The following is a 575,536-nucleotide window of genomic DNA, read 5'->3' on the forward strand; positions in this document are numbered from 1 at the left end:
CTCTCCAAGGGAATTCCTGCTCCAGCAGAGTGCGGGTACTGCCTGGGAGATGACAGCTGCTGCTGGGGCAGAGCCACACACCCACATGCTGTCTGAATAATGAAAACAAAAATGCCTCGCTCCCACTGGATGCTGTTTTATTGCCTGACTGGTGGTTGCTGCCATGTGAGTCACTTCCAGGGGAGGCCACAAGGCACTTCTGTTGCAAAACGAAGAAATGATGCAAAGCCCGAGCTGCTGTGCACTTGGGAAAGCTGATCAATACATGATCAGCAGATCAATCACTGTCTTGGGCAAGGGAATTCTAGCTGGAAAGGCTCTCCTGCTTTTTTCTGGGTCATTAGTAGAGCCCCTATTCTAAAACAGGGCCTCCATCTAACAACAGCGCTCTACTTGATTAATGCTGATTAGCCCTGCTTTGCTTGGTACGTTGATTAAAAAGCAAGGTTCATTTCCCAGGTTTCCTTCCCAATCACATTCCCTAATTTCTTTTGGCACTGCCACAACCTCTTAATTCTTCAGTCCTTCAAGAAGCTCATCAGACAAGGACAATGCTGAGGCAGTAGCAGACAAAGGTCAGATGTGGGTTATATCCAAAGGGACGCTCTCTCCTGGGCTCTGTTAGTCTGTGGTGGGCTGGCTAGTGGCATTGTCACCTTAAAATGTTGCTCATGACAACTCCAAAGGCAGATAAGAACCCATCACCACTCAGGATATTCCTACATACTGTTCTCCTCAGACATATCTGTTTGATTCCCAGCAGCTGTAAAAGCAAAGGGCCCCATGTTGCCTTTTGTTCAAATCATCAGCTAAATTACTGTAGAAATGTCTTTATGGCTTAGCCCAATGGCCAACCCTGCTTGTTCAGTGGCTGCAGCAGAAGCAAAGAAATCAAGGGAAACAGGGCATGTACAAAGTGATCTTGGCCCACTTTTCCCATCTTTGGTGGTCTGTGGTTCAGGGGTCTTCATCAGTTCCAAGCCATACTCAGTTTATGGGGTTTAACACCCACTCATGTGTTGTCAACTGCACTCCATGGAAATGCAAAAGGGACTTGCTGCTGTCTGTATTGAATCTACTGCCTGCCTGCTTTCAGAAACACCTAGTTACAAGGAAAGAGCAGCAATCCCTCCCTCACAGCTCCCTACTCTCCATGATATGAGAGGTCTCTGTTGTTGTCCCTTTAGGCACCTCTTGTTCTAGCCAGGGGGTCCTCTCTTCACACAGAACTAATTTTGCAGCTTATTGGAAGTTGTTTCAATAAAACAACCAGGGCTCAAGAAAACAAACATCCCATTACTGCCTCTTTCACAATAAGAAAGTGGAAATCCAGAGTATCTTTAAAACACAACCAAATAAGTAACAATTTGAAACAGAGACCAATGAGTTAATCTGACATCTGAATATTCACTGCTATTAAGATGAAGACTTGCCTCCTTCAGCTCTTATGTAAATAGAACTCATCTGTGATGCAGATTTTATTAATTAACTGGCAAATCGAGAAAACCCCAATAGGCTGTAATTGAACTTGGTGTTGATGATAGATGAGGAGACACTTACAGGCCATCCGCTGTGTCTACACAGTCACTCCTGGATCTGCTGCCATCCCTACCCATCCTCACAGCAGAGGGGCTGCCCCATCCTGAGCAAAATCAGGAATATCTGAGGGGCAAACGCCTGGAGCTGATAGGATGCCTGGAGCTGATGAGATACCTGGCACATATTCTTCCTGAAGCACCCTCTGGCTCATTACATTGCTTTTGTTCATATTTTCTGCAGCTCCCAGATGCTCTCAGGAGGCAGGCACTAGTGCTGAAGCTCCAACAGGACTGAGGATGCTCATAGATTTGAGGGGACATAATTACCCCTAATATGAAGAGGGGACACTTGTTAATGCTGTGGACAGCTGGGCTGCTCAGATGTCCTCAGGGGTCCCAGGTAACCTGGGAAATGTAAGATTTCCCTATAGCTGGGGATGATGTACCGGGTATTCCCTGGTGATGATATGCCCTATAGAAACAAACCCCAAACCAAGACCTGAGGTGAAGCACAGAGCAGTCAGATTTATGTGTGCCCCAGTGGTGACTCTCTGGGTAACAGGGATAGTGGCAGAGCAGCCTGTGTGTGGAAAAGGCAGCCCTCAAGCCCTGCAGGAGCACCATGCTGCCCTTCTCCATCGAGGCTGCACGTGGCAGAGCCCAGCGGGAAGGAGATTAAGGCATTATTGATGGAGGAGGAGAAGGGATGAATGAAATAACCCCCTGCACGGGTGCTTTGCAGCTCTTGGAGGGGAACTAATTTTGCTTTTATTTTGCTGGAGAAACAGCGAGGGAGCAGCAAGGAGCCCACCCTCGGAGCTGCCGAAGCCTGGGTCCTTCTCAGCGCAGGAAGAGGAAGTGGCATTTGAAGCACCGAGATGTGAGAAGAGTTTCATTATTGCTCTGGATGGCCCCTTCATTAGAGGAAAACACAGTATTTAATGAAGGGGAAAGAAAGCTGGAGCTCCCTGCTGCGTCCGGAAAGCTGTCTCTTTTCAGCTTTGCTTCTTTTCCTTTATTTACGGGAATGAGGGAGGCTGGACTTATCCATCCCTGTAGCAGCCCATCCCTGGGTCTCATGAGGGATGCTCCAAGGCCACTCTGAGTGAAGATCTCCCTCCAGACCCACAAGCACAGTCCCTGCTGGACTCCTCAGCCTTGGGATAACTCCCTATGCCCACACCCAGGTGGGCAGAGGCTGCTGGCCATGGTGCAGATATAGGATACCAAGATCTACTCCCCCCTCCAACCACACCCACGTCCCCCTGTAGCTCTATACCAGAAATTCAGTGCCATAAGGAGAAACTGAGGCACAGGGGATGTGTTACACACACCTGTGAAGACCATGCTTGATTAAAAGGCACAGAGAATGCTCTCCCCATGGCTTCCTTAAAAAGTGCATTCAGATTACCAGGGAAGGACTTGGTTTCTCATGACTGGTTTAACAAACCCAACATGGGATTCACACGTCAAGCTAATTCTTCCCAGCTGGCACCAATTATTTGCCAAGGTAGTTTTGATCTCTCAATTACACCCCATGAAGTTTTCAGCATGGAAAAGCAGAATATCTTTTCTTTCTCTTTCTCCTCTCCTAATAATTGGGGTTTTTTATAGCAACATGTCAACAGATATCAGGAGTAGAACCGGCTCACATTCCCTTTGCTGGGACAACTCTAGCTCTGCTAGGAATTGAGATAAAAGGAAGCTTGCTTTCATCCCAGCATAAGCAGGCAAGAAGTGGAGCATGAACAGAGAGAAGACAAGCAGAGAAGCAAGCAGTGTGATTTTATTCTGAGTCTCTGCACCTAAAGCTGTCCTTAATCACCACTCATGACTCATAGCCATTTCTTTCACTGGGAGCTCCAGACAGGGTAATTTGGTTTCAGAGGCTCAGAGGCACATTGGTTGCAAGGGACCTCTGGATGTCTCCCATTCAACCACTCATAATTTGCTCTCAGAATTTTCTTGGGTTCCCTCATGACCTGTCCTGTTCCCAAAGTGATGAGTTTTGAACGTGTCCTGAGGTGAGAAAGCTTCCTGCAGCAGAGAAGGTGTTGGAGGAAGAAGAGTAGTTTCAGCAGTTGCCTGCTCTCTTGGCTACTCTGGAAAATTTTCCAGTCTCCTTCACCAAGTCAGCTGTGCCAGGAGATGGACTCTGGGACCTGTGTGGGTCAGGGTTCTTGGAAGACAGTGGCAGGAAGGGATCCACAGGATCTCAGGAGACTGAGAAAAACAAAAAGGACAGGGGACACAGCTTGCAGGAAGCAAGTGAGGTTCAGGATAAGGTCAGGAGCTGGAGGGGGCTGTGTGTGTGAAGGCTGGATAACCACAGACTCGGACCATCATATCCAGCCATCATCTGACATTAATCATTTTTCCTGCTTGATTCTCAGGTGCAGCTGGAAGCTGGACTGAGGTTTGGCTGGAGCCAGGATCAGAATATGCCTGCTCTGTCTGCTTCAGAGACAAGCTCCTTTATCCTGGGCCTTCCTGCATTATTTACAGAGACCATGACCCCTTTTCAGTACCATCACCAGGCCATTCCAGTGATTTCCAAGCAAAGGAGCAAGTTTCCTGTAAATTACATTTCCAGCAAGCATCTCTGCTAATTAAAGATTATGAAATGAATTTACCATTGCGTCAATTAAAATCCATTCACAGCTAATACCTTCCTCTTTTTCAACGTCATTTATTTATTGAGGGTGGGGAAGGAAGGAACCATGCTCGGAGTCTCCAGAAGTTCTCTGGATTTGGAACAGACTTGGCTCTGCCTCGTTACATGGAATAGGTCCCTGGAGAATGCAGACTGATTGCAATCTAATTTATGGCATTCATCAACATATGAATTAATGCTGGGGTCTCAGATATGAGATCTCTCTATTTGCCTCTCCCTCCTCGCACAGGCTCAGCAGCTCAGTTCCACTGCCATGCTTCCTTCCCTCCCAGTACTGCTACTTCCCTGCATTAAAGAAACAGCCTTGGTTTTGGTTAGGAAAGTTTGTTTATCATGAACAAACTGGGCATCTCACCTAAATTTCTGGCAACTGAAGTCAACTGAAACCAAAAAGATTTTAAACCCTTTTTGAATGAGTTTGGGCTCTGGTGCTCAGTTGTCGTGCACCTCAGCTTCCCCATCTGTGACACAGGGATGCTGTTCCCAGCCTCCCTCTGAAAGCCACAGGGAGAATAAAAATACACTTGTGCTTTGGAGCCCTGCAGAGAAGTTTGCAGAGGGCTTTTGTGTGTTTTACTATTGCTTCTCTGTATTATTCTTGGCATTGACCTTGGACTGAGCTGAACCAAAGAATAATCAAACAAAGCACTTACATTTCAGGTGCATGTTGGACACTTGTTAAAGAAAGCCTAAAACTGCAAAGTCTTCGGGTAGCAGCCATTAACCCATGTGGTGACTGGAAGCCCTGGAGGTGCTGGCAGGGTTATAAATCATGCAAGTGCTGGATGAAGGGCTGCTTGTCTGCTCTCTGCCGAAAGGCTGCCACAGACAAAACACAACAGCAAAACAAATCTGAGGACAGAAAGCCGGTGTGCAGGATGCCTCAGGGCAGGGAAGGCAGGTCAGGGAATAGGGGAGATGTGCAGAGGAGCAGAGTGCTATTCAGCTATTGAAAGGGGGGAATTCTGCTTTGTTGGCATGAGCAAGCAGTAATTGCACAGGGTAACTGAAAGCAGGCATAACTTAGGATATGGGAACTATAGGATGTGTGTCTGCTGGGGTCAGGCTTCCTTTCCTTGGGACACAACTCCACAGACAGACCTGGCTTTGAGACAGAAACCTCAGCATTTGGGTTCTCTCACTGCTCAGATCCCAAAGTCGCCTTCAGCAGAGTTCAGTTCTGGTACAATGTCATTGAAGCTCAGCATCACCATGAACTGCTCAGCATCACTCACCTGCTCTTCCCAAATTGTCTGAATGTGCATAGACTTAGTGGATGTGGCTTATTTTTTTGCTCTTCTCTCTGATGAAAGAAATAAAGCATGTAAAGTAATTTTTAGACTTATCTATAGATTGCTCTGTCAATCAAAAGCATCAAAGAGTGCTCCAGGGAAGAAGGAAATATGAAGCTCCCTGTGCTTGATGGAACAGAGAAGATGTGGATTCCCATTGCATGAAGAAGACTCAAGCTGGATTCACCAGGAAAACCCATAACTCAACAATGAAGGACAGGAACTAACTGCAAACCTCCTCACTGATGGGAGACCTCCTTCATCTGGGGAACAGCAGGTTCGGCCAGAAGAATACACAATGCAACCAACATTTTAAAACCCAAGAGCTTTGGTGCTCTCTGGACAATTTCATGTAGCATTAGCAGACATTTAATACCTTCACAGCAGTAAAGTATAAGAGTCAAAGGATTCTGTCTCCTTGTGGTTAACAGCCTATGCCAAAAAAAATCCTGCCCTGCTCATTAAGAATGTCACCTTCACTCTTAATTTCAGACTTTTCCTGGGGATTCAACTCGAACTTCAAGTGAACATTTCCCTGGCTAAATTACTCTTTGGTAGCAGTAGACAGGCAGATTGGTTAAAAAAAATCCAACATGCAGCACTTCCATCACAAAATAAAAAGGTGGAAGGGATGCAATCTCACCTCTGGTTGTGCATGGGTTAAAAGTGGTTTCCATACTTGTTGAAAACCCTTTTTTCTTTTCCTGGTTCTGCTTCTCAGTTTATCCTATCCCAAAGTAATCAAGCGTTTTGCTGCCACTGCCAATCACAGCTGCCTGCTGCTGACAAGAGAAGCAGAGCTGGAGCACCACGGGATGCTCGAGGCAATGCCCCTGCTGGGATGCAGCAGAGCTCAGTCCAGACTGGAGCTGTTTCGTGCTCCTGTCACTCAGTCCAAGGCTCCTACAGTTCACCAGGAGTTGGCTGACCTTGCCAGACCTCTTGCCCACTTCTTTCCTCTATTCCAGCACCCACAGTAGCTGGATGCTCTCACCCGGGATCCACCATCTGCACACATTGCTTTGGAGCACAGGAAAAGGAGTGTTATCCACTTCCATTCAGGACACAGGCAATCAGTTCTGCCATCAGTTCCTTTAATGTGTGTGCCTGTTGTGGCAGGGATGGCCAGGATGTGGCTGTTTTCCTACCTGAGAGGTTGGGATCAGTCTGCAGACACAGTTACAACCAGGGCAGGCAGCAACACTCGGCTCAGGCATGCAATGAATGCACTGTGAGACACTGAATGAGTGCCTGGGAAACTGCAGGTGGGGGTTCTGAAAGGTGGTGGGGAAAGGGCACGGCGGGAGCACAATCTGCAATGCAGAAGAGAGCACTGCATCACCTCTCGTGTGAGGTGGCAGATTAATCAGGAGTCACAGAGTGCATTTGTAACCTGCCTGGCAACCCAGCAGCGCTTCTCAACCCTACCCAGCTCTCTCTCCACACCTGAAAAACCAGCATAACTTTACATGTCACTCGTTAGAAACAGGTCCTGCTCTGGGAGGAGAAAACAGTGGAGCAAGGACTTGGTGAGGGACAGGCAGCAGAGCCCCTCCTGGGTGTGTCTGTAGGGAATGAGGACTGGCATCTGGGGAGGTCTCTGCTCCTGTACCTCTGCCTGCAACGAAGGGCATATTTCAGGGAAGGAGGTAAACTTTCCTGTTTGCCTTGCTCAATTCTTTCACTTCTTCCTTTCCTCTAGTGTTGTTGACACTTAAAGTTTCCTCCTGAAGCCCAGTTATCAGCAGGTGGACAGGCACCTCAGTCCTGCCCTTTCAAGCTCTCTGAAAACTCCAACAAGTTTGCATCCATACAGTTTTTTCTCCATTTTGCTTAAAAGAAACAGCAGGTGAGGGGGTTTCTTTTGGATCCACATATCCAGCTTAGATGGCAGAGAAGATAGGAAATGTATAGACTGCCAACTTCTCCCTCCAGATCCCTTTGAGAGGCTTTGGGAGGTGTCAGATGTACAGAGCCTAGCTCACCTTCTCACTGGATTTCAGGATAGCAAAGCTGTGAGTGGAAAGAGATGTGGAAAAACAGTACTTTCCCACATGTTGGGATGAGGCCTTCCTGTTCTGCTTTGTGTCAGACTTACCCACAGAGAACCCCTACAAACGCTTTTCAGCTATTTTTACCTATTTTCTGGCCAAGCAGCACTTTCTAGAGATGCAAACAAAACATGTGCTTCATTCTTCCCACTTCACCTCCACTGCAACTACTCCTGTTGCCCTGGGTTTGTTTATTTGGGAAATGTTTCCCTTTCTTTCATGAAGCAAGCTTTTCATGCTGGATAATTTTGTGCTTGCCTTCAGCCTCTCAAGTCCTTTGAATAAGCCAAGCTGTCCATGAGATGGTGCCACACGCAGAGTTAAAACCCTACTTTGCTTACCAAAGACAGCAGACAGGGAACAGTCTTCCTAGGCACTGCATTTAATATGGCATATTTATTATGTCTATTATTATTATAATCTGGACTTCTGCAGTTTTGGGTACATGAATAATACAGCATCAAAAAAAAAAAAGTTTTTAAAAAGGTATTTTTATATATGGATAGATAAAGATAGCTCGCTCTGATTCATCTGCTAAAAATTGCTGCTGCTCCTTGTTTGTTTGTTTTGTTCAAGCAGAAATCGCTGGGCAAGATGAATGCCAGGAACAGGAATACAGGATAAGCCTAAATTTCACAACTTCTTGTCATGCTGGAAGGTTGCTGTCAAAACTTTGGTACAGGTCTGGAATTTGCTTAGAAATGAAGTCACTGCTCTGGGGTGTAGTGCAGCAGCCGAGCACAGCCAGGCAGGGAGGCAGGGAAGAGCATCTGGCCCGTCCAGGGATGAATGAAGGTCAGAATGCCTCGTCCAGGGGAAGGCTGCAGGGACAGGAACAGGAGCTGTGCAGCCCCCCTAAACCAGCATCCGGATAGGAAATGTCACCCTGCATAGCTAAAATTTGAGTGGTTTGGAGGACTCCTGTGATGACTGTTTTATTTTGTGCCATATGAGGGTGTAAAATCATCGTGCCTGTTCTTCTGCCCAGGTGCAGTGGTTTCTCTAGTGGGGATCAGGGTTGGAGTCGGCAGCCAGTGCAGAAAAGTGACACAAAAATCCCCCTCCAGGCTGTAAAAATGACCCCTGGGCAGACAAATGTCTCACTCAAAAGTACAGATGGAGGTATTGCTGCTGAAGCTGCACCTCTTGACTACATTTTCAGCCAACTTCTGCTTAGCTCTGAGCCAGGGAGAGACACAAAGCTTTCCCAGCCACAGCACAACACACAACAATAAACTGCAGCTCTGCTCTCCAGCCCTACAGCTCTGTTTGCACCTGACAGGTGCTGCCACATCCACAGCCTGTGTCCTCCTTGTCCCTCACATGTCACAACGGAGGACACACAGCCAGCAGTGGAGCTGGGAGCAGCATCAGTTCTCCAGATATGGTGTAGAACCTGGGCTTCCCCTTCCGTAGAGATCCTGGGATGTGGCCCCAGTCACAGACAGGAATCCAGAGTGTCTGCTCTGGGCATTGCTGGTGATGTGTCAGAGTGTTTTTTCAGCTCTGCATGGACACAACCATTATCAAAGTTGTGTCCCAGATGTCAGCTGGATCCTGCCTTGGTGGAAATAAAACACCAGTGCTTTGACTGTAGCTTCACAGAGGGTAAGCCATCAAATAAAAATGCTAAGGAAATTGCTGTAACAAACACTTGACATCCATCATGAGGGACAAGATCTGTCTTGACCCACTAAAACATTATTTGTTCTTTTTCCCAGGGGCCAAAACACCACTCTTCTGCATGAGATATATGTGTCATTGGATATGTGTGTATCCCTAAATTTGATTTGTCCAATTGCATTAGGACAAGCAGCTAATTCCAAAATTCATTTTGTTCCCATAATCAACCCCTCTGCCAAATGGCATTTTGGTGGAATTGTGGAGATTGTGATTTTTATTTAAAGTGATTTATTGAAATCATTAGCAATGTTCCCTAAGTGGAATCCATGGCAATCCTTTTAATCTTCCCCCCATCATAGTAAATGCAAACATTTTTTTTAATAACAGAGAGATTGAAATATAAGGTTATTAAAATCCACACTTGTATATTTCTCCATGCTCTCTCCCTCTGTAATGGGTTGGAAACCATAATTGTGGAAATAAAGGCTCCCTTTCAGACCGGAGATGCAGAGAGTGTATAATGAACAGTTAAGCATCTATTTAGTCACTTTGGATTGATAAGGGTGTTAATGAAAATGAAAGGAGCCAACTTTATTTCCGCTGCAGGGAAATACAGATGGTGGGGGAGCGTTTTTTTGGTATTGCCCTAAGCCCCTTTAATGGAGTCAGTATCTGCAGCAGAACTCAGAGCTTCCCCAAGTGTTTTTCCAGCCTCTTCCCACAAGTACTCAGTGGAGATTTAGGAAACTGAGGGGGTTTGCCCTGTGTTCCACTGGAGTGAGGTCTGGGCTGTTGTCACCAGCTGTCCCCAAGCACACAGAAAGCTGCCCCTATTGCCCTCAGCTCTGATTAATCTCCTCAGGTACACACACCTTAGCAAATCCTTTGCCTCGAATCACTGAGCTGCATCCCCTCCTGGGAATAAAGAGGTACTCCAAGGTGGGAGCCTGCCTGGGACAGTCTCAGCTGAAGCCAAGGCACAGGGATGGGTCAGCCTGGACCAGATGCTCTCCTGTTCCCTCTGGTTGATGCACTGATGCCATGGCAACTGCTAACACCAAACAATTGTGGTGAAAGTACAGCTTTGGAGCAGCTTCAGCCCCAACAACCAGTGGCCATGTCCTGGGAGTTGTTCTTTCCTCCTAAGAGCCCCAGGAAAAGGATGTGCCTCTGAGCAGAGCAAAGCCAGACTGCACTGTGCCACCCCTGCACAGAGCCTGAAACTCACTTCACATTGAAGAGTTCTTAGAAAAAAATAATCTTGCCATATTTTTCCATCCTGGAAGTATAAAATCTGGTGTGGGAGGACTGAGAATCTGACAGAGGAGTCGTTTGCCCTTAGCTCCTGACTCCTGGCTCTCAAAGCACCTCTGCAGGTTCCTGCTCTGGAGGCAGAGTAGCAGCTCCAGCTCTGGATATCAAGATGCTGGGGCAGGGGGACATCAGGACCCATCCCACTGCAGGGTATGTATTCATGCAGCTGTCCAGATATCCTTCTGTAACCAAAGCTCCATCACTTGTGAGAAGAAATTTTAGGATGCTGTTCAATGGTCCTGGGCACCAGAAGTGACTGTGACATGGTCCATGCATATTCCAGGGAGGGCAGAAAAGCTTTTTCCTCCACATTTTCTTTGCTCCTGGGTTGGTACAATCTGTCCATCACCAAACCAAACCCTGGTGATATTCTTGTACAGGAGATGTTGCCATTTTATTCCATATTCTTCCAGCCCCCTGGCAGCTGGCAGGATTGCTGCTGGCTGGTAACACACACACACACACACACACAAAGTTAATATTTTGCTATTCTTTCTCAGAAGCTCCATTTGGCTGCTTTCAGGCCTAATGTGGTGATTTCCTTGCCCCCGTGACAGCTGTTTCTTACATGGGGAAGCAGCCCCAAAAAAAAAAAAAAAAAAAAAAAAAAGGGGGGGGGAGGCTGTGATTTATTTTCACATCCAAATATAGAAAGACAATTTCCCCTTTTCTAAGATTCCCTCTTCTTCCTCTTTAAATATGTCCCACTTCAAACCAAGCCAGCAACTCAGAGATCCCACCAGCGAGGCAGATGAGGAGATGTATTTGCACCAGTTTAAGACCCTTATCAAGGTGCCCAAGGACAGGCTGGCTCTCGCCAGTTGGCACAGGCAGCTTAGCAGGGAGGGGAGATGGTGAGGCAGCTCAGCCTCAAACCCTCCGCGCCTCCTGCAAACCAGTCATCCCTCCAATGCCAAAACTTTGCTGGGCGAGGCTGCCGGGGAGAGAGCGGGGCCGTGGGGAGCATCGCTCCTGCGGGATGCCGGCGGTGGGGTCGATGATGTCCCCCCCGCTCCCGGCAGCGCCCGCCATGTGATTGATTCCTCCCCGCCGGCGGCACCGCTCCCAGACAAAGGCTGGACCCGGGCTACCCACGGCAGCGCTCCGGCTGCTCCCCACCTTCCCCTGCGCCTCCCCGGGAACATCCGACAGACGGATCAAAGCTCATCTTTTGTCATGGAAAGGATTAACTCCCCGGGGAGCGGCGGCGGGGGCTGAGCCTGCGCTCCCGCCACGCACCGCCTGCCTCGCAGCACGCTCGGGAGTTTCGGGGCCAACCTCCGGCAGATAATCCCCCTCGCTGCTGGGGCCGGGGAGCCGGGCAAGGGCCGGCAGGGCTGCGGGGTGAAGGGACGGGAGGGCAGGGAGCGGGGAGGAGTGTCCGCACACACACACACACACACAGGCACGCACACACACGCACACGCGGGTCCAGCATCGGGCAGCGGCACCGGAGCGGCGGCTGCGTGCGGGAGCTCCGCGGGGAGCTCAGCCCTCAATAAAACAAGCTGGAGCATCAGGAGAGAGGATCGGTTGGCTGGGAAAGTGTTTAAGGTAAAACCCGACACCGGCCGCTTCTGTGCCGGGCTGGGGAGCGGGTGCTGGGCTCTCTGTCGGCGTGCTCGTTCTCTCTGACTTGGTTCTGTTTTTCAGGGAATCGATGGGGAGGTGTCGGTAAAAGAAGTTGCTGAGACCCAAGCTGGAATGGCCAGGAGCTGCGCGCCGGCGGCCCCGTCGCACACCGGGAGCGGCTGAACTTTGTGGGGTCTGGACATTTTTCTCCTCGGGAACGCTCCGGGCAGCGCTAACGGGAGGGTCAGGACGGCACCGCACACCTTGAGCCGACCGAGCCCGGGGCAGAGAGAGACAAGGGGGGATCTCCGTCTCTCCAAGGACCGTCGCCTCTGAAAATAAAAAGCTGGAGAAGGGCAATTTATCTTTCTTTTCCAGATGACTGAAAATATCTACAAGATCCTGTCTCTCCGGTTTTCATCAGTGAGCAGCATAAGGGAGAGGTGGCTGAGGAACAAAAATGATATCGGTCAAAATCATTCCAGCACCTACTTTTTCCTAAGGAACTTCATGGCCAAAGGGGTTTTCTGTGGGCATTTCCAGGAGTGAGACCGAGGTACCACAGATGCATCCCTACCGGATCATGTAAGAATTTGCAAATGAGAAATGTACCCCATCCAGACCTTCTCTGCCCGCTTTGCCGTACATGGTTTGGTGTAAGCACAGCAATTCTCACCTCCTTCTCTCCCTTTAAAGTCTCTTGAGCTTGGAGACCTCTTTCCTCATTGCAATTATGATTATTTGCAACATCAGTGCCATCAAAGATTGGAGCACTTTCCTCTCCCAAATCCTCCCCAGCGTTAACAAGACTCTGAACTTGGTACAGCAAGTGGAAGCCACCACCAGCTCGGTGGTAAGTGTCCTCCAGGACCCCGAACAGGACAACTACCTGTCCAATAGCCAGTCCATGAACTCCAGCAACTTCACAGCTGGCCTGGACCACTTGTTCCAGTACTCATACTCGGACAATGACCAGCTCTACAAGGAGTACAAACCCCCTCCTCGAGATGCCATCCCTCTGCCCAAGGCTGTCCTCTACCTTCTCATGGCAGCCCTGGTGGTGGTGGCAGTGGCATACGCCATCGTCGGCCATCTCATCAAGGACCTCATTTACGACTTTGTAGGTGAGTGTGGGCTTCAATGCCTTGTGTGCTTGTGGCCAAAAAGAGCCTGGTGTCAAGCCTGGACGTGCTGCCTTGCGTCTCTCCTTTGATTTGTGTGGGGTTTAGACCAAGCCCTGACCCTTTCACATTTGCAAGAGGGTTAGTTTATTTAATGTGCTGGGTTCTCCAAGTTGAGTCCTGTGTTGACCATCTTCCCAGAGAAAACCCTTGGGTTTAGCCCCCTTCCTAAAGGAGCAGATCTTGTGCCTGTGTGTGTGGGTATAAATGTGTGTGCGTGAGTCTGCGCTGCCAAATCACTGTAAAATCCCTTGGCCAGTTTCAACTGAGCTTGGATTAGAGGTCTCCAACACGAAAAGTTTCATGGCAGCAGATACCTGAGCATAGGATAACAACCCATAGTGAAAGAGAATCTGCCATATGAGCTTAACCCCTTTTTAGGCACCAGTGAGTCCACAAACTCCTAGGAAACACAGCTCAGCAGTCTGGTTCCCTTGTTGCCTTACAACAGCCATCACAGCCCCTGCAACAAATCCATAAAATAACAGCCCAAAGAAGGTGCATTTTTTTGAGATTTGGCTTCCTCCTCTTTGGTTTCATCCTATTGCTGTAGAACACTGTCCCTTGCCATCGGGGCTGAGAGCACAAACACTGCTGGCTGCTGTGGTCAGGCAGAGTGCAGGCAGAGGTGCTTGGCTGCTTATGACAAGCCCTCAGTGATACTCTAGGTCTTTGCCCCAGAATTTGTAAGGCTGATCCTGCTGGGGAGTGCAAATATGCCCAGTTCCCATCTGAATCCCTGGTTCTTTTGGCCACCCTGACAGCCATACTGTTCTTTTGGGAGTCAGGGCCTTTCTTCAGTGTGCTGGTGACAGTTTTCCAGCATGGATAGGTAGCCAGAAGGGATCTCCAGAAGGATTTGATCTCCTGGGTCCTGCAGATGTGCACAGCCCCCAAAAAGCTCTGGGAACAATGCCTTGCAAGGGAAGCAAGGCTGAAATCCCTTTGCACAGCCTTGCTCTGAGCCTGACCCCTAGTCAGAGTTGAAGCCCTGCAGGCTCCATCCCTGCAGGGGGAGGGAGATCACACTCCTCTGGAACAAAATCCACGTGTCCATTCATGATTCTGCTTTATCTCCTGCTCCTGGGACACAGGAGCCACACACCAGCCAAAACTCCAGCCAGTGCCTGCGGGTGGGCAGCACCCCTGCCTTGCTGAGGTGACAGCAAGCCAAGTCCTTTGGGCAGAGGGTCATGACCGGGCAAGGGCCAGCAGATCCAGGACACAGAGATTTAGAGAGGAGTTATTTGGGACAAGAAAGGTCAAACCTCCTGGCAGGGAGCAGTACTTGGGGTCTCAGATGAGACTGAGCCTGGAAAACAGCAGGGAGCTGCCGCTGAGGAGTTTTTCTTTGCTCCAGATAGAAGGGAACGGATATATTGTATTAAAGTGTTAAATTTAACACTTAATCAGCAGCTTGCTGGGGCTGTAACATCACCTGGCTCTGCCACTCATCTGATTCAGTGCTGCCCTCCCCACAAAGGTAGGCAGTGGGGACAGCACCTAAAAATACACCCACTCTTGCCCCAAGGGCTCAAAGGACCAGGTCAGGCCAGGTTAGAAACTCCCCCAAGGCGGGGCCAGTGCACTCCCAATGCCCCTGCAGGGCAGACACCCTTGGCCCTATTGCTGTGGTCCCTGATGCAGGAGAGCACAGATGTGGGTGCTCAAAACCAGCCCTTGGGTGGGTACTGCAAAGCAGGGCAAACCCCACAGAAATTCCATGCCCCTCCAGGCACGGAGGGAGGCTGAAGCTGCAGTCAGGGGGCACCTGGGCCCCAGATGTGCTGCTTCCAACTCGGCACCAATGTTCCCTGGTGAGCTTTAACTTTAGCCCCTGTGTGGGATGAGGTCAGCAGGGTGCTCCTTCTCTTGCAAAGCCCTTTGCAAAGGGACTTCCACAGCCTTTCACAGCACCACAGCCATCCCAGGGGCTGGACAAGCACAGGGACAGCACTGGGGTCTGCCCACTTCCCGCCACTTTGGAAGAAACCTTTTCCCAGTTTAACACCCCTTGCTGAGGGCAAAGCATCCTCCCTGCCCTGGGTGAAGGTAATATCTCTCCAAGTTATCCAAGAAATCCAGATACGAGCTTCCTTTGCCCTCCAGGTGGAGAGAAGGCGGCATTTCCCAAACTCCAGCAGCACTCCTCAGTGCTAAAGACTGCCTCCAGCTCATCCTAGTTAGCACTCCAGGCCCATCTTCCCACAGTTTATACACTTAAAATGAGCCAGTCCTCGGAGGAGAGCGGATGAGACCATGTTTGTTAACACTGCCAAGGAACAGCCTTTAAAGAGAAGGTTTAATTTGAATGAGTTTGCATAAATTTACTTTAGGGACAGGACAGAGAGACCAAGGGATAGTAAATAAGAAGCTGCTCTATTAGCTCCCTTAACACAATGCCTGGATTTATATACTCGGCAGCAGCTCCAGCCTCTGCTATCAGCGTTTCTGCACTAATCATGTTCAGAAATATACAGGGAGAGATGGAAATAAGATGCCAAAGGGCTGGAGCCTGTTTCAGGGAGATTAAAGTGGGAATAGTTAAGCGCTGCCTTAAACAGTCACTTGGAGGCATCAGGGATGATTATGACTCCTCAGTAACAGCTTGTCGGACACGGCTTGGGGAGTCAAAGCATCACCCAGCCCCCTGCACTCACAGGCACAATGAGAAGAAGGTGCTGGGCTCAGTTTCAGGTGGTGAAGGGGTTCTCGGGATGCTGCCAAGGTTTTTTCCCTGAGAAATCTAAATGGGTATTTGAGACACGGACACCTCTCTTGCAGATGCTTCTTAAAAAATCAGTTAGAGCTTGCCCAGGCATCCCCAGGGGGACAGGAGGGCTCGGGAGGAGTGGAAAATGGGAGGCTGCACTGGAGGAAAGGAGGAAAGATGCATTGTTGGAGAGTAGGAAGGCAGAGCACCTGGATAAGAGGGCTCTGAAAGAGCCCCTCTTCAGCTCCTCCTGGAGAGAGCTGGCCAAGGAGAGCCCCAAACACCTCTCATTTCTCTCCAGTTCCTCCTGCTTGCTCTGAGCTGACCAAGCCTCATGTTTGGCTTTCCCAAAACTCGTCAGATGTCTCTGCTTGGGGATGGAGGGTGGGAGGGAGGCTCCTGCGTGAGCACAGCTCGGATCCCACCACCAGTTAAGGCAAATTGGGTCGAAGCATTTGGAAAGCTGCTTAACTCGGAAGCGCTGGAGAGCTGCCAGAGCCGGCGCTGCGGCGAAGAGCTGGCTTGGCAAATGACAAGCCTGTCACCAACGTACGAGGCGCCTAATTACCGCAATCCTCGGGAATCAGCCCGCCCTCCCTCCTCCGTCCCCAGCAGCTCGCTGAATATCACTCTTATTTAAACATTTAAAAAAAAGAAAGGGAGGAAAGATGGGGGGAAATAAAAAGTTTGACTGGAAACAAAGCTGTTGCCATGGAGACTGCACCCGTGTGGCCGCCGGGAAAGGGGAAAGCATCTCCCTCCTGCACGGGGAGCACACGGGAAGGGTCGGATGGTTTGCGTGGGAGCAGCGCCTGCCAGGGAGACCTTGGTGCTGTCACCCGGTTCAGCCAAGGTCTCCTCTGGGCTGCTCATCTCCAGGGGAGACCTTGGAGGAAACTTTTCCCTTGGGGATGGGCACAAGGCAGATGCCCAGCTGGGGCAGGGCAGGGCAGGTTCACTGACACTGCCAGGGCTGTGCTGGTCGGTGGCTTTGGGACTGCTCAAAACCCAACACCATCCTCGGAGCAGGGTCTTTCTTTTCCTTGACCTTTTGACCCATCAGCCCTATTTTTATTTTTCAGCCTTATCTCCAACCACCACATTTCAGGCTTCTTTAGGAAACGGTCTCCTTGAACAAAGAAACTGTGTATTAATGTAGCATTGCTGAAAATAGCTGCTGGGTGATCCTGCAGGGACACGGGATCCACTTTTAATTGCTCCACACAGAACCACAGGGCTCTGAGGATAATTCAGCCCACGGCAGGGATTGCAGACAGTGTCTTAGCCCCATCAGAGAGGACTTATATATCTTCTTTTCAAGCTCCGTTTTGACGATAATTCCTTTGCCTCCCAAAGCTGTGGGAAGAAACCACGTCAGGTTCCCTTCTGCTTTTCCATCTTGGTGCTAACCCACCTCTGACAGTGATCCCCTTCCTGTTTCCCTTCTGGTGCATGGAGGTGGATCAGGAGTTCCTTAGGTGTTGTTTAGGGAAGCAGTGGCTGCTGTAGGATAATTCGCACTCCCACTCACAGGCTGGGGCTGTTGGCTGGACAATGAGCTACAGTGATCTGACCCTGCAAAAAGGGCCCTCTCCAGGACAGCTGCATTTGCAGCCAAACCTTTGGAGCTCAGAGCTGAAGGAGAGGGACGGTTTCCAGCACACACTGCCAGGTATCAACCAAGGCTTCAGGGATGCACCATCCCACAGCAGCTTTCCCATTCCTGCCATCGTGTGGTGCAGGGATGGGCTGTGTCAGGTCTTTGGGACAAGGGCTGTGTTTGTCTACTACCCTGAAAGCACTGCTCTTCTTTGAGCTGAGACCAAGCAGGGCTCCTCGCTCTCTGGTCACCTTCACTGTGCCTCTGGAAGATATGGATAGCAAATATCCACCCCCAGGAGCATGTCTGCCTCCCACCTACCACACCTGAGTCACCACCTCTCAGAGAGCCATTGTCTGGAGCTGCAATGCTGCCTGATGGATGGGACTGGGATCAAATGCAGGCTTGATCCAGGATTGCTCTGGTGCAGAGAAACTGTTTTTAAGAGAATATTGTAATTAATTGAATGCCTTTTCCATGTCACCCCTTTTTCCACCAGATGTTTCTTGCTGGTGACAGCTCTGCAGAGGAACAGTGTCCTTACCTGTCCATCAGCAAAGCAGAGTACTCATGTTGTTTGGGGTGCAGGACCATTTTGACTCAGCCAGCACAGCAAAGCTGAGAAATTTCTGCAAAACAGGGAAGGGAAGAACAACTCCCAACATCAAATTCATTTAGAAAGAAAGCGAATCTGATGGGGAAAAGGGGATTTCTAACAAATTACTGTTGCCAGGGGCAGACATAGATTTTCCATCAGAACAAACCTGTGAGTTTTCTGCTGATTTTGCTAATGAAAAAGTAGAGCAAACGAGACAGATACAACGTCCAGCTGTGACTGCTGTATTGTGTCAAAAACATGAGGGATACCCTTGAACTCATCATGTCCATTGGGAATGCTCCGGCCAGAGCTGGCCCTGCCTTGCTGCAGAGCTCTGTGTGATTGCTGGGTCAAAATTTGTTTCAAAGAAAGAGGTGCTTCTGCTCCTGCTGATGGGAAAAGAGCTTTTTTAGCAGCTGCTTTCACACCCAGCTCCATTTAAAGCAAAACTAGAGCACGAGTTTGATTGTTCATCGAATATGTTGCCCCTTCCTTTCCTGTTTCCATCTCTACAGGGACTGTGAATGTCTCACTCACCAAGCTGTGTTTAAATTTCAGCTCTTTCTCCCACCCCCTTCTGCTTGGGATGTCTCTTTTTCCAGCAGCTGAAGTGCCTCATAGACATCCCACCCTGCCACCAATGAATGCAGGGAACCAGGCCACTTCCTTGGGGTGACACTGCACAGGGCAGCCCTGTGCCCCTCTGCACCCAGACAAGAGGAGGCTACTACCTGCTGCCTGCACTCTCAGGGGTTTCTGAGCAAGGACCAGCCCTCATGCTGCTGGTACAAGATGGGCACACTGTGACATCTGGGTGACCCCAGTGTTTTTCTGTCCCCAAAAATACAGCATATCCCAGGGGTCCTGCTTCCAGGGGTGCTGTCAAAGACTCAGAGCCAGGGAGGAGCAGAGGCATTTTGTGCCACATCACTCTGCTACTTGGGGATAATAATAATAATAATACTAGAGTTGTTATTCCATGGCTCCTGATTTGCCCAGTCTGTCTATCTCCTCTCTCCAGCTGCTTTGGATCGATCACTTCATATTGATCCCACCCTGCCTGAGCACTTCCCACCTCTCCATTGGCCCTGCAGACCCCAGCAGGCACACTGAGCCTTGGCAGCACCTGACGAGAGGGAAGAGGTGTCTGTGGGTTAGATGCTGCTCCCCAGCCTGGCTGAGAAAGTCACTTTGTCCCTCTCTTTTATCCAAGACATTCACATACACACCCGTGTGCATGCCCTGGATTTTGCAGCACAAGTTACAAGCTCCTTCCAGTGGCTGGGTAGGGACGGGCAATGCTTTTTCTTATCTCCAAAGTGCCACTGCCCCAGGAGCACACACACTGTGTGATCCCTGCTCGCCCCAGGTCTGCCCTCATGTGTCCCAGGTCCATTAGGTGTCATTAGGTTCAGCCTAACTTTGCTCACCTTCTGGCTGAAGGTTGTGTGAACCCATATGTAGACTTAGATCCAAAAGAGGATTTTGTTTTCCTCACTGTGTCTGCATTTTGTGGCTCATGCATCCTCCCTCCCAGCCGTAAGGGATGGAGAGAGAAATACCTGCCATGGTGCTGAGGGCTGCAAGTCCCTTCCACCAGTCACCACCACCCCTTGGCTCCCAGGCCCTGGCCACCCCCATTACCTGATTACACCCCCCTGCAGGGTTCATTATCCAGGGTTTTTCATTATCCAAGGTTTCCAGCCTGTGCTGGCGCATGACGTGAGGTTGTGTCTCCCATCTCCTGCAAAGTTCCTTCTGCATCAGAGTGAGGTTTAATCCCATTGACGCCAAGGATGTGCAGGTCTCCTCTCTCTCTCCTTCATCCCTCCCCAGACATGCCATGGGTGACCCCAGGGGACCTTGCTTTCTCACCCACACACCGAGAAGAGCCAGAGGGAGGAACTGGGGAGGATTGAGCCCGGCTGGGATGGAGCCGGCGGTGCCTGGCAGGAGACATGAGGGCACTGACATTTTTATGGTTGTTTCTCCAGGGTCCTGCTGGCAGGAGATCCTCTGCCAGCTCCACGGGGCCTTGCTCCCCTCTTCCACACATGGCAACACGCTGAAGTTACAGGCCATAAATGGCCACAAATAACATGTAATTGTGTAATTACTTCACTCCTTACTTACACAGTCAAATCATAAAGGCATCGCAGTAAATACCCTCTAATGACAGCCTAATTACATCTTCCTGCAGATTACTGGGTAATTAGATCCAGCAGGCTCCAGAAATAATTCCCAGGGAAGCAGTGGTTCGGATTAGGGCATACAATCCAGCCTGCTCTTACCCAGGAGTTAGACTGCAGCAGCCTCACACGAGCCACCTTTCCCAGGCACCCTGGCCAGCCACATCCCCTTTGGTGACAATGCACTGTGACACTTTCCCCATGCAAATGTTTTCTGATATCCTTGGTGCTCTCCCAAAACACCCATCCCCTGCATTTCTGCCTTTACCACAGTGCCTTGTCCAGCTCTTGCTTCTTGTTCTGTCCACAAATGTCACCTGGGGTTCATCATGTGGCCACCAAATACCACTTACCCCTACTCACAGGCATGCAATGCTTTTGGCTTCCTGTTGCACACAGCAATCCTTATCCACTTAATCCTTATTTTAGATATATATAAAATATACATTATATATATATTATACACATTATATATAATATTATATATGTTATATATTATCTATATTATATTATATATATTATCTATTAAAATTCATATTATATTACATTATATTATATTATATTATATTATATTATATTATATTATATTCCTTATCCCAGAATATTTGAGGACCCATCACCCCTTTTTCTATAGGTTATTCCCCTTCTTTCCTGCTGCTCCCACTGGAGTTTTATGGCTGACGTCAAGGGAAGCAAGCTGAGAACTTTAATAGTATTTGTAGGAGGCAATCTTGTTACTGCCTTCGGATTCTCCTCACGGCAAGCAGCTGTGTGGGGGCTGGAGGAGCCTGCAAGGTCTTAGGGGCAAGAGGCTCTGTCTGGGATGGACCAGACAGGGCCACACCAGGAAGAAGGTGGTGGCGTGTTTGACCTTTAGTCTAAACACAGTAAAGCCAAGCAAAATCAAAGCTGCAAAGGAAAAAAGCCCTAAATGAGCCTTCTGGGCTTGGCTGGTTTTCCTTGGGGAAGGGTTGTGATGAGGAGCCCAGTCTCTGGTGAAGGCTGTGGGTTATGCAAGTGAAAGCCAAATGTCCTGGTTGGGACACAGGACAGATGTAGGGCTCCCCAAAAACCTCTGGACCACTTCTTTGCTGAGTTTCCTAATCACTCTTGCCAGCACTGTGATGTCTGAGGGAACTGTTGTGGTTCTTCTCCTCCCTTTCCCGTTGGACAACCAGCAAACCCTGTTAGCACACTGATGAAGGTGAAGAAAATAGGAAAACCAAGGAAAAGCAGTCACTCTCTGGACACATTGCCTGTGCCCAGGGTGGTGGGAGCTCTATCTTCCTTGGAGACAGCCCTCTCCTCCAGCCCGCCCATGCTGGCAGTGGGGCACAACCCCCTCCACTACATGTCCAGTTCCCCTGGCAGGGTGGTCACGTTCCCTGGCTCCAGAGCATGAGCATCATCCTGGAAGTCATGTTTTGCTCTCTTGGGGATGGTGTGGCCAAATGGCTTCAGGCTGGAGAAAAAAATTTCAAATATTGTATTGCAAAAGGAACAAAATTTTTGGCTTTTCTTAGAAGAATAAAAAAAAAAAAAAAAAAAAAAAAAAAAAAAAAAAAAAAAAGAAGCTTTGGGGCTCTCAAAGAAGCCCAAAATTTGACCTACAGTGCACATACTGAGCACAGGGAGGCCCACAGGTCATTCCTGTCTCTCTGCTCACACCTGATGAAATGTCTGGACACCAGTTGTGAGCAAAGAAATGAGATCTTCATTCACTTCACACCTGGCATCCCACCCTGGCATTTGCTGTCATTCAGTCCCAGTTTTGCTGCAAAATTTTTTTTCCACAGCCCATGAGAAAGAAATAATCTCACTAGGATGGCATTTCTGTGTCCTTGCTCCATCAGGAAGCTTGTGTCCTCTACTGAAGAGCCATAATTGGAGTGTTCTGTGAGGACAGAAAATACTCAACACTGCAAAAGGGAGAAATTGTATCCTGTGAGATCCACAGGAACGACAGGAACAACAAAACCAGGCTGGTCCTTTTGTCTGCCTCCTGATAACCACCTCTGCTTTATTTTGGTGGCTGAGCTAAAGCAGAGGGGTGTTGGACTGCCCACAGCCACAAGGTCCTGGAGCTACTCTCCCCTCACCTGGGTTTCCCCAGCTTTGGTATCCTCGTTGCTGGTGCCTTCCCATCTCAGCAGGGCACAGCCTCTCACTGCCCACACAGCCAAATTTTTTAAAAGATAGCAGCTTGGGAAGCAGCACCACCTGCTTTCACTCAGCTGCAATCCCTTGTGCTGCAGGGGATGTTTCAGTCACGCTGTCACCCAGCAGTGACACTGTGTTTTGGAGGGGGATCAGTCACCCCCAGGGTTGTGGCAGTGGCTGGATCAGCTCAGAGCCAGGTCCCAGTGCTCTGGTGACCAGCAGAAAGCACAGCCCCAAAGCTGCCATGGAGGGTTTGAGGCCCTGGCATGGCTGTAATATAATCTCAAGGCAGAGCAGCCATGCCCCAGCCACGTCTCCAGCCCCATTTGGATGTCACACAGTTATTTAATCGTTTATTCTGTCTGACAGCAAAAACCCACTTTAGGAAATACATTGCTAGAGACCCCAGATGCACACTTCACTTTGGAGACATTTCACTCTCATTTTTGGGATTAACAGGGTGATTTCATCTGCCTTAAGCTGGGAGGGCTTCCAGAAAGCAGCAGCCTGAAAACCAGCCCAGAGCTGGGAAGAGCAGAGATCCCAGCACCAGGGGAGTGGAGGGAGCTGAAGGGGCAGGGGTGGGCAAGGGACATTCCTGGAGAGGTAAGCACCCAGAGCTAGAGGGAGAGTGCAGCAGGAGGCAGCAATTTTCGAGCCACCCTGAACTCTGGGGAACAACCGGAGATAACCCAGGGCTGGTTTTGTTCTTTTCCCTCCTCCAGACTGGATCTTTGGCCCCAACCCAGATGACAACAGCAACAAGAGCGACATCAACTGCATCAGCAACAGCGTCAACGAGATGAGCGAGATGCCCGAGGCGCCGCGGCACCGGGACCGCCATCCCCAGGACGTGGTCATTGCCATCAGCGAGACTTGCCACTTGCCACAGCAGACGTGACCAGAGCCACCCTCGGGCCGGGCGGGATGGAGCAGCAGGATGGAGCAGCAGGATGGACAGGAGGGATGGAGCAGAGGGATGGAGTGGAAGGATGGAGCAGTGCAACAGTGCAGCAGCCACCTTGCAGGACTGGGCAGGGAGAGGAAGGGATGGGCAGAGCCGGCACCGTGGAGCAAAGCCCTTCTCCCCCTGGTTAAACCAGCCTCTAAGGACCTTGCCGGGGTGGGTGGCATCACCCCTTCTCCCAGGCTTGTCAGCCCTGTCCTGACGTCTGCCCTTGGGTTTGTGACCCCCTCTTTGTTCCCTGTGAATAGCAAAAAAGAAAAAGCAAATGCAAAATACACCCACCAAGCAAAGCTTGCAAGAGGAATGAGCTGGAGAGAGGCCGGGCGGTGCTTTGGCCTGTGGGTGTCCCGTGGCGTGGGAATGGGCTGGGGAAAAGGGCAAAGGAGACCAGGAGGCTGCAGAGAAATGTGGGTGTCTGCATTTCTGGGGACAGGCCCAGGACACAGCAGGCAGCTGGGAGCTGCAGAAAGGCACAGAAAGGTCAGTAGGGGCCAAATCCCCTGGTACTTTGGTGATCTGCCTGGGCCATCACTCCTGCCTTTAGTTTTGCAGCTCCAGCACACAGCCCTTTTCAGCAGGTGTGTCCTGTGGCTCTGGTGACAGCCCAAACTTCCCAGGGAGCCTTATTCCTCTATTCCTATAGCCAAGCCAGGGCCATCACATTCCTCCACCACATCTCTGCTCGAGCTCAGCACCCCCTGACAGGGAACAGCCCTGTTGGGACACAGTACAACCCCTTTTTCTGAGGAAAGTTGCTGGAGAGAAGGACAGGGACCCATCTGCAAGAAATCCAAACTCTTCATGGGGGAAAATAGCTCTTATATGTTTGCATTCTTCAGACTCATCTCAGCATGACCACCTCCTACATCACCCCCAAACCTCCTGCCACCCCAAGGGGTGCTGGCTCTGTATTGGGGTCAGCCCCACGTGCATTGATGAAGCAGGGAGACCTTCCTCTTCTCCCTGGACACCTTCCTCTTCCCAGCCAGAGCACCACCAACCAAAACTACCCTTCTCTCTGCCCAAAGACATTCTTTAGCATTTTAACTCCAGGCAGATCCCTGCTCCTCACTGTTCAAGGGGCTCAGATGAAGCCAGCAACAGCAAACCTGCCGGGCAAGCTCCCAAACCATGTGGGAAAAGGAGCATCCTGATGGCTTCATTGCTATTTTAAGATCAGCTCTTACCCCACTAAAGAGTTGTAAACCAGGATCCATAATTTCTTCGTATAGCAGAGTGGAGGCACTGGGACCAAGCTCATTCCTTGTGCCTCTCCCTCATGAAAATACCTTTACTCTCCACATCTTCCCTGAACTTAAAGAAAAGGTTATACTGACTTGCCACAGAGCCAGTCCTGAGAAAAGGCCGTGGTCCAGACTTCTGCCTCTGTATTCGGGGAGACAAGTCCTGCCTTTTCCCAGCCTGCAGTACCCAGCACACCACAAATAGCAGGGCCAGAACAGCATTTTCCCCTTCTGAAAGTGGTTAAGGAAAATGGATGTGCTTTCGAACTCCTGCTCCAAGGGCTGTAATGAGAGCCATTACCAGCAGTCCCACGCTGGGGCTTTGTCGGCTTTTCAGCAAGCAAGGGGAGAGGACAGCGCCTCACACCTCCCCCCGTAATTAACCATTTCTGATCAGGCAGTGCTCTGCCACCATCATTTTACTCTGGGGTTTTCTTTAATCCGGGGTTTGTGGGGTGGCTGCTCTGGCTCCTGCCAGTCTTTCCCTGTGCTGCTGGGGCTGTGGAGGGGGCTGGACAGCGATGCCCCAGCAGCACCAGGGGGATGCTGGAGCACCATCCCACCGGTGACTGCCAGCCCCTGGGAATAAGGCTGCAGCACCAGAGCTGGCTGTGGGCTGGGAGAACTGGGAAGGTGCAGATTCCTGGGGCACAGGAGGTTGTACAGGGAGGGGCCGAGGTGTTTGCTCCCCTGCTCATTCAGCATCAGCAGCATCAGGGTCACCCAGGTGCCTCTGGCCACCACTCGGGAGGGACAGTGAGACACTGTCTCACACTGGCACTGCTCACAGACGGGTCCCTGCCGTGGGGACGTGCCACTCACTGGGCACAACTGGGCCCCCCACGGCTGCAGCCACAGCCCAGGGGCTCATCTGCACTGCAGCCCCATCACACACCAGCTGCTGGAAATACGGTGGAGGCTTCCCTGAGCGTGGAGGCAGCCACCTCCACTCCAGCCGGGCTCTTGCTCCTTTCCTGAGACATTTGGGGTCCTACATGACGTGCTTTGAGCCCAGGAGATGCTCCTGCACCAAGCACAGCCCGCACGCAGGGCTGGCGGGGCTGGCACCCACCCGAGGCCACTGTCCTCGGAGCAGGAGCAGAAGGAAGGAGCCCAGCTCCCTCCTGTGGCCACCTGCACCGGGGCCCGCCAGACTCTGCCATTGGGGGAAGGGGCTGGCCAGGAAGCGCCCTCAGCCCCCTCCCCTCAGCCTCCTCCCCTCAGCCCCCTCCCCTCAGCCCCCTCCCCTCAGCCCCCTCCCCTCAGCCTCCTCGAAGCCCCTCATTTGCAGGACTGCCAGGGGGATCCTGGTGCTGTGCCCATCTCCAGGACTGACGGAGCACTGGGTGATGTCAGGGAAGTGCCCATGGTGAGAGGAAACACCAAACACCTCCCTGAGCTGTGGGGTCAACCCCAGGAACCAGGGCTGGCCCCAGAGCTCTGCAGGACCCCGTGGCTGCTTTTGAGACTGACCCCACTGGAACCTGCCACGAATGGGGGAATACCACAGGGACAGCTCTTTCCCACAGCCCCTTCCTTCACATCCCTCCATCATTGCCATCGTCTGGCACCTGCCTTCCCCCTGCTTTGTCCCCAAACATGTCACCAGGCCCCCACACTAGTGCTGAGCTCTGAGGCTGACTGGGAGCCTGTCAGAGTGTCCCAAGTCCACAGAGCCATTTTGCTTCCAGACACAGGAGGCAGAGCATGGCTTTTGGCTGGAACAACTCCTGTCCCTCCAAGAATTCAGTGTTTTTCTGTCCAGCTGTGCACCCATGCAGCTGACTGCATTTTGGAGGACCTCTCCTCTACCCCTTAGAGGACCTTTGAAGCAGGGTGGCAGGACAGGACCAGGCCAATGAGGTTGTGAGGATGGGGGAGTGCTCCACGTCTTTGTTTGGGGTGTGCAAATGGTACAGTATCTTCATGTGCTCTTCTCATACACCAGGACCCCCTCTCCAGGCTCAGCTGTCCCCCTCAGCCCTCTCCTTGCCCCCCACAACCTCTGAGCAGGGGACAAGTTTCTGGTGATCCAACACCAGGGATCCAGGAAGAGCGTGGAGGGGCTTCTTTGCCCAGAAGAGGATTGGATTTTTGGGGATGCTGAGGAGAAAGGGGTCTCATGAGTGTGCCAGGCTACTCTGACTGCTCCCATCCCTGCACCTCTTCAGTGCAGGAGGCTGCTCTTTAATTCCCTCCTTCCTCCCCTAAGCGCCTTAGGGAGCAGAGACGAGAGATGCTGGTGCTTTTTATAGCAGCCATAATCCCTGCTGCTCACACTGCCTGCACCTCCTGCCCTGAGACATGGGGCTGAGCCTCCAAAATGGGGGCTGCTGCCCAAAAACTGCCTCCAAACCCTTTGGCTCCCAGCATTGCCTCTCTCCCAGAGCCCAGACAGGGGTGATTCTGGACTCAAGAGCCCTTTGCAGGAGGTGTGGGACACCCACAGGTGCTGCACTCTGACAAGGAGGGATGGGCAGACAAACATACAGGGACACATGGACGAGCACCAGAACAACTGCCTGGCCTCCCTGCTCTCCTCCAAGACTCGTGGAACAGGAACCAGCACAGCCACAAGTCCTCAGGCACAAGGGAAGACTGGGGGTTTCTTTTCTTTCTATCTCCCTCAGCTTTACAAAAAGGGAAGCTGAGGCAGGGAGGGAGCAGGGAAGGTGCTCCTGGCCCTTCAGCCTGGGAGCAGAATCCCTCAGATGAGCTTTAAAAATAGATGAAGCCTTTCCTTCAATATAAGCCCCAGGACACGAGCTTCAGGATTTTGTCAGGAGCATTTTGGTGTGGGGTGCCTGGTTTCCCTCCCCCAGCCTGTGCCTGTGGAGCTACAGATGGCATTTGAGCCATCCAGACTTCATCCCTGGGCATGAAGGGGGCTGAGGAAAAGGGACATGAAGTGGGGCAGTGGAAGGTTTGGTGTGGAGCAGGAGCAGGTTCTGGGAGAGGCAGATTTCACCTCCTGTCCCTGTCCTGGTGGTCAGTGCTGTCCTTCCACGCAGTCCCAGTCCCTGTCACCACCACAGCCACCAAGGGAGGGCACGGGCACTGCAGCTGTTTTATTCCCATTGCCATTTCCCTCTCCAGCAGCTCTGCTTTTACTTCTCTTCAGCCAAAACTCCCCCAGACTTTGCACCCTGCCAGGAGGAACCCAACACAGCTCTTGACCTTTTACTCTTTCTGTTTTACTGCCCTGGTTGGGCAGATGAAATTTTCTCTGCCCACCCACCCCAGATCAGAGGGTCTTGCAGGAGAGGGCAGCCTGGCAAATCCTGCCTAAAACCATTCCAGCCCTGTCTGCCCACTTTTCCCTGCTGGAGGTCTGGCCCCTGTCTCCCAGAGTTTCTTTGCAATACATTTGCTGTAATTTTCCCTTGAAACACCCCACAGGGGAAAGAAAAAACAACCCAGGGGGGCAGGTGGCTCTTCTAGGTCAGGCTGAGCTAAGACAGAGAAAGAAGATTAATTTCTCAGAAGAGCAATTCAGATTTTTCTGCTGCTCCCCGCTGGGGACTGAGGCAGAGCTGGTGGCAGGAGCACACTCATCTCCTGGGCACACAGGGGTTTTGGTTGTCACCCCTGGGGTGGCACTGAGCAGGATGTCCCCAGATCCAAGGCCTGGGTGGGAAGTGTAGGGGGATTCTTGCCCAGCCATGGGAGATGGAAGTGGGAAGAAGGTGGCATATCAGGGATGCTGATGGGCCAAGGTGGGTGCCCAGCACCCAGAGAGGAGGAAGAAGAGAGCTGTGCCACCATTTCCTCCCTGCCCCCTGGCTGGAACAGGCAGGGCATGAAGCCCTGAGCCTGTCCTTGTCACCTACCCATGGCCACACTCCCACGAGGCCCTGAACAGTCACACTTGTTTTTCACTCCCAGGGAGTGTTGGGAAGCTTAAAGCCAGCGGATTATTCTCCAAAGCAAAGGCCTGGCCTGCTGCCAGCCCCTGGCAGGGAACAAACAGCCTGGGGAGGCATTTCCCAAAGGCTCAGCTTGTTCCTGGTTCACGCTCTGACTTTGTACCCCTGTTTAGCAGCCTCACAATCACTCAGCTGCAGACACCAAGAATCTCAGGAGGGGGTTCCCAAAGGTGGAGAGGAGGCAGGAGGTTACCAGGAGACTCCACTTGGTGTCTGAGCTTCCCTGGGCACAGCATCCCCTATCCAGTGTGGCTTCTCCAGGGTGCAGTAGAGGTTCAGCAGAAGACAGGCACAGGGAGGGGGATGTCTCTTGTTCTCCTCTTTGCACAAAACCTGAAGGAGGTTCTTTGGAGACCTGTGAACCTGGGGCAGTGGGAAGGAAAAGCTGGAAGCCATCTGGAAACTCAGGACACAAGAATCCTACTCTGAGTTGATTTAACCCAATCCTGGGGGTCCCTGGGCACTGTGGGGAGCAGGCTGGGTGAGGGGGGTGGCTGGAAGAGAGCTGGGCAATGGGGCCAGCCTGGGTACCATGCCCCACAGGAGTGGACTGAATTCAAGTGTCCTAAATTGGAGGCAGCTTTGGCATCATGGAGCTCTTCCTGGGGATCTGGGGATCACCACTTTGCTGCTGCCAGCACCAACACTTCAGCCTTGCCCAGAAAATGATCAGAACATCCCCACTGCCAATACAGGGTGGGTTGAGAGCAGGGGTTGGGGGCTACACTTAGTCTTTCCTGACCCATTTGTTGGCCTCTCCTGCCCCACACTGTCTGCAATGGGTCAGGCAGCACAAAGCCAGAGCTCTGCTCACAGTGCTGCTCCCCAGAAAGGGATAAGCAGGGTGTGTGGGAGCTCCACGGGGAACGGTACAAGGGTCAACAGGGAGCATCAATCTCCAGATAAGAGGAGGGTGGGGGCACTGTGATCAGCCCCACAGGCTGTGCTTGCACCCACACACCCCCTGCACCCACTCCCAGGGTCCCCCCACAGTGATGCTCCCCATGCCAGGGAGCCCATGGGGTGGTGTGGGGGGACCACAGGGCTGCCAGACCAAAGGCCACAGGGTTTGGCCACCTCCCTTCCGACCATGGGGACTGTGCTCTTTTTCCCCTGAGAAAAGGATATTTTCATGCTTCCTCCCCACAGGAACTAACAGAAATTGCTTAAATGGCTGCATTGCTCTGGGGACAGGCCCTTTTGGAGCTGAGCCGCACGCAGGGAAGGGAAAGCCCAGGGGACATTTTAATAACAAGCAAGGAGAGCTATTGAAGTGTTTTACTGCCTCGTTAAGGCAGTCTAATCTCTGTGTATATCTGGAAAAAAAAAATTGGCTTGCTGGTGTTTTTATTGTAACAGAGGTGGGTGTTTTCTGGCACGGCTGGGATCCCGCCTGCTTTATCTGCTTGTTTTCTTACCTGATACCGGCACTGAACAGCCCAAGAGCAGCTCAAGGGCAGCAGCAGGCAGGGTCAGGGCCAGGCAGACCAGGAGAGAGGCTGTGGATCCATGATGTGGGCTGTTTCCCACCCACAGGTGCTCTGCATCCCATTGCTGCACCCACCTTTCAGCCAGATGCAGGTCCCTGGGGTGTTTTTCCCCAGGGGAGTTTGGAATGTTGGCTCTGCACGTGCCTGGGCAAAGCCCAAAGGTAGGTGATCCCACACCCAGACAGAGCAGGGAGACAACCACCAGCTCCAAGGGCTGGAATTTAGGGGATACACATATTTTGGAACTGTGGGCACCTTGGGGTGATGTAAACCAGGCAGAAGAGTCCATGCCCAGGGAAGCCCCAGCAAAAGTTCTTCTGCAGCAATACAGAGTTATCCGATTGCTGAGGTCTACATTAGTAACAGGAATAGGCTGGACACTTTATTTCTAAGGTTTTCTTCATTATTCTATTTTTTACCTCAGCCCAGCAGAAACTGGGGAAATCCTGCTGAGTCCTGCTGGCTCCAGCATCCAATTCCCCATTTGCAAAAGCTCAGGGTGTCAAAGCTGTGAGCCGGAAGGGATGCTGAGGCTGGGATGGCAGGGCTGGATAAGCCGATTGCATTTGCTTTGGAAAAGCTGATGTTTGCATGAGCACTGGCTCTAGTGGTTTTAAAGGGATCCACCCAGGAGCAAATCCCCACAGCCTGATATCAGAGCTGTGCTGCTCCCACCCCAGCTGGGCTGGAGAAGTCTCTGCTCTACACCCAGATCTGCACTGCACCTCCGGGGTGGAGGAAGCCACGGGAGCCAAAACTGCCACTGCAGAACACAGGAAGCAAAGACTCTAGCACAGCTAGCAGGGCTGGCAAACACCTAAAATGGTTTTCCTTGGAAATATGGGGCAGGAAGGGTGAAGGTGGTGTTTGACACATAGTCCAGCCGAGATCAGTACAGTCACCCTTGCTTCCAGCAGATGTGCCCCGGTATCCAACTGCTTCAGGAAAAGTGACTTTTATCACTGATGTGAGAAAGGACAGATGCCCAGACACTTGGCCTGTGCCTGTTTCAGAGCTGGGGCTAAATCTGCCCTTCTGCAGGGCTGCCAGAGGCTACAGGGTGTTCCATCCCAGAGCCTCTCCCCTTTCCCTAGAAACATTGGTGAGCTCAGCTAAGCACCGACAGCGTGGCCTGGGAGAAACACAAACATTTATTAAGCCAGCTATTTTTTGTTGAGAATGATTTGAACAGTGCCGAAGGACTTACCCTGTCTCCCCCAGGGACCCTCAGCTGATTCATTGCATGCAGGGTTAGCAGGAAAGCAGGGGACAGCCAGCCTTGGGGACATGGTGGCTCAGTAAAGCCACACAGAAAGCCACAAGCTACTCGCAGGCAATGGCAAGCCAAGCACAGCTGCTCCAGGGCAGGCAGATGGATGCTTGTTGCATAGGGCAACCCACTCCCAGTTTGCTGGGATTCATTAAGTCCTCAGCAGGTACCATCTCTGAGAATTTGGGGTATTGTCCTGCTCTCACATCCATCCAGGGAAATCCTGAGGATCTGCAGGGGAAGGGAAGGTGCTTGGGACTCTCAGAATATAGGGTCATTTCCACTGAAGGTGCTGCTTCAGCCTTCAGTTAGGAAGGTGCACACAGCCACCTTCCTAACCACAGCCAGCTCACCTCACATCTGGGAAGTCACAGCCAGTCACCTCCCTCTCTCTTAGCTTCCCACTGACATCAGGAGACAATGTCCTCACTCCTACCACCCCAGCATGGACAGATCCAAGCTGTGACCCACACAGGCAAGGGAACAACAGCACAATGGTGAGAGCAAAGCTGTCACAGCATTCAGCTGGGGACAGATGTACCCATGAGTTCTGAAGTCAGGACACTCCAGGCTTATCCACAAATGTGGAAGCGCTTGGTTCCTTGAATCAGGATGCTCAGGTCCTTTCCTGCATCATCTGGTGAAGGCAGAAGGTCCTGCCCAAACTTTCACACAGCTCCAGCTGCAAGCCATGCTCTACAAGGCAGCAAGGGGCGTGCTGGGAGGTGTGGTGGGGACAGCAAAAGGCACGAGCAGAAGCCAAGGCTAAAAAGACAGAGATGTCTCCAGGGCAGAGTCACTGCAAATCCACCTGGACAGAGCAGCCTCATGTTTCTGGTTGCTGGCAGGAGGCAGAGACCTGGCACCATTCATCACACAGACAGAGAAACCCAGCCTTCACCACCATGTCAGGGGAGAGCAGGAGCCTCTGAGTCTGAGCCCTGCAGGCTCTGCCAGGCTGCCTGTGTGCTGCCCATCCCAGGGATTCTGCAGGACTGCTCCCAAGGTGGAAGACAGTCCAGGAACAAACTGGGAGAACTGGATTTCTATTTCTCAGCCAGTGCTTTGTCGTTCTCATGTCATCACATTGGGAAGTCTGCACCATCATCCTTCCTCTGCAGGGCACGGACAGAGGCTCCCCAGACCCCTCAGACTGGCTTCACAGAGGCATCTAAACCAGGCAGGGCTTCACCCACAGGAAAGGGGTTTTAGCATCCACCATGTGCTGGGGCCAAACCCCAGGTCTACTCTGCCCTGGATGGACACTGGCCTTGAAGACAATGATGTAAATGAGCAGATCCAACAGGGATGCCCTGCTAATGGTCCTGCCCCACACTGAGCATGCTGGTGCCACCAAGCTATGGATGCATGGCAGTGTCTCCCATCCTCTCTGGGTGGTCGTTTTGGGGGAAGGGTCCCCAGGTTTTGCACACAGGAAGCTGAGGGTTAGAAGGAGAGATCCCAGGAACAGCACTGTCCCAGGTTTCTCCACCACCACCAAGGACAACAGAGGGGTGTCCAGCCACCAGCAAGCAACACCCTAGAGCAAAGGATTAAATTTACCAGGACCCAGCTCATCCCTCCTCTCCCAGAAATGTGCTGCAGGGCAGGCACCCAGTCCCATTATGGCTACATCACCAAATGCTGTTGGGGCCATCAGAGGAACAGTGCAACACCACCAAGCCAGCCTGGCCTCCCCCCTCCAACCACCCCAACTGTCCCAAGCACAGACAAGAGAAGCAGAATGGGCAGCTGGGAGAGCTGGCCTGGGAAGGTGAAGCCACGGGCTATAAGAATGTCACATCATCCTGTGACTGGAGCCAGCGCCAGTGGGCATCGTACTCCAGGTGCAGTTTGCTGTTGAGTTTGCAGTTCTCAAGGTCAGCCTCAGCTTTCCAAGCCTTCCCATCTGGACTTCCCTTCCCCAGCCTCTCCCCGGCCCTCGGTGGTGATTTGCTGTCTCTGTCTGGTTCCAGAGAGGGGCACTGCTGGCCCAAATACCCATTGGCCACCTGGGGCTCCTTAGCAAACCAGTGATCCTGAGGCAACCCAGGTGGGGAGAGGTCCACGTGGGGCCACTCGTGCTCCTCTTTGTCCTTCTCTTCCTTTGCAAGACCCCTCTCGGGGTCGATCCTGACCCAGTCCTGCTCTGCCCTGGCCAGGGCTCTGCCCGACGTGGACGCAGCGGCAGTTTCAGCAGCGTTGTGGGAGTACTCATCCATGTCATCGGCCAAGGTGTCCAGGTAGCTGCCAACGGAGATGCTGTCCAGCCTGTCGTTGGGGTCTTGCAGGCTGTCCCAGCTGCCCCGCCGGGAGGCCTCCTGGCTCTCCACCAGGCTGTACTGGCTGCTGGCCAGGCTGCTGCAGCGGCTGGTCAGGGTGCTGCGCTCCTCCAGCAGCCACTTCACCGCCTCGATGCCCTCGTTCACCACCACCAGCTGCTGCAGGATCTTCACGTCCACAGCTCGCAGGTAGGCCTGGGGGAAAGACAGAGAGCACAGGGGGGTTGAGGTGACCCAGGGGCCCCATGTCCCAGCCCAGCCCAGCAGAGGTGTTATTGTGCTGGCCACAGGTCCCCTAAGCTGCTTGATGAACAGCATGGTATGGGAGAACACCCCACGGGGAACAATCCCAGGGGGCCCTGTCCAAGACCTGGGGACATGGCCATCAGCAACCAGCAACTTATGGTTCTCACCAGCCACCAACCCCCTCAAGGAAATAAACCCAGGGCACTTGTGTTGCTCTCTTCTATGGGAGCAAGGAGTAAGCAAGGAACTGGAGGTATTGGGTGCAAATCTGATCTCAGAGCATCCTCCAAGACCCAGGAAGCTGCTGGCAGGGCAAGAGGATCAGGCATTGCTCAGTGCAAGTGTCTGGCTGGACCACGAGCACTTCCCCAGGCTGGTCCCTTCATGCCTTTACTACTCTCTGAACCAAGCTTGGTGACAATGTCACATGGCAGGATTTGGAAACCCAAATCACTCCGAAAATGGGAGGGCAAGGAGGACAGGCATTGCTGATCACACCACTCGCCTCACCGACTCCTGCCCCTCCAAGCCTGGGGAAGCTCTTTGCAAACCTCAGTTACTGCAGAAACATCTGTTTTCCTAATGGAAAGCCCTGTGTGCCAAGACATTCCTGTCTGTATGATACTGGCCGCCAAAAGCCACTGGATTTCCCCTACACAGGACGCAAATATTTTGCCAGGAAAGGAAATAAGGCCACGATGGGGGGAAAGGGAGAAAACCCACTGCAGGGCACGTACAGGCAGCCTGCAGGCTGCCCATGGACTCCTTCACAAAACACATCCTGTGCCCAGCATCAGCAAGCTGTGACAGAAATTCATGCTCTCCCTAGGGATCATTTTTAAGTAGAGCGCCCGATCCTCAGCATCCGGTACCCTGGGAGTCACTTGCCCGCCCACGGTGACCCCACAGTCTCCTGAGACCCCTGTCTCCGGTCCCACAGCCAGAACAGCCATAGAAGCATCCGAGGAAGGAGCCTGGGAAAGCTCCAGCCAGGATTTCAGCACGTGACACCTCTCACTCCAGACGACAGGGAAAAAAAGGGTCAAAGATTTGGAAAGACCCAACACCAGTCCTCCCACCCCCTCCTCATGCTCCTCAAGCTGGATTTAAATAAAAAATAGCAGGGATGTGCCCGGATTGGGGCAGGAGCCAGCTTCCAAGTGCAGAAATTTCCTTTCTAGGCAAGTTATTTAAAAAACTGCCTACAATGGACTTTTCTGCACGCACTGCTAAAGCATCTGGCCTTGGCAGGGAGACGACGAAGGAGGAGGAGGAGGAGGGCTGGAAACCCCTGGTGGGGGGTTCCCCATTTTTCTCTGCTTCATGCAGAACTGCAGCTGTCAGAGATGCCAGGGGAGCCAACCCAAAAGCAGAGGGTGGGATAACACTCCCCACTTTCCCTACTGCTTGCTGGAAGGAGTTAGCCATCAATTTGCTGCTAGTTCACGCCAGCTTGACCTCTCCACTGCACTCCAAAAAACCCCCTCTCCAGCAAGGCAAGGTTATTGTGGGAGGAGACCCAGCACAGGCTGTTCTCTATTACTCCTCCAGATGCACTGAAGTTCACTGCACGACCTCTCACCAAGGACAGCTGTGCAGGGGACTGTCACACTCCTCCTCACGCTCTCCATGGGCAGACACAGCCCTGCTCCTCTCCCCAGCACACACGAAACCTCAGGCGCCTTCTCCTTTCAAGATATCTCGCTCTAGGGATAAATCTTCCTCCTCAGATCAGGAGGCGAGAGTGGGAATTTGCTAAATTCTCCTCCCACCGCCCACTCCCAGGCCAGCTTATCCTCTGAGCATTGGGTTTGCTGTTTTCCTGCTGCTTGGGAGGGAGGGGGGGAATTCTGGTCCCTGTTCATGGGGAGATGAGGGGAGCCCTGTGCTGGGTTTTGGCACCTGGATTCCAATCCCAAGCTGCTGATCTGGGTGTGAGGTGTCCCCACTTCCTCCCTGGCCAGCGAGAAGAGCCAGGGCAGGGCAAGGAAATGCCTTTCAGAGCCAAGGTGAATAATGCCCGGCCCAAGGCAGGCCTGGCTGGCCATAGGCTGAGGCTGCTCGGACCTGGGCAGGGCAAACACCGCAGTGCTCCAGAGACCTTTCTCCTCCGGTCAGGGTACAGCCTGCTGGAAGCCGGTGCGGAGGGAGGATGAAAGCAGAGGGAGGATGAAAGCTCCTGCCCCGATGGGAACATTGAATCAGCCCAAGCGGAGGGCTCGGGCTGGGTGGTGCTGCAGCCCCCGGGGGCACGCAGGGATGCGGGTGCGTTTAGCCTGTTTCCCTGTGGAAACAACGCTCATTCCCACCCGCCCGGCGTGTTCCTGCGTGGGAGCGTCCCTTCCCCCAGCCGCGCTTGAACCCATTGCCCAACCTCGCCGCGTTTCCCGGAGGCGCAGGCACCGCCGGCGTTTGCTCCCTCCGCCAACGAGGGAGGCGAGCAACTGCCAGCGGCACTCCCGCGGCCCCGGGAAAGGCTGCACTGCCCTGTACGAGCCCCCCGAGGAGCCCCGGGAAAGCTCCAGCGATGGCCCTGCCTTGTCACCCCGGGGGTCACACCCGGGGGAGAGAAGATGCACCACCGTGCCCTTGGCGAAGGTCCCTGCCCTAAATCCTCACCTCGGACACCGCCGGAGCCGCGTGGGGATGGGAGGGGGGCAGGACGGAGGTGCCCGAGGGCGACCCGGGGGGTGGATGCTGCGTGTGCCGGGGCAGAGAGCGGCCGGGGCAGGGGATGAGCTGGGGGCTGTTCAGGAGGAGCCAGGGGGGTCCCCAAAACGCCGGCGGAGCGCGGGCACTATCCGGGACTGTCACCGGGGGTGCCCGCGGCCACCGCGCGTCGGGACGGTCACTCACAGTCACAGTCACCGGGGGGGGCGGCCGGCAGCGCTCCCGGCACCGCGGCACTCACCAGCTCGAGGCGGAGCGTCCGGAGGCGTTCGGCGAGCGGCGGGTGAGCGCCGCGGGCCGGTGCGGGTGTCGCGGGCGGCGCGGGCGGCGCGGGGGCGGTGTCGGCCCGCAGCCCCCGCAGCAGCACGGCGGGCGGGCGCCGTCCCACCTTGCCCGCCAGGTCCCGCAGGTCGGCGGGCAGCGCCTCCCCGCCACCCTCCATGCGGGTGGGGCAGCAGCGGCCGCGCTGTCACCGCGGCCCGCGCCCGGCCCCGCCCCCTCGCTCGGGCCCGCCCCCGCGCCCGGCCACGCCCCCGATCTTGGCCCCGCCCCCGGCCCCGCCCCCGCCGCCACCTGCCCGCGCGCCAGCCAGCGAGGTCCGCCGGGGCGCGCGGAGCGGCGCGGGGCGGGGCCGGGGGCGGGGTTGGCGCTGGCCACGCCCCCCTCGCGGTGTCGCTGCGGCGCCGGAAGCGGCGCGGAGGGTGCTCGGGGCGGCGGCGGCGGCACCGCCGAGCCGGGACCGGCCCAGCCCTGCCCGGCCCAGCCCCGCCTCAGCCTCCCCGTGAGTAGCGCGGCTGGCACACGCCTTCCGGCCCTCCCCGCGGTCCCCAAGCGCCTGGGATCCCCCTCTCCCCGCCGCCGCTCATTGCCGCCCTCAGACAGCCGGTTCTCCCTCCCCGCCCGGAGCGCCTGGGTGCCCTTCGCCATCTCCCCCCTCAGCGCTCCTCTCCCCGCCCTGCCGGGCCTTGCCTGGGGCGCGCTGTGCTCCGGACAGGCTCCTGGCGCTGCCGGGGCTCCACATCCCGCCCAGGCCCGGCGGTTTGCTCCCCGCAGGCCTCCCGTCGGCTCAGCCCGCTCCTCGGCCCGGGGTGCTGGAGCTCCAGCAGGACGCGGCCCGGGGCTGCTCTCCGTGTCCGTGTCCCGATAGCAGGGATGGGGCTGTTAGTGGGGAGGGTGTCTCTCCACCGAGGACCCCGCTGGCACATATGGCCAATGATGGCCCATTCCATAACAACTGGTCCGGGATCTGTTGTCTGCCTGTGACTCTGGGCTGCTTCTCTTTCCCAGAGCGTGGGAGCGGGCCCGTGGCACTGCAGCAGCCTCGCTGAGGGGTTGGCCTGGGAGCAGAGGCAGACACTGGCTGATGAGTTCAGGGGCTTCCCCTCACCCTGCAGCAAAGCCTGGCCTCCTGCATCGCTCCCAGCAGGAGTTCTGGCAGGCAGGGAGGCTCCAAAGGGCTTTTTGCTCGTGTGACATCAGTGCTGTCCACGGCCACTGCTTGTACCAGGCTCTGTCTTTACTGATGAGAGGGTTTGAAGGCACCTCCATCACCCTCACCCCTCCTGGCAGGGAGCCCCGATGGACATGAGAGGAGAGCAGCACATATCCTGACCCCCACCCCACCCAGCCAGCCCCCGGGACTATGGACGAGTGGAAGCCCAACCCCACGGTGAAGCCCCACAAGAAGCGGAGCTGGTACCTTGCCTGGAAGTACAAGCTGATGAACCAGCGTGCGCTGCGGAAGCTCTGTCAGGTGAGTCACCCGCCGCCCTGCAGTAGATTAGGAAGGATAATCTACAGGATTTACAAGTTTATGGAGCAGCTGCGTGGCTGGAAGTGCATCTGCTGGCAGTCTGGGTGACCTGACAGGCTGAGGAAGCATAACTTGTTCCCCGAGAAGCTGCTCCAAGTGCCCGTGTGTGGAAAGGTCTGCCATGTGTAGCAGCTCCTCTCAGCTCCAGAGCCAGCAGACCTGTTGAGTGGCTGTGGGAGGAGATACAATTATCCAGGTGGCCTTGGGAAGCTTTCAACTGGCACCAACTGATTGCTCCCATCCTGGCTCTGGACCCGTGCTGAGTGCTGCAGGGTTCGGCCTTTAGCTGTTTGATTTGCAAACCAAGCCTGGTATAAGGCACAACAGGTGGACAGAGAAAATAGGGCTTGGTAACAGGATCTCATGCCCCAGAGGCAGCTGGTGTCTGGGAAAGCCTCTGGCTTGGTTGCTTGTGCTGTAAAACAGCTAATCCTTGGTGGAGACGGTGTCCTGGGGGGTGTCTGAGGCTGTAAGGACATTAAGGTTTGGCCCAATCACAGCAAAACACAGAAAAGGGGCTTTTCCTGAGAGGAGCTCATGAAATCTGGCAGTTGGTTGGTGTGGGAGAGAGCAGGGGAGGGTTTTGCATGTGCCTGGGAGGACAAAGCCTCATGAGGTCTCCCTGGGCAAGAAGACTGCTCAGTTCTGTGTCTGATAGGGTGTTCAAGGTTAGGGAATGGGTCTGGTCATTCAGACAGGCATTGCTCACCATGCTGGGGCAATGGGCTAGAGCCTGCACACATCTCTATACTTTGTGGCACTGCTTAAAACACAGATGAAAATTTGGCTTAAAATAGGTAGACCAGAGCTGCAGGTATGGAATAGCCTGGTCTACAGCAGCCAAACAATCATCAGTTAGCTATGACTAAGCCAGCTTTGCTAGACCTGGCTGCTGGTCTTGCTTAATTCTTATTCTTTATTGCCTTATTCGCTCTGGTGACCAGGGCTGTTCCCTCATGTCCCCAGTGCTGATCAGGGCAGAAGCTCTGGGCAGGTTGGTGAGGTGGCCTTGCTGCCTCTCCATGAGCCCACGGCTCTGTTCGTGCTTAATTAAAAGCTTTCTGTGCACAGATCCCAAAAGGTGCTCATAGTCCTGAGTCAACAGCAAATTAACAAGCCAAAATGCCATAGTGACATTTATACATCGTGTTGTCTTATTGCTGGTTTTCCATTTTCCTCATTACTCCTTGAACCTGCTTGGCAGAGATAGCAGTAACACAGAGCTTTGAGGCAGTAGCTGGATAGATGGGGCAGAAATCCTTTAAGTGCCTCTCACCAAGGGCAGGCCAGTGTGTGGTCCCAGCCCCATTAATGACCTCAGAGAATCAAGGGTCTGTTCCACAGCCCCTGGACCTTCCCAGGCCCTCTATGTCAGCATCCACAAGGGTTGCAGTTGAAGTTTGCTGCAGACAGTAAGGCTGCAGGCTGGTACAGTGCAGTTTCCTGAAATCAGACCTCAGCTTCTTCCCTTTGTTTGATACAGCTGCACAGCATCTCCTCTCCTCTGAATATCCTGAGTGCATCCTCTGGTCCCAAAGGGACAGATGAGAGTAGTGATGCTGCTGCAGAGGCAAAAAGTTAAGGTTACCCTGGGAGCTGTAACTCTGAATTACTAAACTCTTTGCCTGCAGGGACCCTCAACCTTGATGTAATAACCTAGCAGGAATCTGCTCACAGATCGGGAAGCAGGGATACGTTGGAAGTGGGTTAATTCTCACATATCAAGGAGTCAGTGCTCTCCAGCTGATGGATGCATTTCATCATGAAACTCAGTCACCTGTATTTCTTTCTCTTTGCTTTCCTCAGAAAAAAAATCAAGGGAAATGTCAGATGCTTGTGAGCCCATGCAGGATCTCCTTGGGATGCCCTGCAGCCTGTGCCAAGGCAGGCTGGTTTTGGGGTCGTGACTTACAAATTTCTAACACAAAACATCCTGCATTGCAGACAGGTGCTGTCCTCTTCCTGCTTGTGACCGTAATTGTGAACATCAAGCTGATCTTGGACACCAGGAGAGCTGCTTATGAGGAGGAAGAGGAGTCTGCACAGGACTATGGTGAGGGGCAGCATCCTGTTGTGCTTTGAAAGCAAGGAAACTGGAGAGTTTCTTTAAGTCAGGGCTAACTTGTGACCAGCTACATCACAAAAAACAGGTCTGTGCATGTGGGTTTGACAAAAATTAATAGAAAATGCTGCTTCCTTCCTGGTCTGTCTACTGAAGGCTTTAGCACATTTGGCTACAGCAATCTCTGTGGGGTCAGCTGAGGCCAGAGCTGTTGTCATTTGATATTTCCCCTTACCTACCATCCCTGTAAATTCCAACCCCTGACTCCTTGGAATGGGGTGCCTTCTGGAGGTTTGGCTGGGTTAGCACAGAGCAGGGACAAGCTAGAGGTGCCTTGACTGGTTGAAACTGGGAATTTCTCTGCTGTAGATGACGAGATGCTGAATGTGGAGGCCCCCAGGCACCCTGTCAATAACAAGAAGGTCCTGGATGTCGAGGTGTACTCCAGCCGGTCGAAGGTCTATGTGGCCGTGGATGGGACGACGGTGAGTGACAGGTCCTGTCTGTCCTGTGAGCAGAGGGTGGACAGGGCTGAGCAGGTGAAGCCACAAACAGCAGTGGTGAGAGCAACTTCAGTGGCTGGTGAGAAGTTCTGCTTCCAGAGCTTCTACTCTGGCACCTATCACTGTCGTGAGCAAAGCCAAAGAGATTTACCTCTTTTTTGAGGGGCTCTGCTGTGCAGAATGGGTAGGGAATAAGAAGAGGTCTTGGCATGTGATTCTCATCATTTATCCACTTGCAGGTCCTGGAAGATGAGGCTCGGGAGCAGGGAAGAGGGATCCATGTCATCGTCTTAAATCAGGCCACGGTAAAACATCCTCCTTTCCTTCGTACGGGGCAGTTTGTCCTTGCTCTTGAGCTGTTGGGTGCCTGAGGCCGGGGCAGCCAGGAGGGAAGTCCCTGAAAGCTTTTTGTGTGCAGTTTGCAGAGCATGGCACAGTCACCCAGAGAGTCCCTACAGGGTTTCCTTGTGCTGCCTACTGTCCTTGGGGAGCAGGCAGGGGAGGAGATGTGAGGTTGGGTGATGCTTGCCATGGCCCTCTGTGCAGGAAGGCCTGAGGGCTGACTCTGGGGACTAACTCCCTGGCATACCGGAAAAGCCACTCCCTGTGTTGTTCAGGGAATGAGGCTTCCAGGGCAGATTTCCATAATTCCGTGTGTCCATACCAATGTAGTATTTAAGATCCATCTGACGTATGAATACCAACAGGGTCACGTGATGGCCAAGAGGGTCTTTGACACCTATTCCCCACATGAAGATGAAGCCATGGTACTTTTCCTCAACATGGTTGCCCGGGGCCGGATCCTGATATTCACCATTAAGGTATGTGACCCTAATATCAAAAAGAAGTCATCTTGAGTCAGGATGTCCTAAAGCTCATCTAGGCAGTAGCCTTCTGAATGTCATCAGGCATTCCCAGGACTAAATGTCACATCCCTGTGTGCCTGTGACTCTGTCTGGATCACCTCCCTTGTCTTCTTGCTCTCCCTTCTTGCTGCAGGTACTGCTGTGCCAAGCAAAGCAGAGGAGCAAAAAGCAGATGTGTCAAAGCCCACAGCAATAGACAAGGGGTTTGGTGGAGAATGGACATGAGGAAATAAAAGGATGTGGTGGGATCCTTCTGGCTCCCAGTTCCAGGCTTTACAGGGGCCCTGTGGACTGTACTAGGTCTGGGCTGCTGTGCAAGCAGCACTGTGCTGCTTTAAGGTGTTATGTTTAGCTGCGTGAAGTGTTGCTTAACACATGGCCCCACTTGAAAACAATTTGGTCTCAAGGAAACAGGAGTTCAAAATTCCTCTAACCTCCCTGTGGATCATCATGAAGCCACCAACAGCTTTAGTGGCACAGAGACCCTGAAGGTTTCTGGCTCAACTGGTTCAAGGATAGGAGTGGGCCCCATTGGTACTGATGGGAGACTTTTTCCTGTCAGGAGCCAGACCTCAGCTGCATGGTTCTGTTTTATTCCAGGATGAAGGCTCCTTTCACCTCAAGGAGACAGCCAAGAATGTCCTGAAAAGCCTGGGAAGCCAAGTTGCACCATTCCTGAGCTGGAGAGACATGTGGACATTTGTGGGGAAGAAGGGGGGTGAGTCTTGCACGGGCTGGGAAAGGGTTTGTGGCTCCTTTCTTTGGGAGAAGCCAGGTAAAGAGAAACTCAGCCCATCCCCAACAGGCTCTATAAGCAGGGAACAAGTCCCAGAGTGGCAGCTCCATTCCTGGGGGTGAGGGAGGGTATGGAGGCAGAGCATGTTCCTTCAGCAGCTTGCCAGAGGCCAGTGGGAAAAGGTGCCAAGCTGTTCCCCAGGCTGACACCCCCTGGTCATGCCATGACACAGCGGGGATGGGCCCTTCCAGGCAGTCCTGACCCTGTGTTCCTGCTCCAGGAGAAGTGTATGGGGAGAAGCATGCCAAGTCACCCGCTCTCTCGACGTGGGGTGACCCCGTTCTGCTGAAGACAGAAGTTCACCTGACATCTGTAGAAGGTAAGAAGTACACTCTGCTCTGTGGCATTTCTGGGAGATGTCTCCTTGCAGCCTGGTTTTAAGTCAAAGCCATCAGTCTGAATTTAAGGCTTTTTGAGATGATGATGCTAACTTTTAAAATGGGCTTAGCTCGCTTTCTTCCTGCTTCCATGGCAATTCCAGGCATGGTTGTTGAGAAGGGTGAGGATGGAGAAGTGGAAGCAAAGTCTGGCCAGTTGTCCCCTCTCCAAACCGGATCTGGTCTGGTCTTTTCTGACTGTTGACCTTGAATAACCTATTGCTGCTCAGAGAGGCCAGAGGTGGCGTTGGGCTCTGGATGGTTCCTGGGGTTGTATCTGGCATCCAAAGTGTTGCTTCCTCACTGCCAAGGGCTGTCTTGCTGGCTGAGCCCAGGGAGAGCCATGTGTGTGGTATCCCAGCCTGGAGCACACAGGGTGGGGGTGACAGGTCTGTTTCTCCTCCTGGGTGCCTGCAGATGCTGAGTGCCACTGGCCTGACACGGAGCTGAACCGGCGCCGCAAGAGGTTCTGCAGCAAAGTAGAAGGTTATGGCAGCGTCTGCAGCTGCAAAGACCCCACACCCATCGAGTTCAACCCTGATCCCGTGAGTGCAGGGTGTTCAGGAAGGCTCCAGGAGGGAGGGCTGGGCTAGACCAGGTGTGTTTTGCAGCGGATGCAGAGCACTGTCTTTGAGCGCCAGCTGAGTGATGCAAACGGCCCCTGGGCAAGCCTGGGGCAGGTCATGCTAGGGCAGGGAATTCCTTTGCTCTGAGTTGCCAGGAATAGTGACCCTGTTCTAGGGGTATCAGTGGAGGGGATATCAGCAGAGCCTGAACATCTAGAGACAAAGCAGCTATTATGAGTTTTGGGCTGTCCTTGGCACAGTGCTGAAGGGTTCAGACACAGGTCTCTGAGTGGATCCAAACTGGGATTTTGGAGCTGGGACAGAGGTGAGAAAGAAAAGCTGGCAGGGTCTCCAGTAGTGCTGAGGGCATCCTGGTTGGTTGGTCTGGCCGTGAACCAAGAGGTAGGACTGTGCAGCTCTGCTGTCTTAACAGTGGGTCCCTATCCCTTGGATCTTGCTCTCAGTGGTGTAGAATCATAGCAGCATTTTGGTTTGCATGGCCTCTCCCACTCCCACTCACACACATTGTTCTCTTCCAGCTCAAAGACAATAAAGTCTTTGATGTGCCAGTAGCTGTCATTGCAGGGAACCGCCCCAACTACCTGTACAGGTAAGCACTCCCAGAGGGCACAGCTCCTCTGCTCTGTGCCACAAGACCAGGCATGGCCCAGGCCCTTCCCTTTCTCCTGCTGGCAGGATCCAGCCTCCTCTGGGGTTGCATGAGCACCAAGGGCAGACCTTGGGGGAGGGGAAAGAAAGGCCTAAGTATGTTTTGTTCCCTAATCATGCACACTTTCCCCCATCCCAAGGGATTCATACCCCTATGCTGAAGGGCCTGTATCCACTAGGGCTGTGCTGTGCTCAGGCCCCTCCATCTCTCCTCAGGATGCTGCGTTCCTTGCTGTCGGCTCAGGGCGTCAACCCACAGATGATCACAGTCTTCATTGATGGCTACTACGAGGTGAGAGCATTGCCAGGGATCCCTGTGGCCAGCTCTGTGCTCCCCCAGCCCAGTGCTGCCCTAGTCCTTGGAGGGTGGCAAGTTGAGATCCTCGTCACCTTCCTCATGCTGTGTGTCACGCTGCTCCTCACCTGCTCCTACACAAAGTCAGCCAAAGTCACCCAAGCCATGGGTGTGGATAAAGGTGCCTTGGCCTTTCCCAAAGCCCAGGACTGACATCTCTATGTCAGGAAGGGTTTGGTGTGCAGGGATGGAACATGGTGGTCATGCTGGGCTCTCCCTGTCCCCTTTTCTCACTTGGTGAGCATTGCCAGCCTCTTGAGCAGGCTCTGGGTGTAACACCACCTGCCCAGCTGCTTCACATGGAGAGGAACAAACCAGTCTAGCCATGCCTGTCCAGCTCCATTCTCAATAAGAGGTGAAGAGACACAAAACTGTGTTTTCCCAAGGCTCAAAGCCTGGGGTTCATGAAAGCTAGGACCAGGTGGAGGAGAACTGGCCCTGTAGAGGCAAAGACCTTCCTCTCACTCAACCCTGTATAGCCCTGGAGAGTGCCATTCAAAGCCCTGTCTCTCTGGCAGTGGAATGTACTCTGGGACAGGCATGTGGGAGCTTAGTAGATCTCAGGAGCTTGCTAGGCCTCCTCTGCAGCATCCAGTGAGGTACTGCCTGGTTGCCCTGGGATGGAGACAATTCTTCCCTTGCAGGTCTCTCCCACCACTGCCACATTGTGGGGCTGGGGGAGCTGGCTTGTTTATGCAGGTTCTTGCTGCACCACATCAGAGCAGTTAAAGATAGCAGTATCCATTGCCATGGCAACTAGAGCAGCATCCCTTAGCTACGAGGGGGCAGCCTGGATGCTCGAGCTGCCATGGTGGATACCAGAGAAAGGGAGAAGGGTTGGTACATTGGGAGCTCCTTCTCTCTTTTGTGGCTAGCAGGTAGGATGCACAGTAAAAGGGTGGAGAAGGCCTTGGTGGCTGTTTCTTTGGGCCGAGATATGTCAGCCCAAATTTGGATTACTTCTGACCCCTGTGCTTGGTCAGAAAGGTCCTTTTCTTGGCAACTGTGAGAGAAAATTGAGTTGATTGTGGTGTTGCCATTAAGCAGCTGCTAGGTGGTCCTGGCTATACTTGTTTTCTTTCTGCACTGTCTGTGAGGGGCTGGGAATCTGGGACCTCTCACATATTCTTGGATACAACTTTGGGTCTGCAAAAAGGACTAACAAAGTCATGGTGATGCTGAAGGGCCACAAGGGTTTGGCAAGTTCTGTGCTGCAGGGTCTGTATTGAGCCTCGCTAGTCTCCAAGAAGACAGCCACATGCAGGAGGTGTTCCTGTTGTCCTGGAGAGCTGACACTGGCAGGGGAGGCTAGAATGACCCACACATTTGATGAACTTTGTACTTTTCCATTGCAGGAGCCAATGGATGTTGTGGAGCTGTTTGGCCTCTCAGGAATACAGCACACTCCCATCAGCATTAAAAATGCCAGAGTTTCCCAGGTGAGAGAGCTTTCCAAACCCTGAGGCAATTATTTCCAGGGACCTGGGATAGCATTTGAGAGAGGCAGGCTTAGCCCCAGATCTGCACCAGTTGATACTAATACAGGTAATGATTGTCTTTTCTTGTAGCACTACAAAGCCAGTCTGACTGCAACCTTCAACCTGTTCCCGGTGAGTGAGACTGCTACAGCACACCCTTCCCCTGGCATTTGTGCTCCCTGTCCCACAGGAGCTGGGATCAGTCCTCCAGGGCAAGGAGCCACACAGACACAGCACACTGCTTGTGTCTGTGCTTTGTCCTGTTCCTCTCCATCCTTCTGATGTTCTCCTTGCCCTACAGGATGCTAAATTTGCTGTGGTTCTGGAGGAAGATCTTGACATTTCCGTAGACTTCTTCAGGTAAAGTTGTGGGTTCCTGTGTGGGATAATTTCCTGGAAGCTCTCTGGATGCTCAGGAGAGGGCAGGTCCTTGCCTGCTATAGCTGATTTATCTGAGCAGACCCCAGGCAAAAGCCATAACTGAGCTCTGCCTTCGGAGTCTGAGGCCACTGTCCTGACAATCATTGCAGGGTGACTTCAGGGTTGGGGATCTCCTCCTGGTTGGCTTTTTGGGGACACTGATCCATTCACATGGTTGGAGCTGCCCCAAAGCCAGAGGACAGGGACAGTGTCTCCTGTTTCTTCTTAAGGAGAAGAGACTGATGGGCAGGAGACAATGCTGTCCTTTCCCCATTGAGATGTAGCTTAGCTTGTTTGGGTGCTCCTTTCCTGATCTCCCACCAGCATCAGCTATCTCAGGCCAAAAATTGGGATAAGTGATTACAGCAGCTGGGGGTGGCTCATCTCTTGGTGGAGAGTTTGCCTTGGTTTGCATGGTAGAAGGGTGTTTAACTAGGGTCAACTCTTCCCTCAGCTTTCTGAGCCAGTCAATACACCTTCTGGAGGAGGATGACAGCCTCTACTGCATCTCTGCTTGGAATGACCAGGTGGGTCAGGGAAGGATGGGGGAGCAGGGCCACCTCTGCCCTGTGTTGTTTCCATGTCAGACTGGGGTCCAGGTTCCATCTTTAAAGCAGGATGTGTGTCCCCACTGTCATCCTAAGTGGGTCTGTCCCCCCAGCCCTGGACTCTCCAGAAGTGCCCCTGCAAATCATCCTCCTGTCCCTGCCATGTGCTTCCCAGTGGCTGTTCCCTTCTCCCTATGATGAGAAACTCAGTGGAGCATGATGGCTCCCATTTTTGGTGGAGGATGGGTGCATTCAGGGTGCTGAACACTCCCCATAACACTGCAGGGCTATGAGCACACAGCTGAGGACCCCTCACTCCTGTACCGTGTGGAAACCATGCCAGGCCTGGGATGGGTGCTCCGGAAGAGCCTGTACAAGGATGAGCTGGAGCCAAAGTGGCCAACCCCTGAGAAGGTGAGTACCTTGGAAAGGACCCTTTCTTCTACACCCCCATCTCTGCCCATCAGCAATCCCTGATCTTCACCCAGTCCCTGGTTGTATAGTTCCTGGAGGGGCTGTCCCTGTGCTTTTACTGGGAAGGATGCCCAGATTCTGGGAAGTAGAATGGATTTGGGACAGGCAGTGACTTGAGGAGGCACATAACCATCCACAGAGCTGGGGCCAAAGGGGCTGGACCTGGTGTGGGCACCCAGAAAGGTCCCTGGATGGCCACAGTACCAAAGCCTGTCCCCAGAGTTGAGTGTGAGTAGCAGTTTCCCCTCCCCAGCTCTGGGACTGGGACATGTGGATGCGGATGCCTGAGCAGCGGAAGGGCCGGGAGTGCATCATCCCGGACATCTCACGCTCCTACCACTTTGGCATTGTGGGGCTCAACATGAATGGCTACTTCCACGTGAGTGACCTCCCAAGCCCTGTCCTGGTGCTGAGCTCTGACTCAGACACCTCCCCCAGTAGTGGGGATGCTTGAGGTCATCTCCTGGTATTGCTGACCCAGGATCAAACGTGGTTTTCCTTCCCTGCCCTCTCTGTTTCTCTCAGGAAGCCTATTTCAAGAAGCACAAGTTCAACACAGTTCCAAATGTCCAGCTTAAAAATGTGGAGAGGTGAGTGCTGGTCACAGTGAGACCTTAATGAAACAGTTGCTTGGTCTGACCCTTGTCTGCTTGTGCTGGAGTCATCTCCCATCTGGAGCAGCCATAATCTCCTGCATCAGCACACTGGCCTCTGCTGGGGAATCCTGGCAGTGGTTTTTGCAAGGTTGGGTTTGGCTATCCTGTGCTCCAGGTGGACATATTGAAGGGTCATGGTTTTGCTGCTGCATCTCAAGAATGTGTGGCAGTCCCTGCTCTCCATTTATTAGTTCCAGCTGCCTTTAGTCTTAACACTGGGGCAGTCTTAAATTTGGATCAAACTATCTGACTCTGCCCTGATCTCTGTTCTCTCCTCCTCCAACAGCTTGAGGAAGGATAACTATGAGACTGAAATTCATCGGCTCCTGGGGTGAGTACTTGCTGGAAGGTGGGGAGACCACAGGACACACTGGGTGAACCAAGCAGAACAGAAGGAAGGGTGGAGGTGGCCCTGGTGGCCCCAGCCACGTCTTGCATGTCTGAAGTACTCTGCAGTGGGAATAGGGAGAAGGAGGGGTCCCCTCTAACTCCTTTTTCCATTTCCACAGTGAGGCTGAGGTCTTGGACCACAGCAAGAACCCCTGTGAGGACTCCTTTGTGCCCGACACTGAGGGCAAGATCTATGTCATGTTCATCAGGATGGAGCAGGAAGCAGATTTCACCACCTGGACTCAACTTGCCAAGGTGAGGGCCCTGACATGGCTTGTCCTCAGCCCTGCACTGGTCTCTGTGTCACTGGGAAACACTGGGGTTTTCCCATGGCATTGACACAGCTCACCAAATGGGTCCCTGGGTGGTGTTGAAAGTCTTGGTGTGGCTGGAGCGATGCAGCCCTGTGCCATCCCAGTCCTGGGCTGCAGCTCTCTCTGCTGTGTCTCAGTGAGGACGGGGGTTGTGGTTCTTCCCATGCCAGGGGACACCTGGCCCTGGTATCCATGCCCAGGCTCTGATGTCTTTTCCTCCCTTCTCACCATCCTAGTGCCTCCACATCTGGGACCTGGATGTCCGCGGGAACCACAAGGGGCTGTGGCGGCTCTTCCGCAAGAAAAACCACTTCCTTGTGGTGGGGGTCCCTGCCTCCCCCTACTCGTGAGTATCAGGGACATGAAGGGCTGAGGAATGCCTCATCCTTAGGGCATTGTCCCCTGCCTTGCACACACCATCATCCCCTTCTGTCCCAGCCCAATCCTCAGGGGACACCACCTTCACTCCTTAATCAGTGTGGTGGAAAGGGGGCGGGATACATTCCCAGCGTTGGAGGATGCCCCAGTGGGAAGGAGATCATGGCAGGCAGTGCTGTTGAAAAGTGGGATCCTGAGGGGAACCATCAGCTCTGCCTGCTCCCATCCAGCCTCCTCTCCTGCAGGTCCAAGAAGCCCTCATCAGTGACACCAATCTTCATGGAGCCCCCTGCCAAGGAGGAGGGGGCGGCGGCAGTGCCAGCGGTGGCAGCAGCAGAGCAGACGTGAGGCTGGCAGCTGGAAGCAAAGGGGACCTGGGGAGCACAGAGACCTCCACAGTGCAGAGACAGAGTTGGCAGCGGCTCTCGGAGGCTGGTGACTGGATACAGACTCCTGTTTTGGGCTGCAAAAGCAGATGTTGGGCTCCCTCCAGCCTCCTGTTGTGGTCTCCCTTTCCTTTGCACAGGACAGGGTCCTTCCCTGTAGATATGCCACCCCCATCCCAGGAACTTGTTTTTTTTAACACAGACACCCTACTAACGCTGCTCCTTTTGCCCCCTGGCTGGGCAAGGCTGGAGGAAGGAGATGCTCAACTGGAGGGAGCCTCGAAAAACATCTCTCCTTTTTGGCCCTGAAGTCCTGAGAAGGCAGCATGGTGCAAGTGCTGCAGCCTGCCAGCTGGGTGTTATTTATTAACTCTTGCCTGCTGGCTTTGTGCCCCATGGTGAACACAGTGCTGAAGAGGGGATATTCCAGCATCTCTTCTGTCACCTGCACGATGGATGCACCTTGAAGACTGTGTGCTGGGTGGGACATCCTCCTGCACACTGGCTTTGCCCGTGGGTTGCAGGTACTGGTGCAGCCCAACTCACAGAAAGGGGAATGCTGGAGAGGAGCTGGACTTGCTGTGGACACATAGGGGATGCCCCACACCCAGCACAGTCAGTTCTGGAAGCTGGAGGTTATTGTAGGTGGAAGTGTGGACCAGGCTGTGTGCTCTGGCTCGGACTGTCCTGACCCACCTCCTCTGTGGGGAGCCCTGCCCCTGTGTCATGGGAGAGGGTGAAAGTGCCTTGCAGGGCAAGATGGGAGCAGCCAGCAGGCATCAGCCCCTGGCTGCAGGGGCAGGGTGGTGGGCCAGGGTCATCTGGAGTGAGAGCTGCTGCACTATGGTTCTTGCCTGTGGTACTGTAACCTGTCTATCTTCCCTGCCCTGGTATCCCCTGCTTTTGCTGAAGGCAGAGGGAGTTTCTTCTCCTGAATTCCCACCCTTACTGCCATAGGTTGCTGGCAGGGAAGCTATGAGCTGGTCTGGGATGGGCAGCCTGGCCCTCCCATTGTGGTACACACTTCATGCAGAGGGAGAGGGAGGGGTTCTGTGCCTTAGGAAGGATCCCAGGGCCCCCTCCCATCCCCAGCCATTTGGTACTAATGTCCCTGTACCCCGGGGTGGGGCAGTCCTGGTCCCCTTGCTCAGTACAGCTCCTCACCTGTGCAACAAGAGATCCATTCTCTGCCCATCCCCTGTCCTTGGGCAGGGATGCAGTGCTCTGGCCTGCCTTGGGGAGAAGGAGTTGCTGTTCAGTCCTTTCCCTGAGGTAACAGGGTCTCTTCCCCTTCGTTTTCTCACTGTGAACTGAGCATTGGGGTCTACACTACACTAACTTATTTATTTATTGCTCCTGGGAAGGGGTGGATTACAGGAAGCAGCATGGAGAGCTGGCAGCCCCCAGCCTGCACAGGGGCAGTCATGGGAGGTTTGTCTCTTGTCCTCCTGGCTCCACCAGGGTTCCCTGCTTTCCTCCCTTGCCCAGAATAGGAATGAAAACTTGTGAACCAGGAAACTCCTCTTGGCCAAGATGATCCCAGTGTGGATGTAGCACAGCTCTCCAGCATGGCTGCAGGGACTCTCACCCTCACAGTCCCTTGCATGCCTGCCCCAGCAGCAGGGATGGGATGGATGCAGGAGGGGAACAAGAGTGGTACCATTGAGGCTGCAGTACTGGTCTGGGGCTCAGCCCTGCTCTCCCCAGCCACCCCCAGTGCTGCCATTCTGTGGGACTCTGCTCTGGCAGCCAGTGGGCAGGTGGCCCCTGTGCTGGCCCTCAGGGTAAGGCAGGTCTTTTATGAGGATGGAAAAGGGACTTGACTTCTTTCTGAGAAGAGGTAGCTTGCTCCACATGCCCTGCTTTGGAAGAACTTCCCAAAGGCTCTCCATTGCCCTTCCTTAGCACCTCTGTTCCCAAGGCTCAGTTTCTCTTTCCCTTGAAACTATTTTCTATTTCCCTTCTCGGGTAGGGCCCAGGCTTGGCTTTTTCCCAGCTCGTCTTGGGGCTGGGGAAGGTGGTCCAAGGGATAGGAAATGGCTAAACACGAGTTCCCCTCTCCTGCCCTGCCAATCAGGGCTCTGTGGCTCCCTGCTCTCAGTGACAGCAGGACTCAGCTGGTGGGCTTTAGGCTCCCCCTTCTCCACACACCATGCCAGGCCCATGGGGTGCTGATCTCCATCCCTCCCTGTCCCCCCAGCAAGGCTCCAGAGTGGCAGCCACAGCAGGGCTGGGTGTGTGGCTTCACCAGGGTTTGATGCTTTCTGAATTGAATTATTTTTTCAAGAGTAAACATTGCAAAGCTGTTGAGCCTCATGTGTTTCATAGCTGGCCCTGTGCAGGGTACAGGGGCAGGGTCCCTGGCTCTGGGGTCCTGCCTGGAAAGGACAGACCCCTGTCCTCTGATGTCTTGCTCTGCCCAGAGCTGCACAGGCCTGGCCATGGGCTAATGGTGGCCCCAGTCCTGTGCCAGCAGAGGTCTCTGTGTGGTGCCATGCAGTGCCAGCAGGGCTGGCACAGGTTTGCGAGCTGTTTCCTCCTCAAGCTTTATCACTTTAATCTTCAGTTCAGCAACTGATGGAAACTCTGACGAGCTGCCTGGAGGCTCGCCCCCGTTTTCCTCCTGGCACCTCCAGCTGCTGTGTCCTGAGAACTACAGCCTTGTCACCCTCTTGACCATTCCAAATTCCTGTCCCATGGGGCAGGGAACCCTGGGAGGGCTGGGGATGCACCCATTTCTGGGGTAGAGACACAGGACTGAAATAAAGTGGTAGTGGGAGAGTGTCAGCCACCAGCAGGGACCAGCTGCAATCTGCACCCCCAGCCTGCTGCCTCCTGCTCCCCTTGCCTGATCCGTGCAGCCAGGCTGGGCTGACAGCCCCTCCCCAGGACCAAGCACAGCTTTCTGGCAAGGCAACCCCTTAGCAGAAGTTATTTTACGTAGTCCCAGGGATTTGGTGAGGGCTCTCACCTCCTGGCAGCCTCCACGTCTGCCTCCTGCCGAGCCAAACCCTGCGGCACCAAAGCCTCTGCCAGGGCACCGTGGGTGAGAGGAGGATCCACCTGCTGCGTCTGAGTGCCTGGGGCAGAGCCCTGCAGAGTGACGTGGGCTCAGCTCTGACACCCTCCGTGTCCTGGCGGCCTCAGGGAGCCAGTGTGTGCAAACTGCTGCCTTTATAGGAGCCTCCCCTCCTGGAACAGAGGGATGACTGTAGAAGCAGGTTAACCCCTTGAAGGGGAGCCTGTGCCAGGCTGCTGGAGAGCCTCGGCTCATTGGCCTCTAGTGCTGGTGATGCCAGGGTTCATTACCCAAGGGGCTCAGTCCCCGGGGCCCTTGTTAGATGAGCCAGGTCACTCATCATCCTGCCCTTTTTGGGGGGTCTCGCTCACTTCCTGGTGCATCCTGCCGGTGCTGCAGCATTCCCGGCTGTCCCAGGAGCTGTCTGGGCAACTCTTCCCTCACCTGCCCGCCCTGGAAGTCCGATCCAGTGGGTGCCACAGCTCAGGCCCGTGTGGCAGCAGCTGCAGCACGTGCTGCCCGAGCTGCAGTTCTCAGCCATCCCCTGCAGCCCCCCCAGCCCGGCCTCCCCGGCTTTGTGCAGCCGTACAAAGGAGAACCTGTCCGGGCTGCTCCACCTCACAGGAGCTGGCTGATAATTAAACAAAGGCAAAATAGCGTTGGCATGAAACTTGACCTTTCCAGAGCTTGTGGGGGGTGGGGAATTTTGCATAATTTCCGGTGGTGTTTATTTTTATGCGTTATAGTTTTTTATTGGAGATCTCTGTGCCAGGGAAGCGGGAAGTCCCTGTGCTCCGATGATGGGCTGATATGAGGGAGACAAGGTCCAGGTGGACCCTTCCCCTGGCACACGGGTTCCTCTGTGCCCCACAGATGGAAGGATGCACCTTCCAGCCAGAGTCCTCTGGGATAACACGCCCAGTCCTCTTGAATGGAGAGATCTCAGCACTAGAAGGATGCTCTGTGTGCTGGCCCCATCTCCTTCCCTGCCTGGGAGGGAGTCAGTGGTGCTGTGTCCAGCCACTTGCATCCCAGCCCAGGGATCTGATCCTAAATTTTCACCACTCTCTGCTTCATAAAAAGTTGTAAAGGCCAAAAGCATTTATGAACAAAAAGTCATAAATGCCAAGGTGCCTAAAGTGCTCCCAGGAAGGGGCTCTGCTTGGCTTCTCCTCTTGTTCCCAGCTTTGAGGGGGGATCCTTTCCCTGCACCCAGCCCATTCCTGTCCCTGTTCCCTGCCGTGCCTGCAGACACAGGGCTGCCACCTCCTGTTCCCACAACTGAGGTGGCAAATTAATCTTCAACTGGGTATCCAGGATTGCTGTGACGGTTATTGTGCCATTCCTGCCCAGTGCAGCATTAATGATTAACACACCAGGTTCAATATCAGCTCCTGCCTGCTGCCTTTTGAATAGCCCTTGTGTCGCCTCCTCTGGTATCCCGACAAAATAATTAGGGCAGGGAGCTGCCTAGAAAGCACCGTTGGGGTTAGGCTGGCACTCAGGATGGTTCATCTCTGAGGAGAAGGGGAGTCAAGCAGGCAGTCTATGCCAGGGAAGGTGTGCACTGCCTCACTTCTTCCCCTGGACCAGCCTGTGCCCTTCAAGGATATCCTCCCCAGTCTGGGAACATCCTGGCCCAGCTGTTACAGCAGGCAGGGGAAACTCCCCACAGCAGGCACTCCTTGGGCAGCTGATGCTGAATCAGTTTGCTTTTGCTTCTTATTTACCCCTTTTATCAGCACAAACCCAAAGAGGTGCAGTTCCTCCTTTTCATGTACCTGTTCCCATTAATGCTAATTCCCAGGAAGGAGGGGGCGGCACCTTTCCTAAATTGCCGATCACTGCCCACTCCCTGCCAGCACAGATTCCTGCATCACACAGGGTTTCGACTGCTGTGCCCCGGGGCAAGTGGTGCCGGCGGAGAGTGCACCCTACCAATCTCCAGGAATTTTGGTCTGGCTGTGGCTCCCATCATGGCACCGGCTGCTTGCCCAACGTCCCTGCAGGGAGACTTTGCCCTGCTGCCTTCCCTCACCCTGTATCCCAGGTAGAATAGAACCCCCACCTTGGCACACACCCAGATGTGCCAGGTACTCCAGCCATCTCCTGCCATCTTCCCAGGGGCAATAAGGAAGTTTCTGTTTGCCACCACGAGCCCTTTCGGCCTTGTGCTGTCAGTTTCTGATTGCCTTGGAGTGCCAGTCTGGGAGAACAGGGCGAGTCTAAGAGATACAAGCTGCAGAGGTGCCTGGTGGCACCCACAGGAGCTGGTGGGGGTGCGTGGTGGGCCAGGATGTGCCACGGGGCTTGTGGGGAAGCAGCTAGAACAGGATCTCCTTGGAGAGCCCAAGGGCTGTGGCAGTGCTTGGGCAGTGGATGTGGAGGGCAGGGACACAGTGGGAACACAGGGAGGCTGTGCCAGTCCAGTTTACCCCCCACTGCTCTGTTTGGCTGCCAGGGCGGCCAAGAGCCACAAAGGGCAATTGGGAGGAATCACATCCGCGAGGAGAAACTGGTCCTTCAAGTTTTCCCAGTAGGTGGAGGGGAGGAATGAAGCCAGTGGTTGCAGGGTTATTTACAAAACTTAATGCCACAGAAACAGCCTGTTCTGCCCCACAGAAACCCCACTGCTAGGAGGAGCTGCAAAGGTGGGAGCCAGCAGCTGGCCAGGCATCGCCCCTGAGCCTGCCGCACCCCACAGGGGTGATGGTGAGAGGGTGTGTGCCAGGAGCCAGCTCTGCAAGGTGTCCCAGAAACAGGGCAGAAGAGGTCGAGGTCATGGCCAGGTGTGTCCAGCTCTGTGCCAACTGGTTCCTGGGCACCATAACACCTCCAAGAAGGTTTTCCTGGCAGCTCCTGCAGCCTTGGGGAGGAAAAAGAGGCATAAAAGCCCTGACGTCACCCGTGAGGTGACACCAGTTTATGGTAGAACTGGGTGCTATTCACCTGTCCCAGAAAGACAAGGCTATTTTCTGGCAGCTTCCCCCACACCCTGCCATGGGGCAGGGCCAATTCTCACGTTCCCAGGGCTGAGAAACTCCGTGTGGGGAGTGGGTGCCCATGCCTGTCTCACTGTTCCCTGCCTGCTCCTGCCAGTGTGACAGGCACTGGATGGCACCAGGGAGATCCCAGACCACAGCAGTGCCTCGGTGCAGCCTCGTACCCGGGCAGGAGCTGATAAGGGGGTGCCACAGCAGGCACAGAGCAAGGCAGTGCCTGGGGAGGCTGTTTGCACACTGGGCTCCTGCCACCCCCCATCCTTCACTGCCCCTGCCCCACAGCCATGGCAAAAACAGGGTGAAGGAGCCCTTGGGAGCTCCACCGTGGCTGTGCTTTTGAAATGGAGAAACGGAGGCTGAGTGAGTGTACCCTCGAGAGCACAGAGGGAGTAGCAAGGGGGAAAGAGAGTGTCTGGAAACCTCCCAAGCCCACCCATACCTCCCACATCCCCACACACAGTGGGAGGGCAGGTGCATCACACACAGGCAGTGCGGGACAATGCTGGGGTGGAGATGTTCAGAGGTGGGGTTGGCAGGATCCATCCCTCCTCACCACCCCATTCTGGGTTCCTGCAGCTGATGGGGACACAGGAACCCCCAGCCAGCCCTGCCTTCCCAGCCAAGCTGTTGCTCAGCCCCTGACTGGGTGTTGTGAGCAAACAGTAGCTGTTGCAGAGGACACAGGGTGTAAGGGTGGTGCCCCCACCCTGCACTCTGTCTGTTGTGCAAACACAGGGCTGATGTGTTTCCAAGCACCCGAACAGGTGAGGAGCCACAGGCAAGGAGGGCAGAGAGGCTGTGGGCAGGGCTCTGCTGCCTGCAAGGACAAGGAAGAGAAGATGGGAGGGTGGCAAGACAGCCCCCACCCCTGCACCCCACCCCCGGCAGAGGGTATTTATTAAAGGCAGCCCCAAGATCAACTCCAGAAAATAATTTGTACCCAAGATGAAAAATTTATTTGCATTTCTTTACAGCATGGAGAGGGGCTCCGGCACAAAATAACAGGGGGTATGGGGCAGCCTCAGCCCCTGCAGAGCCAGGGACCATCAGGGCTCTCTTCATGCCAGGGGAGGGGCAGAGACCAGCCAGCACCCAGCCAGCCCCTCTTTCAGGGGACCATATGGCAACAAGGCCAGGGCTGACAAGGCAATGGGTGCAGGGGTAGATACATCCCCAGTGAGGGTGCAGTTACCACCTCAAACTGATGGAGGGGGACACAGCAGCGTGAGAGTGGTACAGCACCTGCCTGCAGGAGTTTATCAAGACATCACTGTGCCATTGCCAGATCAGCAGCCCTGAACAGGCCATGTGCTGCTTTATCTCCTGCTGGCATCAGCCAAACAGAACAAGCAGCTTCTCCCAACATCCCCCCAATCAAAAAACACCCCAAATCTCTATGTACAGGCTCCATATGCCATATCAGTACAAAAATATACACAAACTCTACAGATCCCAGCTCAGTAGATCAAAATACAACTACAAATCACAGTGCACAGGACAGCATCAGACCCAGGGAGGGATTGGGTCCCCCCGAGAGCATGGCACGCCACGGGTGCACCCCAGCAGGGGGGTGTGGGTGGCAGGTCATCCTCCTGCCTCGGGGGGTCACTTCTCATCCAGCCGACAGTAGAGGTACATGGAAACTGCCATGGCCGCAATCTGGGGGTGGAAAGGTGCAAGTCAGCCCCCTTAAACTTCACCTTCCCTCCCCTTTCCCAACACGGGTTTGGGTCACAGCCCACCACCCCCAGTGCACTGGAAAGGAGGGATGGATGTGCCCAGGGAAGAAAGCTCACTAGCCTGGAGCTGCAGGTGGTCCTTAGAGCTGCAGCAGCCCCTAGGGCCCCCCAAGGCTGGTCCCAGCCCCACCTCCAGGCACAGGGAGGAGGCAGCACAGCAGTGCTCAGGCACTCACCTCCAAGGCAGCAATGCCGGCTGCCACCCCACCCGCCACCGCTGCGTTGGTCCTGATTTCTTTTAAGATCTGGTTGAAACAGCCCTGCAGGAGGCAACCACAGGGGGGTGAGGATGGCAAGAGGTGGCGAAACCCCAACTGCCAGGGCACAGCATCCCCCAGAAAGGGAGGTACTGCTTCTGAACCCAGAGCACACAGCCTGAGAAGGTCCAAGGCTTCAGGGGCAACTCAGCCACTTCTCAGACCGAATATTGGGTGGGGAGTGAGGAAAGGAAGGGAAGAAGCAGGGAAAATCCCCAAAAAGGCAGAGTGATGCCTGGGTTCACGCCCGGCACCAGACATGCCACTCTACTCCCTTTAGGACCAGAGCAATATAACAGCTTTACTTGTTTCTACCAGGGACAACCAAGGCCACCACAGCATCCCCCCAGAACTTAAAGCCCAAGGGAGCACCATGTGCAGAGCTGGGGCTGGAGCTACAGGAGAGGTCTCCCTCCTGATGCCCAGGCACACCCCAAGTCAGGCTCTGCCAGCAGGCAAGAGTCACATCCATACCTCAACAGCTAATTGTGCGGCCAGTGTGCTGTTGCAGGGCTTCTTCATGTCACAGCACTGCTCGGGGTAGCTGCCATGTGTCTCATAATAGTACGAGTTGTTGAAATCCGTGTAGTTATTCAGGCCACAGCAGTGAACCTAAGAAGGAGAGAGAGGAAGGGATGGGAAGAGCATCCTTCAGGTCTCCCTCAAGCTCCAACACCATCTGGACCCCCCTGCTCATGGAGTCACCCAGCTCAACCCTGCTTCAGTGGGCTGCTCAGTAGTCACCTTGGGACCAGGATTTTGCCCCACACACCATCACAAACAGCTCTCACCCCACTAGGTCCCAAGCAGGTAGTTCCCAGGAACACAGGAAATTTAGGAGGTGGTGACAGCTCAGCACATCCAGGATGGTGATGTGTGCCCACTTCCATCTCACTGTCCCACCCAGACCTGCACTACCTAGCCCATGTTGGGAGGATCCCAACCCACAGGTGAGGTCCACAGGGCTCAGCACACCTCGGTCATGGTGATGTTCCAGATCTTTGTGAAATCTGGATCCGGCCCATACTTCTCCTTCAGGAGCGGGGTCACCAGACCTGTCAGCAATGTCTCTGCCTGGAAAAAAGGGCAGAAAAACATCATCAGAGAAGGTCCTGGGGAGCAACACAGAGCTGAGCACCCCCCTACTGCTCTCAGCCTATAGAGAGGAGACCAAAAAGACCCAGCATGGCCAGAAGTCACTCCACGTCCATTTGACCCACAGAGAGTTTTCCTCTTCCCCACACACGCAGTGCTTTATGGCATCAAGGTCACTTATGCCCAGTGAATCATCTGATAAGCAGAGTTAAGTGAGGGAGCCAGGAATGAGTTTGCCCTGCGGTTGACTTCTCCAGTGCCTAATGAGGCAGTCTCCTTTCTCCCCAGGTAGTTTCTCAGGTGCTTAATAAGGGGGTGAGTTTGCTCAGCATGAGGCAATAGGGACTTCCTCCCCCAGTGGCTCCTACACTCAGAGGTGGGGAGACATCAAGCCTAAGCTGGTTAGGGACTGAAGGGTTTGACAGAAAGAACTGAGCAAAACTTGTCCTAAAAAATGAGGGTTATGATGTAACAGGAACCCCTGTTCCCACCACCCTCAGGCTACTCCAGCCTGCCCACATAGCTGGTGCCAACAGGGACCGACATCCCTTCCTCCTGCAGCACTGACCACTACACAGCAACCACACCCATGGGCAGTGCTGCCAGCTCATGGCTCCTGTTTCCCCAAGGGGTAGGACAGCTCCCAGATCAGCCCAACCCAGGACACAAGTATTGCACTCACAAGACCTGTGAAGACCAGAGCCAGCACAGCAGCAGCAACTTCGGCAATGAAGATGATCAGCACCACTGAGAAGAACTAGGACACAGCAAGGGGAGGGAGGTCAAACTGACAGCCAGAATCCTCAGGGGCCCCTGGAACTCATCTGCTTTCCCAAGGCTCCAGCCCTCCTGCCTCATTGCCTTTAGCTCCGCTCCTGGGCAGGAGCAGCACAACCTTGGGGTCCTCCAGCCCTTCACCTGCATGGGCTGAGCTCTCTGGACAGGCTCCAAGAGAGACCTGAGCTTAGCACCCCCTCCTGCCTCATCTCACCCTTTCCTGGGGCAGACTTTGAGTCCACCATTGCCTTTCCAAAGGCCACCCAGACTCCCATGGAAAAATTCACTGAGAACATCTCCACAGAGAAATCTGCCCTCCATCAGGTCTCCACCACCACAGACCCAGCTCAAACAAGGCTTGATAAGGAGGTCAGCCAGGTCCATACCATCATCAGGAGACATTTGCTCTCCTTCTGGGCACCGTAGCACCCAAGGAAGCCGATCACCAGCAGGATGGCACCGATGACGATGAAGAGATAGCCCACATTGACAACCTGCAGGATGCTAGAGGAGAGCGCCCCAAATATATCCACGAATGACTCTCCATCCACTTTGACCCAGATGCCAACTCCCAGGAGGGTCCCGCCACTGAGCTGGGAGGAGAAAGGCAATGTCAGCTTCTGGATAGGCACGAGATTTGATATTTGGGGAAGGCCCTGGCACAAGTGTTTCTCCCCTCGGCAGTTTTTCACCACACCAAGCAAGACTTCATGGCACTGCAGGCAGCTCAGCACCCTGAAACACACCCCACCAGCAGCACATCCCCTGGCAGTGTCACAGCTGCTCCCCTCTCCAGCCCCAGGGGTTTCAGTGCCAGCAGTGGAGCAGCCAAGCCAGCAGTGCCACCAGCCTCCCCATGACCCCAGATGGCCAGTTCAGACACCGGCCACCATCACACTGCCACAAGTTCCTCCATGCAGGGCAGCTGCCTGCCTGCCTGCCCACCCAGAGGAGAAGCTGAGCAGCCCCTGACCCCAGACAGTCTTGTACTCCTGGGCAAGGTCAGCTCTGTGCCAGCCCTCCCCTCTGCCCGCTCAACCTTCCCCACCACGTTCAAATCCTGACAGGAGCTTTACAGAGGGAGTTCCAGCAGAGCGAGCCGGGAGGCTCTGCATCCCCTCCTTCCCAAGGCTGTATCCTACCACAGGAGCCCCTCCAGGTGGCTCCTGCAGAGCCAGGGCAGCTCTTGTGAGCTCCACTACTCTTTGGGTAGGAGTAGAGCCTGCATGTGCTCTGAATTCCCGACATCCAGGAACCCCAAAGCCACAGTCACACACGGAGGCTGCTCCCCTACAGAGCTAAAACCCTCATGCAGGGACGCAGCAAACCCCCTGTTCTGGGGCACTCAGCACCTTCCCAAGCTCCAGCACAGAGAGGAGCAGCTGACGCAACAGACACTGTCCCCGGAGCACGGCACAGCGCTCTGGGCTTCGCAGGTCCCACCTCCACCCACCTGCCGCACAAGGGAGCCCGGGGGGGGCAGGAGAGCCCGGCCGGACCCACCCCACACCCGGCTCCGGGGGCTCCGGGACCCCCCCCGCAGACCCCAGCCCCCGGGGCGCACTTACAAAGATGACCAGGTTGAAGAGGATCATCATGACCTTGATAAAGGTGAAGCACCCCATCTTTGCACCTGGGGAGAGCAGAGAGGTTACCGGGGGACCCTCACCCAGCACAGCTGCCGCCCCGAGAGTCCAGGGGAAAGCAGGGGGTCCCCACGGGCGGGGAGGGACAGAGCCCGACTTACCTGTACGGAGAGCAGCTCCCAACACCTCACCCCGTCCTGCCCCAGCCCGCTGTGCCTCCGCCGCCCCGCCGGTGCCGCCCTTTATGGGGCGCGTCCCGGGGCCGGACCCCCCGCCCCGCCCGGCCCCCGGGGCCACCCCCGGTGCGGCGGGGAGCCCGCAGCCCTGCTGCCCTCTGCTGCTCTCTGCTGCCGGCTGCCGCCGTGGGACGCGCTCCTGCCCGTGTTCCCCCTGCCATGGGGACGGTGGGAGGCAGAGATATCAGCCCCGAGGGTGTTTCAGCCCGTCCCGGAGGCTGCAGCTCTGGGGGCATCACCCGCCGCCCTCCTGGCGTGATGGGCGCTGTGCTGGGGGTTTTCCAGCTGTGGCACCCCCGGCACTCACAGCCCCCGGTCACAGCCTCCCCTGGGCCAGCCCAGGCTGAGGCACCCCATCTTCACTGGACGGCTCTGTGGGTGACCGCCTGGTCCCCCTTCTCGGCACCACCCGGGCAGGGATCTCTCCAAACCCCCAATTTCCAATATCCTGGGCCGAAAGAGCAGCTGGCAAAGGAGGGCGCTGGGGAACGGCCGCACCAGCCGCTTTGTAAAGGAAAAGCCAAAGCTGCACGGGCCGTACCCAAATGCTGCACAGGGAAGTGGATTTTTTGCTGGCGGGGACACAACAGGGTGGCGGCGGGAGGGGACAGTGACAGCCATGACAGATGCCAGCGCTGGAGCAGTCGGCGGAGACCTGCCATTGCCTAAGGGCTGCCAAAAGTGATTTTCTTTGGAAAGACGCTTTGAAATAGGGCTGGTTTCCCACAGAGGAGGACTGCAAGAGAGCCACACCACACAGGGAGATGCTTCCTCCCCAGGCCTGACCCTGGACCTGGTCCTTGCCTGTCCAGTGCACCTTTGGGGCAGCAGCTTGTGCTGGTCCCCTCACCAGTACCCACAGTGTGTCCCTTCAACTTGTCATCAAACCACAGAGCAATGCAGGAGGCAGGGGAGACCTCATCCTGCAGGAAACCAGGCTCTGTGTGCTCAGCACGCTCCACACCCCATATCCAGCTCCCCCAAACCCCACAGCACATTCCCTGCCTGGCTGTAATGATACATTTCAGCAGGATGAAGTCAGCCCCGTTGGGCTCCAGCCAAATCCCAGTGGTATTTGGGGGAAGCCTCTAACCCTCCCAGGCACCCTGGCTATGGACACAACCCGTGCTGCAGCTGGGGGCTGTAGCCCTTGTCCCCTCATGCTGCAGCAGCTGGCAGGAACCTGCTCAGAGTCAGGGCCAAACCTTTGTTCCTCTCCCAAAGGGGGACGGCTCCTCCAAAACCCCCTCTCATACTGCCCCTCTCCCAAAAGTTGCCCCATCCCAGCCTGACCTTGTTTGCTGCACACAATTCCTCACACAAAAATAATTTTTGGGAAATATGTGAATACTTGCTCCCCTCCCCAATCATTGCCAGCCACAGAGAAAAAATGAGGACAAGCAATGGACTGTTCCCCTTCACCTCCTACAGCTCCCAGTGCCACAGCCTGGGGTTCAGCTGCTCCCCAGCATCACCCACCTGAGCCCCATTAAGGAGCCAGGGCTGGATTTTCTGGTTCTCTGGGAAGGCCTGGCCTGACCAAAGAAGGACGAGCCCAGTGACATTCCCATGTCCCTCCTGCCCAGCAAGGCCACGCCATCTCCCCACTGTTCCATCCTCTCACCCAGGCCAGCTGGATCCTGAGCATCCCCTTCCCTGGAGCCTGGGAATGCCTCTCACCAGGGCATGGGCAACAAAGCTCCTCCAAGCAGCCTGTCCCTGGGACACTGAGCAGGGAAGTGGCCTCAGTTTCCCCGCTGGTAAAGCACTGGGTAAGAAGCCCCAGGCATTGCCAGCCATGGAGACCAGCCAAGTCTGTGACTGACAGGATTTTGGGACATCCCCAGCCAGGTGAGTCCCTTGCAAAAGGCTTTCACATGTCTGTTTTGGGCTGGCAGCATCCACCCAGCTGTCTGTCCAACATCCAGACACCTGGGCAGTCAGGATGGATGGACACACTGCAATGTGCCAGCGATGAACCCGACTTTGGATTTGCAGATGGAAGTTACTGAATGTTGCAGATTTGTGCTGAATTCATCACTTCCCACCTCCTGCTGCGGAGAAATAAATATCTACATCAGCCAAAAGTTTTTGATGTCTTGAAATATTTCACAGCTTCGAAATGACTCAAAAGCATTTTGGCTGGAGAGCTGGGGAAATCCGATTCCCCCACCTTGGGAGGGACCAGGCAGTGGGACCACACCGATTTCCCGGTGGCTGCAGCTTCCGGGGGAATCCTTCCCATTTCTGTGGCTACGGGCAAAACCACGACTTGGCTCCCAAAAGCAGGAGCTGCCCCATCTGGTGCTGCGATCCCTGCCATGGGGGGCCCGGGGTGTAAATGCAGGGGTGATGAGGGAGGGCTGCAGGTGTGTCCCAGCAAAGGGGGGCTGCCTGTGTGTCCCAGCAAAGGGGGGCTGCCAGTGTGTCCCAGCAAAGGGGGGCTGCAGTGTGTCCCAGCAAAGGGGGGCTGCAGGTGTGTCCCAGCAAAGGGGGGCTGCAGGTGTGTCCCAGCAAAGGGGGGCTGCAGTGTGTCCCAGCAGAGCATCGCCCTGTGTGTGTCCCTCAGGGGGAGGATCAGTCCCAGTGCTCACGCAGCCGATGTTAATCACGGTGCTGTCCCAGCTGTGGGCTAATAACGCACCCAACGCGGGGCTCGATGACAATGTGCCTCCTCTGTCCCTGTCTGAGCTCCCTCCCATGCGTGTCCCCCCCAGCCAGCCCGGCCGCTGCCTGCCCACCCCTCCGGGGCACATTCCCTCGTTCCTCACGCGTGTCCGGGCCGGCAAATCCCTCTGGCATTAATTACCAAAGGCCACGGCGAGGCGGAGCCGCCGTAAAGCCGAGCCGGGCGGGCTCGGGGATGCGAAGGGCTGCGCTGCGGGGTCACCTCAGGACAGCTCCGCGCCTGAGCGCCGGCGCTCCGGGGGCTGAGCATCCTCCGCCGCTGCCTGCCCAGCGGGGACGGCCCGGGCTAGGGGCTGCTGGAGATTTCACCCCTGTGGGACCCTGCCCAGCTCTGCTCCTGGGCTGTGCCCGCTGCCCCTAGAGGTGGCATTGAGGGGCCCTGGGTCCCCAGTGCCACCCTGGGGTGCCCTGCCAGCTCCCCCTCCAGCAGCTCTGGGCAGCTGCCGTGCTGTGAGGCTTCAGCCCTGCAGTGAGGCACAGGAAGGAGCCCCAGCAGCACCTCCAGCCTTTCCTTGTGTTCCTCGGGTGTTCCCCAGCCTCTCCCTCCCCGGGCCTGGCCAGCCCAGCCCAGCAGAGAGCTCAGTGCTGGTGGCAGAGCTCAGCTGTGGGACCGAGTAGTGAGAGGTTGCCCATGGGTGCCACACTGGGAGGTTGCTTGAAGAGGCATTTGGCTCTCCCTAGACCAAAATCCACAGAAGCCAGAGCTCAATCCCAGGCACTCTGGGAGAAAACCGAGAGACGGGGAGTTTTCCTGCTCCTAAAGAGAAAGCAAAGCAAGGCCCAATCTGAATTGAGGAAACAGTGGTGATACCAAAAAAAGCCAAATCTGAAATGCCAAATGAAGTCAAAAACCTTTTCTCTGTTTTTTCTGGCTGGGAAGGGCTCAGCCCAGCTCTGCAGCCTCGCTTTCTCCAGCCGGGCATGTTAACAGCTCTATTTATGCTCTATTTATTCACAGCCATGTGGCCAACTTCCCTGGACGTGAGCATGGCAGCCCCCAAAAGCAAAGAGGGGAGAAGTGGGTCCTCTGTCACTTTGGAAAGGCCAGGACAGGCAGCCAAGGTGGATGCTGAGCACTCCCTGGAGATGCTCCCACCAAGGGGTGGAGAGAAGCTGCAGAAGGGCATGGGGACCCCAAGGAGACATCACTCTCCTCCTCACAGGGCCATCCTGGGCTGCCCAGACAGGGAGCCAAGGGCAGCCTGAAGGGAGCTGTGGGGTACAGGGAACAAGGACAGCTCCTCCTGCTCTCTCCACAGAACAGTCAAGGCCAGGCAAGCCAAGGCAAAGCTCTCATTGCCATGAGTGCTGCTCATTAATCCAGAGAGGATGGATTAATCAGGGCCTGACAAGGAGCTCCTCTGGCTCAATCAATTGCAGTAAAGGCCTCAAGTACCTCTTGCAGCCTTCACTGGGTGCTCTCTGAGGGCCCTCTGCCCACCTTGGGGGATGTGCCCAACTCTGTGCTGGAGTGGTGTGGGGGTTTAAACTAACCAGGTAGGGGTGACACAGGGTGAGGGGCAGCCCAAGATGCAGAGTTTTGGGAATGGTCCTGGTACAGTGCAGCTGGAATGGAGTGTAAGGGCTGCTCTGGGGGTTGCTGGGACAGGAGCCAGCCAGTGAGAGCTGGGGTGGTGCTCAGCCCCATCCAACCCCTGCAGGGTAGGGGCGGTGGAACTTGGCTCCAGCAGGAAATGGTGCCTTTGTGTCTGGGGACCTCAAGGGTGCATCAGGAGGGAAAGAACTGCTCTGGGAAGGAGGAATCTCACTCAGCATCCCAGGAATGGGAGATGATGGGTGTCACACCAGGTTGTTCCCCTGCCCCTGAGCTGCAGGACTGCCAGGATTCCTGTATATTGGACTGATCCTAGGACAGGATGGGTGGTTACATGGATGGTGATGTACCCACCAGCCTCACCAGCTCTGATCCTGTCCCAGGAGGGAAACACCTCCTTGCCCTTCCCCAGGCAACCCCCAGAGCACTGACACTGTGCTCAGCCTTGACTTCACAGCCCCGTGGGACACGCTGTGGAGAGCAGGCAGGGCTTTAGACACTCAGCAAAACCTCTTCCCCCCTGGTGGGGCACGGGGAACATGACTGGGGAAGCATGACTGTGGGGAGGGCAGCACCTGGCTGTTCACAGCCAAATCTGACCCTGTCCCACCAGCAGCAACACCAGCATGGTGCCAGCAGAAATGGGATAAGGGAGAGAAAAATCCATTTTAATCCCCTAGGGCCAGCAGCTGGGCTGGATCCAGCTGGGCAGTGGGGCAGTGGGGGCTGTGTGCTGCCCAGGGAAGTGCAGCTGGGGAGGAATCCCCCAGGATGCTGCTGCCCTGCACCATCAGGCCACACACTACAGGGAAAGGAGGTGGGGTTTGCTGAAATTATGGATGAGAAGGGTCATACATCTCCTGCATTGCTCTGCTGGCCTTTGTGTTTCCTCAGTTTTCCCAGAACTTGGAATTCCTCCTTGGACTTCATGCCACCCCTGCACTGCTGCCTGCAGTGGCTTGGATTCAGCCAGCGTGCATTTCCCAGAGCCCGTGTTTTAGGTACCATCTATTTTTAGGATGTCCAACCTGCAGCAAAGACAAGGAGCCACGACCATTTCAGAGAAGTCAGCATGAGAAGCAAGAATTTATGAAAAAAACCCAAAACAACAAACCCAAAAACCAAAGCAAGCCTTTGAGCTTTTGGGAACATCACATCCACCTCTCTGTGCCTCACAGACAGACAAATACTGGGATAGCTTGTCCAAGCTCAGGAGGAGAGCAAGGAACCAGAGCATCCCTGAGCTGGGATTCTCCATGACGTCTCCTGCCTGTCCTGTGCGTGTTTTTCAGCCTGGTTAAGGGATGGAATTCTATATGGGTGCACAGGGAGAGCTGGCTGGCATAAGGGGGGTGTCCATGGGGTGCTGGTCCTCTCCTGTCCTTTAGCACCCCTAAGGATGGATGGAGACCCAGAGATGAGCGATCTCCATCCTACAGAGGATGCAATTTGGGAGCAGAGATGCTGCATCTGGGAATGAAGTCATCCACCTACTCCTACAATTCTCCCTCCTCCTGCTCCGTAGCCGGGTGCCCCCCGCCCCCCGACGCGCTGCGGCGGGGGGGCCGCCCGGCTACCGAGCAGGAGGAGGAGGAGGAGGAGGAGGAACGCTGACATCACCGCCGGAGCGCGGCTCGGCGGGGCCGGGAGCCGGCTCCGCTCCTCTCCCGTTCTCCGCTCCCGCCGCTGGAGCCACCGCGCCCGGTAAGGCTGGAGGGGCGGCGGGAGGGCTCTGGGAGGCGGGTGGATGGATGGATGGATGGATGGATGGACAGACAGACAGCCTGCTGCTCAGCCTCCCTCCATCCCTCTTCCACGGGGTCCTGCTGGAAGCTGGGGGACAGCGGGTCGGCAGCAGCACACAGTCTTTCCCCCAAGGGATGATGTCACTCTTGGAGGAATACATAAAAATGCACCAAAAAAAATTAAAAAAAAAAAAATTTAAAAAAGGAAAAAAAAAAAAATCCCCAAACCCACATGAAAAAACCTACATCTTCATTTGCCAGCTCCGTGCAGCAATGCCAGGCTGGAGCTGCCGGAGGGGAGCTGCGTGCGGCAGGAGGTTTCTCAGCACATATGTCTATTTTAAAAACCCGTGGCGTGATCTCTTGCCCTACTTTCCAGACTCTTGCCGGTACTTTCCCTGCGTGCAGTGGCCGAGCCCGGCTGGCGGGAGCTCCCCGGGATCAGGAGCCGCTGGGCTGTCCCTGTGCCGGGGGCTGCCATGGGGGACGGGCCCAGGGCTGAGGTCAGGGCACAGGTTTGGTCACTAACGCGCTGCCTTTCTCTCGGCAGAGGAGGGATGTCCCCGGCACGGTGCGGATGAGGCCAGGCTAACGAGGAGCCACGATTGTCCCTCTACCCCCGCTGGCCTCGTTCGCTCCCCTCCGTTTGCCCCGGTGAAGAAGCAGCTCCTCACCCACACCTGAGACAACGAGTCCCAGGCGTTGGTGTGGCTTGGAGGGGTCAGGAGCCGCTCCCCATCTCGCAGATTGAGGTTTTCACCGTCTGTGTGCGGGGAAGGGAGCGCTCCTAAGCCCTCGCTGCCCGAGCCCAGCCTCAGCTGCCCCGTGCGGCCACCCCGGTCCCTCCATGCCCGGCTGGCCGGGGGCCGTGTGACCCACAGTGCCACCACTGCCACCACCGCCACCATCACCACCATGGCCTCCTCGGACGGGCTGCAGTACCGGGCTCTCTACGAGTACCAGAAGGACCGGGAGGAGGACCTGGCGCTGAGCCCCGGGGATGTGCTGACGGTCAGCAGGGCCGGGCTGCTCAGCAGCCCCAACTACAAGGACGGGGACGAGCGCAGCCCCCAGGGCTGGCTGCACGGCGTCAACGAGCGCACCAAGGAGCGCGGCGACTTCCCCGGCACCTACGTGGAGTACCTGGGGCCCGCCCGCATCGCCGCCACCGCCACCAAGGCCAGGCCACGGCCCCTGCCCCTGCCTCCTGCCGGGAGCCCCACGCCCTGGGGTGAGTGTCAGGGGAGCAGGAAGGTGGGAGCCCACGGGCGGGGTGGTGTGGAGCCGGGGTGGATGAATGCAGCTGAGCTGGCTTGGTGGGAAACCGCGCTCAGGATGGGGATCCAGCCCCAGAAAAAAAAGTTGTCCCAGGAATTATCTGCCCTGGTGTATGGAGGCAGCCTCAGGAGGGGCAGGAGATGCCCAGAGTGTTGTTACTCCCCAGGCAAACATGCTGCAGGGATTGCTCCTCACCAGCATCCCAGGCTGGCTGCTGTGCTGGCATGGAGTGTCCAAGGGGATCCATATCCGTGAGAGCACAGAAGATGCAAGGCCCCTTTGGCCCCTCAGAGAGGAGCAAAAAGCCCCATGGTGGTCCCTGGGGACCTTTTTTCCAAGTGCTCCTCTCCCCACACTGCGGCACCTGATTCAGCCTGCTCTCAGTGCCCGGGCGATGCTGGCCCTCGGCCAGCTCCCAGCCTCACTGTCACTGTGTGCAACCTGGGACAGGGGACAGTCTTGGCAGGCAGTGTGCTCAGTCCCTGGGGGGCTCCTCTGTCCCTGGGGGCTGCAGCAGAGCACTGGAGGGGACATTTGGCAGGACCCTTCCTGGCACAGGGGCCTCCAGCCATTTCTCTGCCTGGATCTGCCAAGCTCGTGCAGCCGGCTCTGCCCTCGCCACTCGCCGTGGCCAAGTGTGTTGGGGCTGGGAGGGATTTCACAGCACTTGCACAATGTCCATGAGTTAAAAACCATAAAACTAAAGTTAGAATCCTCCCTCTTCCAGCCAGGCACATCCTGGTGACCCCAGTCAAAGCCATGGTACTCTCCTGCTCCGGGATGTGTGGAGCAGAAATGGCTGTCCGTGCTGGCCTGGGGCTGGGAGAGCAGCATCGCCTCCAGCCGTGGCAGGAAAAGCTGCCCAGCTGCTGGTCTGGCACCTCAGACACCCTCCTCACCCAGTCTGGGACCAGTGTGGTAACCAAAGGAGCAGCCCCTGTGCTGGCTGGGCACTGGATGTGCCTTGGTCTGGGTTTAGAGGGGCACTCATTGATGAGGAGTCTGTCTCCCTTCAAAATACGGTTCAGGACCCCCTTGTCACCGTGATTTGAGCTGGGGACCACCTGGCTCCTGGGCTGAGCACGGCACCATCCATGTCCATGTGTGCCATGCAGTTCCAGATGTGCAGCCCCACAACCACATGGGAAGGATACTGGGCCCCCCCCACGCCTCCCCTCACCAAAATGCAGGAGCTCCTCCCCGACCAGTGCGCCAAGGCAGCTGCAGTCCCAGCAGCACTGGTGAGGCACCGTGAGAAGCTACGTGCTGGATTTGCAGGAGGGTGGAGGCCACTTTTGGGGGGAGTTTATGCTGCCACATGAGGGGTTTGAGCCCCCTGCCCAGTCTGGCTCAGTGGTGAGCCCTTTGACTGTTCCACAGGCAGAGCCCCGGAAAACTCAGTGCTGTGTGGAGATTTTGGGTCAGACAGGCACAGAGCCCAGGGCTCACCAGCAAAGGTGAAGCCACCTTCTTGTTTCTGCCTTTGCTGCCTCTCAAGCAGGGGGTGCCACGGGCTCCTCTACAAGGGAGATGTGCCCAGGGACCCTTGCCCACAGTGCTGGGGATGTGGAGATTCCCTACAAAACAAGGAATGTCCACAGCAGGAAGCACCTCCTGGCCGGAGAGCCTGGCCCACATGCAAGGTCTCAGTGTAGGCACCCCAGCCCTGCGTGCACTCAGGTGAAAGGATAACAAAATTTAAAAAACGTGAAATCCATAGGTTTTAGTAGGGAAAAAAGCTCTAAAGCCAGGTTTTGGGGTGGGTTGGGGAGGGCACTGCCATCTGCAGGACGTGCTCTGGCCATGGCCAGGTGTCCAGCCCTGCTGTCCGCGGGGACACTGGGTGCTGCCTTCCTTCCCAGTGCTGTGCCATGGGGTGCCCCTCCATGGGGAGCCTTTCCTGGGGCGATGCCAGGGTGTGCAGGCACCTCAGCAGGGGACGTTCTGTCCCACAGCCACGTCTCTCTGCGGCATGGGAGCAGTGTGTGCCATTTTGTGTCAGTTTAAACCCAAACCTCCCAGCTCACAGAGCTCCCTTTTGAGTAAAAATCTCCAACATTCCCTTGGAAGAGAAGGTACTTTTGGTTTGGTTTGGGGTTTTTTGGTTTGAGTTTTTTTGGTTGTTTGTTTTGGGTTTTTTTTCAATTCTTCCCATACTGATTCCATTTCCAGATGGAGGTTTGAGGGATGCTTTTCTGGCAAAAAAGCCCTAATTTATATTTCTGCAAGAGCAGCATACCCCCACCCCTGAGTGCCCTCAGTTCCCACCGAGCCCTGGTGCCACACAGGGACCCTGAGCTGGCTCAGGCCATGGAGGAAGCCCTGAATGACAGACACTGCATGTCCCAGCCATGCCTTCGAGCCAGGGCTGGCTCTGCAGGGAGGAATGGTCCTTTTTTTAATTAAATAACATCCCAAAAATGGCTCTGCAGCAGATCTGAGTCCCAGAGCACTTCCAAGATCTTGCTGGCTGTTTTGTCCCTGACTTGGTGTCCTGGGCAGCACCATTGCCACAAGGCATCACCTCCACTTCCCCTGGGGCTGGAGTCAAGTGGGGCATCAGGATGCTGGGGTGCAGCCTGGCACAGCTTGGGGCCATTCCTGCCATTCCCAGCAAGGAGAAAGTTTTTCATTTTTTTTTTTTTTTTTTTTTTTTTTTTTTTTTTTTTTTCCGTCACCACCTTTCCCCAAGCCATTGATTTGGAGGAAAAGCCCAGTTTCCCTAATTACAAAACCACTCATGCAGTGGGGACATTTTCGCATGAGCTTCCAATGATGTGCTTTGCTTTTAACCCTGAAATCTTCCCTGTTCCCACCCAAGGCACCAACACAGCCTCACTGGGTGGCAGAGGGGACCCCCTTGCTGTGCCTGGGGGTCGTGGCCATGCCTGGGGACAGGATCAGCCACCCACAAGTGGCAGGTTTGCATCACCACGGTGAGGATCAGAGCCTGGACCTACCTGCTGCAGCCAGGTTGTGGGTTTTTTGCAAAAGACTGAAGGCAGTGTGGCATGACCCTGCCCAAAGTCCCTCTTATATTTTTTTTCAGCTTTTCCACATGCTGTCCATGCTGCAGCAGTCACACATGGCCTTGGTGTGCTGCAGCCAGTGGCAGCCCCTGCCAGCCCCCTGCCCCCTGCCTTTCTGTGGGTCTCAAGGCCACTAGAGAGCAGGGAGAAATCCCAGCTCTGCCCTACCAAGGTCTCCATTGGGTTTAACCCACACAGGAAGGGTTTATCAGCTGGGGTGATAAAGAGGGGTGGATGGATACAACGTGCCCTGTGGTAAGGACAGCTGCTCTCCTGCCTGCCAAGGGGTTTGCTCCTCTCTGCCATGGTCTGGAGTGAGGTGTCCTTGATCTAAAACCCAGGAGTCAGCAGCACACAGGGATTTGTGCTGTGGGAAGCCTGACCCCCGTCTGGCTGAGGGCTCTTCAGGGGCTGAGGGAGGTCTACACCAGCCAAGGGAAGATTGAGTCCTCCCTGGGCCTGTGCCCAACCCTGCTGTGCAGGTGAGAGCTGCAGAGAGACGTGTCTGTGGTGGGCATGGACCCCAGCTCCTGCCTGGTGTCACTGTGGGCCAGGGGTGATGAGAGGGGCAGTCTCAGTGCCGTGGAAAAGGGGTTTTGGCTTGGAGAATGTCCGTGCCCAGGATGGGATGCTCCCCACGGGCAGGGCACATGCCTGAGCAGGTCTTTGCATCCCAGCAAGCAGCCGAGCCCCCAACGGTGACTCTTATTGCAAAAAGAGGACAAAATAAAGGGAGAAGTGCTCCAAAATTAGACATGCATGAGCCCAATCGTTGTCTGTGGCTATGCCAAAGCAGCAGCTTGATCCTGTCCTGGGGCAGCTGAGGAAAGTGGAATCCCTACAGGCAGAAATTTCCAAACCCCTTCTCCCCTTCTTTTTCCCACAGGGCTCCCCGGGCAGGCCGAGCTCACCGAGCACCCCGCCCTGCCCGAGCAGGCGCTGCTGACCGTGGCCAGGCTCATCGAGGCGCTGGAAAAGCAAGGTACGGAGAGCACAGCCCCCAGGGGCAGGGCACACCCGGGGGCACACACAGCCCCCCGCTCTGCCCGCCTCAGAGCGCCCCAAGAGCATCGCTAGAGCCAACCTGTCCCCACGTCCCCAGTCCCCTGGTGCTCTCAGTCCCTGCCCGCTCCCCCCGTGTGGGGAAGGAGGAGGTGGGCTCAGCACTGACCCCCCTCCCCCGTCTGTGTCCCAGGGCTCGACAGCGAGGTGCTCTACAGGTCCGGGCCCGGCGTGCTGGGGGATGCTGAGCTGAAGCAGGCGCTCCTGGCCGGTGAGTCCCGCAGCCGCATCCCTGCCCGCATTCCCGGAGGGAAGGGGCCGTGGCAGGGAGGGGTTACGGCACCAACATCATCACAGCCCCAGTCCCAGCTCTGGGAGGCCCCGCCTGCATGCGGACCCCGCTCCTGTCCCCGTGTGATGCAGCTCAAAGTGATGCAGGTGCAGGGCAGGGGCGCTTCAGTCAGAATCGGTGGGGTGGTTTTGTGGTTGTTGGGTTTTTTTTGTTTGTTTTTTGGTTTTTGGGGGGGGAAGAAAAATAGTTGGATTTTTAAATCTCTAGGGTTTATATCTGAGAAGCAGGGCAGGGAGAAAGCCTCTTGCGGACAGGGAGAAAGAAAGAGAAAAGGGAAAGATTATTATTTACAAGAATGGGAAGCTGTTTGCAAGACTTAGGGGCATGAGCAGGGTGAGGGGGAAAGGGGAAAACCATCTCCCCACACCTGCTTCTAAATCCACGGCTGGGATAGGATGGCACACGGCGGGAGGCGGGGGGGACGCGGTGGATCCAGCGAGCCGCTCAAATGTGGGGTTTTGGGGGGTTGGGGGGTGCATGGAGCACCCCCATCCTCCGGCCGCGGTGCCCAGAGGGCGGCACTGTGACACCAGGCACGGGCGGCCCCACAGAGCCCCGGGCTGGCCCCGCATCCCTCCGCAGCCCAGGCGCTGCCGGCCGGGGGGCGGCGGGAGCCGGGCGGTGTTGCTGGGGAGAAGGGCTGTGATGAAATCGCTATATTAAGCACCATGACCTCATCGCTTCCCGCGCACCGGGAGCCGAGTCCCGCCGGGCGGGGAAGGAGGGATGCAGGAGAGGAGAGCTGGAGCTCTCAGGGATGCTCTTTCCCCACTGCCCGAGGAGGGCTGCGCTCCCCGCCGAGGTGATGGGGGCTGGGGGCACCCCACCGCCCCACTCTTCTCCCCAAGCTGTGGGCTGAGGAAGCCCGGAGCAGTGGGTGATCTTCACAGCCTTGGAGCCCGGGCCAGATTTACTGGCTGAGCTCTGGAGGAGGTGAAGGCAGCAATTCCCTGCACTGCCCTGAGCACCGGTGCCTAGGCTGGGCACGGGCAGCAATACCAGCACGAGAAGAATGTTTTGTGTTCCAAACACACAGGAGTTACAGGTCCTCCATTCTTCCCATGTAGCTGGGGCAGCATCCTAGGCAGGTCCAGGGTTCCCCACAGAGCAGCACCACAGCAGTTAGTGCCAAAATCCTGCTGAGCCTTAGGAGATTCTCCCAGCCCAGGGGCAACCCCTACTGGCTTGGCCAGAACTCTGGGTACTTGGTGGGTCTGTCCAGGTCTGTCCATCTCCCATGGCAGGGCCCAGCACGGGTCAGAGAAATGTCATTGTGGTTTTCAAAACATTTGAAAGTCCTTAAAAACCACCAGCAGCCCTGGGAGATTTGATACTCCCAAGCCCACATCTCCTCTGGGACCAAAATCTTTAATTGGGCACCTCAGGGGGCTGCCCCATGGGCTCAGCAACACTGAGCTGGGCAAAGTCAGAGTTCCCCAGAGCTGGAGGGGGCTGGACAAGTCTCACACTTATTAGCTCTCAGCTGAAGGGGCTGATGATCAGCCACTCCAAAGGGATGCTCTACAACAGGATGGGAATGACATTCCTACTGGAGTCAAGCATCCCAGCAGAGGCCAAGCTTGGCAGTCTGCTCCTACTGCAGCCTCCTGCAGACCACAGACCCGGTGGTGCTTCCCCAGGACCCTGCTGGAGCCCACACTGGGCTGGGGAGGGCAGGAGAGCATCTCTGCTTTGTTTCCCATACAACTCTCATTGCATTTGGTGGAATAAAACAGCCCTGCTGGATAATTGGAGTTTGCTTGCCCCATGGGTGAGAAGACAGAGGCAAGAGTCACATTTCCCTTCCTCCTGTGCTCCTGCTGGTTCACCCCTCCAGCATCCCATCTCTGCCAGCAGCCTGCCTGCAAAAGTCAGGCTTCATCTTGGGGAGTGGGGAGAAATCAGAGCCAGGGTTGGTGGCCACTGGAACCAAACCACATCTCGGCTGGGGAGAAAACCAGGTTCCCATCGGGGGTTTCAGCTTCCCTGTGAATACCCAAATCGTGCTGGTGTTTGGCAGTGGTGGTAGGAAAACTGCTAGAGAGTGCAGGGGAAAAGGAGCAAGGGTTGGAAAAGTTCAGATGTTGGTTTTCTAACTCCCTTATCCCAATGTGTCAGAGAACTTGGAATGTTTTCTGTACTGAAAGAGCATCTGAACTTCCAGTGGGAAGAAAGAGGAGGACCTTGGGAGACAAGGGGCTGTGCAAGTCAGAGCAGCCCTGGCTGCCCCTAGAGCCCATGGGCACTGTGTTCCCAGGGCTGACAGCACAGGCACTCATCTGAGTTGTGCTGATTGAACCCTTTCCCCATCCCTGGCCCTTTTAGAGCCCCTACCATGAGGGATCTTACCTGTGGGCAGTTCCTGAGCCAAACATCAGCCAGGTTTGGGATGAAGGTTTCCCATCCTCATGGCAGCATTGGACAGAGTGGCTCCACATGGCTCCCCAGTCTGAGCTGAGCCTGTCCCCATCCTGGCAGTGGTGACATTCTGCAGGTCAGTGGCATCTGACTGCTGTCTAGAGCCTGTGCACCAAAATTGGTATTTCCATGATGGATGGTGCAAGAACAGTTCAGAGAGGTGAAGGGGCATGCAGCATCACTGAACATGAGAATCAGAGTCACATGGTGGCACCAAAAAGGGATTTAAAGAAAAGCTGCAGCTTCACAGGGGGCTGGGGGGAGCTCACCAGAGGATGGGAGGTGAACAGCCAGCCAGGAGCCCTGCTGCAGCGTCAGGGAAAGAGTATGGGCTGAAAAAGAGGAATAAAGCAGAGTTTCACCCTGCTGCCCACAACACTCCCTGCAGTGCCTGGATGGGGGCTGCCTCATGCCCTGGGCTATTTCTGTGGTGTGGGGCTACACACTGACCCCAAGAGTTTCCAGCCCCCAGCACTCCTGTTGTCCCCTGTGTGCAGCTCAGGGGCTGTCTGGAGCACAAGGGATGGGGCAAATCACCTGCTAAGTCCACAGTGCCTGGGGACACGAGGTCTATGAGCCCCTTCAGTGCCCAGACCTGATGTCATCTCTCCCCCCAAGCTTGCTTAGGGTTCTGTCCACAGTCCTCTTCTCCTGGGATGTGGCAGGCAGCCTTCTCACAGCTGGGAACTTGGGGCATTCTCTGGGTGATAGCAGCGGTGCTGTGGGTGGGCTGGTGGGTGCTGGAGCCCTTCAGAGCTGAGGGACCCGAGCTGGGGGAGGTTTGTCTTGGGAATGGCTGTAATGTCCTGTGTGCAATGTCCGGGCAGTGCTTTGTCACCGCTGAGCAGGGAAGGTCTGCACCCTTATCCCTGCTCCCTGGTGGGGGACAATGACAGAAATCTTGCAGGGTCCTCACCCCAGCGGTCCGTGGGTGCTCCCGATGCTCAGAGGGGACTGAGCCCTCCCGGGATGGCAGCAATCTCCCGCTCTCTCTGGCTAAGCCCTGCTCCGCTCGCGGCTCTGGAGCCCAGCTGCAGACGTCAACACCGAGACCCTTCCCCAGATACAAGCGCAGCAATGGGAAGAGGCTCGGCTGTTGTCAGGGCCGGGCAGGAGGCGGCTGCGGCTCGGGTGCCGGGGAGAAGGCGGCGGCAGAGGCGGCGGATTGGAGCCGGTGTCTCCGGGCGTGCCGGGGCTGCGCTGCGCGCTTTATCCGCGGCCCGGGCGCGGAACAGTCTGCCTGGAGACACGCTCACGTGCCCGGGAATTAGGTCAGGTCTCGGTGGGGATTAGCGAGCAATGGTGGGTCCCGGGCCCTCGCTGGGGCTGCCAGGAGCTGCTGCCAGGCAGAAAGGGCCGGGGAGCGAGGAGCGGCTTGGGGGGCCTCACGCCGCTCCCCCCCATCACCGGGTTGTGGATGCTCAAGGAGGGAGCGCATCCCCATCCTCATCCCCGGGATGCCACAGGGAATCGGAGGCCCCCCCAAGGGTTCTGGTTTCCCCCGGGCAAGCTCATTCCACCAGGATGACTTTCCTCCCGAGCGTGAGGCGTCCCGGTGCCTGCGGCACTGCTTTTTTATTTATACCTGCAGTGGAAATAAACCCCGTGTCGTCAGAGCCTGGCGAGAGGCATGAGCTCATCTCTTATATTTGGTGGTGATGAAAGAAGGGTAAATAAACGGCAGCGGCAGAGATCCATCCCTGCCAGACCCATCAGGGAGAACTGGGGGTGAGTTTTTGCCATCCCCTCCCAAAGCTGCTGGGAAAACTGAGGAAGGGGATTGCTTTAGGGAAGGTGAGGTGAGGGAAGGCAGTGAGCACACTCAAAGGGGATCCCAGCACCCCTGCCCTGGCTGAGTGCAGGCCACGGTGGGCACAGTGGGGTGAAACCCATCTGGGAGAGTGGCAGGAGCTCCTGTGCATGGGCAGGGGGTGTCCTGGCAGCTGCCAAGCCCCCGGCACAAGGTACCAGCAGGCTGGCTGGGAGATGTTACAATGATGCTGAGTCAAAGCTGGGAAACATTGCCTGATTTGGTGCACAGTTTCCCAGTAAAACCTCACTGTGAGATGCCCTGGAGCTTGAATGCCTGGGCAGCATCTGCACATACACCCCCCACAACTGAACAGCAGGGACATCTCCCTAGCACCCACTGACAACTAAAACTAAAAGGTGTGGAAAGGGTAGGAAAAGTCCCAGGTTGATATTTCAGTCAGCCCCAAGGTGGTTTGGATGCCCCTGTGTCACAGGGACCACACACCTGAGAGCATCTCACTGCAGCAGTGCTCGGTGGCCAAGGTCCAGCTGAGCCTGCCGGACTCTGTGCTGGGAGGGGGCCCTGGGTGCTGGGCAGGGTCTGTGCCCTGGCACCACGAGCTGCTCAGGGTGTGGGAGCAGCCCTCACCTGTGGCCACATGCAGGGGACAGCTGGTTATCAGGATCCGCTGGAGCCTGTCCTTCAAAACAACCCCCACCTCCCCCGCAGCCCCTCCTGGCTAAACATCCTCCGCCTTTACCGAAACCCGGGGCTTACTCACGCCTCCCCGGCCGGGCCGGCTGCAGCTGCGGGAGAGGTCCTGGAGTTTCCTGCCCGCCCTGACTCAGCCCGAAGCTCCAGCACCTTTCTGCCTCCGCTGGAATGTGGGCTCTGGAATCCCAGTGGGAGGAAGCCGGGAGTCTTTCCCTCTGGGCCAGTGGTCATCCCACGCACCCGTCCCCAGTCCCAATTTTAATCCTGCTTTGCATGCTCACCGCCGGTCCCTAGATTTTTGTTCTGCCAGCAGGTCAGCAAGCAGGTTGTGTGTTGGAAGGGGTTGGTATGGGGTCGAGGTTGGGGTTTTGGGGTGTTTTCCTTCTAATTATGGCAGGCAGATGGAATCCCTCCGTCATTCCTCCATCATTCCCCTGGGGAAAGGATGGGAACATCTGGAGAGCAGCAGGAGAGCATTGACTCATCCTGCAGCTTCATTAACTTCTTATAGCTGGTTATCATCTCCCTCAGATAAGAAGAGAGCAGCATCCGTGGGGTCAGGCCGGTGGTAATTGTCTGGGAAGGCTCCAGGGTTAACCCTTCCCCAGCTGCCGGCTGAGCCTCCCCGAACTGCCGGGGCACAGTCAGTGCTGGGGAACAGCTCGGAGCAGCCCCAGTTGTGCTCTCAGCCTGGTGGGGAGCCCAGCTCACCAGGGCAGCTCCAGGAGCAGGAGGAGAGCTCCTCCCGGGGTAGGAGGATGCTGCTGCATTTTCAGGAGGATGGGGACAACAGGCTAATGGCTGTTTCTAGCCGACGTGCCACGGAGAATGATGCCAATCAGTCCCTGTCAGCGCGGTGTGAATCCCCCTGGTCTCCCCATCACGCCTCTCTCTGGGTGTAAAGATGTTTTTGAATCTCGCTTTGAAACCGGCTGAGCCTCCCCTTTGAACACCCCCCCAGGCTCATGCCTAACGAGGCAAACAAGCTAATTAGGCCACGGTGGAGCCCCGGGCTGATCGCCTGGGGCCAGCGCCCGGCAGCGGCCCCTTGCCTGTGCAGGAACAGCTTGTGGCTGCTCTCCTCAATCCGTGCCAGCATCCTTAAGGCGAGTGACAGGTCTCTGCAGAAACCCTTGTGGCGGGTGGGAAGGTTTTTGGGTTTGCTCAGTGCATTCCACTGATGGGAAAAGCTCTCTGCAATGCAATGAGACCCTGGGATCCCCCCCAGCAGCATCCCTGGGGTTTAGCCATGCACTGTGAGTATTCAGCCAAACACAGGTGTTGGAGCATCTTGTGGGATCCCTGACCTCACTATCTTCCACCTGCCCAGCTCCAGACAACCTGCCAGCTCACATCTCCATGGCAAGTGTTAGCAAAAATGGGAGACTGACTGTCATGCCCCCACAAAGCCTGGCAGAAATAACCCTTCTGGCCAGCCAAGAAGATCCAGAAGAGTGGCTAGGAGCATGAACATGGACAAAAATGGGGCCAGGGTGCAGCTGGCACAGCCCTGCCCACCTCAAGGATGCCAAGGGCAGAGTGGTCCATGGGACAATGCTGTGACCTTGTGGGGACAAAAGTTCTGGTGTGCCAGAAATGCAGCACCCCATTTGCCCTGGGTCATGTTTGGCCACTCTGGATGGCTGCCTTACCCAGCTGTCCCCATGCTGCCCCAGGACACAGTTCTCAGCCGGGTGCTCGCTCCTGACAATGAGGTAGCGTCTCCAGTGGCTGGGTTAAAGGCTTCACTTCAGGCATTGGCCAATCTGTTTTCTCTCTGTCTGGGAAGGCTCTGGCCATAAGGGACCCACTGCAGCTTGGTGTTCCCACACAGGCAGGCAGGCTCCCAGGCTGCCTGGTCCATAGCAGGGACACTCCAACGAGAGGAGATCAAGGTCAAGGTGTTTAAAAACAGCTTTTCCCAGCTGTTCCAAATCCCAGCCCTGCTGAATGTGTGCCTCTAAAGCCTTGTCCTAGGAAAGAGAGTTTCTCACTTCTTTTGGGTTTGTTGCCCCAGAAGGAAGCACAGCTGGAGTGGTTGGAGACTCACAACATTTTCTGCTGGAAAATGCTGGGCTGGGAGATGGAGCATCTCCCAAAATGGCACCAATTTCAGGGAAGCTGCATTTGGGGGTAAAGACCCAGTGAGGGGAGTGGAAAGGGGCTCAGAGCAGGGCAAGCCCACAGTCCTCTCTGTCATTCCAGGCCATTTGGGGCCTGACACAGCATCTTTAAGAAAATGACAAATTTTATTTTCTTTTTTTTTTTTTTTTTTTTAATTAACCATTTCAAACCATCTCAAATATGTTCATTGTTTTTACTATTCCCAACCTCCCATACCCCTCACCCTCCAAATTCTCCAAAAATGAGAATTTCAAAACATTGCATTTGGGTCCAGTTTGAATCAAAGCCAGATTTTGAAACCTTCAGATCTTTGCAAAAGGCACCATCACCCTCCAGACAGCCACCACCCTGCCCAGCCAGGATGGGAGACCTCCAAGACAAACACATGAGGCAATACCAAAGGATGCTGAAAGGCTTCTTCCCCCTGGACCATGGTGAAGCAATGTCCCTGTGCTGGCCTGGCCATGGAGCTCAGACAGACACATCCCATCCTCTGTCTCCTGATAGACCATGGGACATTTCTGCTCCTAGCACTGCCTCTATCCTGAGCACAGGACCCCTGACCCCTGAGCCCAGGCTGTGTGGCCTCAGACCTGCTGTGCTTTCCCCCATGCCTGGAGCATCCTTCACCACCTCCCCAGGGCAGCCACCTTTCAGGGCTAGGAGAGGTGATGCCAATTGGGGCACATTCACAGCATTTCAGGATTACTGGGGGTCACATGGGCCTTTAGCAACTTGGATTGCCTGGGAACCATAACCCCATTCCACGAGTACATTTTCCAAGCAGTTCCTCCTGGGCTGGGGTTGGCACATGGCACCTGGCCCTGAAAACTAGAAAGTTCTTGGGGCAGTTGCTCAGTTCTTCCCATGAGTCCTATCCCAGTGGAAAGGTGAGGCTCCCTGTCCCATGCACTGGATGTACAGTTTACTCAAAGCAGAGATGCTGCCTCGTGCTCTCGTTGGGCACGTGGAACTCAGGGTCAGTGGAAATTGGGACAGGAATATTTGCTGGGGGAGTGGTGGCAGTGAAATCATGCACTGCCCCACTGGAGAGATGGGGGCACGGGCAAAGAACTCAGCCCCCATGTCTGGAGGAAGGCAATCAGGGATGGAAGAGCTCCAAGCTCTGTGCCAGAGGGAAGAACCACAGGCTCAGGGTTCCCTCTGTCTCTCTCCCTCCAGATGCCTCAGCTGTGGACATGGACCTGTACGAGGCCCAGACACTGGCAGATGCCCTGAAGTGGTACCTGCAGGAGCTCCCCACACCCCTCATCCCTCCAGCTCTCTACAGTGACTTGGTCCACATGGCTCAAGGTAAGCACACATGGGCTCCCCCCACACCTGAGAACCTCTGTGGTGCTGGAGAAACTTTGGGAAGCCCCTAGAAAGGCTTCCCAGCATCTCCAGGATGGCTCTGACCCCATCCCCTGCCCAATGCTGCACTATGGGCAGATTCCAAGAAGGGCCATTGAGGACATCACCTGTGCATTTGGGAGATGCTCTGGGAAAGAAGGGAGATCCAGGGGCCTGCTTTGCCTCCACCACAGCATGGTCTTCTCCCTCTGCAGTGCCCAGAGGAGGAGGTGCTGCCTACCAGGATGGGCAGCTGCCAAGGCTGGGTGATGCTGGCCCCAGAAGAAAGCATTATTATAATATTTTGGCTCTGCTGCTTTGGATTCTTTTTCCTGTAATCTCATTAACTCCTGGCTTTATATGGACACAAAAAATTCTCAGCTTTTTCAGCTTAGTGCCATTAGGAAGTGCCTTTAGATCCCTGCAAGCTTTTGAGGCTCTGTGCAAATGTATGAGACCATCAAGGTTCTGCTTTTATTTGATTTCTTTTCAAATAAACAGAGCAGGACTCATACCCAGGTCAGCAGAGCCCACAGTCCATCCCAGCAGGGAGCCTGGACCAAAACCCATTTCAAGTGAGTCCTCATGGAGCTGCTCAACCCCTCCCAGCCTGAGGGCCTGTGGGCATCACCAGGCACACAGGAAACCCTTGCCCATTGTGTTTGACAGGACCTCAACCTCTTGCTGCTTGTGAAACCAGGATTTCTTCCCCTCCCACAGCAGCTCTCATCTCGCTGCCAGCTGCTGCAGTACCCTCCATCCCTGAGCATCACCTCCCCATCCTAAGCCAGATTAGTGCTTGGGCAGATCATATTCTTGCCTGCCTTAAGAGGCACTAAAAGATCACCCGTGGCCAGACCAGTGTGGCCTTTTCCTACCATGTCCTGATGGGAAACAGCCACGGGCTCTTTGTGGCCTCCAGCGAGAAGGTGAGGGATAACTCACACCCCATCCTCCCTGCCCTACGCTGAGACACAGAGCCAGAAGAAATGCCCCTGGGGCTGGTGGCACAGAGAAGCTGCCTTCCCCTCACCCGTCAGAGGAGAAATCAAAGGCTGCCTCCTTTCCAAGGATAAAAACGCAATTAGGAAGCAATTAGCTGGGTTGCCTCGTTAAGCAACTTCAAAGGGAAGCGCCTTTCCCTGCAGCCTGTGCTGCAGTGGGCTCTGCTCCTGGCACAACAGGGGCAGGAGGAGGAGGGGGCAGAACGGTGGATAAACCAATGAGAAGAGGATTTCTCTGGGGCTTAAAAGAAAAAATTAAAATATAAGTCTTTGAGGAGACGGTGCTGGGTTTTGGCAGCCTGCCCTGCAAGGCTCCTCTGCCCTGCTTGGGGCTGAGAGCTGGGAAAGCAGCAAGAGGACCACCTTCAAAACGAAGGGAAAAACACCCCCAAATTCCCCCTTCGGCTGTGAGCCTTCTGCAGGATCCTCTAGGTGCAAAAAGGTGCAAAAAGAGCAGGAATTGCAGCAGAGGAGGCCTGGAGCAAAGCTAAACATCCTTCAGGAGCAGCTTGTGGCATACAAGGGCTCACAAACACCCCATCGCCAGCATGGCGAGTTTGCAGACCTGCTTTGGAGGGGATTCCAGACCCCTGCCCCTCCAGCTCTGGTGCACCCTGGCTCCAAGTATGGATGTCAGGAGCTGGCTGGGCGTTGGCCAAGCCTCAGTCCTGGTGCAAAGAGCGCGGGGAGCTGAGTCAGCCCCTGGCCGAGCTGGGCTTTGAAGCTGGCTGAAAGCAACCCAGCCCTGGGGACTTCCCCGTCCCCAGCAGATAAAAGGGCTGGGACAAGGCAGGAATGGAGGATGGCTGGAGAGTGGCTGTTTCCTGTGCCTGGGGCAGCATCGCAGTCCCAGGGCGCTGAGCTCACAGCTCACAAGACCAGAGAGCCCTGGCCAAAGCTGCCAGAGGGCACCGGGGGCATGGTGGGAACTCGTGGGCTGTGGGCTGCTCAGGGCACCGTGACAGTGGTTTTGGCAGCACTTCTGTGATGTGCAATGCCATTAAGTGCCCGATTTTATTCATATGGGCAATTCGAGTATCACTGGAAGCAACTGCACCCCAGTCAGCCCTCCCTGTGCTTGTCTCATGGGGTGTGAGACCATGATGCAGGGGTCTGCAGGAGCCTCACTGCAGCCCAAGTGCACATTATTTTTTCTTTCTAAAAACCCTTTCCCCTCCCAGTTCACTGTTTCTGCAAGGGAGGGCTGAGCCTTTAAATTCAGCAGATCTTCAAGCTGGTGCCCATTTTCCCACCTCTTTTTTGCTCTGCCTTTACTATGGCTTTGCTGTGCACCAAGGCAGGGCTCTCACTGTTCTCCATTCAAGCAGCAGTGAGGGATTTTGAGGTGCAGCCCCCACCAGGTGAGCAGCTCAGCCCTCTGAGCTCCCTCCCTGGATGTGCTGACAGGGGGAATGTGCTAAAGGCACCTGACAACCTGATCTGGGGTGGTGTGAGTGGGTAAATGGGGCAGGCAAACCCCAGAAAGAAGTGGCCAAGACCCTGAAGAAATCATCTCTGCAGACCCTGGGATATCCACAAGTCCCACAGCCTGTCTGGGAAGGGATGGGCTGCAAAGAAATAGTGGTGGGAGAGGTTGAGGTCAGGTTTTTTTGTGTCTCTGGGAGGAATAGAGAACTGCCACAGCTCATGCCCTGTGTGCGGGTAGGTGCTGGGCTCCCGTGAGTGGCATGGGGATGCCACGACCTCCCAAACTGATCATTTCTCTCCTGTGTCCCCTCTGCTACAGAGACCCCAAGCCTGGAGGAGTGTGGCCAACGAGCCAGAGCCCTGCTGGCCCCGCCAGCCCTGCCACAGCCACAGGCACTGCTCCTGCGCCAGCTGGCCCGTCACTTCTGTCACCTGTGCCAGGGCAGCCACCGCAGCCGCCCCTCGCCGCGGCTCCTCGGGGAGCTCTTTGGGGAGCTGCTCCTGCGCCCTGCAGCAGCCAGGTGAGCACCCCTGCCATGCACGGGACACAGGAGGTGAGAGGAGGGTGCCCATGGACAGGCTGTCCCAACCAAGCTGGTTTTGCTGTAGAACAGCCCAGCAGTGCCACAGGCACAGGGCTCTCCAAAGGGGGATTCCAGATGTGGAAGCTGCCATTCCAGCTGTGATGCTCAGACATGACCCATTCCCAAAGTGACCAGGCACGATGCACACACGAGACTGGGATTCACAGCATTGCCTCAGTCCCACACCAGATCCCTTGGGGTAGTTGGCTGCTCTTCCAGGGAGTTGGGGGTCTCCATGGAGGTTGAACTGCTGCTGTCCTAACACACCTCTCCTTCTCCTCTCAGCACTGAGGCAGGCCCTGAGCTCCATGCAAGGATCCTCGAGTCCTTCATTATGGCCAGTGAGGTGGCAGAGCTTCCAACAGCTCCTGGTAAGAGATATCTGACTGGTGGCAGAGGGGGGACAGTGGGTGTGACATTCAGAGCACTCATGGGGCAGTTTCAGTGGCTGGTGCAGTGATGAGAAGGTGCTTGTGTCCCTGTGGCAGTGCTGGCTTCCTGCTCCATTTCCCACTCCTTTCTCCTCAGAGACACTGATTTGGGGGCATTTCTTTGCAGCCCCTGTGCAGCTTGTTTCAGAGAGCAGGGATATAATCTGGGAGGAAAAATGTAGCATCAGGACCATAAAAAGGCAGGATGGGACTTGCTACAGGATCCAATCAGGGTTTGTGATTTTTGACTTGCATTTAGTCCCCATGTGTGCAGAATCACTCTGCATCTCTGCTGCTTCCCCCACAGGGCATCCCCAGGGTGGGGATGAGGACAGGCATTGCCCCCCATCTCTCCATTCATGGACAGCAGCCAGGACAGTGGCTTTTTCTGCAGATGTTAATGAGCCTCACCCCCAGAGCTGCAGTCCTGCCCCTTTCATTGCCAACATCAGTGTTTGTCTCCAGCACCTCCTCACTCTTTTGCTCTGCTGGCCACCTTTTCTTGCCATGTCCCTCTTGCTGGGTGGGATCCCATTAGTGCTCCCTGTGCCCTTTGCAGCACTCCAAGGACGGGGGGCAACTGGTCCATCTAAGTGGGGATGTACATGGGGGGGAGAGAGGGTGCTCAGGAGGGCACAAACCTCAGACCCTGAAGACCCCAGAGACCCATCCTTGTGGGATCCCAGGCTGTCACTGGAGACCCATCTATTCCTCCACACCGAGCTGCCCAGATCCCTGAGAGGCATAATTGCTTCCAGCCCTCCTGCTTGAAGATATGTTGGCACTGGCCCCAGTGAATCCTGTTGGTTTGTGATGTCTCTGGGTCCCTGTCACCACCCTGCCTCCCTTGGGGATGGCCAGGCCAGGCAGGATTACGACTCTTAATATTCCTCATAAATCAACCCTTTCAGACCTGTCATCTCATTTATTGCTCTCCCCCAAGCTCTCACCCATGAGTTTGTCAGGATGCATCTGTCTCTTCCACCTGCTGATCCAGCTGATGGGCAGCTGCAGCCCAGCAGTCCCTGAGGTCACTGCTGCTGTCCCCAGAGTTTTTAGTGTCATCAGTCATCACCTCCCCAAACTGAGGAGAGACACTGGGCAGGATCTTGAGGTCCTCATCACCTTTCTGAGTCAAAATCTCCCCTGTGGTCATCCCAACAAGTGTGGGGCAGGACACAGGACACTTGGACTCGCTGTGGGACTTCAGACAAGTCCTGCTACCTCCCCTCTCTTTGTGCATAAAAGTGAGGATATTATTACTTGGCTGTCATCACATTAGGATGTTGGGAAGCTTAATTAAATGCCTGCAAAGCAATTTTGAGAGCTGTGGATGAAAGGGGCTATATATAAAGTGCAAAGAATTATTATTAGTGGTGCTGTCCATGCCCTGGTCCTGCTCCCATCACCCTGGCCCCACTCCCCTGCATCCCGGCACCGGGATTATTTTCGTGCATGTGTGGAGTTGTGGTTTTATAATTATACATGTAAACCAGCTATAAATACCCTGCAATAACACGGCGGTGTGTGCGCATAGCACAGGAATAGGAGTCGGTAGCTGACATAAGGAAACCGTGGTGTGACCTCATTCTGACTCAGATGTAAATATACCTTTTGTGAGGGGGCAGCTGGGGGGCTTGGGGCTGCTTGGGGCTGCAGGGACAGCGGCCTCCTCGGCAGGGAGAGGTTTGGGGAGAGATTCGAAGGTGTCTGCTAATTCCAGGGGGGCTCCTGCAGGGCCAGGATCCTTCCTCTCCCATGTGTCCTGGGAATGATGGGGGAGTTTTTGAATCTTGGATGTTAAAATCTTATAGAATAAAAATGTAAGTTACAGAATTTGGTTCCTGGAGGGGCTTCTCTGAACTTGCTGTCGTTGGGTTTGCAATGTCCCTTCCTCCAGGTGCTGCTCCTGGGGGATCTCTTTAGCTGCCTGTTTTATGAGCTGCAAAAGGGAAAATGGGTTTGTGATGGCTCTTGAAAGCTATTCCTAGGACACAGTGCTGGGGTCATGCTGGAGGCACTGGTTTGCACAGGGCAATGCTCTGGTTTGCATCGGGCAATGCCACAGATCCATGGGGAAGCTGTGGTGGAGCCTGGGGCCAAGTGACTGCATTCAGGTCACCTCACTGTGCTCTCCAGAAAGTCCCTAGCACTGGGCAGACACCCCAGTGTCACCCCAGGGGACGTTTCTCAGCCCCCAGGGGGGCATACAGAGCTCACAGCAGGATTCCTGTGTCTGGGAATGACTGTTTCCCGAGCAGGGTGAGGGGGCAGGAGAAGGCAAAGGGAAGGAGTGATGCAAATACCAGCTCAGCTGAAGGAAGATGACTTCATCTCCTTTTCCTCTCCTGGTGCTATTTATAGTCACTTTAATTTACTCCCCTTTGCTTTATTATCTCTCCAACAAGCCGTTAGCCCTCAGACAGCAGGATGCCTTTACTCACCATGCAGCCAAAAGTTCTGAAAAAAAACCCTCAACCCATCACCAAAAAAACCCAAGAGCGGGGGCAGGAGGCAGAGTAAGGCGGCAGAGCGCTTGGGCAGGAGCATCGTTGTCCTGTGACGTAGCTTTCTGGAAAAAACGAGAGGATTTTTGGCTCCTTTTGGAGAAAGGAGTGAGAACAGGGCAAAGAAGATGTCCCCTTGCTCCTTCAGAGCAGTGGCTGGAGGGGACAGGACCAGTGGTGCCAGGAACCCCTCCTCACCCTAGGATGGCCACTGTTTTGCTGGACCCTGCTGAGGCAGACACCCCCTGCTTCCCCAGGAGCCCCAGCCCTGCCGTGCCTCACATGGGGCAGTGGTATCATGCCAAGAGATGGGGATCAGCACCACCCCAGGTGCCTTGAAAACACCTTCCCAACAAGCAGGTTTAGCAGCCCTGGGCCATGGGGAAACTGAGGCACAGCCTCCCCATGGAATCACTGTTTCAGTGGCTTCAAAATCCAGTCCCTGGGAAAGCTGGTGCCCAGGTGCCCAGCCTCAAGCTGAGCTCTCTGGCACCCCATCCCCAGTGTTCAGTAGGGCTGCAGTGGTGGGTGACAATCCCATGAACATCCTGTGATGTGACACTCTGGGCACTTCCCAGCCCAAGCCCCATGCAGGCACCTCTGGGACAGCATCGACACTGAGCAGGGCTGCCGTGTTAAGCCAAATTAGAAGGATCTGTCTTTGAAGATTTTAATTAACTTTTTCCCTGTTTGCTTTCTTCTGGATCCAAGGGAAAAGCCCAGCCTCCTGCTCTCCCCAGCTTCTGTGGCATGGGGGAGGTTGCAGACTTGGATGTGCAGGAGGGAGCAGGAGGCATTGTATGTAATCCAGCACAGAGGGTGCAGCTGGAGGCTGTGCCCAGGCCCTGCCCTGCCTCCACGGGAGCACTCCTGGCCTGGCACATCAGCCACAGGGAACCTCAAATTTGCATTACCCCTTGGTGTTTCATTCCCTCAGAGCTGCTGGCGTGGATTAAAAATAGCCATGAGAAAACCCAACCAAAACCCTCAGTGGAGAGCAGCATGAAGAAGCCATGGCTGAGTGGTCCCCTATGCCAAAACACCTCATTCTGCCTCCCCAAATCTGCAAATAATAGAAAGAAAACAAATTAACGCTGGGGAAGGGGAGGGAAAAAAGCCAGAGCTGAGCTAGCAACATGAGGTAGGGAGAGTGGCTAAAAATAACAGATCCCTGAAGGCATGGGGAGGAATATGATGGGGATCCACACTCCCGCCATCCCAAACGGCAGCCTTGCTCCTTCCCAGCTGCTCCTCATAACGCAGCCCTGCCCGCTAATCCAGAGAGAGAAAAGCCTCTGAGAAGGGAGGCGGCAAGGAGGTGAGGGGTGCAGAGCTGTGCCACGGAGCCAGGAGCAGTGCTCCCATGTTCAGCACAGCACGGGGGTCCCCCAAGCACCCAGGGTGCCCAGCTGGGAGGGAGCTGCTGCCTGACCCACTTGCAGTCAGCCGGCGGGCAGTGGGATGCTGCTGGGAGACCCCAGGGGTGCTGCCTCCGCAGCTAATTTTAGGCTGTGTTCAATTAATCATGGAACGGGAGGGGATCACAGCAAGCCCAGCCTTTGCCAGCTCCCCTCTCCACCCTGTGTGTGCTGCTGCAGGGTTTGGAGGAGCAGGGGCCAGGCATTCCCTGATCCTGTGGGTTTGGGCTGAGGAACCAGGAGAGATCCTGTGGCACAGTCCTCTTCCTCCAGTCAGCTTTAAGAGGCTGAGGCAGCCCTGGGAAGGATGTTATCTCCTCCTGCCTCAGTTTCTCCCCTGTGCCTGGCATTGGTGACCTTTGCTGTGGAATTTCTGAGGTTGCCTGTACAGCTCTGAGCAGGCATTTTTGCAGCATGCCAGAGCTCTAGAATGCCTCCCTGGTATGGGGAGCAGTGACCCCCCAGCAAAGGATGTCTCAGCCAGCCCAGACCCTTGCTGCATGCCCTAATGGCAGCCCTTTCCTGGGACTCACCAGCTCTGCTGTGTAAAGCTGGGGCAGGAACAGCTGCTTTGCTCAGAGGCAGGCAGCATTCCTAGCACAAAGGAGAGAGCCTGGCAATGCTTTTGGGGTACAGCATGAGAGCCCTGTGGTCCTGCTCTCCCCACAGCCCAGCTTCACTGGTTCCCATGCCAAAAGCACAGCATGATCCAGCCCTCCCCCATGACAGAGGGAATGGCTCCTGACGGAAACAGGGCTCGGCTGGGATTGAAACCCTTTTCCTGCCTGCACTGCGTGGCCAGAGCTGATAAGGCCTGGATAACCCCAAGCATTGTGCGTTCCGCCGGCCCATGACCCGCCAGCGTGAGAGGAAACGCTGCTGCTCACCCAGCCAGGATCCAGGGGGAGTCTGTGTGCCGGTGGTGGAGTGCCCTGCTGTCTGGCCTGCCTGCTTTCCCTTTGGCCAGCATATGAAGTTTTGGGATGGCTCTGTCAGACTGTCATTGATGCCAGCCCAGGTTGCTGTGTCAGCACACACTGGCCAGCTCTCAGCTGTATGGTCAGGAAAGAAAGCTGCCAGCATGAAAAACCTGGGGGTTCAGGAGGATCGTCTGGCACGGACAGGGTTTGGCCCTCGGCATTTGCATTCCACCCTCTTGGGATGGAGCTCTGAACTTGGGACACCTCTGCCTGTTCCAGAGGGCAGCTCCCAGAGGCCAGACTGGCTGAGCAAAACCTCGCCAACCCAGAGGGAGCCACCAGCTTTGCTGTCCCACAGTGGTCAGGGCTGGCTCGCTCCCTGTGCCGGCTGCTGGCCAAGGCAGACTGCGGGAATGTGTGTGCCAGTGCGCGTGTCCTCCCGGCTCCTGCCCTCAGACGCTGTCTGGGCTGGCGTCACCCTTTCTGCTGCAGTGGCTCTGGCTAAACACCATGGGCAGCTTCACAAAAGAAGATGGGAAGGGTGACAAAGTGCCAGTCACACGGCCAGCCACAGCTGATTGTCCAGCTTGGCACCAGAGCCAGGAGCATCTTCTACTGTGCAGTGGCATTTCCATCCCCTGCTTCCTGCCTGGCAGCAGGTCCTTCTGCTGCCCTTTAAGCCAGAAGATGCCAGAAAAGGGCAATGCTTCCCGTGGGGAATTCCGTGCTGGAGGAGGGAAGCTGATCCCACCGTGATCCCACCAGCACCCCTGGACCCTGCCTCCCTCGAGAGCATGCTAGCTCTGCTCCAGAGGGGTGGGAGGAGGCAGGCTACCCAACACAGACACATGAGCAGCTCCGGGGAAAGGCAGGATTTGTGTTTCCAGGAGGGAAAATGAGTCACAGGGGGATGACAGGGCTGTGCCGGCAGCGGAGCGCGGGACTGGGGTAAGCGGTGGCTGTCGGCTGCTATCCGGGAGGTCAGGCAGAAATGCTCTTACAGGCCTTGCCTGGCTTTAAAATCTATTAACGTCATTTTGCTGTTGGAGCCGAGAGCGGCACAGGCAGCAGAAACGTTCGGGCATGGCTCAGATCAGAGCAGGATTTCAATTACAGTAATCAAAGGTGACACAGATAAGAAACCCCTGGTCTATGGAGCCGCGACAGCTGTCCTCTGGCTCCAACCGGCACCCATCCAGAGCAGCTCCATCAAAATCACTGAAGTGGTACTAGGGTAAAATTGGATTGGAATCCATTTTCATCTGCCGTGGTGGAAAATGCTTTCCCTGCACTCCTTGGGGAGGAAAACCACCTTCTCAGGGACAGCAAGGGAGGAAGGTGCTGGGCATGGAGGAGGGGATAGTGTCCCCAGCAACAGCACTGATGGCTGGTTTTGGATGATGGAGGCAGCAGAAGGAACAGCTGGGATGCTGGAGCATCAAGGCTCTGCCTCCTGCTTTCCCCTCTCCATTTCAGCCTGGCCCCACAGTGACTGTCATAGGTGAGGCAGGGATGTGCTCAGCTCAGTGTCAGGCTCCCTGGAGGAATGGGAGCATCCCTCTGAGCCCTGTCCATGGCCAGAGCATCCCAGGATGTGCCAAGGAAAATCTGGGGAGAGGGTTGGGAGGTTGGAGGAGAAGAGCCCAAGGGGCAGGAGCTGGCACTCCTCTCATCCTTTTAAATGGCAAGGCAATGCACAGGGAAAGCTGCCTCCTGCCCCTGCCTCTGCCACCACTCACATATGGTCCCTGGTCAATCATCAATCGTCCCTACTGCTTTTGTGACGTTTTGGAAATCTTTTGGATGGCAGCAGGGCATCCCTACCTCTGATTCCTTCACCCCTTTGGGCTCCCACTCCAAGGAGCCACTGGTGCCCCCTGACACAGCCTAACGGGACCCTGTTTGCAATCAAACCATGGGGGCATCCCTGGGTCCCATGCACACAAGGGGTCCTTTCTGCCCCTGCCCTCGCACGGCAGGATCTGGCCAAAACACAGCGTCTCTTTCTGTGCCCACTGGCCCCGCTCCAGCCTGGCCAGGTGTCAACTGCCCGGCCGCAGCGTGTCCCCCCCGGGGCTCCGCCGGGAGCAGGAGCCCTCTCCCAAACACTGGAGGTTTGTGCGGGGCGGCGGGGCTGAATGGCGGGTCTGTGTGGCCGGGAATGCCGGGGGGGGGGTGGTGCGGAGGGAAGCCGAGCCGCTTGTTTCATGTGTTTACCTGGAAGTGGAGATCGTGGCCAGACCCAGCTGCCGCAGTGGCGGCACTTTCATGCCAGCGCTAACGGGATGGGGAGTGCCGTGCTGCACCCGACCCCGCGCAGCCTGCAGCATGACAACGACGGGGGCACAGCAGGGACTTGGCAGGGCTTCCCTCCCTCCATGTGCCTGCACAGTGCTGAACCCTCCTGCTCGCTGCAGCTGGAGAGCCAGAGCCTGGGGAGGGATGTGGGAATGACCCCAAGCCATCACAGGGGTGGGTGATACTGCAGGTCATCCTTTGTCCTGCAGCATCACTATGTCCCAGGGCTCTACAGAGTCCCCCTGCATGTGTCCCTATGCCAGCTGTGTTCCCATCCTGGCTGTGTTCCTCATACTGTTGGCAGTCTCCATCCTGGCTGCTCATCCCTGCCCCATCCATAGCTCTCTGTAGTGGCTGTGGGGTCCCACACTGGCTGTGGATGCCTGCACCAGCTCTATCCCTGTGCAGGTTGTGCATCCCTGCACCAGCTGTCCCCCTGTACCCGCAGTGTCCCCATGGGAGCCACAGAGCATCTCTGGGAGAGAGGGGCCACCCATGCAAGTGCTGGGTTTTGTCCTTGCATGAGGCAGGACTGACAGCCACATATAAGCTGCCGGGGAGAGAAAGGGGATGATAGCATCTTCGTCAGCGCCTGGATGCACGGGGATTAATGAAGCTGGCTCGCCTTCCCCAGGATTCAGGTTGCCTTATCTGTGTCTATCTGTTCTTACCCAGGCACTGCTAGAGCTGCTCCCGAGGCGCACAGCTAATCCCACAGGCTGGCAGATAGGGCAGGGACCGCTGCCTCCACCCACTCTCTGCCCACGCCCGCAGGGCCAGGGCCACGGAGCTGGGCCATGACCTGTCCTGCCCCAGGCCAGCTGATGCTGGAGATAACCAGAGGCACAGGGCAGAGGTGCAAGGAGTTTGTCGGTCTCAGTCTGGCAGTAGTACATGGAGGGCTGTGAGGCAGGCACTGGCATTGCCTCTGGTCCTGATTTTGAGGCTGCATCATCTTCCAGCTCTCCAGGCAAAGCTACACCTGCCCAGTTCATCTCTATTCATCTTTCAACTCAAAAAAGTTTCTGCCCTATGGGACTGTCTCTGGGAACTTGTAGCCATTCTTTGGTTAAGTAGATTTCTCCATCTTTTGGATACTTCTGGCATTTGGGGAGGGTTGCAGGTGGTGAAGGGGTTGGTGTACCCACAGAGGCTGACAGGTCACTGAGCAGCTTGGCACTGTGCCATGCTCAGGAGACAGGGAGCAAGGGCTAGATTATTTCACCTCACACCACACAGATGTGACTGCAGCATCCCTGGCTCTTCCCAAGTACCTGGAAGACCCACAAGCCCTGACTACTCATCCCTGGTGCCATCAGGAGGGTGTCTTCCTTCTGGCTTCTGGCACTTCTTTCTCCATTCTGTGTTGGCTCTTCATACCCTGAGGCAGGAGGAGCATCCGAGGCTGTGCTTCGGCAACATCCCAAATTTCCAACCTGGCACACACAGTGCCATGGCAACACTTTATTTTTTCAGCTGCTTCCCTATTTTCTTTGCAATTGGGCACTCTCACTGGGTGAAGGTGATCACAGGGGCCATTTGGGCAGGGATCAGCATGCTGCTGAGCAAGCAGCTTGTAGCTTGGTGCCCCATGGTGGCCTACCCTGCCATGTGCCCCACACCTCACATGCCTCTGACCTTCCCTGGCCACAGCACAGAGGGAAAAACATCACCGGGGCTTGGGAGTGACAGCTCAGCTCTGCACACCCCAAAGCTGCCCTGGGACCTCAAAGCTACCCATTTCCCATGGGCTGTACAGCCCCATGTACCACAGACGTGAACTCTGCGGACTGATGTCCCCAAGGTCACCAATGCTACCAGAGCTCTGTGTCTGTGCCAAAATGGTGCTGAGCGTGGTGAAGTGGATGCCCAGCATGGCTGGCACTGCTCTTGCCTCCATGATAGTCTTTCCTGTATTCCCAGCCTCCTGACCCTGCTACAGTGGGGTTTAAAGCTATAAGGAAGGTGGCCTGGAGAAGGCTTTGTAAAATGCCAGTGGGGAACCACAGCAAAGAAAATCATGCTGGGGGGAGAATGGGGTCAGGAAAGCACAAGCCCCCAGGACCCCTGTGTGAACAGGGATTGTGTTCACTGTCAGGACAGTGATGGGAGTTTGGTAATGTAAAAAGCCCAAGCAAGAACTGGCCCTGACCAAACAGCCTCCCTGGGCAGTTTCAGGAACAGTCACAACCACCGTGTGGCTGCTCAGGTCTGAAGGAAGCTCTGCTCTGCAGCCTCTGAAAGTTGCTTCGGCAAGAGCCTCAAATTGAACACTGGGGGTGTTTCAGAAAGAGAAACCTGAGTGTTTTGGGGACCAGAACAATTCAAAAGATCCTAGACAAATTCACAAGCCATCAGCCTCGACAGGAATCTGGTCTTTTCAGCAAGAAAGGCAAAAGCCTTTGTCCAAGTCATTTCTTTCTAGCTTTTAGTGGGATTAGAGCTGCAGTGCCCTGTGCTGGCAGGCATCCCCCGAGCCAAGCACAGCCAGCCCCTGAAATCACTTTGTGTGGGCCCCAGAGTCCATCTCGGCATCCTGGCGCTTGCTGCTGCCATCACTTCCAATTTAGACCTGCTCATGGCAGAGACCAATATAGAAGCACTTTGCAGGATGGCACTTCTCCTCCCCAGGGAGCCAATGCTGGCACTTTGCTTTTGCTGCTCACCAGCTCCAAGGAAGACCAAGGAGCTTAAATTACTTTTTTCCAAGAAAGGTGGATTTGGAAAGATAAGGACTGAGGAACAGTTGTTCTATTGAGCCTTTCTGCCATCTGGAACAGCTTTTGGTTTCCTTCTGGATACCTCTTCCATGAGATGGCAGAACAGGGAGAGGGGCAAGAGCATCACTAGTACCCCCAAGGAGGGGAAAGATGAGGAGATGGAGTCAGAGGACACATGGGTCTGTCACAGGGGTGGGTGAAAGTCAGCCCAGGCAAGTGGAGAGCTGGTTAAGGGAAGGGCTTGAAACAAACCTCACTGTGGAAGGTTGTGGAAGCCCCTAGTCAGCCTGCCCATGGCATGTGCCCAATCTGCCATCCCCTTGGAAGGGTGGTGGCCATGAGATCCTGCACTGCTTCTTGTTCTGTATTCTCCAGTCCAGTGGAGAAATCCTCATGGTCTCCATCTTCCCTCTTTTCTTCCTGGAGAAATACATAAAAGCAAAGTCATCACATCAGGGCTGGATTACTCAGGGACTGAAGAGGGGAAAGCATTTCCAAGGCAGTGGGCACTGCTAACCCCAGCCCCCTGAGTGAGGTTTCTGCTGTCTAGTAAGGGGCTGGTGCTCCTGCAGCTTTATCCTCACTAAAGCCATAAAAAATGTTTCCCATTCATCCAATTGCCTGTTCTACAGAAATTGGGGCAGAACTAGGTCTCTTGGGCATGGTTCTCCTCACAGTTGGAAAACACACCACAGAGCTCTTCCAGGGGCTGGACACCAGCTGCCATTGGCCCTGTGTGGCTCTGAGCCACTCATGTCCATGCCACATATTGGTGTCCTCTGGTCCCTCCCAACAGCTCTTTGGCAAACACTTCCTATGTGGTAGATTTGATTTGGTGTCTCCGAGGCTGACACTCAGCTCAGGACCAGGCTGCCACTGCCACTGCCCAGGCAGTCTGTGCTGTCCTCAGCATCCAGTGCTTGAAACCACAACCTCATGGTGAGCATCCTCCCTGGAGAGGCTGCTCTCTGCAATTAATCCGGGCATGGTTTATGCTAACGACTCTCCCCACTTTAAATTATAAATGGCCCTTGGCATGTGTGCACACAAACACACGTGTGTGCGCAGAGATCCTTTAAGGCCATCATTAGCTGTAATTAGCAGGATCTGTCACTCATCTTTGGCAGTTAACGATGAGCCCTGAGTCAGAGGAATCCAGCGGCAGATAAAATAAACACGATTTCAAACAGTTTGGAAATAACAAGCCCTCATTAATCAGACAAGCCCCAAAGGGAAGTGCTTGGAAAAGTGGCAGCTTCTTTGCTGTGGCTGAGAGTGGGGCTGGGTGGGCTCCAGGACAGTCCCTGTGCTCCCCAGACCCCTGCTCCAGAGGGAATGGGAGGCAGGATATTCTCTCTTGGCTGACTTCAAGGCAGAACTGAGATGTCAGAGCCAGTCAGCTCGAGCAAAAACCTGAAAACTGGCAAAACCCACCCAAATGGGCTCCTGCATGGCTCCTCTGGATGAAAGTTTCTGAGGCATGACCTGGCCCCAAGGTGCAGGTGGGGACAATGCTGGTGCAGGGCTCAGCTCTGGGTAGAGATGAAGCAGCTCTGAGGCAGCGCATCCCACAGCCATCACTCACCCCAAGGGCTTAAAGGCTGTGTGGAGGGGAGCATCCCCAGGATCCAGCAGCACAGGGGAGAGAAGATTTGGGGAAGGGGCTGGTACAGGGGATGTTTCCTAGGCAGCAGGGGGAGATGGGGAGACTTCTAGCTGTCACAGCTGCAGCTAAATTACAGCAAATAGGAGGGGAATGGGACACATGAGGCTGGTTTATATTACAAAGGAGCAGTCCATCATGGGGTATTTAAAATAATCCGCTTAGATGCACAGTAGCAGATTTGGAGTGCTAAGGGAATTGGAGGCGCTGTGGCTTTGCAAGACTGGATCAGATCTAGTTAAGATGCCACTTAGGACAGTACATCCCATCCTGCCTCACTGCCTCAGGGGACAGGCACATAGCACCTGCAGCCCCTGCAAGGCCACTCCCATCCCACCATGGAGGCACCCAAGGTGACACTGGCCACAGGATGGGTGACAATCTCCTGTGGCAGCTCCCTGGGACTGGCAGCAGGTTTGGGCAGCATAGAGCCATGGTCTGTATAAGGCACAGCACAGGGGATTCCCACGAGAGGCCAAGCCTTTAGAATGGTGGAGGAGGTGTAACTGGTGCTTGGGGTCCAGGGCCACCTTCATGCTGAAGACAGGTGCCTGGTTAAGAGCTGGGACCAGGGGATGCTCAGGAGAGAGATGTACCCACACTGCCACGGGGTAGGAACTTCCTATAAGGGTATCCTTGTGGCATTTCCTGCTCTGCTGGGGACAGGGACAGGGACCTGGTGTGGGGTCCTGGTAGGCTGGGATTAGCTGTTTCAGAGGAAGAGCTGGGGCTGCTCTGCCTCTGCATAGCCTTGCAAGCCCCCCAGCACAGCCATTGGCTACAGAGGAGGGTGGATCCTAATGCCACAAGCTAGGGGGTCCTCTGCTGGGGTGTGGGCTCAGTCTGGGGTCTGTGTGAGTAGAACATAGGCTCTCTGAGCATCCCTGAGCATCCTCACACTGCTCCTCTAAGCCAGGCTGAAAGCTCAGCCCCAGGGAAGCCAATTTATCCTGAGAGAGGGATTTCATCTCAGAGACTTCATTACAGGCAGATATTCCCCAGAAGAATATCCTTCCAAGGGCAGATGTTTTCCACCTTGGGCAGGCTCAAGGGGTTCAGCCTGCAGTGGCCCTGTGGAGCCAGAGCAGCAGCAGCCTCTCAGAGCCAGGCAGCACAGCCAGAAGTGACCCTGTCACAGAGCTGGTCCTCACACTGCCCATCCCTTTGCTCCCAGGGAAGGCAGGGCCCAGGAAGATGCCCACAAAATCTGAGGCTGCATGTCAGACTAGGCCACAGGACTGCCTTCTTGTCCTCAACCTGTGCCCTCTGTCCCCCTCTGACCCCACTACAGGGCTGTGTTCAATATGAGGGCTCACTCCGGCAGGTTTACACACTGTCCCCAGCTCCCCTAAGCATTAATCCAAGGGAGGATTAAGGTTACCAAGCTCCTGGAGCCACCCAGCTCTCACGTCTCCCACAATGGACCCCTCTGTCCCAGCTCCAGAGAGGGCACGGGGCTCTGCTGTCTCCATGGGACTTGTTGCTGTCCCCCCCTGAGCCCCCCAAGCTCTCCTCCATCACCAGGCACTTCACTGGGGTTGTGCAGCACCTGTTCACCTCTGCAAACTGGGGACCAGAGATCATCTCTGGGATTTTGGGGGCTTCCAAGCCTCTGTGACCAACTTCCCCCTGCTCCCTGCCAGCCCTGGGGTGGGTTTTTTGGTGGGCATGAGCTTCTCCCCCCTCTTCTCCCCGTCCACCAGGTGCTGTGTTCTGGGTCAGCTCTGGGTTCGTGACAACTAGTTTAAATGCATGGAAAATACCTTAATCCTGGTAAGACCCTGATCCCTGCCTGCTCATACTTCCCGTGAAAGCCCCCTACTTTGGCCATAATCCCCTGGGAGAGGTCATCTGTGCACCCTCCATTTATGGGAGCAAGGGACCCTCTCCAGGGCACCAACAAACTCCTGGGGTTGGCACACCCCTGTGTCTAGTACTAGCCAGTACACTACTGGCTAGTACTGCCCAGGGAGTCCTGTAACCTGCAGGGTGACAGTAAGGATACAGATCTCCTGCCACATGGCCAGTAGCTCCTGCCATCCTCTTGTGTCCCCTTAGGGCCACCAGCTCCAGAAGTTTTCAGAGAGAACTAAGTAACTGTAAACTATTTTTACATGTTATGATCATTTTTCATTTCTGTTTTGAGTTGCTATATACGCCACACTGAGCAGAACTCCCAGCTTCCCAGACCCTATTCCCTTACAGCTTCTGTCCCATCCCATCCAGAGGGCTCCTCAGGGCATGGGATTGGAGGAACCTCCAGCTTGTGGGGCAAAAGAGGGCTCTGGCTCTGCCTCCAGTCCCATTTCCCCAACGTCAGGAGTTTCTACTGCCTTTACCTGCTCTGACCTGTGGCCCCACGAGCTGTAATCCCCCTCCTGCTGCACCCACAGGATCAGAGGCTGCCAGTGTCCAACCCATCCCAGAGAAAGGAGGGCCCTGGGGGTTGGTAATAAATCCTAATTATGTCCTGGGGAGAGGGGTAGAACAACAGGTTCTCACCACTCCCTTGCGTGGCAATAAAAGTCTGTGTTTGCAGAATTGTCTCTTGTATTTATAAGAAGCAAGGACAATGCTGGGATAGAGGCTGAGCTGAGCTTTTAACCAGCCAGATTACACTTAGCAGGAGCATTTACCTCTGCCTCTAATCCTCCTGCCACAAAGACTTGCTAACTCCTTCCCGGATTTAACTGGAAGGCTTCAAATCTTCCTGCAGAGGAGAGAGTTAAGCCCGAGCTGGTGCTGGAAGGCTGCAAGGGTCAGGGTCAGCGCTCCTCATTCTCAGGCACATCAGGTTTGGGCTGGACATTTAAGTCCCAGGCTCAGTTTTGTTTTCTGGCAACAGGCCCTGCAGTTCTCGGGTTGAGTTTCACACCCGAGATTCAGGTGATTAAAAGTCCTTGGCTCTCTAAAAGCCCTGAGCCGCATCGCAAGAAAAAAAGCAGAGTCTTCAAGGCCTTGTTTTCAGATTTCTCGTGTTGTTTATTATTTGATATCTGAAAATTTTCTCCACACCCTGCCAAGATCTGAACAGTGGCTAGGACATGAGGTGACTGACCGCCAATGGGGCATTGCTTTGCTCTTATACAGATAAACACGTGTCTATTACTCACAATTTCATACCAATGCCTAGTACCTATACTAGGAGGGTCATTTCTACTTTGACCCAATCCCCTCAAACTACTACTATCACCACATCAGAAGATGGAGGATGAGGAAGAAGGAGAAGAATTTAGGGCGCCACCCTAAATCCTCCATTTTGTCCCCCCACTTACCTCTATTCTTAAGAACCCCAAAACTACTAAATTTTTCAGCTTTTGCTGTGCTAAACTACTGTTTTAACACCTTTGTGGTTTGTAATTCCTCTCTGTGTCGGAAGCCTCTCCCATGGACTAAAATCAAAGCCAGTGTCTTCCTGGGCTCTGTGCCAAGGTCTCCAACCCCCCTGGACCAGCTCCACACCTCCCTGTCCAGGGTTCAAGCTCCCTTCCTTGGGTCCCAGGTCATCCAAGGGGATGCCCTGGACTCCGACATGCAGTCAGGATAGGCAGGGGATGGGAAGGTTCCAGGAGCTCTTCAGTCCTTGGGAGCTCAAAATCAGAGCCTATACAGAGCAAAGATTTGGACATTCTTGAGCAAAAATCACTGATGCTTAAACACAGAGCAGAGGCAAAAGCTCAGGAGGAGCCACCTGGTTGGAACAGTCCCTTGTTTTTTTAGCTGGACTTCTTGTAAGAACAGAAAACATCCATAGCCAGTGCTGGGAAGGTTGGGATGGCTGCTGTAGGATATGGTCATGCTCCTGACACCTCCAGACTCCCCCATTCCACCATGGAGCAGCCACATTCTCCACTGCCTGCACAAGGATAGTCCCACTGATCCTAAGAGCCCAGGACACCTATGTCCACCAGCCCTGTGGCTCATGCCAGCAGAATCCCTCTCTTTATGGGCATTCCTTCACAGGATCCATGCCAGGAAGGAAAGAGACAAAACTCCTGGCCCCTGGCCCTGCAGCACACCCCTACAGTGCCCCCAGCACAGTGACCCCAACACTGCTGGGGGCCGCGGTGCCTCAGTGGGGGATTTTGGTGTGAGGCTTTGGGGCAAGGGGACAGGGACATGGCACGTGCTGATGTCACTGAGCTAGCTGGCATTGGGTAGCACGTGGCGCTACAGGAGATCCAGCAGCAAAGATGGTCTGGCTGGGAGAGCAGCCAGGAGAAGGGCTGGAGCTCTGTGGCTGGCTCCACACAGCCTGGCCCGACAGGCTGCACACCCTCGGTCTCGCCCCACACCGCTGGCACTGAGCCTCGCACGCCGGGGTCACAGGCTGAGCTGGGACAGACGCGTGAGCTGAGACAGCAGAGCCAGGGATGAAACCTCCCCTGACTGCTGGGAAGCCGGCAGTAATCGGAAATTTCCCTCCCAGCAGAGCTGCGTGGGAGGGGACGGCGAGTCCCCTCGGCCAGAGCTGGCGTGGTGTCCCGCCATCCGGCAGCACCTCTCGGGCCGCAGGGACACGCGAGGCTCCATGGCCCGAGCCAGGATGACACGATGGCAGCCATCCCACTGCCACCGCCCCGCCACGGCTCCCTCACAAAGGCAGGAAGCTGGGCCCAGCCAGGGGGGTTCCTGGCTCCTCTGTGGCCCCGAGTGCCCCAGGGATGAGCTGGCTGCAGCCAGCGGCGCCCAGCCCGGCCTGTGAGGCCCTTCGCAGTGCCGCTTGTAAGGGCCTTCTGCCACAGCCAGGAATCCCCTGCCTTCCCTCATATGGTTCCGCGGTACTGGAATGATATGAGGGGCTCTATCCACAGCATCACCCCCTCCATATGCTGGATGCAGAAAGCACCTGGCAGGAGAAAATCCACCTCATGTGTTCCCTTAGGAGGCTCGGGGCCTGCAGCAGGCAGAGGGAGCGGGGCTGAGGGCGCCGTGCCGGGTCAGGGCTCAGAGCACCCCCGCTCCCTCCTCCAGCCCGCCAGGCAAGGGGCCAGCTTGGCTTCCGCAGCCCTTTCTGCAGGCAGGGCTGGTATGTTCGCCACAAGCTATGGACGGCCAGGCTGCCGCTTACAGTAAATCTGAGCGAGTTGTTTTGGGCAGGGCGTTCGCAGTCCCGCCGGCAGCAGAGCGGCCGTGTCCTCCTGGCACCGCCGCCTCCCGCAGGCGTCTCCTGTTCCCAGTGCGGCCCTTGGCTTTCCCAGCACTGACCCTGTGCACCCAGCCTCTGTCCCTGGGCTCCCCCACCTTCCAGTGTCTGGAGGAGGGGAGAAGCATCTGCCATCACCCCCCTGCTTTGGCTCCAGGCGCACAGGAAAGCTGGTGAGGAAGGATGCTGGGACACACAGTCCCACAAACTGCTGCCCAGCCACACCCCTTGCTGCTGCTCTCTCCCATCACTGCCCTCTGGCCATCAGTTCCAATATCCAGTGGAGACGGTGGAGGATTTTTCTGCTTGCTTGGGACAGTGTGAAAGCCTTTGTGGTGGCCAGCAGATGAACCTGAAGCACCATTGAAGCATTTTCTTTAGGGCTTAAGTGGGATTTAAGGGGTGAAGATGTCTGCTCCAGCCCTCTTCACAGATGGGTAACTTCAAGCATTGGGAAAAGGCAAGATTTGGCTTAACCAACAGAGTTTCCCTGAGCCCTCAGGATCATATGTTGCATTTCCTTATCCACAAGTATTTTCACCCTACCCACTTTTTAAGTGAGAATCACTGAGGGGTACATGTCACCCTGTGAGGCTTGGGGCTGCAAGGACTGTCCCACACTTTGCTTCACATCTGTACCCCAAGTCCAGAGGAAGGTGAGGCACACACTAGCAAAATTTCATTCTATTGAATAACCAACAAGCAGAAAACAAGCAAGGCACTAAGTCACCCAAGGACAGGCCACCTCCCAGGGGCTAAGCCCTGCCACCCCTGATGCACCAGCCTGGGGACATTGCCCCAGAGCAGCTTTGCCAGCCCCATGGTGCCTCTTGCATTTGGCCCAACATTTCCCAGCATGGGAAAGGATGCACAGCAGACACAGGCAAGAGATTTTCCAGGGTGGAAGCTTGCTCCTAGGCTGGTTTTTCAGAAGCAGACTGCAGGCTTGTGAATCGGAGGTATTTGTCAAGTTGGTTCCTGCAGTGGAAATGATCAAATAATTGTTCATACACCCGTCTGGCCCAATGGCTCATGCTCACAGAGCAGAAACTGGCTGTCAGGCTGCAGGACTGTGGTTCCCCCGTGATGCTGTGGCATGTTTGTAAGAGGAAGATGCTGAGGCTGCAGGTGCCTTTCCAAGGCAGAGCTATGCCACGCTCCAGGCACACTGCCAGCCCGTCGCTTGGTGGATTTGTCCTGCCTTTCTCTCAGAGAGTCTCAGGGAGGGCTGTACCTCACAGCGGGCTTTTCCTGTTCCACTTGCCCAACAGAGTGCTTCCAGCATCTTCTCTACCCCTTGTCCTCTCCTTCCTCTTCTCACCAGTTTGCAGTTCTGACAGCCCATCCTCGGCTCTCCCTGCTCTGCCGTGCTCTAGCAGGCATCCAGAACAAGCCTGCTGCTCCGTGTGAGGATGGAGGACATGCATTCCTATGGAAAGTCAGGCTCTCCCAGCAGCAGCCTCTTCCAGCCCCTAAAGTGTCAGTGACCTGAACATTTTTATTCAGACCAACTATTTTTTCAGGCATTTTTAACCTTCTCTTATGTATTTTTTTTTTCCTTTGGGGTTGAAATTATTCTGGCTTTGTACAAAAACCAACTCTGAAGTGCTTGGGGAGTGGAAACCTCCCATTATACTTTTGAAAAATAATATTAATCTTCCCTCTCCTTTTATGAAGAGTCCTCTCCCCAATGGCTCAGGACTGGAGGTAGGCATTTGATGTGGAAATAGCCCTTGCTGGAAGAGCTCTTTGATGTTGGATTTTCACACGGCCAACTCCTAACCAATGATGGGGGGCACAGGGTGCTGGCAGGGTTGGGCTCCAAAGGGTGCCCAGGAAGGACACAGAACAAAGGGGAGGTGCTGCCAGACCCTTATCCTGCCTGCCTCGTTTCCCTGAGCAACAGGCAGGTGTTTCCAGGCTTCAAAGACAATAAAACCAGGGGGATTTCCATTTGTGAAAACTGCCCTTGGCCTGATTCGGCTCCAGGACCTAAAGCAGGTGCCCAGCCTGCACTGAGCCAGAGAGATCCTTTGCCCAGGGCAAGAAAGACCTGGCATCCCATCAACCAAAGAGACCAGGGGGGATTGCAAGAAGCAGGATTTGGCCTCATCTGCAGAAATGCAATGGCAAAGGGAAGGAGAGGACATACTGTCTGATACCATCACCTGCTGCACTCCCCAAAATGCCTGTGCTGAAACACACCCACTGCAGAGAGATGGGGCCAGGAAGCCATACCATGAAGATGAGGGGTCTGAGCTTGGTCTGTGGGGAGCTGGGGCTGGAGCACCACAGACCTGGGCAATATCTGCAAGCAACAGCATCCCCACCCTTGCTGCAGGGACACAGGGGACAGTGAAGTGATTCCCGCTTTGGGACTGAGACATTGTCATGAGATGCCTCTGGTGGCAGGGAGCCGGGTCACACATTCGCTTCCTTCAGTCTGACATTGATCACAGTTCCTTATTTAGTGGGCTTAGTATCCGCCGAGTTCTCCTCCTGTAGTGCAGCAGCAAGTTTTTCTCCCCTTCCCCTCCCTCTCCCTGTCCTACTGTTTTCACTCATTTAATTCCTCAAAGCACTTCCAAGAGGCCGTTCATCTGGGAGGTATCGCCCAAAACAAAGCTCTATTGTGTATGCTTGGTCGAAGCAAGATAAGAGCTTCCCAGCGATAGGAGAGTAAAGGTGCTTCTTCAGGTGCTGGCAGCTCTCACAGAGCGCAGTGTTTGGGATGTGTCAACCCACCGGCCGGGATTTGCATAGATACAATATTCATCTTCACTTTCTGGCACCCTGGAAAACTGTTGTATTAAACCTTAATTCAGTGTTTTGGACTGGTAATCAGCATGACATGATTTACTTTGTTTCTCCCCTTTTTCTGTTCGGAGACAACATGCATTTTATGCTTTGTCAGCAGAAGGCAGGGCAGAGCTCACCCTGCAGAGCATCCCACTCCTGGGAGCTCCGGCAGCTGATGGCTGTGTCTACTCTCCACAAAGAGCTCATGTCCAGCACATTCATGGCACCAGGAAACAAAAGGTTTTCCGCTGAATTCTCTACTAACCTATGTGATGTCAGAGAGACTTGGCTGCCTTTTTACCCAAAAGCTTTGTCCTTAGTAAAATCTGAAGATGTTGCAAGTTTTGTCTGATCCTTGAGGAACAGATGAACTGCTGGACATCTGGAAATCCTGGACACAAGCACCATGCCGGCACAACTCAGCCCTAAGGCACATGCTGAGCAAGACCAGTGATCCCAGGGACACAGCTGAACATGTGCTGTGCAGTCCCCCTGTGCATGGGCTGTAAAGATCCTGCTTTCCAAAAACTCTGGATTTGTTGCATGTTTTGAGGACATCTGTGCAGCATAGGCACTGGTGGGCTCAGGATTCCAGAAAATGGCCCAAAGATTTACTTGGTGGGCTGGGAAGCTGAACTTCAAGCTGCAGTGGCTGATCTGCCAGCCTGGGCCCACCATGGGCTATGACAGTGTAGTCAAGACTTAGTGAATGTGAGAAATTTTGGGGTTTGATGGATAAAGTCTTGTCTAGTGGCACAAAGTGTGCTGGTTTGCAGGTGTAAGGGAGGTGTTTTCCTGCATGTTTCTAGAGGATACCTAGAATTCCACAAGGCAGGCATAGCAGCAGAGACACAGAGTGAGTTCTTGGTGCCCCTAAGTCCTACCTGTCCTCCAGGGAAATAATACTCTTCTCTTGGGAACACAGAATTATTCAACCAAATTCTTTTGGAAATCTTCAGTAGGGAAAGAACCTTTATGCAAAGGACAGACAAAAAAAGGTTTTAATGAACCTGACCTGCAAGTTGCCTTTGCTCAAACCCTCCCTGCCCATCATCTTGGCTGGACAAGGAAGGAATTGCATTCATATGCTGGATTTTAAATGTTCACCCTACACCGCGCTGTTTGTTTTATTTCTCCACTCAGCATTCAGAAGGCTCTTCTTCTTATGCTTATTTACTGTAAAGCAGAGAAAGCCAGAGAAAATGATCTCCAAAGCAAATAGAGCCATGTTTCCATTTGGGAAAACTTAGAGGGAAAGCGCGTGTAGCTAAGCAACAATGCATGATGGTAAATGGGTCATTTTCCAAGGCATGAATTGCATGTGGATAACTGCAAGGAAAACAGCCCTGGCCAACACACTCCTGACACTTGAGTTCTTGGCCTAAGTGATTAACAAGAAAGGAGAGGACTTTTCAATACCTTTGAGAGCTCCCTGGGTTGTTATGGGGTTTTTTCTGCATTCGATCTCCACCCAAAATCTGGGGTGGGAAGTCTCTATTCCTGCAGCTGGGAAGAGGTCCAAGTATGGATGTGCTGCAGTGAGGTTCCCTGGACACAGATAAATTGATTGGTCAGTTCCATCAAATCCCATGGAAAGGGATGGGGGCAAAGGAGTTGCATGGCAGGACTGGAGACTCAGCCATGAGAAACTTCCTTCTGTTTTGGGTCAGAGAGAAGACAGCATTCCCTGGTTCATTAGGACTGAAGTTTGATCTCAGCCTCCTCTAGCATTGCTCAGGGGTGGCTTTGCTCACTTTCCCTCCCTGCAAAACCAGATGATCTCCACTGCAAGGAAAGCGGGGAGGGTCTTACATGTTGGGGACTTACAAGGGTACTGCTACCAGGATAATACTGGCAGAGGGATGGTAAAATTGTTTGGGAGGCCAGGAATGGGAGACTTTGCTGGAAGATAAATAGGTGATGCCACAATGGGTTGGGGACATAATGTCCATGTCACATAGCTGCTGCATCATGGGGGACCATGCTTTGCTCAGCCTAAGGTGAAGGGTTAGGAAACCTTTCAGCTTTGCATCATAGGGTAGGGAAACGATTGTGCTGGGTTGTTTTTTTTCATAATAATAATAACAAATCTTCAGAGTTCAAGCTTTGCTTTTGTGGAAGTGAAAAGTCTTCTGGGTTTTCCAGAATTCCTCTTACCGGGAATGGTGCCACCTTCAAACCCATGCTGGCAATCCAGCCTGAAGGTCACCAAGTGGGATGTCAGCAGAGCAGGGCTGAGACCTTGCTTTTCCTAGAGGTGCTGTTCATTTCCTTTTCCTGCTGCTTGCATCACTGGCTGGGATCAAAACATACACTTCCATGTTTATTAAAAAGAGTTACTGCAGGAAGGTATTGGGATTATTTCTTTCCTCCATGAATAAAGTTCTACAGTACCTCTTAAAAATCAGACCTGAGGAATTTACAGAGTGGTTATTGTACATTCCTTGCGGGGGGGAGTGGGGGTAGAAATCTAAGCAAGTAGTTCCAGTGCATTAAAGCAATGAATAGAGGAAGTGAAACATATTTTAAATTCCTATACAGTGTTACATTTTAAAAGTGTCCTGATTTAGTACATTAGAACCAAGGAAGGCGCTTCTCTCTCTTTCTTTTTTTTCCCCTCTAATTTCTCTGAACTTGTTACAAGTCTCCTTCCATTTTGCTCACCATTTCCAAGCAACTAAATAGAGAGAGGCCTGGAACGATGACAGAGATGCGAAGTGCACAAAGGGACCAGAGTGTGGTCCGATAATTCTGTAATTGGAGCTGCTCGAGGCAAAATTTTTTTCAAGCCAGTGTAAATGGGGATCGCTGAAACCCTTAACAATCGGTCTGTCAGGCTGCTTCTTTAATGGATTGCTCTGTTTAACTCTCTCTGTTTGTCACTGGCAAGATGACAAGAGAAATTAGTGTACTGGAAAATATAAGGTAACTGGCAGTTCCCCAGCCCGGTTCCACAGCCCCGCAGACCCCGGGGTGCTGCAGTGCTAGAGCCCCGTTCACCGGCTGCTCTCCTCCCTCTGTGGAAAAGGAGGAGGAGGAGGGGAGCTTTCAACCTCCCGCCCTTCCTAGGGGTAGGAGAACCTGCAAAAATACCCCGTGGCTCCGGGACTGACCGAGTGAAGAGCATGTGGAGAGAAGCGGTGCCCCCATGGCTGGCTGCATGCCAGGACTGGGGTGGGGAGAGCACCCAAGTGTCCTTCCAAGTCGCAAATCTTTCATCAGCTGCTTTGTCGCCTGCTTTTACACCACGGATACTCTTTTTCATAGCGCTGCGGGTTAATGTCGGTTTTCTGGGAGCAGTCACCATTAGAGGAGATGCTTCCAGCGTGTGTGTGAGTGTGCGTGAGCACATGTGAGTGCGTGCAAGGGTGCACCGCTTTGGAGATGCTCCGACACCTCCATTGTTTGCAGCCAGACCCTGAAACTTGGCAGCAACGATGCCCTGAGGCTAGAGATGTACCTTTCACTTTTCCCATGAAATTCCATTCTGGTTTGGCTGAGTTATAAAAAAAAAGTTTGAAAATCACCATTTCCCTTCTGCTGCCTGCATTCCTCAGGAAAACTTTGGCAGCCTGTCAAAACAATAACTGAACGTGAACTTTCTAAAGAGCTGGCCTGGTGCTGTCTGCCAAAGCAGCAATTCAGCACAGCTCAGAGCAGCGTGTCCTTTCCCTCACCCCCCCGTGCCCACCCCCTCGTCCATCCCCAAGCACCCTCCAGGTGCAGATGTGTCCACCCCAGACACTCGTGTGCAGGGCCCGGTGTGGCGTCCACTGTCCAGCTGCAAAAGCCACACACACCTCTCCCCTTGCAGGAGAGCAGCTTTCTTCTTCCATCCCAGATCGTTACTCCTGCACCTTTTGGGCAGAAGCCTCTGGGAGCAGTGAGGAAAGGCCAGTCCAAGCCTTGCTGAGGAATACCTCAGGTCCAGCTGCAAAAACCTACATTGTAGACATTTATTTAAAAGATCTTTTTCTTTATTTTTTTTTAAAAATGTTATTTCCTATGTTAAAAGAATGTTGTTTACAATGCAAAGCCAAGTGCTTTTAAGTTAGGAAATGCCTAATGTATGATTCCTCACAAGCTCAGCTCTATGTGCATGCCTTGTGTTCCGACCTTTATGGACACATGAGCCCCTATTTCAAACTCTTTCCTTACCCAGTGGACAGGGGAGGGAAAAGGGCACAAGCTGCTCTCACTGCTGTAAATAAGACACTTCCTAACACTGAAGTGTTTCATTTGAATGTTTTTTGCAGACCGCATATTATTCTTTAATACAGGTTTTTAATGCAATGTATAATTTTCAAACCAAAGCACCCGACTTTGGCACACTTGCCAGAGTTTTTCCTCACCACAGAAATGTGGCCGCATCTGGGGTGGAGTGAGGCAACTGTTTAGCAGACTGTTAGGACACAGAATGACTATAAAGCAGAGAGAGGAAGCACAGTCCTTGTTAAAAATGACCCTTACATTTCACATGAAGGTTCTGGAGGATGCAGGGAAGCAAAGTGCTGCTGCTTCACCCCTGCAGGGATTAATAATCTTAATCTTGTGGCAAAGGCTTTGTGGTCTCTCTGGTACTTATGGGGCTCAGACTGTGCAGCTGAAGGGGAAGATAGTGCTTGCACTGCCCTCATGGTTCAGGAAGGCAGGATGAACTTCTGCCATTCCCAACACCTCTTCTCCTGCCAGCAAGCCCCAGGGGTGGTTTGTGGTGTACTGAGCCACACTGAGACCCCAGCGGCAGCATCTGAGCCAAAGCAGACAAACTCTCCCAACATTCCCTCGTCTCCTCATCACCAGGAGCTGAGGAACAGGCAGGAAGAATCCATTAACTAAACCAAACTGCCATAACTGGTTGTTCTTGTGCTGTTCCTTGCAAGGTGTGGCTGCCCCCATGGGAAGCTGGCCACAGTCACAGCACACTCTCCAAAAATCCTGCTGTCTGTGCAGCAAAAGGCCAATAATTTCATGTAGCATCTACTGATGGCCAGGGAGTTGTCCTTGCTGATGTGAATGCAATTCTACCTTCTCCAAGCTCTCCTCCAGCAGTGCTCCCCTGAGCTTGTGCTAACAGTGCAGCTAATATCTGCTCGGGAGTGGGAAGGAGTCTCCAGCCTGCCCCAAAAGTCTCTCATCATTTTCGTGCATTTGGCTGGCAGCACTGTGGATTCAGCCCCCCTCCTCTTCCAGCCCTCCAAGTATAAAAGCCTGTTGTGGCCTACATTCAGCTGTCGGATATCACATTATCATGGCTCGGCAAAGAGGAAACCAAGCAGTTTGGCACAAATGGCTTTTCTGTGTTCAGTCTGTTCCAGCGCAGGTCTGTTCAGCTCCTCCTGAAGCACATGGAAGCGCTCAAAACTTCAATATTTAATCTTGCCTTGAAATGCAAATTGTCAGATCCAAGGAAAGGAAAGTGAGCAAATGCACAGCCGTCGACACGGGATGTTGGGAAGGCAGCAGGCACTGGGCTCACTTCTTGTCTTTCAGCCATAGTGTGGGGCACCAGGTCCCCTCCTCCAGCACTTTGACCCCTGCTCAGGCACTGCCAAATCACCGTTATTTTGTTTCAGTGTTTGAATGTAGCTTTTCCTGTCTTGGGGTGATGTATTGGGTTTGCACGGCCAGGTTTTAGCAGTGGGAGCACTCCCAGACCTTGAGCATCCCCGAGCCCTCCTCCTGGCGTGCTCCTGGTTTTGTCTCTGCTCTCCCATGCTCAGACCTTGTGTGCCTGTGGAGGAGAGGCACAGGCAGAGGGGGTTTAGCAGTGTGTAAGGCACCACATGTGCCTCCCTGTCCCCCCTGGGCACACACGTGCACACCATGCTCATCCCTGGTGCAAGGCAGGCAGTGTGGTAGGAAAGGGAGCACCCCATATGTGTGTTTTGGGAGCCAAGCAATCTTGGGCAAATTATAAGCACAGTTTTGAGAAATAAAAACACATTAATATTCTGTTCTCTCAAGGCATTATCCTACTGTTTACCATTACACACAATCCTCTGCCTTAAATTGCATCTTTGATTAAAGCAGCAATGAGAGAAACCAGTGCTAATAACAAAATGTATTCTGCTTTAAATCACTAAAGTGAAAACATCAATAAGCTGTAACCATCAGTGCCGCCATGAAAATGAAGGCAACCACCATGGGAAACAGCAAGGATGAAATCCACTTTGCCAGCATAAAAGCCAAGTAATTAGGTCTTATGTGGGTGGAACTTATAATGAGGTGCAGGAAGGGGGAAAATGAATTTCAACCTGAATCTGCAACCTCCCCCCTCTCTGCCAGAGCTGCTAATCTAAGTTTGGGGGCTGCCATAGGGACCACAGCCCCAGTTTTTAGTTCTGCAGGGCCTGCAAAGCAGCATCCACTTCTGCACCTCCACCCATGCCCGACCTTTGTGGGATGCCCCACACCCTGCCAGTGGACAGCTGGTGGCTTGGGCCCAAAGCAGCAAGTTAAATTTCACTGGAGGAGCCAGCTGTGCTTCCAAGGAGGGCATTTCCCTTTGAAGAAGCTGGAGTTGATACATGGTATCAGCTCAATAATTTAATTTAAAAAATAGAAAAAGGAATCGTATCTGGTTATCGTGGATTAATCAGAGTTTGCGAAAGGCTTTATAAAATTAATTTATATACAGTGAGTGACTTGAATCAAAGCTCTGTGCTCTTCTGCAGCCATCCATCCCTCAAGGAGCTCTGTTCCTGGAGCAGGCTGCACTAAATTGCTTGCTGTGGAAGTTGTGATACATCAGCAAACTTCAGATCTTCCCTCATACTCTTCCATCGGGTACAGCCTTTCAGTTATTCAGTGTCGCAGTCACCTTAAGGTTCAGCCAAGCCAGGAGGGTTTTCAGGAGCTGCTACCTAGCGCCAGAGCAGGACAAATCATTCGTCACTTGCTCTTCTATGCTTTGAAGTGCAAATAAAGCAGCAACTTCAGTGCTGGGTTTTCCAACATTCCCTAACATTTCCACAGCAGATCAAGGTGTTGTCCATCCTCGAGCCTCTGACACTGGTTAGGAGTCTCAGGAAAGGACCTTTCCTTAATTTCTCAGCAGCAGCCTTTCTCTATGGATGCTTCTCCGCGCCAAAAGCGAGGCCGAGTGCCGAGCTGGCTGCACTTCTGCCTCCCGCCGGTGCCTGCGGGCTGTGGCTGCCCATCGGGATGTGGCTGCCAGGCAGGCTGAGATTCCATTTCGGCTGTGTTTGCAGCTCAGACCTATCCCAAACCCGGTGACAGACAGACATGGAGTTTGGTGCCTTTTCCTGTGGTTTGGTTTTTTGAGGGATTTTTTTTTTTGTTGGTTTGTTGGGTTGTTTTGGGGTTTTTTTCCCCCACTGGTTATGTCACTAGAAAGTGCGTCGGGTTTTTCTCGAGGTGCCCTCTGAGATGGACAGGTTATTACGTGGATTACGTGGCTCACACAGCAGGCAGCTGCCAGGGCCCTGCAGAAGAGGGAGGAGAGCCCGTGTTTGTGGCCAGTGCAGCGGCTGAGGGGTCACCAGGACAGGCTCCCACCGGGATGTGGCCAGCGGCTCTACCTGTACAGGGCCCCAGTGCCCGGCTCTCCCGCAGGCCCTATCCCCACACGGCGGCCGGCCTGGACTGGAGGTGGCAGGTAGCCCCGGCGCTGCAGCGCACCGGCCCGGGGCGGGGGCAGCCCCGCCGGCGGAGCGGGCAGAAAGCATCTCCCCGGGGCCAGCACTGGGGCCGGCGCTGTCGGGGAGCTGCCCGGCCGGGATGCGGGGCCGGGATGCGGGGCCATGTCACCCCGCGCCCCCCGAGCCCCGCTCTCGCCCCAGCGCTCCCCTTCCTTTGTCCCGCTTAGTAACCAGCGCTCGCGGCCAATCGCCATCGAGCCGGCCGGCCCCGCCGCGCGCTAATTGGCTGGGCCGTCCGCAGCCCTCTGCCAATCCCGGCGCTCGCTGCTCCCTCAGACAAAGGCAGCAGCTCTGGCAACTGCGCTCCGCTCCCCCCGCCCCCCGCGCGTGCTCCGCGGCAGCGGCCCCTTGGCGGCCGGCCAGCCGGGGGACCTACCACCTCCACTGCGCGCCTCAGCACGGGGGGTACACTACCAAAGGACGTCGAGAAAAGTGGCGAAAGCGAGGCGGATAAAAGTTAAAAAAGGGGGAAACCAGACTTTTTTCTACACTAAGCTTTCTCTGTGGGTCTGCCTTGCCGGCGCGAAGAGAGACGTTTCTCCTTTATGTATTTTTATTTTTGCCCACCCCTCTATTCGCCTCGTGGAAGCGCCCGCTCACACACACCCCCGTTCACCTCCAAGGGGTTAAAAAGCCGGCGCGAAGCCCCGCCCCCTGGCGCCGGGGGGGCGTGGCCCTGTCCCCGGCAAGAGGCGGGTGGCGGTGGCCGGGCCCCTCAGAGCCGCTTAAAATGTCACCGAGCGCGGCCGCTCCGAGCCCGGCCCCGCCGCCCGCCAGCACCGCCGCCCGCCGCCCCGCGCCGCCAGCAGGGCACGGCGGGCCCCGCCGCGGGCCGCCCGCCCGCCGCTGAGCCCCGCGCCCCCGGCCCCGCCAGCGCACCGCGGGCACAGCGCTGCCCGTATTGTTGCCCGCCCGCCGCTGCCTCCTTTCTCGTCCTCCGCCGGCGGAAAGAATTCATCCAGAGACTGAAATCGCCCCTTTTTTATCCGCTGCTTCCCACCGTCCCCCGGCTTTCCTGTGGGGGGCTTGTTTTAAAAATACCCCGCAAACGGCGATTTTTTTTTTAGAGAGAATTCAGGAAAGTGGCTTTTCTGTGGAAAGGTGTCTTTTTAAACAAAAAGAAGCACTGTCTCTATATATATTATATATATAACTACCTATCTTTAGTTCCTGCAGGGCAGCTGCTGAGGTGACTTGCGTGGAGGCTTTTTTTTTTTTTTAAGTTCAATTTCGCGATTTAATTTTTTTTTCTTTTTGCTAGAAGTATTTTTTTTTTTTTTTTTTTTTTTTTTTTTTTTTTTAGACCGAGGTGAATTCTTCTCGGCTTTGTTTTCCTTTTTTTTTATTTTTATTATTTTTATTTTTTTTATCCCTTTATTTTTTTTCACCTCTCGTTTAAAAGCCGAGCTATCCAACCTCTTATTTCTGCCCCTGCCGGACTTGGCTGTCGCGATGTACAACACGGTGTGGGATATGGACCGCGATGACACGGACTGGAGGGAAGTGATGATGCCCTATTCCACTGAGCTGATATTTTACATTGAAATGGACCCTCCAGGTAGGGAGCCGAAGGCTGCCAGCTGCCCCCGCACCCCTGGCAGCGGCTCGGGCACTGCCCTCCATCCCTGCCCTCCTTCCTCCTGCAGACTTTTCCCTTTTGAAATAAAAGCAAGAGGGGGAGGGAAGGGGTGAAAATTAATATCTGTAGTTTAACTTTGTGTAAACTTCCCAGGGACTTGAGCTCGCTGTCTCCTGGGCAAAAGTATTTTTCATACTGGGGGGGTTTTTGTGGGGGAGGTGGGAGGATAAGAGTAATTTATGGTGCCTTTTGGGAGATGGAAGGAGGCAGGGGGAGGAGAGCTGCTCGCAGCCCCTCTCCCGTGTCTCCTTTTTTTGAAAACCTTTATTGAAAAGCGTATATTTCGGCCGTATTCGCTCCTAGAGGAGCACTTTTATTATCCTCTTCACCTGTGTGCCTTTATGTGCCTGTAACACTTTGATGGTGGTGATTTACCCACCTCCATTCAGTTCCAGTTTAATCGCTTTTACAGTCTCCAAGACCCTTTTCTCCCCAGTTCTCTTCCAGCAGTGACAGATGAGGTGTGTGTTGTCGCTGGGCTTTGGTGATGGGGGATAATACTTGGGAACAGGCTGGATGGAATCCATCCCTGGAGGCACAGTCACTTTGATAACACGTAATAACCTTGTTCAAAAGGATTTGATGCACTTTTTCTTCCCTCCCCCTTCCATGGATTGCTAGTGCTGAAAATGGGGCAACGTATTATTCTTTGCTTTCCTGAAGTTTTTAGATGGGGCAGAAAGTTTCTTTTGTGTCTGAAGAGGGAGGGGAGGCTTGTGGGGGGGAGAGGATGAGTCTTTCTTTGGTAAATGAATTAAGCTAAGCATAAATGGGTACTGGTGAAACTGTATCTGTACCTGTAAGAGTCAAACAGGCTGAAGCAGTAAGGTAATTGAAGGGCCTTTATCTTCTCAGGTCTCTGGTCTGTACAGCCAGAAGAGAGAGTAAAATACACACCAAAAGTCTTGGCCTGCAGAGAAATTGATAGCAAATAAGTACTTCTAAGTGCTGTCTTTTATGGGGCACGTACTTTCAGAATGTGCTTTTCAACCTGTGCCTGAATTGTGGCATGTATCTGCAAGTGTGGTTTATTCTCTTTGTTTCAACACAGCAAGCTGTATTTTTCTCTCTGGAGATGTGTGGTACTTTAATTAAAACAGGAGGAGATGATCATCCTGAGATTTTTGGATCTCAAGGACCTGTACTTGCTTCTTCTGGTAATTCTGACGCTTTAAAAATTGGACAGATCTCTCAGACACACAGCACTGGCCACTGCTCATTAAATTCTTGCATAGCTGACACTACCTATTTTTAGATGTTACTCCTGAAAGCCTAAAGTTCAATCAAATAACTTTGCTTCTGCGGATTTTAAAGGATATCTTTCTTGTAAATGCGTTTGATTTTTAACTATTCACGAGGTAAGTATTTGTGTATGCTTGTATCAAATGAACAAAAAACCCAAGTCCCATTGTAGGTGACTTAAAGGAATTAGTGTGAGGCTTTTGTTAAAAAAAAAAATAAATAAAATAAAGCCCCTTGAATGGCTTAGTACAAGGAGGCTGCTAAAAGGGGCTGGATGAACTGAACTGGTCAGAAAACAACTTTCCAGGGTTTCTGCAGGAATATGGCCATGCAAAATTCTTAGGAAGCCTTTCAAAGTTTACATTAAGAAGCAGCTCATCTATCATTAATACTGCCAGTGCTTCCATCACTGGAGCCCTCTTGTCAGGGATCAAGGATCTGCACAGTCCAAACACCAGTTAGCAAAAGGACTTCGTGTTACAGGCTGGTCCCTGAAGTGTTTAGCAACTTTATCTTTCATATTTTTAAACTAGATGAGCCAGAGCTGGAAATGATGTATGGGATAATCCCCATGTGTATGTCCTGATTTTGTGGAACCCTAAACCTTTAAATTGCAGGGGGAGGGAGGGGACAGTGTGGCCGAGGGGGGTCTGCCTTCTCCCTGTCTAAAGGCAGAGTGGGAAAGCATTTTCTGGCCTGGGATGATAGGTCATCCCTAAGGGGAGTGCGGAGGAATTCGTTTGGAAAGCTTAAAACACTCGGCATGCCTTGGGACAAAGTCACCGCGTTTGCACCCGGTAACAACCACAGCTCCATTTGGCCCGCTTCCAACAAAAATTAGCCAAGGTTTTGGGCCAAGGCGGGGCTGAGCCGCGTTCCCCGGGCAGCGGTGCCCAGCCCGCCCCAGCGCTCTTTTGTTCCCTCAACTTGAGCCCGGGATCCCCGCTCGGGTTTTGTGCCGCAGCACCGGGCACTGCCGGATCCCGGGAGCCGAGTGTCTGGGCTCACGCATGACTGCCCCTGATTGCATTTTACTGCGTCTAAACTTGGGGCGGAAGACAAAAGCAAGGTGAACGTAATGCGCGGTGTCACCCGTAAACCTCCGAGCCGAGGGTGGGGATACTGTTTCTCGTTGAGGGCCGGTAGACCTTTAATTTATCTTGGCAGGCCGTCTTAATACCCACCTTAGCCTTGCCCAATAATAATGCAGAAATAAAATCTGGTGATGGCAGGCAGCCTGCAGCGCAGCCGGAGCTTCTGTCAGGCCTCAGTGCACCTGCACCAGCTTATCAGTGTGCCTGTGTTTGCTGTTCGGGGCTCTAGGTGTAAATGGATGTTCAGAGCAGGTCCTCCAGCCTCTCAGCTACAAGGTTTGCTCCAAAGTTCAGAAATAAAAGTAATAATGCCTCTCTCTCACACTTGAGTTTTTTCTCCACTCGAGCAGAGGCAGTCAGGCAAGAAGGAACTGCAAGCTTTCTGCTAGGCTTTAATCCGTCCTAAACATAGGAGTTGGGACAGTTTTCCCAAACAGAGTGGTGGAACTGGGGATGCAGCTCTGCCAGCCTCACAAAGCATAATTTACAGCCAGTGCAACTAACACAGGAGCTACAATGGTGACAGCCAAAAGGGTGACTCCTGTTACCTCATGCTTTTTCCTTCTGCTTACATTTAATCTTGCATTTATACATGTATCACTGGCATGAGGGAGAATACCTTTATGGCAAATAAACAATATATGCAACCAGCAACTTTCAGTATCTAAAGACACAACTGGGGCCATCATTTGCATGTAGCTAACAGCAGCTTCTCAACTTTCTAATGATGGATTAGAGTATTGTGGCTGTAGCAGCATCGTGTGCTGGCCTCTGGCATTAGGAAACTGTCAGGAGTTCACTTGTATGTTTGTTGTTGCTGTGGGTCTTGCTGTGTGAAAAGACAAGAAAATAGGTTCTGGGTTGAGTTTAGTTTATTTGACAACACCAGCTCTGCAAAAAAGTTGTTACTGCCAGAAATTTTCAAACAGAAGACTTCAAATTGACTGCAAAAGTTACCAGAGTATCAAAAGCACCACTGCCTATATATTGCCTCACTTCTATTTAGAAGGGCTGAGTAATGTCTTTTCCTCTGTAGTTCTGGGATACATTATCAGTTGTATTGGTGATAAAATGTGTAATCACTGAATACATTTTGTCACAGTTGGATGAAAATCAGTAAGAGTGTTCCGCTGGGATTTCTGATACAGATGTCAGCAAAGATATTTGGCTCAACTACAAATTAGAGGTTAGTTTCCTTTGTGTGGGTTATGAAGAAAACCACAAGTTTAAGGTAGGCTTCCTAATGAAGAATGGGCTCTGTCTATGAACAGATAGTACAATAACTCTGACCTAAAGCTACATGGGAGCTACCTGTTTGAACCCTGAAATATGACCAACTACATTTATAACTTGATCCAGCTGTCTTTTTCAAGAACAGTACTTTGCCTTGCCTCATATGCTGTAACAATGCTGTTCCTGCAAAATCTTTCAATAATGAAGTGGGGGGAGCAATAATCTGTGGGCTACTTAGTTTAGTCTGCTTTGTAGAAGCAGCACTGCCAGTGCATGAGTGAGACAAGTATTCAAGGGAAAGACCGTATTTATTCACTATAGTTTCTATTTTCTTCTCATATATAATTTGACAACCCTTATTTTAGGGGACTGATACTGTAATTGTAATTTGGAAAACACAGGGTTCCGAGCTCAAGGGCAGTGTTTACTGGGATACCAGGCATGCTGTATCATTATCAGTGTTACAGTGGAAGCTGAATGTGGCTTCTCAAATTGGGTTTGTGGTACACAGTAGCCAGATGTAGGTGAACACTGCCTGTCTATGCCTGACTAGTTTTCCAGTGGGAGAACAGATGCAAATTTGAATAGCATTGTCAGTGTTGTCCTTCAGCTTATCTGACTCCAGAAGCTTATCAAAGAAAAGTTCTGTTCTTGCACATCTTAAAAAAAAAAAAAAGAGAAAGTAGTTGTACTAGTGCATGTATTCTAAACAACAGCACTGTAGCTTCAACTGTCTTTTTTGCAAATTCAAGTCTTTATGGAAATCATATTTCAAAGAAAGTAGATGTTTGGGATTGAGGTTTCCCTGTTACAGAAGGGAAGTTTGTGCAGGCTGATTTGGGGTAGTTCAGGGAGGCTCAGTCATTGTGTTCTGCATATCTGGGAAAATTGTTTGGATTGAAGTCTCAGCTTCTATGAGTACAGTGGTATGAAATGCTTATATTCTGTTCTTGTTTCACCTAAAGTTCTCTGCTGGCCTTTTTATTTAATGACTTCTATAACCATTCTTTTATTTCTGATTGCATTTTTAGGCTTGCTTTTGCATTCCTTGCATGTCATTTTCATTTTGATGGCTCTAACTGTTAAAGAATATCACTCATCAGCTTTCAATTAAATACATGACCACAAAAAATAGCATCATTAATAGAAAGTGAAATGCTGTTTTGCTTGAGATGAGAGAGCCTGCCTTAAAAGGCTGACATTTGTGTTTATCACTACGTTCTCAGATTATGTAGAAATAGTTGGGGAGGCAAACTTGCTAAAGGGAGTTTTTCAGCTCTGTGTCCTTAAAGCTATAGGCTTATGTGCAAATTAAAACACGAGGGGACATTCTGAGAAGAAACCAAGCTCTTCAATGTGTGTTTCTGTAGCAAATGTTATTTCTGCAATTGTGGTTCCAAACAGTTTTGTGTATTGCATGATTCCTGTACCTGACAGGAATTAATCCTGGTATTCTTCTGTCTCACGTGTTTAAAAGGAGAAAACTCTTCCTGGACTTTTCTGTGGGGCCTATTGCTTTCCCAAGCAGCACAGTTGACTTGTGTCTTTGCCATTGCCTGCATGATTATCTTATTCCAGACTGAAGCTATTTGTGCTTATCTTTGCTCTACAGCTTGGGAAAACAGAGGCATAGCTGGTCATACACATCTGCGCCCAGGACTGAACGCAGTTGGGTGCCTTACATCACCTCATGTTGGTTGTTTAGTGAGTCACTTTTTGGGCAGAGAGCTGGAGAAGAATAAAGAATACTTTTATCAGCATGCCCTGTGTGTTTTAAAGCTTAGGCTTTATTATTGTCAGAAAGACTGTTAACTGTGTTGAAACAGGTTGCTGTAAAACTTCAGTCCCATTAAAGCAATAGGTGTGTTCTAGTTGGATTTTTTGGAAAGCTCATTTTTGTAAAGTAGGTTGCTGAGTAATGCTTAAGGAGCAATCTCTGCTCATGTACTAAGTGCCCCTATGGAAATGAGTCAGATTGTCGTCTTTTCTTCTGCTTTTTATCTCATTTCTTCTGACAGGTTAAAGTCTGCACAATAGCTAAGTAAGCAAGAATTCACTTCTCCACATAATATAAACTACAGCAATGAGCTGGTGCCGGGTCCCCAAACAGTGTGAGTGGATGTAACTTCTTTAGAAGATATTTTCATTGTCCTTCATGTTCACTGTGTCCTCCACTCAACAGACAAAGATTCTGCAATGTTCCAGTGAATATATTCCAGTATCTTAACTTTTTCCAATTCTGAAGAAAAGCATCTATATATGGGGAGCTTTACAAGGATTCATACAGTCCAAAAAAAAAAAAAAAAAAAAAAAAAGGCAAAGTGCAGGTGTTGCCTCTTGTAGCCCTTTCCAAAAAGGACTCCAGCTGCCCTGCTGAACACCAGCCAGCTGCCTGGTGAATCCTGATGCCGAAGCACAATGAGCTCTGAAGCTTTCCTGTGGCTGAACAGGATCCAGGATCTTCACTGGCTTTGAGTGCAGCAGCACACTCAAGATGGATGCCTTCCATCCAGAGCACTTTGAAAAAGGAGATGAAATACTTCAGCTGCTTCAGCCTGTGACTGCTTCCAGCATTCACCCAGACTCTACCAGTTTTTGTGATTTTAGTGGTAGTTCGTAGGAATGTCACTTCTAAAAGCAGATATCCATGAAGATGACACATAGTTACCTAGAAATGGCTTCAAAAACATCACATTTCTCTGCACAAAAGTTGGTGGGTTTGGAAGAATGATAAAATACCAATCTCCTCCTTAATATTGTTTGTTCATTTCCTACAGAATAACTTGACTTTTGGTTCAGTGTCACTTTGTGACTCTTGTACTTCAGTTCCGTTTTCTCCTTCCAAACATAATCCTTTCCTTTTATTAGCTACTTGTTATTATCTGTTAGTTTCTTCCTCTAACCCTTGAAAGAAGAGTACTGGAGCCATTTTTTTTTTAGATTTTTTTCCTTCTGTAGCCTCATCCTAACTTTGTTCCTGGAGTCCCTAAAATCTGATGCTGCACAGAATCATCTTTTCTTTGGAAGAATTCTTTCCTTCCTTGCATGCCTCCCCTTAAAGAACCCAAACAAAACCCCTGCAGGCACAGCTGCTGCAATGGAGTTCAAGAAAATTTGCTGTATTGGGGGGAAATTGGCTCACTGTTGATGTGTGGGACTTTTTGAATGTGGGCAGTAGGGCTTGCACTCAACACCTGTCCCAGGAAAATATCTTACAGGTAAAATGGATGAGAAGTTCATTGACAATATTATGCCTCTAAGTTCTGTTGTCTGTTACAACCTGAATTTGTACATTGCAGTTGAATTTCCCAGGCTGTCAGTACTCCTGCTGCTCTGCTCTGTGTAGTTGTCCTGGGGACATTGTCAGAATCTGCATCCTTGGCCCTCAAGGAACTGCTCCCAAGTGTCAAATTGGAAGTCTTTGGTGGTTTTGGCTTCATTACCCTGATTCATCTTCTGTCTCCAAGAGTGCCACTCAAAGGATACAAGGCAGCTTAGATCAAAGAGATGGGTGTTTAAGATCCTTTCGGTTTTGAAGGGTACAGTACAGTCTCACTGATAAGTTTTGGGGCAGTGAGAGAAGTCGAGATGCTGCTCTGAAATAGATTTCATTAAAATACTTTGAAGATCGCCATGTACTGAGTAAGGAGATTGAATCTGAGCACGAACAATGGCCAGGCTTGACTCTTCCATGTCTGCTCTGAATCTCACCTTCTGCTGCGGGCACTGCGTGGGATCCCATGGATTGGGACTTCTGCCTCGGTGGAGCTTCCTTCAAGATCAAGGCTCTTAAAAAAGATGACTCATGACAAAGCGTACAACAGATTCCCTCTGAATACTTTTTTACCTTCAGATTTCTTCTGGAATCTTGATTTAGACTTTGGATCTTGATTTGGAAATGCACCTTTTGATCTTGAGTTAGATGGCTCGCTCCTAGCAATTTAGGTGGTGTTGAAATATTTGTACTTTGGTAACTAGAGAATGGTTTGACATAGCACAAGGACAGGTACTGTATGAGGAACAGTTTTACATACTGCTCTGAAAGATTGGAGCTAGTGGTAAGCTGAAATAAAATACTGCTTAGAGCAGCAAGAATCATATGCATTTGCAGCTGTATTATTATTTTTAAATAGCCTCTTGTGCAGGAAACTTCTCAGTAGCACCAATTATTTCTGTGAATTGGATCCCCTGTGAGGTTTGTACCTGACATCTGGATGGATGTTTAGTCTTTGAAATACCTGGGGGAAACAGTCTTGAGCTGTTTTTATCTAAATTATTTATTATTTAAATTTAGTTATTATTTGAAAGATGTTTTTCTTTTGGCTTTGGTATGTCTCTTAGCCATAGCTGTCACTGCTTGGGCCTGACTTCATTCCCTGTCTTCTACAATGAAAAGCCAGTTCTTCGTTCTCAATCACTGTACTTCTTTGCTTATTCTGAATTTTGTGTTTTCCTTGCTCTTGTCAAAAAAATCTACTCCTGCATATTGACCAAAGAGTACTTTTTATAGTGTTTTGAAGACTGCCTCTGGAGGAGTAGAAAACATGCTGTGGTGTTTCTTCTGTGAAGGCAGATGAGGAGCTGCTTTAATTAGAAAGTGAAAAGGGAAACTCCTTGCTCCTTGCACTTTATATTTACTTTTGCTGTATAGTCTTCTAGACCTGACATTTGACACTGTAAAGTACAATATTCTTGTTGAATATTGAAATTTTCATGGCAATAAAATGTCTGTCATGGACTTTCATCCCAAGTTGGCAAAACCCCGGGCCTGCTGTCTACATGATAAAATTATTCCTTCCTTGTGTAAGCCAGGCATGTGATGCTGGGTAGTGATAATCTTTGAGTGATGAAACATGGCAAAAGTTCTAAAACCTCTCCAGTTCATTAAGAATATGCTAATTATGCCTGGTAGGTGAAAGAGAACTTATCCTTTTTATCCTCCTCATGTTAATTTTGGGACGGTCACCTCAATCCTGTTGGTCATGGAACCTCTGGCACTGCTGTAGCTTTGTCCCACTGGGCTCTGGGTTGGAAGGAAAACAGTTTTCCTTTGAGTGGTGAAAATAATTGGAAAGCTGAGGGTATTTTGGCTTTGCACCTTGATGCAAAGGCTGGAATGAAGGAGAGGAGCTGTGGTTTGGTACAGAACTCAAAGATCCCCCATGTCATTTGTCCAACTGTGAACATCTTCCATTTCTTATGTCTCAGCCTGTGAAGTAATAGGACTTGAAAAGTAGTGAGAGATGCTTTTGAAGTGCCAAAAAGAAATGCTGAATTTGATCCAGCCTCTTCACACACTGTTGTCCTCTGTTCTGCAGGTGTCCCAGAGCCGATAATATTTTTACCTGTGCAGTAGCTGTGGATACTCATGAGGAACAGAGTGCAGCAGAAGCCTGTCAGGCTGTAGGAGGTGAAACAGTGGTTGGGAGGTGTGGGAAAGGGCTGGATGGCTGGGGAGTTTTCAAACAAAACAGATCTTTATCAAAAAAGCCAATTAATAAAAACTGAAATATTTCTTAAAGGTGTTGTTTTTTTATAAAAGTTCATAGAAACACAAGCAAAGCTATAATGGGAGTGTTTTCATTGGAAGCCTGCCTGGCTTTCTGCCAACTTGTCTGCTGTTTTCTGTAGTGAGATATTGAAAGACTTCAATTCTTTGAATATGTCTTACTCCTTGGCATCTTGCCTATTTTGGGGGAGGAGGGTGAAAATGTGAGCATGCCTGAGGTTCTGTGGCCAGCAATAATTCCATCAAGGAGCTTCCTTCCCTGTTCCCAGAGCAGTTCTCCATGCACATTTGCTGCCCTTTGAGGAAGGGCGGCTTCGAAGGGCATCGGTGCTCAACGCTCTGCAAAAGGGGCCTTGGCAGGAGAACTGAGATGTGGAGCTGCCAAGATCATTTACCTGCCAGTGGTGGGGAATGAGCTGCTGTCAGCAGGTGCACATGACCCTCCTCTTTGTCAGCTGGAAAACCTCTGCAGGAGCCCGTGCTTTTTTTTCACAGATATCTTTGAGGGGTTCTCATGCAGCAGGGACGAGTACAGGACTCCTGAGGGAGGGAAAGATTTTGAGGCTTTGCCTGAAATGTGTTAGAGGAATTGAGAAGAGTGTTTGAAAGCAGTTAAAGATTGGGGAGATGTTTTTCTCTTCAACAAAGCTAGCCTACATTTTCATTCCAAGTCTTCATCTATATCTCCAAAGGGAAAACCCTTCTGTCCTCAAGGACTATGTCATTAAAATGTTAGCTGGCCTAACCACAGATTACTTGCATGTTTCCATAGCAATGACACTTTGTAGAGCTCTATATTACACTTTGCTGGGTATCTACTGTACATCAGCCTTTTTGAAGCTGAGTAACTGTCTTGGAAATCCTCTGATCTGTTTTCTGCTTGTCACAATGTGGAGAGAGAGTCGATTGAGAGCATCAGAAAGAAGGCTAGTAAACAAGGCCGTGGAAGTGCTGAGGGACTTAAAATTGACTTTATCAGTACTTGGTGGTTGTGATTATTTGTAACAGTAAGGTAGATTTAATGCTGCATTTAAACCTGCTATACTTTTAAGTATCTGGCTTGAAGCTCTTGAAAAATACTGGAAGAAATAAGCTTTGGAGCCGTTGTTAGACTAAGTGGCATCTGCCTTAAAACTGAAAATTAGAGTTTAATTAACTGGCAGGTTGATTTTGTATGCAAATACTGCAGCCAGAGAAGAAACAGCTTGCTTGACTGGATACTGCATGGGATATATAGCACTTGGATAACCAAGGCATTCTTCCTGTTTTACTCCTGAATCAATGCCATTGAAAACCCTCACACGCAGGGTTCGGTGGCTCTTGGATCATGTAAACTTGTAAAATTTTTTATTCAAAACCTGACTGGGGGAATGTGTGTATCTCATTGAAGTCACCGCCTACTTCACTGCAGTTAAATTCAGGATTAATATAGCCCACGATTTTTTACAAGAGACTTTAAAAGAAATACCACGGTGTTGGACTTCAGACACTTGCCAAGCTTTGCTTTAGTGTTGGAGGAGCTTTGAATTTCAGGGAGTGAGCTCAGTTAAAGTCACGAGTTGCCTTTTCAAAAAAACAATTCTGCACAGTCAGAGCATCCCAAAACTACCTTTGGCAGAGCCCAGTCCATGGGCTTTTCTCTCTGAGGCCCTGCAGAGCAGCTGTGGGAGCAGCTCAGCTGAAGGTACCTGCTGGAGATGGCACAAGCCCCTCCAGGGCTGACGTCAGCAACATCCGATCCTGCACTCAGCACACATTGGCTGCCATCCCTCTGCTCCATCACCAGCTCGTTTTTATTTCCCCCTTCTAAGTGACACTGAGGTGGGATTGGGATTTAGCTCAAGCTAGTCTGCCTGGGAAAGCTAGAAAGAGGGAACTAGAGTTGCTTGAGAAATTAAAACCAGATATGCCCGTGAATGCATGAGGGAGAGCCAGCCTGCTCTCATTGCCAGGCAGTCACTGAAGGCTGAACCTGATCTTTGGAATGTTCTCATGTGGGAGTGAAGGGTACAACTGAGCCGTCTCCTTTTGGGGTTTGGAAAGATCTGTGCTCTAAAGGTGTCCTAGAGACATGGTAGGGGAAGGATGCTTGTGTATCTGGTGCAAAGAGAAAGTTCTTTATTAGAACAGATAGATCTGTTGTGCTGTTAATCACTTGTGATCAGTGTTTCTCTCCCAGGAAAAAGGAGGCAAGAAACCATCAGGATCATTCACTTTAATCAGAGCTGGTTTTGAGATAAAGTAAAATTGTGCCTGTGGCTAGATCAGAATTGGACTCAGTGATGTGGAAAGAAACACGGCTGCTCTTGAAAACATTTCTGTTGACTTCAAGCCAGTCTTACTTTACTTTACTCTAGGATTTTAGCTCACTAATATTCATTGAGTAAGGTATGTAAAACTGGATTATTTTGAATTTAAAATCAAAATCTGTGGACCCTTTGAGGTTCTCTGTAACTTCTCATAGAAACAGGACAGGATTTCTCCTAGCAGGGTTGTTAGTACCATCTAAGTACTAAGCAAAAACTTCTTTGGGATGCCTCTTCTAGCAACCTATTGGCCAGGGTTATGAGAGCAGCAGTGTGGTGGATGCTGCTCTGTTGCAGTAAACTTGCCATGCTATTACAAAATATTCCCCTTTGTTATCAGAGGGGCTGGGCTGTGAGGTTTTTAAACTACCTTTGTGAGTGTTCTCCATTTGTACAGACTAAATAAAGTCTATGGGCTGAGAGGGTAGCCAAAAAATGCTGAATTGGATGGGCATGTTGGCCTATGGATTAAAGCAAGAGCAAGGGCCTGGTTCTGTGTCCAGTACAGGGGAAAATCTATTATGACTCAAAGAGCTCAAAGCACTGAAAGTAAAGAATTAGATACATAGCTCTCTGGAAACAGGATCCACCCTTGCAAATAGTTTTGTATTTTTTGAAATGTGCAAGCTATTAAAAAGCATTTTTCAAAAGTCTATTGTGTAAAGGACTGGCTTCCATGAGTCAGGTTTTACAGGAACTGGTCCAAGCCTTATTCTTGTCCCTGAAAGAATTTCCTTCCAGTTTTCTCATGAAGAATGAAGTTCTGTAGGCAACTCCTGATAGTGAGAACTGATATCTGGCTATTAAGGGAAAGGAAAAACTCCCACCTGTAGCAGGGACACTTGGTGTAATGTCTAGTGTTGTGTGTCCAAACTCCCATTCCTTACCTTTCTGGTCTTTGTTAGTTTGCTTTTCTGTAGCCAGTGCTTTGGAGTGAGCCCTAACAAAGCTGCCAAATAATCCTGTAGTGTATAAAGGAGCAAGACTTAATCTGACAAGGAGGGCTAGAGAAGTATTCAAGTACTCTAGAGAACACTTGAAAGCCCCTTCTGGAAAGCCCCTACTACCAGTGTAAAACAGGCTTTTTACACTGTAAAATACCTTGAAGTTGTTGATATGTCCAGGCCTTAATTTGAAAGTCCCATTTAAATAATTGCAGGTCCTGGTACAGTTTTCTAAGAACACTGCTTTCTTTTGTGGGTTTTATGTAAAACTTAATATACTTTTTGATGACTCAGAGCCTACAAAAAATTCTGGAGTGAATCTACAGGTTTTCTGAACTCAGATTTACTGTGACATGCAGACACTGATGACACTCAGGAGTGTTGTAGCTGTCCTGTCCCAGATGTGATGTTGGGGGCAGGGAGGACCTGATGACATTTTTTAATTCAGGAACTTTGAATGGGGGAGATGAAACAGCACAGTGAATACAATTGATTCCACAGGCTTAGCCTGGGTACGCGTCCCTCTGACCCTGGATGGGGCTGGGAGCTTCAAGCAAAGTCGGGTTGGAGCCGTGTCTTACTCTCAATGGTGCTTTGTGCAAATACTTGTGCGCTACACAAACAACCGTAGTAGTTGAGCTAGGAATAACTGAAGCTTCCTAACCAGGAAGCTGCTTCACTGAATCCGAAGGTTTTCACCTTCCTTTTACAACAAGACTTGTTATTGCCTCACTAGATGTGTGCACACCTGAAAGTTCCCAGCTCACCCCATAAAAAGAACCTGTATGCTACGGTTTAATGCCCGGTCCCACAGAATGAATGCTGCTATCTGAATCAGGTGTTTGGTCAGCAACCCCAGGGTGCAAACGTCTGGGTCAAGGTTCAGATTTAGTTTAGATTGGCTCAATTAAAGCATCTACTGGTTTGTCAGAGAACAGTGAAGTTACTGTGTTGGATATTCAGCATGAAATGGTATTTGGAACTGCAGTTGGAAGCCTGTTTTCTCTTCTTTAATGTGGGAGGTGTGGCTCGGAGGTGAGCAGCTGGATGGTGCCAAGTAGCACACCTCTCAGTGCTAAGCCATTCCGTGCTGAAGCTGGAGATCAGAATCTTCTTTCTGCTGCCTTTATTTGTGTTTCTGTGTACACGGGGATTGTGCATCTGAAAGATGGCTGTTGTCACTGTGTCAGCCCTGCTCGCTGGTGCTTGTGTAATCTGATGGCAAGGGCACAGGGCTGGGAGCACAGATGTTCAGGTGCTAGCAGCAAATCAATGTGTGTAGCTGCTTTCTTACTCTGAATGCGAATGTGACCTGTCCCTTTGTAAAGCACTCTCATGAAATGCCTAAAAAATGCTTATTTTCGGTGCCAATGTTCTTGATGAAGCATCCAATCTTTGCAAAATAGGGAAGAGCATTCAGGACACCTTTCCCAAAGAAAATAAGAAAGAAAATGTATAATACATTTCTGCTCACAGACCAGTCTTTCCCAGTACATGAACGTGCTTGTGGCTGCTGAATTACTGATTCATGGCTTACAGTCAGATTAATGATAAAGTTATTTGAGCAAAAACTGGCCAAACAGAAACAGCTTTGGTGTCTTGTGTGCCCTTACATTGTGTAACCTATTTTGAGAATGGAAGTAAAAGCCTGTTTGCCGTGGATTCAGGATAGGGGAATTCTGGGCAGGTGTGCACCAGCCCTGCAGGTGTGCAGTTCTGCCTGTCTGTTGGGCATCTGTTAGCATCCCCTTTCCTGTAGTTCACTTCAGCTATGCAAAGTGGTGCAGGCACTCTAACAGTTATCTAACGTCCCCTGTCTCCTTCCCTTATCACCTCATGTCCTGTAGTACTCAAAGCCTTTGTTCCAAACGGGAGCCTAAATGACAAACCCAGTGTGAAACGTGAACCTCGGGTCTGTGACAGATATTGCCCTGCCCAGCCACCATTGCTCTCTAGCAATGTTTTTTCCCTCTGAAGAGTTCACCTGTTTGCTCTTGTGGGTTGGCTTCAGGACTGCTGATGCCTGAGCAACTGGAGTTTTTCCACAGTGGTGCCCAGTGCTCTCCAGGCTGTGGCTTTCAAACACAATACACCTTTGTCATTTGTTTGGAGCTTTAGGCGGCACCTGCCCTTGTAGTCGTGCCTGCACCAGTCTTCTTTTAACAAAAACTCACATTTCCTCATACTCCTTGCTTTTCCCCTCCCTCAAGCAAGTGTTTGATACTAAAAAATCTCATATCACAGTGGAACAGTTGACTTCAGACTTCCTTTAAGATTACAAGTTCCATTTGGTTTCAGAGAGCTTGAAAGCTGAGTTCAAGATGCATGTTTTCTCTTGCCTTTTTACTGTCATATTTCATTAGCAGTTTCGTGATTGTTTTCTCCTGTTTACGTTTTGTTAATCTGTTTTTGTTTTTCAGCTCTTCCTCCAAAGCCCCCCAAACCAATGACTCCAGTCAATACAAATGGAATGAAGGACAATTCCAGTTTCTCTCTGCAGGAAGCAGAGTGGTACTGGGGGGACATCTCAAGGTAAGGAATATAGTTGGAATATAATAATTAAAATATATTAATAGATACTGTTAAAAGTAGGATAAGCCTGCTAGAATTCAAGACAAAAAGAACATGCCTATTTCAGGCAGCATTTTAATGGAGGGGAATGCTTTAGGGCTGTGCTTGGCAAAGCACCTAAGTGAAAGTATTCAGCTGGATTCAGGATATTTAAGTTGTTGTTCTTCTGGTGCAGGTATTGCCAGTCTTGGTGACAGTAATTTTTGAGTTTCTAAATTTGTCCGCATATATCTTTGAAAATAAGAGAAATGCTTTGAATTTGATATTAAATAAAGTGTTGTCAGCATGCAATCCTGGAATGCATGCAGTTCAGCAAAATTTCAGTATAAAAATAATATTTCAGGATAAAAGGAGTTGCATTCTTCTTTTTAGTTTCTTTAACATTTGTTTAAAATTTCAGCTATATTAATTTCTATTACATGGTAATATGAAGAACAGCTCTTACAAATGCTAACCACTCAGCTCAGCTATGCTGAGCAGATGATAGAGACGCATAACAAACAAATTAAGTTTTGCCTCTTAAGAAAAGCCTTTTCCATGCACTTGAGAAAATAGATTGTTTGGGCTAGGTTCAGAAAATGAAAGGCCTGCTTTTAGATATTTAATTGCATAAAATAACTGAACTGTTCAGTCATCTCTTACCCTCTTGAGGCACTTCTGAAAAGTCTAGAATTTGGAGCTGTAAGAGGACAGGCAAGCGTGCTGGGAGTGTGATCAGCAATTGCTCAAACTTGTGCACATAATACTTTGAAGCACTTTGGCAGATAGAGGCATGAAGAACATGTTTGCCACTTGAGCTCACTGACATTCTGAGAAGGGAAATAAAGTTTTCATATCTTTATTGTACCACCCTTATCTTTTTATAAAGCAAACTCTTACAGATCTTGCTTTTGAAGGGCCTTGGCAGAGATATTTTTCTGTTAATTTTAAGCTGAAGCAGAGTGGCAAAACCTGATCACAAAACCCACTAGGCACAGTTTGTTTAAAACTGCTCAATATTGGTATCAGTTTATTGACTGTGGATTTGTCCCTCAATTACCAGTGCACATGATGGCAGGAGCTAATGCACTGCAAATCGCATTGGAGTGGCTTTATTAGATTAAAACTTGATACACGCTCATGTAAAGATGGAATTGTTTATGACCCTGGTTTGGCAGCCAGCTGCATCAGGCTAGCAGGGCAGGAGCAATGTTCTTCGGTCAAGAACTTGTGCTGAAAATTCTGTCATGAGCTCCACAATGCACCTTGCAGGCCCAAACCTGTAGGTCATATCTGTCCATTCAAATAGGAGTTAAATGGTCCAATCTGTAAAATGGTCTGAGAGGAGTAAATGGATTTGAGCATGTGATACTCAGTAGGAGTCAGTTTTACTAATAGAATAGTTTTCAGGTAGCTAAATCAAAGCTAAGGCTATTCTTTTGTTATTCTTTTGAATACTTTTGTTCCTTAGTATTTGAACAAAAAAAGCTGCTGTTGATTTTTTCTTTGTAAGATTCAGCTAGGCTTCCTACAGCACCTAAACAATATTAAGGCTACCTGAGAAACTTTAATTTCCAAATGACTGTATTAAAAAGAGCTTAGGACTTTCTTTGAGGGAAAACCTTTGAGGGAGTTGTTATAAAGTGAGTTACATAATCTGGGTGAAATGCTCATAAGCAAGATGCATATCTCTTCAGCTGAAATAATTTTCTTAATGCTTACAGGTACTCACTTTCACTAAAAGATTTCTTGGTTTAGCTTAAAGCTCTGGACTGAGTATCCTTCTGCCTCAGTTGTAAATAAGGAAAAGTTGCACTGAGGCTAGCAAGGTTGTAGTGGTTTAAAAGGGCTCTAAATAAGATCAGAGTTAAGCCAATAACAAGCTCTTGAGACTAAAACTGTGCTAAACTCTAGGCACCTTTGAGCTGTGATTCTAGAGACCATGTCTTAAGAGGTCAGGACTGGCTTCTCAAAGGGCACCTGTTCCAGTGTGGACTTTAAAACCTGAGCAGATTAAAGTGAGAGGTTGTGAACTGAGTCACAGCTGCTACTGTTGTTTAAACAGAGACTCCTTCCTAAGTGGCAGTTGACTGCAGCTACTTTTCCTTTAGCACACCTACACAAGTTGAGACTTGCTTTAGGTGGCCTAAAAAACTGGAGGACAGAAGATTGAACTCTGCAGACATTAGTGTTGCTGGGTGCAATGTTCTGCCTGTGGCAAAGGTGATCATGTCCTTAGCACTTCTAATTTTGCCTCCCTTTCCATTCTGCAGGGAAGAAGTCAATGACAAACTACGAGACATGCCAGATGGAACATTCCTGGTGCGCGACGCATCGACCAAGATGCAGGGGGACTACACCCTGACCCTGCGGTGAGCACTGGGCACTTGTGGTCCCCTCAGCAAAACCCTGAGGAGCTGCTGCCATGCCACTGACAGCCCTGGCTGTGTTAAGCTTGTGTGGCTCAAGCTGAGAGATGTTCCCAGTTCTGCACATCACAGAACAAGCAAATAAAGAGCAGTTTAGTCAGTCAGTCAGTTCTGCTCTGTGCATTGAGTCCTGTCTCTCACTACATACTCACTAAGATCCTTGCTAAGGATCTCTGTGTACATGAGATGGGACTCAGGGAGGAGAGCTGCTCAGGAGTGCTTCATAGTTTCAGAATTGCTAAGGTAAAAGGTGTTTGTAAACCAGTCTTTGATTAATGAGAGAGTGTTGAATACCTCATCAGCATGCAGCTCTAGAGAACTGAACACAATGTCTTGGTAAAAAGAGTATCTTGTGCTTTCTGATCTAAAGTTTAGGAAATACTGACTTGGAGCTGCGTTCTTTTCTTCATTAAAATCATCTGCAAGTGGCAGGTTTCCCAGAGCTGCCCCAGCCCTGTCTGCTGCAGTTAGGCAGAAACCTCATGTGACTGGCTCTGATGCCTTGCCCAGCCTGCCCAGCCACTTGCCTCTGACAGGCTCCCAAGGGTGATTGTTAGGGACAGGCAGGTGAGGCACAGAAGCCACAGCCTTTGTAGCACACCCTTGGGAGTTACTGTGATACAACAGGTACTTGATTCTGCTGTGAAATTCCATTGCCTTAGTGGTAGGTTTGATCCCAAGGGTGTAGTTAAAATTCTGCTTCAACTTCTGCCTCCAAATTCACAGCCTGTGCTAAGGTTTGGCATAATTTAGTTATTTTACTGAATGCAGCCGTCTTTAGGAGGCAAAATTGTTAAGTGCAGGAGAAGGACAGGTCAGTGTCTAAGCAGTGTGTTGTTGAGGAAAAAAAAAGGAAGAAATAAACGCTATATTTGGGGAAACCACTAGAATGAATAAATCTGGATAACTACATTTATAACCATCTTGTAATCCTCAAAGGATTTTGTATGTTTATGTATCCTGTATTAGTACCCTTAACTCAAAAAGATTCATTAATAATTGTATAAATCTTCCCTCACTTGAATACTATTAGTGACCCTGAATTGCAGGAAATTATGGGTTTGGGTTTTCTTACGGCTCCTTTATTCAGCCTTCAGCATTGTCCTTTTCCCTTACAAAACTTCTGGCAAAGCTAGGACTTCAATACCATAAGCTGGCTCCAGAATGAACACATAGGAAGAGATTTACTTTGGGCTTTGCTCCTGTTCAAATAATCTGATGATAATTCTGTGTGTATTGACTCTTAAACTACTTAATACTGCTGCTGTGTAAAGAATCACTGTGAAGGTGTGCAGCGTGGGAGCCACTTGCCCAGGAATTTCACCGGTGCCTTTGTTAGCAGCCTTAGTGCTGATGAGGGATGGGAGGGACGCAGTAAAAACTCTGAATGACTGTCCTTTACAGGAAGGGTGGCAACAACAAACTGATAAAGATCTATCATCGGGATGGAAAATACGGCTTTTCTGATCCGCTGACATTTAATTCCGTTGTGGAGCTCATTAACCACTACCGCAATGAGTCCCTCGCTCAGTACAACCCGAAGCTCGATGTGAAGTTAATGTATCCCGTGTCCCGGTACCAGCAGGTGAGATCTTCATCAGACAGGTCCCAATAGCTTTTACTGCAGACAAGAAAAAAAATTTTGCAGATGTGTATATAATTTTGGGGTTTCTCTATGAATAGCATGACTTTTTAACATTATTTTAAATTTTTTTTAGTTATATTTTTATTATTTAATTTTTTTATTATTATTTTTAAATTATTATTTTATATTTATTATTTGAAAACAGGAAAAAAAAGAGGTGAATTTTCATATTTGGCCTCACTTGCATCTTCCAAATTGTCTAGCCATCTAAGCTGCTACATTTTATCAGATTTCCAGTCTCCATCTGAGCCCAACAGAGGATTGAAACTCTGACAGGCAGAAGAGTTGAATCTCTGAGAAACTTTTTAGTTTCTCCTTGGACCCTTGTGAACCCACTGAGCACTGTTCTAGCCAGTGCTACCCATATGAGCTGTGCAGCTACTCACTCTGTGCATAGCCATCTATATTTTTCAAGAACATTTTTTAAACTTTTATTCAGTAGCCCAAAACACATTTTTGTATTAAGGAAAAAGAGCTGCAGAGCTTTTTAGAAAAGAAAAAAAAAACCAAAACCCCAAAACAACTCTGATCTTTAACTGGAGATTTTAAGCAATTTGCTTCCTTCTTTCTTGAACAGGGGATAGCAATCCTGAAAGTAAGGTGTGGTGTGTTTTTGGAAGTTCAGTATTTTGGCACAGCTCTTGGTGTCCCATAGTTCCAGTTCCTGGTGTCTGTAAACTGTGGAACATGTTGCGCAAAGGAAGGCAGATTTAGACACAGTGCTCTCTAGAAACTGGATTATAAATCATGATGCTAATATCTGTAAAATGCAAATGTGCATAAGTGGACAAATGAATACTCTTAAGGAAAAGCTGCTTTGCTTGAAGACTTAATAGTTCTTTGTATGTGCAGGATCAACTGGTGAAAGAAGATAATATAGATGCAGTAGGTAAAAAGCTTCAAGAATACCATGCTCAGTATCAGGAAAAGAGCAAAGAGTATGACAAATTGTATGAAGAATATACCAGGACATCTCAGGTTGGTACTGCTTTGGTTCTTTGTAGAGTGTGTTTATTGTCGTTTAAAAAGCAAAGAAAATTATTTTAACCTGTTAAGGCTAATAAAGGTAATATAAGGAAAAATCTTAGTAAATTGTGGAATAGAGCAAGGAAGTTTCATATTTGATGGAAACTGGATATTGCTTGTTGCTGGTAATCCTAGAGGTATGGTGTGGGGCAAGGAAGAAAGAGGAGCTGACGTTTTTAGTATAAGGTAAAGCTGTGGAGAATACTTACAAGCCAATACTTACAAGCTTTACACTGCAGGCTTCTTCCTTGGCTGCTGAGTATTTCCAGCTGCCACGTGCTGCAGTGAGAGTTTTAGAGGGGTTTGTCCAGCTTTTTTGTGAAATCACATGCAAGTCAGTTACCAGATATTATGCATAAAGGAAGTGTGAATATGGTATTTGGACTGCTTTTTGTAAAATAAGATAGCTCATATATGGGGAGGAGGTTTGCTGGCAGTCTTCCTGCAAACTAAAATGGAAAATATGACTAAAATGTTTAAGGGGTTCAGAGCCTAATAGAGAGAAACATATAGGGGAGGAGGGTAGACTTACAGGGAGTAAGTCTGTCCAGTTCTTTCCTGACCCTGCTCAGACATTTGACTGAATTTAAAGCTGATTAATCCTATTTTAACTTAGTGGGGGGAAAAAAAGATCATCTTCTCAGTCACTTTAGGGAACATAATCAAGCCTTGCATTGTCATCTGTATTATGAGCAAATGATGAAGGACTCTTTCCTTACATAGGAAATTCAGATGAAGAGAACTGCAATCGAAGCATTTAACGAAACAATTAAGATATTTGAGGAACAGTGCCACTCACAAGAGCGATACAGCAAAGAATACATCGAGCGATTCCGCAGGGAGGGCAACGACAAGGAAATTGAACGGTGAGCTCTCAGGTTGTGTTTGCTCACCTGGGAAATGTGGTGTCCACACTGACACTGCCATTACAGCATCATATAAACCACTTTGTAAGCTCAGTGTTTACTGTGACCTTCCCTCAAGGTATCTCAGCCTTGAGTAAAGCCTTCTTCTTAAGGAATTGCTGGGATATCTCTGGATTATTCTTTCTTAACTTCAGTAAATCAAGATACTGTGATGAAGACCAGGAAGCAGCAGGAAATAATGATTTAATTTGCTTATCCCATTTCTATTTGGATTTTCTCAGAATATAATTCAGAGAACTCTGAACTTGCAAACTGCGAAATGCACTAAATCTGGTAAATCTCATTGTCCATAGTCGGGTTTAGTCGCTTTCAAAGAAGATCAATGTTTAGTAGCTGTGATCCAACAAATTCAGTGAGTCCATTGTTTGAAACTGCCCTTCCAAGAAGGTATTAGCAGAAAAAGCTGGATCTGGGCCTTTGAAGAAAGGCCAGGTATAATGCCTGACATGACACAGTGCTTTATGAACCACCTTAAGGAGGTTTTTGGACCAGAAACAGTTACCTGCAACAATCTCACAATGCATTTTGGGGTGCTGCATTCTGAGTAAAGACAATTAACAAGCAAAAGATGTAATTTTCCTGAGTGACACAAAACCTGCAAACTAATCTTGAATGAGGAGACAGGCAGCATTACTTCCTGGTAGCTCTTGATAGTAATCGAAGTTTGCATTTGAAATCTTGCTGTTGCTGATACCTGTGGCAGGCTCGCATAATTGATATAACAAAAACTGAATCTGACAGTGAAGGAGGAATGTGTTCTAGCTTACCTTCCTACAGAGAATTTCTTCCTGCATCTCTGCCAGAAGGAAATATATTAAGGTAAACTGAAGGTTGCAGGCTCTCTGGCAGGAGGTCTTTCCTGTCACTTATACAGTAATTTTCATGTAAGGATGAGGTGGTCAAAGGGAGGAGTTGCTGTTACAGTAGTGATACTCTTCTGTAAGTGCTGCCAGTAGGTTCAAGTCCTTCTGGGCTGGTTTGACCTCTTCTCTCATACTCATTTGCAGGATAATGATGAACTATGAAAAATTAAAATCACGCCTGGGTGAGATCCATGACAGTAAAATGCGCCTGGAACAAGACTTGAAGAAACAAGCTCTGGACAACAGGGAGACTGATAAGAAAATGAACAGTATCAAGCCTGACCTAATTCAGCTCCGCAAAATCAGAGATCAGTATCTTGTGTAAGTAAGCCTGACCCATACCTCAGAATAGTGTCTCTGATGAATCTGATTAATGGCTGTTTCCATCAGGATAATGAGAGTTTAGTTTTCTTTTCATAACCAAAGTTCTGTTGGTGTTAAGGTGCTACAGTCTGCCAGGGGATGTCTGAGAGCTAGTTGGCCTCTTCATTAATTCATTATTTAAAGAGCCAGCCACAACTAGGTGCACATTCTGCAACTCCTGTAAATAAAGAATTTAAGAAAAAATAGTTATAAACAAAACCTGTGGTTGCTAATGCAACAGATGGTAGTGCTTTTTTTTGTGAAGTGTCTCAGATGTTGCTTATACCCACACTTGATTTCACCATCACTGTTATCCAGCTGCTAATGTCCCTGAGCTGGACACAGACTATTTCTCTTGTGTTTGAGCTTCAGCTTGCTCACTAAGAAAACCCATACACGTACTCTGAAGTAATGTATTAATGTTCTCTTCTTCTGGCAGATGGCTCAATCACAAGGGGGTGAGACAGAAGCGAATAAATGACTGGCTTGGGATCAAAAATGAAAATATTGATGAGTAAGTGTCACTATACATATGATTTTATTGAGAAGTGTTCCATTAATAAGTGTTTTGTCTTGTGGGGTTGGTAACAAAAACCACCAGTTTCTCAATAGAGGACTTGGAGTCATGTGATGTCGTATGAGACAGCAACTCTGCTGAAACATGTAGGATTAAAATTAAGATCTAAGTAGAAGCCTTTAATATATGTTCGTTAGGAGCCCGACCTCCCAACTTGGGCAATTCTGGAATTTCTTAGTATGATATTTGTGAAAATAACTCTGCTTATTAACTCTTTTACTGATCACTGGTTAACAAATTTATCCTCTCAGCACATACTTTGTGAATGAAGAAGATGAAAACCTGCCACATCATGATGAGAAAACTTGGTTTGTTGGGGATCTCAACCGTATCCAAGCGGAAGACTTGCTCTGTGGGAAACCTGACGGAGCATTTTTAATTCGCGAGAGTAGCAAGAAAGGATGTTATGCTTGTTCTGTGGTGTAAGTCTGTTTTCCTTTTTGTTCTAACTACTCAATTCATAAATCTCTACCAAAGCTCTTTATTTTGGAGAACAAAAGCCAGGCCTAGCTTAGGCGTACCCATTGGAATGTGTTGCGTGTTTGCAGGAAGACCGGCATGGTAAAAGCTTTGTAACAAAAATGTGCTTTGAATGTGCAATAACTGTAGTCCTGCAGCCTCTGCAGTTCCCACAGTAGTTAGTACAAAATCCTGAAGTATCCCAACTTGAAGCTCTGTAGTAAGTGCCTAAGTTAGGGCCTAATTTCCCGTATTCTTCCCTGGAAAGGGACACATGGGAAGAAATAAAGCAGGGCTGAAAAGGTGTGGCATCCTCCATTCTCATTTTCAGACATGACCAATTCTAGATCTTTTTCTTGTATGTGTAAGGTAATGGTGATGCTTCAGAGGATTATTTGTGAGCAGTAGTTTTGATGACATTCACACAGCCTTGCATTGATTTCTTGTATTTCACTTCATTTTATGCTGGTGTAATGAAGGTCAGAAATACTCCAACTCCATTATCTAAAAATCCTTCAGGCTTGTCCTGGAGTCCAAAATGGCTTTCACTGATTTATTTCACATGAGGTTAATTGCTTCTGAGCACAAGTCTGAGAAATAAATATATGAAGGTTTAGCATCTCAAGGTAACTGAAGACTGTAGTATCTGCTGTGTTCAATGTTCTGTTCATTGCAGTCACTCAAGTGTTGGGTTCATCAGATGCTTTGGTTTGGTTGGGATCACGCTACAGGCTTGCAAAGGGGTGGCACAAAGTAACCTGTTCCTACATGTGACTAGGATTTTAACAGGCTCCAGTACAGGGATTACATAATACCTGATCTTTCTGGCTGATAAGTTTTTGTAGCAGCTTTGGAATTGCTGTGCTCCGGTAGCTGCTTTGCCAAGTTAGAGACTCAGTCACTATGGCTTCAGATAATGAATGAGCTTGAACCCATCCCATGCTTAACATTAAAAAATGCACATGGAAGGTTAGCACTGTGTTTCATGGAATACTTTGAAGGTCCTGATAATTTGTGGGTTTTGGTTTCTTTGCTTAGTGGAAAGGTTTCTAGGTGAGTTGAGCACAAAGTCATTGCTGACTTCGGGTGCTTAACTTCTTGGTTCAGTTCTTGACTTTTTTCCCAAGGACCATCTGGAGAACAATGCAGTAGGGAATTGTACTGCTGGGATGGAAGAACCCTCTTGTGTAGATTGTTATGCAAGAGTGTTTAATCGTATGCCCTGAAGCATTGTTTCTTCACAGACTGTATTAATCTCCTTCACTTGCATCTACTGGGTCCTCCATTATGTAATCCAGTGACTGGCGGAGTTGCTGCATTAGTTAATTGTTAATAGACTGTCACTTTGGGTTTGTCCTTTTATGTTAAACTCTCCTCTTTCCTTTCATTGCAGAGCTGATGGAGAGGTGAAACACTGTGTGATCTACAGCACTCCAAGAGGTTATGGGTTTGCAGAACCGTACAACCTGTACAGCACACTTAAGGATTTGGTTCTTCATTACCAGCAGACATCCCTTGTCCAACACAATGATTCCCTAAATGTCAGGCTTGCCTATCCTGTCTACGCACAGATGCCCCCCTCTCTCTGCAGGTAAATTTTGGGGAGGAGGAAAGCGTTGGCTTATCTTGGATTCTTTTCTACAATTTTTATTAGAACTCGGAGGGCATTCTTTCTCCTTAGACTGCTTGTTTTGCACAAGAAGTGATTCTGTGAATGTGAATCAAAAAGAGGCCTAGCAGCAACAAGACGACAACTTGGGTGTAGGTGTCCTGGTGCTACCTTAAAAGCTCAGCTGTGCTTTTACACCGATACTTTCGTTTCCTTATGAGGGGAATAAACTCAACGCAACGCATATGAAAATACTGGAAGCAGAGCATCATTTTATGGAGATGATTTTTTGCCAGGCACCTTCAGTGGAACTTCTAATTGGATTTTGTTTTCTCTTGTTCTAGTAGACACAATTTGAAGCCTCTACCCGAGGCACTGGTAATGTCTCTCAGTCTTAAACTCCCAACAAACTAGGGGGAAACTCTGCCACAGCAATTCTTCTCTGCTAATTCAAGCAGCTTCACTGCGATTCAGCCGGACTTCCAAAAGAGGGCTTGTCTTGAGGTAGCATGGAATTTGGTGAGAGAAGACCAAAGGAATTATGGGAAAGCTTCAGGTTTTTATTTAAATGGAAAAATGCTTGTAAAAGGAAAGTTGCTTTATTTTTGTTTTTTTGCCAACAGTAACAAAGTTTTGGTTTCAATGGCACTACAGGTCTTCGCTTAAAGGAAACATAACCAAACTGAACACACCAAAACTTTGTTCGTTGCTAGATCGAGCACTTACAGGGGAGGTTGCATTAGCATCCGCACATACTTTCTGCACCAAAACTTGAAACAAATAAAAAGGAAAAGCTAAACATTGTGTGGCTTCAAAACACTAAATTTGTCTGATCTGATATAATTGCTCACTCTCCTTCTTCACCCCCTCTCCCTCCTGTTCCTCAGCTTGGGATTCTGTCTTCAGAGTTTTAATGATACTGTGCTTCAGAATGTAAACCAGAATGAAGCTTGCACTGACCTGCTGTAGGTCTCTTGCTGAACAGTGACAGACTCTTGATTTTGGTACAGAAAAGGTCGGTGTTACCAAATGCTCCTGGATGGCTTATTGTATCCAATTCTTTGGTGGGGTATAGTTACTCCAGTTGTAAGAAGTGAGCATGCTAATCCTAGATCTCCTCTGATTTGTTCTTTGCAAGCTGGGTTCTGAACTCTCACACCACTGCAGCCAAGCAAGATTTTACTCTGGTATAATCTAAATTCCCTTGTAGTTATTTTAGACATGATGCAAAACACAGGAAGGGATGAGAGCCATACTCCTCAGTTATTGGATGTCTGGTACCATCCTTTGGCAAGGGCTGCTGTCAAATACTGGAGTGGGTAGTCCTGGGCTTCATCAACTACAGCAATCATCAAATAAATCCCCTCCCTGGAAAGTGTACAAAGCAGCTTATTTCCATTCCTTAAGCTTCTAAAATGAAAAAGAGCTAAGTTTGGCAAACTGAATCACTTGGCATCAAAGCACAACTGGCAAAGCAATTGTTCAGTGTGCAACCTTGAAAGTTACTTTTGTTCCCATTACTGGAAGCGTTTCCCTTGCAATGCACCCATTGTGCAGGACAGGAAGCAGACAGTCATGCAGGTCTGAGAATGCTGGAGACCCGTTTCTGACCCTGGGGCTGATTTCCTGTTCAAATGGCTATTTTCTGTAATGCCTGGGCAGTAGTGCCAGGCTTGTTGATGTATATTGTTTACACTAGAAGTATTATTTCACTGAATGTCTTGAATTCACAAGTAGGGAAGTGACAAGGCTGGAGCACTGACAGCCATTGCAGGAAGGGTAGTCTGGTTGCCTGGCATGCCATGACATTTTTTATTTTGCACTAATGACCCTGACGCATCCCAGACACTTCCTAATTGGCCAGAGTGCAATCTTCAGGCAAAGAATTCTGTAGTTGCCATTTTTCTCATTTAAATGATACCCTACAAAACTCAGCCAAAACTCAGAACTGTGTGAGGGAAGAATAAAATTCACATAGACTGCTATGTCAAAATGAACCACATCTGCTTGTGTGTCCCTTCTACTTCCCCAGGAAAAAAAGGAAAAATGAGACATAGCCTTAGCTGTTAGTGGAAATCTTGAATGTTTCCCTCAGTGGTCTGTGGACATGGAATTTTTTCTTGGCTAATTTGCAGTTCTAATCTAGTTGCTGTACAGCTGCCATTCTCACACCTCTCAGGCATCTAGCATTCCCTTGATGCTGGGCTGAGACCAAATGCTCAATGAAGGAAATCAGTTCAAAGGCATAAATGATAGCCAGGTGCCTCATGCCTGTAGAAAAACCTGTGTGAGAGGAGTGTCTGATTTTTCCCTGCCCTTGTGATCTGTCTGCACTCTCTTACTGACAGTGTTAACGTTTGAGGCTGATGAGGCCCATATTTCTGATCCTGCTTTTGTGACAGAGGTAACCTGGCCAAAATGTTTCACATCTGCCCCAGTTTCAGGTAGGGCTCAGTTTTGTTTCGAACAGACACAGATCTATTTCCAGGCTCATAAATCCTGGCACACCCCCACAGTCCTGACAGCAGCAGGATAGCAGAGCAGGGCTGTCTGAAGTCTCCCTGTAGTGGAACCTGATTGATCCTGTGAGGTCTTGGTCCATGCTCCATCCCTGGCTGTGCCAAGGTAAATACAATGTAATTCCATTAGCATCTGTGAAGGTAGCTTGGCTTTATCGTGGTGTGAGTGAGTTGGGACTCTTGGCCCTTTGCTCCCCAAACTCTTTTTGCTGATCACAGGTGATGAATTTGCTGTGAATGATGGACCCAGAGCCAATAAGCCATCCTGAAGTGTTCTTTGAAGTTCTGTTTTGCCCAAACTTTCAGAGCGGGGCTGGGGGCAGATGAAGCCTGCATTCCTTGTGCTGGCTCCATTATTCTGAACAGTCTCCTGAGGCTGTTTTGCCACTGTGTCTCTCTGTGTTTGGTTTAGGCACCTGAAGTCCCAGCTGCTGCCATGGTTCCCTATTGACTTGCACATGCTATTGCACAGATTCTTCTTGCAACTATTTTGCACTCACAGAGCAAATGAAAATTGGTATAAAATCAACTGACACATGTAGCTGGTGTGATCTATGGGGCAAGGGCTTGGTCCTGCTCCTCTCATTGTGCTTGGCCTCATTCTGTTTGCTCAGTAGCATTAGACCTGTGAGAAAACCCACAGCTTCCAGGACCTGTTCTACACTTGCATGACTGAGAAATCAGAAATGGGCCTGTGAGGTGCGGGATTACACCCCAGGATGAAAAGCAGCTGTTAAGCCTGAAACAAATACAGGAAATGTGAATGCAGAAGGCAAAACAAAGAAACTCAAGTTCTTTTAAAACAGTAAGATGTGAGAAGGTTTTAATTTTAAAAGTCAGAACATTGGGAGGAAAGGGGGAAGTAGCCTCACTGTCGTAGCAGCCATCTGGTACCAGGCTGCAGTTAGAGGAGCATTGATCTCACTGACCCATATTGTATTAAATATATATGTAGAGTTAAATAAATAACTTTTGCACAGTGTTAAATGGGGGAGGGGGGGAGGGGATGCTGAAACTCGAATATGCACAGTTTCTTCTAATCTGTTTTGAAGTATATTTGCAGGGAATTAGGGGTGATTCAGTATTTTGTATTGGTATGGATGGAAATCAGGTCTGCTTCCACAGTTGCCATTGGCCCCAATGTGTCAGCCACGAGTGCCATGTTTTTGAAGTTACTAAGTTATAAATCTTTTCCCACTAGTTTGTTGATTACAAGTCATCCGAGCATGGGAAAAACCAAGCTAGAAACAGAGGCATGTCCCAACAGATGCTTCACTAGTGTGTGAAGCAGTAATGTGCAATTGTCCACCTTCTGATACTGGAGTGCTCTAGTTTTGGGGGTTGTCTTTGGGTTTTTATTTCACTCTCATCAGCAGCGAAGTGAGTTGCTGCTTTGCACCATTGGTAGTTGCAATCTAGAGTTATATCCAGTACAGCCCTTTGTCTTATGCCAAAAATAAAATGCTCTTTCCACACTCATCTCTCTGGAGGTGGCAGATGTTCAAGAAGTTTTCCATTTAATCTGATGGACCTGATTCTTTTCTCGCTGACACTAGTGTTAGCAAGACTTCCACAAACCAAAAGCCATTCCCAGGAAAAAAACTTGCATTTATTCACAGCTGAATTCTAGTCACAGCAGGGGAAAAAAAATCAAAGTTTTTCCCTTGCAAAGCCAGGCAACTGTAATGGGACTGTGGAAATGAATGCTGACACTTAGTGCTGTTTTGGGGAGGGCAGGAGAAGGATGAGGGTCTTGGTTGCCCCAAATCCTGGGCTCTCTGCAGGCTTAGGTGGCACCATGTCTGTAACTGAACGCTGTGGCTGTTTAAAACAGCAGAATTGCTATAGGAGTGTCACACTTTGAGTTTGGAAAAGCCCCTTATTTGGTACTTGAACAATCTCGCTTCTGTTTTTGAATGTCTGTTTATTTTTTATTTTTTGTTACACTAACAGGGAATAAAAATCTGAAATGTTAGTGAGTCTTGTATGCTTGCTGCATTGTGCAGACATGAAACAGGTACTGCTTGTGGATCAGGAGCGGTAAGAGACAGACAGGTTCAAAATGCAGTTTTACAAAGCACTATGATGGGTTGAGGGTTGTTTTGTTTAGACCATGTTTAAAATCGAGTTTCCTTATGTGTAGTTTCCTTATAGCTGATTTGCAACCTCTGCTTTTGCAATAGCAAAATCAAAATAACATTCCTGGAGAACAAAAATGCTGTGAGGGGAGGGGGGTCAGGCTTGCTGAAATTCAGCATTCAAAGCAAATAGCTTTAGTGGAGAGGAAGGATCAGCACCCTAAAGCATCCCTCTGGTTGTAGCTTGATGAAGCAGGAGACAGACCATGAAGCCAGAGCAGACCCTTCCCTTTGGAATAGCCAGTTGTACTCTCCTTAAAAGCACATGCAGGAGAGGGTTAGGGAACTGATACAAGTCCTTGAGGAGCTGCTGCCCTTTCTGTATGGGAAGGGAACTTGCACTGCTGATCCCTTGTTTCCCTTGGCACACGAGCAGCTGGGAGAAGGGAAGGACCAGCCCAAAGAAGCGCTGGCCTGTTCCTCAGGAGGCTGGGCCAGTTCAGCTCTGCGTGAGCTGCAGCTTTGGATGGGGTTACGTGAAGTTTGGCCAACATTTTTGTGAATCTTGCATTCTGTGGGCAGAAATACTTTCCACCGAATGGGAAGGGGGGGAAAAAAACCAAAAAAATCTCTCTTGAAATCTTTTCAGTTCCTTCCTGTTTGTTCAAAGGGGCAGATTGGGAGCTTTAGCTTGTTAACTGTTTAGATGATAGTGCTTGAAGTGCTGGTCTTTGGGGCTGGCTCCATACAATTAATGCAGAATTTGCATTTTTTAAAATTGCTATTGGCATAGACTCACCGTATTTTATGACTAGACTAGCCATTTGTTCTAAAGTTTGCCTTGAAAAAATGTAATATGAGCTTCAGAGGCCAGGGAGAAAAAAGTGAAACGGGCCCTTTTTGACAGAAAAAAACTCGCTTCGTTGATCAACCTGTATTAGAGAAAGCAGCTTTAATTTGATGCCCCCCTCCACCACCTTCCCTTGGGATTGCTTCTGTGAGATCAGCATTGGCAAAGGAGGGGTGGGACATTTCCCCCTGTATCCAGCCATTCCCATGCACTTTCCAAGTGCTCGTAGCAAGAGGCTCGGGATCGTTTGGAGAAAATTACCGCATCCAAAGACAAAAGAAAAGGTCTCTAAGGGTGACTGTCACCTCCCAGCCGGGGGTTGTAGGATGCTGGGCCGGCCCCGAGCTGCCCCCAGGTCTCTGTTGGCTGCAGGGGGTGGGCTCACGTTTCAGTCAGCTGGGTCGGGGTTTGGATCTGTTTTGTTTTCGTGAGTGACTTCTACATCCAGCAAAGATCTGTTTGATGAAAACCTGTTAATTTTGTATATCTGGCTGTTTATTGCACCATGGGATTGTAATGGTCTGCATCATCCGTGCGTGTGTGTGTGTGTGTGCGTGTGCGTGTGTGTGTATATGTACTGTATGTATATAGATATATGTAAAATATATTCACGTACACATTTATATGCATTAGCTGTAAGTGGCACTGCCCCTTAAAAATAAAACAAAACTCACCGTTAGCACGTTCTGCCACGTGTTTTTAGGCAGAATTGGGTTGGATTTTTGTCAAACGAAAAGGAGTTTATTGTGTTCATCTTGCCTATGTGCTTCTGAAATGCTGAACTCTGGATTTCCTTCGGGGGGGTTGCTACTATATTTGTAAACAGAGTTGATTTGGGGTGTTATTTACTCTGGGACAAAGCATTCAACCGTGTCCCAAGCAAAGGCTTAGCAAAAGAAACCCCTCTTGCTCTCCTGTGAGACGCAGTGATTGTTTGCACGTTCCAGTGGCCCCTCAGTGTCCCCTGTCCAGAGCTGATGTGCAATGGGTGGTGTTGGTGCGTGTCCCTTTGTGAGTGGACTCTTTGTTCAAGGTGTGGTTCAATGTAAAGCATGAGTGGGTGTTTGATCTTGTGTCGAGGGCTGAAATAACAGCACACTCCTTTGTACAACCTTTGCATCAATGTTTCTGCTTTTCTTTGACTTCTATTTTCTTTAAGGGAAACTGCATCTGTTAAGAACCTGCTTCTCCAGAAGCTATTGAATTATTTTGTTTTCCAGATGAATTCCAGCATGTAACTTTGGTACTCTTGTTTGTTATTTGTGTAAAATCTGTTCTTCTGTCGTTTATGGTGTAGTCGGGGAGGGGGGTGGGGGGAAGAAAAGAAATTAAAAAAGGAATTCATGTAGTTTAACTTTTAAAGAAAAGAAACAAACTGCTTCATAAGGAAACCAAGTGTATGTTAGTGTTTTCTGACAAATCATCCTGTAGTTTCTAGCTCAGTAATGCAACACTGTACTTGTCACCGGGTGTGTTACAATTTTGCTGTACTTTCTTTTACTAGATGGTTGGGCTTTTAAATCCCAGACACTAAGCATCCTGGGCCTACTTGCTCTAGATCAAAAAAAAATGCAATAAAAAAAAATTGCAATAAAGCACATTGACATGTAATGTTTTAGAAGGATGTACTGACAGCTGTTTCTAATAAATTCCGAACTGCAGCGTGGTCGGGCTGCCGTGGTGTAGCTGTGTCTGTCTCCCAGCCGAGGCCATGGGCATCATCTTTACAGAAGCTTAAAAAAAAAAAAAAAGACTTGCAGAGGTCTGATTTCCTCTAGGCTGGAGAGAAAGCCCCTCCTGGGGCTGGGAGGAGGGAGGGATACACGTAGCACACGTTCCTTAATGGAGCCTTCCCTGCGTTCCTTTCACAGCGTCTTCCAAGGGAGCAGGAGCCATCAGAAGTGTTCTTCCATGGCTCACTGCTTCCTCTGCCATCAGGGAAAACCACATTTGGTGATGCCACTGTTGGTGCTGGGGGGAGAGGAGGGGATGCACCACTTGAGGAGACAGGAAAGACACAGCTCAGCTGCATCCACTCTTCTAGATTTTGCAGGAGTTTGAGAAATCACTGTTTGTTTTCCCAATTCCTTCATAAGCACCAGGCATTGGAACCACTGAAAAATCAGTGAGTTTGGGGGTGGTGTTGCTGATCCTCTTTCATTACAAACACAGATGATGGCAGGAGGGCAAACCTGGGGGGATGTTTTGCCCCTTCAATTTGGCAGTTGGTTGGGATGCCACCCTAGCATCCTTAGAAATTTAGGGCAGGGGCAGTGGCTGTGTGTGGCTCAGTGTTTTTGCAGCCCCATGAGTCAACCTTTTTGCAGACTAACGAGCAACATTTTTCCAACCTCCTGAGTCAACCATTTTTTTTTAAATGCTGCATCAGCATTTTTCACAGGGCCGAGTAAGTCTTTTCAGCTGCTGAGTCAGCATTCCCTCCATCACTCGCACCAGAGGCCCCTCCACCAGCAGGCAGGGAGCACCCTACTGGGCAGGAAAGTCCCTGATCATGGTGCAGAGGAGCTGGGAGCACCCCAATGGGGCCTGAAGTTCATTTGGGCATCTGTCATTACACCCAGCAAGGAGCTCACCCCATGTTGCAGCACCTTGGGGTGCTCCCTGCTGTCCTGCCCACAGCACTGGAGGGATGCAGCCCCTTAGAAACATCACCTGGAACAGCAGCAACCACGTGGTACCCAATGGATGAGCCATGGGCTCTGTGGGCCAGTGTTCACTGCATTGGCACCCCCAGGCAAGAGAAGAGCAATGGGGAAACATCAGCAAGAGACTGAGAGGCCTCTGCAAGGTGCTCCAGGGGCCTGGCTCTTTCTTAAGATTATTTAATTTATTTCTTTTTAATAAGGGCTAATGAGGTAGAATTGCAGGAAAGATGTAAGTCACTAATTGGCGAATAGTTTTTCAGGGCTTTGCCAGACTGTTCGCTGTGTTATGAAAACATCACAGCCAGAGCCGGTGTAGGAAATTTCCAAGCGGCCGTGCTGACTGGATGGAAAGAAAAACACCTCCCAGCTCAGATGTCTTCTCAGAGAAAGGGCAGATCCCGGGGATTTTTCCATCCTCAGCAATTCCACAGAGCTTCCTGCAAGTCCCCTGGGTTCCCCCCACCCCACACACAGGACCCTTCCCAGGGGCAGGCAATGGCCTGGCACCATAGGGCCGGGGTGCAGGATGGATGGACAGAAGTCCCAGGCTGTTTTCATGGGATTACTCTTCCCTGCCCATGCAGGAACCCACTGTAGTGGGAGATTCATGTGAAGATTTTGCCCATGGGGAAAAAGAAATCTGTTGGGAAAATCCCAAATACCTCCCCCAGCTAAAACACCTTGATGTAAGGGATCAGGGCTTGGTTTGAAACCCGGGGCTTGTTGCAGCAACCAAGCTGCTCCACTTTTCTTCCTTGGTTTCATCTCTCAAAACAGACTTATTTTAGTCTAATAGTTTAGTTTAATAGACACTGTGTTGCTTGGCAGCAGGAGCAACACAACCACTGCCATAGCTCTGAGTACCAGGGTCATAAATAAAGGGCAGGGTGGTGAGTGTGCTGCACAGCACCTTGAGCAGCCCAAAATCCACGAGAGATGTGGCTGCTCATCCCCTCCATCCCACTCCAACATGCACAGCTGGAATGTGGGATCCGTCAGGTGCCTCTGCCATGAATGAAGGAGTTGAGCCTGGAAATGCAGTCGGGGCAGCTGCTTCTCACACCAGTCCCACTGGGTTTGGGGTCAGGGTGAATGCAAAGGTACCCAAGATAGAGGGAGCTGCCTGAATGCCCTGGGGACAGGGGATTGCCTCCCAAGGATGCACAACCTGGCTGAGCCCAGGGAGAAATGAGTAATGGGGAGTGTTCACCCTGGTCATGGGCCACAATTCATCCCTGTGAGATGCAACATTTCCCTCCTTGGAGCATCAAGTCCAAGCTTGGAGCAGCAGTCAGCAGCTTTCAAGTGAACTGGTGGATTAGGGTTGGCCAGAGACCCAGAATCCCCATTTCATGGGAAATCTCATCATCTTGCTTGTCAGGCTTCATCCAAATAGGAACAAAATGGTAATGTATAAAATTTGACTCTGGAAAATACTTTCAAGGGGGAAAAAACATCCCACACCAATTTTTGTTGATTTGGCACAGTCCCACACCAGCATTAGCCTTTCTGTATCAATGTTATCCATGAGCCCAGAAGGGTTGGAAGGATAGAGGCTTCACTCTGACCAGCATAATCCACTTCCCTGGCTGCTATTTTCTCCAAATTTTCTCTTGACTGATATTTTCATCAAATCTGTTCTTTCTGATGGCAAATCTTCCTCGCTGAGATCTAATTGGCTTTGTAGAGAAGTGATGGATAGGGGACAAAATGCTGGGGCATCCTCTGCATGATGTCTCTGTGCTCCCTGGGCAGAAGGTGTTGTGGAGGAAGAGGAAAAGGCTGCAGGGCACCAGTCTGGTTGCTGCCCACTCTCCTACCTCCAAACCCATCCACGGTGGTGGTGGTGGCTCCTGGGAAACACCTTGGCCACCTCTGCCCAGTCACTGGTGCATTTCAAGGCAAAACCCAGTGCAGGTTCCTCCAGGCTCCAGCTCTCCTGTGCACAGCCATCTTCCAAAAGCCCTTCCCTTCCTGACCCCACTGGACCCAACCATCTCCCCCAGAGAAGGAGCAAAGCCTTGACCTCTCCCTTGGAGCAGGAGGAGGGAGCTGCTCACATCCAGCTGGCTCAGCCTTCCAACCCTGATGCAAGCTAGAGCAACTCAGGGTCTGCTTCCCAGAAGAGGGATAAGGAGCAGGAAGAGGAGGATGAGCAGTCACCAGGTTTCGGGGGCAAGCAAAGGCATGTCCCATGGTGGAGCATCTTCAGGCAGACTAGGAGGCCAGGAGGGCGGGAGCCAGGATGTGCTCCTCCATCCCAAAAACCTTTCCCTGTGCTCCTGCATGGGCTCCTGGGCAAGATCCCAGCTTTCCTGGCTGCTGCCACAGGTCTGTGCCCAGGAGAGGCACTGGGCAGTCACAAGCCTGCCTCAAGCAGAACTGTGGCTGGAGCATTTCCCAAACTTTCCTGTTGCTCACGCTTTCAAGGGAAGGGGCGAGATGGGTGCAGGGAGAGCAGAGCCAGCTGCCCTGGGCAGGTGCTGTGCACGGTCCCGCAGCCGCGCTGCCAAAGGAAACACAAACATCCTACCCAAAGAAAGCACTTTTCATCAGCAACACAAGTTCCCATTTTTGCACAGGGCTGGTCTGTTCCGGGCAGCTTTCCCCACCACACTGCCAGGCTGAGCAAGGGCCCGGCCGAGCTTTCCGGGCTGGGCTCTGGCCAGAGCCGCCCTTCCTGCCCCACGTTAGACCCACAGAAACCAGGCAATGTGACCACGTCCGGCACCTGGAGGGGATTGAGGCTGACCTGATGTGAGACTCCTCAGAGTTAAAAGGGCTTAGTCAGCCTCAGAGTCCCTCCTGCACCTGAGATGTGGTATTTGTCTCCTGGAGACTGGAGACCTAGAGGCTGTGAGACCTTGCTTCTCCTTACTTCTGGAAAAGGGGAATTTTGGCCAAACCCGACTGTCCCAGCACTGCTGACAGAGGTGGTGAGGCCCCATAACCCAGAAGGAGCTGTGGAAGGGAAATTCCAGTGTCATGTAATGGTGCAGCTCAACACCAAGGCAGGACAACAAACACAGGTTATTAAAAAAGAGAGAGAGAAACTAAAAAAAAAAAAAAAAAAAAAAAAAAAGGCAAGTCTTACTTTGGCCTAAAGTTTGTGAAGACCTGAGGAGAATGCAGGATTCAGGATGGAAGACGGGGTGAGGAGGAGCATAAGGGCACTTGGATGCACATCACTCATGGAATAAATATTTTATACCTGCCCTCAGTGTTGGGTGGGGAGACGAGCAGCTCATCCTGCTCCTCTGCCCCCATCAAAGTGCTGCTGCTGCCACGGTCTCAGCACCTGCTCAGCCTCACCTGCCCAGCCTCACCTGCCCAGCCCCACCTGCCCAGCCTCACCTGCCCCATCTCACCTGTTTAACTCCACCTGCCCAGTCCCACCTGCCCAGCCTCACCTGCCCCATCTCACCTGCCCAGCCGCCAGCAGGAGCGAAGTCCACAGCAGGAAAAGTGAGGCTGAGGCCTCAGGAACAAAGCAGCCTTTCACAGCAGCGGCTTGGCCAGAGGAACCAGGGAATATTCCTGTCCAAGGGCTCCCAAACGGCTCCTAGCTTTGATCCTGGGCACAGGGCGGGTTTTTGGCGTTTTTCCTTTCCTTCTTTGTGTTGCTCTTTACTTTCTTTTTCCTTCCTACTTTATGGCATAATTTTTGTGTGTGTCTACAATTTCTAGGAGAATTTTCTTGCCATTCTGGGAAGAGAAACCTTCTGCTGGGAGCAAAATGCAGACTCTTCACAGTCCTTTCACCTGGCTCTTGAGGGAGAAAAATCCCTCCTCCAGGATTCACTGGAGGCACAAGTGTTCATCACCATTATTTTCAGTTCAGAGGTTGCTTTCTGAGCATGTCTGATAAACCCCAGCCTCACTCAGGATGGGAAACTGAAGCAGCTCCACAGCTGTGTACCTTCTTCTCAAACCACATCCTTTCCAGGGGACTCTGGCTTGCATGCTCAGTTGGCCTTTCAGACTCTCCAGGTGATGGGGACAAGCAGCCCCCAAACCTGCTGGCTTCCAACCACCTCTTCTGTCACCTGTCTAAACCTGCTCCCCCACCCCAAATGCAGGGAGAGGGGATGCACCAACCCACCTTCCCCAGCTGGAGCTGTGCCCAGCCCAGGGCTCTCTCCTCCTGCAGCACAGGGAATGGTTCCCCACAAGCCTGTTGACCCACACAGTGTGGGGCACACCTGACACCCCTGGCAGGGCAGGCCAAGACTCCCCTCCCCACTGCCCACATCCCAAATATATTTAGGCAGTTGGAAACATGCCTTTGCTGCCAGTCTTCCACGCAGGGATGGGAATTGACAGATGGGATGGAGAAATTGAGTCAGCCCTGAGAGGTCACTATGGCAGCCAAGGGCATAAAACCATCCCCCTCCTCTTCCTCCTTTTCCTCTTGCTCCTCATCCTTCTCCTCCAGGTCCCACCACCCTTCTGCTGGCGGATGTTGCCTTTGGACCAGACCCTGTTGCAGCCCAGCTGCTGAAAGAACGCTGTGGTGAGCCCTGTGCACCCGTGGGCCGTCTGGAATCCATCACTGTCTGTGCACAGGGACGCCAGCCAAACCCTGCTGCTGCTCCTGCCTGCTGCTGGCAGCTCTGGGCTTTCCAGAGGAGCACCTGTAGGTGCACAGGGGTGTCCCCCAGCCCTGGAATTCTGCTAGAGAATCTGCTGTACCACCAGCAGTGGCTGGGAAGGGGAGCAGCCACCCCACAGGAGCCCCAAACCAGCTGATGAGGGCCAGCCCCATGCTGGGGGAACCTGCCAAGGGTTGGGTTGGTATCTCCAAAGTGTGCAGGTGCCATGGAGGATGTCCCTTGCCAGCCCAGTGTGCTGGGCCATGCTACAGGGCTCCAGGTGCTACAGGGCATCTTCTGGCCATGGGGAGAACATCCCACTGCCAGAGGGATGCCCACAGCCAGAGGGATGCCCACAGCCAGAGGGATGCCATCCCACGCATCACCACTCCTGACGCACCTCAGCATCAGCAGGACGATGCCCCTGCCTCATCCCTGACCCTCCTCACTGCGGTTTAACCCCTGTGTGGTGTCACCCTCCCACGCCGGGCCATCCCCAGCAGTGTCTCCTCAGGCCCTGCGGGGACAAAGGCGGAGGATGCTCCGTGCCCAGGCTCACAGGAGGCTCCTCAGGGGAGCCCCGTGACGCGGGCACAGCTCAGCGGGATTAGCGGGCAGACGGACGTGACTGCGAGGCGGTCGCTTGGTGCTAATTAAAGAAGGGATATATTTAGGCACCCGGTTATCCCCTGCGTTTCACTTATTTTTAGCTCCCAGTCTGCCAGGCTGGGGGTGGCACACGGGGAAGGGCACGGACACGAGGCAGGATGGATCCAGCCCAGCACTGAGGAGGTGACAGCACATGTCCTGGGCAACGCTGAGCCCCTGGGGAAAGAGACCTCTGCCCAAAGTGGCTGCAAAGGAAGAGAAAGCTTTAATTTTTTCCTCAGAAAGGCAGGAAAATGGATTTCAGGGAGCAATAGGAGCATCCCTGCTCAGTCCTTGCCCCAGATCCATCCAGCCCTTACCACCACCCACATGCCCATATCCAGGAGCTGAAAATGGCCCTTTTTGGAATCACACGGCAAAAAAAGCACAGCTGTGCCCAGGGCAGAGGCAGCTCCCTCATTCTCAGAGACCCATCTCTCTGCAGTGGCAGTGGCCTGGCAGCAATACCTCTGGTTCCCATTCCTTCCTTCTATCCAATACTGCCCCTCAGCACAGCCAGAGTGTCCTTGGCACATGGCTGAGCACCACATGGGCCATCAGCAGGTGTGGAGGAGATTAAGTACCCTGAAAAGAGCAGAGAAGGAGCAGGAAGGACAGTGCCCAGCATCCCTGTATCCCTCCTAGGCCAGGACAGCCCATCAGTCCCATTCTTTTCCCCCTTTACTTCCTTCCCACAATCGCTCTGGGGTTTTATATTTGTGGGTTTGGGTTTTTTCCCTCTTTCCAGGGTGAAATATTGATCAAGTCTCTGCTACCCTCCCACCCCACCCCACCTCACCTCCTGGCTGCCCAGCTTCCCTCATGGAGTGGAGGGTGGGGTGTAGGAGGAAATCAAAGTAATGGGATAATTAATGACCCAGGGAGTTGAAACCCAGCCGAAAGCCAGGCTGCTCTGGCTGGCCTGGGAGGAGGCTTCCCAGCAGGGAAGGTTTGGTTTGAGGGTATTTTTGGAGCTGAACAGCATCCAGGGGTGGCTAAATTTCTTCTTAGGTGGCCAATCAGGTAAAGCCTCTCCCAAAACAGTGAGGCTAAGAAGTTTGGACCATAACTCAATAAATCTGAGATGGAAAAAAAAACCCCACCCCAATTTCTTTGCTTAATTAAATCCTTTGACTCCAGGAGCAGGTGTCCTGCACCCTCCAGCCTGTGGAGAGTGGCCAGGGCCGTGTGGGGTTCTCCCATCACCTGGGCTACAGCTTGCCTTGGTTCCCTGCTGCCCATCAGAATTAGGCAGCCCGTTTGAGCAGGTTTACGATAATCATCAAATAACTCCTTCATTGACAGTATGTCAGGCTGAGAAGACTGACTGAGCCCTCGTTTGCTGATTGCTAATTAGCTTAACATTCCTAATCCCTCATTAGTGACTATGAAGTAAGCTCTGAAATATGAGGTCAGCCCTAATCAGCGTTTAAAATATAAAGCCCACTGGCACATGATGGAGGCTGGGGAGGGGTGGCTGCAGGCCAGCCCTGGGTGCTTCCATGGTCACAGGGAATGAGGCTGCACAGAGCAGAGGCAGATAGGAAGAGTTAAACCCTGTGGAGCCACGGACATCTGCACATCCCCCCTGAGCTCAGTGCCTGACCTGGATCCACACCAGGAACAGGCAGCAAAGTGGGGTGCAACACATGAGGGGCCCCAGGTTCCTCCCGAGTGCATCCAACAGCAGTTCCAGCTGTGGCTTTCATTCTGGACAGACTGTCTACAGAATCACAGAATATTTTGAGTTGGAAGGGATCCACAAGGAACATGAGTCCAGCTGTTAAGTGACTGGTCCATACAGGGATCAACACCATGCTTTGACCAACAAGTACTCACACAGGATGCTCTGGCTTTTCCCCCAGTTCCCATCTTCAAGATTCCAGGTGAACTGCAGGCAGCCAGGCTGTTGGCAGTGGGACTATCCCAGAGGCTGACCCACACCCTGTGATCCTGGGAGAAGGAGTCAAATCTCCACGTTGGCAAGTGGGCACCCACGTGTGCTGGGCTGCCATTTCCATGCCATCATTTGGGAGGAAAAAATGGCCCTTAGTTGTTGTGGCTTAATCCTCTGGAAGAATAAGGTGTTGTGGAGTGAGAATTACTTATTCTTGACTGGGGAAACTTTTACAGAAGGGCTGTGGACATTAAAATAACCCTAATTAAACTCCAGCTAGTGAATCTTTAAAAAGGAGACAGATATCTCCGTTTCCATGAAAATGTAATTTGAAAAGCCCCTGCACCACACCTCTGCTCATCCAGGGCGATGCTCCCAGCTCAGGCCTGTGTTGCTGGAGATGATGCTGTGGGGCAGGGCTGTGGGGCAGGGCCAGCTCCTGCTCCACGCCGGTCCCTGCATGGAGCCAGGAGCAGGGAGCCTTTGCTGTGACAAGAGAGGCCCCGGTGTCCTCTCGCTGCGCTCCGGGCGTGGGCAGGAACATCTCTCTTTTATGAGCCCACGTCAGCGACAGGGCCAGCGGCTGCTGCCGGCACAGACGCTGCAAATCTCCTGCGGGCGGAGCTGAGCTTCGCCCCCGATTCCTGCTCTCCGGAGCACGGAGACACGGGATATTTTGAGCATCCTTGGCAGCAGCGAATGAGGATTAAGCCCAATCCCCCCAGACATGAACGTCTCCCCAGCTCTATTTCCAAGGACAGGAATAGCCTTTGAAGGCTTTTCCATGTGGAGGGCACACACCTGCAAATGTTAAAAGCAAAGATGTGTTTCTGGAAAGGTTTTGGGTGGTGCAGGATCAAGGCTGCCTAAATAAACAGGTGAAGAAGGGGCCATGTAGCACCTGCTGGCTCTTGCCCCATGGCTAATCCAAGCCAATGCCAAGCCAATTCCTGAACCCATCAGACACAGTGTGCAGTTGTGGCCAGTCACATCCTCCCCTTGCCCAGCCAAGTTTCATGTCTGACAGGTTTTTACCCCTTTTACCCCTTATATGTTTCTGTCATCAGGACCCTGCATTAGCAGGGACACAAAACATTATAAACTTACAGACTCCGTGGAGGATGGTAAATTCTGGGCTTGAGTTTTAGACTGCAAAGCTTTGGCTTAGCCACACACCTGGCCCGTGGAGCAGAAAATCCCAAATAGCCTGGCAGTTACTCCCATACCCAGACACTCCACAGGCCATTTTCTGCCCCATCAAGCAGCTGGTTGAGCAGGCAGGTTGGGAGCACAGCCACTCCCAGCACTATGGAAAATTGAAGGGAGAGCAACCAAGAGACAAACACGAGTCTGGATTTATGTAAAAAAAAAAAAAAAAAAAAAATTATTTATTTTGGAGGAGGATTTGAACATCGACATGCAGGTACAACATGAATAAAAATTATTGCACCGCTATTATGTGGCAATTGTTCAAGTTTCTAGAAACACAGAAATTCCACACTTTCTCTTATCTAGCTAAGTGCTGAGTGACACGGCTTGGCAGAGCCCAGCGCAGGAGGTGCTCTCACAGCCACCTGGATATGGTAATCGAACACAACGTAAACACACACTTCTGTCAAATCTTCTACTAGAAGTACAGAATTATCCTTCACATCCAGTAAGAGAAAACCAGAGAAAGATTTTATCCTCCCCTCTTCGGAAGAAAGAAAGAAAAAAAAAAAAAGGAAAAAAAAAAGGAAAAAAAATTACTCCAAATCACACCTTAATGCAAGTGTGGCAAACAAACCCACTGGTCACTCCTACCCCTTCCCCCACAAGCGCTCTTTAGTACAGCAGCAGCCAAAGGCCTCCAACATTCGGACACAGGAGTGGCCAGTACAATGCTAAAGTCTAATATTTACAATAAATATCATCCATTTCTCTTAGTTTGCAACAGTCAGAGACAAAGGGGGAAATAACACTGAGGCACAGGGCAGGGATGCGCCAGCTGGGTGCAGGAGCAGAGAGGAGCTGCAGAGGCCCAACCAGCTTAAGACGTTGCCATCCCAACACAGGTGAGGAGCAGGAGACACATCCAAGCTGACAGAAGGGAAGAGGGAAACAAAGCAGGAAAGCAGCATATTTGGATGGTGACATGCACAGTTCATTGACCAAACACACACCTCACGGTCCACCTTCTGCCTGCCTGACTTGGGATTACCCACAGAGACCAAGGGCTGCCCTTGGGCACTGCAGGTCCAAGCCGGCACTGGGAACACGCTCTTGCACCTCAGACACAGCTTTTCCAATGTCCTGTTCCTTCCCAACACATTCTGCAAACTTTTATTTGGAAAGGTATTTAAGGAATTCATAGCAGAGCAAGGAATAAGTCTTGGTGTATCTACCTGGCTTATTATCAAAATTTAATGGGAGAAGTCTTTTCACCCAAACCCTTTGCTAAAGTGCACCATGTAAATCTGACAGAAGGTGGAACAGGGATGATGGGGCACCTGGCACACCAAGGGAAACTGCAGGACTGACCAAAAGCAGGGGATACAGGACTTCACTAGAATGCTTTCCTGGCAACGCTGTTTGGCTTTGGCTTCCAAAAAAACAGGGATTTTTAATTGCACTGACCACTCTCTGTACCGTAGCTACAAAAGAGGCAACGAAACACATACTTCACCTTTTCTTTGGCCAACACAGGCAAAAGCAGTAAAAGCTGTGACATAGCAAGGGTTTTCACTCCTCCTTTTATGCCTAGGAAAGGATAATTCTGCAATTCAGCATGGGAAGCACCAGCTGAAAAGGCAGGGAATCAGCAGCTTACAGCTGTTACCATCAGAGGGTCCCACCCCTGCCGTGGGGGCTGAACCAGGTTACCCAGCCTGGCTCACACCCCGTGCTCACCTCCCAGGAGCAGTGGTCGGTTTTCTCCTCAGGTTTTTTAAACACAGAAGGAAAAGGGGGACCTGCCACCCAGGGAACAGCCAGGTTGGACCACGTCCTCGCACAACTCCTTAATTTACACAGACACTTCCATCTCGCCAAGGTCAGGTGCTCTCAGGAGATCAGCTTGTCAAGGAGGCTTGTCTTTGTAATTACCTCAGACTCAGGATGCCAAATCCATTTTTCACTATTCCTGTCCATGCCATAATATCCTGCGCTGTTTCTCAACAATTTTTTAGTAAATCAACCCATCAGGGAGAAAACCAGCCAGACAAGTACCAGATCCTGCCAAGTCTGTTCCTTACTTGCTATTGCTTTAAATCAGCACTGAATGACACTCACCACCAAGAGCACTTGGAGAGGCTGGAGGCACCCAGGACCCTGACAAGGCAGTGGAAATACTGCGGTTTGTAATTGCAAACCAAGTGTATACGAGCAGCCTATGAATTCCAGGAAAAAGAGCAGAGAGACAGCACAGCAGGCTCTGCTCTCAGTGCCACCACAGCTGGGTTTATTAAGGTGTTACCCGGCAGCGCTGAGGCTTTGGTTAGTGTAGTAGCAACACCATACATGTTCACACTGACACACGGAGTAAACACTCATTTAAACATGTTAAAAAAAGAAAGCTCAAACCAAACCAAAACTTGGTCCAGAAATGAAATCCAAGCAGCCAAAATCAAGTGTATAATGGGGGGAAACAACTGCTACACAGAAAGAAACAGGGTGAAATTCCAGAGATTTTTGTGAGTTGTGGGTTGTACCGAAATCAGATTGAGAGAGATGGAGAAAGTATATTCCTATATAATGAACATATTTGCATTTGGGGGAAGCGAATCAAAACTTCAAGTTCAGAGAAAGCCAAGACAGTGAAGGAAGCAGCAGTTCAAGGAAATCAGACCAACAGAGATGGGGTTTAGCCTGGAATACTGTTGCACAGTCATTCTGCTTCTAACAGAGTAAGCCAGTGAGCAGGGCACTATCCCTGGCGGGTGATCGCAGGGAGATCCACTCAGACAAGACTAGGATACAAGCTGAGCACAATCTGGGACAAATGATGGGAGTGTTCATTGAGAGGAACCTTTAACTGGATGAAGAAAGGGCTTACAGTGCTACAGGTATCACCACTCAACACATTTATTGGTGAATTATTATTGGTGTAATCCTCAGCAAGGAGCACTGTCACCCAGAGTCGGTCACACTTAAAGCAAAGCCATGTCTAGACCTAGGAGCAAAGAGTAAGTTTTTAATGCAAAGTGACCTCAGCAGTGGAAATGATCTAGCTATCAAAGCTGAAATCTGAAAATATCACATGTGTTTTTGAAGTCTGCTTGCAGCTTGACCACAGAGCTCGAGGAGTTTGAACTCTTCATGGGTTTGTTTTTAAAACGGGCAGATTCAGAAAACTCAGCAAGTTTCCCAAGCCCCAATTCAGAAATGTTAAGGGACACCTTAAAATCCCTACCTATTTAGACTCATCAAGAGAAGGAAAAGTCTCCAAAAAGTCTCTCGTTTTTCATTGAGATAACTTTGCCAGACACACTGGAGAATACGCAACTACAAATTTTTCTATTTTAAAACCAACCTACAGGCACCCCTTTCCTGGGGTCACTTACTCTGAGGCAGGGCAAGTTATGAATTGAAGCCAGAGAAAGGAAGATAAAACATCACTAAAATTTTTTTTAAAAGAGGGAAAAGTTGCAATGTGTCCCATACAGATAAGTAAAAACAATCCCAAAAAAGCCAGCTCATGGATTGGAGATTTCTCTTTCTGATAATTCCATTGAAAAAATACTCTTACTTGTTTTAAAGAGAAGACAGGGATCTCTCTCTGTCCAGTCTCTCTGGCCAAGTCCTTTGCTCCACATCTTCTATGGACACAGGACTGTGAAGACACATGGTGACAAAGAGGTTTTGCTTGCACCAAAGAGGGTCTGTAGTTTCAGAATAACTTGCAGAAAAGAGGGTAGGTTCTCATCCTTGTCAAGGGACATCAGATTGTAAAACTGGAGCAAAAACTTGACGTTTGTGAATTTCAATGGAATTTCAAAGAGAACGCTGAAAAGCAGAAATTTAAAACAAGCTGCCTTTTTTGCACACAGAATTTTTGGGATCTCAAATAAATGCAGAATTAGAGAGAAGAGCACATCAGGCCCTAAACTCAGGCAAAATCAAAGGTGTGGAAAGGAAAAGAAAATAAAATCAAAGTGTTTCTTAAGCCCTGCTTTAAAGATACCCTGTTCTAACGAGACCTCAAACAGCAAGCACTACTGTGTACAAAAATAGAATAGCAAGGATGAAAAAACACAAAAAACAGTATGAAAAAAACCCTCCCAAAAATAGATGTACACAAGTTCTATTTTATATTAGTGTATATTACAAAATTCAAACATGCAGTCTCTATTTTGAATGTAGAACGCTCCAGTCCATGAGTACCAGCGATGCTGCTATGTTTTCTTTACAGCATCATCATGTGATGGGGGAAAGTCTTGTATTTTTAACTGATTTCCAACCTCTTTGCTTTTTGCTTGTGCTAGAGTCCCTTCTTTACAGGGCCTCGTGCTGCCATCTGGCAGAGGAGAGGCTCTCAGAGCTGCTTGTCCAAGAGCATGAGACAGCTCTTTTGACGGAGTGATTTTGCAGCTACCTGCCAACACCTCAGACGCTTTAGCACTGCAAAAAGGTGCCTCCTTTTTGACCACCACAGGACACGTTGCCTCCTTTTTGTCCCCCACAGGACACGCTGCCTCCCAGGGCTTTGCTGTGTGTAAGGACTCTACACAGGACACGCTCCTCGTGATCAGACCATCTGTGCTGGAGGGTTTGGCTTTCTCTTGACACTCTCCTACTTGTGAAATTTCCTGCCTTTTTTGTTTCAAATCTCTCTCCTCTTTACAGGAGGCACCCAAATCCTTTCTCGTTTCCCCCTCTCCAGACCCAGACTTACTGAGCTTCAAAGGGCCCAGCACGCTCTGGGCCAGGGGCACGAACTGGGACACAGAGAGTGCGCGCTCGATGGCACCGGGGATGGGGAGTGGGGAGGACATGGGCCCTGCTGGGCTTGTTTTGCTGGAGCTTAAAGCACCCTCTGCCTGGGATGAGCTGGGCTGCTGCTTGTCGGGGCTAGGACTTCTTTGGGATGTTTCACTGGCACTCCCAGGAGACAGAAATGAGGAGCTGTGCTGTTCCACAGGCTGAGGCGTCTCCTTGTGACCCTTCTCACCACAGTCTGGGGGGCTCACCACAACAGGAGTGCTCGTGTTTGCTGGGCACCATGAGGAAACTGCCAACAGAGGTTTGGAATCCTGTTTTTTCTGACTACTTTCTGTTAGCACAGGCTCTTTCAAGTCAGGTTTACCACAGGAGGCCCCAGAAGAATCACCTTCTTCAAGTTCCAAGAGTTTGATAGATGGGCACTGCGTATGTTCTGTGCAATCTACTGGTTTTTGAGTACCTGGAGTTCTCCCAAGGTCTTTGATTGCTTCAGAAGGCCTGTCTTTTGGACCAAAACACTCCAAGGGTTTTTTTTCTGGCAACTTATGCTCCTTTGCAATTGTTTCTGATTTTAGGAATGGCTTTTCTGAATTAGCTAGTTTTTCTGGAGAAGTTCTTGAGGGGACCTCTGGTAGGGAAGGGTGCACACTGATTTGCAATGGCTCTGAAACAGGCTTTGCCTGCTGAGTATTTCCCTTCTGCAAATCTTCTGTACCTTTTGGATCTTCAGGTAGAAAGGCATCATCCTCAATGCTATCCTTGCTTTCCAATTTAGACGAAAACTTATTATCCTCATTAAAAGAATCCGAGCCTTGGTCTCCACTGCCACGGGGCTTGTCCACCCTTCTCCCATCCTGACTATCTTCCGAACCATCATCTGTTTCATCTTCAGAGGAATCTACTTCCCTGATGGCCTCCTGCTTTTGCAGAGACTCCCTCCTCTCCACCCTGTCCTGCCGAATGGCGCCCAGCTTCCGTGAGCCCGGCTTCTGCAGCATCCCTTTTTCTGCCAGCCCGAGTTTGCCACCTGTTGTTTCGTTGGCAGATTCCTGTAAGCTCTGCAGGCTGGGATCCCGCTGTAACATCTCCTTCTTGAACTCAGAGTGAGAGATATCCAAGCTGTGCTTCCGTGAGGAGCCCAGCTTCTTCTCAGAGGAGGACAGAGAGGCAGCTAGTTTCTCGGCCGACTGCACTCTCTTCAGCAAAGGAGACCGAGGGGGCTCGGCACTTTTGGGGCGAGAAATTTGTCTCACCAGTGGTGGAGAGGAGTGTAGTTTTACTGGGAAAGACTGGATAATACTGGAGCTGCCAATTGAGTGTCCTGGCAAAGGAGATGGGGAGCGCTGTGGTGACGTGGACTGTGGGGTTGGTGATGGAGTGTGAGCCAGGGGGGACAGAGGGATGTTTCCTGCAGATTTACGCCTTGGAGATCTGTACTGCCTCTGGAGCTTTGGTGCAAGGCCATGCAGAGAGCTGGGTCGGATGTGTCCAGAGCTGGCTGGAGAATTGGGAACACTGGAACTGGGAGAGCTGCTCTGGGAAGAATTGCCACCAACTTGAAAGAAAAAAAAAAGAAAAAAAAACCAAGAAGATTAGTACATATTTGGCCATTAAAACAAGTTACTGAAAATAAGTCAAGACACAATGCCATGTTACTCCAAAGCACAGCAGTAATATTGAAAACAGCATTGCCAGGCTTCTGATGGAAATTCACATCATTAGCACCCAACACCAGAGCACAGCAAGAAACACTCAGCTATGAGAACACTTTTCTGGAAAAAAACCTCTTTGATCAGACAAACCACGTGTTTCATTGCTATTCTCTGGATGCAAATCTCTTTATTCCAGCAGCTGATTCAATTTTCAAATATGACTTTGCCACAGTGTTTTGATTTCTTTTCTCTGAACACAGAAAATGTGTCAAACTGCTATGAAAAGATTGCAACTTACAACACGCATTCTCATCAAAGTGGAAGGATGCTGTAGTACAGCAAGTGCATTCTTAAAAGGATGTATGGATTTTCATTTTTAAATTAATCAATGAACAAGAACACATCCATCCTTAAGGTAATTGACATTATCACTGTCATTTGCTTCACAAAGAGACCTACTACCTGCTGCTATGTATTTCATTTCCAAAATTAAACAATCAGCAAAAATCTCCTCCAATACTTTCTTCTTCTTGTTCGACCAGATTTTTTGACTTAGTTTTGCTTTGTTTCATGTCCCTTTTTTTTACCTGAGTGTACAGACTCTGGAGTGGATCTGTAGCTCTGGGTTGGTGACCGAGGAGACAGGTTGTGAGTTGGAGAGCCAGGCACACTTTCTCCAGATGACAGAGATCGGTTCAGGGACGATAAACTCCGGCTGGTGTGAAGCAACGATGCTTGTTTAGTGATCTTCCTCAACAGAGAACTCTTCTTCTTACTGGGGAAGAGCATTCAAAAGGCGTTTACAATCCAAATGATTTATTTACCCTTACTAGCGTGTTTCGGTCAATTTTCACAGTAAAAGAGAAAAAAAAATGAAGAAAAGAAGAACTAAAGGACATATCTGCTGATATACATTATCTGCAAATGGATTTAACAAGATCTCTCTAAAGATCTCTTACATTATCTTGGTTACTCTTTAATTTTAACAGAGAAACATCAAAACAAACCTTTCCTGACCATCCTTTGTTTTGCTCTTCTTGTTCCTACGAGCCATCTTGGATTTGTAGCTGGCTTTTCGAGCTGGACCAACTTTGATGGATGTGTTCTCAAATGGTGTGGTGGAGATGGACACTTTATTTCCGCTCTGTCAGACACAAGACAAAGAGACATTGCTTAAAACATGGTTATTTGAAGCACATCTGCAGGCAAAGCAGGTAGGCTGCTAGTTTATTGCTGCCTGCCATTTTGTAATCCTTTGTCAAACTCCATTTTTTCCCTTCAGCATTTCCACCTATCATTTATTAAGGAATTGCCGAGAGAGAGCCCTCGTTAGTCAGGCTTTCACAAATGATTAGCTCAGACCCCAGCTGGTAGGTAAAGCTTCCCAGAGCAGGCAGAACACAGCATCTGACCTCTCCCATTGAGATCCCAAATGACTCAATTTAATACTTGTAATACTTGGAAACTTGAACAAAGTGATATTCTGTCACCAATCCTATTCCCAATGCTCTGACTGATGGCAGATGTGAGCATATCAGGCATCTATCATGATGAATCTGCAACACAGAGCATGGCTTGTCTCACTCATGTTAAAAAAATAATAATCCTGACTGCTCCTCTATTTGCAGTCTCAAAGATTTCTGTCTCTTGGAACAGTCCAGAACTCTGGTTTGGTTTTTTTTCTGTAAACAGATTCTGCTTAGAGTGGTATCAAACACAAGTCATTTAACTGGATAATTTCAACACCAAACCAGTACAAAGCTACTCTTGAATACCACCAGGTGCTGTGTGCACACTTCTATTTCAGACAAGGCCAATTACACACATTTTAAACAAGCTGCTGATATTTTCCAAAATGTAACAGTGCTGCTCCCCTACCTTCAGAATCAGCTCCACCACTTCGGTGTGCACCAGCCCGTGGACCGGCTCCCCGTTGACGTGGGTGATCAGATCCCCTTCCCGCAGACCCGCCTCGTTCGCTGGACCCCCTTCCTCCACGTGCTGCCAACAACAAGGGGTCACTGGTTTGAGAAGGGGAATGTGCAACACCACTGGCCCAGATGGGACTCAAAGCCCATCCGTGTCACTGCCTGTCTCAGCTGCTTCAGAGAAGGGTGAAAGAAATCACCCCAGGCACAGTCAAGCACAAAACCTTGAGCTCCTCCACTCCTCCCCAGCATCCCGCCAGTTTCATCCCGATCCAAGGCAGCCAGGATGGTTAAGCTGATGGAGAGACCAGCTCTTCCCAAAGCAAAAGGCTTAACACACTTCCAAAAATTTTACAGCACTCAGGAATGTTACCCAGATGCTCTTGATTTCCAGACAAACATTCAGTCTTTCTCAATTTCTTTGCCATCCCAAATCCAGCATCCTTCCATGTACATGCTGGAACTCAAGGTGGCCAACAGACTTTTTAGGAAGACTCTGCCATGTGTTTAAGGTGCCTATACTGCCCATCCCAAACAGAGCTTCTTTTTCCACTTTCCATCCTTTATTAACCTATTCAACACCAGACTTTTCCCCTGTGAACACACTGCCTTTCCCCTGTCCCTGGTCAGGAATGTAAGCCTCCTTCACCATGAGGAGACAGACGTGCAGGGGAATGCACATCTCTCCCTCTAGCCAGGAAAGATTCCAAATGAGGATCTTGGTAAATTCAGCATTGCTCAAGAAAAGCAAGAGAGGGGCAAGGCAAAAATTCAGTTTCAGATTATTTCTCTCAGAATAAGTGTTAAATAAGGACCAATGCGTGTGAAGTCCATGTTATCTAAAGAACACAGAGTGCAAGGAAAAGGATGAATCACCTTTACCCTGACTGCATCTTCCCTATCTACACAATCCTAACAACACTGCTTCAGGGAATGGATCATTCCTAGGAGCCATCTACATTAACACAAAAGGAACACAGAGATCAAGTACCAGCAGCAGTGGGAAGGAAGCAATACAGTCATGGAAACCAGACCTTTTAGCACAGCTCAAAACAACTAAGCCAAGAGCTAAATCCCATGGCAATCAGCATAGCAGCAGTGATGCTTTAAGGCTTGTAATCAATTCCAAGCGACTGCTTGGAAAACCCCAACAGACTGAACTGATCAGAAGCAGGTTATAATCACTAACACAAGTCTGAATAAATTAGCTATAATGGGCCCTCATGCAACAACCCCAATAAAGAGAAAGAGGGTATGTACACAGAAACATGCTTTAAAGGATGTGCTGCAGGTGAAAGAAGGTGGATTTATGTAACCAGGGAAAAAAGAAGGAAAGAAAGGTTGCTGTGGTTCTGTGATGGGCCTGAAAACTACCAGAAAACCCAAAGTACTGTTATTTATTTATTTATCTATAAAGCCTTCCCCCTACCCTAAAAAGATAACTTTGGGTGTGATGATGGAGAGAGAAAACAAAGCGGCAAAACCACAATTTCTAAAGCTGAACCCCACAGCCCTAGATGCATTTGTGGCCCCGAGGGTCCTGTTTGCAGAGCAGCAGAGACCTACCCAGACCATGTGATGCACAGTGTAGATATCACTGTCACCCATGTAGACGCGAATGGCGCGCAGAGTGAAACCGTATTTCTTCCCGGCCCGATGGATGATGATTGGTGGTTTCAGGTTTGCAATAGCAGGAGAAAAGTCCCGGCTGGGTGAGGAGTCCCTCGAAGATGGGTTGGAGGAGAGAGAATGAGGTGACATTGGACTGGCCAATGGAGAGCACGTGTGGTGATCTACAGTGATGACACAAAAGGTGGGCAAAAATTAGAAAAACAAGCCTCCGAAAGAGAGGAAATTCTTGTTAAAAAACAGCTACAAAACTGTATCTTACAATGGTCTTAAAGCTGGTGACCTTCACCAGAGCTGTCTGGGTCTGTCTGCAGCTTCAACTAATTAATGCTTTGTAATACAAATAGCAATTTCCAAAAAGCCACATTTGGAGGTGTACATTTAGTGCACTGCTCATACAGAATTATGGTTGGAGCACAATTTTTTCTACTTTCCAGGATTTACAACTCATCATGAGCATTTACTCTAGGCACAATATTGCAACACCCCATTTCAAGGTTATCACGCATTACCCTCCTCCAAAAGATCAGATGCCTCTAGATCTTGGTGCAAGTTACACATTGGTGCTGAGATAAATCCAAATAAGCTAGTATTAACACAAAAAGAATGAGTAGATGATCAGCCAACAACTATGTCTAGGCAGTTTTGGTAGTGTTTTAAATTCACAGAGGCAAAAATATTTAACCCTAAAATATTAGATACGGCAGAGACTTTGCTACTGAAAAGTAGCACAAGTGTACTTTTGAGTGAGTTTCCCAAATGAACAGTCATGGGCTGGGCTGTCAGATAAACTACCTGACTCTGCTTGCTGGTGCAACATCCACTTTTTAAAGTACAAAGCAAATACAGAACTCTCATTTTAAAGTGAAGCTGGTCAACATCAGTAAAATAAATCCAAAGAGCAGGAATACTAAATGCAGCTGTAGAAGGTAATCTCTAATCCATTAAGAAACACCTGCTGAATCGCCCAGCACATATTTACCTGGCAGATGAGAGCAGCTCTGGAGAAACCTTTGCTGGGTGATTAAATACACATTTTAGAGGTTTTCATGAGGGAGTTCGTAGTTCAAAAAAAGCAACCAATGCCGAAAGCACAAGAAATGTGATGTGCATCACCACGAGGCTGCCAAGAGCAGGTGCATTCCTGCCTCCAGCTCACTGCTGGGAGGAACAGGTGGGCATTGCTCATGGCCCAGCTGCATTCCCTGCTCCCATCTAGGCAGGAACAGGCACAGCCCTGGAAATACAGCATGGTCTTATCCTCTGGAAAGGGACAAAATCCCTGTGGGGAGAAACTCCTTCTGCTGAACCAGTTTGTTACTGCTCAGTATGGCTGAGCTGCTCTCTAGGAGTTACCACCTGGCATTGGGAACTGTAAAGGTCTGGTTTTGCTTGTAGACAGAGCTGGGCCAAGAAAGAGAGCAGTTCAGCATTGACTTAGTGAGTTACACTGTTAGGTTCTTGAGCACTCAATCTCAACCAAGTTATCTGGAGTTTCTGAAACTTCCCAGTGCATAAACACACCAGACACATTTAATTCCCAAATAGCACTGTAGTTAGAATGTGACCCCAAAACCAGCACCTTGAGGGTTAAAATCATTCTGTGTCTCTATGCCTCCTTGCTGCACCATTGTCTAGAGAGCAGCTAGGAGTCAATTTAAACAAAACCAGGGGAAGAACAGGGCCCAGCTGCCATTTGCAGAAGCTGCAGTCAGACCACACACTCCTGTCTGTGGCACAGCAGTGCTCATCAGCCTTCGAGCAGGAAATATTAAACCCATTGTAAAAGTTAGCTCTCTCCCCTCCTGCCAGCCAAGGCATTATTCCAGGAGAGCGAAGGGGGAGGATCTGTCTGCAGACCTTTTGTTTAGTGCTTGCAGATTCTGACAATGCCTCACTCAAGGCATTTCTTACCTGAGGGAATCAGGAGAGACAAGGCAGTAGCGGATGCTGATTTAATCACTTTATTGACAGGTCTCGAGGTACGTTTCTCCCCTGATTCCCCAGAGAGCAACCTGTGTCGTGCCCGCCGCACTGCCAAATCGCTGATGGCTTTTGGAGTGGAAAAGTCTGGGCCTTCATTGCTATTACTGCGAGCTCGTGGATCAGAGAAATCTGCAGTGCTCCCAGCTACAGTTTAAATTAAAACAGATTAGAACCACAGGGAATTCCTAACAGTCTATTCCCCTACAGGCAAAATACATTAAATCAAAGTCATGTTTACATGAAGTCCAAGAGTAAATTTTCCTAAGAAGAAACCCTAGGGCTTGAATTTTTATTTACAGAAATGGTGTTATTCCGAACACAGAAAATTAGCAGCTTCTGTTCTGTGGAAAAGCTCGCTAATGAAATCACATTGCTCAGTGGCAGTTCCATGAATCCTAAAGCTGTGGTGCACTTCTGCACACCATTTCAATGGGATCGTTCACAGACGAAAACAGCTTTATAGAAAGTGCTGCATTTTTACAACCAGCAAGAACTGTCAATCTTTAAGTTAAAACTGCCTGTAATAGAAGGGCCAGGTTCTACTCAAGTTGCACATAAAAAATCCACTTTAAGAGAATACTAAGGTACTCAAGTCAAGGAAAGTAAAAATATGGATTGCAAAGACAACCTTAATTTGCTCCCTTCTGTGCACCATTGCAATTTAGTCTTGAATTACTTAACCTGCTATAATTATATATAAAATGCAAAGTAATCTTGAAGATCAGACTGGGCATGTAACAAGAGCAGATGCTGGGAGTTGGGGGTCCTGTACTCAAAGCCAGTGCCTCAGTCCCCCATGTGATACCTTAAAGGGACACTGTGAAAATACAGTAATTAGAATTTACAAGGTGCTTAGAAATGAAACTGGTGAGCATCACAGCAACTCCACAAGGGAAATTAATCATTCTGTCTTCAAAAGCAAATTTTAAGCAGCATGCAATAAATAAAGCCTAAGGGCCACATTTTGAACAATGAGGACAGAACAAAACATTGATCATCGTTATTTAAGTGGGCAGCACTGCTCTGCATACTAAGTGAAGCAGGAAGCATCATGAAAATAAAAATTCAAAGCACCATTCCCATAGACCTCAGGACCAGATGCCTGTTCACATTTAAGAGCCACAGAGTTTCAAATCAGGCGCCCAGACAATGAGGAAACCAGACTCAGAGGCTGTGTAGGAAAAGGTGCCATATAAATTAGAGGAGCACTCTCAGACAGTGACAGGAATTAAACTCCTTTCAAGCCTCTGACTTGGGGACACTGAAGCACTGGTATCCCTGGATTCCATGCACTAGATCAAAGACTGCTCTAATGTATTGAGCTCAGGGGAACAGGCTGCCCAGGAGAACTTCATTTTTACTAATCTCCCACTGCAGATACTTGAATTAGCAATGGAAGGCCATTTTTAATAGCATGTTTCTAGGCTCTTAGCATGAAATTGAGAAGCCAAGGTTTCACTTGTGGCACCTATGCCACGGCAAGTATAAGGCACCTTCCTTCCTTTACTCTTGCACCTTTTCTTTGTATGATAGCAGCACCAGGCCTCTTCAGGGAGCATGGACAATAAAGGGGAATGAGACAATTTTGAAGGAATTTCACAGACTTAATTGCAGAAGAGGAATAATAAGATGTAGGAATCTTCAGCTTTACTCTGGAGGCAAATTTCTTCTAGGGCATTTCCATCTTCAGTCCCTCATCACATCTTCCCAGTGCCCTCCACCTTTGTCAATTCTTGCTGCCATTCTGACTGCTTCCTCAGTACTCCTTTCCTCTCCATTCTCAATGCATCACAATTGCTTTGCCTGCTTGCTCCCAGTTTCTCCCAGTAACTTGTTCCTTATTTTCTTACCCAGGTAGTCCTTGTTATTCAACCCTACAATCTAGTCCTTCCCCCTAATTATGCCCCCTTTCTCAGATTTTCTTTTGCCAACCTTCATTTCAACTTCCCCTCTTTCTTCCATTGTTCCAAACTTCCTTTTTGTCCCCTTCCTTACTACTTCCTAGCTCTGGCCTCCTCTGTTCTCAGGAACAGGCAGCTTCACTCCCTTGTCTTCCCAATGCCCTGAAAGGGGCAGGAGCTGGGAACACTCCAGCACTCAGAGCTCAGTCGTGCACTGCAGCAGTCCAGGGCACCACTATAGGAAGGTTCAGCTCAGCCCAGAGCTGGAGAAAAACCCCAGGACAGTCAAAGTTGCTGAGAAATCAAACACTGACTTCTAAGAGCCATTCTACTAAATTTAGGCTGCATTCTTCTAAGACCACAACTGGACGAATTTCGGCATTTGGCTGTTAAAATATGTACCATGTCCCTGACAAAAGCCCCACTTTCCCCAGCATAATTCCAAGTTTCTCCAGACTCCTGGGATGAGCAAAACCACAGGAAGCAGGGATTTGTTGGTATGGCAAACACCCACATCCTCCAGCTCCAACTCAGCAATGATCTGTTCTGATTAATGCTTAAATTAATGCTGTCTAAGGTAGGCACCCAGTGGTTGTAAGTAGGTATAGATCACGTGAATCTCAACGGGACCAAAGTGATGGGACCAAAATCTAAGACACAATTTTTGCGGAGATGAAACCACTGGCATCATTTCAAAGGCAACCACATCCACAAAACTACACTAAAATATCTACTTAGTGTGAGGCAGTGACATCCCCTGACACCCAGAGCCAGTTATACAGAGTTAACCTCTGCAAGGTAACACAGGGAACCAAGACACCCCAACACCACGCACGTACCTGCGAGCGCTGAGGCGCTGCCGGCAACCGTGGATGGGGTGGTGGCTCCAGTATCCCCTTCCAGCTGCAGCTCGTGCTCCACAGGCTGCTCTGGAATGGGCACAGGCAGCCCCTCCCGCGCCTGCACCGTGGACAGGAGCATTCCCTCGGGCTGGGGCCGTTTGAGGGCGGTCCCCTCATCCTCGGCGGAGATGGCGAAGCGGGGCATGTCCAGGAGCCCCGAGCAGCGGCGCCGCACCGTCAGCGGCGGGCTGGAGTCGCTCTCCGTGTGCGAGGACTCAGACATGGACAGGCGCTTGCGCAGGCTGAGGGCAGAACCCAGACAGGGGCCCGGGTCAGTAGGGGGAATAAATGTGGAAGAGTGGAAATAGGGCACAGATACAACCCACACATGCCAGAAGCCAATTTAAGCTGATGTTTGGTGGCCAAGCTACAACACCGTGAGTAAAATCAACAAAGCCTTGGGGCACCACCTGAGTTTAGACTTCCAATTCACAGAATCACAGAATCGCTAGGTTGGAAGAGACCTCCAAGATCATCGAGTTCAACCCCAACCTAACCTCAACATAGAACCACTAAGTTGGAAGAGACCTCCAAGATCATCAAGTCCAACCCAACCCTAACCTCAACACAGAACCATTAGGTTGGAAGAGACCTCCAAGATCATTAAGTCCATTTGTTAAGCTTCTAGGAAAGGAAGGGATAAACCCGACAAAAAGTACAGTATAAGGAACATGATATTAAATGTTATTTAAAAAAAAAATTAAAAATCACAATTGCAGAATGCAAAAATCCTCCATGCTCCTTTTGGAATTAGTTGAATTTTTCTTTCGAAGTTGCTCTAAATTAGCAGCCAGGAAGGCCTAATGCAAAATGAAGTGTGCCTCAGTTATGACTGCAATCCCTAAAACATTTTTAAGGGAGTCATACAGGCTAGGTCAGAGCCACATTTTATGCTCTTTCTAATGCCAAACATTAGTGTAAAAGTTTTACAGGGGTTGCACAAAATAAGAGACACCCCTTTTATAAGGTAAGTTTTCAGTAATGCCAGAAACATGGCAGGTGTCCAAATTCTGGGTATTCATATATTTTACTGACATTTTTTATTAGAGCACAAGATTTTTTGGGTATAATCTGAACTTTTGAAACTTTGAACTTTCCTAACAATTTCTCTACTTTGTAACAAAAGGTCAAAGTCTGGCAACACCAGAATTTGCATTAATTTAAGAAAAAAAAAACTGATGTGTGTACATCTCTGACGTAACATAAGAAATCTGCCCTTAAGGTCAGAATACCATTAAATTCATTAAAAGTATTTGCTGAAAATTTAGATGTTAGTACTTAACTAGATACATTTAAGGATCATATGGCTTCTACAAATTCACTTTTAGCTATTCAGTCCAGGCTTCTCCTGTGGAAATACAACATACGAAGCTCTCCTCACCTAACGCCGGTCATAGAAAATTTTGGCTGGTCTTTCTTATCTGCTGTGGGAAAACAGAAGACTCAGTTTTCCAGGACTCACATTTCAGGAGAGCCAATGACCCAGCTGCGGTCCCGGCTCTTCAGGCCCCCCAGGCTGTCGAGCCGATCGTCCTTCTCCTCGCTCAGGCTCCGCTTGGTTGGTGGTGGGGTCTTCCTCTCCTCGTGGATGGAAAGTCGTTCCATGCTGCTGTACACCTGTGTGCAGCAAAAGATCCTTCTGTGCAGGGAAAACCAACCCACGGGGCCTTTTCTGAGCAAGGGGGAAAATCTCCTCTTGAAATTTCCCCCTGAAAGCCTGAACTTGGTAACATTCTTTGACCAAATAACACAGTGCAGGTGTGACAGGCTCAAGGTGTGCCAGGGAGGAAAGGAAAAAGACCCAGCTTCAGAAACACTAAAATGCTTTTCTACAACAATGCCTCTCCTTTGAAAATTCAATAGAAATACTGACAAACTTTGTGAAATTGCTTTGATTTTTGGTTTTAACGATTCTAAAATCTAAGAGGAGCTACTGCTAAAGACAGCTGCACAACTCTTGGGGGCTGGCATCTGAATCTTGAAATCTTACTACACAAATTCACTTCAGTGATAGGCATCATGCTCATGACCCCATTTCATTATCATCAGTCTATCAGCATTGCCCCAAGCTTATTTCAGAACAAAAAAGTCCTGCCCTCCTCAAGGAATCTACTATAATGCTGACAGCTTAATGAAAGTGCCTTTCTTGGTTTTACAGCCGTCTTTAAATAATTAAATGATTAAGCAAAAAAATCCATCCTTTTAAAACTACACTTGACTGTGGACCTAATTTACATAAGAAGAGATTAATGAAAATAATGTTATTAAAAATTCAGAGCATCAACAAGATAACTATTAATAAATCATATGGCTGAATTGTCAGACAAGAATTTCAAAATATAATGAGCCTTTTGTGCCTCCCACATTACAAATGCTGTATAATTTTCCAGGTCTTAAAATAAATTCATTAAAAGTGAACTTTCTCTCTTTGTGGCAAAAACATTGAACCCTAAAGAAAAGCTTCAGTCTAACAAATGAGTAATCCTCATGGTGAGAAAAGCCAGAGAAAAGAAACTCTTACATACTCATGAGAACTTTTTCAAAACACCAACTAATCCTCAGATCCAATTTTAAACATACTTTTAGTGATGCAAATCAGGAGCAACTCCATAAAATTAAGAGTAACTGTTATTTAAACCACTGTAGCCTGGTTGAGGACAAAGAACAAACAGGTCCTTAAAACTGACTTCAGCAGTGGGAAACTGGAGGAAGTATTGTGAAAAACCAAAATACTTTTCAGAGCTCCTAAGCAAAACTCCTACTCCCATCTCACTAAAAGGGAAATACAATTCAAAGAGTGGCTGCCTCAAAAGAGCATTTCTTCTCCTTTCTGCCATTTCTTTTCCCTTCCCCCCCCCCCGCAACATATTGTATTTCATCAGAAAGACCAATGCAGTTCTTTCCTTCTAGTTATGTATTTGAAAACACCAGAGGTTTTATGTTTTGTAGAACTCAGGTCATCCTTGCTGCTTTCCTCTAGACTCCCTTTTACTGGTCCATGTTCATTTTCAAGAACATTACCTTGTACAGACCGGAATACCCCAGCAATGGCCTTCCTACTGGTAAGCCCAGTATGGAAAATTATTGCTCCAAAAATTGGGCACATCTAACTCATGAAGGACTACATGCAGAGACCCTTCTCTTTGAAATTGTCACCTTGCCTTTTGCTCCTTAGGCTGTATTTGAGACAATGAGTGATGTAAACCTCACTGATATTCTTTCCCCTTTGATTTTAGACCCTTATTCCAAATGTCAGGATTCATTTTCATGCCAAAACCATCTTGTCCCCTATGGAAGGTCCTTTCAGAATGACACTGCTCAAAGCAAGTAAGTTTTGGTTACTCTATGCCAGCATCCAGGTCATTGGTAAAAACATCAAACTGTATCAGATGCAGAAGAGACTTACACAATGCCCTGCATATTGGTGAAACATTAAGAAATATAAAATGTCATTCTCCAATTATTCTGGTATTCACCTTCTAACAGGCCACAAACTACCAGAGAATAAACAACTCATGCAGTGTTTTCTTTACTCAGTGAATACTACACACCATGAGATCCCACAAAGCATCCACATGATTAAAATCTGCCCCATACGAAGCAAAGAAACCATGTTCCTCTCTAGATTGTTTTGTTTCAACAAGTTAGCAGGTGCCTACCTTGCTGAACCTGGGTGAGCAGGAGGAAAACTGCCGAATTTCCACGTGATCATCATCATTAGTGTCCTCCTCTTCTTCTGAATCCAGGTGCTGGTACCGCTCTGAACGGGCTGGGAACAAGACATGGCACTTGCCTCAGTGTGGGGAGTGTTGGTAACTCACACCTCAAGCATTGCTACTGGTCTGCTTAAAGAACTTTGAAAGTTTATACACCATGCAGGGTATTTCCCTTAATACTGAAACATACCCAGGCAGTTTTTGCTCATCTCGTGCAATTGCCAGTGAAGAATATCTCCTTGGCACTGAATTTATCTTATCCTGTCAGCTGTATTCCATTCTGGAAGCAGCTGATACTCAAAAGGTGTCTAATCCTGCAGACCCCTCATGGTAGAGATATTTCTTCCCTATAGCAAACAATCATGTGGAAGGAAACATGGAAACAATTCACTGCCCAACCTTCCAATAAACAGCTTTTTGATTGTACAAAGTCTGTCCTGCATACATACATACATACATGCCTACTTAAAAAAATAAAAATATTTACTCCAAAAGAAAATCTCCTTTTTTCCTTCCTGCAACTAGGAAAAGGATTAGATTTTGTGAAAGAAAATGGGCAAGCAGCCAATATGCAAAGCTATTTTTAATGCAAAAACGTCTTCCAAAGAGATTTCGTGCTTTGAGATTTGCAGCACTGGATTTCTAAGCCAGCCACACTGGATTTTGTGGGGTGGGCACTAATAAGTTTGGCTACAGAAAGCTGATAACTACACTGAGCCAAATTTGCTGCCCCACATCAGCCAGAAAGCTACTTTTATAAATTCTAACATTTTCTGCATTAGGGTTTATAACAGCAATGCCAACTCCTATCAGTGTCCATGTGAGATATTTCCTGACGTGAGAATTCCAGCCTTTATAAAGGACTCACATCAAGGTCACCCTGATACCAAGTGTGCCTGGGCACGTGGGGAGTTTCCCATCATTTTCACTTGACAGCCCCAGTGGTTTTGCTTTTATCCACCAGGATCTGCTTGTGGCTGCTGCACTGGGCCTCTGCCAGTGGCTGACCCAACTCAGTGACCAAAGTTTCCACATCCTGTAGGTCAGTCAGTGGTGAGAACACCCCACCACATCAGTTCCTCCATGTATGTTGTACCAGTACAACCTCAACACATGTAGAAACCCCACCTCTGCCCCCTCTGCACAGCTTGACTCCAACTGCTCCCTGCAGCAACCACAGAGATTTCTCAATCCATCTCTCCCTCTCCCAGTCCTACCTCTCCAAAAAAGCCCCAACCTAAAAGCCCATTCCCCAAACTGGAAGAGCACTATCTAAATGGAATCACTGCTTGTGCAGTGTGAGAGCCAAGGGGCTGGAGGCAGCTGCTCCCTCCCTCCTTTCACTCTCAGCAAAGCACAGGAACAGAGCAAAAATGTTCTTCACGCAAGAAAAATTCAACCAGTCCCATGGCCCCAAGATGGGAGAGATTTCATTGATGCAGAGCAGAAATTTCCATATCTCAGGGAACTGAAACAGCCAATATCCCATTCTGCAGGTGGAGAGGGGGAAAGGCCTCACCCTGACCAAGCCCTTTCCACCTGCTCAGTTCCCCAAGTCAAATGAAAAAAGTTAGGGAGCAGAGACTCTGGGAACAGAGATCTCTCCATCCCTCCTGTGACGTTCCTCCCTTCTCTCCCAAGAGCACTGACTCTGTCTGGTGCATATCTTGAAATACCAGGAATCTTACATAGCACTGATACCATGGCAGTTCCCAGACATTTATATGCACCAGACAGACACTTCCTATCTCATTAGAGTTAGTAATACTAAAATTAAGTGATACACTTGCAGCATTAAAAATAATAATAATAATTTTTAAAATAATTCAAATTACTTCAAATCTCTTAAGAATTTTCCCCACATACTTGTCTTCAAGGGGTAGGGTTTGTTTTGGTTTTTTTTAAAAACATTTATTGGCTGAAAACAGTCACTAGGGAAAGATCATATTGCTCAAAAACTCAAGGAATTTGGGTTTACCAAATGCTTTGGAAGAAGTTTAATGAACCCAGCGTGACAATGGCAGCACCTCTCACTGCAGGCCCATGGCTGGCAGGACCACAGGCACCAGTGAAAAGCCAATTGACTCCAGCAGCAACATTTTTTTATTTAAAATTAATTTGCCTTCAAAGAAACCTTACTTGGCATTAAACAGAAACTTTTTAAAGAAATTTCCATCAAGTGTTTTATTCAATTTCTAAAAGGACTTATCTCTAACAATTTCAAAAATGAAATATGCACAAGAAATATGATGCCGTTTAGGCCAAATCTTGAGTCTTACTGTCAAAATAGCTTGTGTCATCCTCAGATTCCAGCTGTGGGATGAATTCAGCTTTCTGCCGGAGTAATCCATTCCAGTCCAAATCTTTAAAGAACCGATGCTGCTTCACTTCAAAGGCACTACCTGAAATAAGCACCTTTTATTGCAGAGTAGCTCCTTCAGCATTTGCATAACGTGAAAAACAAACCCTAAAAATATCAAGAGCCTAAGAGAATGTACTCGAGTACTTTTAAGTGACATATTTTCCAGGAATTTTGAGAAACAGCTTATCCTTTTACCAAAGTGGTCATGCAGGATAAAACCTGAACATTCCTGCTTCCCACGTCCTCTTCCTGTTTAGCAATAACACAGATGCTGGAAGACAGCATCGTCTGTTGCATTCCACAGTGAGCTGCAAGATTAAGAACTAACACTTTAATTTAAAACTTTCAAACTCTAAACACCATCTTGCTCATAACTGAATAAAGACAGCAAACTCTGAGAGTCACTTAGAATGTGAGTGACAACTCACAACTCCACTGTTGTGAATAAACTCATTCATGTGCCGAGAACAAGACAGGGCTCACCTATCTTCCTGAATTAGGATCCATTGTTATTAAGCTCAGAAGCTTGAGTACCCAGAAGGAAAAAGTAAAGACTATCTGTCTAACCAGTTTATGCATTTTTTTCAAATGAAATTAATATTCATAGCAGATGCTACTTTCTTTTTAGAAAAGAAAAAATCAGAGAAAAGGAGATAAAAGGTTTGCTGAGTGCCAGTGGCACTTCGATGTGCCAAGTGAAACAGCAGTCTCAGCACTACAGGTATATAAGAAATAAAAAAATCAGTCCATCAACTCATTTTATAAGGCTAGAAACTCTACATCTTTTCCATGACAGCAACATCTTTCAAGTACATGGATTTTAAGTAGAGAAGAACATGTGAAAACCATCTGATATCATTATTAATTCATGATCTATTCATCACCCTTGTGTGCACATGTGCTAAGTCTGCTGAATACATGCGCCTTTTGGAACTGTTATATATTTAAGGGTTTTTTAATCTTTAAAGTGTAGTTTTAAAATTAAAATCCCAAATTAAATTAAACTAATCAAATCAATGAAAGATGAGCTGTCATGTGAAGCCACAGTGTTGCACAAATTACTTTAAAACAAGAGTGTAGCTAGAGATTATTTATGATTATTTACTATGAGGAAATGAGAAGTGTTGGCTTGTAAAACATTAAATCTGACATTATAATACAGAAAGACTGACATACATATCTGACTTTGCCAAAAAGATTATCAGACTTTGCAGAATGTTTGGAGAATTCTACATTACAGGCTTCTAGGAATGGGAAAGTTTTCATTTATTTTATTACACCCAGGAATTCACATCTGTGGCAGGGATTAAGCCTCTACTCAAAATGAACTTCAAAGAAATCTGATTATTCACTGTTCAAATGGAGACACAACCCTCAAGCCTATAATGGAACAGCACAAATCAGAGAAGTTGTGTTGCCAAGCTAGCAGTGCCCCTTTCCTGTTTCCCAGACAGTAATATCTGGCTGGCTCATGGACATTTGACACTAATTCCCAGAGCTCCACCACACTGAATCCAGTTTAGACTGCTCCCCAGCTCTATTTGGGCATGCCTCAACGCAGTGGGTGTGCCTCACTGGCTAGGTAGCTTCATCCCCTGCTTCTGGACAGTGTTTTCCTGTGCACAAGATTCTTACCTGTTCCCATTCTTTCCAGAGGGTTTTGGCGGAGAAGCTTAGAAATGAGGTCCTGGGCATCTGGTGGCAGTGCATCATCTCCTTCTGGCCAGGCAATTTCATCTGGGGACAAAAGAGACTTGACATTTTCTACCAGCTTCCCAACTAATTTGAATAACCATTCACACTCCTATACCTCAAAGTGCAGCATTGAGAACTGCCCCAGAAGCACAAATACCTTGAATTCAGCAGCTTAATATAATTCAAGCATTGACATTTTTCAAAATGCATAAAATTCAGCATCAGCTAAAGCTGCTGCCAATCCAAGCAGTGCTTGTGGAGACAAAAAAAAAAAGGCTTTAAGGACTCTATTAATAAAGTATGAAATGGGACTTCCATGACAATCCATAAACAAAGACAGTGACAATACTGTGGCTGTATCTCCTGCCTGCACATTCCACTGTCGTTACACTTGGAACAGAGAGAACAATTCACAGGTAACGATTTCATGCATCATATTTAGTGCTTTGCTGAAATTTGCTTTTTACAAAGGACATTTTCCAAGTGTGTTAAAAATTTACTGCTTCAGAAAGCATTCCCAATAGGAAATGATTTCACTGGCATAATCACAGAGTGAACACAAAGAAATTGTCTGCCCAATTCCAAGCATGAGACAGGTTTAAAAGGCCACAAGATGTGAAGGTACTGAGTACAACAACTTGAATGTTTTGTGCTCAGAATTTCCTTTCATTTCACTTATAGAAAATTACTAATTGACTAGCACTTGGACCTACAAAAACAACAACCAAAATCAGCCTGAATTAGATCAGTTGGTGGCTACTCCTTTCACATTTTCCATCATTTAAGTTAAAAGACAGAACAGAAAAATCCCCAAGTATTTTTCCTCAATCCCACAAGGATTTGTATGACTCCCATACTATGACAGCATTATTGAGGAAGATGTTAAGCAACACAAGTTTCCATAGCTGAAATGAGATGGAAGCTGCTTTGACACAGAAATTTAGAAATACTAAAATTAAACCCTATTATTTTATACCTAGTCCCTCCTGAATAAACCGTGGATCCTCCATATTTTCAAGGCACATTTTGAAACCCCTTCAGAGCAAAAACTTACCACTGATCACTTGTCCAAAGAGCTCCTCAGGTGTGTCCCCAAAGAAAGGGACGCAGCCCACCAGGAACTCATAGAGGATAACTCCCATGGCCCACCAGTCCACGGGCTTCCCATAACCCTGGCGCAGGATCACCTCTGGTGCAATGTACTCTGGAGTCCCACAGACCTCAAGAGAAACATGCAAGAAAGCAATAAATTTTCAAATTGCCAAATTCATGTCAAAGCTTATTTTGTCTTTTGTTTTCTTTTTCTTTCCTTTCTTTCCCCCCTTAGAGCGTTACAAGGAAGTTATTAATGTTTTGCCACTAACCACTTCATGCTGTGAACTACTTCCATGGAGCAAGAGTCTATATTTGAAGAACACATTACCTGCACAGAAATAACATCACATGAAATTAAATGTTCCTAGTGTGGACATGTCAGCTAAATAGTTCTTTGGTGCGTGCACAGGAAAGCATATGGGGAAAATGCATATTCTGTGTGTGTGTTTAGGTCTGACAGCTTGATGGATGTCTGCTGGCACAGCTACAGCTACCAGGAACTGAGTTTTGACAAACCTCTCACATCTCTGTGCTAACAGAATTTAGTTTCACAGATGCAGAATTAGCAGCACAGCATGATTACACACTTCAGCCTTAATCTTGGGAGGTACAGCTGGCATGGACAATGGCTAAGGAAATTACTTTGGAAGCTCTAAGTTGCCTGGGGCTTAGAAACAGCAACAACAATAATAAAATGGTTGTAAAAAAATATAACACTGTAAAGCACAAGAGTATGATCTAATGGAGAGTTGTGCTAGAAAAAACATCCTTATTCAGAAGCAAAGGAAGACAGCACCACAGGATGGTTATGAATCAACATTTGGCACAACTAAAAAATCAGCTGAAAAATTTGCTGCAATCCTAGGTATTTTCAGAAGAGAGAAGCATGTTTTAATCCCATTATACAAGGCACTGGCAAGCCTGCATCCAGAATAGTTCTTTCAACTACACCCAGAAAATATCAACTCAAACAGAAAGAGTTACATGGAAGAGCTATTCATTCATCAAAGGAAAATCTATCTTGTTAGCCACAAGAACTTAGCTGGTTAAGCCTAGCAAAATGAAGGCTAAGGAGAAAAATTACCCTTAGTAAATACCATGGGGATAAAAATCAATGCTTAAGCTGTTAGACAAAATTACAAGAAACATATAGAAACTTGCCATGAACTTTCTAAGCACCAGAAGGGGGAGATCGTGGAACAACCTTCCAGCAAAATCCCTGTTACCTCCCTAAACCAACTTCTGTTTACACCTGCACTGCTGCCTGGGCCACCCCTGCAGTAGCCTAAACTAAGAGCTGAAGTGTATGACTCCAAAACAAGAAGCTGAAATTACAAACACTATCAATTTATGTACAAACATGAGAATGGACTTGTATTTTTTTCCTCCCATTTTAAAGTGCACAGCACAGCATCAGGCAGAGAAGGAGTGCTACAAACTCTGATTCTATCCCAAGACATAATCTTGCATCCCACATCAACAGACAAATTTTTTCAATTTACCTGCTTGTCCAGGAATTCCCTGGTATCCTTCTCAATGTGGCCCTCATAAAGATTAGTTGTAAGACTCATTAACCCAATTTTGGACAGTCCAAAGTCTGTTAGTTTAATATGACCCATTGAAGTTATCAGGAGACTAAAAGAAAGAGAAGTAAAATAATGCAACATTAATTTAATTGTTTCCCAAAAGCAATTTTAAACAAAAAGAACACAAGATAATGCAAAGGACGATCTCAGTGTTACATCCCCATTAAACACCTGGAAAAAACCTCTTTTGCAGCCAAATATCACAGAGCAGACAAGGCAACTAGGAGTGAGACTACCTTCTGCCAAAACCTCATCAGTGTAGCAACAGCTTTGGGATAATACCTGAAGATAATAATTCTTCCCACCCTTTCCCAGTGGCTATCTGCTTCTACATCAGTAGCAGGAGACTCCATTAAACCTCCTACATGTCAGATGCTGCTGAAGATCAATGTTGTTTCCAGCCCTGTTACCTACAGAGAAAGCCCCTGAAGGACTGGCTCTCTTCCTCCTGAAGGGCCAAAAACTTACTTATCAGGTTTTAGGTCACGGTGAACAATCCCATAATTGTGTAGATACTCCAGGGCCAGAACAGTCTCAGCAAAATACATCCTTGCCATATCAACAGGTAGGGCACCAATGTTCTTGAGAAGTGTAGCACAATCACCTCCTAGAAAGAAAACATTTGCACATATGGCATGTTGAAATGGCAAATAACACTAAGAAAAAACAGCTGTGGGTCTGCAATACAAGATTAGACTAAGTTTTCTAAAGGCTGTCTCTCATAACCCTGTTAGGAAGAATTCTAAAGATCTCTCTATACTCTTGAACTTAAAACAAATATTAAAATCCTAGGAAAATTGAGATCCATATATGTTGGGCAGGCTTGGACAGGAATTGTACAGATGCCATTTGCAGACTGCAGGAAGCCTTGAAGAAAATAAGTCTGTGGACTCCTGATTGAAGCTTCCTTGGGAACACTGGCCACACATTTCAGTCGACCTTCATTTCTACTTGCAAAGAGGAATTAATATTAAAATTTCCTATTGTCAATACATCTGATTTCATTCCACTAATTTATCCGAAAGAGCGCTGATACAATAACTATAATCTTATTTCTCAAACATTCAGTCAAGCAAGCCAGGCATAAGAAATTAATCCTATCCACCAGTGGATATTGCTTATAATAAGATATACTGATAAAGTAAAATCAAATTATATTTCAAAGAATAAGCAAACCAAACAGGGAAAAAAACCAACCCCAGCATGAAATGGCACTTTATTTTAAAAAAAGGCTGCTAAAGAACAAAGACTAATGTTTCTTAAGTCTTTTTCTAAGTGGAATGTCAAGCAAATGTGCTATGGATCCAGCCACGCCATCCCACAGGAGAGAGGGAGGGTTTCCTTTCCAACAAAGACTGGAAAGTTCATGCTGAATTCTGACCTCAGCAGTGAGGCTCAGCTTCACTGTAAACGTGTTGTATCAGTCACAAGGATCCACAACCCACATCCATCCCAACCAGGGCCCCTTTGGAGGTGTGGATAAAGACAACCATACCTTCCACATACTCCATAACCATGCACAGGTGCCGCTTGGTCTCGAAGGAGCAGAACATGCTGACCACGAAGGGGTTCTCAGCAAACGTCAGGATATCTCTCTCCACAAAGGCCTGCTGGATCTGGTTTCTCAGGATCAGGTTCTGTTTGTTGATCTTCTTCATGGCAAAACGCTGGCGGGTGGTCTTGTGCCGCACCAAATACACCGCTCTGCAAAAACACACACCAAGAGGAAAAGGTCCACTTTTCGTTCAGACTGGTTTGTTGTGCATTTAGGTTTGGAGTTCTTCCTGCTTTTGTTGGGGTTTTTTAAACAGTGATGTTTTGAATGGATCCTGACAGACTTAACCATGACTCCATAAAATCCCATTTAAGTGGCAAGCTTCCCTAGAAAAGAAGGAACCCCATGATGCTTCCTTCCCAAAGCTCCTCTGTCTTCTTGAATAAAGCAGAATTTTTGCTGATGTGACCAACAAGGAGGTATCTCCAAGACAATTGTCACAAATTTCCATAAGCACCATTGCAGAGCAGCATGTATTTTTCAACACTGCAGTGACCACTTAGCTTAAAAAAGTCCAAAATCTGTGGAATCAGCATGAGTTCTTTCCAAGCTCCATAAAATTAATTTGACGCAGCACTGTCGCCAGGGATTTCCTTCAGTAAAGTATCTCTTACACTTCTATCATTTGCAGATCATTAGATTCCTGCACATTAATAATACAGTTTGCAAATAAAATTTTCATCCAGTCTGCCTGCCTTATTGAATCAGTACTTGTTTCCTTTTCTCTGGAGTACATTACATTTAACATGGTATCGTGTCTCACCAGCCACTGACTATAAAATAAACCCAGGATAAAGACATGTGACTAAGAGCAAAACCACCACTTCTCTCTCCCCTTTTTACAAAGTTACATGGGGCTTGTGCAGAAATATGACTGAAGAGATTTAAAATCTTTTTGTCTCATAATATGAATCTTCAACATGCTCCATTGTGTCTTCACTCACTAAAACCCATGCTTACACTTTTTCCACATATAATTTTTAAAAAGTGAGCTGTTGTTAACTAAGCATCCACTTCCACAAAACACTCAAGCACATGCTCAGGTTTTGTTGTTATGACCTACTGAGTATCACTGCTTTTCAGTAACAGCCTAATGACCTCACTGGTAAGGATTTATGGACTGCAAAGAGTCAGGAACTGCCTTTTAAAATTCTGGATGGGTTTGTGTGTGCGGTTAAAATTGTAACCGACTGAATTCATGCTTGATTCTTCAATGGATAATAAAATCTAATAGCCTTTCCCGTGTGTTACTCCTCACAGTAGATTTACCCCAGTGTAATTCTAGCACTTCTTTTAGCATTTCAAGTGCTCCCAAACAGCCACATATGTTACATATATAATCTGAATAAATGAAAGAAATGGCATCTCCCAGAAGAATGCAGAAGATACAAGTGTGGAACCTCTGTAAGACCCAAGTGAAATTACTTTATGCTTTGGACCCAACAAAACCCAGACATTTGCCAAACCTTGCTATAGCCCTTTGCTGGGTAGGACAACAATAGCATTTTCTTCTAATTCAAAGTCTAGAAGTCTTACCCATAAGCACCATTACTGATCAGTTTAATAGTTTCAAACTCTTCTTCAGATGGAGTTTTCTTTGACTGGACAGAGGCCCCACGGCTCTGGGGAAAGATAACAAGAAAATGGAAATCAGGAGCAGGAATGACTTCATTCTATATGGGGTATTTTTGTCCTTTTTATCTTTAAGCACCCATTAACTCAAACTCAATCCATTTCTGAATTTCTGGAGTCCTCAGTTTTAGGACAATTTTCTGTATCCTTAGGATGTTTGCAGATTCCCTCCACAAATTATTAGCACAAAAAGTCAGTGGACTGTAAGATTCAGGCCTTTCCTTAATATTACATTTTTAAAAAAAAACAAATAAAATAAGGATCTTTGAAACCTAGCCAGTTACATAATTAAATTTTTCCAGTGGTTTTACTAAAGTCAACTCTTTTCAATACCCATCACATTTTACAAATGTAAATATAAAGAATTTCTCCAGATGACTTTCATTTGCAACTCTAAAAATTTAAAAAAATCCACAAAACTTGGTAATAATGCCTATTGGCATCTTTTAAGCATTGTACCACCACTGTATAAAGATTTTCACATTTTTATGAGCATGTACTCTAGTTTTAATATGAGCTTTTAAATGTCAGCACTTTTTTTTTTTTTTTAAATTACAATTACTCTGCATCATAATTAATTCTTTACTGTAGACTACTTCTTTTGAGAGAAAAAAAAGTGCTAGACAGAGTGAGTGTATTACTGCTTTACCTCGACTGAATCATCTGTCTCGGGAGTGTCTGGGCTGTCATAGCTATTCAACTGGGCCATTTCTGAAAAGAAAGAGGAAAGATTACTCCTAATGATCTCAATCAAACACTATTCTCTTTGTTTATACAGGAAAAACAGGATTTTAAGAAGTGCTTGTAGATGATGGAGGACATTTTCTCCCTCTGTAAAAAGTCACCCCAATTACACAGTGATAACCTTTAACATCTTACATAAAGATGAATATAATTAATTGTTCTAATTTCAGCCTGACTTACTCTAGTAACTCTAGTTTCTATAGTAAGTAAAAGCAATAAATGCATGTTTGGGGACAGTGCTGTCTAGTTAATATCAAAACCTATTCCACACATATATGTTTGCATGTAGCCTGGTGGCACCTCTGTGCTCCAAGGAGAAAAAGCATCACATTTCAAACAGCTGCCCTCCACCTGAGGTGGCTGATTCTGCAAAATGCTGAGCAGCAGCAAACTGGTGGAAAATCACTTAGTTTAGGCTACTCAGCTGTCGCAGGAGATGCTGTAAACTTTGCAAGCCCAAATCCTGCCTTAGCTCCAAGTCTCTGAACAGACATCACTGACATTTCTGGGTGCCCTCCTTACAGAAAGGAAATAAGGCACCTTGACATCTCCCCACATTTCTAAAGAAAATTTGACTTTAGTAAAGGGAATTAGCATTGGAAAGGTTCTCTCCCATGACAGGGATCAAAGGAAATTTCCCTTTAATGTCAGATTTCAACAAATGCTATTAAATTGCATTTAGCAATCTTTGGTAGAATTTTTCCCGAAGAGCTCTTCACTTGAAGTCAACCTGTCACTGTCATTCCAGTAAACACCAGAGAAGTTAAACTAGTCCTAGACAGACTACTAATTTATGTTAAAATTATGCTCTCCTGAGATAATAAGAAGGTATGGTTCAATCACTGAAACACTCTGCAGTAACCTCCAGTCTCAGTTACACTTTCTATTGTTGCTGAACAAGCTGTGCACACTCGGAAAACTTGTCATTTCAGCCAGCAAAGTGCCAGGCAGAAATATTAATTCACTAATTCCAAAGTTACAATCTTCTGGGTCAATGTATGTCTATATTAAGTTTACCATATGCAATTCTAGCACCTTGCAGAAAAGCTGTTTCTGTCCTCTCTTTGGCTGCTACACAAGATGTAAAACTTTAGCTGTGAAACAGCTAAAAATTCATAATCTTGGTAATGTCATGGAAAAACACAAAAACCACACTTATCCCAGAGAGAACAATGAAGTGGGATGACAGGATACTTTCCAACCAGGCCACTAGCAGGCCAGGCAGATCAGAAAAATAACAGGTAAATTTACTTTTACTGTCCAACAGCACAGAGGAAACAGTTAAATCATAAAGCCATTTTCTAACATTGTTTCAGCTACAATACAGGGAGACATTATTAACATCCTAAGTAAAGATCTGTCACTATTGATGTGCCATCCTTACCCCAGCAACATTCCTTTGAGACGTGGGGCTGGAAAGGACAGTCTAGAATTTGACAGCAAATGGGAAAATAAGGAAAAATGGCCTAGAAATTCAATAAAAAAATAAAAGCATCCTTCAGCTATGTAGTGACCAGGAGATCTGACTATCTTTTCAACAGTTTGGAAAGTACATAACAGGAGTTCTCACCCTCCAGGGGATCCCTGGTGAGTCCCAGCTGGCTGATAATGTAACGAGGAATGTCGCATTTAATTCCTTGCCCTTCCTTGGCATGGCCTTCTGCAGCTTCCAACAAATGGTAGAACTCTTCAGGATCAAACTCCTACAGCAAAGCAGTGAAAGACACAGAGGAAGGTAAATGATGCAGCTTTACAATTATGGAAGGTTTCTCCCCCATAGAGGGGAATCCTCAGAAACATCCAAAGGTAATTCTGGGCTCAGCAGGGATGCAGAACATTTCCAGTTACAACAAGCAAGGCAATGCTTCCCACTCTGTTCTGCAAAACCAACAGACAGTTACATCCCATAGGGTGTCCATGGGTTTAGATCTGCAAATCAAAACAGAACAAGGACCATAGGGACTTTCTACAAACCAAACCCAAACTTTCAAAAGGTCTTGTTAATGTCAGTGTCAAGTGTGGACACAACTCCCAGTTTCGCCACATTGAGACGTCCCAGGGAAAGGTCTGAGGCACCACCTTCTGCCACCTCCATCTGACAGGTGAGTTACCCCAAGATAAGCCTTTCCTGCTGTCAGATGTCACTTCTGATCAAGCCATATACTCGCCCAATCCTGTCACTGTCCTAAACTCAGCAATTGCTAATAAAACTATTAATAAAACAACTTTCTTCATAAGAAGTATTGCTGCCCTATTTTTTGTATTCTACAGTACAGGATCACTTTAGCAACTCAGTCGTGGTGCATGTGATCTCCCAGGCCAGAAAAGGTTACAGAAGCTGTGATCTCTTGCACTGGACTAAGAGACAGAGTAGGAAACAAAAGACAAGCTTTGGGCAGCAGGAGCACTCTGCTTAGAAACAAGTTCACCAGTAAACTTTAACTCTCCCCACTACAAACCTCATCATACACCAGCAATGGGCAGCTTCACCAACACTCTTCAAAAGTTTTCCAGTGAAATGGGAGGGTGAAAAGGGAAGAGTTTCAGCAAACAGCTGAGCATGCACAGACAACAGTGAGGGCATCAGTAAAGAACTGGTGTGTGGTCAGCAACGTAAGAGAAAAAGAGCACAGAACTGCAAACAAGAAAAGGAAATTAGAGCTTGTGATGATGTGGAGAGACTTGAACAGAGAACAGATGCACTTTTCCATGACTGCTCCAAGCAATGATGCTCAGATAGATGCTGTCACCACAGACAGCAACAATGTGAGAAACAAAGTTCCTTCTCAACTCCTCTGGACAAAGATTCATCAACAGGCTCAGAAGTGGCAGAGAGCAGGAGTCAGACCAGAGAGGACCACAGAGAGAGATGTCACCAGGATGGAGTGAAAGGGATGGTGGAGCCGAGGAAGGACTTCTTGAGGTACGACTGCAGGTCATTTATAGGTGAGTAAAAGAGGGAAAAAAAACAACTTGGTGACAAAAATCCCCAAATATACAAAACATAAGGGAACTATATAAATTCCAGTTCTGACTTCTTTATAGTAGCTTTAATCATTTGAATACAGAAGAATGAACCCTACTAAGGGAAGGAAGGTGCTATGGAAAAATAAACTGAAAAAAAGAAAACCTAGATACTTTTTCCCAGAGATGGTTTCAGAGATGCACAAACCACGTAATTATTTTCTGGAAGCCCCAGAGATTGTCTGGCAATAAATATTTTATAGTCCAACAGGTATATGCAAAGACAGAACCCAAATAGCTGAACTTTAGAATACTTAAATGCTTTTGACTGCATTAAAACAATCACAACCATGACAGGCACTGTCTACATGGACACTTACTTCATTTATAAGGAAGAAAGAAGAATGAGCTGTGTTACGAACGTTAACCTTAATATTAAATAGTAGAAAAACTTTTTATAAATTCACATATAATTGAAGCCAAAGGTTGAATTACAAAAAAGTATTTAAAAAATAAAAATGAAAATTAGTTCTCAAAAGCTATTTAAACAGTTGACTATCCATTACTATATTTCTTGTTTTATGGGACAAAATGAACATTAGTATTTAATTCATGTCACCAGATTAAAATATATATTTGGAAAAAATGCTAGAAAGGCAATGCAGGTTGAAAAAAACAGGTAAGACTAACCCACAGATCCAGATATTATTTCTATACTTTGGAGTCTGGCCACTTCATAGTGAAGGCTGTCACTACATACTTTGGAGTTCATTACTCAAATCTCAATGACTTCACTGCTTCCACCTGCTCCCACTCACTTTGCAGAACTTCAGGTGGAGAAGAGACAGAAGAACCTGGAGACCTCTTGATTTGCAACTAAGAGCTGCCTTGAGTTTGGAACTCTTTGCAGGTTCCAAAGTCCTCACAAGGCTTTCTGAGGTTTCAAGTTTTCCTAGATGATGAGTGTACACAAGCAAAAATGACAATGGTGAATGCAGCAAATAAAAAACCCAGTGAGTTTAAATTTATCTCATTTCACTTCTAAATGTATGTCTTCACTTCCAAAATAAATTTTGAAGAAGTGTTGGAAGATAAGTGGGAGTCACAAAAACTCATCTAAACCACAAACATGGTTTGAAAACCAAGGAATTCCCAGTTTGAATGGAGTTTTGCCTGGGATTTTCAGTGCAGCCTGGTGCAGATTTCTTGAATCAAGAAATGAAGGTATCTGTCCTGCTGGTTGTGCAGCCAACTTCCTCACTGACAGTGGCCTTCCTTGCACTGCTGGATCCCCAGCAAAGTGATCCATCCATCTGACAGCTGTGGAGGAGGGGTAAGGAACCCTCCAAAGCCCACTGGACTTCCCAGAACTTCTGCAGGTGTTTTCAAAAACTGATGTCATTGGTAAGACTGGACCACTCTTGCCTACTCTGTCAAAGAAAGCTCCACAAAACTCATTCATCTTCCAGTGACTCCAGGGATAAAAGTCACCCATGGACGCACTGACCACAACATAACCCACAGGTGAACTGTGCTTTTATAGCCAGCCACAGATTTCTAATCCAGCCAACCTGTCTGATGTCTCAAACACCTGTAGCATCTCTGTCATTTTTATGTCCAGAAAGAACCACCACGAGTGTGCTCTGACATACCAGAGAATTTCATCCTGTTATTACCTAAGTTTCCATTGTAGGTTTGTGACACCTCACAATTTTTGTTGACTTCCCTATATTCTCACTATTTTTTCAACATCCTTTTGAAATACAATCATTAAATTGAATGCTTTCAATTTGTGTACCCCTCTTTCTATATATATTGAAAGTTTATATTAACCCTTTTGCTATGGCATGAGAGTGAGAATACAGGTTTTCAAGCTGCTTCTCCACCACACCGATAAAATATTTTTGTAGCTGCAGAACTTTGGGACACAGTAGCCTATTTCATTGGAATTGCCTAAACAAATTTCACCATTTTCTAGCATTAAATTTAAAAATTGCAATATTATTAGCCAAATTAAGTTGTTCAAAAAGAGGTGAGTCTTCCTTTTGCTTGTATTCCAATAGCACCAAATAGGACTTCAAACCCAGGATCCCAAATCTCCTTGGATCTCACATGGGTGGATCTCAATGTGTGTTCACAGCTGGAAAACCTGACACAAGATTTCACCAATTCCTGGGTCTACAGGAAGGGTTTGAGTCCCAGAGTCCCAGCACCATTTATGGCATGGTAGGGAACTTCTTCCTCGGTGACAGCTCTTCCTTACCCCAGCACTCTGGACACCAGGCACACCCCATACAGACATTTACACCCTCCTTACAGTAGCTGTTAGAACATGAGGAACATCCAGTGGCATCAAGTAGCATGGAATGATGTTGACAGCTACATCTGACCCCTCAGCCATAAACTTTATACTGAAATATAACTTAGCTCCTAATGCAGCTGACAGTCCACTGGAGAACTGCTTCTATATTAATGCAGAAGCCACTTAGTACTTCTTTTTATATATATATATCAATTTATTTTTCATCAATGTTTTAACAAGCATTTAAAGGTTTCTTTGGCAGGCTTTGTGTCCCTTATCTCCTGAGGTGCACAGCACTGCTCAGACCCTGCCCAGCCCCTCCCAGGCCCACACTCACCAGGCACTCCAGCAGCCGAGCTGGGCGGGCAATGATGATCATCAGCTTCTTCACCAGTTGGGTAACAAAGGCCACCTCGGAGCTCTCGGATCGCTCGTGGGCCTGTGGAGAGCAGGACAGCACGTTATGGTCCCAGCACTGAACTCTGAATTTCTGTGTGTCAGATGCTGAATGCAATCACCAGCTCAGTGACCAACTCAGCAGCAAAAGCACGGCTGAGTCAGGGCAGGCTGAGCTCAGAGATGCCAAGGTACACGTGGCTCTTCCAATACTACTGACTCCCATTATCATGCATGAGATATTTCAAAGGCTCTATTTGCATTATATCACCTATCAGTTATAACAGATACAATGTGGGTTTAGTTTATTTTTTAAAATGAAAAGAGGAATACTGATTTTTTCAATTTTATCTTCCACGCAACACTGACGTCTAGGTAATCACTAAATCTAGGTAATCACTAACAGACTCATTTCTGAGCTTTGTTTTCAGCTAGAATTTGAACTAGAATTTCCCTTCATCATCAAGAAAAACTCAATCCCAGTTTCTCTTTTTTCAGTTTTATCAATCCTGTTGAATAACTCCAGCATTGCATTGTATGTTAGGTAGGACCAAGCAGATGAGCAAAGAAAAGAGCATATAAAAACTTAATTCAGAGGATTTAGTTCTGTCTGTTACTTCACTAGATTTCAGTATAAATTCAAGTCTTAGTTTCAAGATATATGTCTGTATTTGTGTGATGGGATGTCTTTTTACAACAGCAAACACATCAAAACAACAATAATTAAAAATAAAAAGAGCAACATGAAACCCCCCTCAGAAACTACCCTTCTCTTGATGAAGCACACAATAGCTACATGATAAGTCCTGGAGCAGAAATATAATAGTATTTCATTGCAGAGTGATTAGAAAAATGGTTCCAATGGCATGCAAAAACTCTCAAACAAAGTACAGCTCTTTTTCCCCAAGGTCTAAAAACTATGCTTTAACACAGCCACAAATACAGAGTCCAAATTTTAATAAATGAGCTTTTGCTGGCAATGAGCCAGTTACTTGTAAGAGTGATATTTTATCAACTACAGTGCAAGCAGCAATAAACTAAAAGGGTCATTTAGTGTTGTACATTAGAATCACCTAAGAAAAATACATATTTATATGGCTTTATATGTCTGAGAAGCCAAATCGCACTGGTGACCACCTAAAAGAGCAATACAAACACAGGGAGCAGAAATTCAGAACTAGAAATATACAAGCAGCATTTTAAATAACATATCTCTGATACTTTGCTGCCAAAGAAAAAATTACTAAAAGGTTCATTATTTCTCATTTTGACACCAGTCAGAATAGAAATGTTGATTGTCTCCTTCTGCATAGATTAGTATGGGCTAGAATTTTAACTTTGAAGAGAATGATGTACCTGCTCATTCATTATCTAAAAACAACATCAGAGGTCCTTCCTAGCTATAGAGCCTTAAAAAGAGGATTATTTTGGAAATATTGAAATAAGTTATAATTTCTTTTCCTAATTAAAATATTTTAAAAATTATAAAATAGAAAATAACCACAATGAAAATGATAAATATTCACTTTGTGACCTGTAATGCATGATGCAAACTTATAAGTTACAATACGAATTTTGGAAAGAAATTAATGCTTTCATATTTTAAAAGCCATTCCAGATCACCAGGGGTTAGCTGCACTGAAATGAATAGATAAAATATCAACAACTTTGTATTATTTTAAATTTGAGCCATGCAACTGGAATGTCCTTTTCTCCCCCCTCACATAGGTTATATTATGCAAAAAGCATAATATAATAGATATAATTCATCATTTTGCATCCATTTATACAGTTAAAGAGAACTCAGTCTTTTAAATCAAGTCCTTTTGTTTCTCCTTTTCTCATCTGACAATTCAGGCAAAATAATTTTTAAAAGCTGCTAGTTTAATCAGGTGTCTGTTTTGAAAATGAAAAGCTAGACCATGACTGCCAAATGCTACAAAAACCCAAAAGGAAAAAGAAAGAAAAAAAAAAGCATTTACAAAAACCAAACACAACTTGTAACAGCCACTCAGCCATCATCTCTGCACAGCGCTGCTCCTCCAAGATCCTCAGTGAAACTGCCTCCTCTTCTTTCCTCCTCACACAGGACAGCCCCGACATCCCCACAGAATTCTTGTTTCCAGGGTGTCCCAGGGACAGAACCAGGTTTGTCCAGCCCAGCCCAGCCCAGCCCTGCCTGCTGCTCCCATGAGCTGCCAGGTGCCAGCTGTGCCACCTCAGCAGCGTGTCCCCGGCACCCAGCGCTGGCCTCCAGGCACTGGTGGCATCTCAGGGCTCCTGTCCCCTCCCCAGGGTCTGGGCAAGGGCTGATGCCATTCCTGCACACACTGCTGGTGACACGTGTACAGGAGGTAATTTACAAACCGATTCCCTCATCTGAAAGACCCATCCGTCACTAACTGTGGCTGCTGGGGCATGAAATTAAAATCACTGTCCTCCCCTGGGGTTCAGCAGGACCAATAACTGGGATATGCAAGCCACAATGCTGTAATTGAGCTAATATACTGATGGAAACCAAAACAATAGACCTGCAAAGCCAAGGACTGATAAATTTACGCTCAGGCTCCTACTAAGAAAGCAATCCCAATCACAATATCCATTTGCCAATATGCAGCATCAGTCACTGCTGTGGAATACTCATACTCTCCCCTGCTCCTTTTGTTCCATGCACAGAAACACCTGTAATCCTTCACCTTCCTGCCCAACTGACTACACCTAGGCAACAGTCATCAGACTTCTTTTGGCTACTTCTACCTCATTGATTCACCCAAGTAATAGCTGACTATAACCTTTTGTTCCTCAATAACCTGAGATTCTAACCCGTGGTAATGGGTAAAGAACTGAATGTCACATGTTCTTTTTTACATCAGTGCTTTATCTTGTATTTCTGTATTTCTACTTTGATGTGAAGTGTAGCATTCAAGTTCATGTTTTCCAAAATGAAGAAAATCTCTTAAATTCATTTTTATTTCATGATTATTTCAATGATGTGATAAGTTCTTCTGGCTAAAAGACAGTATTTCATGCTCCAAACAAGGGAAAAGATCTCATTTGCCATAGCTAATGAGATTTGTTGGCATGTTATTACAAAAGCCAGGATCTAAAAATCTTCCCAAAGCTTTCTGGTTTGGTGCATTTAAACAGCTCATTATTTGCATACCCAAACAGTCTGTTTTACATTTTTACTCAAACTGCAGTATATTAAATCAAGTTTCCTTTTTATGGTTTGAAATGCTGTGCAAGTTTAGTTTCTTACCAGGTATCAGAATCCACAACTTAAAAAGAATTTTTAAGAGAGAGAATCCATTCTTTCACGGTAAAATTGTAAGAAAATCCATGGATATTTCTGCCACTTGCTGGCCTCATTATTCACCAATAAAGCATCTTTCCAATCTTTCAGGATGTTATAAAAATATACCATAAAACTCCATAGCCTACTACACAGACCATACAACTCCCAAGTCGAGCAGCTTTTTGAATTACCATCTAACTGGTATTATTTATGTACCTATTCTTTATGATACTTTACAATCTAAGCAAAGGTTAAGATTCTGCCATCGAATTTGGAATACTTTAAACTTGTCTCCAAAATGTCCTGTGTTTCAGGTGAGTCCTCCAAAAGAAATAGCATCACCAATTTCTATACATTTTGACTAAAATGTCCCAATTACTTCCTTGCAGAGCAAAGGGCAAAGCACAGACTAGGCAAGCAAAGAAAACAACTAGCTTTTAAATATTAAAATCTAAAAGATAAGATAAAGGACAGAAAATGCCATAGGACAGGAAAAAAAAAAAAAAAAAAAAAAACAAATGAGAAATATGTGGAATGAAGCCTTTGGCTTTCCTCCGATGTCTTTAATGTCTTTGTTCTCTCCCTTCCCAGCCACCCTTACCTCTCTGAGGTTTCCTTTTAATCACCTCTAGCCCACCTTCCTTCCCAGAGTAAATCAATGAAATTGAAGAGCTGACCCTTCTCTTGCCCCTGCTCTGCAGAAGATGTTAAGGAGGAAGAGGGCAAAGAAAGCCCCGAGTGTCAATTCCTGAACAAGCTCAGAGATGACCATTGTATCTCCTCTAATCACAGTACAATGACACCTTTCCCAGTATTTCAGAACAGCAGGATAATGCCTGTAGGATCAAGGGGGAAAGGACATTTAAGAAGTGTATTTTGAGGATTTGTTCTGAGGGAAAGGGGAGAAAAGGAAAAAGCTGATTCATCTGACCCACACCTTCTCTGAGACCCTGATTAACCTCTTCAGGCCAGAAGACAGGACTGGAAATGCAGACTGGAAATGGCCACCCCTAATTTATGGCCCTCTCAGTTCCTTATGGTGTAAGAAATCACTGTCCACACACAGAGGAGGAAAGTCAGGGAGAGGGAGAATTTCAGGCTCCAAGGATCTGCTACCAGAAGCAGTAAAACACAGTGTAGTCCCCCTGTGCCCCTGAAATGTAAGGGATTTCGCTGAGCACACAAAGTCACTTTTAATGAAACCTTTCCAACTTCCAAACCATCACCCAAAGAGGCCTGATCCCTTATTATTTCATGTGCAAATACCCTGCTTCCAGACTCTGGAGATATCAGGGGGATCCACAAGTGGTTACTGATATCCTATAGGCAGACAAACATATAGCCTCTCAAAAGATATTCCCTACCTCTCTTCGTCTGCCAAAATTATATTCCCCATCCAAGCAGAACACCACAGATCCAAACATGACTCACTTTTCTCTCAAGTGTAACAAATACCAGAAAAATTACAGCCATACTTATATAAATGGGATAGCCAAAAAATTTAGCTGATACAAGGGAAGTTCTTGCAGCTTTCAGAAGGCTTTTTAATACAATAATTGTATATTAATATAGTATTTTTACTCATCTGCCTTTTTTTAATGTCCGCAAAGAGTGGCAAAGGGACATAGGCTAGCGCAATTCATGCCAATGTGTTGGCAAACTGATCAATAAGGATAAAATAAAATAAAAATAAAAATAAAGTATTTCAGATGTTTTGTTTCCAGGTGTCTCTGTGATATTTGCTATCTGAGAAAGCAATCTTTATACAACCCATTTTTCAGCTTGCTGTATCATTAAAGCAGAGGATTAGGAAGACATTCCTAAACAGAGGTCTGGATCCAGCAACTGGCAATAGCACGGACTCTTCACAACAATTATAGCATAAATTCTAAGAGATGTTTGAAATTGAATATTGTTTTCATTTTAAAGGAAAAGAGCAATTTTTAATGAGTAGCTGAAGCACACTGAGAATGCATTAAAATTACGCCCCCTTGTGTATTTTCATATGCTTTGAATGCCACAAAACACATCCAAGCACTAAAAATCCCACAACTGGATTAAGTTCAGCTCAAGAATATCTTTTGTGAAAAAATTTTCAGCAACACTAATAACTACAGTGTTTTCACTCCTTGAAGGCACTATTGTAATGAATGAGTCATTCAGAGTGTCCTCAAGTTCATGAGAAAAGATTTCAGTAATTTTGTTCATTGGAATAAACCCAATTTTCATAAATGGTAAAGACTGCCTTTGATTTACTCATATTCCCATTTAATTTCTGTACAAAGTTCACAGGTGAAGTGATTTACTCAAACCCACCCACAATAGATCAACAGGAGACTGGAACATCTCAGATCTCCTGACACCCCCCACCTGCTGCCCCTCCCCTGGAATCCACACTGTCTCTCCCAAAATCAAAGCTCTGGCTTATTGGTTGAAGTTTCAATCCAAATAATATATTCTACTTTCCAGAGGGCACTTACATCCTGGAGAAGTTTCTCCAAGTTTTCCTGCAGCTCATAAAAGTACCGAGAAGTAATAAGACCTTCACGTGATTTATCTAGGCAATCTCTGGCCAGTTCAATAACTTGATGATGAATGAAACTTAGGACCCCATCCGCTAATTGCAGCACGTTCTCTGGAGCATTGGAGGCAATAAACTCAGCCAGCCGTTCTTCCATCTGTGCCGTGGCCTAAAAGTGCAGAATAAAGAGAAATTACTCCTGAATTTCACTAAGGCAGACCTTAAAGCATAAACAAGTAGGGTGCTAAAGTAATGTTTACAATACCAAATTGCAGGAGGTTTAAAAAAATATTCAAAAACACAGTAGTGTTTTTTTTCTGAGAATAAAGACAGCACATCAGAGGCAAAAGTTATGTTCACATGAGTAAACAACAAAAATTAATCAAAACACACTTTCTGAAAATGTAAACGACCATAAAAATATCTTGGTCCTGAGGCTGTATCCCTCCCTGGGTCTCCAAAGTAAGGATGCAAGATGTGAGGCAGTTTTCAGAACTTTTAGACAAGACTGTGGAAGCTGAAAATCATTGCCCCGAGCAATAAACACACGGTGTTTCTATCACTATAAGCCCTGATATCCTGTCTCCAGAGAAACATCTCTTTTTGCTGGTGGTGGAACAGGAAGGAATGGCCACATCGACAGCTGTGGGATACATAAGCTTCTGCACTAATTTCAATGAGATTTTAACTTTTAAATTGCTTCCACAGGTTTCAATATTCAGCTGTTTAAAAAGCCAAGGCGTGGCCCTTCTTCTCACTCTTGTGAGAATTTCTCAGGCCAATAAAAGACATCAGAAATTTAGCAAATATGAAATACATACAAAAAACAATTCAGTCTTTTCCATCCTAATCTCTAGGTATACTAAATCTATTTCTCTACTGCAGAATTAACACATGAAGATGAGGCAACTTCAAACTCTCAGCAAACTGCACTGATTGGAAATGAGATATAAGAGCTGGGCTCCTTCTCCAACCAGCACTACAAACTAATTCTGAGCCTGGACACAAGTTCATTGAATGCATTATTCAAAAAGTGATTCTTTACCTTTGGAAACCTTTCTTTGTACACATGATTCATCATTATTATTTCACTGTCAAAGGAAACTGGAGAGCGACCAGGGCTAGAGGAGAAAAGAAATCATGTTATCATTTACAGAAATCACACCACAACTTTTCAAAACCCAGTGCTGATCATAATGCTGCCACATTGACTGTAGCCCTTCCAAAGCTTTGAGTTCACTTCAGTAATGTGCAGATGCTGAACTTCAGAGAAGATCCTGGCAAGCAACGGCAGTCTGCAGTCTTCTGGAGAATGCTGACATCCCTGTTGACATCCCTGCCCTCACAGGCTCTGGCAGAAACCCCCCTGTTTCATTTCCACTGAATGCAAACCCTAAGACAGAAGCTTGTAAAACCCCAGTGAATTTATTGCAGATACATTTGCTATTCCCCTCATTCTGTGACTGCCCTCTATGGCTGTGGGAGCAGCCCTACTCCAAAAGAAATCACAGTGAGCTCTGCAGTCTCTGGGGCCAGAAGGGAGCAGAGCAATAGGAAGTAAGGAAGTTGAGATGATCTGTTTTCCTTTGTCTGAAGGATACTGCATGAGCACTGTTATTTAGCTAGATCTTACATATAAAATAAATACCACAGGCAACAGGGACAGAGCACTTTTATGAAGGCTGCACTCCCCTGATGCACATTACACCACAGATCCATATGCATCTACGCACAGGTTAGCAAGAAACTTAAAGGCACGCCACAAAACCAGGACACTAAATCTTGACAAGATGCATTTATATTACTGTCTGGGTGGGTTTTTTTAAAGAAGGGTTGCATCTTGTTTCATCACATCTGATGGTATGCAGGGCTCTGACTCACACTGCCACCAAGGACAGCCGGATGAGGTAATGCAGATAATCCCCAGCCACAGATCGCCTGCAGCAGCTCATTTCTTCAGCTACCTTGTTTCAACGCTCAAAACAAACAAGGGCTTCAATTATTTGGCATCTTAAATTATCATTGTCTTCATGGTTTTAAGATTACTAAATACTACTAAAAATACTCTATGTCAAAAGATACAATTTAATCTTGAATGCGTTCAAACATTTCAAACTTTCTAGGGAAGGATGAAATGGATCTCTCTAAATGGAATAAATGCATTTTAAACTTGGAATGCATTACAGTTACTACCTTGCTGCTAACCTATTTAGAGCAAAAACATTCTTTTGGCAACATATATTAGCAATTCAAAGAAAATTTAACTCATTGGCTCACAGGCTGTAGCAGCACCAAACTCCTTGCATGCCTTGTACTGAAATTCCATGAATTACATCATGTCTTCTTTCTATTACTGTTTATCCCTTAGCTTGAGAAAATGCACTTCAGATTAAATCTGTCACTGAATCCTTATGTTGAAGAAGAAGAAAACTGATTTGGGTGTTATGAATAGCAAGTAAAAAGACATTTTCATCAACTTCCCTTAGCTTGGTAGATAGCTATTTTTAATCAACGAGATTTTTCTTCAAAAAGAAACTTACATTTATATTCATACGTAATACATGACATAATTAAACATAGGGGTAAAAATATTTAAATTGCAGAGTTAGAAGCTAATTCCCCTGCACATTTAGCCTGCTATCCTTATCCTTTTTTTCTCTAAGACCAAACATACTGACACAAACACAACACTTGTTTACTGGTACCTCATATGGAGCTGAAGGACTTGGTGAACAATTATTGAAGAATTTATTTTTCTCTGATGTAATTTTTCCCTGTGTGATCTAAGTGAGGTCTATATTACATGTATATGTAAGCCCTTTGATACTTACACAGAAATACTGAGGGACACACAGAGTTCATTTTAACATTAAATTTGCACCTTCTTAAGTATTTGCTATCTTAGGGCTACAATAAAACATGAGGGATTTTGCCTTTTGCTTTGAAGGCACTTTATTCATAAGGATACAGGAAATTAAGAGCTATGCAGAAATCAGGCTACTTGAACTGTCCTGCCAGCAGATGTAGCATTTCCTTAGGGAGAACCATGATAGCAGAATTTACTGTGTTTGCTTTTATATTTTAAAATAAAAAAAAATGTTTTTACAAAACAATTTCTGTGCACACCAATTGCCAAGAAAATGAACATTTAAAATCCCTCAGCTTCCTTGGGCATTTGCAGTTTTGTCTCTCACCTCTGGAAGCTCATCAATGCCACTTTTTACCAACTAAAATGACACAGTACCCAAAAATCTCTGGATAAATCCTCGGATCAAGGGGCACATTGTCATCCAAAATAAAATTTGCTCAATATACCAGGTCAAATTGAATGTCTAGCTGACTATAGCAAGACTGCAACATAATATACTGCACCATAATTTTTAATGTTGATCCTCAGCTTGGGAAACTAAGGAACTAATTAGCTGGATACCTGACTAACTAACCAAAGGCTGCCTGCCAAGCACTGCTGGGCACTTTACAGCATCTCTGGGACACAACCAGGTGAAAAAGGAACAAGGACTGGGCAGATAACTGAATGCCACCAAGGGAGAACATAAGGAAATTTAGAAAAAAAAAATAAAAGGAGTTTAATACATTTTACTGGCATGACATCTTTTCAAATGCAAAAGCTTCACACATCTACCCAGCACCAAAAATTTCACAGACAACTAAACTGGTCTAACATTTCAAGCCTCACAGAGGAACAGATGATTTTCTGCAAAACAGAGGACACATGCTGTGCACGTGCATAACATTTTAAGACAAAAGGCAGGCTCCTTCCCTTTCCTTGGTGCAGACAGGTAGGTCAAAGAAATTATTATTGTCAGTGAGTTTTTCATTTCAGCAGAGCAGACATTAGAAGAATAATATCTGTCCCCTTAAGCTTAACAGCAGAATGAAAAACTATTTTCTCTTTCCACCTTCTTCACGCTCCCTCCACTTCATGAGACGATGTGGTGGTGGATTTTCAGGGATATCTATCTCCCACAAAGATTTCTGCTGCCTTCAACCTGTCAAACCTCATGTGTCCTTATCTGATGCTTGAAAGTGAAAATAGCTTATAGATAGCTATTTCAAGGAGCAACATTCATGCAATAACTTAAATCTTACAAAATCTAGTTTAAGTGTGACTAAATAAAACTGACATGTTTATGAATATGTAATTTTTCCTTCACTGTGATAGATGTATTTATTAGGAAAAAGCAAAAAAGCTAAAAGCTTTTTTGTGCTTCCCTCTGCCTTCACCTTGTACATAAAGGTTTAATTAGGTTGTATTTACAGGACATGACCAAAGTTCTCATAGGAAACTTAAAACTATAGGCTTTAATTTTCTGTCATTTCCAGACACACAAAAAAACGAATTTCAAAAGTAGAGAGCTGAAGTCGGATAAAGCAGGCACTAAGATAAGCCTTCTGCTGAAGGTGAGCCTTCCTCTTCCCCCAGAAATAAATATTTAAATCTTTCAGGTAATGAAAATCACATTAATACTGTAAGTCAGAAAACTCCCCCAGGAGTTGAAGCAGCAGGGGCTTCAACTTCTTCTTTCCCATATTTCAGGGGTTTTATGTATGCCAGCAAAGACTGAGACTGCTTTAGAAGGAAAGCAGAAAGTCGAGTAATGAGCAGTGCAAAGGACAAATAAGAATACCCAGTTTTCTTCACAACAAAAAACCACAAAAATGGTGAGTGAATCCAGAAGTTAATAAATTTAAATCCAATCACTTTAAAGAACCTTTTCAAGTCAAGTTCACAAGACACACTGTCTTAAGAGAGGAAAAAAAGAGAGCAACATTATCTGTAATGCAGTTAGAATGTGTTTTCAGAAGGAATAGAAGCATTGTGCTGTACAATATAAGACTATTATCCTTCCCCAAATCCTTGGGGGTGTGAATTCCCACTCCAGAGCTTGTGGTGGACGGCACTGTCTGAGAGCAGCATGAAGGGACAAACCCACCACGATTACTCAAGTGGTTAAAGCTGCCTCTGAAGTGCACTGAGATGAGAGAGCCCCACAGCCTGCAGGATGAAAGATAAAAATGGACTTTGCAGGCCACTGGTTTTCACAACACCTATTCCTTCTTGGGCATTTCATCATCAGGAGTCTTTTTTGGTATTTTCCAGGAGTTTTGTCTGTATATTCTTAATGGCAGGATCCAGCCTGTTAAAGTCAGGTTAGGGGATTGCATTTAAAAAGCACTACCCAGCCAAGAGATGAAGAAGGATGATCTCATCTACTTCAACTATATAAAAATTCACTGCAACAATCTTCAGCCTTTTTTAGCTAGACAACATTACCCTGAAATACAAAAAGAGATCAAGAAAAATGGGCAGATTGGTGGGCTGAGTGACTGCACAAAGGTAGCTTCTGAAAAAGTCATTATTAGTTAACTCTACTTTTATCTCTGACATTCTCCACACAATCCCACATGTGAGCAACTGCTAAAGATGACAAGTAAAGAGAACTGGGAAAAGATGGAAGGCAGCATCTCTCTAACTTCAAAAGAGTAATGATGCCAAGTTTAGTGTAAGTATTCACAACTTTTCATGCATTTTACTCCAGAGAAAAGATCTTGTTCAGGTAAAGCACAGGATTGATCTAAATAAAACAAATGTAGCCTGGGGATCTCTCTGTTGGTCAATAATTTGAAAGATTTGAAGGCTGCATTATTTAAAAAAAACGAAAAAAAAACCAGTTGAGAGATGATCTTTAGGAACTACTTCTGCAGTTAATAAAAAAATATTTTCTTCTACTGAAGACAGACTACAAGCACCAAAACAGGTGGGTCACATGGAATTATGTCCTTTGACTGAGCATGTGAGTACTGGATTTCTTTGAGACAGATGAGAGAACTGGCTCCTGGATTCTGCAAGCAGCTTTATAAGGACATCACACCTTTGCCTTCCAGTGCTGGTCTTGTATTCCCTCCTTCCCCCTGCACAGGAAAGCAGCTGGGAAAGAACCACAGCCATTTCTTCAGGGCAGAAAATCTGGGCATTTCAAATAAGGCATGATTAAATAAAAGATGAGTATCTTCAGTGCCCACTGGCAGAACACCTGAAGCAAAGCAGAGGTGCTGCCAACCTGTCACTGCACCCTCCATGACTTCACACTTTGTTAGTTTTATCATCCAGTTTGATCATTAAGAGTGCTCTGTATGAATAGAACATTTGCAGCTAGGTACAAGAAAATGGTACATTTCTAGCCAAAGAAGTAAGTATATTTTTCTAGAAGTTACATCTAGGCAATATTCTATACCTAGGAGCATAAAAGGATCATCTGACACTTCTAAAAAAAAAATTAAAATCTTGGGTTACAGTGACAAAAAAAAACAGTCCCAGCATTTGACAGTGACATCTCAAAATGCCAGTTCCTCTCTCAAAAAGAGATGTAAGGCTGCAGTCATATAGAATAGAAAATGAATACACATTAACAATGACACCATCTTTTAAATTACAAAGCCATGGCTGCAAATTAAGGGGAAATGTCTGATGTATTTTGTTCATCTGCTTTTCATTAAAGCTGATCAAACAAGATCACTGAATGAAAAAAAAAATACATTTTTAGGAAATTACTGCTTAATTTAATTTAATGTTGAAAAACAAAAAGCTGTTCTCAGCTTTTATTTTTTAAGTAAGTGAAAATACCTTCTCACCAAGTGAGGTAACTCTAAAGTGTGGACAAATAAATAAGCAAGCTTTGTGCAGTGAACAATGTCTGGTCTTCATGTATTTCAGTACTTGTTTGTTTACAAGTACAGGCTGCCCTCTGTGAAAGAGGGTTTTTGCTCCTGCAAACATTGCTCCAGTTGGTTGGATTGACCTATCCATTTTCCTTGGGGGTGCAAGGGCCAGCATGGATGCCTGTATGGTCCTTTTGAGCCTGGTAGTGGCAGGGGGGCTTTAGAGTCACACAGCATCACAGTACTGGCAATAAGCAAAATGAAAACCAAATGAGGCATAGTGAGTTGAAAAAATTAAATTACTTCATTCTAAGCTTTGGAATACCAATAAGGCTGGACATTACCACACTAAAAACCAGTGAGAGAGCCACAAAAGGTATTCAAGAGAGGAAGAAGATTAATCAGCTATATGACACACTGAATTAATCTCACCCCACCACAAATTATAAACTACTCCATGATCAGTCTGCTTCAAACTGATTCACAGAGGCAAAATTCTCTGCAACCTGATAACCCATACTAACAAAGAAGAAAATAAAATTGGGCTCTTCACATGGTCATGTACATCATTCTTGCATTAGCAAAAGTGTCTTCTACACCTGTATCAAAGGACAATCATTATTTCAGCATGTGTTGTCTACAGGAGCTGCCTCACCTCTAGGGAATTAGTACCACTACAGTTACACTACTCAGCAGGGGTCAGTGTTAAGAGTGGCAGCACAAGGACTCGAGAAGGACTATTGCTCCAAGGGACTTAGTACAAAATTTATAATTAGTCTTTCACTACATGGCACTGAGGAGGTGCCTGGCTAAGTGTGCCCACAGTACTCACCTGCTCCTGTAGATTACTGTGTAACTACACTTAGCAGATCCATATGCAATTACCATGCAGCCTGCACTGAAGTTCAGAACATACAGATAATTACAAATAATCGTGACAGGTCAGCTCTGCCATGACATGACATTCACCATGGGTTTTGTTGTTACCCTGGCCTGTTTCACTTCCTCCTCTTACAAATTCCCACCCAAGTCCTGAACTGGGCACACTGATTCAGCAATTCCAGCTGGCAGTTTCTGAATATTGTCCATTAATTTAAAGGTGATATCCACCTCTGACATCCTCAGATGAATGAAGACTTCACCTCCTCCAACCCTGCTTGTAAAAACCCTTCTCTTTCACAAGGTGTGTCTAGACTTTCCCTAGACTTACATTCACTTGGTCCAGCACTAAAGGCATAGCAAAACTTGAGGCTTTTGCCACGACACAGAATGTTTATGGATTTATTCCATATAACTGTTAGAGATCTGCAAGAAAGATTGTCCAGAGAGTTTGTGAAATCTCTGTCCTTGGAGATATTCAAAAGCCATATGGACATGATCCTGGGCAGCCTGCTTGAATAGGCCCTTGCACAGGATGACCTCCAGAGACTCTTTCCAATCTCAGCCATTCTGTAACTCCATGAAAGATGAAATTCTAGTTGCTTCTGGTTTTATGTAGGAAAAATCAACTACACAAGGAAACAGCCCTGAATAGTTATCTTTGAACAATCAGTTCTCTGAAGCAACACTAAAATTATTCAATTATTAATGCAGCAGAAATGTTTTCAGCCCTATTACAAAATTGTGCTGGGGTGCAATTGCATTTAAGGTTTTGACTTTATCTACTCTGGTTTTCACACCCCTTCAGAAGCATTGCCAGAAAAGTTATTAGAAGTGGTTATGACCACATCCTGATGATATTGTACCAAAATTTGCAGAAGACACCTCACTAAAGGAAATCTACATCCTATGCATTTAGTTTGAGACACTGGTGGATGTTTTCACAGAGTTATTGTGAAAATACAAAAGCAGAGTATACCAACCACTTTGCAATCCAAAAGTTTAGCATCAAATGTGAGAAAAAAAAACCCCTTTGTGATCAGATGAGGGGAGCTACATGTTGAGTAAAATTGTTTCAAAAACATGTAACAAAGCAACTAAAAATTACTACTTTTTGATCTGAAAGCACATATAGAAATGCAATAAACATGCTCAACATCTTAAAAATTCAACAAGCAACCCCAAGCTCACCTGAGACTGCGGGATCGAGGCCTCAAGGCTGGAGAATGGCGCCCTTCCTCATCAGTGATGCTCTCAGTACTGAAATGCTTTGTCAGGAAATGAAGTTCATCTGCCGTGGGCTGAAAGGGCAGCTGGTGCAGCTTCTCCTGAGATGAGCATGATGACTGAGTACAGAAAAAAATACAGAAAAGAAATGCACTAAACGCATGCATAGGGGTCAGCTAATGAATGGAAGAGGAACGGATTCTGCCAGACACTGCGCACTCCAGCGGAAAAGAAAGCTATTTATCAGACCAGGTGCCTCTTTTTACTGTTCTCATTAGGCTAAGCCGACCCTCACATTGAATGACAGAGCTGGTGAGATCAGCAAAACTTTGGGAGAGGGCTAGGGAACCACTGCATCTGATTGTGGAACCAGTACATCTGATCATGCAGGTAATTTACTATCAGGAGACAGAAAGGAAGGCACGTGAGTACCAGCACTGCCTGGGAAAGGACAAGGAGGTTCCTGGAGTGGTGAGCAACTTTCTTTCCTTTTCCCTCATGTTCTCTTAGCTCAGGAGTTTCACTGGCATGCAGAATGCTATGGAGCTGTGCAGACGTAAGAGTGTTCTGCTGGTTATTGGCTCTCACTGGAAATTTTTTTATGTTTTAGGATTTTATTTCTCCTTTTCATTACTCATCAAGCTTCTTCTCTAACAAGGGAAATATAATAAAGTAAAGTATCTGACTTTGTTTTAAGATTAACAAAGTTTTTCATTAGTGAGTGAAACATGTTATTCTTCTGTAAATAAGTTGATGTATTTATATGACACATGTCCTGTGATAGACATGACACTGAGATTAAAAGAAATATTTGTGGGAAATGCTAACAACATCAAAGTTGGACATTCCACAGGAAAAAGCTGAAGGTCAACTAACAAATGTATTTTTTGTGTGTGATTCTTCAATGCCCCTTTCCATTTTAGAGAAGTAAGAAAATAAATTACGTAAGGAAAAATTAAAAATTCTCTTTAAAAACAAAAGAGAAAATGAAAAAAAAGAAGTGCTGAATAATCAGAGTAGTACTGAACACCACCAGTGGGCCTTATTAAAAACATCACCCTGACCTAAGTTCCACAGCTCCTTATTATCTGATGAAATTAATTATGTACACTGTTCCAGCAGAAAAACTTTTCCTTTTGCTACAATAACCCTCACTCAGACTGGAACCACCACATCCTAGTACCACAAGTATTGATGGAGGGAGTTTTACATAACACATATGACCAAAGTTTTAACTCACCTAGCACAGGAAAGAAAGCATAATCTGACTCTTGCCATATAGCTAGATCATTTGGATTGACATTTTCTGAGGGGAAAAAACCCAATCAATCAACAAATCTGAGATAAACAAATCACAGAGAATGCATCTGTTCAAATGGTTATTCTAAGTATTGTAAGCAACAGAAAATCAGGTGATATAAGAACCTATAAACCTGAAGATCCTATTTTAGATAAGAATTTAATTGGCTCCAGATCCACTCCCACTGCACTGCACAGAGACATTTACAGAAAAGAACCCCCTTGAAAGCCTTGGGATGTGCACATACTTCCCAAGTGCGCCTGGAACTGGAAGCCATCCCATTCCCAATGTTTTCTTTCAGGCAGGTCTGTGTGGAGGGACCATGTTGGGAAGTCACTTCCAGCCCAGTGTGCACACACTGATGTTTACCCAAGTGCTGTATCAGTTTACCCTGGTCTATTCCACGCTGAAGCCAAGAGAGAGTGTGAGTATTTGCCCCTTTGCCCACAGCTGTTCTGCTGCTCAAACTGTTTATGCCAAATACAGTGACTATTGTCTCCCCTAAACACAGAATTATACAAGTCCTGTTTTGGTTTGCAGAGATTTCATTCATGTCTTTGTTTATGTCTCAAACAATACAAGGAGCAGGGAAAAGAACCTGCCTATGAAAAAACCTCAAAAGAAAAGTGAGCTGGCAGCTGAAATCTCATTCATGGTGAATAACACCATGAATAACAGATCCAGCAGTGGAGCAGGAAATACTAAAGACTCTTAAAAACCTGCATTAGCAGATGCCCAAGTTCTGGCATTGCAAATACATGTCTGATTCAAAATAAAATTAAGGAAGTTAGTTGAATAGATACTTGAATTAGAGAAAAAAAAATCAAAATTTATTGTCTAGAAAAATCATTTAAAACTTTATGTTTCCCAACAGCAAAATCACTGGGGAAGCAGTGCTAGGCAACCCATGGAGAGCCCAGCAAAATGCTCCCTCCACTTCCTCTCCCTATAAGCAATCAGATCACAAAGTTTAGAATTCCAGAGAATAATTAATGAAGGCCCTGAAGATAAAGACCATGGACTTTTCTCTGCCTAGGGCTTCTCTAGCAGTATTAAGGTGTACAACCTTTCAATAAAAAAGCATGAAAGCAAAGTGAAACACTTCTGAAGTATTGATTTTCAGGTAATCACATCACAGTACTCAATATTTGCAGCAGACTAATACAAATATCCCCCTGGTGTCTTAATTACAGATGCAGAATTAGCCAACTCTTCTCCAGTAGAAAAAAAAAATCAATCTATATTACAGTTGCTTATAAACTAACTCTGCATGTAGAAAATGAATAGCAGGTTAACTGTTTAAAAATAATTGTATACTGGCCAATCTAACTGATTATTTTATGTTCACCTAACTTGAAAAGTCTTCTCCAGCTTTTTCATTGTTGGTCTGATGATACATTTGGTCTTTATGATTTGTATGGAAAGAGTAAATGTGGTTTGGTTTTGACTGAAGTGTCATCCCTCATTTGGAAGCAAAAACTAAATCAGAATCTGACTGACCTTAGGCTAGGTAAATACCTTGGATTGTTCAGTAGGTTGGTACAGCAGGTGACCCATGATCACAGAGATGAGGGCCAGCTCTTGCTCTCATACAAAAACTCAACCAGGAGGACACAGAACGGTCTGTGCCCTTCTTGTTATTTCATTTCCCAGTGGCACATACACCAGAACAAAGGTCTACTGGCTCCCTTTATCTTGCTTGGGAAAGAAACATAATCTTGAGGACTGATCATGTGGAATGGAAGCCAAAACTTCTGTTAAATTTGTATCTGCAGCACTAATTCATCGTGTGCTTTTGACAAGCCCCTTCACTACCTCTTACTTCAATTTCAAAGTCTATGCAGGAATAACACTGCTTATCAACTTCAGAGGTGTTATTCAGATCGATTCAAATTAATTCTAATCTGTAAAATACTAGATAATAGGATTGACTTAGAAATGTAATACCAGGTTTAATAGCTCCAACAATTGCATCACTGCTTACTAAACAGCCCATTGCAATGCCTTTCTACTACTGAACCAGCAAAAAGACTGGAGATGACCAACTTGGTCACTTAGGAAAAAAAAAAAGTCTTGGAATTACATGTTTCAGCCTCTTTCCTTGAAGTTGAATTCAGGTCTAACTACAACTGTCACTTCATGCTTCTCATTACACTTACTTACACTTTGTAAAATTACCACTTGAACTGATGCTTTCTACATGACACGTCTATCTCAGATTTGCTGGATTGTTTGTTTATTTCATAGGAAAACATCAATCAAAATTATCTATCTATTTCTGGGAACATGACAAGAGGCAAATATGCTTTATTTCCCAGGCCAGAAAGCTGAGAACTTTCTAAAAGTGGCCTTGATGTCCTGATTTCAAAGCAAGAACTGATACTTCCAACAGATTTTTGGTGCTGTTACTTTTCCTCTCTCCATGGGCATCTACCTTAAGTCTGGTCAGACTACAAACTCTTGAAAAACTACAGTTTGGCCCCCAAAGGTGTCATCTTCACAAGCAAATTGGAAGCTGTCACAGTGACTAGCAATGACCAAGCAATTTGGATGTCAACCATATGGAAAGTAACTGTACTTGCCCCATGCTCCCATAGCTTGCTCCCAGAAGAGAACTTAGACATGGATTATGCCCATAAAGATTTAACCTAAGACTATAAAGGCTAAAGCAGAGCCCCTTTTTAACAGCTGCTCTCAAGTGCTTGAATATATAATAATGTGTGGCAGTGAAACCAAGGACATCTTTTCCATGTACATTTTTCTGTGCTCCTGCCCACATATCTGTGTGCACATTGAGATCAAGTCACCTGCCTTCCAAGGAGACAAAAAGCACCCCAAACTGAACAAGAAAACAACTGTCTTGAAGTTCAAAAGACAACAAATGGTAGAAATTGTGTGAACTAGAGTTTGCAAGAATACGTCTGAACAAATGAAGTAATAGAGATAAGATTAACATTGCAGAATCGAATTTTAATCATATCAATTTATACTAAAAGGAAACTTCAGACCCCAATTTCTTCTTTTTCTATTTATTTCTATTTGAATTTAACACTCATCTCCAAAACAACTTATATATTTGTGTTTGAGAGGCACTAGAAAGTTTATGGATGAACTTAGAACAACTCACAAGGAAAACAATAATATATTGTAAGATTTGCATAACATGCAGTACTGAGTCCTAATTAATAATAAATAATTAGATAATTAAATTATTAGTACAAAACCAGATGATCAGTATTATGGAAAGAGGCAGTGATTTGTTACCACACAGCTGAAGATACCGTAAGACACATACAAAAGCATGTTACATTAACTCTGTACTTTATATTCTAATGTTTCTATGTTTGTCTTTGCAAGGTTCTCATGTGGATAACCACAATGCCTAGCTGATTTAAACTAAAGAGTAAGAAGCATGTCATTTAGGAAGCATGTCAGAGTTACAAGGGTTAATATGGTGCTGCCAGCTCAGTGGTAGTGCTGACAGAACTCAAGCAAACTGCAGCCAGCCTTCCTAATGATGGGTGTAAGAATTGAAAAGCTTCATTAGGAGGTTCAAATTATGGGAGTTCAGTAACAGATGTGGCTTATCAGTTTTTCTTTCTGCTAGCCTGGTAGCAGAGGTTTTCAGACTAAGCACTTGAAAGCAGACAAGAATTTCATTTCCCAGTTACAAAAAGCTGAGAGATGGAAGGTATTTGTGCACCATCTCTAAGTCCTGCCACTTGGGAGACTTTGTGCCACTCAAACGATCACTTGAGCCAAGTGCTGCACTGGGATTTCACCAATGCTAAAGGCAAAGTGCAAGATGATAGGAGCTGGGAAATGGAGGAAAAAAGCAGCAAAACCAATAATTAAAATAATTTTTAAAATAATTAGTATATTAAATAATGTTAGCAAAACAATGAAGAAAGATCCAGTATTTTAGTAGAGACTCAGAAGCTGATTTGTTAGGGTGTATTTGTACAAACTGAATTGCTTGGAAAAGTCTGTGTCACTTACTGAAACTGTTGAACTGGGAGTGTTTGTTCCATATCCAGACGAAGGAAGGGAGGCCAAGGACCAGCGGCGTCCATCCGTTCTGGAGAGAAGATGTAAGGGAAATTACAGTCAGGAACATAGTGAGCCTAATTCTTGAGAGAAATAAGCAATTTTCTCCTCTGTATCTCCTAACCTCACACTTTTATTAATGTCTTGAATTATTCAGATACATCAGGTATCCTATTTACAATCACACTTGTGGAAAAGTAACTGAATATGTTTCAAAAGCAAAACTTGGGTGTCCTTAGAAAAGCTACAGCAAAGGGGCACCAAAATCCTGCATTAAGTCGATGCTTTGTACTTGTAGAAAACTTGGAGCTTCTAAAGCAGACAAATAAAAACAGCTCCTTGCAAACTTCTTTGAAAAAGACACTCATGTTTAACATACTCATGCAGCTCATTGTCTTCCAAATGAAGATTCAGACTGAGGACAAAAAAATCACATTACATCAAGAATCACCTGAAAGTAGATTAATTTGTTTACCTACTCAGAGGGCATTCTGCCCAGCACATTGCCTGGCACGGCTGGAGAATCAAACCCACAACAGCAGATAGGAACAGAGCCAAGGAGCCCACTCCAAACACATACATAAATCACAGGAACCTCACCTAGGGTCCCTTCTCCTCCAGTCAGTGTAACATTAGTAATTATTTCCCTATTGTAGCCAAATAAACATGTCCCTCAGGGCAAACATCCAAAACATTGTGGAGATACTGCAGAAAGGTCCTGTTCTGCCAGTGTCAAAACTGAAGAACTGAGGAACTACACAAAAGCTTTGAGAAGAATCAGCGCTGCCCTCCCCGAAACCCTCTTCTTCCCCACATTCAATCTCAGTGAGGATGAAAATTGAACTACATTCAGCTCAGTCTCACAACACTTATTCTCTCTGATCTATTCTACCACATTTTGTGTCCTTAAAATGGACATCCATGTCCTGTTGCACAATGGGATGGATGTTAAAAGTCTCTTCCTCACATCAGTTTTCATTTGCTTGGGTTTTTTCTTGCAGCAGATTATCAGTAACTGGTCATATAACATGAAGCTGAATTAGAACAGTTCTAACTCTGGAGAGATATGGGGGGGGTTTGGTACACACAGATACAGTGCATTTATGCAAGTGCATTATAAAATAGGGTATTTGGTACAGGTCTGAAAGAGTGATTATAAAACCCTCAACTGTTATCTTCACAGTAATATTTCTTATGCCACTGTGCATACTCATGAAGCCTCATCTTCAGAAAAAGGTTCAGTGCCTACCAAGACAAAAAAACCTGTTTATAGTTTTCCCAGCTCTAGTTCCTTTTATTTTCAGGCACTGATACACACCATTCTTTGCAATCTATCTTAGAATGACAGGAAAATAAACTCACTGTTCCACATCACTGAAAGAATATTTTGTCAACAGAGTTTTAAAAAGACTCATGCTTCATGCATTAAAAAAAAATAAGTCTATAATGCAGATTTTTATTGCATGCCTGTGTTACAGCTAAACCCCATTTAGCCACAGGTGATATTTTCTCTGGCAAGACAATTAAATGTAAAAGAACAATCTCAAAATAATTTCAAATGAAATGGAATTTCTTTCCTAACCCTGAAAAACAACAGCTATCTGCATTACAAAGTTGTTGCATGCTGTGGTAAGGGATTGAACACCAAACTTCAATAATCTTCATTGAGTTCCTTGTAACATGCAGGGGCACTGGGGAAATATTTAGGTCAATGATTCAACCTCACTTTGGATCCTCAGTCCCAAAGCAAAACACTGTTGTTGCTTGCTGCACAAGTTACTCATTTCTAGCATAAGCTTGATTTTTTTAAAACTGAATTATCTAAATGGTAATTGAAATAACTTCAGAATTTTCATTTTGACAAAGTTACAAGTAAATATCTTTCTCAATCAAAAAATTCCAGCACACCCCTTCATGCTTAGGCCGTTTTCTGCTGATGCAATCCAGGCAAGCAACGTGCTAAGGAGTCAGGACAAACATATCAGCTCTACTCTAGCAGAAAAAAGTGGGACAAGAGTGAAAATCTTCCAAATCAAGGAAGAGGAAAAGACTTTTAAAGTAAATTCCTTCTGCATTTATGCAAGGCATTTCAAAGTACTTCAGTGTTTTGTTAATAAACATATTTTTAGAGAGACAACATGCAATATTACTTCAGGATAAGACACTTGGAATGAAATCTTTAGGGGTTTTATTTATTATAGTTGCTTTGCTAGGCCAACAAAGACATGCAAACAAACAATTTTGCCTCTAAAATGACATTTTAATTAGTTAATTATGGAGGTGTTTTTATGGCAGCTAAATGGTATTTCACGAAGAAGCAGATCAATTTCAAACAAGGAGTTAGAAAAACAACACATCTTCTCCAGAGCACTACCTGTTTATCACTTTAAGCCAAAATGTAAAGATTTTCTGTTTCTATTACAAAGCCTAGAAGCTGAATGCCTAAATGGGGTTGTTACAGCATGAACTTGTTAGGGACACGTGCTCGGTTGCACAGAAGCACAGTTCACACACAAACACAAACAGCAGCAATGGGATACACGTTACCTGTCTGCTCTGTGTCCATGGCTGTGTGGAAAAAATTGTACAATAATTATGAGAGAGGGAGAAGTAAACGATGGACATGATTTCTGAAAAAAAAACCCTTCATCTTGTGTTACTGGTATTCCTCCAAGATCAATTTTAGTGAGTATGAGCAGGATTAACCATACATTTCCTTATTCCAACAGGAGGATTCCTGCCTGTGTTGTGGCTATGACACAATCATTGAAAGGGTTTCTAACAAGGGATTTATGGTTAATCACAAGTCAGACTAAGGACAATCTTGCAGTAAATTGTAGTGGCTTTACAATAAAGCTTTCCAAACAAGTTTCCTATTCCATCTCGAGAAAGAACTCATCACAGGACTATAATGAAAGAATGGAAATCACAAATTATGTCCAAATGGGATAATAAATGAAGAAATTACACCACTAATAAAAGGCAGAAAATCAGCAACAAGTAATTCCTGTGATGGCAATGGCAGGAAATCAGGCAAGGGGCATATCTTAGCTCCACACAATGTCAATGAAAAGGGTACTGTGAAATATCCATTTCTCTGGCACCACACTTGTAATTCCTTAATTCTATCACATAGAAGTTATTCTGACACCAGTCTGGGGTAATCTAGCATGTATCTGTTGTTACTGCTGGCATAGCTATTCAGGCTGCAATGCAAGCAGAAAATAGAAACAGGTTTCTAAAACAAGCAGTGCTTAAGTGTTCTCTCCCTTGGCAGAAGAAGTATAGAGAGGAACATGCATACTACACTCAATAGGACAGGCTTAACCCTTATTCACCTATTTCTTTAAAAATTATATTTAAAAAGTGGAAAAGTATGAAAGGGCATTCTTCAGAGTTCTATTATTAAAACATTTATTTGCTGTCTGAACTTTTAGAAAGCAGTATTGAAAGATCGAGTTGAAACATGATGTTGAAAAATTACATTAACTTCTGACCGTAACTGCTGTTTCTGCTGCAACTTTTCTACTATTTTCCAGGATTCAGAACTACTGTGAGATACTTCAGATACTGTGAATACTGGTAAAAGTTCAGTTGATTACAACAGAACTTATTGAATACACCCAGATCAGGCTTTAAAAACAAATGAGGATGGGTCCATTTGAATTGTTTAAGCAGCAGGTAAAGCACTAATTTTCCCTCTGAGGCAGGAGGAAAATACATATCCAATCCCTTGCATTTCATGTGCTATTAAAAAGCATTTTCTTACATAAGACCAAAAGACCAGACCAAAGTCTGCTTCAAACAGAATTCAAGGAAATCAGGTTTTCTAGCAAATCACCTCAATGGAGAAATGCTCCAGGATTCTCCTGCCATTCAGACAGAGTGTACCTTATTCCATCAAATCCTAACCTTTTATTCTTCTTTAAAGTTTTGAAGCTTGTAATTTTTTCTAACTACTCCTCAAGCATAATCTGTCTTTCTCAAAAAACTTACTTCCTCTCAGGATGATCACACATTTCCCATTCTCAGTTCATCTGAACACAGATTGAGGTTTTTCCAGCTAAGTAAGGCAGAGTTTAACAAATCCAAAATACCTTTCTTACACTTGAATCTAATAACCCACCTCCCATGCACAAACCCTGCTTGGGAGCTCTCTAATTTCCCCATTCTTTCTTTCTCACAAAATTTAACTTTCTGTATCATTATCCATTTCTGCCTACCTGCTGGGATTCAACATTCAAATCACCATTTTTCTGTTTTCCCCAGCTGTCTCTATTCTTTCATTCCTGTTCCTTACACTAAACCCACCACTGTGGTATCAGATTTCTTTCCAGCAGTTTGATACACCACATGACCAGCACCTGTCCAGCACTTGCTGCAGGACAGATGACAGCTTCACATTTGGGTCACCCAGTGCTGCTCTTGTAGAGATTCTTGCAGACTGCAATTTCAATTATCAGCTCTTTTCCTCATTGAGCAGTAAGGTTCTCTTGACACCAATGCCCAAGACAGCAGAGAAAACTCAAGAGTCACTACCAGTGAGGAGGCAGGGAATGAAGACACAGAGTTGTGCACACCTAATTTAAGGTATGTTTATATTTGTGTGCAAACATAGCAAAGAAGATCAGTACATTTTCAATACACCTCAGTGAAAACATCTAAGGCTATAACTTCTCTAATCATGACTGGCTTTAATGTCACTCTGACTAAATAATGTGTCGTATCACATGCCCTACATGTCATTCTTCTGGGAGAACATTGCCTCTTCCCGAGGCAACATTAACTACTTAATTTACTTTATCTTTTTCTAGGTCTGAAAAGCACCTAATACATTCTGTATGTATGTAATATGTAATCCATAAGGAATAACATAAAATTAAAATTTAAAAAAATACATAAAAGAAAGTAAAACACAATCCAAAATGTTCAAACCCATAGGCCATTTCTAAATAAAGTATATAGACTATTTGTTTGCCAGTCCAAAGAGAACAGATCTTGCCTTACCTTCGGGCAGGAACAAAGGAAAAATGAGCAGGCGCATTTGGAGAGAAGTTCCTGGGACTGTCCAAGGGGCTGCTACCTGTTTAAGAAAGCAAAAATTAACAGCTCAAAACCATTTTGCTCACATTTGCAACAAATGGAGTAAGCTTTCAGTGTTCTGAAAGACTTTGAAATGCACATTGTAGTCACAAATAATTGGAAATATGAAGTTTTGAGCCTTTGATTTTTGAGCATTAGTTTGCTAAAGAAATGTTCTGACACAGATATACCAGTATTTTTTCTCCTTTTAAAATAATTTAAAGAGTATGTTTCATTTCCCACTTTCAGGTAAGTAACGTACCACCCATAGACTATAGAGTCTTTAAATATTTTGCAGTAATTTCTATCTACAAGCATTTCCTAACACTTGTCAATGAAAAACCTGAGTTAGAAGTGACACTGATGACAGTTTCAGGAATAATAAAGAGTAAGAAAACATTTCTTCCCAATGAATGTTAAGGTTGAATGCAAAATTCACTGAGAAAAAAAAAGGATATACCATGAAAACTGCACATGATAATAAAAGGACTGTGTATATGTAAGATGATTGGGCTAAAATCTATCAGCAGTCACACTAACTACTACTTTTCTGAAATAGTACTTCACCATTAAAATGAAAGTACCAGCAAAGCAATACAGAAAAGAAGGAAAAAAACACTTATTTTTTGGCACAAGTGTTTTTTTACTCAGGGCTTTGTCATATGGTGTGTAAGCATGGTGAGTGGTTTATTGCAACATATTTTATTTCAAAGTAAAAAGCAACTATCATGCAGAAAGCTCTTCTGAAAGCCAGGATCATCTACAAACTAACTACAGAAATATTTGAAAGTTATGGATGAATTTAGAAGCTTCACATCAGTGAGTGTGCTTTCTATTGGGCATGAAGTGGTTTGCTCTGCCTGATCATTAATATGGGCACAGAAGAGAAACCAGCCATGCAAAGAGCAAAGACAACAATATAGCAATAAAGTAAGACCAGGAAAATGAAATAGACTCTGGAAAAGCAATACACTGCAAGGTACATCAGAAATGGTTTTAAATTTAGATCCCATATAAAATGGTTTTATTTTAAAAGCCATGTTGAAAAGTCAAACCTCAAGTAGGAGTCATCTGCAAAGGACTTGTCTCTGTTTCAGAAGCTCAAGTTGCCCAGCTTCCCCCTCAGTGCAGCAGTGATTTAGAGGTTACAGTCCCATCCACCAACTTACTGAAGCTTATAATTAAGCTTATAATTAAGTCACATTAATTTCAATCCAAGTTATCCACACACCTTTGCTGTTCCATTGAGAAGGAGCAGAATACAAGCACAGTTGAAGGCAACATTCCCTCACACTTCAGCCTTACAAATGGGTCACAAAAGTCTGCACCAGCATCTCTGCACAAATTCCGTGAGCAAGGTGTGCACACCTGGCATGTGTGTCGGGGCAGGGAGGGAGGAGGAGGAGAGGGGGAACAGGCTGATACCTCCTGGGGTATGAGGATGCCACAGAACAGCACAGGCCAGCAAACTCCATCTGGTCTGCAGGGCTACGAGGGGAAAAATAGCAGCTGGTAGAGATTAAACCAGCCCCAGGCTGATGTAACATGTGTCATGGGGTGATGAGAGAACTGGAGAGGTAAGTGAATTCCAGACCACTCCACAATCTGCTTCATCAAAAGCAAACTAAATTAAAAGCAATGAGTTTGAGCAACAGGTTTGTTTTCCTTTGCCTTGGTTTTCTTTTGTATTGTTAGTTAAGACTAACAATGAGTTCACAGTTTAATACAACATAATTCAAGTCTTCATCCAAAACTGGATACTGTTTAACCCATTCCCAGTACATCCCAAGTGCAGAGAGTGATCAGAAACATATAGCTAAATAACTTTTGGTGTTTAATTTATTAAGCCTGTACTCATTTTAGTTCTTATGGTCACAGAGGAAAACCAGAACCATTTTGCTACTTTTGAGCCACAAGAAGATGGAGAGGTCTGACAGTCCCAGTCCAGGAGGCACTGCAAGCTTCCCAGGAGACTGAAGTCACCCAAGTGAAGAACTGAGTCATGCATGAACACACATGTCCTGGTAGCAGCACACACCTTGGGGTGAGGGTCACCAATCACTTGTAAATGCTGAAGGAGCATTTTAGGACGTGGCAGGAGTGAGGCCCTTCCACAGTTATGCAGATGATCTAACAAAGCAAGGAAGGCTGCCAGCTTTGGTGGAAACCTTGGTCTTTGCCTTCTCATTTTTCAAGCTTTACTGACAATGAACACTACTGTGTCAAGATGACAGTTTTGAACGAAAACCTCATTGCCCAATGTTGTTATAAACAAGCAATGAACTGTCATTGCCTTTTTATATCTTCATCAATCTTTGAACTTGTGGAGTATGATCAAAATGGAATTTCAGAGTAACAGAGCAAATTGGGTAATGACAGTTTTTAAATTTTGAAATTAAGTATGTGGGTGTTCAAGTCTTCTGAGCCTGCACTGTATGGTACAGATACTACTAATTTTTCAGCAACTACTTTTTCTGATGTATATGGCGTATTTCCTTTCAGACACTGGAATTTTAATTAGATCCCCTGTGATTTGATTCTAGTTTTAAAATGAAAAGCAATTAGTTTCTCTACTCAATTCGAGTCTGGGTGAAGCTTTTAAAACAACAACAGGGAGACAGGGAATTTCTACTTTCCCTAAAATTTCCCAGCACTGCTCCATCTGCTGTAGCTGAAGGTATTTTAATAAGAGAAGCCTGAGTGCAATGGTCTCATTCACCAAGGCTGATCAAAACCCTATTTACTCTGCAGCAAAGGTAGATTCCCCTGTTGCTCCAGGGTTACAGTTGGCTACTGCTGAACCTGAAATGCCTCTGTCCCAAGAGAGGCTGTTACACAGAATGATTGCCCATTAGGTAAATCAACACAGCTACACCAATGCCAATAATTCAGGCAGGAACCTTTACATCTTCCGGACACAGGAAGAAGGATGCAGCCAAAGCATTTGTAAATCCACTACCTTCAAAATATGAAACAGGCAATGACAGTCTCAGCTATCCCCTACAAACATGAATGACACTCATCAGATAAGTTATGAGTCCAAAAACTCACAACAGAACCATGCTGTAAAATCTCCTTCTGAGAGCCATAAAAGTTAATAAATAAACACAAAAGGCTAAGTTTTCGTGGTCTTCTATTCAGGATATTCAAATTACTTGCTGAATATTAAAGCGAGCAGCTAAAGGTCATCTGCATGCTACAGAATGAGATGCCTTCCAGCACATACAAATTTCAAAATCATCATAATATTGAAAGCACCCTGTGTACCACCAGTCTCATAAACAATGAATGCCATGGTGCCCTCACAGCACCCAAGGATCACAGGCATGATGTGCTGATGAACCTCAGTTCTGATAACCAGGGCAGGATTTAGGATGGGATGTTACAGACTCTGCACACTCTAAAAATAATAAATAAATAGGCACCTCAGAAACAGCCATTTTTCTGCCAGAAGGTGGAACTGAACTTGCAGTTGTAACAGCAGAATCATTTAATTCAATAGCACAGTGTTGCCTGTGAGCAGATTCCTCTGTGTGCCATTACAGATGGGAGCAGGGCAAAGGTCCCAGCAGTGACAAGTGCCTCCACTGGAAGCCAGAGAGCAACCTGGCTACCTTACAGCTGTGGAAAGGAAATTTTAAAATAGCCTGAGCTTCAATTTTTCAGCTCTAAGTACCTATCTCTTTACTACTCAATTATAATGTTACTTCTTTGATTTTAAGCTTTTTGATTTAAAATATAATCTGATGGCAACTTAGTTATGGACCTTATGCTGTAACCTCTTTGTAATTCTCAGCTTTTTAAAAATTGATTCAAAGAAATAGAAGGATTCAAAAAAAAAAAAAAAAAAAAGAATGTACCTGTTTACTTCCCCCTCTCATTTCAAAACAAAAAGAATTTAGAATAAAGGCAAAAATGTCAAACTTGCATTCCTAAAACTGGCCACTGCAAGTTTGGGAGACTAAACCAGCAGAGTGACTTTCCCATGAGCTGTAGCTCTTTATGTCAAGTACCAGGTCATTCTGGAAAATGCTATTTCATACAGTTTGAAAACTGAACCAGCACATTTAAGTGCTCTCGATTCAGTAGCCATTTCATGGCAGGGTTCAAAATGTTTGGATGTACTTCTTTCTCAAATGTTGAGAGCTCTTTAACTAATACTTTTCTTCTAAATTTTCTAGGATATGAATTTGCCTGGCATCTTTTTGGGATGCTGTTTGAGACAATAAGTCCCTCTGTCTGGATCAGTGCTCATGAGGAGGTGGGTTTGCCTGACAGAAAGACAAGTGTCCAACACCTCACCCACTGACTTTTACATCAAGTGCAGAAGAGTAACTTCTGACATTATTACTGCCTTACAATACATAGGGGAATTTATTTTAGTGTGCTGTCTGAACAGAAACATTTTATAAAGCCTCCCTGGTTTCTCTGCATGCTTGCTGTTCCTTTGATTTGTAGGAAAGTTCAGAATGGGCATTAAGAAGACAAGACAAAAGTTCAGGACAAAAGAGGCTGGAGAGAGGCACCAGCATTTCTTAGTAACTCATCACTGCGTGTGCCTGAACAAACAGACTGACAGACTCTGTTCAAATACTAAACAAATATCACAGCCTGTTCTCAAATTCAATCCTCATATATGATATTTTTTAAGAAAATATTTGTGACTCTACTCTAAATTTCATCTACTTTTGTCTCTTGAATAAATTATTTTTTTTCCCAGGGAAGACTCCTAAATATAGTACTGGTAGAGAACCCAAATTACAATTAATTTATCTCCCTGTGCACTACTTGTTACTCTTGCAAGTAACAAAGGATGTTCTTTTAATTAATAATTTTAAATCCCATATGCAACATCAGGAAAAAAAAAAAAAAAGGAAATATTTGAAAAGTGGCACACCACTGAGTAGTTACTCTTCCTTTCAGAAGACACTCACTTCTAATAAATTATAAGCTTATAAAGCCTGAAACAGCATCAAAAGCACCAGAAGAAACTTAAATTTTTTTAATAGATAGAGGAGAAAAGCAAATCAAAAGAAAATGAAATATACATGTTTCTATTATGAACATTTCTGCATTTGTTTTCTGACTAATGATCATATCAGTATCTTTTTACAATTTCCCAAGCATTTCTTTTTCTCAGTTAAAGGCTTGTAGAGTTAATTTAGAATATACTGAAACCAATACATGCATCAATTCAAAGCAAAAAGCACAATATAACTAAGTGGAGAATCTCTAGCAAGAAAAATGCTTTGTTTAAACTAAATTTTACAAAATTATCACTACCATAACCACACACAACAGCAACAAGGGAGACTGAAGTAGAAGGAGATGATCATATACATATTTTAATTTGAAAATCATTGGTCATTTTAGAATAAAAATGTACTTAAAGCATCTTCCTAGCTTTCCATGACTGGGCTTTTTATAGCATCCCAATAAAATGTGGCAGATTTTTACGAAAACTTAAAGAGTGAATGAGGCTTTTATGGGCATCCCTGAACAATAACTTCAGCCTTCTTTTTTCCTTTCAGCAGGCTGGATATCACCTCTTGAGATGCAAAGCTCTGCAAACAGAAGCAGATGGCTCCTTCTAGCTGAGCTACTACCAGTTTGCTGTTCTTTCTCAGCATTGCCTCAGTTTCAGTCTCCAGAAAGCATTTACTGAACATACTGCCATGTAGGAGGAAGAAAGTGATTATAATGAAAGCAACATTCCTTGTCCTACACGCAGCAGTGACGTGTTTCCAGAGAGGCTCCACCGTGGGTGATGTGCCACAAATGCTCCAGCTGTTTCCTGCTACTGACTGGTGCCCATCAGGGATGTACCTGGAGCCCAACCATCCTCTCTGGCATTTTGAAACAGCGAAAACAAAGTCGTCACACATCATCTACCTCCCTCAGCAGCAAAAACAAGGGAACATGCTGTTCAGGCAAGCTGTTGAATCTGCATGTGTGACCCTTTCTGAAGAATTATTCCTTCTTTTTCTGTTGGAAGAACATCTCCACACACTTCGCTTCAATGACTAACAAGCCCCTGCCCATGTGCTCTGAAATGAGCATTTCCCAGTTGCTGCCATGGTAAAATTGGCAGCAGTGTAAAAAAGAACTAAAACTCCCAAACACCTCATGTTGCTCTGAGTAGCAGACAGAGACCATAAGATGGCACACTGCACAGCTGCCAGGCTGCTGGAGGCACACGGAAACAGGCAGGATGTTCCTCCTCATGAGAACTGCAGTTAAATCACTGGCACAAATTAACCATGCTCAGAGACTCCAAACAAGAGATTTACTTAAATGTATTTATCTCATTCTATTTGGCTTCGTTTCCCGTCTCAGGCTCTTTTGCAGGATGTAAGAGGATTGAACCCCCCCAGGAAGAGTGGAGGATGGATATGGAAGCAAACTAGAAAGTGTAGAACATAAAACATTTATCTTGAAACTATAAGGACCCTCTTACAAGTTTGAGGAGGTGAAAAACTACCATCAGGGTAATTTCCAAAGGGCATATTTTGATGCTGAGTATCTGCATGTTCAAACTCACTGCAATGACTGCTGGTATTTGTGCTGACAATTCCCAGATGGAGCAGTCCTAGGGAGTTACCTGCGTGTCCATGAAGAGGGGAATGTGGCCGTGGGAGAGTTGGAGATGTGCTGGATGTTACAATCAAACTCTTCCTGTTGCTTGTCCGACAGCTGAAAGAAATAAAGATAAACCATTAGGCACGGTCAGGTGGACTACAGCACCTCGAGGCAGGTCCTGCAGAATCTCTTTCTGCTAAGGAGGAATCTCTCAGTATTTAGGGTGTGATTTTCTCACACTCTTGACCTCAGTAGTGATCCTGCAAAGAAGGAAATGTAGAGGGATGAAAGGTACAAGGGTTTCAACACTCTGGAAGCATTTGTTGCACAGGCCACTGGAGATAGCTGGTAACTCATTCCTGATTCACAGAGTATATGCAACTCATGCTTTACAACTCACACAGAAAGCAAAAAACACTGTAAAATACCCCCGAGTGCTTTGGATGCTCTTACCAATATCCCACCTAGCAAGTAAATCCGTTATGATTATTGGCTTGGTTATAAGAAACCAGAGCATATTCCTTAGGGCAGAGTTAAAATTACAGAGCAAAGTGTTAGCACAACTCAGCAGATGAGTGGGATTACTAATCAAACTTAAAACCTGGCATCTAAAAATCTTTGTGAACACATATGGCAGCACCACTGGAAAATTCTGCAAAGCAAGTTTCAGACAGGCCTCCAACACATCAGCTCCACTCCTTGCCATGACTTCGTTCCAGCAAGGAAAGTGACACTTCTTATGGGACAGTTCAGATTTATTTTTTCCCTGCTGGGAGTTTCAGAACTGAGCCAAATGAAGAAAGGATGTGTTCCTCCATTTTCTTCCCAGCTTGTGACTGCTGGTAGCAAACATTTAGCTCTAAACATGATAAAAGGAATCCCAATGGGCAAGGGAAACATTTTAAAATCATGGGAGCTGTGAAGAAGAGCAGTTAGATAGTTAAATCCCTTTCTGTTTGCCACTTCTCTTGCTGTTTAAAAAGAAGAAATGAAGTTGCTAACAAAATCTTACAACTGACCAAGCACTAGAGCTACATACATCTATCCCTTGTACCTCCAGCTCGCTTCCTACATGGCAGAAACATTCCTGCTTACTTCAGCAGTTCCCAAAACAGGTAACTAGAATCCCATTGGTGTTGATAGGGCTGGGAAAACAGCCAGGACCAGGGAAAGCTGAGCAAAGGAGCTCGCTGGCCCCACTCCAGGGGTGCCCTGTGAAGCTCCAGACTGGGTTGCCCAGGCACAGGCAAAGCCTCTTTGCTTGCAGACCCCAAATGCTGACATCTGCCAGGTCCTTCGTGCACTGACTGATCTCCTGGAGCTGCCCAACAATAAACACACTCAGGCTGCCAAGAACTACAATTGAATGCAAAAGTATTTTTGCTGCCACAGGATACAGTGCATCTGACTATTATTATTTGTAACCTTATTTTATTGCTGTTCTATAGGAAACTAGAGAACTTGATGCAGAAAAAAATACAACTGAACTGCCAACTATAATAAACAGTAATAAAGTTGAAGCACCATTAACTGCTATTCAGGCTCTTTAGTGTACTTAAAGCATTCCTCAAAATTATCCAACTGATTCCATACAATCTCCATTTACATTCATGTATTATTCAACAACAGTCCATCCAAAAACTGATTGCCATTGTGCACATCTCATGGAAAAACTAACAGCCTGATTTTAAGAAGCTTAAAATCCCAGTTCATGGATATTTTTAACATGTTTTCAGTTACACTATTCCAGTAACTGCTGAAAAGAAACAGAATACTAAATTTCAACATTAATACCAGATAATCATTGTTTACATTAGCACAAAATCCTTCTTGCAACAAGAAATTCCTGAGTATTCTAGTGTAATATATATTACTATGTAAGAAATAATAGAGAAAAAAATCCTGGGTATTTTAGTATCAAATATAATGTAAGAATTTAGGATCTTGCTCAATAAAAACCACGAGTGCAGTGAGAAAACAGAGCTCCATTCTCTACAGTTGTATCTCTTTGCTAAAGAGAGTTCCTAAAGCACACTTTACCACAGCAATGCCTGGAGCTGGCTATGGAAACTTGGTATATTTAAACCACAGGATAACAGGAGAAGTGAACTGTCCCAAACTCAAGAGCTTTTTAACTGCTTGATTGCATTTTCCCAACTGAACACAGCTTTGCAAACTCATTTTCTTTGCTGTCTTTGCCAAGGTAAGGAGCCAAAAGAGAAAGGGTTAAGGGGATGGAGAGCAAGCACAGCTGAGAACTCTTAAAATAGGTCAGGTTTACACTAATGTACCCAGAGGAGGGAATGGCTTGGAGTGAAAGCCTAGCCCCAAGTTGGGAATAAAACATTATTCTCTTTGCACCCTCAGCATTGGATAACTTTTAATTTTCCTGGATCTCTCATCTGCAAAAGACAAACACCACTTGGGTCTGTTTAGCCATTGCTATGACTTATGTGTGTTGGCAATAAGGCAAAGCTTAAACACAGAGACTAAAAACACAACACCCAACTTCTCAAATTCATGATCCATGTTAAGAAAAATATGTAAGTACAATCATACTCTCTACTGGCTGAAGAGAGCTCTCTGCATATCGAGAAAAAGCTCTTGATAGATGTAGGAATCCTAGAGGAAATGCAGAACAAGAGTGATGAAGTTCTGGTAGTCACTAAAACAAAAAAAAAAGGGTGAAGGGAGGAGGTAACAAGCAGACTTCAGTGGGATGACCTCCCCCCCAGCAAGTCACTACAACAGCATCTGAGCACCTCCTAAAGAACAGCTAAATATGAAGGAAGCAAAGTTGGCTTTAAGCAGGGCTTAGTGCCAAAGAAATTCAAACTAGTCAATTTAAGTGCTGGCAGAAACAGTTCCACTGAAGAAAAAAATATTTCCTGGAAGGTTCATTTTAGCCAGACAGACAGTGCTGGGCTCAAAAGTGAGCTACCAGGCCAATGATAATGAGGAGATCATGTTGTTAATCCTTTAAATTGCATTAATTATTAATTTTTACTGTTGGTGAATTCTCAAAACAATACTGTGTGTCTTCTTGCTCAAAAATTAATTCAATCGACATAAGAAAACAGGAGTAATAGGAGAAAGTAAAAGGGGAAAAGGTTGGTTATATCTTACTTTTTAACTAGAAAAAAAAATCAGTTTTAACCAGTCCAGAGAGATTTCAAGCATTATTATTTGTTTATAAGCCAAAGTTTTGCTGTTTTCATTAAACACAAGGTGAGCCCTGAGCCCTGAACCTCCTTTCCTCTCACAATTTGCTATGGGTCTTGTTAACCTTTCTTTTTTTCTTTTCCCTCAGATCTCACTTCATAACTTCAGAGAGCAAATCCCCTCCAGGTCTTCCAGTTTAGGCAAAACACAAATTCAAAAGCACAGAGTTTCTGTCGGGTCCAGAGCTGTAGGGCTGAACTCCAGCCCATGCAGAGCCCTGGAGGTGCTGCCCTCCCTACTCTGGTCAAACACCCCAACAAACCTGTGAGAACACAGGAGCACCTCGATGTAATTCTGGAAACACATAGTAAAATGGATATTTTATATTGAAAACAGTTGAAACAATGCCTTTGCATCACTATGGAAATAGAGCTTTTATTCTGTTTCTGGAGTTAATTTCTCTGCTTGCAGTAAAAATATCGTTTGTTACGTGTGCTGAAGTGTCCCCGGCGCACTCCTGAAATTGAACCCTGCAGGACATCAGACATGGCTCTGGTAACTGGACACTGCTTTTGGACCCACTGAAATGTGCCCCCGAGCCAGCACCCTGGCCCAGAGTTATTTCTGAGCACATTTGGCGCTGTACCTGTGACCTGCATGCAGCCTCCAGCTCCTCATCTGCACCCCAACCAACCTCCTCCTCCTCCTGACCCACAGACAAGCCCAGGGCCAGCCTCTAAAATGAGCAGCACGAGTGCACCTTGTTTCATCTGCCTATTCAGTCTGTAAGGAAATCAATGACTCAGTTTCAGCATAAATCGATATTTGATTCTTTATTTTAGCAGTTTACTCAAGGGATATCTTCAACTCACTGAGCAAAACTGATTAATGCCCAAGAGGCATCTGTGTAATGAAAGCGAGGGCCACAGAAAAAAACAATGTAAATATAAATGATCAACCACCACTATCAAGCAATTTCATAACGATGCTGGTTATTATAAATGAATAATGATAAGGAAGTTTCTCAAAATCTATCTGAATTTATAGGCCTTGAGGAATTTCTTGTAGCTGAAGCTGCTGGAGTATGTAAGTAAACAAGATAACACTGATTGCACAAGCCTTCTCATTGACTTTGAGAGAAATCAACTTGAAGAAATAAGATATATGGAAAAAGTATAGCTTAAGTCATATTTTGGTTACTACTCATGAATGCATTTTATTCATATTAGTGATTTGTCATAGAATCATTAAGATCAGAAAAAACCTACAAGATCATCAAGCCCAACCTTCGAACAAAAAATTTGATTTTAGAATTTTGTAAACTACCTCAGGTTGTCAGAGTGCCAGATTAACTCCTGCACTAACTTCTTTCAAAATAGGATTTCAGAAGCCAAACATTAGACTTGTTCCAGATTTGACACTCCATCTAGTGACCTCAAATCCCTATGAACTGGGATCCAAAAATTCTGAGCAATCATATCCACAAAAGTTATTTGTGATTATGTATATTCCTCAAATGTAATATCACCTAACCAAACTTCACCAGATTCTCCTCTGATGTTACAAAAGTTTGGTTTCAGTTGATTTGCTTTACAAAGAGTTCTTTATGAGAAACAGACATTTTGGAAATGAAAATAAGTATTTAAAATTTTTATTCACAATGACAGAAAATTTACAAAATCCAAAATCTGCATGTCAATGAATGCAGCAGCTGCACAGCAATGTTAACTAGATGTGGAAGTTATCGTCTTAATTATAGTAATTCAAAGATGGAAGCAATTTTGTAAGCTTTAGCACTACCAACAACAGGGATAATTAGTTCTCTAAAATAGATAAGTAAGCATCTGGTTCAACTGATTTCTTTTTTTTCCCACATTCAAGAATAGTTTAAGAGTTATTCATCCTAGAATAACTGGGGAGAGAAGTGTTATTATTCATGGTGTAGGTCTGGGGGGTTGCACATTCCTACAATAAACACTTCTTTTGTTGTAAAGAAATACAATTACACACAGTTAAGATAGGAAGGATGGAAGCTCGACTCCAACAAGCAACTTCTAAAGATTGCAGGCAGAGTCTCCATCACAACAGACACAGAATTATCTTTTTTTCCCAATATCACCTAAGAAAACTGCATTTTATTTCCCGTCATTGAAGTCCCAGAGCAAGGAAACACCCTGAGTTTGGATTCCTTCCTGGTTATTCTGTCCAGACTAAGCAACTAAGGAACCTTTGTCTGGTGCATCTCTGGACAATCTGTACCTGCCATTCACTCCTTTATAAAATCAATCCCTAACTCCATGATCCTGAGATCAGGATTCCCGTTTACACCATCTTTCTGAAGAACTTCAAATAGGATTGAACTTTGGAACCTAAATAAAGGCAACAATGAAAACCAACTGCCTGAGTGCAGGGTCCTCTTCTACAAAAAGTTTTCTACAATTTAATTACTACATACACAGAAACAGACACAAGCCAGGCTCTACTCAAATTTGCACTGCCCATTGTTTTGAAGCCAATGAGACAGAATAAACTGAACTAAAAAAGAAGAGCACAGAGGAAAAAGATGCAGTCAACCCCTGAAGTGCAGGTTGCACTTCTGTACAGATATCCAGAGAGTGCAAGGGCATAAAACACACAAAGAACACCATTTTCCATAATGCCACCACTCCTTTCAACATGCTACCAAACACATTAACTGAGGTGAACACAGAGTCAAGCAATGCTACACTTACAAAGCAAGGAGTAAAATGGGTGCAGATGGTTCTTTTGTTTTAAGGAAAATTAACATCTTTGTACTTAGGAATTAACTTATTGCATGAAAGACCATTTTCCTTTCATCTAAACCAAGCTATATGTTAGACAAGCCCTCCTACCTCATTTAGAGCTTGAATTGAAGGAGCAGCATCACCGCAAGCGAAGAAATTACAAAAGAAAAGGCTGAAATTGCCAGTGAACACCAAATTTATGTCTAATTTGCCTAATGCTTGAGGCTGGTGCACACCTGCTTACACCATGCTGTATAGTCCAGACCTCTTGCATTATTAACAACATAGGAACAACTCTGCAAAGCCAAACAAAATGAGATGTCACAACAAATTACAATGACTGCTACAGCCATTCTCAACTACACAAATCCACTTTATTCTGAACACATTCCAAGCTTATCTTTGTTTTAGCATAAAAGAACAAAAGTAAGAAAAAAAAATATCTTTGATTATGGAAGAGAGACCCCAGAATAAATATATACATTATTTAATGGGCAAAAACACAAAACAAACCTTCTCAAGCACTCCTATGTTCTGATTCAGTTGTGTTATGTATTATACTGCCATGAAGTTACATCACAAAGTGTGAAAGGCTGATTGAAGGAAATCTAAGCATAACTGCATACTTTCATTTCCCATTTCCTCCAAATCTATTATTAAATGCTTCATGTAGCATAGCTGCTTTTTAAATAAGTCTCTACTTGACAAATCTCAAAGAAGATAGTTTATCACATTTCTCTTCCTCCAAAAATCCAAGTAAACAAATTCCAGAATGAAATGACAAAGTGATTTTATATTGTTTCAAATCCTCTAACCGTGGAGCACACAATTACATACAGGTGTGCAATACAACAAACCTACTCTAGACACTCTCCCCAAAGATGCATCCAGGAAACAAAGTAAATGAGTCGAAAATGGAAAGAAACTTTTCCAGGTTTAATGTAAATGTTACATAAAATAATACAAAAACTCATTTGGTTGCTTTGTAGCACACAACATGAACATTTTGTTCTCTTCATTTTGTTTCAGAGCATTTTCTTAGTTTAAGAATCAAAAAATGTTACAAATTAGCTCATTATCAGCTACCTGCGGTTCCAAACCTCAGCATGAGGATTAATTACTGATCTAATTTTAAATCTATTCTAACAGTACACTATTCTAGAATTAATCTCCAGACTGTCCAGGGAGTTGCCTCTACTGCACAGAACACAGATTTTCACATGGCTAAACAGTAGATTCAACATTCTGAACAAGACTAGGATGTTAGCAATCAAATTATTTGTACATTTTAAAAATACACGTTCTTAAGGTGCCCTCCTGAGCTGCACTGGAAAGGTTTTGCTCTGTTGGTAAGATTCATCTTTCCAGCTATGGAGACCAACAATAACAACTCCACTGCAGAGTGTCAGGGTTTGTTCTTGCTTGGCAGAATGTTACACTTACGATGTGCCTTCCTACCAGCTGGGATTATATCTCTGCTGTGCCTTTCAGACAAGTGCTGGGTTGTGCTCCCATGAATGTATTAAGGTATCCTGATAATAGTCCAATGGACATTTAGGAAAATAAACAAGCTTAACAAACCTGTAAGCTCAGTAGGCAGGCTACAAAACTTTTGACTTTTGTACAGGACTAGGCTTAGACAGGAAAGTGCCATGCTCTGCCTGCCTGGACTCAACCAGGGCTGAGCAGAGCAGTTCCCTACCAGAGCAAGACAAGGTGAGATGTGTTTGCCAACGTGATGCTTTAATTCAAAACAGATAGAGATTGCTCAGGTTGTTCCCTTCAGCTTTGGAAGAAGGAATGCTGCTTGGGACCTTTCTAATCAACACTCTCACTGAATGGCAGAGAGGGAAAAGAGGCTACTGAGATAAGAGTTGGTTCTAAACGTCAAGGAACGGGGCAGACAGGAGCTGAAGTTCTGTGGCCATTGAAAAATGCTCAGTGTAGCCACTAAAACTGGTGTAAATTCATGTAGAGAGATACACTGCAGTGTTGAAATAAAGCATTCGGTTTATGTGGTCCTTACTCACTTACAGAGACAGGTCTGTCAATAAACCACTGTCCCGGATAAAAACAACACACTTAAAAAGACATGAAAAAATTATTTACGAAAACACATTAGATAGCTAAACTGCAGTGTACATCAGACCAAATAAGCTGACTACTAAAATATAAGAAAATACACCTGTAGAAGACATTTCACGTTAATGGAGCAACAAAACCACCAAGGGCAGGAGAAGAGGGGGAGGCCCTGGGTGCAGATCCTGCCCTGGCACACAGAGCAGCCTCAGATCTGCAGCAAGGGGAAGTTTCTGGAACAATCAAGCCTGATTACATGTTAAACCTCATTCTTTTGTGTAAAGCCGACTTGCTGAGCCAAATGTTCATTATCCAACAGCCATCAATTTTTCATACAAGGATGGCTGTTCCCATTTATTAACTATACAAATGTGTACTACAAATAGATACACACACAGGGTTTTGAAATGTTAGCGGACTGAAGCTGGAACAACCATTCACAAAACTGAGCAGAAGAAAAACACAAACATTAGAAGTCACAAGCTGACAGCTAAAGCTTGTACCAGCAGTACATCCAAAGGGTGAAGCAGTTCACAACTGCCAAGAAAGGGCACTTGTTTTAAGAGCTATTCTACTTAAGAAGGCTGAAAAGTAAAGTCAAAAGCAATTCCAGTTACAGTAAGATGGCAGAGAGCAATACGTACAAATATATGAATGTATCAAAAATACATGGATGGTAGCAGTGATAACAAAAAGAAATCATAAAAAAGTAAGAAAAAACTAAAACCTATTAAAATCAGAGCCATAATTTACACAGCTGTTAAATAAGCAGATACTTAATAAATGTACCTCATGTAAAATTGGACCAGAATGCAAGTGAAGAAACTGCTAAAAGCTTTTTGAATGCTTTATGTATTTATTCATAACTAAAGGAACTAATAAAATGTGAGCATTATTTTTACAAATGGTGTCTAACGAACTTTAGCAGAAACTCACAAGCACAGGAAAACATAGCCCAAATTTTCTCTGAGACAAAGTGGGGAAAGAGAGGGCTGTTATTTAACATTAGCCTATTTCTGTGTAAGTAAAACATTGTTGTAGAATTCATTACTGGGAGCCATGTATTGTGAAATCCCAGCATTCTCACTGCCCCAGTTCTGTTCTGCACAGAGTTTGAAACCAGCATGGCCAGCAAGAAAACAAATGAGACCCATAAAAATTGCAGAACGTACACTAGTGAAGACACAGCAGAAGACAAACGCAAACAGTTAAAGAAAGTCAGGTATTCAAATTCCATAGCAATCATGCTTAATTTAAATTAGGTCTGTTAATTGTAACATCCTAATTTACCATGCAATCAAGACTGGAAAAAAAATTACAGGACAGGAAAACACACAATATACTGGAAATTAAGCAATTTCAAATGCCATTACAGGATTCAAGCTCGCTTCCTCAGAGAACAAAGATTCAGGGAAAGACTGTTCTCATGGGTGTCTGCAGAAGATTTTTTATTTCACGTCATTTTGAGTCTCTCCTCTGGCACATGCTCACTGCCAGTGTCGCATGATACCAGAAGTAACTCCTTCAACATCAAACACAACACACAACACGTCAAGTGACGTTTACATCTTCTATTAATTCTTAAGGAGTTTAAATCATGGGCTTAGTGCTACGTAAACACAGCAGGCAGTAATGAATATGGGGAGGCATCATACTGATATATAAGCATAACATTTGCTTAGATTTTCAGTATGTGACTAAGCTTTGTCCTCATATAAAACGTGACAGTTGAGGCATTTTTGTGGAAAGATAGTCATTTGCTTAAGCAAACAACTCCAAAACACGTCCAACTTACTGCACAGAATTGCCTAAAATGATAGACAAAAGAGACTGGTATCAGGTGGCTTGGATTTCATATCTGGCACAAGACTTCCCTGCACAGAACTTGTAAGCATCTCCCCTCTGAATCCCAGTTCTCTGGACCCTTCTACCTTCAGTCGACATTAAACCTAAAAACAACAACCAAAAAAAAACCCAACACCTACTAGAACAGTCCTTAAAACTAAATTTTTAAGAGGCCTGGATTAGCCTAGGATATTTCACTACAGAATTTAATTTTACCAGCAAATCTACTCACTTAGGTATTAATTTGTAGTCCTCAAAATAATAGAAAAAAATAAGATAATTGGGCTGTGAGTGGAGAAAAACTATTCAGGGATTATCTTATAATTAGCTACAAATGTAGAATCAAATAACTTCAGAGGTGTTTTCCTTAATAGTTAGAAAAGCTGAATATAATAACCAAAATGGTGGCCAATACAAAGTGTTGAGCACCTAACTGAAAACTAAGTAATTTCTCTCCAGGTAGGTGTCTGGTGATAGAAGATGACAGTGTATTTCTCAGTTCCTTAAGTAAGGTCTCCTTTTTATAACAAACATTTTGCTCTAAGGTGTACAGTTCCTTGCAACGTCAACATTCAGCTGCCAGTAAAATAACAGGAATCTCAAGTGCACCAGAGAACATCTCTCTGTTTGCTCCTGACCACAACCTCACACCTCTCCAAAGAACAGGGGCCTGCAAAGGGAAACACCATGGCACGGGCACAGGTTCCTCAGATCCAGGTATGTCTCCAATCCATCCCAGAGGTGGGGCTGGTGGGAACTTGGATTTAAAATGCAATTGTCAGAGACAAAGAACAGTCAAAATAAGCAGATGCACAGACTCTGTGAGGATTCCAACACCCAAATGTGTCGACTTCAATTAAACACAAGAACTGCACATTTCCAGGCCAATCACGTGCCAGTAAGACTCTCTGTCTTACTTTCCACAGTAGAACTGACCTGACCTGAGCATCCTCCGTAATGTTCAGGATCTCCCTTTTCCTCATACCTCTTCTCAAACCAGTCTGTTACCCCAATATTTCATTTAGTTCACTTAAAACACCAGTGCAAAATCATTTTATACTCAGCAGTCTTGTTCATGTCAAGGATCCAAATAATTCATGAAATTGTCTGCAATTTGTGTGTTGCTCCGTTTCCTCTCCACAAAGGTTTTAACTTGAAAAACTGGTTTGTCCTGGGCAAAAGCCAAATGTTCATACAAGAGAGTTTCGATCTGAACAAAAAGCTTTCAAGGCTCAAAACTCCAGTGTTAACCCTCTAAGACCCTTTCCCTGGGTTTTAGTCAAGCAGGGAAACTGCCAACAGTATTCAAAATGAACATAAAATATCATTTATCCCACATAAACTAGAAATTACAAGCAGTCTGGGTGGATTGCCTGAATCATTACAAATATTTGGGGGTTTTAGGAGGACCTTCCTTCCATTCATTGGACTAGCCTCTTTCATTGTATTTAAGTACTGCGAATATTCTGTAATGGAGAGTGTATTGGAGCTCCCCAAAACTCATCCATCAGTGAGCAAAATACCCATTACGCTTCCATACAATCCAACAAACTATTGTCATAAAGAGATTTTGAGAAGATAAGGTGGAAATTTTTTCTCCCCCAAGCAGTGCTTTTGTCCTAAGGCCATATTGAAATACCTAGCAGAAGTAATTTGAATGAAATTTCCTCTCTAATTATGAGTGTCAGGAGGTTATTTAATATGCTGAGCTAGGCAAAAAAACCCCAAACTTGATCTAAGTATTAACAAAAGCATCAGATTTCCAGGTCTTTCCCATCCTTCCCAACATAAGGGAAACATTTCTTATGTTATTCATTTAAGCACGGAAATGTGTGGCATGACAGCTGTCACTTTAAAGTTAATTATGGTATAGACTCACATTTTTAATGCCAGCTTTATGTTACCACAAAAAAAGTAAGTATTCTGCTAGCATCAAACTAATTGTTTTTCTTCAAAGTGACAATGTATATATGGAGGAGGTGGCATCCTTCTGACACACACAGCTTTTAACGTCAATCTAGATGAATCAGCATTAAAAAGTCACTGAATACATTTGGGAAGACATGTATGGACTTACTGTCTAATGTGGTCCTGTTATGGCAGCTGAAAAGTTACCAGAAAAACACCAATGCATTAGAAAGCACCATTTATGTGCTCTTGGCCACCTGATTATTTCCATTCACTCCTTTACTTCTCATTGAAAGGTGGTTTCTCTCACTGTTTGTGACTATTTAATAATGAATAGCATTTTTCCTAGTTACCAAGGAACTGTTCGTAATTAAATACAATGATTTCCATAGAATTACTGATCTTAGAGTGTTTTGGTATTTAAAGATTGCTTTACACTTCATAAGCAGTTAGTTCTTGTGATTTTAGCAATTATTGTATCACTAAAGCCCTTTCACTGAAAAGAGAAGAGGAAGGAGAATTAAAGCATCAATGGCAATTGTGGATACAAATCCAAGATGTCCTTCCTCACAAAAATCTACCTTTTTCATCCTCCAGAATTATCTTTCAAGTCACTTCAACACCCAAATCTCCCATCTTAACTTTGCAAAGAGAAAGTCAGTAAACAAAAGTGAAATCATTAAAACCCACAGTCACAGCCTGTTCCACCAGAGAGGATTAAAATGAAAACATGAGGAAACATTAGAAATTAGCATTCTAAGCCAGTTTTACAAAACCAACAAACACTCACTTGCACAATTCTACAGTGCTGTTAATATCAAATCACAAGAGTATATTCAAGATACGTCCAAAGTGTAAAGAAACAAAAGGACTGAAATCCAGAGACATTTAATTTAAATACGTCAGAATTATGCTTTATCATTCCATAATCCGATTTCAATAGGCAATGCCTCAGCAGAGCTGATATGAGAATACCAGCCCCATATGCCCTTTGAACCAAAGAGCTCTCATATTTCTCCTATAGTTTAAACTCATAAATATTTATACAGAACCAGTTTGACAGGTAAATGTGATTTATGTTTATGTCACCCCTCCCATGAGAAACTTATGTATTTACAGTTTGCTCTTGACTTTCTCTATCCTTCCGGGAATATGCTGGAGAAGAAACAATCCAGCCACTTTGACCGGAGCAGCAGATGGTTCACTTTTCCAGAGCCATTAGCTGCGGCGAGAATCCCACCAGCTGCACGAGGAGAGAGCTCATTTCCACAAAATGCACCGAGGAGAAAGAGGAGTCCTTCCCATTTGCCTCCTAATGCAGGAGAAGCCATATGGGAGTCAAGCCCTCTAGGATTTTTAGTACATATCAGAAGCCATTATAGAGAAATGTGCCACAGCTCAGTAGTCAGAATACCACAAGTAACCCTTTCTTACAATGTGAAACCAAATTAAAACTGAGAGAAATCCAAGGCGGAGAAGCCCTGAATTAAGAGCACACAAGCTATCACTAATGCAACAGGACTCTACAGAACTTTTACAAACAGAGTAGGTGAAAATTGTATCAAATATTTGTCACAGTAAAAAATTCTCTACTGCTAAATACGACCAAGATTGCAAAGTTGCGGGAGAAATTTAAATCAAATCATAATTTTTAAAGGAAGTGCATTAAGAAGTGAACATTATGCTTTGAAAGGGAGCCAATTAAAACTGGAAAAATATTTATTTATTTAGTGATAGAGTACTCCATTCCTAGTGCCCAGATGCCACAATCCTGAGAACATTAGCACACAGAAACACCCAGGTCATGGCACTGCAATGCACTCCATGGGCAGTGACCACTCTCACAGCCCAGATACTCTCAGGAGCAAAGTCATTGCATACGTGGACATGGGATTTCAGGACGGATACCCTGGCAAGAATCACATTATTACAGTGATTTATCACAATCCTCCTCAGACCAGCCCAACCTGCCCACCCATCTCCCCCAAGAACACAGGCAGAGAGCTGGCAGGCTGCCAGCCCGGCTCGGCAGAAGGTGATATTCCCAGCAAACTGTCACACATGCTCAAATATTTCATTTCTGAGCCTGCCTGGCTGAAGGCTGCGGTTTCCATCCTGTGCAAAATAGGATTTCCACCACATGACTTCGTGCAGCAGCTCTCTGCTCTGAATACTCATAGTGCTGTTTGATCATTTTGAAATACCTAATACTTGTTTATGTGATTAAATCAATAAAAAGTCATCTCTTTTCCATTAAGATGCTCAGTGGATTTACAGATCAATTTCTTTCTTTTTGTACTTCAGCTACTAACAAATAAATGGAATTGTAAATTTTGAGTAGGAGTTTTCTGACAAAATATCACACGTGAAACCTTGTTAGTATCTCGCAAATTGTCTCTGACCTTGATGCTTAATTTTAAATTCAAAATGGCACACTAACACAATTCTGAAAAACAAGGATCGTTTATTTTTGTTATGAGAGACACTGTGGGTGTCTATTCTGTTTGGAAGATTATTATTGTTGAATTTTCAAAAAATACTACCTTGAGGCACATGGATTGGAGGAGCTTTAGGAAACCAAAGTTGTGCAAGCAGCAACAATACAAGGATCCAGAACCTGCAGGTCTAACACAGGTTATTTTCCTATGCAAAGGTGTCCTCCCTCACCTGCCCTAAACCAGCTCCTGGCTCTGCCCAGCCCCCTTGGCTCCCACAGTGAGTCAGGTCTCATTACACCCCACTGATCCCACGCTCACAGGTTGGTGGCCAAGAGCACCTGAAAGCCAAGCCCAACCCACCTCAGCCTTTGGAAATGGAGGCACAGGAGAATAATTTGCCTCCCTTTCCCCTCCCCAGCCAAATTCAAGGAATCTGTAAGAAAATACAAAGCTTTATCTTTGTAGCTTCTGTCACTTCATCAGACCACTGCTACAACTGCTCAACGGGTGTGAAAGTTACTGCTTGGAGCAGAGACATCAACACACAACCTGAATCTCAAGGAGCCCTTTTACTTTAAAAAACAGGCTAAAGACAACAACTTTGAAAAGAACAACATTGCTAATGCAATTCCTGGCAACTAAGATCCCTATTTATTTACAAAATCTTTCCTCATTGCCACTAAGATTTTTAAAAGTCACTGGTACCACACAGAACTCAACTTTGATAAAATTTAAATCACAAATGTGAAATAATAACAAAAAATTAAGAGTCCCCCAAAACATTTGTTGGTAGAAGCTACAACACTCTAAAAAAGATTAATGTAATTTCTGATAGCTGATGAACAAAATTCACCCTAAAGCTAAGCCAAAGCTTATATTCTGAGTCTTACATAGATTATTAACTGTATCAACAAACCAGCTGCTGAGAAATTCTGGTACCAGCTGCAACTGTTTACTCATAAATCTGAATATACTGCTTTAGTCAGGATTAGCTACCTACCAGTCTCACCAGTAAGTTTTCAGGCTACAAATGTTAAGCTCCACAGAGCACCTGATGAGCGGTAATTATGTTGATATTTCCCAGTCTTGTAGGGACACCCCTGTACTGCATCAGATCCGATACCATTCATTAGTTCTCACACTTCAATGGGATTTTATCAAAATCCAGAGAGCAGGGTAAATACAAACACTCATCCTATTAACTGCTACATTAACATATTCACATCTCTAATAAAAAAAAAAAAAGATGCTAAATGTATTAAGCATTATTTAAAATCTAAGGTTATGCATATCTCTGTGAAGACTGTAAGCGCTGTAAGTCAAAATATTTGCAAGTCTTTCATGGTGCTGCCTATTTCAACATAATACTGTTTTGCTACTTCAAATAATAAAGCAGCTTCCTCCCAGTAAGCATCTATCCATCATTTTGTATAAACAAATCCCATAACACATTGACATAGTATGAGAAGGAACAATGCCTTTAAATAAATATCTTTAAAAAGAACGAACCGAGGATCTGCACAGTATGATTTTCACAATGAATACAATTACAAATTATTCAGAAATTAGGAAATCATATCTAACGTACTAGGAACACGATTCAATCTGTTAAAACAGGAAAAAAAAAAGCAAGACTAAACAGTATTAAAACAAGTAGCTTAGAAAAACATCATAAGAATTACTCGCAAAATCCTTAGATTACCTTTTGGATCGTCTCAACATGCTGGTAGCAGGCAGAGAGAAATTGGACAGCACTGTCCAAAAGGAGTCAGACATGATCTTTAAAAGCTTTCATTGCTGGGAAAATACAACACAATCAAGCCACTAGCAATAAATAAGGAACTAAATAATACCAGTGACAGAGCCAATGCAAATTCCCTGTAGACCTTGCAAGCTGTTCCATTAATGTGAGACAGGCAGGCAAGCGTACATATTGCTGCTGTTTCCACTGCCTCTGTTTTCTCCCTGCTCCATCCCTGCCTCCCTCCCTCCACCTTAGGAGGCAGTGCAAAATGAGATATTTATTCTCTTCCTAATATATGCACTTTAAACCTGGAGTTTGCTGAACACACAGCATACATGCTTTCTACACATATCTCTGTGTTCATCTAATTACAAACAAAATATTTTCAGTATTTTCAAAACCATAAGTGGGCACCATTTGCAACCCTGAATAACACAGGAGGGGTTAAGCTGTGTCTGCACAGAAAGCACCATTGACTGCCTAGTTGGTGTTTTTATTCTGATATGGAGGCTCTTCTTTTCCTAACGACATGAGGCACATCAGGGGCATTTTGCTTATTTTTCTTAATTAATCTTGCACCTTTAAACAAATCCCACGTTTCATCTTCAGTAACCCAGGCAGGTTAAAAAAAAAAAAAAAAAAAAAAGAAAGAGAAGCTTCCAATGCCTCCCAAGATCAGTTTAAAACCAGAAATCTATTCTCCCCCTGAAGTCAGCCACACCAGATCCACGTCAGTCACAGTAAACACAAACTCCTACATAGCACCTGGTGCCCAAAAACAACTCAACCAGCTGAATTTTGACAACAAAACACAAGCAGCACTCGTGTGATGTACATCAGAGGTTTCCCACACACCCCCCTCTGCACATCGACCACAAATTCACTATTGCCCTTTGTGTCCTGTTGCCATGTTTTTGCTTTTTCCAGGGTCTAAACAAAATCTTGCTGGAGCTGCCCCTTTTGTTTTTTTTTTTAATTTCAGTACGCAATCTATTTTCTTCCTATTGTGGCTTCTTTAAGCACTTCTGCCAGTAGGAAAGCTAATGACGTTCTCATATTTCAACCTTCTTGAGTGGTTTTTTATCACAGACATGAGAAAGATGACAATCAACAGCTGGCACAGCCTTCCAAGCACAATACAGCCCTAAAAAAAATACACAAAAATGTCTGGGAGAAAGAAATCCCACTAGACTCACTTTAGCCTTCTGCAGAATCTCATGGAAGAATTAGATGGTCTTCATAATTTTCCATTAAATAATTACATATTTTTAATACACACATTTATCAAGAATCACAGTATCTGATTAAGCAAAATATTCCCTTCCATCTGGAGTTCAAAACAGGCAAATGGGATTTTTAGACTCTATGCACAACATGACCATCTTTTCTAGTGCTTTAACATTTTTACAAAGTTAATCTACATCGCATAGTGGTTTGATTTCACAAAGTTAGTTTAGAGTACAACTAAACCAAACTCTGCCACTGTCTACTGCTGATGAGAAAGAATAAACACATTCATTTTTGTGTCCACATAATATCATATACCAATCAAGTATAAACTGAATACTAGCCATTTAGAATTAAATTCAGGGTATTATGTGACCTTCCAATTCCAATTGGTTTTTGAAAAAGTATGAAAATTTTACTCTGTCAGCTAAAACAGGAATTGAAATTCATGAGCAATAATGGTGGGGAAAAAAAAGTGTTCACTTAACTAACAAAATAAACCTATCAGAGCAGAAATAAATTCCTGACTGCTTATAGTTAGCAAATAAGATCACAATCAGCTAACACCCCTAAATCTGTATTAGTCACACTTTTTACAAAAATGATTGAAAATTCAGTAATAGAAGACATATCATTCATTATCACCATACTCAGCAGCAGCACTTTCACATCTCTTGCAGGAAGGACACAAAAAGGAGAAGCCATTTTAGGAGAACATTTCTCCATGGGCATCTGTGACTGACAGCCCTACAGCAATGTTAATCCAGCTAAACCCTGTCCATCCTCTGTTGTTCCTGGGGAACACAAGGCACCCCAAGCAGGGGAGAGGATGGGGTGTGTGCCATCCTCAGAAACCCAGCCATTCACCCATCTTGCCATTTAACACAGTTCTACAAAGCTTTTACCCAAGAACTGCAAAAAACACTTTGAGAATTATATAACACTTGTTCAAAACCAGCAGAATTTTCATTTAACACTTTATATTCCTGCTTTTCAAAATGCCTGTTCCACATGGAAGTAACAGACTCTAATACTGCCAATCAGCACCTGCAAAGCATTCATTTTGGGACCCAGAGATTCTTGAGAAATTCAGAGTATCCAGAAAAAATGTGAAGACACCACACTTGGAGATGCAGTGCTTTTGCTAGAAAAACAGAAGAACACAAACCGTCAAAAAGCTTTTAAAATAAGTCATGTCTTAAAATACGACAGTGTCAACATTTGCAGAATTGTCTTTAGTAGCAACAAATATAGGAAGCGTAAGGATTTTCTCACACCTACAATGACAAATGAAATCCATTGAAGGAACTGTCTTACTGTCTCTGCACGATCAGCAAAACATTTTGGAAAATCTGGGCCAGAAACTCCTCACTAATTCAAAAATATACTATATCTGTGTATGAGAGAACATGTCAACCGCACAGTCACACAAATGGGTTACAAGATGAGTTTTCTATTTTATTTAACTCATAATAACATTAACATCTCTTTGTGAATTCCAGACCCTGAGTTATTCCAAGTCTAAAGAAATTTCTTCCTTTCTAACATTCTCCCACTTGCCTTTCAGGATATTTAGTCTCCATCAATCTTCCTAATGCACCTTCCCTTCTTTATGCCCAACTTGTCCTCTGAAAAGACCACCTGCAGAACATTTCGGCAGCTCCTGTGATGATGGAGTATTTCTCTGTCAACCAAATGTACAGTTTCCAGAGCCCTCCTAATGACACTGCATCCACTGGACAGTTATAAATAGTCAGTGTCAACGACTTTCCCTATTTCTCATCTTTACCATTACCGAAGTAGGATATTAATTAAGCCTGACATTAAATGAGAATGCAATTAGGCAAACAGTTCACATGAAACCCATTGCTTTCTGGACTTATTTTATAGCAGTTACATTTATCATTAAATAAATTTCCTCAGCATAAGATCATATTCTTTTAAATAAAATCTGTCATTTTAGAAGTAAGCCAAACTCCCTGAAAAGTTTGAAGCAGTACCAAGCAGATCAATGAGGTAATTTTGAAAAAGAATATCCCAAAGATCAAAACTCCTGTGACTGACTACATTTTGACTATGTATCAAGAAAAGTTTCCACAAAGTGTTGATTATATTTTTAAACACTTCAACCAGGAAGAACCATGTAATAGTGAAGTAGTTTTCAAATTAAATTAATTTCACGAGTCGCACTCTGGTAAAGGGAAACTTATAATGGAAACCAGTTGAAACACTATTGGGAAAAACCAGCAGTATCTTGCTAATTAAGCCATCACTTGAATGGTTACATTGTATTAAGCTTCAAATAGAAATGTGATACTTGGAGACCTAACATTTAAAATAGTCATTAGATTGCAATCCACCAATTATTCACTAGAAAAAAACAGAAATTAAAACCATTTTGCTAGCAAAGCCAAATTCTTTGGAGAAGTCACAACAAAAGAAGATACATTCTATCTCTACAAAGAGCATATTGACTTTCAACTTTAAATTGCATGCCCAACAAGCACAGAAAATTATTCTACTAAAAGTAAGCATAACTTAACACAGGCGAAGAGATACCTGCTCTGTATCCCCATACAGTGAAAAGTGTATAAGGTGTAAAAATTCCAGCAGAAAGCTTTGGTCTTTCAATAGGGAGAAAGGAGAAAGTTCTTCCTTTATTCTTAAGAAAAATAAAAAGGAAGGTTCCTTTAAAAAAAAATTACATGGGAGATGTGTGTTGAGCTATTTGGGGCATCATTATTATTTGAACAGTGACCTAAGCAAGGGAAGAACAGACTGTCTTTGAGCTGCTGCAATCGCCAGACTCCAAAGCAACAGTCTGACAGAAAACATTAGGTGAATGTATCTTCAAGGTCCACTTTTCTATCATTTGCTAAGTTATAAAAACATAGATTTCTTCCTTTTGGGGCAGAAATCACCAAGCCACAATCCCAGATTTAAGAGTCATACACTTTTACTACAGTGGCTCCCACGGATTTCAATTGCTACCACTGTATAAAAGGGCTCCCAAAGACTTATCTGTATGAGATTTAAACAAACAGCTGATGGCCATGGGTTTTGGGGGTGAAGAACAACTAAACTTCCCTCTGGTGTGCATTCCCTATGCAGGGAACATCCTAGTGAGTGCACTAGTTAATGATTCAAAGGATGAGAAACATTTACTGAAGCAGCTCTCAGGCACTGCACCTGCATGGAAGCTGCCAACTCCTCATGTAACTTTAATTGGGCACAGTTACTGAACTAACAGGGGTTGCCATCCTAGTGGACAGCCTGAAATGCTATCTAATGGACTACAATATCACTGCTAAGCACAAGCAACTGCTCTGATTTCAGTCTAAAACAACTCTCATAAAATTGTACTCACTCACATATAGGACACTAACTACAGCTCCATCACCACGATCTTTTAAGTGAAGAAATTACTAAATAAGTGATAAGTTAATGGTGCCCCAAATCTTATGAATATTTTAAAAGAAATATTCTTTCTTTCTATTTTTATTTACAAAAATATCACTTACTAGTATGTTAATATTCCATGCAATACTATCCTGCCCAAGTAACACCAGTAAGATGTTCAGCTACTCCAATATAACATAATTTCAAACTCACAGACTTGACAATTGGGCTCAGATGCCATGGAAAGGTCAATTATCCTCTTTAAATAAGTTACTGGATCTTGCATTCTTTCCCTAGCCCAGCCTTCTTCATGTGTGATTCAAATGTCAGTTGTCCAATTTAATCAAATGTAACCTCCATATGTGATTCAAATGCCATAAAAATTGAGAAATGTTATTTGAAAACCAACAATACTGAAAATCAGATCTGAAAATGTCACTTCCTGTTTACACAGGAATCTTCCTATGCTTTATCCAAAATGTAGTTAAGGACATTCATAAGCACTTGCAAAAAACACACCATCACAGAGTGCTGCTGTTACCCCAACATCCTCCTCCAAAGGTTCTCCCTCCTCTTCACCAGACAAAATTTATCCAAAGGAAAAAACATAGACTGAGCCTCCTCTTGCCACCATAGCATTTCCTCATCTTTGTCATGTATTATTTATCCCAAAGCACTTAAAACTTCCTTTTTAACCTGTAATACAGTCTTAATGAATTCACTGTGCGACTGGATTTGCAAACAGGAAGATAACTTAATCTCTCCTCCTGCCACTCCAGCCTGCAGCAGCCTCTCTATGAAGAAGTACAGCACTTCAGCTCTTCGCAGAGCTTTTCCACCTCTTTCCACCTCCCTGTGCTTGAGTAACACCACCAGGCTATTGCTAATTCCTGTAGCATGGGGTTTGTACATATCCAGAAGAGCTGTAACACACAGTCCTGGACAGACATGGTTCCATAACCATTCCAACAAAACTATGTCAGCAAAACAGATTTGAAAAAGCAGGTGTTATTCCCCCCATTTGACAGAGAAGCTACAGTGCAGAGCCTAAAGGACAAATTAGGATAAGGGCAGCAGCAAAGGTGGTTGGCAGACTTTGTGTCTTTGTAGGGAGTGAGGACTGAAGACGAAATACCAGTGGATGGCTAAAACTAAACCAAGACAACAGGCAAGTAATTAAGGTAAAATGAACAAAGCAAACAACAAAGAGAAAGAACTGAGCTGTATTTCAGTGGGTGAATTAGAGGGCTTTGAGTTACTCAGTTCTCAATTACCAGCTCACAAAAGCAAAAAGGGCTCTCCTCATCTCTGCAGAATCACAAACCCCCAGCACACATCCCAGGGCAGCAGCGTGTGCCAAGGATCACCATGGTGCCCCCGGGCTCAGGGCACACGTGGTGAGCAGCGAGCAGGGAGTGTTGTCACCTGTTTCACAGTGTATTACCCAGAAGACCAAATCAAGCCTGAACTCTAAAACAAGCTCTGGCATCTGATTTGTTTCTCAGTATAATTTGGGTTGTTTGCTCCAAACCGAATCTCCGGTGCAGGACGTTCCACTCCACAGCTCGTTTCCTCTTTCCCGGGTTAACACACTTAGGCTCAGCTGAAATGTTAAGGATATTGTAAAGCCCTTGAATTTACCATGGCTTTTCTGAGACAAAAAGCTTATTTTGTAGGATGTTGGCTAAGAAGAGTTATTCTGGGAGCAAGGGGAATGCTAATGTAATGAACAGATGAAGAGGATGAATTTTACATTTTCAAGCATAAATTCTTAATGAAGTTAGAGCATGGGATAAGAATAGACTTTACAAAATAAGCATGGTACAAAAGAGACATGAGAAACCAAAACCATGCTTGGGAAACATCAGGGGTGCCAGTAGACACACATACACACAAAAAAAGGAGAATAAGTTTATCTAGTTTTAAAGGCAGAATTACATCCTTATTTGGACATGCATTTTTAAGAGAAATTGGCCCCTATTTTAGCCATTCCTCTGGAATACTATGAATCTTCACAGCAAAAGCTTAGCTTTTAATCTTAAAGTCTGGGAAAACTGTGATAAAATATCATCAACTGTCAGACAAAGTACTTCAGGTTGTGAGCCTCAGGAAAATATGTAACATATAAACAGATCCAACATGAGAACAAGCCTGGACCACAGATTTTTAAATAACTACAGACTGATACAACTCAATCAACTGTTCTACTGTAATTCTGAGAAACCCACAAAGATGATTCATTACAAAACCAAGGTCTCCTAAAATACACATATTATTTAGAAGGTCTTGAATGAAGACACTTATTTTATATATGACTTTTAACATCTGTGCCTACCTATATATAAGTGGAGACATAAATGTGAGAACACAGAAGCAGATTTAATAAATTAAGATAAATTGACTCAAACTGAATTCACAGCTTTGAAATAAAGTACAGAATGGACAGATATGGAACTCCTAATGATTTCTGCAGTCTCCAGAGAAACATTCATGTTGAAATACTAAAACCAAAATTTATCAGTTTGCAATGCTATATCTTACTACACTCTACTGTAACCATTAAAAAACGGCACAATAAATCTAAATAATAGAGCTAGAAACAAAAATATATAACAAAACTTCTTGGTTTAAAATAAATTACTTTCATAACCCACCTCACGAATGACCTTTCAAACCATCTCATATATAAAGAAAAGGAGAAAGTGTTAATAAATGGGAATATCCATCTTGTATTCACTTCCTTTTCTTTTCTTACAAATTTTTATTAGGAGATGTAGATTTGATAGATGAGAGAAAGGAAAAAAATTAATATTTAAGCACAAATGTATACAATTTTAAAAAAACACTTCCTACTAAAAAAACACTTTCTGCACTACCTATTAAAACGCAGCCGGTAAAAAAAGCAAATCCTCCTTCCAGCTGGCCAAAGTATTTAGCACAACACACAGGCTCCTAAACAAACACACAAGCGAGGAGAGCACAGATGAGGCGTGCAAACCAACACCACCTGCGTGTCCAGAGAACACTCTTCCTTCCCTTCCATTCCCTTCCCTTCCCTCAGCTCCAACACCATTGAACGCTCCTGCCATCAGCGACCACTTACAAGAGCACGATGTACAACACCGACTGCGGCGTCCTGCGGCCCAGCCGGCAGCTGCCCTTGCTCCTGACGAGAAGGGGGAAGTTGCAGAAGCGACAGGTCCCACTCCTGAGATCCATCTTGCCACCAGCCGAGGCTGTGCGCGCTCAGCCATGGGGCGCAGGCCGGGACACGTCCCCACGGGCTGGGGCTGCTCCTCCACGCCGAGCGCGGCTCTAATCGACTGCATGTTCTGCCCAAACTAATTGTGAGTTCTCTGCGAGGGCAGTGCAGACACTCGTGACTTTAAAGGAACACTTCTGGTCAATATTTGTGTGTTGATTCACTCGGAAAATTGGACGTTTAATGATTCTGGAATCTTCCAGCCTCTCGGAGGCAGAATGGGCGAGCGGTTGCATTGAAATGAAGTGTGGAGGAAAGGGAGTAGGGACTTTTATCAGATTCCTTTCAGTGGAAAATTTTGCCCTAAAAATTTGCTGAGAATTATACCTTGACCTGTTCTGCTATTTTAAACTTCTCATCTGCTCACAAATAAAAGTGAGAATCTCAGGAACAAAAACAAGAATGCAATAAGGACTACAAAAAATAATATTCACCTTCTCAGGCAAGCTATAACCCAAACATACATTATCACTTCTACTTATGCAGCGTGTCTTTGATGAGAATCAAAAGGATTACTTCCAAAACCAGCTTTTTTGGTGTTTATATAAATAAATGCCCATCTCAGCCCAGAGATGTGACAATGCAATTCTCAGTGCACAGCAAGTCTTTCTCAGACGGCTGGATCAATAACATCCCTGCTCTAAAGACCTAAAGGTCTGAAGAAAGGAAAGGACAGGGAGAACAGGAAGGAAACAAAAGCATGCAGAGCTCTTTCACCACAGCGAAGATTACGGTTTGAAGATTTTATTTTAGAACATTAATAATTCATAATGACAGTGTAATGTAAACTAGGTTAGAAGATTATGCTCTCAAGTACCACACAAGGGATTGAATGACAGAATAATAACAACTAGCCAAAGTAGCAAAATTTCAGGAGATAAATGAGGGGAAGAGAGAACTTGGAGCACTAAAAGGAGCATATTTGAGATGAATGAACAAAAACAGGAACAGAGAGATACAGAAGCAAAAGGGAGCACAGATGCAGCCTGTAGAAAAGAGAGCACGAGTGGGTCCATTTACAGCAGATGAAGTCTGCAGGCCCTCTGGCATGGTAGTTATGAATATTCAAACAGAAGCATAAATTTGAGACAGAAGTTCACCATAGCTCAGGATAGCAAGACAGAGCTGAAATGGGACACCATTCCAAAAATTGGTGAAAAGTTACCCTGAGATCCTCTTTCCTTCTTTATATCCTAAACCTTCCTTAAACTTACAGGTTAATATTGATTTATCTAAATGGTTTATCTAACTAAATTAAAATTATAACACATGTCTTCAAAAAGCAGTTTTTTAAGGAAACATATTGTAAAGGAATCTGCTGTTCATGGACAGGAACAGTCCTGGGCTGACACACACAGCTGTGTAAAATAACCTCTGTTACCCCCCAGCTCCAGGCCATGAAGGTGACACCAGCTACTCACTGCTAGTACATCTCTACTATTAGTGCTTCAGCACAGGACATTAACAGGCTTCTTTGCACACTCACTTATTTTCCAAATTAAAACTAAAAATAGTTCCTGGTTGCCTCATAGTCCAATTAAAAACAAATCTTGGAAAATGCATGGCACTGTCTATCAACAATAATAAGCATATGACTGTCTGGTTAAGAATTTTATTTCTTTCTCAGAACTATTCCCTTGCCAGGAATCTTTCAGTGCTCTGGTTGTTTCTGTATCTGCATTCAAGATCAAAAAGTCTTTGAAGGAGACGACTTGGAAGGAAAAATTTTATACAGAACTGAGCACACCACTGTCGTTTGAGGAACTCACTGTTATTTGAGGATAAGGACAGAAAATGAAATGCTTCAATATTTACTACAGTCTCTTAAGAACCTTCTGAGCTCTTCATTCCTCCCTGGAAGTTGCTGACTTGTCCCAACCGTCCCAAACTCTGAACAGGGCAGGGGTAGTAAATGAGTCAGCTCATACACAGGTGCACCAGCAGATCACAGCCTTCAAACATGATTATATAGAAAACCCAGTTATGACCCACAACCTTATATGGTTTATAGTTGAAATGGCCAACAGACAGTAAAGCTCTCCAACTTCTAAAGTCACAAGTACAAACTCCCCTCTGGGAGCTTCCAATTTCCCAGGTCAAACCACCAGGTTATGATTTACAATTGGTCCCATGGAGGGCAGCCAAATGGTGAGCCTGGAAGGAGACAGGAATTCACACCTCGGGCTCCAAACCCCAGGGTTTAACTCTTCTGCTACTGCAGCTCCAGGCAGGATGCAGGGATTTTTGCATTTACATAATGCCTTCGCATGAAAAAATTATACCATTTAGGCCACCATGCCTCAATATTCCCAATGACATTAAAGTAAACAAACAGTTTCCCATCAGCTCAAGATACACAAGAAGTTTATCTGAGCCTGTCACATTTCAAGTATCACCAGTTTGTCCCTCCCATGTAGTTTCTTAGATGGGAAAAATGATTCCCAAGAATAATAACCAGTACAAAGGAAAAGGAATAAGGAAAAAAAATTCCATTAAAAAAAGAAATTAATTCTGGGAAACTCGTTCGTTCAATGTGAGATGTAGATTAGAATTCAGTTGCCAAAAGCTTACCTACTCAAAATTCATCATTTCACATTATGCATAATGATATATCCACAAAGTTGTTCTGTTTCTCATTATTCTTGAATTGCTGATCTACACTGTTTCCAAAAGTGACATTATGCTGTCTTGCAGTCAACTCTGACCAATTATTGAGCACATTTAAGAAAGCAGAACCTGTACCAAATCAAGCACTAAACCAGGAGGATAATACTGACTGCAAAACCAGAACAATTTCCAAATGTCATTCAAACTGAATATAGGACTCTTCATTAGTCCTCCAATATTTGTCAAATAGGAATTTCTAACTAAAAAAAATTGTTTTAAACCCATATCATATCAAGTGACTTTACACTAAGCAAAATTTAAGCAAAGATAGGAAACCATCAACATTTGATAAGCCTTGAGGTATTTCAGAATAAAAACAAGGAAACTTATCAAGTCTGAATTCTGAAATGTTTTTGATCTTCCTTAAAAATAAGGAAATTCTGTTAGTTATGGTCCTGATGTTGTAAAATACATGCAGTCCTCAAATCCCAAACCTCAGGTAATCTGGGGATGTGTGTACAAGAATTCATCCTTATGCTACAGAAGGGGTTTCTGCATCTGCCTTGAAGCAGCAGGACTGGAGTTACAAGACCCTCACCGAGGCACATCAGCAATCCTCACACACAAGATAAAGAACCACGGTCTAACAGAACACCCATTCCAAGAAGCTGGATATCCCCATCCCCATCCTTTGGTGAGGATTTGCTGACCAGCACCCTCCACATCTGGAAAGCCCACTGCATTCACTGCAATGGAGCAGATTCACCCAGGACACTGCCCACCCAACCTCACTCATACACCCAAACAAGCCACAGCTCTAAATATAGGTTTCCCCTCATCCACTGCAACAGCTTGTACAAAAAAGGCTTTAAATAAAGGCAGGCAGCCCTCCAGGACATTTGCTGAATGTCTATGTATAATATATTCTTGTTACTTACCACACTTATTGATTAAAGGCTTGTTTCCTAGAATAGGCTTTTTAAGTAAATAAATTAATATATTCTTAAATTATATCACAGATGTCCATAAAATCCTAATTATATAAAACTCATAACATTGTAATTACACACTGATCAAGTAATTATGTAGTGTGCTTAAAGACTATTTTGGAGCAACATTAGGTTTCCCATTTTGTTTTACTTAAATAAGACAGCAAGGGTCTGGTCACCATCACATCCACAAATGGTGACCAGATTTTGTACAGACTAAGAAAAAAAATCTATTAAACTATTCTACAAAGCTATAAAAATTTTTAATAGCTATTTCCAATAGACTTCATTAAAGCTAGAATTTCCAAGGCAAAACACTCCTATAAAAATAACCTCCACCACACATCCCTATAAGAACATGTTTCACAACTGGCATGAATTTATGAAATTGAAATAGCACAAGAAAATGCCCCTTGAATGATCCAGCTGAAGCCAACTCTTCCCTTGGTTTGTTAGGAAATTGAAGCAAATTTCCACTGAGACTTCACCTCAGCTGCAGCACTCAGAGATGCCAGAAAAACTGCACCTGGACACTTTCATCCCTTTTACCACAAACAAATTAAACTGCTTCTAGAATTACTGGTATCTTACTGAGAGTGTTAAACAGAATGTAACGTTTTCTAGAATGGGGGTAATTGCACTCTCCTTTAATCTCACAGTTCATCACTTCCAAGTTAGAACAACCAATTCATGACATCTCTTAGGCAACTTGATATCAAAAAATTCTGTAAATTCATATTTTGGTTAAATTAAAGGACTAATATGGGTGCACAAGGATTTGCCAGCTCATAAAGAAGACCAGCTGTGAATCATGGCCTCATTTTCTTCTTCAGTAATTTGACTTTCCTGTTACCCCTAGAAGAGTGCAAGCCAGATCCCAAAGACAAGAATCAGCACTTGTTTAATTCTGGATGTAATTCTCTTTTCTTCCTAAAGATGCATGACCTTAATTCCAACCCACATTTCCATCAACTACAGCAATCTTATCCCACCTGTTATCAATTTGTTTTTATTGCAATCAGACCATATTTCCTTTTACTCTTTTGCAAGGTTTACATTATTTTCATTTGTTCAAAGGTTATGTATAAAATATTTTCAATCTTAATTAGATTAATTCTTTCAGAAGCCACGAACTTCCACGCCATCTGTCTTGACATCAGATACACCAACAGTTGTTCATCTGTCGACATAAAATTATCGATGGCACCAGGAAATATAGGGAAGAAGGAAAAATATGTGCAAATTCTTGCAAATGCAATATACCAAAGGTAAAAAGTGAAGGCACAAGTTTTTCTTGTTACATTTTCCAGCAGTTCTCTGTAGAGCCATGGAAATGAATCACTGCCTGGCTAACCTGAGGTGCTAAGCTGAGCAGATCAATGACAGTGGTAACTTGCCAAGATGAACCTTTGCTCTAAGCAGGCAGGAATGGCTATCACTGGCACCGTAACCAAGTAAACAAAACTACAACAAAGAAATACAGGATAAAACAGGATCAAGAGCTGCACAGGTGAAAGCAACAACGACAAAAATAAAAACTTATTATAGTCGACCTAAGCTCTTCCACAGAACCATGTATCTGTGAATCATCAACCATTCAGTATTTAAAGAGCAGATGGCTGGAAGGTCCCCATATGTGAAAAATATTATTATCAAGGAGTCCATAGTAACAGTGGAATAAAGCTTGCTATTAAGACTTTTATATGAACTGTTCTTAAAGAGAAAATTATTCACTGACCCATGTCAGAACCCTGAAAATGGAAAGTTTCTCAGACGAAGAAAAAGCAATAAGTACCAAAAAGGCTCTTGAAAATAGTCAATAATCATCAGATCTCATCTCCAAAAGGAACAGTTCTCAACTGACTTTAACAATAATCTAATCTTGATATTTAATTGACACTTACCAGTCTGTTAATTAGCCCCAAGGCTAAACAGCATTTAATCGAGTTTAATCACCCTTGTTTAAAGGAACATTACCTAATACCAGCCTTTAAATAATAAAAATTCATTTAAAATTAGATTGATAGTCATGACATTGAAATGTTAGGAGACTGATCTGTAGTCACTGCCCCTCACTTCCCCCAAGTGCTGCCAAAGTGAGCACCTTCTTAAGAATTGTCACCAATTGCTGCCCAACGTGCAGGGAAAGCAGCAGAGGCTGGGCAAGCCTCTCCCCATGGCCATGCACAATGAGGACAGACACATGCAATGTCCCTTTCCTCTGCTGACAACCCGATTTCCACTCAACAGATATCACATACATTACCCTGCATTAAAGGGGTAGAAGCCTAAAATAGTTCAACTTCACATTTTCTAGTTAGTCCTACTAGAGCTGGCCAGCAAAACCAACCTCCCTCTGAAATAACATCTAGATTCAGGGGCTATTGCATTACCACCTGATGAGTAACTGAAATTTGACCAGCCACATCCACCCTGCAGCATGTGAACTTCAAAACCAGCCCTCTGGGTGCTGTGCTGGCTCAAGTTTTAAGCAGGTACCCCTGAGCTCTGGTTTCATAACCGCACAGGCAGAGACCTCCAGCGTGTGTGAGCCTTTGCCTGGGACTGTCCCCCTGAGAGCTGGTGGCATTTCCTCTTAGTGAAGAAGCTGGAGTATTCCACTGGGGCAGCTGATGGCTGTGCTTGTCCCATACAAGCACAATGAGAAGCAAGAGCTAATCCTGAAGGGAAAATGTATCAGTTGAGCTGTTAAGTGCTTTAATATAAAGTGAGCTGGTTTGGGTTATTTTTGCTTCCGAAACTCTTGTATCCTTCACTCAAGCCTGCTAACAACAAGCTTGATTCTACTCCTTATCCTTTGTATACCCTGTGCTTGGAGGCTTCAGCCTGCCAGCCTCTGTAAGAAAGCAGAGTGGATTTCCAGGGAATAGAAGAGGGTGCAGTATTTAGCACAGACACACATAGCGGTTTTTAAGGACCCTACTTTAGGCTGTTTTACTTTTAAGTTGCATTTTCCTGACACCAGACATGCCTGTGAGGGCTCCTCTGCTGCAAGGTACAAGCTGCACAGGTGCCAACACAAGGTGCCACCTGGAACACGCATGCACACACCAGCAGACAAGTTTCCATTCTTTAATCCAATTTATCTTCTTACCTACATAGGGCCTAAACACAAATTACAAAAAATTTGTCCCAATAAGCAACATCAACCTGAACACTAAATGGCTGGAAGTAAGTTGTGACTAGGAAGCTGCTACCTTCTGTTAGATGTTATTCTCTTGAACTGCAAAGCTGTTAAGTTCATAGATGATTATGCCAACACCAAACTGTTAGAAGTTCCTAGTTGATACCTCTCCTTACCTCCACTGAAAAGGATGGCTGTAGCACGGGCTAGATGGATTGCTCTGGGCTTTTGAGTTCAGGTAAAATACTAGAGGAGAAGTGACAAGTGCACAGTCAGCACTAAATGGGAATTTAAGATGCTGCAGACCTGGAGCAGATGTAGGAGAGAACATGTGCTGATGAACATCATTTCCTCGGCAGTGGGAGAACAAAGGAGAGGAGATTCTGACAAGGTATCACAGTAGAAAAAAAAAATCAGGGTCAATATCACATCTTCTGTTTCAATAAAGAAAAAAAAAATAATTCCAAAATACAAGTTATATCTTCTAAACAAATGCAATAAATTAAGTGGTCAAAAGTCATTCCTTTCCATTATCATCCAAACCAAAAAGTGTTTTTCAGTCAATTTAATATCTATTCAATGTTATTTTTCCACTATAAAAAACCTCCAATCTGGAATTATCCAAATCCTTGCTTGCAGTGATTTCCAGTCTTTCTGGAATACACACCATTGTCAATCTCTAATACAAAATGTTTAACTGAGAAAAAAGAACAAATTGATAATGGCACCAGCACCAAACACAGACCATTTCTATCACTGTCCTCACAATTTGGGAGCCATGGTTCCATGCCACGCCTGTGGCAATGACCAAAACACACAACTGTGAAAATATGAATTACACAAACCATTAACTAGAAAACGACATTTAGCAGTGGCAGTTGTTTTAGAGCAACAACTAATTAAGCTGAACTGAAAGCAGCACTGCAAAGTGGCTTTATTCTAATTTTAGCAGTGGGGAAACTGAGGCATGAAGAGGTTAAGTGACATGTCCACAGCACATCCACAGTAGCATCAGGATTGCAGCTGAGGGTGCTGGTGCCCAGCTCTGTGAACTCTCCTGCTTTTGCAGGGTCAGCAGCCAAGGCACATTTGTATTCACACAGGGCACAGAAAAGGTCTCAAAGTAGCTGTTTCTCAAAAAGCTGCACACAGACTTGTACATAAACACAGAGCAGAGCTTCTAACACCTACTTTAGTGAACTATACACGATGAGGTGTCCTTCACTAGAAATAAAGTAAAAGTTAACTTACAATTATTGGTATTACAAAGTGTGCTTATGTGTTAGAATACAAATTAGTGCCACTGTATTCTCACATCTGTAACTTTGATTTTTTGACTGAGGGCTGAAAAACAGTTTCTCTTTACCATATTTAAACACAAAAGTGAGCAAAATGGAAATTTGAGGCATGCTTCAGTTCTGTTTAAAATTCAGATATTTTACACTTAGAGTCCTGAAGTCAAGCATGTTTGTCCATGTTCCTAGCTTTAAATTTCCTGATGAATCCAAATACTTATCAGTAAAGCAACCTTTACATACTGAAAATCCTCCCCACCAGCAATCTCTGCTTAAACAGCTGATGAGCTTTACAGTCTGCAGACAGGAAAGGTTAAGCCTGCCTTTTACTCTGCTCCTCCCTCCACTGACTACACCATAGATTTTTTTCAGCTCCTCTGCTTATGAACACAGTATTAAATATACTATTTCCTTAATTTTACCTAATAGAAATAATAAATATAATTATGAACACCATAACTAGGAATATGAATTAGTAGATTTCAAAGCATTTATAAAGGACACAAGCATTAAAAAGGAAATGCTTGTTAAGATTCCATTTTAGAAATACATGTGGCAACGTAAGTTAAGACTTCTTGCTTCAAATCTAGAAGTTTTCAATAGCATTTTCTTAATTCTAGAAGGTAGCACAGGTTTCTGAAGATTTTAACACTGTGACAGCTTTCTGACAGATTATTAATAGTACTTTTTAAATCTAAAGAATGATCAAACTAGAAAGACAGAGTTACAAACATTCAGTTTTACTACACTAATGCTTGGGACAAAATCTAACCACAATTTATCCCAGCTAAAAACATTGAAACATTGCTTTTTTTGGCTATACTTCATGGTTAATACTCCACAAAAGTAAAATGCTAAAGCTTCCAAAATGAAATTCCGTGTACAGCCAAATAAGTATAACAGACAAAGTTCTAACAAATCAAAGCAATGTCTATCGGCCACAGAAAATACTGGCCAGTTTTTCTTCTTCATAGCTTCAATCTGAAATGATTAAGTGCAATTTATTTTTGACAACAGTCCTTACTGGATCCGCAGAGATGGGGCTCCAAGCCTCTGCTTCCTCCGCTTCATCATTGTGCTGATACACTGATATGACTCTTCCCAGCATAAGAGGCTTAGGGCTGGGAAGGAGAGGCCACTGTTATCACTCCAACGCAGGGCACAGAACAATCAGTGCAATTCCAAGCTCTTCACACACCCCCAGTGTCACAGAGACCTCGGGAGTTCAGTAATGGTCCAGATTAATCACACGGCTCATGTCAAAAAACTAATTATTTATTTAAAAAAAAAAATGCGGATCAAAAAAAAATCTTCTGCGAGCCTGTTCACGGCATCCGGCGAAAGGAAAAGGAGCCCGGCAGAAGGAAAGGAAGGTGGCGGCAAGCCCAGGACACGGGGGGACACCTGACCTGTGACAGCCCGGCAGGTCCCGCCGCTCATCAGCGCCAACCAAGCCCCGGGCCGGCGGGAGCAAGACCAGCTTTCCGAACCGAACTAAAGGCAGAGAGAGCGGGACGGCGATGGCACACGGAGAGGGCTCTGGCGGGGAGCTCAGGGAGCAGCCGGGGACTCGCAGAGCCCGGCACGGCCCGAGCGGGGCGCGGGGAGCAGCTGCTGCCGCCGCGGGGACACGTGAACCAGCCCTCGGCCAGAAATCAATCCCCGCCGCTGCACGAGCAGCCTGCCGCTCAAAACATCCTCCCGCGAGTCCCAAGCTGTGCCCCAGACACAAACTTCATGGATTGCAGCACCCAGAACAGCCTGGGGGCCGCAGGCTGCAGGGGAGGAAGGGGAACACCTTCGCTTGGGAGGAAATGTTCCCTTCGCGCTTCTGCTTGAGAACAGCAACTTCAGCCAGCTCAAAATCAGTGTTGTGCTGTTAACAAAACTGCCCCAAGTGATGGCCAGCATTTTTAAATGTGTATTTGTAAGAATGTTACTTTCCCAAAAAAAGTTTCCATGTGTGTCTGATGGGCTTTATAACGTGCTCAAGGCTGTATTTAGGCTGCCATTCACTAGTAATCATCAACCAAGTCAAATTCCAGGTGTCAGCTCCGATCTTCAGACCCTCCCAGGATTCTGACACACTACAAAATCCCAGTCTCTCTCAGCAAGGAGGAAAAAAGAGCACCAGCTGAGGAAAAGGCCAGGGGTGGCTGTTCCTGACACAAGCAAAGCCCCTGCCCCCCACTCTGTGCCTCTGGAGTAAGGCAGCACAGCAAGCAACAAAAAGTACAAATTTGGTATGCTACGTATAATTCTATTGTACTTATTAAATGAGAGCCTGGATTAAGTAGTGGAAACTTGACAATAAAAAACTGCGCAAAATACTTTTTCCACTTTTAAATCCTTGATGAAAACCTCCATAAATTCTTTGTCTCTGAGAATACAGTCTATACATAACACCAAAATACTCCTGATTGACCAAATCACCTCTTTTAAAGAAACAATGCTTTCAAATAAATTTTAAAGCCTAATACAGGAATAGCAGCACTGCTGTGGAGCCCCACAAGAATAATTTGGCACGTTCCACCTCCAGAACCAGCCCCATGGATCAGCTTAAGAGCAGCAGTTTATTTTTGACCTGCTGCTTGTGAGCTGCTTCTACGAGCCCAGAGAAGGATGGGGTGGTCAGAAGAGTGCACCTCTTTCTCTCCCCATCTATATAAAGCACCACAAGCAAAATGCATTGACTAGAGGAATTATTTCTTACTCTATTCCCAGATCCAAATCAGAACAGATGCAACAGCAGCAAAATTCCCTACTCCTTTTCAGAACCATTTTTCATCCACTTCCTGCACTTTGGCTTTCCCACTCTTGGGACAATGGCACTTGCTCCTGGCAGGGAAACGGCATCGATCCATCACCAGCAGAAACACTCACCCGCCAAGACGAGCAGAAACTGAGTTATATACTCCATTTCTCTGCAGATACAGAGGAAATTCCCACAGCACCTGAGCATGGCAGCACGAAGACGTAAACCAGCACTAAAGCCAGAAATTTTCTTTCCTGCCATCAAACTTCTTATTGTTTCCAAGGTGTAAGCATTAAAAAGAATACAAGTAGTTCAGCATATCGCCCCAAAGAAATTCCTTGGTGTGTTAGTGCGTTATTTTACTGTCAGGAAGCTGAGGGGAAGTTTAACAAATTATGATGAAGACTTGTTTAATGAAACCCCCTCAGAAATGTCTAGGGCAGCAGAAACTAAGAATCTTCAGAGGTTTGAAGTAGAATGGTAATGCAGAGAAGGAGGGAGAGAATGAGAGAAAACAAGTCCCACAGGGGACATAAGCTGCCTTAAAAAGTGATTAGAAGGAATAAAGACCACCATAAAAAGCTTGCACACATCTTCAGCAAACACTTTTATGTTGCTTACTATATTTCAGAGACAGACATAAAAACTTAAGGTAAATACTACTCTTTACCAGCACCAATCACCATCAAAACAACAGTCTGTAATATTTGGTTCATATAAATGTGTATTTTTACTGGATATATTCTGGATTAAAACTATTTTTTCATGTTTCTTATGCCTCCATTTTCTTTTTCCATTTGTATACAGCCTTTTAAAGTATATTTGATACAGATGGTTGATAGCAGGAAATAATTAACAAAAAAAAAAAAAAAAAACCTTACAGCTGAAGTTAGAAACTGGTTTAGTAAATTTAGTTTGCTGAGGAAATTACTCTTTTCAAATTTGGATATAATATGAGAAAAGCTGTATTTTCTTTTTAGAAAATTTTACATTTAGAGAGCACCAAAATTACAGCAACTCACACCATGAACCCTGCCTTAAAAACCATGAGGATTTAAAATATAAACCCACATTTTTCATTAAAAAGCCTGAACAGGTCAATAATGTTCATGTTATAAAGAACTGAATTTATTATTAATTTACTATTATTGGGGTACTGAACAAGGATCCAGATGGCTCAAGGGCAACCCCAACTGGATTTAGTGACTACTGCTCAGCCAAGGAGGCAAGCAGAGGCAATAGTGAGCTCTGGGCTGGTGCTGGGCATCCTGCAGCCACAATGAAATGCAGTTTGCAGCCTGATCTGGGTGCTGAACTGCTCTTAAACACACCAACACACAGAGGTGCTCCACCACAGGATGCTCCTGCTGCAAAGTCCCCACCTTTGTCCTTTCAAGTCTGAAGCGTCTCTGCTGCGATTTGTGTGCAGGTGCACATCAAAACCACAGAAAAGCTGCAGCCAACAACACAAAAACCAATCTCTTCACAGAGAACAGAACAGGATAATGGCTGAAAATAATTAAACCACTTCAACTAATAGGCTGGAGATCAAAGTTTGAGTCTATCACTCCACATTCGCTATTTGAAACTAAAGAAAATATTCATGAATGGTAATTATTTCTTTTGTGAACAAAGCATGGGGAAAAACATAACCAATACATTTATATGCATAATTCATTAAAGGAAAACTTTGAACTCTGATTATTGAACTACATTAGAGACAAAATATAACTACTTATTCCTGTTCCCTAACTATTCAGTCTCTTAGCAGCCTGCAACTCAGCTGAGTTTCATCTCCTTTAGTGCATTAAACATAACCCCCTATAGAAACACAAACACTTTAAGCCCATTAACAACAAAATGGTATCTAAATTATAAGGCATTTCTCTTAATGTCACCCTGCATACAATTCCCCCATCTGTTTTACATGTCTGCTCACTCTGTGCTATTATTTCAAAATTAGGGTTGGATACCCAAGTGCAAAGCCATCCTTTACAGTGTGCCCGTGTTTCCTTCTGCTAATATGGAAACAGTCATCAACACTCATCAACAGACTTCACAGGCTCCATCCCACCATTTATTTTCTTCAACTCCCACCCAAGACCTTCTTTAGGTGACAAAATTTCTCATGTTCTCCTGACAAAAACAGTGAGACATGTAATCCCACTCCTTTTCCTCAGCACAAATAAGCACAGCAACTGTTGTTGTCCCTGTTTATAATTAGTTCCTGCAATAGAGATTACCCATACTGACCCAGGAAATATGAAGTATTGAGAGTCAAACAAAGAAAAAGTTAGAAGCATTGTCAGGAATAGCTCATCCTTTTCCATTCAGCAATGACAAATACCCGAGCTGATCCACAGGCTAAAACCTTTCTAACTCAACAACACAGCAAAGCAATCACCAAACCAGCAGCAATTGTCAAGCCCTCATTCTGTTTCTGGCAGGCTGGAAATAATTACTGCCTCCCCAAATATGATTTTTTTTTTTTACAGAAGTAAGTGCACCCCAATCTCCAGACTAGCACACAAAAAATGCTGAGTGGCTGATTTCTCTACATAATTCAATTGCTACTGAAGTGCTACAAAGGCTGGAGTTTGTGCAGAAAATGGATGCACCTCTTGAGGGTTTCTGGCTCCAAGCCAGGTACTTCATCCTCCTGTCCATTCCTGCCTGTGCTTCTGCCGGTGAGCAAAAGTCAGTGACTGACAGTCAATGAATCAGGACATGGCTACACCCAAACTATCCCTGTTCATCAGCCACAGCACAACAGCAGCTTTTCAGAATAAATTTTATTTTCAGAATTTATTTTTGTTTATGAGGTTCACTGTTAAGTTGATTCCAGCAGAGGAAAAGCCTCCAGAAGAACTAAAAACTGACTACAGATGTAATGCCACCCTTTTTGACAGAATGGTTGAACAAATTTATACATAATACATGTACATTTTTACCTTATATTATATGCGTATATAATAATTAGTCCCTTCATATAAATTTCTCTAATTTCTAATTCAAAAACTTTAAGGTTTGGGGTTTTTTTAATCAAGTAAGCACTCTTATACTGGGATATGCAAAATCATGCAGATCAACTCCACAAGAGTTTAGTGAGCCTGTATATTTCATAGTACAGCATCAATACAGCTCTACACCAGCCACAATACACTACTGACTTCATGAACAGTTAAAACTTCTCAAACAACAAGACATCATTTGGTTTTGGACTACACTTGGTACTTGATTTGACTATAGAATCTGTAATTCCAGAAAATACAATCAAATAATCAGCTAGATAACACAGGCAACTAAGACATTTCAATTCTTCATAGATTTTTAGTCTCACTAATAGCTGCAACCTTGTGCTTAAAATTTATGGCCTGGATCTCTTTGACACAGGTTGCTAAATTTCTTCATATAGTGACAGCTTAAAAGGCACTCACTTGTGGAAGAAAATGAAAGTGAAGTAATGAAAATTGCAGGAGTTAAGTAATACAGAAATAAAATATTCAGTCATTTGGTTTAGTTACCAGTGATTAAAACACTACACATCTGAAGCACTTCATTTGTATCTCAGATATCTCAAATGAAAATACATAAGTAGTCTTGTGTCATACCCACCTCCATGCTGGAATGAGCTGGAATATCTCTGGCATCCTCAATTTCAATTCCAAAAGTTTTTGTGCAAAAATATCTAAGTTACATTAAACAAAAAACTTACTGGTAACTCACTGCTCCACTATTTGATCAAAGAACCTTCATAATCTTCACATGATGAACACCACCTGTCTTAGCAATCTCTCAAATCTTGTTAAGCCAGCTTTTGAGGCATACTGGTTAAAAAAACCCAAACCAGTGAGTGCTTCATGTTCTTTAAATAACTCCCTGACCGGTTTATCATTGTCATATGAACTAAACAAAAAGGTCTGGTCATGCCCCACTTTTAAAAAAAGACCTTTTGATCCTCTGTATTGTTCAGCCCTGAATCACTAGCTCTACACAGCATTTTCCAAACACACTTTGTTTCTCATACAAAGGGGATAAGCTTACATTGAAAGACTGAAAATAATTTCTCATTAGAACCAGAAACCTGAGGAAGAAAGGTTATAAGCCTTTGGGAGCTTCATGTCTGTAGTCCACAAGCTTTGGGAAACAATTTTAAATCATAATGCAATAACAGGCAGCAGTACAAAAGCTTTCTCTTTTATATAATGCAATCAATAATGCAATTTCTTCCACCATAAATCTGTAAGCATAGCAGAAGCTAAGCTCTCGTAATACCATTGAAACACAAGTTAGTTCACTAAAATTCTTTAAGCATCATAATGCATTAAAAAAATTGCTGTTTGTTTAAATCACAGTTTTAAAAGCCTACTTTTCCTGACATGCACTACTTTATTGAGCTACCTCTATCAGGCTGCCTGCTCCACAAACACTCTGACCTGTGTGGCCCAGGAGCTGTGTGCTTAGACTTCTGTCAACAGACTGTTTGAAGAGCAGTGATCAAAGTTGTCCATACTGCATAAATAATCAGTGACTCCTCTGGAGTCACTTCAGTGATGTCGGAGTGGCAACACTCAACACCACAGCTACTTCCATATCAGGATCAGCTCAAGCTGGTAATTAGAAGTAAGCTTACACTACCACTGCTTTTCCTGCTACACTTAAGGAAATGAATAGAGGCTTCAGCCTCAGAGAAATCCAAGCTAGCTGTTTCCAAGCCCATGACAGATTCTTGAAAATGCTTAACAGAGGAAACAGAGCATCTGCCCATCTAAATTACTTCCACAACTGAACAGCTATATATGTTCAAAACAAACCAAGGGATGAATAAAGAATAATTATACTTACAAGCTTCCTCTTCTGGGGAGACTGAGCTCTTTCTGGAAAAAAAAAGAATGAAAACTTTGAGTTAATTTTACTTTTTATTACATATCACTAATTCATTTATCAATAAATGACTGAGGTGGAATGAATAAGGAGCTGGCCATTTCCCAGCGCATGCTCAGGGTGGAACTGCACAGCTCTGCTGCTGCACATTCACAATGCACAGTCTGGGATACAAAAGTTGCTCATTTTGCCTAAACAACCATTGCCTTTGGAGTCAAAAAAATCATAAGCACTCAACAGAGCAAACATAACTTTGAAATTCAAGCCTGAGCACATATAAGGCAATAATTAATTCTGTCCTACATACCTCATCAGCATCAGACCGAACCACTTCCAGAAGTGTGGAACGTGGGGTGCCTGCAGCTGCTGCAGGATGGTCTCACACTCTCATCAAAAGGAAGAATTAATGCCATAGAGTTGATTTTGGGGGTGATTCGGGGTATTTTTTTAAACATACACATTAGCTGTGTTACGTATTATCACAAAAAATTCGAGACCAAACACAACTTCCACTTCCCAGCAACATTTTTGCATTTCAGCAGCACAAGCAAAGGCAGACGGGGGATTTTGCTGTTTTTATTGCAGTCGGTAGCCCGGGGGCATCCCCAGGCGTGGGCATTGCTGGACATGGCTCATTCCCCTGGCAGTGCCCAGGCTGGACACAGCTCATACCTGGCACTGCCCAGACTGGACATGGCTCATCCCCCGGCACTGCCCAGGCTGGACATGGCTCATCCCCAGCACTGCCCAGACTGGACACAGCTCATCCCCGGCACTGTCCACCCCCGGCACTGCCCAGGCTGGACATGGCTCATCTCCGGCACTGCCCAGGCTGGACATGGCTCATCCCCCGGCACTGTCACCCCCTGGCTCTGTCCCCTCTCCCCCCGGCACTGTCCCCTCTCCCCCCGGCACTGTCACCCCCCGGCACTGTCCCCTCTCCCCCCGGCACTGTCCCCTCTCCCCCCGGCACTGTCACCCCCCGGCACTGTCCCCTCTCCCCCCGGCACTGTCCCCTCTCCCCCCGGCACTGTCACCCCCCGGCACTGTCCCCTCTCCCCCCGGCACTGTCACCCCCCGGCACTGTCCCCTCTCCCCCCGGCACTGTCCCCTCTCCCCCCGGCACTGTCACCCCCCGGCACTGTCCCCTCTCCCCCCGGCACTGTCACCCCCCGGCACTGTCCCCTCTCCCCCCGGCACTGTCACCCCCCGGCACTGTCCGCCCCGGCCCCGCCCGGCTGCCGGGCTGCGCTCCCGCCGGGCACCGCCAGGTGGCAGCCGCGGCCGCCGCCCTCGATGCTGAGGTTTTTATCCTTAAAAACATCGGCACGGGCGGGACCTGGGGCTGTGCTCGTCCCCGGCCGCTTCGCTTCGGCTGAGCCCAGCAAGCATCAGCACAGCCAATACTAACTGCATGTCAGGGTGCTGATCTACAGGATGTGTTTCTCATCCTTTCTAAGAAAAAAAAAAAATAAATCAGTTTTTTCACTAAATATTGAAGAAAAAAATCAATAGGAAAAAAAATCAAATCAAATCCGTAACATTGGTAAGGTAATCTCTTTTCCATCTTTAGCTCCAGTGTTTGTGCTGACCGACAAGGCTAACAATGTTATTGACAGGCACTGGCTGGTCTGATCAGTAATACATGGGATTTGGCTTAAAGTTTTTCAAAGATACCAAAAAGTTACAGCCACTAATAACTAATAAATAAAGAACTTACTCTTACATGTCGTTATTCTTTTCAAGTCTGTGTTCTCCATAATTTGAAATTTCATTACAGTTTAAGAGTACCGAGCAAATTCCATGTGTGAATTATCACGAGGCTGACAGCTTACAGCATCGAGAAATAAATTCCTGTCGTCAGACAAACTTGTCAAGATCTAATCAAAACACTTCAAGTGCCTAAGATAATAAATCATTAGCATCTATAACAGGTTGTGTGGTTTATATTCTAAAAAAGGTACTTCTTCCACTCTCATTTGTTAGAAAGAAGTAGTTTCCAACTGTGAAGCCTACGTAGCAAGGGCAGCTTTTTGCTACTGCAAATTAATAAAAAACAGGTAAGATACAGGTATTGTATATTATTTTGCTTCTGTGGGTACTGTGTTACTTAGACATGCATATAAATCTCTTTCATTTATGAGCAGCTGTATTTAATTTATGCTTTTTAAAGAAGATGGCACCTCTTGGCAGAAGGCACTGCTTCTATTCAAATGACGTATTTCTGTTTATTCCAACACAGTAAGCCCCAGAAATTTTTAGAATGTATGTATAAAGCTCTGGAATTTCATAGTACTGGATGAAAAAGCAAAACAGTGACCTTTAAATCTCTCCAACTACCTTCTAGTTTTTTAACTTCTAGGGTTCGTTTTTACAAGCTTTGCTCTAGTCATTAGAGCTGAAAAGTCATTTAAAGAGAGAACACTCCCTTGCAGCAGCACAGCTCTGGTAATTGTGACTTGTAATTACCAGACATACATCACAAGAAACACGGTCCAGGAATGGGAATGGACAAATCCTTTCCTTTACAGAACGCTTGCTTTACTCAAAAAATAGGACCTTTAATACTTCCTATAATGTAGGTAATTCAGGATTAAATGCATGCAAGGTTAGGAGGACTGCCTGGGGCTTTGTTCCTGAAAGCATCCCTTGGAAACCAAGTTTCCAAATAAGGAAGGAAAAAAGTCCTAGCAGATGACATCTCAATGCAATTGAAATATTATCCTATCCATGTAGGAATTGTCTTCATTCTGCACCTCCACCTTGACAAACACAGTGCGGCTGTGGAATCAATAGGCAGTAGTTCACATTTAATACTACTGTGGTCTTGACAACAAAGAGCACAATCAAAACTATCAATTTTTATACCTGTTGTTCCACTATGCCTCATTTCATGTTAAGTCTTAAAATCCCCTTCACAAACCCTAACAGCCACACAGCCCCATCACATCCTGGCCTCTGCAGCACTTTCCTTGTCCTCCGGAGAAATGTCAATGCACCCTCCCAGCTCAAAGCTGGTAACAGCCTCTATAACCCCCAAAACAGACCATGAATGGTGGGGCCAAGGAAAAAGCACCAAAGCTGGACATTACACAACCACAAGCAGTGTAATGATGAGATTTGCTTTACCAGGCAGTTTGTGTGTGAAGAAGTTACAACCCAGAGAGAAACTGCCTGGAAATGGAAAGAAGGAGGGAGCAGACTCAGACAACTGCTGAGCTGTTTCCTATTTGAGGCTGCCCACTGCCAGGAGAACACTGCAGATCTCCAGGGGATCAAGTGCACAATGAAAATGCCTCCCAGAGATGGGGATACACTCACAGGGTTGAGACTCAGCTGGGTCTTAAGACAGCTCAACACTTCAATGTGTGCAATGGGACCAACTGAGAGTTTGTACCTTAGAATGACAGGGTGATTTCAAACGTATGAAGCAGCACTACAAAAATAGTGAGTCAATAATTACGAAAAATGTAAGAGAAAAGTCCAACAGCATTTCACAAGCACCCTATAAAGGCTAAAGTCTACTCCAAATCATATATAGTATCATTTATAGTAGAGATTAAATGTTTTAAGTTAGTAAATTATGAGGTAGGTGGTATGATTTAACTGGTTTCCACTCACACCACAAAGGAGTTTGGTATTACATGTCCAAGTATCCTGAAAAAATAAATCACATTTTAAGAGGTGAGATAACTAATAAAAGAGTGCTGAGCTGTGACTACTTGGTCTGAAACACTATTTACAGGGTGCAGCTGTAATCCTTTCAGTATGCTAGTTTACCCAGAAAGACATTTTTCATTAAAGACCACCCTTCTGATGAGAACAACACATGAACCTGCAAGATTCCAAAGTGCCCCTTCCAACAGCACATCTGCCTCCCTGAGCACTTGTGCTGCCAGTAGCTATATTTATATTACCATTATTACTCCAGCCAGCCTCCGTGCCACCTGCTCTCTAGGTCAACAATATAACTCTCCAAACAGAGGCTTACATTTATATTTGATTTATATGAAGTGCTAAATGGCATAAGAACGTTTTAAAATATTGGTGCACATTATTCACAAAGAACTTTCAGAAGTGGAAATAAAGAACTACTTTCACAGATCCTAAAAAATGAGTGTATTAAATCTTGCAGTACCCAAATGACAAGAACAGACTGTTCTGAAAGTTAATTTTTTGTACCAGCTCCACATTTCAAGGCATAATTATTAAACATGCAACTTGATCTCTACATGACAAAAGAAGCAGCAGATTTTCAGACAAGCAGTTAAAAAGGAACCTTGGGAAAGAAATTCAGCATCACGGAACTCATAAAAAGCTGATTCAAATATCTGCCTTCAAAAGAGTTCCTTATATTTCCTTTTATCTTAAGTTCATCACCTCAATCATGAGGCTATAAAATCAGTTGGACACCATATCATGCTACAGAAGAGGTTTCACAATAGGACTCAATCCTCATTTTACAGGCAGCAAGGAGGCTAAAAGAGAAAAAAAACCAGCCATCTGAAAGACCGTTTTTCTGTTTGCGAAATATATTGCTTAGTACATAGACACTGAAAATTATATTCAGTCTTTTTATATATATTTTTCTACACAGAAACAGCATTTGAAAACAGGACTGTTTCAGGCAGCAGGAAGAGTGCTGGCTTCTTGCACAGGTGTGTGCACACAATATGGAGCGGAAATAAAGTCTGGAAATCTATTTGTTCATTGACCTACAATACAACCCACATCGTGCCAGCAGATACGTTGTGTTATAAAAGTGTGAAAAAACAGGAACCCATCACTCAAATTTGTCACTTTCTCTCAGTCTTGTAATTTGTCCTTGAATATGTATCTGCGCATATGGCACAGACCCACAGGCAAAGTTGGATGCTGGAGCCTGCACTGATGGCAGCTTAAATGGAGTCCTTGCAAATTAAAATGAGAACCATCCCCACACAGGATGTTCCATATTTTTGCCAGAGCAGACAGCATGATTCCTGAGATTGCTTTTGACCTTGGCTCCCTTGCAAGGTAGTTCACTACCATACCAGTTGGGACAATAGACAAATATTTTTACAGCCATAAGAGCAAATATATTTCAGTTAATAAGTTAATATTTCACAGATGATGAAATTCCACTGACAGTCAGTGACCTGGTACCATGCACTCTTGTTTTAATTTTTTTTTTCCTTTGCTGACTATGTTTGCTTTAGGGTATACTACCAACCAGCAGGGGATTAATTAAATCTCCTTCTATACATAACCATTTGCATTACAGAAATGATATAATGAGGGTTGGAATCTCCAATTCTGATGGAAAGTACAACCTGGCCGTGCAAGGACAAACTGTAATCCATCCATCAGATTAACAGGAAGGAATTTTTCATGGTGATTAGGAAAAAAAAAAAACGCCCCATGCTAAGCTTTTCTTTCTCCTATCAGAATCTGTCAGGAAAAATAATTTCCTTCTTTTCACCATATCACTGTAAATGGTTATTAAAACCAGCACTTCTCAATTTCTCTGTCTAGAAATGATTACATCTGAACTTGTTTCCCAAACTCATCAGTGAAGAATTTTAAACAGCAACACTAAAACTGTATCTGTACTGAAGGTCAGATGAACCTATGGAATATGCTGCAGATCTTTTCTATAATTTACTGACTTTTTAGAAACTAAATTCAGGATCATACTGTTAGATCATCTGCTTAGCTACAGAGATACTTAAAATACAGAAAACGAATACCCAGCCTCTTGCCAATACTATTCAAAATATTCAGAGGACACGGATTTAATTCCCAGAACCTTTCTCTGCACTCTACAGAATTTATGTCTGCCATCACATAAATTCTGAAATGCCTTGGATAGCTTAGTCCTCATTCCCTGTACCAGCCAAAGTGCCTGGAACCACCCTTTCCTAAGAAATCTCACCTTCATGGTGGCGAAGTGCCACAGCCTCCAGAAAAATGTGTGTGACATCAGAATATTTAACAGTGTGTCTGTTCACCTAATGCTACTCTAAACATACTACAAGTTCAAAGCAAAATAAATTTATTGTTTCAGTTCATTTTCTACCTCAACATTAGTTGCATGACAATAAAAATGCCATTTGCAACTATTCTAATATATAAAACCAAATGGGGAAAAAACCCTCAGCTGTTAAACTAACAGGCAGCCCTATTTCTCTAAATATTCAGTATATATCAGTCTTTCGACCCACAGGTCACGAATCAGCAAATGATGCATTTCATGCTTTTAGATCTTCCAGCCTTTCTTTTCTCTTCAGCTTAGAAATCCTTTACTAGTCAGCAAAATAAAAAGCCTTTGGATTTATTTCAAATTAGAGCTACTGCAGAAGGAAAGAAAGCTAAAAGCCCTTTAAACTTTAAGCAAAATTCTCAAATACAGCGAATTATTTTCCCTCCCCAACCACCGCTTCTGACTGGGGAACAGAAACTTATTCTTTGGTAAAGCAAAGCTAAGGATCCAGGTCACATCTGTGCATTAACCTGTCAAGAATATATGTGACCAGAAGCTTCCCACTAACCTTTCATATCACTTAACCTCAGGGCTTTCCATGAGATTATGGATTTTGGTTACTTGACCTGAAATAATTCCAGAATACATCTCAAAACAGGCAAGAATTCACACTTTCTTCAGAATATTTTCAATGCCCACTCCCATGTATATATATATATGTATTTTAGTAAGCTGGAGTGTCTACTCCATATTCTGTACATTACATCATGTTTTCCAGCCCAAAATACAACATTACACAGTGCACACATGGGCCACAGCTCATGGCAAAAAACGGGACTGAAACCACACGTCACAGCTTGGACTGGCAAATGATAATAAAAATAATGGATGCAAACCACACTCCCAAAGGATGAAGGGAGAAATGCCCAGCCCCAGGAAAAGCCACAGCTCTTCCACAGCTGCTACAGCTCAGTGGGCACCCACAGCCCAGGGCAGGGCAGCACCCACACATCCCTCATCAGCCACAGCCATTTGTGACTTGCAGTCCTCCAACTCTCATTTCCTGCACAGGATTCATTCCTCTCTCTGTTTCTCAGGACCAGGAGCACAGGGTCACTCTGATTTCATGCCCTCAGTCAAGCAGAAGTCTCTTTCTTCCCATAGTAAAGACAATTCCCAGTTTTATATTCGATCCCAAGCTTTTCAGCTGTGGTTAAACAGAGAGTGGTTTCTGAAAATTAAGACAACCTCTAAGAACCCTGGTCACAATAACAGGGGTACAGTAACGCAGCTGTTCAATCCTTAGACATCAGCAAACTAATTTACTATTAACTTGATTGTTTTCCTCAACCAACCACAGAAGCAACCCTCTTCAAGTACACATGCCAAACTTACTTTAAAATGTTACAGAGCACATAAGAGATAATGTTTTTAAGGTGCAATTTCACTAGCAGGAAAAAGTAATGTTAAATATTACAGCTTGAATTTTGCAACCCAGAGTCCTAGATGTGGTGCAGAAGCATAGAAAAGAATAGCAGAGCAGAAGAAAAACTACAATTCACTTTCCTAACATACAATCCATAAATTGCAACACCAGTAGCTCCAGAAGACCATTATGATAACTTATTCCCCAAATTAAACAACAGCAGCAACCCAAAACGGGTGCGTAACAACAAAATAAAAAGCAAGACACATGGCAGTCCTCTGTAAATAAAAGGTTATACTTTAAAACCTGAGAAATAACACCAATAATAAATGCTCCAAATCTTCCTTATATATTTTTCACAAATTAGCCTAAAGGCAAAGGAATACTGAGAGTAATAAAGCACACAGCTTAGACAGCTCATTAATCTTTCTCATTACTTAATTCTAGTTTTACAAGGCCACGAAGCAGATTCCTGATGTGTGAAAGAGCCTGCCCAGCACTGAACAGTCATCCCAAATAATGGGAGCAACTGTTCAAAATTGTCTTTCATTTTGCCAGACGGCGCCAGTTTCAGAAATTTAAGTTAAAAGGTCACATTCTGCAAAATTTTAGAAAATGCAGGAAAGAGTCTCATCTCAGAGCTGTTTGGGACTGCAGCTGTAAACGCTATTGTTAGAAACTGCTCTTAAAATTACTCTGTCTTGACTTGCACCAAAAATTCCTTCAAGACTGGGCATGCAATGGTCACAAGGAAACAGTCACAGCTGCTAAAAATGCCAAGAGCATTACAAATAAACAAATCCAGTTTTATTCTCTCCCTTGTAGGCTCATACTAATATTAATCTATGATTAAGTCAGTTGACATTTCTATTATACACACATCTACTCCTTAAAAGGTTGTTTCTAGACATCTAGATTAACTGTCATCAAGGCTACCTGAACAACCAACTTGATTCATAAAACTCTTTAAATATCCCTTGAAACTGAATAACCAAGCCCAACAAAATTTTGACGAGTTCAGAACCTTCCTGGTTTATCCTACATAAAAATTATATAAAACAATGAGCATCTCATGAAAACTCCAGGCCCAGCTCATCAGCTCATATCCACTCAGTGCACTGTTAATACAGACCATGAACAAAAACCAAAGGCTACCCCAAAAATTATATTGAACTACACTGGTATTAGATTATATTAAAATAAATTGGACATTTTTCAATACCATAGTTGAAGCAACAAAAAGCACATGGCCAGTTCAGTGTTAACGTCAGCAGCAGGTCTCTCCTACCAGTCCAAAGTCTGTCAGGCTGGTTTCTCACCAACTCCCCAGTTGTAAAGTGTTCAAAAGCAAACAGGCAGAAATTACATTTGATGGTTGTTTTTGAGAGGCACTGCCCATGTCTCATTGACAAATGCTTTGTCTGTGTTAGGCCAATACTTGTGACACATAAACAGAATTTTATCTTTACAATTGCCTGTTCCTCAATTAATTTAGACAAAAATAAAAATGTGTCAGGCCAGTGTTGCCAGACAGCTGGACAGCCCTAAAATAAAGCCAGGTTTCCTAATAGTAAAGCTCTATGAAAAAGTTCCAAGGAAGAGAATCCTTTTAGTTCCTCAAAAAGCCTCAACAACAAAGGCTTCCATCCTTCCTTAAAGCTGCATCAGGTCCATTCCACACAGATATGGGAAAACACTCTCAGAAATTGAAAGCATAAGCAATCAATTTTAAAGATATTTAGTAATTAGTCCTAAAAGGAATTCCAAGCAAATAAAGCTCCCTTGCCTTCATCTAGTTTATGACTGATAGCATCTGTAACCTCACGCGGCATCCATTAAGTTCAGTAGTTAATTACATCTGCTCTGACTGGACATTATTTACAGAACAAGCAGATGTAATTTTCCATTGCTTAGCTCAGCTACATGAGGCACTTCAGCCTACCCCTCTCGAATCACTGCTTCTCACAAAAACACGGAAGGAGGGACAGACAGGCTGCTCTGATCATTTTCTGCAAAGGAACAGTTACAGCCCATCATCCACTTAATGAAGAAATCCACATGCTGAGCACCATGTGAAAACATGGAATAATCAGAGCCAGACAGTATTTACACCTTTGTAAGCAAACAAGAGAATTTTAACTCCTCTTTCTGCCCTCGAAAGTGAATAGTCTCTGATGTTGCTTATGCCTGCTGGGCTTCACACTGGAACATAAACCCTTGACAGAAATGATGAAAGAAAGGTCTCTGTTGCTTCATTCCCCAAAAATAAATACTTCTTTACACCAAAAGCAAAAGCCACAGATATCTGACATTTACACATATTATGTATATAGGAAGAGATATTCACCCCCTGGATATATAAGGTGGTTACACACCTTGCATGACTCATTTCAGTTATAACACAAAGCCTGTATACCACAACTTTTTTATTACTAGTCCTGAAAAACAATAATTTCAGTGAAAAAAAAACACAAACATAAAATTGGAACATGCTTTCTTATCATCTTTCACACATACTTTCAAACTAGTTGGTGGGGGTTTTTTTTCTGCTTAGGCATATTTAAATTCATCATAAAGACAAAAAATACATTAGAAAAAAGTAATTAAATGGTGCTCTCAATTTCGGTGAGACAGAACTGTAATAATCACCAAGTGAACTCTAATTTTAAAATTACAATCTTATATTAACTTCAAGGGTTCAACAGTGTGACAATGCTCTAAGGTGGAATATAAAATGGGAAACTGCGAAGTGATGCTAGGCCAAGCTCAGGATTAATTTACAGATGAAACCCAATGTGGGGGAAGTTTTCTACTGGTGTAGGTAAGACAAACTTTGGGCTTAGAAGAGGCAGAACATATCTCACAAAAGCAACATTTATTGTTTTCATAATGAAACACAGGTGAGCTGGGAACCACAAAAACTGACCAACCTCATCCCTGGGCATATTTTTAAACAACCACATCTAGCCTTGTCCTTCAGGTGTATCATAAGTTCTGCAAATGTCAAGAGAAGTGAAGTTTTCGAATCACTCAGATTTCTCCTATGAAAAAACAAGGGATACATCTAAGCACCTTTTACAGATTTATTTATGAACAACCTTACATTTAATATAGTTGGATAATTGAGGTTTACTCAGTGCCAAGAGATCTGTTTCAGAGTAAAGGAAAATTCATCTCCAATTAAAGCAGTGGTAAAATACAGGCACTCACTCCCAAAGCACAGATTTGAGAAAGTGCAGACTGTGCCTAATGACTTTTAGTTCTGATGGGCGATTAGTGTGCTCTGTAATGGACTGACAGAAACAGCTGATTCTATTACAAGGACATGTTCTGGCTAGGATTCTCTTTCTGTTGCATTTAAATTATAAATATGGGCTCTCTTGAAAATATATCAAGACAAAAGATATTAATCAATATCTAAAACTTCTGCCTTCTGTCCTTTACCATACTTCAAATTAGAACAAACACTGACTTCATCACCAGGAAGTCTTGCAGGTACTCAGGACTGTCTGTACTGTAATTTCTCTTCTGTACATTCCTCTTCATCCTCTACTCCTTTTAGAAGAAACTGCAAGGGTTTTTTTTAATTCAGCTGTTGGCTTCAAAGTCAGGTTTTAAGGTATATTCCTGTTTGCATTTATGGGCACAGAAAAAATTTCCAAAGACTTTGCAAGACCTGAAAATTCATCACCAATTGTCACTGAACAGTCTTTCTTCAAAGAGGATTTGGGAAGGGGCCTTTCCTCAACTTGACAGGTCTCATAACTGCAAGTCTAATCAATGGCCTTGTTCACACTTTCAGGTTGAATTCAATGCATGATTAAAGCATTCAGCTCAGAATAGCTTCTGGGGAGCCAAAAAGTCTTTAATACAATGTTTTTAACTCGATGTCTGTAATGTACTATAGGGGAACTCGAATACCAGAACCAAAGTCCCTGCTCATCTGATACATATTTCATAAAAGCAACAAAAAAAGCTACTCGTACTGGAAAGAAAAAGCAGCATGGAAACTGCAAACTATCTAAGGGGCAAAAAGCTTTAGTACATTGAAGCATTTAAGTACAAAAGTAGTGTGAGCATCTAAAAACCAGGTCTAGACCTCTGCACAAGCCTTCCCACTGTCGTTTTTGAAGTTTTGTCATAATTTTCTTTTGTCTATCCCACCTCACTAACAATCAGCCCCAATTCAACTGCATTTTTCAGAGCAGAAGTTACAATTTTGATGTTTTGCTATGTGCATTAGAGGACTTCCTATACAAAGAGTGTTTGCTGTAGATGATTAAACGTTTCTTATGATGATAACTAATGAAAAGAAAAAAATCTTATGAGACTTTGCACTGAACTTGTTACATTTTTGTTTGAGAGGGACCAAACTGCAAAGAAGTAACAAAAATTATAGAAGTTTAGTGATCATCTGTGAAGAACTAACCTAAATAGCTTTCAAAGAATGACTCAAGGTTTCATTTCCTGATAGCAAACATCTGCCCATCCTCCTTGGTATGATAAATTATCTTCTTCATCAAGAAAATTCTTGGTTTATTTCCCTTGGATGTTTAACTCCTTAATCCCTATTTCAACAATGTTTTCTCTCAGGCAGTGCTACCACAAGCTGTACTGGTGCTCCCCAATTCTCATAACAGAAGTGCAACTTCAGCAGCCAAAACAAAGGATTAGTAAAAGCATTAAAGGGATCCTGCAAAATCATTCAGCGCATACACAAAAATGGAATGAATTTCACTAATTCTCCTCCAAACGTAAATTCTGTGTTAACTGGCAATTTTCATTTCAATAAAACAGTTTAGAAACTGATAAAATAGTTCCAGTGTGGTCTGACTGCAACAGCCTCAAAGCTCTTTTAACATATTTCATTTTTCCATTTCTCACAGAGTAAAAAGCACAGCAAAGAAAAGGCAAGATGGTGATTCCCATTTAAATCCTATTCTTGGAGCTGAAATGTTGCTCCAAATTCACCACTGTATTTTAAGCATTTCAGTTTACTTAAGAGGAAAGAAACTTTGGAGGTTTAAAGATTTATGCAGACTTTGTACTTCTTGAATTGAGAATTTTAATACCAGAAAGCAAACCCACCATTTAATCAAAGAATTACAGATGACTGGCTATAGGGGGATTTCTCTAACACACATACATCCAAAACAAACCCAGTGCAGCTCCTGGGGTAAATCCAGGTTTACATATGTGCTAATTGACAATTTAGACTTAACATCTCAAATTATCTTCTCTCACTTACATGATTTTTTAAAAAGAAGGTGTGTCACAGGTACCACTTTATTTTCACTGTTTTTAATTCCACAGTAGCTTCCTAAATAATGAATATTTCTTTTCTGCCCATCACTTACGTTTATAGAAGTATTTATCTTCAAAACAAATTTAGAAGTCAGGTTACTATTTATTTAAGAAGAATCCTAGGATGGCTCACCTGAACACAAGAACTATCAGAGATTGGGCAATGAAAGTATTTAAAAGCCGTTTTTCAAATGTTGTGAGCCTGGTGTCTTACTAGGTGAGGCCCTGGGAAAGTCTATTGCTTTGTTAACATGGTGTTGGGTTATTTTTCAGATAAAGGTAAAGTGACTCAAGCCATATTCCCTCCCCCACCTGAGGCTGTAAGAAGCTGCCCAGCATTTACGTCCAGAGTGCTTAAATTGCTATGTACAGCCTGCTTAAAAAAATAAAATCAATAGACATTATGCCTACTTATTTAAAAATCAATAGACATTATAGATTAATAAAATATTCTTTTTATTTTACCATTTTCATTTTATTCTAATTGAATATTTATAGCCTCTACCTAAGTTTAACATTAAATGCAAATGTACAGAGAGCATTTAAATGTGTACTGGTCCTAGGAAGAAGCAGAATCTGTACTGTTACACAAACCTGAAAGAATTATTTGTAAAATTACCATACTGAGGAGAGCAAAACCTTTTTTTTTTAATCTTAATACTTCAAGTTTTTCTAATTTCATTGCACTTAAATAGCTTTCCACTGCCTGTTCAGACCTGGAAACTATTAAAGCAAATGACTAACAAAAAAATAGTATTTTCAAAACAATATTGGAACCTCACTACACAAATGTCCATGAATTTCAATGGAAAAGGTGGGAAAATAAGTTCATTGTAGTGTCTGACAATCTCCATCTATGGCTTCCTTCATGCCTAGAAGGTTTTTGCTTCACAGAGTCAAGTATTCCTATCAAAGCAAATAAGTCTTCGGAGCCTGGGAAAGGCAGGGAGCAAAAAAAGGGCTCAAAAAGCCAACAGGCAAATAAACAATATAATAGCAAGATACAGGAAAGGGAAATTAATCTGTCTACAATGCCAGGGGAGCTACCACGTGCAATACTAGGCATAAAGCAAAGCAAAACTTACAAGTGCTTCTGCATTAATTCTTGAAGCCTGAAAAACAAAACAAAAGTATATTTGGCATCAAACAGCCACCCTCTGTAACAGGCATCCCACACACCTGCCCACAGGAGGATAATCTACGGGATAGTGTTGTCAGTATTTATTTATCAGGATTGATGGATGGATTAAGCTGTGGGAGCAGGGAAGATGCTCTACAGATGAAATTTACCAGGATAAAAATATTACAGAAGAAATGCATCACAGAATCCCTTTGGGCAGGAAACCCAGCCTGTAAGAGCCAAAAATACAGTTCCATGGCTGTGCTACCAATTCTCAGTTCAAGGTAACGGCAACAATCAGGAAACATTAAATAAGATCAGGGAAGCTGCAAAATTAGAACAAGTCACAACAGTGGAAGTTTTCAGTTTTCAGTCTGGGCCAGTGGTCCACCAGGGTAATGGGAGACCAGTCTGAACTCCAAAAAGAGATGCTATTTTGGGTTTGTCCTCAGCCTTCTACATTCCTTTTTAGTGCCCACAGCATGATTCTGTCTTGACTGGGGTGCAGTTTTCCTCCTGGGCAGAAGAGTTCACTCCCAAAGAGTTGATCAGCTCCCACCTCACCTAATTCCTTCCTTTTACTCCATTATGTTGTCCACAAATGTGGGCTGCTAATCTCTTGTCTACAGATTCTCCCACATACAACTGGCAGGTATTACAGATAATGTGTTCACAGAAATCTTCTATTTCAATGGCCCACTTGGCAACCTCAAGTTACCCTCGAATCATCCCTCCTTGAACCTCCCACACAGAAACCGAGTTAACTGCATTTATTCACAGAATCGCCCACTATCAGCTTCCCCTTATCCCTGGGGATCTCACCTCTGCTGCAGGAGCCTCCTCAGTACAGCAGGATGCAATGACACTGTCTGGAAGGTGGATCTTGTCCAAAAGGTCAGTCCATCCTCAGCAGCAGAGCAGAGGGGGTCCCCCTGTGCTGTCCCTGCAGGTCTCCCCTCTGAGCCTCTCCACTAAGTATGTCCAGTTCAGATATTTAAGAGCAAACCTGTGCTCTTAGTGCTGGAGAGCTCCCTGAGCCACACACACAAACACATTGAAGATCTGCTCCATCATGTGGTCTGCATTCTCTGCAAAAACTGGAGAACCCTTCACTTAGACACCAGATTTTTTCTTGTGTCTTATGTTTAACAATCTGTTAGGTACTGGGGCCTGATGCTAATTAAGCTTCTCCTGTAAGCAGTAATTAAACTTCCTGTCTTCCACTCTATTCTACTTTTATTAAGTAAATTAGAAATAGGTGAGATCTATCCAAGAGCAAGTTTGGGTTTTTGAGTTTATAGGCTTCTTCTTAAATGCTGACTTGAGGCATTTTCTCTGCTGATGACAGCCAACCTTTTTGTTGTCCCCTGTTCTACATATGAATTAGAAATTTCTTTTACTTTCACTCCTGCATCTCAGAACTGGTTAGGCACTCTCAGCACCCCAGAGCATCACGCAGAAAGCTGGCTAATGTTGTAGTGCCTCAAAAATCTTACACACAGAACTTTAAAAAAAAAAAAGCAAAAAAAAAGCAATGCAGAAGTTCAAAAGTGTGTTGTTATTTTATTACCGCAAAATGTTAGATAGAAGTCTGAGATTTGAGTTTTCCATTTAGATTGAGTTTTCCTAACTTAATTCCAGCATACCCTGCAACAGCAGATACTGCATAGAACCAAACATGGATTTCCTGTAAATCCTGGCAGTGTGAGGAATTTATCAGGCGTGTGGTCAGCACAAGGCCAGAATCAGGATATACACAACTACTCACACACCCACACACAGCCAAACTAGCACTAATTTGAAAAAGGACAGAGGACAAATTGTGAAGACAATGGACAGCTGTAATTGGGAAATAAAAGGCAAACAGGCTGTTAGGCAGCATCAAGAACGAGATGGAACATAATATGGAAATTATTATAATGGCATTAGCTCAATCAGAAGCACATCAGCAGCTATGATGCCATGTCTGGTTCTGGGCATGTCATTCACAAAGAAAAATCCCAGACTCCTGGCCAAGACAGCTTGCTACTATTCTTGATATTCTTTTTCCTACGGAATACAAACTTGAGCCTAAAACTAGGAAAAAACCCTCCAACCACCACCGAACAAGTTTTCATAGCCAAAGGAGAAGAGGTATCTCCAAATGCCTTCAGTGTGACAGCACTGACTTCCAAAGCTCAGCAAGGAGTGCCTCCAGTTTATCTAAAACGAATATTCAAATGCTGGCACCATCATTCCAGCAAAAGAAGTCTTTGGCTGCAGTGAGGACAGTCTCATGGATTTACTGAGGGAAGAATTCCCACAGAAGGAAAACTACTCAGAACAAAAGACAATGCTGGTACAAGAAATGATGCATAGAAATAGGTGTGTGCTCAAAATGGAAACTAAAAGTTTCTGATTTTCAGAAAACTATGCTTGTAAAACAGTAGGAATGAAGTGCTTAAATTCTCTATGGTCCTAAAGAGATACAGTGTATATACATTATTGGACAGTGTATATACATTATTTCCTACATACACACTATTTCTATGAAGACACAGACACAAAGAAATTCTGTTTTCCTGGGATAAATTGAAAGATCACACATTTTCATTTGTACGTATACAAACTTCAAAGACACCACAACAGCAAATTTTGTTCTGATGCACCATAGATTACAGTATTATTTTTAACACCTTCCTTTACAACTGACTTCTTTCTTTGGAAAACAAAAGGCTTGAAAGCCACAGGTTTCTGGAATGCATTTGCTAGATGTGCAATTTATGGAGGCATTCAAAATCAGCCTGCAATATATATAGCAGGCAAACTGTGAAGGCTTAGGGCAAGAGGAATTTTCCTAATCTGCTTAAGCACAGGATTTTTTTTAGTGGCAACATGGCTGCTGCTATATGCCTGTGTCTCCCTGTCCTAAGCCTGTTTGCTTTTTGTTTTCTGTTCAGTTTGATTCTCTGGGGGGGCTTAATTGTTTTTTGCTTTTTTGTCTTCATGGTAGGATTCCTTTATTATCTGATTTTACGGCTGCCATTGCCATTTTCTGTGGGAGCACTTTTTTGTTTGTTTTATGGCCCACCTTCAGTGAATCCTCTTTAGTACAATCAACCTTTTTGGCTTTTTACTTCACTCCATTATTCTACCGCACTACAGTTCACTTCTGTGGGATTTGCTGCAAGACTCTCAGCCTCAATTTCCACCAAATGAGGACTACAGAAGGATCCATCTGCTGCTGATACACAGAAGTCTCAGCTGAAATACTTCTAATGCTACAAATGTGTCGTTTGGGACGGATGGAGCTAAATCACCTCATCTTTTCACAAGAGGCTGCACTCCAGGAGTAGGAGTCAAACTGCTGAAGACACTGTGGATCAGAATTTTTTTCCAGGAGAAGGAAGAGCTACCAAGAACCTAAAGGCTTCATCATTTGACTGCCATTCCACCAGTAACTACTATAAGCTGTTACTTCAGGTTTTTGCATCTCTAATCACTGAGGTTTTCACCATTGAAAAGGGAATTAGCACCTTTATGTTAATTAGTGAAAGTATTTACTTGAATTTTGACTTGGTTATTACATTTCATATTGCACATACTTTTGATATGGACTTTGGAAATTAATTAATTGGTTGATTAATCTCCACCATTAATGCTGCAACAGGAGAGTGACAGGTCTCTCCTGAACAGCTTCTGGAGATGAAGTTGCAATCTTTCTTAACTGAGAAAGGATTACTTCCGATCTAACTCTGATTGCTGGCAGTGTTGTTAATGCATCAGCATCTTGTATTACGTGGAAAAATTAAAATTATAATTCTATGTGCTCTGGAGAAAGTTCTACTTTATCCAGCATCAGGACATAACAGGAGCTACCCTGCTTTTCTTTTAACATTAGCTTGTTGTTATTGTCTTGTGCATCAGACCACAACCTCCCATGTCCAAAAATCAATTTCTTGTAAAATTATGTCTTTTCTCTGTTGAAAGAAAGAAAAATGTTTTTAGCAATTGATCGTATTCAATATTTTGCTGTTAGTGAAGTTTTAATTTCTTCCCTGCAACCTGAAGTTACTATTGCAACCTCAGGGGCATGTTGGCTGCCCTTAAATATTGCAATTAAGTTTTTCCCATTGTTTCAAGACTGTCCTTGAGGAACAGCATAAATGGTCTTATTTCTCAGTTAATTCTCAAAGTGTCTGCAAACCAAGCCATGGTCAAATGACTGGAGGTGACCAGGTAAGGACAGGACACAAAGCTGCCCCATCTCAGTCACATGCAGTAGGTGGCCACATGCACAGCTGCAAGTCCATTAAAAGCCTTACTTACATTATCTTAATTAACTTTCTTAACACTTGCCTGCCCTGGTGAATTCATCTGAAGTTGAAAGCTGACTTGTGTTTCTATTTGGACTCCAAAATTGGAATTATGTTCTGTTTCAATTTGAAATTCCATCAAATTGACAGCTTTGTCTTTTAACAGTCGAGATCAGAATAGCACAGATGAATTTTTACCTGTATCAAAAAACAGGAGACCTTATTCACACTGGTAGCATTAGCACTTTTCTTGTATTGATAGTACTAATGTTTGTATTTTTCACATTGAGCTAATACTGCACATTGTCCCCTTGCCATAGTTCTGCTTTCTGTGTTGTCAGTCCTGTGGCATTAGGTATTTTGTAGGATAAGTGTTCTATTTCTTATTTGATACTCATATTTTTACTTTAAGATTTTCATGAGCTGATCTCCATGTTATGATTTTTTATTTCTGCAAGACGACTCATACAGCTATTACACGAGTTCTTTAAGGAATTATGATTCACATTCTGATCTCTCTTACACTATTTAACATGTGTCAAAATAAATAGTAGAAAAATCCTTTTTAATGCAAAAGAATATCTGCATGGATATTGCACAAATCTTTATCAACCGAACTACTATTTGAAGATTTCCATTCCAAAGCAATTACCACTCCTGCAGAAGAAAGCAGCTGATGAAACAGGGGGCAGAAAAGATCAGTACTTAATCCATTATCACATCCCAGTAATGCTAATCTAGGTGTAAGATTAATTTGGACTTCAAACATATTAAATCAGCAAAATAAGATTTGCTTCCAGAAATGTTCAAAAGACAGTATATCCATATGATCAGATTCAACATTTACTGCAACCTTTCGTCCATAATGTGAATTTGAAACCAACTCAGATGTTTAATAAAAGATAATACAAATAGATGATGTATGGAATCACTTATAGGACTTAAACATTTTTAATATGGATTTTAATATTTTATTTAAACTTAATGAGATTGTCTTCTCTGACAGAGCAATTAAAACACAAGAAGCATATTTCCTAAACAATCTCTTCAGTATTTTTCTCATGGAAACTTATTCAATTATTTGGATGTAGCATTCTGTGGGTTTCCACCTATGGGGTTTCTATTCTTTTTAATTCTTCATTTTTCCCTAAGAACTTGACAGTTACCTGATAAATCAATTTTAAAAGCATTTGGTTTAGCCTGTCTGACCTTAGAAGTTGGTGTATTATTTCTGAAGTAATTTTTTCCAAACATAACAATTTGATAACCTACCAGCTTATTTCAGAGCAGCAATGGTGAATAACCTCTAAGCATCTCACTATGGTTTAATCTAAAGTTTCTGCTTTTTTTTTGTTTCTCTGATTTTGATTTCTGTTTAATTTACAAAGGCAAACAATTCTTAGCAGGTTGACAGGTATCTCCTTTTACTTGGGATTTCAAACTTCTCAGTCTACCTGCCACTGACACAAGGACCCATTTCACTGTAACAAGAATTAACATTGTGCATAAAGATTCACATGGGAAGGCATTGAAAGGCTCTGGACCTTCTGAGTTCTTACAGTTCCTAAAGCCTGGCATTTGGATTTGCCTCCCTAATTTTCTGTTAACTTCACAAAAATCTCACCCAGCCACTACCAAAATGCAGGCTCAAATATATACTTGTCTTTTATCCAGCTCCATGTCCCTCCTGTGCTGGGGACTCCAGAGCTGGACACAGAGTAGAGCAAAGAGGCAGAACTCCCTCCCTCCCGTGCTGCCCACGGAGCTCTGAATGCAGCCCAGGACACGTGTGGCTCTCTGGGCTGGGAGTGCCCATGGCTGGGGCATGTCCAGCCTCTCACCCACAGCACCCCCAAGTCCTTCTGGGCAGGGCTGCTCTCCATCTGTTACCTCCCAGCCTGGATGTGTGTTTGGGATTGCCCCAACTCATGTGCAGGACCTTGGCCTTGGCCTTGCTGAATTTCATGAGGTTCTCACAGGCCCATTTCTGACACATGTCCAGGTCCCTCTGGAGGGCATTACTTCCCTCCAGTGTGTCACCCACTGCACCCAGCATGGTGTCACCAGCAAACTTGCTAAAGGTGTCCTCAACCCAACATCACCAAAAGAGCTGCTAATCAGCCCCAACACCAACAACCCCTGAAGAAACCCCTCGTCACTGGTCTCCACTTGGACATCAAGCCATTGACCACAACTCTGAGTGCAATATCTATTTCAACTTTGATTTTTCTCACATTACCTCATTTTTAATTAAAAAAAGATTTCCTCTGAATTTAATTTAAAATTTTAACCTTTAAAAACTAATATCATGCTCAAATGCTGCGAATGTTTATCTCTACCTTATTGCTCTCTCAGCTGCATTTTATGGTCTTTACAGCTACTTTGACTCCTTTGGCTGCATTTTCTAAGCATAAATCTTCAAGATGCCCTTAGTTTGGAAAAATCTTTACCCCATTCAAAGACTTAAATACAGTTTTTTACTATAACTTCAAATATATTTACAAACTTTTATTTGTAATTTGTCTTTATCATCAGTTTTCATTTTCTGTTTCATTATGGTTTTCTGGCTGCTATGAAGCAGTTTAGAACTACACAAAAAACAAATGGTAAATTTAGAAGGGAAAAAAAGAGGGCTGATTACTGAACAGTAAAGTGAATGTTATTTCAAACAGATGAAAAATAGATACCTTGTCCAAATATATCTCTGTGCATGGTTGAAAGACTCTGAGAGCAGAAACAAGATTTTAAGAGAAGCATGATAAGTAAAAGCCTATAATATTGCTCAAGCTGTTCCAAAATACAGTGCTTAAAACCAATTTCTAGCCATAACAACTATCAATCATGATCTGTTACACTAATAATAGGATTTTATTCTATTTTTGCTTTTTCAAAATTGGCACACATCCAAGATGAAAAGTGGCAGAGGTTTTTCTCCCTTGCCTTTGTGTCACATAATATACTCCCTAAACTTGCTTCTTACACAAATATTAAAGAGGAATTCCATTTTTTTGAGTGTTCTATCAGAACTAACTCAGCATCCCAAAGTGTCTGAGTGCTTGCAGTTTTCACATATATTTGGTTCACCCATCCTTCCCCATTCTAACCACAACTTGTTCCACACAAGACCAATGTAGATTTATGCCTGTCATTGGTTCCTGAAAACGAACAGCATTTGTTAATTTCTTTTTTTTTTATAAAATTAACAAAAGTCAAATCAACCATTCCCATAAGAACCTTCAGCAAAGAACCAAAAACCCAGCCCAGGTAAAAAGGCAACCTCTCTTTATTTCTACAGCTTGCTGGTTTGACTTTTTGGGTTTTGTTTTGGTTCTTTTCCAAGAGAGCAGGGGGGCTCTTAAAATACCAACAGGAATCATTTTAATGCTTTCTGAAATCTGCCTTCTAGAAGTTTAGATGCACTAATTTTTCACCAAGAATACTCAGGGAGAAACTGAGGTTGCCAGCTGGGGAAAAAAAAAAGGCAACCATTCCATTTAAAACATCCCTTCTGCTCTAAAGTGGTCAGGTTTCATTTGCACAATGCACCCTGCTGACGTTAATTTAGCAGCCCTCTAATCAAGCTCACTTCCTGAAAGAAAAGCAAAGACTATTGAAATGATGGTTGTTAAACTCCAAAGTTTTCAGAAAACAGAAGAAACTTAAGTATAAAACCTCCTTTCGAGTCCCATTATACAATATGCACAGTTCTGTCTGACTTCACCTGTGGAACAACTGGGATCTGGCATAAGGACCTGCAGTGTGGCATAAGGATAAATGAGGAATAACGAGGGGAGGAGGCAAAGCCCTCTTGTGACAACGCTTTAATCTCCCGACAATAGAGAATTTTTTTAAGTTCCAAAACAAAATAAAAGTAAAGAGTTGTTCCTTGAAACATTCACTTTCACCTGGTATCAGTCATGAGCACATAAAGAGACCCAAGACACCAATACTGGCGTGCTTTGTTTCAAATATCAGGGTCTATGTCAAGGGTATTTAAAGCCATCTTACTTCAGGATAAACTAGGTCACCTGAGGATTAAGGAGTAAATGAATGAAAGCCATACACCAATCTCTCAAACAACAAGATAATACAGCTGTTTCTGGTTGAAAGGTGAAGTTAACAAAACCCTTTGGTAGCATTATAGTGTCTGCCAAAAAATAAAAACAGCAAACGGTAATCACTTCATCCAGTAATTCTCTTCTTAAAGACCAAGAGAACTACTGCCTCCCAGAAAGAACTTACATGCCACAGTGACCACACTGACCTTCTCTGAAGTCACTGCAACTTTACCTCAAAAGCTATTTTCCTTGATATGTTTTTAAACAGAGAATAAACATCTTTATCTTGTGGTACACAAATGCTACACAAAAAGATGAAGTTATTAGTGCAAGTAATGCAAGGCAAGATCTACCCCAAACCCCTCTCATTCCACTGCCTTCAATTCTATGGAAGTTATGCAAGGGATTGCTTTCAAGAAATGGTGCTTTTCAAGGAGTGTGAGTTAAGTATATGGAAAACTGGCAGTTCCCAGCAACAGTATGTAAAGACCTCTCACCCTCCCCATTTAGACATGTAACTGGATTTTTCACTGGCTATAATCACCTCCCCACTGCTATCAAAAACAAGGGATTCTGTTACAGCACCATTTTTAGGTAACAGGTTTCCCCAAGGTTGCTGCAATCCATACAGCCAGGCAAGGTAGAGGCTATTTCTCTTGATTCATGGTAAATCAATATTATGTTCCCAGCACCACACAACTAAATTACACCTATTGCGTCTGCTGCTGAAAGCTGTATGTAAGGGCATGGTTTTTCTTTAGTATTTCATTTTTATCAGTCCCAATGGTACTACATTGGATTCTATGTTGTATTATGCCTTAACAAAAATGATTTTACTACATCACTCCATCATCTGTCTAAACTTAATCAAGCACAACATTGCTTTCTGAAGGTCTACAGAAGTCTCATGTCCCTGAGGGGCTTTCTTCATGGTAGCCACTTTGGAAGAAAAATATCAGCTCAGGAGTGTCAAACTCTCAAAATTTACAAGCAGGCAGTCACCAGCACACAGCAAAACTGTCCCAGATTATAAAATTGTTTTAAAAAAACTTTAACGTTTGCTCGTTTCGGTACAAGAAGCTTGGGGTGCTATTTCATAAATAAATGTTTTGAAACAAAGTGCAACAGAACTGCCAGGTTTAAATTTGGTCCACAGAGTTTTAAGGCAGGGCCTACCAAAACAGTAAACGAGCTCAGAGCAGTAAGCTGCCTGACATTCACATTTGAAAGAGGAAAAGATAAAAGCTAGAAAAACAAATGGTAAACGACTGGGGACCATTAGAGAGAATAAACTGTCAGCCCACAGCCTTTGCAACCTGAAATCAATCTCAAATGTAAAATCACTCATGTCCGTGTTTAAGTCACCTCCAATCTCTTTCTTGCCCATAGCTCACCACAATCCATTCCTCCAGCCTTTAAATTTATCCGCATTGTTTAGGGTTTTAAGATCCTAATTGCCTCCCAACAGGCACCTCACAATTAGCCCCCCCAGGAGATCTCTCTACCAGTCAGCACACGTTTTTTCCACCTTGGCCAAACTGCTCACTATAATTATGAAAAATGAAGCAAAACTACGAACAAAAGGAGATCACTACATGAACCTACAGGGGAAAAAACCAGCGTAACACTGGAAGCACTCAGGAGCACTCTCAGGGCCACAGGTTTGCTGGGAGGTGATGCCATGGGCTTGGCTTGCTCCATTTCAGACACGGCAGCCTGGAGTCATCCCCAGCGTGAACAAGGCACAGCTCATGGACCAGTGGAGCAGAAAAGGCCTTTTTCACAGAATACACCAACCTACCCCAGTGACATCTGATATCATTTCTTTTTTTTTTTGCTGACAGTACAAGTGACATTTATTAGCCTATGCTGATGTAAAATAAGTGATAAATGTCAGAGGCAATTAATATTTTCATCTTCTGAGGAAAGTAATTTAAAAGTAATTATATCAGGTTACAGTTGTTTAAGCTCTGCCATACAATAGGTAATATTTATATTCATCTTCATTCCAAACATGGTTTTATCACACTAATATCCAAGAGCATTCTGAATAGAGAAACCTTTGGCTACAAAAGCATTTGTTGTGCTTCAAGAATTTGATTTAAAGGGAGCATTTCCATTAGCTAAATGAGTCATTTATAGATTTGATTTATAGATTTGACCAGGTAAAAACAAAGCTGAACCACTTTCCATCCAGAGAATGTATTCATAGATTATGTGCTGATAACTCCAAAGCCTGGATTTCAAAGATTTATATATATATATATATATATCATCTCTAAAAAGAAACAATACAAAACCATAAATGCAATTATCTATTTAAGAAATAAGAAATACATTCAAAAGACAGCAATGACATCTATCAGGAAGCATTCTGCATAGAAAGTCGAAGAGTAAACCTTTAATTCACTATATTATGACATGCCTGCAGTACTTCACCCAAAGCCCCACAGCAGACAACATGTCAGGATGCATGGAAAAATGGACCTTATTACCTTCATACATATCAATAAAATTGATATTGGAGAACAGTTATGGACAGTAAGGCTGAATGTTAGAATAAAGACCATCAAAATCTGAAACAACTGAATACTTTTTACTGGATCTCATTCTTGATCCTTGAAACAAAAAAGAGGAACTTCAAGGTTTAATCATTTATGTAAAATATCATGTGTTATATATTTCTACTATAGTATACAATAATTAAATTCAAGCTGAAATTAGCTTTCCGACATGGAATATACTTTTATACTCTGAATCACAAAACTACTAAGTGTGATTCACAGCAAATCTTTAAATAGAGATGATGATTTCAAAGCTCATAAGCCAAGTTTCAGGAACTCTGTTGCATTATTTACAGTACAAACCCAATGTTTTCACGAGATATGAGTAAAGTGAAAATTCCTATTTCTAAAGCATACCTGCTTCCATTAAGCCTACTCTAACAAATCATAATGGCTTGGGTAAAGCAATTTAACACAAAATAAGAGGACCAACTGATAAATCATATAGGAAATACTGCCACATATTTACAACTGACTTTAAATGTCTCTTGACATTTTAGAGAGCCTTTTCTAGGTGTTACTAAAATACTGCTACTCCTAAAATATTTTCCGTCATTTATGTGACCACTATCCACAAATATTTAGAATGCAAAGATAATTGATATTTATCCCTTGAAAACACAAGAAGACTACCTGTTCCCAATCAATAGTGATAGTTTTTCAAAATTAGATTTTTTTCACTTGGCATGTTTTAATTAGGTTTCCTTTTACAAAATAATTTATTTAAAAAATTAAAAAACGCCACCACCACACCATCACCATCTTTCAATGTATTTGAGAAACCAAAGAGGCAACCATAACCAGCAGAACTGACAGGAAAATAAAAAATTGCTCTAACCAATTTCAACTTCCAGGCTGATGACATAAGCCTAGAAGCAAAATACACACTGCCTCACTGCAGGACATTTCTTCTCATTAAAGAGGTAAGTGGGTCTGTGTAAGCAGTGAAGACTATTAAAGATAAGCAGATTAAACACCAGTCTTGCAGCATGGCAGCATTATGTTATGTTGCTAGGCTGGAGAACTGGTTTCCCTTTAAGATTTGGGATTTCCAGCATTAAGCAAGTACAAAATGCAGTGATATTAACACCAGTGAAACATGCCAAGTGGCTGATGGTGAGGAGGAGAAACACTCCCACTCTACACAGCAACCCCTGTCACCAGCAGCAGCAGCAGCAAACACCATTCATGGCAACAAGCAAACCCATCTGACATGTCCAAGCCAATGAAATGTATGAAACAGGTATTACTGTTTGTCTTTGGGAAGGATCCATCCATCCAGCATTTCCTTAGGCTCAGGTTCACACACAGAGATCCATTCTTTCATGCAGTCACCTGCTAACAAAACCTTTCTTCCTGAAGCAGTACAATTAATTACTGGTATTTTTATCTTTTCTCACACACAGTCTGAAAGTAAAAAGTTTAGCGCAGCTTTACAAGCATTCACAAAGTCCTTACTGACAAACTGAAAGCACTTATTTAAGCGTAACTACAGCAAATTATCAAACCAATTTAACAATACCCTGAAGACAGCAGCTAAATGCCATCTTTTCTGCCTGAGCAAACCATTTAACCTTTTATCCTTGTCCATATTTCGAGGACTTTTTATTCTAACGAGGTTTCACATTCTTCCCTTGGTATATTTTCTAGTATCCTCAAAGTGAATGCCAGAAGTATTTGCTCCCCAAATTCAGTTCCCTTCCCTACTCCATTGCCAAGCAGACCACAAGCACCAATCCTGAAAAATCCAACCAGTGGGAAAGCTCACATGCCCAAAAGACATCCAGCAAAAACCCACAAGGTTCCATACCAGTGTGAGCATGAATCCTCACTCCTACAATGAGATGTAACATACAGACTTCACAACAATCCATCTTTCCAGGTTGTGCCATTCAGCATCCCAGCACAAGATAACAACAGACTCATCGAATAAAACTTCACAGGTTTTTCCCACTGACTTTAGTCAAAACAAGTTGCTCATGACTGATCTAGTTAATGAATTCTAGCATCCATTCATCTGTAGTGAGAGTTCCCCAATTCTTCTCAGCAGAAGACACAGCACATTGCCCAGACAGTCTGGACACCCACAAACCTCTACCAGAGCGAGGCCATTTCCCTTCTCCACACAGGTAACACCAATGCACATCCCACTCCTCCTGTCAGCTGCCAATTTTCACAGAAGCTAAAGAACTTAGACTGTCTTTTAAATTAATTTCAGATGCTGGAAATTTACTGAGGGAACAGGAACCAAGCCTGAACATAAATCCTGACTCTTTCAGAAGCCGACCTGAAAAAATTGTTTTTCTTAAAATAATGTTTTTAAAAAGAAAACTGGTATGCACTTTCTGGTATTCTAAAATGAGTTTAAAATTTCAGTATCTGAATAAATAATTTTTATTTATCTTCTCATGTTATCACCTCTTCCTCAGATGTCAGTATAAGAGGTGACTGCCTACATCATCACTGTTGGAAGCTCCTCAGCAGATATCTGACCTGTGGGTTCAGTTATGTTCCTGGTAAATCTGTGAGCAGTATAAAATAAGTCTTGTTAATATATTTCCCATAGCAGATTCCCCTGTAGCACATAGCTCCAAAAACTCAAATCCAAGAGACTCATCTGAAGATCTTTACAGGTATGTCTGCGTGCATTTTCATACTAAACTTGCAAAGATGACCTTTAGTTTAAAATGTAGATACTAATTACTTAGTTAATGTATATTTCAGAAGATTTTTAAAAGCAGAACAGAAAAATCGAATTTTGAGTCCCATTCAGAGTCTCCCTTCACTGTGAACAACTTATACATCTTTAGAGAGCAATTTCTACTTTAATTTTTTATAAAAATACTGTAAAAAGCAACATCCTTACTATCAGTATTTTTATCAGATCTTGTAATGAGCTTTGTAGCCAGCAAAAAATGTCTTCAATAATTCTAAAAGACACTCTAAGAGACAAAACTGAAGAGCTTGTCAGGTTTCAGGGTCTCTAAATTATGGCCAAAGATGAGCCAGAGGAGACTTAAACTGCACAGTGCAGTCAGCCCCCTCTTGTTAAATATATTAAAGCTTAGAGATTCCACTGATTTTCTGATTCCCTTTCCCTATAGAAGAAAACAAAAAAGTGCTCAATCCTTAGAGTAAAATAAATCAGCTCAAGAACAAGTCCACAAAATACTCTGGGATTATACTCTCCATGCCCTATTTACCCCTGGCCCCCAAGAGGAAAATGTTAGATTTATCTTTAAAATTAATGAGTCATTCTTCTGGTGGGGTGGGAGGCATGGTTTTTTATATATGTTATATTTTAGCCAAACATGCTGTGCAGTAGAAACACTAGCCAAGATAAGCACATTCAAGTCCTGTGATGCTTTTGAGTTTGTCTTTCAGATCTCCACTGAACCCAGCACAAAAGTGGTTCCACAAAGTAAACTGCCTAGTTGAAATTAGCTCAAATTTCAGCAGAAAATGAAAGGGAGCTATCACACTATAAGAAAAGATGGATGCAAGGAACTGTGGTGCCAATGTCCAGCCACATCTGAATACTGCTCACATAGCACAAATGCAGAATATAAGCTGTGTGCCAGTATCTGAAATTTGGAATATCACACTCTCCATTACTTTTCTTACTTGCATTCATTCATCACGATTTTGGGGATAGAAACTGCAATTTCTTGCATGTGTGAGAAGAGTAAAACCACACATGCCCCAGTTTCCTGCAATGCAAAATAAACAACCCCACAATTTCCTAGTAAGAGGATGTTCAAAATAGCAGTTCATCTTCACAGAGACTACTGCTATGATCTGCACAAAAATACCAGCAACAAATGTACAGGGAACAGTAACAACCTAGGTAGCCTCCTAATATTTGTGGCTACATCACAATGCATTTTATGTAACACCAAATAACTTAGAAATCCAAATACAGATCTCTGTACAGTGCAGCAGAAACCGCTTTACCACTTACAGCTCCACCATTTAGCACCTGTCCCTAGGCAGTAATTTATGCCAAAAGTCCAAGTTCATTACCTAAAATGAAAGCCTAGAAATTAAATTAATATTCCATTATTAGAAGCTCTTTCTCAGCCTTTTCTCAATACTATTGCACAGCTATGCCACACTGGGAGCATGCTATATTTATAAATATATAGTTACATGTATACAGAAAATCTGATTTGCCCTCCTGGACTTCAAATTTCCACACATTTCACCACTACAAATTTGTAGACTAAATTTGTGGCACCGAACAGGATCCAACAAAAGCAGACTGAACAAATGAAGAAGGTGATACAGAAGGGCCACATTCCAGTATATTGACTTTGCATGAAGGAACATTCCTGCTCCTTTAGGTTATCTGCTTTCTCTAGCCCACAGCTATTTACTGCAGGGATCAGGGCTGAGGGAGCTCCCCAAGGAGACAAAGTTATCACAGTGTTGGTATCACAAGCATTTCAGGTGATGGAGGTAAAAGGAAGCATAAGGAAAACGTGTACATTTGGAAAGTGCCCTGCACTGAAACATAAAGGAAACAAGATTTTCACAGTGCACACGATTAAGTACCAGAACAGGTGCCAAAAAAGGCTGCAAAATCTCCATCCCTATAGATACACTCAAAACCAGCCTGGACAAGTCCTTCAGCAACCTGATCTAACTTTGGAATTAGCATTGCTTTGAGTGGAGAGGTTGGATTAGAGGACCTAATTTGGGCTGTGATGTTCATTTTAAAAGCCATCAACATCCAGTTTGAACTAAGAAACCATTTTTTTTTCATCAGTGGCCTTTCAAACTAGAATCACCAAGCTCTCAAAGGGAAGTAGTTAAATACATTGCCTTGGCAATATATTTATATACCATCACTTCTTTTTTTTCTTGGTTTTTAAAGTTGAAATTGACTATAAAATGGTCATTTTTCCAAGCCACAGTTTCTTCCAAAAATTCAACTCCAAAATACAGAGGAGAAAAAAAAAGATCTAGGATTAACTTCTTTTTGGACATCTGCCTTATTTCCTTATGTCCTTTTAGCCTATTTTCTTAGTTCCTGAAGCATTTTTGATGTAGATATTGATTACACACATACACATATATATATGCATTTACACATACGTACCCAACTGTGGACAGCCAGACCACATCTGGACTGTAAATACTCAAGACCACCAAAATGATGGAATTTCACCATACTACACAGTTAAACTAGGGAAATGCATTCTCATTCCCAGTGGTGTCTTCTGCTGACACTGGTGGACATTTGGGCTCCTTCTACCTCCCTTCCTTTTCCGATACTCCCTTGAAGAATTACCATGAAAACCACTCCCTGACATGTCAAACAGATACAACATCCCCAAGAAATTCTAGGTTCAGAAAAGCAATAAATGGCTTGAAAAAATTTTTGATTATCTGTGGACAGAAACAATCTTCTTGGTTATGAAACTCTGACTAATTAAATATATTGAAAATAAATAAAATTTTATCCAAAAGTTCACCCCCAATTTTACTTATTCCTATATCCTCAGTTATACATAAAGTAAATACAGCTAATTTTATGATGAGGAAATGCACAATTCTAATACACTGTCACCATGGTATATGCAGTACACTGTGTCAAGCTTTTTCAGTAATATTAATAAGCTGGCCAAAAAAAAAAAAAAAAAGGTGAGATGTAGAACATATTCACATAAGGCAACAATTATTTTGTAATTGCCTTAAGGCATCAGCAAGGTATGAGTAACAATATGTTAAAATAGTAAATTTATTTTCCTCAAAGGAAGTTAAACAATGAGACAGGCATGGTTAATTTAATAGGCAACGTTCATGGTCTATAAACAATTACTTATGCTAGCAAGTATGTAATAGGCTATATACCATCCTATTACAATGACAAGGCAGGGGGGACCAGGGGAAGAATATGGTGCTCTCAAGCACAAACCTGTTCCCTGTCCATCTTACACAAGATTTTGGAGCTCGCTCACTTCTAGCTGTATTTATTCCAGCAGTTTTATTCCATTAGCATCAGTTCAGTTATCACACACCACTGACACTGGCACAGATTACTGTTTGTCATACCAGTGCAACTGAGTACAACTTCCACAGCACCAGTACAAAATAAAACTTCATTAGTGTGTTTGAGTTGAAAACAAATTAGAGTATTTATTTCAACAATGACAGTCGTTGAAAGTAAAATATAAATATTATTTGCATTGTTGAATTGCATTCTGGTTTTGGGTTACTGTGCATTTGAAGCAATAAAGAAGCATATGCTGAAAATAAATGAGAATATTCAATCTGCTTTGACATTTAATTTTTAATTAATGCTCAAGTAAAATGGCTACTCTAAGGCAAGTCTGACAAGTCACGTAACAGATTTTTGTATGTATCTGTAAAAATGAAGTTCCAAAAATAAGATAAGCCTCATAGTTTATACTTCACTTCTTACCATAGGAATAGTCACAAAACTATTGGGTATTATCCAAGACATTAAAAAATTATTTTACTACTGCATACAAAATCCTGCTTTTAATTTATAAAATATACACCAGGTGAAAACAGAAAACCTCAAATTCTAGTATCATTGTTATGTACTCAATCAACCTGATCTACACCAAACAACTGTCAGCATTTTTATGAGACTGTCAACATTACAAGCAGAAGAATAAATAAAGGAAGGCTGAAGTTACACTTACCTGCAGCCCTCTTCTTCGAAGAATACTTGAATCATCCATATTTCGAATGCTGATCACTAAAGCCCACTTGCCTCTCACTAGCTTTCCTCTCTAACTATTAAAGAAGTCCATTATTTTCAAACTTTTCTCCCCCTCCCACTCGCCCTCGTCCACTTGCTAAAAATAGGACATGGTCTTTCACTTGCCTGCCATGAAGAACTGCAGCCACGGTCTCTGACTATCTGTATGAAATTTTGCCTGCCTCTTTGTGGCAGATTTAGCAGGTCACATTGGAAAAAATCTGTTCGACTTTCCTAAATCTTTTCAAGGCTGGATGTCTCACTCCCCTCACACACACAACTGTCTACAAATATATAATAATAATAATCCACAACTCCACGTAAGGCCAAAGAGAGGAATTTAATTCAGATCCCATACACAGATATTTTTGTTTTGTTTCAATTTACTTGAGCTGTTATAAGGGATCAGTAAACTAAAACAGCTGCATTCATTTACTGTGTATAATAAGCTCACAAAATCCAGGTCACATTTCCTTTAAAAAACACACAGTCACGCTAACTAAAAAAGCAATACTGTGGGCACACAGGATGCTACACTGGCACACAAAATACAGAAAAATCTCACTAGGAAAACCACAGAAATTTTATTTTTCCCAAATCTAAAAAAATTCCTTTACTCCTTTGCAAGACAAAGCAACTGCCAGATTCTTCAGATACTGTCAGACATTCTTTTGTTTCTGCTATCTCTGAGGTATGCTGGGCTCCTCCATGCAGCAGGCACGGCACATTCTTCAGCTCATTGCTGAGATCTTGCCACTCTCATGTGCTGAAGGCTCTGGAACACATGTTGCAAGTTCTGAACATTTAAGAATTCATTCATCTATTCATCACTGACAGAGCTGTCTGAAGTAGCCCTTCCCTCATCGTCATCCATGGCAAAAAGGCACAGGGGGAGGAAAAAAAAAAGAAAAAAAAGGAAAGAGCACAGTTCAGCTGAGGCTTTTTCAGTCTGTCCTGCAGTTTCTGTTTTCCAGCTACCTTCACACAGACAACTCCAGCAAGGTCAAAAAGGGCTTTGCCCCTTTAGGTCCATTATGCCAGTGCCATTTTAAAACATGAGCATACAGCATGTGTTGAAAAATAAAACAACAACAATCCTTCTAGCTATACCAAACAGCATTCCAGTAAAAACAAAAATCTAGGTATGTTCATCCCAGTATCACTTAAATTACCGAGCATGTCAAGAAGTCTTTGTCCTACACATGCCCTTTCTAGATTAAAAAGGAAAAAAGAAAATCTTGCAAATATAATGAACAACCCACTGCCGCAACGACCTTCAATTTTTTAGCAGAAAGCTCAAGCAACAGATTTCACCTCCTGACAAAAGCTTAGGAAGAGTCTATTTATAACTTCTGAATACAAACACTGTATTTAAAAAAGAACCTAACTTCAGACTCTGAAGGCTTTCATGAGACACATAAATCAAACTCCATGGAGAGCTGTGTTTAGGAGGGGATTCAGCCAGGCATCCTCCAGTGTGCAGAGGCACCAGCCCAGCCCGGGGCTGCCCAGCACAGCTCGGTGCAGCTCCTGCTCCCACAGTTTTGACAGCTGCAAGCCAAAAGGAGTCTCCGCACAAGCACACAGGTTGGCGGTGCTTAAAGGAGCGGAGATTTACACGGAAATCTTTAGCTGATCTTCATGCTAAGTGACCCAGTCACATGAGCTGAACGCATCATTGTAAAGTCAGCTGAAAGCAGATACAACTCAATCCCATTCACCAGGCTGCCTTTTTTTTTTTTTTTTTTTTTTTTCCCTGATCCTCTGCGGAGCCAGTGTGGTCTTTTATTGAGAGTGGCTAATAAATCCTCCCGCTGCCGTCCCTCCTTCCATCCATCTGCCGTTTTACACAGGCGAATGCCGAGTGAGGGCTGCAGCGCCTTTGTGCGCTCCGGAGAGGGCAGGAGCTCATTTGCATGGAGCCTACTGTACCATATAAAAACCTGCGCTAGTGAAAACAACTCCATGAGCCACTTCATTTTAAAGGAACAGCATCTTCTTTTGCAAATGGGGATGGGCAACAGCGAGCCAGCCGCAAAACTCTGCGGGAGAACTTAAGGATGTGTCACCGGGGGGAACAGCAACATAAAAATACACATTAAGCCACTTTTAAAAGCACACGGGAACGTGAAATGATCATAGGGCTTCACTGTGATAATATTTATGACGGATTTCAATATCATTTCTTGTATTTTTCCATCAAATAAGCTTCCTCAGAAAAAAATACAAAATCCTAACTTCAGTAATCAGACATTAGTACTATACAAATTCCATCTTTACCTAAGAAAATCTCATAGAAACAAAACATTTTGGCATGCATGCTCACATACATTACATGCACCTTGCAATTTATTTTAGTCTATAATAGCTTTTAGAAATATTTATATTAGACCATGCAATAACCAGATCATTGATCTTACCTTTTCTAAGGCCACCAGCATTAAACAACACATTCTCTGAGAGGAATCAAGGCATCTTAACAATCATGCAACAGCATTCCCATTGTATTCTCCTCCTAAATCAACCACTAAATGAAAATAAGCCAGATAACAGTAGCATATAACCATAACTTATTTCCATAACATAATTGGGAGCGTTCTTATTGGCACATATACATCTAATCCTTCCTGGATTATTTACTGTAATATTCAGACATTGCCAATTCTCAATATGTCTTCACAAGTGACTTGTAATTGATTGAGGCTGGCATGAGTCTCAAAATACCATGAGAGTCATCTGTGCTCTTCCAAATTTCAAGCTTTCTTAGGGAGGATGCTTTCAAATTGGCTGCCTGCCACACTTCCCCAGTTTCTGGGGTAGAGAAGCCAACTGGGGCTGCTGGAAGAAAACAACAGGAATGGCTTTTCCTCCAGCTTCCCTGTGCCCTTCCCTTCCTCAGTGCAAGCAATGTTTATTTAAATGTCAGATCAAAAACCACCACCAAAACATCACAAATGAGGTGAACCACCTTTTCTTCCTTTCTATTTAACTGTCCACTCTCCTTTTTTCTTCCTTCAGCAAAATCTACCACAGAAAATCAATGATGGAAGAGGATGGGAGAAAATACTTAAGATCAAACTAAAACAAGCTAAGGACAAATGGAATTTAAAGCAATTCTCTGACATGGAAATTTATTTTTTTTTTTTTACTAAATACTACCTTTAGAAATTTAAATTTACCCATCATTTCACTAAAAGATTACACCACCCTTAAACAGTGATTTTAATATCCTAAAAGGTCTGCACGTAAGTCTTCAATTAGAGATGAGAAAGTATTTGTATAAAACATTACACTAAGGGGTATATTACTGAAAGATATTAAAGAAACCAAAGGACACTAAATGTAATTTTATCAATTAAATATAATATCAATTAATTATATAGAAAGTTAATTCTAGAAGAAATTTCCCAAACTGTTTCCAGATGCAGGCAACCCTTAAGAAGGGTCTAACAAAAAACCTGTTTATTAGGGCAGAAAAAATCAAAATAAGGAGGTCATGTAATACTTGAATCCTTTAAGAATTAGAATACCTACTTTAACACTCAACTTCACTAAAAAAAATTTGGAAGGAGGATTAAAAGAGGGAATTCAAAGTTGGTTCACCAACTCCTAACTCAATTGAGCTCCTAACTCAATTCTTCCTCCATCAAATTTACAAACTGGGAGAAAATTTGCTTTGCTCTGCAGCAACAAGGAAAGAGAAAGGGTAGTGCAATATTGGGATCTCCTGGACATAATCCAACCAATTCCTGTTTAGCTGCAGCGCTCTGAAAAAGCTCTGAAAAAGTTGAATCTTGATTTGAAGACATCAAGAAATGGAAAGAGGCATGAACTTCCAGTATGTTCCTGCAAGGATTAGCCTGATAAGTAGGGAAGGGCGGTTTATCAGCTTGCCAATACTGGGGTGAATTAAAGGAGGCTAAGAGCAATTTCCAAAGAAACAAAAGGAGGTACTGCTTTACACAGCAGTCACATTGAGCTATTTCTTGCTGTAAAAGGCCAGAGGGGAAAAAAAAAATCACAAGCATGGGCAGAAGTATTTGGACAAATTCATTGAAGAATCTGCCAAGAACTCTTAAAAGAGTGAAACACACTGGAGCTGACCCAGAGTCACAAACAGTTACAAATATTCTGGGAAGAGACTCTGCCTTAGACACCTGCTATCACAGATCAGGCACTGGGCTCAGCCAGTGTAATCATTCCATGGCTTTATTTAGGTAGAAAGTCCAAAGGTAGTGCTTGCTGAAGACAACAGTGTCTTGCATCCTAAAAGGCATCAATTCCAAAAAGGAACAAGGTGTAACAATGAATTTGTAAACTGAAAAGTAATTCTAAAAATAGTGTGTAGCTACAACAGTACAAGGATGCTCTAAACAGACCAAGAGAACTTACACGACAGAAATTAGTGCTATTGTCTCTAGATATGATATTGATGACATCACCATAGAAAATCATGTCTGTTGTCTGTATTTTGAGATGAATATTGACAAAATGAAAGGTCCAAAATAAATGTTTCCAGGGTAGAAAAACATAAGGGTTAAGAGACTTTAAGAACTCCGTCTCCTTTAATTATCCCAGGAAAGGCCACATGTATGACAGAACACTGAAGAATATTAAGAAGACCTGGAATTTTACTTTTTACACACTAGACAGCAACCAACCCTATGTCTCAGAGGTCTCTAGGAGGAGTCTGTGCTTGGATTCTGGTCAGCATTTTACCTCTTTTGATAAGAAATCTCATTCATGCTGATTCAGACCCCATTCCACTGCCTGCTACCAAAATCTATCACTTCTCTGTCTTGTAGAAGAAAAAAAATCTGAGAGGTCAGAACATTTCCAAGGTGAAAATGACAGGAGTTTTCCATCTATTAACTTCAGTATAATCAAAACAACAATTCTTTCAGCTATTCTGTAGCCCACAGGTTTTTCAAATATCATCAGTAGAAGATGACCAAGGACAGACCAATTTCACAGTCAGACAAGCAATGACCACAGGAAGTCACTCAGAAGTCGTACAATGCATTTTACTAAAGCATAATTGAGAACTCCTGAATAAGCTATTATCATATTACACACGTTTTCTACTCACCAAAGCAACTGCAAAGGGGGGTAAATAAGGAGTCTGTATCTACTATATTAGAGAGTGCATTTACATATGCACAAAGACATATCTGTGCAGAATCACGTGGCTCATCTCCGAGCTGTGTTCAGTTTGCATATTGTATTTTCTATGCTGAACATAAACTACTTTCTACCTATCTTAAATTGTAACTCATATTTGAAGTATGACTCAATATCCATGAAAAAAATAAAAATTAACTAATATAAAGCAAGTAATTTTGCTATCCCTAGTCATTTCAGGTTCTTGGCACTGCATCCTGACATCTTTTGTGGTTTATACCATTGCATCAGAATTGAAACCTACCATTACCATAAAAGCAAAACCAGTGAAGGTCATCTTGGCAATCAAATCATCACACTGTGGATCAAAATTGTCTGTGCTGTCTAGAATAGCTTACGTGAATCCAATAGCTGCACTCCTTAAACTCAAATCTCCAGAGGTTCAAGTCCACTTATACTGACCACTTAAAAAGTTTTGATATTTCATATTAACTACAAAAAAAACCAGAAAGTCTCTCACAAACCAGGGCCCCATCACTGGAGACACGGTGTGAAGGATGTCAGCACTACACAAAAGGATGATATTGTGATGAACACAAATTCACGTTTTGCCACACAAAGAGAGCTCCTATCCAAAAATCAGGCTTAAAAGACCAACAGCTTTTCTGTTTTCTGCAGCAAGATGCAATGTTTTTAATTACATATTTTATTATGAAGGAATTTTTTGAACCAATGCCCTGATCTAAAATACTGAGATTCAAAATTTACGTTTTTCGTAATTCCTAATTCATTATAGTTTTTACTCTATTTAATCAAAACTATAAGCAACAAGACATCAAGCTGTGGGAAACTTTAAAACTGTAACATTTCCTTACATAACATATTGTCTGGTGGGGGAAAAAAGATCACTTTCCAAAATTTTATAAGCTGACAACTTCAGTGGATTTTTTTTTTAAGTCTTTGGTAACATTTATCCATGCAAAAAAATGAGCCAAATGTTTCGCTGTCAAACTGAAACTAAAGTGCTTGGGGCTTTTTTATTTATTTTGATCAAGCTGTGTTTATCTGGAGATTTAAAAAACGTGTCTCTTCGAGCTACACTGACAGACTACTGAAACCAGGAAGGTTGATGAGGTAACTTGTTTAAAAAAAAAAAAAAAGAAGAAAGTAAAAAACCCACAACTTGGCAGCCAACCTAAGGAAACTCGCCTGACAGCTTGTCTGAATTTCTTCTGGATGTCTTGCCTATTTACAAGATTCAGTTTGATAAAGTAAGACCTTTGGAGCAAAGCTGTGCATTAGCAATGAACCACAGCAGGAACTCATCCTGAACTGCCGCTTATGAGGCTTGGTCCTAGAAAAAGAAACGCTGAAAAAATGTCTAAAATCCTCAAGGTTTTTACACAATACTCAGGCTTTCACAGCGCATTTTCTGTTCCCAGTTTGTTAGGTTTAGATCCCTGGGCCAGACTGCCCCATCCCCCACATGCAATGCCTTATGAAAGGCGGCACTCCCACTCATCTTCCATACAAATGTAAATTTGCTGCCGACAGGGCTGGAGGAAAGAGTTCATTCATCTACAGACCAACTGCTTCCATACTGTACCAGAGAAGGGACATGCAGAAGAGACAGCAGCTTCCAGGCAGAGCCTTGGCTCCAGATAACATCTTTGGAAAGGAATCTCCAATTAAATTTAATGTTAATAGAAAATGTTGGATTTACTAAGCAAATTCATGTCTTGAACTGCCATTAGAAGAGAATGGAAATCAGCTTCTCTCATGTTACATTTCAAATACAATGCCATTTTTAGAAGAAATGTGGTTTTGATAGGCAGGAAAACCTTTTTCAATATAGGCTGCAAATTTAAACCCAAAGAAAATATAATTTCTGTTTACTAAACATTTGATGACATTACCAAAATAAAACTTCTCGTACTTTATTATAAGACAACTCTCATGCTTCAGATGTTAGGAGTTAAACCTCAGCAATTAATAATTCCAAACAGAATGGCAACAAACCCAAAGCTCAAGGACTCAATACCAACTTGTGTGTTTCCCAAATGAATCTATTGACATTTACTGAAATGTTTATGGAAACAAAGCCTGTAGTTTCAAGAATCCCACAGGAAAGACATTATGAATCCAGTTAGCCCAGGAGCTATTTTGCCCGAGAAACTGGCTCTCTGAAGCTACAAATTACAGATGCACCTCATATCTCATAGAAACACACACTGATAAATACTCCCAAAATTTTACTACACACAAAAGATTTCCTCCACCATCCACGCTCCTGACTGTCAGTGCCCTTCCTGCAGCCTCACCACAGCAGCAGGGGTTTGCATGGACACGCTTCCCTTTTCTGTAAACTCCTCCCAAACTCCTGCTTCCAATTCTTACTTCATCAATAAAACCACATTTAACTTCGAAGTACAAGCTAGGCAATTTTTATAGAAAGATGGCACTTTTTGTCTAAGAGTTTCACTAAAGAGTTTTAAGGACAACAAATTGCAAAGGTATGAGACTAAACCAAGCTGTATTTCACTTTATCTTCCTCCCACTTGTATCTGTAGGATATTTGTCCTTTTGGACATTCATTTCATCAAAACAAACACTTGATGTTTCATCAGACAAGGAACCTCTTCTATTACACTGGTAAAATAGTTACAAACAATGATTCACACTGTCATACACACTCATTAGGAAAAAAGCCATGAAACCAAACAACTGCTCAGAACAGTCTAAAGCACTGAATATATTTTTCCAACTTAATCCACATACAATTCATTCCAATGTATCATGAATTTTAACTTGGTTTCCAGCTGACATTAAAGTGCTTAAACAAGACTCTAAAGGTTGTACCATTTTGCTGGCTAAGACCAACATGATCTACATTCAAACACTGCCTTTGAAATAAATACTTGAAGATAAGCAAAAACATTTGGAATTAGAGGGCTTTATTCTCTCCTACTCTCCTTGTTTATACCTGACTAAGCTTCCATCGATATCTAGGGAGACATCTCACAGCAGTTTTTTACTGATGGATTCTGACAGGTTTTTATTCTTCCGTTTCTGTTCTCAGACAAAACTTTGCTATTGATTTCTCACAATTTTGTCATCTCCTGAAAGTGCTGGACAAGTTAAAAGCTTTTTTATAGACATCCTTTTTTTCCTGACATTTATCCACTAAACTTGAACAAAAACTGAAAGAAAGATAAAAAGAATAAATTCATTCCAGATTTCAAAGATTTATGGTACAATTATAATTTTTTTCAATTCTCTCTTTTCTCTGGGATCTGCATTAGACCTCCCATTTTTATGAATTCTCCTGGTTGGTGGGTTGGTTTTTTTTTTCATTTGATAGCTATTTTTCATTTTAAAAAGAGACACAATAGTAATTCGGCAATTTCTCAAACTTTTTTTGGTATTTTTTAATAGAACCATTTACATTCAATCAGAGGAGAGGAAACAAAAGACAGTTAAGCTGTTGACTTAAAAGATTCAAAGAATATTTCTCACAGGCAAAGTGTGACTATAATTATTTTAAAAGGCATGGGAAGACATGTCTCCTTCCATAAAAGCAGCAAATAAAAATGCTTGGATTTCAAATTAATAGGGAAATATATATGTTTTACATTTCTTGATACATTTACATTTTTCTCCAAATTATATTCAAACAGAAAATTCTTATTTGTGACACAATACACGTCCAGGAGCAAATGTTTCAGAAAAACAAATGTGCTTCATTGCAGCAGCAGTGTCTTTACAATATACTTCTTTAAAGCATTCAGACATACTACTGAGTTACTAATATAACATTGACCAAAAGTTAAAATATTTTGTTCTTTGTTAAAAAAAAAAAATAATCTGAGTTCACCAGAAAAAAATTGAAATGTTATTTTCATGCATCATTTGAATTGTCACCTGGGCTTTTTGTCTCTAGAACTGACAGAGAATATCAATGTGTTAATTGAAACAAGCAGTATGTAATCCACGGGACATCTTTAGCATATGTTTCCTTCCAAGGCTGACAAGAGCTTTCTTGGATTTTTCAGCACTAGAATCTGACGTTTCCATTTTCAAGCTAAAAATATGAACAAAAATCTTACACATTTACATAAATATGTATTTTCCCAGCAGTATCTTTCCACAGGAATCAGACACGCTGTATCAGTTTTGAGACCTTGAAAAATAAAACGTGAGTGTGGTAACATTGGCATGAAAGTGTTGAAAACCCCATCCCTTAAAGCTGTGTTTCTCTTCATAATTCAAAAGGCCCAGAAAAATAAATCCAATCAGAAACCTAGCTCCATGATAGAACATTCTTACTGATGAAGGAGAATGAGATAGTGGATGTAACAAGGCAAAGCTCAATACTCAAAGCTATCATAATTTAAAATTAGACATAATTATCCTTAACAAAACCAGGCACTGTGGAAAGGGGCTTTGGAACAGCTGCTCCTCTTCAATTTAAATGCTCATTTGTTTTACATTGACCTAGAAATCAGTATCCTCCTAACCAAAAGCCAATTAGATAATAGTCTGTCTTTCAAGCTTGTAGAATACTAATTTTTGTAATGTTGTTAGTAGTGAAAACCAAAGAAATAAACTGCAGATGATGCCACAAGTATGCTCAGCTCCAATATGCACAACCAAAACGTGAGGGTTCCCTTCCCTCCTTTCTGGAAGGTCAGATTTACAGTCCAGGGAAAACATCCATCACTTCCTTGTGCTGACCCTGCAGTGCAAGGACAGCCACAGGACAATGCAAAGGCAACCACATGGAAAGATCTTCAGTTTGCTGGAGTAGCATTCTGCCACTCCTTCCACAGCAAAAGCAACGTGCCAAAATGACAACAAGGAAGCATTTCAAAAGCTGCCCTTCCTGCCTTGCCCAGAGTTAGGTCATGAACATCAGTGTTTTTGGAAACAGAAAGATGCCACATTCTTTGATTACTGCAATATAAACAAGCTGCTTCTTGAGCAAAAAGAATTAAAAACACCAAATTTCTTCCAGATTTGAGTTTGGCTTTTTGTCTCTTGCTCCCTCCCAGAGTCCTGACAGAGGTAACTCTGGCTCTCCTATTTTACTTCCATCCAACTGGAGACAGCACTTCCCCCAGTTAATCCAGCACTGTCATATTTGAGTGTCAACCAGTGCTGCCAAACCACAATAAACAACCAACTGACTGCCACTGAGAGAATGTGAGGGGGTGTCTCCTACTCGCTTCCAATTCCTATAGCATTGCAATTACAGTTATTTTTGACATTTCTTATTCTTTTCAAGCCTGGATGAAATTGCCCAGAGGCTTGGAAGTTACTATGAAAGAAGGAACAATTGCAGAATTTTTGACTCCCTACTACTGTTCTGTGTTTCTGGCAAGATCATTCATACCATTACTTTCAATTTTGGTTAAAACCAATGCCAAAAACACATATTCATCTACAGAGTTCCTGCTCTAAAGTGACAAAATTATGATGAATGCCAGTTTGATTACACTTAAATACAAAGCCATAACATTTCTTAGTCTTCTGAGAATTAGCAGCATCTCTAGAGAAAATTCTTTCCATGAAAGAGGGAGAGCCTTTTCTAAATGCATCCACAAAATAAGCTTCTCAGAAGGCTGGTATCACAGTGAGGCTGACAGGATCCAGCAGGAAACCAATTAACACAGGAAACTACATTAGAAAATAGAGAATTCAATTCTACCAAACCATTAGGTCTTTCTAGAAGAAAGAAACATTGACAATCATCAGTTGCAATTCACAGTTCCACGCTGCTGTTAGTGCAAAAGGTGGATGTTTCAATATTGAAAGGAGCCTTCCAAAATTGCTGAAGTTGTGAAGTAAACAAGCCTATATTGACAGAATGATCTCATAGCACAACACAAATCTCTACAGGCAAGGTGGAATACAAGGCAAGGAGAAGCTCTTTCCAGAATAGGTAATGAAGCTGAAGAAACCCCTGTCTCCTTAGGTTTCTTTCTGAAGTCACTGAAGTAGAAAGCAACTAAATGCAAGTGTGAGCTGCAATGGACAACAAGAAACAAACATGAAAACAGCAGCAGCATTCTAAGTATACCTCCAAGTTATCAGACATCAGCATTATCAGTTGATCGTAGCAGTTTGCTCTGTCCTGTGCTCCTGAATTTCCCACGCTCGCAGCTCCCTTTTCTTCTCAGAACTGCCCTCAAAGCTGCTTTTGCAACAGGAAGCAGAGGGAAAGCCAAAGTCCGTTCCTACCCAGCCAAACAAGTAAGCAGATTATTGAGGAGGTTTCAGAGCAGTTAGGACAATGTCCAAGGCAAAATAATTATTTCAGTCCTGTATCAGCTTTTCCAAAGAACAAGCAGAAGAAGCATCATAGCATTAGTTATTCAGATTTTCACTGGGAAAAAAAAAAAAAAAAAAGATTGCAAATAAATCACTGTGGCTTCTGAGAAGAATTCCTAGGTGCATTTAGATGGGAGAGGCAGAGGTTGGGCTTTAAATTACTGTCTCTGCTGATCAAGTAAACACGTAAACATCAGGCTCTGAATTGTTGAGAGCTTACAGCTTGACTGAAAACTACATTCTAAAGAAAATGTATCTCTATGAAAGAGCAAAACTTTCTGGGTTAAGAACCTGCCAATCAATTGAATTTTTAAAAGTAGCTGTCAGAAGAATTGCTAGGGAATATGACCTTTCTGTGTCAAATAAACAGCCATGCATATAACATTAGATATGAGGAAGAAATTATTCACTCTGAGGGTGGGGAGGCACTGGCACACGTTGCTCAGAGAAGTTGTGGATGTCACATCTCTGGAAGTGTTCAAGGTCAGGATGAATGAAGCTCTGAGCAACCTCATCTAGTGAAAGGGTGTCCTCCTGCCCATAGCAAGGGGTTGGAACATGATGATTTTTAAGGTCCCTTCCAACAGAAACCATTCTATGATTCCATGATTTGAATGGGTGACCTAGAAATAAATATAAAGCCACTGATGACAGATGTATTCTAACAGTAGAGTATAAAGCAGTGAGGTCAACACTGTCAGGGTGATCTGAATGACTTGCTCTGTGCATGGACTGTGTTAATGCAACCAAATGGTAAATTACACTCGTAGGAATTAGGATTTAGGCAACTACAGCATGAAGGGAACATCTGCAATTCTAACTGTATGAATCTCTCATGGATCCCTTTTTTCAAATACTGGTACTCAGTTTGCCATTTTCCAGCCCTCAGACTATTTTAAGCAATTGGCTGTACAGCACAAATAGTATTTCACACATTTCATCTTTGAATTATTTTAAAGCTGTGTCATTATCTCCTTTTACTCACTGAATTAACAACCTACTTTGGTCTGTTCCTCACCATTCTGCTTTCCTTTTAACCATTCTTAATTCTTATTCATAGGTAGGATAGGGGAACACTGCATTCCTCTGCTTTGAAGGAGTGGTTCTTAATTTAGTTCTGTGAAGACTATATAAAGATGCAGGTCTCTTCACTGATGCTCCTTGTTCTTCAAGCTTCTTCTAAATCAGTTCATCTTTTTCAAAGTCAAATCAGGTTGATTTTGTACTGATTTTAGCTTTGCATACCTCTATTTCTATTTCAACTTTTAGGGTGTTTTTATGACTTACCTTTCAAACCAGAACTGAGCACTGCTAAAGACAGTGTTACCCCTCCTCCCATGGGATCTTTGCTGGAGCTTCATCTGTCTGATGAAACCATCACTGAACATGTAAAGTCTGTTCTTATCATGTCCCAGCATGGCATGTCCCCAGTCTACATAGAAGTAAGCGAGTTCTCCTACTAACATTTTGTTCCAGGGTGTCCAATCCTCCTCAGCACACTGCAGTCAGCATCCCCTGCCATGCAGTGGTTAATACAGGCCCCTCAATTAATACATCTTAATTAGACCCAAGCTTCAAGGCTTGGTGGTCTGTGCTTTGCCCAAAAGGGAGCAGAGAGCAGGGTCTTTGAACTTGCAGCACCACCCAGCCACAATCTCAGCCTCCATAATCCTTCCCATGCAGTTTGAGGATGATATGATATTGGACCCAGAACTGCATGTAAATGAGACAGGCAGTCCTCAGCATAGTCATGGCAGAATTTGAGTATTTTATGGGATTAATTATCTGTAAAACATACAATAGTGTAATAATTATACTTATGGGCAGTGAACATTATTAAATGCTTTCCACTACTCTGAACTGGGGGATTCAACAAAGAACAGAAGCTTATAACACAAAGCATAATCTCAATAATGTAGCTTAGGTGAAATGGAGTTAAATCAACTTTATCCTTTTTACACAACACAAAATGGAGTTCAAACAACCTTTCAATGCTTGCTCCAGAGTGTGAAATTATGGTTACCTACTTCTGAACACCCCAACTACTGGGGAAGTTTCCTGATGTGCAAGGAAAAATGGAGCTGACCATTGTGAACATGAGTTGTCCATGACTATTCTCAGATGGAGACTGCACGCAATGGAGGCAAAGCTTGATGATAAAATCCTTGTTGATAATGGGACAAAAAGAAATCCAATAGCAGATGGAAGGGCATGCATCATTAATGTACTCCACTGAAGAAACTAGACACCATCATACCTTCCCTTGGAATTATTGCAATTTATAGCAAGCCAGGGGAAGAGCAGTTCACCTTTTGTTTATGGAAAAATAGAGAAATTCAGCAATTAGAACTGTAAATGATATCTAACACTTCATTGCAGACCCAAGTTTAATGGCCAAGCACCCTTCAACAGTTTTTAATCCATTTTTGACACTTTCCCAGGGAAGTTGATATCACAGATTTGTCTGACAATAAACCACATGGAACAGGGTCTCCCAAGGGTTTCAACAACCCATTTATACAAACATTTGCAGCCATTTTCTTTTTAAATCTCATATACATATATGTATGTGCAGATATATATAAACTAATTTCTGAATCACCTGTATCATAAAAAAATAAAAAGATAAGCAAACCATCCAATTTGTTAGAGTGCTTTCTTGGAATTAAGTTGGTACATAAATCAACTGGTTTGTTTGTAGGTATTACTGGATATTTATACATGTTCATATCAGCCATAAGATGGTCTGATTTTCTTTTTACTCTGCCTTATATAATTCAACTATTTCTCAGTCAGCAACATTTTAAACACAACATGTAAAGTATATTGAGAAAGTAAACATGTCAGCAGGCCAGTAATCATATAGAAAATAAAAGATGTCACTGTCAAAAATACCACTTTAAACAGGTGCCTGTTTAATCAGGATTGATGCTGATACCTGATCAATATAATCTGGCAATGCTGACATAGCTCTTTTCCTCTCATTTCAGATAGTTCTGCATGTTTATATATTACACATTGTTCCTCTTTCCTTTCAAACACATAATCATTTATCTTGCCAAGCTTCCCTTTCATTTGCCTGTTTAATTCTAATAAGATTCAAGAATTAACTTCAGTAAGAAATTTATGCATTTGAAATTCATATCCCTCTACATTTTACTTTATTTACAGTATTTGATAGATGAATTTTAAGGCAAAACATCAGTACCTTATCTAAAAGTAAACAAATAGTTATTGATAGATTTAATAATACCCACAAATTTGACTTCTATGTTGCATACTGTCATTTCAGCAGACTCAAACAGCTTGTGGATGAAAAGCCCATGAGTCAGAAGAACATTGCTCATTCAGCAAGGAGATACTAAAGAAATAAAGGTAGTACCAGAACTAGTAACTGTACAGTAGAAAAGAGGAGTGCAGATTTTGAGCAGGTGTAAGGCTGCAATACAAGATACAACTGTACAGTGTCCACACTTCCCAGACCAGGAGCCCATAGCCCAAAGAATTGACTAAGGAGAGGGAGTAAAGAGGTCACAGTAGAAGTATATGTGTGCATAAAGCAGCCCAAAGTCACAATTAGCCAGAATTTTCTGGCTGTCATCAAGTAGTAAGAATTAAATTTTACACTGGGGAGGTTTTTTTGGAGGGGTAGGGAAAGGCATGGAGAAAAATAAACACTTTGGGGAGAACACAGGAAGGAAAGGAGAGCTTAGGAACATTAAACAGGCAGGAGAGGTGTTAAAAAGGATCCAGCCCAGACTGGAGACAGCCCAGTGTGCAAACTGCTCTAACCAAGGTTAGCAGCACTGATGAAATGCACACAGGAATGACACATTCTGACCTTTGTCTCCAACCCCTGGATTCCTGACACTGTGATAAGCACTGTATGTATTTTCCTTGACAACAGCTCATCCGTTAAATTACCTCAATTACCAATATTTAGAAAATTTGAAATGCAGGCATGCCAAAAGTACCTCTGCAGGCTTAACTACCTGAAACAAAAATATCACACTCCACCTACTGAGGCAGCTTTGTGTGAGAGATTTAGTGCATGCACTGTAACTTTGTGTAAACAATTCACAGCAGAATTCTCTGTGTTAAAGGTATGAAAATGCTTGTTGCTAATTTGAGCAAAGACAAATACAGAAACCATGTCAGACCTTAAGTTTCATGTTTTATTTAAACTCCAAGGCAGGGAATTTTAATTCAAAGTTTCACATAATAATTTGTTTTCATGGACAAATTATGAACCCTGCCATAGGAGTTCATCATATAACTTCTTTAAGTGTTACTATACTGTATGACCACATTAAAATAATGAGGTTTGAACATTCCTATCTTCAATTAGAGCTTTGTGGCTTCGAGCACTTAAAGAATAAATGCTGCCATTAACCTAGACCTTACCCTTCAAATATGCACCAAATATATTAACAATGTTACTGAATCATGAGGTCATTGTGAAAATATAAATCTCACTGGATTCCATCACAAAGCAAAATCTTGAGGATTTTAATAGGATATTATTTAAGGTATAAAATTAAAATCTCTCATTACGTTATCTCAACAGCTCATTTAATTTATCAGGGTAAAAAAATAATTTAAAGGTTATTTTAGGTTAATTACATTTCACATCCTTTTATGACAGATCTGAAACCCTGCACATCTTTCAATCCTCTTTTATAAACATTCCCCTTTGCCAAATAGCTGAGAGTTCACACTGACATATTTTTGCATACTTGCAATATAGTGTCAACATGACAGAGTTTTATATTCATGATGAACACAAAATCTTGTTCTTTTTTAATGAAAACTTGGTCACTGCAATAAATAACAAAAGCAGAAGCCCCTCAGTCAGTAAGGCACCCTCTCAGCAAATTTTACACTATTTCTACTTAGTTGATGACAACTGCTTTCAGTGAAAAGAACTCTGATCAATCCAAAATGCCACAATACAGGAATTCTTCTCATCCATTCCTATAATAAACAACAATTTGGAGAAAAAGAAAAAAAGAAAGCACCTGGCCATTATTTGTCCTAGTTTCTGTTCACAAAGGGAAGAACTAGAGATATTGACTAAATCAAGATTGGTAATATATTGGTTTTTCTGACTTCATACCTCATGTTCTCACAGCACAAAGACTGCAGTTCCCATCAGGGAAGAGTCTGAAACTCACAATTAATGTGGAAATGCTCAGGTTAGCAATAATAACCCAGCAAGGGCAGGTAAGAGATCATGGTAAGCATCAGCTCTTCAACAACTGACTTGAAAATCTAAATATGAACACAATCAGAAATAAGAAAATTATACTGGCACACTATATACAGTGACTGCAGCAATAAATTATTCCACAGCACCATCCAGTTGAGCTCCAAACATCTGCTAAACTTTAATAAACTGAGGTTTACAGAAAGTCTGTGAGACGTGCGGTTCTTTCAGTTCTTCAGGTGACCAAGGGACTGAACCTCTCTGTACCTGAGCTTATCAACGTTCAGATACCAGGATTGTTGCATAAGTCCCAGGCTTGTGTTTCACTTGCAAGGCTACCCTTATCTCTGCCAAGAGATTTCACCTCTCCCCCTCTGGTAATCTCGAGGCAATGAGGATTTTAGATTAACTTGTAGGAAAGATTCCGAGCTGCAGCTCTTCAGAGGTGATTCACAGAAACCTTTGTGTTCCCACTGTCCTGAAAGTGGTAAAATAAACAATCCCTGTGTCTGTGGGGCTGAAAAAGGATTGCTGGAAAGACACATTGCATGGCTTGGATAAACCAAAGTGACACAGTGCAGGCCAACAGACCAAACAAAAAGTGGCAGCCAAACATGGAGGATTATGCTACTAATTACAAAGCATGTCCAAAGCTTCTGCTTAGTCAAAATGCTACAGGGGATTCTTATAAATGTCCTAAGGCTCAAAACAGTTTGCATTTCTGAAAGAAAGCAGCTTGAAACTCAAGCAAACAAACTATTTCATGTTTTAAGACCAATCCTCCTATTATCACATCCTAGGAAACTATTTCAATAAGTATTACCAGACACAGAAGACAGCCATAATAAAATACTAAATGCAGACATCTCATAGTGCCTTTCTATGGAAATATCTGCCAAAAATAAAACAGCAAATTTTCAACTACTCTAAATTAAAACCCAGAACTTTTATTGTCTACATCAGTATGTGTTTATAGAGAGGTCATTAGGAACCACAGAACAACACTCAAGGAACAAAGCCTCACTCTTCAACAGTGTGTGTTCAAGACAGTCTGAATAACTGTATTTTAAGTTCCTCATAGCTCCCCAAGCAAAAAAGCTAATTTTCCATGCACACTACAGCAGTTTCTCACTTTACACCTACAATAGTGCTGCTGTCAGGAAGAGAAGTGACTGCATGTGCCAAAAATCAATTCAACATATTCAGAGACAAAAAAAGTAACATGCAGCATCTGAAGATAATGAGAACTGCAATCATTCAAACTGACAGTCTAGTGCCTAACAATTATCACAAGGCAAGTTTTATGAATTCATATTTCCTACACTGACAAGCCTCAGGTTACACAGAAGAGTGTTCACATTTTCTTTCAAATATGAAAACCTCCTTTAAGCCAATGAGTCCACTCCAAAATGGAATTCACTTAACTGAAGTGAGTAAAAACATGCTGACTGTGTTTTAAGTAATATGCTGAAGTTTCTTCAGAGCAAGATGCTGACGATGCTTAAGTAATATGCACTATACAGAAATAAAACTTTAGTGCAGAATTTATCACAATAATTTTCTGTTCTTTACATGAATTATTCAGAATGAAGTTTCCTAGTGAAAAACCAATCAGGACTATCAGTTTTGGATGCCAGTGTGAAGCAAGTGACCTGAATCCATCATGAAAACACACCCAGTCATAGCACATCCACTTTGGGTTTCCCACCAGAGACACCTTAAAAGCTGTGACAAAGGTGAGTCCCTGCAAGCACTCTAAACACTGCCAAATGTACAACTTGCTCCATACTTCATCCTCAGGCCCCATCCAAATTCCAAAACTGAGAATTTTGAACCCAAAGATTCACCAACAGACTCTGCAGTGTATGTCCATGCAAATATCTAATTAGTATGCATAAACTTAGACTTCACACATGGTCTTAACTTGGAAATCCACTTACTTCCTGTCTCAGGTTATTACAACTGCCAGTTTGAAATGTGGTTTCCATGTCTTCATACAGTAATAAAATCCCTTCATTCATGCAGCCACAGCTCCTGCTGTCTTTTCCTTTTCTACCAACATAAAAATATGAAATCCTACTTGTACAGTCAAGTATTGAACGTTCTCTACTCCTTGAAATAATTTATAGCTTTCATCACCTATGACTTGTATGATTATTCTTAAACAAAACTATATTCATCTGTATTGAGCAACATTTAAATAGCCAACATGTTACCACCTAATAAAAGTAACATTATCTATGACAAAACATTTTGGGAAAAGAGCAGCTGTGTGTTTCAGAAGACACAAATGTAAATTAAGTTTTCCCATCAGAGTCAAATGCCTGCTTTTGCAATAAGTGTCCATGCAATCAGCAGGAGGTAGCACTGTGCACAACTGGCATTAATGGTTTGTCCCTGAACTGAACTAGTGCTGTATTTTTCAATAAAAAGAGATTATATCTAATTCTTTTGTGAGGAGGAGGAATTCTAAGCTCTCTGCACTCACCTCACTGCCAGCACACATAACGAGCAGAGGTGGAGAGCAGATGTTGTACCTTGTAAACTAATGTTTAATTTGTTAGTCAGATACCTGATGTCTGCCAGCCCCTGCAAACTCTATTCCTTCCCAGACCTCATCCCTGTCAGTCTAACAACCACTACCCAGGTGCCTGCATAAAGCAGAGATCCTAAATAATAAACTGTAAACCCATTAAAGCAGTGGGGACTAAGCAGGAGATGAGGAGACAACATTTCCCTTTATAACTAGGAGGGGTTTCAAGCCGGAATTTCTAGTTCCACTGCGCATCACCGAGCCTTTTGCATTATTAATCCCCGCACTGAACTGCCAAACAACAGAGACTTGAGGTGTCCTTTAGCTGCGGGAGGTCACCCCTGTCCCCAGCCCGGCCATCCCTGTCCCCACCCGGCTGGTCCCGGAGCCGCCGTGACATTCCCGGCGGGAGACGCGGCTCGGGATACGCCCGGCCCTGCAGCGCCACCACCAGGCCACAGGCCGAAGTGCAACTCACACAGCGGCCACCCAGAAATTCCCAATTTTTGTTTATAGAATCGGCTACAAATAATTATTGTTTTTTAATCTTGTTTTCTTCGTAAATGTCCCAGCCATCATCTCTCTGTTACCACAAAAAGGATGCTGCAAACCACAGCGCGGCATTACAAAGTGAATTCATACTCCAGCTAAAAGAAAAAGGCCAGTTATTAACTAGTGATTCCTATGGGACACGATCCCAGACAGAACATACACCCCTGCTGTAAAATCACGAATGATTACGGGGATCTCTCACACCATTAGACAAAAACTCGCTTGACTCGTGGAGCTGACGGTTCCTGTCCCCAGCCCCGGCACACCAGCAGATGGCAACCCAGCTCCACAGGCTTGAACAAAGCACAGCCTTGGGTTCCACTTCCACAGGAGTTCAAACGGAATTACCGACTTTGTCATAATCTCACTCACTACCTGGAATCTGTAGCCAATTAGCCTCTCTTCCTCACAGCCAGGAACAATACAAATTTTAATTTGCTTTTTAATAAACAGCATCCTGCACAGGGGAAATTTGCTATTAGGGGAAGTTTATATATTAGGTACAATTGATTCTATTCCTAATAGATGAAATTTGAAAGAAAAAAGAAGAGGAGCAAAAATTTAGAAAATCAAAAGTCAATATTGTCTCCTACATCTCAAAAGCACATCCCAGCTTAGGGACCAGAAGTACCATGGCACACTGTGAGGTCTGTCTGTCACCAGCTCCCAACATCACAAGGATGACCCATTCTCCCCATTCCACTCACTATTGCCTAATCCACACAGCTTTGGGGAACTGAATGTTCACAATAAATCAGGCTGAGTCTTGTTCAACAGAGGAAGTTCTTCAGTTGAGAGTTATTTCAAATCTTTGCATTTGAGCCTTTCTACCCTCCAGATTATTATTCAAAATCTAAGAGGCTTAGGTTTTTAACAATTTCTTCTGGAACAAGATGAGGGAAAGGTGAATTCTCTGGCATTGTGTATAACCACAGCGAATATGCAATTATTTCACTTTGTTTCAACTTTCACTTTGTTTGAAAGTAAATGTAAAACCCTAAGTTATTTGAAATTATCCTGTGAAGATGAGACTGACCCTACAATGAAATATTACAAATTTGGCATCAGAGGATTTACAGAGCACCAACTGCTTAGTCAGAAGCCTTCATCTCTGAGGATGAAGAAACAGCTCTGACCACATCCCATGTGGCACAGAATATAAGGAAGAAAATTTACACTAAATAGAACTGCAACCACCCAGCTGAAATCCTCAACCTCATTTTCAAAAATTATGTCCAGTTTTTCAGTTCAACGAGTACCACAAGTTTCAGTTCAGTACTGGGAGCACTTCAGAAAATTAGAGTTTGTAAGTATTTAAAAAAAGCATTTCAAAATCTCTTTCACAAACGTATCTAAGTTTCCACTGACAGGCTTCTTCAAATGTTTTCCTATCACCACAGTTGGCAGAAGGAACATGCATGGTTTCTTATTCCTGGAACATCTCAGACTTTTCCAGGCATTAGATGGTGAGCAATGCATATGAGACGTAGTCCTAATTAATGGGTTGCACATTATCAGAATGTTTCTTTCACAAAACCCTGGAGAGAGTGCTTGAGATGCTCTCTGTGAGGGGCCAGGATATGGGACACACACACACACACACACACACACACACACAAAATCTCTCTCCACAAATAAAAAAGCATATTCAGCATTAGTGTAGTGCTCTAGTTAAGTATCCTGTCCTTAATAAACATGAGGGGAAATTCACCCCTTGCCCACCAATGGATGGAATATTAGCACCTTATGGCATTGCTCCTGGCAGTTTCATTCACACTGTGTTTTGTCAAAATTAACAGTTGGAAGAAAGACCCTCCCATTCTACCTCTACAACACTCACAACCATCTCTTCACAATGTCATTTTCCTTTCTAAAATTTAGAGAGCCTGATGCTCTTTATGCCTTTTTTCGTAAGAGAATGCATCCACATTACTGATCTTTTGCATCACCAGTGAGAGGACTCAAGGAAACAGGACGAAGCTGAGTCAGGAGAGGTTTAGGTTTGATATCAGGAAGAAGTTTTTCACCCAGAGGGTGGTTGAGCACTGAACAGGCTCCCCAGGGAAACAGTTACAGCACCAAGGCTGTCTGAATTCAAGAAATGTTTGGACAACACTCTCAGGCACATGGGGTGACTCTTGGCGTGTCCTGCACAGGGCCAGGATCCTCAATGATCCTTGTGGGTCCCTTCCAACTCAACATATTTCAGGATTCTAAGATTCTGTGACATCCCTGAAAAAAAACCACAGTTCAAGGTCTAACTCTTTTTATGACAGGGTAAAATCTCAGATAAACCCCTAAAACTAAGTAATAAGAAATTTTCCATAAAATTACCATCCTTAACATGCACTCTGTGCATATTCCCTGCACCCAGTTGTTTTTTTTTTTGTGTGTGTGTATTTGGGTCTTGACAGCAGGAAATACCACTGAGATGCCCATGATGATGCTTTGTGTTTTCTTTTCCTCTGATTACTTCCTCAGCCTATCTTAGGGATTTAAAAGTCTTAAATAGGATACTCCCCACCAGAATTCAATCTCATAGGATCAGAGCCATTCGTCTTAAAGTAGATGATGAGCTGAAGGTCATCCTGTGAAATCCTCACATATATTTAGAAGGCACACAGATCAGATCAACACCTTTCATTCCACAATGACAGCACTCAGCATTTGCTCTGCCCTGTCTTCTTTCTCAAGTCAAGGACCTAGTGGCAACTGCTGTGCAGGCACATTAATCCAGATTATCACACATGGACAAACTGAAAGATTCTGTCCAACAATAAATTGTGTTTATATAGCTTAGCAAGTTAGAATTTGATGTATTCCCAGTTCTGGAGTCATTGCTGATAAGTAGCCTAGCTATCAAGCTTGTTTCAGAAGCTGAAAACTACTTTCTGTAGATTTGCTATTGTTAACTTATCTTTTTGCCTTGCAAATATTTTTAAAGAGGAAAAGAATGCAATTTAAGCACAATAAAAAACCTGTAGGATTAGTAGTGGTTAGAAAGCAAAAAACCACATTACTGAAGGGCACAAAGCAATTTTCAAAGGAAAATCTACTGATACCTGCAGAGCCAGAAAGAGGGAGCAGAAACAATGCACACAGCTTTCCTAAATCACATTCCACTTCTCTCTAGCTATCCAACTACTGTATTATAACAAATAATAGAAGAATTAAATGCTCTAGCAGTCAAGGCTGGCATATTAAAATGACATTCTGCATTACCGAACTTACTCATCTCTTAATAGAGCTATTCTTCAAAGGAGATTAATTATACTGGCAAGAGACCTTTTGCTATTCTAATTTCTGAAACAAGCATATTAAGACAGCTGCAAACATGTAACTGGCTCCGAGATCCCAGGACTCACTGCATTTAATTAGGTGTTCATCTTGTGATGTTCTTTAGTCACTGCTTTTGAAACCCACTTCACATAAAAATTTCTAATGTCTAGGCTTAATTAACTGCAACTGTAATGAACATAAAGCCCATCACAGAATATACAGAGATGGGAAAGTGACCATATCATTCAACACCCAAACACTACCACACTGGGACAAAAACTGGATATAGAGATTAATTTCTCTACCTTACGAAAATTTTAAATTATTTTAAAATAACTCATTGGCCCTGTGTTTCATATCAGAACATTTGATAGACAACAAAAACACTGCCATGACAAACTGGAAACACAGTGCATAATATGAGTAATATGCAGAATTGTAACATGCAAACATCTGCAGCTCACTGAGCTGCACACAGCTGTAAAGCACAACCTAGTACTCCAAATTAAATATCTGAGAATTAGTGGTTTGTTTTAAAGCACAGTTATTTTCATTAACCTAAGTTATGAAGCTTCAAGGCATTTATCTGCCTCTAGAGAACAGGCTTGTGTTTTAACATTTCACTTTTTCTAATCCCCATCAGATAAATAATTATAGCCAAGTCTATGTGAGCATTCTCCCTTTCTGTTATCACTGAATTTAGAACCACTGGTGAGAGCATAAATTTAAGGCAAACACTGAGCAGGCACCAAATTAAGATGCAACACAATTAAATCAAATCAGAAGAATTTCAATATAGTACTATGTCTGAAAATGTCAAGACTACAATTACTTCATTGTGAAATCAAAATTAGTTGTAACACAGACAGGTGACTTTTTGAACCTTAAAGATTTAAGTTTCCTTTCATAGCCTGGTGGTGCCAAACTGTCTAGGAACCCCAAAAAAATTCTCAGGGCTTTATCCAAGGTACACCCTTTTACTTAAGGGTTCATTGCTTCTAAACAGTCTTACAATGTAACATAAATTTACCCAGTTACTTACAGCACTATAAGCAACACACACCAAAATTCCTCACTTGAGTAAAACTTCTTATAGAAATAACTCTGTAAATGTTCAGCAAAAGAAGCATTTCAGCTTTGGCTTTAATCCACTATTTACCAACAATTTCTGTTGCATATGTGCCTGCTCACAAATAACTGTCTTTTCCTACCCTTGGATTTTTCTTCTCTTCACATGGCACGGATTTTAAATTTTTAGAGATACCTAGAAAAATTTACAAACAAAACAAGTATTCCTTTTTGTGTGCAGCTCAGACTTGACTGTAGCCACCTCAGTGTGTGTCCCCATACAGAGCACTCTTTTCTTACAAAATGTTAGCTTGGGAGACACAACATTCCTCAAAAATATTTTACCAAAGGTTTTTTACCAAAACCTCTTGACAGGAACAATGAAGAAGAGCACAATGTGAATTCCAGCTCTTCAATTCCTTGGACAGTTATCCCTTTCAGATTCATGTCCCTAGCTATTCCCTACTGAAACAGGCAGAGGTAGATATTCAGAAAGTTGCTTCCCAATTAAACTTGTTTGAAATGGTTGGGTTCCCATGGTCACATCTCCTAGACTTCAAATGATATTTCTTTCAGGTATCAGGCAAATGAAGTGGCGTTGAGAAGGAATGCTCCCAAAAAGCAATTATTCTTCAACACACATCTTTTCCCGCTTTCCATCTAAAGCAGGATGAACATATTCTCTTCCTAGTTCACCCTGTAGCCTAAAAAGCACCACGGGAACAAAATCCTGCTTTCACTGAGCAGGAGCAGGGAAAACAAGGTAAAAACTAAACCACAGGATCACATCACTTTTTATAGCACAAAAGCACCACAAGTATTCCCAGACTCACTCACCAAACCAGCAGTAAGTGAAGGAGCAGACTGTCCTAGAGATTGATTTCTCATGCGGACCAGGTTGGAGGTATCTCCAGGAGGCTGCCATATCGTCTGGCCCACTCCACTGTGGACACTATTTGATAAGGGAAGTAGCTGTTTTCCTTTAAAAATAAAATCAAAATACCATCAGCTTGTTTTAAAACAAGTCTGCAAGTTCAAAGTACAAAGCTGAGAACAAATACTGCATGTGAAGAAAAAGCATTTAATTAAAAAGGCAATTTCAGTATTTTGGTAGGTTAAAACTTTTAAGAGCACCTTACCAGTAAATTCATTATGCTTAATGACTAATGATTACCAAAAAATATATATCACATTATGAGATAATGGGGAAATCCAAAACCCTTGTAAAAACAGACTGCTATCACTTTATAAATTTCCATATTCCACTCATCTTAAAAAGGAAACAGTATTTGCTGCCATAAAAGAAGGCAAGATCTCTTTAGTATACTTTTAAAAATTCTTTGGAAAATGCATTCCTAATTATAAAATATTGTCTCCTCTAAATTGCTTGGTCATCTAGACATCCCCACTTTCTCCTACCACTGGAACACTGAGCACTGCATTTCATGCAGCTGTAACATAACATAGTGTATGTTTAAATATTGTCTTGCTTTGAACCATGGATGGATTTTTTTGCTCAATACATATTTTCTAGTCAATGCAACACTCGTTTTTGAAAAATGTCAAGCAGTAAATTTCCACAATAAGAAAGAACCAAAGCCAAAGTAGGTCATATTTTGACTCCACAGAGCTTGACAGCTTCCTTTTATGTACAATGTCATCCACAAAGAAAAAAGAGAAGAAAGATATTTCTGTGGTTAAAAACACATAAGTGAAGAAGTCTGTAAATCTGGGTTCAGTTATTAGCTTCCAGATGACTTTCTCTGTAAGTTTGGTCAGTCAATCCTTGTACTTCAATTTCCCTGTTGCAAAATGGAAGAGGATAATATCTCTTTTCCTTAAAATTAGGACAGTGGGACTAAATAACACACCCCCTTCCAACCACAGTAAAGATTCTTCCATTCAATGGATTACTACATGGTCAGGAATCACAGGGTACTGAGACATTTATTGCAATAAGTAGTAGGAAGACTACACCTTTAATCACATACATGCTGCAGAAAAAGACTTGTTCTCTCAGGGGCAGAAAGCTGTTTACAAATTCAACTGCACCTTGGAACTAGATGTGAATTATTACATTCATTCCATAACAATGGCTGCAATATTTGGAAGACTGTCACATAATGTGACCAGCCATGATGCTGGGTGGAGGGCAGGGAGTGGAAGTGGTGAGGTTTTTTTCTTTTTTTTAACTTGTTAACATTCATTTTCTGTGATAGTTACAATGAACCAAGTATACACCAACAGAATGAGTCAAAGTGTAGGAGAGATGAGCAGGTTCAACTTTGTCAAGTAAACAGAGACACAACGTATTAGTACCCTCTTCCTGGTCCCACTCAAGCTGCTTACAGCTGTGGACATGATTTTCATGGCTTGATCATTTTCCAGATAATGTATAAATACAACAATTCATCTTGTCTGCAGAGACCTAAAACAGTGTACATTGCTGTATTTATCCTGTACATCACTAACAAAGAGATTCTATAATAGCAAGTCAAATAATATAATTATCTAGCAGTCTAAAATACTCATGCTTGAGGACAAGAATAACTTTAAGTCTCTGTAAGATATAGTTATCAATATCTCCTTTTAGTTCCACAAAATCTGAATCCAGGTGGGCAGAATTCCATCAAGAGTCAAATCTCAGCCAACCAGTTTGTGTGCACAGTCATCTACACTCTTCAAACTTACTTGGTTCTGTGGCAAAAACTAGCTGGAATCATTTTAAGGATGGAACTTTAAGCTAAAGCCTTTCCCTGTCATGCCTCAAGTTCTACACACATTCCAAACACCCACACTGAAAATATACATCTAAACTTGTACATTTTCTCTATCCAGTTGGGTCAGACTGATCTTGTTGGGGCTCTTTACCCCTTCCTGAATCAGGTATAGTAGACTGAAAAGTAATTAAGATGAATCATCAGATTCTGGAGAATATAGAAACAGAAAAATTCCAAACAGAAAAATTATTTTTAAAAGAGAACTGACCTTCCAGTTTTCCTGCTTCCTCCTATTTACTTTCCTTTTTTCTATTCAAGGGGGAAAAAAAGCTGCAGTACTAACTTAGGCCATTGTAGTCAGCCAACAGCTGTGTAGTTCACAAAGTTCTGTCCTCCTCTAGTGATCAACCTACCTTGGAGAACAAACTTACATGCATACAAAACATTATGAATGTTTCCATTTTTCAGAAACTATCCACTCACTACAAATAAAACACTAAGCCAAGGCCAAGCCAAAATAAAACATACATACTTTACTGCTTATTTAATTCTATTACATCCAACACCTCAAACATGAAAATATTTATCTTCCTCTGATAAAAGACAAGGGACCAGGATTGGATGTATTTTCACAATCATGTAAATCAAGCCCATGCTGATGCCATAAAAAGGTGGTTTCACCTTCTTCCTCTTTCCCTACCACCTGAGAATTTTCAATTCTTCCAGTTCTTGCACTAACATGCAGATAGGCAAACAGCCTAATTAGGAAGGAAATGGGCTGGAACTTAACCCTACAGAGTTACAGTGGTATTGGGGCATATCAGCTCTTTCATTCTAGACTGATCATGCAGCTCCCTGTGCTCTACTCCAGCACCACAGACTCTGTTATCAGTTTTAAACAGCTGTGAAACCATCCCCTAGCCCACTAACAAAGTCTTTAAAAAAAAAAGGAAACTACTGAACTTGGTCCATTTTGGGGTGATTACTTGCCTATGCTCACTCTACAGCTGACAAACTAAATTCAGTTACAAGGCTGAATATTATGTTCACAAAAAAAACCAAATTTTACACAACCTAAAAAAGTCAAGTTAGTAAGCAAGATTTTTACTTTGAATCACAATTGCCTACAGTGCTTTTGAAGCCAAAAAGAAACTAAATAGTAATTCGAACATGATATAAAAAGTCAGTTTCCCAGTAAGAAACAAAAGGCCAAAAGTGGGCAAGCTTGCATTCAATGCTGATGTTAAAAAGGGTAAGAATACACCAATGGGTCATCTAAAGTTCCACAACTCCATTCTTTAATTTCACATATTAAATCTTAGGTTTTCTCTCTGGGCAATATACAAAATTTCACTCTAAATCCAGGCTTTTTCACTCTTTCCTACTGATATTTCTTTTTGCATCTTTCTCTTACATAAAATTTTGTATGCCCTGCCAACAAGAGGTCGACTTACCAGTATCTTTTATTATGACTGTTATGCCAACAATGCTGCAAATCTTTAATACTAACAAAGTGTCATACTGTCTTTACAGAATGGCATACCTGACAAAGAACTTGCCAAGCTACCTCTTCGTAGCTTGCAGTCGTCTTGACTGAGCTGACGGTGGAGCTTGGTTTTCCCAGCAGATGAAAAGATGTCAGGATTGCTGAGCTTCCTGCAGCACAGTGGAGTGGACTCTGTTATCATCTCCTGGAGGAAGCAAAACATGCAGAACTTTGTTAATGACAGCCCAGTGTCCCCTGTCTGAAACATGCAAAGGAGACTGTTAAAAAAAAAAAAAAAAAAACACCCCAACCATAAAGAAGCACACCCCACCCCAAAAAAGGGAAGAGAAAAAAAAAAAAAAAAAAGGAACTAAAACAACAACATTTAACATTGTAAATTCCCCCTCTCTGGTGCCCCATAGCTGCACAGAAAGCACATCACAAGGTCCCTGTCAACTCTGGTCCTTGAACACCACTGCTGCAAGAAATACCATTAATAATAGTCAGAAAAACGCAATTATGCTACAGCAGTTCTTTTCTCTTACAGGATTTAGGAGAAAATGGTACTGAAAAAACAGGCTCAGCTATGATTAAAGCTATTTCCTGCTAAAGCAAAAAATACTTTCTCCAATCTTCTTCAATCTGTATTCCAACCAGCCTATGAGTAATACACCTATAAACTGTTGCAATGTCTATTGCAACCCAAAACTCCTATTACAAGTTATGGCTCTACGAAAACCATATGCATAACTAACTAATAACTAGGATAACGATCAGCCTTTGTGTCATGTCTTTGTTATTACTACAAACAAAATTAGACATGTATTTGTCAGAAACACTCCCACACATGTGAATTCCTTTCACAGCATACAGCAAAATTTCAGTCAAAATTGCGTAGGCAGAACAGTGTCAAGCACAACCACACTGCTTTCCTCATGCTTTTCATTGTTCTAGAGCTGTCAAACTCTCATTCCACACCCAAAGAAGAACAACCAGCTTTGCTACCAGACATGGATTTGAAGATGTGACAGTTTCCATTATAGCCCATATAGTGAACTGTTCAAGTTGTCCCTTCTCTGCAGTGTGAAATATTCTACTTGTTTTAATGGACTCCTCCATTTTATTTCAAATGCCTCTCATTAGCTCTACAGCACTTCAAGCCATGCTTGTCCTCATAAAAATCTCATCTGAGGCAAAAAATAAACTTTCCCTGCATGATACATGACCACACGATTTAACATAGTTTTAAATTATGTTTAAATCAAAAACTAGTTTACCACTTATGGTTTTTAATTAAAATTTGCAGATTCCAGTCAAAATCTATTTCTAAAGTCATTAATTCAAATCTATTCAGTCTACAGTGTTATGCCTCAAACTGTCAAATCCAGACCAGGACTACACACTTTAAAAACCTCAAGGGGAAGGGAGAGGAGATGAATAAAGTGGTTCTATATGAAAAAAGAAAAAAAAAAAAACCAACAACTGATTTGGGATTTGAAACAGAATTCTCATTTAGCTCTGAGTCACTCATTCTCAACCCTTCTTAGACCCCATCTCCTTCTAATCATGAAATCTTTTGGCACCTCATAATACTGAATAACTTTGTTACTGTTCGAGGGACAGCAATGCTTTGCTCCACATCAGCTTCAGTGGTGCATCTTTCCCAGGCTGCTCTGGGTACAATTTCTTCCCTGGTTCTGGTCAGACTTTGAGTCGCCAGAGTGCCTAACCCAGATCACCAGAGACAGCTGGGTACCAGAGCAGGTCAGTTCACTCTCCAGCTCACACAGCTGTGAACAGTTGTACTGGGGCAAGAGTGGGGAGGGGCTCAAAAACAAGTGACCTGGGGGGGAATAGAGAAAACTGCTCAGCTGAAAAGCTGTTTAAATCTTATGGTTCCTTGCACACATCTTGGAGCAAAGAGAGTTAAGTCTTCATTTGTCTCTGACCTTCCCCACAAAGGTACTGAAGTCCTTCGCTTGCAGCAGCATCTACTTCTCCTTTTTTGTCATTTGGAGAGCTGAAAAGGCATCTATCTGTCTCTCTCTCTGTACTTAGGAGTAACTAAATAATATTAAATTGCAGCATTAGCAGTCTCCCAGCACAGAGGACTCTGAAAGCTGCAGAGGCCAAGGGCAGAGAGTCTGCTGTTTCTGTTCAGGATGGCTGAACATGGTTATATTTATGTATATGACTGTAAGTAGACATACAGAAACAGGCACACACTTTTAATAAGGCCTGTCCTGTGCCTATAATGTCTGAAATCTGGCACATGTTTACCATCTGTCTGAAATTACTACACCTCAAAAAAAAACCACCAACACGACCATGGGCACTCCTGGTTACAAACAAATTACTAAATTACTTAGGAACTTCATCCAGCCTATCCTCTCACACTCCTTATGCTTCAATTCCAAATCTTCCCAGCATCCTTCAGTATCCAGCTACTTCCCTGAAACTAGCCATGTGTTGAAAAGGCCCCATGCACATAAGCAGCAGTTAAAATGTCAAAGACAAACTTGAAGTGAAGTGTTCTAACTGGGACTTCTTTGTTCAAAGTTTTGGGGGTGCTCGTTGGTGTTCTGGAGGTTTCATTTGGCTTGTTTTTTTTGTTTTTCCCCTGCAGGTGCATATTCACCCCCCCTTCAACACACACGCAAAACACACACGCAAAACACACACACAAAACACACACACAAAACACACACACAAAACACACACACCTCTCACCATTCTCAGTGAACTGCAACTAAATAAGAACAATCACTCACTTGGGACACCAGGTAAGGAAAGGCACTGAAGCCAGAAATAAAAGTACTCTAAGTCATGTTACAAGCAACTTTTGTATTTTACATGTCTCTTTCTCCACACAATATACAGACAATGCTTACCAGGCAGAGAATGTGCCCATTTCCCTACCCTTCCCCTTTTTCCCCTATGCACAGTCTCTTTTTATTGGCAAAAGTAATTACAATTCTTAATGTGTCTTCTTGAGTTACAGTACACAAGTCATGTAGATCTGATAATATCTAAATCAAAAGTTCCCCAGCTGAAGGGCACACCTACTCCTAGCACAGTATCTGATCAGCTACAACACCCTGCCCACACACACCTTTGAGGTCAGCCCAGTGCCATAAGCTACTTCTCAAAAAGCCATTCCATGTGACAGCTGTCCCCAGGTTCAGCTTTCCACCAAAACATCTACCACAGAGATAAGAAAGGAATACTAGAAAGGTAAAAACAGCTTCCTACACTCACCAAATAATCCAGGCTGTCTTCTAGACAAGATAGATTTGGTACATATTACATATGGAAACCTCTTCATTAACCCTTTTCTTGTTAAGCACATTAAACACTTGGGCAATATTCAGAAGACTACATAAGTGTTAAATGTCTGGAAGAAAGGGCCTCCAATCCCATTCTGCAGGTTCATAAACTGTTTAAGTCACTTTTCAAATAATATTTTAAAAGTTAAAAAAAAGGGCACTGTTCTGAGGCAGCCTATTATGTTTTAAAAAATGCTAAGTGCAACACAGCCAGTTTTAAATTTCATTTTCTACGAGCTGTGCCCATATTGTGTCAGCAAAACAATGAAGAGCGAAAGTTTTAGCTTAAAAACAATAGAGCTGTCTTTCATAAGACTGCAATTTACTTCACTCATCCATCAAAACCCTGCTTTGATATTGCAGATCACAGATGAACTGCAATTGCATGGAAAGAGCAGTAGATTACATTACCACTCTCAAACAAGGAAGGAAAAAACCTAGAGGAAGAGGTCTTTTCCCTGTCCTTGCCCCAAAGCAATGCATACAAAGAACACAAAAATCTTACACAACAATCCAAATCAATGAATAAAGAAACTCTTTTCAGCTATAGAGCAAAATTTTGCTTACATGCTTTCGAACCACTACAATAATCAGAGCAAGCAGTTGAAAAATAGATTACATAGAACAAACTGCCAAAATTTTAAGGACTCCACTTCCACTTTTCAAAAGAAAAGATTTTCACAACCCTAGAAATGAAAGCATGAGTGAGCACATAACACTTTGCTCACATTGTGTGAAAAGGACTGTGAGCCTCTCTCCATTCATTTCTTTTCAAAGGTGATAAAGAATTTCATTTACTTTGTGCTCGTGGCTTTTGCCATAAGCTAAAAATCAGGTTGAAACGGCCAGCTGATTCCTGCAAAGCTTAGGGATGAAGATAAAAGTGTCACATAATCTTGATTTGCTAGGCAAAGATTATTGCTATCGCTCCCTACAAAGGTACACAAAAATCTGCTCACATAACTTGAAATATCAGGATATGAAAAAGAAAGGCCAAAGCTTTTCTTGACTATCAAGAGGCTCTGCATTTTTCAGCTCAGTCACTTACCACATTTGCACAGAAAAAGCACTAAAAGAGTTCTGATACTGGAATAACACCCAAGTCTGTTGCTCTTGCCTGAAATCTCTCATTGGGGTTAACACACTCAGCCAAATGGGAGAACCAGATTGTCACAGGAGATGCAGACAAAAGACAAGAAGCCAAACGTGCTTCTCAGTTTGCCTGATCATACCAATATCCCCTGTTAAAATCCTGATCTGGTAATTTCAGAATAGAGTTACAAGGATCCTTCTCAGTCCTCATTGCACAGGAAAAGTTCCAATCAATTAAAGCAGGAAATAATAGAACAAGCACATAAACCACTGCAAGGATTTTCAGAAGCTTTTTTGTTTCCCCATTTTTCATTTAATAGTGCTGCAAGAGAGCAACACAGGTCTTTAATCTACAGAAGGCAGGTGAATACTGCAAGTGTGGATTTGTGACTGCCAGGTGAAGCATCACACAGTCAGCGAGACTGACACATCAGATTCAAACCAGTAATAAAAATTTTCCAGGGATAAAACTTTTCAAACTCCGTTTTTATGGCCTCTATTTAAAATGTAACAGATCATGCAAAGGACAATTTCTTGCATGTAACTGTGTTATAATTAAATCAAAGACAAACTGCCTCACAAACTCTACGACAAGCAAAAGCACTCAATTGTGACTGACAAATATTCAAGTCTGCAGGTCAAAACATGTTAAACTGTTAGCCAGGGGGTGGGGAATCTACACAAAAGTTTTCTATGAACAGGAAATCCATTAATAAGAAAAATGAGAAACCTTTTTTATGAAGCTTAATGAGCATAACAACCTTAGGTCATCTGGAAGTGAATCCTGGCAAACTGTTGGAAGGAAGAATGAAAATTTAACTACAATAAGCTGTCCAAGAATTCACTGTTATTAGCCCATCTTGTAAGGAAGATAACCCATGAGCAATGTAACTTGAGGGTAACTTGATACTTTCTGAATTTTTTGAAAGCACCAAAAATAGTCAACATTGAAAGTTGCATTTTCTATTTTTTAACACAGAACTGTTTGTCCTTTAAAAGATAAAAGCCTGTTGTGTCAGGGCTGTGTGCATATCTGAGCAGCATTCTTTTTCTTCTCAGCCTTTCCTCATTACTTTATATAATCTTGTGCATACCCTTAATGACAGATAAATCTGATCCTGTCATTAGGCCTGCTCTAATATACTCTAAAATACACTGAAAATTAAAGGCCTGGAGAACAGATCACAGACCAAATATCTATCTATATAAGTAGCAATTAGCAACGGAATCATAGTATTTATGCTTTAGTATTTAGCACTGAAATTTGCCTTAACTTTCCAGTCTGGACATTACACATTGGGAGGAGAGGGCCAGCAGTTTATCAGGAAGCTGGGGTGAGCCCACATGTGACCAAAATTGTAGGCTAAATAAGAATTTGCAACTAAGTCTCTTTTTAACTGTATCTGCTTAACTTATGTACTCGCCAGCAGCGCCCTGAAAAATGTCAGAGACAGCAGAATCAAGGAAAATTACAGTAAATCTACATGGCCTCTTAGGGGCTATAATGTATTGGTTTATGACATCAACAACAGAGAAAAGCTTTACAGAATGTATTGCATTATATAAAAGTGTCAGTATTTTAAAGACAGAAGGGAGTTCTACACTATTTTTCTCTGTAGTAGATTTATTTGAAGAACTTTGGAATAAATTTCAACATTCCCACAACAATAAATACATAAACTGAACTTAGTGTCAATATGAAGTTTTTAAAATTACTGCAAAGACAAATGTTATTTCCCACAGTGACGTTTTCAACACATCATGCACACATTTACAATTCTGAATACCTACAGCTTCCTCTGTACACTCATCTGCAGTTGTAACACAGATGACAGAAAAGTTACAAACTTAAAACTTCCTGTGTTAAAAAAAATCCCAGAGTCAAAACCAAACAAACAAGTAATAAAAAGAAATGCTCCCTAAAAGACCCAGTATCAGAAGCCTGTACTATCACATACACCCCCCTTATCTTGTTCTTCAATGAGATTTCTTGTTAACTCTTCAGGAAACAACTACAAGGTATGTTTGATTAGAACGAATGAATGAGAAGATTTAATGTTTCATCAGGGAAGTCAGTGCTGTTAACTTTGTTGTGAAGTGTCCCAGCTGCAGGATCACATGAAAAAGCCTGTTAAAAAGAAAAGGTAAATATTTATAACTCTGTACATTATTAGCCCCTTTCTGAGGCCCGCTGAGATGCAGAATCGTTTTATTCCTAATGGAACCACAGTCCAGAAGACAAGTTAATTGATGATTAAATTGTATCAGCTCGAATGTTTGGTGCTTACATGAAAACATGAATGGATTAAACAGAGTGTTCAACCCTACTTCAAGATCTCCTCAACAGCCAAAAGGGAAGAGTTATTCTTGAACTCAGCTCGTAAATGCCTAAAACCAAATGAATTTCATCAAGGGAAGAAAAAGAAACAGAGACTCTAAAGTCTGTATCAGACTTCACAGAGGCTCAAAGAAACCACTATCAATCTATCAAGACTGCAAACCCCACACAAGGCTCAGTAGCTGCACTGACAACAAAACCAGTCTGAACAAAGACACTGAGCATTAAAGGCCACATCATTCCTTTATCATTGCTCTTCTAGCATGAGTACTGCAAACATTAAAAGGTTGTATTGAGCAGGGAAATTAACTCCTGGCCAGATAAAACAAAACAACTCTATAATTCATCATCCTTACTCATACACTGTAAGGATTAAAAGAAATATGACCCCCCCAAAAAAAGGGATTTGTAATAAAATTTTATTTAAGACATCAAAACACCTTCTCTCTCAAGATTTTCTTTCAATAGACTCAAAAGATGTGGCAAGCATGTGATGTGTCCCAACATCACAGACTGGGATTACTGCAAGTTCTCTTGAGCATCCTGTGTGTTATCAAATACTCATTTATCTTCTCTACTCTTGTCTATTAGGTTTTACATGGTTAAATAAAGGTGCACATTTAGATTTGCTGAAGACCCTAATCCACAGCATCAGCAAACCAAACTCTTCTTGTTTGTCAGTTCCTCACAGATTTATTCAGATATTTATTACACAGAGAACACTGTGCCTCAGCACAACTACACTGTGAGACAGACTAGACATGGAACTGCTCACAGAACCAGGCAAGCAGCAGAAACTGCATTTTCATCTATGCAGGCAAAGAAACCTATGATTTCATATTGGCTATAAAAAGGAGACTTACCAGAGGGTTCTGCAGGGCACCTTCATTCCCTGCAACACTGATGCTCACTTTGGAGCTTTCAGATCTCCAAATATATTGATTTTTGTGCACATGACATTGTCTAACTGTCTCGTCCACAGGGAAAGAACAAACCAACATCAAATATCTACCTATACCTGTGTAAACTCTGTTTAATGCTCATTAAAATGTTACAATCTAATTAATTTTTATTTGGAATGTAAACTCCCTGGATTTTTAGGGACAAAGATTAACAAAACCTAGCGATAAGTTTTAAGTTCGTTCTATTTACACAAACAATTGCTTCATAGCAATAGAACCAGGAAGAAAGTTTCATCTGATTTTATTTCAGCCAGGAACCTCCAGGTTGAGTTGGAAAACCTAAGAGATGTTATCTGTATTAATATTTGATTTTTGACCCAAAACAATATAAACTTTTCTATGTCTAAGGCACAAATAAAATATATTTTAAATTAAAATACTAGCTGAAAATCCAAAGTTTGACACGTGAACAATAACAGTGTATTAAAATGCATGTGCTGTAGAAAAATTACTTATTTACTAATAATGCAGAGTTCTAATCTTGTTTTGCAAAAAGCAATTTTCAAAGAAAAATTTTTAAGGTTCATTGAGTTTGAATTTCAATCTCGAATAAAAGTATTTATTGGTCCAATATGAGATATTGCCCTTAAAAAACTGTCCCAACACCAAGGAGGCCAGAGAAAAGAAATCCAAGTCCAAGTGCTATTCCCAGGCTTATTTCAAATGAAGTTGCTTACAAAGAAAATTAAAAAGTAACTCATAAATGGAACTTTGGTGGAGAGTCACTCAGGTGAACTCAAGGGGATTTTGTAATCAGACACTGAATGGCTGCTTACAGATGGGTAATACAATTTTAAGACTTGATCATAAGTGTTAAAGCTCACTTGAATAACAAATATTGCACAAAGAAAAGTACGAAACCAGAAAACAGACCAGGAATTCACTTTAGCAGCACTAATTTTTTTCCCAGGAAAAATGCTCCTTATAGATCACAGATATTACCTGAATAGCAGCAGTAGTGAAACCATCTGTAGTTAGACAAAGATTACTGGCAAAATAGAATATAACAAAAACCAGTGGACTGCTAAGAGTTAAAACACTATTTGTTCACATACATGACAAAGGGAGAGACCAAGATACAATTTAATCTGGTGTTATCATCACTGAGGAGGATCTCTATTTGGAGCATAAAAAAAAATTGTGAAAGTTCTAAACCTTTGGCATCAATATTTTTGTTTCTATGAAACATCTGCAACCTTCTCAATTCCTACCACAAATGAGATAAGCAGATCGATTCAGAGCCAAACATAAGAAGCACTTGTGTAAAGTTTTTCCTGAGAACAAATTTTCCCTGAGATTCGACAGCAGATCTGCATGTACAGAATGGGGAATAAAAAATTATCAATTTATTATAAAACTGTAAATAAAATTACCAGTGGTTTTAGACCTAAACAAAATTATGTCAGCCCTTAGACACACAATAGGTGCTTAGTCCCTAGCCTCTCTGAACAGAAATCCCATTAAATTGCAGCAAAGATAAACTAATTCACAATTCTTATCAATGCCTGCACAAAGAAATGGAGACTCTGTAATCTGCACAAAAGCTTCTTCTCACCAAGCAGGGTAATACAGTTCCATCACAAAGGAACAAAAGCCAAAATTTTTTTTCAAGGACAGGACATATTTCTTCCCTTCTGCCTGAGAACAGAAACAATGCCCAAGTGTTAAGTTTATGAACAACACTGTGCCTTGAGCTCAAAGACTGGAGTCAGCAGACACTTCTGCTAAAGTGTCTGCTAAACTGGCAAAACAACCCTGTAAACAGATTCTCCTCTGTCCTAAAAACAAGGATTAATGTAAATGTCAAAGAATATAAAAATAACTAAAATAATGAATAATTTAACTTTCAGGGTCATATTTTTGCCACCTTCATACTGCACAGGTGCAATTTAAGTCAATTAATAAAGACATAGTTGCTACTAATAAGTCACTGCATCCATCTGTGCCTGGATATTTAAATATCTAAATGCCTTCAGTCACTGCAGTAACCATAGAACTCATTTAAAGGCTTTTCTCTAAAATAGTGATTATAATTTATTCATTTGTTCTCTGATCTTCTGGTGCTGTCCAGAACACTCAACATCAGTTCTGACTTGAGTCCCTTGTTTCCTTCTAAAGGTCTTTACTAAGGCTTCATATTAAAATGTTATTTTTATAATAAAATGCTTGTAAATACACTAAATATTGAATGGTGTGATATTAGCAACTAATAAACCTGTTTCAATTACTAGGCATTCCATTTCTGAGATGATGTTTCCTTGCTCTGGAGTATTATAAAAGCTCCTTTACAATAAAACTGGAGTAAGATACAGTGATAAGAGCCGCTGCTATAGCTCAGTGAACAGAGAACACACAACTACCAGATTAACTGAACAAACATCAAAGAAACATTGCTAGACATTAAATCATTTCACTATCTGCATTTTTTCCAAGTAGCACCCCACACTGACACTACACACTCTTGTCCAGTTTGGTCTTTCCTAGGGTTTAACACTTTGCTTGCATTAGTGAAGTTGTGTTTTCTGAAAGCTGCATGGAAGACAAAGGCAGTTTTGTCATTTGTGCACTTGTTTCATAATGACAAATGGTATTTTAAGAGAAACAGAGTTTGATGATTCTGAGCTCTATGCCCTTCAATGCAAAGAGAACCAAATCTCTAGTTTAGCACCTGGGATATCTGGAAATTGTAGGATCATATATTAGTTTTGGTTAGAAGAGATCTTTAAAGATCATCTTGTTCAATCCCACTGCCATGGGCAAAGAACACCTTTCACTACACCAGGTTATTTAAAGTCCCCTCCAACCTGACCTTGAACCCCTGCAGTGTATCACCACTCTCTTTGTAAAAAATTCTTCTTGTATCTCATCTAAATTAACTCTCCTTCAGTTTAAAACCATTACCCCTTGTCCTATGCCATGAGCCCCCACCAAAAGAACTCCACATGTACAGGGACCGAGCCTTCCTGGAAACATGAAACTACATTTAAACTATTTGCAGGGTCTAACTCAGGTGTTTGTGCAGTTCTTCTGCAGGTGTACAACCCTGAGTGGGATGAAAACAACCTGCAGAGGCAGCAGCACCAAGCTCCCATCATAGACAGTACCAGAAAGGCACATTAGAAAACTAATGTATTAGAAAACTAGGGTTTTTAAAGCATTATTATTGAGTTCAAAGCATGACAGCTGTATTTTCAAAGGATAAAAGGAAAACAGGCTTGAGCATCAATTAATCAATCTGACAAGTACTTCATTTCATAGACGTCTTCAAGCTTCCTGAAATGCAGCTGAAATGTTTCCTCAAGTTTTCATTTCACAGACTGAATTCCCCTCACTCCTTGGTGGAGGTACCTTTTCCACTTCATTTTTGTTTGGATTAACAAAGTAAAACAAAGTGTCTCAAGTCTGGATCTAACTGCACACGTAATTTAGTCTTTAGCAAAACTGCCTTCTGAATGCTGCAGGCCAGCATTTGTTTACTATTGTAACCTTTCTGTACATTCTCTCCCATCCTGAAAGACAATCTGCTCTGTGAACTCTTCCATCAAATCCCACAGGGGAAATTCAACAGGGATGGCAGGACCTACACAATCTATTACTGGTTTTTAATCCTGTTGTGCTGGCAGCTAACATATCCAAGTGATAAACACACACAGTGTGTATCGAACCAATTTCCACAAGACAGCTCACAGTCACTGCAAGAAGTTAGGATCAGCTGAATGAGCCCCTTAAATGCAAAAACTTCACTGGAAATCTCTCCTGAATGGATTGCTGGGTGTTTGTACAATGAGCAGACACTGGAAGGTGCATTCCAAAAGTGCACTGAAAATCAGCTTCTTATTCTATCCCTTGTTAAGTATTTTTAGCATTAGCTGAATTAGCTGATATGTCAAACACCTACAAGAGCTTCAGAACACAGCATGACTCAGTAAATGTCAAGACAAAAATCAATCAATTAACTAATTAACTTATTTTGGCTACAAACAGCTGAGAAAATTTATGGATTACTTCTCACACCATATAACAAATCTTTAGAGAAAATCTTCCTATATAGACAGCTCCTGAAGACGTGTGGACTGAAACTGAATAAGAAATTACATTACAAAAATTCTTACACTCCTCACAGTCCACCCTCAACAGTGCCATCTGCTTCTGCAAATTTAAACACATACATGGAATGTTTTGAATTGCTGTCTTGCTTTTACATTCATGAAACTCCAGACCAACTAAAAGGTTTTAAAACTTGTTTTATTGGTAGAAATGTTTACTATATGTATAACAAAAAGTGAAAATATTTATGATGCAACTCCATTAGCAAAGACAATATTTTTCTTGGGAAAGAAAGAGAGCATCATCCTATTTTCCATGTACATAATGGACTCCATTAACACAAGAGCAATTTCAAATAGCAAAAAATTATAAGATAGACTTCCAAATTATTAAAAGACTAGGCCGTCTGTCTTGAACCCTCTTCTCTCACTGCACTGTAATGTGTATTTATAACAGAACATTGGAAAATAACTTCTGACAGATTACTACATTTAAGGTTCGGGGGACCTAACTGTAAGTTAAATAAAAAACTCACAAAAGACACAGCTTAGAGTAAGAGCAAATTAAAAAGTTCCAAGTCTGGTTTCAAAGGTAGTTTTTTGAGTGTCCATGCTTCTTCCTTCAAAGAGTATTTTTACCAGGCTTCAAACAGTACTATACCACTAAAAAATACACTAACCACAGCACATCATTATTTGATGTGGAAATGAAATGACTGAGACTCTGTGTGACCTGTCCATTTATCTATTGTGGTTCTTGAGGAATAAAGTCTTGCTGGGGAATAAAGCCTTTTGGTTTAGTCTCAAATCATTCGCCAACCTGGTGGTCTTCACTGCTTTGTTAGCTTCAGCTACTCAGCTTCCATGAATAGGAATTAAATAAAACTTAAAAAAACCCCTTTTATTCTAAATAAATGCCTATCATCATATCTACAATAATCCGCTGCCTTTCTTATACCACCAAAGCTATGTTGGCTTATGGCAGGTAGCACAGGCAATAAAAAATATCTATCAGAGAAAAATAAAGAACTGCCCCTTCTAAAGAGTCTTAAGAACTACCTTGACAGGCAGGGCTACATTTACACTCTGTGCTGCAAGAAGGCAGATGAGCTTGCTCAAGAAGTCAACTGCTAGGTGTAAGGTCAGTAACACATACCCATTAACAATAAAATCCAACACAATAACACTTGGATATATTACTTAGTTTCCCAAAGCATCCAGTCAGGAATATATCCAAAATCTTTTGAGTGTTCTGCAGCTGCCTAATCCTAGCCTTGGACAGCACCCCACTGTTATCCTCAAGTACTCTGTAACAAACAGCAAGTAGCAGCAGCTTTCCCCTTAAGGCTAGTAATTATTCTAAAGAAAAGCAGTGTCACACCAAACCCAGGCACTTGTGATAGAAGAATTCAATTCTGTTCTGCTTTTGGACAAGAAATGCAGTGTACTGCATCTTTCCACTGCCTGCTTAGCTTTTTTAATATGCAAGATATGAATTAATGTGGCTAGTACAGTATTTGCTCTTACTCTTCATTTGTGACAGGAAATCGAAATCTCACATGGGTGAGCTGAATCATCTAAGCCGCTGATGCAATGCCTACCTAGTTATTGATTTACACAAGAGGTTTGTCCATTAATACTCAAGTTTGAGAGAAGTGATGATTCCATTTTCTCAGGCCAGAAAAGTGTCATCAGTCCTCTGGTGCCACTCTGCTCTTACCCAACAAGCCCATTGCAGAATCGGTCACTTGACTCCACATCCCTTTTGTCTGCGACTGGATCTATTTTTTGGCTCAATTCTATTATTATCTAATAAGCACAGTACAGAATTGATCGTTGATTCTATTCCCCTTTGCCTGCTTTTAGATGACTCTTTCCCTCAGTCACTTTTTCAGCACCCCATATTTTCAAACATTAGTAGGAAGACACAAGTGAACTCAGAGGAACAGGCCACCAGGAGCTGCCATCTCTGTTAGATGAGGACACTCATCAAAAAGGCAAAACTATGGCTAATGAAGAAGTCAGGTAGAAGCAGCTCTGGCATCAACAACAATCAGCTTATGGCAGGCAGTGAAACACACCTATGAGGCACAGACAGATTTGTTTTTTCTGGTTTCTTTTCTTGCCTCCTCAGAAAAAGGACCGAGAAGAAAACCAAGACAGAACTACACGTGTCATAAGAGAACATCTGATTCCTCTACAGCTACACCCTGGCTTCTTCATTGCCTTTATTTCTCCACAGAAAAGGGAATAAACTAGAAAATAAAGCCTGAGGATAAGTAAGAATGGCTGCCAGCCAACCATGCTCTCTGGACTCTGGTTAGCCATATCAGAAGCTTCACAGGATAGAATTCTGTATCTTTTTATTAGAAAACAGCACTTTTTTTTTTTGCTTTCTTCCTGCCTTAAGAAAAAGAGCTAGATAGCAACAAAAGAAGATGAGAAAACTAAGCCTGAGGTGTGCAAACTGTAACTGAATTTTTAATGGCAAATTACAATCACAACTTGTAATTTAGGACTCTTTACCAATGTCCTCCTTAGGAACTTTCTTTAGCTTCCTTGACTAAAGAGGCACAGGTCAGAACTACCCTAAAATCAACCCTGAACAACGTCACAGAACAGGTGGCAATAAGCATTTATGTAAACAGATGGTTCCTGGTCTTCTAGAAGTTAGCAGCACTCCATCCCTACTTTATAAGAAGGGGCAATGATGTTTACAGAATATATTTGGCCATGATTAAGCTATACTTGCTTTAATAGAATAAGTAATGTGAATAGAAAAAACTACACTTGATTGCAAATGCAAATGCTTTGCTAGCAATAACTCCATTTGATACGGCTCATGTGCTTGAATTTTGAAAATAAACCTCCATCTTCTTCAGATTAAGTTTCATCCCAGCTTGTAGGTTATGAAGTTATAAAGAACAGCTTTGAGTGTTGTGAGCTGTTACTCACAGGGTCCACGGCTGGGGGAGCTGCAACTGAGCTGTGATCCGAGAGCCAGAGCTGTAGAGAAAACCGAGAAGCAAAGTGCCAACTGAACTCCAAAAACTTTATTCTTCACTTGTCAATCAAAAGGGAAGACTCATGGTAGAAATAACCAAAGAACACCAAACTGTTCTGCAGTCTACATACAGGGCTCATCACAACAGGGGAACTGCCTTTACTAGCACTGATGTCACCTAGAGGGAAAAGAAAAGAAAAAATTTATTATATTTGAAATAGAAAAGTTCTAATTAGGAAAAAAGAAAGATCTCTCCAGTTTCCAGGCTTGCCACGCAGCAAGGAAAGCATGGTAACAGCTTCTCTGCAGCTGTGGAGACAAAATAAATCTGAGTAGCACTCTGGGGTTTGGCCAGTTTCTCCCTGCTGGTCACTGACTGCTTTCCAAAAAAGAACAGGGTGAGAAGTCAGTGGAAAAGATCCTTTGCTATTCCTTCCAAGAAAAAAAAAAAAAAAAAAAAAGAATCAAAATACAATGACAACATGAAAGGAGTAACAAGCTTTCTAACATATAGTTTATAAGTAGCCTTGGACCAATTTGCATGATTTTACTCATAGATGGAAGAGAAATATCCACATATGCATAATGTTACAAAATCTTCTCTCATATGACACACCCAACTGTGGTAATGCAATCTCCAAATTGTAAAAAGACAAATATCAAACAGTGGTGAAGGAGGAAGCTTGTCTGGGATCACGCTATTCCAGGCTGCTCCCAGAATATTACCTGGGTTTGGCAAACAGTCCAAGAACAATCAAGAGGGAAAAGCACAGAGTTCTAGAAGCAAAAGAACTTAGTGTCTTCTGTTCCAACCAAAGCTCAATTTTACATTTCAAATACTTCTACATGGAAAAGAGATCAGATAGGAGAGAATTTTTACTGCCTGTGCTAGCAGAGGCATATTCCACAGCTGAAAGTTGGCCATTAGACAAAACAAGTGCTGAAATAAGATGTCATTTAGTTTTCTAACGGCAGGAATAATTAAACACTGGCAGAGCTTTCAGAAGAGGTGACAAACACACCATGATCTAACGCTGAGATAAGAACAGTTTCTAAGAGAGGTGTTTTAATTTATCTTTCAGGAAAGCTCCACAGACTGCACGTGTGGGGAAATCACACTGGATAACCTCAATACTCCATTTTGGCTTTGGGACATAAAGATCTATGAAGTTACAAAGATAGGCGGAGAAAAAGGAATATTTTTGTTACTCTCAGAGAGCTTATAGCACTACAGTTCCAAGAGACAGTCATTGTTAAATGAATTGATTGTAAGTCAGCTTGTTCAAAGCTCAAGAAATACTTTCTATCCAAGCAGAAATTACTAAAGGTATTGTCTGAAGAACACACAGGAAGGATCTTCCTTCTCCAGGTAGGTCAAAATCAGCTGAAGGTAGCCCACTGCACTGACTGTCCTAGAGAAAAGGGCTCTCCAACACAAAACTAAGTTGGACTCAGGAGGTGTTTGGCCTTTCTCTGTACTATGTTTGCAGTTTTCCTGCTGGCATCATCCAAACATTTCCTACACAACAAACAGACACAGCAAGGGAGCCTTCAGGTTTAGCAACATTTCAGTCCAGGTCTTCGTGAGCAGCAGTTGAGTTCAACTTTATATACAACAAATGTTCTACCTACCCCAAAATCCTGCCTCTGCAACTGGCAGCTCCTCACCAGAGCCTCAGACTGCTTGTTGAGATTCTGCTACTGTTTTCCCCTTCATCTCCTATTAAATAACAAAGCCACAAAGTCATGGAATCTACTCCTAAATTCCTCCCTGGCCACCCATAGAAAGAGGGAGAAGCTTGTCACAGGTGATGGGGTCTGTTGCTGTTCCCTCACCTTGTCACATCTCCAAGCACCCCTGGGTAGCACTCTCTAGTTCCCTGCATGCCTTTAGAGCAGAAAATTCATTCAGTCATTCAGTGATGCTCAGTGCTCAGTATTCTCTATTTTTACTCTCTGAGTCTCAACCTCCATCCCACTAGACCTGCCGCAATACTTCAGTTTTCCTCACCTCTGTTTATCATCCCTCTGCTTTCAGAGGAAGACAGCATTTAGATTTGTTAGGAACACATTAGTTCCCACTCTCATGGAAAAAAATAACAAAGACATTCTATACAGACAAGTAAAAGCAAGCATCATCCCTTTGCCCCATTCCAATGTTCTCCAAGATTTTAGCTGATTTCAGGTGTCTTCCTCAGGTGGATCCAGTCCACCTATTAAATAATCTTCACTCCTAATCTCTTCCTTTGCATCTGTTACATCCCTTGGGGGAAAAAAAAAATTAAAAGTACACATATTACCTTTACCATGAAAATCAATCTCCTGTAAAGCCTGAGTCATCACTTGATACCAGAGGAGACAGTGAGTTGCTGTTTGCTACCCACCCCCTGCAGACCAACCACAGTCTGGTATAATTCCATCACAACCCCCTACAGCCATCTTTTCTAGAAACTGAAGAATCCTTTCTATGAGGACTTTGTCTTCTACCTGAAGAAAAATATGCTAATAAAAGCAATTCTGACAAATATTGGCTATGATCCATGTGAAATTTTTCACTATAAATATCACTAAAACTAATTATGTCAGCATGATATGGAAACAGCCTAGTACTTGAAATATGCCTCTGGATGAGGGTGACTGCAATTCATAAGTAACAATCACTTTCACCTCAACTTCCCGTTTTTCTCCTTCAATGCAGTCAGCAAACATACAGCGATTAAGCTGATCCTTTACAGAAATCCAAGTGGGCTGTGTTTGACAAAGACTCCCACACTCAATGAAACTAAAGCATCACAGAGTAAGAAGGACAATTCTTGATGAATTCAGTCATGAATTAATGACTGATGAACAGGAAGTAAGTTGGAGTAATTGGCTTTTTTCCCAAAAAAGAAGGATAAGCAGTGGAGTCTCATAAGGATCTCTTCTGGGATCAAAACCTTCCATATTTTAAGGCAAAATCTAGCAAAGAAGCTTGACACTTACATGACAAAGTTTGTTGACAATGCTCAAAGTTACTGAAGGTTGCAAAAGCAATGGCCAAAGATCTGAAGGAGACTTCAATGATACTGTTTAAGTGGGCTGTAAAATAGCAGGTAAATGTAAAATGGTGCATAGTATTAAAAACAAAAGTACATAATGACAAATTCTGAATTAGTTACTACCACTTAAAAGAGTGACTGGAGTTATCATAGTTCCACAGAAATGCCAACTCAATGCTTAAAGATTGTCTAGAAAAAGTATGCAGAAGATTAATGAATGAATCCTAATATGCCATGTCAGTTTACTGGGTGGCATGTGCTGAAATACTGTAGCTGGTCCTGGTTATTGTAACCCAACCCTGTCCCCTGGATTCCTGCATCACTGTCTCCAATCGGGAACACACCTGCAAAAGGTGCAAAGAAGACAAGAAGACAGCAAGGACAATGAAAGGGGTAGAGTAACTTCTTTCTGAAATGACTCTGGAAAAGTCACAAGCAAGGGATGGTAAATAAAAGAAAAAGTCATCAACCCATAAGTCACACAGAATAATGTGGATTCTCGTTTTCACTCCCTCTTCCAATACAAGAAGGAACAAGCAAGGCATGAAACCAAGCAGGCAGAAAGTTTAAAAGCAAACAAAAATAAGTGTTTTTTCCACACAAAATGTGTTTAAGCCCTACAACTCAGCCACAGGATGTTGTGGATGCTACAAGCACACATGGCTTCAAACACTGATTGGACAAATTCATAGAAGAAAAAACCCACTGGGGGCTCTAAAAACAAATATCACCTCTGGTTCAGGAAACCTATGAGCCACAAATTACTGGAGGCTGGGAGAGGCATTTCCTCAATATACACTATACTCTTCTCCACTCCAAGCATCTGTTTTTGGCAGCTGGGAGAGGCAGGATACTGGGAGAGAGGGATCCTTAATGTGCCCGAGCACAGCCATTCTCACACTCTTGCGTAAGGCACAAGAAAGTGCAAACATTAACATTATGCACGTCGGGACTATAAGCAGAGCAAAGGACCAGATTTTCAAAGGCCTTACGGTCGTGCAGTGATTAACTGCTGCAGTCACAGTTTGATAAGGACTTTTCTCAACACTGGAGTAGCTCAGCCTCTCCTAACCACAAACTTGTGCAAATGTATGGCAAACAAAGAGATGTGAATTTAACCCAGACTGGTTCCCTGCAGCTGTGCACACTATTGCACTGGCACTGCTGAGGGCACGTTACAGGCTTGGGAACAACAGGGCTGCTTGAATCAGAAGTGGCCCCAAAGGAAATACTTGTCAAGCTACAAGCTGGATCAGTGAAAATGGAGTATATCTCACTGTCTTTTGCATCTCAGAAGGCCTTTTTTACCACAAGCGCACTACCAACTACCAACATTCAAATAAACACTGAATTATTGGTATTAAAGGCAGAAATGCCGTTTGTCACATTTGTCCAACACACTCATTTATTTGCAGTTGTTTACCACACTTACAAAACCTTAAATGAAAGACAAAAGGGGAGAGGGGATGAGAAGATCTCCTTAGAAGTCTGGGGAGCATCTCACACACAGTTGAGTAGAAGGTTTCTTAACTTTAGCTGAAAAACTCCTCCTCCATCACACCGAATACCTGTCAGCACACAAAGATCTGTTCTTACCAGTCACATCAGGTCCTAGAGCACCCAAGTTAAACACAAATTAGCAATATTTCCCATTAAAAAGCCTTGTGCATCTCAAAAACTGACACTTCTGAATTTGCAGCCTTCCCTGATTTGCAGCATTGAGGTTGTTTCAGTGAAACTGCCCAAGTGTTCAGTTCATTATTCAATACACAGCATGTTCTGTGCACACGATTTGTAAGTTTCATTCACACTACCAAGTGTTCCTTCAATTTCCATGTCAATATCATAAATAATACCTCAAAACAGAACAACAAACACCTTGCTGCTGTATTTGGTTGCTCTACAAATCTGTCCATTTCACAGATAGCTGGGAAGATACCAGGTGACCTCCTCTGATTTTCGATTTTTTTCCCCTGAATAAAGATTGTAATATTCCTTAGTCATTTCAGGAAAGAATAAACATCAAAAGCAGCAGCCCCTCTTAACCACCTGGATTAACAAAGCACAAGAAAATAAAATAATAGGGGTCTCCTCTTCAAGGGCCCAGTCTGATAAATCTGTGTTCAAGAGATACCCACTAGTCAAAGCCAAAACCCAAGGCTCCTATAACTGAAGGCAATGTAACACAGCTTTTCCAGGAAAAAATATCTAAGAAATTATTTTTAAAATGGCATAAACCTGTGCAGCTGCAACAATGACGTAAACTTAAAACACCTTTTTCACAAAGAATCTAGGTTTTCTCTTTGCTCAAAAAACTGGCAAAACAGAGCAATGAATCACTGCATCCTGGGAGTCTTCACACTTGTGATGCCTTCTCCTTCTCTTCAAATAAACAAAAAAAGAGCATTAGTTGTCACCTACATTTTTCAACTGCAAAGTGTATCTCCCATTTTTCTCTGTCGTAAAACTAGGACTACCAAACGAAAGTGTTGATGATCCTAAACTTTGGTTTAGGATCTCTTTGGTCTCTCATCCTTGCAATCCTAAGCACCAGTCAGTAGATCCTATTTTTCTGGGTATGAAAGACATAAAAGTGGACATACCGAAGTTACACACTCTCACATGTAACAAGCCTGTGCATTTCCAAGTCTCTGCAAAGGTACGGTACGTTTCCTAAATAAACCACTTCTGGAATCAAGACATTAAAAATGCTGGAAAACGCATCCTAACTATCACCGCGATTAGGAGTGACCTAGGGAGGGTTACTAGAAAGATGCACTGTGTGATTCTAACAGCAGCAGCACCGGGCACACACCCGATTTCACCGCATCCTCCCTCGCCCTCCCGGCACGGGCAGACCCGGCACCGCGGCTCCCGCACCGCTCACTCAGTCACTCCCTCCCGCCGTGAGCACCGGCACGGCCACGCCACCGCTGCCCCCCTCCCCTCCCCTCCCTACTCTGGGGGCATCTACCTGCGGGCGGGAGCGCGGGCAGCGCGCCGGGATGCTCGGAGCTGCCGCCGTTCCCGCCGCGCTCATCCCCGGCCGCTCATTCCCCCCGAGCCCCGCGGTCCCGGCCCCGCCACGCGGGCGCGTCTCCATAACAACGGCGACCCCCGCCCCGGCTTTACCCGCTCCGCCGCCCCCGCGGCCCGGCCGTCCTCCGGCTCCTTCCTGCCGCCGCCCCCCAGCAGGGCGGCTCTGCGCTCTGCCGCGCTGCCGGACACCGCCCGGCCGGGCTCTCTCCGCGCCGGCGGCGGCGGCGGCGCCGCTTTGTCCCCCCGAGAGCGGCCCTTCCTCATCGCGGCGGCTTCTCCTCCTGGTCCTCCTCCTCCAGCTCAGCGGCGGCGGCACGGCCGGGGCCCCATGGCGGGCGGGGCGGGCGGCGGTCACGGAGCGCCGGGGCGGCGGGGCGGCCGCGGGCACCTGCGCGCGGGGCGCGCGGGCGCGGACATGCCGCGCGCTCCCGCTCCCGCCGCCTGTCAGCGAGCGCGGCGCCGCCCCCCCCCGCCCCGCGCGCCGCCCGCCGCCCGCTATCGCGAGAACTGCGCGCTCGCGGCCGGGAGGAGGAGCGAGATCTCCCTGAGGCGCTGAGGGCGGGCGGGGACGGGAGGGCGGGGGAGAGGCCGCGGCCGGTCCAGGTGCCGCTGTCCCGGGCAGAGGTGGCCGTGCAGGGCGGGACAGGCTGTGTCCGTGCCCGGGCAGGACAGCATCTGTGTCCGTGCCCGGGCAGGACAGCATCTGTGTCCGTGCCCGGGCTGCCTCACGGGAAGGGGCTGGGCAGTGTGAGAGCAGGATGCGCCTTGCGGGAGTGTCCCGCGGGCGTGAGGGCAGCGTCCGTGTCCCACAGAATCAGTCGCCCTCGCTGGCGACGTTCCAGAGCCGTCCTGATGCCATCCTGTGCCTGGTGCTCTGAGGGGACCGTGCCTGAGCAGGGAGGTTGGAGCAGATGAGCCACTGTGCTCCCTTCCAGCCTGAACCGTGCCGTGACTCTGCGATTCTGTGATTCTACAGTTCTGCCATTCTGTGAATCACAGGATGAGTCAGGCTGGACGGACCTACACAGTGGCTCATCTGCTCCAACCTCCCTGCTCCAGCAGGATACCCCCACAGCACGAGGAGCACGATGGCATCCGGACCGCTCTGGAACGTCGCCAGGGAGGGCGACTCCACAATCTCTCTGGGCAATCTGTACAAGTGTGTGGTCACCCACAGAATAAAAGTTCTTCCTCGTACTCAGGTAGAACTTTCTGTGCGTCATCCTGTCCCTATCACTGTGATCCGAGATCAGCTCAGGTGTCCAGCAGAATCCTGCTTCCCTGTCAGCAAATTCTTAATTGTCCCTGAAAATCTTGGGTGAGTGCAGGACTTTCCCAGTGGTTTTAACACGTGAGACAGTCACACTGGAAAAATGCCCCAGAGTTCCTCCAGCTGGACATAGTGAGATACAAGTCGCCAGTGCCGGGTGAATGGAGAACCTCTGGGCACCCCACATCCTTCCACAGGAACTCCAAGCTGCAGGACAATGTTCACCAGCTGTGGCCCTCCACTTCTTAGGGTGTAGATTAAGATGTAGTTCACCATCTTCTTAGTAGACAAGACAAACTTTCAGAGATTCATTACCTAAAGGAGTAATAAGAGAATATCATCATCTTGTGTTTCATCTCAGTAATTCACACCCTCTCGGCACTTTTGTCTTTGCAAATTATTTCTTGAGGGTTTAAATTACCAGTTTCTACATTCATTTTTCACAAAAGCAACTTCAAAGTTTTGGGGTTTTTTCTTTGCTATTACATAGTCGGGAATCTTGCTGCTGCTGCAGAGATGTAACTCATTTTTCCATTTTACCAAGCTGAAAAGGCTCATGTATCTTCAACCAGGAAATCTAATTGTATAAATTTTTTATTATTTTGTACAAAGACAATAAAAATACACTTCCCAACAATTTATTGAGGTAGAAAAATAGGAGCATTTGCAAGTAATTATTAATGTTTAAATGCTTGCTGAAAACTATTTCAGGATGCTGGATTAGTCAGAGGTCTTTTTCCATCATAATTATATATGATCTGGAAGGACAACCATGTGGAACTTCCCAGCTGGGAATCCTGCTCTAAATAAAAGTAAATAATGCAAATGTATGGAATCTTGGCATCCTTGTTAATGTGAGTCTATTAGGATGGCACAGTGCCTCATCATAATTTGGCTGGATCTTTGCCCTGTTGCAGCATAGATGCCAATTAGTTATTTGTTGGTTATGGCCTGTGGGACACCTTGCTCTGGCTCACACCTGTTCACTTCATGTGCCAGAAAGGAATTCATGCACACAGGAAGAAAAGTCACGATGGGGATGTGGATAACATTACCTGTCTAACATATTAAACAAATAAACTTGTTAGAAACAAATCTTCAGTTGTTCGTTTTAGACGGAATTGCAAATAATTGCCTTCTGGTTCTGTGTTTTGAATTAAAAATAAAAAATATCTTTCATCTCTCCAAATCAAAAAGCCATTTTGGAGTTAATAAGACATTTTATTTGTGAAGAGATTGTGTTTGGCTTGCTTCTGGCTCATTTCCTTCTCTGTTTAATTCCCATTTAGTATTTTGGACTCAAAATGTCTTTCCAGTATTTTTGAAACAAAAGAACAGCAAGGTTTCATGTTAACAGAATAGGAAAAATACTCCTCATTTTACTGATTCTCCCAGATTTTTTTCCATTTAAACATGTCACTGAATATGACCTGAATCTGCAGACCAGTCTGAATGACCTGATTTTTCTTTTCCATATGAGCTAGTTTTCTGAACTTTTATTTTTTTTCCAGCTTTAAATAAAAGTGAACAAATCATGAGAGGCTTGGCAGGGAAAAGGGGTACAGATGAATGAGGCAGAACGTAATGTGGTGCCACATCTATGCTCATGATGTTTGTCTCCAGAAATCTTCTGTCACATCAAAAAAAGAGTTATTAATAAAGGCTTATAAAGGGGATGATTCTTAGGTTATCTACACTGACTAACACAGAGCAGGGCACCACAGAGTCTGTGTAGCTCGTGTTCTGATACTCAGATAATGCAGTTTCTCTTTGCTGTTCCAGATACTTCCTTTCCTTGGCTTTCACCTTGGTTTTTTCCATATAAAAAAGATCTCAGCATGTTCTTCTGATTCAGGAGGTAGCTGAAATGATACTGTCAGGAAAAGTTCCCTTCCATTCTTCTCTAGCTGGTTTAAACGGACTTTGGTAAGGCAGAACACAGTCTATTCAGACTCACTCCATGCTTTCTGGAATGACAAATTCCTCTGCAACATTTTTATGACTGCTTAGCACACAGCTACAGCAATAATTCCTGGAGCTGGAAGAGAGATGAGCAGACTGAGGCTGTGAGGTTAAAACCTCTTTATTCCAAACAGAATAGAAAATGCTAAATAGTAGAAGTCGTTCTGCTGAGCAAGAGAATTTCCTCTTCAAAATGAAATACTTAATCATTTGAATCCCTATTAAATTTGACCATTTGGCAAAATCAGTGCCACACATAGCCCAGCTGATCACCTGCTTCCACTGTTTCCAAGGCAGAACTGCATCACTAATGCCACCAAACAAGTCTATCACTGCATCCTGTCATTTGTCATTCCTCTCACACTGTACACACAGCCTTCCCTCGCAGTATTTGCGCTCTGAACGAGACGGAGGAAATGGCTTTGGTTGTTCTGCATGTGAATCTGTCACGCACCTTCTGTTAGTGACCCAGCTCTAATGGTATTCACAGACAAGTTCTGGGCTTTACACTGGAATACTAATGCCTGGCAATTGGCAATGTGCAGTCTGGCAGGAGGGAGGCACGGGACTGCGGCATGTGGTGCTGTACCTGCACAGAATGTCAGTAATGACAAGTAATTAACAGGCTGCATGTCATCACCGTGACTCCTGCCTGTTTCTTCAACTCCATACATGTGACAGCATTCTTTCTTCAAGATTCACACCAAAAAAAAAAAAAAAAAAAAACACCAGCATGATACAACTAGAGAATAGCAGTTACAAGCAAAATAATAAATACAGGTAACAAAGTCCCACGGAGCCAGCAAGATGTCCTGGGCAAAGCTTTGACTGAGACTGTCTCATTAGTCTTTATAGAACGAAACATCCTTTTGTTCAACAAAAGATCCCTATCCCAGCCCTGCCAGGCTGGTGATGCATGCTGCCTGCACAGCACAGAAGTGCAGCCACAGAGTACAGCTCCCCACCAGCACCCCCAAGCTCCAGAGAAATGATAAGAAACAAAGGATTTTCCAAAAGAACGGTGGAGAATTAGTAAGTCTCAGACCATGATACAATCTAGGCAAAATTTCTTATGATCTGGATCTAGCAAGGTCTGCTGTTTGAGACTCACAGAATATTCTGAGTTGGAAGGGACCCACAAGGATCAAGTCCAGCTCCTAAGTGAATGGACCACATGGGGATTTAACCCACAACCTTGGTGTTATCAGCACCATGCTCTGACCAGCTGAACTCATCTCAGGATCAAGAAGGTCCATTTTAGACATTTGTGTAATTAATAAAAATACTCATAGTTACATAAGGCCTTTTTACAGGAGGGTTGCAACAGTCATGCTTCAAGGCACAAACCAAACATTGAATTAAGGAGGATTAGGAAGAACTTTCTTACTAGCAGGTTTTTCTGTTAAAGTATATTATACCATATATTATTCCAGTGCATCTTCTCTGGAAACTACCACTGTTAGTCTGTTTTAGGGACAGACTAATGAAGTAAAGCAGCAAATATTTGGATGGCAATTACTAGATCTAGATATAACAAAATACCAGTCATAACTGGATATGATTTGCTTTCCAATAGTTATTTTCCTTCTTCATATTCCAGGAAGGACATGTATCCTTGTTTGCAGTGATGCAGTATGTCAAAGTGACAGCTTTGCACTGCTCTAACCTTGTTTTAGGTATCATATTTACATCTGATAAGAAAGTAGAAGATAGAAATATGAAAATATGTAGTAGAAGTTAAAAATTATGGCTGTCAAGTATCAGGAGAGCTTAGTGCAATAGCTAAGTTATCAGCACTTCTCAGCAACAAAAGCTCATCAAACACATTAGAGTTTTAATAGAGGAAGAGACCAGTGAATGTGCTGCTCTCTGTCAGCTTGGGCTTGACTGTACAGCAATTGCCACAGTAGGGCTGCTACCCCTGTGTGTGAACAGAGGACAAATTACATATGCACAAAAATATGTTTATTTGTGTGTATTTCTGAAAGACCCAAAAAGAGAAGCACATTAGGAAGGGGGACAGATTGGCCAGCAGGAGTAGATTCAGATCCTAACTGTTGTCACCCTCTCCTTGGCACTGAGACAAAGATGAGATTTAAGAAGGGCCAAGGGGAGGATTAGTCGTGGTTCTAGTTATACTTACAGAAACACCTCCCAAATAGGTGACAAATACAAAACAGCAGCCGTGGAAATCCAGCAGGTGTGCTGTGAAGGCTGGCACTGGGATACTTCAAGATACTTAAGGTGTCTGTGTTGAAAAAGAAGAGTCAAAGAGTGCCTAGATAACTGAGAAAGGATTTGGAAATAAAAACAAGTCTTGGTTTACACAACAGAGAGCAGAGCATTTTGAGGGGTGCAGAGAGAGAGATGATAATGTAAACAAAGGTACTAGGCAAGAAAAACACCTGTTTCATGAGTGTTGTGGTCAATTTTCTAACCACAGAATCATCACAGGACAATGAGTCAAGCTATCGAGGACTAATATGGCATGTATGGGAGTCGTTCACCAGAGACAACACAGGCTTCAACTGTGTCCTCCTTAACATTCATCCCTGCAGTGATACCAACAGGAAAAGCTCAGCAGTGACTCATCTGGTGGTTTCCAGTCACTGCCTTCTAATATGTTGACCAGTATGATCTCACTGTTACCTTGTGCTTGCATTATTTGTTTTCTCTATAGACCTGTCAGCTCTTCATTTTGATTACCAGGTGTTCAACATAACAATTAAAAAAAACCCCACAGAATGTCAACACAATGGGACACAGAGGCTGGCAGTTCTGACTGAAAGTACTGCCAGTCCTACCCTCACGTGTGTCTCTCTCAGTGTGATACCACTCTTTTTAACAACAAAAGTTTTCTTCAGCTACGCTGTAAACTGAAGCTGATTCACAGAGAAATACTGGAGGCAAGGGGAGCTCTAGATTTCTTTTTGCTGTATCACTTTCCCCATCTGGTTGGGTGCACAATCCCGTGTGAGTTGTGCCAGGACAGTGGAGGGAAAGGGGCAGTACAGGATCAAGGCACAGAGGGGACTGTGGGATGTGGCCATCCAGAATCCAGTATTGGCACCAAGTACTTTAAAACACTACATCACAACCTTAGGCAGGGACATCTAGGCATTATCTCTATTCAAATAATGAATATCCAAAATACAAGTGTAAATTTAAAAAAATAATTTAAAAAAAAGTATTGCTATTCCCTGAGAGGAAATGCATCATTCATAACTGACTGTAGAAAATTCAATCAAATATTAATGGCCTAAATTCAAAACATGATTGCAGCTGTTTTTTATACCTGGAGTATAGGTCAAACTGGACACAGATTTTCTTTGTCACTCGTGAAAGTCCCCTTCACACCAGTCAGGAGCTACCCAAACCCTTCTTTGTAGAAAAGCTAACAGTAGTTGTTAGTGGTTCAAGGAACCCCACAGTAACAGACTAGCAGAATAAGAAAGGCAAATGAAAGACTAGGGCAAAGGAAGAGCATTCTGTTATGCTTTCAAGAGGTGCTTTCAACTCAGTAATAAGCTGAAATAAGTAGGTTTTTGTCCCCTTTAATTTTGAAAAGCCTAACGTGGGGCTTAAAATGACATTTTTACAATTCTAATTTTGTTGGTTTGGGTTGTGATTTCTTTTTAAACCTACTATTCATTAAAATATCTGCTTTTTTACCCACCACTGACTCACTCTCTTCATTATATAAAATTACTGGTGCTTTTGTCATTCCTATGCCCTGTTGGAGAACTAGCTCAGCAACGTTTGTATACTGAGATAGAACAAATAAGCCTTACTTTGCTCTGTGATGTATTCCTTACACCAAGAAAAAAGAAATAGGAGAAATCCTGTCAGTGAACTGAAACAAATCACACCTCAGATTCAGTAGCGTTAAGATTTGACCTCAGCTGTTTTTTTCCAGAGTCAGAAGTGCCAGACTGAGTCCATCTGGAGTGTCTCCCCTGGCATTCAGCTTGACTTGTGACATGATACATTCAACCAGGACCTGTGAAGACAAACTCTCAGTTCAAAAGTCTAACATAATGAAAGTCCAGTTTATATACTTCACTGATTGTCGAATAATAACATGTTCTTGTTGCAACTTTAAATGCAGTTCTGCATTTAAAGGAGCTTCACTAAATTAGATAACAACCTGTCCTCCTAATTACATATTTTGTTACAGTTAACAAGAAAAACACTTCCAACCTCTGAGCATGCAGACTCACGCTGAGACATGAGGAACAAACAGATTAATTTCATTAGCAGACATTGCCATGTCTAATAAAGCTGTAACAGGCCAAATGCTCTAATTTACACTCCTGAAACTCAGTCTCCCTCCAGCCACACTGTTATTACGCTTTCAGGGTGCCAAGAAGGGAAATGGATCTGGCAATTGTCACTGGTTGGAAGCACAAACAATTTTTCCCTAAACCGCATCAGCTTTGCAGAGTTACCAAGAATACAAAAGCATGAAAGCTTGCTGCAGTCATTAAAGAGATCTGACTCACAAAGCAGGAATCACTCTGTTGAGTTACAAGATGTCAGTTCACGTAGTTACTAAACTGATTGCCAAAAGCGGGGAAATTAGAAACCATATTTTTTTAACACTTTTTTTTTCCCTAGTTTTCTGCCAATGGCTTGTGCCAGAAGGAAATTGCTCAGGTAGATGATTCTTGAGACCCAGTGTAGCAGTGTTTGTGGGTTTGGAAGAGATGTGTGGGTTTGCTAACACCATTGGCCAGTATCAGTTGGATCATCAGATGATAATAATTTATTGTTGTGGTACATGAATTGTTGTCTATGGCAGTGACTCAACATCATCCATGCTTTCACTCTAACTTCTGAAGAGATTAATAGAAGTTACATGGTACTGATATTAAAGTTAAAATGAAATGGCAGTAGAAGTCTTAAAAGTACAAGAATATCACCGAGTGCTTGAAAATAAGTTAAATTTTAACAAATGAAGAGAAATGACCCCTTCAAGTATGGGAAGAGGTAAGAAAATTCCTTTAACAAATTTCCCTGTATAAGACATTGGACAAAACAATTGGCAGAGAATACTTTTAGAAAAGAAGAACCGAGATTCACTCCTCAGGAGATGATGTGTAGCCAAGATCACTAAAAGCTCCTTAGCCTGAGCCTGCTTACATGTACTGCTAACCAAAGCCAAGTCTGGGAAATCACAAACATATGACAATTTTCCTTCCTGCTGCTAGAAACTCTGCCTAATCTCCCAGCAAGCAGTCCCATTTGGCTCGTACTCAAAGCCTGAAAGTGATCCCAGTTTCCTATAGCTTAATATAATTTGTATGCCAATTCAGTGAGCAGAGGCATTACAAGAACCTCCTGGCATGCTGACACCTCACCAGTGTCCATGTATTTCATACAAACTGAGCAGGAAGGAGCAGAGCATGTACTATTTCTGTGCTTCTCACCAGCCTGGCCAGCCCATCCACTCCTCACAGGGTTGAAAGTCAATGTTCATATGACACCTTGGTCTTTATTTTATATGACTACACTGATCTCAGTGCTGAGCAGCACACAAGAATCCTTTACTTTGCAAAGCAGCAAAGAGCCCATGAATTTCAGCCAACATTACATTGAGCCACATGAGGTGAAAACATGGGTAATAAGCCATTAGATTCACTTCATTCTCTCCTATAGTCACTTTAAACTTGCTGTAATTAAATTCATTCTCTAAACTTGCCTTAATTAAATTCATTCTGGAACATAAAAATTGCTCAGTTTCCTTTCCACTGATCTGGAAAAGGCTCTTTTTAGGCCAGCGAGACTTTCACCTTGAGGCATTTACTAGAGCTAGAATAGGAATCAGTACTTACAGCTTACAGAGATGCTCATGCCTTTGCACACTGAGAATCATACCACACTTCTAGTGTGCCAATGTCTGTATTTTCAAAAAAAAAAAAAAAAAAAAAAAAAAAAGGCTAGTAGATAATGGCCTCAGAGTATTATCTGACAAATCAGTGTTCTATTTAAAACACAAAACACTGCTTTCCTTATGTATATAAATAACTGCAAGGTACTGAGGGATGCTGCTCTTTACAGTACAGCCAGACAATCTGTGAATATGAGTGCAACAATTAATCATCACCACATCTACCTTAACCAATTATTTATGTTTAGATGCAAATGCCTTTTGCAGAAAGCAGATTTCCCAATGAAATCCCATCAGGAGCCACTATAGTGGTACAATCAGTTATTTCTTGTAGTGCTTGTGAAACTGGGTGTAAGGTACATACAAGACAGGTAGAGCAACCAGCATGAACAGCAGCAGGTTTTGAAGAGATCTTGTGAAGAGAGCAAAGTACTGGGAATCAGGAGACCTGGACTGTCTTCCAGGGAACGCAGTAAAATTACTGTGTAACAAGGCAAGCCATTAGTCAGAATTAAGCCAGTCAGGCTGAAATAAGAAGCATTTAACGTCTCGAATTCACTGAAGCCTGAATTTGTGGTAAGAGCTCCATGAAACTGTTGTAGAAATTAATTTAATAATTAATAATACAAGGAATCATGAAAGAATCAGGCAGGAGGGGTTAATGGCATTTGAAATATAGGAGAGCTATTGTTTTCCTAATTCTAACCCGTGTTTGTACTTTCCTCTTTATCATGTCGACGTTTGCAAGCAATAAAAGGGCATTATGTGCTGGTCATTGCATCTGCTTTTGAGATAAATCTGTGTTAGCATTCCAAAGGGTCAAGGAACGATTCCAGGGCAAACAAATTCTGGAGCACTGATGCCAGATGGTGTGTGTATATAAAGTGGAAAATGGAAAAAGCAATTTACTGTGTTCCTGTTCCAGGGAGAAGTATCACCCAGAAGGAAAGCAAAAGAGGTGAGAAATTACTGAGAAACTGAAGAGATAGTTTTCTTCTTATGTATAAGTTTTTCTTTATATCTGAAAAGTCTAGGTATATAAAAGAACTACAGTGCTCATTAAGGCAAAATTATTCCAAAAAGTTAACAGGAATATTTAACTAAATAATGAAGGGTTAAATTAATAACATTAATTTAAATGAATACATAGAATACAAATGAGTACAAAGAATAATGCTTTGATTTATGTAACAAGTTCTAGATTTATCTTTATAGATGACTAATGTATAGTCTGTGTTTAGAGAAATTTTAGTCATAAAGATGAAAAGTTTTTATCTTGCATTTTTGACCAAACTCTACAAAGAGGCAGAAAATAAAGATCAGATTCTTAAATATTAATTAGCATAGGCTCAATAAAGGCAAGGATTCAATGTAATTTATTGAACTCAGGTGGTGAACACTACTATTTCGCAGCTGTATTTAATGTGTAATTTCCAAGTGGGCAAAAAATCCTTCAAGTTTTAGAACTAATCAATATTTTCTTCAAATCTAGTGAAACATACAAATGCCTCTTGGAAGGATTAAAAAATAATTCAGGTCGGTGGAAGAAATTTAAAATAATTTTCAAATTATAACGTTTTCATACATAGCCTGAATTATTGATGACTTTTTCACTTGCCACCAAACTTCAGAAATATGTAACAGAAGGGTAAGTGTTCAGTTATTAAAAAATAGGAAGGGAGAATGTGTCTTAGTATTTCTGTGTGCATCTTCCCTGAGCATATTTGATTTGATTATATATGTAGTATTTTAAACACAGTCGTTCCTTTAAGTGTTATGGGTTCTCCTAGAAATAAAGGATATAAACAAAGATTTCTCTCCATACAGAAAAAGAGCTGAAGAACAATGCTGAGGTTTGCTATCACCCTCCTTGCTGTGATAACATCATCCACCTGCCAAAAATATGGATGTCTGAAAGGGGACACCCAAAAACTGGAGCCAAGTCCTGAGCCAAGTATGCAAGAGTGCACTCTCTACTCTAAATGTAAGAATTTTTTTTTTTCCAAATATGGTCAAGAAATACAGCATTGTACACACTAATGTTTTGGCAATTCCCCTAATTTCTCAAAAATATATAAGATGCAGTATACATTGTAGCTGAAAAAATCTCCTTCATGGGCGTTTTGCTGCATGCAAACCAAGAGCAAGATTCTGGGTCTTAACAAAGTCAGCTGTAAAACTGTCAGTGACTTCATTTATTTTCTTTTCAAAATTCTAATGCAGTTTTCCTGTCTTGTAGTTCCATCTGCTTAAAAATGTTTACAGCAAAGATTATTTTGGCTTATTGTAATTAAGTATAAAAATTAATTGTAGCAGACACCAAATGGGAAAAATTGAAATCAAAGTTCTATTGTAAGCAAAGTACAGTAGTTATTACAATTCTTCAACTTTTTTTTTTATGTTTGGTAGTTTTCAAAGTTAGTATCCCTCGGGACGTGGCATCTGGCAGAACATTGGTAAAATTCTTGGGACTCTCTGGGCACAACTTCACAAAGCACTGTTTATGCCAGTTCACCTCAGCTAGCATTTACACTGCTTGAGTACGTCTTCTAGTTACTACTAAGAGACTTTATCATATTATGGTTCCAAACAGATTCATCTCACATTTTGTGTCTTCCAAATACAGTGTTAAAAAGGAACAATTATTGCAAGATCTTTGTTTTATTCCCAACAGCTTCCTGTTGCTATGCAGACTTCACAGAGCAATTGGCTCATTCCCCGGTAATTAAAGTAAGCAATAGCTACTGGAACAGATGTGGGCAGCTCAGTAAATCGTAAGTCAGCTTTGATGTTTTCTGTCCTGGTTCCACAGATCTGGGCTGGAGCAGCCACCAGCTGCTGATGGACGTTAGGTTACCCCAGAGATTATGTCACCCAGCCTAGTTCTCATCACCTTTTCTCTATACCTGACCAACCTCTGATTCTTCTCCTCTCACACAAACCCACAAGTCCCTAAGTCTACACTATTTCTGCCATTTTTTCAAGACAGGGTTATGTTTTTTCAAATCTGCTTTCAATGTAGAACCAGATCTAGCAATGCTAACCAGTTAGCAATGCTAACTGTCATAAACCCAGTAGGTGACAACTACCCTGCACCTCTGTAGCTCTCCAACTATCACCCACCAGGGAGAGTGATCTGTAATGAATAGAGACCAGACTTCTTCCTTTGTTTAGAAAGCACATCAACTAGATTATTAAATGTCACCAAAAAAAAAAAAAAAAAAAAAAAAAAGCACAGGAGTCCAGAAATGAAATGGCTGAAAATTTAGAATAAAAATTCCTGTAGTCATGTGGGTTTTGTAACCATGAAAAATGTCTCCTTAATTAAGATTTTTAGTACCCCGTTAGATGTTAAAGCTGTGAAACATGGCAAGTTATAGAAATAAAGGGATGAAAGTACAAAACAATTAAGCAAAAACAGATGTGAAAAAGTAACAGCTCTTTCCTCCTACTCCCAGGAGAGCAGCACAGTATGAGATTTTAAGCAACTTCAGCTGGGCTGTGGGAAAATCTAAAGATTAGTGAAACCATGAGGCTACAGCAGAAAGTTTTATACTATAGTTTTAAACTACATTTTATTATTGCCTGGAATCATTGTTGCCAGGAAAACTCAAGGCCTCAAAAGTTTACGGAAAGCTTACACAAATAGGGCTGAAATATGCATGGAAACATTTGTGCTGTAGCTGGCTGTGGTAATTGAACAGTCAGAGTCTGTACACAATGCCAGAGGAATGAGTTTCAAACTTAGGCATTAATAGGGCCAAAGGATGCTTTTCTGTGTTTTTCTCCTAATCTGTAGTATTGCATCCACATCAAAGCAGGCCTAGAAAACTGAGGCTGTAGCCTTGATGCTCAGAAACTGGCTTATTTGTGGCTTTTCTCATCTACCACAGCTGTGAAGATTTCACAAAGAAAATCGAGTGCTTTTACCGGTGCTCTCCACATGCTGCTCGCTGGATCCATCCCAATGACAGTGCTGCTATTCAGGCTGTTCCATTGTGTCAAAGCTTTTGTGATGACTGGTAGGTTCAGCTTTTTAATCAAAGTATTTTTATTTAGTTTTAATATGCCCGTGATTCAGTGGTGTTGTACCACCTTTTCTCTCATTCTGCTTCTGAATTTCTTGTTTGCCATCTCTGCTTTTCCTTCTGCCAAGCTACTGCCTCCAAAATAATAATGACACAGGCTGTGAATGCAGGATGGGGACACTAAGATGAGTTTAGTGACTCAGGGACAGCACTGCCCTGCTCTGGGGGAGGATGCAGTGCAGTGACATCATGACAGAGGAGCTCCTGCCACACTGACAGGCACTGGCAGCAGCAAGGGCCTGCCCACCCTTTGAAAAGTCCATGTCTGTGAAGTAGAATTTATGCAATCAGTATTTTCAATCTGAATACTTGATCATTATATGAGACATTTGTTTTGTACATATACAATGCACTACAAAACCAGGAAAGACATCAACTCGTGGGATTTCAACTAATTATTGTAACAAATCAGCTTCATTCCTTAATTTTTCATCCTTGACCTTATCCCTTCTATCATCATACTATCTAAAATCTCTTCTAAAAGCCTGAATATCAGAGACAATTGCAGCCAACTAATGCTAAAATTATTAACAGCAATGAGCAGCATAATAGTATTGAATTTTGTTTCCCAAAACACTGCATCAGAGAATCACATTATTTTCTGAGTGCAAGGCATGAGGTGGAAAAACCCAGCACTCATCTCTCCTTAGTCTTGGGGCAGGAGAATTATATCCTTGTAGGGTGCTGAGATTTTTCCACTGGTACTTATCCAGCATATATCTCTCCCTCCCTCTCTCTCTCCTGTTTTGACATGTTGGATCTTAAAAATATCATCATGGGACACATAAACTCAGTCAGCACCTTATGAACGTTGTGCCCAGTCACTGGAGGAACTTGTCTGGATGTGTGTGTGAAGCACAAACACCACAGGCTCTGTTCACACTATAGGATTATAAGTGCTGCCTTTCCATAAAAGCAATGGACTGTGAATGTCTGGATCCCTTAGGCCGCTCTGAAAGTCATGGAAAACCATTACGATACTTCTAAAAATGTTAAAAAAGAGCTTTTCTTAGAAGTACAGAAAATACAGAACACAGAGCATGGTAGGATTCTCTTGGGCTGCTCTCTGCCCTGCTTCCCTAGGGCTTACACAACTTGAATATTATTGGCATGTGGATCCATTTCCATTCACTCCAAGGGCAAAGTCATGTATGCACTGCAGAATTCTGGTAGGATTTGTCTTCGAATATGTCTCCATTGTTTTGTGCTGTGAAGGAAACAAGAAGCATAGCCTGGATTTGTAATGGCAGCGAGTGAGAAGTGCTGATGTATTTCTTAGCTTTCCTAGAGATTTTTCTAGCAATACATTTTATTTCTGTGTCAGGAAACTACATGTGCCTCAGGAACAGATTTGTCATGTGCAGTTTTCCTCCCTAAGTTTTTTGTAGTCTTCTAAACTGAATCCAGATTATTGACCTCCTTGAAGATAAAGACTTGAATTTCCCTCAGTGCTCTGAATCTTAAAGCTCAGAACCAATTACCAAATTTTGCATTTGGATATTAAAGCACTGGAGTTGCCAGTGAGCTCTAGAATAGATCTGATGGGCAAAATTATAGAATATCAGTATCTCAAACAAATGTGTCCCAAAACAAGTAGAATGAAAAGTCTTTACTAAGCTGCTATATCAAGTGAAAGTGTAAAGATAAAAGAAAATGTGTGCTGTAAGTTTAGTTTGCATCCATGAACTAGTTTAAGCCAGCTTTAGTGCATATGAGATTTATACCAAAGTGTAGATCAGGGGTCAATATTATATTGCAAAATCCTCAGTGTTCCCTGGGCACGGCCAGAACCTGCGGGTAAACAGCACTTTTAACTTTTGTTGCTGTAAAGTTTGGTGGGGTGATTAAGAGCTGCTGCCCAGGAACACTGACCTTTTTCCAGTATAGAGTCTCCTGGCAGAGAGAGGATCTGCTCTAAACAAGTCCTGAGCAATGATCTATTGCTCCTTTTGGCGTCACAGATGCCTGGCCTGAATAAAAAATGTACTGATGGCCCATTACCCTGCATGCTGGTCTGTGTGCCTGCCTAATGCCAGTGTCAAACCCATTCCCTCACCCTGCTTAAGGCCTCAGGCTAGAAAAGAGCCTGGACAGAATTCCCACTCTTTCTGGTGATTTAAAGTAACATTTTTTCATGTTCTATTCACTGGAGTCCCTTTAGCATGCTGTAGCACTGCTGGTGATGTGACCTACTTTCTCTACATACTGAGAGTGTGCCTGCTGCATACTGTATGTCTTTGTGGCCAGAAATGTGCACAGTATTCTGAATGAGCAGTGACTTAATTTAAAAGAAATTCATCTGAGTAGCTTGGGGCCTTCCTTTTCTTCCTATTGTTTTAGAATTCCTTGCTCTCACTAGTCCTTAAACTATTGCTTTTGAAACAGCCCCATGTACGAGTCATTTTCTCATTCACCTGTGAAAGGGCCCTGTGTCCTATAAAAAAGATAATATAAAAAATACAGGGGAAAATGCTTTAAAATAAAAATATCCTGCTGATTGTACATAGGGAACTAATATGTTCAGGGAGGATCTTTCAAGTATTTATGTTTCTCACGTTAAGGTTTGAAGAAATAGCTTAAGGGTTTCTGGACTGCAGAAATCAGACTTTTCACAGATCATGACTTTTCATAAACTTGACTTCATAATTACTTCCACTGGGACAAAGAAAAGCTCCTAACAATGGAATTATGCCTTGTCACCTGCTTATAGAACAAACCACAGTCAGGTAATAATCATGATTAGGAAACATTTCCTCTGAAAAGTCAATAAATAATGGTGAAAAAAAGATAAAGACTTTAATTAATATATTTTATTCATATTCAGTATTCCGTTTTTTATTCCTGATGAAACCAGATGCATACCATGAATTTCTCCAATTTTAGCCCCTATTTCCAGCAGATCCCCTACCTCTGACAGCAGATCCAGGGATAAATGCATTGAGAGTACATCTCTCCTGACCCTGAGCTGTTTGGTTCAAGCCCTGGTTACCTTTCATCTGTTACTGCTCCTTCCTCCTCAAAAAGCCTAGAAAACCAGTGTGAAGATACTGCAGATATGCATCTTCTGACCTTTTTGCATTTGCAAACTTACTGCAATGTTCAGTTCTTGTAGTTCTTGTGACCACATGACAACCCACATATTTAATTTAAAAATGTAAGGAAGGCTGCAGCCCTCGTGATATCAAACTAGTTTTGAAACATGACTCTGAAGATTAAAAATGACAAACAGAAAATCTATCCAAAGGCACTAATTACAAACACCATGCTAAACATTAACTTTCTGGAAGCTGTGCCTCATTGTTTTGGCACTCTCAGTTACTGGTATGAATAGTCCTACGAGCCAATGAGACTAAATTTAAGTGGATGTTAACTGATTTGCAGAAAGCAATCCTTAAGAAAAGTAAGAGCCAAAAAGTACAACATAAAAGAGAAGTGAAGGGAGAAAATTATGTAGGATAATGGTAAGTCATGAGATCTCTCATCACGTCAAGCAGAACTCTATTCATTCCAGGCCATTTATAGGTTTTTTTCTACATTACCACTTACAAATTAAAAATAACTTAAAATTTAAGATTTTAGACCTATACCCTACAGGACTCTTATCTTTCTTTCTCTTTTTAACTTGTTTGAAAATGTCATTCTGAAGCTGACAGCTTATTAGTTTATATTATTTTTGGTTTTGTGGAATCTCCTTATTTCAGTGCACATTCCTCATAGCAACTCCACTGCCTGGGAAACATCATTCTTCTTGTCCCATCTTAATTCACAAATAAAAACTTTTCCTACATCTCCTTCAAGTGACAGTTCACCCTTAGCACACCTATGCTCTGTTATGATACTGAACAGCAGCATTTATGAAACTCCCTCCCTCCCAGGATTTCCTCCAGTCAGTAACATCAGATAACCAAGCAGAAAACACCCACAACGTGAGCCCTTTGCTCAGTCTGTCAGTATAAAAGGTAGTGAGTGAAGTGTTTAGTTTTCACGGGAATTTAGGTTTTCCTGGGCAGCTCGGAGTTTATGAACATGTCAAGCTAAGATAATGTGCACATTGCTTGAAGATCTGTTGCTAAGCTGCACTATAATCACACCACGTTATTAACAGAGCCCCTGGACATCTCTTTGAGTTGAATCTGAGTCCAATGAAAAATGTGAGAGAAGTAACTTTATCTTCCCCACTAATCTCTATGAAGGTATGAAGCCTGCAAGGACGATTCCACATGTGTTCGTAACTGGCTGACAGACTGGGAGTGGGATAAAAGTGGAGAAAACCAATGTAAGAGTAAATGTGCTCCATACCGTGAGGTAAGAAAACCTGATCAACTGAAGAAGAAAATATGGCATTAGGAGTTCTTTCTTTTTTTTCCCTGAATATATAGGAGTAAAATGCCATTGGTGAATTATTTTTACTTCAGCAGTTTCAAGCCGTTCCTACATCAGACTTTTTAAGTACACAAATTGTCAAACATTCATTTTTATGTACAGCACTCACTCTAGGTAGATATACATTTAATTAATCACCATTCATTCCACTTGTGAAATGAAAGTCCAGGAAACCCTGATATTTTAACCCAGTGGGATTTAGAAAATAAAAGATAAATGAACTTTGTTCATACAGAGACACTAGGAGGCATTTCATAAGGTTCCTTACACAATATGGGGCTCTACACACCTCTGGTTTTTTTAAATTGGAATGTAAATTCCCAAACCACTGGGGAATTTTTAAGGTTGTCTTGCTTTTCTGTATTTTACCTTGTCCTTCATCCTATCTTTTTGAGAATGCTTAATGGTTGGGATAACTAATTTTATGAGCAAAACTGTGTAAAATAAGAACTGACAAGACTTACAGGAGCAAGGTTGCCTGGAACCTGATCTACAGACCTTTCCAGAGTCGGGTAGGATTTTTCTAGTGACTCAAGGAAGTTTAGCATCAGAGTGATATAATACAGTTCAAAAGTATATTTGAATATTTCTAACAGTTGAACTTCACTGAGTCCATGAAAAACTGCCCAAATTGAAGAAGTAAACAAAATTTAGGTGAAGTGCTTAGGCACTGGTAGTAAGGCTTGCAGATTTATTATTTTGAATTGAATTCAAGTGCATGTTCTTCCAGAAGTCAGTTCAGCAACTGATATAAGTGGAAGACACAGTCCAGTTAGTGCTGGATTCCTGTCTGCCTTGCAAAAGTGACACTAATCAGCAGACTCAGGAAGGTGGCCAAAAACAAATGGGCTGTGGAAACTTACAGATTAATTTCCCAGATGTGCTAAATCATCAGTAGTTCCAGATGAAGTGAAAAACAAAATTATAATCTCCATAAATAATCTCCAGTCTCGGTTCAAACTGTCCCTGTTTCAGAGATAGAAGTTTTTAACCTTGAGTTCCCTTGCATTTATTTCTTAAAGAAAAATATACCATCTGCAGGGAAAAACATGCAGCAAATTTGGAGGTCTTATCACTTGAAGCCAGGCACAGCTATTCCTTAACTTAATGGAACCACACCCTAAACTAGCCATGTTTTTCACCAAAAATAGGCTCGCATGGTAAGTAAGCATAAAGATGAAATTTCTGCAGAGAAATTAAAAAACACACATTTCCCATATGAAAATTGCGTGATATACAAACACTAGACTGCCTTGGTTTGGACTCAACTCGTGGAAGGGTTCTCACACGTCAGGACAGTTACTTTTTTCACACAGAGGAGCAATCAGCAGCTCTACATGTGACATATGCAAGTGGTTCTAAGGCCCATTTGGGACAACTACTGAATAAAGAACAAATGCTGAATATTAAAGATGCACTGCTGACCATGGCAGTTTTAGCCTTGTCATTATTCTCTCAGCTGGGTGCTCCCCAAGCAATGTTAATGCACAGACTAGGACATTTTCCAACAACCTGAAGAGTCAGAATCCTTTGCAGTAATTTGGGGACGTGTTGGGGAAACAGGCTGTGTGCTCCATATGTTTGCTGCAGCATTCTGATTATCCTCTGATCTTTAAGCAGAATTAGGAAGAAGGTCAAAATAAAAATTATCAACTTAGCAAGTAGAAAAGCACAAACACATTACAGAACCTGTGGGATACAAGTATAGAGTGTATACATGTCTCTTGCATAAAGACCTAAACGAACCCATGTGAGGGGCTTTCATACTTTCTGGAATGATTAGCTAAAAGCAGGTAGAAATTCAGAACTGCACAGGAGCTAGAAGAAAATATCTAATGCTACTTAAAATCACAGGATTAGTGGGAAAGAAAGAGCTAAGATCTGCCTGCCCTGAGAGCACAACAAAAGACCTAGATGGAGGAGCTTTCCTTTTCTGACCCTGATCCCAGTGCACCATCCAATCTCCATACTCCTTCTCCAGCACCTGCAGCATTTATGGTGCAAGCCTTGGCTAGAGATGGTATGAGCTGAAAAACTGTTTTACAGACTACAGAGTCTTTGGGGCTATTTGAAATGGACTTTGTATTATTCATAAAGGTTAGTTTTTTTAAGGCAGAAATCAACATAGTTTTGTACATGAGGACATAGGGAAGAACTTGTCAAAAATACCTGGAGCAGAAGACAGACTACATATACCAAATTTCACTTCTGTATAATGGACTTAAATCTGTGATTTTTTTTTTCCACACAGCACAGTTTCCATGCAGAATTATCCCAACACAAAGACAGGCACTGCTCTAAGATTCACAGTGTCAGATCTTTGTATGAGCTGGTAATGGTGGTAAACCAGCAGAGCATCCAGGAATTACAGCAATAAAATAAACACTGTAGGAATCGGCATCATGGGCAAGGACTACTTTTACTATTACAGATAAAACAAAGCTTCCATCAGAGAGATGCTGGTGAATTGTCAGCAACAGAGTCCAGTGGTGCTACACTGGCCCACAGTTTTAACACTTATTAATTTCCAAGGCTTCTGCTCCTGCCACCACTCCCATCCCTGATCTCATTCTTAGCTTTGCTTCTGGGAGTACCTGAAGTTTCCTTTTCGGAAACAGAAAAGATTGAACTTCAACCACAAACACACAGGAGAAATGCAGGCAAGATAAAGTGTACATGCTGCCTGCTTTGTGTCTGGACATGATAACTCTTAAGCTAACATTCTTTAGACAAACTCAAGCTGGGCAGGCAGAAGGTTGTCACAATGTCAGCACAGCAAACAAGCAGTTTCTTTGTTGTGTGGTTGACAGGTCCTATGACACAATACTTAGGAAATGCTATAGTACCAAGAACAGAACAGCTTCACTTGATAAGGGTACAAGAAGCTGCAATTTGCAGTTTCTTGAGCCAGAAAAGCCATTGCCCCACTGGAAAAAGCACTTTGGAAGCTTGACAAAAACTTACTTTCTTCAAGCAGTTGCTAAATTTTGTCTCTTCTCTTTGCCTGTGAGGTCCTGCCCGGCCATGAAGTACATTACAACAGGCACAATGAGATCCCTCGGAGCTGTGACTCCACTGGGCTGTCTCTGGCCTGAAAATAAAAAGATTCCCATATTCAAAGCACTGTCTGGCACTTTCAGCACTACTCAGATTTCAAGGCATGTCAGAGTGTCCTGACATGCTACAAGTTGTAAAGGCTCTCACACACAGCTTTAACTGTCAGCCCAGAGAGCTGCTGGGCTGTCAGCCCCAGGGTGGAAACAAAGGGCAGCTGTTGATCCCTGCATTTTGTGCAACCACTTGCTCTCAGAACAGGCAAATTACTTTTGCCAGTTGTGGGACTGGGTAACATTTTCAGACATCTCAGAAGAGACGAAGCATAGCACACAACAGGACAGTAAATGATTCCAGACAATGTTTTTATAACCTGGTACCAATTTTTAAAAAGTGATAAATGTTTATCATTTTGATACAAACTGATGTTAATTCAATTCTATCTAAATGTAATTGAGGCATTTCTTATTTGACACACAGGTGTATGCAAATGGGACTGACATGTGCCAGAGTATGTGGGGGAAGTCATTTAAGGTGAGCGAATCCTCCTGCCTCTGCTTGCAAATGAACAAGAAGGACTCGATTGCAATCAAGTATCTCCTCACCGAAAGCTCAGAGGAAAGCTCCAGCAGCAGCAGCAGCAGCAGTGAGGAGCATGCCTGCAAAAATAAACTCCTGAAGTTTGAGAAACTAAAGCAAAAGGAAGGTGAACAGACCAGATAAATGCTAGTGGATGTATGTCAGGACAAGAGAAATCGTCGTGGAGGCTGGGCTTGGGGTCATCATGCCAGCCTGCTTTATCCCTTCCTTTCTAGAACATAATAAATCAATGGCTGACTCTGTTAATCTTTCTCTGATGTTTTTGCATCTGCATCACAAAGCCCCAGACAGGCTTGCACAGGTGTAATCTTGTGACTTGAACTGAACAGCTACAAGCCTGAAGGAAACATCTAGGGGTTGACTTTCAGAGAGAAAAGGCACAGGCAGCCCCTGCTGACTTAAGGTGGAACAGTGAGAGCTGGAGACCTCTGGAAGGTCATGCCTGCCAGCACCAAATCTTCAACCCAAACACTTCATTAGCACAGGCACGCAGCACTCCTGTCACAAGTTCCTCTGAGCCTGGGTCAGCTCAGATAAAGAAGAAATCTTCAGGCAGAAATAGGTCAGGGAGCCTGGCTGCTAACCACTGAAAATGTTATTTATTTTGAATCTTAAGAACAGGGCTTTATGGTGTAGTACACAAATCCCTGGATCCAAATATTGTCAGTACATAGCATGCACAGTCCATTACACAGGGCTTTTACCTTAAGCAAAAGCAGTAGAGAAGTCTCCTACAATATCAGTTTAAAGCATAATTTTGAGTGAAATTATTCCCACTGAATTATTCCAAAAATAATAATCTCTGAGAAACCAAAGTGTCAGGGACAGCTCCAGTCAGGTTTCTCCAATCAGTAATTCTGTTTCCCAGCATCACTGTTACAGTCAAACTAAAAACGATATCTGCACCAGTCCCATAGGGATTTGTCAGGTAAAGAGGAATGAAATCCTGCTTTCAGTTATGCATCCATACTTCCCCTGACATCACTGCAGAGTGGACAGGTCTGTGCCATTCTGTACAGCCTCTTGCAATGCCATCACCACAGAAACCATGAGAAAGGTTGAATTTGGGGGTCATATTATCAAATTGTGAAAATCAGCATCATCTTGGTGCTTCCAAAGGATCTGGTTGCCTTCAGCATTCAAGGGTCTGTTCCACAGTTAAAACAATGACTTGGCACATCCTGTTTAACTAGGAGAATCTTAAAAATCTGACACACTTTCTTCACTGAGCTGTTTATTTGTTGGAATGGTTTCACACAGCTGCAATAGTAATGCTAAACCCATTAGGTCATGCTCTGCTTCCAACCAACTTCTCAGTACACTTAACAATGGACTAATTCCTACCAGCATTGAATTGTTTTCAGAATGATACTTTGCCACGTCTGTATCTTGTGCTAACTCAATTTGTCAGTTCTACTGTTAGAGAAGAAAGAATAAGAATTTAGTCTTCTGCAAAGCTCTGACAGTCCTTTTCTCCCCCTATTTCACTAACTCTGTTCTTTCCGGTCCTTCATTGCACCAGAATCAGAGCAGAAATTTTACTGGGTTCTATTTTGCTATGCTCAAAATTCAAGAATTAATTATCCCCTCTCACTGCCATAACACCAACTTTTTCTGTATCACTATGAACAAACATTTTCTTCATGTTTTCTGTTAAGTATAGCACAATTGTTTCTGCCAGTGTCTCTGCACTTTTTCTTCCCATTCCACTTTATTCTCTTTGTTCTGACTAAATTACTGTTGGAACCACTCTCAACAAACAACTCCTCCATGCTTAGTTTCAGGATGACCCATAAAACTGGTTATTGCATGCTTTTGAAGAACATTGGGTCCTACAGTAAGAAAAAAGACCAAGAAAGACTATTTTGCTCCTATTCATAACTTTTCCACTGACTCATGATGCACCCTAGGCAAAACATTTAACTCTTTTGTGACCCAAATAATTTTGCAGAGCTACCATATTTCCTCTAGGTCATCTCTTTTATAGGACAAAAATTCAGTAACTTCTCAGTAGTCTCTATGGGACAATTTTCCACTCTACAGCTCCCTAGTTCTAGAGGTGTGAACAGTGATCTTCGCTCTCAGGCTCATTGCTTTGCACTCGCTTCTGTTACAAAAACTTCACCTGAATATGCCAATCTTCTTTAGCCACTATTTGTTCTAATTGCTTTATATTCACAGTAATTTACACCCTAAACAACCTTTGTGACACTGAGAAATGTTATCAGTGGATATTTTACGCTTACAGAAAGACTAGGATAACTCAGGTAAAGGAAAAGGAAAAATAACACAAATGGCTAAAAAACAGATCACAGCAATACACCATGAAGGTAACCAGGGAAAAGAAAGATCCAGGTTACTGGTGGCTGCAGATATCTCCAGCTAATGCTGCCTGGTTGAGTAGCTGTCTCTATGCATCACAGCCCAAAAGCACATGTCCTGGCTCTGGAGCCACACTGGCCCTAACCACTGAAATGCCTCCATTTTTAGTGACACTAGACTTGACTAAGATCTTTATTCAGATGTCACAATGATAGTAAAATGGTTTGGAAATAGGTTGGGGAAATGTTCCTACACCAATCTGAGGAAACAGATTTAAAACTCTTATCAATAAATTAAACTGGACATATCAACAAGATAGCATTGATAAAAAAATAAAATTATTGCCAGTTATTGACTTATTTACAACCTGGCTAGGAATCAACTTTTGTACTGTGCTACTTGGACCTGGTGTCACGTTAACCAGCTAAGCTGGGTCATCCTGATTGCTCTGTTTATTTAATTTTCTTTCCTTAAACATTGGCAGAATACTGTGAGTCTTCTGAAATTTCACTGACGTGCCAGGATTGCTTACAAATGAGACGTCTCATGACAGACCTGTTAGAGTTCTTTAGTATATATTATCTTAGCCTAGTGCTTTAAATTTATGAATATTACTTATGATGATGATGAACCTCATCCTTAATTCTTGCAGACTGAAAATTATTCCATCATAATTCTGTAATACAAATGCTTCATCCAGCATATATTTCAATACCAAGTATTATTAACAAAACTTGCCCACTGTTGTTCCTTGTGCCATTGCAAGGCTTTCTTCCTCAGGCCACAGTTTCCTTAGTACATTTACAGTTCTCATTCTATTTTTATGGATCATGAAACTCCACAGATATTGACTGCCACAGAGTCTTCCTTTTTAAAAAATAATTAATGTCACTAATTATGACATTTTCAACTTCTGTTGCATTTTTCTTGTGCAGGTTTCACTCAAAACATACCTGAGAGGAAAATAAGTAGTGAGAAGCAAACTGTGTCAGTGGGAGAGAGTCAAAAAGATACTTATCTGATCACTGCAAGTATTGCAGAACTAGGACTAGCACAGACAAGTTCTCTTGCAGTCTTTTTTCATATTGCAAATGGAGCTGCCCTTTGTAAGATAAATCTCAGAAAAAAGTTAAGTTATTATGCAGAAGTTATTATGCAAAAATTATAGAATCACAGAATTGTTCAGGTTTGAAAAGACCTTTAAGATCATTGAGTCTGATGCCCCAGGCTTTTATGAAATAAAATAGTGCAAAAAGCCTGAGCATCCAAAACAAATTATTAAACAATGTATTTGCATGGATCCTGAAGGATAATGACATCATACAAAAAAAAATTGTTTCACTATGTAAGACAAATAATGTCAAACAGGCTAATTTGCCTTGCTGAGAAACAACCATCCAAAGAGAAAGCTATAAAATACATCTGGCTTTTTAAGATTTTGATAACATTTGATATAATATTCTGACAAGAAATGGAGAAAACCAAAGTGGAAATTAAATCACTGTAATGCTTGCTTTAAAATATATTAAAAGATTACTGTGATTATGTTGTTGTTAAACTCAGAGAGATCTTTTATTAGTAATCCCTAAGGATCTGTTCTGATCCAGTCAACCCTTATGTTTTCCTAAACAATGAAGTCAAGATTTTGCAAGCACTCTGAAGGATGATATTGGAATAAAAATTATCTTTCCATCCAAAGAACTAGATCAAGCCTCCAAATGTGAAATTCTAAAAAAGGAGATGAAAAATGCTTGCACTGAGGAAAGATAAATCATTGGAAAAAATTATCCAGGAAAATACATGGCAAAGCAACAGCAGAGCAGCCAAGGAGTTGGGACGCGTAGTAGCAACCTCTGTCATTTACAGTTGAAATGTTACACTGTGGAAGAAGGTTTAATCTTTTAAGGCTTCAGTGTATGCAGAGCCCTGGAAGTCCTGACTCACCAAGCAAGCAGATGCAGGACCTACAGACATCCTACTAACAGTTACTCAGAGTTGGTGACGTATCTCACATTCCACTGAGGCGCTGCTTCTGGAATGACCCCACTGCATCACACAGGCTGTGGAATGTGGTGGGTATAAGGCAGAGTTTAACTCTATCCATCTTCCCAATGAAATCGGCTCACGAGCTCTGTCAATGCCAGTGCAGTATGTTCCAGGAGGACAAACATGCTCTCGTTATTTATCTAATGAGTATATAATTTAAAAGGAATGAAATCAGCTGAATTTATGCACATTTTCTGGTTATTTTCCTTCCTTTTTTTCTGTTCCAAAGGTTTGCATAACTTGGAGTTATTTTAAAAAATGCCACATGCTTCAGACATCTCATGTCTATTATGTTTGCTCTACTTTATTATCCAAGGAAAGACTGAGATTTAGACAAGAAGAGTTAAGTAAAGAGTCCAAAAAGCATTAGGGTTTGGATTACAATTTGAAACATTGCCAAACTTTAGTAAAGGCAAGACTGAATTCCCCCATGCTTGAAGACTGATAATTCTCAAGCACAACTTATTTTTCCTTTTGGCAAAAAAATCCCCTGCACCTTTGATACAGTCACCTAAGAGAGCAGATCTAATTCAGTGTGAAGCTGCAGGTCAGCTCCAGACTACAGTGAAAAAAGACCCAAGCTAAGAAATCAATCATCTGCTTCAAATAAGTGTGAGGACACAGTTAGGATCAGACCTCAACAATCTGGCAGCTTTCAACATCTCCAAGATAAAGCTGCGGCAATTCCCTATTACTGAGATTTATCTTCACAGAGAAATCAGGGAGGAAAGTCTGTCTCCTAAAAGCTTTTCTCTCCTGCCTCTGTTCTGATGACCAACAACTATCCAAGTCCTAATATTCTTCCGGCCCCCTTCCTTGGAAATGCAGTGAGGTCTCTGTAGAATTTGCCTTGGTTCCCCTCTCAGACAGCTGTGACTAATTCAATGTTAAAGCTCTTGAGTTAATTCTCTCATTAGATCACTTTCCTTCTTCATGGAATGATTATTCCCATGAGAGAAATGAGAAAGACTAAAACAATATTGTGCTAGTATCTGACACACTGCATTCAGGATGTTTATTTTAAATCAAATTGCCTGGAATAGATCCAGGTCTATGGCTTAAACACAAGAATCTTCTAAGTGGTGGGGAATTGTAGCCATGCATGTTGCACAACATTCCCCGTTTCGCTGGAATTCCTCCAGCCTTCCTGCTAGGTAAGTGTACCTAGAACACAAACCTCTCCATACAAGTAGGTCAGGTGTCACAATCCTTCCATTGCTAGGGCATACTTTAGGACTGAAAAAGATTTTTTTCCTTGTTTTATTATTTTTTTATGACACACCAATCCCTTTTCCACCCAATGCTACTGCAAAGGTGAAGCCTGGAGCACAAAGTAGTGGAATATTGTCAGTGCTCCTGAAACCACAAGCCAATATCTGTGCATTACTTACTGGGAATGTCACATTCTCTCTGAAGGTTCCTGTGGCTCAGAGGTGTTTCCCACTTTGCTGCCTGGCTCCCCAGGGCATGGCTGGTCACTGGAGGGGGCAGCACCTCCCTCAAATGGATGCCAGCACAGGCTGTGCAGCATCACCTTTGGCGGGATGTGAATACTTGGGAGAGTTTCTCAATCCCCACTCCAAAAGTCCTAAACCTCTCTGGACTGACAACTCCGATACCAGGCTGTTACCTTAATGCCACCTTTACCTCAAGCCACATTACAGTGAAAATAGTAAATACTTGCTTATGAATTTCAAAACAGAGAAAAAAAGGTTCATAAAGACTTCTAGAAAGGGAGAGGAGGGGAGACCTTACAGTTGCCCAAGCCTTTGACAGTTCAGCTGAGAAATGGACAGAGCCATCATCACCTTGCTGATAGTGTGAAAACTTAAATGTTTTCACACAAGCCCTGTGTAGTGGGGCTGCCTGTGCAGAAAGTCTGTCTTTGGGGACCCCTCTTGCTCTCTCTGTTTGGGTCAATTCCAGTTCAGACCTCTACCCTACACACACAATACACACATATTCATCAAGATTCATTAACCCTCACAGGAATGAAGGTAATAGCTCTTGGGTCTGGCCCAAACCTGTCGAGAGTGTTCTTGTGCCTGGCTTGAGTCTGGAAAATGTGTTATCTCCCTGTGAAGCACAACCCACTGTGGCAGAAAGCATTCAGACCCTGAAGAGAAGCTTATTTTCCACTGAAGCTTATGTATCACGTGAAAGCATAAGCTGACAACGGGTTTATGCAAGTATCTAATTAGAATATAGTGTCTGTAGCTCATTAGAGGCTTTTGGCTGGGTAGACGAACACAATAAGCAGTTGTGATTATCACCATTGGGGTGATAATGGGGTAAACCAATGCTATCTTTGAGAAATACCTTACAAGTAGCCAGGGATCCTCTTCTCTCCTCCAGGCTGAGAGTGTGAAGTCCAGCAGGGCTGCTCAACAGTATCCACCAACTGTGCATCACAGACTGCTGATCTGCATCATTGCTTTGGGCATGCAATGGCATTCAGAGTAAACAGGACATCTGGGAAAAAAACTAGACCTTAACAGAGACAAGGTGTCTTGGAAGTGTAAGAGATGTAGCCTAGTATACTACAGATGCTTGTATTCCCCATGAACTCTTGGTAGCTCAGCACTGTTGCAATTTTGGAGTTCAAATCCTTGTGGAATTTAGGGAAGTGGAGCAAAAATGGTTGTATCCTATGAAGATTTTGTGACCTCTACACCAAAACACAAAGTAAGCTCCTTTCCATTTTGGTGAGGCTGTAGAACACCTCTCCTCTGATAGATCCAGTGCATTACAATACAAGTAGCAACTATAGTGGGTAATTAGTAACAAAAATGGCAACTGCCTGTACCACTGAAAGGTTATAGCACATGCCTTAGCACAGAGAGCAAAGTGCAGAGATGCAGTTTGCAACAGGAAGTGAAGATTTCATACCCACTAAACTGGAGGAGGAATTAGACCTGGCACATTCTGGTTGCAATGGAAAGTGGCTCCCAAACAGAAAAGATCCCATGGGATTTGATGTACCTACAAATAGTCAAGGCCTGAGTTTCATCTCTCCTCTACAATTTTAGCAGCTAAGTATGGTAAGGGGTTTTAAGTCAAAATGGTCCCCAAAACTGCAGGTGTAATGGACAGGTTCTGATAAGAAGCAATCAAGCAAAATTGCAAATTCAAATCAATTATTACTCTTTTTAGTTTTGGGGGTGAGTATTTGGTTCCCATTGGTTTTTTAAGACTAAGAGCTCTCCATCTATATCGAGTTTAGAGGAAGGGGAAAAAATAAAAGAAAAATAAAAAATATAAACAAACTTAAATCATACTGTAAGAGAGGAGAGGTTCAGCATCCGCACAGGCAACACCTTCCAGTCTCCCAATATTGTTAATGTTCCAATACGTCACCCTGCAGTCCCGGTTTTATTAATGTTCCAATGCCTCTCCCTGCGGTAACAGCGGCACCTGCAGGATTCGGGAAAAGCAGCACAGACACCTCCCTGGGCTCTGCAGAACATCATCCAGGCGTCTGGAAGGGTTTTCCTGAGAACCAACCCTTCAGCCAGGGAAATCTGAGCAGCCATGGGCTTCTGTGGGACAGGTTTTTTTCAAGAGAAAACCTGAATATTTTTTTGTGAGAATCTTCTCACTGTTTTGGCAGGGTGGCACCAGCACTTCTGGGCAGGTGTGGGCAGTGGGATGTTCAGGAGCACAGGGCACGATTTTTCTGTCTCATGTCCTACATGACAGTCAGCATTCAGCTGGCTTATTGGCAAATATGTTTTTAAAAGTCTATTATATTAAAAATTGAAGACATTTTTAATTCCTTCACTACAGTGACTGCCACTCTTGGTGTTGGTTAATCAAAAGGCCTCCTCATTACATGGTGTAATTTTACACTGTCAAAGGTACTTTCAGACTTATTCCTGAAAGTCTACAGCATGTTTTGGGAGATTCACAATAGTATATGGGAGCATTAGCTCCATCCTGTACAACTCCTGTGTGGCCACAGAGGACACTGAAGAAGTGCTCTTTGCTGGGGGCAGAACCACAAACACAGCACAACACAGACCTTTGGGGCAAAATGAGCTCTCTCAGTAATGCTGGTTTGTGTCCATAAATTTGGCACTATGGTGTGAAATGCTAGTGCTGGCCGAGATTCTAACAGCTGACATCAGCCAGCCAGTGAGCCACTGGCATTTAGGAGAATTCTAAGCCTTTTACTCACAGGCCACTTCCGATGAATAAAATGTCAGCGCGAGAGGGGTCTGGTTTCTTTTACTGATGCGTCAAAGAAAGAAATACCTCAACGCATTTATTAGCCAAGCTTAAAATTTATAGAGTTATATCAGCATGCATCCAACTGTGTGTGCCTGCAGAAACCTTCTCTCTAGATCTAAGTTTTCAATGGGTATTTTTTGAAGACCAACTTGAAATGCAATTAAAATGTAATGCTGATGAAGAGAGAAACCAACAGCCCCCCAAGGGTATCATGATTCAGATTCTTTCCAGAAGTATATTTAAAAGTTATTACAATGAAATGCAGAATCATGAGAAAAGCCTGAGGGCCATGACCATTGTAACTGTGAGCAGACGTGTTTTTCTTTCCCAGCCTCACAGTAAATAGATATGGAAGCTGTCCAAGTGGCTCTCTGATCGCTTTTTGCTCTGGCTGGATGTTATGCTCCTGAAACACTTATGGAAAACTCCAGATAGATTTTTTTCTCTCAGAATTAGTGCTAGCTCTGCTGGACCCAGTGACTGCATGCATTTATCTCAGTATGTGATGCTCATCTCCCATCAGTGCTCGGGCATGCCATGACTCAGGGAATTACACAGACTGAGATGGAAGCACACTCTGCCTCAGGATCTGTGCTGGAATGAAGAGGAAGGCCCACACATGGCATGACACTATGGACAAAGGGGGTGCTGGGCTGTGTCTGCCTGTCACGCTCCTGGACAGTTGTGGAAAACTCAGGAGGGATGCTTTTCTCTCAGAATCAGTGTCAGCTCTGCCAGACCCGGTGATCATGTGCATTTACCTCAGTATGTGATGCTTATCCCCTGTCAACACTGGTCTGCTGCCACAGTCCCAGGAGTGTCCCTGCCTCTCATCTCTGCAGGTCCCTAGGGTGATGGAAGCTGCCATTTCTCCCCAACATAGCCAGATTTGTCACAAGCACAGATTGAGGTGGACAGAGACACAGTTTGCACGAGCAAACAGGGACAGAGGGACAGAGGTTGTGAAAGCAGTGACTAAGTGAATAACCTATTGTGAGACCAGTTTTAACCACAAACAAGCTCTTTGCAGAGCAGGGAGTGAGTCCCGAGTGGCCAGAGGTGTCTGTAGGGGTGCACAGGGTCTCCTCACTTTAAAATGGACATTGAGGTGCTGGAGCATGCCCAGGGAAGCCAGTAAGGCTGGAAAACATGCCTTATGAGGCAGCAGGGGCTGTTCAGTCTCAAGGAGGCTCAGGGAGAGCCTCACTGCTCTCTACAACTCCCTGGAAGGAGGTTATAGTGAGATGGGGGTCAGTCTCTTTTACTGTGCCTGCAGGGAGAAGACCAGAGGAAATGGCCTTAAAGCTAAAACAGTGAGATTCAGATTAGATGATAGAAAAAAAAAAATAAATTCCACTGTTCAGGTGGTCAAGCAATGGAATAGGTGTCCAGGGAAGTGGTGGAGTCACCACCCCTGGAGGTGTTTAAGAGACACCTGGACTTGGCACTGGGTGATGTGGTTTAGCAGTTTAGGTGTTACAGGGTGGACCGTTGGGATGAATAATCTTAAAAGTCTCTTCCAACCTTGATGATTCCTGCGGGGCCTCACGGGGCCAGGTGCCCAGGCAGGCGCACAGACCAAGGGGTAGACAGAGGTACCAGAACCAGGGTCACCTTGAGGGCAGGGTGCTGGGCACACGGAGCCCTGGGCACACGGAGCCCCGGGCACACACGGAGCCCTCAGACAACCCCGAGGCCGCCGGCGCCCTCAGCCCGCCCGTCCCGGTCCCGGTTCCCGCCCGTTCCAGGCGGCGCCGCCTGAGGGGGAGCGCGGCCCCCCCGCGCACGCGCCCGGGCGGGCGGGAGGGAGGGCAGAGCGGGGCGCATGCGCGGCGCGAGGCGGGCGCGGGGGGTGGCGGTGCCGCAGCAGCGATGGCGGCGAGCGCCGGGACGGGCAAAGGCGGCTCCGGCTCCGGCTCCATCTCCACTTCCGAGCGGCACGCCCGCCTCCTCCTGGCCCAGATCAACCGTCTGCGCGCCGGGCACAGCTTCTGCGACGTGCGGCTGGAGGTGGGCCCGCAGGCGTTCTCCGTGCACCGCCTGGTGCTGGCGGCCAGCAGCCCGTACTTCGCGGCGCTGTTCGCGGGCGGCATGAGGGAGTCCGGGCGGGACGTGGTGCGGATCGCGGGCGTGGAGGCGGACACCTTCCACACGCTGCTGGACTTCATCTACACAGGTGAGGGCCGGCGGGGGGGCGAGGGGCGGCGTCCCGAGGGCGCAGGCTGGAGCGGGGCCCCGCTGTGGTTCGGTGCCCGCAGGGGTGGTGAGCATCGCCGAGCACAACGTCCAGGAGCTGATCGTCGCCGCCGACATGCTGCAGCTCACCGAGGTGGTGGAGCTCTGCTGCGAGTTCCTCAAGGGCCAGATCGACCCGCTCAACTGCATCGGCCTCTTCCAGTTCTCCGAGCAGATCGCCTGCCACGACTTGATGGAGTTCACCGAGAGCTACATCCAGGCGCACTTCCTGGAGGTGCAGGGCGGGGAGGAGTTCCTGGCGCTCACCAAGGAGCAGCTGGTGAGGATCCTGCGGAGCGAGGACCTGAGCATCGAGGACGAGTACCAGGTGTTCACGGCAGCCATGCAGTGGATCCTGAAGGATGTGGGGAAAAGGAAGAAATATGTCGTAGAAGTCCTGGAGCCTGTTCGATTCCCTCTGCTACCGGCACAAAGGCTGTTAAAATACATAGAAAGTAAGTGAAAGAAGGATATCAGATGCGTGTACGTGGGCAAACCGTGTGTTGTTCAGAGTTACTGGGCTTTGATGGACTGTTTTTTACATTAATAGCATGATGAGTGGAAATATAGCAAACAAGTTCTATTTTTAGAAAAATTAACAGAGCTTACTTTAAAAACATGCTTTTGAAAACCCCTTATAAAAGTAAGCAACATTGATTTGTCTGCTGTTTTAGGACAAGTTAGTCATTTTTGTACAACTGAATTGCTTACAGTTTGTTACTTTTCACTGTGTTTTTTTTATTATTATTATTGTTTTATTCTGCTAATTTTATTCTTACTCTGCTTATGTTACTCTTGAAGGTATTCCAGATTTCAGTCTTCGGGTGGCCCTGCAAACTCTGTTGAAAGAATATTGTGAAGTCTCTAAGTCTCCCAAAGAGAACAAGGTCAGCAGTTTTCTGCAGGCTTCTAAAGGTCGTCCCCGGAGGAAAGCCAGGAAGTACCTTTATGCAGTAGGTTAGAATGTGGCTGTTTGAACCTTATAAAACAAATGAAGTAGTATCTCAGAATGCAGTAATGAAGGAGATACTCGAGGATTTTTTAATAATCAAAATATATAAAGACAGCAAAACGTTTCACCATGGCTGAGTTACCATGTTAGCTGCTTTGATTAGAATTGCACAGGAGTCCAGCATTCACATTTCTTGTCATTGTGCCATGGCATTCAAAGCCCAGATTTGTTCAAAAATCATTTGCCTTGGGTGGAAAACTGCAGATCAGCAGAGGATTTACCCAGGGTTCACTGCTGGAATGGTGTATGCAAATTCACTGCACGTTTTCTCCTCTTTGCTGAAGTTTTCTCTGTGCAGGATACTTTGGTTCATATGACGGGATACTTGAAAATCCAAATTTTCAGCAAAGCTGCAGCTTTATATTGGAAGGGAACATGTTTGTTTCACCCTGTGGGCAGTAGCACTGGCTTAGAGAGCAAAGGCTGTTGGCTGACCCTTGTATTTTACTGAAAACATGAAGTCTAATATTTGTAGTGTTGTGACATCAGCTCAGCACAATTTCCATGACCTTCAAGACAACCATTCTTCCTTGTATGTTGGAAAAACAAAGCTACTTGGAAAAATCCAATTCCTTCTAAAAGTGGCTAAATGGCTGTTACTGTAGTATTTTTAATGGTTTAGGTATAGGAGCATGAGAATGAACAGAAAACTCTTACTTGGCCTTTCCACTTATTTTCCAGGCGGGTACACCCGACTGCAGGGAGGACGCTGGAGTGACAGCAGAGCCCTCAGCTGTGTGGAGAGGTTTGACACCTTCAGCCACTACTGGACCACAGTGTCCTCCCTCCACCAGGCCCGCAGCGGGCTGGGGGTGGCTGTGGTGGGAGGAATGGTCTATGCCATTGGAGGTAACTGCTGAAATAAGCTTTCTCTCTTATATGAGTGATAGAGAACTCATGTATGGAGACTTTCAAAGTTATTCTTAAGTGGTTCTGAAGATAATACAATTTTTAGGTGTAATAACAAAGAAATTGGGGTTCCTTGATTCTCTACTGTCACTGCTCTGTGAATGCTTGTTAGGAATCCTGTGCTGGCCAGTTTTTACTAAGCTGCTCTCCCCTCATGGTGTAGCTACTCACAGTTTACCATATAGATGTGTGCAGATATACTCAGAGATGTTGGCTATTCTCTGGACTTTGTGTACCACCACTAATGGAATTTCTTTTCTCGCTTACAGTCTAGCAGAAGCCCATAGCATAAAAGGCAGTAGCACAGGACAGACCACTTGTGCACTGCCTGCCTGGAAATGCTCATTATGCCTGTTTGCACAAGGGTATGATGAGTAGCTCTACCAGCCCATCATGAAAGAATGCATATGTAGACTGTTTTTGTCACCACAGAGCTCATTCTTTAGTCTTGAAAACCCAGTCAGTTGTGCTGAGGAGCAAAACGTGCAGCACTGTGGTTGTTTACTTCTCTGATGTTTTCAGTAACATTTCAGGGAACTGGTTATGAAAGTGATTCCTAGTGATGATTCAGTTCCGGGTATAAATGAAGCTTTTGCCACGTTGGCCATTTGGACAAAAGATAAATGTTGTATTCAAATGTTGCCTGTCCTGGAAGAAGTTGAAGAATGTTTCCAGATCTGCGGTGCAAAACATTGCATTTCCCCTGACTCTTCTTGCTTTTATTATGCAGGTGAGGACAACTCAATGATTTTTGACTGTACTGAATGTTATGATCCTGTTACTAAACAATGGACAACTGTGGCTTCCATGAATCATCCCCGTTGTGCACTGGGAGTGTGCACATGCTATGGTGCTATCTATGCTTTGGGTAAGTTGTGGGGTTTTTCTAGCTGAAGTTAAAGATGTTAATTCATAGAACTTGTAAATTGATTTGATCTTAAATATTACATCTTGATGATGCAAATTTGCAAACTTAAGTTTTGAAAAACAGATGTGTCCATAAGTATTGACATATATATTAAATCAATGTGGATTAGTAACTGTTTAATTATAACTTGTTTCCATTGTAGACTGACTGAGTGCTGATTTCAGAATTTCAGAATTTCAGTCCTGGAACAGTCCACTGTATGGCTAAAAATGCAGCTAATACACAACTTTGTGCAATGGAATTCCTTCCTGTGTTTGCTGTTATTTGCAGGAGGCTGGGTTGGAGCAGAGATTGGCAACACAATTGAAAGATTTGATCCTGAAGAGAATAGTTGGGATGTGGTGGGAAGCATGGCTAAGCCCCGTTACTGCTTTGGGTGTTGCGAAATGCAAGGTGAATATTGTTACAGTTCTATCCCTAAATAGTTCAACAGCCATTGGATTTTGAAGCTTTATGTCTCAGTCATGAATTCTTACTTTTGTCTTGTACTGAGCTGTCAGTCACACACACTTGTGCCTCACTTGTTTGTTGTTCTAATACTCTATTTTTAATTCTGCAGAATTCAAAAACTATAAAGTTCTCTGTTATCTTCTGCCTTTTATCTCATGAAAAGTTTTTACATGGCTGCCATTAAGGTTATGCAACTAGTCTTTTAGCTAGCTAGTCAATCTAGTTAATTGACTGTTCTTTCTGATACCGCTTTTATTTATCTTCCATATTTGGGTTGCATGTTTTTCTTTGTGACAATCCGAAGACTTGCCACAGGTTATTTTAAGACAGACATGTCTAAATACTTGAACAATAAATGTGCTTGCTAAGTATTTGATCATGGCCAGGTCAGCAGTTACAACCTTCTAAATTCCTTCCCGTGCACTTAATTAATTTTTGCTTTTCTCAGAGCTTCTAGTGCTCAAGCCTCAAGCTGCTCATAAAAAAGCTTTATGTATTCTACTACTGAACAAAAGGAGGATTTTCTGTCATTCTTTCATTTTTTAACCATCTTAATGTCAGGCTGAAACTTGTGTTGTGACAGTAATTTTCTGTCTCTATCATGAAGCCTTAAAGAGGAGAAACTCTGTCTCTGCAGGTTTGATTTATGTCGTTGGTGGTATCAGCAGTGAGGGAGTGGAGCTGCGTTCTGTCGAGGTCTACGACCCCATCTCTAAACGTTGGTCTGAGCTCGCTCCAATGGGCACCAGAAGAGCCTATCTCGGTGTAGCTGCTCTCAATGATTGTATCTATGCTGTGGGAGGCTGGAATGAATCCCAGGATGCACTTGCTACTGTAGAAAAATACTCATTTGAAGAGGTATGGCAGAGTCCCTTCTTTTCATAAACGTAGATTGCATCAGCTTTGTGTAAGATGCTATAGAGGTAGGCTGCTTCCTTTCTTTAAAAAGAAAAATCTGGAAATTCCATTTCCTTTTCACTACTGGTTGGGTATCTTGAGTGAAACAAAGCTTTGGTGATTTCAGAGTCTGTCCTAAGTAGTTGTCATGGTGTAACTATGCACAGATATACTGTAGTTTGGTAAATACTTCTTAGGGTTAAGATAAGAGGATAGATTCCCCCTCTGCAACAGGAAGCTCAATAATCTGAATAGAGAGAAAAAACTCATTGTAAAGGTGAGAGTTACCTTTTATTGCAAAATTTAAGGATTGTCTTCTGCATCAAAATGTAGTGGTGTTTTAGTATCACTAGAAGAAGATTAAAAAATTTTCCAGACTGTTATTGCTCATGTTTTTATGAGGCTCTTTGGTAGAGTAGCTACTCTTAAAAGCAGAACATAATCCTATCTGCCATCTGTTTTGCTTTTCAAATTGAATCTAGTTTTTCTGTTTCCCCCACCTCAAACTGTATCATGCTCTATTTTAGAGACTGATTGCATCTTGCAGTGACTGAAGAAAGGGAGGGGTGTTGTGTGCAGACAGTATGGCATCTGCTCTTTAGAGATTAACACAGTTTGGACCCCTTGTGAAAGTGTTGTCATTCCTGTCTTGATAATGCTCTGGATACTGTACACATACCACATGTAAGCCTGTGAAGTGTATACATAGTGTTCTTTGTGTATGTTTCAGTCATAATTACTTTATCATGGGGGATGCCCTAAAGCTATTTCTTGATCTTTTTTGTTAGGAAAAGTGGGTTGAAGTTGCCTCGATGAAGATCCCAAGAGCTGGTGTTTGTGTTGTGGCTGTGAATGGACTTCTCTATGCCTCAGGAGGGCGAGCTCCCAGTCCTGATTTTGCTGCTCCAGTAACCTCTGACTCTGTTGAGGTTTATAACCCTCACATGGACAGCTGGACTGAAATTGCCAACATGATCACCAGCCGCTGCGAAGGAGGCGTAGCTGTGCTGTAAAACACAAAGAAGAAAACTCATTCAAGGAATGAGTAAATTATGTCTCCTCAGATTTCCTGTTTCATTGGCCAGAAACCACTTTTAACACAGGAGCTTCAGTGGAGAATTAGATCAGAGGGATTTTCCTGAGCAAAAGGAAAAGCCCTTCAAAGTAAATTGGCTTATCCAGTGTCTGTCTCAGGAAGTATTCTGTTAAGAGTAGGAATGCCTCTCATAACTGGATTAAGCTCACTAAAAGAAATGGTGAATTTGCCCTGTAAAAATCTAAAGAAATAATTCCAACACATTAGAGACATTAATCAAGGTTGTTACTGAGGTGGCACTTTAGCCAGACTTGCAATCTGGAAGTAATTTACTGTGAAAAGCAAGGAGTTACCTACAGGTAAGATCAGATGGGCGATTTGGATGGCATTAGTTCTTTTTCTGGCAGAAAACAAGGAAGAGAAGATAACAGACAGGAAAGACTTGGTTTCTCTACTTAAGACCTTGATGTATTTAAGCCTCTTTTCTGTTGCTGGATACGGTGGGCATTAAATATAAATTGGATCTTTACTTTCTGGCCACTCCACAAATTAAATTGTGAGTGGATGAGAATTTCCTGTTCTGGAAGGTTGTCCTCACAGTTCTAATAATGCTGTTCCCCTTCAGCCCTGGCTTTTCTTCTCAGTGGTGTCAGTGATGCCAGTAGAGCTCCTTTTTGTGTAAGCTTTGGTGAATTTTAAATGCAAATGGTATTCATTAGATTGGCTGTTCTGTTTAGGGCTGCACTTAGTATAAAAACACAGGAAAAGGCTTTTGCCCCCAAACAAATCAAGTGCGTTTTTTCCCCTGTGTGACACATGCTGAGACTTAGCACTGAATAATTGCTGTTCTACAAGGCATACTCCTTCACCTTCACTACATCTAGTATCCTGCCTCATCCAAATTTGAGCCAATGGAGATTTTTGTGATAGAATTAGCTACATTTAGCATTAAAGTGATGATATCACTGTGCTCTTAAGGAATTTGTATTTAGCTAGGATACACTTAGTAAAACAATACTTCAAAGAGTTTGGAGTTATTTCTAGATTAATTTAATTAACACATTTGAAGTTGCTTTTTGCACACTGTGGCTGCATTTTCAGCACAGCTGTGGATGCTTGGGATGGAGTCTGAAGTGAAGCTGCTTGAATTTTGATAGACAGTGTTATTCTGGAACACAAAACCACAACTGGAATGTCACAAAACAGGAAGCCTGGCACTGTGTAGACAAAGGAGCATTCATGTTGTTTAGGTCAATATCCCTGTGTAGAATTAACAAATTAATACATTAATAAATCCTCCAGGGTGACTGTTACAGCTACCTTAATAATCTAGGTCCTAAAATCTAACATAGGGTTGGGCTAAAACATGCTAGATGATGGAGAGTTTCTCTGATTATTCCATAATCTTGTGTTTGCTTTTACTTCAAAGAATTTCTTATGTGTCTGAATTAATGGTTTGATTTTTTTTCAAGTATAAGCTTGTTTTAACTGTTTTTCATAATAAAATGCATTTTCAGAACTGACTGGAATGCTCTTGAATAGGTTGCTTTCATAACTTAGTAAGCTATACTACTGCTACTTTCATATAATAGGTCATTTTTTCTTTCTATTGGAAATCATATTTCCCAGTAGAACACTAGGGAAAGATTGGTTATAAATTGTGACTGAGTCGTAGAAGTAACACATTTCTGCAGTAAAATACTCATATATCATGTATTTCTCTTCTCAGTGTAAAATCACTCAGACTTCTTAGGAGTCTGACTGTCCTGCCAGCTCTATTCAGCCCTCTGTGGGATGAAATTACAGGTAATATTTCTTAGTCTTTCTTCTTTATATTTTAGGATCCCTCTTGGAACTGTTGGAGAAACATTCCAACTTAACAGCTAACTACCTTAGCTGTATTTTATTAGTTTGGGAACAAATCAGGTTTACTTCTGATCTCTGCCTGTAAACCTCCTGGTTTAATGGAGCTTGAGGGAGTCTGCAGTTAGGTCTAAGTTACCTTCTCCAGGTTTTATAACTGATTCTATCGTGTTTGGATGAAAGGTTGAAGCTGGTTGATTATAGTCTCTGATCCTCAGCACCTCTTTTACCTAATCAAGACAAAGACAGGACTCTTCTCTGGACCCATCTTAGAAAATGCCATGTCTAAGTAAGAAGGAATAGAAAAAAACATTTTCATTCACAAACTCAATTTTATTTCCTTTATGTTCAGAAAGTTCTGAAATATATTGTTTAATAGGGTACTGTCGTGGTTCAGCATAGAGCAATTGATACCCATAAATGCTTAATATGTTGTTTAACATACAAATGTTAACAGATTGCAAAAGGTAGAAGCTGATGTACAGAGCTGCTGTTTCAGCAACATCATACAAAATGGTTCCATCTCCAGGACAGGCAGGTTTCTTAAACATCTGTTTTTGCAGAATGAACAGGTAACAAATTTTAAGGGACAATATGTGCTTTATTTGGAGTAGAACAACAATGAAGAATAGTGCTTTAACAGAACTATGAGGATTATCTGGTCCTAAGATGATGTGTGGATGCCATTTTTGGCTTTCTTCCTGATCTTATACTGTACTTAAATACTTCTGATAAAAAGTTTACAAGAAATATGCCCACATCCCATTTCATAGGTTTCTTGAGGTAGCTGACACCAAAAAAAAATAAATCCCTTTGGCTTAGGTTGTATCTTCCACTGTTCCACTAAATGATGTGCTAGGAAGAATTGAGTACAGAGAGCATATGTTTTTGCAGTGGTTTCAGTAATAGACCTATCATGGAGGGTTTGCAGGCTACCAAGTCCATTGGTACCTGTCCAAATATATGGATTCTTAGGAGGGAGAAGACAGAAGCTACTTTCAGTCCCATTATCTGATCCCTTAGTGCCAGCACTTGAGTCCTTGTGTCATAGCATAATTTCACAGTCCTTTAATTTAGAAGTATGGCAGATCTTTCTGGCTGTGTTGCATGAAGCTTCCTTTGTTGGGCAGCCCTAAATCCAAACAAAATTTAGGAACAGACCCAAATAGCCTTTTAATTTCAGTAGGCCTGAGCAGGAATTTGACCTTCTGTCTCTTGTGGCACCTTGTCAGTGACACAAAGCTCCCCCTTCAGCTTTTCCCCACTCCAGCACAGCAGTTGAATGACACGTTTCAGGTGAGTGCTGACCTTGGCTTGCCACTGCAAGCAAACCTCCTCTGTCCTTTCTTACCTGACACCACACCGAGCACTTCCTCACGCAACATCCCTGGAAGTGTCCAGGCTGGATGGGGCTTGGAGCAGCCTGATCTTGTGGAAGGTGTCCCTGTATACAGCAGAGGTTTGGAACGAGGTGATCTTTAAGGCTCCTTCTGACCCAAACCATTCTGTGATTTTCAGCACCTTCTCTGAAAATAGGAGTGAAATAGGAGTCTTGTTCCACAGCACAGCAACTGAGTAGAATGTGCTTTCGCATAATTCTCTGCTACTTCTTTAAACACCAAACTAGAACTGCTTTCACCTTGTTACTGTTTTCCCCACCTCAGAACATGATTACACGTTACAGTCAAACCAGATGCTTTCATAGTTCAGCACAGAGCAATTCATACCCATGTCATTTTGAATCTCCACTCTAAATTCCTAGAGTAGCAACAACTCATTCAGGAGTGATCCTTTGTTCTACAGATAAGGACAGACTTATGCTTGCCTTGGAAGTAATTGCTATTTACAATCCTTCCCTCCTGAACCAGTTTCAAAATCAATTGGAAAATCATTTTGCTTCAAGAATAAGCATCTTGATCCCTGCCATCATATGACTTCTAAGCACAAATCAGTCATTATTTCTCCTGGAACTCCATACAAATACCTTATTGGCAGATAATAGCTTTTCCTTATTGATTTATTAATTTGTGTTCTGCCTTATTTTTGTCATCACTTTGTTCCCCTCCTAAGTAAGCTTTCAGTGCTATAGTGGCCAACAGGGATAACACCATCACTGCTGTTCCCAGCACCCTGAGCACTTTAAACCACCTGGGATAAGTGGGAAGAAGGGAAATGTCATAATGCAGTGCTATCCCCAAGGCCAGCGTGAGCATTGCTGCTCCCTGAGTGGCATCCTTGAAAAGCAAGGCTTGGCAGGCGAGCAGAGGAGGAACTGTGCCGTTAGCCAGGTTCACCCAGTCGGGCTTGGCTGGGCTGTTTTCCGGGAGAGCAAAGCCCCATCTCATTCCCCCCAGGAAGGAGGCTGTGGCAGCACCATAGGCCACCTGAGCAGAGGCCAGCTGTGGGCAGTAGGTGCCCTGCAGGGCCATGGCCAGCGGCACGGCCACAAACGGGACGAGCCCCCCGAGGCTTAGGTACAGGGCTGGCTTGGGAGAATCCTTCAGTGATTCCTGGCCTTTTTGAGATTCTGCCTCAGAGTCTGCAGGGATTTTCTTCTTGAAGGCAGGGGGAGAGGTGTGGAAAGCCTGGAGCTTGGCTGTGTGGGCTGATGCTGGTTTGAGGCTCAGGGATGCTGACAGAGGACGCACATCTCTCCGCAGCCGGAGGGCCGAGGACGACCACATTGTCTCATTCCTCCCAGAGAGCAGCAGACGGGGACCAGGGAACTTCTGCAGCTGCAAGCACAAAACTTGTTCTGAACACTGCACAGTGCAGGCTTACACATCTGCAGGCACCTAAGCTGCCTCCTGACATTGTACCAAGTGTTTTTCCAGGTCAGGTCACAGCACAGCTGTCCTCACTTTTGAATTTCAAGTGGTTTTAACTGAACCAATGAAGGCCCCCAGTGCAGCTCATAAAAAGCAACTGGGCTCTCCAGAGTGCACAAATAAAGTTTACTCAGTGCCCACCTATCCCTCCCCACGCACATGCATTCTTTAGACACTTCTAAGATATATCAGTCTTTTACAGAGTAAAATATAAAATAGTTTCATATAGAAATTTAGAAAAATTCATATAGAATCAGGATAAAATCACCCCAGAAACCAGCTACTGTCCCCTCACTACTCCCATCAAGAAGTGATAGGAAAAAAGACTTGGAGACAATAAAATTTGATTTTATAAAAGAAATTGCGTTGCCTAAAAGTGATGTAGAAATTATGAATTATTCCAGAAAAGCTGAGTGATGGACCCACACTCAGAAGCCACCTTTTTTTTTTTTTTTCAAAGCTGCAGTCCTATCTTTTGCTATTTTGCCTTGAAATAAAATCAGAAAAAAAAACCCTTCAGAACTTACTTTGAAAGGTATGTTGAAGCAGCATCGTTGTATGAGAGGAAACATACTTGTTTTTTCAATGCCCTAAAACAGATAAAATCGGGAGAAGTTGGTCTGATGCTCAAAGTTCAGTCACAGTCGACATTTATCAAACACAAAAGTCTTACAGGTATATATTTTAAGAGGTATATGTATATATATTACATATGTATTCAATCAGTACTTGCCCGCTGCATCTGTTTCAAGCAGCTTTATGAACTGAAATTCTAAGGTTGTATTAACTGTTGCAAGAACAATTTCTAGTTAAAGAATCAGGGAACAGGTGGTGGCTTCCCGTTCATGGATCATCTCCCCTTCAAGGGATAAGGGCTGCACGAAGCTTATAAAGGAGCAATTCCTCACACGCGGAAAGAGCGATCATTAATTTTAAAAAATGAGTGGAAAATCATCCCATCCAAGCTGCAGGTAAGCTCCTTGCCGGGCTACGACACTCACCGAGGGAGGTGGACGCCTCGCCCTGGACTTGACTCCGCAGTTCCCGGATTTCTGGCAGCCAAACTCCCTTAACGGAAGGTGCAGGGAGCGGAGATTATATATATATTCCAGAGGAAGGCGGGGCCGCTCCGCCCACCGGGGACCGGGCAGGACTCACCGGGCGCTGCCGCCGCCCGGACCCGCACGCTGTGCCGGTTTCCGGTGCCCCCATAAGGGCTCCGACGGCGCCCGGTGCTTTGCGCTACCGGTCCGGGCGGGAACCGGCGCGGCCCATCGTGTTCCGCGGGCCGGGAAAGGGCCCACCGAGCCGATACCGGGGGTAGCAGCGCCGATCATTCTCATCCCGAGGGCCGCGGTCTGTCTGGCTCCTCTCCTGCCCGTGGGACAAACCCTCTCCTGAGGAGCAGCGCGGGCTGCAGAAAGCAGTGCTTTCTGTCTTCCGGCATCGCCGCGTCGGACGAGCTTTTCACAGGCAGACTACAAATCCCAACTCGCCCTGCGGCGCGGCGCCCGCCCACCTGTACGGCGGCGATGGCGGGAAGTCTTCTGGGACGCGTAGTCTGCGGCCGCTTCCGCCAGGCGGTGACGGGGCGGTGCGGGCCGCCGCCTCTGATTGGTGGGGCGGGAGGCGCGGGGGCCGGGGCGGGGGCAGGGAAGGGGACCCGAGGGGGCGTGTCCCTTCCGCGTGCTCGGCCCCGCCCCGCGCGAGCGCGGGCCCCGCCCCCTCCGGCCCCCGGCCGGGCAGGGCTGGGCGGCCATTTTGGGCAGAGCTTTGTTATGGTTGTGGGGCCGCCGGAGCCGCGCCAGGGCCCGCCCGGTGAGTGCGGCCCCCGCGCCGCCCCCGCCGCGCCCCCCGCGCCCCCCGCGCCTTCACCCGGCCCCTGCCGCCCCGAGGCCCGCCCCGCCGCCCCCCGCGGCACCGCGGGCTCGGTGCGGCCCGGGAGCGGCCTCCCGCCAGGCCGGCCCCCCCCCCACCCCCCCCCCAGCGCTCGGTCCCGCGGCCGCGGCGGCTCCGGGGGGGGACAGCGCGGGGTCCCCGCGGGCAGGGCCGGGCCGGGGTGGGCGGCGGGGGCCGGGGCTCCGCGGTTTATTGTTTCCTGTGCAGCCGGGAAGTTCGTAGCGCTGACACTGCCGGAGCTGAGCTCCTGTCATGAGGCCGTCCGTGAGCGGGGCGGGGGGGGCGGGCCGGGGCGGCGGGGGAGTCCCGGGGCCGGGCAGGGGCGACCCCGGTGTCGGCTGGAAACGAAAGCGGGCGGCCCGGCCGTTTCCCTCCGGCTCCTCCCGGGCCGCGCGTCCCGGCTGCCCCCGGCGGGAAGGGGCGGTCGGCGCCCGGCGGTGACACGTGTGCCGCGGGCAGCGGGGGCTCTGCTCGTCCTGCCCGCTGCCAGCCAGGCTGGGAAACTTGTCAGGTGCCGCTCGGCGTCTGCTCCTGGGCAAACAGCGCCCGGCCCCAGCATGAGGCGGCTCTTTCCGCCGTGAAAGTTATTTCCGTGTGTCCGGTGTGTTCTCTTGCCCCCTTGGCCTAAGGGCTCGCGTGGTTTAACTCAAAGGGCCGGGGCTGGACTCGATCAGAACGCGCACAGCGTTTCAAATATCCATTTAAGACTTTGAATTCTGTTCCAGTTTAGTAACGAGGTGTTTTGGAACGATTTTAGAGCAGTCAGTGGGTGTCTGCACAATTACGAGTTTTTTAAACAGCTTTAGAGGAACAGTAGCTATTTAAATTCTTATAAGTAATGGTGGAATGGTTTGAGAGTGTTGCTTAAAGATCTTTTTATATTACCATGACCAGGTAGGTCAGCCTGCCTTTCCCCGCCCCCGAGCTGTGAGTGACACAAGTGTTAGTAATGTTGATAATACTCTGAAACGTTGCAAGTGCCTGAGCAAAGTGTGGAAATAGCAAAGAGGGGGAATGGAGATAACAGCTGAGATAATTGGAGCACCATCAAAGCTGAGTTTACTGTAGAGTTGACATTGCTTCTATAAAAATGTTAGGTGGTTATGAAAAAAGCTTATGCAAATGTTACTTGGTGAATGAATATGGCTGGTATTTCAGTGAAAGGTTCCCCATTTGGAGACCGGTATTTCAAACTTCCAGTTTCTGACTCAGGAAGGAAACAGGTGTAGAGCAGTGGTAGGAATAAACAAAATTCTCAGATTTAAGAGGAGCAGCTTTTCCTCTCGCACTCTTTCACATCGTTTCAGGAGGAAAGTCCCTTTAAGAAGAAGTTATTAAAAGTTTTGTATTTAGAATAGAAAGGCTTCAGGTGACATTTCCTTATGGTGTTGGGGTATTTTTTTACAGCTATTTGTAGGGAAGTGCAGCAGCCCTCTGCATTTTATATTCATCTGGTTTATAGCCTGAATCCTGTATGACACAGAAGTTTCCATTGCAGATATCATACGAGGACCTAAAGTGAAAATATGCAGGGAACAGATGGCATTTGTTCTGAAAAAAAACGCAAATCCTGTTTTTTCTGCAGTGTCTCAGAAATATGAGGATCAGAATGCAGATGTGAAATACAGTAAATCAAATGAAGTGCACACTTTCCGAATGTTAGGGAAAAGTCTTCACTTTGAGAATATTTACAGAGTTTGGCCACCTTGTCTCACATGTGTGACTGCTGCATGGTGTTACTGAATCTTGACATTCCTGTTTTAAATTAGGAAATTAAGTCACTACAGGAAAAATAATATTCACTAGCATTTTCATTAAATGGAAACAGTATTTCAGGAGTTGTGGGATCCTTATTTTAATACAGAAAAAATGCTGTGGTTAGATCTATGAATTTCTTCAGGAGTGTGGGGTGTCAGATAATGTAATTCTTGCCTTTACAAAGTGAAGAAAAACTATTGGCTCAGGAGTTGAAGTTACCTTTTTTTTTTTCTTGAGTGTTACAAGTTGTTTGAAGTTAGTTGTGTAACTGCTGAATTGACTTAGCTGTGAAGTGTACTCCAGGGTGTGCTTTGTTTGTTTGTCTGTACGAAGAGATTGGAAAAGGGCTGACTCTGTTCAGTAGAGCTGAAACTTTAAAGCACCTCTCTCCTGCAGAGTGCTGGTTGTGCCTGCATGGACACAGCTTTTCCTTACAGCACCACAGAAACCAGGTGGTGACTGTTGCTCTTAACTCATCCAGGTCACACTTACTGGATTTTGCAGTTGATGAGGTAGTGTGTGTTTACCAGGAAGTTTGTCTGGGATTTTTAAGTTTTATGTTAATTTATTTGTAGAGGCGGGAGCGGTTTAGTTTTGGTTCTGCAAACTCAGCAATGTAAGTAGACATTTTACTGTCACTTACGTAGTGACCAGGATGCCAACTAAATCATGTGTGGCTTTTGTTTCAGCAAGAGGAATTGAAGTCCATGTTCTCTTTGCTCGTCAGATTTGATGAAAAGCAGTGAAGTTGGCAGAAACCTGGTCCTGCTTAGAATCCTTCATGAAAGCCAGGATGTTGTTTAACTTGTGTGCTGTGACTTTATAAGTTCCTGTGAAAATGTGCCAAACTTTAATGAGTTACTGTATGGTCAGAAGATAAATTTATGGTTTTGGGAGTGGATTTGGGTAGAGAATGATAGTGGCTAAGTGACCACTGCCCTGTACATGTATGTGCAAACACTGGGCAGACCTCAAAGTTCCAGGTTAGACAGGGCTGTGAGCATGGCACTAAGCAGGGAAGAAAGCATTTTGGCTTAATTGATCACACACATTAGTGATCAGGTTGTATCACTCCAAACTGGAAATTCTTGTTTTGAGTGTGCAACTCCTTCTCCAGCTGGTCTTCAAAAGTCAGAAGAAGAGTTTTCACACTTTATGCTACTTAGTTAGACCTTTCTATAATTAAACAGCAAAGAGTTTTTCTAAGTATTGGTGTCTGCAGTTCTATAATATGACTAATCTGAAATAGTTGCACTTCCAAGGTCTGGCTTAACAAAAATGCTTTGAACCAGTGCAGCCAAACATAACTGGGGTTTTCTGCAATAAATGATGCTCAGAAAGAAATATTTTGCAGCATGTGACCTTGTGCCTGAGGGACTGTTGTACATTAGGGAGTTTGCCAGGAGCAACTGAAGTTCTAGGACTTACAGACATTCTAGCAAAAATGCCACTGTTGATTTGTTTTCTCCTTGAATCTTGTGATCATTTCCAGTTCAGTGTTTTGCATAGTTTTATCCTCCACACTGTAAGGAGGATCACAGCTCTGTGGTGTGATGTTAGTGGCTCTTGATAAGAAATTATGTGTATAATGTTGTCTGAATATTCCTGGGTTTAAGAATCCCCTTTTTTCAATACAGGAAGAAATTAGAATTTTTAATTTAAATTGTATTTTTGGTGTCTCTTTTAGGTTCTGGATATCTGTGTGATCCCCCCCCTCCCCATAGTGTATTTGCAACATACAGAGTATGTGGCAGTGAGTGACACTCTCTTGGAATTTTGTATCTTCAGTTTGTGATGAACAATTAATTGTAAATACTGAGTCTGCCAGGGAGGTATATGGTATTATTCTGGGCACAGAAATTATTGGTATTCACAGAGTTGCTGGTGAAGGTGTATGGTTAAGATTACAACAGGTCTCCAACCTTCCAGCAGAGAGGAGTGTTTGCCATTGTGTTACAATGCGTCATCCATCATCAAGAGATTAATCAGGACTCACGTGAGATGATCTGAAAAGACCTTTGATGTTAATCTTAAAAAAAAACTCAGCAAGGATCTCTCATCCTGAAAATATTGAATGTGTTGTAATCTTGACTGTTAGTTTGGGAAAACTGTCTTTCCTCTACTTTGAGCTCTGGTTAAAAGTAGACAAATGGGTTAATGATAACTTCAGTGTCTTCAGGTTGACTGGGCCTTCTGGAATGTATCCTCTAGTATTTAGGGAGCTGAGAGCCTGTGGGGGTGGGAAAAGTTCCAGAATGCTGAAGAGTTGAGCAGCATTTTCCCTCTCAACATCTAGAAAAAAAACCAAGACTTGGGTATGTCCAAGGGAAGAGTGTCTGGGACTGTCAGGGAATCTGTCCTGCATCATGTACTTTTTGGTGGTTTCACTTCCCTATATTGCAATAATGTTCTTACTGAACACAGGGATAATGTGATCCTGAGAAATTCAATAAATGGTCTGAAAACAAGAGCTTTGGATTCAGCCATTTTGGTGTAGATGGGTTCAAATTACTGTGTTTTGGTTTATTGCCTACACAGACAAGTAGCAGCTGGCAGGGCAGCAGTTCTGTGGGGGAGTATCTGGGGGCTGTAATGGTTCCTAAATTATCATGAGTCAGCAGCATCACTGTCATGAAAATTCACTTGTCATACTGGAACCTATAGAAGTGTTTTAAATAAGGCAATGAAGCAGTTTCTCCGTTCTGCTGAGGAGTGGTAGATCTTCAGCAGGGACTGTCTTGTTCAGTTTGGGATAATATGATACTTGGGAAAGTTATGGCTCTGTAACAAGATCTGTAAAGAAATAACAAAGTCTGTGAAGGAGGGAAACCATAATTAAGATTAGGGGGAAAATTGATTGGTTAGTTCCACAACGGTTTTATACATCATGTTTCATCAGACATAAACAGGTGATGTATAAAACAGCTTTAGAAAGTCACCTGCAGGTACAGCTGGGAGGCAGCTCTGACATCCTGTCACTGCCTGTGAGCTGTCACACTTGGTAGGTGGGTCACATCAGTTTTTTCATCATTGATGCTTTGAACTTGAAAGCTTGATCTTTGCCAGTAAAATTTGACTGGTTGAAGGTGGGCTGTTTGTTTGTTTTTTATAAAAAGCATGGCTATACTTGATCCCAGAATATGACAGTAGATCCTTTTTCTGCTGCCAAACAGTGCTGGGATACAGGGTCGTCTCTGGGACTTCCCCAGAACAAAAAAAAAAAAAAAAAAAAAAAAAAAAAAAAAAAAAAAAAACACACACCTGCTAAAGTTGCCTTTCAGTCAAGGAATGCTAAAGTTTTGGTCTGAAGAAAATATTTCTTAAAAGGTATCTGCAAGGAGAGTTTAGTCAGGTTTCCACATCCATCATGAATAAAACAAGCATTTATGATGAAATTGCAGCAGAATATGTTCAGATAAAGTGTTAGATGCAGGGAGAGGCTCTTAAGCCATACAAATAACCAAAACAAATTGTAGGGATACACTGGAGCATGCTGGAGTGCTAATCTGGTTTCATTTACAGCTTCCAAAACAATATTCCAGTGGAGGTATGTATAGCTGCATAATGAATTCCAGTCTGCTGAAAACAAACTCATTTTTTCTGACACTTCATGAGACATTTTAGGATTAATTTTTGGACCTCTGCAGGCTGAAGATCAATGTACAAATTGGTGAAGGGGGGAGAATTGCTTAGTTGACTTTCAGAGACATCTGATGGAAGGGGGGAGAGCTAAATTCTTTTAAATCTCTGGAGAAGGTGTTTACCTATGCAATATATGAAGACTTCTGCACCCCACACACACACAGAGATGTTTTGCTTGTATTCCCTAATTTTTTTGTGGGACACTAGGATAGAAGAATGACAAGTGTTTTTGGCCTTGGCCTGTACAGATTACCTGGAGAAAAACAGCTCAATAATTCTCTTCAAGACATAAAGACAAAGCCCAAACCAGCTGGACAACATTTTGTCCATAATTCCTTGCTTTATTTTAACTCAGTTTCATGGACTAGATCATAGAGAGAACTCCAGGAAAACACTGTGAACGTGCAAAGGGGATATGTGTGCCAGCTGCAGCAAATCATTAGATCACAGGAGTAGAGATCACTTTTTCCCCTTTAAAAAAAAAAAAAAAAAAAAAGCCAAGACCAAACTAGTGGAATATATATTATTTTTGCAATTTATTTTATATGTGTAAGAGTTGTTTTAAACTGAATTGTGTTCAATGATTTTTCTACATTGATGTTTGCTAATACTTTCTCACTCAGAGAAAGTGCTGAAAATGTTAAACCAGTGAAATGAAAACCATTGCAGACAATGTAAACTTTACAAACTGTAATGCAGGTGTTGTACACATGCTGAAAAGTGCTGAGTGAACATGTCTTTGTCATGTCCTAGTTACGGACAGATAAATGTGGAGTTTGATCATATTGTCCTGGTCTTGATGTAAAAGGGTTTGGAAATAATCCAGTTGCAGGGAGGGGCAGAGGTATGAGCTGTCCCTCAGCCTTGGCAGGTCTTATGGGGAAGTGCCTATAGCTGGAATGCAGCTCCCTTCCCAGTTTGCAGTACTGGTCTTGTAGGACCCAGGCAATGGTATTGAGGGGAAGAATGCTCCAGTACTGGTTAGGAGAATGGTCTCTGAATTTCTGAATGTCCTCTGTTTTGTTGACTTTCAATTCTCCTTCCTCTTTGCAAATGACATGCCTTCTACTTGCTTATCCTTCATCTGGAATGCAGATCTGTACTTCCCTCTACTTGATTTGTAGTCTCTCTTGCCTTGACACAAATATTTGATAAATAGTCTGGTTGTATTTGGAGCTCTTTTCCAAAGGAAATGTGTTTTTCTCCACTCCAAACAGAATATATTTAAATGTAAATGTGCCATAGTAGCAATAATAACCCTGGTAAAATACTGGTTTATGAAATATCTTTAGTGGGAAAGAGCCATCCCATTATTATTTTTTTTAAGGTACTGGAGAACTACTTACTTAACTTCTGCTTAGGCTCCATCCACCTTTCTGGAAGACAGGTAGGCAGGAGGTATGTAGCATACAGTGGGGATAAGCCAGTAATTACATATTTGCAATTCTTTCCTGATGATGGAGAACATTATCCTGGGTTGTGCTACTGTGAAGCAGAAGGGACTTTGTTCCTTAAGGCTTTGGGCAGACTGCACAGATGGGCTCTTCGTTGCCCTTTCACTCATTCTGTCATGAGGGTTTGGGGACAAGAGCAGTACCTTAAACATCCATGACAAGGTTCTGTGCTGTGTGAGCTTCTGGGCTGAGCAGAGCCTTATCTTGACTGACTTGCAAAAGGGCTGTAGATCAAAGTGCAGTACAAAATAGTTGTTTGATTTTGTTCCTTAAAGAGCTGAGAAGACCTTTGGATTTAATGAATATAGTAGAATACCTTGTCCAGATTTAAAATACTTTATTTAATAAAATGCTAAAGCTGTTTGAAAGTTCAGAGCATTGTTCACATTTAAAGCCTAATACTATTTAAAGTGTGTTTCTTTGGTTTGTATCAGTAGTGTCAATAGATGCACTTGTTTAACAGAGGTGTACAATCCCTGAAACCCTGCTCCCTGCAGCAGGGTAGGGCAGTAAACAGGTTTTAATATTTCAGGTAAATACCACAGTTCCTCTAACATAAACAGTTCTAAAGGCAGTTAAAGGGGCATTGGAGGGAAGTGGACTCTTACCAGGCACAGGAGAGGCATAAGGGGTGACAGCATTGCCAGTGGCTGCACAGTATGAAACACCCGGGAATAATTGGTGGTAGGCATAATATCTACAAAGTCTGTGCTCTCCTATTTTGTGCTTATGAGAAGTTGAGCCTTTTAGATTTTACATGTTTTAAATTGCTTTATCTTGGTATTCTTGCTGCTTTGAGGAGTGAACTTGTGAAAACCCCTTGGAAGGGTTCATTTTTGATGTATCACACTTGCTGGCTGAGGTCCAGAGACTTATCGTCTTACACAGGCTTCTGTACAGGTTCCCCAGATGCTGCCTTTTCCAAAATGGGCTTTGAGCTTTTGAGTTAAGTACAACTTGCTTCCAAAGACAAGTTTGCTGGCTTTTGTGTGGTAACCTTGCTTGCAGAAACTTGGATCAACAGGAGCTTGAAGAGCAGGTGTCATTCAATCAATAGCATTTCTAAAGGTGATATTTTTGTCAGTGGTGTTTTCTTGTTCGATGAAGAATCTTTCCTACAGTCCTAGAAGTCACTTTTCTCTGTTACTTGGTCGTTACTCTTGTGTGCTCTTGTATCTTTAATTGCTTTCACAAAGGAAAAAATATCATCTTCTTACCCCCTGCATTCTAGATCTCAGTCTGTATTCATGAGACCAGAGCGCTAAGGCTTTGCCCAGTATGTGGTTTTGTGGGGGATGTGTTTGTCCAGAAGTTTTGAGGGAGGTAAGACTGGGTCAGCATGACCTTGGAGAAGTGGAAAGTAAGTATGTGAAGGGACAGGTTGTTTGTGAAGCAGAGCTGTGTGAGATACCAGTGGAAGGACTGTCAGTAGAGAAGAGGGGATCAGGACATAGATGTGTCTGTATGGACCTTTCTTAACCTATTTTCAGTTGATTTGTCATCTGGTTTGCATAAATGGTCAGGTATGTAACCATTGGTATGGTTTTCCCCCACCCCTAGCCTGTTACTCTGGAAGAACTTTTGTATGGCCAAGTTTCTGGCATGTTTTCATCTTGGAACACAGATTTATATAGCAGTGTTCTGTCTAGAATACAAAACAGTTTTGATGACTCTGCAAGATAGATTCATTTGCTTTATGCTTGAAAAACAAGGTGTTAATCTCTCAGTAATAGCTGCTTTTCACTAAAACATTTAATATCTGTATCTGGTAAGATTTTAGTTTAGTACATGATTAACATTTTAATCCATCATTTAATGTTCTAAAATGGGCTTATTTTTCTGTAATTCTAGAAAACCTGTTATGAGTGATGCTCTGCATTTTTAGATACTAGATTTTTTTTCCAGCAGCCAGATACCATTTAAACAATGTTTTTTTGCAGTATTTTTAATTAATAGGGTTGTCTTTTACATTTGTGCAGCCATTTTGGACAGCTGGCTGTGGGATATAATGGGAAAAAAATGAATAGTGTTGGCATATCTGGGATATAGTTCTGGTTCCTGATAGCTCAGGTGTGTGAGCTCTACCAGTTGTGCCATTCTGGAACATCTGTGTTTGTCCTCTCCAAAGGGAGCTGTTTTTCACTTGTGCAGACAGAGTGAAGGTGTGTCTAGACAATTGTATTAATGGAAATGAAAGCAAAACAAAAGTAAGTTTGTTTTGTAGATACTTTATGTAGGTGAATTGGAAATGAATGATCTCAACTTGTGAAGATGTGGCTCACCAGTTGTTATGACAACTGAATGAGTTACGCTGCACTTTTGTCTTTTACAGTGAGGCCTAATAATGCATGCAGAGCTGAAGCAGGATTTATGATCATGTTATAAAGGGAATTCACTGGCACAGATTGCCCAGAGAAATTGTGGATGGCCCATCACTGGAAGTGGTCAAGTGGAAGGTGTCTCTGCCTGTGGCAGAAGGGCTGTAACTAGATGGTCTTTAAGTCTGTGATCCCAAGTATGATTATCTTAATAAAATGCTTGTGATAGTAAGACCAAGCCATGTTCTTATGTTTGGGTTTTTTTCAGGATAGTGAAATTTCATGTGAGGCTTCTTGATATCCTTAAGGAAATCAATAGGATGCTTTTAACTCTTCCTGAGTGAGACCACAGGCTGTGGCTCCCTATTTCTGTGAATGTATCAGGTGAAGTGGAGGTCATTAGAAAGAGTTATTTTAGTGAATACGTATTGTATTAATTCCTTATCATAAAGTAACATACACCTGTTCAGTGACACTACTCTGAAAAGTAGCTAAGTGGAAAGTGGTCTGGTGTGAATGTTTGGGCATATCTGCTTGATTAAATAACTTTAGAAGAGCTCCACAGAAAGAAAACTGATGAGGGAAGTAAATTCTGTTCTGCGTTCTGCATCCATTAAATTGTTCACTAGTGCTTCTGAATGCTTTTGCAACCCAGCAGACAGCTGATCTTTAGGAATATTACTGAAGTCCCCATTGACTTGGCTAGTTAGAAAAACAAATCTTTACTTCTTTAAAGTAAATATGTTTTATTTAGAGTAATAGATAGAAACGCAGTAAACTGAAATTGTGGCAGGGATAGACAAGTGTTGTCCTTATGACCTTTTACAGCTGCTATTAACTGGATTGATAAATGTGTAATGAAGGGTAAAAGTTTACTTTTATGCCGATTTTCTGCTAGAGGCTCCACGTCTTTGTGATTTGCTGTTGCAGGAAAGGAGAAACTGAATTAGAAGCTGCAGTTAATAGGATTCTTGGTAGACAGCAGTGCTGAAGGGACCTGGGGACATTTGCAGGGTACAGTGAAGCAGAAAAAGCACCCAGTAAAATGTGTCCATTTCAGAAATGTGCACTGCAGTACGTAATGTGGACTAAGGTTGGAAGCCCTAGTTCCAGGTATTCCCAGAGAGGTGCTGGAAACGCACGTCATGGCACAGCAGGCACTGAGGAGCTCAGGGGAAACTGCTTCCCATTGCGGTTTTACAGCCTTATAGGCCAAGGCAGGAGGTGGAAGAGGAAGGCATAGGGAAAATGCATTGCTGCTAAGGCTCATCTCTTCTGTTTCTTAGGACTTCTGAAATATCTTGATCCATTTCCAGTGAAAAATTTTATATCTCAGTGGCTCTGATTATATTTAACTCACCTCTCTAGGCTCATGTTCTGGTCAGTGTAGGTCTTTACACACTGAGCATCTCCTTCTTTCCCACTGTCAGGATATCTGAAAAGCTCAGCTCAGGAGTCAAAGCTTTAGAAACACTGGTTTAGAGATTAACTCTGATCAAGTGTGTGTTAGGAGTGGAAATGAGAGTAAGCAGAAGGCTGGAAACAACCAGGCAGCTCCATTCAACTGTGGTACAGCAAGAACTTTTTGGAAGTGGTATTGGAGAATGAGGGTTTGTCTCTGCAGATGTTTCTTACTCTGGGCTGTGTCTCTTTAAATTGAATGTGCTTGTATGTTCCTTCTGTTTTCATGCCTTAATATTTATTTAGACAAATACACTATAAAATCTTGTATATAAAAGAGCACCTGACAATTCTGTTTGACTCAGTGATAAATACCACTTCTACTTGCATGAAAAATTACACAGTGAAGTATATTTAGTTGTGAAACTTAAGCACTTACCAAGGGGAAAAAAAGTACTTTTGGTACAACAAAAACTTAAGAAAATAGGTTACTATGAAATAACAGTTAAGACACTATGAATGTTACATGTAAAAAATGATAATATAAATCATTAACAGTTCTAATTAACATTTTAAAATAAGTGGAACCCAGGTGCTTCAACAGAGTTTAATTTTTTTTCCTACTTGGATTACTTTCCAAAGACTTTTTCATTTTGATGGGTGAAATAATATTTTGGGATAGTTGACAGACCACCTTTTTTTTCCTACACCAAAGTTCATTAATGCAGATTTCATTGTTCTGAAAGGAGGTATGTCTTTAGAGAACATTTCATTTAATGATATTACTATTATTTTCTCTTTTTCTGATTCATATTACCAGAAATAATTCACATTTTAATTCATTTAAAGGGAAAGTGAGAATTAATTAGATTTGCATTGACAAGCACTTTTGTTTGCCTTTTTCTGGAATTGGGAGTGGCCACTGATGATCTTTGTCCTTGTGTTTTCCATAGTGAAACAGAGATCAGTTTGACTGAACTGCAGTAAATGCAGTATCAGAAGAACTGAGTAGTTGTCAAAGGTCATTTCAGTTCCGTGTAGTAATAGGGGAAAAATAACTATGTTAGATATTAGGAATGCACAGTTTTGCCACTGTAAAAATGGGCCATGCTCCCACATCTTGAACATTTGATGATGTTTTGGTGGCGTTGTACCTAAAGAATAGAGTAAAGGCCAATAATGATGATTAGAGCTATTCAGAAGGCTTCCATGGATACTGTTAGTTTGGAAGAGGCATGACTTGATGAGTCCATGTACCTTCTGTAAAATCCTGAGTATCATGAAAATTTGAATAGAATGTGGTTGGGCACTTTGGTAGCATGAGAAAATACCCAGTTGAATTGAGGCTGATATTTTTTAATAGCTACAAGTTGATTTCTGCATGAAGCACAAGTAAACTGTGCCCACTCTCATTTTGGAGGCAAAGATATATAAATGTGTCTGAAAACAAAGCAACTGAAGAGATTTGCATAGAACTCTGACTGGTATTAAATTGTAATACAGATTCTGGCTTAAAAGTGTGAGAAAGTATCCTGGGAGTCCTGATGCTATTTATTTGTTCTTGGTCTTGCAGTTTTTTTCTCAAGAATTTATTATAGGTTGCTGTCAGAGAGAGTAATGGAGAGCCTTTGGGTCTTGCCTGTTAGGATTTTGTGATTTTGTTGTCAGTCAAGTGGGAGGTTATGGAAGAGGTCTCAGACAGGTTACAGATGTGCTGGACAGGATTCAGAGTGTGTGTGAGGAGGGGGCACGTGGGCTAATCCTGGAGACCGAAGAGTTTCAGTGCTACTATAATTCACAGCATTCATCTAACAAGGTTTTTGCTTCAGCAAAATGTATTGCATTTGAATGTGGCATCTGTTGTTCTTTTTGAGCTGGGACGTGCCCAGGAAGGCGATGAGTGAAGAGTTGTTTATGTCCCTACTGAGTTTTGGAGTCAGGTGTAGGTGTTGTCCTAGACTGTCTACATGCATGTTAGGCACTGCTTAAGGAACTGCCCTGGGCACTCATGCTAACAGTGATATCACAGTAGCAGCTTAGGAGACCCAAATCTCTGTAAGATCATCTATAAATTGGTGGTTGGAGTTTTACAAAATGTTTCACCTTTGCTTTGATTGTGCTGAAATAAAAAGGGAAAACTCGCAGCAACACAAACTGTTGAGAGGCTTTTTCCTTGCCTTTTCCAAAGGCACCTGGAACCTTTTTGGTAAATGGAACCTGGGTACTGTACTTCTGTGGTGGTTTTATTTTTATTTTGTACTCAGACCTCGTTCTTACTTCGAAACTGCAGTTCTGTGGTGTTCATTTATTTAGATACCTTAAATCCAGGGAACAGCTCTCTGTGGGCTTTCTTTAGGTCCATTTTTCACATTGCTGTGAACTATTCTCAAGGTTCATTAAATCAACTTCTTGAATTTTTTAACTTCTATCAATAGTTTGACATAGCTTAATTGCTATACAGTTTGTTCTGAAAAGCATATTTATTCAGAAGGCAATGAATCTTGTTTAAATATAGTCAACTGCATTGACTTTGTCCCTGTTTTATCTTCTACTTACTGCTCAGACGTTTGGTAGTAGACTTAGAAGGTCACATCTGAAGGAATTCTGTACCTGTACAGAGTTCAGCAGGATGGGAAGTCTGTCCTGTCTGCAGCAGATGTTCCATTATGTCCATTATATGCACCAGAAAATTACCCTTTAATATAAAAACACATTTTTATACGTGAGAACTGCAGTTGTTTGCAGTGTGTGACGCTCAATAGATTGTAGTGCAGGGTAGAGAGCTCAGAAAGTTCCCAGGTCAATCCTGTGTGGCCATGACCACTCTGGTTTTTCCTCATCTTGGCTGTAGTTCATATGCCTTGTGAGGCTGCTTGTTCTTACTTTGCAGAAATGTGATTGTGACTCAGAGCTGAGGTGCAGAAGTGTTTCCGTCTTTCCAAACTCCTCTATACAACAGTAACATCTAGTTCCAGAAAGAAAAAAATATATAAAAATGAAGGGGGTTATTAAAGGGGTGACCCAGAAGATATGAGGAGGTGATTATTTTACTATTCCCCAGTGTGTGTTTATTTTGAGCCTTGATCAAAATCACCTTTAAGACTTTTTTTAAAATCCACCTTGCTTAAGTAAAGAATGGCATAGCATACACAATGGAAACCAAAACTGATCAAAGAATGGAACCGTATCCAAACAAAGAAAACAAACTCTCATAAGTCAAATATAAAAGCATAATAAGGCACACCTAAAGACATCCTGTGAAACAGCTGATGGTATCAAAAAAATAATAAAACTTCTCAGTTGTTTCAGGATTACTAAACTATCTATTTGCTTCTGCTTAGGTAAGATGATTCAGGGAAAAAGAGGTCATAGCAGAATAGCTCAGGTTTTGGGGGTGATGGTGGTGTTTTCCATGGAGAAGTTAATGGAATACCGTTTGTATTACTGTTGTCATCCTCTTGAGAGGAGAGTCTGGCTGTACTGGAACAGCTGAGGAATCACGAGGGCATGTAGAGATGAGGCATTTGGAATGGCCAGACCTACCTGCAGTCCAGAGTCTCATTATTTTAGCAGCAGGTTTTCAAATTGCTGGGAAGTGTGGAATCACTTTTATCAGCTGCATGCAGTTTCTCCCGTCTTCCCTTTATTCTGATTGTTTTTGTTGCTCTTTTGTGGAATAAATCTGGGAAGTGATCATTTAAAAGTAAAAATGCCCTTTTCAGGGACTCCTTTTTAATTAGATTATTTCAGGTTTTGTTTTGCTCAGAGATCAAATAGCTTTTGGCAGTTGCACTCTAGTTGCTCAATTTCCCTTTCTGTTCTTCTCTTTAGACATACTTGTCGTGTTTATGCCACTTGTATTGATAGAGTTGTGTTTGGTTTTTTACAGTGACGACAGTTCCTGTCTCACCTCTTTGATGGAAGAGGACTATGACCCAGAAGTGAACTCTTCACTGTAGAACGAGAAGCTCTTGTGGATTAATTGTGTCCCTTTAAAAGCAGCACCCAGTCTACAAAAAATAGAGTAGAAGAGATTATTTTTGGACCTGGCTTTTTTTGTTCATGTGACCTATGTTTCAGCATGTAAATGGTGAAAAACAGGGAGAACATTTGTGCCTGCTTCTGAGCTTTATATCAAGTAGTGCTTAGCTCTGTGGAGCATTAGCCAAGTTACGTGAAGACTAGAGTATATCCTAACATTCATTTTTTAAATATTTTACCTTTTTTTAGCAGATGTATGTGATAAAAATGAAATTTATATTTTAAGAGCACTTGGGCAGATGCTTCTTGTTTAGATCTCAGCATTTAGGGCAAACATTTTTATGTAATATCTTTTTTTCCAGAGTGTTTAGGTTGATCTGCTGCAGATCATGAACTGTCCAGCAGCCCTGAGTGTATCTGTTCAGTATTAACCATGATGTTGCTCTGAATGTTGTCACGCAGACTTGACAAACCTTTTTGTAATGTAAAGGCTGATTTCTGTACTACCACGACCAGAGGAAATTTAATGAGGTGAACGTAGGCGTGGCTTTTTTTAAATACAAATTACCTTCTTAGGTATCTTTTTTTTGTAGTGAGAGTGCAAAGAGAGGGTAAAATGAGCAGCTGAGGGGGTGAAGGGCACAGTTGGCACGAAGTGCGGCCTCTCGTGCTCTGCTTCGAGACGCACTGTTGCCTCAAGGCTGGCCTTCCAGAGCTCTGGAGAAGGAAGGAACCCAGAGGTCACTGAAGCACACAAACTGAGGACATTGGACTGCAGAGGCCAAACTCAGGGTAAGCCATCACATGTATTTACTACTTTGTTTATATTGTGTTGACTTGTTTCTAGATAAATTAAAGTTGAAAAATAAAGCAAAAGGGTGAATTGGAGAACCTTCCATAAGAAAAGGTGGAATTCAGTTATACAGAGCAATGGTGAAATGTTCATCATTTCGAGCAGTAAAAAATCCTATCTTATGTCAGAAAGAATGTAGGGGTGCAGGAGCTGCCATATGGTTGTCATTCAGGTCTCTGATCTGCTTTGAATGTCTCTTTACATCACTAGTTGGTCAGATTTGATTTACAGCCTTTAGAATAAAACATGCAGTGATCACCCCTTTGCAGACTGTGAGACAATGAGCAGTGAAGGATTGTACCCCAAATTTTGTCATGTCTTGATTATTATATTGCCTTGTATGGCTTTTCTATGCCATTGGTCCTCTTTTCTTCCCCCTCCATGCCCATTCTGTCATAAACCTCATGGGTGTGTTAATTGTAAACAGGAATTAACTGGGAATGTTGAAGTTCTTACCTGTTTCAATCAGAGGAACAAAGTCAGCAGGAGAAGAAAAATGCTCAAGTATAATACAAAAAACTTCAGTACTTTTCCCCTCCTATTTGTATAGGCCAAACTTTGAGAGATAAATTGTATTGTTATTTTAGTTTGGATGACAGGGAATGTTCTCTTCATTTACAGAGCCTGGCCATGAGGTTTGATGCCTCATTTTATTGAAGGGAGACACTGGACCTAAATGGCGCAGCATGACTTTGTTCCTGCCTGGCTTAACTTCTCAACACCACAGTCAACCAAGGTAACAGTAACACAGATCAGCTCCTTTCACAGCTCTGACCACGGGTAAAATCAGCATGTTGGATTCTCTGTGATTCTGTGTGAGACAGGAGGATTTGTGAGCCGTTCTGATCAGATCCAGGCTCATTGATGTTGCTGGCTAATCAATGCAGTTATGGATGCTGTATTGAAAACTCAGACAAGAATGTGGGGTTGGTGGTTTTTTCAGTTAGCCAAATGGCACTGCTGTGCTGACAGGCTCCTGGAGAGTCCAAGTGAGTGCCTCATTATGTGACTTTTTACTTTCTGCAGTCCCCTGCAGCCACCTTTGAGAAACATGGAGAGCATCTTCCACGGGGAGAGGGCCGCTTTGGCGTGAGCCGCAGGAGACACAACTCTTCCGATGGATTTTTCAATAATGGGCCCCTCCGAACTGCGGGAGGTGAGTAAGAAGGATCAGAATACAGCCTGAGAGCAAACATTTTGAGATATTCTACAGAATGAAGAATTCAGCAGAACAGAAACATTTTCCCAAACTCTGCCTTTTCAAAACATCCTATGAGGAAGTTGTCTACTCTCTCCTCCTGGGCAATGTTCTCAGGCCTTAAGAGGTTTTCATAGTAGCTGTATGTGCATTGTGTAGCTTGATGTGTTTTCTGATATAATCACACAGTACTTAGTAAGTTCAGCTCAGCAGTTACTTAGTGAACACTGGCTGAACAATGAGAAAAACAACCTGATATTTCCAGTATTCGGCATATATTGTTGATTTTTTTATTTGCATCCTTATTTCCTTTTGTTTAGACTGCTGGCATCAGCCGTCCCTTCTCCGCCACGATTCTGTAGATTCTGGTGTTTCTAAAGGAGCTCACGTTGGGCTTTCTGGCAGTCAGCCTGGCTGGCATGGTCCCTCCCGGGGCCATGATGGTGCGAGCCAGCGTGGAGGAGGAGGAACTGGAGTTCATCGCCACTGGAATGGCAACTTCCATTCTCGGAAAAGTTCCGCCTTTCAAGAAAAGCTGCCTGTTGAATCCAGGGAGGAGAAGAAGGAAGATAAAGAGCATTTGCAGTTTGAGGAGGAAGACTTTGTAAGTGTGTAGCTTGTCACTAGAAGCAGAAGGTGTGAGAAATGGCTTTTCAGATCTTGTTTGTATTAGCATTGATAGGTGGTGAGGATCTAGAGTTGCATTCCATTCAATGTTTGAGACACAACAAATTTAACAAAATTATTCCAGCACTGATAGAATGCTGATTGGTCCCAGAACCCTCAGGACTTGAAGACTTGTTGGATTATGGGGTTTGGCTCATATGTTTTGCCAAATGATTATTGTGAACTGAAGGCATTGTAACATTTGAGCCAGGTCTTCAGCAAAACCTGTAAGGTAACAGAGGAAGAGTAGTTGTATTGACTTTGTGGCTTTGCTTACAAAGCCTTTTTTTTTTTTTTTTTTTTTTTTTTTTTTTTGCTCCTAGAAATACATCTGTTCAGCTTATCTTCAGTCTGCCTGCTTCAGTCTTCCTGTCTCCTTCACTCTAATACATGTCAGTGTTTGTGATAACCTTTCCAGGCTTGTTCATGACATGCTCAGACCTTTGCCACTGTCTGCCTTGAATCTTCTGGAACAGTATTATCAGAGATGTTTTCCTCTCTCTCTTTGTTAATCTGTGGATCAGGGTTTCTTGAGCCATTTCTTCCATCAACATCTCCAGTTCACCAACTTTCTTCTTATTCAGCATTTTGATTCATGTGGTATTATCAGTATGACAGTCTCTTACATCCTGGCTCGATTTTTACTGGAATATCTTTAGTTTTTCAAACTTTATCAAACAGTAGTTGGACTTACGGCTTTCATCCTTACCATGTTCCTTCCTTAATGCTAATGCTTTGAGAGAAGTGCACCTTTTCTGCTTTCTCTTTTCAATTTAATTCTATTTCTCCTGACCCCTGAAGAATGTTATATTATCAGACCATATGTTTTTCTTTCTATATCTTTTTCTTACTGTCTCTAGGCTCTTCTTGACCAGTGTAATAAGGAGAATATCCTCTGTAACATTCTGGTAACTCTGTCCCTTCCCCTAGTGGAATTCCTCTGTCTTCATCTTCACTGCTAAAACCTTTGCTGCCTCCTGTAATGAGAGGTTCTGGTGATACTGTGCACACTCATCATGAGGTTTTTGCTGTTTTATTCAGCATTTGTCTCTGGAAGGCTGTTCAGAGCCAAAATTCTTGTGGCAGTTTGATGGCTTCTGCTCAGGAATTTACGAGTCAGAGTGCAATACATGAATACCCACAGCTGCTTCAGGCCAAAATCCAGAGCCTACACTTAAATTGCCACAGGAGGCAGTTTGATTTAAGCTGCTGGGATTTTTTTCAGTGGAGGGCCTGGGAAGTGATTGCATGCTCGTGTTCAGCTGCTTCTGCTTGGAGCAGGAGTCTGCATCACAGGGTGGTTAACAGCTGGAGAGTGAGGATAAAGCTTGTGTGGATTTCTGCTACCTGATTTCTCAGGAATACTGTAATTCAGGCTCTCTATAAGCCTGTTTTTTTGACTGTCAGAAGTCTATCGAAATCTGTAGAAATATTGCAATGATTGCAACTGTGCAATCTCTTCTCTATCTTGGTCTAAATCTTTCTTCCATATACTTCATTCTATTCTTCAGTGCCTTGATGAGTCCCTTCCCCAACTAGATGGCTGTTTCTTCTCTAATTACTTCCCTCATTTTTAAGATGATAATACCACACACATGCTGGTTAGCAGCAAGCTCTGTTTAGTAGCTCCTGTGCTATCTTTGTCACAGTGGTAAAACTGATGTGTGCTGTGGTTTAGTGTGTAGCTGTTCGGCCTTCATGGCTGACAACACTTAGTTCCTGAAAGGTCTGCAAGCAGGCTGTTAGTCTGAGTGTGAGCACCCCTGCTGTAAAACTGACCTGAAGCTATAAATTGAAGCACTTAAACAGAGGAGTTTCTGGAGACTGAGGTGGGAACTTATGCTGTGGTGTGATATTTTTTTCCTTACTCTTACGGCACAGAAATATCTACTATTTCAGATGCTCACTATTAGAGTGTTATGCTGTCACCACAGTAACTGACTTAGGAGGAATTCATTAAAAAGAGGAAAAAGATGGCTGTATTTTGAACTGAGGTTATTTGGGACAGAGGAAGAGGAATAGCTAATCAGGAACACTTCTCATTGAATGCTTAGATTTCCTTCACTCTGCTTTGAGCTTGGACATGTCTAGTTGTTCTACCCAGTTGAATTCTGAAACTGAATCCTGTGTAAGTCTGCAGAGAGCACCGAGTCTGCATGCACTCTTGTCCTAAAAAGTGGATTCTGAGGTTTGATACAAATTCAAATGTAGTGCTTTTTTGTCAGTATATTCCTTTACATTATTAATCTAGTATTGGGTTTTTTTAATTAGCTCATGCATAATTACTTTATTAAAATATTTATGAAATGAGGATGTATTCTTCATATACTGATGACGTGGATTCTATTTTATTTTTTGAGCTGCTGATCAAATACCTAATTTTTTTATACATGTACCAGTTGGTAGAATCTACTTAATTATAGTAGAAGACTAGAAGAGTTATACTAAACCCTCTGGTAGTTCCATTGGGAATACAGCAGAAACCAGGGAGAAGGCAAACTCAGTTTTTAGATGTCTTGTGGCAAAGCAGTCTCTTCCACTTCAGGTGCTGTTCAGAGAAATCTACCCATACTCTGGGTTCCTGGAAACAAAATGTTAATACTGATTTATTTTTTTTATTATTATTTTGTTTTGTTTTGTTATGTGTGATGTAACAATATATTCATTTACATTGTCTTTTTACAGCCATCTTTGAATCCAGAAGCTGGAAGACAAAACAACCAGAACAAACCTTTAGGGACACCTTCTGGAGTATGGGGTAGGTAAAGCTCACTGTACACAATGCTGGTGATGGAGCAGAAAGTTGTAACCGATGTTTAAATGCTGGGGTTTTCACTCAAAAATATTTTAAAGATTTAAGTGAAGCAGACAGTTTGCTGCTTTCTGTCCTTTGTTGTTTTCCTCCCACAATCTTCCCTAATCTCTTGGCCTTTTTGTCTGTTTGGAACTGTGCTTGTCTTGTCATAAAAAAAAACAGCCAGTGGCAGTAATGTCACTGTTCTGTGTTCGCTTCCTGTCGTGCTGCAGTTACAATTTCACACAGACATCACTGGAAGGGCAGAGCAGATTGGAGTGGACTAGACATTAGTTCCTGACTTGGGATCTTCATAGTGGAAATATAGCAAAGCTGTCATAGTTCTGTGGTTTGAATTTAGTTGATTTTTTTAAACTCAAGACAACCTTTCTTTTGATCCTGGACTGCTCTGTGAATCTGTGCCTTTAAAAATGTGGGACAAGATACCAATTCTAGAAGTTAAACACAGATTTGTTAATATCTAGTGGATTAGTTGGGTTAGATATGTAAATAGTACAAATGCAAAAGAAACTCAAAAACACTTCTTGCAATACTGTTGGGTTGTATTTTTTATGTGCTTGTCAGGTAGCTGATGTTCTGCTCAAAGACATTTGACAACATTTATGGGGTTTTTATCTGTTTATACTATTAGTATTTTTTAAATTGTTATGCTCTTGGAAATGTGCTTATTTGGCCTAAGAAATATTAACTGTGCTTGTTTGTAAAAACAGTGTGTCTTTTGAGGTATAAGTTACATAAATATTTTTCCTGAGTTCACTAACGTGAACTAACAAAGCTGATCCGTGGTTGCTCAAAAAAAATGGTCATACCTGTTCCGATTTCTGTAGAATGATGCAAGGCTGTTAACTGATATCACTGTAGGTTTTTCCTTTCAGCATCAATGGAGCTGTTGTGTTTAAATTAGAAAAGATTGTATTTAGATATCCACATCCAGCGTCTTCTCTCAAAGCTGAAACGAAAGAGCAGCTGATGGTCTCAGAATCAGATATGCAGTGTCCAAGATGGAGAGGGAGGAACTGGAGCAGTGTACTGAAGCTGTTCTGAAACTGCAGATCTGTATTTCAGAATATTTTGTTTTGTTTTTACAGAAAACCCCCCTAGTGCCAAGCAACCTACCAAGATGCTGGTCATCAAAAAGGTTTCAAAAGAGGATCCTTCCGCCGCCTTCTCAGCTGCATTTACATCACCTGTTTCTCACCTGGCAAATGGCAACAAAGCCACCACCATTGTCCCAAGTGTCTACAAAAATCTGGTTCCTAAACCTGCAGCTCCTCCTTCCAAGGTACAGGGGGTTCCTACCAAATTAGTGAACTGTAGGTCAAAAGAATCTACCCCCCCAACAAGTAGCACAAGTTGGAATCCAGTAGTTTCTGAGCAGTGGCTTTTACAGTAGAGGTTTATTTACTACTAAAGTTGTTCTCTGTTAAAATGCCTTTTGGGTTTGTCCATAGGGAGAACTAACCTCTGACTACACTGTGTTCTATTTGAATGGGTGTGACCTCATGCATTTGACAAATCCTTATCTTAGCAAGACAAAATGAGCACTGCTGGAGAGGTGGAATGTGTGCTGTTATGTGCATGAACTGCTCACATGACTACCTTGAAAAATCTTTATTGGGTTACAATACTTTGATGTGTCCAGAACAATTGAGGCTAAGATCAGATTAGATTGTAACATCCTGCAATTCAGGTGTAATTTAGTTGAGCCTTAAAAACAATCTGGAAAACCCATGGGGTTTGTGCTATAGTTCTTTTACTGAAGGAAATACAGTAGTGCTAAAAAAGATCAAGTAATTTTTTTTCCTTTAATTCTAGGCTTAATCTTGCCCATTTTTCTGAAGAACTGACATGTATAGATGCCTTAGAAATTTTGAAGAATTGATAGTAAAAGTATTTAAAAAGCTAAAAAAAAAGTTAGCTAGGTTATTCTTTAAAGAGATGTTCAGACGCTTTGAGTTCCAAAATGTATTAATTATTAATGCTGGCTGCGATATCCCAACAGAATCTTCCTTATGATTACAGCAGGTAATTCTTACACACTTCAAAGATAAAAGCAAAATAAGAGACTAACAGCTTCTTTTTGTAATAAAGCAAGTTTAGAGCTTCTTTCCCTTTTGTAAATTTATGTTAATTCAGGTTAAATTTTGCCAGCTACAGAAAAAATTCTAGTGGCTAAAATGATTATCAAATAATCTTGTCTAAACACTTAATTTGACAGCTGATCTACTTATTGGTAAGATGAGATAAGTTGGCCCATTAGAAAGATTATTTATAAAGAGTTTTTCATTCCGCACACAGTTTTCAGTCTATATATATATGTTCTTGTCTAGAATAGGTAAACAAAACATCTTCTAGTGGGTAGGAAGCCTTCTGTGGCTTTTTTTTTTTGCTTTTTTTTTTTGCTTTTTTTTTTTTTGCTTTTTTTTTTTTTTGCTTTTTTTTTTTTCTTTTACACTTTGGGTAGATATAGTCTGGGTTTAGTCTGAATGTTTTGTGTCTTCTTTGAAACAAAACGCCAGAGATACAGTTTCTGACCAGACTGTTAGATTGTCTCTGGCTTCAAAGTAAACAGAAAATTCATGGACCACCTTGCATACAGCTTGTCTCTGTTACTTACTCGCTGTTGTATGCAAAGATCATTTCTGAGGTGTGAATGCTGTACCAATGTAGAGATTGAGAGATGAAAATGCACCTCTGAAAGTTATGGAAATGTGTGTTGCTACCGCTGCTCATGATGTACTCCTTGCTTGACAATGTAGAATTTGGGCATAAAAATCTGCTTAGCTAATGAGGCAGCTTTAGAAGCAGCTACAAGTGCAATAGTAATTGCACAGCAAGTTGCTCCTTGCAGCTTTCTGTGCAATAACTGTTGCATTTCTTGTAGCTGCTTCTGATGTCCATGGACAGAGGTTTTTCATTAATTCAGTCAAGGAGCTCTTGAAGCTTTTCCTAACCATGTTCTGAAATTAGACTATGTAGGTTTTGACTCTTCAGATAAAAAGAGTACATTATTCAGTGCTCATAGTTTGGATAAAACTGACTATGATCTGAAGGTTCAGCATCCATCAAAAATAGTGGTAGGGCTTTTTTTTAAGCTTGCTTTGCATGTTACATAGTTCATTTGCATTTCAGATTGTTTATCTGTATTTAAATCAGAAATTATGGCAGTATGTAGTGGTACCTGCCTAAATTCCTTTTAATTAAGTTTTTACTTCACTGAATCCAGTAGGCCTGGATTACACCTGGATTTATACCTGAAATATTGCAGTATTGATAACAAAACGTTCTTTGGCTAGTGGGAAAGATATGTAGCTCAAGAGCTCAGTCACATTAAGCAGGCTATAAATATGTACTTAGTGATTTAGCTGCTAATTTCTAAGTGTTTATGCACTGACGTGGTGCTGTGATTACTGGGGCAGTGTGATATTCTTTGGTGGTGGGGATTGCAGTGGGAAGAATTATCTGCTGATGTCATCAGCAGTGATTTGGTAATGAATGGTGACCATTAGCAAAACCAAAGGGTGGGTATCAGCATATCCTTAGCCAGAAAAGCCATGTGCATTGATGCCTTTTTAAAGTCACAATCTTAAAGCAGCCTTAGTAGGATGCCTTAGCCTGAAGGCTTCTAGAAAGTTATCCAGGAATTGCAGTGCATGAAGGAGTAGAGGAGTCAAAACATTCCTTTCCGCAAAGTCAGCAGTATTGGAAAGCTGTCACAGGAAAACCGAATGAAAAATGGTTTTGTTAAGTTGAACCAAGTAGTTTAGAAAGGAAGAGAACTGGTGGCAGTGAAACAAGTGTGTTCTTTCTGGCTAATCGAGATGGCAAATAGCTCGCAGTCAAGCAATCCTTGAAGGTCACGTTCAGGCACCCCGGGAAAGCAATAGGAGTCTGTCTTTGGATCTGTCGGAGCTGTGAGCTGCCCCTTTGTGGAAGCCTGGAGAACAGCACTGGGCAGCTGAGAGCTGGGAATGGAGCAGTGCAACCCTGGAGCTGTGGAGAGAAACTTCTTGTCAGAGTCATACTGCACCCTCATTTTAGTACAGGCAATAAATATTGTGCAGGTCAGGATATTTCTGAGGTTTGAAAGGGGATGTTTTTAATGTGTGCTGTGAATGCCATAGAATCTATTTGATAGTGTGGGATGCTCGTCTTTAAGTTAGAGTGGAAGAGTAAAGCTGATTGCCTCCTCATGCAATGCATTTTTTAAAAAAAACATAGAAGAACCCAGTAGACAGTGACAACATACTGAATAGTTGAATAGAACAGCCTCTGTTCTCACTGTTGGCAGATTGCAAGTTCTGTTGCATCTCAGATTTAACTGAATCCCATTTGTGCATGAATTATTTTACAAGTGACTTGAAGCTGGCTTCAGAAGTCCAGTGGGTCAAAGGAACCTGTATGTTTTAATGTTCTGACAGTGTCTTGCTAGTGCTACTTGGTACAAGTTTCTTCTTAGTATTGTTTTTGTAAAGACTCTCACTTAACAGTGTTTGTCCCTGACTGATAAGAGAGCTTCAAGAACAACATTCCAAGTAACAAAAATTTATCTTGAAGTCTTTGCTCTTCAGCCAAATGGCCAATGTATTCAAAGGGATACAGCAGAGAGTATCCAGGGCAAAACAGCAAGTGATCCTGCACTGTAATAAACTGGCTGCTTTTGCTTCTTTTACTTGTTATTGTTGCTAAATTGGTACAATGATGGACATTTTCAGAGCCCTAGGAAATACATAATATTCATTCTCACTCTAAACAAAACTACTGCATGTTGATCATCTTCCTTACACAGGGGAACTTCCTGTCAAGTGATTGGAAGCCTTTCTTTGTGGCATGCAGTGTTCCCCTAAGAAATGTCATTTTAATTGGTTTTAGTTTGGTTTTTTTTTAATTTCTCATCTGTGGATAGCTCTAAGATGAATTGCATTACACAGTGGTGATTCCAATTAATGAAGGGCAGTGCTGGATTTTCTCTGTGAGCTCTTAATAGTGTTTTACTGAAGGGTGATGCCCATGAACCAGAATTGTGTGTGATTTGGGGAAAACAGAAGATGCCAGGGGAAAAACGATGGGTGTTGAAATAAATCTGTTGAGACCGTTCTTGGAGAGGGAAGAAGAAAATCCATACAACAGCCAACATAATGTTGTTTATTTATTACAGTACTTGCAAGCAACCCCTTCTCATGCCTTACCATTTACTGTATTTTGTGTTCTCTTCAATACAGCCAAGCCCATGGAAAGCCAACAGAAGTGAACATAAACCAGGCTCGCTGTCCTCCACCCGTGACTCTGCCTTTACCAGTCCAGTGTCTGTAACCAAACCAGCGGTACTGGCAAGTGGCTCAGTCCTCACCTCTCCCAAAGAGGTAAGGCTTGGGATTAGGGATAGGGTGGGAGCTTTTGTCACTATCACCTACTAGAGCATAAACATAATAATGCCTCTCTGCATGTGATAGCTACCTTTGCACCCTTGAGGGATGACTCACTTGTACATTCTTAGCACATTCTGCCACATCAACAGTACACTAAAAGAAATAAAAATGGGGTTTATCTGGCTATAAAGCCATTGGTGTTTGTTCAACTGTATAAGAATTTCTTTCCAGTAAAAAAAAATGTACTAATGCTTGAAATGGTGTTGTGTAACAAGACATGCGTCAGTTTGGTGTTATGGGAGTGCATATACCAAGAGCTGATGTGAATAAGTAGGCAAATTGATTCCCATGATGTTTTTCAGTATAGGAAAGGAAGGGGAAGGAAGGTGATCTGCCTAATTTCCTTTCTCTCGAACAACAGCACCAGCACTCAGTTCTGAAGGGGCTGAAGGAGTTTAACATGTGTACATATGACTTTTGAGCTACAGTATCTGTTTTTAATTTTGGCACTGGAAGGAGGTAGTCTGCTGAGATGGAAACTGGCTTGCCCCTAATTCTGGTCTGAAGTGTAGAGAGAACCTTGAAATATAAATCTCTTAATATTTCAGCAATAACTGTGACAGAGCACAAGAAAAAAAGAACAAAAATAGAACAGACTGTGATAAATTCCTGGCCAGTGCAGCTGCTCTTTACAGGTTCAACTTGGTGGTCTTGGAAGTCTTTTCCAACCTTAATGATTTTGTGATTCTGTAAATGATGATTCACAACATCTGAAATTAGCTTGTTGTAACTGTAGAATTGGGGAATTTTTCTAGTTGTCCACTTGTGTTGTGCCCTTACAGACATTACTTCTAAAATAAGGCCTTGTCATCTTTACGATTCTCTGTTTTGCAGACTTTGTAGCAACCTGCACTTTTCTGCCTTAGCCACAGCTGAGTGTACAAGCAGTCATTAAAGGCAATAGTTAATAAACAGGCTCCTGTTACTTTGACAAATAGATCTTACACTTTGTTCCTTTCCCTTACCTTGCTTTTCTCTCTTTAGACAAAGTTCTTTGTGCTGCTGGCAGCCTTTGTTTTGTGCAATGCACAGCACAGTATGGACAGTGTAAATATGTAAACTTAAACAGGCTTTCACCTCAGCAGACAGGAGAGAGGCATTCACTTTGTACCATACAGGAGTAATCCAAGTGTTTCCTTCACCTGCCTCCAAAAAGGTCTTCTGTGAAACTCCAATCAGTGAAGATGTTTGGTACCAACCTGAGAACTAAACATAAAGGGCTTAAAAATTCCTTGCAATTAAACTGGACACTTGTAATATATTTTGCTTTGAATCTGTTGGAGATTTACAGTATGAAAACACAGGTCTGTGGCCAGCAGATAGTACTGTAATCCTGGTTCTCCAGGACTACTACACATAGTCTCTGGCTTTTTGTTTCTGAAAGGGGCTAATGCACTTCTTGCAGAAGTGGTAAAAATACCACTTTTATTCATAAGAGACCACAGTGTGTTGAAAACTAAAAGGGTGCCAACTAGCACTGGCCCTGTCCACACAAGCCAGTCTAAGACAACCAAGCTGCAATACAGCCTGAGTTCTTAAAATTAATTCAGGATTACTTTTCTCTAAGAGTAGCCATCCATGTTACATAGACAGACATCAGAACAAATCTGAGGTGATGCATAGTGTTCTCATTCATAAAAACCCAAACACCCAAAAAAAGGCAACACCAAAAGACAGAAGTGCCTTGATGGTTCAGTCAAAGGGCCAAGCTTACTCTAGAAGAGATGCCAGTTTACTATTCTAGTGATTAAGAAGAATGTTTTGTAAAACATAATGCTTCTACAGAAAGTTATGCATAAGACCAGAATTGAGGTGAAATTAATTCCTTTTCACAAATCTGTTCTTTCTGAACTTCAGAGGTAACTGTCTTCCCCTGATGTGTAGAAATCAAGTTTTAGTACCTCAGTAGTTTATTAGAGATCAAAACAGCCACTAGCAAAGAGTTCAAGATGAGTATTTCAGATTACCAGAAGACATCTAATTTTAGTCTCCTTTGTTCATTGTTACCTTCTGTCACTGCAGTCAAACTAATAGTTACATTGAGAGCTTAATTTTACTCTTGTGTCAGCTTTTTATCTTGATAGTTGCAGTTACTCGTTAGGTCTGTTACAACTGCTGATTTGTTTCTCTACTGTGTTGAATTGGGCAAAATCTGAAAGATCTGCCTGAGAAATTATTTCCAGGCTACAGTTACTTCCTCGCAGACAATATTTCACACCAGTGTTTCACATGCAACAGCCATTAGAAATACAAGCAGCAGTTGCTGCTTTGTTTTTGGTCTAGTTCCCTTGATCTTTGCCCAGAGCACTGAGTGTGATAAAAATTTTTGGCACAGGAGATTCATTCTGAAGAGCCTGAATGTGCGACCTTCCCCTGCAGCTTAAAAAAGTATATGGGGAGAAAAACACTACAAACTTCAGGAAATTTTGCTGGTTTAATATTAATTCTTTTAAAAATCAAAGCCATGTACATGAAGAAAAGGAGTAGTTTTGCATGCAAGACTCTGGTGTCAGTTATCCATAATAATGATTAAATTCCTCATTGTTTTAGAGTAGCCAGACGTGAACTCCAGCAGGAGGTTAAGATACTGGGAACTTTCCCATAACATGTTCTTAGATTCCTTTTGTGTGCCCAGTCAAAACATGGAACAGATAAAATTGAAATCTCACCTTGGTTAGCAGTGCTCCTATTGCAGGATCATGGCAAGGTACTGCCAGTGGGCCTGGTTCACAGACTCCAGATTGCTAAGAAAGTTAAACACTGTGGAAGAGCACAGGAGGTTTCCTTGTGTTCATGCACTGAGGTGAGCAGATTTCCTACAGGCTCCAGGGCTGTCCGTGTCTGACTCCACACTGAACCATCTGGGCTGAGTGTACAGAGCCAGCAGTTGGCAGCGTTCTCTCCAGGGGAGGATTCCAAGGCTGTGGCTGCCGGTTCCGCACCCGGTTGTGGTTAGTTAAGGATGTGACCACTCCCTGAAAGGAGATTACCTCCCCATAGCTTAATTTCAGGGTGGAGTCTGTCAGGACTTACAATGCAAATTTGAACTGAGTCTGATTTCCCTAATTTGCTAATTTTTGTAGGGCAGGAATCCTGCATGAAGTTTTTTGCCTTTATACTCCATTGTAGACACCAGCTTGCTTGAGAGACTTACATTACAAAGGAACAAAATAAACATATTCATGGCCATGTGAATTGACTCCTAGGGGAAGAAAAGGAATTGAGTTGATAATAATAGATGGGAGAAGTGAATGTGCAACACCCATTAGTATTTTGGTGGGAATTGGACATTAGGTTGGGGTTTTTTAAGGGGTTAAGAGCCCCCCAAAGAACTGATGAGTGTTTGAAAGGTGTAAGCACAGCCACTGAGGAGGCCTCAGGTTTGCAGCAGTGCAGTTTGATTCCTGTGTTCTCCCTCCCTGTGCAGAGTCCTTCCAGCACCACCCCTCCCATTGAGATCTGCTCCTCGCGCCTGACGAAGCTGATGCGCCGGACCACTGATAAAAAGAGCGAATTCCTGAAGGCGCTGAAGGATGATAGAAATGGGGAGATAACAGAAAACAGGGAATGTGACAAGCTGGATGATGTAAGTTCACTGTCCTTGCTGAGTATATGATCATTTTTATTGAAGGAGTTGGGGCTGAAAAAGCCATGAGCAGTGTATGTAATTCAGGCTCTGAAAGAGAAAGGGAGTGACTCCCACTGGTCTGACACACGTGCCAGTGGAAATAGTGTGCAGCACTGATGGAGGGAGATGTGTAGCACAGTGAAATGCAAGTGGATAAGAATAAATGAGGTGGAAGGGAAGGTCACAGATGTTGAAGGTAATCTAGATTTTTTGCGAAGATTCTCTGAGGAGAGGACCAGTATCATATTTTAACATCTTAAGTTGTTTTCCAACTTCCCTGTCAAACTGCATTCACAGAAAAGTAGAATTTTGTGCTTGTGAAAGGTGCAGGAATATGGTTCAAGCCTCAGAGGCTCAGACTAGACCCCCAAATGCATAGATCTGTGCCTTAATGTGTATGTAAAGTATGTCTTTTGGAGCATTTAATTATCATAGTTTTCTTGCTGCCACTCTGAGCTGCTGGTGATGGCTTTGCAATGCCAATATTCACTCCCTTGGCACAGCAGCACAGGCCACCAAATGTCCTTTGTCCTGTGTTGTCCTGTCACAGCCAGGTACATGTTGCTGCAGCTTCTGTAAAAAACACTGGCTCAAGGTGAAAGGCTTGGCTGAACTTTCAGAGGCAGAAGCCTGAACTTGAAACTGTGCTGTTGGCATGGTCTGTGCCAGCACACTTTGATGGTTCTATTTTTCTTTAGATGGAGAGCAACAGCACACCAGAACCAAAGGAAAACTGGGAAGAGAACTGCCATCAGAATGGCCTTTCTCTCCCTTTGCCGGAGGAGGGGGAGAACCTCTCCCATTCATTGGAAGCAGAACACAGGTGAGTAAATGGCAGAATAAAGTGCCTGGAGTAAAGGAGGGTAATCCTTGGGCTGTGTGAGGAGAAGGAAGCGATTTTGAAGAAAACACTGTTTCTGGGAAGTGGCTGTAGCTGTGTGTGTAGGAGAAGGAGATGTGTGGAATTTGTGACTAGTGCTGGACTGGGTGGGGTCTTATTGAGAGTAAAATAAGACACCAATAACAGGTGAGCCAAGGTTTTACCAAGGTCTGTAATTAAATTCCTGTGCTTCTTTAATGCCACATCCCCGTGTGTTAATGCTGCCTAGAGATATTTATCTGCCCACACTGGAAGTCAGCATGAACCAAGGGTGATTCTAGTTAATTTGCAAGCAGGCGTCCTAAATGTAATGGTTTGAAGACACACACCACACTTTGTTTGCACTTAGAATACTCCAGTGCTACTTTACATGTTGTAAAAATGGAGGAGAGTTAAGAAAATATTTACCTGGTATCTCAAGCTGTATCTCACATCAGTGAATAAGCAGTGTGAGCATCTGGTGCAAGCAGATAGCAAGGTTTAGGAGATTCTGAGCTGTGATACTGGTTTGGTTGCCTCATGTCCTCCTTCAGTGTCCTTGAGTTAGAATTTCAAATCCCTGCCTTCCACCAGGCTGGTTATGTACCCATTGTACAGGGCTGCTGATGGTTAAATATTTGTAAAAGACATTGAAAAATAGTGGGTAAACACAAAGGATTGTTGAAGTGGTCTGTGATAGAGAAGATTCCCTGGTGAATTTGGAGTGATTTACTACACAACCTTATTTTTCATGGACAAAGTGTTCCTTCCTTTGCCATTGTTCCTTGCTTTAGTTCCCATGCCCCTCTTATTTTTTCCACAATCAGGTTATTGAAAGAAATGGGATGGCAGGAATATCCTGAAAATGATGAAAACTACCTTCCCCTCACGGAGGATGAGCTCAAAGAGTTCCAGATTAAATCAGAACAGGTATGTTTACAGTTCTTGCTACTTGTGACTGCTCTTCTCTCTCTCCTTTCTCAAGGGCTTGTTCTTAAGGGTGTTCAGAAGGACCAAGCATTTAAGTGAGACTGTAGTAAACTGGATAATTCTGCATTATCCATGTGTGTATACACAGTTAAATGTGGTATTCGTGTCCACAGAGGGTTGGTGACAGTTACTCTCCACATTTTTGCTGGTTTTAAAACTTACTTTCATTCCTACAGCGAAGAAGAAACGGATTTGGGAAGAATGGATTTCTTCAGGGCCGCGGCTCCAGCCTGTTGTTCCACTGGGGAAGCACTTTTAAGACAAAGATTGAGGACTCAGACACAGAAACAAGTAGCAGCGAAACGTCAGATGACGATGCCTGAAACTGGGCACAATAAAATTAAAATAAATAAAACCAACCCAATAAACTCAGTTCATAGTTCAACACGTGTTTGGGGTTGTATAAACTAAACAGAGTTTATTCTGTCTCCAGTCTGTTCAGTTTTTTCTTTTGTTGTTGATACTTCATGCACAAGGGAAATAATTGTATCCCAAAGAAGAGAGAAATTGGCTTCTTTAGCTTTTTCTTTTGGTTTTGCCCTAATGCTTACTAGAAGTTTGTGCAGCTAGCAAATTTTGACAAAAAAAAAAAAAAAAAGATCCCTTGTGGGGCAGTGCACAAGTTCAGTCGTGTGAGCAGGACACAAGTGGCTGACTGATCTCTGCAACAACAAGCTTCTAACAGTGCCGCCGCATTGCCCAGCGCGCGGTAACGGTGTGCTAAAACAATCATTGTCAATGACAAAATGGCTTTTGAAGTTCTAATTATGTTAAATTAATGCTAATAACATGAATATTTTATTTTATTTTATTTTTTTTGGCGGCTCGGGGAGCTTCATCACTTAACCAGGCGTTTGTGGTTTTCTTTTTTTTTTTTTTTTTTTTGGGTACAGCTGTAAAATATTTGGATATAGGAATTGTTTGTGTTCTTCTTCTTGCAGCCTTGATATTCAGGGTGGATTGTAAAATATAAATTTTTTGTGAGATTTCAAAGATTAAGATTATTTTGATAACATTATTTACAGATTTTAAAAAGTGACTATCACATTGAGTCTGTATGAGGGGGAAAAACTACTGCATCAAAAATAACTAACTTGGAATAAATATTTTGCATCAGTTTGCCAATTCTAATTGTCTTTCTTATGTAAGGAGAGCTTTCCTCTAAGGGACCTGCAACTTTGGGGGTTCAGTAGCACTGGGGATAAACAGTTTCTTCTCCCGCTCTATTTTTCCACTTGGCAAACATTGCTGTAGTGCTCAGACTGCAGGAGCTGAACTCTTCCTTTAAGAAGGGAGAGGGAGAACAATGCTGAGATGACAGTCCATGTTTGGGGATTTTTTTTAAAGAAAATAATTCAAAATTATCTTCTACTAAAGCAGTTTGCTTTTTTTTCCGCTTCATACAAAATGGTGAAGCTCGACCGGTCGGTGTCACTTGTTCCTAGTGCAATGCTGCTGTTTATGTTCACAACGTGGCAAGGGAATGTCTGAATCCAAAGCTGTTTTCATTGAAATCTTTTTTAAAAATTCATGAAAACATTTCTATTAGATTAAAAGAATTTTACAAACAACTCAGTTGTGGCCTAAGCTATTTTAGTGTCTGGTGTAAGTTCAGCTTGTGCACAAAGGTTTTGGATTGTAAAGTGCTCTGGGGTTGTGTGCTGCTTGCAGGGGGGTTGGACAGAGTCACACAAAACCTGGTCTTGCTGATCTGGGGGGGTTTGTCCCAAGGTTGTGTCTGTGTGTTCTTAATCCACTCTTGGCCAGGCAGAGAGGACTGAGGTGTAGGAAATAATGTTTAGCCCTGAATCTTTGCATCTGGATTCAAGGGCACATGCTCAGCATTATCAGGTGTAACTCTGCTACCTGTGCTCCCAGCTCCTGCTGGCTCTGTGGTGAACCCCAGAGGAGAGGGGCAGTGTGGCATTTCTTCATCCCTGTGCTCTGGAAACCAGGGTCCGGGGGCCAAGGCTGTCTGGGAGTGCTTGGGGAAGCGCTGGGGTTCCTGTATGCCTTTGCACAAATCATCTTGTTCCTTTTGAATATTCAAACACTGCTTTTGTTTGGAAGAACCTGTCCATTTTTTAGAAGTCTGACTTCCTACATCTATTTAAACCAAGTTATGCAGATCTGTGTGCACTGACCTCAACAAATGGGGTAATTTAAAAACCCCTTCACCTCAGATCCATGCTGCCAGCCACTTGGAATGGGGGAACTGGATTGCTGAGCGCTCTGGAGTGGGACTGGCCTGCCCTGGGAACATATGGCCCCAGGAGCTCCTTGTGCTTCGTACCAGATGTTGTGCCCCGACCCTCCTGTGGGCTGTGCTGGGTTTAAACATCGATGAAACTTCGGAAGTGGCAGTGGCAGCCCCTGGGTGAGCTTGGTGGGGCAAGTCCCCATCCATCGACGGCAGCTTTTTCCTGAGCAAATCATGAGTCTGTGACAGGTACCACTGGCAGTGAGGGGAGGGGAAAAGCTTGCAGGGACTTGGCAAGTGGAGCTGAGGTGGGTGCAAGGATGGAATGCAGGGAGTTTTTTTGGGAACAAGGGCAAGGCCTGGACACCTGCGGCAAGAAAGAACAAGGAGCTGTTTCACCTCTGTGTGAAGGTTCCCCCTTAGCCCAAGGTCTGCTAAGGAGCAGCTGAGTGGGAGCTGCTGCAAGGTGGGCAAGGGGCACTCCTGGACAGCCCCAGGGCCAGCACGGCTGTCAGCGAGCACTTTGTCACCTCGGAGGGACACGGGGCAGCGGGGCCTCCCTCATCTTGTGTGCTGTGGGTTGCCCAGGTGGCTCAGCGACATTTTTTTTCCCATTCCAGTGCCCGTGGTAAACAATGGGAACATCCAGGGCTGGTGGTGCGGCCCTCCCTGCCCAGCCCAGCGTCCAGCATAGCAACAGTGGCTTCAAACACCGCAGCCACCGCCGCCAGTAGGTCTGTGCACACGTCCAGCCCGCCCCGGGGTGCCAGGCCTGCGGGGGGACCCCCCGAGTGATCCCACCCGCTCTGCTTCCCAGGGTGTCGGACATGGGGCCCTTCCTCTGCCCCCGCTGCCGCTCGGCGTTCAGATCCCGACGGCTGCTGCAGGTGCACCGGGAGAAGCTGTGCCTCGGGCCCGCCGCACCCAGCAGCTCCTCCCGCCGTGGGGGGGACTCTTCGCCTGTGGAGGGAGCGCAGGGCACGGCAAGGAAACCGCAGGACACGCCGGTAGTGCGGAGCTGGGTCTGGCACAGAACGGGGACGGGTAGGGGGGACAGAGACAGCGCTGGGCTGGGAAACGGCATCACATCCCGGATCCAGCTTGCTCTGAGCTGGGGTGGGCTCCATCCTCCCATCCCTGCACCACACAGGCAGCCCTTGGTGCTTATTATGCCAAAGCCAGAAAAGTATTTTATTAAGTGGGGGGAAACTGGGAGGAGGGAGGGGGTGTCACCCTTTTCTTCCCTCTCTCTCTGCGAGGTCGGGGTGTCCCCAGGTATGGACGACACTGAGCCACAGCATCACTCGGTGCTTCGTGGGGTCCCACCGGCTGTGCGGGGACAGCGGGGACCAGGGCGGGTGCCCGGGGCTCCCCTGGGGGCCGTGCTGACCCCCCGCGAGCGGGCCCTGCTCCGCACGGCCGAGCCCAGCTCCAGGAGGCTGCGGGTGGAGGAGGTACGGTGAACAATCCCCACTGCCAGGGGGGCACCAGGAGCCCTGTGGCTCCCCAGGATGGGGCTGCAGCTCCTCCATCCCTGTGAACCCCCTGTGCCGCAGGGAGAGCCCCCCCAGCCGCCGCCCCCCCTGCGGGAGCCCCGGCAGGAGCTGCTGGAGGCCCATGAACGGCGGGTGGCCGAGATCCGGGCCAGGACCCGGCGGCTGGAGCGGCAGAGAGAGGGTCGGTGATGGGAGCGGTTTGGGGGCGATGGGAGGCACGTGTGGGATTAGTAACCCCCCGAGAGTGGGGCTGGGGGGGGCCCTGCTGAGCCCCCAGCCCCTCACTGTCCCTCAGGGCTGTGCCAGCGACTGGCGACACTGGCGACAGGGACACCGCTGGGCCCCCAGCCCGCACAGGGGGAGCCAGAACCGAGCCAAGGCCCGCGGGACCGGGGCGGACCGGTCCAAACAGCGCAGCACAGGTGAGTCCCGGCCTGAGGGGTCACAGCACAGAGCCCTGGCCCTGGGGGTTCATGGCACAGAGCCCTGGCCCTGGGGGGTGCTCGGGTGCTCTCTCCACCAAGGGGCCCGTTGGCTCCCTCACCCCCCGTTTGCCCATCTCCCCCCCAGGGTGGCCCTGGACACGCTCCTGCCGCCCGCGGGGCCGCTGGGGGCCGAGGCCAGGTGAGCTGGGCGGGGGGGGCTCCGGGCAGAGCCCCGGCCGTGGCTGACCCGGGCTCCGGCAGGGCTCTGCGGGTCTCCTACCTGCGCTCCGGGGGACACGACCCGGCCATCCTGGAGCAGCTCCTCCACCTCCAGCTGGAGGCCACGGCGCTGGAGAAGGGAACCGCGGGGCTGCGCAGGAGCGGGCGGGGGGGTAAGTGCCAACACCGGGCCCAGCCCTGTCCCCCCGCACGGACTGTGGCCCCACGGCCGCACCTGAGGACCCCCGGCTGTGCCCGCAGAGCCCCCCGGCACCGGCACCGGCACACACGGGCTGGATGAGGCACTGCTGGCCGTGGAGATGGAGAACCGGCGTCTGGAAGATGAACTGTTGGCGCTGAAGATCAGAAGGGAGAGGAGAGCGGATGCTGGTAGGTGATGGGTCCCTCATCTGCCTTCAGCTGCCTCTGTGGTTGCAGCACCAGAGCCCTGGGCTGGACGTGGCTTCTGGAAATATTGGCAAGTGGAGGGGAGGGGGGCTGCAGCTCGGCCTGGGCTCTCTGCAGTGAGCAGGGAGAGTCCCGATCCCCTGGGGCCCTGGACACGAGCCTGGGGAGGTGCCAGGAGAATGAAGGGCTGCTGTAAGCCCAGGGTGAGCAGCTCCTGTTGCCCAGGCTCGCGGGCAGCCCAGCGGCACAGGGAGGAGCTGGCCCGGCTCCAGGCAGAGGTGGAAACGCTGCGATGCCGCGGGGAGCAAACGAGGCCATGGCTGCAGCCCCCACGCCCCATGGCCCCCCCACTGCCACCAGCCCTGCCCGTGCCAGAACTGTTCATGGTAAGAGCCTCAGCCCAGAGCAATTTTCACTCTCCAAGGAGGGGAGGGGGAGTTGGGATTGGGCTGCCAGCTGGGATGCGATGATGGGTGTGGAGGTACAAGCTCGGGGACATTTGGGAACGGCTCCTTTTGCTGCATTTGGGGATAGAACCACTGGGGCAGGAGGTGAGTCCCCAGGAGTGCTGGAGCAGGGGTGAGATTTGCTCTGCACACCCAATGCCACATGTGAGGGGATGGCCAGGCAGCTCCCACCCTGCCAGGACCCTCCTCCCCTGGACATCACTTTTTTCCTTTCCCAGGAGCCCCCTGGGCCAGCACTGGGGGCTGGCAGGTCCACAGGCCATGTGCCCCCTGGACTCCCCCACTTTGTGGCCCTGGAGGACCCTCCTCCTGCTCAGGATTCCCCAGCACAGGACAGGGCTCCCCGAAGGTGAGCCAGGAATAGGCCATGGCCCCACTGGACTGCCCTGCCACCCCAGCCCCTCCACCCCCCTGTGGCAAACTGGAGCTTTGGTAACTGTAAAGGTGATGAAGGGATGGCAAAACCTGTGTTGGAGCTGCAGAGATGGGTTTAGGGACCAGTTGTGCAGTTGTACCAGGATCCCACAGCCCTGGGGTTGGTGGAAGTGGATGGGAGCACTGCTGGGACCAAAGAGGCTCTGGGCACTTCAGCAGGAAAAGGACAAACACCCAAGCCAGCAGCAAACTGAGTTACACCTCAACCTCCACCTCAGGATGGAGCCCACAGCCAGAAGAGTGGTTCAACCACTCCTGCTCACAGTGGAGGGTTGGGGACAGGCCCAGAGGGGCACAATAAATTCCCTGCCCTCAGGCACAGCCCCACATCCAGCCCTCTGTAGTGAAAGCCTAACCCAGAGCAGGCATAGCTCAGCCCAGGGAACCAGCAAAAGCCACAGCCAGCTTCCCAAAGCACCAGAGGCCCTGTGCCAAATGTTTAATAAAAGGCTTCAGCTCACTGCTCTTTGCTTCTTGGCCTTTTTTTATACGTACACATCCCAGGGCAGGGTCCCATCCCTACCTGGGCACTCAAGCTGGCTCAAGGGACAGCCCTGCCCCTGCCTCAAAGCATCAGCACCTGCCCCTGCACACCCTCCTGGGTACAAAGCAGACGTTGAGCAGAGATAAAAATACATAGCAACAAACCCCAGGATGTTACAAAGCTCTTTATCAGCCTTTCCTACAATCTTTGGGCTGCTCAAAGCTGAGGGAGGCACTATCAGAACCCACTTCAGGCTCAGCCTTGAATGAACAAAACAGCCCCAGCTGTGACAAAGCCCCAGCAGAGGGAAACAAGGTCAGATCCCTGGACAAGTCAGTGAAGTTCAGGCAATGCTTTCCTTCTCTGCAGCAGCCAGACCTGCCTGGCACATCCAATGCTCTGCTCCTGCCTTAAGGAGGCAGATGTGGGTGGAAATGCTGAAGCTGAAGGGAGCATGAACCCAGCATTGGGCCAGGGCTGAGACCTGCAGCTCAGGGGGGCAGCCAGGAGCAGAAGCAGGAACTTGTCACAAAAGGAAGGTCAAGACAGGGACTATTTGCTTGCAATCTTTATTGAAGTCATACAAAAGTTGCCAAAAAGTGAAAAAATACACTATATACAAAACCATTTTCCTTGTGAGGAGAGGAGTGTCCAAGGTTAAAGAATCATTATCATACTGTGCTTTCAACTGCAGCCCCTGATCCTGCTTGTGGCCTTTTCTCTGTCTAAAAGAGAAGATAAGGGTTTGTTTTTAAAAGACAAGACACAGTCCTACAGCACCAACTCATGCAGCAGCCCAAGGGTTCTGTAATTTGAAGACTTCACTAGGTGAGCTTTGCAAGTCTCCAGAGCCCAACATGACCCTAAAGCATTGACAGTAACAAGTGCAGCCCAGGGGTAAGAAAAAAACCCAGGAACATTAAAAATTGGGGGAAGTCCCTTGTGCTGGAGTTGAGCCCAGCAAAAAAAACCACCCAGAACCTGTCTCTGTCCCACCCCACAAGTGACAAGGTTCCACAGCTGGATCTGTCCAGCCCACACAGGGTCAGCACCACAGCACAACATGCACCTGCCCACTAGGAATATTCATCTTATCTGGAAAACCTTGTGAAGGACAGCAGGCAATAAAACCAGGACATCTACCAGGCACAGAACCATCCCTGAACAGAGAGGGGGGGAAATAAAATAAAAAGTACAGCCCAGACTCCTGGCTCAGCTGCCCACCTCCTCTTCCATTTTTTCCACAACCTCATTTCCACTGGGGACAGGGTTCCCACCACCACCATTGACAGCAGGTTCTGGTTTAGATTTCTTGGCTTCATTGTCTCCCTGATGAGTCTCCTCCTCTGGTTTCCTCTGAAGACAAAATTGTTTATAATTTCTACTAAGTACAAATCAAAATTTAAATCTTTTTGAGAAGTTTAGCATTAGATGTCACTGCACATCATCTACCCAACCCCTGCTTGCCAGGCTCAGGACAGACTCCTCAGTGTTGGGGTTTAACCACAGCTGTGAGACTCTGACACTCTCAACCACAGTAACACTTTGGGTGCCAATATCCCCAGAGTTGAGTTATCCTTAGTTACAGTCTAGCAAGAAAAGGTGCAACTACTGAGCCTATAACAGCTCCAGGCTACACTTAGGGCATCTACAACATCTGAAATCACCTAAAGCAGCTCCAGATCACTCCAGGCACACCAGAACTGACAGGCCAATGGAACAGAGGCAACATAAAACTGAGAGTATCCCCTAGAAGATCTTAAGTTTTTATCAGCAAATATTTCTAGAGAACACATAACACTTAAAGGAACCAAGTTCTCAATATCTGATCTCTTTAAGAGGCAGTTTATCATTATCAGCAGTGTGGCTTTACTATTTTTTAAGTCCAAGTCTCAATTTCCTTTTGGAAAGAAGGAAACCGAGCCCAGCCTGGTTCCCTGCCATTTCCTTGGGATCTGCAGGTGACCCTGCTGCTCTTGAGGGTCCTCAGCAGAGGAAGCTCTTGTTCAGGGAACACCTGCAGAAGCCACACAACTGAGTCAGATTTGTATCAGTGTGGGCCAGACAGGAGCTGAACCACCAAGAATGGTCTCCTGGAGGTCAGATGATTCCCAGACTGACTGGTTCCCAGTGGAAAGGAGTTTCATACACTACTGGTTTTACTTTTGGAGTGTTTTCCCTTTATACAACCAAGTTAAGAAAAAGTACTTTTAAGACAAATCCAATTACACAGAGCAAGCCAATGGTACTTCAACAAACTGCTTGTTTAACAAATCATTTCTGGACTCACCTTTTTCCTGACTAGATGAGTGATGTCTGTTACACACTGAGATGCACCATCAGCTCCTTTCCTTACAGGAATCTGTTCCAAGACAGACATTGACACATGAGCAAGTGCAACCACTAATCCTTAGAGCAGATAAGAATTAACAACATTCATTTTAGATTAACTTACTGTGGACACAGAACCACTGTCTTCACTTTGTGCAAAGCCAGATGTAGTTCCAACCTTAAGAAAAGCAGAAAGAATGGACTGTGGCAAACAACACATGTGAAATTACTGAGATACAGAAAGTCCAAGCCCTTCACATCCCAAGACTGGATTCTGCACAGGACAGAGGCAATGTGAGCTCCACATTTGCCTGACCCATCATTTCCAGCCTTGATATATTACATGCCACAGAAGCCTATCAACTCCCTGTTTAGTTTGGAAAAATTAATATCAGGCCTCTTCATAAATACCCTCTTAAGATGTCAGCTGCCTCAGTTTCCTTCTCACAACCTCAGCCTGGTAACACCTGTGAGGAACCACCAGCCCCTGATCAAGTGTGAGCTCCTCCCTGTACTGATTTACCCTAAGTTCCACTGGACAAAGGGTTGGGGCTAAAGGAAACCACAGGACACACTCACCAGAGTTGCTTTCAGTCCTAGCTCAGCTACTTTTGCACTCTTCTGTGACTCCTTTGAATCTTCTATCTTCTCTTTAATCTCAGGAAGCAGCCCCTTCAGTTCTTCTATCTCCTTCTCATCCTCAGGGGACCCAGCGTCTGCCTTCTTTATTCGCTCAGTCAGTATTGCTGCAGTGAAACAGTTATCAGGGCAAAACACCTCGAGACAAAGTAACTGTCCAGTTACCAACACCCAGAGGAAACTATCTGCTAACAAACGGTTTCAACAATTCTACCCTTGGTGTAGAGTCTGCCACCACTTTGAGATAAAACACGGCAAAACAGACAATGAGCACACCTCACTACTTTGCCTTGTGAAAACTCACTGGGCAATTCCAGAACTCCACGTACCCAGTCTCTTGTCTATGACTTCCATGGACTTGCCAAACTGCAGCACGGCCTCGTCGAAGTCGCTGTTGTAGTGGTAGGCCAGGGCCAGCTGGTAGTGGCTCTCTGCCAGCAGCCGGTCGTGAGCCTCCAGGTACTTCTGCTGCAGGGCCAGGCAGGCCTGGAACTCCTCTATGGCCTGTGTGTAGTTCTCTACAGGAGAAAGCACCAAGGTCTTTACAAACCTCAGTCATTGTCCACAGCCCCACCGTCTAAACCCTGCTTTGGTTACTCCCTGTTTTGTTACACATTATACAGTCTGCAAACAGAACCACCACTGAACACAGCAGTGCTGGATTTGAGACCATCAGGTGACAACTCTGCTTCCCCTGAGAGACTGTCTAGGCCAGCTCCTCTGGTTCTCTCACGAGTTCTTTGTCTAATTTCAGCACAGAAGACTGAGCAGCCAAGTAAAAGCAGGCACCAAACCCTCCTGCATTACCTTCTACCAGGAACTGAATGTAAATGGTCACAACTGCAACACGAATCTGTGGTTGGAGCTAAAGGACAGTGCCACCTTCCTGCCAGGCTCTCCCCAAACGTGCTCTAGTGACATAAGACACAACCCTTGTTCTGGAGCCCTGGCCCAGAAACCTGCTGGATTATTTCCAATGCCTGCCCCAGAGAAAGCATACATTTGGATTTAACATTAAAATACATTTTTAAATTAAAGACAAGTGACACATTACAAGGCACAACCCTGGGGCTTGCTTCCCACTCCTTTTTTCAGAGTCTTTCCTGACTATAATTTCAGCAAGTCTCTCAAGTCCACAAGCAAGGTTTGGTCACTTCAGAAAGCAGAACACAAGGCTGGTTTTGATCTGGCAGAACATTGCTTCTTACTCAAACTTTTTTCCCCACGGCTTTGCAAAAGCACAGACTATCGTAATTAAGGCACCAACCATTACTTCCAAAGCTTCTCATATGGCTGCAACTCTCATGATCAGTTTAATTTGTTCTCATCCTGACAGTCTTAACTCACATCTGCTGATATTAAAGTACAAAACTCAGTGACAGAAAGTAGAACCAAACACTTTGCACATGAGAATTAACATTACTTACCAGATTCAATGCTAACTTCTCCTAACTTCAAATGAGCTTGAGCTGCATGGAGCTGAGCTTCTTTTGTTTCTTGTCTACAAGAAACAAAAAAATTAGTTTTCAAAGCAAGAAAAAAAAATTTTCAAATCCTGATCAGAGCATGCCACGTTCTCTAACCTGCTATGCCACTGTCCAATTCACACTGAGTTTAAGTGGCGTATACCCAAATTAGAACTTTAGTCTTTACCTCTTGTAAATGACTTTTGCTAACTCCAGCATGTCCCAGGCAAGCTCAAGATTGCCAACTTCATCCTCCTCACTTTCCTGTAAAGACCAGAAGTGCATGACAGATTAAGTGACTTGGCCATAGAGCACATCAAACACCACTACTAAATTCCTAACCAGTGTTATCAAGGAACCAGTTTTTGCAAGAGGTAAACATTTCACCACTAGAAGAAAAAAAAAAAAAAAATGCAGAAGAGGTTATTGCATCAACCAAGACTTTGCCTGGAGTAAACATGCTTCAATGGAATATGAACTCCCATTGTTTTTTGATATATATTTTTTTCCCCCAGAACAGGGCACCAAGGACCACTATTATCCCAAGAGCAAGATCTTGGTTAGGTTCTCTTTAGATGAACCAAATAAAGTGGACAATCCAGCTTTTATAATGAGCTTTGAGCTTTGTTAGTCTGAGAGAGGGACAGACAGTTATCTCACATGCTTAGTGCCACTCTGCAAGGCTGCAGATTTCTCAAGGTGTTTTGACTACTACATTAATGTACATCTCAGGTTTGAGGAGCACCACACTTCTCAAACAATTCCCATCCTAATCACAGCTTACCAGACCAGGAGACTTCAACAGGTACAGTGAAACAACCAGACAAGCAGAGAATTAACTGTTCCAAGTAACTGCAGTGACAGGCTGGAACAGCTCTCCCTGCCTGCCCCTGCACCACCAGGCCACCTTAGCTCAGCACACCACACACATTTGTGTCAGAGCAGATGAACAAACCCAAGTTTAAAGACAGAGCTGAGCAAGATGCTACAATGCAGACCAGGACTAGCACTGGCCGTTCTAAGGCAATATTGGCTTTCAGAAGTATTTTCCTACACAGAACTAAAATAAACACAAATGAGCTTTTAGAAGGACATCAACATCATATTTAGACCTAATACTGCATCCTTCCATGAGCACTGGTGTCAGACCTCAGCAACCTCACCTTGTCTTCCACTGTCAATTCATTTTCCTTATCATCTTCAGCTTTTTCATTTTCTTTATCTTCCTCTTCAGATTCCTCTGTTTCTAGAAGGTAAGTAGATGCATGAGGACACTCCTTGTTACTGTGCTTGCTCGACATGGAGTCAGGCAGAACATGTTATATCCAACCCTTATCCTTCCAGTGACAGGTTAGAGGTGTGATGTAAGAAGAGCAGATACAATAAAGTCTCAGCATCAGCAGCCATCTTGCTGAAATCGTTCAGCACTGTAGACTAAAGCAGTCCATAAGTTCAACTTCTTACTATCTGCAACAGAAACTTACATAGAATTTAGTTTTCACAAATCTGTTTTCAGCTCTCACTGAAAGCCACAAGATCCTGAGCAGCCCTAGATGCACTGGCCAGCTGCTGAACTTCATGTAACAGAAAGCAAGTGTTTTCAGCAAGATAGCTGCCAAGCTGCACACAGATTAGTCTGTTCCTGATCCTCATGTCAGGCATTTAAGTGTCAATGTTAATGAACCTCCTCCTGTGTAGCACTAATTGGACTTTTGACACTATGCAGGAGCATCACATCATCTGTTCTTCCAGCAGAAGATATTTTGGGAAAATGTGCAGTGAAGGAATATGGCTAATAACTCCAGAGCACTGGCTGGTCTGCAGGCTAAAGTCACACACTTAATTCCTGTGTCACAATCTCTGGTTAATTCCAGAACAGGAGCTTGACTGGGGGGGACTAGAGAGCCTGTGAACTCACTAGTCTAACTCCCAGTGCACACCCACCACTGACAGGACCAAATCTGTAAACATGAAGACACCTTGTATAAAGGTAAAACAAAAGAGATGTCAGGAAGCTAAGATTTAAGTAGTGGGAGAGTTTGGAGTGACACAGCACCAGACCAGGATGTCCCTACAGGGTCCTCACACTCCCAGACTTGGGGCAAAAAGCAGCAGTATCTGTGCATAAGCAGCCTTTCAGCGCTGAGGGGGAGGAGCAGGTAACTACTCTTAGTTTATTTTCAGACATCCTCTTTTCACACAGACAACCTGTTAGGCCACTGCTCCACCACTATGCCTGGCAGAACATATCCTGCCAGGGTCCAGAACTATTTAGTCTGAACATTTGCCACTCCTGGGGTGAGGCACTGCCTGTGAAGAGGAGTTACTGACAAGCAAAGCTGCAATTACAGTTCATTAATTAACTTGTGCAATAGAAGGCACGGGCCCACTAAGGCCACAAAGTACTGCTGCAGCAAAGGGTGCAAGTCTGAATCAACAGAGCTCTGGAAACAGCTGTAATAAAGCAGAGAAGCAGAAGGGCAGAAGCTGGACAGCCAGAAGACTGTACTAAAGCAGCAATAAGCCTTCAGCAAATCAAGTTTAGATTTTCCAACTAAATTCTCATGACAATGACCATCAAAAAGACTCAAAGAGTTCCTTTCTTCCACCAGAAGTAACTTTACTACTTTATGTGTTCAGCTGTTCTTATTTTTTTCACCACCATTTTAAAATAAAACACAGCTACAATCAGAGGAAATTTATGCTTCAAGTTAGGTGAAGGTTAGTGCAATACACCCAGAGGCATGCAAGTGAACATCCATTCAGTATTCTCCACCAGCCTAGCCATTACTTACACATTTCACAGGGCTGTCAGTTTGCTTTCAAGACTTGCTTTGCAGTTAGTTAAGCGTTAGTCTAGAGAAACTGAGACTATTCACTATTCCTTGAAACTTTACTTGTACGTAAAGTCCTTCAAGAGCCCCTTTACTTGCCTTTTCCTCATTCTAAGGCAAACAGAAAATTCTGAATGGAACACTTTTTACCCATTGTTAGCCAAATCCATCAAGTTATCCACCCACAAGTACTTTTCTCCTCTCAGTGTTACCTTCTCCCTCTTCCATCTGGTCATCTTTCTCTTCTTTTTCTACCTTAGCACCTTCACCCTCTTCCATCAGGTCACCTTTCTTTTCCTCTTTCTCTATCTTAGCAGCAACTTCAGCCTTTTCTTTCATGTCATTAGGTGGCTCTTTGCCCTCTGTGGGCACAGGCTCCTTTGAGGACTCTGTCTCTTTAGATTCACCTGGTTTCTCCTCTGTAACTGTCTCTACTGGCTCTTGTTTCTCTTCTGCCGCCTTCTGTTCAGCCACCTCTGCATCCCCTTCTGCAGCTTCTTTCTGTTCCCCAGCAGCTGCTGCCTGTGCTTCTGCCTTCTCTTCCACAGCTGTCTCTGCCTGTCCTTCTACTGCCTCTCCCTTCTCCACAGCTGGCTCTTTTTCTGTTGCTTCTGCTGCCTGCTCTCCAGTCTCTTCCTTCTCTTTTACAGCCACTTCTCCCACTTCAGCCTCTTCCCCAGCTGCCTTTGCCTCCTTGTCTGACACTTCTGTTGTTCTCTCCTTCTCCTCAGTTGCCTTCTCTTCCTTGTCCTCAGGCACTGCCTTCTGTTCTTTTTCCACCTCCTTCTCTTCCACAGCTGCCTCCTCCTTCACAGGCACCTGCTTCTTCTGCTCTTCTGAAGTTTCTTCTTTTCCCACAGAAATCTCAGTCTTCTCTTCAGCCTCTTCAGCCTTTGCATCCTTGTCAGCAGCAGCTTCTTTGGGTTTTTCTTCTGTAACCTCTTTCATTTCAACATCCTCTTCTTTGATTTCCTTCTCAGGTGGTACTGTAGACTCTCCCGTGGACTTTTTGGCCTCTTCCTTTTCCCCCATGGCATTATAAACCTGTTCTCTCAACTCCTCCCTTGCTTCTTCTACATGATTGAGGAAGCATAAACATTTCTTCGAGTTTAGTGATAAAGACATTAACGGGCACTGACAACACCACCCTCAAGACCCTCCAGTGTGTTGGCTTGTTACCAAGTTGGATGGCATTCCTAGAAGCTTCATTTTCCATGTACAAGGAACTAGGAGACAACCAACATAGCCACTCGACCTAAGCAAGGCCCTTCCCCTTCCCCAGGCTGCAGCATTGCAAGCGGCCGCCCAAGCAGTGTGCGGTTGTGCAGCGATTTTAGTCACAGCTAAGCAAGAGGTGCCAGTGCTTTAACAGTCTGGATGGACAGGAATTCCTGTATCCTCCCCAGCTGCAGGCAGTACAAAATAGCCACTGTTCTTGGGACTCTGTACCGAGACTCTGACCTGTGGCACTACACACACTGCACTGCTACAAGGTTACAAAGCAGTTGGGGCCAGCGGTGAAGCTTAAGAAAGCAAGTTTAAATGAGGTGTTTCAGGACACAGACACCTGGTGACCCTTTACACATGCTTTCAGTGACCAGCTCCTTGCAGATGTTTTACAGGTTTTGCTCATCTTTAAGCAAGCAAGACTAAAAAAAAAGCCAAACAGAAACAGAGTCCATTCATACTGCCAAGAGTTTCAATAGAATCATTCAGGCTACCCAAGATACCAATGGACTAAACTTGGATCATTCCAACCAGAAAACACAGTCTGATGCCTCCATGGCAGGGCAGGCAGCTTTACATACCATCAGCAGCTGGCAATGCAGAGTCATCTTCTGCTTTTTCTCCTTCCTCTTCCACCTGCACCCCTTCTAAGGCATTTCCCAGCACACCATTTTCCATCCTAAAGGGAACAGGAGTTTGTTATCCCTTGGATCTTTTAATGCCATCATTTGAACTGCACAAGCTGCAATGCCACAGCCCATCCCACCCAGGGCAATCCTGTCCATAAAGGAGTGAAATCCTGTTACCCCAGACACCAAATGACAAACTGTCACCATACCTTGCCAACTCCAGGAGAGATTTTCCATAGTAAAAAAAAGCTTCTGCACACTCATCCGCTGTCTCACCGTACTTTTTACCCCTGCAAAAATAATAATTATTTGCCTGTGCCTGCTTTAGATTTGGATATATGAACTTACCTATTAAATATTCCCAGACAAAAGGATCACTTTCTTGGCTCATATGTCATTGCTTTAAACAAATACTGAATGCTTCTCAGTTAGATATGGCTCTCAAACACCCAACTGAGGAAATAATCTATAACCCAAAAAGTACCATTCACAGAGACTGATCAAGACTAAAGAACAAATTACTAGAAAAGACACCTGCATAATAAACTATCAAATCCCTTTCCCTCCTTAGGGAACTCTGCTGGAAATGTCTATCATAAAAGACACCTAAACTGCACACCAACTACAACACTGTCCAACCCTTGGGTGACTTTAGTTTAACCTCTGCTCAGCTGCACTATAAATTACAAACATGTTAGGTAAAAATCCCAATTTTTCTTGCATAATCCACATCAGAAGAGCCAAGCTGAAGCCCAAGCCCAGCAAAAACACAGAGAACACTCTACTACTCACAGTAAACTTGCAGCTTCCTGGAATGCGTTCACAGCAGCTGGAATATTTCCCATTACCAAGTGCTTCTGTCCCAAACCCAATAGTTTCTTTGATTCTCCATCCACATCCATACTGGAGGAAGGGGAAATAAATCAAATAAAGGATTCTGTTAATTTTCATAGTAATTTCAGCTTCCAAAACCTAGTCTGCTTTATGGAATAGTGAGTCGCATACGTCTCAGTGGTTGGAACTACCAGGGTAAGCAGGATTTGTTTTTGTTTGTGTAAATCTGAAACAACTGATAGTTCCAATAACCAAGGGAAGACAGGCAATGTCATCCAAACACTGCAACAAGTATCAGAATCTGTTACCACAAAGGCTGCTAAAAAATATACTTTGAGAATTGCACACAAACACACCACAGGGCAGCAGTGTTTCAGACTCCAATGCTAAATCAAGAAAAAGAAGAATAAACTCAAGTTAAGACTTTTCATAGCACAGCATGGTGCATCTGAGAAGAATAATAGATGCAAGTATCAGTTTCAATTCAGTGCATCTCCCACAGCTTCGTTTCCAGAAGGTCCAGCCCAGCATCTCAGACTGGGACCACAGAAGCTGCCCACAGAGGAATACCATATATCACATGCCAGCTGAATACTTGTGCCTCTCCAGCACTAATTAAAAACCCAAAACCTTCAGGAACAGGTGGTATTTTTGTAGGTATCAGTCCCTGAAAGGGCCTTACTGCACTGGATTTGTGCAAACCATTGATGACCACAGGTTTTCAGCACCTACAGCAAGCATGGGAGTCAAACTCCAAGCCTAAGAATGGATCTGAAGGGTGACTTTGTATTTCACTCAGTAACTCCAGGATTTTGTGTTATTTGACAATTGACAGTTCCAACTCCCACCTCACCTGTCTGTCTTGTCTGTGGACGTGGAAGGAGCTGCCAGTTCCTCTTCCATCCTGCAAACAGAAAAACGAACGTTTTTTTAATTCACGTTTAGAACCGGCCACTCATTTGACGGCACGAGCTGAGCTCTCCGGGGTGTGAAACCAGCACCGGGAGCCCGGGTTAGAGGCGCCCATCCACCCCGGGCGGGCTCGGGCTCCCCGGCTGGGTGTTTATTGTCCGAAGGGAGGCTGTGGGGGGCTGTCAGGCCCGGCCCGGCCGGTGCCCGCAGACAATGGGCCTTTCCCGCCTTCCGCCGGCCCCGCCCCCCGCCCTTGGCGCCAAACCCGGCGGCGGCTCCTCACGGGCCGCGGGTCACGTGACCCCCGCCCCTCCCCCCCGCCCGCCCCGCGGCGTCGCCTGCCCCCAACAAAGATGGCGGCGGCCGCGCAGCGGTCACGTGGTGGCTCGGCGCGAGCCGCGCGGGCCCAGCTGGCGCCGGGGGAGCGGGGCGGCGGCACGTACCACCGCCGGCAGGGGGGGACGGCGGGGGCAGCTACCACGAACAACCAGGGGGGGACCGGGAATACAGGTACCACCGCCGGCAAGGAGGAAAGGGGGGGAGGAGGGGGTGCAGCTTCGCCAGCCCGACCAGCACCCCCAGCCCTCTCCCTAAGGAAATCCGGCCCCCCTTACCCCCCATCCTCTCCGGTACCCTGCGGCCCGAAGGCGTCCCCCCCCCTTCCCTGATGCCCCCCGTCCCCGACACGCACACACCGTAACCGGGGCCAGTCCGCGCGGCCCTACCTAGTCTGGGAGGCCGGCGCGGGCTCAACGCAGGGGGAAGCGGCGATAGTCGAGGATTGCATAGAAGCTGCTGGAGAGCGGGGCGGCGACGGCAGAGTGCAGCCCCCTGCCCCTCCGGCTGGCTATATACCCCCGAGGACACGCCCCGGCCCGCCTGGCGGCGCGCGCGCGCCGCGGGGGGACTACCGCTCCCGGCACGCCGCGCGCCCGCCCCGCCGCGGGACGCCGGGGGCGCTGCCGCGCGGGGCGCGCTGGGAAATGTAGTGCCGGTGAGGGAGGCGGGGTCCCGCGGGGCATGCCGGGAGGTGCAGTCCGGTCCCTCACAGCCCGGCGGTGGGAGCCCCTCGGCCCCGGCTGGAGCACGGGGGATTCTGGCGCCCCGGCCCGGGCTCTGCATCCGCCTTCGGCCTCTTCCAGGAGAGGATGCCCCGGGCTTCGGCTCACGCAGAGGCTCAGGTCTCCCCTGGCACATGAACACAGGCAGGGCTGATATGGCCACTGCCCTGTCACAGCCCAGCCCAGCAAAGAGACCTCCAGGCTCTGCTATTTCAAGGTAAAAGTTCTCCAGCTTCAAACCCGCTATGTCCCTCCCTGCAGGAACGGAGCTGGGAAGTGTGGGGTTCACAGAGCTACAACATTAATGTGCTTTTTCTGGGAATTCTCACAACCCACTAAGTACTCTTGCTCAGAGAAATAACTAGAGAAAGTTAATGGGGGCCTTGAGATAGGAAGGGAGGAAGAAGTCTCAAAGTCATACAATGAGCACAGAATTTATTTAAACAAGCAAACATGCGAGTGAAACAAGGAGGAAAAGCCACTGTCCTTGGCAGGATGTCTGCAGTCTCCAGTCTCCTTCAAATACAACTGCTTTGCCTAATGATTGCAACAAGAACCGTATTCACAGTCACCGTGTTTGATTAGAACAAATAAACAAACCAACAGGATTTTAATTTTCTTTAGAAGAAAATGTCCAGTCTAGTAAAGAATCCTAAATCAGGTGCAATGGCTTCTTCCACGGAGGCAAATTCATCATGAATTAGGAAACGTTTTACACAGGAACAGAAGTTCCTGAAATTTTGCCTGCGGTGTACAAGGAGTGATAAATGGGTGTCACTGGTTTTTTTTGCAGTTCAGCTGCACACTGCGAGGCCCAGGGCAGGAATTACCTGAGAAGGCTTTACACTCAAAATGAATGCAGAGATCTGCTATAGGCTTATTGCAGATGAGGTTATCCAAATTAAAGTGCCTAATTCTTTAACTTTTGAACTATTTTATATACAAGACTATTTTCTAATTGCTTGCTGCTACTGTGGGAAAAAATTAATCCTATTTAACAGGTAGAGAGGACTAAAATAAAGTGTTGGTGTTTCTAAGGCCACAGAAAATGTCACCAGCAGAGCACAGGTAAGTACTAACACCTCGTGCCCTTTGTGCTCAGATGACCAGCAATTCATTAGGAGACTGAAACAAAAGAAAACTCTGCTTAGAGCTGCAGTTCCAGTGCAAGGGTGCACCAGCACTCGGCAAATTAGTCCCTGCTAGAGGAACACAGAGACGTGGCAAGTAGGAAAACAGGCACAAAAGGCAAACGACTCACCCCGAGTTACCAGTAGGTCAGTGGTAGAGCAGGAGACAGGAGCAGCTCTCCTCAGCATCAACCAGAGACATTTCTTGGCAGCAGCCAAAAATGCTACATTAAAACCCTGGGAGCTCTGAAAGGTCTTTGGTCTTACTGTGCAATTAGGAATTTTGTGACCTTCCAGAACTCAAAATGGACATCTCTGGTAAAGAAACACTGGACAGCTTCACAAGAAAAGCAGAATGTTTTTCTGCAAGACTTGCTGAAAAGTTCTTGTGGCTTTTGTGACAGGATCAGAGCTGCTGTCAGAGCTGAAACCCAGCAGTGTGACAAGCAAGAGAGAGGATTGCCCTGAAGGCCTGCTCCAGGGTCTGCTTTAATTCTGCTCAAATCTACAGGCAAATTAAAAGAAAGAGAAAATTGAGAACTCTAGGTCCCAAAAGTACTATGAAGTGGATAAAGCACGGGGCATGGCTGATTACTTGGGTTTTAGTGACTGGTTTATGGACATAGTGCAAGTGTAGCACATTTCACTTTGTTCTCTGTGTAAAAAAAAATTAATAAAGATATCAAAGTTGATGGCTGAGCAATTAATTAGCTTTAAAAACCTTTCACGCCTTCACCCTTCTTTTTGTTCCCTCATCAAGGTAGTAACTGAGTTTTCAAAACCGTTTCACAATAGTGACCAAAGTAATTACCCCAAGTAATGCCCTAATCTGCTAACGATGTGTTTGGAACTTGACTTAGACTCCAGCGCTCTTTATCTAATCTCCAAAAGATCTGCTGCCTCCAGGAGCCAACTTGAAGTCATTGTAATAAATCCACAAATTTTGGCAGGGAAGCTACAGGATCTCCAGACAGGAGCTCGATTAGAAGTAGTACATTGTAGGAAAACCTATTTGGGAAAGAATGTTTCAATTTGAACAGTGCTTTTGACAAATCATGGCAACAATTACTTTGTGGAATGGCTCCAATGTTACTTTAACACCTTCTTTTCCAGTAATTAATAGGGGTCATTGAAAGGGTAGTGGGGGTGTCCAGCATCTCTGGCTACTAGCTTTCCATCCACCTGTAAAATAAACAAGACAGACTCAAGTCAGAAAGATAAAATCCATTCTTACTTGCAGTTTCAAGTTCTCCACGATTTAGATATCTAAACCTTTGTATCCTGCACATCTGGGAGCACGTTTTTCAGCTTAAATAAGAGCTCTTCCCTCTACTCCAAGTCCTCTTAGCCTTTCTTGAAAGAAAAGGCAGACTTCTGTAGCCTAGAGCAAGGATCTCTCAAGCTGCAGAGACTTGAAGAATTAGACTAAGGATAGTTAAAAGCCTTGTAGCTGTTACTGAGTAAGTGCTGTAACATGCACACTTCAAAACACTGGAGTTGGAGCCTTTGTCCAAGTTTCCATGACAGAGAATTGCTGGGCTGCCAATTTTAGAGATGGATAAGATGAAACACATCGAGAGGCTTGTTCAGGATCATATACTGAGGCATTAATAGTGTCACTGAACTCCTTTCAGGAACATTTCCACGGAAGACCAGCTTGTCCAGCTGTAAAATAGGAGCACTGAAACCAATAATCACAGATAACCAGAGGCTCAGGCTCACCCAAAACCAGTTGTCCATTCAGATGGACAACTTGCATTTCTGTTGCACCAAGTCCATTTCAACACTCCCAACGTCCTTGTGGCTGAGGTAAAACCTCACCTGTAACCTGTAGGGAAGTCTGGGTGCAGCCCTGACCCAGAGCACACACCTCCCCATGTGTCAGACGAGCATCATCCAGCCAAAATTCCAGTTAAACAACTAATGCCGCAATAAAAGTTATATTAGAGAAATCCTTGATTTTTATACATATAAACGTGATGGTAGTGATCACTCAAAATTTTACGGGCACAGAGGAAATCACAGGGACTTCCAAACCAAATATCCACTAGCAAGTGCTCCATTAGCTTTGAATATAAAACCTGCATTTCAAAGCGATTGGAATTCCTGCGATGAGCTGTTTAAATGAAATTAGTCACCTGGGGGCACTGCAGAGCACAGAACGAAGATGTTACGGTGTAACATTTGACTAATGCTCCAATTAAAATAGACCTAAAATGAAGCTGTCAGCTGAAGGCAATACTTAAAACAGAACAGACGTGTCACACTAGCTTCGGGTTTCTTTAAGTTCTTTCGAAAGCCAACAGCTTTCTCATGTTCCTAGAATTCATATTCACTTTCCCCCCCAGTTCTGTCCCCCTGCATATTTGTGCACACAGAACTGGCAAGCATTCTTGTTCACAGCAGGCCGAGACAGCAGCTGCCAGAAGCAATGTTTCACATCACTGATTCCAGTCTACTCCAGGAATTTGAGAAAAGGAGGAGGGGATAAAATCAGCAATGAACACACCTGCAGGTCAACAGTAGCTGACTCTTTTTAAGAGATCATGATGTGCTCACTACATTCCTCCTCTCCTGGCCTGACAGTCATTTAAGTCTCATTTAAGTATATTCCTTGGCCAATTATGTTTCCAAAAGTTTGGATTTCAGATTGGTGCAAGGTATCTTCCAAACTCTATCCAGATAATGAACAGTTAAGAGTATAAAGCAACTTTAATTGTCTACATGCAATGTCATAGCCTCCCCTCAGGCTTTAAACATACTCAATGAGGAAGAGAGTGGCACAACTTTAAGAATTTGTGGCTATAGATCAATGAAATAAAGCCAAGGAGAACTGTCTCATCAGTTATGACAGGAGCTCTCATGTCACTGCCATATCACACTTTGAAATCCAGACACTGTCAGATTCATAGTGGAGATAGGCATGAAAGGTTAGACAGGAATTTTAATTCACAGTTGATGAAAATTCTTTCCAATAAGCCCAGAAGGGATGGGCAGGAGACAAAAGGTTCCATTAGAGATCTTAGAGCTACAGAGCCACGATTTAACTCTACTCATCTTGCTTCTTCCTGTCTTGTTATCTGACAATATGGCAATATCTTTGAAGCCCAGCTGCATCACATTCACCCTTTCTCAAGCTGGATGGGCTGCCACTTTGAACTGCATTTCATCTCTACTTTGTGAATCCCTGTGATCTGATCAGGTCTCCCAGGGAACAAAAGCACATGAATTATCCCTGGCTCATTCAAGCCAAGCTACATTTTAATGCATTTTGCAGTTTCATTAACAAAACAACTTTGTTTGCAGTATGAGTAGCAAAACACTTGAAACAAACATACTGTCAGCACCAGGTGTGCCTGTCACTACCCCATTCATACAGATCAACAGCTAAGCTGCTCATTTGGTATACAGACTCCTGAGCCATAAACACAGAGAGAATTTTTGCCTCAGGGATGTGAGGGTTTATATTTATGCACACCTACAGTAAAAAGGGTGGCCTTGAGGCTCATGTAGCATGACAAACAATGAAAGCTGTAACACATATCTACCCTTGATATGAGACAGTCATTCCCCACACATCACAGCCTCTCTTTTCTAACTCGGTCTGGTCACTGATACACTCTCAAGTATTCAAAAAACCCACAATGATAAATCCTAGAGAAAAACTTTCCCCAAGGGATTCCTACAGCTAGCAGCCACTACTCAAGGATAATTTACAGGCAGAGCACTGAAGAGGCCAGGCCATGCTTGACAGCTCCCAAATTTGCTGAGATCTCCTATATCTGTACAGTGTATTTACTGTATGGCAGAGAAGGGATAAATCACTTCAGATTCATTGTAGCACAACTAAAACAACTTGTTATAGTTGCCATATCCTGGCCAGTGATGCACCAGGGAATGGCAACAGCCTTCTGTTGTAAAGACAGAAGCAGGACAAGAAGAAATGAGAATATAAAGCCAGGAGGTAACAAGGCACTGACTATCTTTTTTGCAATGAAGGAAAAGGAACAAGTTTAAGTCCTTTAATATAATAAAAGAAAGGCCAAGAGGACTTCAACACTTACACAGCAGTGGCTTCTCTAAAAACAAACTGGCATCTGCTAGCACATGACGTAAAGGTTTGTGTGACACAGTAAATTACTGAGGCTAAAAGATGCTAATGGATTTGGGAAGAAAAACAGAATAGCCTAATCCAAACTCCTTACACTGGAGGAAGGTCATTACAACAGATTCTGAAAAGGAGGGAGGGGACAAATTCCCTGACGTGACTTCCACAATGGATGTGGAGAAGCAGCAGCATCCTGAGTCTTCACTGATCTTAGAGGTTTATGGTACAAAGTAGACAGTGACAGCTGACACAAGGATTACTTCTGGAGGAATGCCATGCAGCTTAGCCTGCTTGGACTTGAGAAGAACAAATCAGCAGGAGTTTGGTGAGATGGGACTCTGACTTAAAGACCCACGGGAGTCAGTAATGAGAACTCAAGAAAGAACCACCCATGTCCAAAACAGAGGACAAAAGTTTTCAACAAGCTGCCTTTTCTGTACCCAGCTTTTGAAAAATCCTTTCATCTTAGATACCCTAAGAAGATGCACTGTTCTTATGAGTAAATAGTTCTGATGGCAACACTAAAGAAACAAAACTGTAAGAATCCCAAGTGGTGGCCATATGCACATAATGAAAACTATTAGAAACAAGACATTTACCGTAATCATTGGCACAATGTAACGCCAGTTTTTATTCAGGCTTCCAATGTGGCTCATCTCCTCTTCTGTGAGGCTGAAGTCAAACACCTGAGAACAAAAGCCAGAGGCTTTACTCAATAACCATAGGTCGCCATCAGTTTGTTTTCTGCTAATAAATATGAAATTGCAATTAAACTCATAACAAACACCAAAGCAAAGGCTTGAAGTCTGAGCTGCTCACACACCTGCCAGATCCAAGCTTATACTGGTACTGCACAGTGCTCTGCCACTAAGATAGAAAGCAGTGGGACTGTTTCTAACAGTAAGTGCTGCCTATTTGGTAAATGTTCTGTTTCCATGTAGATTTAAACCTCAAGAAACTGCAGAATTTATGAGAATTTCTTGAGATTTCTAGCAGCACACTACATGCCAGAATTCAGATTAATGGGAGTAACAGTTACAGAAACAACTAACTCCTTACTTAAAAACAAGTATGTAACCAGCCAATCTTTATGAAAAACATCCAAGGAGGTGATTCAGAAACACTCCTCAAGATTACTTAAAGTCAGGGTTTTCAAATAATTTCTAAAGTCTCTACTTCAGAACAGAAGTGAACCACACTTACTACTTCAGCATCACTAGAATGGCAGTTTGCTGGAGATGTAGTCACCAGCTCTCACTTGCAGGATAGAACAACTATTGCTCATAAATAAGAATCACTGAGCATAATTAGAAGACTCCCTATTTCAATAAATTTGTGTCTCAAAAAAAATTAAGTACAGATTTTCCATTTAGACCTCTACAAAGTACATTCTTTACCTTCTAATAACAAGATTGTGCATGTGCACATTGCACACACTCACACACCAAGTTGCTTAAAGCACATCCTTTGTTTTCAAAAAACATCTTTCCCCTCCCTCCCCAGCAAGTGCATACGTGAACAAGTATGAACCAAGTGCCTCAGCTTGCTGCTCTCCAAGTTGTAGGACAGTATAGCAATTACTCACTGAAAAGGGCATTTCTGAAACTCCTCCCTTTCATCTTACCTGGAGATTCTGCTGAATGCGGGCAGGAGTGACACTCTTGGGAATGACAACCACTTTACGCTGCACTTGCCATCTGCAAGAGAGGTGAGAGACTTTGTCTGTGCATGCAGTCCAAGAACAATAAGTGCTGATTTTGGTTGAGTAATAATCTGTGGCAGCAGAGATGCCACTTATGTTAAATAAAAATCTCCACAGGAGTGACACAGCCCTGTATTGTATTAGGACCTGGTGTGTCCAAGCTTAAGCAAGACAGTAACAATTGAATTAATCAGAGAGGGGAAGATGTTCATGCCTTGGAACAAGCACCCAAGTTTCAAGTGTTTTGAGCTAAAAGTCCAAGAAACAGTTAGAAAAACTTATTTAGGCATTTCAAGCAAGTTCTAACCTAACAACCACTCAAACTAGATGAAAACCCAGATCCCTGAAGTGCCTGTCTAGTGGCTTGAACACAAAATCTTGAACATATTCAGCGCTCTGGGTAACCTGCTACTGCCCAAGACTGTGATAGTGACACTTAGTCAAGAAAAATGAGGATAGAAATCCAATTTAGTTTACAAGGTCCTGATCACATTCTGGGTATCACTCAGTCACCTTGTTCCCTAATAATCCAGTATCTAGTTATATAAAAACAAAAACAAAACAAAGCAAATAGTTCTTCAGTGCAAAGGAGGCAAGTATTTTCCTCAGTCTCTCTTCCTGGGAGCCCACCTGAGTGCAGCAGCAAGCACTAGAAGCTTCAAGGAACTGGCCACATGCCAATTCAGTGAGCAGCACTCAGATGTGGGACACTGCTGCCTTAATTGTCCTACTGCTATTTCCCAGCAGAAAGGGTACTGTCCCAGACATGGCAGCAGTCCATGTGAACTATCTCAGACATGGATCCAGGCCCTGAATGGACCCCTCTGATCTAGTCTATCTGTCCTAAGGCAGGACCAACTCTACCAGCTCTGTAAAACAAGCACCAAGTGGGGTTTGCTTCTGGCACTCCCTGTGATTTTAACCCCTCCCTAACACACTTTAAGTGGACTCCTTCTAGCATGTATGTTTTGCTTGATTGAAGGCTGGATGCCAAACACCACCTCTCTCACAATTATCCTGTACCTGAGGATGATCTGTGCAGGTGACTTGCTGTATTTTTCTGCAATTTTTTTGACACCAGGTTCCTCCAGCAGCACGGGCTCATCTGGGTGTTTCCACATGCGATCCGGAGAGCCAAGAGGGCTGTAGGCAGTGACCACCAGCCCTCGTTTCTGGCAGTGAGCAATCAGCTCGTTCTGAGCTAGGTAAGGATGGCATTCCACCTGGTAAAATGACCCCACAGTGAGTGGCTACAGAACAGATAGCAACATACAATGAAACAAATAGGAAGTCAAGCACAAAACAACCATACATATCACAGGAGTTCATCCCAGACTCCAGAAAACCTTATGAGGGTAAGTTTTAAGTTATCCTTAGTAACACAAGTCACTACCAGGAGAAAGTGTCTGGTAGGTTTAAGCTTACAGGAAACAAAGAACAGATCACCCAAGCTTGGTGCTGGACTTTCCTTTGGTACCAAAGAGATCATCCAACAAACAAGGAACTTCTATGCAGTAGGAATTTAAGTTACTTTCTCACAATGTTTCCTTTTTACAGACTAAATTGTTCCTCACATGGAAGATGAGCTCTTCCACAGACCTGTTCATCTAAGCAGGTATAAATGCCCACACAACATGGATGTGGGCCTCCTTTCCAATCTGCCTGGAAAGGCAGCCTCTGTGTGCCTGCTCCTGCAGAGCTGGCTATATTCTTCCCTGCAAATAAGAAGCTGCATCTCTTGTGCTAAACATGTGACATTGGTTTGCAAATTCTTCAGTTTTATGGACAAATAGGAAAGGTATTTGTCTCCTTTATCCACCTTACCTGAAGCACAGCTGGCTTCACAGTAGCCACACTTAGTACATCATCAATCTGACGACTGTTGAAGTTTGACAGCCCAATGGCTTTCACAAGACCTTTTTCCACCAGTTTCTCCATAGCCTTCCAGGTATCCTTGTAGTCAATGTAGTCATAACGCATCGTGTTATCAGGATTCTTTGGGAAGAGATTGTCCCCTCGTCTACATCATCAAAAGTGAAGTGTAAGTACATGCACCAAATTATTTATGTTAGTTCTTCACTTAAAGAAACCCTCCTCAAAATAGTCTTAAAAGTTTCTACATAGTCTGAAGGACAGATACAAACTGAATGAATCTGCCTGTTCAATTCCATTGCATGACTTAACCTACAAGCAATTATTACACAAGACAGTCTTTCCTACGTAAAGTTGTTACGCAACACTTTGAAGTACTCACCTATACAGCAGTGACTACACAGAGCTGATAAAGCACTACACACAGAGCAGCAGCTCTTTGCACACTTTGATCCCAAAGAACAGCTAGTTTAGGGAGCAGCAACTCAGGCTTGGAGTTGCTACCAAAGGGATCTGGGTTTAAGAGCTGTCTAGTCAAAGGATACTGGCCTTCCTACTCCCTCTGGATTCTGTAGCTGTGTCCCTACACAATACAAGCACAGATTCTCTCTGAAGTCTTAACATGTACATGTTGTTTATAGGTTGATTGTGTTTCCTTCCAATTAGTCATACCAACACATGAAAAGGAAAAACAAACCCAAACCAAAAAAAACCACCCAAACAGACACAAAGTACCCAGCTGTGCCAGGTGACACCCCCACAGCCAAAGGGCAAGGACTGGTCTCAGAGCAGTCCATGCAGGGAAGGATATGAGCAATTCCCCTGGAAGAGTCCTGCTCCACAATCACTACAGGACTCTGCTAGCTCAGCACTGAGACCCTTACACTGCTGTAGTTAAGCAGTGAATGGTGTGAGAAATGGCAGTACTTGGGGACAAGGGGAGATGCTTCTTTGTGTCACTGATAAATCTAGAACCAAAAATAACTCTGAAAGCCTTATGAGCTCCCAAGTCAGAAGAGCTTGTCAAGAGTACTGTATTAAGTGAGAGTCATTTTCAAGACCTAAAGGCACTGTGATTTTCATCTGGAAGTCTGTTTTAATTTCTCTGTAAGTAACATTCCTTAGCTTAGCCTCCCAATGCAACAGGCACTATAAATAAGCATTCATTAAAACAGTTAAGTAGAAATAATGGAAAACTGCAGAGTATACTGTTTCCAATGAGAAAAGAAATGAATCTGCCTTATTAGACTGTCAGTTTTGTCAATAGTGTCACAATATAATCTAAATTTAAATATTAGTAGTATCTAAACATACATTATTGTGTTATGTGTCACTATCAAAGCAATGTTTGATAGGGTGGTTTCTTTCAAGCAAAGAAAAGCAAACCTGTTGCACAACGGGGATTTTTTAGCAGCTCTTCCTCCAGACCAGTTCTAGTTAAAAACACTTCCTCATTGTGTTATGCTGAGGAATATATTTATACTTTGAGCATCTTTGATCTTATCATTAGTGTATGACATTTGTAAAGTTCAGTTGATATGACTAGAAGGAGAAAAAACATTCTCAGGTTTGCAGAACAGAGGCCCCTTAAACTGAAAGGGCTTGAGTGAAGCCTCCATGCAAACATCTGACAAGGAGATTTATTCCTCCTGCCTTTTTGTTGATTGTAGCTGGGTGGGGAAACAACTACTTCCACATCTACAAGCAAATAAAGTATGGAACTGTGCTTCTCATGGTATTGTAGGATAAGTGCATTTAGCACTTAACTGGAAAACTTTCTTGTCTCTCATTTCCTCAAACCATAGAATTACTGCAGTTTGTGTCATAAGAAGTCAATTCACTTCCAGCTCATACAGATACCACTGTGATACTGCATGTGCTTGTCCACTCCAGTACAGTTAATAACTACAAGTGAAAAGTGTTGGGAAACACTTAATTCCCATTTTACAGATCAGTACAACTAAGGCACAAAAGCAGTTCTGGTATTTCCTCGAGGTTACCAGGTAGGCTAATGGCAGAACCAAGAACAGCTGCTACACTTCCCTAATGCCTAGATGAAGACACTAAACTGTTTTAAATTTTAAACACCAAAAAACACCTTACAGGCAGCATAAACAGGAAGAAATTCACAGCTCAGAAAGAACATCCTCAGGATACAACATGAGCCACTTATGTAAAACTGGTGTTTCTGCATTCTGTGCCCTTTGCATCTACAACTTACTCAAAGGCATGAGGCCAGTGCATGAGGTACAGGTCCAGGTAATCCAGTTTCATATCTCCAAGTGTTTTCCTCAGTGCTGGCTCGACATCTTCTGGGTGGTGCTTGGTATTCCAGAGCTTTGATGTTACAAACAGGTCCTCCCTTTTAATAACCTTCAAGAGAAAGGAAGGAAAACACAATATACTGGAGCAAGTTCAGAAAGAGAATTGCAACAATTCCCTAATTAATTAGTTTTAAAACAAAGAGAACAATTGAAGTTTTGTGGTTTGTTATGGGTTGTTTTTTTTAAAGGTAACACATGGAACCTACAAATTAAACGTTTCAAAAATATACTGGATGGAGAAGAGCCAGAGAAATACTCACAGTGGCAAGTCCTAAAGTATATCAAATACTTTAGCAATTAGAAGTTTTGAAAAACAAAAAAATTCCTTTCCTCATACACACTCTTCCAAAACTTCCATTTCAAGGGTTAAAGCCATTATTAAGTGTGATGTGGCCAAAAGAAAGATTACTCAGCTTATTCATATGTAAATTTTGAAACTGCCATTTAACAATTCACATATTCCAGGCCCAACCAGCTTAACTTACTTTACTCATCACATGCTATAAACCAAGATTGCTTTTGGTGGAAAGTGCGTGGGAAAATAATCAGAAGATTCCCCAAACCTCTGCCTCTGAGTTTCTAGGCTGTGGAAGGAACATACTAAGAACTGAGAGCCCTGTGTTGGAAGGGTAAGAACCAGAAATAAAACAACGGAGAACTGGTTAACTAGAAAGTGTAAAATACAAAAGAGAGATCACATTGGACAAACTGAAGTACACAACTCCATCAGAAGGGATGCTTCTCACTGTCTCATGTCTGACAAAACTTCACTCAAGTCTATTTTGAAGAATTTGGAATGATTAATTCCTTAGTTTCTCTCTTCCAACCATTCAATTATTTCTGTGTTTCACACAAGAATGTTGTGCTTAAAAGGAAAATATTTAAAAATTCTTTTTAAAGAATTTTGATTCAAATTCTAGTTCTACGTTAACTAGCTAACACGAACTGAACAAAATGCTTCCCATTGTTACCACAGCTAGAAGGGAGGAATCCCTGGGGCAAGCTGAAAACAGCTCTCTCAAGCACATCACATAACAAAGAGACTGCCCTAAAGCCAAGGCAAGAGCAGCAGGAAAGCAAAAACATTAAAACCTCCTTTACATGGGCTGGGAGGTTGTACAGGTTATCCTTTTGGCCCCTTTAGGGAATAAATTTAAGATTCCACCTCAGCTCATACATAGGAATGCCTGTCACATTACATTATACCGGTGCAGACTCTGGAGTCACATTTATGAATGTTTCACAGGCAATCACTAGTTTAAAAAAATTTAAATTCACCCCATTTACTCACTCATATTTTATCCATAACCAAAAAAACCTACAGTTGATACTTTATCAATAACTAAAAAACTAAATTTGCTGTGGCAATCCCCCATTGCATGCTAGACTGGAAAGTCAGGGTAACTTTTCATATAAATCACTACAAATATTTTACATTATAGCTACTGATTCTGGGAACCCCAAAGTATTCAAATTGGGGATATTTTGTGAGGGGAAAAAGGGCAAGAAAAGGGAAAAAACCACCACCACCAAAGGTATTTTCTGTTCTTCCATCCAAAAATCCCTGACGGTCTTTCCCCCCCATGACAGCCAGGAGGGTTCTAAGAGGAGACAAAGCCTCTTTCATGCCTTCTCCTGATAAACAGCAAACAACTGGGGTAGACCAGCAGGAAAAGCCACGAATGTAAACTTCACAGGGGCCAGCTGTGAGCTTTGGCAGAACGCACAGCCAGCAGGGCAGTCGTGTGTTCTTACCTTGTTGGGCCCGAGGCACTCCTGGAAGGCCTCCCCGATCTCGGCCTCGTTGCTGTAGGCGGCCGCGCAGTCGATGTGCCGATAGCCCACGCTGAGGGCGTGCTTCACTGCCTCCTTCACCTGCAGACAGAAACACATCGCCCTGCAGGCACTGAAAAGGGACTGGGGAGAAGCTAAAAAACGCTAAGAGACTTAGGGAGGAACATCCCCAAAAAAACACCAACCTGCATAAGGTCATGAGACTCAAGCAGGAGGATCTGGAGTCTGTGGCACTGTCCTGGCACACAGGGCCAGCATGCAAGAATGCACCAGATAGAATAAATCCCTACTCTTCACCATAGTTACACTTTTCTTAAATTTAAAAGGAGCTATAAGAAGCAGTTTTCAAATAAGTAATGGCTTAGGAAGACAACTTTTCTGACCTAAGAGACAAATCAACATCAGTCAAACCTGGAATATATTTCCTCTTGCCCAGTGAAGAAAGAGCCCGGCTCCTAACTCCAAAATCCACAGTTTGGGTTTGGTTCAGCCACTCACACTTAACTACCAAGACAATGCTCCTTTATGGAACATTTTTCTTTATTGTCTCATGGTTGCACAACAGTGAAAGTCATACTGCTGGGATACTCCTGATCATGCTCATGACTTTACATTTTCCTTTCAGTTGCTGACAGTGAAGATGTTGCCAACAACAACACACTCCTTGCTCCATATTGTCACATAAAAGCCAGAATAGTTTTTGTAAACCAAGGCACTTTACTTCAAATCTGTATCTGCTTTTGAAAGCTCTAATGAAGCACAAGCACCAAACATCTTCGCATGTGGGCCTCAGATATGGAGCAAGTCTAGAAACCAGAGGGAAACACAGAATGGCATCTTTGTGAAGACTCATAAGGAGCTTTTGAATAAAGATTATCTATAAATGGTTGTGCAAGAATGAAGAATTGCTACAGTTGCCAATGTAATAATCATCTCCCGTTAGGCTGATGACCATTTAGTAAAATCCGTTTCATTTAACTTCCAGTGGACAGTTAGCACACATTCTCTCTTACACCTGTCCTTCTGAAGTACTACAGAAAGAATAATGCACCCCATCTGCACAGGGATTTCTAAACATTGTACTCACTGACTTGTCTCTCAAGACTGTGGGACACTGTAAATTACTCTGTGTATAAGGCTTGATGCAATAGGGCCATAAATGTCAAGTGAGATCACACCTCTCTGGTCATGAAATTAAAAAATATGTCCACAAAGGCTAGAGGGAAATTGATTTCTTTCAGCTTAATCAAAGTACCAGCATTTTCAAATTTAAAGCAGACAAAATTAGTAACACCAAGCAAAGGCATGTACAGTCTTGCTTTCAGATGCTAAAGAAAGGCAATGGGGAATCAAATGTGAAACCTCTCCCCTGCTGGTGGATTTAATTTGTTTTTCTTGTCAAGAAGTGCAGTAAAAGCAGACACAGGATATTCTGACTACATTCTTTGGCATTTTGAGAGGAAAACTGGAGTGTAGCTCAGTTTCCCTTAGCCAGGATGACAAAGCACTTCTGTTACAGCAGTGAACTCTTCCTTTCTCTAGCAGGATGGTATTTAAAGTCCTTGTTTCACCTGACAAAACATTTCTCAGGTCACTACAAAATCAAGGGCAGGGTAATTCTGAAATTACTCAAGACATAGTAAAGGCTTTTAAGACTCAGTATCTATCCTCCAAAAAGGTGAGATTTGTGGAGAGGGACAGAAAAACAGAAATGTTCTATGTCTGGAACCCCATATTTCCTGTATCAGATTTTTTTTTAATCAAACAGGCACAAAGTTTACCATAAATTAAAGTAGGCCCCACTCACAGAAAAACAGATATAAAGCACTCTAAATATGTCTCTGCAAAGAAATCAACAAGAGGCTGTATTTTTTTATCAGCATGTTTTGAGAAATTTCTAGCACTGAAGAACTGGGACTGATAATTTAAAGGTTTGGACCTAAGGAAAAAAATCTGTATTTGGGTAAGCTACTCCCAGCCTACTAAGACATTCCAATGTGAACTGAGAGCTACTGTTCCACTCAAAAGGCCAACAATCAAGAGGAAATATGGAAAAAGAGAGGCATTTTTGGAGGGGAAAAGTAATAACATATAGATGTAAGTTTTAAAAAAGTACTTTTTTTAACAGGAAGTTTTGTATTTTTGAGATTAACTTCAGAGAGGTATATACATTTCACAGTAGATAGAGAACAAAAACAAAACAGAAACAGTTGAAGATTCATATGCCTGTGGGTATTTGTTGTTGTGAAGTAAAAATAACCAAAGGACCCTTCGAACTTTCCATATATTCTTTAGTTCAGCCTGTCAATACTGCTATGAAAGGAACAATTAGTGAGTTTACTTTGCATTCAGCAAGTTGAGTCACACAGCTCAACTGTGACTCACCAATCCATCCCATAGAACTAAAAAGTTAGGTCTTACTAAAAGTAGGTCTGAAAGGATCTTGAGCCATCTTCCAGTCTATCCTCAATGCCAACAGCTGGGCAGAGTAAACCCAGACCACTCCTACACACATTTGTCATAGCCCTTCTTGTGACAGGCAGTCTATTCCAATGCTTTGAAATCTTTATGCTCAAAGTCTTTTAGATGACTCATAGAGATGGACCTGATGCTACATCCCATTCCTCCCAGACATGAAATACACAGTTTGCCCTTTGTGAGGACTTCATCCACATTTGCAAAGTGCCAGCACAGCTCCTCTCAAACCTCTCTTAAGCACATAACTGCAGGTGCTTCCCCCTTTTATCACAACTCACCTTTCCCAAACCTTGCATCACTGTTGCTGCTGCCTCATCAGCTGTTTCATGCCTTTCTTCAAATGGTTTGCCCCAAAAAAGACACAGGTATTGCAGCTGGAGCCTCACTCTCCTTCACTTTATAGCAAAGTCCAAGGAACTACACTCCCATTTAAACATCCCAGTAAGGGATTTGGCCTTGCCACCCACCCTCTTTTGAAGATGGATGAACAGAATATCAGTGGCAGATTCAGAAACACAATCTGTAAGTTCCCATTAATTATAATATCCATTATTAGATTTCCAGTTCTTCACTTTGCCTCTCACATGGTTAAAAAAGTGACAACCCATCTTTATACTTCCAGACAACACAGAGTTCCAAGTGACCCAGGAGCCTCTTGTGCACAGTCCCAAGCCATTATGAAGAGATTTCCACTCTTAATAGTTCAGCACTACTGGGAAAGAAAAGGCTTTGACCAACCTCCCCTGCTTCCTGCAAAGCTGACACATTTTAGCACTCCTTTTGCTAACAGGAAGTAGGAAAAAAACAGATAATCAGTGCATGTGATGTTCAGATGCCCTATGACCAGAACCCAAATGTTGCTACACCACGGTTTCTAAATATTGCACTAAAATTTGCTGAAAAGGAACTCACACCACCAGACAAATAATGCAAATTTAAAAGTTATTCCCTAAAATAAAAGGGTGTTTGCCTCTTATCCTTCAAATGTTGAATTCAAGTCCCTTCCTTAACAGCAGTGATTTTTTTGTGCCCATAACTAGGATTCTCTGCATTGTCTAAAAAACTTCAGGAACTGAACATTCTCCCCCGAAGCTGCAATCCTGTCACAAGACACCCTGTCTGACTGGTTTTCTGAGGTGCACTTCTCTTCAGCTTTTCCAAGGTTTCACACAGAAATACAAGCCCTGTGTCTCCCTGTCCCACAGGGAACCAGCCTCTGCCCCTTCAGGTTAGGCTGCTCATCAGGTGGGGATCAATCCTCCAGGTTGAAAGCATGGCTCACTTGAGAGAAGAGAACAAAGGATTAAAGGATTACAGATAATCCAGCTGCAATATCAAAAAGCCATGGTAGTGATATTCTTGATGATCCTGTCTGAATGGATTTCTCTTTGAACTCATTCATGCTGCCAGTTATAAACTTCTGTACTGTGCTCCTTCCATTCAACAGCCCTCCATCATATTCCTATGGAAACATGCAAAGCAAACTTCTCTTCCAGCATTTGATCATGTAAAACATAAAACATCCTATTATTTTGTATGGTGTCAATCCTATAAAATCCTGTAGTCTTTCAACATGGATTAGATTAAATTATTTTCCCCCTATTAGTATCTAGGAAACTAGGGCTGCAATGACACCTTTGTACAGGACTGCTAAGATCTGTCTACAAGGTTTACAATCAGGAACAGTAACAGCAGTAATACAGAAACTACTCAAGTTGGGCAAGCAAAAGAATTACAATCTGCAAAATATTTACCCAAAATAATTTAAAAGCCATCCATTTCCACAGTTGCTTCTAATGCAGCCTCTGAACAAAAGGGCTTTTGATAAACAGCCCCTATTTAGGAAACAGCTAAATCAAATTTAATCAATGCTAATTCTTTTGCTTCTCTGGGTTTTTGCCCCCTAGTCTTTAATTCACAATGGCATTTATAATCCCTGAACTACATCATGTCCTTTTAAGGGTAAATCATCTGGACTCGGCCAAATTACTGCTATGGCCCTGAATTTTCAAAAGTGATAAGCAGAAATTCATTCATTCCATAGGAATAGCAGCAGCTTCTGTGACTCTGGCCCTTTTCACTGCACTTCCTAGATTTTGCCTTCAATACATTCTACACAGAATTCTTTGAAGACAGTAGATAATCCAAAGAAGTGACTTGAAGTGACTCCCAGTGACTCTCAAGGAAACCCAGAGAAAATGGCTGGATCCTGTGTAGGGTTGAGCTTCCAGCAGCACTGCTGATTATGGCAAAATCCAACTGAATTAGGTTTAAATTATGGATAAACAGGATCTGTCCTAGTTCCCTTCTAAGGCTACATTTCTCAGAACAATTAGTTCACAGAATAAAAAACACATTCATATTTTGTTTGTTTAGTTTCAGACATTTGCTTTAGACAAAGCACATTTAACTGTTTTGAGTGCACAGAAATTCATCCATTAAGTTTGTGCATGTTAACAAACTTAATTCAGCTGTCATTTGATGTTTTAAGTGGCAAAGCTGCACATTCACGCTTTTCCTCATTTAAGAGGTTGACTGAACTCTCACACCAACTCAGCTTCCACATTAGTACAACTTCTGTTCCCAACAGATCCACTGTCCTGACAGTTGTTTGGACAGGAAAACCCACAGTAAAATGGCTCTGAATAGATTTAATTTTCACAGCTTGTTTCCCACCTTTTCCTCTAGCTGGCACAAGAGAACAGCATGCCTTGAGAAGAGTTTTAACTTTCCCTCTCAGTCATGAGCACAATGTCACCCAACATACTCCAAAAAACATGATAAAGCTCACACAAGAGTAGCAGTGAGACTCATTTACTGCACGGACATGCAGTGGTGTGCATAATCCAGAGAAGCTGTGGATGCCCCATCCCTAGACATGTTCAAGGCCAAGGTGGATTGACCTCTGAGCAATCTGGTCTAGTGAAGGGTGTCCCTGCCCACAGCAGGGAATTGGAACTAGATGGTCTTTAAGGTCTCTTCCAACTCAAACCATTCTGTGATTCCACAATTATTTGAACATTAGGAATTTTGAAATTCTTTGAAAGCTAGGAATTCCACCAAGGACATTACCCTCCACAGGAAGTACACACAATTTCTTCCCAATGTATCCTTTAACTAAGTGAAAGAGATACAAAAAGACAGACAAAGAGGAGAAGCATTACAATAGCAGGCACACCACTGAGCACAGAAACATTCCCACAGACTGTTTGTAGTAACACACAGAATTGTTTCCAAGTGTGGTGTTTGCCAATTCACACATTCAGCTGAGTGAGAAGCAGAAGTGAATGTCTAATGATACATGAGTTGTCTTATTCTAAAAGCAGGCTGACCCAAGCAAGTTCTTTGTTTTCCTTCTAACCATTGGCTGGCTGCTGGAACAGGACTTATTACAAGAACAACTTGAGTTTCTGCCTCCCAAAATAATGCTTTCTGCCGAGTCATCAGCCTAAGCCAGAGGGATGTCTGGTCAGACTGAGGACCTGCCAGTGGAAGAGTCCAGCACCACATTATAGAAACACCATTCATTGGTCTTTTTCTGGGTTTATGTCTCAGAGCACCACTGCCTGAGGCCAGGCTTAACAAGTCTGAAGGGATCTTCTTTTCTGGAAAGATCTGCTGTCTTTGTGCCTTAAGGCCTTAGTCATGCAAATACATACATACATACATTCAACTTCTGTGGAATCAAGACCAGAACAGCTCAAGCTAAGGATCCAGGCCACAGATCTGAGACCTTCAAAAAAAGCACACAAACACACATAGTAGTTGAGAGCACAATATCCTATTGGTTGCTGCTTACTTGGCCACGGTCACTTTTCCAAGTTCCCAGTCCCACGAGAGGCATCTTCTGCCCAGTGTGGAGTGTAACGAAGTCGCATGTTGCAGGCATTTTTGCCTAGAGAACAAAAAGAACAAACACTTTTGCAACAATTCTTTAAGTTGCAACAATTTACCTTTTCTGCTCACAATGGCAAAGCTTTTTCATCACCAAAGGAAGGGTTTACAGCGTGTCCCAAAATCCTCACGATCTATGTTTCTGCTCAAACAGTTAAAAAGAAACTTCATTCAGGATGAGCTCCAAAGCTGGCTAGCTGATTTCAGTTAGTTCCCAAGCTCTGCTGTATCCAAAATAATTCATGTTATTTGTTTAAAAAAAAAACAAACAAACAAAAAAAAACACCAAAAGTGGAAGAATGCAATGTTAGTTCAATATCTGACTATGTAGGAGGAATGATGTTTTCAGAGTTCAGCATCCACATAGCATACTGTCCCAAAAACAGGTCTGCCTTCTCAGTGTTGTACTTTTCCTCACATAATTAGGCTCCAGCTGATGGATGTATTCACACAGAGTTTATTCTCTCAATTTCTTGCTTAGCTTCTCAAGCCAAACTTTTGCAGATTTAACAGCAGATACCAAACAGCACACTTGTTTTTCAGAGAGACACACAAATGCAGTAGGATTGATCCTGACCTGAAGGCTGTTGTACACCAAGGAGCTGGGGATCCCTGTAACAGTTAACCTGACTAGGTCCAGGCTCGTCTTGTGCTGCACTTCACACCCAGCCTTGTGCTGTGGGATGCACGAGCTGCAGGATCAGCTCAACAGCAACCTCTAACAGGAGTCTGCAGGTGGCTCGCACTTAGTACCTGCAATTGTGCCACCTATGTGTCCTTGCCTTTATCTAAAAAAGCAGAAAGTTCTCCTGCAAGCATCCTTTCTGCTTGACAATAGAGGTGATGAATAGAGGTGTTTTTTTGTAAAAGAATCCCTAGCAGTTCAAATGACCAAAACAGGGCAAGCCCTGCTATGGCCAGGGTCTGCACACTGCTGTGTGAGATCTGCTCAATGCTGCACAAGCTGGGGCTGCCAGCACCTGAAGGGATGCGCAATTGTCGACATTCTCCTCTTTCTTTAAAGAGTTAGCTCTAAAAAACATCACTTGAGGTGATACCTTAAAGTCTGAGTGCCTTTCTTATCAGGACTGTAATGGGCCAGCACCTCCTGGTGTAAGACAATCATTACACTGAACTAAGAGCCCTAGATTTGCACTGGGCTAAGTCCAGCTATTGGTGTTGAAGACAATCACTGGTGAACCAATCTGCAGGTGTACACCTGTTTTATTGGAGTAGGAGGTCAGAGAAGGCAGAATGACAATGCCAACAATATTCTCTTCTACCCTGAGCTTGCACAGCCATTTTCTAGCCACCTACATGCAAGTGGGTGATGTTTACCTGAAGTTAGTTGCCCACATAAAGACATTTTCTTGTATCACGCCACACAATTAAAAAATTAAGGCTTTTTGATTAACTTTGGCCTGTAATACAAATAAAATACCAACCATACACTTTACACAACCATGTTATGCAATCATCTTAAAGGTAAGAGTTCAGCCCAGAAGACAAGGTACACGTTTAATCAATAACTAGCATCAGCACATTTTTAAGAATAATCTCGCTTCATGTAACATTGCACATTAACACTGCAGAGAAATTTGAACTATAGCCTCTGGAAGAATGGAACACATCAAAATGGCAGACACTGGAAAAAAAAATGTTAATTAATATTTTCCACTCCGATTCTTCCCTAAAATAGGGGATTTAGGAGAATCACATTTATGATGAATTTAGGAAAATCACAATTATTCAGTTCATTCAGAAGTTGGAAGCCTCCTCTTAGAAGGGCAGAGATAAAAACAAACAAAAGCAAACTAATTCTGGACAAGTAAGATAGGTTATGGTTTAACATCACCAACCTACTGCCAGATTCATGTAACGGAATTAAAGCTCAGAGTAATTCAACAACACTGTAAGGCTGGGAGGCTGCACCGATAACCAGAGCAACGCAAACCACCCCGGTTCACCAGCCCACGGCTACAACTCATTTTTACCCCAAACCAAGGAGTCTTCCAGCAGCAAAACAGCCACAGCTATGCATGCCATTAACACGTACAGATATACAAACAGGCACACATTGGCAATACTTCAGCCGCTGTAACTGAGCAGCTCCTACCACACAGCCCGGGGTAACCCCTCTGTGTTTTGGCTCCCGGCGCCCACCGGGCCCTTATCGGGGCGGCGCAGGGCGGGCCCGCCCGGCCGGGGGGCGGTGTGAGGGTGATAAGGCGGCCCCACAGCCCCGCAGAGCTCCGCACTCACCGCCGGTACCGACCGCTGCTGCTGCTGCTACTGAGGCTGCCCCCGCTGTGCCCGGCCCTTCCGCTTCCGCCGGGAGCCGCCACGGGTTCAAATGTGAAAGTCCGGCCGTGGGGCCCTCACGGCCCTGCCCTGCCCCGGCCCGGCCCCGGCGGGGCTCCCCAGAACCGCCCCGCTCCCGTAACCCATCGGGCCCCCGGCACCGCTCCCCGTGACCCATCGGGCCCCTCATGGGGTTTGCCCCGCTGATCTTCGTCCCCTCCCCGGCCCGGTTCCCTTCAGGACGCCCAGGCGGCCCGGCCCAGCCCCGCCGGCCGGTGAAGGGATCCATGGGATGGGCTGCCCCACACGGGGGGAGCCACAAAAGACGACCCCGGCCCATAAATTCGACAAGAAGTGTTTGCACCTCCCCGACTGCTGTTTGTCGTGGCCTCTTGAAGCTGTGTCTACCTGTAGGAAGACTGAATATACCCAGTTTTATTTGCAGCCCTAAGTACAGGAATCCAGGGAAAGGCGGATTGCACTCGTTTTGCTGCAGCTTTTGCGCTCTACAAAAGGTGCATAAAGAAGCGGCACTTCAGAGAAGGCTGGGGCTGCTCCCCTTGCAGATGGGCAGGAATTCATTTCCTTGTTTGCTGGGGACCGCAGGGAGATTAAGGCAGGGTCCTTGAGCCGAGTGCTTTCACTGCCCTGCTGCTGGTCAGACAAAGCCTTCCAGTGGGGCAGACTTTGGCCTGTAATCGAGAATCATCTCTGCACACAATCTGAAACACACCTAAAAACAGATAATCAGTTTTGACTTTTACTCCAGGCTTCCATCCTTACAAGCAATTTCTAATCGCTCAGAACTTAGAGTAAGATTAGATAGCAGTAAGACAATAGATGCCTTTGGTGAGGCTTTGAAGAGCTTGTTACTTATTTCCAGAAAGATAAACCTGCTGCAGATTCTGTCTTTGTGTTCTGACTTGAACTGCTCAGGAGGCTAAAGAGAACAAAGGTCACTTAATCTCTTGGGCATATATGTGACCAGATTTCTCTGTTGCACAGCCTGTTTTGACAAAATAAAGGAAAGTGCAAAAAAAGTGCAAGGACAAGACAACAATTATAAGTAACAGGAAGCAGGAAATGAAAGAATAAAGGGGGAGGAATCACTGCTGAGTTTGATTTATTTTTATGGAGACTCTGCCAATCACAAATCCATTTGAAAATCCACAGTCTTCAAGCAAAAGAAGATGCTTGAATTATATAAATCTCATATATGAAAATCTTCACAAACTTCAGCCTCCAATAATGTAATAAGGAGTAAAAGAGAAAAGGTAAGGAAGACTAGAACATTTTGTCATCAAAAGGCAGTGGTTATCCATACAGTAATAGCTTGGTAACTGAAAAAAAAAAAAAAAAAAAAAAAAAAAAAAAAAAAAAAAAAAAAAAGATATCCAGAAAAGAGGCAATTTTTACCTACAAATACAGTCTTTACTTGATTCAAACAAGGAAAGCTAATACATGCATTGTATATTTAATGCTATGCAGTTGTTTTCATTAAAATGATTGTGCCTCAGTTGCTTGTGCATAAATGCCCCATAGAACTTGTCAGTTGTTGACTTGTCAGCTGACTTTCTGCACACATTAAATTAAATTGTCCCCACTCGACTCTGACTGTGCCTCTGGTAGAACCATGTGCATGTAGGAGGTTTGGTATATTGGAGACTCAGTGGGCTTTTAGCACATGCAGTGATGAACTCCACAGGGAACGTGTGGGGGTGTCCCAAGGCACTGGCTTTTGAAGGCATGCAGGGACTACCTCTGCTGTGTGCTCCAGGGCCATGCCCACTGTTGCCAAATCCATTACTATTCCAACTAAGTCTATCTTACTCTGGAAATCTTTGACACTCTTATACAAAACCATTCCCAAATGCATGGAAACCCAAATGTGTGGTAATGTTCTGAAACAGGTCCAGTTTCTTTGCCTTTCTTTTTACACACAGCAGGGCTTTTATTTTTCACATCAGGGGCCCATTCCCAACCAAGTGTGAGATACTGTGATCAAAATGATGGATGTGAAAGCTCACTTGGCTCCCAGTTTGGGTAGTTTCAGTGCTCTGGCACTGCAGGGCCTGCCAGCTCCTCTTTTTGATGGATGAAGTAGTTATTGTGTCCCTGTCTGTGTGGAGGGGTGCAGAGAGGCCTGCACTGGGCTCTGATGCTCCATGCTAATCAAGGACAAGTTGATCCTGTCTGGCAGCTATTTTAGCAGAACATGACACCACAGTTACATTGCTGTGTGGAGAAGCCAGGTGAGGAGAGAACTCCATCCTTCCACCACCTGCAAGGGTAGGCATGCCCTTTCTTTCCATAGAAAACATAATTGTTTTAATCTAAATAGCATCTTACACCTAAAGACTGAGAAAGGCTGAAGAAACCCAGGTGCTCACTGAACAAGGAGCAAGGAGCGGCCCTCACAATTGATGGGCCTGACGTCTGGAAAGACAAGCTCAGAAATTAATCAAAAGTAATGAGGCCATGGACATATGAATGGAAAGCCAATGCTTATGGCACAAACCTGGAACAACCTGCAGACCATACCGGGTATATTGTGCATCTGAAAGTATGAGAAATGAGCATAACAAGCATTAAAGGAGTCAGAAACCATGAGAAGGTCATTATTGCTTTGTCCACTGATAAACATGCCAGAATTGCAGTGGGACTACATTGTTCTGGAGGTTTTGATTAAGACTGCCTGACCTTTCAGAGGTTAATCTGTACACAGGTTCACTGGCCTGAGGTGATGGGGAGGTACATGCATGTCTCAATATATGGACCTCAGTTCTCATGACAACGCTGATGTTATGAAAATAGCAAACTTCTTCCTGTAAAAAAGTAACCATGCTATAGCAGTAGAAATAGATGTAGATTAATTAGTTGCATGAAAGTGAGTGTAGATTTTTAGATATTTTTTTTCCTGAGTACATATATGCATGTTATTTGCTTTCATTATCTAAGGATTAATTTCATCTGGTCCCAAAATGAGTAATCTCTGGGTGAACTACCACGTGTGATCTTGATTATAAACGTTTAAAGTTTGTTAATCCTTTGTGGTTTTCTCCTCATTGCAATTTATAATCAAGTTTTAACAGGGATAAGAAACACAACTGCAAACTGCAAAACAGAAGCGTAAAAACCAGTTGGTGAACACATTTATCTTTTTGACAGAAGCAAGTATTTTTGTCCTTGATATGGCTTAATGGCTTTTTGTATTCATTATTTAATAAACCTTTCACATTTAAATTCAGAATTTGGCCCTTAAAAAGTAACACACTGCTTGTTCACTCTTGGATTCAATGAGGAATCACTGGGGTTAAAGAGCAGCTTCCTTCAGAGCAGCTTCACCAGGGAATGGTGCAAAACTCCCTGAAGGAACTGTAAGGGTTCCAAGGGCTTCCATCCCACCACTGAAGCTCAACGATTAGACTTTAAACTTAGGTTTCGTCTTTCTTTTGCTGACTTGCATGACTCGGATCGGTGTTCCCATTGATGGAGAGGAATCAATGAAAGCCTTGGGAGTATCAGGGAGAGGGGGCAGCGGGCAGTGCAGAGCCAGAGGATGGAGATTTGACACCGCACCTCTCTGACACTGCGAACACACATTGCTGTGAGAGGTTTCGCTTTACTTCTGTCCATGGCCAACACTTAATCCACATGAATGACATACCAGTCATCCCTTACTCTCCCTCAAAATCCCGCGTACCCTCTGAGGACTTCGCATAACCATAGCTCGATCAATTAAGCCACTAAAAACGCAATGGCTTCTTGCACCGAGCCCATCAATGGTTTATAACCGCGGCACTGGACATCTCCACGGCACCTCCCGGGGCTCTCTCCAGAGAACGATCCGCGTTCCCTGCGGCTCTGGCGGCCGCGGATCTGCCAAGTCATGCTGCCCTTGCAGCGCTGCCGCCCTCCCCGGCCCTCCCCTGCCCGCCCGTCCGCTCGCGAGATCCGCGCTGCTATAAAGGCGGCGGCGCGCCGGGGCTGCCGCAGTTGGCGCTGCGCTCTTGTTCTTCTGCTCCTGCGTGATCGTGTCGGCGCTCCCAGTGAGTGTGCGGGGCCGCGGGGGCCGCTCTGGGCTTTGCACTGTGGTTCTGGGGTCTTCGTGGGTTGTGTTTTTTGCTTTATTTTTAATTAATTTTATTTTTATGTGGGTTTTTTTTTTCATTATTGTTTGGGGTGGGTTTTTTGTTCGCTCTCCCTCCCCCCTCTGGCAGACGCGCCCTTGAGCGAGGCGCGCAGGGCGAGCCCTTTCCCCCCGCCTCCCGCTGCCGGGGGGTCGCGCTGCTGCGGCTGCCGCTTGCACCCCGTGTTTAGTTTTCCCCTGGTTTCAGTTCGGGCTTGTTTTGGCGGGGAGAGCGGGCAGATAAGTCCTTCCAACGCTCGGGCCTTTATCGGCGCTGCGCGGGTCGGGCCCGCGGGGGGAGCGCACGGAGCGCCTGCCGGAGCCGGGCGGCCCCTTCCCCGGCGGGCGGGGCGGCATCTCCCTTCTGAGCCCTAAAAAACCCAAACCCGAGCGCTGGGTGCGGCCTGGGGACACGCAGGGCTGGATTCCCCTGTCCCAGAGCGGTGTAGCGGGGGAAGGGCTCGGGGGTCACCTCGGAGCCCCTCAGGCACCCCCCGCCCATCCCGCGGTCCGTGCGCGGTGCCCGCGGTTCGGTACCGCACCCCGGCCCAGTACCGCACCCCGGCCCAGTACCGCACCCCGGCCCAGTACCGCACCCCGGCCCAGTACCGCACCCCGGTTCGGTACCGCACCCGGCCCGGCCCCAGCCCGTTTCTGGTCCGGTACCGCCCCCCGGCCCGGCCCCAGCCCGTTTTTGTGACGGTCCGAGGGTGTGCGGAGTGGGAGGCTGATGCCGTTTTGAAACGGCCTTTTCGCTTTTGTGCAAGGCACCCCGAAGGTATGAAATCGCTCGCTCAAGAGAGCGGGCCCGGCTTGTTATAATTGCAGTTTGGAGATAATTGAGGCCGTCTGCGGCTGTGAGCAACAAAGATACTCCGGCCGGATTCGGGCGTGTTTGATTTATGGTGCTCATTCTACTTTCCTGCAGAGTGAAAGGAAGGAACAGTGATTCTGTGGTCTGCTCCTCTGCGGGTTGGGAAATGCTGTGGCTAAAATCCCGAGCAGAACCCGCGCTGACCCCGCAGGGAAAAGCACCGGGGTTGGCAGGTCACAGGGGCTGCTCTGGGGGAGGCACATGCGGTGTGAGGTGACCAAGGTCTCCTGCAGATAGTAAAGGAATTTATTGTTACCAGAGAAAGGTACAATAACTCGTAGTTTAGAAAGGGGAAGTATCAAAGAGCAGTCTGACCTTGACTACCTAGTGAAATACTCCAGAGAATTGCTGATGGAACAAATATAGGAAGACTGGCATAGTACTGAGCAAAAGGATGGCCTTGATCTTGGATAAGAAAAAATAATGTAATTCAGTGATGAAAATGTGGGGTCATGCACTCCAGGCCAAGCAGCTCTTGTCTATAAGATAAAACTCGCTAGTTGGAGGCATCTCAAATAAATACTGTGCAGGGGCTGTTCCCCTGTCCGTTGTGCAGAACTGCACTTTGAGAACCACAGCTGCATTTGTGGGTACAGGATTCTTGACATCCTCCTGCCAGGCTGCTTCACTGCATCCTGCAAATGTTCTCTAGTCCTGGCCACCACAATTCTCTCCCAGTCTGCTGCAGTTAAAGACTAAAAACCCTTGGATGAACACGGGGATAAGGAGCTTTGTTGCACATTTAGAAATGCTGAATGTGTGGGCACTTCTCAAAATGAAAACTGAGAGGTGGATCATTACTGTCAGGGTGTGTGAGAAGCTTTCAAAAGCAAAATCATTGCTTAAAAGGCTAGGTGAGGGTTCAAAGCTAAGTGTTTGACTTGTGGACTAGTTCTCCAGGAAAAAAGTGGCTGGCAAGGGGGAAGGAGCCAAGAAATGAGGTGCTCTCAACCTGTTTTAGAACGGACTCGGTGCCCTGTAGGCACAACTTGGAACAATCCTTGGCTTTCCATAGCAACATGAGACTCAGCTAACCTTGGAGAGGTGTATTTTATCTCCGAGGCACCCAGTGCTGCAGAGTGTAGAGTGAAGCGAAATAACTTTTAAGAATATTTCGTGATCTGCAGAAATTAGGTTTATAGAGTTGCCTGTTTGAAAGATTATGCTCTGGAAGTCTGAAGTGTTATACTGCATTCCCAGACTGCACGGGTGTATTACAGATTACAAGCTTTTGGGGCAGACAGCCAGAAGTAGTGTTCCCTTGTCCTTGTGTACCCTTTTATTCTTTCTCAGTAGACTTAAAGGGAAAACAACCCAACTGTACTGATTTAGACTTGGTGAAATTGTAATTAACCTAGAATGCGATTTCTGTGTGTACCACAAGCCTTTCTGGTTACAAATAAAAAAGGGTTGAATTGTTCAAAAGGTTAAAGTGTAGTTATGCAGAGCAATGTTCCCTGGGGATTAACAGAAGTTGTTTTCTTTCAGAATCAACAGGAAGTTTGAGGTCTTAAATTCCCTTATAAAATTGAACAAGGTTCTTCTCATTGAAATTTCTAAAAAACAGACTTTCTACTCATCTACCATGTGGAATAGGATGGTTTTCTGAGTAATGATAAAGCTCTAGGCTAGCCCTTTCCCAGACTCTGAACTGTTACTGGTTAGGTAACCATTACTGTATCTTTAGGAAGCCATGAGCCATGCATTTGGAAGTGCTGGCAGTTTCTATAGTGGCTCAATTACACAGGTAATTTACACTTATTTAACACTTAAGCCTTGTTGCAAGACCAAGTGCTGATAAACTGTCTTTGGTGTTTGATCTAGATTGATAAGATGCTTTGAATAAATCCTTTCTTCCAGGTGCAAACGTATTGCCATCTAAACTGTATTGGTGTTAACTCCTGTCTAGGTTAAATCAAGATGTCTTCAGGAAAGGCTTTCATTGGAAAACCAGCTCCTGACTTTACTGCCACGGCTGTAATGCCAGATGGACAGTTCAAAGACATCAAACTCTCTGACTACAAAGGTAATTTCACGTGCTTCTCTAAATACACAGATAGTCTGGCCATAGGAAGGGCTGGAGGGTATCTGAAGATACATCTTAGTTTGGTTTTGAAATAATAGTGACCACTGGGCTGAAGATCAGAACTTGTGCAGTGGTGGCTGAAGTATGCTTAGCGGGCTGTCAGCAGTGTGATAACTGTTACCACTGAGCATAAAACTCCTCTAAACTGTTATCTTGCATCAGGCTCATTGCCCTGTATTGCACTGGTGTAACATTTCCAGACTGTGGAACAGCAACATCTTCTGTCTCATCTTGTCAATGGAAAGTAAATTCTTTCAGCTAACCAACAGTCTCTTTCTCTAGCGTGCTGGCAATATGTTTGCTTTGCTGCAAGAAGCTTCACTAAAAACAAAAGGAAAGCCTGAAATAATCAAGTACTCATGTTGATGGTTTTAGAAATGCATTTCTGATGATGCTGCAGGCTGCATGAGGGTGATGAGTAGGCATAGACTACTCACCTACTCAGTTAAGACATCTCCTTGGCTGGTAGCCTTTCAGATCTGTGGCATTTCTCTGTTAGGGGTTAGAGACAAGCATTCCCTGTTAAATTTGACAGTCTGGGTTTTGGGACTTGAGTTGGTTAGGGTTTTAAGGTTATTTTTTAGGGGTTTTTTTCTGTGTTTTGTTTTTTCTGTGTTTGCGTTTTCTTAGAAAACTAACAGATTAACTGCTTGTACTACTTTTCCAGGAAAATATGTTGTGTTCTTCTTCTACCCCCTGGACTTCACTTTTGTCTGCCCAACTGAAATCATTGCCTACAGTGACAGAGCTGATGAATTCAAGAAAATCAACTGTGAAGTAATTGGAGCTTCTGTTGACTCTCACTTCTGTCACCTTGCCTGGTAAGAATCAGCCTTTTAACCTAAGAGACTGTTCTGCCTGGCCTCAGTTCTTGCAGGAACTGGGTCCTGGGTGTATTCAAAGGCACTTTGAATAAGTATTGGTGGTTCCAGGTGCTTCTGAACAGAACTGAGCATACTGGGCATCAGTTCCTCTGTTGCCACATGGCAGATTGAGTATGATATTGCACAAAGGATTAGCTTCTGTTTAACCTTGAGCCCTCATTCTGAACTACCCATATTTTTAACATGTAATTTTTTCTTCTTTCAGGGTCAACACTCCTAAGAAGCAGGGGGGTTTGGGCACTATGAAAATCCCCTTGGTTTCTGACACAAAACGTGCCATTGCCAAAGACTATGGAGTGCTGAAGGAGGATGAAGGTATTGCCTACAGGTAATGTGCCAGAGATAAATGAGCTGATAAAGTTATGGTGCAATGCATGGATGTGTCAGATAAACACAGAGCTCGTGTACACTTGAACACCTGCAGACAGTTAAAGCTATTGGCTGTTCTGGGTGTGAACTCCTGCAGGCTGTGAGACACTCCTACAAGGGGAGATGCTCCCTGGTTCTCTGTGGTGTTTAGTCTTCCTGTGCTTTTAAGTTAAATTCTGCTTCCCTTTGACTGCCTGCTCCTCAGTGCAGGAGTCTCATGCAGGTGAGCTGCAAACATTGGTAATGCAAGACCTACAAGTCATGAAAGTGATTACAGGCATTTAGTCTAGTGATCAAAGTGCAGATTAATTAAACCCCAAGTCTTTAGTCTGCTGTTCATAAAAGTTGCCAAGGGAGCTGAACTTTTGCTAACTCTTAGCTTAATATTGGAGGACTGATGAGCTGTTGCTCGTTGTCTTTTTGAGAACAGTGTGTAGTGAGGATTTTTTAATGTGAAAATATCTCTCCTTGAATTTGGTTTTTCCTTGGGTTTCTCTTCCTTTTTTTTTTTTTTTTTTTTTTTCCCCTACTAGTATCTTCCTTAAATAGGAAGCACTTCTCTCCTATTTCAGTGCTTTGACTTGCCTCCTGTCCCTCCTAGTTCCTGTTGGGCTTTCAGCTGCTACAGTTGCATGCACCAAGGTGTTCCTTTCTAGGAAGTCACAGTAAATGGCACAAATGGTTCCATAATCAAATAGTGAGTGAACCTGAGTTTTTGAAACTCACATCAGTCTAATCAGCCTTTCAAAAGCTGTGCTTAAGGACTGGTTTTTGTTTGTTTTTAGGGGTCTGTTCATAATTGATGAGAAGGGGATCTTGAGGCAGATTACAATCAATGATCTTCCTGTTGGCCGTTCTGTTGATGAAACCCTAAGACTTGTCCAGGCCTTCCAGTTTACAGATAAACATGGAGAAGGTAAGAGTGCTTTTCAATTTAATGTTTTCTCTAAAGAATAGTATTAACTAGGCAGATTAAGTCAAGAGTTACTGAAAGGTACATGTATTAATCTGTGCACAGCAGGTAATTGTGACTGGTGAAATGCAGCTGGTTCTGTAAATCTGCTTGTTGAAGGACCATAATGCTTTATCTTATTCCAATTATTTGTCCATCAAGTACTTGATCATGTTGAGATTTCACTTAAATCAATTTGGTGATGGATGTTTTGTCAAGCACACAGAAGTTGTTTTTTTTTTCAATTAAACACAGAAAGTGCTTGAGACAGAAGTCTAACAGAAGCCTGTTGGACTGCATAAACTACTTAAATTCACAGAAAGTCTGCTGATCTTTCTGTCAATATATAGTGAGGGTAAAATGGATGAGAGTCTCTGTCCCCATAGTTCAGGAGGAATAAGGTGTTTGATACTGGCAGATTTTCTGCAGAAGTGAAAGAAAAAATAAGGCACTGCAGATAAAAAGTTCAAACCAAGTTAGGGAAGCTCAAAATTGCTATGCAGGTGTTGGTAGTCTTGAGTTGTCAGTAACTAATGACATGTATTGCTGCTGGTCATACTTAATGTGCTTCAGAAGTGGTAAATTAATGGCAGGTTTTATTACAACAAAGTGCTCTTGTGACTATGGCATAGAAATATGTCGTGTGAGGAGACATCCCAAACATTTGATGATGGAGCAGTTATATGTCATGCAAATGAAGCTTTACTGTGCCTTTGAGTAGTCAAAACCTGGCAAAAGGTTTTCCTTTAGAACTTTAGGGCTGCAGTCACAACTAAATCAGGACAGACCAGAGTAAGATACATAGCAACAGTCAGAAGCTGAGCATACTGTGGCTAAAATTGCCAGTCCTGAGTGGAGCAAGCATCCAGCATTCCATGGCAGTAAAGAATGAACACTGTTCAAAAAATGCTGCTCAAGGAGCTGCTGGAAGTTTGAGACCATGCATCCTCTGCATCATGGTGGCTTTTTGATAGCCATGTGACAGTTGAATGCTTTTTCCCCTGCCCCATTCAACTGGAGAGCTGGGCCAGGTGGATTAAAGATAAGGGGAATACAGACTTGGCTGGATCCAAGGAGATAAGTGTAGTGTGGTGTCAGAGCCTTTCTGACCTGGGCTGCTGGAGTTGGTGTTACCTTTGTCAAACTTCCCAGAAGCTTTTAAGTGGGGCTGGGAGAGGTGCTTGTGTAAAAGGATCTGCTGTTGTCTGGGCAGACACCTGGTTCCTTGGGTGCTACTGCCCAGTAAACAAATAGAAATAAGCAAAACGGAGCATAATGTGACACCAAATGCATTGTCTGTATATTGTAAAGATCTGTGTGTCTTCTGAGTTGCTACTTTGTTTTAGTATTGTGTAAAACATGTTCTGCAGGAGCAGCTGGTAAGACTTAAACATTCTTATCATTTCAGTGTGCCCAGCTGGCTGGAAGCCCGGGAGTGACACAATCAAGCCTGATGTTCAGAAAAGCAAAGAGTATTTCGCCAAGCAGAAATAAACATTCAGCCTGAGTGGAAACTAGTATGCCTTACTTTAAAGAGCAAGTATCAGTTACTGAACTTTGATTAAGTCATTGCATCCAAGTCAAGGGATCATGTTATAGTTATAAACAGTAACTTTTTTACTTGAAGGAAAATTTGTCCTGTTGACAGTACCTTCATAGCAAACCCTAACGATCAGTATGTGTACATCAAACCCTGTTGACCTTAGTGGCAATGCTGTGTCTGGTTAGCCATGTGTTACATAGAGCAGTGGTATCCTTTTGTAACTCTATTAAACTTGTGAAAAGAGCACACTGTCTACTGTTCTTGTGTCATCATCAGGAGACCTGGGAGCAGTGCAGACTGCACTTCTGAAAGTTTTCTGTAGACGTCCTGAGTCCCAAAGGCCTTTTACTACAGCTCCATTAGAATGGAGAGAAAAAGACTTGGTTTTCATGTTGAAGTAATAAAAGACTCCTCACACTCTTCATGACTTGGCTGCTGGAGGGAGGATCAGGCTGTTGGGCTTGAGCTCTGGGCACTGAGCTTGGAGGATGTGACTGACAAAGGTGGGGCATCTCCTCATGCACCAACCATGTCAACTTAGTCTTTCTGCACCTACTTAAGTCAAAACTGACTGTTCATGTCATTCCTGGGAATCCAACATCAACTTTGAATGCTGTCTCTATGGGAGTGGAATACTGGGCTTTCTGGAAAGCATATATTCTTGGATATAAGCATTCATCCACAGTCTTTCCCACTACATGTCACAGGGGTCATAGATAATATGCCAGTTTTCCATTAGCTTGTAGTCATATGATTTAGATCAAAAAGGTGGCATTATAAAATCTGGCATTCAGGTGCGCTCAGCCTTGTCTTTAATCTTTGTATTTCAAGTGATTATGTAAAACTCAGAGCACATGACTGGCCTTAAGTTACACCAAAGATGTGACTGCTCTGTAGCTTCATAGTTCAGGGTGGCTCCTGATAGGGCTGAACTTCAAAGCTGAAGGACTTGGGTAATGAGCTCTTGCTTCACAATGCAAGGGAGGCAGAGCCCTGTGATCTTCATGTACCTGTAAAGATTAAACTCTTACTGGACCTTGTAACTGTCTTCAGCTCAAGTCATAAACAAGTTCTGTCCTGATTAAAGTCAGCAACAGCAACGGTGAGGACCAGGGCTACTTCTGTCACTCAAAAATGAAAGTTGTATGCCTTGATTGTACAGCTGCAAAAAGCATGTGGCAGAAGTCTTGGTACCAAATACTTCAGTATCTACCAAAGTAGGTAATCTCCATGAAGATATGTGAAAGTAATGTTCAGCTGGATCACTTATGCCTAATTTTTAAAAAATCCAAAGTCTCGAGAGAACAAATGAAGCTTCCCAGGAAGGCATTGATGAGTAACAGCAGCATTTATATGGTTCAAAGTAAAGTGAATATAAATGAACATGGCTGAGTAAGAAGTTACTGAACTTTCCTTTCTAGCAAGTGAAAAGGAGTCAAGTTAGGGTTAACTAATGTAAAACTTAATCTCAGTGAAGAAATTTTTGCTAGTATCTAATCCAAACCTACCCTGGTGCAAATTGAGGCTGTTTCCTCTTATCTCATTGCTTGTTAGTTGGGAGAAGAGACCAAACCCACCTCACTACACCCCCTTTCAGGTAGTTGTGGAGAGTGATTTTTATAGCTACTCAGTCACCTACCCCTGGACATAGAGGATGAAAGGGTTCTCTAATATTCTGCTCCTGAAACTCTTTCCAAAAAGAGGATCTTTATGGTGCCCATCCCAGGCTCTGGAAAGAAGGTGGGGATCTGAGGGTAGTTCCATCCCCAGCAGCTGCTGTGTCCTGCTGTGGCTGCTGTCTGGAGGAGAGGTCAGAGCTGCCCTGCAGCACATCTGGGCTTAGGAGTGTTCTGTAGGAAGACCCCTTGTGTTCATTTCTTCATCCTACTCCTCTGGTGTGAGGAGTTTCCTTCATGTGCTGTAACTTCCTGTATGTCCTGCCCACCTTGAGCCCACACTGAGAGGATACAAACTGTACCTGCTCAAGCATCATGGTCACAGGTGAGTGATGATACTGTGGAAACTGGAAATAGCCAAGGAACAATATCCCTGTGGATTAGGAACTGGATTACATGCATGCGTCAAATGATTGACAGTGGGAATCCATGCAATTAAACAATTACTTTTTCATTCTTCAGCTACATGAGTCATTCCTGGGAAGGTTTGCTATGCTGTCATTTTAATGTTTACATTACTTACATTTCCAAGCGCATGACACACAAAAAATGGGGAACAAAACTTCTTCAAACCAAGAAGAGTCTAAAGTTTATTTCTTTGTTTAAACTCTCTATTGATTCAGATGTAGCTTGGAATCTCCAGTAAGTGTTCTGGGGCTTATACCCTGCTTCTTGCAATATGACATCATAGACTAGTGTAACTTTTATGTTCAAATAACTATAATTTGTTTATTTATTATTTTAATCATTTATTAAGGTGTGTTTTTTCCATGTACCAAGGTGCAGATTGTATTTTCATTACAATTAGGAACTGCTTTTGTTTTCACAATCAACAGGTGCCATATTTCCCAGTGAGGCAAAGACCTCACTCAAGCAGTGCTTGAGTTTGACTGGATGGGTAGCTGCCTAGTGGGATTTTGTCTGAAGATGTAAATCAGAAAGGATAGATGTGATATTTGCTATTTTTTTTTTTTTTAATGTGTGAGTGACTGCAGATCTATTTTCCTACTTTGGGTGCTTATTATAAATAAAACCTTTACTCATTTATTTCTTTAGAATAGTCAGGTGAAGAGAAACTGAAATACATCTTACTGTGTCTCTATCCTAGATCTCTTAATTTGTAGCTGATTGCTGTGATTCCTGGGAATTTATGTAACCCATTCCTCAGCTGGACAGGGGAAAGAAAATAGTGGAAAGTTCATGGGTCAAGGTAAGGACAGGGAGAGATCACTCAGCAGTTACTGTGTCAGGCAAAACAGGCCGGGGAAATTGGCTTAATTTATTACCAATCAATTCAGAGTAGGATAATGAGAAATAATGAGGCTGCAGTGAAATCTGTGCTGTGGAGCACCTCCTCCCCTCCATCACTGACCTTGGTGTCTGCACAGCTGTTTCTCTCAATTCTCACACTCTTCTCTCCAGTTGGAGGTTGTTGCACAATTGTCCCCCCTCCCTTAGCTCTGTTATCCCAGAGATGGATAACTGGCATTGGCTCCCTTGGAAACAGCAGAAGCTTCGAGGAGCTTCTCACAGAAGTCACCCCTGTTGGGGCCTTGAGAAGGCTGACCTGGAACAGAGACTAGACAAAGCTAAGAGAATAAAGTAGGGATTTATTAAAAGACCTCAAAGAATACACCTTGGGCAGTATAAGAGCCTGGCCAGGGCTACACCCAAAATGGACAACTGGTCATGAGGTTGCACACTTTGGTCCATTTGCATATTGGTGTTAATTGTCCTATTACAGCTTCAGGTTATGAAGTTCCACCTCCCAGATTTTTCTCCTCAATTCACCATTGTTTATGCTTTTTGGGCCTGAAGCTTGTAACAGCTGTCCTTGGTTCTCAAGCTGGAAAAGGATTGTTTTGTCTACTTACCCTGTGAAAGGAACTGACTAACATTTAATATGATGCTCAGAGCTGCACACCTAGGCAGCACAGAATCTGAAAAATGTGAAAGCTAAAACTTAAGGCATCATGATCACCCCCACTACCAAACTTAGCTACATGAGCCCAGTATACACACATTGTGTTCTCTCACATTATCTAGAGTTAAAAAAAAATATTTCCTCATGTTTATGGCAGATATTTGTAATTAAGTTTTCAGATAATAGCATTTGTGTAGGAGCAACAGGGTTTTTTTCATATGTATAGTACAAAGCTGTGCATCAGACAAATTCTATGTATTATATCTTTTTCTTGGCATACATAGGATGTGACATTCGATATTCAACATACAGAACCTAACCTTTACTAGATTTTGTATTTCAATGAGTTTGTTATTTCAAAATTAACAACTGCACATTTATATTTAGACACTTAAAAGAAAAAAATTGCCTCAACGTTTAAAGAATTATCACTGTAACAAAGCGAGTTTCTCAGTAGTTTTGAAAAATAGTATAAAAATGTATACTAATGTTTAAAAGTACTATTTTCTTAACAAGTACTCCAGACTTTTTATCAGGCCTTTGCTGAATATGTTATTGGATTATCCAACAAATCAATACAGTTCAAAGAACAAAAGCAAGCATTTTATATCTCACAGGTATTGCAAAATTATGGCCTTTGGTTAGGAAAGTATGTTTGCAAAAGCCCCATGAAAGCAGTTTTTAGTAATGTTACACATCAAAGTAAAAGTTATGTAAAGATTAAGTTTAAATACTCAGGTTTATTGTATTAATAGTCTGAAAAATATATTAATAGCCTGAAATTTTCAGTGGGTCTGGTGTTCAGTATTATGTTACATGACAGTCTGTAAATGTATATTCTGATGTATATTGCTAAACAGATAGAGGGTTTAAACCAGAAATGTCTTGGCTCTAATTTGCAAAAGGTGAAATGAGGGAAATGCAGAGTAGTGGAATGCAGCATACTTGGACAAACAAATAATTCTGAAAGTGTTAGAGCTGTTACTGTCTCACTGAACTAGGAAATCAAATAAATGTTTTTTGCTCATGGATATAGTAGCTCTATTTTTAGTCCTTGGAAAGAAAAAACAGGAGTTGGTGTCGCAAGAGGACATGAAAAGAAGGACACTCACCCATCAGATCAAAAGCGAGAAAAAGAAGGACTTTATTTTGGGAATCTCAATTTATATAGTTTTTGAGATTTGCTCAAGGATTGGGGGATGAGACCCCTCTGACCCCAGTGGTCAAACCAGCAGTCCATCACACAGAGGAATGCAAAAACAATCTACTTTGTTTGTGTTACAATGCATGAGAACTCTCCATGAATGAAAGAATGAAAACAATCAGAAGGCTGAAAATCAGGGCAACGAGTTTGCCTTTAATGTACAAACAACTCTGCATCACCAAGGGCTCTGTGCTGCACACCCCTGGGTGGCTGCAGGAGGACAGGCTGTGAGCTGTTTGCAGTGTCCCTGAACAAGAGCTGAGTCTGTGGGAAGCAATTCTCACCACACCTAGTGATGAAAGATTTGGACTTCAAAGTGAAATTTGGCTCTTTCACCTGAAACTTAAATCACTGTACATATTATGGGGACACGTGTCTGAATTTAGAATGTTTTTGTGCAACAGATTTTTGAAATATCTGCACTGATGAATGAAACCAATATCCTTTGTCTAGAAAGGACAAAAGGCTTCAATCTACACTTAATAAAACATCATAGCCTAAAATTGATTTATTTCATCAAATTCACTTTTCACAACAATAAGGCAGTTTTTTACATTTTGGAAGACTGAAGCAACAGTGAATGATTCAGGAAGACTAGTCTGAACAATACTAGGAAAAAGGTTATGACATGAAATTAAAACCTAAGACTAATTCCTTTAAAAGGAATAAGAGGGTTTATACATTCACAGAAAAAGCAACAATTCTGCATAAATTTAAGAAACATAGAAAAACTTCACTCCCTCAACTCCTGTAATTCACTTAATATAATTTTCCTGTCTCATGGTTTGTTCTACATGAGGAAAAAAACTGCAAGCAACTTAGTGTAAATGTGTTTGATTTTCAGAAACTTTTCAAGGTGTTTTGGGGAAAAGAAAACATATGGAGTTATTAAAAGTGAAATTGCTTTCCCACTGAGTTATGTACAAAGACAATATGAGAATTATAAATGTAATATTAATGAATGATAGTAGCCATTTCAAATATTTGTATGTAAATATAATCACATCTTGCAGATTTTGGTGTATTACTGGAGAGATTTTAAGCATTCCACTAACATATCTTATTGCTCATTTTATGACAAAATATTTAATTCTTTCAAGTTTCCCACAATATTTCCTAAGGAATGTTAACATCTTTTTCAGCCACAGAGGGAAAAGAAAAGCTCATTTGTGTTCCTTGGTGCTCTCTGTTTCCTCCTTGAAAACCTAGAAGGGAAGTGCTCTGTTGTGTTTTCTGATGGATGATCTGTCACAGGATATATGATAGCACAGGAAGCCAAGGTAACAGCAAAAGCCCTCTCATGAATACATTTGTGTGTTTTTGTAGATGGATCTGTGAAAGTTCAGGTTGCAGAAGTGCAGCTGCTTCTCTGCTGCACTGAGCAGCAAAACCACTTCCCTCAGAGGAAGAGTTTTGAACTGCTGCTGCTTAAGTCAGTATTCAAAGCTAATTTATTATATACACTTTTTGCATGTGCTGATAACCACACTGGCACTGATCAGTAGCTGCCACTGTCTTGTTTTTTGAAATACATCAGTCTTAACTCAGGGAGTTTTTGATTCAATTTAAATTCAAGTCAATGTGCATTTTCAGAAATGTAACCCATGTCGAATAGTGGCTACACCCACAATAATTTTAGTCACAAATGAATAAAAAGCCATGAATATTATACTGAATGAGTAAAATTATGCTTCTGATCCAGAGGAGGGCAATCTAGCCCTAAAAAACCCCAAACAAAAACACAGCAAAAAACCCACACCAGACTTTAAAACCCCCATCAAAACAACAATCCAGGAGAGTTCCCTGCTCACTCTCCTAAGGTTGGCTGGTTTTGTCTGACACACCAGCACTGATTTATACAGCAAAACATCTTTAGTTTTCCATAGTTTAGAGGAAAACAGCATTGTTACAAGCCACTCTTTTTATGGCAGAAGGAAATAAGTCAATATCAGGAATTAAGTTTGCCCCGCTCTTCTTCATACCACAAAGAAACTTTAGTACTTATTGCATCACTGAGAAGTAACCGACTCAAACTGACACCAAAAACTCCCAACAGGGTTTTCTGAGGTGTTTTTCTCCTTCTGAGCAACAACCCTGATGGGTCCTGGTCACCAGGTTAGACTGTGATTTGTATTTAATTGTTATTGTCTGTCAAATCTTTAATTGTTATAAAAATCTCAGTTATTTTTAGATTAATGAAGTAAAAATAGGAAAAACATAAGCGTAGTAAGAATGGTAAATGCATGAAACTATCACCAATTTGTTAATTCTCTATAAGCTATTTTATTAGCTTGAAACATACTGAATACCTTGCTGCTAAAAATGAATTTAAATTCAAGTAGCTTTTAATTTATTTTATTTTTCCTGTTCAGCTTTTGAACACTCACCCTACTGGTTACACTGAGGAAAAGAGTCCTTTAATAAATGTTTAAAAATCAGGATTTAGAGAAAAACTTGTCTAAAAATGTAAAACGTGATACTTGAGCTAGTAAACCTATCCAGGTATTTGCAATTACTTGTTTGACATTTGCAAGGGCTGAAACTAAGAATGCCTTCACAATGCCTCAGGATCCAAGGATGATCCATTCCTCACCATGTCTGGTCTTGTCCCAAGAGATGAGATAAGTCAAACAGGTTTTCAAACTTCAGTTTTATAAGACAAAGGCCACTATACTGCAACCAGCAAGGGGAGAAAACTACTCACTGCAGCTGTGGGTCTCAGTGACCTGGTTAAGAGAAAAATAGTAATGCCCAACTCAAGTCACTCCAAAATCACTGCAGTAGGAATGGATATTGCTAAATACTGGTACTCTGTTCTGCTAAATATTTCTACTCTGTATTCCCAGAAGCACAAGAAATATGGATCTGTGACTCACTGTTCGCTAATAGGTTTTAACCAGTAAAAATTCCAGTACTTTCAGGTCTTACTTTAATGCTGCTGAGGGAAAGTCCCTCAGTTATGTCACACTGGACATCTGGAACTTTTGTTACTGTTAAGAACAGAGGAAGAAATGAAAAGTGCCCTGTCATGGTGCTTGCTGTTAATGCTCTTGCTGAAATGACCTGGGAAAGATGAACCTTTATTGGACTTATTCATAATGTGCTGTAGGTTTTATTTTTTATATTCCAGTGGGCCTGTGTTAATAGTTTACCAACTTCTGCTAAAATAACCAATTTTTTCCTTAGTTTTCAGATACTGGACTCTGTGTGTCTTAGCTCACTCTTTTCAGGATATTAAAAACATTGTGATTGATTCTCACTTGAACATCTTGAGTTCTCCACAAGTTAAGAACTGCATTGTTTAAATAAAAATACTCAGTACTGAGGTTTGCTTACAAATTTGTATATTTTATTAACCAAAATACCATTTGAAGAGAAATAAATTACAGAAATTGAAACGCAATGGCCATGGTAATCTGTTTAATAAATTAAGACAAAATACTAATTATTTGTAAGAAATCAATACCAAAAAAAAAAAAAAAATTACTTTAAATTATCATGAAAAAATATAGATTTGATTCAGGTCTATATTTATCCTTCTAAGAGAATCAGTATTTTGTCTTTACTACTAACATGAGCCATTAGCTCAAGCCCCTCTTAAATTACTGTTCAGTTGGAAAGTTCTGAAACATCAAAAAATTTTGAAACAGAAGTAATTCTGTAACAAAAGGACAGATTTTAAACACACTTCATTATTTAATTAAAAATCACAATACCTCTATCACATTCTAATTCAGGTGTCTGCCTTAGTCAGAGATGAATAAAGCATGGAAAGCAGCAAAGACTTTTTTGTAACAGCAAATGCAGTGAACAAGCCCAATGATCGCACACTCACTACTCTGTTTACAGGAAAGCAAACTTGTTATCCTGAATTTGGATTACAACAAGGTAGTGTACAGACCACGAGCAACTCTATCAAGCAGTGAACAATGTTGAGGGGAACCTTCCTGGTGGAGTCTCCAAAAGGTTTGAAGAATCCAAACATAAAAAGAAAAGGGCTCAGTTCTGCAAAGTGAGTATTTCTTCATCATTGTTGTGATACCATCAAAAGGAAAAAAAGTGCCTGTCCGTTTGCAGCATTGCACTGCAGTCCGTAAAACAACTCCCACAAATATTATTTTAATGTATTATATTATTTTAATGAGATCTGAGCCTCAAACTGCTCAAAGATAAATTAATTCCTGATTTCCAGGTGCATTTTTGTAACCTCTGAACAAATGTAACAGGACAAAGTCATGTAAAAATGTTATGTTTCTGTCTGAACATGTTTTATGCAGCAATATAAGTAACATGAATGTCATTAATATTTTCCTTTCTTCTGTGGTCGTTTGCCTGTGCATGTGACAGGCTTTGTGCTATGGCTTTTACATGTGTGCAGGTTTACAATCTTCCCCACACAGAAGGCACACCAGGAAACTGTGGCAGTAACTGTGGGGGGTGTGCAGTGTGCTGGCACTGGAAATACTTCTAACACAAATGTGGTCTACCTTAGAAAAGGCCATGAGAATTGTCTTTTCCTGTCAGTTATTTTAACATGAGTAAAACCTCCACTCATATGAACATTCTCAACATCTTTCCAAATATTCCAGTCAGCTGCTCTATAAATGGATAAATGCTTAAATGTGACCTAGGCAAGACTGAAAAGACTCTGGATATCTGTTCCCTAAGGTGAGTTATGACACAGGATATTAAAATGATGACTATACCTAAAAAAGTACCTGCCCCAAGTTTAGACAAAATCAAGCTAAGTAGTACAATGACTGATTTTTTTTTTATCCTTACAAAGAACAAAAATCAGAATATTTGGAAAGAAAATTCTTGAGAACAAAAGTGATTCCTGTAACGAGCAGCACAGATTTTAAAGTTGCCAGGATGTCTAAACTACAGCCAAGCAAAGGCTAATTGGCATCTTACTGGACTCCCCAAAGGACACCCCGATCAGCAGCAGCACAGAACAGACGGCTCCACCTCCCCCAGACCGCGGGGCAGTGCCCCTCTCTGGGGGAATGTTTGCATTGAGGCTGCTCGGGTTTGCCATCTGTGTATCAGCATAACCATCCTTCTTCTCCTCCCCGACACCGGGAAAAGCTCATGAGTTACCCTTTGCTGCCCTCTGCCCTCCACGGAGCCGCTTTCTCAGTGAAATGTGATTCTCTGGGCTTCCTGTGAGAGCCCCAGCAGCCGCAATCTCTCGGCTGGAGGAGTGGCAAAATAGGCTTTTTGCTCCTCCGAGTACCTTTCCTTCACTTCGATGATGTCCCTGTAGCGACCGTCCTGCCAGTGGAAATTGAACTGCTCCAGCAGCTGGATCCTTTTCTCCTCCGTGCTGACACAGTCAACAGGGGCGGGCTGCTCCAGGAACGGCACCTGGATGTCTGGGAAGAGCAGGAGACCCCGGATGGCAAACCAGCCGCCGTACTTGGGATGGATACAAACGCCAAAGATCTTCTGGAAGGGAAAAAAATTAAAAAATCTAGGCTGCCTCACTTTGTGTGCAATCAAGGTTAGAGTTCAAAGTATCAGATGGTTCTCACTCTCCCAACCTTCTCTTGGAGTGCTGTACGGAGCAGAAGGGAAAACTTTCCTGAACTTGTGGCTCGAAGCACTGCATTTCACTCCCATTTTCCTGTGCCCACACACACCTGGAATGTGGGGAGAGGTTCCTTTCTGAAAATCTACTACAGAAATTAACCACAGAGCATTTTCCCTTAGTTTGCAATACTCTAAGCAACAGGTTTTCCTTTAGAGGGCCATTCATTCTTCCATCTAAGTAGGTTTAACAGATCAAGACACTTCTCTCCATGCACATCTCCTTGCTATCTTGAAGAATTCTTGGAAGCTTCCAATTCCCACCTGAAACACTTTATGAACCTCTGGACTTTGTAGTTTTCTGCAAGATGAACTAATAACTAGTGAGCAAACAATCACTGTACAATTTACTGCTTGCAGTTCAGTGGTTCTTCCCAGACTGCTTCTGCCTCACCTTTTTCCCCCAAGGATCAAACTTCACATCCTTCCTTTGATAGTAATATGCAGCTCCAGCAACGTGGGCAGCTGTCTGTGCCAGGAATTTGGGCTTTCGGCTCGGCAGCATCTCGTAATCAAACATGACATCCACCCTCTGGTCAGGGAATTTCTGCAAAAATTTGAAAACATCAGCCCAGGCTCATGGGAAAAGCTTTGCCACTCCAGAACTGCTGGATGGCAGCAAATCAGGCACATGTGAAGCCTGCAGACTCCCACATCCTGCTGCTGAATTCTACCAGCAGGTTTGAGGCTGTGGGCACTCAGCCTGTGCCTGCAGAGCTCCCTCACAGCTGCAGATGTAATGCAGAGGCAGAACATGCAGCCAAAGTAAAGCAGCCAAAGTCTGTTGATGCTCCCACCTTCATGAATAATGCTTCACCCCTCCAAAGAGCAGGGCAGGAGCCTGCAGGGCTCTGTCTGCTGCTCAGCCCACCCAGTTATGTGCCACAACACTAAATGGAATCGCTATTTCAGCTTCTTACCTCCTTCACACGTGATAAATGATGGGCAACACACTGATCCACAGGATCCCTGATTAATTTTAATCGTTCTTTGTTCACAAAAGGCTTAAGGGCTTTGTCGAACATGGAAGGTGTGCTGAGGACCACGAAGGCCAGTGTGTCATCTGGGTAGGGGAGGTGGAAGGCTGGCTGGAGAACAGCATTGTACCACCCAACCTTGGCAAAGAAACACAAATCTCCATTAGAACACACACACCACTCTAGTGACATGCAGGAATGTAAAAAAGTGGAAATATCTGTAGCCCCCTTTCATTTGCAACCCAGATGGGCAGCCTGCCCAGGGCCTCCCTTTCAAGCCAAGTTGTTTTGCACACCAGGATTCACAGTTTGGGGAAGCTGTGCTGTGAGCTGTGAGATAAGAATCACACACAGCACTCAGCTCCAGTCTGCCCTTTATCCTGCTCTGCTCAGAAACCTAGAGGGAAGTATGAGCAATCAGTCTTGCCAATGCAAATTAGATGGCTTGGTTCAGATAAAGCTTTTACAGCGCTGGTTTGGTTTTTTTTCCCCTTATCTTGGGCCAGAAAGAAACTAGTGCTTCTGTTTTGTGTGACAAGTTGCATGTTTTACCTCTTCTGCAGGAAACACTTGTGTGGAATGAAGGATGTGAAGCTCTTGGCAGTGCTAAAACCCCCCAAAAATGTTACCAGTAGTGTGTGGATTATGACACAGCCACATTTGGATATTTGATTGCAGGGCTGGACATGTTATAACACAGTCCAGAAATGAGAGATCAAGCCAGGGCAGCAGGAAGCATGACCAGGATGGGGCTCAGACCTGCAGCTGCCAAGTGCAGGAGGAAATGGGCCAAACCCCCTGCACCCCACTCCTAATGCCCTTCTCTTAGGTTATGACAACTCCCTCTCTCTCAGGGCGCCACAAAGGCCAGATCTAACAGTCAGAGAGATGATGAGTAATGGAACATTAAGTTTGAAAATGCAACATACTGGTTATTCTAAATAATCAGTGAAATTACTCTGACAATGACTCTGCAGCTGGCACTGGCAGCCAGACTGCCCCTCTGGAAACACAGAACAAAACTAGATTCACTGCAAAGTTTACATTCTTATATGAACCTCTAAGTTTAATCAGTTTTGTGGCTCTTACGGTGGTGAACTGAGATGTTACAAAGAATTAGAGAGATGTGAATCTAAGCTTTGCTGGTTTCCCAGTGAACATCAGTCAGTGCACCAGGGTTGGCTGTGTCAGAATGAAATCTGGAGAGAGCTACAGGGCTAAAAGGTTTCCCCTCTGCAAACTACAGTCTGTCCTCTAGATTCTACCCTGAATTCTGCTGGTGTGTTTTAGGCAAGCAGCATGAAATTTTCCAAATTCAGGAGGTACTTCTCTCACCACCTCATTGCCTTGTATTTTTATACAAACAAGATCATAGCAGGAAACAAAAATATTTCAGGTGACAGATACAACACTCCCCAAGGGAAAGGCACGTTTATTGCAGATTGATTGTATCAGATACTGTGGATTGATTCATTGCAGATTGCCCTGGGGCAGGCAAGGAAGGAGCCCGTGCATTTCCAGCTGAAAGGGGCCGACAGTGGCAGCGGCTGCCGGGGGGGCCCTTCCCCGGGCAGAACAGGGGTCAAAGGCCATTTAGGAGCGGATGGGGCGGTCAGCACTGGCACACACAGGCGCTCCCACACTCAGATTAAACTTTAAACTTGCCTGGAGGACTTTGCCGCCCGCTGGGGCAGGTGTGTCATCACCCCCCGACCCCGCGGGCCGGTCAGGGCCCCGCACCAAGGGCCGAGCAGCCGCGGCCGCCGCGGTCACCTTGCCCCGCGCTCCGGGCGGGCCGGCCGGACCCCGCGCTGGGCACCGACCCGCGCCGACCCGCGCCGGCCGCGGCGGCTCCGGGGGGCGTTCCCGCCCCGCTCGGCCGAGGAGCGACCCCGGGCCCCGACCCCCGGCAGCCCCCGGGCATCCCCGTCCCCTGCGCAGCCCCGGGAGCCCCTCCCCGCCCCGCGCTCCCTCCGCTCCCTCAGCTCCGCGGGCAGTGACGTCTTCGGATGACGTCACGGTGACGTCATTACCTTGAAGGCGTGCGCCTCGAGGCCGAGCGGGCCCAGCGCGCTGCGGAGCCCCTCCGCCACGCGCCGCTCCATGGCGGCGGCGCCGCGCGGGGCACCACGGGAGCGGTAGTTCCGGCCCGGAGGGACCCCCCGCTCGCATCCCAACGTCTCCTAGGAGACGGAGCGGCGCGCAAAGCACTCCGGGAGTCGTAGTTCGCGGCGCCCCCCGCTCCGCGCCGGCTCCCCCGGAGGGGACTCCATGTCCCAGCATGCTCAGCCAGCCCCCTCCAGCCGGGGGTCTCCTCGCTGTTCCGGCCCTGTGCCCGGCCCTGTGACCCCGCCAGGGATTAGCCACATTTTCCTGTCCTCACACTCTGTGGGAAAGCCCCACCTGTCCCTGTGGGTGGATGCTGTTCGCTGAAACAGTGAGGCCTCTGTGCTGGCAATCTTTTCTCCTTACCCTTCCGAAAGTACACGTTCTTTGCAGATTCCGTATTCCCTACCAATGCACTTGCCATACTGGAGACCGAGCCCCGGATTTGGATCTCGTTACCCTGATCTTTATGGCTGCTTATCATAATCTTTATGGTGCAATCTTTATTGTGCAATGCTCTGCAGCCTGTAGTCCTGGGTGTTATGAAGTTCAGGGCACCAAGTGTGCAAGTTCCTGGGGACAGAACTACCTCAGACATGTAAATTTATTGCTTTGTGGAGTTTTCTTATACCTTGTAGTACTCCAAGGGTTCTTCCTTATTGTATCTATGCCTTCTGTATTCGGAGGGCAGATGGATCCCATCAGTCATGTTTAGAATTAAGGTTTGCTCTTTCCAGATCTCCCTGTATTTCCAGCTTGTGAAGTTGAACCAGACCACTAAATATGTTCTTTCTTGGACTAAATTGTAAGTAATCCTCGTACAAAATCTGTTTCTGCCCATTCTCTCAGATCATTGAATATCTCAGTCTGTGAATTGACTAAAACAAGAAAAAGAGCTCCAGCAGGAGCTGATGCATAAGGTAGGAAGTAGTGACAGTAAAGGCAGTGAAAGCAAAGCACTGGTAGCTACAGGAGCCTCTTGCACAGATCACTTCTTGTCTGATTTCTGATTTCATGCTGAAGAAACAACATCCCAAGTGTAGCCTGGCACAAGGTTGCTCCATCTCCCTGCTCAACACGCGAGTCGAAGGAGTTGGATAGAAGGCAGAAAGAGCTTTGCATCTTTGATGCTGGAAATTAGAGGATTTTGCCTCTGTTGACATATTATATCTCCTTCTTTTTCTCAGTTGTTCTGAGATTTTTCTGAAGGGTCTAATGATGTTGGATCATCATGCTGGATGCTAATGGTGCTGGATCAGAGGTTGCCTCTGGAAAACCTTTGCAGGTGGTTGTCCCCTCTCTCTCAGGTGCTCGATCTGCTGGGCAGCCACAAAGCTCAGTCTAACAGAACACAATCTTACAGTTTGTACAAACTCAGGATGGAAGTGTGGAGCACTCAAGAGAGGCTGGGCTGCAGCAGGAGGAGGGGACACCCCTTTCGGGAATTTGGGGATGCCCAGGTCCACGTATCCCTGTGCTGCAGGAGCAAGTGCAGCTCCCGGGTTTCAAGCGGAGCAGCTGCCTGGCAGCTGCAGGAATGTGTCACAGGAGGGTGCTGCTGGCTGGCGGCTGCTCAGGGCTCTGCAGGACAGCTCATGCTGTGGAAATCGCTTCCACAAGCTCGGGAGTGGAAAACTCAGAGATGCTGGGGACTGATCTCTCATCCTGCCGTTCTCTTTTGCCAGCTGTCCTTTGTACCCGCCTGTGGAGCACAGTTCATTTCCGTGTGTGGCTCCTGCTTTACTGATGCAGAAAGTAACAGATTTGCCAGCTTTGTGAGATGGGGGTCTTCTGTTTAAATCCTGAACTGGCAAAACTGGAGGCAGGTATGACTAAAATGTCTGCCCTCTCCTGGAGCTGCTCTCTGGCTAAGTGCAAGCAGAGTGTTCAGTCCTTCTGAGGCAGCTCATGAAGGGGATGACCCCCAGGAAAGGGGTGACAGCACTGGGCCTGCCAGAGTTCATTTGGACAATGCTCTAAGATGCACAGGTGATTTTTGGGGTTGTCCCATGGAGAACCAGGAGCTGGACTCGATGATCCTCGTGGGTCCCTTCCAACACAGGATATTCTGTGATTCTAAAGGCAGCCTCTGTTACTGAGACGTTTGTATCCTGAGGGTTGGCATCATCTGCTCATTGCACGTGGGTGTGGAGAATGGGTACCTGCTGTTCCCTTCAGAGCTGACCTTGGAGCTGTTCCCTGAGACACCTCATCTGCCTTGTTTAATTAAGAGTGTTGCTGTCTCTTACCCAGGCCCTCTGTCAGGGCAGTCTCCTGGTTGCTATTTGGACAATACTTCCCTTGCATTTTACTGCAATGACTGAAATAATCGGTGCTTTTAAGAAGAGGTGCTCATTTGAAATGCCTGGGCTCTAATTCCTTCCCAATTTCCCCATCCCTGACATTCCTTTCTCCCCAAGCTCGGCTGGTGGGAACTGGCTTTGTTTGTGCCTCAAACCTCTGCTATCTTGGCCCTTGCTCTCCCCCACCCCTACCAAGGGCTCTGACCTGCTCCCTGGAGAGAAATGAGTGACATCTCAGCTTTCTTGTTGAGGATCCTTAGATCTTTTTGGCTCAGTTTCATTGTACCCTCTGTCCAACCCCAGCTGCCCTCGGACAGCTGCCAGATGTCCGAACTGTGACAGGTCTGGCTGAGAATTCATGTCACTGTTTCCAGCATTCTGTCCCCCCTGACAGCTTTGTGCTACAGTAAAACAGCAAGCAGAGAATATGGTTCACTTCCCTGGGGGTGGGCAGCAATATGTCTGTGAGGTGTCTGTGTCCCAGGTATGGCTTTGTGGGTTTTTTTTTTTTTTCTATTATTAGCAAAACACAACTCTCTCATTCATCCCCCTCAGGCTAATGCTGGTATCACGTGGGATACAGTGTGATTTGGTGTCATCATGAAGCATTGATACAAAAAGGATCATTAGCTCTCATTGTTCTCCACAACAGTAAATGACAACGACACAATGTTGGACTGATTGTAACAGAAAGGATTTTCCTTCTGCTTACCACCTACAGCTCTTAAAACCTTTTTCTGACACTGGTAAAGAACAATTCCTCTGAATTAGGTAGGAACCTAATATGAGAGAGAAAGATTCACACAAATTGTTTGAGCAATCAGGGCAATTTGGTAACTGAAATGGAGTTAAAGGACATCTTAATTCCTTGTCTGTTTTTCTGATCTTTCTAGCTCTTGACCACAAGCATATAAATGTCTATTTTTATTAGTGGGGAAGTATTGGTGAACACTGAGTGGAGGTTAATGGAGATTCATTATTAGGTTTTCTTTGATAAAAAAATATTGTATCATCTTGGTGAGATGTTTTCGATAATGGAACTTCATTGCAGTCCCTCCTGCAATTAAATATTGATTCCCTATTTCTTTCTAAAAAACCCTAATGCCTTCCCTTATTATGTCACCTGTTAAGCTTGGATTTCATGAGATGTTGTCTGTGCTGTCAACATCAGCTTAAAATGTTCCAATCTCTCTGCATTTTCCTGCCCTGGCCTCACAGCACATTGCCTCCCAAATTTCTGCTGCTGCAGTTGTTGGTGTGCTGTAAATCCGATCAGGGAGCCGAGCTGGTTCTAACAAGTGCGTCATTGTTTGGACTTTTTTGTTGGGGTTGGGTTTTTTTTTTTTTTCCCCTGAAGTGGTGTGGTTCACAGTGCTGCTGCAGGAAAAAATTGTGCTGGCACAACTAAGAGAACAATGTGATCAGGGCTAGGTGGGGAGGCAGAGGTTCTTCTGCCATTTATCTCTGAAAACACAACTGAATTGCTCAGCAGAGCTGCCTTCTGCTGCATGAGGCACGACTGTTGGAAACCCCATCAAAGTGCTGCCCACTCCATCCTCACCCCCAGTAACTGTTCCAGCAGGCATTGCTAAGCATAAGAGACTGTCATTATTATCCTTCAATCAGATCTACAGTCTCTGATCTGAAAGATCAAGTGAAAAGTCTCTTCTGGAAGGAAGTAATATCCATAGCATCTGCAGGGAAAGAAGAGATCATAGGAATGATTTCACACTTAGTACAGTGTCACTAACAGTCTGGGGTTTTCAAGCCTCTGCTTTAGAGATCTGATTGTCAGGTCAGGTGTCCTGTTGTCCTTTTCCAACACCAACTGACCCCTGTATGGGAAGGGTTTGGTGTTGTGACCGTGGCTTGGAGCAGAAATGAGGTGGCTGATTCTTTGTGGTTTAAACCTGGATGATGTGGAACTGGCTGGAGCTGTTGGTGCCACAGGCAGGTGAAGTCCAATGCCTGAGCATTTTTGCCTATATGTTTTCCTGCCTGTCATGGAACCTGTTTTCTGCTGCCTTGTGCCATTGCTTGTACCCACGTAAGAATAACAAAATGCTATTAAATCAGAATAACAGCAGTTTCTCCATGTGTAACAGGTGTCACAAAAGGCAGACAGAGGATACTTAGACTCAACAAGTCTATACTTGAACTTTTGGCCTCATCTGCTGCTTTTTTCATTTCTTTTAGAGAGAAGCAAGAACTTGCTGAGAGAGGCAGAGCAGTTTTCTCCATCCTTGGCTGAGGTACCCACCTCAGACACTTGAGCTCCAATGAGCTTTCCAGTGCCATGGAGATTGAGGTGCCTGAAGGTAAGTGTGGCTGGATCCTGCACCCTCAGGATCTTAAGAACCTGGAAGGGTTTTCTGCTGTGCTGGGGATGACAAAGCTCTACTGTTCAGGGCATTCCAAAGGTCATGTAGATGAGAGGCTCTTGCTGGGCCCAGTTTTACTGGTAGGGCTGAGTATTAAGCACCTAAGGGCAGGAAGATTGTACAGTTTGGAGTACCGGCCTAGCACTATATAAAACTTAGTTCTGAGAGAAGTATTCCTGTGCCAGGACAGAGGCAACATGTGTGTGCCTGTCTGTTCTTTCATCCTCCCTCCCCGTGTAGTGTCAGGGTAATGAAAAGCTGCATGTGAGGGCCAATTATGATACTTATCACTTCCTCTGACAGTGCCAAGATACCATTTTTTAATGTGGCTCCATTTTTGTTTTGGTGCTGACACACAGCCAGTGAGAAGGTGAAAATTGCTCACTTCAAGAAGGTTTGCCTCTCAGTCTCTTCTTCCTTTTGGATTTATGCCTTGCTTTTAGGATATAAAACCCCCTTGTGTTTGCATTAACACTTAGCATTAAAAGAAATCAGGAACAAAGGGCTAATGTTCCTTTAAAAGAAAAAAATTCATGCCCTACTTTAGTAAGATGCTTAAGATTCTTGTGAATGGAGGCTTTAAGGCATATTAAACTGCCCTGTGCACTGTTTTTCCAATTTACTAATCCTGCTGATTCAGACTTTACTAGCAAACCTGCTACAATTAACTGCTTTGCGGATGCAGTTGTAACATGTCAGGCTGTTGTTAGGGCAATGCCTGAAGAGCCTGCACGTCCCATCAAAGGGTTAAGCTTTTCTCTAACATTTGTTCAGAGGCACATGCCAGGTGGGGACTCTTATATAGAGCTTTACTGATCAAACGTTCAAGCAAACCCCATCATTTAATAATAAGCAGCTCGTTACCTGTTGCTGTGCTATTGTAGCAAATATTTGGACATAGTAGCACCAGAAACCCTGCAGGGGTTGTCATGGTAGGGGCACCCAGTACCTGTGCTAGCAGCTTGCTGGTGTAGGACACTTGCAACCATGGGCACCTGTTTTTATTTGAGCTGACATAGCTTGTGAGGATGCTTGTTGGTATTTCTGTTTCAGTGGGAGATAAATGAGGATGTTTTTAATAGCGTTTGAGACAATTGCAGACCACACTGAACCAGCAGTGCTGGAGGGGATAAACTGCTGTTGTTTTCAGGTCTGGCATATGGGGTAAGAAGGCTGGGAAAGGATAATTCTTTGGTCTTTTGGTGTAGATTGTACATGTATCCCCAGGCTGTGTTTTGAGCTGGCAGAAAGCAGTGCTGGAGAAGTGGCTAGAAATAGCTGGAGTGATGATCTCAGCAATGACCTGCCTGGGCTAGAGCTGCATGACCTCTAATGTTAACTAAAAGATGCACTCTTTACTGTCAGGAACAACTAAAAAGTGGCTTCCCTGGGTGGGCAAACTCTTCTTGACTTGTTTGTCCCCTGGATTTTCCACAAGTGGAAGCTGTGAGGTTTGGGACTGACCCAAGAGGGGACAACTCCAGAAAGAGAAACAGCCATTTTGAGAAATCATTGACAGACCTGCCCCATCCCAGTCTGCCAGAGACCTGAGCTGTTGTTTCCCATCTCATGGCCCCTTGTTCAGACCTCCCCCTTCTACTCTTTCAACACCACACTGCCTGTTCTGCTCTTTCACTGCAGGAGACAGACACTGGTGCAGGGCCTGATTTGTGACTTGTCAATCAGCTTTGGCAGCTGCCAGCTGCCTTCCAGAGGGAGAGATGCTGTGATGTTTGGCTGCAGTGGGGGTGTTCCTCCAGGGTCAGAGAATTCCTAGCTGCAGTCCTCTGCTTCAGCCTTCTCCCACGGGATGGGATGTGTGATCCTGTCTGAGCTCTCACTTGGTGGACCAGAACAAATTGAAAGAATTTGGTGTATTTTCTCTACTAATGCCTTCAAATGTTTATTTTTTTCCTCCCAGTTATACTGTAAGTTTTGGGTTATTTTGGACTGTGCTTACACTGTTGGCTATCTAAAGCTCTGGGATGTAGAGCTGAACTTGGATTGTTCCTTTTAGGGAGATTATGCACAGCAAGAACAGAACAGATATAGAATGACCATAGATTTACCCTGTCAAGACCCAATATGGAGCAGCTGACTTGACAAGTGCTGGTAAATTGCTTCCTCTTGTGTGGCACAAAACAGGTGGAGAAATCTTGTTATTTGAACAGAAAATTCCATGACGCTCATAAAGGGGAGGTTGCTGGTTTGTTTTATGAGAATAGAGTGCCACAGTGGCAGAAAAGGGCCCTGTGAAATTTCCTTATGTGGTTTGAATTTTTTTATTCCATTTCCCTCTGAGATAACTTAATTTTATAATTGCTCTCTGTTGAAGGAGAAGGGAAGAGGTAATGAATGACACCAGCTTAGACTGTAAAATAAAGGGAAGTCTTTTCCTAGTGCTTCTCTAAGCCCTTTGTGAAAACAGGTTCCCTTTCTGCTAGACAGCCACAAGTAGTTTTGTCCACAGTTGTCTTCCATCTAAAAATATTGAGATCCTTTTGAAAAAGTGGGCAAAAATTCTCATCCTGCCCCTAAGATTATCTTAAAGGAAATTGAAGCAATGATCATGTTAGCTGTGTTTGCCTGTGTGTTGAGAAGGCATAGCCAGGACTAGCACAAAGGAACACTTTGCTAATTTTGCAGTTGTCCCTAGTAAAACTCCTCTCAGTCACAATCAAATGAGTGTCTAAATCTGGCTGAAAGTCATGTTCAAGAACCCATGAATCTTGTCTTGTTCCAAGCAGAACCTGTAATTCAGCATCAAAAGCTTCAGGAGTCTGAACATAACAGCAAAATTTAAAAAAAATACTGAACAGGGCTGACTGATCATCCCTCTTCCTACTGGTCCCAAGAAATTCCAGTGAAAGGAAACACTCAAATGCTTGTGAGGGTCGTCCTGTGGCAACTGATGTGTACTTCTGAAAGAGAGAGAGGATTAAAACAGAGGAGGAGAGAAGTTACCCTGCGGGAGATTGTCAACAGATGTTCCATTGTAGTTCAAAGAGAGCTAGCAAAAAGCTTCTGCTGCAGGGATATATTAATTCTGGGCAGTTCATCACAGGGAGACCTATTTTATGGCTGGGAGGATACCTCTGGTAACTTACTTAGCTCTTTATTTGAACTGTGGGTGGGGAATCTGGTCTACCTGTAAACAGAGAGGGAGCTGAACAGTAGGAACAAACATGTACTTGTTTTCTTGCAGCTGTGACCACTGTCAGTCTGATCAAGATCAAGCTGGTTTTGTGGTTCAGGGGGTTATTTGTCTGATGGGTCATTGAACAGAAAAAATATTAGAGAGGAACTGAGGCTAACCATTGTTAAGCTGCTGGGGCATGTGAAGCAGACCTGTGTTGAGTGTATCTTTCAAGTACACTTACTGGACAGGAAGTGGGAACAAACACAAGGAAGACTTTGCAGGCTGTCAAGCAGATGAATAAATTGATCCCTTTGTATTCAAAATGCACAAGATTATCAACCTATCTATGCCTTCCTTCATATAGTAGTTAATGATTTCTTATAAAAATCTCATAAATGTTGCAGAATTAACTATGGTGGGGAATCTAGTTCACAAGTTTTCTAGCACCAGGCACAATTAGAAAGTCCTCTTCTGGGAGCTTCCATAAGTTTTATCTTCTGACATTGTTTTGAAGCTATGCTCTGGATGAAGGTTGATTTTTTTCAGATCTGTGAGGAAACACGACCCCTGTAGTATTAAAGGGAGGAAGAGTCTTCATTCAAATGTGTTTGGGTGGGGAAGTTTGAAGCCTGTTGTTGTGTTACAAAGTTCTGGGAGATTAAAACAAACCAAACCACAAACGATTTGGGGAAACTGCTGGGAGACTTTTACATTTGCAGTCATGGTCTTCCAGCTTTGCTTATCACTTCAGTGTCTATCAGTAGGCCTGAATAATTGGCTGATTTATGGACAGTAAGTGCATGATTTCTGTTTTCTTTGTGGAGGATGGAAAGGAATATAGGAAATAAGATTCCTATCTCACTTCTACTATGCAGTGATGCAGAGGTAGCAAGTACATGAACATCACAGGCAGAGGCTCAGGAAGTACACTTAGAAAAATTGTCCTACTTCCTCCATGACAGATCCACATTTATACTGATTTGATGTAGTTATAGAAAATTAAGTATAAATAATGAGGAGGTGTGCAGCCTCCTGTTTCCTTCACAGGTATCTGGAAAATGACAGTTAGCATTTCTGCTCTCCCCTGAGTATAAGAAGAACACTGGCTAGAAAAAAATCTTCCAGGTTCTGCATCATTTCATAGCCTTCATTACTGAAAATTTACTGCTCTGCCTCCCTGGCTTTCTTCTGCTCCCTGGATCAGTGGAATGCCTTTTTCATTCTGCTTTAAGTGGTAGCAAGCACAGGAGACTATTATCCATGGGAAGTCCTTATGGGATGATTGATCTTACAGGACCCACACACTGCCTTGTCCACTCCAGTGCTCCTCATGGCAGTTTCTCTATCTCTGAACACCCTCTGTAGCTTTATTTACAGACTTGCAGTGTGACATGATGGTTAAATACAGTGCCTAAAACTAAAATACAGACACTGAGACATGAAGGACAACTGAGTGGGCAGAGAAATGGCATGAAGCACAGGTAGCCCTGCCCATGGCACAGCAGCTCTAGGACTGTCACTTTTCAGCTTCTCAAATCCCCTTCTCTTCAAAACATGAGTCTGGAGGGAGGAGGAGGGAAGGGCAGAGGAGGCAGATGAGCCTCAAATGCTGGTTTTCTTTTACCTGTGTTTCTTTCCTTTCTATTTAACTTCAAGCCCAAGGGATTCAGTTGATTCTTGGTCCCTTGCTAATTAGTAATATAATCATGCCTTAGCCTAAGAGGCCTTAAAACTGAACCCCTTCAGAGGCAACAGCTACATTCGAGGAGAAAGCAGAAGTTGGGAACAGTTGGTCTCTGGTTCTGTCAGTTCTCTTTGCTGCACAGGAAAGGTGAAGCCCACACAACTGGCCCATGGTCCACCTCCAAACCTGGCCACCTCAGAGGTTGCATCATCTGTCTGGAAGGTCAGAACTCAGCTGGGCAAAGGCACAAAGCTTCATGTGTCCCAGGGGTAGCTGCCTGCACGAGCCTGTCCTGCTGCTGCCTCTCCAGCTAACACAGCCCTGCTCTGAGCTACCTCTCCAGCAAGGCAGCTGAGCAGTTTGTTCTGCAGAGAATTAATCAGCTCTGAGTGGGTTTGGTGGTAAAAAGGCAGAACAGAGAACACTCCAGTATAAACCACCAGAATAATGCTGACTTTAGAACTGAGAAGACTGGCTTAGTTGTGGCATGTTTGTTGTTTTGTATGGCTGTGTGTTGGGACAGGAGTGAAATCTCTGCAGGGTTTAGAGTTCACCCTCATGTCTTCAGATTACTCAGCAAGTGCTTTGGTAGGCTACAAAGTCTTTGTTTGCTCTCCCCTTGCTCCAGATCTTACAAGGATTTGCTTTTCTAGATTTGTTGTGGGAACTCTTTAGAAAACAGTAAAAGCCAAATTACCAAGTAGTTTCACTTACATTTTGCTTTTGCAAGGGAAAATCTTTTCTATAAGCAATTTATGACATGAGCTGGCTGATTTTGCCGAAGTATTTTAACAGCTAGGAGAGACTCTTAGCCCAGGAGAGACTCTTACCAGGTCTGTAGCAGAAGCTGGGTTTTTGAGCATGTACCTCCCAGCAGGTCAGAGCTCTGAAGGGAAAAGTTGAAAACAGCTATAAAGCAAAACAAGAAAAAATATGTGCCTTTCAGTTTGTTTTGTCTGCTGTACTATAGAAAGAAGCATGACAGATGATGCTACTTAGGTTTGGATTAGGCTGACTTTCAGGACATTTCTGTAAATAAGGTTTGGTGTTATAGCTGACAACATGAGAATATCTTCAATCAGAGGCCAAGGAAAGGAGTCTAAAGGTGTAGATTAGATATTTTAGTCTAGTGTGGTTCTCTAAGGCAGATTTCATCTGGTTTAACTGTACACAAATTAATCTCAGTCGACCCAGACTAGGAATGACCCTGACAAGAAGGAACATAGGCAGGGGGTGGTGTCCTTCTGAACTGTGAGAGCTATGGTTCATAGCTGTCTGGCATTTTCTAGTGATCAGCTCTGTGAGTCTTTGTGCCCCAAACTGCTGCTGTTTATCTATCACAGAATTCATTGTGATCTATAAAAGCTTTTCAGTTAGATGTTTGCAATGAAAATAGGAGGACTGAGACACTTTTGGCATTTGTAACTTTATTGCAGAAAAAAAAAAAATCCACTATCAACATATTTTACAAACAAAGTTGCACTTTGGTGTTGGGCGAGTTTTCTTCCTCACCCCTTTCCCCTGGACAGCAATGCATGGGAAACCAGAAGAACCAGCCCCTGCCCTTTTGATTGTGTGCAGACACACTTCCCAGATATGCCAGCCTGCACCAGTTCCAGCCAGGATGGAGTTCTATTTTCCACCACTAACTTGCCAACTTTGTGCTGAAAACCAGTAGCACCCTGCCCTCCGGCAGGGGAAACAAGTCTGTAGCTAGGGAGATTGCTCTGTGCAGACAATGCTTGATACAAAAGCTTTGGAGTTGTGACAATTGCTCTTTAGTTCTCATGCAATCATAGGAGAGAACAAACCCTCTTCCCTATTTTACTGGGCATCAATGTACAGATGGAAGGCCAAAGCCAACAGCTGAACCCCACCTGCACTGCAGCCATTTGTCAGCCACTCTGGAAGCAGCAGCACAGGCAGGAGGAACTGCTGACTTACCCAGTTCATCTACTTGACCCAGTCTGGTTCTGCTACACCTTTGGGCTTTCCAGGTAACTTGAGCTCAGCTGATGGGGAAATTCCCCTTTCCCTGCTACCACAACCAATAACAGCACTGGCAAAGAAAAGGTACTTTTGCAAGTGAGGCCTGGTATCTGTCCTTTGTGGGGTTCAGTGATGTTGCTACTGAAAGGAGAGGAGAAACTGAGGCTTGTAAGAGCAAAGTGGCAGATAAACTCTAGCCCTTGCTGTATCCTGAGGGAGCAACTGGCTTAGTCAAAAACCAAACAAGCTAGAGAAGGCATGTGTTTTCTTTTACCTCCAGTCAAATGTGAGTTAGAAAACAGGAGCAGGTGTAATTACATAAAGACTGTCGTGTCACACACACTCTGGTCTTTCTGAGGCAAGGGCACCAAAATTCCTCTGATTTACACTCAGAGGCTCTGGTCTGTGGGTTTCCTTGAGAGGCCTCAAGAGCCTTGGACGCAGTCTACAGCAGTGATATTTTGAGGCAAAAGTGCAGAATCTAATCAGCATAACACCAAGAAAGGGAAGGGGAGGAAGGCACCTACATCCAGGATCTGTCCTCATGACAAGATACCAACTGGTTCAAAAGACCAACATCAGAAAGTAGAGGAGCTTTGACCTTGCATAGAACAGGAGGGAGAACCAAGTACCAGTTTTATACAACAACTTCCAGCAACAAGATGCTAGAAGCAAAATGGGAGGTACCTGAGGAAAGGCTTGTGTTAGCCCAGGCAGGGAAATGGACTAAAGTATTTACTGAGCCTGGGAAAGGAGCTTACACGTATGCCAAAAGCATCAAGTGTAGGAGACATGGTTTCCTAATTTTGCTGAGACCAAATTAGGGTGCCTAATTGGCAATAGACTGAGTCCTATCAAGCTCAGTTAAACTAACATTGTGTTAATTTTCCTCCCAGCAACTTCAAAGCAACATCAAGTAGCAGGGGCACTTCTCCAGTGGCCACAAAACAGTTTTCCCTGGTTAAAGAGAAAGGGTATGCATCTAGGAAGGAAGCAGAGTAGTCTTTTATCCTCCTGGCAGGTGTTTCAGGATGGCTAATGCCAATCCCGGGACTAAAGCTGAAACAGGAACAAAAAAAGTGCAAGAAAACCCCCAAAACAAACAACCTTAAAAATACAGAACAAGAGGGAGCCCAAGAGAACTGACTTCCACATCCTTGGCTTCCTCAGAAAACAGCAGTCTCCTTTGCTGGCAGTGTGCTGACACCATCATTGTCAAGAGCCCTAGTCTGGATCACTTGACCACCTCCTTTGAAGGCAGCAGCCACCAAGGTGAACAGAAGAGATCCATGCAGAACACCATGGCAAAGGTTATCTTGGCTAAATTGGTTGCCACACTAAAAGGAGGAGACACCTCTTCAGGGCATTGTTTTGAGGAGAGCCTGGAGAAAAGGGTCAGACTTGGGCTCTGATTTGCAGCATAGAAACTCCAACACTGAACTATTTAAAATGTCTAAAACCAAAAACCATCTGAAAAGGATCTTTCAGTTGTGTGCAAATCACAGCCCCTCATTCCTCAGCAGATCGTCTGAGACCAAGTCCTCAAGGCCTTTTCCTCTGGGCAGTGGACAGCTTGGTTGCCTAGTAGCTGTAGAGGGAGAGAGGGGTGTCCTCCATCATGTCATCCTAGAAGCAGAGAAGAGGGTGCTTTAATGAGATGTCTGCACAATGGCATCATGGTCCCAGCCTGGGAGACTGCTCTCCAGGCAGCACAGCTTTCTCAGCCACAGTGTGGCCATCTGCCCAGCCATCCACCTAAATGCTGTCACTGTGCAGTTCCTGGATCTTTGAACTGTTAGTCTCCCTCCTGCTGCAGCATTTGAAGAGAAGAGGTGTGTGCAGGAACTGCCTGCCTGCTGCAGGGATGTGGAAAACTCTGGCTGTTGAAAACTCCACTCAGCTTGAAACAGCATCAGCTTGCTTGCTAGCTGCAGTACTCCTCTATCCCAGAAAGTTCAGGGAATTACTTGCAGCTTCCGCAGAGCAAGTCCAGCCTCTGGAACCCTCATATGTTTTTATATTCCCAAAGGGTCAAACACAGACAGACAGAGAGACAACCTCCCTGGAGCAGAGCATAAAATCTGCTTCGTCATCATTACAAAGCAAGTATATAAGAAAACAGGAGGAGAGGTTAGGAAGGTGTCATTTCAGGACAAGCCTGGATGGAGCTCTCCTTCCTCTCTCTAACCTCTCAGCATTCCCCTGCAGAGTGAGGGGAAGGCAGAGAGCTTCTTTAGTACTCAGCCTTGAGACTTGCTGTCTTGATTCAAACCTTGGATGGAAGGAGAGGGACCTAAGGAGGAATAGGAGTGTGTGATCAGCATTGGTGCTGCTGCAAATACCCCAATCATTGCTAATGCAGCAGAAGGGGAACTGCAAAGCAGTCAGTGGCAAGGCAGCCCACATCAGGCTGGGCTGGAGGCAGCACTCACCATGGGCAGGTCCTGCAGGCGCCGGAACTCCATGCGGTTGTTGTGCTGGCGGTATCGCAGGAAGCCCACCAGGCCCAGGATGCCCACCATGACAATGAAGACGGAGATCACAGTGATTACCAAGGGATCAGCCCTCGTTTTACCAGCCAGATTGGGTAGCTCTGCAAGGAGACCAAGGGAATGAGGCCAAAGGAGAGCCTTCAAGGGTTGGAACAGCAAAGCTTTGTCTTTTCTGATTCTGTTCAGTACAACCAAGAGGCAATTAGAGGTAGCTCCAGCCCTTTGCCGTGTTTTGAGAGAACAGGTACAAAACAATTACAGAATCTATCAGGCTGCAAAAGACCTCTGTGATTATCAGTCCAACCTATGACCTAACACCACCTTGTCAACTAGACCATGGCATTGAGTGCCACGTGTCTCCAGGGACAGTGACTCTACCACCTCCCAGGGTCACCCATTAAAAGCAGAGCATTTACCTGAATTGTCATCATCACCAACATTTAACACAGAGGCCTTCTCATGCCTGGGCTCTGATGACTGTGCCAGTGTAGGTGTGCTGGTGGGGATGGCAGCTGTGCTGGCAGAGGTGGAGCTGGTCATGAGGGGTGTCACTGTCACCGTCACCGTACTGGAGGCAGTAGCAAAGGACGTGCTCCGTGCAATGGAGACGGGAGCAGGGGAAGTTCTGGGCTCCACAGTGCTCTCCTCTGTGGCACCCACAGGGCTCGTTCCTGGCTTGGCTTCAGACCTTGCTGCTGTGGGCTCCAGGGTCTGCCCATCAAAAAGCCCTGACTGAGAGCTGTTAGTTGTTGCTGCAAAATAAGAATAAGCAGTTATTTCAAAGGATCCTGTGCAAGCATACTGTTCTGTGGGACTGGACAAGATGGAAGCAAGGCTGTAAGGAAGGCTGCTGGGACTATAGGAATAGCAGCTTATTGTCAATTCTTTGGAAAACAAGCAGAACCTTTAGCACAGCCACAGCTGAGCCACCCTATAACCCATAGTACTTAGAAAGTCCTCTCAGTTTTCATATGTGCCAATCTGCAATGTCAGCCAACCTCAGCTGGGCCCACAAGGCCTGTCCTTGGGGACAAAGGACAAACAGACACTCTACACACAGCTAGGGATCACTCCAGAGCCAGACACTGGGAAAGGCCTCTCATCCCTCCTTACAAGGAGCACAAAGGGGGCTGTCCAGGGACTGGGTAGCAGCATCCCCTGAGGCTGTGCCAGTGTGTCACACAACAGCAGGACCATGTGACACAAGCCAGGGGAAATAATGCAGTTGTGCATGAACACCATTCAAATTAGTGATCAATCAGTATCTGCCTTGCATTAGGGTGTGTGACAGCCTGGCAGGCCCCAAGATGGGCAAAATTGGGACTGCAGAACCTATAGCCAGTCCCCATGCTGCCCAGAGGGATCTGAAGTTGGGGTAGGGTTTCCTGTGGTTGCCCAGGGATGGATGAGCTGTCACTTGTGCTTGCCCATGTTTTGTGTAAAGGGAGGATTGTGCTTCTCCAGGGAGGCTCCCATTGAGCCCCCAGCCCTGATGCCAGAAAGGCCCAGCTGGGCACTGCTGCTAAGGAATGTTGTTTCAGATTAGATACATGAAGGATGTCCCTGCACACCATCAACGTCCTCATCAGAAAGCAGCTAGCACAATTAATACCAAAATTAATGAGGTTTGCAAAGAGGATGCTGAACTAGCATGTCTACAAATAAGTTGCACTGAAATGGCTCTGCTTAGTGTCTCATTCCTTTCTTCTCCCTCTCTCCAGTTACCAGGAAAGTGCTCAGACATTTCCAGGTTTTGCATCCTTGAAGCAGGACTTGGTGCACAGACAGTAAAGGCAAAAGCTCACCCGGCACAGTGTTCAGAGGAGGCGTGGGGGTGGCACTGTTGGCATCATCTGTTTCTTCAGTTGTGCTGAAAGGCTCTGTGGCTTCATGGCTGGCCTGATTTTCTTCCAGAGTGCTGGCAGTCAAGGTAGGGGAAGGGATTTCGGTGCTGCTGTTGACTAACAAGGTCATGTTGTCATGCTCAGGATGTGTAACTGTGATGTCCCCAGGACTGGCAGCGGTAGAAACCAGCAGTCTCTCTTCCTTGGAGCCTTCCATGGGGCTGGTGGGGATGAAGGCATCTTCCACCTCTGTAGTGTGGGCCCCAGTGGCACTGAGCGTTGCAGCAGTCAAGTTTTTCTTCAGGCTTGTCTGAGGAATGGCAGCTGTCACTGGACTGAGGCCAGAGGCTTCCCTTGGCTGCAGGGTTAGCGCTGTGCTAGGGAAGGGTGATGGTGACACCGAGGGCTCTGCTGTCTTCTGACCCTCTCCTATGGAACAGAGAAGTTTGTCAGAGATCCCACAGTGAGAGAAGAAATAGAGGGGAAGGACAGAAATGTAACTTCTTTATCCTCTTAATTCTAATTCCAGCCCAGGTTCACACTTGGGGGGAAAAGGATTCAAACAGCTCCTCTGTCCTCCTGGTTTTTAAGGCAGGGACCTGTTATGGAGGACTTTTCCTTTACCCTCCTCTGCCTCAAGTCCTGTGCTGTTGTTCCCTAGTGTCAGCACCACCAATCCCTCTATCCTTAAGCAACTTCTAAAATTTTTAGAGGATTTGGGTTTGTTAGAAGTATCACCTGAGACCTGATTCTGTAAGAAATTTAGATAAGTCTTCTTTGGTTTATGGAGAAAGAGTCAAAAGTGGTCCTCAAAAACCACAAATGTGGAAAATGTGGAAGAAGACTCCCTAGCTCCCCTGTGCCAATGAAGCAGAGAAAAGTGATATTTAAAAAGACTGAGGATGGCAAAGGTCAAGCAAATATTGTGAGTCACCTTAGTAGTAGTGTGGGATTCTGCTGGAGGGAAAGGTGAAATGGGTAGACAGAGCACTACAGCTAACAGGGCTGGCTGGGGGTGTGCTTTGGGAGCTGCCTTCATGAGCTATTTATGAACACATCACCACCATGAAGTACAACTGTTGTCATAGAAATGGGGAGCTACTCAGACTCCCACTGCAGCAAAAAGGGGCAGCTTCCCTGAAGGGAACCTGAAGCAAACAAGGATCCCCCAGATCCACAGCTGCTAGACAGTGTGACAGCATACAGGAGGAGAAAAACCACAAGGCTCTTACACTGCCTGTTCATAAACACAGATCCTGTGAGGGTTTTTCAGGGTACAAACAGGAAGAAAACAAAGAAATGTAGCCACATTAGAGTGGACTTTCCAATTGGAAAACATCTCATAGTCAATATTTGGACAATTTCTGTTAAAGTTTTTATCCAAGCCACAGAAGACTGATGAGCTAATTACAGAAAAAAATAAAAGTACTGAAGCAAATCCATCATTGTGCCCCTTCTCTCCACAATGAAGAAGCATTCAAAGCAGATGCTATCAGCAAGAAACATTCATCCACCAGCAATGCAGCCCATTCTTATACTGTTTTGGGAAAAATTCAGCAGTTTTTAAAAGCTCTTCAGAACAGATAGAGTTATCAGAGCTCTTCTCCAGCTACAGCACTCAACAGGCCCTAAAAAAAGACACAATACATCGCTCTCTCAAGACCTTTGCAGTACCCTGACCAGCTGGAGAATTCAAAACCCTGGAGCAGCCTGATGGAGCTGTGCTTCCCTGGCCCGGGGCCCCAGTCCCAGGAGGGCTCCTGCAGGGATGCACAGCCCTGCTGAGCACATTCTGAGAACGAGCTCTCACAGGGAACCCCAGCTGGGGCAACTTAAACATGTCCAAAGGCCTAAGTGATGCTCTCTTTGGCCTTGCCTGGATCCAGATGTGCATGGCCAGAAGATGCTTCCAAATAAAGTGAGCTGCTCTGCCATGGAGCTCAGGTGTAGGATACACCAATAACACCTGGAAGGAAAAGGGCTGAGCACTGGGTTTCCTGGGACCAGGCACCAAAAGGCACAGGTGACAATTTCCAGCCCTGAACGCAGCACTGCTATTCAGCACGGGATGGGATCCCACCAGCTCCGGATGCTGGCTGGGCACTGGCAGACGCTTGCACAGTAAACACCCAACAACCTGCTCCTACACAGCCAGAGACACAGAGCCGTGCTGTCACTGTGGGGTAAACAGGAAAGGGGGTGGCCAGGTGCCTGGCCAGTGGCAAACCTGGCTCCGTGCCGCTCTGAATAGCTGGCCTGTGCCCGGGACAGCCTCTCACAGGGTGGCAAGTCATGACTTGAGTCATGCAGAGGAAAGATTTGTGGAGAGCTGTCTTGCACAAAGGCCTGAGCGACTCTGAAATCATCATGTCAGTTTCTGACTAGGAAAGTGATAGACAAGATAGGTGCTAATGTCTTTACAAGCAGCTCGATGGGTGAGGGTCTTTAGGAGAAATGGGTCTTAATGTCTCTACCAACGTCAAGCTGCAAAGTTTGTTGCAGAACCCAGACAGTTTGACTACAGTTTAAACTCCTGAACTTACAGGACAATAATAGACATAACAATAATAATTTGTCTATAATAGACAAATGGGTCCATGCAAAGTCTATTGCAGAGCCCAGACAGTCTGAACTTCTGGTGGATCCGCAGAACCCAGATAGCTTGAACTTCTGAACTTTGGGGGAAAATTGATGATTCTACACACAAAAGAAAAGTCAGAGGGAAGGTGATGAGTGCCCTACACACCAGGACACCTCCCCGCATGCCAGGAACTGGTATCCCTGCCACGAAGTACTGTGGGACAGGAGGGCTTGTGGGGACAAGCAGCTCCCCCCAGCCCACTGCACGCACAGCTTCCTGCTGTCTGCAAGAGGGAGAGCTAATGGGACTGGCATTTCCCTAAACTCTTCTCTCCAAGAAGCCACTTGGCTTCTTCCCACAGAATTATCTGATGCCTATCACTGCAAAACAAAATGATTCCCGGATGGATGGGCCATCCATCTCTGGTGTAACAGAGCACTGTGGTGTGCAAAACCTGGTTTGTAGAGAATTGCAGAAGAGATTTTAAATTGGCAGGTGAGGAACAAGGGACTCCTTTGAGTATTGCAAGTGTTGATGGCATCTCAATTAGCAAGTTGTCCAGCCCAGCACACCACAGCACACCCAGCTCAGGAAACAAAGGAGAGCTTGAGAAAAGGAGAGCCTAATCCAGACTAACACAAAGATTCAAGACATTAAAAGATGATGGTTGGACGATAGAGAAGGCAAGAGCCTTAAAATGGCCAAGGAAACAAAGGACTGAGTAAATCCTGATCACCCGGGGAAAGGCAGACAAAAGATTCCCATCACCCGTCTGTCAGCTCCTAAGGGGTAAGGGCACATCCAAAGCCAGCCCACAATCACCGAGCAAAGCACCTGGGGAAATCCCCGAGGTGCTACTTGTTCTTTGTGAGCTGTAGTAGGTGTTAAAAGGTACAAGCGCTGCTGAGTTTTACTTCAGTTTTAGTTTCAAATAAAAACACTCCTCCAAAGGGCCCTGCTGCAATGCCATAGCTTTGTTTGCCAGATTTATCATCCATCCAAAAGGGCAACCTGCGGTGCAGAGGGGAGAGCAGAGCACTGCTGCAGTCGCCTGTGCTGGGGGAGACCCAGCAAACCCCTCACTGGGGCTGGGATCCTCCAGGGTCCAGCTCCTGGTCTGCCCTGGAGCTTGGCACCCAACAGGTCGGAAAATCTCCAGCGCAGTTGCTGCTGCCCCAGTCACTGGGTGCTGATGATTTTAGCTGTTTATTGGTTACCTATAGAGACGCAGGTCAGAGCTCGTTCCTCCGGCGTCTTCCTGGAGAAGCTCTGCTTCCTGCACTACATGCCAGGAAAGCCATGGCTGTACTGCCTAAGGCATCGCCCTCACCAGCTCCAGGAGACAAGAGGGAACCATGTCCTTCTTGTTTCAGATGCAAATGGAAACAGTTAGTGTGAATGCTTCACCTTTTCTGTGATTCTCCAAGACCTGATAGTTGCAGCATTCCCAGGACAGCTGGTAAACATGCACTCAGCCTTGGATCCATAGCAAAGCAGCCACGACTGTCCCAGGATCTGTGTCCCAAGATCTGTAAGCAAGACTCTGACCATAAGAATATCTGTTTCCCTGATGGAGGATCAAGGGTGAGCTTGCTTTGGTTACACTGAGGTGCCTGCTGAAGCAGAGCTGGCTCCCCTGGCTACAGCCCCACTCCTGCCCTGTGTCTGTGCTAACCCTCCAGGCTCAGCCTGTGCGTGGTGAGAACCAGAGATCCCAGACCACATTAGGGCAGGGCTGGTGGATTTAGAGCAGCAGCTCCCATCAGACTGTGCTGACTGCAGTGACCTCAGTCTGGGAAACAAGAGGGGCAAAGGAAGAGAGTGGTCCCAGGGGACGAGGGATGGAGCCAACCGAGAAGCAGCCCCTGCCTTGGACAAGGGTGGGAAACACTCCCAGCTCCTTGAGGGAAGGGAGGGCTCTGAACATCAGCCCACAGCTTCGAGGGATGAGGATATGAGGGACCTCCACTTATCAACCCACACTCCCACCAGCTCCAGAACAGACATGGTAAAATGATGCTGTAACAGAGAGGAATGAAGGAAGCCAGCTCTGCAGGAAATGGGGCCATTCCTGCCTTGTGCTCCCTGACCAAGATTCAGGGCTGGGGCCAAGCAAGGGGCAGATGAAGGTTTGCACAAGCAGCACGGAGTCACTGCTGTGCCAGGATAGTCACACAGAGTGGGGACTGTAGTGTACATCCTCTGCCACAGCAGCCGCCTTCCCATCTATTTGCTTCTCAGAATAAAACAATGACATACAGCAAGCCCTCAGCTGGACAAGCCCCTCAACAAGCTTCTGCCACAACCCTCCCGCCACTCTCAGCAGCATCGTCTGCACCCTCCTTCCTGTCTGACAGAAACAGCAGCCTGAGCTCCCCAAAGGTCAACACCAACCCATCTCCAATCCATAGACTTGAACACTTTTTAAAATCCCTCTTAGGATGAGATGAAGGTGAGGAAGCCCATGCCAGGCTGGCTCCAGGGAATGAGGGAGAGCAGGGCAGCAGGATGTAGGCTGCAGCCACCACTGGAGAAGGTGGAGAGTCCCAGGTGAGAGCTAAGCACAAAGATGAGAAGGATTCACCCAGGATTTCAGAGAAAGTGCCCATGGGAGCAGGACTCCCTGGTGTGGATGTATAATCCTGCACAGGCTGTCACTGTCTGAGGATAGCACCTCACTTAAATCAGCTTCCTACAGAATGCATGTCAAACGACTGCTCTGATTCATTGAAAAGGCACACAAACCCTTCTACAGTGCTATTTTGGTGCACTAAATGAATTCAATTTCCATTTAAGTGTAACAGCTCCATTTGCAAACAACCTAGTAAAATGGAAAAATACAATGTTTAAAAAGTTACAGCATAAACTGCAACTTGTATGTATCAAAGCAGTTGTATCTTATTGCTTAGCAAACTACTTCATTAAGTATAGAAATTATCTTTTGTTGCCAGTTATCACATTTTATGGTTACCAACCAACAGTAATTAGACAATCTCTTAAAGGAAAAAAAGCTTGAGTATAAATGCAAATAAAACCACATAGTGAGATTTAAGACCGAGGCTCTTCATTTCATTTAAAAGCAGAACTGGAATAGCTCTTGATAAGATACTAGCTGAGCCTGATCTCTTTTCCTAGAATAAAAAACACCAAAAACTAAACAAGCAGCAGAAGAGATTTCTGGAGCCCTTCAGGGAGATGCCAGATGCACCCAGGGATGTTGTAGAGCAAACACCCTGATTGTGATGAAGCAAGCTCAGAGACAGGTTTCGGTACAAGGGGCAACTGCTTTGTGAACTCAGCTCCAGCTGGTTACCTTGCAGGACCTCGATGGAGGCAGGATGCCAGAGGGCTGCATTTGCCACGGGCTCCAGTGCTCTCCCTGCCACGGCTGATGCCCAGACTGTCCCCATCCCCATCCTGGCTGAGAGAGGCTGAACAGATCCTCTGTGCTGCAAGGAGTCCAGGCGGGAGATGTAGGCACAGATCCCACCTTGGAGCCTGCTTTGGGACCACAGTGAAGCTCTTCATGGCAGCAGTTTAATTCACTGCACCCCTCGTGGCCCCTGCAAGCTGTTCTGTAGGCATCCAAACTGGGGGTGCTGAACTGGGGGTGCTGAGCACCCAGTTCAGCCCTGGAGAGCTGCCAGGCCAGGCACGCTGCAAAGCAAAGGCTGAGGTAAGGGACAGGAATAGAAACCAGGTCTCCTGACAGAGAAGGCAGGTGGCCACGAGCAGAGCACGAGACGGGGCAGATTAGATATGGGGTGCTGAGCGAGTGTGGCTCTAGGGAGGGACAGCCCAGCACCCAACCTGCCCAGGCAGGCAGGAAGATGCCTCCTCCCAGGGCATTGTGGATACTGGGCCACAGGCTTGAACCATGGGGAAACAAAAAGGGGAGGCAGTGCTGCCACCTTGACAGATGGCACTGCGTTGGGAACCAAGACAACCAGCCAATGGTGGCATGGCAGAGCAGGGCAGAGCAAGAGTTGCAGGAATAGGGATGAGCAGCCCTGGAAACGGCCCTATAAATGCCAGGCACAGGTACTTCAGTACTAGGAAAACTCATGAAACAGCACAGAAACAGCACAGAGGACACAGTAGTGGGGCAGCACCAGCACAGTCCCTACCTGTAGGAACAGCACACCAGGGTGTCACACTTTGCCTGGCCTTGCCACATTAGATCCTCCTCACCCATCCAGGGGAGAGAAATGCAAAAAACTTCTTTCTTACAGGTTTGCAGGAAGCTCTATCAATGATGCCCCATTTAGAGGTGAGGGGGCTTATCCCAAACTTCTGTGGCAAGGAAAAGGGAGAGCAGACTGCCTTGCTCAGCTACCACTGTCAGTTATTTCCCATGGGCCACATATAGTTGAGGAGCACCTTGCTTGGCAGGAAGATGCCTGGGAGACTTCCATGCTGTTCTGGTTTTGTTCCTCAGTAGGGGACTGAGCAGTGGTGAAGACCCCTTTGCCCAGAAGCTGCTGGGCACAACACCCATGGCATGCACAGCCTGGGAAGCCTGCCCTTCTCTGGGGTTGTGTAACCCCTGTAATACAGCAACAGCAGGGAGCTCTGGCATCAGACAGCCTGGCCCTGCTTACCTCAGGAGTCACAGCTGCAGTGGAGGAAGCATTCACATCATTAGGAGAAATTAATTAGCCAGTTGCCTTAATAGCAACCCCATGTTAGCAGGGAGCCTACTCTTCAGTGCAGTGTGGCATGAACTGGGGGAAGCTTGGACATCAGGAAGACTGCCCAGCCCTGAGTAGCCCCCAGGTCCTTCCAGTTGTGTAACTGCTGGTTCCATGGGCTGTGAGGCTTGGAGGATCCTGCCCTGCCCTGGGCAGCCCTGCAGGGCTCAGGATGTGACCCCAGACCTCAGTGGTGATGAGCCCTATGAAAGCTGCCCCAGAGAGCATTGTGGGGGTGATCACAGACCTATGGAAAACCCTGCAGCAAAAACTGTGACTGCCCACCCAGAAAGCCTTGGTGGAAAGGAAGGAAGGACAGGGGTTTCTGTGCTTTAGATTGTCCCTGCTCCCCTTTGTCTGGAAGGATGGGGCCAAGGGAGCTGAAGGAGGTGAGTGCTTTGCCCCTGTGCAGCCAGTCAAGCCTTCTTGGAAGGGCAGCAGGGAGACAAGGCCCACCCTGCCCTTGGGGTTGAGGGAAAAGCATGTGTAGAAATGGCATCAAAGACTGATGGCATGACATGAAAGGTTGGGCTGGGAGTGCAGGGTCACACAGCTGGAGGAAACACCCAGAGGAGAGGACCAAGCTGTGGCTCAGTTCTGGGTGCAGCAGAGCTGGAGTTGTCCTGTCAGGATGGGGCCAAGTCCATCCACGTGTCCTTGCCCTGGGCAAACTAAGGGGGAAAAAAATCACAGAAAATCAGCAGTGGGACCCTGCAGCAGACACACTGCCCGCCTGTGTGCATGGCCCCGCTGGTGCTGACAGACTGGGCTTTATGTGCTCGTGCTGCTCCCAGCCCTGCGCTGTTCTCACTGCTTGCAAGGCAGCTCCGCACGGGAGGGAGAGGCAGAAAAATGCCCAGACCAAAATTACTCGGGGTTTTATTTGTAAGGCTGATGGTGCTGGAGGAAGTGAATTTCCGCAGGCAGTGAAGAAAGGCTGCATTGAGAGGCCGGGGTGGGCAGAGCACAGGAGAGGCAGCAGCCTGAGCTCCTCCGTGGCCCTGCTGCAAACCCAGAGTGGGAATGGGCACTGCCAAACAGCAGGAGCAAAGGGAATCTGTGTTGGGACCAGTGCAGAGAGCAGATCATGGAGCTAGGACAAGCCCAGTTTTGGACAAATTTGTCTAGGGACTGCTGACTTTGGGGCCAATCTCTGGGTGAACGTTTCTTTCCCCCACCACTGTCCTGCTGGGTTGTGCTTGGTATGGGGCATTTTATTATTGGCAGCCTCTCTTTCATCTATTTTCTATTTTCACAAAACATTCGCTCTTTCAACTACACTTGGGATTAGGTAACAAATTCAAAAGGTATGAGGGCAAGGGCCAGGTCAGCTGCATAGGTACCATTTCCTGAGACTGTGAAGAATCTTGGATTGGGACTCTAAGTAACAAAGATCCCGGGGAACACTCAGTGCAATCTTAATTTCTGGTACATTCTGGCAGTTTGAGTCTTGAACTTTGCAGCAAGAAGGTTCCTATGAGCCAGCTGGGGCAAGGGGCTCCCTGGGCTTTCCCAGTGTGCCCAGAGTGTGAGACACAGGGCCAGAATATAGCCCCCGGCAGCTCAGAGCTCCTCCTCCTTTCAGCGGTGGAAATCCTGAGTCCTTCCTTCGCCAGTGGCCGGTCACCTCCCCACACCCCATTACAGCACAACCACTCTGGTGTGGGTCGTGTGGGGAGCGCAGCTTTGCCCACATAAAGGGCGCTGGTTTGGGACTGCTCCCAGTGCTCAGCCTCAAACCCAGCTAAACCGCATCCTGCACCCAAAACCTCATCCTGAGTGCTACTCTCGCTGCTGGGGCTCAGCCCTACGTGCACCTATTTTAGGGTTTTCCCAACCCTAATTAGTTATTAGAAACTGAGTTTCTGTGTGTCATCCCTGGTCTCTTGCTGGCGTCAAGGTCTGGCCAAGGGTTTTTCTCAACCACAAAGAAGAAGAAATACGTTTGACTTCCTGCGCCCCGGGCAAGTCCCTAACTGCCACAAAGGCTTTGTCACTGCCAGAGTCACGGGGAAGGTGACAGCCCCCCGACTCGGGGCGCACTCCAGCCACGCGGCAAAGCTCGGCGGTGTCGGCGGACGGGGCTGTCAGCACCGCGCTGCAGACTCCCTCTGCCCACGTGGGGACGTGTTGATCGTAGAGCAGAAGCGAAATACGGCCCGGGAGAGTCTGCCTGGGGCCGGGGTCTGACTCCTGCTCCGTCCCGAACAGCTCCATCCGTCCTGCCCCTCTCCCCGCAGGCGCAGGGCCCTCGTCCCGTCCTGCTGCGGGAGGCGGCGAGTCCGGGCTTTGTCCGGGGTTCCCTCGGGGGGAAGCTCAGCAGCCGCCCGTAGGCACCGCCACCTCCCGGGCGGGAGGCAGGAGGCTCACAGGGTGCCGGAGGGCGAGCCCCTCCAGGATCGTTGATCCCCATCCCGCACATCCCCTCGGGATCCCGCCGGGCGCCGGGCGGGAGGTGAGCCCGGGTGCCTCCGCCGGCGGGAGCAGCGCTGCCGGCAGCTGCCTTGTATGGGCAAGGCCGGGAGCGGCGGCCCCGCTGGTGCCCGGAGCGCGGGGCTCACCCGGGACCCCCCCGAGCATCCTCGGAGCGCCTCACCTGCGCGTCTGCCGGGGCGACGGCGCCCGGGGCCGAGGGCATTTCGCCCGAGTTCGGGGGGCAGGCCCGGGGTGCTGCTCCCCGGAGAGGGAGCCCTGGCGGGGGCTCTCCAGACCCTCCTCCCGCAGCCCCAGCAGCGGGCAGAGGAGCCCTTGTCCCGGCGCTGCCCCGACGGCTGTCCCGGCGCTGCGCTCCCCGCCGCGGCGGGACCGGCGGCATCCCCCGGTCAGCCCCCCGCTCCCCGGGCCCCCTCGGCGGCCGCCCCGGTACCTGGCAGGGCGCAGAGCAGGCAGCAGGCGGCGGCGAGGCGGAGCAGGGAGAGCCGCGTCCCCTCCATGCTGGGCCGATCCGCGCTGGCTCCGGCGGCGGCACCGGGGCGGCGCCGGGGCGGGCCCGCGGCCGGGGCGGGGCGGGAGGCACGTGGTGCGGCCCCGGCCCCAGGGGGAGCGGGGAGGGGGGTCCAGCTCCGGCCCCCGCACGGCCGGCCCGGTACCGCACATCTCCGGCCCGGTACCGCACATCTCCGGGCCGGTACCGCGCATCTCCGGGCCGGACAGCGCACTCTCGGCCCAGTCCCGATTCGATCCCGGCACCCTCGGTTCGGTTCGCACCGCCGCCGGCATCACCAGTTGGTCCCCGGCACTCCGGGTTTGGGCAGGACACCCTTGGTACAGTCCGACACCGGCCTTGGCATCCTCAGAGCGGGCACTCCTGGTTCGGACAGGACACCCTCGGTACCGTCTTTCTCTTCTGAGAATCCTTAGCCCAGGTTTGTACCAGGTCATCACCCCACGGACAGGGTCAAGTGACCCCAGACCAGGATCTCACGGCTTCCTAATCTGCTCTTGGCACCCCCAGCTGAGCCTCACACCAACATTTCTGCCCCATGCAGGGATGGGAACAGCAGATGAGCCCAACATGGGCCATGATCTTGGGGCCTTCGGGCAGTTTCAGGGTACCTGGGTCTGTCGGCACAGCTGGATGCAGAGGTGCTCCACGCACTCCGGGATAACTGCCCTGGCCAGGGTTCAGCCGGGTGCTCAATGTGCCACATCTGGTTTCTCGTGGCATCTTGCAGCCCTTGAGACTTTCCCTGGCTTCACATCCCTTCCAGCCTCCTGGGGGCTGGCCAGCCTCACCCAGGCAATGTCCAGGCTGAGCCATCCTTCAGGAAGCCTGACTGCTCTCTTCTGGCCAGCATTTCTGAACAAGAGGGCTCCATGTCATGGTGTGGTCTGTACTGATCCTCTCTCAGGCTGCTTTGGCAGAGGTGGGGTGTGTTTCTCCTTCTCCATCAGATATCCGAGCCTGCAGCACCAAGGGACAGAGGAGGAAAGTAGAAATGGGTATCAACCCAAGAGGTTTTGCTTCCCTTTTTTAATACGGGGCTGCTTGGTAGCTCCTGCTCTCAGTTCTGAGGTAAAAGAGAGTTGATCTGGTACAGAACAGATCATACCTCTTACTGGCTTTATAAGAAAAAGTAAAATTCAATCTTAGCCCCTCATGGGAAATGTGTTTCTAGCTGCTTGCTACTTACTGCCAAGAAAACTAGCTGTACCATTTTCTGGCTGAGGTAATTGTGGTTGTACAAATGTCCCAGTTCTAAGGGGAATTCTTTTAAGTGTATTTACAACTTCTTAGTTGGTTATAAGGGTCTCCCACTACCCACAGAGGTTGCAGGGCTACCCAACAGACCAAAGCCTCCTTTGCTCCAGACAGGCTTGTTCTGTCCGTGCTGGACTGTGCATCACCCGGGGCAGGAGCCACATCTCCCCAGCGAGGGACCAGGGCATCTCCCCAGGCACCCACCCCTGAGGAGGGCAGGAGCTCCAGGGGCCATCGGCACTGCTGGCTGTGCCCACAGCTCATGAGCACATCCAACGCCTGTCTGCTTGACTCACTTCTCTGCTCTGCCTCTCCCTGGAGACGCCAAAACCATATCCATCTCAGCTGGTTTAGAGAGGGTGGCTCTCAGTCGTCAAGGTTACCGGTCCCTCTGCTTTAATTAAGCACACAGACACTACACGGGGTATTTTCAACAGCCGGGGGACAAGGAGGAAGGGGGGCTGGCAGTCCCTGGAGGGGTTGGTGTGCAGCACCATAAATCTGGGCAGATGAGCCCCCCTGCAGGTCACTGCTATTACTCAACTGATCTCCGCACTCGTTAGGATTATTATCAACACACTAACGAGGAACCTTTGGCTCCCCATAGCAAGGAAGGAGCAGTTGGAAGCAAGAAAAGGGACTGCATTTGTGTGACAATGCCTTTAAGATGATACTGCCGATGTCTCACCCTGGAGAAGAGAGCAAAAACAAGGGGAACTTTAACATCCCACTGGTACACAGCCACTTTCTCATGGAATAAGCAAAACCATTTCCCTTAGACAGGAGGCAGCAGCCCCCTATGTCTATGTAGGCTCTTTGCTTTTTCTTAAATAAGACTGGAAACACCCTTGCAAGCCCTAGCAGCATCTAGATCAGACAGGTCTGGGTAGCATTGAGAGTTGAGGACTTAGAATAACTTTTGAAAGAAAGTTTTGTGCTCAAAAACCACAACATCAACTTCTGCCACTGTCACACCTCCCCCTTGCAGTGGCTCTATTCAGCTCCCGTCCTTTTTTTCCTGGCTGCCAGCCAAGTCATGGAGCAGACCAGATATGATAATGTTGGTTATAGTAATTTAATAGGAAGAAGCAGATCATAGAAAATAAGTGAATAGAAAATAGTGGCAGCAAAAGAGCTGAGGAGAAGTAAGGGCACAGGCAGGAGGGAGGGAGGGAGGTGCTGGCCCTGGGGAAGACAAATAAACTCAATCTTTGGGCTGTGTCCCCCAACCCATGGTATGACACAGGCTGAGTGTCCCCTCAGTGAGCAGAGCTTTGGCCTCACTGCTACCATAACCTGCAGCCCCACACAGTCACCTGAGTGATCACCTGTGTCACCAGCCCAGGGGTGAGCGACTGCAGCAGTGGAGTCCTGAGCAGAGGAATGGCTCTGGGCATGTGGGTGGCTCACCTGAGCTCTGGGCTCATATAAATCATCCCATTTCTTGTGCTTTGGCCTCTCTCCCCTCTGTCCTTTGCCAGGGGCACTGGGAGCACAGCTGCTGCACATCTCAGCCTGGCCTTGCAGATACCAGCAGATCCCAGCCTGCCCCCTGTTCCCTTGCTTCTTCATGAGGATGGGGCATGATTAGGATGGTTTTGGGGTAGACAGGCCCAGGTATCATCCCTAAACAGCTGTTTTCATCCTCCAGAAACTCTTCAGTGCAGAATGAGGAGAGGGCCTGCTCTCAAAGGAAGACAACTTGGCACTTGTAGGGATTTCCAATTCTTAAGGAAGCTGGAAGTCAACTGACTGGAGCAGAAGAGCTAATCATTGAGTGAGTCATTCCCCCTCCCAAAGCTGAAACATTAAACCAGTTTTTTTTTTATGAAAGGCAAATTAAATCCCACAAGTCAGAGCCAAGAAAAGAGAATTTATCAAAGAACAGAAGATGATGCCACTGGGGGACTTGCAGGCAGACAGAGGGAGCATTTGCTCAGCAGCCTAGGATATTGCATCTCCTGTGTCTCTCCTCCAATGTGAACAGCACTGCCATTCATCTATTTTTAATAACAATGACGCAGGCAGTGAACCTGACTTCAAGGCTGGAATATCATCTTCTTCCCTCTGCATATCTGTCCTGACTCATCTTCTGTTCCAAGAGCTCTCCACAGCTTGGTAGCCCAGCAAAGGAAGAAAGAAAGAACAAAACTAAAAAAAAAAGCCCAAAAGCACCTAACCCCCCACCAAAAAAAAAAAAAAAAAAAAAAAAGGTGGATCAGACAGCAAAGGATAAGAGGTAGAGAATCATACTGGACAATGAACAATAAACACTGTGACTTCATTGGCTCAGGGAGCCATGGAAAACTAAGGGTCTGGGAAACCTAAATGTATCTGGGGGCAGGCTGATCAGAGTGATCAGAGAGTGGGATCATCTCAGAAAGCTGAGATGCGATAGCATCTAGATACTTGTAGGTCTTGGAGCTCTGCAAAAAGGGCTGGAGAAAGCAGGGGCAGAGCTGAAGATGACCAGGACTGGGGTGGCTGGGGTGGGAGACAAGCTGAAGAGCCCTGTGGTGGCAGAGGTCTTCAATTTCAGTGCCACAAAAGGGACAAGTCTCTTCACTGATGTAACTGCAGAGATAAGAAGTGAATGGAAAGGAGCATAACCAGAGGAGGAAAGGCTGCTGTGCAGCCTGAGAACACAAAAAGCTGTGTTTTCATCCCAGGGATATCATGGCTTAGTTGGGGAGTGAGGACAGTGCACCAGGCAATGCAGAAACCCTTTTGTGCCTCGACATGGGGCAGGAAAGGTGGGACTGATAGGCATTGGACTGTTGACCTCAATCTTCATAGGACTGCATGCCCTCTTTCAGCATCTACCATGGTCCAAGATAGTGCAAATCTGTATTTCTGCACTTTGGTGGGTGAATACAAAGCAAATACAGCTTCATCAGATGTTTAAGGTTTTCCCCTACAAAGCTGATATTCAGACATTCCAGAATTTCAGGTGCTGCTGAGAGAAGCCATGCCCCAGGCCTGTCCTGAGTATTGGAGGCTCACCCTTTGCTCTTCAGCTCCCAAGGGCTGAAGCATGGTGTGATGGGCTCTGCCCAGGGCTGAAGCAAGGCACAGTGACACAGGCTCATTGTCCCAGTGTTTGCACAGCCTCATGGCTGGGAGAACCTCAGAGCAGGCAGGTCAGCTTGGTGCTGCTCCATAACCATGGTACCACCAGGAGCTTGGTTGTAGCCATGCCATAGCACTGTGGCAGGGCAGATAGGCTCCTAATTGTAGCCAAGGCAGCAGATGGCCATGATGAGTAGGCAGGGGAGCACAAGACTGTGGCACCAGTCCCAGTACAGGAGCTGTCAATTTGGGCATATCCATCTGCCCTGGAACAATCCCTTTCCAGTTTCTGAGGCAGGGTGTCTGGTGCTGTGCCAGCCTCCTGCCTGGGCTCTGCCCAGCCTCCTGGAAGAGGAACATGGAAGATGCTGTGACATTCCTGTGGTTGCCAGATCTTGTGCAGAGATGGGTGGTGTTGGGTTTGGGCAGCATGACTTTGAGCACACTGGCCACCTCACCTGCACCAGTGGTGAGACAGAATTGGTGACCCAGATTGTCAGCAGGCAGGTACATCATTGTCCAGAGCACAGCATATAGGCTGCCCCCACAGAGCCCTCCTTGCTGCCAGGAGCATGGGCATGACAAAACAAGGGGCAGGGGGTCAGAGCACAGCCCCAGCTGTGCCTTCCCCCTTCTCCTGATCAGAGTAGCAGGAAATGCCCTCTGACCCACAAGCAAACTTGTCCCTGTTCTGCAAAGGCCATCTGCAAAGCTGGCTTGAGGGAGGCATGGGTGGAAGAATGTTCCTCCCAGGGAACCCATTAAGATGATTTTCAAAATCTAGGGGTTTGGTGTGTGACTGAAAACCTAAAGGTGTCATTCTTTCATGGCTGTTATGTTAAACATCCACCAAGGACAGGGGCTAGAAAAGGGCCTATATTGACATGAATCAAGAGCAAATTCCTGGCATTCCCATTGGGATCCTCTCTTCCAGCTCCTGTGACATGTCTTCAGATCTCCATGGGAGTAAATCAGAGCAGAATTTTACCAATTCTATCCAAAGATGTTTTTTCTTGACAAGTTTCATTACATTAAGTATTTAACGGGTTAAATCACTAAAATGCCCAATCTCATCACAATACTGTGAGGTCAAACCACTGTTTTGGTCCCTTGGGAGGGAAGAGAGACAGTCCCTGTCGTGTGACACTTGTTTAATTTTGGAGCCCACAGAACCTCTGCTGGGGAAAACATCCTGCAGTAGGGGCAATTTTGCATGGACTTATTGCATCATCTTTCTTCTTGGGAAGGAGAAATCTCCCGAACTTCTCTCCTCCGGGGCATTTCCAAAACCCGTAGGAAGGGAATTAGGGAATTCCCCCTTCTGCCTGCTCTCACCCACCTTCCAATGTCTATTTTGATGTCCAACCATGAGTGAACCCTCCGCTGCTGCTTTGCCAAACCGGTTACATTTAAAAATCCAAAGTGATCAGTCTGGAGGAAAGAGTCAGTCTGAGAGCAGAGAGGAGAAAACCGCAAAGCCGCAGAGCTGCTTTCTGGAGTGGTGGATCTTTGCATGGAGCAGCCTGGGGCCGTCCGGAGGAGAGGGGAACACCCACCGTGAGCACAGCACTTACAGGTTGCGGGACCCTCCTGGCGTGCGAGAGGAGATGGGCAGAGCCGAGAGCGCTGTGACATCTGCGGGACTTTGCCTTTGATGAGTCTCTTTGATAATCTTCTAATGCGGGGTTCCTTTTCCTCTCTCCGGGAAACACAGGAAGACTGCAAAAAGTCGCTCATCCTCTGCAGATTTCAGGGCTGCAGAATTGCCCCGGTGCTTCTGCGAGGGGGGACGGGGACTCGGTGAGACAAAGTTCTGCTGCTATAGACGGTTTTTTCTGCTTTCAAAACGTAGGACTTGCCGTTGAGATGAAGCCATAGGTGGGCTCATAAAATGGTTTTATTTCCCTCTCAGAACAGGGCTCAGTAATGTCGAGTCGCAGGACCTCATCAATGCTAAGTGAAACACAATGTGAGTGTTTCCAACTAAGATCCGACTTTACTGGATCGCTCTGGTGTGTTTTAATGATGTTACTTTGCACCAGACTGTGAGATAAGTGCTTATTCCTGGATTTTACCAGGAAGACATTTGCAGGAGTTACACGTATCTTGATTGGGAAACAAAAAAGAGGTGAATTTTTTGATGGGGAACAGGGGAAAGATAATTCTTTTGTGTAGTTCTGGGATCAGTTCCTAAAAAGAGCAGTAATAAAAACCTACCACCAGATGTCATCTTAACGCCAACTAACAGCTCCCAAAACAGCAGCGACGAGGATACCGGGGAATAGGGAGTTATTGGATTATTTAACAGTGATCACAGGGATCACTGGACCCTAACATGGTGAAGGACCCTACAAATGTTCCAGAGCTGACTTTGTAAAATCTTGCTGAGATAAATCCCAGCAAAATATAAAGCATTGAAATTTAACTTTTAAAAAATTCTAAAGAAAAATCTTGCTAAAAACTGTATTCTGAGACTTAATTCTGCTTGAATATAGAGAGGAGAGACTGATGGATCTGGGTAGTTCCATCTGCTTTGTCACTCATTAGGATATGATGGATACGACAATAATTTTTTAATGGCTTAATTACCAAAGCTTTGCTGCACCCTGTGTTTGAGCTGTCATTAGAATAGATATTTGCAGGTGGTTGATATTTAACATTTGTGAGTGTGGGAAAATTTCCTGTGAAGGAAATCCAAGAGGAAATCAAGAGAACAAGATGCTTTTTGCCCACACAAAAAGTACTTTTAATGTGCTACCTGTGCAAAGATGATTATACTTTTTGTAGTTTAACCTGTGGAGAAAGTTTCACGGTTGATTGAAATTCTGAGACTAAATTTAATCAAGACATTGCAGAATAGAGAGATTTAAATCCAACAGTAAGAATAAGTCTCTGTTCAGTATTTAGAGCTGGTGTGAATGTGTCCAACATCAAACTCCTTCAAGCACGTTTTAGATCACGCTGAAAAGACCAGATGTAAAATTAATGATGAACGATAATGAGAAAAATTATTCCTAACATGGTGTGGCAAAGCTGAGCGACACATTCTTGTCCAGGACTCTTTTTAGTTACAACTCCTCTGGTTTTTCACTGTTCGTGATTGGGTTATTCTATCCAAAACTGTGTAATAAATGAATTTTGTTTGTCGAAGAGTTTCAGTAAAAATAGCTCAGCCTCTGCCAAAGATGAGGTCAGGGGGAAAAATCATCCTCTCGCCAATGTAAAACAAAACCAAACTCCCCTCACAAGTGTTTAATGAGATGTTCTAGTCCTGCCGTACTTTGGAATGGACACTTGGAATCCGGCAGGGCCTCGCAGCAGGAGGAAAAGCGTCTTTTCCCATACCTACATGAGGATAAGCGATAATTTGAACTATAACAGTTTCTATGTGAAAAAAAATCCCAGGTTTATTTCACCTTGGCAGCCGAACCCCTGGAATATCTGAGCTGGATCGGGCAGGCTCCTGGCGGGAACCGGGGGGCCGAGCCGTGTGACCCACACCAGGAGCGGGGGGCAGCAGACGGGCAGAACGGGGAGAGGAAAGGCTCAAGGATTGGGCGGGCACCGGGACCGGGACCGGGACCGGGACCGGCCGCAGATTGGGGACATCTGAGTGCCCACACCACTGCTCCAGCCAGCGCCGCTCTAAACACCCGGTGATTGACTCTCCCACCCGTCCATCACCGCCCGCCCCGCTCTCCTACTGGCTGATTGCCTTATTTATAACCCGCCCTCAGGGGCTGACCAATGAAGGAGGCGAGGCGCCCATAGCAACGCCCCCTCTCCTTCCTGCCGCTGCCTCCCTCGCGTCTCTCGGGAGTTGTTTGTGCTCCTGTGATTGGTCAGACTGAGTGTCGCTCCGGCGCCCACGACCAATGGGATAAGGGGCACTCACGTGGACTACCTGTGAAGCCCTGCGCCGGGTTTCCTTTTCCCATTGGTGGAGAGGCGCCGTCCATCACCCTGCTCCCGGCGCCGCTCGGCCGGTGGGGCGGGGCGGTCCCGCCCGTTCCCGCCCCGCTCTGTGGGCGGAGGAGGAGCAGGAGGAGGCGGAGCCGGCGGTCGCGGCCCCGGGTCCCGCAGCCGGGCTCCCGCCTCGCATGGGGGCCCCGCGCCGGCCGCAGCGGCGGGGCGGACCCGCGCCGGGGTGCTGAGGGGCCGCGGGTGGGGGATGCGGCCATGAAAGCCCGCGCCGCCCGCGGGCCCTGCAGGCGCCGCCGCTCAGGTAACGGCCGGCGCGGGGGCGGCGCGGGGCAGCTCCGGGCGGGCCGGCGGCGGGGAGCGGGGCCGCGGCGGGGAAGGGGCTCCCTGCGGGCCGGGGGGTCTCACTGCGGGTCCGGGCGGCAGGTGAGCGAGAGGCGGCAGGTGAGCGGAGCGGCGGCGGGAAAGCCGCGCTCGGAGCCGGGGACAAGGGTCTGGCGGCGCCCGGTGCGGATCTTTGCCCGGCCGGGATTGCCTTGGAGATGTTCGCTTTGCCAAGAGGCGTGAGGACTTGGCTCAGGTTTTGCTGTTTAAGTGCTGCCCTGTAGAATACGTGAATCACGCGTTAATGACAGGCTGGAGTGTTCAGTGCTTGCTGTATGGCTTTCAGGTGGGACCTGCTGGATAAAGGTAGATGGTCACTCGTAATGTTGTATTCCTTGGAGGGTCAGAAGGGTTCTAGCTTGAAGTACGGGGGATTTTCCACTTGGGAGTTCCTGTAAGTGCTGTAATAGTTGAAAGCTACAATTTCAAGAGTAATGAATTGAATTTGAAGAGTACTGAGTTGAATTTTATTTAAACCTTTCTGTTTGCCCCTCTAAAAAAAGCAACGGCTAACATTTAGGCTAGTTTATGAGAAGCCTTTGTGCTTCGACTGTTTTGTTTGTTTTTTTTTTTTTTTTTTTTTTTTTTTTTTTTTTTAAGAGATCATAGTTCTAGCATATTTTATTGTCTGCAAAAACAACAGACTTACAGTTCCATAGACGTAATTAGGCGCTGGAATTTGCAACCTAAGATAAGGTTTTTATATGAGAAACTCTGACATGCCCTTGGAGTGGTCATAAACCTTTCCGTTTAGTCATCATCCTTGGAAATTATTGTTGCATGCCAATAAAAATGTCATTTTCTGATTCTTGCAGTGTTCAGCTTTAGACATGGCTGAGTAATTCCATTGTCCGTTTTGATTTGTGTGAAACTTTCATGCAAAACGAGCAGTTTAAACTGAAGGCAAAGTTCAGTACAGACAAACTGTATTCCCCATACCTGGGGGCAAGTGTGTGCTCTCCTGTGTTTTTTGCTTTGATTAGTTCTGTGGCTTTTCATTAGGGTGAACAGCTGGCAGTTGGACCAAGCACAAATTAGGGCCTACAGAGCAATCCTTGCTTCAGTTCTTCATATTTTTATGACTGTGGAAGGACAGAGTTAGTTCAAAAGAGCTGCTCTAGTGGCACAGGCCTCCTGTAACCTAGTTATACCCTCTAATTCCAGATATTTGCTTTTGCCACTGTAATCCTTTATGCAAATGGTTTCACAGACTCATGAAAGAAATGCAGGGTTAAAGGAGGGGACTGTTGCTTCTGTGTTTGCTGCAGAAAAGAATGAAGCTTGTGGTTCACTTGCAACATAGGTTCCCTTTCTGTATTTTTCCTGTAGCAGACAACCATGCATTTGCACAATGGCAAAGCTCTTTATTGTTTCCTTGCAGTGTGGTATCTTCCAAACTGGCACAAAAATAAGAGCTCTGCTGGGCAAGATAAAAAAAAAAAAGAAAATGTTCACATTTTTTTCTTAAAGCCCTTTTCCTGCTTCTTAGTTCCCTAACCATATTCATTTGGAGCTGTGTGTTCATCACTAAGTCCGTCTAATAATCAGCAACTGTATCACACCAGCTCCATCTGTTGTCTGTTGCCAAGTCTTCTTTCTGACTTAGATTGTAAGCTTCTTTTCATATGATCCTGTCACTTTTTGTTAAGTTGAACACATTGCTGGTAGTGGCTAAGACACTTTCTGGTGCGATTGTCCTGTTGGTTGCACTGGAGAAATGTCACAGCATTTGCAGGCAGGAGTGGAGTTGGTTGAGGTAACTTTGCTCTGGAAGGCTGACCTTGTACTCTCCAGGTCTGTGGCTCTCAGAGTATGAGTTACGTGTTTTCCATTGTACGGGGAGCTTCAGATTGGTCTGTAAATACCAGCAGACATCAGTGTCCACAGTAACAATGGGTTTGGGAAGCCCTGTTCTCACTTCAGAAAGTCATAAATTAGTGAAGACCGTGTTATTGTTCCGACCTGCTGCAGTAAACAAGGTACTTGGTGTTTCACTGTAAGGTGAAACCAGTAACTCAGGCTTTTGCTTAGTAGGGGTAGGATTCATAATGTGTCTTAAATATGTGTGGAAATGATACTTTTAGCTGGAAAATACAAATATTGACTGCCTTTTATGGCCATGCATAAATGTAAGATTGTGCCCAAGAGCTGTCAGTCAGGTATGAAATTCAGCCTGTTTACTTTGTCTCCATCCCTCTTTCAGGCATTTGTGTTCTCTTTCCTTTGCTGTTCTGGATTGTCTCACTGGCTGCATTGAAACAACAAAAGTTGCTTCCAGTCTCGTGTGAAACCCTCAGTGCTAATAGAGCTGTTAGCCCTCACTGCAAACACAGCAGAGAGGCTGGGGGGGAAATTCCTGGACTGAGATGTTACAATACCTGTTGGTATTAGAAGGCTTTGATTCCCTTTCTTTTTGTTAAGAGCTCAGCAAATGTCAGCCTGCTGACACCTGGAAGGCATGAGCAGCTTCTCACTGTCTCTATTGGGCCACGTTTTGTTAAGCAAACATAATGTATTAAAATTATCCATTCGAAGCAGCAGCTGTGTCTTGTACTGATCTACTTGAGTGGTTATTTAACTCTAACGATGCTCTGTAACAAAGCTGGAGCCTCTCTGACTGTGGATTGGAGTGACTGAAACCAGGCTAGGAGAGGAATGGATTGTTGCAAGGTTTAGTTTTGTATTGTAATTGGACCTTAGAAAATGCTGGTAATTACACTGTGGGCATAAGGATCAAGTAGTTTTTTGTTTGTTTGTGAGTTTTTAATGTTCTCCCTCAGCTGTATTTGCCTTCTAAATATGTGCTAGAATTTATGCCTATGCCTGATGAAAATATTTTTAAACCTACAACCTTGGCCCTGAATCCTGAGCTCTGCAGTAATAGCTGGTCTCTCTTACTCATTTCAAACTTGGCTACAGTCACAAAATAAATGAACTGTTTGTTTCAGCTTAGCCTCTCGTGGAGGTTTGTTTGCATTATAAAACCATGATGCAGTTCAGCAGACTTCCAGTTTCTGGAGTGGTGTAGTAGGGCTAATGCAGGTCTCTTCTGAGGAATGTCAGTCCTAGTTTGCAGGAAGCTTATGCTATGACAGTACTGGCTAGAGCTGGGAATTATCCTGTACAAGGGAGATGAAATTAAAGCAAAATGTCATGTAAGTGAAAATAGAAAATATTGGGATTTTCATGTTCAAATGCAGCATTGTAACTAAGGCTATAAGCTGAACCTAAAGACATGTCCCATAAAGTAGTCAAAAAAGACTTCAGGTTCAGGATGAGCTGGGCCAAACATAGCCCAAGCTCTGGTATTTGTAGCTACCTCATCTGTAAATATTTGATATTTTCTTCCTCTCAAGGACAAGAAGCTAAGTTATGGACAAACCAAGGAACTTTCGTGTTACGGGAGCAGGTGACAGCAACTGAGAACAAAATTGTTGAGTGTCTGGTTCTCTTTACTGTTCAGTTTAAATTCTTGGATTTAATTTTTAATCACTTTTGCTTGTTTTTAGTTTTTTGTCCTCCAGGCTAAGGACTTCAGTCAATTCAGTCTTTGGAAAATTTTGTTCTTTACATTTCTTTGAAGCCCCTCTGAAATTTATGCAGTGCTACAGTGAAATCTTCTTCCCCCTCGAGTTATTTTGTTGAGTGACACTTGCCAGCATAATTCCTGTAGTTCCTTTGTTTTTGTAGTGCTGGCTGTTGAAGCTTCATCAGACTACAAGTTTAAATAGTTAACTCTTGGCAAATGACTTCTGTCAAAGCTTTGGCATCTTGTTCTTCAGAAATCCTTTTCAGATTAATAACATGCGTCTTCCAGATTTATTTCTTTCCAGGCCGAGTGCCTGGCGACAGTCTCTGTGTCTAAAAATGGTTGTTGTTATTAGGGCCATCTTTTAGGAAATTGTGAGTTTGACATTTGAGTGCAAATATGCACATATTTATAAAAATACTGGGGACAGAAAACCTCTTAGTAATGAACTGAAATGTTTTTTGGAAAGATCTTGTTTTATACTCTGAGGTGTAAAAGGGATGCTGCTGAAGTTGAGGAGCCTTACCCATTTTTATATCTATGAAGTATAAAATGTTAATTACTGGCTAATACACGCCACGTGTTTGACACTGTTGTTTAGAGTATAACTTGATGTGCTGTTGTGTGGTTTCCATCTTTAAATAATTGCAGGTTCAGGCACTGGTTTCGAAAGGTAGATCTCTAATTAACCAAGTTAATGCTGATATTAGTTGTATTTATAGTAATTTCTGGACTTAAAAAAAAATCCGTGCATTCATTCAGTGAATAAACTGATCTTAATATAATATTAATACTGATTTTTTTCCTTTCAAGTTGTGTTTTGGTAAGCCAAGAAATTAAGATGTGGTAGGGCATGAAAGGTTCTGAAATCAGCTTTTTAGAAATGTAAGAAATGGCTGAATAGGGCAGATATGCATTTTGAGAGGTGAATTTCAGAATTACTTTGGTCTTGGCAGAATGGGGTGCATTTTTTTTTTTTTTTTTTGTATAGGGGTGTCAGAAAAATTGTTCTGAAAGCTGAGAATTTATTAGGAAATATTTTTTTCTAGTGTGTAGTTTCTTTTAACTGTCTGTTGAGCACAGCTCAGGAGTTTTTAAGCTAAACCTTAATATGAAAAAAAACACCCAACAACCTTTTAGTTGGTTACAGGATTTACAGGATAGTCTTGGCTTCTGTTCAGTGCACTTTAATTAATCATACAAGGTAGTAAATTAAAGTACCTCAGACTGACTTGACAGTCAATTAAACCTTGGTTGATTTCATTGAGAATGTGATCATTAGTGTAATTGGCCAAAATGACAGGAGGCCCACTTGGAATTGTGCTACTTGAAATTTTCCTCTAATTCTGTGTATGGAATCCTGGGCAAGATAATGGAGCTGTATCCTAATAATTTCCAAGGATTTTATGTAGCTGTCTGGAAAGTTAAACTCTAGTAGGCAAAAATGAAGGAATTGGTTACTTGGGAATCCAGGTGGCAAAACCTTTTGGGGTTTATTTTGTGTGAAGTACATTGAATCTCTTCTCTCATTGTGGAATTTGTACAGAGTTTTGCAAAGTTCACCATGTGATTTCAATAAAAGGATGTGTATATGTGTGAGGGAGATTTTTTTGCTTTGTTAAATAGATGTAGAAACTGTGTGGAGGCCATGTTTTGTTAATGGTATCTAGATACTTAAGAAATTTGGACTTTTTTCTCCTGTTTAATACTGCTAATCTAACTTGGTCTATCTTCCTCTAGCTAGAACAACAGCAGTCTTTCCTATTTGTTTTTTCATTCTTTTATCTTGCTTTGCCTGAGAACTTCTAGTTTAGTTTGCTGGGTTGCAGTATAGATGTGTTTTTTCACTGGATTCTGCACTTTCTGTGGAGTGGTGGTCCTTGGGTATCCTGTGATACTGGGTTGTCAGGTTGTGCATTTGTGCTTCCCTCCTTCCATGGAAAGTGTCTGGTGCATGTGGGTGCTGCTCTGATGGAAATAAGTTCTAAAAAAATTTAAAAATTGTTCCTTCAGTTACAGTATCTGGTCAGTCTTCAAAGATTGCATCTTCTGATCCAGAAAATTAATTGTTAATACTGTGGTTTCCTCTGTCTGTTCTCCTTCCATAGGCAGTTCTTTCTTTATCTCCTTGAAAAGTAACCAGAATATAGCTTGTCCTTTTCAGAACAAAAGGAATTATTTAAGCTGGCCTTGGGAGCTCCCAGGCATCTTCTCTGTAGCTGAGGAGGTTCTCTGGGCTATTTTTCTCCATCGAGGATGTGTAACAGGGTTTATCTTCCTGTGGTGCTTCTGTGCCTTTTCCAGACCCTCAAGGCTCCTGACTCAAGTATCCGAGATCAGAAACTGGATCCTGATCTCCCGTGTGCCAGTTGGCCACTCTCATCTGAAAAGTGCACTAAGATCAGGCGTGTGGGACTCTGCATACAAAATTCTGTGGGAAAAACATGATGTGGGATTTGATAGAGATTAAATTTTCACAATCATGCCTTGGTGAGCGTCCCTTATACCCACTGACATCCATTTAGAGAGGTGTTAAGATGTTTGAAATAAACACTGTTCTTTTTTGGAGCGGACAACCTCAAATTAATTCCAGACAGTTTGACAGAGCTTATTTCTGAAAGCAAGGAAGGGCTGTGTGTTTGCCTGATGTGTTGGCACAGAGCATCTCTAAAAGATACACTGCGTGCAAAACATGGGTATGGCAGCACTGCTGTGTTTTCAGGGGACAGCTGCTGTGCCTCTGTTTTTGAGATGCTTTTCAAATGTAGTGTATTGTTCAGGTGCTGTACATCTTTGTAAATAGTAGTGTAATTATTTTACTCACCTTTTTAAAAAAATTATTTTATTGTTTCCTTCTCCTCCCTCTAGTTTTTCATTCACCCTCGGGGGAAAAATGAAAGTATGTTCTTTGTCACTGTTCACTTTGTTCAGGGTTTTTAGGTGCTTACCAAATTGCTCTAAACTAACAGTGAAGTTTGGAATAGGTGAATAACCTCCCAGGTCTAAGGTTTAAAGAAAAAAAAAAAAAAATAGGCCACCTGTCAAGTTTGCCAGTCCAATGAATTTGATGGTCTCCAGAGTCATCCTGATGACTTCATCATCCTCTCAAAAAGAGGAAAAAAATTCTTGGTCCCTCTCCCTTTTTTCTCTTTTTTCCCCTTTTTCTCCTACTTGGCAAATGTAGCTTGTTTCCTGTGTTTTCAGTTGAACTGAAATTAATATAGCTTTAAAAAATATCTTTTTGGAGGAAATTTGTCTGGCAGATTGCTATAAGAATATTTTGTTTTTGTAGCAGGATTGTCAGTGTTTTATAAATTTAGGGGCTAGGTGTTCAGTGGATATAACCTTGTGTTCCCACCAGGTGAGGAATTGGTCTTGGAGCACTCATAAATGAGAGCTTTAAAAGCAAGGTTTTGACACTTCAAGTGAATAACTTTCCTTATGTCAATTGAAAATCTGTCTATATTTTTTATAGTTAGAGATCCCTTGTTCACTCCCTAAAGTGAACTAGTTTCTTGCTGTAGCAGTAGACTGGTCACAATTGCAACTGAAGTAGAATAAAATGTTACATTTTATGGGTTTTCTCCTGCTCAGTTGCTTGCTGTAGCAACCAGAATTTAAGTAAAAAAAGAAAGGGTTGGGGGGAAGGGAGTGAAAGTTGTTCCCGGTTAAATTTTGAGTTCCAAGCCTATTTGTCTCAGAATGGCCAGAGCATAGGGTGTTTCCATGAATCTAAAGGAAAAGTTCATTAGATTGCTGTCTTTACTGTTGATGTTGTGTGGTGGTTTGTTTTATTTCTTTGTTTTTTGTGCTCCTGCTTGGATATCTTCATTCTCTTCTTTTCTTTCTCTCTTGAACAAGTGTAAGCTTTGTTGGAGTCCTATCAAACTTATTAGATATCTTCACAGTAATGATAATCTCAATTTCTTCTATTTTAGGATCCAACAAGAGTAGAGAAGACAGCAGATTACCTAAGATGTGAGAAGTCCTCCTGTAGTGAAATAAAATCTTGTTTTCAAAATGGACCGAAGTAAGCGGAACTCAATAGCAGGATTTCCACCACGCTTGGAGCGCACGGAAGACTTTGATGGTGGCACTGGAGAAGGGACTGCATCCCAGATAGGAAGAGTTTGTACCTCTTCATACAGAGCCCTGATAAGTGCCTTTTCCAGACTTACTCGTCTTGATGACTTCACATGTGAGAAAATTGGCTCTGGTTTCTTCTCTGAGGTGTTCAAGGTGTGTGCTTAGTTTTTTTCCTCTGTGTTGGTTGCTTCGTGTTTGGTGATAAGAATGTCCAAGACTCTCAGCCAAAGTGCTTTCCACTGGAGACAAGTGATAGTCCTTGTATTTGCTTCACTCAAAATGAATGAGTGATGAAGAACTTTCAGGCTCCAAATATTTCTTCTATCACTCTTCCAAATGATGCTGGAATCACTTACAATTTATTTGAGGAGTTGGAGAGCTTTTTGGAAAAAAGAGAAAAAGCTAAAAATAATTGGTTTATTTTTTGACTTCTGCAATGTATTTTTGCATTCATGTAGTGTTAAACGCTGATGGCTGTTGGTTTTCCCATATGTAAGTGTAAATGTCTTCAATTTAGCTGGTTTATTGGTTTTGTGGGATGGTACACATTCCTTTGGTAGTCTTTGCCTCACAACACTTGGATGCATGTGTTAAGGAGTTCCATACATGGTTTCTGAATTTGGAACCACAGATTTTATTGCATTGAAATTACAGTACAATTTACTGCTCTTCTCTGTTTCCTTTGCTGCTTGTGCCACTCTTCTAGCTCCAATAATGAGAGATTGGTTTGAAGTAAATAATATGAATGAGAAAATCTGTCAGTGGCTTGCTGCTATCAATGAGGGACATGGAAAAGACCTTTCTAAAGTAACTTGTCAAACACAATTTTATAGTGCTGGTAGTGATTCTGCTGCTCTGACTGTTCTGCTAAGGTTTATGGTAGAGGAACAGGACATTGAGTTGTCTTTCAGGCATTGAAAAAAATAGTTTGTTTCCGTGTTCTAGTTCCTGACTTTACTTGACGTTACCCTCCATGTTGTTTCCATTTCAGTGAAATGCCAGAAAACTATCTTACAGTATATTCTGTCCTTTCCATGACAATTCATGTGGGTTTTTTTCTTGAAGTTAGACCAAAAAACCTTTTATCCAGTTTTATTGCTGTAAATAGATACCTGCATTAGAAAATGGAAATTTTTATATTGCTTTAATACCCAAAGGCATTGAGATCTCATGTATCTATCTCCTCTTGTGTAAAGGCAAGTCACTCCACAGAAGTTTTTCTGTTTAGCTAGATATATGAAATTTTAGTTTGCACTAAAACAAGTTTTTAATTCTTTCAGATGGGCAGACATGAAGAAATTTATTTGGGATGTGTAGGAGACTCAGTGCAGGACATTTCTTTATAAAGCCAGCTTTTGTAGCAGTAGAAAACAAGGGTTTGTTTGGTGTTTCTTGTCTGATTCGGTTTTGTCTTATTTCCCTGTTTGGAAAACTTTCTGTAATGCTTTTTGTATCCACTGGTTTTGTGTGGAGACATTTTCTAATGTTAAATGTTTTAAAATTCTGTATAGAATTAATCTTTACAGGTTCTATGGTGAAGCTGCTGTGCCATGTATAAAGGTACCAGTAAACTTGAGTTGTGTCTAAATAGCTAGGAAATAACAGACCTTGGTTTACCTATGAAAATATCAGAATTCAGGTGGAGGGAAAAAGGTAGATAAAAGTGAAGATGAATTTCCAGCATTCATAGTAATTGATTAATTTGAGAATTTGTTGATTGAGAGAAATTCCTGATACCCAGTTTATTTTTATGTCCATAGATGAATCCTCTAATTCTTTTAAAACCTTCCCCTGCTATTTTCCTTTGCAGTGAGCTAAACTAAACATCCCAAGGTGTGGGATAGGGTTGGTGGCATTCCTGTGGGAGCGATGGTGGTAGTCTGAGTGTCTGGTGTCTGTTTTTGCAGAAGCAACCACAGTCCCCCTGCAGGCAGACACTGAGTGATAAACTCTTTTCTTTTGCATCAGTTTCGACCAGAGCTCTGCAGCTCTGGTGCAAAAGGGTGAGAATGCATTACAACTTTATCATAGATGCAGTTCCAAACTCATTTAAGCAAGTTTCTGTTCTGCTGCTTTATCAGCCTGACCACCTCTGTCATTAATCCGACTGTGCTGATGATCACATTTCATGTGAGAACCTTGATGTGCTTCCAGTAAGGAGAGCCTCGTGGCTTGACACAGTTAAAATTCAGTCTGATCTGCAGGCTCACAGCTCAATGACTGAAGTTGAGAAAAACCCAGGGTAGTTCTAAACTTACTGTGTAAGTAATTTTACAAGAGCAATGAAGCCTTCCCTTTAAATCATCAAAGGTGTCTCAAAACCCACCATGTCTCCAGAGCTTTTTCAATAATGTGTTTGTCTATTGTTTTGTATCATACATTGGGTTCACTCAAGTGATTTAGCAAAGAATGCTTGGACTGTTTTAAGGGTTTGGGATTTTTGTTTTGCTGTGTAGCTGACAATTTCTTCCAGTGATTTCTCCTCCATCCTTTTCTGCGGAAAGTTATTTTAAAATATAGTCTGTTGTGGTGGATAGAAGTTGCCTTCTCTTAACTTGTGAATAAGAGTATGTTACAGCTCAGATATGTTAATGGCCATATATTGCTGTGAAGGATCTTTTAACATTTCTAGTGCACCTTTATACATAAACATATTAAAATCTGTGGTTTATTCAGAACAGAGCATTAAACTATTTTTTTGATTTTGTTAGCCATTGCTCTAACATTTCATGTTCACCTGAATACTAGGTGTTACAGAAACTTGTTTAGAAAAACTGAAGTTTGTCAAAATATCAGCAGTCTAGTTTGAAGCAGCTGACTGACTAATGCCTGTTGTAAATTTCCATGGCAAGTGCAGCACCCTGAGGTTTGCTTTTAAGATGAGCTGGGCAGAGACTGTATAAATGAACAGCCATGATCCCAAACCCTTAAACTCCCACTTGGGAAAACCAGCTGATGAAGCTATAAGGAATTGTGAGGGAATCCAAACATTGTACTGAAATGAAGTATTGTATTAGGAAAGTTACTATTAATTATAAAATGTGTGGTTTTGAACAGCAGTCAGACTGAAATCCAGGATGATCTATTCACATTTACCTTCAAGGTTCAAGGCTAGTATTATGTATTGAAGTTGCTGTGAATTTCCTTCAGGTGTTCTTTTAGTCTCTGCATTCTGGAGCTGAACTTTTGAGAGAGACTGGAAATATTTGTGACATTTCAGTGTTAAAAATGGACTTTTTGCAGTTTATTATTTGTGTATATGTGAAAACAGGAGCCATTGATCCAATATAGAATTGTACAAGGCCAAGTATAAATACAAAGAAAGGGAGCATCATACTTTTGAATGTCTTAACAAGATGGGTGGTGGGTGCAAAGGGATCAGTATCTTCAGGATATTTGTGCTGTATGCACTTTTACTGTGAGGCCTCCTATTGAATACCCTGGAGTGATGGTCCTCAGTTCACCAATTAGTTGTTAGTCTTTATTTGCGTGGTTAAATTAATGTTCTCTGACTTTTGAAAGTGCTGACTGATCAGGAAAGGTGTGCCTGTCCAAATACGTACCTTGTACCTGAGGCTAGGATCCTGTTTCTAGTATTTATTTAATGTCTTCAGGATGTTTAAAGATAAGCAGCATCTGACTGTCTAATGTGAAAGGAGAAACGAGGCTGGAGTTGTGCTCAGAGGTACTGTGAAGAACGCATATATAATTCTGTTTATGAAGTACTTGTAATGCACTTAGGATAAAACTGGTAGTTCTGTTCATAAATAAATAATCATAAAAATAATAATCATAAAAAATACTAGATAGTGTATAATTTGTGATATTTTGTCTCATGGGCACATTGTCATGGTGGTGGGCTTGATCTCTGGAACATCTTGTTCTAGACTGTGGGAGGTTTGAGGTGTTACTGATCTGACTTTCCCAAAGTGACTCAATGGGAAGTTTGGGTTTTTTTTTTTTTTTGTACTTTGACTTCATTACCATTCAGACTAACATTTGTCTCTGTGTTTGTCTGTAATTTTGCAGGCCTTGAGGAATCTAGTGCAGGAATGTTTAATGTCACTTCCTTCTGTTGCCTCTGACCTAGGTTTGACTTAGTGAAATAACATGAACAGGATAATGGTCCAAACTCAAGAGTTTCAGACTGTTCTGGGTGGCAGCTTGTGTCAGGAGAAAGGCAATGCAGAACACTGAGTTAGAGGAGACCTTGCTTGGTTCCTCAGGAAGCTCCCTGAGGAGACTCCCCTGTCTTACCCTGCTTTGTCATGTCCAAATGTATCTTCAGCTGTCCCTGGCCAGTCTCTAACCTGGTTGTAGTCAGTTGTGGCACAGAGCCAGATGCCTTACAGAACTCTGTGTATATTGCCATTGCAAAGCATGTGTACATTTTGCTTAATCAATCTTATTATCTAAATTGAAAATTAATGTAAATGTAGACAGGGATGTTATGGGAATTACTACAGGATCCTTAGCTGAGCTAGGCAGAGGTATTTCTGCTCTCTTCTTGGCAGCTACTTTTGGCTTGTCCTTTAAGCTTCCTTTATAAAAGATTCTACAGCCTCCTTTGGTGTATCCAGGCTATAATTTATTATTTTTAAATTATCCTTTTATAGATAGAACCTCCCAGTTTGAGTTGTTTCTACAGCTGGTCCTTCCTATTTGCTTATTGACTCTACTTGCAACTCATGACAGAGGGTTCCATTTTCCTGTGGCATTTAGTCAGAAGAGTAACATGTCTGTGAGTGTGTGGAAGGAGGGAAGCAGATATTTGAGTAGTTATAAAAATGAGCATGCAAGGAAGGGAATGTCAGTTCATATTAAAAGGAGAATATGACTACAAAAAGGACATGGAAAAGGTACAGGAAAAAAGGCCAGGGACCTGCTGCTTGGTTTTCAGCCCACGCTCAGCAAAATCCCACTGCAGAAGGTGTTGGAAACAGTGTCTCAGAGTTTGCAGACAGAACTTTCCTGGACTGGAATCTTTATTAACTTGGGTTTTATCAGATAAATGGCACTGCAATATTTGAACTGTCAAAGTGTTTTAAATCTAAATGTGAGTCTGTGCATTATTGCTGGGCTTTACAGGATGGCCAAGAACAGGATTGGTTTGGAGCTCTCACCTGCAGGGCAGGGCCTCAGCTCTCTCCCAGGGCTCTACAAGTGAGTTTTTACTCTCCTCTGTGTGTGCCTGTCTGCTGCATAAATAGGATGTCAGTCTTCAGGACTGTCAAGCCAGTACCTTCCCTGATGAATTCTTTTGAGGAGGAAGCAGTTAATTGTCAGCATAAATCAAGGAGAATCTGAGTATTTCAACTGGAGGCAAACTTTTCTTAATTCTGTCAATACCCTTTTGATTATTATTTCAAAACTCCCAACATAAACACTGATAACATTAAGAATTTTTTTTTTTTTTTGTTAATGTCAAACTGTTTTGTCACCAGACTTTAGGCCAACATTGCATTCTTCAAGGTGACATTAATATCACCATAAAGTCACTTAATTGGGCAGAATTCTTGTATAGAGAAAGGTAGGAAGGCTCATTGTGTGTAGGTGTTTTTCTTTATGGTAACTGTTGTACATGAGATGTAGAGTTGCTGGAACCATAGTTTGGTTAATGCTGTGTGTATCATGTCCTCAGACTTACAAGGCAGTAACAAGAGTTCTCCTCTTGGCATTAGTACTGCAGATAATCACACTATTTTTTTTTTTTTCCTGCAAACTAATTCTTCCCCAGTAAGTATAATTGCTTTCTGCAAGTTTTGCTGAACATCAAGGTTTGGCATTTTTGTTGCTGTCTAGGCCTTCCTACCTCACTTTAAATCTTTGTTTCTCTTTGCTTTGTAGATTTATGGAGTCAAAAAGCATAGAGTGAGGAAAAGGCTTCTTGTCCTCTTGTTCTTAATCCTTTTGTTGTGGGGCAAGAGCAGCTTTATGTCATTGCGTGTGGACAACTCCTTAACCTGTTCTTTAAAGCTGATTGTAGAGATGACTGCAGTGGGAGGTGCCCAGGAGTTCGTATCTCTACAGAATCAGTTTTATTGAGCAAGAGAGGAGTGGTTGCATCATAACTACACTGAACTGAAAAGCCTCCAACAGTACATCAGGCTACTCTGACTTTGTGTGAAGATGATGGGCATGGTTAATCCCTTTACTAGGTTGAGCTGGAAGGGCAGAAGGTCTTGCAAAAAGGGATGGTAAAAATTTATTGAGAAATTGAGCAAGCAGCTGGAAGAATTGCTTTCCATCATTAATAAATATTTTCCTCATAGCTTCTCTATCTAGAATGATTGTCACTTTGTCTTAAGGAACAAAAATAGTAACACTGTTGGTTTAGAAATTTGAAACACAACAAAAACATCATTCTGCATAACATAGATTTTTTGATATTCAGATTAAAAATATTCTGAGAGTAGCATTGATAAAGTAAAATTTCACTGGAAATCTCAAATCTTTCTCATGCTTTTTCTTTGTCCCTATGGCTTCAGTTTCCAAGTTCTCTCACTTTGTCATGTGTTGTTTTGAATGTTTAGTGAAAGGTTTGTACTGGAAATGGATCTTATTTGCCTCTGGAATTAGCAGCCTGATCAGAGGCCTATAAATGTAAGTGTCTGAACATGTGTTTTTCAAAAACTTTGTAAAACGTTATAGGTGAGATCACACAGTATATCCACTCACCGTGGTATTTGTGGTACTATTTGATAGACTTAAAAGATACTTTATTTTAGTTATTCTCTTAAGTATTTGTAGGAAACTTTCAAGTTGTAGGATTTAAATACTTTTTCAGTGTTGGATACTTGACTTTTCTAAAGTTGGAGGACACAGGTTGTTAACTCTGTGTTAACACATGAGGACAATGAAACAATAAAAATTGATTTAATAACTAGAGGAGTGATTCAGTGGATGACTTCAGTCTTAATGTGTTTGCTGTATAAAAGTTGCATACTTTAATACAGTTGCATACTTTTATACATCCTACAGTGCATAGACAGACTTTCAATAAGGAAAAAGTTATTTGAAAGTGCTCTTCAGTGTAATGAGAAAGGCATTATAAAGCCCAATGGCTAAAAGCTGTAATAGGAATTGTGCTTATTTAAAAAAATTAGGCAGCTGTGGGATGTGCCTTACCAACCAAAAATTTTTCTCTCTCCTGTTCCTTTATTAGTGATATTTGTGTCCATCTTTATATATATTTTTAGAATGTTGTTGATTATGCTTGGTAAGGTGTTGAGGAAGTTACAGCTTCCAGCATTATAATACCACCAGTTTTGGGAAGTAATGGTCAAGATGATAGGATTTTTAATATATTTTTTAACTGATGTGTGGGTTTTTTTCCTTTGAAATTGCTGTAAGCTACGTGAGGTGAAATGAGATACTTCAGGGTCTGCTTATGACAAATAGTGGCAGAAACCATCTTTTTAGGGTGGAAAAGGAGTAGGGAAGCAGTAAGTGGATTATCCTATGTTTTGGTTTTTCAGATATAATATTTGATCTTTTAGGCATGGGGAATATACTTTGTGACTGAAAAGACACCCATTTGACCAGGGTTTATCTTCCCTCACTCAGGTGTAGAGCCAGTGCACTTGTCTCTGCCCTCACTGTGTGATATGATGCTAGTTAGAAAAACAGACAGCAACTCTTCTTGTCCATGTATACCTTTTGGCCTCATTTTTAAAATGGAATTAAATTTTAAGCTGAAAATCTTTTCCTTTTGACTAGTGAAGGAAATTCGCCTTGCTCAAGGTGACTGAGGTAAGGTGTTGTAGGCTAAAGGTCTCTCCTGTGAAGTTTCAATGTTAAAACAAGCTACTAATTGTTTGGGAATACAGTCAGGGTATTATATAATCTAGCCAAGGAGGCTGGAATAACTCTGAAACTTCATTTAAAACTTTGGAGTTATATCAGAGAGGTGATTCTAATCTGTTTCTATTCTAGTTCTTGTCAGGAGTAGGAAGAAGCACCATTGCAGAAGTGAGGCATAAATGCTGAGGATGCTGGTGCTTTCTTGGTCAAAGTAGAACTCTTGTGAATTTGATTTTCTTGCACTCACATGTGAAGTATCAGTACTTTGGAGCCCTTTTTCCAACTGCTAAGATGATTTGTATGGTAACCACTTAACCAGACAGTTGTCTTCCTCTTGTTAATGTTTTTTCTTTTGCCGTTGAGGTGCCAAGCTGCTGTCATCCTAGTCCTTGTCACTTAATTAGCAAATGCTTTTACAGGGCATAGGCTACAGGGAGAAGTAGTAATAAATAGGCTGTACTCCAACAGATCATTAATATAGGAATTAAAAACATCATCTGTGTTCTTAGTCTTTATGGATTGCACCATGGGGCAAAATACTCACTTCCTCCTCACTTAGCAATTCTGAATTTTAATGACATTTGCATATATCTGAAGTGTAGAACACTTACTTTTAGCAGAATTGAAAGTGCTTTGAAATACGAGGTAGAATGGAGGACCAATTCATATTTGCTATCTGAAAAAAGTTCTAGTTTTTATCAGTTTATTTTCTGGGTAGAAGTCTTAAGATGTGCATGTTATAATCATCTTAAAACATCAGCTGAGGAAACACTGGGATTAAAGGAGAACCAGGCAGCAGATTTAATGAAAGCCTTGTCTTTTGTAGTGGTGTTGAAATACTTTAAGAAAATTTTCAAAACTATTCTTCCATAATGCTTCTTGCTTGACATCGCCACAGTAGTTTAGAACTCTACTGAGTAACACAAATTAAAACAGGGTGAAACAGTTCTTACAGTGTTTCACTTTCTCTGGTTGGGTCAGACAGCTTCTCTGTTGAAGACAGAAATATTTAGAAAATGATAGAATTACCCTGAAAATGAATGGTTTGTTTGATGACTAAAAAGCCAGAATAAAAATCACTGAAACAAACTTGATGTTAAAAAATACTCAGTCAAAAAACAAACAACAAAAAACCCACCAACAAAACAAACAAAAAACCAACATAGTTTAATGTCCATTTTGAAATATATTTTTCACCTGTTTGAAAACTTGGCCTCAGCGTTGCTGAAGAGCTGATACATGGAATATCTGAGGTAAGTCTTTGTTGTCCTCACAGAGAGAACGCTCACAAATTCTGTCAACAGTAAGAAAGACACTGATACTGTAACAAGTACCTTGCAATAGGAGATAACCCCTATTTAGATTTTGTGTTTAGTACAGTGACTGCTGTAGTTCAGAGTCCTTTGGGCCTTTGATTTTCTTCTGTAGGAAAAGTGCCAATCTGAGTATCATTGTGCAGTTTTCCCAGGGCAAAACAGGTGGCAAGATTCCCTTGGCTCTGAAATGTTTGTGTGCTTTTTGTCTTGTTTTCCATAATAATTTCTCGAGCACGGTTAAATGAGATCTGTTTAGTTTTCTGTTCTGGATGGAGATGTGCTGGGTTGGCAGCTCTGGGATTTTCTGTGTTTTGCCAGCTGGCAAACATGCACATTTGTGTAAGCTCATTCATAGCTGATACTGAGAGACAGGTGCTGATTTACTGTTCTTCAAATAACTGTGCTGGTATACTGGCATATGTCCAGTATTAACATGACTGCGCCCAGAGAACAAGAGTGCATCACTTAAAATCTTCGTGAGACGCCTCTGGGGCACCTCTCTGGACTCTTATTTACTGGTATTGGCAGCAAGGGAAAGTTAAATATATTTCAGTGATGGATTTCACTGCCTCTGCCTGGGGAGCGTCTGTGATGTTGATACACACAAATCCATGTGTTACTGCCTAATAAGAAATGTAAAAATAAGAACTGCAAATTACTATTGATGGCAGTGACAAAAAAGAGATGCTTACAGTCTCAGATCCATAGGGAATGCTTTTCCATAGCTCCTTATCAGCCATTGGAAGTGATTAGAGAAAAGAACTCCAAAGCCTGTGTGACAGGGCTTCTTTTAATCTTTCTTGCTGCAGTTGTTGGTATTCTGTATGCAAGTGATCCAAAACTTCTTCCCAGTAGATGCTGAGGGGCCAAACTGTAGGAACCTCTTCCCCATCCATGTGCTTCCTGTGTCTGGGAGTCGCAGCTGTTGCCCCTCCCTGTGCTTGGCACAGCCTGGGGGTGCTCTGGGGTGGCTGCGGGGGCCTCTGTGTGATGGTCTGGTGGCATTAGGGGTTGAGGAGAGGACAGAGCTCTGAAACATGCACTGGAGTGATCGATACCGAGACAGCGTTGCTTTGTTAACTAATCCGGAGCTGACAATGTGTCTAACACTGACTCACTGGTGTCGCTTTGTAGCGTTCACATGAGCTGCCTCCAGTTAAGTCCTGCAAATCCAATTCTTGCGCTTCCTAGCGTTTACAGACATGATGAGACACAAGAAATTGCACATATTTAATTAGTTACTTGTGTAAGAACCTAGTTCTCAAGAAGAGCAGTTTCATGAGGGCTTAAATAACAAAAAATTACTTAGAATTTTTGGTTTTGGCTGTGACCTGAAAGTTATTAACTGTATCAATTTATAAAAGCTGAAGTATTTTCAAGTAATCAAAATGTGGCTTCTTCCTGCTCCCTGCTTTCTTTTTATTTGTGGTCGTGATCAAGTTCTAAGTGCTGTGATTATAATAGCAATAGTTGTACTTCAGTGGGCTCTCTCCTGAAAGGTGAGACAGACTTCCTTACTCATGCACGGCAACGTTTGTTTGAAAGATTTATAAAAGAAATATAAGGAAGTTATTTCTGCTCTAAACAGAACTTTCTGTCAAGGCTCCTATACAGTTTTGAAAAGAAACTCCACAAATGTGGGGTTTGAATTGAATACCAATGATGAGATTATCTGTGTAGTGGGGGGACTGTGTGCTCACAGGTTCTACAGGACCAGAGCACGTTGCAAGTGCCAAACTGTTCATAAACTGTAAAAGTTGGAAGATAAAATTTCTGTGTCAGGCAAACTCAGTCCAAAGTATTGTTTTTCTTCAAAAGCATCTTCAGATTATGTAAGTGTAATTATCATTCATACAGGATAAACACATAGTAACATGGGAAATATTTAACCATAAGTATTAAAAATTAAATGGGAAAATAGGAACACAGATACAGTATCTGATTATGTATTATCTTTGGATGTTACAGTAGTCATTTGCAGATGTCAGTCTTCCAGTTTTCTAGTAGGTAGATAATATCAGCTCTGTTTTATAGAACAGTTAGAGGGGTAACAAAAAAAAAAAAAAAAAAAAAGGAAATAGCATGCTCAGGGCTGCTTGGTGAGCTGAGGATAGCTAACATTGAAAATTAGGAATAAGCTCTCAGTTATGAACTTCAAACTCATTATTTCTTTTTCTTTCCTGACTATGATATTACTCAGGTATAAAGTACATTGCTGAGCTATTTGCTGAGGTTGTGGTAAAACAGTGCTCAGCCAGTGTCTGTGTTCCATGTCCTGGATTGCAGAGGAAAGTTTATATGGTCACATTCTGCTGAACTGGCTACAAAATCAGTCAACTTCCCCACCCTGGGCCGTGCCTGTTTATTTCTCATCTCAAACTGTGGAACAATAGTCCTCTGATGAATTTGTGCTTTCTCTCCAAATAAGACTGTAGTCTCTTTTTTGCCTTTATGGCTTGATTGAGATCAAGTTAATGGCAGAGATATGTGCACAGATTCCTATCAATAAATGGTTTGTTTAAAATAAAAGGGTGCTCTATTTTGGGCCCTGGTTCTACATTACAGTAAGCAATGAAGAAAAACAAAATACAAAAGAAAAATTGAGGGGTTTTTGGCACACAAGTGGATTTACAAAGTATCAATGGTACTGCTGTCTTATTAATTAGAAATTCTCTTTAGTTTGGAAAAAAATTAGAGAGTTTGTTTGACCATAAGTATGGAATATTCTCTAGTAATTGAACTTATTTCTTTGCTGAAATTGTGGCACTAGAAGTTACTGGAGTTATCAAATTAGGACCTTTGTTTGACTAATACTGAGCTTTTGTAGTAAAGGGAAAATGGTAAGGTCTCCAGCCTTTTCTGTGTATTTCTCTCAACTCTTTTTAGTATTAGAAGTTAGTAGAATCACAATTACTGGCAGGTTTTGGAAAGGTTTTGGGGTTTATTTTGTGCCTAGTTTCTGTAGATCTTCTGAACCTGGGCTAAAGCTCTCGTAACACATGCTGACTAGTTTTGTTTGGCAAAGTTTTGTTACATTTGGCAAGTCTCTCTCTTGTTGCAAGAAGTTGTAGTATAGTGACGTTCTGTATTACTACTCTAAAAACAGCCACAACCCATCTGACTCTCTGGCATCAACACAGCAGCTTAGTATTATCTGGACTGGTGTATTTCTTTCAGCTTCTGTTTGTCATTGCAAAATTTCCTACTGATGTGAAATTTTTGACTTGATATAGGCACCACTGCTATGAATGTGTGTCTGACAGTGGGTACCTTTTAATGTTAAGAAAACCATTTCAGATGACATAGTTAAAAGCACTGTGAACTGAGCTGAAGAACAGGTTTATCTTCCTTGCTGAAGGGAGCTTTTTTCAATCAATCATAGGGTTAAGGCATTCTAACACATTCGTCCTTGAGGCATGAATATATGTCCCTGTAAGTGTGATGATTTGGTAGCTTGACTGTGAGGCTTGGATAAAATACAGCTGAGCCTATTTTTTTTGAAGATTTCTTCTGCTGTGACAGCAAGGAAATAGTCTGTTTTTGAGAAAAGTTTTGTATCATAGCCAAATTGCTGGTCACCTTCCTTGTGAAAGACTTTTTTCCTATCATTTATTAGGCATTTCTGTGATGAAGCATTTTCTCCTTAACAGTGATTACTTCTATCATCTCATGTCTTCACAAGCTTTATTGTTAACTCAATCAAAATTAAAATGTGTAACACATTTAGTGTAAATGACCTAAAATGGTAGCTAAGGGAATGTCTTCATCTCTTTTCATCAAAGAAAATACTTGTAAATCAAATGAAGACAGAGAAGCAAACTCAGGAAAGGTCAAATATCTGGACCAGAAGGGACTGCTTTTAAAATGATGCTTTGGGTACATGGCAGCAACGGTGAAAGTGAAATGGCCAGATGAAAACCAAGGCGTGTAAAAGAATGAACAAAAAAAATGGTGTGTGTTCTAGAGCAGCAACATGATTTTATGGAGTAGGATGTATAAGTAAAGATCTGTAAATGTATTTAAGCAGTGAGGCTGGATGCCAGAAGAGGGGAAGGTAAGGGAAAAACTGGAAAGCAGTTAAATGAAGTTTTGGAAGAGAACTGTGGCAATATACTTCCAGCTATATAATGATGATTTGGAAAATAATGAAAATGCAGTGAAAAACTAGGAGCACAGCTGAAAGCTGTGCTGGCAGATTTACAGTATCAGTTTTAGGAAATGTTCTTCAGATGTTTATTCCAGGCCCACCTGGAAAGGTACAGTCAATAGAGATTGAAAAGGCCTTGTGAAAGATGAGATCAGGCTATGTTTCAGCTATTGCTTAAAAATACCTCCCCTTCAGTCCAGCAGAAAGTGGAAGTAATATAAATGTTTGGATTTTCAGAGAACCATGACAGACATATATGACGTAATAGATAAATAATATAATTATATTTAATTTTTTAACAATTAAGAATTTTACAGCTAAGCAGTGAGCTGAACATTAAATTCACCAATTTTTGCATAATAATCCTCATGAACTTTATATAGTAACTACTTCTCTGAAATGTGACCCTTGCAGTCACTAATATGAGATTACCTTTAAATACACTATTTCTCTACCTGTATCCATGACTTCCTCTACATCCCGCTTTCTTCTGAAGAAAGGGGTAAGGATCAGAACATGTGTGATGTGAGCAGAATGACGCCAGTAACCATAGCCAGGTCAAAGTCCAAAGTACTTTGGTCCTGGGAGAATCAAAGTGCAAAGGGACAGTTTAACTGCCTGTCAGCAATAAAACAGGGAGGCAATATCTGGTTACTGTGACCTTGGAGATGGAGTCACACACATAGGTAAGCAGACTGAGAAGCTGGAAGCGTGTGCAAGCAGCTGTGGGGTTGTCAGAATGTTTCTAAGCAGGGTCACCGTGATCCAGACATTGCTGAAAGGTTATTTGGTCTGATATGCAAGGGGACCCTAATTAATAATAATGTCAACAGCTTTAAAAGCTTCACAGCAATCTGCAAATTGCATCAGTGAGAGGTTTGAATTGCATGAGTGAATCCCTGTTTATGTTGAGTATACAGGCATATGCCTGAGGCAAACTGCCTTATAAACAAATGTTAAATTGGATCAGCAGTATTGCCAAAATATTTACTCATTTTCCTTCTGGAGTCAGGTGGTTGAAACATCACTTCCATGTTTTTATGGCACAGAGGTGGCCTGAAAGGAGAAGGTTTAAAACTAAATAAGTTTTGCAGGGCTTTTGCAAGGCATGCCAGGATAGACACAAATTTTATCTAGGATATGATTGATGGATAAGTAGGCACGGAGGGCAGAGCTGACAGTGACTTCCATGTTGATGATTCAGAGTGTGGCTGAGACCTTAAAGACAGAACCTCTCAGTTCCTTGTCAATTTGTTTTTGCCGTAGAAATGCTGTTTGCCAGTTGTGCTTCAGAGGAGAGAACATAATTAGTCTTAAGTATATTCCAAGTGATTAGCATTGTGCTCCATAATTTATAAACTGATACTTGATATTATTCATAATATTGAGTCTTGTCCTCTTGAGAAAGATGCCCTCTCATCTCCAGTTCTGCATCCTCCTCCTTGCTTAAAGGATAAATAGGGAGAGAGGAAGAGTTCCTTTTCTCCCATCTCTCCTTTGATTTAATTAGGATTTTTGCTGTTCTGTCAGATGTTGGAGGAATACATCCTCTAACATCAGAACAATATACAGGACTTCAAATAAAATTGATGTGTGACCCAAGAAGTTGCCTACCTTCTTTTCTGAGGTTTCCATAGCTTAAGCAAAGCAGTGTGAACAAGGAAAAAGATCCTATGACAGATTCTATTTTTACCTCAGAGTTGAGGCAAAAGAGCAGGAAATTTTGGTGTAAAAACTGAGTGAATTATAGAAATGGGCAAGAAATTAAGAGGTAGCTGGCAGAGTTAATGAGAAGGCAAATACTGTTTAAGACCACATTCCATCTGAGTTCCTGATCACTTTCTATCTGTATTCATTCCCTTTTGGCAGACCTTGAAGCTTCTCCGTTGGTGAAAAGCTCATTTCTGAGGAAGCTCTGTTGAGAGCATCTCTGACTGTAGGAATCAAGTTACTTCAAATCCTTTCCTGTTCCCTGAAAACCCCAAATTACTCCACCAAAACACCCAAGATTACTAGCCTTCATCTCAGAGGAAGTGTGTTGATTTAGTTGCTGCTGTGTATAGGTTCAAAGCATAGTTGTTTTTTTTTCTTTATTTAAATTTACATTGTTGAAGTCTTCTAAGTCTATGAAAACATTATAATTTTTTTCCCCTCACCTAAGGCATTGCTCCTAATAAAACTAAGGTAGAATTAAAATGTTTTAAAAGTCTCTGTGTAGACATTGACCTGTCCAACTTAGTTTGTTCATTCAAATTGGCTGGGTAACATTAAAAATTAATGAAAGTACACAACTGACACAAGAAACCTGGCAAGTAACAATAAACCTCATCAGCTTAACATGCAATCATCCTGCTTAAAACCAATAAGCATGCCAAACAGGCAAGACAGGTTGTGTTGAGAATGATTCTAGATTATCTTGTTGTAATGCACTAAAGCTGTAGTTTGACCAGTTTTATTTTAAAACCAATATTACCACAGAAAGGAGGAGTCCCATGCTTGTGGAGTTGCTGTTGGTTTCTACTCAGTGCTGGCTTCTATATCCTTCTCCACCCCCTTTCCCTGATCCTTCCTGCACTGGGATTACTGGGTGACTGTAGGTGAGGGTTTGAGGAGCTGGTACATAAGCGGGGGGGAAGGAGGAGGAAAAGCATCCAGGATTATTTTTCTCCTCAGTGCCTCGATGTTGTTTACCACACTCACCTGTGATGTTTCCAGTGCTACCCTATACTTGAAACTAGGACGGGAAGAGGCAACTTAGAAGTGTTAAACCAGACACACACCTGGAACATGACACCCTTTCCTCCCTGTACATCCCTGTGCTGAATTCATGGGCTTTGTGTCTAGATGAGAATGTTTAGCTGAAATATGCCCTTTGTCCTTGCAGACAGTGGTGTGCAAATAAAACTTGAAAATAGGTATCACTTGCTGCCTTGGAGCTACCAAGGAGCCTTACCTTCAAAACCCATACTCTATTTTCTTCCTGCATCTGCTAATCATGGGTTTAGTTGTTCTTTCTGTAATTCATATCACAGCTAAAGGAGCCTCTTACTGGAAAAGATGAAGTCTCCTGGAATAAAAGTGGATAGGCTGCTATTGTTTAAAACATAGGTAGTTTGTGTGTACCTAAGTCATAATGTTGACTTCAGTTTTAAATTAGAAAGCTGATGAGTCTTAAATTCCTGGAACACAGACCTTCCTAAGCTAATCTCCATAAACATGAATAAATTTGCCATGGGGGTAATTCAGTGTTTTGAGAAATACATGTTTTCTATTTATGAGATGCAGGTACTGATGTAGGAAGAAAGTGGGAACATAATTTCTGTGAATACTACCAGTATGTGTGTGGGAATGCCCAACTGCAAGGAAATTCAAAGGATTGGCAAGCCCTACACTATTGTGACAGCTCCTTTCTAATAGTAACACACATCTAAATAACACTTGAGAGATGGGCTACTTTGAGTACCAAGTTAAAAATGGCCACAGTCCTGCATTTCTGACCAGGGAAAGTCATGCTGAATGAGGTGCTGGTGCTGTGGAGTTGCCAGAGAAATCCTCTTTTTCTTTCTGATGCTCTACTCCCACTACTGACACCCTGGGTGAGGTGATGCTCTGTGCAGGAACCTCTCTGCTCTGCAGGGGTTGGCAGGAATGCTTTCAGTCCCCTGGATATGGAAGCTGGATCATAGTCTATTTTCAGAAGTAAGCACTGAGTGCCTCCAAAATCTGCCCTGTAGATGTAAGCAACAGGTCCTTGTTTAACACATTCTGTGAATAATGACAGCAACCACTGCAGGGGGAAAAAAAGGATGTGGGTGGAATAAAGATGAGTTTCATAGGTATTGGAGTGGGAAACCTTTTCTCTGTGGACAAACAGATGACTTCCTTCACTTGTACTTAGAAGGTAATAGTTGGGTTTTGTTCAACTTCTTAAGCTTTCTGTCATTGTGAGTTGCAAGAAAGGAGCAAAATGCCATTTCACATTTACAAAGTATGCTTATAGGGAGTCATCTCTGTGATAAAGACTGCAGAAATTGGTGTATGGATTGCTTTTGTCATGAAGGATCTCTACATTGCACTACAACAATACTGGTTCTTCAGTCTTTCGTTTCGTATCCTTACCATTTTTTGCTTCTGTCCAATAGGTAAGGCACAGAACTTCAGACCAGGTAATGGCTTTGAAGATGAACACACTGAACAGCAACAGAGCAAACATGCTGAAAGAGGTTCAACTTATGAATAGACTCTCACATCCGAACATCTTAAGGTATACTAGTGTTTTTCTGAATCATATGGAGATAGGTTGTCTTTAGTAGGGCTCTCCTCTTTCCAATTATTATTTAGTTGTTTTTTGTTGTAGGTTTATGTGTTGTGAATATGTTAGGATCAATTGCTAATTTAATAGATAAATGGGTAGAAGTAGAAAAGACTTAAGAGAAAAAAACCCAAACGTGGGCATGATTTTGTTATCTGGAGTTTGAACGAGTAACGAGTAACTTACGTCAGAGAAAAACAAATGCTCACATTTTAAATTTCTGATGAATCAATAACGTGATATGAAGAGTGAAATTTAGCTTCTTTTTGTGAATTTAAGTTATTGCAAATTTAACACTATTCAACTAACTTATGGTTGCTAATCTTAAACAATGCAAAGTGCCATAGCTGTTTTTTATTCTTAGGTCTGCTTCCTAGTTTTTAGGATTTTTTTATTGCAGTATTGCAAGATGGGATAAGAAGGACTGAAGGAGCTGGAGTTGAACTAATCTGATTTGTATGCTCCTGGAAGGAAAAGGGTAGTTCTTGCTTTGCATTAGATTGCTGCGTGCAAATCCAAAATGTTCCCATGTGTATCTTGTTATTTCTTGACCCATTTTGGTCTTGGTTTCTCTTCTATGGTGATGTGACAAGCAATTAACATAATTGGCTGAAGCCATAACATTATGAAATTTAAAGATGTGATGACAGTGCATCAAATGATCAGCTCTCCTAAGCTGCTGTTGCGCACCTGGGATCCATTTCTGATCTCAGCTCTTTTTGAAAAGTTTTGGAGACACTGTGAACTCTGTTACTTAATTTCCTTTTCTTCGCCATTCTTTTACATAGTACAGACACAATACTGATTCCTAAAATCCTTTAGAATGAATTTTTCTGATCTTTGAAATCCTATCTCAATCTTCATCGATTGATTTGTAACAATATTATTCTGTGTGTTTCCTTCAGTGTTTATGAGGACGTGTCAGAAGCATTTGAAATATCTGCAAGGAGTATTCCATTAATTTGTGTCTGTTTTCTATTATTCTTTTTCTTAAAACCTCAAAAACCTGTGAACTTTAAGAATTCTTACTCATAACAAATGACATTGGTTTTATCATAATACATTTATTCAAGTGTTATCATAATCTATCCCTAAATACAATTCCTAGTCTGTTTTCTCTACTCCAAGGTGAGGTGCATTCCAAGCAACAACTCCTTCTGTTTACTGTTGTTCTCTTTTTAAAAAAAATTATATCATCTATCTGGTTATTTAGATTTCAGGATCATTAATTATGTCTTATATATATCCCTTGCATCTTTTCCTTAATTCTCTTTTGTCTAAATCCTTTGATAAGCAGCGTAAAACCCTGAAGACTGATAAAGCTTCTTTTTTAGTAAGTTTTGTGGAAAGAGTAACTTTCCAAAGTACGATTGGCATTGTCAGAATCATCAACTCAGTACACTTAATCAGTTTCTTTATCAATTTTGTGTGGTTGGTAAGTCTTATTTTAAAAAAAAATCTAGCTCTACAGCTCTGTTCAAAACCAAGAATTTAATTTGGGTTAGGATGAGGGAAAGTAGAAAAGAGATGCATTGACAGGCCAAAGGCATTCAGTTGTACCCAAATGTAACCCTGTCCCCTCTTGAATGGAGTTAGAGGTGTTGCTGAGAACAAAAAATTATTGTGCTCAGTCCTGAGTAATTGCTAAAATTTAGGTGTCTTGTGAAGTAAAAGAGATCACATTTGTGATGTACTGGTCCCCTCTGGCCTTAGAGCCTATGAATAATTTGAAGTCAGCAGTATCACACAGATGGTCCTGAAGGAAGAACAATAAGGTATTGATTTATGCATGAAGCAGAAAAGGAATTTCATTTGTTCTTCCAGTTATTACCCAGGATTGTCAGAGAAATCTTTTCCTTTTTGTGCTCAAGTAAGCAGTTATGAGTGAATACATTAGAAATAAATTACTTAAATAGAAATGGTCTGTCTTTGCACAATTTGTTTAGAAGACTAAACTGCATTTGATTTATGAATTGCTTGATTTGAGGCTTCTTCAAAAAATGTAGGCTCTCCAGTAAAAAAACACAGCTTTTTTCTTATCTGCTAGGTAAGTCCCTTTGCTACAGGGAGCAGAGTTATTCCTACAGGAAATGCAAACAAGAAAACAGTATTTAGTTTTAGTTGTTTTCTGTGTAGGACATAACTTGATGGTTTTGTGTGTTAATGATGTGTCATTTAAGTTTTTGTTTAAATTTTACTGCAATGTTTCCAATTTCTTTATGTCTGGGAGAAGATTTTGTCCCTCTTAAATGTTACCTGCCTATGTGTCTGTATATACCTGTATATCAACACACACATGCAAGCCTCTCTATTTAGGTTTCATAAACATATAAATCATGAGTGCTTCTACTAGTCTTGTGAAACAACCTGTTTCTCACTTTAGCAACACATTAAAATAATAATTAATTTATTATTAAAGTGGTGGGAGATTGTGTTGCTTGTTTAACAACATTGTGGTGTCAGATAGGAGCAGCTAGAGTTGTACTGCTGACAGGTTTTTAGGAAAATGTTCTACAGCAACGTGTTCCCACTGAAACATTTTCTGGATTATTTTTTTTTTTTTAATTTTAAGCTTGTATTAGTATTTAAAGGGAACATCCTCTTCATGGAAATTCTAATATATAACTTTTCCAGGGGCTATGAGCTATCTCAGTTTGCTGTGAAATATTTTCTTCACTTAATTTTTTTCCTTTGAAGTTCTTCTGTGTTACTGAGTAAGGTGTTTTGTCACTAGCTTCAAGTTCACTTCTCTGTTGATTAGCCATTGGATTTCCTCCACATGCCTTGAAGGTGTCCTCTGATTTTTACATAATATATCTCTGAGCTTCTTCATCTCCTCTGAGCTCTGGGACTACCTGCTGTTAACTTCTACTGTCAACAAGTTTCCTTCTTTCCTGTTGCTGGCCAGTACGGATAGTAATGGTTTCTTTGGCTGAAATGTTGAGATCATATTGTGCAGTGGTTAATTGAAGCAGGTGAGGGCTGAGAGTTGCTCTGCCATCAAATGGCTTGTAAAATTATGAAACTGGATAAACACTAACTTTACAGCCCCCAAAATCTGCTCTCAAACCATTTCAAGGTGTAGGATAGGAAGTTAATGTTTTAGAAAGCAAATGTCAGGTTCAGAATGGGGCATTTATTTTAGTACACTAAAACTTCGGTTAAGCTGGGGATGCAGTTGTGTTTTTGAACATCCTGATGTGTAATACCTTAAATTTGTTATTGAATCAGTGTTTTTGTCTGAGGGCTCTGCTGTAGTTTATATAGTGAAGTGTTATGGAAGGGAGAAGAGATTCTTCTTCCTCGTAGTGCATTTGGTAGCCCAGAATCATCGTTATCCTTTGGGTAATTAAAAAATCCATCCCTTTGCCAATGCTCTAAAATATATAGCAAGTTTTTACAAGCTGTCAATTCCAATTTGCCCACAGTTAACTTCAAGATATTATTGTGAAGACTTTGGCATTTTTGCTGTTGATTGCACTGATGTGACTGATAAATATGGCTGACTATTAGAAGTGGCTTTTGCTTCTGTGCTGTCCATATCAACTCCTTTTCAGAGTTACAGATGCCTTTTGAGGTTTTTATCCAGACTCTGGTTATTCTTCTGGAGTGTGAGTTTGTCAGTAGTTACTGACTTCCTTCCATTCCTCAGTTCAGTAGAGATTCCCTAAAGGCGTGTCTGTGTTTTTACCTTACTGACGCTTTTGTACATCTTGAGGAGATGGGATTGGGTCAAGGTGTTTGTTTGTCTTGGTGAGTTTCAGTTTTACTTGGTGAAGTATTGGTCTGGGTATTTAGGCTTTAAAAACAACAGGCTTTGTTTGCCATGGAGTGAAAGGCTGACTTTACATCTCCACACTCGTTTCAGTATTTCTGCACTCAAATTCTGCTCTTGGCCAGCTATGTAGATCCATCTTGGTTAGAAGAGAGATGTAAGTGAAAAGCTTAATTTTCACTTACCAAGTCCCCAGTAAATCTACTGTCCCCATGGTAGGATCATAAAGATTCCAGTGGTCAAATATATGTGTACATGTAAGTTTCTAATGTATTTTCCGTGAAGAAAATAAGAGTCTGCCCTCTGTTAGAGGATTTATTTTGGCAAAAAATAGAACTTCTCTTTCAGTCTGTTAAGGATATTTTAGAATAGAAGCTTCCAGCTCTTGTAACTACATAGGCATGATGGTAAAAAATAGGGGATTTGGGATTTTTTTTTGTCTCCCTTCCTCTTGTTTCTTATTTCAGCTAGCAGATGTGATTCTAGAGGCAAGAGTAGGTGTTAACTACAATGTAGTAACTTTTTGTTCAGTTACTGTCTGGTGTTTATAACAAACTATGTATGAGAGCTGCTTATCTTTCTGATTTGCTGGTTTTTCCCCAGGGTCCAGGTTGAGGACATTCTAGGGAGTGGACAGGGCAGAAGCAGATGAATGGTGTTCAAGGAGTGTTTTCTTCTGTTTCTAACATCAACCTCATCTCCTGGTCTCCATCTCACTCCTGCATACAAGTTAAACATGGAGAATTAAAATGCTTTTCTACCTCTGATCTGCATTTCTTCTTTCCTTGGATGTGGGATGTGCTGGTTTTATCACATCTTCCCTCAGACAGATGGTGAGAGGGGGTGTGGAGAAGTGAGCTGAGGTCGGGGTTTGTACCATGTGATGTTTACTGTAGCCAGTTTAGTACAGGTTAGCTGATACATGGCAAGACTGTAATTGCTGAGGTTAGTGAAAACAGGGGTTTGGAGCATTTCTCCACTTCCCTATTAGCTTGTGTCCTATTTAAAGGGCAGTGCTGTTTGAGGGTTGGGTTAGATAAAGTACCATGGTTATGAAAGGTCTGGTGTATGCTTGTAGATGTGTTTTACTATTTTGTTACTTTTCTGAACGCTGATGTGCTGCTGTACTCATGAGTTTTTACCCAAATCAAAATAAGAAAATAGGTCTGGAAAGGACTCAAGAAATCTCCATCTTTGTGTCCTGAGCTTGGGAGACTTCAGGCTATGAGCCTGAGAGACCTGATAGATTTTTTTTTTCCCCCCCCAATATCTTACAGATGTGTTTTTCTCATACAAATGAAGTGGTGTGCTACCAATGATTCTCCATCTCTTGTGCTGTCTCTTAAATTAGTGTATCTTCAATTTTGAGGTAGAATTTCAGCCTTTAATATCACTATTGTTTGCATGAAAAAGTATTTCTTTATTTGATCTGTACCTTAGGGACTTAATTTAAAACATTCTGTACACAGAAAGTCTTAGCTCATGTCTTAAGTGTTCTCATGGGAGCACTTGGAGGTATTGCTGCGTGTTTTGCTGTGAGCATGCAGGCAGATTGACTCATTGATTAAATCCACCTTCTTGTGTGTGCAGCCACACAAATAAGCACACTGTGTGCATATTCCATGAACTCCTTTCAAGGAGAATTTTATTTCATCCCCTTTGAGACAGATCTATCACCCTGGGAACACAATACCATGGATTTTTTTTGTGCGTAGTTTTATCCTTTCAGACCTTCCTTTTTTGTAAAATTGCTTGTGATGGACTTTGTTACAATAGCCAGAAGGGTAGATTTTGTCTTTTAACATCCTTTGTCCTGTACTGAACAGTGCTTTAAAAGGAAAGAAAATTGCTTTTGCTTCTCTTTGGGTAACATGGTTATCAAAAAGGAGTATTTTAGAAATACAGTGTACAAGGTAGCAGAAGAGACGCTGTATGTGTTGTGTATAATATGTTACAGAAGTGATAGATTAAATGTCTTACCTTGTCTAGAATCAAGATGCAAGTATAGAAAACTTCAAATACATTTTTAATCTAGCATGATGCCTAAACCATTAAGGAGGGTCTTAATGCAGGCTTAATATTTTTATTTTCCCTCTTCTTCCTCCAACAGTCAGTGCAATGAAATAAGCATGTGTCTTCTGACCTTTTGTCCCTGTTACTGAGCTTGTACTACAGGCTTTTGCATTGGTGTTTGGTTTGTTTCTTTTGTTTAATGTTATCAAAGTGCTGAATTTCCTCATTACAAGCAGTAAATGTTGGAGAGCATCAATTTCTTTTGTTGAACTGTAGCTGCCCCAAGTTTATCCTCAGAACAGGAATGTGTCCCAGTGAAGTTCTTTTAACTGGAAGCATGTGTTCAGTGTCTGGATATCCACAGAGCCTGTATGATCTGGATATTAGTTTTGCTTGATAAATTAAGGCAAAGATTGCAGACTGAGGCTACAGTATTTAGTCTCCCCTTTTCTGTCCAGGATTTTCTCCCTTGCCATCTGACTGAACTGAAAGTAGTTTTTGTAACTGCTGTGAGGGACCAAGAAATATCCAGACTTCTCTTGGTTTTGTTGAGGAGAACAGGCTTTCCAGATTGATTGTTTATGAAATGAGGTTTCTAACGTGTGTATAGATTGCTGACATTGTTAGAAAGCATTTGGTAGTGGAAGTGTTCTGCACTGTATTTAGTTGGGTGGACTCAAGTATCATCCTATTTGCAGCTTCCAGGAAAACTTTTCCAACCAGATTTTGGAAGTGTTTCAGCTTGCTGATAAGGCCAGATACGGTCTTGAAAATAAACTTCCTTAAATCTGCAAATGGTCTCCTGTTTTGTGGATGATTGGCTTATTGGAGCTCCTTCCAGCTAGAAGTGCTTATAGGAAGTGTAACCTTTGGCTGACAAGACATTCTGCTGCAGTTCACCTACAGGCACATTTTGGCTCAGGAGACAGAGTGTCTGGCCAACAGGAATAATCTCAGCTGTGCTGGACCAGCATGTCAGCTTCCTATCCACACAACTTGGAATCACATCTGGGGCAGTCTCAGAAATTGAAACCATGTTAAATCTTGCTTGGTAATTGTGTTTCCCGGTAGCAGCTGGGTGTATTATCTTTGAGTGAAAAATCCTTTCCAACAATGTTTCGTAGCAGTTCTTGGCTTAACCAAGCAGCTCATTATTGCTTGATAAAACAGCTCAGCAGAAGTTTTCCAGGAACTGGGATTGCTAGAGGTCTGTTCTATCAATCTGTTTTCCAGAGCCTGAAAACTGAGATTCATTCGCACAAAGTTTAAATGGCTTCAGTATGTTGCTTGTAAACTCATTAATTCTGTCTTTATCAGTGTCTTTGGTTTCTCTTTTCCTGGGTAATAGTTTCTAAATAAGTGGGGTTTATAAATGTATCTTTATGTCCAGCTTTTTTTCCATGAGGTCATGATATGGAGCTTTGATTTTTGATTCTTAGTGGAAATCCTAAGCATTTGAGAATTTTTAAACTCTTACTCTTGGTAACTTGATTCAATGTGTCTTTGGTGCCTTAAGCATAGGTTCACAAAGATAATTAATATGTTTCCATTGAGACTTCCTTTGACCAAAACAGGTTGGCAGAAAACATTAAGTTCTACCATTCTTTAAGTGACAGTGATGTTTTTCCTGTTTGGTAAAGATGAAACAAGAAATTAATTTTTTCCAAAATTTTGATCAATTCTTAAATGCATTTGTATTTTGGAATTAAGTCAAATACAATGAATTCTTAATTTGTAACTAGTGTGATGCACCTTTACAAGGAAGAATTGATCTATAGATTAAAACATTATTTTAAATTTTTTAATCTCAGGTTTTTTTGAATGAAAATGTTGCCATAGCAGGTTAACTTTGTGTCATTAATAGGGAAAATAATACTTTGAAAAGTTGTCTTCTAGAGGAAGTAGTATATTGGATTGGTGTGCTTTCCATTTTAGCTTGTGAATAAAGCCATTAACACCATGCCTGATAGCTCTGGAGACTTTCAGAATGCACTAAGAAATAGATTTCTGCTCTATAGAAGTCTTGATTTCTTCATTTTAGGAAGCTTAATTTGTCAATTTCTTTACAAAATTGTTCATATGTTCATTGCTGTATGAAGTGAAATTCAGAAGGAGCAATTTTTTGAATAGATATTTTGAATTTTTTGAATATTTGAAATTTTTGAATGTCTAAAAGAAACTTCTTCCCTTTCCCCTGAGGACCTGATCATGCCCTGAAATTCTACATTAAACAAGAGGAATTGGATTTTCAATGTCTCTCAAATGAAAATTCCCATATTCAGGAGTATTGTTTGAGTGTTTGAGGTGAGAGCAGGAGTAGAAGTTCTAATACAAGTCTTGCTGCTTCTTTGGTTATAAAAACAGATTTCCACAGCTCAGCTTATGCAAAGAACCTTACCTATATTATTTTTCTTTGGCTGCTTGTAATTTACCAGTCAGCTGTTAGACAAGAGAACAGTGAGGATCATTCATTTCTCCAAAAGCAGCTTGGCTGAACTAGTGCTACATATCTTGCATCATTTTGTTTCTAAATTCGGAAGTGTTTCAGCATATAAAAGGTCCTTTTACTTTGAATTGTTGTCCACAAGATTCCTGTCACATTTAATGAGATCATACATGTCTACCTCTTACTTGCAAAATGAGAATTTCTGAACATTATGGAAATGTCAGACAGTTTGTTTCTGCTTGCTGAGACCAAAATCTAAAAGCTAAACCTGAGAATTAGATATTCTATGAAGAACGAATGCTTGAACTATGCAGGGAAGGCTCTAAAGTGTTTAAAATTTCAGCTTTACTGAACTTTCTCATGGGAGATGTTTACTAGTAGTATTAATTTGCATTTTGTCACTTTGAAGTTCAGCTTGTAAGGTGGTAAAAATGAGCTTTCAGTTGTTTATGCAAATTCTGTTGCTTTCCAGACAAACCAAGGGTGGCAATCATTACTATTAACAGCAGAAGTCTGAAAGTTGTGCAGTGTGGGTAACACTTGTGGAATGTGTGTATACTGGATACTATTGAAACTTGCTTTTATCCGAGTGTTGGAAAGAGGAGTTTGGGGAAGGGAAGTGTACATTACATATGTGCCCTCATATTCCTGATTGGTTAAGAATGGGATGGGAAGGAACATCTTTATGCTTAAACAGCAAAATGCAAAGGGAAGTAATTTTCTGTTTATGCAGACCAACAGTGGATTACTTGGCTTAAACTTCCTTAAAATAGGACTCTGAGACTGTTCTTTTCTGCATAAATCATTATATGCTGGCCTTTGCTTATAGTCAAATTAGTAACTTTCCATTTTGAGGTTGAGCTGTCTCTTGTGCTTTCTTGGAACTGCTAATTCAAATTATATTGTAGTGTAGATACATGATTTTGTTTTGTGCTGAGATGTTTAAATAATCAGTGGTGAGGTTTGCCGTGTCTGAGAGGCTGAAATATTTTTCCTCCTTTTTTGGTGTATTCTATATTAGTTTCTTTAAAGAACAAAAAAGAGGGGGGGGAAAAAAGCCCAAACCACTTTTCTTTTCTTGTTTCTTGTAGGTTTATGGGTGTCTGTGTGCATAAAGGACAGCTGCACGCTCTTACTGAGGTAAGACTATTTCATAATGTACATACTGAATATGAAATATTCAGTTCTCTGGACAGATTCTGCAATTGCCACTCACCTTTAGTGAAGTTTCTTTTATGGTGCTTGCTTAATCACTCACTATTTGCTATGCTAAGGAAAGACTGCAGAATCAGTCCTCAGAACTTCATTCGCAGCCCTTGTATGTCTTTTCTCCTCAGAAGCACTTATTGGGGTGAAAAAAAATCACAGTAAGACCATAAAACTTCACTGATAGTGTTCTAAATGAGAGATGTGCATTACCTTTGAGCTGCCACTAAATATTATTTGTTTCAGTGACATTGCATTGTATTTAAGTCTTATTTATACTCCAGTTGTGCATTTCACTAGTGAATCAATAATGTTTCAGCTGGGTCATGTTATTATGTTCAGTCCCTACCACTTTCATATTACAGCTTAATCTGGGTCCCATAAAAAGGAATTATTCCATTGCCCAGGTACCCTGGCCAAGATCTGTGTATCAAATATGAAGCTGAAGTTTCCATTCATATGAGTTCCCACCCAGCTTTATGAGGTAGTTTGTTTAATCCCCCAGGAAAAAGAAGAAGAGAGTATTCTCTTGTTAGGAATAATGTTGCCTGTTTTGAGTCGAAAATCAATAAAGTGATTTTGCTTGTTGTATTAGTTTGGGTACAGACTGAAAGGAAACTCATGGTTTGTAAAGTTAATGTTTCTTATTTACTTGTGTTTTGTAGGAACTGCTCAATTAAAAGATTAACCCTTTCCCACCCTCCCAAAGACAAGTCTGTTATTAATCAGCAATTTAAGCAGGTTACTGGTATGGTGTGCTTGCCAAGAACTGCTGTAGAAGGAGGAGACTGGGGAGCTGTATGCCAATTAGCAGGATATGTGTCACCATCACTTTCTGTAACTTACAGATGCAACTCTGAGGCAAAGATGCACATATGTGGGCAGTGAATTTCTTCACCTTCTGGGGTGACAATTTTGCAGTTCTCATTCTAGCTGCTATTGGAGTGATGCACTCTGGTTCAGTGTCTATATTTCTAGTGGAGCAAAGATAAAGACACTTCCAGAAATTTCAAGATACAGCATGTGTGTGAGCATTTTGCCATGAGAGGGATAGTTTGTTTGATTTATTCTTTCTGCCTTTTTTTTTTTACCCTGCTGTCCCTGTGCTCAGCAGAGGAAACACTTCTAAGATGGCTGATCAAGTTATTCAGGCAGGTTTTGCTAACATTATTGCTGATTTCTTTTGGATATCTGGTCAATTAAAACAGGGAAGTTTTGGGCCATTTCACTCATTAAACATTATCATAGAAGAGGTGGAGCTTTATAATGCTTTATCATACTAAAATTTGAAAGATTCGCTCATTGTGGGGTTTTTTGTTTGGTTGGGGTTTTTTTCCCTTCCTTCACAGCAGTTGCTTACCATTTAAATAACCCTCCCCACCCAAAAAGCCAAGAAAATGAAAACAGCACAGATGCTTCCTCATAGTGAGCTAACTTTGTAGCTGCTGCTTTGTTCAGCTATTTTTGAGTTCTTGGCAAGCAAATAAATCTAAGAAAGACTTCAAAGAATAACTTTTTATAGTTATAATTCAGCATAACAGAAGAGATTCCTGAAGCATCTTGAGACCAAAAAGGAAAGAAGTTTGCTGCAACATTTTGAGAAACAGAATAGCTTTAGTGACATATTATAAAAGTATAATTAGTGATCACTGCTTTTCTTCTGTGGACAAAGGCGAGTCTTTAATGCCTTCAACAGGAAAATCCATGACAGAAATTGATTTTGTAGGGAATCCACACACAATTCTCCCCAGTAACATAGCTATGCTTTGATTTTAGAGAGCTTTTAAAAGTTAAAAACTGTACATGTTTCAAGTGGTAGAATTGTCTTTTCTAGCAGCAGTAGTAGCATTTTTCATCTTTAAGTGTGTATAGAGTAATAGTAGAATTCTGAAGACTTCTGGAGGTTGGAGAAGGTGGCTGAAATGACGAGCTGAAGGAGTTATTAGTAAGACAGACAGGCTGAATCACCAGTTCAAATATAGCCCAGGAGGATAAACAAATTAACCACTGTCTCCTGGCTTTTTTCAGCCTGTGGTCCACAAAGGTGGTCTCCTTGCTTCCAGTGCTCAGCATAATTGACACCAGCCTGGCACTACAAGTGCTCAGAACTTCTGCCAGGGTTTCAGTTCTTCAGAGATGAAACTGTTGATTCAGAGGCCCATTGGTCAATAGGGGTCTGAGTCACTGCGGGGAGAATTCTCTCGCACTTGCCTGTGCTGAACCTGTTCTGTAATGAGTTTAATTATCCCCTCCTGTGTTTTGAGAGTACAGTTGATGATATGCCCAGTGCAAGAGGGATACAGCATCACTTAGAGCTTATGTCTGAGGGCAGCATGATGGGAAATCATGTTTATTTTATATATGTATATGTTTCCATAACAGAAGAAGTTGAGAACTTGTGCCAAATGTTTGGTGACTGGATTTAGACAACTTGTGCTATTAACAGTCAGGGCACCCTCAAATGGTGTTAAAAAACCTTGAGGATTTTGTAAGCCTGTTAAGGGGCTACATTAGGAACATGCAGCACTTTGTTGTTGGGAGGTAGAGTTTGAAGCATTGCAGATTTCTTTTCTTCCATGTTTACAGACACAGGAGGGTTAAACACAGGCCTGGATCATGCAGAGCCGGTTTTTTGCTTGAGGAAGGTGTTGATCCCATGTATGCCTTGGGATTTTCCCTTTTGGCAGCATTTTGTGTTGATTTAATTTTCCTCTCTCAAGTGGCTTTTGTTTTTAAAACTCTTGAGCAAGAGGTAGTTTCTGTTTGTTTTGGTTTGTTTTTTTCAAAATAAGAATGGAATGGTTTAATTATAGACTGCACTAGGACTTTGGCCTTGTTCTGAATCCGCAGTCTTATCAGTTTTGATAATCCAATATTTTTTTCAACTTCTCAAGCCAGAAGCTATGGCATATGCCTCTTCTGAAGTAATTCAATATCCTTAGATTGACAGAACAGCTTAGACTGCCAAAGACCTGTTTTCCTGCAAGCACTAAGTTAAGAAACATTTAAGGAAAGCAAAGTAAATGCTTTAATAGGTGTATCACCCAGATGAGCTGGTAGGCATTAGGCTGCCTCACTAATGTTGAGCTCATGAGCACAGATTTGCCATGCTTGTCTTCTCTAAAACCAGAAACTGGGTATATTCCTTTCTCAGCATCCAGCTCTAATCTGTAGCTGCTGTTTTGTTGCTTTAGCTACAGGAATTTGCAGTGCTTCCTGCTGTACTCACATGCCTTTCCAAACTAATTTTGGCCTTTCCCTCAGGCCTTTCTGTATTTTCCAGCCACTTTCCTAATCTGACAACTCTCTTCTCTTCCATTTTCTGGCCACAGTAGTACTGTAAGTTTGGAGTCTCTGGTGTCAGCATGGGATGCTGCTGAGCATGGAGAGGCCTGGCGAGCAGACAGTGTGTGCTCAGGGGATGTGGAGCCTGAGCCAGTGGGGAACAGCCATGGCTCAATAGCAATTGCTTATGATTTTATCCCGTACACATCTGCCATGGACTGGCTGCATGAGCAAACATCTATTTTAGATGGAAGGCAAACAAATTTATTTGTGTGTTGTAGGTTTTATAGGCCCGTGCTATTATACTGAAGCAGATAACGTAGCAGCATGAAGTCTGGCATATAAAAAGCACTTAATACCTTCTTGCAGATCTTGAATTGTTTGTTGAACTCAGTTAAACAGGTTTATCTGAATTTCTAAGAGACAGGTCAGGCTAAAATCTTGTTATAATTAGATATATATTTATATATGCCCAGAATGAGTCATACAGCTTGATAATTCCTTCTTGAGGGAAATGAAAGCCTTGGCAGTTGTGTGTATAGAAGATGAGGAATGGAAAGGTATTATGTATCGATTGGGATATCTTGAAATTGCAGTGCTTCAGGGACAATAGTTAATTGTTGCAACAGAAGTTTTATGGCTATTAATTCATACTGGATGATAGTAAAATGTGTGCAAATGCACTGCTGCCACAATCTGATTGCTCAGTGTGGGATCTGACATGCTTTGGAACTTTCTCAGGCAGAGAGCAGGGCTGTTGCAGTGTGATAGGAGCACGTGGCAGGTGATGGAGGGGTAGGACAGTATTGTTTCAGCCATCAGCTCTGAGAGCTGCCTGACACACTCTCCTGAAGTCTTTCAGATTTGGTCCTTGCTGCTGAACTGCAGGGTCAGACTCCTGGAACACCTGATCCCACACCAGATACTTGGGGTGGAGTCAGAAGCAGAGTTGGGCAGCCATGATTTTCAGGTGCTGTTACATATGGCAGTGGGACAAGTGCTAAAGCTCATAGTAATGAAAATGCCAATGTCCTTTGAAGAGAGAGGGCTTTTTTCAGTAAGGGCTTTGATGACTGTAAACTTCCCTTCTCTGCTTTCCCTCCCAACAGCAATAATTTAAGTAAACAATGAATGCAATTAGTGGAGTTTCATGTTTTTGGAGATCTTTTTTTAGCATTTTTTCTTTTTTTACTTTTGGAGATAGCAGTGATTAGAAAGAAAAAATATTAAAAGCTTAAAAATCTCAGAATTGTTTCAATTTTGCTGAGTTGCCTTTTTACAAGAAATAGAAAGTAAATTCTTAAACTGAGAAGGTTCTTGTATACAGCTTTCACAAGCAGAATAAATCATTAAAGGTATTTAATTCTTCTTTCTTTTTTCCTTCCCTCAGTTCTTGGTTATCTTTCTGTGGAGAGCCTTTGACCCTAGAATGGAGAAAACCAGACAGACATCACATAGGTCTCCTGAAGCTTTATGCTACAGCTAAAATTGTAGTCATACATTGTCTTTCACATGGCAATTGCACACTTGTGAGAGTTTTAAAAAGGCCTGAAATACCATTCCTTCTCTGCTCTCTCCTTTCCTCATCTCCTGTAAGAAACACTCTCTAATCCCTACTTTTGTTTCACCAGTGTGATTCATATTGTTTGAATAACTTTAGTTTTACTCATGTAGCACTGCAAATATTTAACTCAGCTTTGGTGCTGGCAGTAGGCTGTCAGCTCTGGAGAACTTGGTGTCTTTGGAACTGTCGCTCCTATTAGCAGTCATTCTGCAAATATTTCACACAGCAAAGGAATTGTTCCTGCTTTAGGTATTACCTGTTTACCAGCTGACATTTAGTTCCTGGATGAGTTGGCTCCAGTGGTTGTTTCTCAAAAAAAGAGAGTAGCTGTTGTGTGAAGTTGATAAGCCTGACCTTGGAGACAACTGAAGAGAAAATTACAGTTGTGCTCAAGGTAAAAGATGATCTTTAAAGGCGCCTTTCTACCCAAACCATTCTGTGATTGATTCTATGTCCAGGTCCTTGGCAATCAGCCCCAGCCAGCCCTAGGTGGCCCTGCTTGAGCAGGGAGGTTGGATCAGGTGACCTCCAGAGGTCTCTTCCAGCCTCAACCATTCTGTGATTCTGTGAAAACAGCACTTTACAGACAGCAAACAGCCCTAAGAGACTTCTCGTGATCTCTAATTTAGTGCTAGAAAAAATAGTGCCAATGAAATGGAATGATTTCTCACCTTTTACATTACAGACTGACCTAACACCTGAGCTATTTCCCCATTCTGTTTTAAACCCAGCTTCTGCTGCCATGACTTTGCTCTTCTCAGGTCCTACAGTGTATCTTCACACAGTCATTAATGGGGAGTGCAAATACTGCACTCAGTACAAGGTTACCATTACTCTTCTCTAGAGGTCAAATCCCTGGGCTCTGGGTGAATGGTTTTCTGTTGACCCTGAGGCAAGTACATGCAAGGTCTAACTCTTAATGACTCCTGTAAGAGAAAAGCCAAACAAACCAAACAACCAAATTAACAAAGGAAATATCTTAGATATGTGCTGGTTGGACTTTAGGTCTTACAACAAAAAACAGCAAAAAAAACAGAAAAAAAAAAAAAAAAAAAAAAAGGCAATCAAATAATAGATACTTCTAGTTCTGTACCACATAACCATTCTTGTCATTAGAGCATATATTCCTGGAACCAAATATATCCAGGTCTAAAGCTCAAATCCATTCCTGGAAAGACACAAAGTAACCATAGCTTAGCAGAGGACTCAATACTTCTGACATAATTTCAATAGAGCTAAATTTACTCTTCTGGTGCTTGGGTTTTATACATGTGGAGGCCCAGATTGCCTCTATGTGTTCCTTTCCAACACTAGTATAGCACCACTGAAAGAACTCTTCATTGATAAAGTGAAGCTGTAGCTCCAATTAATGCTACAAAAGGTATCTGAACCACAGACAAAAAGGATAGAGCCTGCAAGTAGAGGTTTATTACAGCATTAATCCACAGGTCATGTTATTCATTGGCTGAGCGATCACAAGGATAAATTTAATCTGCAGAATTTTACAAATACTTAGAGTTCTTATGAAGTTCAAACCACAGTCCTTCTGTTGCATCCTACAGCCAGGAGGCATTTAAAATTCTGGCTGTCAATGGTTGGATGTCATCTGAAAGATCATTTGTTATCATTGTATGATAATTTTTTTTTTTAAGTTATTCCAAAGTAAATGCCCTCTTTACACTATTCTGTATCAAGACTCATTCCCCTAAAGCAAAGACATCTAGAATTAACAGGTATATTCTGTGTCTTCTGAGCTGTCAACAGAAACATTCAAAAGAAAACTTGCACTGTTGCTCATATTGTTCCTCCAGAAAGTCAAAGCAGTGTCCAGTGCCACAAAACCACAAAACAAGCAACTTTACATACTCCCCAAGACCTTATTATCTTCAAGGAAGATGCTTTACGTATGCAAATGAGACAAAGTTGGAGCAGAATTAGGTCCCAAATCTGAGGAGAGACAGAGGACAAAATTACCTTTAGAGTTTTCCCACCCCTCTGCTTTTTTCCTCTTCCTTTTGAGTTTTCCTTTTTTCAATACTTAAGTCAGAAGGACTATATAAAGTATCTAAGAAAGATTTTAATGAGCAAGGGGAGGTAATGCACAAGCATTAGGTATGTACAAGATATTAAGGAATACAAACTCATCTGGGAGGCTCTACTCAGTATTGCTTCACTGAAAACATTAGACAGTACCTATCTTACATGAATTCCAGGACTTCTCTAATAAATCTCTAATTTGTTTCTTTTCTAGAAATCGGATAGCAGTATCCAGAAAACAAGTAGTATTTTCTAACAGGATGAAAATGAAGATTCTTAAGATCTAAATCTAAACCTACTCTCAGTTTAAAAACATTCCTCCTTGGCCTTTTAAAAGATCTTTCTCCATCTTTCTTGGAGGGCCCATTCAGGTACTGGAAAGCAGCAATTAGGTCACCCTGAAGCCTTGTCTTCTCCACCCTGAACAATCCCAATTCTCTCAGCCTTTCCTTGTGGGAGAGGTCCTCCATCCTTCTAATCATCTTGATGGCCCTTTATGTTTCTGCTCTTGAGAAAAATCACTTATCTCACCACAGAAAAATTGTTGCAAGTTAGTAGATGCTTTGAAATATCTTGTTAATTTTATCATCCTTTATTAAAATATTAAAAACTATGATGACTAGAGATAAGGTAAACTTACAAGATGCAAAAAGCTGTTACTGTGTGCCTGCTTACTGGCACATCTGAATATTGCCTTAACCTTTTGGGGTTAAAAAACCCAACCAACTATACTTGTACAGAAAGACAAACCTATTGCCTGTGCTTTCTACTTCAATGCACACAAACACCAGGACTCAGTTAGGAAGAGCTTGAACTTTTATCACCTTTGTTGCTTGCAGCAGCTGCCTGCTGAAGGGAGAAAGGCAGAGGCAATAGGGGACTTTTCTTACAGCTGAAAAATTAGGAAGCTTCTGTTTATGTTTCAAGATGAATGTGTTTATGAGATGACAAACAATCCAGCAATAGATGCTAGCAAAGTCTCTAGCAATATCTTTTTGAAATTATAAAAAATCCTGACTGTTTAAAGTGAATAACTTTGTGATGTGCTTTGGATTTCTTATATCCAAGTATATTTTTTAGCTTTTGCTTAAATTACTGTGACAAGAAGAAAGATATTTATAAATGTAAGTATTAAGTACACGGATGTGTGTATGTATCCAACAGGTTATTTATTTGGTACTACATGTAGATCTTGGGCTTACTTGTTTCTGTGTCACTTGCAAAGTGATTTCTACTACATCTTTGATCATTCTGAAATGCAGTTATAATTCTTTTTATAAACTTGTTTTGATGCCAACACTTCCCTTCATCTCTTGATTGTTCATAATAGAATTTTAAAAATACTTGTCAACACTTGAGCCATATTTGGTCTTATTTTTGCACTCTTCACAGCATATGGACTGTCAGTTTCAGTTTTCCTGGAACAGTTCACTGAGGTTCTCAGTTTAATTTATAAAAAGTGGCTGAATGCGCTCTCAGCAAATGTAGTTTGTGGCTTGACAGCCAACCCTACCTCATCCTTTCTCTGTGCTATGCAAGGTATTGTATTGTTTAATCTTCAAACAGTGTCCTTTTTCCTCTGGTTTTATTCTCTTCAGAGGAGTACAGTATGTCTCTCCAGCCTGAGAGATCCCCATATGAAAGACACATAGACCAGTTTGCAGAACTGAAGAGACCCATTCCTGTGCCCTTGATCCTGTCAAGAAGCTCAGGTGCCTCTAGAAGCAGCCATGCCCTGAATAACTGGAGAGTGCTAGACCAAACCAGCTGTACTGGCTTTGTGGGAGGAGTGTCTGTTCTAACTATATTTTTTGAAAGGGTGCATGAGAAAGCAATAAAAACAGAAATTCTGTTTTCGGTGAAGGTTCAGTATAGGTTATCAACTCTGAGAAAGGTGAGTGAGGGTCAAAAGAATGTGAGCACCCTCATCTGTTTTATCAACTGAAGGTGTCTCATTTTTGTTGAAATGATTCTGTGGACACTTGCACTGAGCTTGTTCCAACAGCTGAAGAGTTGTGGACTCTGGTACCCGTGTGTACCTGGTGTGTGAGATCTGAGTCAGGCTGATTAACAATAGGTGTTAACATGACATCTGTATGCACCAGTGGATGCAAAATTAAATCTAAATATGGTACATATAATAATCAAATTAGACTGTTTAAAGTAAGTAGACTTTAAAAAGCTTGCAGAAAAAGGAGGGAGGTGGGAGTGGTTTTTAGAAGATGTCACACTGTTTAAACCTTATGTTGTAACTTTAAGACTTCATAAATTATTTTGTAACAAAAAACCCCAAATACATCTAAGACAGTGGAGTTATTTCACAGAGGTTTAGACAAAGTACACATTCTTTACTTTTATATGATTTTCCTTGGAAACTCAATATTTTTGTGATTTTTTTTTTTTTTTTTTAAGAAAAAAGACTTCAGTCCCAAACACAGCTTGATGTGCTGCACATACCAAAAAAGTCCATTTAAAATCACACAAGGGGGTCTGGCTTTCAATGACAGAAGGCAGGAAATTTAGTGTTCTGACTGAAATTCCATCTCCAGTTCATACTCTTGTAGCTTCACGTTGTGGCATATGTGGTATGCTTGACCCTTTGGTTCTTTCTCCAGCAAAAATGATACAGGGCTCCACAGGAGTTTCAGCTAAGTCTCTCTGATTTGTACCTTTGCAGTTTTGAGTGCTTAAATATGAAAAGTCAGCTTTTTGAAAGCATATAAAGGACCTTATTTAAGTTAGGTCATATTTCCAATTTTTTCCGCCCTACATCTGATGCTTACTTACTTTTTTTTAAAATTAATGAAAGCTCAACCATCTTGTCTGATTGCAGTGATTAGAGGCCTGGATTTCCAGAAAAATACTTAACAGGGCATTTTAAAAATCTGTTTGGGTAGGTTGTAGCTGGCCTAACACAGAATGCAGGGCCATTTTGGAAGGAAATTCATGCTGCTCTGCCTGGTCAGGATACTTATTCTGAAGACAGAAAGGTGGAATTGATTCTCAGAAAGTTGCAGTAGAAAGCTCAGTTACAGGAAGCAAAAAGCTGACAAACATTGGCTTCTGGAGGACACAAGCTGGCATTATAGGTATTGTCTGGGGAGGGAAGCTGGCAGGTTAGTTAAAGGAAAAACCTGCTGTGGGCTGGTGGTGACCAGGTAAATTAAACACACAGGAACAACTCTCCAGACAAAGTCTGTGCTTTTACCAAAAGCAGATAACAGTGAAAGCTCTGAGGGCTCTGCATTGTGCTGGAGGCAGTGGGAAGCTGCTTAGATACATCTGCACTGTGTGGTTAGGTGAGAAGGGTGGGTTCTCACAAAAAGAAAGTTCAGATGTAAAAAGAACTATAATCAGAGACACTAAAGAAGTTCTCATGTAAAGGCAGAAGCCAAGATTTTAAAAGTCTAACTTGAGGTGCACAGGCTGTATTATGCATGCAGGTGCTAGATGAGAAATGATGAGCAACCAGTTATTTCAGTGAGAACTTCTGAGCTCATAGTTAAACCTCCTTTTCTTCCTTCCTCCCCTATATTTTTAAAAATTAAATCTTGGCTCTTCAGGCTATACCTTGGCTTTAATTATTTTCCCTTCCTCTCTCACAGGAGGATGATTGACTTGTTTTATCGCTTCAGAGCCTGTAATAGTGCACATGCAACTTTTATTCATTTTTTAATTTGAGATAGGTGCATCGAAATATGTTGTGTTCTGAGGAAGCCTTGCTAAATATCTTGCTGGTGCTAACCTCTTCCTCCTTTTTAGAATGTTTCAAGGATAGAAGAAAGATAAGAGGCAGATAAATGTTCAACTGCAAACAGCAAGTTCCATTGTCTCATTCCTTGTCTCCCTTCCCCCCACGTGCAAGGCACACACATACGGGTGGGTGCTCTTTGTGTGGGTTATGTGGGTTTTTTTTCTGGAGGGGTGGAGGTTTATTATCTCTGTTTTGACACGCACTGTAAGCCAACTGGACCATTTGCCATTGCCTCAAGTAAAAAAGAAAAACATTTTTGAATTTCAACCTCTGAATTCTTTTACTGGTGGCTAGGTTAACAAGAGTGAGGAGATGTAAACTTCTCAGCTATCATGGTATGAGGGGAGAGAGAGGAGGACAACTGTCTTGAGCACTAGATTTTCCTGTTATTTCTGTATATGAAGAGTGAGTGTCCAGATAGGCACTGCTGACTTCTTGCCTTGGAATTTTTTTTTCTTACATACACTTATAACACTAATTTTCAGTAAATTCAGTCTGTATGTAGTACTTTTTCTTCTTTCCCCACTTTTCAGCCTGGACACTAGGAAACATACTCTTGAATTAACAAGTGTTCTGTAGTTTCACTTCCTCATTTTGCTTTAGTTATCAGCCATCCAAAACATTCAGAAACTGAGTTGTAAAAGAAAATTCCTTTAATGTTTGCTTTTGCACACCACTATTAATAGAGGATCTTGGTGCCTTCTATAATTGCCAATAAAGTGTTTGAGCACCCTCAAATGTAAGTGGACATGTTGAGTGGACGTGGGAGTGTTGAGGCTTGGAAAAGTACTCTGAAACAGCTCAAAGAGAGTATTCCTTGTGCAGAATTTAAACAAAGTTTGTACTATGAGAGGTGTTCATTTGCTGTAAGTTTTGCTCTCAGTAGATCCTTGTAGCTGTTTCACAGACTTCAAAAAGTGAAGGGGTTATTTTTCTGCCATCTTGCAGGCATATAATCTGTGGGCTGCTGCTGGTATTTATGTGGGGAAGGTGAGAAAGACCTTATTTAAATGAAAGGCTCCTTGTCAGGGATTGCAGATTCTCAGCAGAACTGAGTCTAGTATGTTTGAAATGCTGTCAGTATGGATAGAGCCTTCTGCTCTTAACAGAAGTGTTATTGTAGAGATGCTGTTTCTCTTGCCTGTGTCAGCAGCAAGGTACTTTCTCCTCTCTGCCTGTGTGCTAATTTATGCCATATCCCAGATTCTTATCTGCACTGAGACTGGGCTCCATTTAGAATCCAAATGGTTGTGACTTCAGATTATAAATGCAGGGGGTTTTGTTAGGCCTTCTTTGCTTTCTGTTTTTTTCTACTAATATAATTACAGGAAAAATGGTTATCAAGGTCAGTCTGTATAGATATACTGGGAGTGTTTTCCGGTTCCAACAAAATAAGCTGATTTCCTGCAGTATTTCAGACCTGAGTATGAGTGAGTGTCCATAAAATTTCCTTCATCCATATGGGTTGCAGCAGTGTGTTGTTGCTATGTGCCTCAGCTGAAGCCTTACCAACAAGAATCTGTTTGTAGCAGCAGGCAGCCAAGTGAACATTACATTTTGATTGAATGAAATGACAGAAAAGAACTAAATTCAGTATACTGACCGTAAGAGCTGTTGGAATTAGAGAATTAAAGGAAGACAAATCTTGCTGAATTCTTTTCCATGCCAACGCTTGAATGTGTGGAGTGCAACAAATGGTTTTCATTACAGCTCCTTCCTGAGTTAGTGCATGTTAATTCTTGTTTGCCCTTATAAAAGAAGCCATGCCTGTACATGCCTTTTCAGAAGGAGGAGCCAATGAATTAATCAATCCCACGACTCACAGAAGAAGAAACAGAGGTAGATCTGTTGCATTTCTTGGCTTTTGGTTCTGAGTTCTGATAGGTGACCAGGCTATAGCAGTTGACAAAGCTGACCCTTTCCTCTGAGAGTAGCCGAGGCACTTTTAAAAGTTATTTTAATCCTGTAATGGTTAACACCTTTAAAGAAAATACATATTTCTTATTAAAGAACGGGATTGATTGTATTGGTAGAAAAACAGAAGACAAATTGGTTTTAGGTTACAGATTCTTTTCCTTCAGTTTTCAGGAACTGAGGAGCAGGAAAGTAAAAGAGCCTTCAGATGAAGACTTTTGGCTTTGCTTCTGTTCTCTCAATCAAGGTGTTTTTCCAAGCCACTTGTGCCCTTCTGATCCTTCATGAAAAAGTTTGAGTTTTGTTCTGAAATGTGTTTGCTTCACCTGTGTTCTCTTTCAATGCTTGTGTGTTTCTCCCTGGCACCATTGGCTGACCAAAAGTATATTCACACAGCCCAAATTCAAAATCCAACCTGTTCTGTTTCAATGATTAATTTATTTTGTTTGATGCAATCAGTGGAAATGGAGGTTACTGCTCAGAGGTACTTGTGTCAGGTGGTTTTGTAGATGTGTAAATTGTGGGGTTTTTAACAACTGGAGATCTATGAACCAACTTCAAATTTTTAAAAATGTCAATTTAATCTCATAATCAATCTGAGTGTATCAGAATCTGAGTGTATATTGTAGTTTTGAACATAGTGATACTGTCTTCCTTTTCCAGTTCTGCACAGCAGGAGCTAATGAAAACAGTTTAGGGAAAGGAGAAAACTTCCAGTCCTTCCACTGTAGCTAATGATGCCAGTTGTGACAGGAGGGAACACTGGCTTGTATAGCAGCCAGAAGCCTTCAGAGTGGTCACTTAGGCTGCAGAGTGTGACAGATGACTTCAAACATATGAGAACTGAAGATGAGGTTGTGTCTTCCTTGAGGCATGTGGTTTAAAACTAGTTTTAAACTTCTGCAGAAAGCTTAGTGAAAAGCTCTCAACTTCCTTTTATTAGGCATGAGAGTTACCTTCTTATTTCCAGCATTAGAAATGATACAAGTGTGCAAGCTCTGTCTATTTTGACACTCTTCAATGCATTTGTCAGTAGTGTCTGCAAACTTTATTTTGCTTTCCAGGTCTCCCTTCAGAATACAGCTACTTAATCTGGGTTTTGCCCTGATGTTTCTTGTGCTTCACCATGCTGAAGGTGCTACTGCCACAATTCTGGTTTCTCTATTCTCCTGCATCCCTACCTGTTTCTTCAATGCATTTTTGGAGTATATTCATCTGTTGCTATCTCAATATTTGTCTTGTAGTTTTCTGGGTCCCTGGAGCTCTTACTCTTTACTTTCCTCATTTGGTTTGTCATCTTAAATGCACTCTCCACACCTACTTTTCTTAACCACTTAATGCCTTGTCTTTGGCAACATTTGGCCAACAGTACAGGGGTGTCTTGTGGTTATTTGTTGATTTTTAAATGGCAAGCAGTGACATTTAAAGTCATTTAAATAGCAGGCCAACTTTTTTTTCTGGCTTTCCTGTGAAGTATGTGTTGGCTTATTTATATCAGACCTACACACTGAAACAGCATTGGTTTTCAAAATGGCATTGAAAACTCTTTGCAATTCCCATCAGTCTTCCTGCTCAGACTTGGCAATATTTGGAGTCTTTGTTTTTGAGAAATAACTGTTAGAATTGTGTGACTCTGATGTGGCTTTTCTTTAAAAGCTTCTAGTTCTCGTATTAGTGTTTAAACTTCTATTTTTAATTTTGAAACTTCTATTTTGAATTTGTCAGATTTTAAAATCTGACAGCTGAGGTTGGGTATTATCTGATAGCTGAAGTTCATTATTAGTCTCTTGAAATGAAGCATGTAATGCTGTGCTTAAGTACCGTTATACGCTGAATTTCTATCCATCCTTCATTTCATATGCTTGAGTCTGATAATGTGACTGCAGTTGTGTTACAAGGCAGCAGTCTTGTTATGCTGATTTTAGGTTAAAGTAGCACGACTGTTGTACAGGGATAAGTTATACACTGCTGCTACTGCATTTCATAGCAGTAAACGATAACATCAGAAACCTATTCAAGGTTCTTTGATCCAGAAATCATCTGTGCTTGGCTCAGCTTCTGAGTAACTTTGTTCTTCGAAGAAGCTACTGCCCTCTTTCTTCATAACATTTGGGAGAGGTAACAGAAATGCAGTTTAGCTGAACATTTGTTTTCACAACAAAATATGAGCTCTTACCTCACATTTTTTAAAGACAGAATATTTTTGTGGACTAAGATGCCAAGGTCTTTTAAACCAGTGTTCAACTTGCTGTATTAAGTTTTAGTAAATGCAAAAATAAACAACCTATAGCTGTTGTTTTCAGACTGGCAACCCGATAAGCTGGCTGTTGGTGTCCAGTTACATGACAGAAAAGTAGCATGAGGAATAATGGGTAGCTGTTTCACTGCAACCTGATGATACAGGGTTTGAAAAGGTCTGAACACTGCCCCACTTAGCTGTGATGTCTCTAAGAAATGTAGTGCCCTTTGCTTTCATTGTCATAGCCTAGTCAGATCTCTGTTCCAATTGCTTGTAGACTTATGTGAGGACTGTTGTTGTTGTTGTAGTAGAATAATGCTTTGAGATAATGTGTGTGCTGTAGCCTTACTGTACCAGTACTGTGTCAGGGACAAAATAAAATCCAGTGTTCTCTTTGGGAGAGGTGCATTTTCTATCCTTCAGGATATTCCTACCACACAGAGCTGATTTGTGCCAGTAAGAGATTGAGAACAAGTATTTTTCTCTTTCAGTTGCACTGGCAATTAGGAAGTAATGTACATAGTTTTGTGTCTGTCCTGAAAAGGCATTGTTGAAGTCCTCTGAAAAAAATAGGCCATCAGGCTGGCTGTTTGCATTATCAGCCTGAATGACTAGAAGAATTGGATTACTTACATGACACTGAGGGAGCACTGTGCAGTGCTTGCCTTAGGAAAAATTCATGTGTCTGCATGCAAATATTACCTGCTGGCCAGCTAAAACCTGAGATCAGCTAAAGCCTTAAAGATGTCTAGGAAAATCTTAATTCAGTTGTTCACTTGATGATTAGCCTCTTGTGCTTCCTAGGCATAGAAATTAGAGCCAAAGACAGAACTCACCTCTCTGATAAATGAGGGCTGTGCACTTGCTGGGTGGCAGCTTTGGAACAAGGTCTGGTAGGTTTTGTAGATGTGCTGGGAACAGGTTTTACTGTCACTTTTGTGGCTCATGGATGCTCTGTCCAATGTGTGTCACCTGTTGCCCAGCCCAAGCTAGAATCTAAGCCTTGCAGTTAAGATGGGTGAATGACCCTGCAAGCCAGTTTGACTGGAAGAGTGCTGCAGGAATGGATGTATTGGATGCACTTAACTAATGTGGCAAAAATGGATCAAATCAGTAGGCTGATGTATTGAAAAGAAAAGCAAGAGCATGCTTGATATAGTAGCCAGCTATTGTCCCATTTCATTGTGTGTGTCAATACTCTTAGGGGCTGTTTGTTTATTAGCATTTCTGGAGCAATTTGTGTCATGGAATGGCACAGTTCAGAGAACAGAAAATGGAAGCTAGGTCAGTGATTCCTCCCCCTTTGCGCTGTCTTTCTGATGAATTCAAGTATGGTGGTGCTTTATGGATGGTCTGTTACTGTCCTGTCAGAAAGGTGAAATGGTTTGGGATAATTGCTAAGTGTCATTTTATAATTGGGTTATTCAGCCAAGTGCTTTGGTGCTTTCTGTTCCAGGTTCATCAGTATTGTTCTGATTTGAACATGACTGGATGAGAAGAGCTGTTTGCACCATTTCAAGGAGATTGGGAATATAAAAGATGTTACTGTAGACATTTTAGCTGCCATTTTTTCCTTGAGCATGATAGCAACTTACATTAAAGAAAATATAATTTTATTGAAGATGATTGTTTTTGTTTTGTGATTTTTTTTTTCCTCTTGCATGCTCTATAAGGTCATCTAGCTCCCTTAGGGGTTCAGATAAAAGAAATTAGAAAGATCAAAGCTGGAAAAGCTCAAAGCAGCATTGTTTCCAACATTGAACCAGGTTGGCTGCAGCTCTAGTTGGTCTTGAAAATCTCTAAGGACGGAGATTGCATACCCTCAGAGTGACCTGTTGCAGAGCTGCTCTGCTCTTCTGGCACACGAACTCCCAGCACAAGGAACAGGTTGTTTTGGAGAGAAGGGGGTCATGCCCTGGACCGCCGGTGAAATGCGCTGCTGTGCTTGGGCTGGGATGAGCCGCCCCGGCTGCTTTGTGGCGCCCCCTCCCGACGGGCTCTGTGCCAGGTGAAATCGCTTTATGCCTCCTCTGCCCCTCAGATAGTTACGTGTGGAACCTGCGTATCTGCTGAAAGGGTTTACAAAATTCACTGGTGAGATCGGCAATAGGTGGATCTGAGCTGTAAGGAAGAAGTTGTTTCTTGCAGACTGTTCAGGAGGTGACCTGTGACCCCCAGACTTACCAGGAGAATCCAACTTGTGTGTGTTCTTTCCTTGCTGTAGCACAGCCTTAAGAGATCAGCTACATCCATCCACACTGCAGGGTGTATGGCTCATCTTTGCCTCCTGTCCCAGGCTCCAAGACACAAAGAAGGGCAACAAGATACAAGCAGGTTCCAAGTTTCTGAGACAACAAGAGCTGCAATTTTTTTTTTTTTTTTTTAACATGAGAATGGTGCTGCATGTTTTGTCTGAGTGAATGACACGGGAAAGTCATTTGAAAGTGAGTTTGAGATCTGTGGCACAGAGAAGTGAAGTTGGTGCAGTGTGTTGCAGGGATACATGTGTGGGCCAGGCTTGGGAGCAAATTGTCGTGTCTGCTTCACTTGGGTTTCTTTGACAGAAGTCACTGCGTTGCTGCCAGGTTTTCCTTCTGGAGCAAGCTCCTCTCTTTGCCTGGTCACTGGTGGGGGACTGAGGCTGGGAGTGTAACAAGAAGCTGCTTAAACACTTACATAGCTGCTGGTGTGCTATAAAGGGTCTATACATAAAGCATAAGCTGTGCTGCTGTAATGATTATTCAAGCGCTGGAGTTGCCATGTCTTGACCTGGGCTATGTTACCCAGTATCATTTAGGTGCTGCTTTGTTTCACTGTGTCTTGTAGCATTTATCTTTTACTTAATGTGCTTTCCTTTTCATGTGGGCTACCAGTTTGATGGGGTTGATGTAGTACTGAACACAATGGGAATCATATTGCTGATTAGAACTCCTAGATACAGCAGTGGAAAAAAAAAAACAACCAACTTACAGCAGCACATTGTAATATTTTTCTTTGATGCTGTTTCAGTTTAAGGAAACTGGGAACTTGATCAGGCTCAATGACCTACACTTGGATACTTAGCTCTGCCTTTGTTGATTAATTGTATATGAAAGTCAGCTCTGCATTGTTTTTGCCCTAGTTTTCCTCAAGCTGAAATGAGAGGGTGATAGGATATTGTAGGTTTTTCTGAAGGGTCTATCTAAATACCATGGAGTTAATACAGTGGTGGCTGTTTCATCTTTAACATTGGTACAGGTGGTGAAGGGAGACATTTTCAGCTTCTCTTAATCTGCAAACTTTGTGCCTGCCAAGTCCATATGAAAAAAAAAGGTTTGAATGTATAATTCAGCTGAGGTCACTTGTTGTAATGATGAATTTTACATTCCTGACAAAATACTGGGTTAAATAATTAAGTACAATTGTTGCTTTGTCTTTTCAGTACATCAATTGTGGTAACCTGGAACAGCTACTAGATGGCAACCAGCATCTGCCCTGGACAGTGAGGGTGAAACTGGCATATGACATTGCCATGGGAATCAGTTATCTTCACTATAAAGGCATTTTCCACCGGGACCTTACATCCAAGGTACTGTTTGTAAAATTAGGGAAACTTCCTAATGGAGGTACTGTAGCTGATTGTTGGGTTTTCTCCCTTCCTCCATTCCATGCAGAGAATTGCTATTATATAATCTTAAGACATTTTGAGAAACAAATTGAAATGGAGTTTGTAGAATTAAAACTTTCCTCAAAACATGTTCATAGTTTGTATGGAAACTAGAGAAGTTATTATTGTGAAGGAAGATCATCCCTTAAATGAGTTCAGGTTAGGATTTCTCATAAAGCAGCTCCAGAGTTCTTTTAGTTCTGAATGGTGGTTCAGTAAAGTATTTAAATCCCTGTATAATTAAGCACAACAGTCTAACATTTGGAACCGGTTAATCATATAAAGAACCCAAACTGAGGGGATTATTACAAATGCACTTTAAAATCTCCTTGTTTTTGTTTCCCTGTGTATTTCACAAATCTTCTGTAGGAAGAGTGACCTTTAATTACTAATTCTGCATTAAGTGCTGTGTACAATCCTGGTTTATGTTTCTTTCATTTTTAAAGTCAGTAAGATCAAAATAGTTTGCCTAAAATTTTCAAAATTTGAAATTTCTTCTGGAATAATATATCAGTGGCAGAGTTTTCAATGGACATAGATTTATTTTTTCTAGTTGCTTTGGTGACAACTTGCATGAATTTAGTTGGCTGAAGTAGCTAGATAATTCAAGCTCAGCTAGAAATATTGACATAGGAGCACTAAGCTGTGTGAGCAGATTGTCCCAGTGTTCACACTTGCTCTTACCACCCATTGCAGCCTGTGCTGAGGGCTTTGCTGTCCTGTCTGTCCTGTTATCTGGTGCTAATGAGCTGGTTTAAACTCACTGGGAGCCTGCAGCATGAAACTCCTTCAAAACTGTTCTTGAGAAGGTTTCATCATGTCACTTCAATCAGAAGAATCCAGAAGAATGTTAATTTAGTCTAAAATGACTTATTTTTTAGGGTTAGAAACAGTTTTTAAAAATAAAACCACAGCGGAGTATGTTTGCCAATGAGGTTACTAGTCCTTCATCCACTTTCAGGCATTTTTTTAAGCTTCCTTAGTGCAGTGTTAAACAGATGTAGAATGTGCATTTAATCAAGGTGAAAAAAACGTTCAGCTGGTAGAGGAAAGATGTGTTTTGGTAAAGTCATAAGATACTTTCTGGGCTCTTCTTTCAAGTGAAAGGCATTGAATTCTGTAAGTAAGAGTATCAAATTTATGAAAAATGCCCAGACTGGGAGTCATATCACTTTGACATGATACATTCTGAAAGCTCCATTTCAGTCACCTTGGAGTGTGCAGATAAGAAATGCATAAAAATATCTGAAAAGACAACTTGGTATTCCCCTTTCTTTTTCAGTTCAGGATGTATTTTAGTGCATTTAAGAGTAGAGTTACTGCAAGGAACCAAAGTAACTAAGGAGAACTCAGTGCCTGCAGCATTTATTGTAACACGTTCTGTGATGGTCAGTCATATGAAAATCCAGTTCCTGGGATCTCTGTGGATGCCTTTGTTCTAAGCTTTACATAACCGACTGTATGTCATTCTCTGGAGCTGCCCTGCCAATGCTTCAGTGTTATCTATTGTTGGATGTATTGTTTAGAAAGCTGCACCCGCTGGGAGGGGTGTGGGATGTCCGAGCAGACTCATCATAGGCCACGGGAAGTAGTTAAGGTTATTCAAAAACAAATGAACAGCATATCAAACCCTAAGAATTTACTAGTAGTTATGCTATATTTGAATGGTTCTTAGCACTAAAGTTATAGTATCTTGTGTGGGGCATTTTGGAAGCTGTCAGCTTCAAGAATAATACAGGATTTAATTGATGACAGCTGTGGTCTGAGTTTTTCAACTTATTGGGGATTTTTGGATTGGTTTTGTGATGTTTTGTTTATTTTTTAAATTTAATTATTTTAATTTTTTTTACGTGATGTATACACTTTCCTTGTTCTGTTTGAGAAGGAAGTAAATAAAACACCTGGCTTTAAACACTCACCTTAAGCAACTAATGAATTTTATTAGTGTATTAAGGTATTGACAAAATAAACTTTTAATCTGTTGGGCAAACTACTCCCCTTTTGGGTAAATGTTTGCCCTGCTGGCTCCCTAAGTTTTAAAAAAATAACTTTGTTCAAAATTAAAACAATGAAGATAACCATAGGAAAAGCCTGTCACCAAAATTTTCAGTTCTCAGACTACAGATTTTGGCTACTGCTTGAGAAGATGCTTTGGCTTTTACCAGGTTTGTACTGGTGATACAATGAGTTGTCTTCATTCTTACTACTAAATAGTCAGTGTGTGAGCAAGCTGAAGGAAGATGTGATGGACTTGTTACTTGGGAGAGTAACCTGGATTGAACAAGGGCAAATTCAGTAGTATTCTGTATTGTCCTTCAGTAAACTTTACTAACTGATGGGATGGCTTTATTTAAATAAAGATTAAGACAAAGATTTAGACATGTGCAAAAGTCAGAACAGACTGAGTTTGCAAGGTGGGAGAGTTGGTGCATTTTTCTATGAAACTTGTTGGCCTTGACTGAAATGTGAACAGAATGGAACTGAGACTTTCTATGCAGGAATGTCTCCATGCTTTACATGTTACAGTTAGGATGATAGTTCTCTGACTGTCCCTTTAATATGAGTTTTACTAATTTTAATTAATTTAGACCTGTACTTCTGCCTTTCTGTTTCTGGCAAACCTCTAATTCCTGCAGCTTCCTGGAGTGGATGGTGTGATACATAAATTTGCCTGTGTCAGTTACGGCAGCAGAGTTGTCTTGCTCTTAGCATTATATGTAAATTTGATGCCTAACAATTTAAAGAAAGAACAATTCCTGTCCACTGCCAGTCTAAGATTGGAAAATAAGTGTGTTGGGCCATTGGTATACAGCAGAGTGATCTCTCTTCCTAATTGCACCATGTGGAGAGGAGCAGAACAGCATTGATACTGCAGGAGGCCAGGGGGAAGAACGGTAGAGAAGAGTAGATGTAGGTCATTATAGTCGATGTGACAGCCCATGGGGATGTCAGCCCTCATATCCCACTGCTGCCCTTCCTGATGTCCTTCTGTCAAAAAGAGAGGCAGCACTTGGTGGAAGGGATGTGCTGCCCCGACAGCTGCTGCTTCCCCATGTCAGGAGCAGCTCAGTGCCTGGGCTGCTGCAGCTGATCAGGCTGAGCTGCCCTAGCTGATAGCAACAGCCTGGCTTGAATCTGTCACAAGGTACGAGTGGTCAGACTGGCCATTTGCAGCCTGCACAGAGTTAGGGGTGTGGGCAGAGTGACTTGGACTGTTTGTAGGCCAAGAAATGTGGTGTGTGCACTTTTGACTTGTCATGAAAAGATTTACATGGAAATGAAGCCATAGATGGGTTCTGACAGCCAGCCCTCCTTGGCTTATTCCCTGTCCCCTATCCATATCATCACAAGCTGCATTAATTGTTTTTCACTGGGGCCTTGCTGAGTGTTCAATAGGATTTGCACCCTGGAACCATAGGAATTTTCTTCATCTTTCAGTGATTGTCAACGAGCTCTGGTTATTAATTTTAACTCTGAAAATCTTATTCATAGAAGATGTAATCATTAAAACAGAAATCATGTTGTGATAGTGTTTCAATAGAAGCAACTGAATAGTGATATAGTTTGTTCTTGATCTGACTTAGTTTTACAGCATTTTAGCTGTTGTAACTTAAAATTAAAATAGCCATGTTTGGGAGAGCATAGGGAAGAAGTATCCAGCCTGCAAAAAAGAATTTAGCAAAATCCCTTTGTACCTCACACCTCAAAACAAGTGTCTTACAGCTACACAGAATTTCTTCATCACCTTGTTTATTCTGTATTTGCACTGCATTCAAACCCTGCTCTGGAAGCACTGTTGATTTCCTTGTCAGCTTATGCCAATGACTGCCCTAATAACAGTGAAATTATTCTTACAGTACCTCTGAGACAAGGCAGGTAAATAAGATCATTCCTTATTATAACAGATTAAAAGCAAGAATATTGGTGAATATTGGGTATGTGCTTTAAGACTTTGTTTGGAGTATTTGCATTTCCATGTTTAAGTTCAAGCAATATGCTTGCTGACCTCAGAGCCAGTTGGAAGCATTATAACACTTATAAAATAGTCAGGTTTGACCCCTGGAGGCAGAGAAAGCACAAGATAAGTAACAATCTCTCAAAGATTTTGCTAAAGTAGCTTCCTTGTCACGGAATCCTTCTGTGATGCCTGGAGAAGGCCAGAATCCAGATCCTAGGGCAGCACTGCAATAGTCTTAACCACAAGACGGAAGAGCTTCATTTGCAGTCCAAGCTTTCCTTTCGTCTCTTCCCAGCCTTTCTGTCACCCTACTGTTTCTGTGGGAAGAATGGTCAGAGTCCTGAAAATAGTGGTCCAGGTGTTTTATGTAAAGCCCCAATTCACCATCAGCATGAATCCTTTGTGCGTCCTAAAACACATGGATGCCAGGTGGAAAACTGTCTGTGTGATCATGTAATTAAGGATGTTACCTTAATATGTATGGATAAGGGGAAAAGAGAAAGCTGTTGCAGAAGATTTACATCCTATCTTTTGTGCAATTTTTTTTTTTATGTAGTGTTTGTTGTGTACAACTTCCTACCAGTTTTAGAAAAAAATGGCATTCTGCACTTCATTTTAGATTTGGAAGCTTGAGATTCATGGTAAGGGTGTCTGTTGCTTTAGTTACTACAGTAACTAATACATGAAGTATTTAAATTTGTTAAAATTATTTGTTGCTACTGTTAATTAGTGTTTCTAAAACACATTGCATGTTTTTGCTTTGGAGGAGGAATAGGGAGGGGAACAACAGACTCTTTGGCAGTGAGAAGTGAACATCCAGGAGTCTGCCCATTTTTCCAGGACCAATCATACCTGCTCTGTTACTGTCCACTCCTTTCTGGTAGTGTACAATGCCAGTCTCTGGTCAGGCATTTCATCCTTGTTCCTATATTTTTTTCTCTTCTTTTTATTCCCAGTTCCTGCCCCCCCCTCCCACCTTATTGATCAAAATCATACTCTGGCTGACTTCATCTAATCTCTTCCTATTGCTCCCACTTGATGCTTTATCCAGTCAATCTTTGTGTTTTGGTCTTTAGTATGTTTAACCATTTCTAGATCTCCCCGTGTTCCACTGCTCCAGGTTAGCTGATCCCAGCCACCACCACCCATTTGCTGTACTTGCAGTTCTTCTGTCCTTGTAATAGTATTTGCTTTTTCTCTTCTGGCTCAGGATCCCGCTCTTGGTCCCTGCCAGTCCCTGTCTTGGGCTTATCCTCTGTCTTGTCACCTTAGTTGTGCACCCAAATTCCTCACACAGCATATACTGTTCTATCCCAGTCTACTCTTGCAGAGGTGGCAATGGGAGCATCTTATACAGAGGTCTCACCACGTTTCAAGTTGAGAGCATGCCAAATTCAATATGATACCATAGACTGATATTTTGATGGTTTACACCCTCTCCCTAAAAATCCACTACCAAAACTCTTGATTAAAAACAAACAGGCAAACCTCCAAACAAATGCCTTCTACTTTTGCAGAATCGTGTATAATTGAAAACAAGGTTTTATAATCAATAGTAGGTTGTGAGCAGTTTTAGGGAACATAGTGAGCTCCATTGATGATAAAAATCTAGGGAGAAATTGTAGTCTCTAGGCACATATATATAAACACATGTGTGTGTGTGTGTATTCCTGCCAACATCTGCTTTCACTTCACAGTGTGTAATGGCTCAGCTGTCTCTCATTGGGAGAGGAGCAGTCTCAGTTACTATGGGACAGAATCATGCATGTAAGAAATTACTGTGGATTATCTGATGTAACATAAATTCACTGCCTTTGGGCTTGAAAGTGACATGCCCTGACTTCCTACCTTGTATGCTGTTTGCTTCTTTAAAACAAAATAAACCCCAGGCTGTGAACAGCACCTTTGTCTGATGAGTCTCATAGTTGGTGCTGCAGTTGCAAGGTCCCTTTGTGCTGGAATAAGCTCGTCTGGATGTTTTGCACTGCAGGGGAGGGTTTGCACTGAAAAAATTAGCTGTTACAGATGGCTATTTCTGATGATAGTCTCAGTACTAAACTACTGGTACTTCTGGAACCAAATGGAACTTCTCCCTTAAGCATAATAGTTTCAAAACTGTATCTAGTACTGTAAATTTCCTGTTACACATTTAATTCTCAGTGGGGTTTCTGCTGGGGGATGGATAGCACTTTTTAAACAGCTGATACATCTCAATTGGCCTTTAAGTTTTTAAATTTGGTAACAGTCATCAGAAGGTTGCAAATGACACTGCAGTGGCATTTCTGTGTTTTCTGGGGTCCAGTAAAATCTCTGAGGAGTTTGGGTTGTATGTAATATCATAAAATAAAACTATGGTGTTTCTTCATCTAAGCAACTTATTTTTAACTCTGAAACTCTTGAGTCTATTTTCATTTTTGTTTATGTAAAAGGGAGAGTAGAATATTGCATTCATCTTAGGATTATGCTGTGCAAAGCAGATGTTAAGCTCCTGTAACACACAAAGGGGGCTTTATGTTCTTCCACATCTGTCTGCATAAACAGCTCTGTTAACTCTTTCAGACTCACGTACAGACCTCCTTGCTTCTATTAAGAGACTGCCTCAGGAAGGAATGGTGAGGTCCCTACTTTGGGAGGAAAAATACCCCTCAAAAACTCAACTGAAGTCAAATACTGCCCTCTTTGACCATTTAAGCTGCCAAGGAAAAGAACATCCCTGTCTGTAAAGATCCAGAAAGAAAGCCCGAAAAGGTCACCAAGTTTTATTGCCTTGCAGCTTATACAAATAGTGCAATAGTTAGTCAAAAGTACTTTCTCAAAGCTGGTGTTGTGAAGCTGTTTGGCATTTCATTTCATAGCCAGTTGTTGAGAGGCTCTTTGCACTAATGAGGAGTTTGAACCCTTGCATCTCTGCACTAGAATCCATTAATGGAACTTCTTCATAACATAATGACATACTATTTTTTTACAGAAACTGAGAAGTATCACTGTTAGAAGAAGCAGTGCAGTTTGTACTATTGTACATTTCCTACTAAGATACCACCTCTAGATGAAATTTAAAAGCTCTTTTCAACCTTTTAGTCTCTACTGAAGCTTTGTCCCTTTTTGATCTTGATTTATCTTCTTGGTAGAATGTGAGTTCTTTCTGTCTTTCTTTGAGTGCACATGAACCACAGTGGGCTGTGTTAATGTCACCTATTTATGAATTCCATCTTAAATCTGGTAACTCCATTATCTGTGCTGTGGGTTTGGCACAGCATTGTGTAATGGCATTCCTAGGATGGGAAGTGTGGAGAAGGAGTACAGTGGTGCTGGGGGTTTGCCTTGACTGCTTGGAAAAATCTCAGCACAAAATACAGCTTTACCATCTGCACAACCTTGCCCTGAATTAGCAGTATTAGGCTGGAGAAGCTACATCTGACCGTGCTGTAGAAAGGGTTTACTACAGATTTTGCTAGGAATGGGCTTTCATTCTTTCTGGGTTCTAGGAAATCACTGCTTAGCTACGTAAAAATTGGCCCCAGGTGATTTAAATGTGTTTAGTTTCACTACAGTGAACATTTGTAGTGACACTGGAATTTTATTGTATGGTACATGTCACCTGCCTGTGGTTGATTTAAGTATGAATAAAAAAAGTCACTCTTGTATTGGAA

General features: G+C 44.2%; 15 protein-coding genes and 1 long non-coding RNA gene across 28 annotated transcripts in view; 7 read left to right on the forward strand and 9 right to left on the reverse strand.

Annotated features, from left to right (window-relative positions):
- Positions 1-31,265: 31,265 nt before the first annotated feature.
- On the reverse strand, positions 31,266-37,042 carry LURAP1 (leucine rich adaptor protein 1; the record flags this gene model as incomplete). Its single annotated transcript, XM_083867122.1, has 2 exons — positions 31,266-33,879; positions 36,842-37,042. 2 exons carry the CDS (start codon positions 37,040-37,042, stop codon positions 33,190-33,192), a joined length of 891 nt encoding a protein of 296 aa, XP_083723248.1. The 3' UTR covers positions 31,266-33,189.
- Positions 33,855-51,949, forward strand: POMGNT1 (protein O-linked mannose N-acetylglucosaminyltransferase 1 (beta 1,2-)). Of its 3 annotated transcripts, none has more exons than XM_083867121.1 (22): positions 33,855-33,873; positions 38,170-38,353; positions 40,358-40,466; positions 40,845-40,960; positions 41,218-41,283; positions 41,686-41,799; positions 42,445-42,562; positions 42,861-42,959; positions 43,435-43,562; positions 44,123-44,193; positions 44,469-44,544; positions 45,963-46,046; positions 46,176-46,217; positions 46,387-46,445; positions 46,960-47,032; positions 47,339-47,467; positions 47,781-47,906; positions 48,053-48,117; positions 48,470-48,514; positions 48,693-48,828; positions 49,124-49,233; positions 49,511-51,949. In XM_083867121.1, the coding sequence occupies exons 2-22, from the start codon at positions 38,243-38,245 to the stop codon at positions 49,611-49,613; spliced, it is 1,980 nt and encodes a 659-aa protein (XP_083723247.1). In that variant the 5' UTR covers positions 33,855-33,873; positions 38,170-38,242; the 3' UTR covers positions 49,614-51,949. The 3 variants fall into 3 exon arrangements, with proteins under 3 accessions (XP_083723247.1, XP_083723245.1, XP_083723246.1); XM_083867119.1 differs by lacking the exon at positions 33,855-33,873 and adding an exon at positions 37,322-37,381; XM_083867120.1 differs by lacking the exon at positions 33,855-33,873 and having other exon boundaries at positions 37,731-38,353.
- Positions 51,950-56,604: 4,655 nt separating this feature from the next.
- On the reverse strand, positions 56,605-61,367 carry TSPAN1 (tetraspanin 1). The gene is made up of 8 exons (XM_083867717.1): positions 61,288-61,367; positions 61,109-61,173; positions 59,927-60,133; positions 59,446-59,520; positions 58,644-58,742; positions 58,143-58,280; positions 57,588-57,671; positions 56,605-57,331 (listed from the first exon to the last, which is right to left on the reverse strand). Exons 2-8 carry the CDS (start codon positions 61,163-61,165, stop codon positions 57,278-57,280), a joined length of 714 nt encoding a protein of 237 aa, XP_083723843.1. The 5' UTR covers positions 61,166-61,173; positions 61,288-61,367; the 3' UTR covers positions 56,605-57,277.
- A 6,898-nt stretch (positions 61,368-68,265) lies between these two features.
- LOC310912668 (phosphatidylinositol 3-kinase regulatory subunit gamma) lies at positions 68,266-145,689 on the forward strand (the record flags this gene model as incomplete). Of its 2 annotated transcripts, XM_083867414.1 has the most annotated exons (15): positions 68,266-68,581; positions 72,544-72,639; positions 72,853-72,930; positions 81,203-81,334; positions 84,125-84,326; positions 84,675-84,760; positions 128,343-128,454; positions 130,746-130,844; positions 132,306-132,486; positions 133,399-133,524; positions 134,296-134,438; positions 135,506-135,682; positions 136,164-136,238; positions 136,553-136,723; positions 138,154-145,689. In XM_083867414.1, 15 exons carry the CDS (start codon positions 68,266-68,268, stop codon positions 138,353-138,355), a joined length of 2,196 nt encoding a protein of 731 aa, XP_083723540.1. In that variant the 3' UTR covers positions 138,356-145,689. The 2 variants fall into 2 exon arrangements, with proteins under 2 accessions (XP_083723540.1, XP_083723541.1); XM_083867415.1 differs by lacking the exons at positions 68,266-68,581; positions 72,544-72,639; positions 72,853-72,930; ... (1 more) ...; positions 84,125-84,326; positions 84,675-84,760 and adding an exon at positions 112,887-113,513.
- A 9,285-nt stretch (positions 145,690-154,974) lies between these two features.
- MAST2 (microtubule associated serine/threonine kinase 2) lies at positions 154,975-341,720 on the reverse strand. 7 transcript variants are annotated; one of them, XM_083867703.1, is made up of 30 exons: positions 341,394-341,720; positions 320,513-320,660; positions 317,087-317,229; positions 260,660-260,691; positions 221,217-221,308; positions 214,541-214,616; positions 212,081-212,101; positions 209,486-209,564; positions 204,151-204,305; positions 196,445-196,520; positions 195,359-195,568; positions 189,525-189,626; positions 185,492-185,624; positions 183,827-183,888; positions 183,082-183,167; positions 181,486-181,694; positions 180,459-180,597; positions 179,907-180,039; positions 178,364-178,529; positions 177,250-177,351; positions 175,532-175,654; positions 173,196-173,305; positions 170,999-171,153; positions 169,474-169,778; positions 166,662-166,877; positions 164,685-164,911; positions 163,069-163,191; positions 162,198-162,334; positions 161,778-161,965; positions 154,975-161,093 (listed from the first exon to the last, which is right to left on the reverse strand). In XM_083867703.1, the coding sequence occupies exons 1-30, from the start codon at positions 341,562-341,564 to the stop codon at positions 158,992-158,994; spliced, it is 6,021 nt and encodes a 2,006-aa protein (XP_083723829.1). In that variant the 5' UTR covers positions 341,565-341,720; the 3' UTR covers positions 154,975-158,991. The 7 variants fall into 7 exon arrangements, with proteins under 7 accessions (XP_083723829.1, XP_083723830.1, XP_083723833.1 ...); XM_083867704.1 differs by lacking the exon at positions 212,081-212,101; XM_083867707.1 differs by lacking the exons at positions 317,087-317,229; positions 320,513-320,660; positions 341,394-341,720 and adding an exon at positions 303,361-303,781.
- A 4,955-nt stretch (positions 341,721-346,675) lies between these two features.
- LOC310912617 lies at positions 346,676-369,373 on the reverse strand. The gene is made up of 4 exons (XR_014590689.1): positions 369,235-369,373; positions 361,858-361,984; positions 348,402-348,532; positions 346,676-346,780 (listed from the first exon to the last, which is right to left on the reverse strand). It is a non-coding gene; the product is annotated as an uncharacterized lncRNA (long non-coding RNA).
- Positions 349,499-362,771, forward strand: LOC310912616 (riboflavin-binding protein-like). Of its 2 annotated transcripts, none has more exons than XM_083867321.1 (7): positions 349,499-349,521; positions 351,348-351,380; positions 352,250-352,406; positions 353,097-353,196; positions 354,316-354,444; positions 358,704-358,815; positions 362,428-362,771. In XM_083867321.1, the coding sequence occupies exons 3-7, from the start codon at positions 352,268-352,270 to the stop codon at positions 362,668-362,670; spliced, it is 723 nt and encodes a 240-aa protein (XP_083723447.1). In that variant the 5' UTR covers positions 349,499-349,521; positions 351,348-351,380; positions 352,250-352,267; the 3' UTR covers positions 362,671-362,771. The 2 variants fall into 2 exon arrangements, with proteins under 2 accessions (XP_083723447.1, XP_083723446.1); XM_083867320.1 differs by lacking the exon at positions 349,499-349,521 and adding an exon at positions 350,927-350,998.
- A 3,644-nt stretch (positions 369,374-373,017) lies between the features above and the next one.
- IPP (intracisternal A particle-promoted polypeptide) lies at positions 373,018-380,153 on the forward strand (the record flags this gene model as incomplete). Its single annotated transcript, XM_083867123.1, has 8 exons — positions 373,018-373,321; positions 373,404-373,835; positions 374,182-374,337; positions 375,074-375,241; positions 376,032-376,169; positions 376,500-376,622; positions 377,317-377,537; positions 378,365-380,153. The coding sequence occupies 8 exons, from the start codon at positions 373,018-373,020 to the stop codon at positions 378,587-378,589; spliced, it is 1,767 nt and encodes a 588-aa protein (XP_083723249.1). The 3' UTR covers positions 378,590-380,153.
- Positions 380,154-380,787: 634 nt separating this feature from the next.
- On the reverse strand, positions 380,788-384,500 carry TMEM69 (transmembrane protein 69). The gene is made up of 3 exons (XM_083867233.1): positions 384,305-384,500; positions 383,831-383,893; positions 380,788-383,210 (listed from the first exon to the last, which is right to left on the reverse strand). The coding sequence occupies exons 2-3, from the start codon at positions 383,873-383,875 to the stop codon at positions 382,485-382,487; spliced, it is 771 nt and encodes a 256-aa protein (XP_083723359.1). The 5' UTR covers positions 383,876-383,893; positions 384,305-384,500; the 3' UTR covers positions 380,788-382,484.
- A 519-nt stretch (positions 384,501-385,019) lies between these two features.
- GPBP1L1 (GC-rich promoter binding protein 1 like 1) lies at positions 385,020-416,621 on the forward strand. The gene is made up of 12 exons (XM_083867536.1): positions 385,020-385,121; positions 399,665-400,548; positions 401,231-401,345; positions 401,636-401,765; positions 402,128-402,411; positions 405,159-405,231; positions 406,377-406,570; positions 410,511-410,651; positions 414,145-414,303; positions 415,044-415,168; positions 416,032-416,134; positions 416,371-416,621. The coding sequence occupies exons 3-12, from the start codon at positions 401,286-401,288 to the stop codon at positions 416,515-416,517; spliced, it is 1,416 nt and encodes a 471-aa protein (XP_083723662.1). The 5' UTR covers positions 385,020-385,121; positions 399,665-400,548; positions 401,231-401,285; the 3' UTR covers positions 416,518-416,621.
- Positions 416,622-422,889: 6,268 nt separating this feature from the next.
- On the reverse strand, positions 422,890-434,067 carry NASP (nuclear autoantigenic sperm protein). The gene is made up of 15 exons (XM_083867234.1): positions 433,926-434,067; positions 433,142-433,192; positions 432,247-432,357; positions 431,664-431,744; positions 431,407-431,504; positions 429,811-430,671; positions 427,928-428,010; positions 426,952-427,028; positions 426,726-426,799; positions 425,628-425,816; positions 425,239-425,405; positions 424,784-424,837; positions 424,619-424,690; positions 423,553-423,684; positions 422,890-423,053 (listed from the first exon to the last, which is right to left on the reverse strand). The coding sequence occupies exons 1-15, from the start codon at positions 433,985-433,987 to the stop codon at positions 423,000-423,002; spliced, it is 2,166 nt and encodes a 721-aa protein (XP_083723360.1). The 5' UTR covers positions 433,988-434,067; the 3' UTR covers positions 422,890-422,999.
- A 612-nt stretch (positions 434,068-434,679) lies between these two features.
- On the reverse strand, positions 434,680-455,927 carry AKR1A1 (aldo-keto reductase family 1 member A1). Its single transcript, XM_083867864.1, has 9 exons — positions 455,826-455,927; positions 453,469-453,564; positions 447,153-447,272; positions 445,295-445,446; positions 443,026-443,221; positions 442,225-442,424; positions 441,124-441,196; positions 440,099-440,185; positions 434,680-436,573 (listed from the first exon to the last, which is right to left on the reverse strand). Exons 2-9 carry the CDS (start codon positions 453,556-453,558, stop codon positions 436,508-436,510), a joined length of 984 nt encoding a protein of 327 aa, XP_083723990.1. The 5' UTR covers positions 453,559-453,564; positions 455,826-455,927; the 3' UTR covers positions 434,680-436,507.
- A 3,857-nt stretch (positions 455,928-459,784) lies between these two features.
- On the forward strand, positions 459,785-466,945 carry PRDX1 (peroxiredoxin 1). Its single transcript, XM_083868093.1, has 6 exons — positions 459,785-459,913; positions 462,777-462,893; positions 463,621-463,774; positions 464,043-464,165; positions 464,992-465,122; positions 466,567-466,945. The coding sequence occupies exons 2-6, from the start codon at positions 462,788-462,790 to the stop codon at positions 466,650-466,652; spliced, it is 600 nt and encodes a 199-aa protein (XP_083724219.1). The 5' UTR covers positions 459,785-459,913; positions 462,777-462,787; the 3' UTR covers positions 466,653-466,945.
- A 7,710-nt stretch (positions 466,946-474,655) lies between these two features.
- On the reverse strand, positions 474,656-480,182 carry MMACHC (metabolism of cobalamin associated C). 2 transcript variants are annotated; one of them, XM_083867294.1, is made up of 4 exons: positions 480,105-480,182; positions 478,015-478,209; positions 477,489-477,641; positions 474,656-476,950 (listed from the first exon to the last, which is right to left on the reverse strand). In XM_083867294.1, the coding sequence occupies exons 1-4, from the start codon at positions 480,174-480,176 to the stop codon at positions 476,642-476,644; spliced, it is 729 nt and encodes a 242-aa protein (XP_083723420.1). In that variant the 5' UTR covers positions 480,177-480,182; the 3' UTR covers positions 474,656-476,641. The 2 variants fall into 2 exon arrangements, with proteins under 2 accessions (XP_083723420.1, XP_083723419.1); XM_083867293.1 differs by having other exon boundaries at positions 474,661-476,953.
- A 10,833-nt stretch (positions 480,183-491,015) lies between these two features.
- On the reverse strand, positions 491,016-506,226 carry LOC310913029 (uncharacterized protein). Of its 2 annotated transcripts, none has more exons than XM_083868132.1 (5): positions 506,148-506,226; positions 495,971-496,438; positions 494,582-494,917; positions 494,106-494,266; positions 491,016-493,299 (listed from the first exon to the last, which is right to left on the reverse strand). In XM_083868132.1, exons 1-5 carry the CDS (start codon positions 506,212-506,214, stop codon positions 493,255-493,257), a joined length of 1,077 nt encoding a protein of 358 aa, XP_083724258.1. In that variant the 5' UTR covers positions 506,215-506,226; the 3' UTR covers positions 491,016-493,254. The 2 variants fall into 2 exon arrangements, with proteins under 2 accessions (XP_083724258.1, XP_083724259.1); XM_083868133.1 differs by having other exon boundaries at positions 491,016-493,966.
- An 8,472-nt stretch (positions 506,227-514,698) lies between these two features.
- TESK2 (testis associated actin remodelling kinase 2) overlaps positions 514,699-575,536 on the forward strand; it is a 78,522-nt gene continuing 17,684 nt past the window's right edge. The window contains exons 1-5 of the mRNA XM_083867719.1: positions 514,699-514,776; positions 522,324-522,624; positions 539,880-540,001; positions 549,375-549,423; positions 567,704-567,850. Of these exons, the coding sequence (XP_083723845.1) occupies positions 522,406-522,624; positions 539,880-540,001; positions 549,375-549,423; positions 567,704-567,850 (537 nt within the window). The 5' untranslated portion in view covers positions 514,699-514,776; positions 522,324-522,405. The remainder of the gene's footprint in view (positions 514,777-522,323; positions 522,625-539,879; positions 540,002-549,374; positions 549,424-567,703; positions 567,851-575,536) is intronic.

This window comes from Zosterops lateralis (assembly GCF_965231275.1).
Source record: "Zosterops lateralis genome assembly, chromosome: 9".
In the NCBI taxonomy this organism is placed as follows: domain Eukaryota; kingdom Metazoa; phylum Chordata; class Aves; order Passeriformes; family Zosteropidae; genus Zosterops; species Zosterops lateralis.

Coding starts and splice junctions, on each gene's coding strand:
- POMGNT1 (XM_083867121.1), top strand. CDS start 38,243: ATGGACGAGTGGAAGCCCAACCCCACGGTGAAGCCCCACAAGAAGCGG. Junction 46,446..46,959: donor ATTTCCGTAGACTTCTTCAG/GTAAAGTTGTGG, acceptor CTCTTCCCTCAG/CTTTCTGAGCCAGTCAATAC. Junction 48,118..48,469: donor CAGCTTAAAAATGTGGAGAG/GTGAGTGCTGGT, acceptor CTCCTCCAACAG/CTTGAGGAAGGATAACTATG.
- TSPAN1 (XM_083867717.1), bottom strand. CDS start 61,165: ATGGGGTGCTTCACCTTTATCAAGGTCATGATGATCCTCTTCAACCTG. Junction 58,281..58,643: donor GGAACATCACCATGACCGAG/GTGTGCTGAGCC, acceptor TCTCCTTCTTAG/GTTCACTGCTGTGGCCTGAA. Junction 57,332..57,587: donor CCGGCATTGCTGCCTTGGAG/GTGAGTGCCTGA, acceptor TTCCACCCCCAG/ATTGCGGCCATGGCAGTTTC.
- MAST2 (XM_083867703.1), bottom strand. CDS start 341,564: ATGAGGAAGGGCCGCTCTCGGGGGGACAAAGCGGCGCCGCCGCCGCCG. Junction 180,598..181,485: donor GGTTATGGAGTATGTGGAAG/GTATGGTTGTCT, acceptor TTTTCTTTCTAG/GAGGTGATTGTGCTACACTT. Junction 177,352..178,363: donor CTTTGGACAAGTGATCAGTG/GTAAGTTTTTGC, acceptor TTTTGTCCCCAG/ATGAAATTGCCTGGCCAGAA.
- LOC310912616 (XM_083867321.1), top strand. CDS start 352,268: ATGCTGAGGTTTGCTATCACCCTCCTTGCTGTGATAACATCATCCACC. Junction 353,197..354,315: donor TGTGGGCAGCTCAGTAAATC/GTAAGTCAGCTT, acceptor CATCTACCACAG/CTGTGAAGATTTCACAAAGA. Junction 358,816..362,427: donor AATGTGCTCCATACCGTGAG/GTAAGAAAACCT, acceptor TTTGACACACAG/GTGTATGCAAATGGGACTGA.
- TMEM69 (XM_083867233.1), bottom strand. CDS start 383,875: ATGTTTCCTCTCATACAACGATGCTGCTTCAACATACCTTTCAAA. Junction 383,211..383,830: donor GCTTCAACATACCTTTCAAA/GTAAGTTCTGAA, acceptor TTGTGCTTGCAG/CTGCAGAAGTTCCCTGGTCC.
- GPBP1L1 (XM_083867536.1), top strand. CDS start 401,286: ATGGCGCAGCATGACTTTGTTCCTGCCTGGCTTAACTTCTCAACACCA. Junction 405,232..406,376: donor GACACCTTCTGGAGTATGGG/GTAGGTAAAGCT, acceptor TTGTTTTTACAG/AAAACCCCCCTAGTGCCAAG. Junction 414,304..415,043: donor AATGTGACAAGCTGGATGAT/GTAAGTTCACTG, acceptor ATTTTTCTTTAG/ATGGAGAGCAACAGCACACC.
- NASP (XM_083867234.1), bottom strand. CDS start 433,987: ATGCAATCCTCGACTATCGCCGCTTCCCCCTGCGTTGAGCCCGCGCCG. Junction 425,406..425,627: donor AGTCATAGACAAGAGACTGG/GTACGTGGAGTT, acceptor GTTTCACTGCAG/CAATACTGACTGAGCGAATA. Junction 423,685..424,618: donor CTCATCTAGTCAGGAAAAAG/GTGAGTCCAGAA, acceptor TTTTGTCTTCAG/AGGAAACCAGAGGAGGAGAC.
- AKR1A1 (XM_083867864.1), bottom strand. CDS start 453,558: ATGCCTGCAACATGCGACTTCGTTACACTCCACACTGGGCAGAAGATG. Junction 447,273..453,468: donor GGAAAAGTGACCGTGGCCAA/GTAAGCAGCAAC, acceptor TTCTGTCTGCAG/GTGAAGGAGGCAGTGAAGCA. Junction 440,186..441,123: donor GCATTCAGCAGAATCTCCAG/GTAAGATGAAAG, acceptor TTTTGTTCTCAG/GTGTTTGACTTCAGCCTCAC.
- PRDX1 (XM_083868093.1), top strand. CDS start 462,788: ATGTCTTCAGGAAAGGCTTTCATTGGAAAACCAGCTCCTGACTTTACT. Junction 462,894..463,620: donor CAAACTCTCTGACTACAAAG/GTAATTTCACGT, acceptor CTACTTTTCCAG/GAAAATATGTTGTGTTCTTC. Junction 463,775..464,042: donor CACTTCTGTCACCTTGCCTG/GTAAGAATCAGC, acceptor TTCTTCTTTCAG/GGTCAACACTCCTAAGAAGC.
- MMACHC (XM_083867293.1), bottom strand. CDS start 480,176: ATGGAGCGGCGCGTGGCGGAGGGGCTCCGCAGCGCGCTGGGCCCGCTC. Junction 478,210..480,104: donor TCGAGGCGCACGCCTTCAAG/GTAATGACGTCA, acceptor TTCTTTGCCAAG/GTTGGGTGGTACAATGCTGT. Junction 477,642..478,014: donor ATTTATCACGTGTGAAGGAG/GTAAGAAGCTGA, acceptor AAATTTTTGCAG/AAATTCCCTGACCAGAGGGT.
- LOC310913029 (XM_083868132.1), bottom strand. CDS start 506,214: ATGGAGGGGACGCGGCTCTCCCTGCTCCGCCTCGCCGCCGCCTGCTGC. Junction 494,267..494,581: donor TGGTGATGATGACAATTCAG/GTAAATGCTCTG, acceptor GTCTCCTTGCAG/AGCTACCCAATCTGGCTGGT. Junction 493,300..494,105: donor GCCTGCAGGACCTGCCCATG/GTGAGTGCTGCC, acceptor CTCTGCTTCTAG/GATGACATGATGGAGGACAC.